At 41.0% G+C, this 560092-nt stretch overlaps 7 protein-coding genes, 1 long non-coding RNA gene and 1 other non-coding gene across 21 annotated transcripts; 4 read left to right on the top strand and 5 right to left on the bottom strand.

Moving 5' to 3' along the window:
• Positions 1-1781: 1781 nt before the first annotated feature.
• Positions 1782-14391, bottom strand: TDRD6 (tudor domain containing 6). Of its 2 annotated transcripts, XM_057555166.1 has the most exons (5): positions 8322-14391; positions 6753-6877; positions 5392-5481; positions 3181-3244; positions 1782-2266 (listed from the first exon to the last, which is right to left on the bottom strand). In XM_057555166.1, the coding sequence occupies exons 1-5, from the start codon at positions 14389-14391 to the stop codon at positions 2223-2225; spliced, it is 6393 nt and encodes a 2130-aa protein (XP_057411149.1). In that variant the 3' UTR covers positions 1782-2222. The 2 variants fall into 2 exon arrangements, with proteins under 2 accessions (XP_057411149.1, XP_057411150.1); XM_057555167.1 differs by lacking the exons at positions 3181-3244; positions 5392-5481.
• A 17048-nt stretch (positions 14392-31439) lies between these two features.
• On the bottom strand, positions 31440-59782 carry SLC25A27 (solute carrier family 25 member 27). Of its 4 annotated transcripts, none has more exons than XM_007193829.3 (10): positions 59483-59782; positions 56841-57032; positions 54962-55046; positions 51852-51974; positions 49487-49599; positions 45467-45551; positions 41003-41095; positions 40293-40395; positions 38323-38356; positions 31440-34893 (listed from the first exon to the last, which is right to left on the bottom strand). In XM_007193829.3, the coding sequence occupies exons 1-9, from the start codon at positions 59586-59588 to the stop codon at positions 38327-38329; spliced, it is 930 nt and encodes a 309-aa protein (XP_007193891.1). In that variant the 5' UTR covers positions 59589-59782; the 3' UTR covers positions 31440-34893; positions 38323-38326. The 4 variants fall into 4 exon arrangements, with proteins under 4 accessions (XP_007193891.1, XP_007193892.1, XP_007193890.1 ...); XM_007193830.2 differs by having other exon boundaries at positions 31440-34626; XM_007193828.3 differs by lacking the exon at positions 38323-38356.
• Positions 59783-59964: 182 nt separating this feature from the next.
• LOC103015178 (24-hydroxycholesterol 7-alpha-hydroxylase) lies at positions 59965-128642 on the top strand. 5 transcript variants are annotated; one of them, XM_007193826.2, is made up of 13 exons: positions 59965-60025; positions 60291-60401; positions 65490-65625; positions 68615-68789; positions 70303-70452; positions 71751-71844; positions 81141-81248; positions 87020-87110; positions 102093-102226; positions 110265-110360; positions 111213-111301; positions 125080-125167; positions 128198-128642. In XM_007193826.2, exons 3-13 carry the CDS (start codon positions 65517-65519, stop codon positions 128267-128269), a joined length of 1206 nt encoding a protein of 401 aa, XP_007193888.1. In that variant the 5' UTR covers positions 59965-60025; positions 60291-60401; positions 65490-65516; the 3' UTR covers positions 128270-128642. The 5 variants fall into 5 exon arrangements, with proteins under 5 accessions (XP_007193888.1, XP_057411574.1, XP_007193886.1 ...); XM_057555591.1 differs by having other exon boundaries at positions 59966-60019; XM_007193824.2 differs by lacking the exon at positions 59965-60025 and having other exon boundaries at positions 60036-60401.
• Positions 70446-140608, bottom strand: LOC130709109 (uncharacterized). The gene is made up of 3 exons (XR_009009604.1): positions 140296-140608; positions 139782-139853; positions 70446-71625 (listed from the first exon to the last, which is right to left on the bottom strand). It is a non-coding gene; the product is annotated as an uncharacterized LOC130709109 (long non-coding RNA).
• Positions 89871-89977, bottom strand: LOC114235509 (U6 spliceosomal RNA). Its single transcript, XR_003621667.1, has one exon. It is a non-coding gene; the product is annotated as a U6 spliceosomal RNA (small nuclear RNA).
• A 40123-nt stretch (positions 140609-180731) lies between the features above and the next one.
• On the top strand, positions 180732-448769 carry RCAN2 (regulator of calcineurin 2). 3 transcript variants are annotated; one of them, XM_057555061.1, is made up of 5 exons: positions 180732-181031; positions 220354-220580; positions 425777-425950; positions 428136-428307; positions 446235-448769. In XM_057555061.1, exons 2-5 carry the CDS (start codon positions 220356-220358, stop codon positions 446393-446395), a joined length of 732 nt encoding a protein of 243 aa, XP_057411044.1. In that variant the 5' UTR covers positions 180732-181031; positions 220354-220355; the 3' UTR covers positions 446396-448769. The 3 variants fall into 3 exon arrangements, with proteins under 3 accessions (XP_057411044.1, XP_028017603.1, XP_057411045.1); XM_028161802.2 differs by lacking the exons at positions 180732-181031; positions 220354-220580 and adding an exon at positions 347600-347849; XM_057555062.1 differs by lacking the exons at positions 180732-181031; positions 220354-220580 and adding an exon at positions 393833-393874.
• Positions 448770-492271: 43502 nt separating this feature from the next.
• On the top strand, positions 492272-505431 carry ENPP5 (ectonucleotide pyrophosphatase/phosphodiesterase family member 5). Its single transcript, XM_007193821.2, has 4 exons — positions 492272-492468; positions 494996-495859; positions 497347-497523; positions 501112-505431. Exons 2-4 carry the CDS (start codon positions 495031-495033, stop codon positions 501537-501539), a joined length of 1434 nt encoding a protein of 477 aa, XP_007193883.1. The 5' UTR covers positions 492272-492468; positions 494996-495030; the 3' UTR covers positions 501540-505431.
• A 90-nt stretch (positions 505432-505521) lies between these two features.
• Positions 505522-518852, bottom strand: ENPP4 (ectonucleotide pyrophosphatase/phosphodiesterase 4). Of its 3 annotated transcripts, none has more exons than XM_007193819.3 (4): positions 518647-518852; positions 512028-512886; positions 510633-510803; positions 505522-508577 (listed from the first exon to the last, which is right to left on the bottom strand). In XM_007193819.3, the coding sequence occupies exons 2-4, from the start codon at positions 512860-512862 to the stop codon at positions 508213-508215; spliced, it is 1371 nt and encodes a 456-aa protein (XP_007193881.2). In that variant the 5' UTR covers positions 512863-512886; positions 518647-518852; the 3' UTR covers positions 505522-508212. The 3 variants fall into 3 exon arrangements, with proteins under 3 accessions (XP_007193881.2, XP_057410613.1, XP_007193882.2); XM_057554630.1 differs by having other exon boundaries at positions 505522-508574; XM_007193820.3 differs by lacking the exon at positions 518647-518852 and adding an exon at positions 518420-518638.
• Positions 518853-544436: 25584 nt separating this feature from the next.
• LOC102998865 (chloride intracellular channel protein 5-like) lies at positions 544437-550753 on the top strand. The gene is made up of 3 exons (XM_007194036.2): positions 544437-544526; positions 547904-548419; positions 550619-550753. The coding sequence occupies exons 1-3, from the start codon at positions 544521-544523 to the stop codon at positions 550751-550753; spliced, it is 657 nt and encodes a 218-aa protein (XP_007194098.2). The 5' UTR covers positions 544437-544520.
• The last annotated feature ends 9339 nt before the right edge of the window (positions 550754-560092 follow it).

Raw genomic sequence — 560092 nt, 5'->3', positions numbered from 1 at the left:
TTAAAGCAAGTTGGTAATTTGTTTGCATTTACTTTAATGGTTTACCTCTGAGGCACTCTATTTACTAAAGAAAGGTACATAAGACAGGCCCACGATTCCAGCCATCACACATTAAATCACTGATTCACCTGAAGGCTGCAACAGATAAGAAAGGACATAATTTTAACTGTTTCATTTTCCACTAGTTTTATTGATATTTAATGAATGTTTTTAATTTTATATGTAGTAGTGGGAGGGGAAAAGCACAATAAATGGAGGTAAAAAGATAGCTGAAAGATTTGTGCACTTATGTTTCTGGGAGTCATGGAAAATGTATTTTGTTTCCCAAGGGGTATAAACATTTCTGCCACTCATCAGTTAAGTATATTTTGGTCTAAGAATGGTCTTATTCCTATGAATTCTCCATAATTAAGTTTAATTAAAGCCTGTGTGAACAAGGATAATCTACTTAGTAAAGCAAGCCTGGTTAACTATTCTATCCCTATTCCTTTTGCCCAGTTAATAAGTAACTGTGTTTTCTGATTTGGCACTCAGGCCTATCTTAATGTTTTAATGTGCAAAAACACTCATTTTGAGAAATATGATTTCTCCTCTAACTGTTCAGATTAAACATTTTTAAATAGAGAGTTAAACTGCTTAGCATGAAACTGATGGCTTTCCATAATCCGACCCTAATGCATCTTCTCTGACCTTTTCTCCCAGTAATTAATTCACAACTATATCTCCTACATGAATGAGCCGAATGTGTCTAATCATTATCCCAGGAAGAAGGAATATACTCATCTACCTCAATTACGTTTAATGCAGAACCCTCTCCTTTTTACTTATTGAAATTATACCCAACTTTTAAGGTTCTTAATTCTCACTATTCCCATCAGGCTTCAGGGTCTCATAATGTTTCGTATACATACATCTTTTCCCCCATTCACATGTGGCAAACCTCTTTACTCATTTTAGAAATGGATAACCTTTCCAATTGTACTGATGTCCCATTCAATAGCACCTCTTTAAAATCCTTTGTTGGTGGCACATGCTGATGCTGAAAGGAGAAAATAACTGCTGAAAGGACCCAGTGAGTTAAAGTTTAAAAAATACAACCTACCATAGTGCATACTGAGTATCTTTTGGGGGAAAGAAGGAAATATTTATCAAATGCCTACTCCTTTTCTGGCACTTTACATAAATTATTTCTAATCTTAAAACACTGCAAGAAAGGTTTTATTAACCCCATTTTACAGATGAGGAAGGTCAAGACTCAACAATGTTATAATAACCTACCCAGGTCACATATCTAGTAAGCAGCATATAGCTAAGATCTGTTTCCTAAAGCTAGGACCTATACTTTGCATACTACCACTTATGCAAAACCATGTTTTAAAAGCATGGGCTTTGAAGTTAGATGGGTCTAGGTTTGATCAAGCCTCCGAGATTTGCTAGCTCTTTGACATTAGGCAAATTATTTACCTTCTCTAAAAAGCTTCAATTGTCTCACCTATAAAATGTGGATAACATTAATATGCACCTCAGAATCAAGGATTAAATGAGAAAATGCATTTAAAGTACCAACTGAGTGATTAACACATAAAAGCTAATGTTTAATATTACTATGTTTCCCCCAATTGTAGAATGGTGGTTCGTTCCATGACTACAGATATTCCAGAACCACAGATATTTCCTTTTTAATGAAATGACACCACTACACTTTTAAGGACAAACTTTATTCAAATCTTGTGTCATATTAGTATACTTCTAAATTCAAACAGAATATTAGTCAAAACTAGACAGAAAGGCAAAGCTTCAGAAAGAAAACAAAAATTTTGAAGGAGTTACTGCTAACAAAGCCATCCTCCCAAGTAGCATCATATAATATGCTTGTCATAAACCTATAATTTTCTATTTTAAACACTATATTCAGAAGAAACCCAAATAGTTTTTTTTGCAGTGTGAGTAATGTGTTAGCAAACTGTTTAGCAAAATAAATCCAACTGATTAGAAAGACAACACGTTTAAAGGGAGAGGAAAGATCCCAGCTCCGTATATACAGAAATAGCACTATAAATACACTACACAGGCAGCCTGAGATCTGTTTTGTTTTTGACACATATCAAACTTTTCGAAATGACAACTTCTTATGATTACGTGCTCTCAATTTTCTGAAATATTCTGTTGGTCTGGGTGAGGTGGCACTTGTTTAAGAGCAGCTTCTGACTGATTGGCCACATTTATGGATGCACAGTTAAATCGCTATCGTCTCCAGACCTCTTTTCTGAAACAAGAAGAGAAAAACCTCAAGTTGAGAAAGAAACATAAAAATAAGAATTTTTTTAATTTTTTTTTTGTGTGTGTGGCGGGGGGCCATACTGCAGCATGCAGGACCTTAGTTCCCCAAGCAGGCTCGAACCTGTGCCCCCTGTAGTGGAAGCGCCGCGTCCTAACCCGTGGACCGCCGGGGAAGTCCCAAGAAAATTCTTTACATGGGTGCTACCATGACAAAATTTACGTCCTCTAAAAATGGGGAGAGGGAAGAGATGAGCATTCTAATTACTACAGGGAATTATTCCGACTGACGTGATTTTTAAAAATATTTTGGTCCTCACATTGTACCTATTATCATATAAAACTTCTCTAAAAAGGTTATGAAATTGGCATATTTTATATTTTTCTAGGATGATATTTGGCAAGGCTGATAACCAATTAGTTCTTTGTTCTCTTTCATTAGTGCGTATTTTTCACATAATACTAAAGTCACCAAAAGATGATTTCATTCTCTATGTGCCTCAATCTAAGAATCAGTGTGCTACTTACAAACAAGATCATGCAATAACCAGGAACATCCAAAAAACGGAATCATCATATACACTAAAAATCTCAAAAGAAATTCCAAGAGATTATTTAACAAAGATCATTTGAACATCTGAGCTAACACTGAAAAAATCCTTTAAAATATGAATTTATCATACACCTTCAAGATTAATTCAATCAACAAATTCCCTGTATTTCAAGAAATCCTCTTCTTGTTTACTTATCACCATTTTTAGCTGAAGTGGTTTTTATTTTCCTACTACTAACATCCAAGGAAATGGATGAACCATTTTTATTTGAGGGATTCAGGGTAATCGTACCTTAAAGACTTGGCAATTCTGGTTGGTAAAAGTATTTTGTTTTAAAAACACAAGTTACCTTTGACCACAGTATCATCCAATGACAGGCAGTAAAGATCTTTTCCCACTGTCCGGAATACAGCCTAATAAAAGAAACCTTTGGATTACTATCACTTCTTTATTATAAATACAAAATAATTAAAATCAGAAAGGGGACCATAGATACACCAGAAAAATGGTGAACAACAAAAAGTAATCCTATTAAGACCATGCCAATTTGATTTTATAATGAAGAATAACGTCAAGTATATTTTCTATTCTTCAAATACCCATTTATCTGGAATATCTCCACTGTAGCATTCCATGCAGGGACTAAAGTGTCCTTTTCCAATTTTCACCTTTCAAGAGGTGAAGAAGGTCAATGATTTTTTTTATAGTGAACAAATTCAATGACCTAAATGTCCAACAAGAGGAGAAATGGTTTAATGAATCATTGTCCAGCAATGTCATGTAATATTATGCAGCTATGGCCTTCTGGTGGCAGCCAAGACGGAGCAAGCTGACTTACACTGATTACAATGGAAAATTCTGGAGAGAATACAAAAAGCAACTACCTGAGGCTTCTGAAAAGTAAATGGGATCAGAAATATAGAAGGACTGTAGTAAAAACTTGAATAATGACCCAAAACAGGGGTGAGTTTCACAGGGTTGTTGGTTTTCTTGTTTTGTTTTGTTTTTTTCTCTTTTTTTCTGCCTTTTCTCCTGTTTTTTGACCAGATGTTGGGCCAAATCAGAGCTGCCAGGCTGGGGTGGGCAGCAAAACTGAGCGAAATCCCCTCTTTGTAGCCAGCGGAGTGGGGAAAGAGGCCCCGAACACTAAGGGGTGGGGCGTGGGGGGGGGGGAAATCCCTTAACTGTTTTTCTTTTTTTCTGCACAGCAGTCAAAGCGCAGGCACCTACAAATCGGAGAGAAGACGCTGGCCAGTGGATTGAGGAAAACAGCCCTTTGTTATCTGAAGAGTCCAGAGGCAGGGGGTGGGGTGTGGGGGTTTTCTCTCTCTTTTCTCTATCTGCTTCACGCCAGAGGCAGGCCTGTCAGACAGAGCAGCCTGGTCAGCCCCCAGGGAAACACTGGGAGAAGCATGCTTTCTGGCCAGAGGACCAGGAAACGGGGCCCCTGGGGGCTGAATAAGAGAGGACCCTTGGAGCCACAGAGTATGGAGGAAATCTCAGCGAGGAAAGGAATTGGAAAATGTGAACCCCTAATACTATATGTGAACCTAAGGTCATCCCGAACGATGCAAATGCAGAACAGAATCAAGAAAAGAAAAGCATAGCTAAGTCTTTAATCCCTGAGTGACTGTATAAACCTCTGCCCAAGTTCTAGACTAACCCCTCCATGGCTTATGCCCTGGGCAGACCCAAACATTATAGTAAAGACGTTGAAGACTAAACTGACACTGGAACCACCAAACACAGAGAGAGAGAGAGAGAACCTGTGGTATGAACCTAATCAGGTTGACCACCTGCTAAAACAAAAACTTTAACATTTTCCAGAAGATTTTAACAGCCTCCAAAGTCTTACAACATCATATTCAAAACATTCAGAATATAATCCAAAATTACTCAACATACAACGAATGAGGAAAGGCTAATCATTTCTTAAGACAATCAGTAGATGAAAACCCTGCCATGATGAGATACTGGAACTACCAGATACAGATTTTGTAGCAAGAAGTTCAACGAACTGCAAACAGGATAAACTCAAATGTCTAGACATATCATAACAGCATGGGAGATTGCCTACCGTATAATCTTAAATGAAGAACACAGAATATAAAACTGAATGTACAATGAAATCAACCATGTTCAAAATATGTAGATGATATATTTATATTCCATATAAACAGAAAGATTATTAAAGAAAACCAAACTGATCAGTCCGTTTGCCTTTGGAAGGATGTCTTACAGGTGATTGACACTTCCTCTTTTTAACTTTGCCATATTCCCAGATTTTCTGCATCAAACGTATTTCATAAAGGTCACAAATGCCAAACAATTTTCTTTTTTTTAAATCCGAAAATGAAAATCAATGAGTAAAACATTAATAAGAGATACTGGGCATAAAATCTAGAAACATTGAGTTATTGCTTTTTTCCACTGTTATTATTACAATAGTAGTATTTTTTCCTCTATTATTCCTAAACACAAGGGCTTTGGAAATAGTTCCAGTCACCTTTCAGAATGAAAGAGAACACTCTCATTAATTACTATTTACATAAACCCATACCTCACATGGACCCTTATCCAATTTGGGTATACCATTCCAGACATTCTCAAGGTTCACTACCTCTTCCATACCATTTGAAAGGTTCAAAACCTACAGGAGAAAAAAAATAGTAAAAACTGGTCATTCCAAAAGCTGTAACTGATTTATATACCACGCAACCATTTTTAAAATGAAATACTTTAAAAGGTAATTAAATGATTTTATTAAACATCAATATTACATTTCAACTCAATGGTACTTCAGTTCAAAAAACGTACATTGAGTATCTATGCCTAGAGATCAAAGGCATAAAATTTAGATCTCAAGAAGTTCAAAATTTGGTGGAGAAACAGACCACTAAGCAGACAATTACAATACAGTGTAGGAAGCACAGACTCCTGCAATAGGAGGTATAGGAATAAAATACAGGTATAAAGCTTTTGTTGGCGGGGGACAGAGAGGAGTGAAGAGATGGAGAGATTTAGAAAATAATGCTAGTGAATGCTTCCTGGAAGAGGCAATGGCTAATCTTTTAAAGATAAGTGGAAATTAACCAGTTTGGGAAGGGGACAGAATACAGGCAAATAGAACTGCATTATTAACTATATCAAAGAAGCCAAACACAAGAGTATATATAAGAGAAATCAAGCAGTATGGTGTTCATCTAATATAAGATACAAAACCCAAAGGAGTAAGACCTAAGGCTGGAGAGGTACATGCATGCTCAACCCCAGAGAACCTCCTGTGGCGTGTTAATGACTTTTCTAGACTTGAGGATCTCAAATTTTCATGGTGCAAGAGTATACGTTCCTGGTCCTTCCCCTGGAAATTCTCAATCAGCCAGCCAGGGCAAGGTCCAGGAATCTATCAATACATTTAAGAAATGTGCCAGGTGATTCTGATTAAGGTGGTTTTCAGACCACAGGAAAAACACAATCTACTGGAGGTTTCCAAGAGGTTTTCCACAAGCGAATGATGGAGTCAGATTTGCATTTGACAAACTCCACACTGGCAGTGTGGAGAATCAACTGAATAAAGACTAGAAGTAAACCAATAGAAGGTTATTAGAGGCATCTAGCCGTGAAACGAGAGACTTAATCAAGACAGTGGCATTAGGTATAAAAAGTTTTAACTAAGATAAGAAGTGGAAAGCGCAGAACTCACTGACTGATAGATAGGATTTCAGGAGTAAGGGAGATGAAAGAGCCTTGGATGCTTATATATGAACTTTTAAAATGATTTTTGCACTGCATCAAATTATCAGGGGGAATGAGCAGGTAAATAATCTATGCAATTGGATTTTCTACTCTGATAAAGTTTGGTAAAATTTCCTTAACAATCTGCAAGTACATTTTGAGACAAAGTACTTCAGTTTTACATACCCTTGTGCCTTCTTCAGCTATTTCCAAAATCTCACATTTAGACCACGTGTTTCTTAGACTTGACCACACAACACATTTGGATCCGACAGTAAATCCTTTCAGAGTGTAGGTGTTCTCTGGTTGAGCTGCCAAATTGAAGAGAGCAAGACTCAATGCATACCTCTTAATTCCTTAAAGATATGCAAGCAAAGCATTTCCCTAAGATGCATTTACTATTCTCGTATCATCAATATCACATATGGTACAACATGTTCTAAGTCTCCCTCCCTCGATTTTATTTTTAAATTCTTCCAGTGGCCCTTCCCCGTATAATTCCTTACCGCTCTCCTCAAAAAACACGACCATGATGTGCTGTTTTTTTAAGGATGTGAATCTGATTTCTAACATTGAGAGTTACTACTTAAAGCTGGCTATTATTGCCACATGTAATGTGGTCTGTGGTTACAACAGCCATTTCTACAGGAAAGCAGCATGGTACATACAAGTGAGCAGACATTTTTATCACAAAGCTGTTACTTATTATTAAAATGTGACAATGAGGACTAAAAATCCAGGGTGGTATTTAAATAAATTACCATACATCCACAGGATGGCATACTACAAAACGAAAATATTCTTGAAAGCGTATTTAAGGGATTAAAATGCAGGATTCAACACTGTATGACAGTACGATCTCTAGTTAGTTTTTTAAACTGTATGTAAGTAGACACACACAGAAAGGGTGAGAAACGTCAGGAAGGAAGTATATACACCATCATAGCATTCACAGTGGCCATTTCTTGGTGGTGGGATTATGATGATTTTCATTCTCCTTAATCTATTGTTTTCTCTATTTTGTACAATGGCTCAAATCTAATAATATAAAACTTGACACTTAAAAAGTCTAACATTGAGTATTTTAAAAAACCCTAAAAGATAGCTATTTTGTGTAACTTTCAAATCTCGTTAAGTAGCCAAGAAAATAGCAGCAAAAATAATTTATAAAAAAGTTAATGACAAAACATGTTCTCCAATATTTACTCATGGCTGTAAACTTTCTTGATTAATACAGGCTCCGTAACTCCATTTTTTTAAGGGCTTCTAAACGAATGGCAAGGTATATAATGAAGCAAAACAGTTAATTCTTAAAACTGTGCTGAAATGATCCCTACTGTAAATTCATGCCTACATTATGCTTGGCAAAGGAACACTATATTTTTCAAAACTTACCAAAAAACATAACCTCTTGATTTTAGAGATGATTTGTTTATATTTTAAATGTGATTACTTTTTGGAGACACAGACTTGAAGCATTCTATTTTTAAAAGCAAAATTAATAATTCAGCATTTCACCCAGCATATAATTATTTTACGTTGATTTTACTACTTGATTACCCACGTTTAAAATACCCTTCGTAAAATCCAAATCTGATTCTCTTCTCAGGTTTTAATCTTCCCTCCCCCAAATTAATATTTTAAAAATTCAAATAAGAATTATTCTCTTTTCTTTAAAACAAATAAGTACTTTTCACTAAGTTAAGTAAAAGCGAATGGGAAAAAACAACAACAACAACAAAAAAACGCACGTACCCGAGACATGATCTGGTAAAGCGTGATTGTGTTTCCTTCTGGGTTCTTCTTCAGAAAACAGAGAGTTCAACGATGACAAGGCATCTCTAAACAGAGATATATATTCTGTAAATTCTTCTTTATAGATACTCATTTCAATCTGCATCTTGGCATAGCAAGTCTTTCCGTGCTGGCCCAGCCTATGCTCCTCATCAAAGCATCGCACACAACTGGACCTTCTTGTGTCGTCAGCACACAGGGATTCTTGGGTTTTCTGACTAACTCTTAAAGACAAAGGGTTTATTTTGTCCTCTAGACACAGCTGGGCTGTAGGTAATTCTAGTTCAGGCTGTTTCTCGGCTTCACAGTTGAGGGGCAGTAGCCCTGGCAATGATGGCAGGGTGGCCGCTGGGTCACAGCCTTGGGGAAGAAGAGGCACAGACAGAGGCAGCAAGCCCAGCTCTTCTTTCTCCTCATCTGCAACTAAGGAATGCTGCAATTCAATGGATTCCAGCTCCAGGAATTCTTTGGACTCATCATCAGGAGAAAGCACCACCTCAAGGGAATTCAGTTCCAGTACCTCCTTTGTTTCGGTGGCATGTGGTGACAATGTGCTAAATCCTGTAATTAGGTATTTATCATCAAACTTTGCTTTGTCACCCAGATGGCACTCGACTTTACCTTCCAGCATCTCAGTGCCAATTTCCTCTTTGCCTGGGTTTTCAAAAGTTTCAAAAATGTTATCAGTTTCGGGGTCAAAGAATTTACCTGGTTTGGTTTCAATAATGTTTAAGTCTTTGCCAATTCTTTCCAAGAGCTTACCTGTCTGTGATTCGACATAGAGTGCTTTCTCTTGTCCAGCTTTGCTACTTGGTTTCTGAAGTCCAACATCGGGACTGGGGAACCCAAGAGCTCCCTTTATGTCTGGGCCATTTTTTTCATAGGGCAGGTCACTGTCACTCATACCAATCTTAGAATATTTCTTCATTTTCTCACTAATACTTTCGCCTTTGCTTTTCATGTCAACGATGGCTAAAAGGATATCACAAACATCCCTTTTGATTTCTAATATTGTTATCTCCAACATATCTTCTGTTACAATTTCATAAAAGTAGTCATTTCCCTCTTGAGGGCATGCACCTTCTGAAATATTAAATCCTGAGAGGCAACATGGAAAGGCTTGCATGGGAACTGCCAACAGTTCAGAAGGGATGTTCCAGAGGGCTTTGGGGTCCACACAGTCTTCAACGTTTCCAAAGTCCACAAGCCTGACGGACACAAGAGAATCTTCGCAAATATTGGTGACAAGCGCCCTGTAATAATGCCCGTCTTCTCTGTATCTCACTATGCAAGGATCTCCAATATGAGGGCAGGGGATGCAGCTTCTCCAAGCTGTCACCTGCTCTCCAGCAGTTTGTACTTCCACTTCTAAATACTGAAGTTTCTCTGTGTCCGCAAACTGACACCAAAAATATTCAGGTCCATCGATCACCGTGGCATAAGCTCGTATCATCTTCATCTTTGGATTATACCAGTTAAGAAATACAGAAGTGTCTACGTCTCTTTTGTTGACAGACTTTGGACAGGCACCTTTAATTATTTGGGTAGAAAGTCCTATTTGAGATTTTTCACTGAAAGCATATCTGCTCATCATATCTTCTGCTATGATCCCATGTTCATCAGCAAGAATAACTTCCCATTTTTCTTGAAATTGAACAAATTCGCATCTTACTTGAGCCTCCTCTGTCCTTCGGGAAAAGTAATGCATCATTTCCTTATGGTTTAAAATCTTAGGAGCCCTAAGTCCCCTTAAGGAACAGTGAATGCACAGTCCGGGTAATAGTGCATTAACAAGGTCAAGTTTGCCTGTTGTGTTGGTGTGAACCACAGAAACATTGCCATAATCTATAAACTGCACAGAGAGAAGGTCATTGGCTTGTTGTTCCTTTACCACAGCACGATACCATAAATTGTCTTCTGGGAAAACAGCACATATTATATCTCCTCTTTGCAAAGGTGGGCCTGCATAATATTCAGGCCTTGTTCTAACAGTGTTTAACCTCTCTGAAAGACGATTAATTTCAGCCTCATCTTCTGTTAGTTGAACATAAAAGTCTGAAAGGTCATTTATATGAGAAACATACACAGTTGTTTTAAAGCCAGGCATTATAGTCTTCTGAGGGAACTCAGAAAATTTTAGAGGCAAACCTTTGTTACATGAATCTCCTATTTTTCTCTCTGGAAGAGTGGCTTCTAGCTTTGTGGCTTTCAAAGGGGGCTCAGACGAACTTTCTAATTTCTTTTCTACTGGTAATGGAGACACTTGATTATTTTTATTTGCCACAGAGTGCTGATATTGAGTGACTAAGTTTGTCTTCATTGAACTGCATAAAAATTTGAGTTGCTTACATGCTGAGCTCATCTTAGGTTTGTATGATTCTCCTAAGATCGCCATACTGTCTGATTTGTTCTCTATTGATTTACTTAAATACTCTGTAGGTGACAACTTCACAGCTTCCTTTTTTGCTTCAAGAGTTTCAGTTGTAGAGAGGAGTGATTCACTTTCTTTTTTTCTTGTCCCACCTTTGGAACCCAGGAGTCCTAACTTCTCATTCATATTAGCATTAATTTGAATACTGTCATCGTATAGTTCTATAATCAGTCTTCCATCTGGATTCTTTGCTACAACCAAAGCCTTCAATGACTTATCTGAAATAGTCTCCTGAAACTGCATTGTAACTTCTTCTGGTATATGATCAGGAATATCAGATAATGAACATTTAATGGCTTGCATGGGCAAAAGTAAGACGTCATATGCATTGCTAGGTATTGGAAGCAGATCATGATTTGTTACCACATAAATATTCCCAAAATCAACAAAGAAGACTTTATTTGGTTCTTTTTCTATGATTATCCCCCTATACCAGTTTCCGTCAGTATACCTGGCAAGGCACAATGTGCCAGGGACCAAGGGAGATGTTTTTAAATTCAGCAAAACTTTACTTAATTGTGTAATATGATATGACAACTGTTCTAAAATATTTGCATTTCTTCCCAGCTGGCAATAAAATGTCCAAGGGTCATCGACATGTGTTATATACACTGATTCTTCACTTCCAATTTTCATACCATGTGTAGAATAGTAGTAAGAATGGAGCTGAACAGAGGGCTCCAGAGGCTTCTGAAGTTTTACTGGTCTTGCAAGTCTCTGTTCTACCAAAAAATGGCATGCGCTCTGGAAAGGTGTTAGCAAATCCACGACATTAAACAGTTCTTCAACGTGAACGGAAGCCAAAGCAAATATTGTGCACTTTAATTCTAGATTGTCTTCCCATGCCTCATGCACAAATTCACTAAAAGCTTGGATTGCCTTTTCATCCCAAACAAAAGGATTGTGGCCCATTGGTTGAATTAAATTATAAAGGCTGCACCTAAAAGCTTGAACCTTAACCTTGAGAAACTCTTCACTAATTGAATAAATATTCTTCACAGATACCGTTTCTTCATCTCCATAATCTACAAATATGACGTTGACATGCTCTGAAGATTGTGCCCCAGTAATCAGAGCTCTGGACCATTTTCCATTTGCTGTTCGTTTTGCCAAACAAGCAGGGGTAGTTCCCTGGTAGGGGGTAGCTGTATTCTTGCAATGGTCCTGAATACTACACATTAGCGCTTTAAATCCTTCTATGTTCCTGGTCAGCTGGCACCAGAAATAGCCAGGGTTTTCAATATGAGACACTTTGACTTCTACTGTACTTCCAACTTCTAACTCCTCTTTACAAGAAAAGCCTGGCTTAATGTCCAAGAAATTCTGTACAAGAGGAGAATAAACAGACACTCTTTTCTCTTTGCCCTGTACAACTAGTCCAGTTGAAACGTTCGTCACAACTGTTGTGTCATTCACAGTTTCTGGAACAGCTGTAGTTTCACCCTCTCTCTTGACTTTGTGTTCTACTTCCTTCTTGGCAGAAGATATTTTGTTATTGTCTGCAGTAAAATGGTTTGCAACATGCCCTGGAGAGTGTGCACTTACGCAAATATTTTCCTTTGTTTCAAATTCCTGATACTTGGCAAATCCAGCCTGAGCAATTACCTTACTAATGTTTTCTTCCCCTGTTCTTGATTCATCAAGAATCTCAATAACATACTGACTGTCCTGCTTATCAAGGACATGGATAACTAATTCTTTGTGGAGCACAGTCTTTTTAAAAAAGGAAATTGCCTCCTGGCTCCAATTTTTTCCCAAAGGCCAAATATCAGCCAGGGTGCACCTCAGGGCCAGTACTGGTAGCCGCCTAAACTGAGGGAGCAGCATTCTCACATCATACAGGTCCATATTTTCTGAATTGCCCCGGTCAACGAAGAATACATCCACACTCTTGTCATCTAATCGGGTGACCATAGCCCGATAATAGCCAGTTTCTTTCCATTTCACACAGCAAAGGTCATCAGCTTCAGGTTTCAAAACAACACCATCCAGCTTACTGGCAGAGGCATAGAAACTGCACATTCTCCTCATCAATTTGCTGAAGGTGCCGTTGTGTTTCCTCAACCTAATCCAAAACTCAGAAGGATTCTTCACAAACTCCACCTGGGCATCATAGAAGGCGTTCATCTTTAACCTGATAGATCTCAAGGCTGGGAGTGAAATCTCTTCATCCACTTCTTCAGCAGGAAATTGAGACTGAAAAGCTGTTTCCGGTTCCTCCTCGCCGCCCCCCTCCTCCTCCTCTATTCCCTGGCTCTGAAGGAATCGGTCAGCCAAGCAACAGGACTGTACTCCGAACACACAGTTAAGATTAATTCCATCTTCTCCATACAGGGTGACGTAATACACGTGCTCAAAGGAAGAGTAAAATTCAATCTTTGCGTTCACTGCCTGGCCCAGCAACAGTGCCTTCAGGTCACCGACCTGTGACCGAGACCAGCCTCTGCCACCGTCCCAGAGTCCGTACAAAGCGCAAGGGTATGTCACCACGGGCATTCGAAAGTATTCAGGCAGCAAGTAGCGAAGGCTACTACAACTCACTAACTCCTTCCTTCCATAGTCCACATGAAGTACCTGGGCACAGCGCTGGGGCCGGAAAGTCTCAAGCAGGAGCGCTCTGTACCAATGTCCATCCAACCCGCAGGCTGCGCACGGAGAGCCCGGCTTGTCTGGGCTCTCCTCCCTCTCCTCCCAGGTGGCACTGGTATAGTTCTCATCCCCTGTCCCGGGGGAACCCCTATATATCTGGGCCATGCTCTCAGAGAGGCGGTGGATCTCCTTCAAGAGGCTGCGGAGCTGGCAGTGAATGCGGTGGGGATGGCACACCTGGGTGACCACCACGGGCTCCGTCACGCCCAGCTGCAGCTGGGGGTAGAAGTAATCCAGGCCAGGCTGCTCCTGCTTGGGCGGGATTCGCGGGACGACCGGGGCCCCGGGGCCCAGGACAGCCGCGGTGGCCGAGAGGTAGCGCTTGAGCAGGGAGCGGAAAAGGCCGTCGGGCACCTGCCGGGCCAGGCCGAGCTCCTGCATCTGCTGGGACAGCTCGGGCACCTCCAGGAGGACCAGGCGGTGGGGCAGCAGCACGTCCAGGACCCGTCCGTGCATCTCCTTGCCCTGCAGGTTGCTGAGGAAGTCCACGGCGCTGGCAGCCCAGTGCTGGGGCTCGCCCCCGCCGTCGCCGCCGCCCGCAGGTACCAGGCCAGCCAGCACGCAGCCCAGCACCTCCGAAGGCAGGTGGAAGAACTCGCTGCGCCCAGGCGCCAGGGAGCCCGCGCCGGCCGTGATGGTGCGACCCTCGTCCAGCAGGAAGACGCGGCTCTCCTGCGCCTGCCGGCTGACCACGCGGCCGCGGTGCCACCGCAGACCCGCCTGCACCAGGCACAGCTCGCCCGGCGAGGCCGAGGTGCCTCCCAGCGCCCACGGGCCGCGCGCGGCCGCCGCCGCTTCCTGGGTCTCCCGGCTCAGCCTCACGTACTCGTCCCGCCGCTCGCCCACCAGCCCCCAGAGCTGCACGGGGATCACCTCGGGCTGCACGTCCACGAAGGACACCCGCAGCACCAGCGAGGCCCCCGGCGTCGGCAGCCCGGGCGTTGAGCACATCTCTGCCGCGCCGCCCGGCCCGCGAAGCCCCCGCGCCGCTGGAAGGAGAGCCCCGCAGACTCGGGCTCGCAGGACACACGGATTGGGAAGGACACCCAGCCGGGTGTCCCCGCCGCAACGCCGCCTCCGGGCCTCCCGGACTCGCACTGACTGGTAAGACCCAGCGGCCCGACCAACCGCCCACGGTTGCGCCGCAGCGCAGGCATTTGTAGCGCGAGGCGACCAGGCTTCCGGCCGCGGGCGATGGGCGGGCCTGCGTGGGCGGTGGGGCGGAGTCGGGCCCCGGGGCGGCGGCGGGGACCGGTGCTGGGGGGCGCAGGAGGGGCCTCGAGGGCCGAGACGTGGCGGGATCCGGACGCCACCTGCCTCTTCTCAGAGGGCCTTCGACTCTGGAGCACGCAGGGAGTCGGCCGGGCCTGGGGCGGCGGCGAGGCCCGGACCATGCAGGGACCTCCTTTTCGGCCGTCCGGCTGAGCCCGGCGAGCCCGGCGCGGTGCTAGCCATTGCAGAACCGGGGAGGAGAAAGGGAGACGCCCACCGCACGTTCTGGGCGTTGGGCCGGAATTTTCGGAGGCCCGGGGCGCTCCCGCTGCGGGCCGCGCGGTGGCGCTTGCGCCCCCGGGGCAGGGCGTTGGCTGTGTGCTCTCAGCGTTGTGGCCTCGAGCAGGTCGCTGACCGTCTCTTCTATGAACCTGTTTGATCGCCTGGATGGATACAGTTGTGATAAGGGTTAAATTAAATAAAGTATGAGAGTATATGAAGACTGTTAAATGTTTCTTTCCCCACGATTACCCTGTGTGAGTTTCTTTGCTGTTTCGTTTGCCCACTTTGCAGGCGTTTAGTCTTCATTTACGCACGGAGCTAGCACGGAACTGGGCTCAGAGAAGGAGGTCAAGAGTCATGGAAGAAACATGACTTCCAAAGCTTGCTGTATCTGCTATGGCGGAGGGCCTCTTGGCTGGACTGTCGTTCTTTTTCCCACCTAAATCTTACCAAGGTAACCCTTAGGAGACTCTGTTTGTCAACGGGAAGGGGAATGGAAAAGTGCAGGCAAACTAGGCGTAACTCCCAGAGTTACTACATTTGTGCTGAAATGTTTGTTTATTGGCAAAGTTAGGCACAGTCCTAGGGGTTTCTCATACTTTTCCACTTCACTTTTTCACATTTTGAAATGTCATCAAATTTAATAATAGATGAAATCAGGATAGTGCTTAATATAACCCTGGCCTGACAGTGTAAATCTCAGTGTCTTCAGTCTATCCAGATTAGAGGTTGCCAGGTGCTTCCAAAGCCTCCCATGCTTGCTATGCAGTTTCACATCGTGTGGCAGTTGTCTCTGATCACTGTCATCCCACCAGCTTGAAAGCGCCTTTTCGCAAGAACTGTTTGTTGCATTCCTGGAATCGAGCAGGGGGGCTGAGGCAATAAATACTCGCTGAATGAATATATGAAAGAATGATTTTGATTTCTCTAAAATGTTAGACTTTTACCTGATAAACTCATCCTAGAAAACTCAGTTCAATTTTCCAAATTTTCTCTAATGTTTTACATTAATAATGGAAGAAAAATAAACATTTGGTTTAAATGCATCTAGCAAGTTCTAGCTCAAATGTCTCTTCCTCATGACTTTACTATTCCCAGGCAGAATTGATTATTCCCCCCTTTTACATGCCTCTATTATATTATCTATCACATCTTGCAATTGTTTCCTTTTGTTCTGTTCTACCAGAGTGTGAACTTCTTGAAAGCAGGAACTCTTCTCATTTATTTTTGTATTCTCAATGCCCCGCGCAGCGCTGGGGTTTTGGTTAGCACACAATAAATGTTTAACAACAACAAAAAAGTAGATAATCTGGCACTATGTCCTTGATGATGGAAGGAAGGAGTTCATTATAAAATAGTCTACTCAGCTAGCATTTTGCTGGAAGGAGCCGCCCTTGTCAGCTGGGACTGCTATTTCAAACAAGGGGGCAAGTCAGGAGTGAAAAAAGGGTTTCACAGACACGTATCAGGATTAGGGGAAACTGGGTGTGGGCTGCGCAGGAACTCTCTGTATTATCTTTCCAACTTTTCTGTAAATCGAAAGCCAGCCTAAAATGTAAAGTCTCCTTTAAAATAATAAATAAATACACAAATGAAAAAAAAATAAAATAAAATAAAATAAAATAAAATAAAATAGTCTACTGTCATTTGGGATTGTTTGATCCAACATGGAATCATGATTTCAACTAATCTTCTATTTCAGTTCAAGCTGTATAACCCAGCTCTTACAGAGACCACGGCGTTGTAGACAACAATCTAAGCAAATGACTTCTGTTTCCTGTTTAACTTGCCCCCCACCCTTTTTCTGTAACTCAGAGGCTCTAATCCTCCATGTCAAGGTGTATCCTGTAGCTGATGGGCTGATCGGAGCCCATTCCTCACATCCTCCCGGATATTTCCAGTGTCCTGCCTCTGCTGCAGCTGGGATAGGTAGCTTTACTTTGCTCTGTCTTGCTCTGCTGCTGGACAGGAATCTTTAAAAAATCAGACCATGGCACTGTGAAGATTAAATTCCTGCTCTATATTTCCCATACTTTATTAAGCAAAATATCTTGAGTTCCATAAAAAATAAAAAAACTTCCCTCTTCTTTTTTTTTTAATTAGGGAATTCCCTGTCGGTCCAGTGGTTAGGACGCCGCATTTTCACTGCCGAGGGCCCAGGTTTGATCCCTGGCTGGGGAACTAACATCCCACAAGCCATGTGGTATAGCCAAAAAAAAATTTTTTAATTAAAAAAAATTCCTTAATAAGACACCAGTAGTCTGAAGAAGTGGTATCAACTGTTGTATATGACTTTTATTTACAACCTCAGTGAAGCTTAATAAAGTAATGATGATTTCCTAACATGAAAGCACAAAACTTCCCTCCTCTTAGGCTTAGAGGGACTTGGCCTCAGAAAAAGTGAGAGGGAGTAATCCGATCCTTTTACAAATATTTAAGAGTTAAAAGAGAAGAGGATAAGGTGAGGGATAGAATGTTTCTGAGAGATATTTGGACACTATATTGTGAGTTATTTCAGCATTTTTTTATGGAAAAAATGCAGAGAAATTGGGCAACACATATGAATCATTTATTCTGTGCCGTCATGTCTGTATATGGAGAGCTCTAAACAGAAACATGTACACTTTAGACTCTGTAGTTTCTAACCACTAATTAGCCCTGTTTAAAGATGCTTACTTAGAAAATTACTGTTTAATAAATATTTCTTAAAAATTATTCAAGTGAGAAATACCCTGTTAAGAGAATGAAAGGACAAGCTAAAAGGAAAGACAGGGAAAAAATATTTGCAAACCACGTTTGACAAAGGACTTGTATCTGCAGTATATAAAGTACTCTCAAAACTTAACAGTAAAAAAAAATTGAAAATGGGCAAAAGATATGAAGAGACATTTCACTGAAGAGGATATACAGATGGCAAGAGCAATATGAACAGATGTTCAACATCATTAGCCATTAGGGAAGAACATTCAAACCACAAGCATATATCATGACAACCTAGGATAATGACTAAACTAAAGCAACAGTGATAAATATCAACACTGACCAGAATGTGGAGAAACTGGATCATTCCGACTGCTGGTGGGAATGTAAAATGGTAGGCCACTTTTTAAAAACTAAATATGTACTTGCCATATGACCTAGCAATTGCACTCTTGGGCATTTATCCCAGAAAAATGAAAACTATGTCCATGCAAAAACCTCTACACAAATGTTTATAGCAGCTATATTCCTAATAGCACCAAACTGGAAACAACCCAGATGTTCACTGGATAAATGGTTAAACAAACTGTAGTACATCCATGCCATGAGATACGACTCAACAATAACAAGGAAGAGTAATGAAATCTTGACACATGGATCAACTTGGAAGGTTCTCATGGGAATTTTGATGCGTGAGAAAAAATAAATCCCCAAAGATCACATACTGTATGAATCAATTTATATACTATTCTTGAATTAACAAAAGTACAGAGATAGAGGACAAATTAGTGGTTGCCAGGAGTTAGGGATGAGGGGAGAGGGGATGAGTGGCTATAAAGGGGTAGCAAGAGGGCACTGTGCTGTGTCTTGAATATGGTGGTGGTTTATATGAATTTAAGAAGGTAATAAAATTGCATAGAACCAGACACACACACACACTTGTAAAACTGGTAAAATCTGAATCTGTGGGTTATACCAATGTCATTTTGGTGGTTTTGATTGTATACTACAGTTACTCAAGATTTGAAGATGTTATCATTGGGGAGGACTGGGTGAAAGGTGCATGGGACTTCCCTGGACATTTTTTGCAACTTTATGTGAATCTAAAATGATTTCAAAATGAAGTTTTTAAAAAATTCTATGAAATTCAGATTTCAGTGTCCATAGCTAAAGTTTTATTACAATATACACACACACACAAATAATTCAAGACTATGCCATTATACGGGGTCAGTTAGAGTAGAAGGAGCAAACCAAGGAAAGTTATTTATCTGTCCTCTTATTTCCACATCTGAAAATGGGTTTAAGACACAGACCTTATAGGAAAGTTCTGAAGCATGATTTAAGTACAGTTAACATGTGTGCATTGAATAAATACTTGAGATGCAAAAAAAAAAACATAGAAAGTCCCTGGTTCTCATTGCAGGATGACGTGGACAATGAACTTTTCTAAGTTAGTTTTCTCATCTATAAAAATGGAATTATACCTAACTTTATTTTGAAGATTAAATGACCCAATATAGATAAAGGTCCCACCACAGCAGGCATATAACAAACTAGAGTTATTAGTAATTAAATAAAATACAAATTTAAAATACTTTCTTAGTTCTACTAAGTTAAAGGTTAAAAAATCTTAAATTAGATTTTTTAAAAATTAGGTTTACTGAGGCATAATTTACATAGAGTAAAACTCAGTTTTTAAATTGTGTAGTCTGATGTTTTGCCAAATGTACACAATTACATATTTGTATACAGTATACAGTGTGCATTTGTATACAATATAAATGCACATCACCACAAATGTACAAATATATACAGTTGTAAAGGTATACCACCACAGATAAAATATAAAACATTTGTATTATCCAAATAGTTTCCTACTGCTTCTTTGCAGATTATCCCCTCCCTCCATCATGGGCTCAGTTCCTGGCAACCACAGTCCTTGGCAACCTCTGTCCCTGGTAACCACTGTCCCTATCATTTTGCCTTTTCCCAAATTCATATAAATGGAACCATACAGTTTGTAGCCTCTTGTGTCTACCTCCATCACTTAGCATAATATCTTCAAATTCATCCATGTTGTCTGTATCAATAGTTTATTTTTATGATTGAATAGTTTTTCACTGTATAGACATACATTTATTCGCTAGATAATGGACTTTCAGGTTATTTCCAATTTGGGGTGATTATCCATATAACTGTGTAAACATTCACGTACATGTTTTTGTGTTGATGTAAGTTTTCATTTCTCTTGGGTAAATACTAGGAGTAGGATTGCTGGGTCATATAGTAAATGTATGTTAACCTTATAAGAACCTGGCAAATTATTTTCCAAAATACCATCATTCTGCATTCCCACCAACAACATATAAACTGTTCTGCATCCTCATCAGCACTGGATATTGTCAGGCTTTTTCATTTTAGCCATTCTTGTTGTCTGTAGTGGTATCTTATTGTGGTTTTAATTTGTAATTTTTAATGATGTTGAATATTCTTCATGTGTGTCTCTGCCATCATCTGTCTTCCTTGGTAAAGTATCTGATCAACTCCTTTGCCCGTTTTTAAAGGTATTGTCACCTTATTTTTGAGTTGTAAGAGTTCTTATATATTCCGGATACACATTTTGTTATCAGATATGTGTTCTGTGTATATTTTCTCTCAGTGTATGGCTTGTGATTTTCTTTTTTTTTTTAATTAGTTATCCATCTTATACATATTAGTGTATACATGTCAATCCCAATCTCCCAATTCATCACACCACCACCCCCACCCACTGCATCTTTCCCCCCTTGGTGTCCATACGTTTGCTCTCTACATCTGTGTCTCAATTTCTGCCCTACAAACCGGTTCATCTGTACCATTTTTCTAGGTTCCACATATATGCGTTAATATACGATATTTGTTTTTCTCTTTCTAACATACTTCACTCTGTACGACAGTCTCTAGATTCATCCACGTCTCTACAAATGAGCCAATTTCGTTCCTTTTTATGGCTGAGTAATATTCCATTGTATATATGTACCACATCTTCTTTATCCATTCATCTGTCAATGGGCATTTAGGTTGCTTCCATGACCTGGCTATTGTAAATAGTGCTGCAATGAACATTGGGGTGCATGTGTCTTTGAATTATGGTTTTCTCTGGGTATATGCCCAGTAGTGGGATTGCTGGGTCATATGGTAATTCTATTTTTAGTCTTTTAAGGAACCTCCATACTGTTCTCCATAGTGGCCGTATCAGTTTACATTCCCACCAACAGTGCAAGAGGGTTCCCTTTTCTTCACACCCTTTCCAGCGTTTGTTTGTAGATTTTCTGATGCTGCCCATCCTAACTGCTGTGAGGTGATACCTCATTGTAGTTTTGATTTGCATTCTCTAATAGTTAGTGATGTTGAGCAGCTTTTCATATGCTTCTTGGCCATCTGTATGTCTTCTTTGGAGAAATGTCTATTAAGGTCTTCTGCCCATTTTTGGAATGGGTTGTTTGTTTTTTTAATATTGAGCTGCATGAGCTGTTTATATATTTTGGAGATTAATCCTTTGTCCGTTGATTCGTTTGCAAATATTTTCTCCCATTTTGAGGGTTGTCTTTTTGTCTTGTTTAGATTTTCCTTTGCTGTGCAAAAGCTTTTAAGTTTCATTAGGTCCCATTTGTCTATTTTTTTTTTATTTCCATTACTCTAGGAGGTGATCAAAAAAGATCTCACTGTGATTTATGTCAAAGAGTGTTCTTCCTATGTTTTCCTGTAAGAGTTTGATAGTGTCCAGTCTTACATTTAGGTCTCTAATCCATTTTGAGTGTATTTTTGTGTATGGTGTTATGGAGTATTCTAATTTCATTCTTTTACATGTAGCTGTCCAGTTTTCCCAGCACCACTTACTGAAGAGAGTGTCCTTTCTCCATTGTATATCCTTGCCTCCTTTGTCATAGATTAATTGACCATAGGTGTGTGGGTTTATCTCTGAGGTTTCTATCCTGCTCCATTGATCTCTATTTCTGTTTTTGTGCCAGTACCATATTGTCTTGATTACTGTAGCTTTGTAGTATCGTCTGAAGTCAGGGAGTCTGATTCCTCCAGCTCCATTTTTTTCCTTCAAGACTGGTTTGGCTATTCGAGGTCTTTTGTGTCCATACAAATTTTAAGATTTTTGTTCCAGTTCTGTTAAAAATGCCATTGGTAGTTTGATAGGGACTGCATTGAATCTGTAGATTGCTTTGGGTACTATAGTCATTTTCACAATGTCGATTCTTCCAATCCAAGAACATGGTATATCTCTCCATCTGTTTGTATCATCTTTAATTTCTTTCATCAGTGTCTTATAGTTTTCTGCATACAGGTCTTTTCTCTCCCGAGGTACGTTTATTCCTAGGTATTTTATTCTTTTTGTTGCAATGGTAAATGGGAGTGTTTCCTTAATTTCTCTTTCAGATTTTTCATCATTAGTGTATAGGAATGCAAGAGATTTCTGTGCATTAATTTTGTATCCTGCAACTTTACCAAATTCACTGATTAGCTCTAGTAGTTTTCTGGTGGCATCTTTAGGATTCTCTATGCATAGGATCATGTCATCTGCAAACAGTGACAGTTTTACTTGTTCTTTTCCAGTTTGTATTCCTTTTATTTCCTTTTCTTCTCTGATTGCCGTGGCTAGGACTTCCAGAACTATGTTGAATAATAGTGGTGAGAGTGGACATCCTTGTCTTGTTCCTGATCGAAGAGGAAATGCCTTCCGTTTTTCACCATTGAGAATGATGTTTGCTGTGGGTTTGTCCTATATGGCCTTTATTATGTTGAGGTAGGTTCCCTCTATGCCCAATTTCTGGAGAGTTTTTATCATAAATGGGTGTTGAATTTTGTCAAAAGCTTTTTCTGCATCTATTGAGATGATCATATGGTTTTTCTTCTTCAATTTGTTAATATGGTGTATCACATTGATTGTTTTGCACATACTGAAGAATCCTTGCATCCCTGGGATAAATCCCACTTGATCATGGTGTATGATCCTTTTAATGTGTTGTTGGATTCTGTTTGCTAGTATTTTGTTGAGGATTTTTACATCTATATTCATGACTGATACTGGTCTGTAATTTTCTTTTTTTGTAGTATCTTTGTCTGGTTTTGGTATCAGGGTGATGGTGGCCTCATAGAATGAGTTTGGGAGGGTTCCTTCCTCTGCAATTTTTTGGAAGAGTTTGAGAAGGATAGGTGTTAGCTCTTCTCTAAATGTTTGATAGAATTCACCTGTGAAGCCCTCTGGTCCTGGACTTTTGTTTCTTGGAAGATTTTTAACCACAGTTTCAATTTCATTACTTGTGATTTGTCTGTTCATATTTTCTATTTCTTCCTGGTTCAGTCTTGGAAGGGTATACCTTTCTAATAATTTGTCCGTTTCTTCCAGGTTGTCCATTTTATTGGCATAGAGTTACTTGTAGTAGTCTCTTAGGATGCTTTGTATTTCTGTGGTGTCTGTTGTAACTTCTCCTTTTTCATTTCTAATTTTATTGATTTGAATCCTCTCCCTCTTTTTCTTGATGAGTTTGGCTAGTGGTTTATAAATTTTGTTTATCTTCTCAAAGAACCAGCTTTTAGTTTTATTGATCTTTGCTATTGTTGTCTTTGTTTCTATTTCATTTATTTCTGCTCTGATCTTCATGATTTCTTTCCTTCCCTAACTTTTGGTTTTGTTTGTTCTTCTTTCTCTAATTCCTTTAGGTGTAACATCAGATTATTTGAGATTTTTCTTGTTTCTTGAGGTAGGCTTGTATTGCTATAAACTTCCCTCTTAGTACTGCTTTTGCTGCATCCCATAGGTTTTGGATTGTCGTGTTTTCATTGTCATTTGTCTCTACGTAGTTTTTGATTTTCTCTTTGATTTCTTCAGTGATCTCTTTGTTATTTAGTAATGTATTGTTGAGCCTCCATGTGATTGTGTTTTTTACGTTTTTTTTCCCTGTAATTGATTTCTAATCTCATAGCATTGTGGTCGGAAAAGATGCTTGATGATTTCAGTTTTCTTAAATTTACTGAGGCTTGATTTGTGACCCAAGATGTGATCTATCCTGGAGAATGTTCCATGCGCACTTGAGAAGAAAGTGTAATCTGCTGCTTTTCATGGAATGTATCAATAAATATCAATTAAATCTATCTGGTTTATTGTGTCATTTAAAGCTTGTGTTTCCTTATTAATTTTCTGTTTGTATGATCTGTCCATTGGTGTAAGTGAGGTGTTAAAGTCCCCCACTATTATTGTGTTACTGTCGATTTCCTCTTTTATAGCTGTTAGCAGTTGCCTTATGTATTGAGGTGCTCCTATGTTGGGTGCATATATATTTATAATTGTTACATCTTCTTCTTGGATTGATCCCCTGATCATCATGTAGTGTCCTTCCTTGTCTCTTGTAACATTCTTTATTTTAAAGTCTATTTTATCTGATAGGAGTATTGCTACTCCAGCTTTCTTTTGATTTCCATTTGCATGGAATATATTTTTCCATCCCCTCACTTTCTTTTTTTTTTTTTTTAAACCAACATTTTTTTTTTTTAATAGCTACTTTATTTATTTATTTATTTATTTTTGGCTGTGTTGGGTCTTCAGTTCGTGCGAGGGCTTTCTCTAGTTGCGGCAAGCGGGGGCCACTCTTCATCGTGGTGCGGGGACCGCTCTTCATCGCGGTGCGCGGGCCTTTCACTATCGCGGCCCCTCCCGTTGCGGGGCACAGGCTCCAGACGCGCAGGCTCAGTAGTTGTGGCTCACGGGCCCAGCTGCTCCGTGGCATGTGGGATCTTCCCAGACCAGGGCTCGAACCCGTGCCCCCTGCATTAGCAGGCAGATTCTCAACCACTGCGCCACCAGGGAAGCCCCATCCCCTCACTTTCAGTCTGCATGTGTCCCTAGGTCTGAAGTGGGTCTCTTGTAGACAGCATATACACGGGTCTTGTTTTTGTATCCATTCAGAGAGCCTGCATCTTTTGGTTGGAGCATTTAATCCATTCACGTTTAAGGTAATTATCAATATGTATGTTCCTATTACCATTTTCTTATTTGTTTTGGGTTTGTTTTTGTAGGTTCCTTTCTTCTCTTGTGTTTCCCACTTAGAGAAGTTCCTTTAGCATTTGTGGTAGAGCTGGTTTGGTGGGGCTGAATTCTCTTAGCATTCCCTTGTCGGTAAACCTTTTGATTTCTCCGTCGAATCTGAATGAGATCCTTGCTGGGTAGAGTAATCTTGGTTGTAGGTTCTTCCCTTTCATCACTTTAAATATGTCATGCCACTCCCTTCTGGCTTGTAGAGTTTCTGCTGAGAAAGCAGCTGTTAACCTATGGGAGTTCCCTTGTATGCTATTTGTCATTTTTCCCTTGCTGCTTTCAATAATTGTTCTTTGTCTTTAATTTTTGCTAATTTGATTGCTATGTGTCTTGCCGTGTTTCTCCTTGGGTTTATCCTGTATGGGACTCTCTGTGCTTCCTGGACTTGGGTGGCTATTTCCTTTCCCATGTTAGGAACATTTTCGACTGTAATCTCTTCAAATATTTTTTTGGGTCCTTTCTCTCTTGTCCTTCTGGGACCCCTATAATATGAATGTTGTTGTGTTTAATGTTGTCCCAGAGGTCTCTTAGGCTGTCTTCATTTCTTTTCATTCTTTTTTCTTTATTCTGTTCTGCAGCGGTGAATTCCACCATTCTGTCTTCCAGGTCACTTATCCGTTCTTCTGCCTCAGTTATTCTGCTATTGATTCCTTCTAGTGTAGTTTTCATTTCAGTTATTGTATTGTTTATCTCTGTTTGTTTGTTCTTTAGTTCTTCTAGGTCTCTGTTAAACATTTCTTGCATCTTCTCGATCTTTGCCTCCATTCTTTTTCCGCCGTCCTGGATCATCTTCACTATCATTATTCTGAATTCTTTTTCTGGACGGTTGCCTATCTCCACTTCATTTAGTTGTTTTTCTGGGGTTTTATCTTGTTCCTTCATCTGGTACATAGCCCTGTGCTTTTTCATCTTGTCTGTCTTTCTGTGAATATGTTTTTTGTTCCACAGGCTGCAGGATTGTAGTTCTTCTTGCTTCTGCTGTCTGCCCTCTGGTGGATTAGGCTATCTAATAGGCTTGTGCAAGTTTCCTGATGGGAGGGACTGGTGGTGGGTAGAGCTGGCTGTTGCTCTGGTGGGCAGAGCTCAGTAAAACTTTAATCTGCTTGTCTGCTGATGGGTGGGGCTGGGTTCCCTCCCTGTTGGTTGTTTGGCCTGAGGCCACCCAACACTGGAGACTACCCGGGCTCTTTGGTGGGGCTAATGTCGGACTCCGGGAGGGCTCACGCCAAGGAGCACGTCCCAGAACTTCTGCTGCCAGTGTCCTTGTCCTCACGGTGAGACACAGCCACCCCCTGCCTCTGCAGGAGACCCTCCAACACTAGCAGGTAGTTCTGGTTCAGTCTCCTATGGGGTCACTGCTCCATCCCCTGGGTCCCAATGCACACACTACTCCGTGTGTGCCCTCCAAGAGTGGAGTCTCTGCTTCCCCTAGTCCCATCAAAGTCCTGTAATCAAATCCCGCCAGCCCTCAAAGTCTGATTCTCTAGGAATTCCTCCTCCCATTGCTGGACCCCCAGGTTGGGAAGCCTGATGTGGGGCTCACAACCTTCACTCCAGTGGGTGGACTTCTGTGGTATAAGTGTTCTCCAGTCTGTGAGTCACCCACCCAGCAGTTATGGGATTTGATTTTATTGTGATTGTGCCCCTCCTGCCATCTTATTGTGGCTTCTCCTTTGTCTTTGGATGTGGGGTATCTTTTTTGGTGAGTTCTAGTGTCTTCCTGTCAATGATTGTTCAGCAGTTAGTTGTGATTGTGGTGCTCTCACCAGAGGGAGTGAGAGCACGTCCTTCTACTCCACCATCTTGAACCAATCCCCTCCAGCTTGTAATTTTCTTAATAGTGTCTTTTGAAGAAAAAATGTTTGTAATTTTGATGAAGTCAAGTTATTTACTTACTGTTTTCTAGGTGGCAGTTTTTGAGTCCCAAGAAATCTTTGCCCAAACCAAGGTTAAAAAATCAAAAACAAAAAAACACCTCCAAGCTTTCTTCTAGGAGTTTTAAAATTTTAGCTTTTGTTTTTAGGTCTATGATCCATGTTGATTTAATTTTGACTATGCTGTGAGAGAAGGATTAAGGGTTTTGTTTTATTTTTGCATATGGGTATCTAATTGTTCTAGTGCCATTTGTAGCAGAGTATACTTTCCTGATTAAATTACCTTGGCACTTTTGCCAAATATTAATTGACCATATGCGAGTGGGTCTATTCCTTGACTCTCTATTCTGTATCTGTCTTTTATGTCAGTATCACACTGTCTTGATTATTATCCAAACTGCTTAAAAGTCAAACTAGAAATTAGGTAGTGCTAATCCTTCAACTTTATTCTTTTTCCTCAAAATTGTTTTGGCTATTCAAGGTCTTTGCTTTTCCATACTTATTTTAGAATACACTTGTCAGGGGACTTCTCTGGTGGCACAGTGGTTAAGAATCCACCTGTCAGTGCAGGGGACATGGGTTTGATCCCTGGTCCGGGAAGGTTCCACATGCCATGGAGCAACTAAGCCTGTGCACCACAACTACTGAGCCTGTGCTCTAGAGCTCGCGAGCCACAATTACTGAGCCCACGTGCTGCAACTACTGAAGCCCGCGTGCTGTAGAGCCCACACACTGCAACTAGTGAGCCCACATGCTGCAACTCCTGAAGCCTGCACGCCTAGAGCCCGTGCTCCAAAACAAGAGAAGCCACTGCAATGAGAAGCCTGCACACCGCAACAAAGAGTAGCCCCCACTTGCCAGAACTAGAGAAAGCTCACGTGCAGCAACAAAGACCCATCACAGCCAAAAAAAAAAAAAAAAATACACTTGTCAGTTTCTGAAAAAAAATCCTGTTGGGATTTTTATTAGGATTGCATTGTAGATAGAGATCAATTTGAGAATTGACTGCTGAGCAATATTGACTTTTCCAATCCATTGACATGGTTTATCTCTCCGTTAATTGAAGTCTTCTTTAGTTTCTCTCAGCACTGTTTTATAGTTTTCAGTGAACAAGTCTTGCATATAGTTTGTTAGATTTATCCTTAAGTTTTGCATGTTTTTTTGATGTTATTGTAAATGATATTGATTTTTAACAATTTTAGTTTCCAATTTTCACTGCTAGTATATAGCAGTATATTTATATTTTTGTATATCAACCTTGTACCTTGTGATTTTCTAAGACTCACTTAATTATAGTACGTGTTTTTGTAGACTCCTTGGGAATCTGCAGAATTCTACACAGTTATATCATCTATGAATAAGGGCAGTTTTATGTCTTCCTTTCCAATATAAATACCTGTTATTTCTCTTTCTTGCCTCATTATATTATATTCTCCTTCTTGCCTCATTATAACTCCAGTACAGTTTTGACTAGATATGGTGAGAATTGATATTCTTGTTCCTGATTTAGGGAGAAAGCCTTCTGTTTTTCACTAGCGTTATGTTAGCTGTAGGTTTCACTTAGATCCCTTTCATCAGGTTGAGGAAGTTCCATTCTGCTCCTAGTTTGTTGAGAGCTCTTATCATGAAAGGATATTGAGTTTTATCATATACCATTTCCCATTCTATGAGATAAATTTTGCTTGTTAATAAGTTGAATTATATTGATTGATTTTTGAATGTTGAACCAACCTTGTATTCCTGGGATAATCCCCACTTAGGTATGATGTATTATCCTTTTTATAATGCTGAATTCAATTTGCTAATATTTTTTCACATCTATATTCATGGGTTTTTTACTTTTTTCAGATTTTTTTCTATCATATAAAATATACAAAAAACTTACCATTTTAACCACTTTTAAGTGTACAGTTCAGTGACATTAATTACATTCACATTGTTGTGCAATGGTCACCACTATCCATCTCCAGAGCTTTTTATCATCCCAGACTGAAACACTGTACCAATTAAATACTAACTTCTCATTCTCCCTTATTCCAGCCCTGGTAGCCACTATTCTGCTGTTTCTATGAATCTGATTATTCTAGGTATCTCATATAAGTAGAATCATATAATACATGCTAATTTGTGTCTGGCTTATTTCACTCAGCATAACGTTTTCAAGATTTATCCATGTCATCGCGTGTCTCAGAATTTCCTTCGTATTTTAAGGATGAATAATATCCCATTGTATGTATATACCACATTTTGTTTATCCATTCATCCATTCATCTGTCAGTGGACATTTAGATTGTTTCCACCTTTTGGTTATGTGAAAATGCTGCTATGAACACTGGTGTACAAATATCTGTTCAAGTCCCTGCTATCAATTTTTTGGGTTATATCTAGACATGGAACTGTTGGATCATATGATAATTCTATGTTTAATTTTTTGAGGAAACCACATACCGTCTTGTATAGCAGTTGTGTCATTTTATATTTTCACCAGCAATGCACAAGGGTTCCAATTTCCCCACATCTTCACCAACACTTGGTGTTTTTTGTTTTTAATAATAGCCATCCTAATGGGTGTAAAGTGGTGCTCGTTGATTTTTTTTGCATCTATATTCCTAAGAGATATTAGTCTGTAGTTTTCTTTTTTATAAATGGGTTTAAGTATTCTGGACTGTAAGTAAACAAATGAGAAGTCAAGGATGTCCTGAGGTTTCCTGGCTGCAGTACAAGGTGTGTAGCACTACAGAGACTCCTGGAAGAAGAGTACATTGTAAAGGGTGGTGAGAAAGGATTGGAACAGAAACTACTGATTTAATATTGTGAATTTTGAGCTCACAAGGACTGTGGGCCATCCTGGTGGAGAGATAAAGTTGGCAATTGAGAAAACATGAGTAAAGCTGGATAAGTGAGTAAGGACCAGAAACACAGATAATGGTAACATCTACCATCTACTGACTGCCTATTATGTGTTTGGGAATTACCAGCCCAAGTGTAGTAGCTAAAGTCACAGAAATGTGTGGCCCCTCCCAGAGAAAGAGTGAACTTTGAGAAGAGGGCCAAGAACAGAACCTTGAAGAACCAAAATTTAAGGACTTGGCAGCAAAGAAACAGCCAATAGAGACTGATAAGGAGAAACAAAAATATAAGTGACAGGAGGGAGTGGTATCACGGTAATCAAAGTAGAATATGATGTCAGAAAAGAAGGGACTAATTTTCCAACGTTTAACTAATTTCAATTTTATTTTCGTCTTTTACGTGTAGCCAGTGAGCATGTCCATCACTGTAACTATTAGTTACCCATCCCTTTTAGTCAGAGCAGAACTGGATTAATAAGGAGAACTGGATTAATAGGGAGTACCCATAAAATAAAATTTATAGTGACAAGGTATAGGTGTTCTTTTTGCTAATGTAAGTATTTCAAGTCTGACATTCTAAATTAAGGTACTTTCTATTTCAATTCTGAAAAGTAAAGATTAAGATTTAAAAATCATCTCTAAATCTGTTATTATCATTTTAACTCAAAAACACACCAGGACAAAACCACACTAGGACAAAACAAAACCCTTGACAACTCATTAGGCATTTTAAAACATTTATTTTAAAAATCAGAATGATGCACTATATTTACTCACATATATTCCTGTTTGTTACCAGTTATTTTCAGCAAACAGACATCTTTAAGCATCTTCATCTGCTTTTATCAAACCTTCAAAGTGGATCCTGCTGCTGTTGACAATCACAGCAGCCTGTTGGGGGTAAAGTATGGGGAGAGAAAAATAATCACGTATTCCTCAGGATTCATAAATAATAAAACACTCGAGTGGGTAAAATGTACATACAAATAGTGATATAATTTTCATACACACTCTAAAATGAATAATATAAACTCATCACATATTTATTAACTGTTAATTGACTAACCAAATATTTTGTATTATTTAAAACTATCAAATTCTAGATTTTTGTACAATAGCGATTAAACTGATGAATACTTCTTTAAAATTATAATAATTACATATGTTTAAAGACACAGGTCTTTTGAAAATGCAGTTAAGCACTGCACATGGTAAAGAATCTCTTGAAATTGAGTGTTACTGACCTGACATAATTATTCTGAAGGTAAGAGGGAAACAACATATGGCTTAATCACGGGTACATAAATGTTTCTTTTTCTTTCCACCCCTAAAAATCTCTGAATTCAACAAATACCTTCTAATTGACTTCTGTGTGAAGTTTCAAAGAGAAAGAGATGTATTGCATGACCCTTGCTTGCAAGAGTTTATTTGTGTAGGGAGGCAGACACACGTCCATGCAGACAGACAGACATCCACAGGAGAAGAAGCAATGGGAGCATGGAGGTGCTGGAGATGTTCAAGTCTTCAGAGATCATTCTAGATGTTAAAGTAGGACTTCCCCAGTGAGGGTGAAGATGAATGGGTGGTAGTGACGGGAGGAAAGCTCGGCGGAGAGCACAGAATGAACACTGCCTGGGAAGCATCCACGTAAAGAGCATCTCCAGAGAAATAAGTGGGGCGATGAATTTGCAAGGTGGTAGGGTGCGGGTACCCAGTAATATGCAAAGCTTAGAAAAATGGGTTGAAGCCAGGTTGAGAGGGTCTTGTATATAGTGTCAAAGATTTTAATTTTTCTTGTGTGTGTGAAGAAGTAATTGAAGGTGAAAGGCAGGGTGACATGTCCAGGGTTGCCTGAAGGAAGAGAACTCTGCTACTAGGTGAAGGAAGGATTTCCAGCCACATAAAAAGTTTGTATTCTACTGTAAGGCCTGAATAAAACTTTCCTCATCCTAAAACACGAGAAATTCATTAAATCCAGGAAAAAACAAATCCCAATAATTTTTTTCAATCCTATATATTTTTCACATGACATTCATATAATGGCTCTCTTCAAGTACATGCAAGTTACGATTCTAGAGTTCAGTCACTTCATCTTATAAAGAAATGGACATCAAGAGAAGAGAAGTGAAAGGACTTGATCATAGTTATACTACTTTGTCAGGAGGAGAACCCAAAATAGGATAAAGGTCTTGAGAATCCATGTTCAGCCTTTCCTCCACATTACCTGGCATTCAATAATAATATATATTTGTTTGGTAATCATTTTTAAAGAGTTCTGATTTAATTGGGGAGAAGAGAATCAAATATTTTCACCTTCAATGTTTTTAACCACCAAGTATTAAAATTAAACATTTTTTCAATGGAGGTCCTGAGAGAATCTGTTTTCATTAACAGAAAAGGACATGTATAACTATTTCAATTGTACATAAATGGTTATACTTAAAAATTTGAAGATGACAGAAAAGTAATTTTTTTTTACACTTAAAACCTCCCTGAATTTGTTTCCTTCCTTTTTTTCTTGGCAAAGTGAAAGAAATTTCAGACTAGTCTTATGATAGGTACAGATCTTAAAATAATGAAGCCAAAATTAATTGATTCACATCATATGTAACTTTTGTTAAGTACCTAATAGCAAAGAAATGCTACTAATGAGAGTAGAGATTTATATAAAAACAAGACATAGTCCTACCACTAGTGGCTTATAATCAAATAGGATTTGGAGCACTTGACAGACACATTATTCCTCACTAAAAGTGAATTTAAGAAATGTTATCTCTTTATTTAGATCGATATGCTAATTCACTTATACATATAAAAAACAAAGGACTGTATATAATTAAAAATAAGAACATGTGTATTTTTCAGTGAGAAAAAAAAATCATTTGTGAAGAGAAAAAATGGGGAAGCTAAGCAAAGGAAGCTCAGAGGTTAAGTATTATCAATACTGAGCTGAAGATAAATACCACCAACAGTTGTATTATAAGAAAGTGAGTCTGAAATGGCTGTCTTTCAGTATGGACACAAAATTACTGAAATTTTATTTCTTTTTATTTACTGTGGGTTATTTTGGAGAGGAACAAGATGATTTCAAGTGGTAAAATAAAGCAAAGTTCCAAGATACATTAATGAAAATGATTTCACTGGAAAAGTACAACTGTGATAGGATATATGTGTTGGATCTACAGGATTTGGTCAGATTCTGGAGGGTCTTTATGTTTTAGCTAAAGTATGGTGACTCCATTCTAAAATGTATGCTAAAGGCAATTCAAATTCATTTAAAATGTCTAAGACAAGAAATGCCATAAAGAAAAAATCTGTTTTTGGAAGATTCAATAGCACTGGACTGGGATGTTGTGAAGATAACATAAGGCATTTACTTGGTACCTAATCAGTGTACAATAACTGTCAGTTGTAATAATAATTAAGAGATCTGTATTTTTATCCTGGCTCTGCTACTAAGTTAGTTATGAGCATGAACAACTCTACTTCTCTAGGCCTCAGTTTCCTAACTTAGACAATGAAAGAATTAAACCAGACCATCCTAAGGAGTCATTTCCGGTTAAAAAAAAATCCAATTATTCGTGTTGAATCCAGACACCAAGGAATAGTCTCACTATGTAAGCAATGTTTTTACCTCAAGCCCCTCAAAGAATAAAGCTAAATAAATTTTTTCATGGTCCAGTTTGCATATAATTATTTTGATCCAATATTTACTTGATTTAAAAATGTATAAAATACACACAAAAAACAAAGTTTCCTAAAGTGGTTCTAATACAGAACACTTGAGAACCTAAGTACATAATATTATTTTAAATAAATTTAACAACTCAATTCATACAGATGGACGAATGCAATGGAAAAGTAGACCACTGAAAGATTTTAAGAGATTAAACTTCACATTCTGTAAATTCTACAAAAACAATAAACCACTGCATATTAGTACATCACATTAAAATATATTTTAAAGCATACTCCCCCTCTTAAATGGCAGTGATTATACATCAGTGCAACCGCAGGGTACTTGTAAACGTTTTTCTGTTCCACATCATTCATGCCCATGATAAATCCTGTTTGGTCAGCTCCACAGTCTTTCTTGGGTCTGAGCTTTTGGGGTTTTCCTATTTTGACAGTTACAGCCTCTACCCATAACTGTAGCCATCCATCCAGAAATGCCCAGTGTCTGAGGTTGGGGGGAACAGGTGGTATAGAGGTGAATCTGAAGAAATCTCTCCCCTTTCTAAGAAAAGGGATGTGATGTAGTGATTGGAGACATAACTGTATACCATAGGCAGTTTATACTTATCACTTTTTAGGCAGGAGGCTTTGTCAAATTGAATAAGATTCAGGCTAGAGACAGCTTTAGTGTGATTTCTGAGTTCTCTCTCTCTCTAGGACCCTAAGCGTTAGGGAAGGGGAGATTAAGAAAGGATTTATGTTGGCTGACTTCATCTTAGCTTTGCTTTTAACGTGCCACCGAGAGGCTGACGATAACAGATGTTTCTTTATTAAAAGGACCTATCCACCCGAGCTTTAATCAAATAAACTGCGTTTTTCATATATTGAGATTCTTGAGAGCTAGTGACAAATTCAAGCTGGAATGGGATATGTCACAAAGCAAACACTCTTTTCTGTTTTCATCAAGATGTGGTTGGTGGCTGTCAGGAAGTCCTTAGCCTGTGGGCTGGAGAGCTAACCAATGAACACAGATCAACTAACGACAGGGCACTGACGGAAAACGGCTTCTTCCCTTGAGATCCAAACATCATCTCAACTTGATTTGTTTTTCATCCTCCTGGCAAGAAAAGGTACATCAACTTCCTTCAACACTAGGGAAATCTCAAAATGTTTATTCTTTCACCTCCCTTTAATTTAAAGTATGCACACTTTAACGGCAACAGAAAAGCGAATTATCAAATTTCAGTCGTAAGTACTGACACGACAGGTTAAATATGTTCCGTGGTCACTATGTACGTATGTATTTTTCCACATTCCTATTGTCTGCTTCAGGTCTAAGATGCTGTCTCCCTTCTGGCATTTCCTCCTCTAAGCAAGCTCTTCAGCATAGAATAGCATCTCGAAGGTCGAATCTTCTTGCTCAAGGTAAGTGGTCAGGATTTGACTCTTCCTTAGAAAACGCTGTGCTGGGTCTCATTGGGTGGCCTTGTGTGATCCAATCAGATTGCTTTTGAACAAAAAGAGGAGTCAAAGAGAACTTGGGTTTCCAGATAAAAATAAAGTGCTGCCCCCTATAAATCACAGTCTCTGTGGAGTAAGGTGTCTTCCTAAAGAGGTAGAAATAATAGGGGGTGTATGTTGCAGATGCCCGCATTTCAATGATAATGAACACTGTATCTTTAAGGGCTGCATCTTTAAGGGCTTAAAATGGACTGACTCCACTCATCTCTCTGATTTTTTCATAAGTAAGCCAGAACACCAGTGACCAAGGGGTCTGAAAGATTAACCAAAGAAGTTAGTGCATATTTCAAAGCAATTATAAATCTTCTACACATATGCATACACATCTTTGAATGACGAACTCATTTTGAATCCACTTAGGCTGAAAAAAAGTATTTTTATTTACTGTGGGTTATTTTGGAGAGGAACAAGATGATTTCAAGTTGGTAAAACAAAGCAAAGTTCCAAGATACATTAATGAAAATGATTTCACTGGAAAAGTACAACTGTGATAGGATATATGTGTTGGATCTACAGGATTTGGTCAGATTCTGGAGGGTCTTAATGTTTCAGCTAAAGTATGGTGACTCCATTCTAAAATGTATGCTAAAGGCAATTCAAAGGTATTTCACCTTTGTAGAGCACCTTATAATTTACAAAGCATTTTCATGTCTTATTTCTCACAGATTTCTCTGAACAAGTTACAATGGAAAGGAAAGGTACTGATATCCCTGTTTTATAGATGAGGACACTAAGACTTAGCAATCAGATGCTTGTCAGCATGTTGTGGAGCTAGACCACGGCCTTCTGCCTTCCATTCCAGGGTTCCTCTTACTGACTGTTACTGGATAAAAGGCTCGGGCTCGGCATGCCTGAATTCTAGGCTGGGCTCCTTGCCTCTACATGTAGTTTACATATGAAGCGTGAGAAGGAGGCACTTAAGAACATGAAAGTGAAGATGAAAGATTAACCTTTGAGAGTTAGGTCATAAAACCAACACCTGGTGTATCACCTAATGAATATAAAAATTCACATTAAATGGAGAAAAGGGCTTTTAACTCAGAAAGAACTGACTATGAAGGTGTAACTGTGCCAAAAGGAATTATAAGGGAATGAGGATTATTCAATAACAGAAGATAAAAACGCTAAAGACACAGAGGAAAATCACAGAGGGAACACTGGAAGTAGCCATCAGAGAAAGGGTGTCTCGGATCCAGTTCTTATCTGGTTTGGTTGATAGGTTATGGGTAATATCGATCAGAGAGGAACTCTGATCACATTAGAGTGGAGAAATAAGCTTAAGCAATTAGAATGTAAAATGTATTTGGTTAGAAAGTTTGTAAAGCAATATTTATGTCATTCGTGTTTGGAAATATTGAGCAAGTTATACTGGTAGACAGAGAATATAATAGTGGAGTTAGGAGAAGACATCTTAGTCAGTGAAATGTACGAAGACATAGACAAAATAAAGAAGTTGTGACGAAACCACACTCTTGTGACAATAAAAATGAAGTGAGCCAAAGATATGACTGCAATTGGATCTAGAAGCGGAGGTCTTAGTTAAGAATGGACTATGCAATCATTCCTAATTGCGCTGGTAATCAGACTTCTTCCTCATAGCACCCAAACTATATGCAAATGAAATAAATATTAATCAGGGATTGAGCAAAGCGAGGTCATATTTTCTCTAACTAGTGGAAGGAACTGGGATTGGGTTTAGCTGGGTTTAGAAGAGGAGATAAAGAGGAAGATCATATAGCCAAATAGCATGCATAGTATATAAACGGGATATACTGAGACTCTTCATAGAGGCGCATGTGGCCAGTACATGCTTTTACTTGTTTTCTCCTCACTGGCATAGTTGTACCACTGAAAATAATCCAAGTGTATGTGAACCCATGTTGTCATAACTGCTGGAAAAAGAAGTTTTTCTCCATTCCTATTACTGTGGGGCTCAACACGTAAGTGCTCTTGGGTGTATCTTTTTCAATATTAAGTTCACAAATAAGCTCTTCCTGTTATTGTTCTGTGTTCAGCAAGCAACCTTCTGATTATAACTTGGCTCCCAAATAGCTTGAAGTTAGCTGTCCAGAGGACTTCAGCATCTGGATCACTGGCCAAGTGTATTTCTCAGAGTGGCTGAGCCAATGTTGTGGTCCAGTCATCGGTTTCAATGAGTTTGGCTGAAGGGCATCTGTACGTGCAAGGCCAGTTTACTCGGAAGTGCTCAGGAGTTAGGCTTCTAAGCTCAGGGTTCTGCACTGTGACAGACCAACAAGGCAATGCCACCCTGGTCATCTTTGGTGGTAATCCAGCCTGTCTCTGGTAACATTTCTCCATTACCACGACCTGTCTCTTTTCTTTTAAAACTTCTATAATGAGCTGCAGGATCTTGAGAAATTCAGTATACTGTCTTAGTTAGGAGCATGGGTTTAGTTAGAGTTGAACAGACTTGCAGTTAATTCCCAGCTCGGCCATATACTAGCTACATGAACTTGAGTGAGTTTCTTATATACTCTGAGCCATGTTTTTCTAATCTGAAAAAGGAGGATAACCCCACCTATTCTACTAGGTTCTTGTAAGACTTAGAAAAATAATTAATGTGGGTAAAGAGCTTTAGCACAGAGCTTGTCATATATTAAGCACTCATTTTTGGGGTCATTTATACTTCCTGAGTCTCATGTATAAAGATAATGGGTCAGATCAAGTGGTCTCAGTGCTCCTTTGTACGTGATGTTCTCCCTGCCCCTCACTTCTCCTGACCGATTTTGTTTTTCATCAGTGGTCTCACCCATCCTCATAGTCTCTCACACTAGAAACATCAAAGTCCAATTTCCTTCTCTCCCTCCCTCCCTTTCTCCATCTGATCGTTTACTAAGTCTTGTGGAGTCAAGCACAAATGTTCCTGGAATCCATCTTCTCTCCATTTCTACAATCATCTCCTGGCTAGACCACTGCCGAAACGCCCTTTCTTGCATTCTAGCTTTCAGTGTAGCTTTGACATTGCTGCCACAGGAGTCTTGTCCCCAGGCAAATCTTAGCACATGGCTTCCATGTTCAAACAGATGCTTGCTACCTGCAGACTTTCACCTAAACTATTGAACTTGCCCCCACAAGATCTTTCTCAGCCTCGTCCCTAAGTGCTCCTCTAGCGTCCTCTCCCACCACCTGCCCTCTGAGGACCTACTGTCCAGCCACACGGAATTTCCTGCAGTTCACCAGACATATCGGGGCCACACATGACTTGGTGCCCCTCCTCATGTTGCTCCCTCACGCTTTTCTTGACCTACTGATCAAGAAGACACCTCCTGATCCTTCAAAGCTCAGATCAAATATCACCTCCGGGAAGCCTTCTGGGACTTCCCAAAGAGTTCAAGCCATTTGACGCCACTATCTGTGTTCTCCTGTTTTGTTCACAGCACTGGCAGCCTCTTTAGTAAGACTGTGTCCTCTGGAGTCAGACTGCCTGGGTTTGAGTCCCTGGCTCCCACAGTTACGAACCACCCAGTCAGGTCAAGTTATTCAGACACTTTACGCTATTGTTTCCTCCTCTATAAAAGAGAGAGATGATAGTTAACTTACTAAAGAGATAGTTGGGAGAATTCAATGAGTTAGGCTGAGAGCATGATTAGCATAGCACTGGCCATATACCAAGTGATTTAGTAATATTAGCTTCATAATTTCTGTAATTTTAACTACTTACGTGTCTATCTTCTCCCATCACATTGTACGCTCCTCTAGCGCAAAAAAAAAAAAAAAATAAACATCTTATTCCTTGGTGTTACCAGCACTTATAATAGTGCCTGGTTCATGCAGGCCAAGTCAATATCTTCCTTTCCATTAAATATCCACAGATTTGAGATAACTTCAAAGTACAATCAAGACAATCAAAATTATATTTTACAACTTAGGTATGCTTTTGTATCAGATATTGCCAAGGGCTTTGTCTATTAATTTCATGTTAATAGATAGATACCTACTACCCTTGGTGATGTCATTTATCCCCAAAGCTTCAGTTATTATCTGTGTGTAGACAGTGTTCAAATCTCAATCTCCATCCTCATGATTCTAAGATCCAGGCCAATATATTAAGCTAGTCATCTAGATATCTCTTCTTAGATGACCTACAAGTATCCAAAACTTACCATATCCAAACTAAACTTGTTATTCTACCACAAAATCTTCTTCCCTGCAAATGGTCCCCATTTTAGGAAATTATATCATTGTTTGCTCAGGGCAGGAATCTGGGAATGAATCCTGACTTTTCCTTGCCTTCTCCAACCATTTCCCCATCCAGTCATGTTCTTTTTTATCTCCTTTCTATCTCCTAAATATTTTAAAATTCTATCTTCTTCTGTCCCCACTGCTATATTCCAGTCCAAGTTATCATTATCTGTCATCTATCACTACTCCTGGTCTTTCCTCAACCCCCATGGCAGCCAGAAAGGTCTTTCTAAAAGTGCACATGTCATCAAGCCAATGCCCCTCACTCTCATGGGTCCTGTGTCCCTTCCTGATCCAGTCCCTGCCTCTCTCTGGCCTCACCCTGTGCTGCTCTCCTCCACATCTCTGTGCCTTGGACAGCTGGGTTTTCTTCAGTTCTTTGAATTCGTCATATTCTTTGTCCACTCCATCTAGTTCCTCCACCTAGAATGTTCTTTTCTGCCCTTTTGACCTGGCCAAGTCCTACTCATTTTTCAAATCTCAATTCAGAAGTCCATTCTCAAAAAAAAAAAAAAAAAAAAAAAGAAGTCCGTTCTCCAAGGAGGTTTTCTTAATCTCCCAGGTTAGGCTGTCCTTACTTGCTATATATATTCTGATAGCACCAGGGATCCCCAACCCATGCCCCTGACTCTTCCACTCATTGCTTCTGGTTTCTTAGTGTTTGTCCTGACTTAGACTGGAAGCTCCTGACCTAGACTGGAAGCTCCAGCACTGGAGCAGGGGCTGAGACTCTTAGGTTCATCCCAAAGCCAGGCATCGAGTACAAGGCTTTGCATGGAGTAGGTGCTCAGTTAATATTATTATATCATATTGTGTAAAGTATTGATTGTTTGAATTTCTAAACCCATAACTCTTCCATTCTTTCAAATATGTTCTAACTTACCAAATGCTTGAGTACCTTGTTTTTATTATATTTGTTATGTTACTAACGTAAGTCTATCTAATTCTACATCTTAGTTCACTTCAGTAAAAAATAGCATCCAGACTAAATAAAAATTATATAATGTTTTCTTCCTAAGCAGAGCTTTGTGGTGATAAGTATTAATGGGTAATGCAACATTTATCATCAAAGTAACTAATTTTGTTTGAAACAGTAACATTTTGATAGGAATGGTCTCATATGAAATCTGTATACCTATCTCAAAGTATAATATTTTGGCTAAATAGCAAAACGCTTTACATTTCAGAACAATCTATCCACTGGCTTTCTAACAACATAATATCAACCTATTCATTTCTGATGTAACTGAATTATTTTACCTTAATCTACCAAGGGACTTGGAGGTAAAAGAAAATGAAAAGAGATGTAGAAAAGAAAGAAAGAACCATGGTTGGGGGCAGAACCATGCCAAAAGCCAGAAGAGAAAAGGAAAATATTTAGAGAGGAAAAGTGATTTAAGAATTAATATAAAGAAAACAAAAACAAAGGCAGGAAAAACCTAACTTTACCATTCGCAGCCAAGAGGGTAAAAAGCCTTTATAGAGACTCATGAATCCTTCTCCTTGAACAGCCTGAATCAAGCAGTCAGTTGATGATTTATACAGAAGGCCCCTAAAAAGGAAAGAAGACAATTTTGTTAAATTTCTTACGTGTAAATAGATGTATAAATAAAATTTTTAAATGGTCTAAGAAAACTTACTTAACTATTTTCTGCTAGCTTAGAAAAAATAATATTTGTGGTTCTGTATATAGAGAGCACCTCTTTTGAGTTTAAAGATATTTTCAAGGTTGAGTTTTCTGATTCACCCCATCCTTGGTCTGATAACTTAGAATTCACTCCACCTGATCTCTTCCAGAGAGAACATACTGTTTTATATCAGGTCAAATTACCCATGTTACCTCTAAGTCATAAGCTTCTGAAGGAAGTGCTCTGGAAATTCTCAACAGAGTATATTTTCAAAAACTGTTTGAAAACAACAAAGTCATAATAAACACCTTGTGTCTAAATAATACGATGGGTAAATTAGCTTATTTCCCCAAATGCACAGTACTTTTCCATCAGACACAAAGCAGGTAACTGCATAAAAACAATTTCCTGGTTGAACACATGTAAACACAAAAATACATTTCCATCAAGAATAAATACAGGGAAGGGTCTTTAAAGAACAATATTATTACAGACATTCAGATCCATGGATACTGAAGACTTTCTGTCTACCTTCCTTGTTTATCTCGCGGTTGATTCATTATTCGGCTTTTGATGACATCAGCGGGTGTTCCCAGAATAGAAGCTACCAGTCCAGAACAAAAACTATAGATACAAACAAATGAAATAGAAAGATAATATGTAGCAGTTTCTAACTTTTAAGGAAAGGGGATTTGATATTTAGAAATAATGGAATACTAAATCTAGTACTATAATATTCTTCATAATAATGCTGTTTTAGCTTAAAATCAATGATAACTTAATTCATTAAAGAGGTAGGAAAAAAAAAAGAATCTCCAGTCAACAAATATACATTGAACATCTGTTGTAGGCAGGCACTCTTGTAGGCAGTAAACAAGACAGATAAGATCCTGTCCTCAAGGCACTTACTTGGGAGAGGTAGAGGAGAAATGAATAATGTGGTTAGTGCTATGAAAAAAATAAAATGAGATCATGTGATAGGGAGTAACTGGGTGACAGGCAGTCATGGAAAGGCTCGTGGGTGGCAGCAGGTCTCAACATAGATGCTTCCTTCTCACCAGCTAGATGAGAGACTAAAGAAGCAGGCAGAGAAGGCTAATTTAAGGAGTTTGATTTATTCTCCATGCAAAGGGAAGTCATTGAAAGGATCGTAAGTGTGGGAATCACATAATTTGGTTCATAATTACCCCCTCTTGAGAAAGGCTTCTGGTCAGTTACTCAAGACAGACAAAATGGATGTGGCCAACCCACTACAGAGTAAATCAAGATTCTGTAAATGAGTGACTAAACAATTCAGAGACCACCATCAGTTCATTATGAATGTGGGCATGAGCGAGGCAATACAGGAACATTATCGACATTCCATAACCCGAGAACCCATTCACTGCTGTAAACTTCTCCAGGAGAAACACAGATGACGAGAAGAGGGGTGGCTATCCTGAATCACAGGAAATGGAAGGCCCAGGACCCAGGAGGTGGCAGCTAAGTCCACAGGCTGGAAGCAGGGGGGTCAGCCTGGGCTAATGGAAAGCTAGAGAGAAAAACTGTGGAAAACTTTTATGTCCTTCTGGAACATCAAGTACCTCCCAGAGATAAGGATCACTGAGTTCCATGCCAAGCAAGGCCTTTGAAGTTTCTGAAGGCTCTGTGGTAGGAAGGCTGAAGCTGCATTAGGAATCTTCACACTCTATTACTCTCAACTGCTGCAGCAGGAAGTCCCCAAGCTCTTTATGACTCTTTCAGGTCAGGAGTGATTGTTCAAAGGAGAAACTCACTTTAGGAATTCTTGAATTCAAGAGAAGGAGCCCATATCATCTATTTACATTTTCCAGCAAATGACCCAACTGTGCATGTAACTTTTCTTGGGTCTTTGTCCACATAACAGGCATTGCCTATGTGGAAAGAACTTACTGTTTCACCATATATATCCCAGGAGGTTTAGACTGCCCCACTTTTAACATTCTTTCCTATTTGTTCAGATATTTTGCAAGTCCAAGTTTAATATCATTTATTTTAATATACCTTCACGTTTTTACATAGAAATATCTCAACTAACACAAAATTCACCTAAGTTCTAAAACTTAGGTCTACTAGAAACAGCATACAAGACCAATCAAGAGGTAAGGAAGAACAAAGAAATAGGATAGAAAAAGGTACACAATTTCCCCCTCTTGGCTCAAAAGATTGGAGGGAAACACTACATTTTTACTTGTTCATTTGCTTCAGCGAGGCTGGGTGCCAGCTCTGCTTCACACATAAGCGCCAAGAGTGGAAACGACTTCTACCAGAGTGTTAATATTAATAAATTCTATTTTTAAAACGTAGGTAGCCCTCATTAATTAGTAGTCATTAACTAATTAATTTATTATTAAAGGATTTATTTTTACCTGTATAATAACCACATCAAGAACCCCCTTTGGCAACTGTCGCCCCATTTGGCACACAGAGACCTTAGGGGCAGCTGCCAGTGGCCTGCCTCATCCTCTTCTTATCAAATTGTTTTGAGGAGGTAGTGTGATCTGGCTAGGCTCCTTTAAAAAATAAATATTAAAAGAGAGCAAACAGTATATTAAGGAGGCCTCAGGTAAGATGGTCAAAGTGAGAAGAGAGAGGAGTAAAAGGAACGTCAGTTTCATCAAGCTACTTGGCATGAATGTTGCTGCTTTTTGCTATTGACCTTTATCACTCCCTGCTAGTTAACACCCCAAAGTGAGGCCCAGGACATGGCTAAAGTGATAATGGACCGAGAGTGATTGGGTAAGTCTTCTGTTCTCTCTAGGAGACCAGATGGCCATCTGCAAGGCTAGTTTGTAACAGCCCATCAGCACTGTGTCAGAATCAGCAATCCTCTTCAGGATCAACTAAATAATCATGCTCATCTGTGATCTTCACATGGTGTAAGCTAACCTTTTGCACAGTTTTACCTCTCAATAGCCTCGTGATTTAAAGAGGGAAGAGGGAATTTTTCTGGTTTTTCTGTTCTGTACGATTTCCTGAATTCATTCAACAGCCCACCTTTCTGCTGCATCCCGTAGTAACGTCCTTTGCCACCTGCCTCCCCACCTCCCGAAAATCCCAGCCGCAGTCTTCTGCTCCTCCCTTGCCCCAGAACTTCATTTCACTTACACTATTGTTTTTAATTGTGGTAAAATACACATAACATACAATTTACCATTTTAGCCATTTCTAAGCACATGGTTCAGTGCTTGCGCCATTTTTACTCTTCTTCTTCATACCAGATTCCTCTCCCTCAGATGCTGATGGCTCGTATAAATCTCTCGATTGCACGGCTGCAATCCCCTTCCAACCTCCATGATCGCTCATTTTACCCTGTGACACAGCCTGCAGAACTTCCAGATCGCACAGCACTGTTTACCTACTTAGCTGTGAGTTTGTGGTTAGTGACTTTCGAGCTGCCTCACGTACCACACAGACTCCTACCAACCCAGTTAAAAACCTGATCCAGTGCGTGGAGCTCAAGAATGAACCAAGTACCAGTCACCCCGTTTTCTTAAAACCTGACTTAGAGAACAGTAAGATGAAGTTATTTCAGATTAGGGCTGGAACATAGTGATGGGAAATCCTATGTCTTTCCAAAAAAGACAGATCCATTAGGTGGAGTCGGGTCCGTTAGGCAGATTTACACCTGCTGGGAAATTCTTGAATCTTAAGTTAGAAGTGTGGCATTTTGAAGCCCATTTGGGTGGAAAGACAATGAAAAAGAAACAGAGGTAACATCACTGTGGGACTATTAGAACTGAATATCCTGCTCCGAGAATAGATCATAACACTGAACAGACAAGCCCCTTGAAAGACAAGAATATCTCTCAAGATGACTTGACTGGGTAGAAACTGGGGAAGAGTCTCACAAGCAGAGCGAACAGCATGGACGAAGATAGTGAAGGGAAGAATGTAAGGGTGGGTACAGATATCATACAGATGTTTACAGGACAGAGGCCTAAAATCCTCAGTCTTCTCTATGAAAGAGGTGGCTGGGCTATTGGCTACAGAAAATATGGTGTTGCTTGTGAACACACCTGGATGAAAGTTCGGAACGTGAAAGAAAGCTGAGCGAAGACAGAAAGATTGCCCTGGCAGCACTAAAGATAACACTTATTTTAAAAGAGGAAGAATGAAGAAAAACTACTCTAGGAATATTAAGTTAAGGTGAACCTGAAATTTGGAATCGTTTATATCTATGTCTATTTGTATATCTCCAAATATCATTAATTTGGCACTACTCATATACTTTTGGGGTTGTCTAAACAGCACAAAGGGGTCTAGAATTTGGAAACAAGATCAGAAGCTAAATAGAATCATAAGGACACTCGACATCTATAAAGTAACTCACTCTAATGGACAATTTGAACCTGTGTTGCAAAGAATTTAAGCTGTTTCTCTTTCCTAGGATGCTCTTCTTTATCATGTCTCTGTCTGTCAGAAGCCACAGCCCTTCAAAACACTTATCTAATTCTGTCTCCTTTGTAGGCCCTTCTGAGCGGTTATTTTTTCTCTCTGCACCTCCCACCCCAACTCTACAGTAACTAGTCCCTTTCTTTTAGCACTTACTGTACAGTCTTTTTATACTAGTCTTGTTTTTCCCCTTGGTACACTCCCTGGGAAGGAGTGTGGTTTACCTTTTGTATCCACTGCAGGGCCTTGCACAGTGCCTTTAACCTAAAAGGTACTCAGACACACCCGTTGAATTGAGTTGGAGAATCAGTTATCAGAATCTGACCCTGGGATGGCCCCATCAGGGTGCAAATATTTGGGGAGGTTTAACCTGAAACATTCTGCAACTCTGCCCCTCCCTTCTCCATTTTAACTGCAACAAACTTTAAGAAAATTGCTCTTTATAAATGTACTACTGCCTTTCTTTAAGGGTGATATCAGTAGGTTCTCAATCGAAAGAGACAAAAGTTAGAATTTATGCCAAATATGGAAGAAAGGGTGAGATAGGAAAAAACAGAAAGAGACAAACTAAAACAGTCTTACCTTGATAAGCCATGAGTCACGATATTGTCCTCCAGTGGTGTATTCAAAACCAAGTAGTGTTTCACTGTATCGTAAGTGGTTAAATCTGGCAATACATAGAAAAAGAAAGCTTAAATATCATTCATTCAACAATGAATGTCTTTTGTGTCAAGAATGTGCTAAGGGGCTTCCCTGGTGGCGCAGTGGTTGAGAATCTGCCTGCCAATGCAGGGGACATAGGTTCGAGCCCTGGTCTGGGAAGATCCCACATGCCGCAGAGCAACTGGGCCCGTGAGCCACAACTACTGAGCGTGCGCGTCTGGAGCCTGTGCTCCGCAACAAGAGAGGCCGCGATAGTGAGAGGCCCGCGCACCGCGATGAAGAGTGGCCCCCGCTTGCCGCAACTGGAGAAAGCCCTCGCACAGAAACGAAGACCCAACACAGCCAAAAATAAATAAATAAATTAATTAATTAATTAAAAAAAAAAAAAAGAATGTGCTAAGAATGGGGCAAGAATGTGTAGAAGGATGAAAGATCCCATTCTTGCTCTCACGCAGAGGAAAGCAGATGGAGGGGGAGGAAAAGAGGAAGAGAGACAAGCACCCAATTACATCATTTGAACATCTGAATCCAGCTCTGCTTAAAGTCAGTTCAACCCCTGCACTTTTCAGTGTTGGAGCTGACGAATTCCTTTCTTTAGCCTAAGTTAGGTTGAGTTGAGATTCTGTCACTTTAAACAAAAGGTCCTGGTCATTATTCTACATTAAGTTTTTTATACTTTTTTCCTAATGACAAAGAAGAGCTGTTGAAGGGTTTTAAACAGGGGAGGGATAGGTCACAATACTGGAGTTTTGTAAAGATTACATACACCAAAGTACAGAGAAGGGAATTGGAAAGAGGTAAGAATGGGTAGATGCATTTGATCATTCACCAGATATCTGAGCGCCCGCTATGTGGTAGGCGTTATTCTAGGCTCTGGGGAAAGAGCCGTGGACAAAATGAACAAAATCCCCATTCTTTGTTGAAGGCTGAGACAATAAACAAGTAAGTAAACACATGGCATTTCGGATGGTAGTGACTGCTCTGAAGACAAGGCAAGGAAAGGGGACAGCGAGTGTGGGAGGGTGGGGAAGGTTGATGTATATGAATTTAAATAGGGTGATCAGGGAAGACCTCGTAATAATATTTGAGCAGATACCTTAAGGAAGCTTGAGAAAGTACACTTCGTAGATATCTATGACAAAGCGTCCCGGGCAGAGCCACAGTATGTGTTATAGCCCTGAGGCAAAGTCAGCTTTGTATGTTAGAAGAACAGCAAGAACACTAGTTTAACAGGAGCAGAGGCAGCAAGAGTTGGAGAAGGGGATGGTTCTGAGCAAAGGAGTGACCGACCTGGGCCACTATTTATAAGATCACTCTGGCTGTTCCGTTAAGAGTAGACTATCGGGAGACAAGGCAGATTAGATATGAGACTGCTGCGGTTCTTCTGATAAGAAATGATGGTGGCTTGGATAAGAAATGAGGGCGCCTTGGATAAAGGGGCTGTGGAGTGCTGGTCAGATTTCGGGTGTTTTGAAGACAGAATCAACAGGATCAACAGGGATCGGCCAGCAGATTGAATATGGAGGGAAGGAAAGGAAGCAAAAATGACGGCAAGGTTTTGAGCTTGAACAATTTGAAGGACACAGCTGCCATTTATGGAGATGCGAAAATGAGAATGGACTACTTTAAATGTTTTAAAGTAAGATGATAGGCACCAGTGATCCTGATTAGAAAAATTTCAGATGCATAGTGGGACAAAATGGCTGTGGGGTGTATGTGGGGAGACTAGTTAGGAGACATTTGTAGTGGTCCAGTAGGAGGAGATCAATAATACTTGGACAAAGGAGTGGCTCCGGGGATGAAGGGAAGTGGATGAACTTGAGATATATATGCAAGACAGAATTGGCTGGATTTGGTGACTGGTTGGCTGTAAGGAGCAAGTGAAAGCAAAGAGATCAAAATCATGCCCAGGTTTCTGGGTTGTTCAGCTAAAAAGATGATGATATCATATTTTGAGATTGGGAAGAACAGAGAAGGAAGTGATTTAGTAAATGAGCTTGGTTTGGACACATTCAAAGTGATATATTTAAGATAACCAAATGAAGATGCTGAGTAGATAGCTGGAACTTGGAAGAGAAATCTGGGCTGCAGTAGATTTTGAAGCAATGAATTGAGAACGACAATCTGAAAGGTTTTCTGAAAACCAAAATATCCACCAATATGATGCAGCAGACATCAATGGACTGAAACAGCAGTATATAAAATAGATTTACTCCCTTTGATGTTTGAGTGATATGTTACTATACCTCTCAAAAATGCTATTTATCAGTTTCTTAGAATCATATAATTTTGGTCTTAGGAGTCTTTCATCCATTGATTCATTCATTAAATGTTTGTTGATTATGTACGAGGGACTGGGGAAATAAAGAAAAATGAAACATAGTCCTTGCCTTCAGGGGGCTCAAAATCTAGAGGAGGAGATAGACACATAGTAGAAAGCAATGAAATGAGGTAAAACTAATAACAGAGATAAGCACGGGGAACTATGGAAACACATAAAGGGGCATCTAACACACCATGACCTGGGAGGGGTGGCTGCAGGAGGTCTGGGTAAAGTACATGGGTGGAGAAGACACCTCAGCTACGTATTAAAAGATCTGCAGAAGAAAACTAAATAGAAGAAGAGGGATGAGGACAGAGAGTGCAGAGGTGAGGAAGAGTTTGGTGTGTGCGGGCAGTGGGACATTTTAGCTCTTGACTCTGCTTCCCTCTCTGCTCCAGAGTCAATGAACTGCTCAACCCCAGAAGACACAAGTTGGATTATACAGGCCTTCTGTGTTATGTTATGAAATTTCCACTTTATTCTCTGAGTGATAAGAAGCCAGTGAAGGGTTTTAAGGATACCAATAACATGTTCAGATCTGTATTTTAGATAAAGTTCGATGGATACTGGGTACAAATTTGAGGGCAGAGGAAGAGACCAGTTAGCTGTGGCAGTGGTCTAGTTGTGTTTTGATGGTTACTATTGTAAAAACAGTCATTTTAAGGATACTAAGGTAGTAGACATTGAGGGGGGAGACTTTCTTTTAATTGAAATATAGTTAATGTGTAATATTATGGTTATTCCAGGTGTACTACATAGTGATCTGACATGTGCATACACTATAAAAAGGTCACCACAATAAGTCTAGTAACCATCGGTCCCCATACAAAATTATTACAATATTATTGTAATAGTTCCTTATACTGTATATTACATCCCTGTGGCGTATTTATTTTATAACTGGAGGTTTGTACCTCTTAATCCCCTTCACCTATTTTGGCCTCCTACCCTCCTCTCCTCTGGCAACCTCCTGTTCTCTGCATCTATGAGTCTGTTTTCATTTTGTTTTGTTTTGTTTTTTAGATTCCACATTGAGATCATATGGTATTTGTCTTTCTCTGTCTGACTTATTTCACTTAGCATAATACTGGGGGGGGCATTTAAGAAATATTTAGAAGATAGGAGAAATTAATGACTGAATATGGGAAGTGAGAGATGGGGATGAGTTAAGGAAACATTCGGATTTCCAGCCTGAGGTGCCCAGCTGTACAGAATGGATTATACAGCAAGAGGAGCAGGATTACTGGGGGGGGCGGGGGGGGGGGGAAGATTTGTAGTCTGCATATAATGACCATCACATATGGTACATATACCAGTTTGAATCTGAGAGGAAGGTATGGTGTGGAGAGTAGCCCTTAGAAATGGTTTGGTATTATCTCCTTATTGTCACAATTTGCTAGTTTTAGGAAATCCTTTTCATACATCGTCATAGAATAAAGTGAAAATGTTCTAGGGAAAATATTTAATTATGACATTATAACATAAGGGAAGACTGTTGCCAGTACATATTATTAAAAATAATAAAATAAATATTCTCATTTTCCCCGATGGAGTGCTTATAATTAAAATGATGAAGGCGATTAGGACTTCGCAGAATTCAACGAAGTTTCCATTACCTCCCATATTCACCAGCGCTGCTCTTTGTATATTGGGTACCCAGCCTGCCCAAAGCCCACGTATTCCTCCTTCAGCTAAGATTTTTGCAAATGCATGATGCACACCACGAAATCTAAAGGAAAATAATAATAAATGTGAAAACTCTATGCGTTCCTGTGTTTGGAATGCAATTGTATAAGCTTTGCCTATAGCTGTTATGATTTAGAGTAGAGTAACATCTTAACTATCTAGAATTGTTAGAAATTAAAGCAATCCACGTAAGTCTAATTTCCAGATAAACGTATTAGTTCTTTAGAAAAAAAGGCCAACTTTTGATGTAAACATTTTTTTATGGAGATCTTTATAAACTGTGACATCCTCTTCTCAGATTATTAAACAAATTAAAACTCCTTTCTTGATATTTTACATCATCTGTGCCCATATTAACTATAGGCAGGAATAGTGGTTATCAGACCTCTGAGTTCATTTTATTAGTATTGTGGGAGACCTTCAAATTTTGTAACTTTACCAAATAACATCAAAAAAATCAATTCTCATATCATCTCATAAAAGAAGTGGTATTTTTAGACCAAAAAGAAGGAAGGACAATTTCATAAGAGTTCTTAAAACTGAATACTTTGGGCTTTATGAAAATTTATTATCTTGCCTTTATGTTGCACATTTTTCTATACACAGATGAAAAATGGTGCTGAACCATGAACCGAATCTGGAAACCTATGATATAAAATAAAAGCCTGGGTTTTATATAGTCAGACATACCTGGTGTCAAATGCCATCTTATTGCTTACTAGCTGTGTGGCTTTTACTCAGGCATTAAACTCTCTGAGTCTTACCAAAAAGAAGGACATTCATAATTGCTATTATGCTATATAAGAAATATGCTCACGAATGAGGTCACATTAACAAGTGCACATTTATTGTGCACTTATTAAGCACCAGGCTTTTTATATACATAAGATACATTTTATTCCTGAAAACTCTATGAAGTATGTATTATTATTCAAATTTTCATCTGAAGAAACTGAGGCTTAGGGAGGTTAAGGAACCTGACAAGGGTAACAGAGCTAAAATGTGGCAAAGGCTGGATCTGAATCCCAGATTGTCTGATCCCAAGGTTCATGTTCTTTACAACATTAAATATTTTTTCCTACTATATCAAACCCAAAATGTCCAACATTAGAGACAGAGAAGGAAAAATATTGAGGTGATCAGTTAAAACTCAGACATTGCTGGACCCCAATGGTTCCTTCTCTCCATGTGTCAAACCAAGGCAACATCACTTCACCCTGCTACATAGTAATCAGAAGTTGTTACAGGATGACAAAATGGGTCCTGGGATTCTGTAAACTACTTGGTTAAGTCAGTGTGGTACCCTTTTCTCCTCTGCTGTACATGTTACTTATCTCCCTGTTGGGAAGGGGGCCTGGACTGCCACAGCCCAACCCCACTTTCCACTGAGTCAGCTAGACGAGCAGCAGAGCGGAGGGCAGTGATCGCGGTGAACCTCCAAAGGAGGCCCCCAAACCCCCCCTGACCTCTGGCTCAGCGGCACACCCGCCGTGTTCAGAGGATCAGACCCCTTTATACTCAGCTCAGGGCATCCTGCACTTTTCCTCTTTCCTGGGAGAGGTCTGTCTATCTATCTGCAAGATTTGCCCCTTTCCCAGGGGAAACTGCCTAAGTGGTATTTTAATAAATTGTTGAACAAGAGGCCCTTTGAAGAAAGGAGACTTCGAAAATATAGGGTAGTGCAATAGGAGGATTTTATATCACAACAGCATAATAATAATAATAATAATAATAATAATAATAATAATAAAAACTTCCTTAAACTTGGGAAAAGAGGAGCGAAATTAGGGAAGTAGGAACAATTTGCAAGCTTCACCTTGCTATTTCCCTTCCTTCAGAGAGAAAGGGAAAGAAAGCAAGCTTTCTGGCACCTGATGAGCCAGGCTCTCTGTCACGGAAACCATCTGAGACAGTCCCTTTTAAAGATGAAGAAACAGACTAGAAATGTTAAGTGACTTCCACAATGCCAAGCCACAGGGGCAGAATCAGAATTCACACCAGAGCAACTGTTAATGATCAGACTCTTTATAGCAAGCTGCAGTAGGGGACAAGTCTAGCTGCCTTGTCTCGGGGAGCAGCAAAGAGCGATGCGTATGTACAATTTGTCTGGTGGAGAACATGTACACCTTATAAGGCAAAGAAAACGTCCATCTCAGCTCTCCCCTTAGTGAATACCACTTCCAAATTAAGAGTCAGAATTAAGGTCTTAACTGAATGTTGGGTTACAAAAATGCATAAGTCATTAGGGAATGTTCAAAGGGGAAAGGAAAGTTCCTCATTGGTTGGAGAACTTACCGCAATGGTTTTCCTTCAAGTTTCCTTTTTCCTTCCATTTGCATCTGAACCTTCACTAGGTCAGTTGGGTTGGCTAAAAATTGGCCAACAACACCAGCCATCATCCCTCCAATCACTGATTTCCTAATTTTAAAAGGAGATACATTTTTTTTAAAGGTTGCTATCAATTTCACAGATTCTGTAGGGAACAATAACATGCTGGTACAGCCCCTGCATAAGAGATTTAAGACACAGTGAAGCAAAGAATAGACCCAGACAGATCACAGAGGTTTGTCTGTTTACTGATGGGAGGGTTCAAGGACCAGGAGGAGTCGGAATTCAAATCTGAAGTGCCAGGGGCCTTTCATGGCCTGAAATTCAAAGGAAGGGCAGTTGCTTCAAAGACATAATTTAACTACAGTTTAATTCTGACCGAAGGAGAATAAAAACAGCATTGATGTAATCAGTTTAACAGACAAAGGCCGGTAAGTCAAATTTTATGGATTACTATTTTAGTGGTTTTCCAAGGTGAAGGGGTTTTGACAGTGTTCCTCTCTTTGAAGAAACTCTTTCTGTCCCTGGACTCTTCCTCCTCCTCACCTCCTGGAGCCAACAGTGAACAAGTCTAGGCTATTGTACTTAAACATGCCCTGAATCCTTCGTCTTCTCCCCACTCCAGCTGCTCCTGTCTCAGGACACGCCCCAGTCATCTTCTACTGAGATGATGGCAGTGGCCTCTTGGGGGGAAAGGGGTAGTTTCTTTCTTTTTACTCTAAAACAATATTTGAAGAGGTACAAATGAGTACAGAGTAGAAGAGGGTACCTATCCCCAGTTCCCCTCTTCTGAAGTGATCGCAATGACTAGTTTCTCTTATACTTTTCTAGAGATAATAACAATGCGTTCACTGAATGCATGACAGCAGGCACTGTTTTAAGCACTTTTAAAAATATCATTTAATTCTCATATAGACTCTTATGACATTAGTACCACTGTTATTTCCTCCTTACGGATGAGGAGACTGAGGCACAACGCAGTTAAATGACAGCTCATACAGACAGTGAGTAGTACAGCCAAGATGTAACCCCAGGCAGTCTGAGTGCAGAGTCCACCATCTTAACCACTAAGTTACGACTGACGGTCTGTGCACACGTGTGCGTATGTATAAAGTATCTTTTTTAAAAGTACAAATGCAGAATGCCAGGTTGTACACTGTTCTGCTCTTAAAGGTTATCTCTGTCAATTCATACAGAGCTGCCTCATTTAAAAAACCGTTTCATAGCATTCCATTTTATGACTACTCCATAATTTATATAAGCAGCTAACTCTTCACTAAGAAATTTGAACATTTATATGACATTTGATAGATCCTGCCAAGTTCCTTTTCACAGTACCTGTATCAATTCACGCTCCCACCAATAACCTATGAGCGTGACTGTTTCTCCTCACAGTGATGGGTGCAGTATGTTACCACTGGCTCTTCTCTTTTTGAATCCCATAATCACACCTCCTGTGTGACTGTTACATGATTCTACTTGTTTAGGCATCTGTGTCTATTACTGTGAGTCTAGTCAGGGACTATGTCGGGGGACCATGCCTTTTTCATCACTATATCCTCAGTACTAAGTATAGGACTGACACAGCATAATCACTCAGTAAAGACCCAGTGAATTGTTCTGACTGGGTCAGAGGACACAGAGGCAATCCACCCTGAGATGTGGCTTCAGTAACACGTTTCCTTTGAACTTCTTACCTAACCCTTTCACATCTGGAAGAAATTACAGAATGCAAGAACTATTAATCTATTCCTTCTCCAACTCTGGGAAAGCAACTAGTATAGCTTAGAACATTACAATTTTTCAAAAACAGTACCAAGAGATTTTTGCCTGGAAGATGAAATTCTACTTATTGCCCTTTTCTTATAGTTGTGACTTGGATTTTTTTTTCAGCCCAAAAAAGATATTGTAGGCATCTTTATATGTTCTTCATATAAAACCCATTCTTCAAATAGCTGTGTTATGTCTCCCTGTATAAATGTCTCATAACTTATTTGACTACTTCCAAATTGCTAGTTATTTAAATTAAAAAATTTTGCTATTATCAACACTGCTACAGTCCATATCTTAGTGTGCATGTGTGTGTGAGAGACTCTATGCATAGGTACAAATATTTCTGAATGATTCTAATCATAAAGAAGGAGTTGCTAGGTCAAAGGATTACACATTTAAAAATTTTAACAGGTAAACTTTATGCTCCAAAAAGGTTATAGTAACCTACATTCCCATTAACAGTTTAATGCCTAAAAATACTTAAAATTAATTTCCCTGATTACTGGTGAGGTTGAACATTTTTACATTTTTAATGAACACTTACATTCCTTCTTTTGTGAGTTGCCTGTTGATATCCTTTCTTGATTTTTCCTTTTATGTTCTTTATGTATTTTTTATTGATCTACTGGAGTTATGTATTTTACTTGTATTAACCTATTTTTCTCTGTTTCTATTATAAATGTTATAAGTGATATGCACTTACATTCATCATCTCATCTAATCTTACAAAAACAAAATCCTGGTGGTAGGTATTAACTTCCACAGCAGAGAAAATTGAAGATAAAAAAGGTGAAGTAGTTTGCCCAGGCTACATGGAAACAGAGCAGGAATATGAGCCCATCTCTGTTTGACTCTAAAGCTTAGGGTTTCTCAGTAGAAAGAGGAATAAAGAAGGTGCTCCATAAGAATTCTTTTAATATTAAAATATTAAATAATATATACATAATTTTTATATAGGTATATACCTGTGTGTTTGTATACAATATGCAGTAAATGTTCAATTATTTGGATTTATATTGTAATTATTTATTATTTTAAGCCTATACCTTGAGGCAATTTTGGTACAAATGCACAATTTTATACAAATCTAATGGATAAACAGTAAAACCTTCCGGGCACTAGTATATTTTCTTTTTCTTTTTTAATTGAAGTATAGTTGATGTACAACATTAAATAATTTACAGGTGTACAATATAGTGATTCATAATTTTTAAAGGTTAGGCTCCATTTATAGTTATTATAAAATATTGGCTATATTCCCTCTATTGTACAATACAGTATATTATTTTCAAAACAAAACTTACCAAAGGGGATAATGCTTATCTTCACTTTTGCCAAACACAACTTCACGGAGATGTTCGTAAGTGACCATTCGACCTCCAGAGTACACTGTGCAAGACAGAGCATTGAAAGGGTGAATCTGGCCCTGTGTTTAATAAAGTAAGAGGATGCTTTGACATGGCCTAGTCAACCTCTCTAGCTGTGTCTTTCTCTCACACACCCTAGGCTTCGGACACCTGGTCTTGATGGTTCTGGTCCAACTGGGCATGCCTTTTAAAACCTCAGGCCTTCTCCTGTGTTATCTGATCTTTCTCGAATGGATTCTCCCTTTCCTGACTTGCTAACTCCTCCTACTCTTTCAATACTCAACTCAAAGAACATGTTTTCCAAAAAGTGCCCTCTGACCTGGCCTCCAGTGTTCTAGGCTGTCATCGCACCTGCCACACTTCTCTGATCCCCCAGAACTATCCAGGCATGTGTCTAATATGGCATTTATCATCTTGATTAGAAATTAACTTGATTTTCTTGTTCACCTTTCCATCAGACCATGAGCCTTTCAAGGCGGGTTTTGTGTGTTTTCATTACACTATATGCCCTAGTACAGAGCTTGGTACACAGCAGGCATTTTCATTCAATAAACATGCACAACTTCATTGGATAATTATGTTAAGGTAATTTTTCAGTCAAGTGTCAAACATATGAAATGAATCTTAACTGTAAAACCACATATGGTGGTCAACAAAATACAAATGAAAAGAAGTAAAACTAAAAACGATAATGGGAGGCAAGGAGAAACTATCAAAAAAAAAAGAATAAAAAATAAAAATTGTGAAATTCAGTACATGGTACTCATATAGAGAGCTTTTCTTGATATTTCAAGAAGTTTATGCAGTATTTTAAGATATTCAAAAACATACAAAGCACCAAAACAATAACAGTCTAATCACACTTCTGGACAGTTCTTGGTGAATACACTCTAACCTGCTCATCTGGAGAACTGAAGCTTTAAAAACACAAAGCTGGTAAACATTAGTACTGGGCACTTTTCTGATCAAGGGTCCCTACATATTTGAGGAATGATTATGACTAGAGAAGAAAAACGCCATACCCATCCTATCTCCTTTTGAAGGCAAGTTTATTCCCCTGTCCACAAGCTGCAAACTCAGCAACTCCTATCTATGTGAGTGCCCCTTCGGAAGCAGAGCAGAAAAGTGTTCTAACTGGCAGCAGTGTCATTTCAACTACTTTCCTTTTGGAGTGACTAAGGACCCATATAGGTAGCCTGGGAACTGAGGAAAAAATCACCTGTGTTGCATTTACTCTATTGCCAAGGTTGGATTAGACAGTCATCCCTGTTCTCTTTCAGATCAACCTGGCCTCTGACACATGGGACAGAGACTGGTGAGGCATTGCACTCAAATATATTTTAATTTTCAAAGAATGTAAAAAAAAATATTTTAAATTTTGTGTTTAAAGTTCCTCAAGTGGAAAAAAAAATCAACTATTCATCTTTTTCTTTCTTAAACTTAAATAAAAAACATTTTTATTAGGAAAATTTTCAAGCATACAGAAGAGTAGAGAAAAATAATACAATTCCCTATATATCTATCATGGAGATTTATCAATTGCTAACATTTTCACCATATTTGCTTCTTTTTCTTTTTTTTTTTTGCTTAATTATTTTAAATTACATTAGAGACATCATGACATCATGACAGTTCGTCCCTAAATACTTCTGTATGCATTTCTAAAACCCTAAGGCTATAATTCCTTAATAACCTTATATTCATTTATCATATTAGCAGAAGAAAACTAGCTGGCTTTTGAACACAGCTCAACAGGAAAGCAGAGGAGACAAACAGAACTCGTGACAAACTCACCAGCTAGAATCAAGATAAATACCTATGTGTCTGTAAATGGCAGGTGTCACTCCTTGCCAGAGCTTTAGAAAGCCTTCCTCTTGGACAATCCCCAGGGCCGTGCACACCATGCCCCTGTAGGGAGCAGACTCTCTTGCACCGTCTCCCAACCGAGCAAGGGCAGCTTCTCCTTGTATTTGGAGTCGAGTTTTTGTGAGATCGAGGGGAAAGGTTGCTAACAACGACAACAAAAACAAAACGAGGGGGAAACCCGTAACATTCAGAGAAACAAACGAAATTTTTAAAAAAATCACAGGACCCATATTTTAGTCAGCACAAGATGGGTGATTCTCAAATTTCAGAATACATCAGAATCAGCCAGGGAGATGGTTAAAAATTACACATTTCCTAGCCCCACGCCTATGGAGTCTCACAGTAGGTTGATGGGGTTTAGACATTGGTTGATTCTTATACACTCCCAAATTTGAGAATCACTGTCCCAGAGCAGCCCCAGAGCACCAGAAAGAAAACAAAAAGTGATAAGCCCTTGGGTTCTTTTTCGGTCAGAAATTTCAGTCCAAAACCTACGTTAGTCCTTAATGTTTGTCTTCCAATGTGAATAATTTCCAGTACTGTACTACTTATGACAGGTTCTTAACAAATGCCAGATGAAGCTGAATTCTATCATTTCGTGGGCGATGTTTGCACGTAGATGAATCACTAACCTGATGTCTGAGAAAGAGAAGATGCAACATAGGGTTTATCGTGTCTTTCATATCAAAGGGTGGCAGGCTCAATATTCTTTCAATTAAGGAATATGTTGAGTTGGTTTTCCAGCACTGATGAGTTTTATGTGTAGCTTCCTTACAAATACCACCTGTACTTGAAAATTTTTTTCCTAATGATTACATCTTGAATTAGAGCTAGACCTTTTACCGGGAAACAGAGTGAAGCTATCTGGCTCACATAAGGAAGATCAAGCTCATAACTTTATACACACAATGATTCAGATAAGTTCATTAACATTAGTGACATTACATAAGCCTTTTCAGTGACCACCACCTGATACAAAACCCCGTCTCTGTGTTCTCTTTTCCAAGAGAACACAGAGACGGGGGAAGAGAATATTCAGTCTTAACCACTGGTCTTTGGAAAAGTTAATTATCTTGCTGTTAGTTTTTCTAAAACACAAGTTGTGTGCATATAGAGAATTTAAGCATTCCTCTGTTGACATATGAAACCTGAAAAGTCTTAAGATATAGGCACCTCTATATTAGCATAGGTTATGCCTCTTAAAATAATTTTGGTTTTCTTGCTGGTTACTTAATGCTTCAGGTTCCGATCCTAAATCAGTTTGTACTCAAAGCCATCTCATATTTTGATTCCCCTTCCCCCATACAATTCTCCACGAAATTTTAACAGGAGGAATGTTCCTTTACAAAAGCCATTGGTCACAGGGGGAACATCAGGTTAAAAAAAAACAAAACAAAACAAAACCGGAAACATACCTAATCATTTAGCAATCTGCTTTTAAATTTTTTTTAAGTTAATGAATTGTATTTCAGTAAAAACAATGAATAATAAAAATTCGCCATCAGCTTTGGGAGAAGAGAAAGAAAAAAACAGAGGGTCCAAAGGGCAAGAGTGGAGGAGCACAAAGGGCAAACAACAGATCATGTTCTGGCTCTGCTGGAAATACAAAGTAAACTCATTTTAGAACAGGACAAACTAACATTTACACATCCAAGCTATTCCTTTTTTTTTTTTTTAATGGGCAAGAAGATGAAAGGGTAATCTTAAAATGCACAGTGAGGTCAGGGAAAACACAGGCACTCTAGTCACAAAATTCTTGGAAGAAACACCACCTGTTCTTACAAGGGCATCATAGTTCTACTCTAGGTAGCCCCTTAAGTCTTCTCTGACTTGCTTATGCAGATGTAACTGTTCATCTTCTCTGCTCTTATGATATTTAATAACATCTTCATTATACTAAGTAGCATAATGTAATTGTCTGTCTCTGCATGTCTCCCCACCAGCCTGTAAGAAGGTCAGGGCTGGGTCTTTCGAACTATATCCCTACAGTCTCCAGCACTGTCATAATAATGTTGCAATGAGCGGGTGCCTTGCCTTGGGTTTAACGTTTATATATTATTAACTTCTCAGAGTCCTGCAAGGTAAACACAGTATAGATGAATTCCGCTCAAAGAGGTCAACTGGCAAATGCCGAGTGGATGCTCAGTAAGTGATGGGTAACGAACTTAAGTCCCACAGGTTGGGTTCACAACTTGCACCCAAAACACAACGATATAGTGAGGCTGTGTAAGAACACAAATAACAGAGATGACCTCAGTAAAGATGAAAAGTGGACTGGGTTTTAAAAAGGGCATCCTCACGAAAGAGAAAATGATCCCTATATAGGAATGCCAGCTCAGGAAGCTTCTAAAAGGACACATTCAGGCGCAACAGCACACCCGAGGGAGATGAAATTGGAAGGGAGAGACCTTCGTGACCTCCAATCCCTCCTCCTTACAAGGTTGGCCTTGCCCCCACCCTGCCACACCTGCAGGAGAGGTGTGGACCAAGAGGGCTGCATCCACCCAGAAACGAAGCCACCCGCCCGGCCCCCCACCCCCGCGCGACCCCTCGACGACTCGCGGGGGAGGCCCAGGCTGGACGGCCGGGTACCTAGCTCGGCCACGGTGGCCGCGCAGCCCGACAGGAGGAACTTGCTCGCGCGGGGCCATCTCTGGGCGAGCGGCGAGAGCCTCTCCTCATCCTCCGGAGTCGACATTCAGCAGCAGCACGGGAGGACTATACGCCCCTTCTGGCCCGCGCCCCGCGCCGCGGCTGGACTGCCACCCGGCCAGGGCGGCTCCTCCTCAACTGGCGAGCGGCGGGGCGGGGACCATTTCCCTTGCTCGGCTCCGCCAGATGGGCCCAGCGAACCTGCACCCTCTCCCTAGCAGCCTCGGGCTTGAGCAGCCCAGTGGGGTGAGATCGGAAAACAACGCGAAGCCCGCGAGGCTTCTGGGAAATGTAGTCCGCGTGGCTCCGGCCCTCTCGGACCGAGTTCTCTGATTGGTCGCGAACGAGCCGCCCGCCGCGCCACCAGCCCCGGTCTCCATGGCAACAGCGCCACTTCTCCTCCTCCACCCCCTGCGCCCACACCAGCAGGATCCAGCCCCTTCCTTCCGTCCCGCGTGGCCAGAACTTGAAAGAAAAGTGGACGTAGGAGGGAGTGATGATGCAAAAGTTACCCAAAAATTGGGGCGGGGAAAGGAGGCTACAGTTAGGAAGGCGAACAAGCTGCAAAAGGAGCAGCGGAAAGTTGGGAGGTCGGGAGGGTGCCCTGTTCCGGGGGAAGGAGCAAGTACCACAGCAGCAAGACTTTTCCCTTCTCTGATTCAGGAAGGTGCTAGACAAAAACATGGAATTCATTTCCCCAACAGTGGTTATAATCTTAGGTTGTGTTGCTCTTTTATTATTTCTTCAGTGGAAGAACTTGCGTGGACCCCCGTGCATAGGGGGCTGGATTCCTTGGATTGGAGCTGGATTTGAGTTTGGAAAAACCCCTCTACAATTTATAGAGAAAGCAAGAATCAAGGTATGTGCCCTTAGCAGGTGGGGTTTCAGGAAGAGGTAATGTTTTCTTTTTTATTTTCTTTCATTGTATCTCAAGTGCAATGTTAGAACATGGGGAACCTACCTGCTGCCCACAATTAAACGATCTAGCCACTTATGAATTCCTCAGCTAACAATGAACAACTGTGTCTTATGCAAGGTTTTTCGAAAGAAATAGGTTTTCATCAGTTATGAAGTACAAGGCAGCTTGTAACTGCCTTTTTGGAAGTAGAGATTAATTTAAAAGTGCTAGTTACTTCATCGTAGCTAAAAAATCCTAAGTGTATACATATTAACTAAATGCTTGCAATAATTGGGAAGACAGAAGCGTAATACAAGTAATTTCAATTTGCTTAATAAATTCGTATCCAAATCAAGAGTTAACATCAGGCTATTGTAAAAACTGCTTGCAAATTCAGTCTTTACAAATATAGTGGGCACTATATTTTCAGCTGGTGTTGTTATTTGGTGATGATGAGATCCATTTTCACTGCCCACTAAGGATATTAGTAATTGTTGTTGCACTACATATTTTTGTCTTTAAAATAGCTTTTAAATATATCTTTCAAAAATAGTACATAGGTTACTGCTATTTTTTTTTTCTTTATTTCAATGGACATTCTTGTGTGTATGCTCCTGTGTGTGTTTGTACTTTTTGCACTTACCTGATTGTTTCATCACAATAACTTCCTAAAAGTGAAATTGCCCAAAGGACATTAAATTGTTTATATTATTGTGTTACTCTTGCAAAAGGATGTACGAATCCTTTTTCCTTTTCTTTTCCTTTTTCTTTTCCTTTGAGTGTAGGGGACTGCCTCACTCTTCATATCCTGGACCACACTAAGTACCATAATTCTTGCTAGTTTGATAGATGAAAAATATTATCTTTTTTTTTTAGAAGTCTCTAACCATTCTTTATTTTTCAATACTCACACAGTTTATACTCAAGATTGTATTTTTGAAGATCTTAGGGGAAAATATTATCTTTTAAAGAAATACTTCTTTGTCTCCCATAGCCTTCCTTAGGTATATGATTTTGATAAGTCTTAAGGAATGTTTCTAAAAGCTTGTCTCAGAAGGTCAAGCACGGTCACAAAGATTATTCTGTTTTCTTCTAAAAGGTTTATAGTTTTGCATTTTACATTTAGGTCTATGATCCACTTAGAGTTAGTTTTTTTGTAAGGTGTACATAAGGGCTGAGTTTCAACTGGACCTCTGGATGTCCAATTGTTCTAGTATAATTACTTGAAGGACTTTCCTTTCCTCATTGAGTTGCCTTTGCAGCTTTTCAAAGATTAACTGACCATATATGTGTAGATCTATGTCTAGCCTTTCTATCCTATTCCATTGATTTATATGTCCACTCCTTTGTTAATACTGCACTGTCTTAAATACTACAGCTTTATGGTAAATCTTTAAATCAGGTAGTGAAAGTTCATGTTTTTTTGTCATTGATGTGGCATTCAAGATTATATGCATTTTAATATAAATTTTAGAGTTGGCTTGCCAATATCTATAATAAAGACTGTTGGAAGAATGTTTGGAAGTTTGTTAAGTCTATGGAAAAATTGAGGGAGAATTGACTTTTTAATGATATAATGTCTTCTAATCTACGAATGCTGTATACCTCTCCTGTTTATTTAGCTATATAATTTCTTTTAGAAATATTCTGTAGTTTTCAGTGATGGGGTCTTGCCTGTGATTGTTAATTATTTTCTGAAGTATTTTATATTCTTTTTTTTTTTTTGCCAGGGAAGCCCTTAGGCCAATGTTTCTTTTATATTTTATATTCTTGAGGCTATTGTAGATACAATTGTTTTCATTTTTGTTTTCCAGTGGTATCCCTCTGGCACATAAAAGACACAACTGTTTTTATATATTAACTTTGTATCCTGTGATCTTGCCAAATTCACTTATTAGTTCCAGTAGTTACTTTGTAGATTTCTTAGGATTTTTATACGTACACAATATGTCCTACAAACAGATAAATTTATTTCCTGTTTTCTGATCTCTATGCCTTTTATTTCTTTTTTCTTGCATAAATAAAGAGGGACTTCTAATATATTGTTGAATAAAGTGGTGTGCATAGACAAGCTTGTCTTTTTTCCTAATATTAGGGGAAAAGTGTTCAATGTTTCACCATTAAATTTCTTATTATCTGTAGATTTTTTCACAGGTGCCTATTTCAGTCCTGACCTTGATCGATACTCAGAATTCACAGATGCCACCAGGGAAATAAATCATGACCTATTGTCTGTTCACTTCTACACACTTCTCTGTGGAGCTTTAATCCATTTAGTTCGTATTGTTTCCCCAACTCTCTGATGCCTTTAAAAATATGATCTTTTTAATCTATCCCTCTTTTCTCTCATCCTACACAGAAACAGAAGCATCTGCATGTTTTAAAAGCTGCAAAATATTCCCTGAATCATATTTCACTTATACAGTCACCTAATGATTGGCATGGTTTGTTTTCCATATTTTACTATTGTAAATAATGTAGCAACAAATGTCATTTCTATGTGGGCAAGTGTATCTATGGAGTAAATTATCAGATTCAAAGTGTAAATGTATTTTTTAATTTAATTTTTATTTTATATTAGAGTATAGTTGATTTACAATGTTGTGTTAGTTTCAGGTGTACAGCAAAGTGATTCAGTTATACATATGCATATATCCATTCTTTTTCAGATTCTTTTCCCATGTAGGTTATTACAGATTATTGAGAATACATTTGTAACTTAGAGGGAAATGGGAAACTTTGTGAGTGTTTTGAGCAGAGGAGTGATGTCATGTGATTTAAATTTTAAAGGGTCATTTTGGGCACTCTGTTAAAAACAGGAACATAAAACTAAAAGAAAAGATAATTCGAAGGTTTTGGCAAGAATTCAAGCTTGAGATCTTGGTGGCTTGTACCATGGTGATAGCAGTGGAAGTTTGAGAAGTGGCTGGATCTCTTTTGAAGGTGGAAGCAGCAGGATTTACTGGTGGATGGAATGTGGTGTGTGAAAGAATGAAAAGGGGCAAAGGTGGCTCCAAGCAGTTAGACTTGAGAAACTAGAACATGGACTCAGTATCGAGTGAGATGATCAAGATTGCCTACAATGTGGCCCGAGTGCCTATATGTATTACCAAAGGCCACTTTCCTAATGGAAAGTTAAGAATTCTCATTTGAACAAACCTTCAACGATGAAAACGACTCATCTTCTTCTAAGTACTGATTAATAAACAATACCAGGTAGGGAATATTGGGAAGCAATGTAGATGTCTGGATCACTAGTGGAAGAAAATGAGACTTCACTATTTGGGGTATCAATGATTATTGGGTCCACAGTTGCCTGATGGCATCCAATATTGTGTCACAGGAACTATCACGTGCCATTGCATGCAGATCTGGAAATGACTGTAATATTGAAGTACTGATGAACCTAAATGATATTTCAAGATATTTATCATAACTGTAATGGGATATAAAAGTATGGGTGGTTTTTCCAAAAATGTACATGTTGGATGTGGTCTGGGAAAGTCAGTACAGCCATAGGAGGAAATGAGAATGAGACTTGGAAGGAGGAAGGTTATTCTACTCACAGGTCCAAGGGGGTCACTGCACGCCATGCAGGGCCACAGGGGAAAGCACCCTGTCAGGAGGCAAAAGATGGGAGCAAGAGAAAGCGCTGCCCAGAGCCTTTATTGGGGTTTGCTCAGGAAAGGCAAGGCAAGGCAGGGTAAACAATTTAGGATTGACTAGTTTGAATAATTTCTGAGGGCTTTGGGCTATAAGGTTGGTCTCCAGGTGTCTAGTGCCTCGCCCTGGGATGATTTAGGGCAGGGATAATATTGGCTTGGCATGTGAGAGTTAGATAAGGAAGTGGTTGGGGACACAGACTCAAGATGGGTTGGTTTCCATATGGAAGGCATGCTCCTGGTTGGCTGAGAGTCCTTTGCTCTCTCTAAAAACTGACTAGCCCTGGGAGGGCTGTCTCTACCCAGTAGTGAGGACACCGAAGCTGAGCATCAAGAATAAGAAGATATAGCTAATATAATTGGCCCTATGATAGATGGATGCCAAATAGACACCAAATCTAAGAAAGTACAATTGGAACAGTATGTTCTTTTGAGGATAGAGTCGTGGGGAAGGTTGTGGTGTATTGCCTCCATTCATAATTGAAGAAAATGTTACATTATAATCAGAGGCCAGTGAAAATCATGATATATTTTTCTCCAAATAAAGTCATGGACTCCCTAAAACCAAACCAAACTCTGCACTGGAGGATGACTGTAGGTTCCTAGGAGTGATCTGATAGAAAAGGCAAAACTGATGGTGTAGGAGAGAGAAGGCGTACACATAGACCAAAGAGAGAGTGTGGAACCTGTAACACAAGTGAAGGAGGGTGGGCATTTCCCAGGGGCAAGACCCTCCGTCTGTGTTAACTCAAGGGGAGGCATGGAGAATGGGTACAAATGGGTACAGTTGTCTGCAAGCTCTGGCGGTGGGAAGCTGAGTGCTCATTTTCCCAGTGAGTTACAAAGCAGGAACACCTTCTCAGAGTGGAGAGGGTTGGGCTAGGTGAACAAGTGAGTCATTGTGGAAAGTGAGAAAGTGAACACATTACAGAAATTTCGGTATTGCAGGACATTGTTGAGTGACTACAGACTGAAGGTGAAATCAGTCAGCAGTTTATCCTTTTCTTGAACAAAGTTCAACCATAGGTTGTTTATAACCCTCCTGATATCTTGAAAACAGTGCTCAAATATCACAGTGTTTGATATAATTTCCAATCATTATTTCTAATTATTATTTCTACTACCAGAAAGGAAGGTACAAGCAAATAATAGCATTATCAAAAGGAAGGTTAAATATTACAACAGAGTAAATTAGGATTTTTATAATTGAGATTTTGCTCAGTCAAAATTTATAATTATTATATATAATCATAATAGTTTTTATCTTGACTGTGAATTCAGCATTGGGGTTCTTGAGGAACACTGTCTTAAGCATAACCCATGGTCCAGTAACTTATTTATTAGAAATGCTTACTAATATGATCTGTATTTATGTGTTTTCTTTCAGTATGGACCGATATTTACAATCGTTGCTATGGGCACCCGAATGACCTTTGTTACTGAAGAAGAGGGAATTAATGTGTTTCTAAAATCCAAAGAAGTAAATTTTGAACTAGCAGTGCAAACTCCCGTCTATCGTACAGGTAAACAGTATTTGCAGATAGTTCATTTGAAATACAACATGAAATCCAAGCGCAGTTTTCGGTAACAATCACATCTTCACTCCTCTATCAAGAATGAGGCAGGCCCATTATTTTGTTCTTTAGAGTAGGGATAGAAAAGAGTGTGTGATGAATTTGGCCCTTGTAAAACAAATTATTGGCAACCTCAAACACTTGGATCTCAATTAGACATGCGTAAGAGATGAGGTCACCTCACTGATGTTTACTTGGGAAAATACTGGCATCTGCAGCCTGTTGCAGCTCCCAAAATGTCACTAACTCCGCTCTGCCGCTGTGTATACAGTGTTCTACAGGCTATAGCTCTTGGCTTGATCTCATGTTGCTACTCTGCTCCTTGAAAGTAGAACTGCACTGCTTAGTAAGCGCTTTACTATGGCATTCCCTGACATAGTCCACAGGGTTAGTGGGGCTTAGCTTCATATAATTGGTGCCCTTTCTTTCTCCATCCTCAGAGACTGCTGGACTGAATTTGTCAGCATGCTTCCAGTGTGACTGTCTGCCTTTCTTTTCTTTTTTTTAAAATAAATTTATTTATTTTATTTGTTTTATTTTTGGCTGCGTTGGGTCTTCGTTGCTGTGCGTGGGCTTTTCTCTAGCTGCGGCGAGCAGGGGCCACTCTTCGTTGCGGTTCGCAGGCTTCTCATTGTGGTGGCTTCTCTTGTTGCAGAGCACGGTCTCTAGGCACGCGGGCTCAGTAGTTGTGGCTCGCGAGCTCTAGAGCGCAGGCCCAGTAGTTGTGGCGCATGGGCTTAGCTGCTCTGTGGCATGTGGGAACTTCCTGGACCAGGGCTCGAACCCGTGTCCCCTGCATTGGCAAGCAAACTCAACCACTGCACCACCAGGGAAGCCCATGTCTGCCTTTATTTCTTCCCAGGCTGCAGACATGCATGTTGAGGCCATTTGTCCTCCCAAGAATGCAGAGCTGGTTCATTTTGTGCCTGGTTCTTTTCTCTGCTTTCACAATGTCTGTGCTTGCTTCTACCATCTTTTTTCTTTTTGCTTCCCTTTTCCCTTAGGTTCATTTTCATATAGCTTCTTCTTAGGCATTTCTTGCCATTAAGACAAAAAGTTTGTTTTCAAGGCTGTCAGTTGATCAATAGCATGATTATTGTTTCTTGTTGCTTGCATGAAAAATCACAACATGTTGGTTAAATTTTTTTGACTCTTTAATGCTTCTTGATATTTAGACTATGGAATTCCAGATCAAAGAAATACAAATATTTTGAAGACTCTTGATCTGTAAATTCACATATTCCTTGAGAAAAATATACCAACTTACTCACCTATCATAGGTGTATTGCAGTGATCACATTTTTTCACCTCTGCCTCCCCTGGGGACTTGCATGCTTAAATATTTCTATTTAACAGATGAAATATCTTAATATTTACTCTTGAGCCAGCTTCCCATTCCTTTCAATTATTCCCCTACCACAGAGACAATGCATGCTCAGGAAATCCACAAATTATTTTTCATTAACTTATACAAAATGTATCCTACATGTAATAGGATGATGAAATATAAAATTAAAAATTATTTTTTGGAAAACTTACTTTGAAGACAATAAAAGAGGATTAAAGAAAAATATAAAGGATAGTGTAATGAGTTTAAAAATTCATACTCTTAGCACCCAACCAGACCAGGTGTGAGTATCATGAAAGGAGCATGAACACTAAGATAAAGGAAACGGTGGGGCTAAAGCTGTTCTTGGGGTTAGGAAAGCCCTGCTGGTGGAGGTGATATTCAAGAAGACACTTGAAGGAGAGAAGAAGTTAGCAGAAGAAATGTATGGCTTGTAGGTGGCAGGGGGATAGGGGTGGGGAGGGTGAGATCAGTCAAGTAGAGAACATTCTGAGCAGATAGAAGAGCTCATGAAAATGCTGAGATGTGTAAAAGAGTGTGTGTTTTCAGTATACCTGGGATATATGTTTGGAGGGAGAAAGGGCTAGCAATGTCACTGTAGAGCTGGAAAGAGGGTAGAACGCCTTGTAAACTTTGTTAAGGATAGGAAGCCAATGAAAAGTTTTAAACATGGAAATAAAATCACCAGATTTGTGTTTCCCAGAGGCTTCCTTAATCACCCCCATACAAATCATCCCTTAAAGTGCATTACCCTACGGACTTTCACTATCTCACAGTCTATGTTGGATCTTCACCTACTTTTATTTGCAGGAGGTGATTCTATGTACTAGGTGAACTTTGGCTCTAGTCTCTGCTGATCAAGGAATAGAGAGGGAGGTCTATTGACTGTTTGCTTCAAGAAGTGGTTGCATAATTCAAAGAGTCGTGTACCACAATGTTCATTGCAGCTCTGTTTACAATAGCCAGGACATGGAAGCAACCTAAGTGTCCATCGACAGATGAATGGATAAAGAAGATGTGGCACATATATACAATGGAATATTGCTCAGCCATAAAAAGAAACGAAATTGAGTTATTTGTAGTGAGGTGGATGGACCTAGAGTCTGTCATACAGAGTGAAGTAAGTCAGAAAGAGAAAAACAAATACCGTATGCTAACACATATATATGGAGTCTAAAAAAAAAAATGGTTATGAAGAACCTAGGGGCAGGATAGGAATAAAGACGCAGATGTAGAGAATGGACTTGAGGACGTGGGGCGGGGGAAGGGTAAGCTGGGATGAAGTGAGAGAGTGGCATGGACATATGTACACTACCAAATGTAAAATAGATAGCTAGTGGGAAGCAGCTGCATAACACAGGGAGATCAGCTCGGTGCTTTGTGACCACCTAGAGGGGTGAGATAGGGAGGGTGGGAGGGAGACGCAAGAGGGATGGGGTATGGAGATATATGTATATGTATAGCTGATTCACTTTGTTATACAGCAGAAACTAACACAACATTGTAAAGCAATTATACTCCAATAAAGATGTTAAAAAAAAAAAAAAAGAAGTGGTTGCTTCTTTTGAAAAGCGTTTTCTCTGTTTATAGCATCAATCCCAAAGAATATCTTTTTAAAACTGCATGAGAAACTTTATATCATGGTGAAAGGGAAAATGGGGACTTTCAACCTATATCGATTCACTGGACAGTTGACTGAAGAATTACACGAACAGCTGGAGAATTTAGGCCCTCATGGGACCATGGACCTGAACAACTTAGTGAGGTAAATAGATGCCTTATTATTTAATTTTGTTTTTTATTTTTTTGGAATAAAAAATATTTGAAGCCTATACATTGGACTTCACAAATTATCTGGTGGATTAATGAAGTCTATCTAGCTAGGCAATTAAAAGATGCTATTAGTCTTTTAAATTCTGATTAATGGGCAGTTTTCAGTTAGCACTTCAAGTTGAAGGTAGGCAAATAGGCCAATAGAATCATTTTAACACGTTTATAATAATTTCTCCCTAGTCATTCCTTACGATTTTGTATGCGCTACATGGATTTTCCTCCTATAATTGTCATGCATCCATCAGAATTTTGATAAAACATTCAGTGCAATTTGTGATCATTAGAAGAAGAGGACACTGAGAGGAGAGGGAAGAGGATAGAATCAGAAAGTAGATGACAAGGGTCCAGGAGATGTCTGTGAGACTTGACAAGGTGACTGAGGCAAATCCACCGTGAGCCTCAGGACTGAGCCCAGGTCCTCTGAGAGGGGAGGTACTGAGAGGCAAGCGAGACAGGAGAGGACAGGTGGGGGGAACCACATAGCACTCAGCCATGTTCTGGAGCTTTCTGGCAAACGTAAGGGCTTAGCAGGGAGCTGGGAGAAGAATTCCCCGCACACGCAGGGCGATTTGGTAAATCGAAGTTACCCAGGAGGCACTTTTCCATCTCAGTGGGATGCTGGAGGCATGACCAACCATCCAGACTCAAAAACACAGCAACATGGAATAGTTTGTTAGGGTTCCAGAGAGAGAGGAAAACTAAAAACAAAAACAAGCAAGCAACCAACCAAACTTTTAACATGCCCAATATCTACAACAAAACAAAGCAAATTCTTGAATGACTTTGAAACTTTGAGGGAAAGGAGATCCTGAGAAATTTTTGTGAGGAAATGATGGTGAATAAAAATGGAATAAACAGTACTTAGTGTTACTAACCTGGGGCATATTAACAATCTCTGATATTCCTTTATTTAAGGACCCCACAGAAATCATTTTATTCACCTGAGGGAAAACTTGCTGATTATACATACTATATTTCAGTCTTTTGGTATAGTTCAAAGTTATAGGATCCTGGGCGATACTAGGAATTTGGTGACTAATATTGCCCTTGATTCTTTGTTTGGTTATTTTTGGCTGCTGTCTAAAGGTACGGACTGTATCTCAGTTATTGTTATTATTTGCTAAATAAATGCTTATTGAAATCATATTGAATCAATCTCTTTCTGTGTGTCATCTCCCATTTGTCAGGATCTAACAATACTTGCTTAGAAAGCATTCGAAAATCTTCAGATCAATAAGACCACAATTTCAGTTACCCCTAAGTTATCTTGAGCACAGAAAGCAAATATTAAAACCTTTTAAGAACGACTTTCACCCCCCAAAAAATCTATCACATATGATTGTCTACCCCTAATATATAGCTATTCAATGATGCCTTCTTTTGTATCCTATGCCTTTATTCTGTGGTCATTGGCTCTGACGTTCTATGTGTTTCTATCTTTATAGGCATCTCCTTTACCCGGTCACAGTGAACGTGCTGTTTAAAAAAGGTCTGTTTCCCACAAATGAGAGGAAAATCAGGGAGTTCCATCAGCACTTTCAAGCTTATGATGAAGGTTTCGAATATGGGTCCCAGTTGCCAGAATGTCTCCTCAGGTAGAGCGTTGTTTCCTATGTTAATTCCCCGATCAAGCTCTTCTCAGCTACTCATACATTTCTCTCCTTTCTTTGTTCTAAGTAGCTGTAACAGCAGTTTAAGTGGAAGAGACAGAAGCTATTTCTTATGACCAGAGTTTAGGGGTGTGTGTGTGTGTGTGTGTGTGTGTGTGTGTGTGTGTGTGTGAATTGAGGGAGGAACTGAAGAAGAGAGATGGATTATTTCCTTTTATTCTTATTTTGAGGAACAAAAACAAGAAGGAGAGGGGAGACTATGAGAATGAAATGAAGAATCTATTTTGAGGCCTTTTATGCCATTTACAGCTTATTATTATCACAGTCATTGCTACATCATCAAGTGTGACCTGTGTCAGAATCAGACGTCCTTATTCTCCCTGAGGCAGAAGTAGGTGTGGTCAAATGTATTTCTCACAGTTGGCTCAGATAAAAGTTTATAAAACGGTTTGATTGCAAAGTAACACATGATTTTTTAGTTTCTTGGCAGTTGGTCTGAAATGATGACTGGTCAGAAAAGATTAAAAAGCTTTTAGTCAGTTTGCTTTACCTCACTTAACCCAGCAACGGGTCCCTGTGCTAGATTTTGATCCTGCAGTGACTGACAACAGCCAGAGCAAACTTAGACCAAGCAAATCACGAGCCCTGTTTTCTCTCTCTTTTTTTTAAAAATCAATTTATTTATTTATCTTTGGCTGTGTTGGGTCATCGTTGCTGTGCATGGGCTTTCTCTAGTTGCGGTGAGCAGGGACTACTCTTTGTTGGGGTGTGCGGGCTTCTCACTGCAGTGGATTCTCTTCTTGCGGAGCATGGGCTGTAGGCACGCGGGCTTCAGTAGTTGTGGCACGTGAGCTCAGTAGTTGTGGCTCGCAGGCTCTAGAACGCAGTCTCAGTAGTTGTGGCACATGGGCTTAGTTGCTCCGAGGCATGTGGGATCTTCCTGGACCAGGGATCAAACCCGTGTCCCCTGCATTGGCAGGCGGATCCTTAACCGCTGTGCCACCAGGGAAGTCCCCGAGCCGTGTTTTCTTATTCAATGCCAGCCCTTTAGGAATGCAAATGTTTATTTGCAAAAGATACTAAAATGTAGCTGCCTTGCCCCCTCAATTTTCCTTGTGGACTAATAAGTCTGAAGGTAGACTTCTCATGAAGTTCCAGCTGAAAATGAAGAAGACATTTGGAGAAATAATTAAAATTCCATAGACATAGTCCCTTTTCTGCTGTGACCTGTTACTCCTAGAGTGCTTTCAAATTAATGTATCCACATATTTTTTCTCACCTAGAAACTGGTCAAAATCCAAAAACTGGCTTCTAGCACTTTTTGAGAAAAACATTCCAGATATAAAAACATGCAAATCTGCAAAAGATAATTCCCCGGTAAGTATTCCTTAGCTTTTTTTGCTAAAATACCTGAGATGAAAACAGTCATAAACTACAATTGTTAAAAAAATATTTTTGCTAAAAATCATGAGATGTGTTAGATACCATTTTTGTGCCAACCACTGTGTTGGATGTTTACATACGTTATTTTATTATTGCATCCTCACAGCAGTGAGGGAGATATTAACCCTATTTTACGTAAGAAAAAACTGAGGCTACAGACAACAAAATAACACAACAGTCTGAGGGGTTTTTAAATGATTTATCGATTATACAGTTGGGTGTGTCAACAGTCACAGGTGAGAGTTATGGCAAATTAGGCAAAGATAAGAAAGCTCGACAAAGTTGACTTTTTTCTTGAGGCCACCATGGCTAATTGTTTCTTTCTTCAAATGCAACCAGGTAATGTGGTATAATTTAAAAAGCAACGCCCTGGGAGTCACTGTCCTAAGTGTCCTAGATCTGTGGTTCTCTACACGTGGTCCCTAGACCAATGGTACCAACGTCGCCTGGGAAACCACTGGGAGAAACGCTGGGAGCCCAGCCATCTGGGGTTTTATACACCTTCCAGATGGTTCTGATGCTTGCTAATGAATGGTTCTCAGCCGTGGCCGCTCATTAGAATCTCTGAAAGCTTTTGAAAACTACCTGATTCTCCAGACTCACCCTCTGGAGATTCCTTTTGGCCTGGACTGCCTGGGCTCAAATCCAGTCACCATTGTGTGACCTTGGGCGTGGTACCTAACCTCTTGGCCTCAGTTTTGTCATTCAGTGAGTTAATATTTGTAAAGCACTTGAAACATAGTAAAGACCATGTAAGAGTGTATCATTGTTATCATCATGGAAGAAATCATTTCATATCTTTTAGCATTGAAAGATGATATCAAACATTTTTGTTTGTTTGCATTTAGTTATGATAGCAAGTGTTATCACAAACAACTCTGCTTAACACTGGAGAGGAAGATCACCTTAGAAAAATAGGAATGTGTGAATTTTGGGAATCTCCCTCCGGAATAAAGGGAATAGAAAGCTAGACTGGAATGCCCTTCACTGACAAACGATGGTTCAGCTAAAGAATCTATTTTATAAATGGATCCAGACAAACACATTTTTGTTTGCATTATTTTCCAGGATTTAGAGGTAAAGCCATGTGTGTATAAAAGCTGTACCCAAATAGATCTGTAATCTATGAGCCTAGAAAACAGGGGTTTTAATGCCCCAGTTAAAACTCCCCGCTGACAGTACTTCTAGAATAGCATTTATTTTTCTTACTCTGAAGAAATGAGGCACTTTAATCATAGGTACTCGAACTCCCGCTTTGAATAAAGATAAATTCTGACCTTTGCTGACGCTAATTCAACGTTTATGACCAGGATAGAATTCAGTTTGAACACTCATGAGCTGCGTAACTTCATTTTTAAAAAAATGTTTTGTTTCTGTTTTCCTGCAGCAGTGTTCACACAGAGTTTAAGTTTTTATACCCACAATTTTTTAAAAATGCAAGCTAAGAAGAAAATAAAAGATTCTGTTGTATTTTACTGCATAAGTAGATTTCAACGGCCTAGTTAAGCAAAGGACTGAAGTTTTTTGTTTTTTAAATATTATACACACATTTTATCACATCATAACTTTATCACGTTTCAACATGAGTGATTTCTCCCATGTTATTCTAGATGTAAATTAAACTAGTATTTTCATTTACAATTAAGACTGCACCACAGAATAACATATCAAAAGAATGAAATACATCTATAGGATTTTTCATGAAATATAAACTTTGTACCATAACAACTTGCATTGTAAGTCTGATAGAAACCAGGAGTAAATGAAATTTATACTTATTTTCAAATCTGCTAATCCATTATTACAGAAACAGTAGCAATAAGACATCACTAACGCTTATGGGGTACTTACTCTGTGCCAGGCGTAGTGTTAACACATTTCACAAATTCACTACTCATTTCTTTTTTGCAACAACCTTAATACCTGGAAAACTGGGGATTATTAAAACCAGAAAGCCGGGGATCAGAGTGGTTAAACACTTTTGAAACACTATATGCCTCTGTAAGTAACAGCAACAGCCTCTGTCATGTATTTTCTTTGAGAGTGATGTAATAGGTATTTTCCGTGTTGTAGGATCTGAAGAAAAACCACTGCGTTCTGGTGCAGCGCAGTTCTCTGAGTCCCTAACCCATGAGAGTAAAAGACTGTGTCTCTAAGGGGCAGCATAACCTAGTAGCTAAGATTGTGGGCACTGGAGCCAGGGCCAGCCTTGCAGGCTTCGAATCCCAGCTCAACCATTGACAAGCTGTATGTCACTAGCAAAGTTGCCTAACTTAATCGTGCTTCCACTTCCTCAAATGTGAAATGGTGACAATAACAGATCCACTCCTTGGAGCTGGGGTGAGGAACGAATGCTTAAATACCTGTGAAGCCCTTAAACAGTACTTGCCTTCCAGAGCAGTGACTAGACTTTAGCTACCATTATTTCTGTTACCTAACTTGAATTATTTAAGATTCAAAGTGCACAAGTAACTTAAGGAAAATGTTATAATGTCTGAATTTGTTCCTCGTGATGGGGATGACCATTGGCAAAGGCAAATCTGGGAAGCCTTCCAATGAAGGAAATGCTTTCATGGGATTTGTGTGTTGACTTGAGAGCAGCCATACTAGGTGACCTTGGAGAGGCCCTGATCTGACCTGGCACCGTCCATGTCAAACGTCAGTTCTCTGCATGGTTTTAGAGTATTGCAATATTTATCATATACTGGTTTGGCAATTCCCTTACCTATGATATGTAGGCTGAGAATTTGCATGGCACATGGGGGTAGGGTTTTCTCCTGAATGCTCCAGAGATCTGTGTTTCTGTGTTGTTTGCATTTTCCTAAGAGCAGATGTTTATTAAAAAAAAAAAAAGATTTAAAGATAACATTCGTCAAAATGGTAATGTGTACTAAGTTTTGTTTTAAGTACTTTATAGGAAGTAACTCATTTAATTCTCACAACAGTCCTGTGAGGTAGGGTCCATATTATGACCATTTTACAGATGAGGAAATCGAGACACAGAGAGCTTAAAGTACTTGCCCAAGGTTACCCAGCTATTGAATAACTAAACCAGGTTCCCGTTCCACATGTAAGGATCTTGAAAGTTGCCACTTCATCCTCACACCAAGTAAAAAGCTTAACAGACTGAAAAATCAACAGTTCTTCTTGAAAGAGAGGACACAGGGCAACCTGCTGCCCCCAAGACTAGAGACCAACAGGCAAATACAGGGAGTTGACATTTCCCAGAGCACAGACCTGAGAGTGGAGACTGCCGTGGGAACCTGCGCCAAGGTAGGAAAACCCGAGCTGTAATTAATGAATTGCTAGAGGCTCAGTGCAGACAATTCTCAGAGTTCAAAACTCCACGGGACCCGGGACCTGGTCATAGAGGGGCCTCCACAATACTGTGAAACTTACCTCCAGGAGCTGGACCAGTGAAAAATCCCCTAGGGCTTCTGACAGGGGAAGGGGGAAAAGAACAAGTTTGAAATATGCCAGAGCACTCTGTTCTTAACCAGGCCTGCCCTCAGGGGAAACTAGTTAAACAGAACTTAACCTGCTGGAGGATTATCAGAGCCTAACTGACCTGGGGAAGAGGAGTGTCCAGTTGCAGCCACCTCTAGCCATCCTGTCCCACCTAAGGAGGGAGAATAAGACTGAGAAACCCTTGTGAAGTTCACAGTCCAGAGTCACAGGCTCATGAAAAGACAGAGATCTAATCATAAGACTTGAATGCTTCCCCTCCCCTCACACCTAACCACCACATTACTAAAGACCTATTTATAACCATTCCTTTTACCCAGCACAACATGTCTAGCCATCAAGAAAAAATTACAAGGCATACCGTAAGGCAAAAAGAAACCTCCACAGTTTGAAGAGACAAAGCAAGCATCAGAACCATTCATGGCCGGGATGTTAGAATTAACAGATTGGGACTTTAAAAAAATATATGATTAATATGCTAATGACTCTAAATGATAAAGTAGGCAGCATGCAAGAACAGATGGACAATGTAAGCAGAGAGATGGAAATCCTAGGAAAGAACCAAAATGAAATGCTAGATAGAGATTTAAAAAAAAACCAAGTGACAGAAATGAAGAATGCTTTTCATGGACTTATTAGTAGACTGGACACAGCTGAAGAAAGAATCTCTGAGCTAGAGGAGATTCAGTCCTTGAAAACCAAAAAGCAAAGAGAATGAAGGCATAAAAAACAAAAATAGAACAGAATATTCAAGGACTGCGGGAAAACTACCGAAGGTGTAACATTCGTGGAATGGGTATACCAGAAAAAGAAGAAAGAGAGATGGGAACAGGAGAAATACTTGACACAATAATGACTGAGAATTTCTCCCAAATTAATGTCAGACACCAAACCATAGATCTTGGAAGCTCAGAGAACACCAATCAAGTAAACACCAAAAAAACTACACCTCAGCATATCATTTTTAAATTACAGAAAATCAAAGATTTTAAAAATACTGAAAGAAGCCAGAGGGAGAAAAACAAACAGAAAAACAAAGCAAAAATCCCACTATACCTATAGAAGAACAAAGATATGAATTACATCTGACTTCTCCTCAGAAACCATGCAAGCAAGAAGAGAGTGGAGTGAAATATTTAGTGTTGAGAGAGGAATAAACATCAACCTAGGACACTGCACTCTGTGAAATTATCCTTCAGAAGTGAAGGAGAAATAGAGTCTTCTTCAGACAAACAAAAATTGAGGGAATTTTCTTGCCAGTAGACCTGCCTTATAAGAAATGCTGAAAGAAATTCTTCAGAGAGAAGGAAAATGATATAGGTCAGAAACCCAGATCTCTATAAAGAAAGAAAGAGCACCAAAGAAGGAATAAGTAGAGGTGAAAAAAGAAACTTATTTTTTTCTATTCTTAATTGATCTAACAGTTCAAATTGATATCAAATTGATAACAGTTTGTTCAGATAATAAAATAGCAACAATATATTCAATTATATATGCTTATGTGTATATTATATGTATATACATGTGTATATGTGTACTTATGTGTGCTTATGTGTAAGTGAAATGAATGATAGAAATGATACAGGGACAGGAGGGAGGAATTAGGATTATTTTGTTACTAGAAGGTACTTACACTACCTGTGAAGTGGTACAGTATTTTTAAATGGACTTGGATTAGTTGTAAATGTATATTACAGACTCTAGGGCAACCACTAATAAAAATAAAAATTGAAGTATAACTTGATATGCTAAGAAAGGAGAGAAAATGGAATCATATAAAATGCTCAATTAAAATCACAAAAGGCAGGAAAATGGTGGAATACGAAAATAAGAACAAAGAATAAGGGCAGCAAATAGAATACAGTAACAAATATGGTAGATAGTAATCCAACTATATCAGTAATCACTTTGAATGTCAGTGGCCTAAATGCACCAATTAAAAGACAGAGATTGTCACAGTGGATCTAAAAACATGACCCAACTATATGTTGTCTACAAGAAACCCACTTTAAATATAAGGACACTTTATATTTAATATAGATTAAAAGTAAACAGATGTAGAAAAACATAACGTGCTAACACCAATCAAAAGAAAGCAGGAGGAGCTATATTACTTTCAGACAGAGCAGACTTCAAAGGAAGGAAACTTATCAGGCATAACGAAGGACATTACATAATGACAATGAGTTCAGTCCTCCAAGAAGACATAACAGTTCTTAATGTGTATGTACCTAGCAACAGAGTGTCAAACTACATGAGACAAAAATTGATGGAACTTCAAACAGAAATAGATGAATCTACTGTCACAGTTGGAAACTTTAACACCCCTCTCTCAGAAATGGACACATCCAACAGACAGAAATCAATAAGGACATAATTGAACTCAGCAACACCATGAATCAACTGGATATAATTAATTAAGACTACTTAATCCAACAACAGCAGAATACACATTTTTTTCTCAAGCTTATATGGAATATTCACCAAAAAAACCACATTCTGGGTCATTAAACACACCTTAACAAATTTATAAGAATAGAAATCATATAATGTCTGTTCTCAGACCACAGTGGAATTAAACTAGAAATCAATAACAGAAAGATAACTGGAAAATCCCAAAAGATGTGGAGATTAAACAACACATTTCTAAATAACACATGGATTAAAGAAGAACTCTCATGAGAAATTAAAATATTTTGAAACAAACTAAAATGAAAAAACAACTTATCAAAATTGTGGGAAGTAGTGAAAGCAGTGCTTAGAAGGAAATTTATAGCTGGAGGTTGAAACAATCACCAGTGGCCAATGATTTAATCAATCATGCCCTATGTATGAAGCTTTCATAAAAACCCAAAAGGACGGGGTTCAGAGAGCTTCTATGTTGATGAACACTTGGAGATTTGGGGAGAGTGGCATGCTTCAAGCAAGCACAAAAGTTCCTTGGCCTTTACCCCTACCTTGCCCTACACATCTCTTCTAGCTGCATGTTCACCTGTAGGCTTTATCGCATCCTTTTATAATAAACCAGTAATCTAATAAGTAAAATGTTTCTCTCAGTTCTGTGAGCAGCTCTAGCAAATTAATCAAATCTGAGGAGGGGGTTCATGGGAACCTCTGATTTATATAGCCAGTCAGTTAGAAGTACAGGTAACAACTTGGACTTGCAACTGGCATCTGAAATCCAAGGAGGGGGTCTGTGTAACTTCCAATCCTTAGCCAGTTAGAAGCACAGGCAATAACCTGGGCTTGCAGCTGACATCTGAAGAGCAGGGCACAGTCTTGTGGGACTAAACCCTTAACCTGTGGAACATGATGCTATCTTTGGGTAAATAGTGTTATAATTGAGATGAATTATAAGACACCCAGATGATGAACCAATCATTGTTTGTGGTGTGTAGAACCCCCCCCCCTCACACACATTGGAAATTGGTACCAGAACCCCTTTAGCAAGGATGTCCCCTCTCACCACTCTTTTTCAACATAGTACTGGAAGTCCTTGCTAATGCAACAAGGCAAGAAAAGGAAATGAAAATTATACAGATTGAAAGGGAAGACATAAAACTGTCTTTGCTTGCAGATGATGTGAACATATGTAGAGAAAATCCAAAAGAATCAACCAAAAAACTACTGGAACTAATGAGTGATTTTAGCAAGGTTGCAGGATACCAAGTTAATACACAAAAGTTAATTGCTTTCCTACATGCCAACAATGAATAAGTGGAATGTGAAATTAAAAACACAATACCCTTTACATTAGCATTCCCCAAAATGAAATACTTACATATATATAAAACAAATCAAGATCTATATGAGGAAAACTGCACAACTACAAAACTCTGAGGAACAAAGTCAAAGAACTAAATAAATGGGGATATATTCCATGTTCATGGATAGGAAGACAATATTGTCAAGATGTCAGTTCTTCCCAACCTGATGTGTAGATTCAATGCAATCCCCAATAAAAAATCCCAGCAAGTTATAACATTTTATGGATTCTAAAATTTATATGGAGAGGCAGAAGACCCAGAATCACCAACACAATGTTGAAGGAAAAGAACAGAGTTCTTCAAAGAAGTGATGCTATCCAACTTCAAGATTTACTGTAAAGCTTCAGTAATCAAGATAATGTGGTGCTGGCAAAAGAATAGACAAATAAATTAATGGAACAGAATAGAGAGCCCAGAAATAGACCCCATTAAATATAGTGAACTGATCTTTGACAAAGGAACAAAGGCAATATAATGAAACAAAGATAGACTTTTCAACAAATAGTGCAGAAACAACTGGACATTCACATGCAAAAAACTTAGTTGATCTTGGGTGTGGCGATGCCTACTTAGATATAACACTAAAGACACAATTCATAAAAGAAACTGTTAAGCTGGATTTCATTAAAATTAAACTGCTCTGTGAAAAGACAATATCAGGAGAATTAGAAGACAAGTCACAAACTGAGAGAAAGTATTGGCAAAATAAAGGACTATTATCCAAAATATACAAAGAACACTTAAAACTCAACAATAGGAAAACAAACAACCCAATGGAAAAACAGACCAAAAATAGACCATAAGAGACACCTCACCCAAGAAGATATATAAATGGCAAATAAGCATATGAGAAGATGCTCCACATCACATGTCATCAGGGAAATGCAAATTAAAACAATGAGATACCACTACTCACCTATTAGAATGGCCAGAATCTGGAACACAGACACTACCAAATGCTGACAAGGATGTAGAACAACAGGAAATCTCGTTCATTGCTGGTGGGAATGCAAAATGGTATAGGCTTTTTGGAGGTTTCTTACAAAATGCAACACACTCTTACCATACAGTCCAGCAATTGTGCTCCTTGTATTTGCCCAAATGGTTTGAAAACTTACATCCACACAAAAACCTACATATGGATGTTTATAACAGCTTTATTCATAATTGCCAAAACTTGGATGCAACCAAGATGCCCTTCAGTAGGTAAATGGGTAAATAAACTATGGTACATCCAAAGAATAGAGTATTAGCGCTAAAAAGAAATGAGCTATCAAGCCATGAAAAGACATGGAGGAACCATAAATGCCTATTACTTAGTGAAAGAAGCCAATATGAGAAGGCTATGTACTGTATGATTCCAACTATGTGGAATTTTGGAAAAGGCAAAACTATGAAGAAAGTAAAAAGATCAGTGGTTGTTAGGGGGTGGGGAGAGATGAATAGGCAGAGCATAGAGGATTTTTTAGGGCTATGAAAGTACTCTGTATGATACTATAATAATAATAGATATCATTATGCATTTGTCCAAACCCATAGAGTTTATAACACCAAGAGTGAATCCTAAGGTAAACTGTGCACTTTAGATGACTATGATGTATCAAAGTCGTTTCTTCCTTGGTCAAAAATATCCCATTCTGGTGAGTGATGTTGGTAATGAGGAAGGCTATGCTTGGGTGGGGTAAGGGTTATATGGGAAATCTCTGTACTTTCCTCTCAATTTTCTTGTAAACCTAAAACCGCTCTAAAAAATAAAGTCTTAAAAAAATTAAGCCAGGATTTGAACCAATGCAGTAAGAGCGTTGAACCCCAGAGTCCCTACTCCCAATCACTATACTACCAGTAAGTATGTAAATCCCCTAGCATGGCTGAAATCACAAACCTAAGAATGGCAAAAATAGTATCTTTCAGATTAAAGAAAAATGCATGATCTTTGTTTATTAACATCAGTCTTTGTCACATAGGTCTGGTTTGACAATTTTTATTTCTTTTAAACAGACAGTAATGCAGGCTCTGCTGGATCTCCTAGAGATGGAAACAAATGAACAAAAGAGTCCCAATTATGGGCTCTTACTACTTTGGGCTTCTCTGTCCAATGCTGTCCCTGTAAGTATATTAGTAAAGGAAGGGTTGCATTTCTGTCTACTGTACTTTCAGTTTTTCCCTTTATTTTTCTTTCTTTTTTTTTTTTTTTTTAATTCTTTTCACTTCTTATCATGGTGAAGAAAAAGACTGTAATGGATTTGGTTGTGAGATAGAAAAACAAAACTGAATGCTGAAGGAAATCTGATAAGATCACAAAGGAGGCAAAGCAGAGATCTGAAGTGAATTCTGCCCTTTGAAAGGCAGCATGTAACAGGTGAAGGGAAACATTTGCACTTTGGGGTCAGTTGTGACAACACCTGTATATGCAGCACTTTCTGTACTTTCCATGTCAGGCAACATGCTTAGTATTGGTGCTGCAAAGATGAGTAAGTCTTGACCCCAGACATTTACTGGGGAGAGAGTAGGTAAACGGATAGTTCAGTTAGAATTGGACTTGAATCCAGATATTCCAGCCATAGCCATAGAATCTCATGGAGGTAACGAACACCTGAGCCTTCATTTCCTTATTGGTAAAAAAGGGATAATAGGGCTTCCCTGGTGGCGCAGTGGTTGAGAATTTGCCTGCCAATGCAGGGGACACGGGTTCGTGCCCCGGTCTGGGAAGATCCCACATGCCACGGAGCAACTGGGCCCGTGAGCCACAATTACTGAGCCTGCGCGTCTGGAGCCTGTGCTCCGCAACAAGAGAGGCCACGACGGTGAGAGGCCCGCGCACCGCGATGAAGAGTGGTCCCCACTCGCCGCAACTGGAGGAAGCCCTCGCACAGAAACGAAGACTCAACACAGTCATAAATAAATAAATAAAAGAACGTGAATTTAAAAAAAAAAAAAAAAGGGATAATAAAACTCCTAGTATGGTCCCAGACTTGGGTACTTAATAAACGGTAACGCTCATTTCTCTGCGAGATTGTTGTGAGGATTCAGCGAGATAAGCCCAGCTACCGCCACCCAGTGATCATGAGTTCTTTGTCGACCCCTGAACCCATTCTCCTTCTATGCACCATTCCTGTTTGCATTGCTTGGCATCGTGGTCCTGTAAGCTTCCCTATGAATGGAGCTGGTGACACTGGAATTCACGATACTTCTAAAGAGAGCAGAGATTTTTGAACTGTTTTTTTTTTTAAGCCTTTATGAACTAGAATACAGCCATGAGATTTGTCTGCACTTCATGTTCGATGCACAACAACAATTTCCTGCATCAGGAGGATTTCATATCAGCTTAAGCTGCACTTAAATTATTTGAGAGATTAAAGGGTAAACTTTTTATGTATTTGTTTTCTACTAAATAAGAACTTTCAACCTATCTATAATGATAAAGGTATTCATTTTTCCTTTTTTCTTCTAACAAATAGAAATAAGATGTGTTAAGTATTATTTGTTTCTCCTTCCTCTTATAAAGGTTGTGGAGGGCTTTCTAAGTACTGATATTCTAGTTGCCTTTAACCCATAATAAATTAACTGGGTACAGAGCAGAAATAGAAATTCTGGCTTCTCTGCTCAAATGTATGTCAGCCACTAAAATACGTATTTCATCTGGCATGGGCAAATAAAAGTAGTCTAACCCTTTCCTCTTCTTTAGGTATCTCTAATATTATTCTCTGATTTTTCCTTATACAATTTTCTTGGAAACTGATTAAGCTAGAGCAAAATTAAAAGGCAAATATCAAAACAACTCCCAAAGCAGCAACAAAACAGTCACTCCTGTCACAGGATTAATTTTCAAGGTCTCATTAGAAAGGCCCCCCCCAGAAGAAAGGGACACAAAGCCCCATTGATCTGACTCAGGGGGGAGTCCGTTTTTTGGAATTTGTTCCTGGCACTGGTGTGAAAGAATTTAAATCAATTGCAGAAAGCAAGTGTCTGATGATCAGCAGAAGTTCCATCTTGCTGGCTCTTGTTGGCACTTCTAAGAGGCAGCTGGTGTGCGGGCAGAGACCCTGGACTGGCTTTAGAGTCAGGTCCAAAGGCAGATCCCAGGGCTGGGTGACAATGGGCCAAGTGTTTAACTGTGAGCCTCAGTGTCCTTATCTATAAAATAGCATGAATGTTATCTACCTCATAGGGTACTGTGAGCCTTATATTTTTAAGAAGTGGAAAGTGGCAAACAGTCCCTGGCTCAATAAATGTTAGCTTTCTTTTCGTATAAAAAGTAACACCATGGTTTCAATCAGTCATTTCTTTCAATGGCCCACTAATAATGAACTGCCTTGGCTTCCAAAACTTGACCTCTCAAATGCCCGAGGGTGGGAGTGGCCACTGCTGTCCTGGCTTCTGTGATCCCCCAAGGCGGCCAGGAGAGCTGCCAGAAGCCCTGCCAGGGGCCTGTGCTTTCCTGGTGCCTAGATTGTTCTCTTCTCTTCTACTCTGTGCTCTGTCTCTAGGACCACGGAACTCAGAGCTCAGGCTTCAGACAGGCTTGGTACAGGGCACCAGGAGGCTCTGTTATGAGACCAAAGTCTTGGTGAACTTTGGTGGACTGGCCCAAGATATTAACCATGATTTATGAAATTATTTCTATGGGAAAACCATTTCCAAGTTCCAAGAAATTCCTGGCTGCCAAATGTACTTTTTAAGAACACTTTTCCAAACGAACCTCAGAGCTGACGTTTTACCTTTTTAATCTGCTTCTCTGAAGCTCTTTCTAAGTACTTTGAGTAGTGACTTCCCCACCTCACCCTCAATTCCCACAGCATTTATTGGTTACTCTTTTATGTGCCTTTCTTTTCTTTTTTTTTAAAATTTATTTTATTTATTTATTTTTGGCTGCATTGGGTCTTCGTTGCTATGAGCGGGCTTTCTCTAGTTGCTGGAGTGGGGGCTACTCTTCATTGCGGCGTGTGGGCTTCTCATTGCAGTAGCTTCTCTTGTTGCGTGTAGAGCACGGTCTCTAGGCACACAGGCTTCAGTAGTTGTGGCACACAGGCTCAGTAGTTGTGGCTCGCGGGCTCTAGAGTGCAGGCTCAGTAGTTGTGGCGCACGGGCTTAGTTGCTCCACGGCATGTGGGATCTTCCTGGACCAGGGCTCGAACCCGTGTCCCCCACATTGGCAGGCGGATTCTTAACCACTGCGCCACCAGGGAAGCCCCCTTTCTTTTCTTTTTAAAAGAGGAATTTTTTAATTAAAAAAATGTAAGTAGAATATAATATAGATTTTTAGACGAGAAATCTGTTAAGAGGCATCAAACATAGTAACTAACACCATTGCACAGCCATTTATAGTTTAACTGAATTCCTTGAGTTTGCTTTAAAAAAGGGTATTACCTAATTTTAGTGAATCTCTAAAACTCTAATAACCACATAAAACTCTAAACCCCTCTTTCGTGTAACTGAAAAATCTATGTACTATCACTAAGATACATTTTTCCCCAACATGAGCTCTTGAGTCTTTAAATAACGGGGTCCTACTGTATATCACAGGGAACTATATTCAATATCCTATAATAAACTATAATGGAAAAGAATATGATAAAGAATATATATATATATATATAAAACTAAATCACTTTGCTGTAAAGCAGAAATTAACACATTATAAATCAACTAAGCTTCAATAAAGTAAGTTAAAAAAAACGATAGATTGAGTATGGAGTGGTTATTAATTAAATCCAATAATTCAGCACTTCCATCTATAGAGAGTATAGAAGAGGCCCACATGGAGAGACATGTTGAAGAGAGATTTCTGAGCACGTTTCCTCTATAAAAAAGAACTAGTTGATCTCTAGGGTAAGCCTTTCCTAATCTGGAAAATGCCACAGAAAGCGGATCTTGGGATAGAGGCCTCGGTTCTTCCATTCACTTTGTTTATGTAAACAGCACCACGTTTATGCCCACAGTATCAGTTTACTGTCACGAAGGGGAAAACAATGAGTAGTATTGAATTTGGCTTTGTCCAAGCACTTCCTTTCAGACCGTTGCTCTTCCTCTTTTGACCACAGAGGGGAGTATTGGGATCATTTAAAGGTGTTTAACAGTCCCTCACAAGAGACAGAAAGACTTAAGTAACACAAAGTGTTGTCTGAGTCTTTTCAGGATTGGTTTTCCTAAGATGAAATTTCTTTCACAATATGTGTTTACAGAAAGCAGAAGAAAGGGAAACCCAAACTTCTTTTAATGATTTGATACAAGTTTCCTTTAATGTGTAACTGAAAAATAGAAGCAAAAATATCTACCTGAATTAATGGAAAGTTAATTTTTTTAAATTGAAGTATAGTTTACTTACTCTATTGTGTTAGTTTCAGGTGTACAGCATAGTGATTCAGTACTTTTTCAGCTTATACTTCATTATAGGTTATTACAAGATAATGAGTATAATTTCCTGTGCTGTACAGTACATCCTTGTTGCTTATCTATCTTATACATAGTAGTTTGTATCTGTTAATCCCATACCCCTAATTTGTCCTTCCCCCCTTCTCTCTCCCTTTGTTAACCACAATTTTGTTTTCTATATCTGTGAGTCTGTTTCTGTTTTGCATGTACATTCATTTGTATTATTTTTTAGATTCCACATGTAAGTGGTATACAGTATTTGCCTTTTTTCTGTCTGACTTATTTCACTAAGCACACTATTCTCTGGGTCCATCCACATTGCTGCAAATGGCAGTATTTCGTTCTTTTTTATGGCTGAGTAATATTCCATTGTATATATGTACCACATCTTCTTAATCCAATCATCTGTTGATGGGCACTTGGGTTGCTTCCATGTCTTGGCTACTGTAAATAGTGCTGCTGTGAACACTGGAGTACATGTATTTTTTTTTTGAATTAGTATTTTCATTTTTTCTGGATATATACCCAGGAATAAAGTTGCTGGATCATATGGTAGTTCTAGTTTTAGTTTTTTAAGGAACCTCCATAATGTTTTCCATAGTGGCTGCACCAATTTACATTCCCAGCAACAGTGTACAATAGTTCCGTTTTCTCCACATCCTCACCAGGAGATTGTAATCTGTAGACTTTTTGATGATAGCCATTCTGACAGGTGTGAGGTGATACTTTATTGTGGTTTTGATTTGAATTTCTCAAGTAATTAGAGATATTGAGCATCCCTTCATGTACCTGTTAGCCATCTGTATGTCTTTGATGTTTAGCAGTGTAATTTTATCTTGTAATACCACAGTGAGGAAAGATGTGAAATAATTTTGTTTGGTCTAGAGTGAGAACTTGCAAACATACTATATCCAGTAATACCCTATAAACTTGCAAGCACCCTTTTTCAATAGGGTATGAAAGGACCCTAGTTTTGATATAAGTACTCTCATAATTTAGTTGACAAGATTTTAGGTATAGTTTCTGGGGCTTATTTAAAATTACCATGTTTCATTTGCAGAGTATATGATTTGCTAATATATTTGTATTTCAAGGAAATTAAATCTTGAAAAATGCCTTTGTTTTAGACTAACATTCTTAAGTGTCATAATTTGTTGCTCCTAAATTTCTAATATGTGCCTATATAATATTTTATGTTGTATATTAGTACAATAAAACACCTTGCTTTTCCCATTTTTTTTTAGTGAAAGTAGTTTACTCTATATAAACAATATTGTGAAACTGTAGTGGCAGAATAAAATCATAAATTTGACCCCTTAGAGGTATCTAACATCTCTTTTGTTCATAAAATCTAGTTGTTTTCAAGGATACTCTTTACTAACATGCTTTTAAGTTTAGTTTAAATATCTCCTTGTTTCTTTTAAATGTTTGTGGCTAATACTATGTATGCTTTTGTTCACGTTCAAAGAAGGTTGTATGTTTTGACATATGTTTTTCTTTTTAAGGTTGCATTTTGGACATTTGCATTTGTCCTCTCTCATCCCAATGTCCACAGGACCATTATGGAAGGCATATCATCTGTGTTTGGCACAGCAGGTACTAAAACTGAATTAAATTGCATAATTGAAGAGATATCTAATAATGTGTACTTGTCACACATTATGGGCAAAGTTAAATGCCCATAATTTAATAGAATTTCAAAATAGTCCAAATTGAACATAATTTGTTATGTGCTTCAGGATATAAATTGATCAGGTAGAATCCTAGAATTTAATTACTGTCAAGGATTTTAGAAGTCACCTGGACCAACTCCCTTATTTTCCAAATGATGAAACAGAGATCGTGACTTGCCTAAATTCCCTATTTAAACATAAGTGTATAATGCACAGGGTTTTTCTTCTAATCTCTTAGCCCCCTGCCTCAATTGAACTACAAGTCCATAGTTTTGGAATTCAGGGTTTTCCAGATTTTATAAAAGTAATATGGTGCATATTCCATGTATTGCTTAACAGTATTAATGGGATATGGTTGTCAGGTAAGGTTACATCACCAAAGGAATTATTTTCAAAGTTACAGTTTTTAGAGGTTTAGTGGGTTAGAACTGCAGGTAGAGATTGCTACCTTGCCCTTTTTGGTTCAGATTTGGGCTCATCAATTATCGTCAGTTTTAAAAAGCAGAAATAAGCTTGAATGGAGAAGTTTCCACTAGTTTATTCAGCATAAATTGACCTGTTTGGGAGTAGATTTTTTTAAAAAAACCCTTTAATATGTCAAATTATGTATTCCGATGTAAAAAAATAATAAATGACTTGGTTTTCTTGGAAGAACACAATATAATAGTAAGACAAAAGACTGTGATGCCAATTAACAATTAGCCCCCCTTTCCGTTGTGATTGCTGAACGTATTTTATTGGATTTTTAAATTTAGTTTGACTGCTTCTTATTGAGTTAAACCAAAAATCAAATTGGCTTGGCCAACATGGATATTGAAGCCATACTGTCTCTGAGCATTGAGTGTGAATCACCAGATGCTAGGTCGTATTTCACAGAAATGGTGAATATTAGAATCATTGAGTACCAACAGTGCTAACAAGTTAGATTCTGGAGATACACTGGTGGATGTAAGAGCAGATAACTTGCCTTTATGGAGCTTACATCTACAAAGCTAATGGAAATGTGCCTGCCTGCGTGTCTACAAATGACAAAGGGAATGTGTTCTTGATCATCACATGCTCTATCTTACCAGAGTCTGCTCCTGACATAGGGTTCTCCAAATTCCTGGTCTTTAAGAAATAAAAAGGTAGTGATGGGGATGATTGGGATAATATGGGGAGCCTATCTGACCCAAAGGCCACAACAGAACCCTTACATTAATTGAAATTTCTAGTGTGCTTGAATGTTGAACTCTTGAACACAGTTCTAGTGGAGAAAGACAAAACCTTTCCCCTTTTTCTATATTCTTGTTTATTTTTAGAACCTATTGTTCTCCTCTGACAGAAATATTCTCCTTCAAGTGGTAGTACCAGTGTACTAGCTATACTATATCAGTGCTTTCAGTTTATAAAAGATCAAACGTTTTTGCCATGCTTATACAGAAGCAGTTCAGATCAATTCAAGCACAGGATGTAGCAGCTCAAGAATTTAGATATTGTGAGTGAATGCCACAGATCTTTGGAGGTTGATATCAAGGGAGTTATCTGTGTGCCCATACAAAGGATCCTGTCAAAGGAAGGACATCAAAGTGCATGAAATAAGAATCGGACTGAGTATGGCATTTCTCCCATTCTTTTGCTCTTTTCTTTTCTTTTTTTTTAAAAAGTTAATTTATTTGGCTGCACCAGGTCTTAGTTCCAGCACGCAGGATCTAGTTCCCTGACCGGGATTGAACCTGGGCCCTCTGCATTGGGACCACAGAGTCTTAACAACAGGACCACCAGGGAAGTCCCTCTTATGCTCTTTTCTATTACAAGATTACCTTTTCCTTCTTTGAAGATGTTTTTAGTGAATTTCTAACTCAGCATCTCTCTAGCCTCAATACTCACCACTAGAGCCCATCCCGGACACTTTGCCCAACTTCCTCTATAAAATAAGTCTGAGGGTAAAAGCTGCTGTTGAATACTTGGTCTTTTGTATCTGGCTTCTTTCACTTAGTATAATGTTATATTTTGTATGTTGATGTTTTAGGTTAGTTGATTTTCAGATGTTGAACCCCCTTGCATTCCTGAGATAAATTTTTAGTTATGGTGTATAATTCATATAAAACATGACTTTATATATGTTGCTAGATTCAGTTTGTTAGTACTTTGTTGAGGAATTTTGCATCTATATTAATAAGACATATTGATTTATAGTTTTCTTTCTTGTGATATCTTTCTCTGGTTTTGGTATCAGAATGATTTTGACTTTATAGAATGACTTCAGAAGTATTTCCCTCCTCTTTTATTTTTTGGAAGAGTTTGTGAAGGATTGATGTTAATTCTTCTGTAACCATGTGGTAGAATTCACCAGTGAAGTGATCTGGTCCTGAAATTTTCTTTTTTGAGAAGTTTTTGATTAATTCAATCTCTCCACTTGTTACAGGTCTGTCCAGATTATCTATTTCTTCTTTTTTAAAATTGAGATATAATTGATGTATAATATATCCTATCCTGTGTTGGATGTACAACATAATGATTTGATATGTGTATATATTTGTGAAATGGTTACCACAATAAATTTAGTTAACATCCATCACCACACATAGTTACAATTTTTTTCTTGTGATGAGAACTTTTAAGATCTACTATCTTACCAACTTTCAAATATATAATACCGTATTATTAACTATAGTCACAATGCTGTGCATTACATCACCAGAAAAATATGGAATGCTTCACAAATTTTAGTGCCATCCTTGCACAGGGGCCATGTTAATCTTCCCTGTATCTTTGCAATTTTAGTATGTGTGCTGCCAAAGTGAGAACTATATATTTCTTGAGTCAGTTTTGGAGTTTGTGTCTTTTTAGGAGTTTATCCATTTCATGTAGGTTATTTAACTTGTTGGCATACAACTGTTCATAGTTTTCCCCATAATCTTCTTTATTTCTGTAAGCTCACTAGGAAAACATCTCCCTCATTCTTAATTTTAGTAATTTATGTCCTCTTTCTTTTTCTCTTGGTCAGTGTAGCTAACGGGTTGTCAATTTTGTTTTCAAAGAACTAACTTGATTTTATTGATTTGTTTGATCTTATTTTTACTATTGATTTTCTATACTCTATTTCATTTATTTCTGTTCCAGTCTTTATTATTTATAATTTCTATCTCCTTATCGATATTCTCTATTTAGTTCTTTAGACATGATTAATTCTTTGAATATATTTAAAATATCTGATTTATAAGTGTTTCTTTAGTAAATCCAATATCTGAGTTTCTTCAGGGATAGTTTCTATTGAGGGCTTTTTCCCTGTGTGGTCTTTATGTTCTTGTTGCATGTCATATTTCATATTTTTTGTCATGTGTCTTACAATTTTTAAATTTTGTCCAATTTAAAACTGGACATTTAAAATAATATAATGTGGTAATTCTGGAAATCAGATTCTCCTCTCTGCTCAGGGTTTCTTATTATTGCTGCTTGTTGTTCTTGCTTGTTTGTTTGTTTACATAAGTAACCTCCAAAAATATTTAATGTTGATAAATGCTATGTGAAAAAGAAAACAGAACAGGTTAGGGAGGATCAAGGGTGCCAGAAATGGGGGGAAAGTGGTAGCTTTAAATCGTTGGATCAGAGTTGGCCTTCCTGGAAAGGTGATATTGAGCAAGGACTTGAAGATGGTTAGGCGTTAGAAAGCACATATCTAGAGGAGGAGCTGGTTTGAGTTAGAGACTGCAGGTGTGGCCTCACTGTGTTCTCACAGAATTCTCGCAGGCATTAACATTTGGGTCCTATTTAGACTGTGTTTTCAAGCAATTTTCTTTTCTAATTTAGGATTCCCACTGTGAGTATCTGCCCACCAGCAGAAGGTCATTCGAACTTAAAAACAAACAAAAACAAATAATAATGCATTTAAATTTTTTAACTGGTTGCATTTGGCCCTTTTCACCTTCTTGTGTTAATTTAGGGTAGCATATACAGCACACTTGTTTGTTTTTGTGTTGTTTTTTTTGCATGTGTGTATTGTTTTTGTTTTTTAGTGGCCATTCAGTTTTATTGCACATTTATTTAAGGGGAAAAATTAGTAAATTTTTTTCTGTTAATTTACAAGGAATCAGGTTAGTTAACAGAAATGCACCTGCATAGAAACAATTCCTGTCTTATATCAAATCATGATTTGTGGATCATAAAAGACACACTACAAAATTTTCATTGGATAAAAGTCAGAAATTTGATTCATGACTTTCAATCCTGTCACTCACTAATTATGTGATTTTGGATAAAACAGAAAATTTACTCAGAGCCAACCAATAACTTTTCTTGACACCACTGTGTTCTGATTTAGCAGCAATCCCGCCTGGGGACAGACCAACACTGTCAAGTGACCAGATGCTATTATACCTGATGACACTAACTTAATGGCTACACTCACCATGCACTGGTGAGAAAAGATTCTGTCTCTGCTCATAATTATAAACAAGCATAAAAACTAGCAGAGTGATAAATGAGGCTCAGATCCTATGATGATATTCTAGGCAAATTCCATGTTGTTTGCATTATTTAAATTAGTTCATCAGTTTTACTTCGTTGCATTTAAACATTCTCATTTATTCTTGAAATCTTCTCTGTAGTCACCTCTTACCCATGTTATAACGTATTCAACTTTTATCCACTTGGATGTGTCCCAATACCATCTAGATAACCCATAGCAACATCCTTGGAGGTTCCGTCATGGCATATTAAAGACCTGAGTCCCTCCAGCTAACTGAAGAAGCTCACTCTTGTTACCCCTCTGCAGCCTGCCAGGGCTCGATGGCTGATAGCCAAAGTTGTGTCTGTGATAGAGTCTTGGCCCTTATGCCACATATCGACCAAAATATTGAAGAAAGAGATCAGTAGCAGAGCCAAGGCCACTACAATGGAGTTATGAATGGAGAAAAGTTATTTTATTTAAAAAAATTCTCTCCATTCCCACTCCTAGCTGGACAATATGAACCTAATTTGGAGATTTTGGAGGCTCTGGCATATGATACAGGAAATTTCTTACATAGCCTCATTTGCCTCTGCTAGCCCAGCTTTTAAAAATCCTGGAATAAACTCAGAAAACATTAAATTATGCCAGAGCTTTTCTTCTCATCCATTGACCTTGGAGAATATATGTAGATTATCTAAGAAAGTGTTTATAAATGCAGGAGATTTCATCAGAAACCCACTCCAAATATATAACTTCCTTGTCTTCTTTTCCCCTTGGCCTTAATGACCAAAATGGTGTCATTTTGGAGCTCACAACTGGTTACTTTCCAATCCACTAATCCAAGCACAAAGACATGGGTGAAACTTGCGTGGTTGATATCTGGCCCATGAGAGGTTTCCCAGGAGGCTACATTCCTTCCATTATTTTCTGCCTATAATACTTGAAGTGTGTCTTGTGACACCGTAACCCAGGAGATTTTATGTGAAGTCATTCTGTCTTCATTTATTGCCTAGCTTCAGTAGGTGGAAAGAGATACCTCTGATAGCTATAGATTATTTACAAGCTTAGAGATCGGTCCTACTCTGGCAGTTCTCATTTTATTAAGTCTTTCACTATCTCACCCCAGTGTAGCACAGTTAATCTGCTTTGTTTATTCTCTACATTTTTCATTCACACAGTTCTTTTCTCTGAGTGTTCTGTTGGAGAATTATTCAGGCATTTGGATAATCTTTTTCCCTCTTTAGAAAATAATGAGATAAAAGTATTCAAACCAGGTCGACATCTCTCCAGAGAACACAATCCAAAAATTTAGAATTATTATGCAGAGTTTATAAAGAAAGGGTATTTCTAGATCAAAATTGATTTTACCTGTTATTGTTTACCCATTGTTGTCTTTTTTCATCAATATCTCTACCTTTTATTTATCATAAATTGGACTATGTCCTTTATTCCTTGAAAAAACCATCATAATTATGAAGCAGGCTTCATTTTATATTCTAGTAGTAGAGAAACTGATAATCTCTTTTTAATATATGAAAGAAATATTTTTGCAAATAACATAGGGTACTATTTTTTTAGGGGAGTATCTTATTTGATTGTGTTGGTATAGTGGCATTAATCTTTTCTCTAAATGGTTGAATGGGATTTGGTATATTTTTATATGTGTGTTGACAGATGGAAGAAAGGGTGGGGAGGGTCAGTCTTTTGATTCTTGACTCTGTCTTCCATCCATCTTAATAACCTGTTCTGAGCACTATTGTAGTCCTTGGTATCGTTCTCGATTCATTGTTATAGCCGCCTCTTTCATTCTTGGTCTGTAGTTATGAACATCAGACTGAAGCTGCTGATCAGAGTCTACCTCCGAAAGGTTATTGATTATAATTTTCAGTAGGTGTCAAGCAGAGTGTCGTGCACTGGTTATCGATCCCAGGAGAGGACTCTAAACACTTCTGCTCACTGCATCTTGGTATCAAAGTTGCAAGGAAAACACAATGCTGTCAGGCACTGGATGCAACAGTGCTAAACTCACATAGAGAAGAAAGAGAGCAAGATCAGCTTCAGGAGTGGGTGTCAGTCCCCCATCACCAGGATGTCTCTCTCCCTGTGGGCGACGCAGGGAAATTGGCCACCGCGCACCCCTCTCACACCGCAGTGGAAGGAACCCTGTCCCATTCCCTCGGAGGACAGCTGTAACAGTGGGGCTGGACAGGTGCCGTATTCTGCACATACTTTAAGCAGAGACAGAAGAGTACTCTCTGCCCCTGAAACAAGGAAAGATATTCCCACACAAGGTGATGCACCTGGCACAGGCTGTGTAGAGGCTGTGTGGGCCCTTTGTCTCTTGGTGAGGAAGTGTTCCAGGCCCAAGGCCCACCCTTCCGCAGCTGAGTTGGGGCTGAAAGACTGAGCATGAGACCTGCTTTTCCCAACAATAGGAATATATGTCTTTGATAATCAAAATCCACCCTAAATCCTTCAGATGCCAAAAAGTCATATCCACCCCTGGAGAAAAGTCCGAAGAACCAGAGCTGGAAGCTCAGAAATGACTGAGGTGTTTGGAAGAAGCTGGTGACTAGAGAGGGAGAATTGAAGGAGCTGCGACCTGCCAGGCTCCAGCTACAGCCCCTAAAGCCCTAATGCCCGTATTCACTGTCCGTGGACACTCTCTAGGCTTATTCTCTGCTTTTCCCAGTCTGTATCCCCCACAAATACCTTAAGCTGTTTTTAAGTCTTCCTTTCCACTTTCCATCTGTCCTTCCTGTTTATTTAACTGGTATTTCTCTTACATAAAGACATTGGTTGAGGACAGGACCTAGAGGGAGGAAACTATAGCATTTAAAAATATACATATTTTTAAAAAAAACAATCTAAATAAAGAAAAACGCATATCATGTTCCTATATGGGAAGGCTTAGTATCATGAAAATGGCAACCACTTTCAAATTAATATATATTTAATTAATTATAAGGAGAATTCCCATGGTTTTGGTGGGGAGGAAATTAACGAAATGACTTAAATATTTATTTGAAGAATAAGTGTGATTATAAATCAAGATTAATCGAAGTGTAAATTGGTAAGGCCATATTTGCCCTACCAGATATTAAAACTTATTATATAAGTTGCTATAACAAAAGAGTACACGACTGGCACAGGACAAATAATTGATCATCATGGCCCTTATTTGCTTACCTTTTGCCAAAAAAAGCAAATTCAGAATCTTTTCTTTCAAAGGTAAAAAAAAATGACAGGAAAAATGTCACTTTTCTATTTTGTTTCATATTCTTGAGGCAAAAGTTTCTAAACTGTCAACATTTGCAATGAGTTAATATTCTAGAAGCCTGCAGTCATTTGGGAGACTATATTTATAGTCAGTTTATAGGGAACAGCAGTGAACTAAAAAGCATGTAACTCCACAGCCTAGCATATACTTCATAATCTTTCATCTACCCTCATCTTTTTTCTCTTGATTTTTAAAAAAAATAAATTTAACTTAATATCTTTCTTACAGAATTTTGTCTCACAGAACATGTTCAGTAGTGGATGTGTACAGTAATGGACATGCATAGTAATAAAGGAAGTTAGTATTTTATAAGGAATAAAACCCAAAGAGTTTTATTTGAGTTTACCCAAAGAGTACACCTTTTTTCTCTATCAAAGAAATATTTAGGAGTTCCAGATTAATATGGCAGAGTAGGAAGATCCTGAGCTCACCTCCTCCCATGGACACACACCAAAACCACAACTACAAGTAGAATGATTACCTCTGAGAATGACCTGAAGACTAGCAGAACAGATTTTCTGCAACTAAGAACATAAACAGAATGCCATGTCAAGGTGGGTAGGAGGGTCAAAGATGCAGTCTAGACAGAACCCATACCCCCAGTGTGGTGACCCACATGTAGGAGGGATATCACAACTGTGGAGGTGCCCGCTACACAGTGAGGGGGTCCAAGCCCATGTGGGGATCCTCAGCTTGGGGACCTACACAGGGAAGATGAGCTCCCATAACATCTGGCTTTGAAGACCAGTGGGGTTTACATTTGGGAGAGCTGGAGGACTATGGGAAACCAAGACTCTGCTCTTAAAGGGTGCACACACAAACTCACTTACTCTGAGTACCAGCACAGAGACAGGAGAATGTGAGGGGTACCTGGGTCATATGCTGCAGGAGGTTCCCTGAACAACTTGGGGGTGAGTGCTGGGGGGGTAGGGATCTGGTGGAATTTTCTCCAGGGTTGAAGGCACTGGCCAATGCCATTTTTTTTTTTTTTTTTTTACCTCTCCTTCCACCATCTGGCTCAGTACTGGCAGGCAACATTTCTGTCACTCTCCATCAACTAGCTAACACCATGTGCCCCACACCAGCGTTCTCCTGAGGACCCACCCTGCCCATCCCACCCTCCCCAGTCAGCCCCTTCAAAGCGGCCCCCGCCCCACCTGGCAGGTGGCCTCAGCTGGCCTCGGCAACTGTACAAAGTGGCTCCACCTCTGGGGGGCGGGGGGCCACCCTGCATGCCATGAACCCACAGCAGTCACAGCAGAGCCACACAGCCAGCCAGGGCACAATTGCAATCCAACCACACAGGAGGATGCACACAGCATGCATGTGGGACATCCCAGGAGCACCTGGCTCTAGTGGCCAAGAGGGATTGCACCCCTGTGCCCCACAGGACACCTTATACATAAGCCTGCTGTTTCAAGAACAGAAGATATAGCTGATCTACTTAAGGCATAGAAACAGACACAGAGGGTTAGGCAAATGAAAAGATAAAGGAATATCTTCCAAACAAAAGAAAAAGATAAAAACCTCAGAAAAAGAACTAAATGAAACAAAGATAGCAATTTACCAGATAAAGAGTTCAAAATTATAGTCATAAAAATGTTCACCGAAGTTGGGAGAAGAATGGATGAACTCAGTGAAAACTTGAAAAGGCAAATAGAAGATATGAAAAAAGACCCAGTCAGAACTAAAGAATACAATAACTGAAATAGAACATACACTAGAGGGAATCAGCAGCAGATTAGAGGATGCAGAAGAACGGATCAGCAATCTGGAAGACAGGGTAGTGGAAATCACCCAATCAGAACAGCAAAAAGAAAAAAGGAATAAAAACCAATGAGGATAGTTTAAGAGATCTCTGGGACAACTACAAGCATACTAACGTTTACATTATAGGGGTCACAGAGGAGAAGAGAGAGAGAAAGGGACAGAAAACCTATTTGAAGAAATAATGGCTGAAAACTTCCCTAACCTGGTGAAGGGAACAGACAGAGAAGTCCAGGAAGCACAGAGAGTTCCAAACAAGATGAACCAAAGACACCCACACCAAGACACATTATAATTAAAATGTCAAAAGTTAAAGACAAAGAGAGAATCTTAAAAGTTTCACAATATTTCTTTTTCGCATTTAAAAGTTTCACAATATTTCTTTTCACATTTCGTTCACATTTAGAGAGAATCTTAAAAGTTTCACAATATTTCTTTTCACATTTAAGTTTCACAATATTTCTTTTCACATTTTCATATTTCACATTGCAGAAGGGGGTTTATTGCTGTCTCCTTTTGGGAGACAAGTCACCAAACTAATTTTCATCTCACTAAAAATTTCCAGAAATTTGTAACCAGTACATTCTCATTGCCTATAAATAACTGTTGTAGGATCATTGGACATATAAAATGTATTGTAAATGATATTATCTACTTCAGGACATTTTATCCTTTCTTACTCTTTCTGAGATGTGCTAACCTTTTCCAGTGAATGTAGGTTTCTTCTTAGAAGAAAACAGCAGTTTTGTAAATATATGAAAATATCCCTGGAATAGAGATATAATTTTTAATTGAATATTTAAACATTACTTATCATATTCAAAATTTTTTTAATTCCTGAAATGAAGGAAAGGATATAAGATACTTCTTTTATATTCCTCTGGAATACTGTAAATTCTTTATTTACTATTTCTCTTTAGCTTTGTCTCTGTTCTTTAAAAACTGACTTTTTTTTTTTCAGGAGCTTATCTTGAGGTCTCTGCTTGAGAAAATATGCCAGAAAACTAGTTTCCTACTGTTATTCTCTGTCAGCAATTGATGTCTCTGCTTCATTGCTTTTTAAGAGAAATCATAGAAATGCTGGATTTTTTCAAAGATGTTACATCATTTCCCCAAATAACAGTATAAACACCAACTTTTGTTATTTGATATTGCATTTTAGCAAAATTATTATAAAATTTGGGAAGCAAATTTCATGACCAAATTTTGGTAGGAATCATTGCTTAAGGTTATTACATCAGATTCTTTATTTTTCAACCTTTATCTCATGCATTTTTTAGCCCAGTTCACTGTCCTTCATGTGTACTGTGACCTTTTGCACACACCTTAATTGTAAACATTTTAAATAAGCTGTTCTGTGAATATGAAAGACAACGTCTGTGAAGGAAGACAACCTCACAGCATAGAACAGCAAACAGAACTGAGAATCCCTGCTTTCAAAAGTAAAGAAAGAGGTGGTAGAATGTGTAGGGATGCACTCTTTAAATTTCAGTGGAGTATATTCTTTGCTTCACCTCTCTGTGTGTCCCTTGGTAGATATACACCTGTCTTTCATTCGTGGGGAACCACAGGGCCTCCTCAGTATTCATCCCCACCTTCTGATTCAAGCTCCTCAGAATTATGTCTCAAAAGGTATGAATGACTCGGCAAATGCCTGTCATTCTCCTTTTTTTCGCAAAACATGGGTTATTTTCCCAAAATGATTAGTTAAATCTTGATATAATGTTACTTCAGGACTATAGGAACAGAATTTTTGTATTTTATGTATTTATTTATTGAATAAATGTGTGTGTGTGTGTGTGTGTGTGTGTGAAGGGGAGGGAGCTTGAAATATGATGGAGACAGAGGAGTCATCTCTCAACAAAGGACCTGCTTTAGTGATCCTGTTTGATTCATGTTCCTTTTTTTTAGGTCCAAGAAATCATATTTTTATAATTAATTTTGGAATTTAAGTTACTTTTCTTTCTGCCTGGGTGAGTGCTACTCATCCTTTCAGGCTTAGCTGAAACTCCAGCCCTAGGCAAGAGAGGATGAATGCCACTGAGACTCAAATCCTCTCTTATGAAACTTATATTATAGTTATTTGTATCCAGATATTATTTTGTGTCCTTATGTCCAAGCTTCTTTAAAACAGTGACTGTGTCTTTCTTATTCGTTTCTCCTCTCAGGGGAGGCACTGGGACCCAGGGAGCAAGGGTAAGGGCTTTTAGTGTAGACAGACATAGGTTTGAAGGCTGCTCTGACACTTTCAAGCTTCTCCTTGGACACATGATAACTTGATGGCTGGCAGATTGTGATGAGGAATAAATGAAGTGGTCCAACATATTGGTGACATTAGATGGTCAATAAATTAGTATTATTCTCTTCCTATCTCTTACAGCACCTATGCTTGGGCTAACATGTAACAGATATGAAGCAAATATATATTGAGTGAATAAATGGTTGAAGTAGTAGAATTTTAATCTATTATATATCCTTAACAAATATAAATTACAGTTACTGTGTTCTAACATGCTTGTCATCATGCCTGCAGAAACCCAAAACTATACAGAATATTTTAGAAACATTCTTTGCTATTTCTGAACTCAAGACTCATCCTTTTATTTGGTTTCAAATATCCTATGATTTGGTTTGACTTTTATTGCATTTGTGCCAAGAATTAAACAGATGGCTTCTGAATTTTTCCCCAAATCACCCATAGTTTCTTCCCTGGCTGCCTTTTGTACTGGTCCCCATCTCCATTAGGCCCTAGCCCTTTTGATGATTACCTTGGCATTCTTCCAAGTGGCGCCTTCTAATTTTAGAGTCAAAACACTGGAAGAACAAACCACAGATGTGCATTGAAATATGTACAGTATGGGTACAGAGCTATTTCTAAGAGTTATAATAAGAAAGATCTCTAAACTAAAGATGTTGTTTGAAAACAGCATCTTTTTCTTTTTCTTTGTCTAGTCTGAGAATACTACCTTATTTTTCCTACATCACACTGGGACTTGAGAAACTAAAAATATTTTTTCAAAACATTAATTTTCCAAGTGTAGTCTACATCTCTTCTACATTTGTAGGTCATAATAGATTTTGTTTTCAACTCAGAACAAGCTTTTGTTTCTTTATTGTATAATACAGAACATTTTTTTTTGCACTTTATAATTCAATTAGTCTCCTAAGAATAATTCATAAAAAACTTTTTCTCCAAAAGAAGGTCAGAAACTTCACTATTACCAGAGTCCAAACTTTTTCAAGGCCAGAATTATGCCTGTCTCATAATAGGTTGGTCACTTTGGAGTCACACAGATCTGATTTCAAACACAAAATCTGACCCGTGGTGGTCATTTATCCTTGATCGATTAGAGAAATATTTATTTTCTGTATCCTATAGCTTCAGTAAAGTAAAATACAAAAAATAAGTAGAGGGATTGTTTGGTGAATTTGTCTAATGTAGATGCTCTAAATAGATTTTTAAAGAGAAAAACCTTTTTTAAAGTAAGATTTAGAATCTGAATTGTAGGTTACTGCTAATTTATTTGTAATGTCCATTCGGCAAGGGCCCTCATTTGCTGGGGTCACCTTGGTTTCCAAGATAAAGGTGAAATTGGTCTGAACTCCCTCCCAGAGTTCTAGGGATCTTTGGAGGGAGAAGTGATGGAGGCGGCCAGAAGTGGAGGCCTGTGCCTCTCGGAGTTTCTCATGACTTCCAGTCTCGCATTTCCTGATTTCTCCACTTCCGCTCTTTTCCCTTCTGCAGTTCTGCCTCTTTTCCATATTGCATTGCTTCCTGGACATACCCAGATCTTTATTTCCCCAAGTGTTAACTTAAGGTATGTGTTAGCTGACTTTATTAAAATATTAAAAATATAGGACAAGGAAAGAGAAAATTACACAGTAGCCAGAAACAACTTAAAATTGAGTATATGACATAAAGTTGAATTTTCTGTTCTTAAAAGTCCCATCTGCCATTTCTCCCTTGGAGAGTTTTCCTTAGTTTTCTAATAGGTTGTCGGTCACCTGCCATGTAGACAATGGCCTTCTTTTTCTTTTTCTTTCTTTCACTCAAGTACACTCTAAAAGAAACTCAGATCCCCTCATACATTTTTAAGTTGATCTTCTAAAATTTGTTATCCTGCATTTCAATACCTTCCCTGCTTTTAACTATCTTCAAATATTTTATATCTCATAGAACGGTTTCCTTGCCTGCATGGTGTACCTGTTAACTGTGTGTTTGTTTCTTACCTCCTAGACTGAGTGTATTGCGAGAATGCCTTCATTGTTGTAACCCTGGTGGAGCCTGACTCAACTCCTGGCTCTTGCTCAGTGCTCAAAAATCTGTCAAGTTTAATGGAGTGTATAGATGCCCCTATGGGAATTAATAGAACCAGAGCTCAAAAACCCTAGTTCCCAGACTCCACTAACCAGAAACATTTGCTTCTGACTCCCCAGGAATTCCACCTGTACTGACAGAGAAGGTTTCCCAGGGAGCACCCACCCAGCCCTCTTCTGCATGATGGGCTGGCTTTAGGACAAGCCTCATCCAGAGTCAAAGAGAAATGTGGCTGGAGACCCACATTCCACTCTCATCCACTCATGCCCAGTACAGTTGGGAGGAAAATGTGAAAGTTGACTTAAACTGACCATGTTGTTGACTTTTATTAAGCAAATACTGTCAAAATTGAAAGCTGAGTTGTTTAAAGTAATTTTCAAAATGTAAACATTTTACTTGAAATATCATTAATTAAACTGTCTCATTTGACTGAAGGCCCTGACCATATGTTGTTCCATAGAAAGATCAACCACAATCCTTTTCCAGGTCACTTCAATCTAAATATTAGCTAAGGTATGCAACTTACAGTAGGAATGTTTGATGTACCTGTGTTTAGAGAGTTCATCATTCCAGATGAAATACATGTGTCCCATCACCCCTTTCCTAATATTCTTTTTGGGCTTTCTGAAATGTATGATTAAAAAACAAAAACAAAAACAAATCAGCAGGGAAGAGATAGAAGTAGTAAGTCAGGTGGCTTCTCAGATCTCTTACTTCGTACTTTTGATGCCGATATTTTATTGCTCTTTCCTTAAGTGGAATGAGAATTTGGACAAGAAACAATGAAATGAGTAAAAACTGAACAACTTTATGACAGGGACTGTCTTAGTCATCTGATAGCCATAGGACTGTGAGAAGGTTGGATACCAATCCATTACATTACAGTAATCAACATTGGTTTAGTTTTATATGCCATACATTTTATCTTGGTAAGAAGAAAATGATAAAAAGAGTCAATAACTTACTAAACTTGGTATGCAAAAGTAATAATAATATTAACACCTGATATCAAAGACAGTATTTAACTTATATAGCTTACATAAAATCATTTTCTGGCCTCTTTAAGTCCATCTTTTTCTTTTTTTTTTTTTTTAAATTCTCTTTCCAGGTAAAGATAAGATTAAAGTGTCTGAGGATGACTTGAAGAAACTCCCTCTAATTAAATGGTGTATTTTGGAAACCATTCGTTTAAGAGCCCCTGGTGTCATTACTAGAAAAGTGCTGAAGCCAGTTAAAATTTTGGTGAGCATTGGTTTTGTTTTAAAATAATGAACCTTCTGGGGGGAAAAAAGTAGATATTTTGCCCATTTATTATTAGATAATTTCTTAAGTTCCCTGAAGTACTATGTGACCCTAGAATAGGTTACTAATAAGAGTTGTGCAGCCCCAGTTTGTTAATATAGATATCTATCTATTGGCAACTATTTTAGCTAAAAGATAAGCCTTTCATAATCATTTTGGCTATGTGATTCTATATCAGAATTAGTATAATCCTATTTCAATCAGGAAGGAGGGTCGGATAGTGTTTCCTCTGCTGAACCAACCAATGAGTATTCCTGAGTTGGAATAGGTTGAGGAATTGAGTGTGTGAGGGAAGTCCTTTAGGATAACTGGAAGACAGTTCAGATCACAGATACAGGAACAGATAGCAGGAATGCCATGGGTAATAGAAACTGATATTAGGAATTAGTGAATGAGTGAGGTCCTCTCTATGGGCAAAGTAGGAGAATATTCTCAAGTGCACCATGAAAGGTATGTGCATGTGGCAAACGTTCAGTTCAATATTTGGTGAATCATTCAGGCAGAACAAAAAAAAATTTTTTTTAAAGGAATGATTTGGGACCTAAATTATCCAGATAGATTATAATTAGTCAGCCCTCCTCTCTTGTTAGCTTTTCTTCCCCATGGCTTAAGAGTGCTTGGATTAAAATCAAGAAAATTTTGTAGTAATAGAATTCAAAAGAGACAAGAAAATCCAAATTTGATACAAGTTGCAACTTGCTAAATCCAAAAAAAAAACATAGTTTATTTAACTGATCTTATGTAGATGGTAGCATTCAGTTTCAGCGGGATTTTAGCAGTTTTTGCTTTTAAATAATCAAATTATCAATTACTTTAAGCTATGACTATAAGAGAATATATATATTTAAATATTTATAAACTTAAATATATATAAATTTATATATGTAATAAAAGACTATATATATTCTGTATTGAGAGGAAATAGTCAAACAACTTGGTGCAATTAAGTAGAGCAATGTGTTTATTACCTTACTTTATTACTTTATTACTTTGAATATTACTATAATTGTTATTGAACTTTTAGTAAGCCTTATTTATATTCTGGGTAGTAGTAAATTAGCTGAAATGCAGAATAGTTATATGACAAATAAGTGGGTATTTTGATTGTTATTTTAAGCATATAGATCCTATACAAGTTTTGTTAGATTAATACCTAAGTATTTCCGTTATTTTGGAGCTTTTGGAAATGGTATTTTTAATTTTTATTCATTTATTTATTTATTTTAATAAAGTGGGGTTTTCTTTTCTTTTTATTTATTTATTTTCTATTTGGCTGCGTTTGGGTCTTTGTTGCTGTGCGTGGGCTTTCTTTAGCTGTGGCGAGCAGGGGCTACTCTCCGTTGCGGTGCGCGGGCTTCTCATTGCGGTGGCTTCTCTTGTTGCGGAGCACGGGCTCTAGGCGCACATGCTTCAGTAGTTGCGACACGCGGGCTCAGTAGTTGTGGCTCACGGGCTCTAGAGCACAGGCTTAGTAGTTGTGGCACACAGGCTTGGTTGCTCTGCGACATGTGGGATCCTTCCGGACCAGGGTTTGAACCCGTGTCCCCTGCATTGGCAGGCAGATTCCCAACCACTGCCCCACCAGGGAAGCCTTGTAAATGGTATTTTTTAAAACTTTGATTCTCCATTGTACATTACTTGTCTGTAGGAATATAGTTGATTTTTGTGTGTTGACCTTGTATCTGCAATGTTGTGACATCAATATAGAAACCTGTTTCATTACAGTGTAAATCTGTCATTAAAAAAAATTTTTATACATTATTCTTCACATTTCATGCATCTACGGAGTTTTCATATTTATTTCAAGGCCACATTAATAGTACATTGAGTTGATAGCTTAAATATTTAATTATTTCCTGACTCTTGAGAGTTTAGGTAGTTTTCTTTGTTTTTAATATGGTAATTATTTGTATCTTTGCGCCTAGTACATTTTCTTTTTTAAGGATTATCATTGAATTATGTTTTCATAGTGGATTACTGGTCCAAGGGTATGAACACATATATGATTCACTGCCTAAAATCCTTTTACAAAACTGGACTATTTTATAGGTCCAACACCTATGGATTCCCAATAAAATATTTTAATTAAAAATAATAGATATCCAAAACAATTTGATAAATTATTTTAAAAATTCATAGTCTCTTACTTCTCCTTCCTCACACCCACACATTCTTCCTAGAGGACATGAGGCTCAGAAGCAGCCAAGGTGCCTTCCAAGCCCTCGCAGCGGCAGTTATGCCTCTCTTAGTGGTAGAGCAACCCCACAAACACGTACTCCAGCTGCTATCATCCCAGAATGTTCCAGCATTTCCTTTCATTATTTTTCACATCTCTTTTTAATATTTGTAAAAGGTGCAGTGGTTCCTGTACCTGCTATTTCTTCTGTACACAAAATAAACACTGCCTTTCCTCTTAGGAGGCCCAAACTAATCACTGTGATGTTCACCCTACAGAGTTGAGACTTTAAAAATAATAAATGGAACAGTTTTTTTTCTTATTACACAAGCAAAGTATGGTAATTAGGGGGGAAAAAAGACCATAAAAAAAGCTAAAGGAAGAAATTAAAAATTGCTTAGAATCTTGCAAGTTAGAGAAAACCACTATGAACATTTGGTATTATTATAATTTCAGAAATTTTTCCTGTAGTATGTGCATTAAAAATATAAATTGGAGTCACACAAAGCTAATTTTCTCACAACCTGCTTTTATTTTATTTAATAATAGATCTCAAATAATTTTCTGTATCAATAAAAGACATCCACATCATTTTGAATTACAGCATAATCTAATATATGGACATCAAATAAAATTTAAAATCAGTTCAATGTTCTTGAATATGTATGTGGCTTCCATTCTTTCACTATTATAAACAGTGCAAAGATTAACATTCCTATAGCTAAATATTTGTGCACATTACTGATTATTTCCGTAGTATAAATTCATATGACTTGGTTCTTTTAAGCTTCAAATATTTTCTAAAACAGGTGGAATGTCTTTGCTGAATATATTAATATGTTCCCAGGAATTTGGATCATAAAAATCATTTCAGAAGGGATCATCTATGTTTTGACCAGTTGGACAACAGATCAAGGTTCCTTGCTATGAATGCTAGAAGTATTCTCCACTGCTCTTTCCTAATGGAATCTGAACAGGATATTTATTACAGTCTGAACAGAATATTTATTTTTGCTCCTGTAATCATTCCTTTCTATATTTTTTTGGAATAAGTGAGAATGGACAAACACTGGTTTCTTTGGTTTACTGTATTCCTTCCTTCTCTTTATTATGCCACCTTTCCAAAACTCTTAAACTTCTACTTGTGCTCTCTTTACAAGGTTTCATATTTAGTACCAAGTTAATCTGCAAGAATACCCAGGAAAGAATTAACCAAAAAGAGTGTTGGAAAATATGAATAATTAAGGAATGTTAATTATCGTCTTAAGATATTAAAACATGTAGCAAAACTACAATAATTAAAATGGCATGATACTGGTGTCAGACCAGATATTTGGATCAATGTAACTGACTAGATAGATAAGAAAGAAACAAACCCCCTTGTGCAGAAGAATTTAATATTGGGTAAATGAATCATTGTAAGTCCATGAAGAGCAATGAGATTAATATATGGTTTCAGATGACTGTCTAAAAGTGGGTATTTTTTTAACTTCTAGAGTAGTAGTTCTCAAACATTTTGGCTTCAGGGCCCCTTTATTCCCTACAGAATTATTAAGAGCCCCAAAGAACTTTTGTCTATGTAAGTTATATCTATCAATATTTACTGTATTAGAAACTAAAGCTGAGAAATTATTAAAATATTTATTTAATAATTCATTTTAAAAATAATAAGAAACCTAATACATATTAAAATAATTGTGTGGGGTTTTTTTTAAAGATTTTTTGTTGATGTGGACCATTTTTAAAGTCTTTATTGAATTTGTTACAATATTGCTTCTATTTTATGTTTTGGTTTTTTGGAGCGAGGCATGTGGGATCTTAGCTCCCTGACCAGGGATTGAACCCACACGCCCTGCATTGGAAGGCAAAGTCTTAACCACTGGACCGCCAGGGAAGTCCCCAGATAGTGTGGTTTTATGAAACATAACTATATTTTTCAAAACACAAAAAATATAGAAGAACAGCATCATTTTAAGTGTTTGCAAATCTCTCTGATGCCTTTTGCTAATAGAAGAAATCTGAATTCCCATATATGTGTCTGCGATCAGTTGTTGTGATATATTGTTTCCTATTGATGGAAATGAAGAAGATTCAGCCTCACACAGACATGTAACCAAAAAAGGAAGGAGTATTTTATTAGCCTTTTCAGATATTTCTGTGGCTATTCTTTGATACTACACTAAAACTCAACAGAGGTACTTTCTTAAAAGTTTGCTGCAATCTGAAAATATATTAATGAATTTTTTGTACTCAGTTACATTAAAATCCATTGGTCTATCCTATACTTTGAATGAGTCTTTTACCCAGGAATGGTTTTTTTTTTTTTTAAAGGGTTATCTATTTACTTTTTTTTTTTTTTTAAGATTACTTTTTATTTATTTATTTATTTATGGCTGTGTTGGGTCTTCGTTTCTGTGCGAGGGCTTTCTCTAGTTGTGGCAAGTGGGGGCCACTCTTCATCGCGGTGCGCAGGCCCCTCACCATCGCGGCCTCTCTTGTTGCGGAGCACAGGCTCCAGACGCGCAGGCTCAGCAATTGTGGCTCACGGGCCCAGCTGCTCTGCGGCACGTGGGATCTTCCCAGACCAGGGCTCGAACCCGTGTCTCCTGCATTGGCAGGCAGACTCTCAACCACTGCGCCACCAGGGAAGCCCCCAGGAATGGTTTTTGATCTGGCAGATTCTCTGAAAATGTCTTGGGACTCCCAGAAGACCCTAAGCCACCTTTGAAAGCCACTGTTGTGGAGAGAAGAGGGCTTCTTATGTTTAGGATTAATCAATGAAACCACAAAGCAGATGAACAGACTGTACCATATCAAAATTTAACATGTCCTATTTTTTAAAGTATAACCTAAATTAAATGTCAGCCAAAAATTAAGACTAAATGTCAGTATAAGTACAATTCAAGGGTTAATAATTTTAATATTTAATGAATTCACAGATCAATAAGTAAAGGACTAATATATATAGATAAATGAGGACAGGACATGAGCACAAAAGTTTTATAGAAGAAAATAACAACATGGAAAATACTCAGCAAAGACATAAACTTTTAAACAGCAATCAAAAAAAACCTATTTAAAATGTCAGATTAGCAGATGAGAGGGCAGTGAAATTGATACTCTCATATATTTAGTTAGAAACATATCTTGCTACAAAATTTGAGGAAACAGTTGAGCAACATGTATTAATAGCCTTAGATGTTCAGAAGACATAGGACGTGTATATTCTTATGTCTTCTGAATATATATGTTAAAAGATTTTGTATGAACAATGCTTTGTGGAAGAAGATGTTTGTGACGGCATTATTTATTAGAGCAAAAATGGTAGAGAATGATTGATTAAGAAGCCACTGGAGAGAAAATTATTTTAAATGAGTATACAATATAAAAATAATACTTATGCTATAATATCAAGTGAACAATGTAAGAGTCAAAAATTATTTATTCAGTAGGATAAAAACAATATGTATATACTAGGTATTTATATATGTAAACAATATTTATCAGTATATATAAACAACAAACTATATTTAAAAACAACAATAAAAAAACCCAAAAAGCTAAACTACTGTTATTAGGTAAAAGTACTGGAGGGAAGTCTAGCCAATTGATAACTGTCTTTTGTTGCCAGCACTCTTGTTGTTTTCTTTTCTAGTTTTTTCTATTTTTCTGAATTTTCCAAAATTTCTAGAAAGCAGTTTTTATTACACAAAAGAATGTACTTTTAATTTTTAAAGTACTTTTTTTTTTTTTTTTTTTAAACAACTAACACCAAACAAGCTCCTGGCCAAGAGCTGGAGAGAAAGAATGTGCTTTGGGGCTCCTCCAATGGATGCTTTGCCTTTACAGGACTCCTCTTTTCTTGAAGTAAGAGTCTGCATTCCTTGCATTCACTTTGGTCTTAGCATCCTTCTTGAGTTACAACAGAGAATCCTTCTTCTCTTCCCTCTTCAAGAAAAGCCAATCTCCGGACTAGCAGATGAAGTTCATCTGGCCTCACAGCATCCCTGTGGGGTGGGCTAGCCAAGTTCACTTCTGTCTACCTGACAGGTGTCGTTATTGCCAACACAGAGAAGCTGTGACTTCCACTTCCTAGTGATCTATGCCCTGGTCCTCTGACTGTTTTGTCTCCCTCTTGATCTTTCTCTTCATGTGCCATGTTAACAGTGACAGGACTGTTTGGCCCGGACATAACGATGTCCGTTTGCTCAGAGGATTCCTTTGATAGAACCAGCTCTCACACCCTTTTCTGCCACTCATCCGCCTGGCATTTGCTGCTGCACCAGGAACTTCTGTCTGGTCTCCTCCCTGTTGCTAGTGTGAATGCTGTTCCCGAGGCCGCCTTTGAAGTCTTCCTCTACTACCCTGCTTTGTAGGCTGCAGCAGTCAGCTTCTCCACATCACGATCCTAGGTCAGCAGCCACTGAAGAGGGCTGTGGGGAGGGTGGCGGGAGGGCTAGGGCAGCAGCTGCCCTGACTGGATGCCTGGCCCAGGGCTGCCCCCACACATATCAGGGCCCTCCCCAGCTGATTTCAGAGCCAATCATGACCCCTCTAGCCTCAGTTCTAGCAGAGGTAGAACAAACACACAGGACTGGGATCTCACAGGTCTTTCCCACTTTAAAAATGGTAAGAGGGCATGAGCAAAAGTCTCCATGTCTTCCTATCTTGACCTGACTCTCTCCAGCAATCCTGGCACTGAAATTACCAAACTCAAGTAATACTCAGCAACCATCGGAGTCAACAGGGGTTCTCTTGGGTTAAAAAACGACGGCCCCTCCCCATACTCCACTCCCTGCTCGCATAAAAAGACATGTTTTCAATTGTAACATGCTACTGTTCTAGATACATAAACTTAAAGTAAGTGTTTTGCAAATATCTTGAGGACACTGCAAAATTACACAGGATTAAACAGATGTGGATTCTGATGCTTGGCAAAGGGAGTTACTAATAAAACGTCTTCACCTCCGAAGACATGGTAGTAGCTCTCTAGCGATCTCACACTTTGGGGGTGCTCTTTGTCCTCTGGTCCCTGAACAAGGTGATGTAAAGATGATTTTGTGACATAGTTTTTAGTTCTTGGTATAGTTTATATATCATGAAAATCTATTCTAATGTGAATGGAGAAGGGTCATGCAGACTCTGCTGCTTGAGGAAACATACCGTTTATCATCAGTTTCACAACCACTGAGACCTCAAATGTGAAACCAACCCAATAAGCCCACAACACTTGCTTTGTCCCATGTCTTCCTAAGCAGTTGTCTTCAACTTCCTTCTGCCCTAACAGCTGCTGCTAGAGTGAAACAAACAAACAGAATCCACTGCCCCTGCCCTGACACTGTCATCAGCATCCCCAAGGACAGAACACCCACTGCCCCTGTTCTCAGTGCCAGTATGGCCAGTGTCCTGTCTCAGAGTTAGTTTTTTCTGTTCTAGAACCTGGGAATCCACTGTGGTTTCCATCATCAAGACCACTTGCTGCAAACTCCAATATCAAACATCAAAAGCTGCATTACAGTGGACTTAGACCAGTTTCTAAAATTTTCACGTGTATCTCTATCTTCCCCCATGTAACCAAAGATATATGTATGTATAACTGATCATCAGAATTAGACATCAGTAATTGCCTACATTGGAAAATAGAAATGAGCCATCTAGGAAAGAGATTTTCTCACCATTGATTATACGATGTATATGTCTTCTCTCTAATATGGTAATATGGTTGTAGGATTATTTTTAGTGACCCTAGCTCTCATTAAAGCAGATCTCAAAACATGACTTGGAACCATTTTTCTGTTATAGAATTATACCGTTCCTTCTGGTGACTTGTTGATGTTGTCTCCATTTTGGCTACATAGAAATCCAAAGTATTTTCCTGAACCTGACCTGTTCAAGCCTGTAAGTTGTCTCTTTCAGTATACATTGTCCTTGGATTTCCTCTTTATGCCAGGAGTATGAGTTCATAAATTAACTAGGGCTATATCATTAAGCAGCCATACTTCTCTGGTAACTAAGGCTACAAAGCACAGACTAGATTTGTAATATAGATGTCATAACATTTACAAATCAGATAGAAAAGTTTTTGGAATAAGCTTCACCAACTTTAAAATAAATTTTTGTCTGAAACCAGCAGGACATGTTAAAAGTAAATATGCTTGGTTCTGATAGAAGCCATATTTCATGTTCTTCAGGCAATTGCTTCTGTTATTGGTTTCCAAGGATTACAAAAATAAAAATGAAGCAAATTAAAACTGTGTTCTGCTATTTCTTAGAACTGGGGACTTACAGGGCTAAACAAAATCTTAAGAGGTCATTTAGTCCATTCTCTGCCTTTAGGTAAATCTGTCAAAAATGGCATCCAGATGTATTAATTCTGCAGACCAAGCTTTCTCCAACAGGGAGGGCTGTCAGTGTCTCATTACTAAATTTATTACCTAGGGCAATTTTATGATGGAGACTGAGGCCTTATTATAAATATTCTTCCTCTTCTGAGGTCAATTCTGTGGTTGATTTACATTATCATTTACATTTACCACTTAACAAAGTTCTTTTTAAACCTTTTTATTTATTAGTTCCCATTCCAAAAACATAATTGTGGCTGATATTAATAACAGGTTGGAAAAAATTACTAACAACCCTGCAACTTTATATGCAAGGATTAGCTGTACAAGATCATTTTTAGCCTAGAGAAATAAAGTTAAGCTTATTTATATAAGACTGATTTAGAAAAAAAATGTTTTCTTCCCACAGGAACGTTGGAAAAAGGCAAATTTAGAGAAGCATGCTTTCTTGGACTGCTTCATGGCATTTGGGAGTGGGAAGTACCAGTGTCCTGGAAGGTCAGTGCGACAGCTGGGGCACATTTATCCAGAAAGTCTGCAGAAAGACGAGGGCTTGGAGGGGGAAAGCTTTGGTTTAATCCCTCTTTTCTCTATTATCAAAAGTACAGGGAAATCTAGGAGACCACATTCTGTTTGATTGGCCCTCATATTGTGTGATGTCTTTGTGGGAATGTCTGCAGTGGCTTCTGATAGGAGACCTTGTGAGAATAAAATATTATAGTTGCAGCTGCCAGATGAAAGCTGGGTTTGTGTTTCAAATGCTCAGCTTTTCTATAAGGATAATTTGAAGTGGTTTGAGTTCTACTTTTTTTAAAGATATAGATAGAAGAATAATATTTCTTGAACAACAACATTAGCACGGACATTTGCTGGGATTACAGAACATCTTTAACTTTGAGCATGAAAGCAGCTTACTGGGTGGTTTTTCTTTATTGAATTAGTTTGGTTCTGTAAAAAGTTGCCTTTGATATCTTTTCGAGTTAAATTAATGTGGCACCCAGGCCTCCTCTTCAATGTGATGCCCTGTTCTAGTGCAAATTATCTACTGTTTATTTATTCAAGAAGAAACCTTTCTGAACATCTCACCTGTACCAGGCCCTCTGCTAGGCATTAGGGATAGAGCACTGAGGAAGATGGACATGGTCCCTGATCTCATAAAACTTACAGCCTACATTAAATAAATCCCATTTCCTTCTTGGTGTTGGTTCTGTTGGAGAAATGTTGGTACCTATTTGTAACAAAATCTCACTCAGTGAACATACAAATCCTTTAAAAATTCTATATTCGAAATATTGTAGTTTCTTAAGGCAATTGTCTTTGTTGTTTGAACATAATTACCAATCCATATTTGTAATTGTGACTTACTCAACAGCATCCGTTCAACTCCTCCTTTGTTTTATGTTTTATAATATCAACTTGCTTTTCATAATTGACACCTCCCCCAAAGTGGTTTTAATTAGCCTTAGCCAACCATGGAAATTCTATCTTCCTTCTTAGAAGTTATTCTAGAAGCTGAGGGGTAAGCAGATTTGTACCTGGTGTTTCCCTGGAGACAACTATTCATCCTGGGGTAGGTCCTTGACTTAAACTGGCCAATCAGACTGAAAGGAGAGACTTTTTTCTTTCACGGTTAGGAGAGAGGCCCCCTCTGTCCTCCCCCGTTGGAAGTGAACAAGCAAGCAGGTAGCTAGCTCCAGTTGTTGCTAAGAGCCAGTTCAAGAGGAATAAGCTTTAGGATGGTTTGGAGTCTGTGGACACAGAGTAGAGATATGGGAAGAGCCTGGTCCATGAGATGTCATGTGCCACTGAATCATCAGTTTTGAGGAGCTTCTCTACTTCCTGTTATGTTAGATAAAAAATGTTTTTTATTAATAATATATATTACATATATATGTAATAAATGTTCACTTATTTTTAAGGCAGTTTGAGTTGGAGGTTTCATTAGTTAGATCTGAAAGCATGCTGACATACCCACCAAAAAGCTCCAAAGTTAACATTATAATTGAGTGTCAGATACTTTAAGGGAATAGTATAACCAACAAAAACAAACAATAACTACAAAAACCCATCATGCTCACCCTTTCTCATATTATTTTTACTTTAGAAAAGCAGTTTTTTAAAAATATTTATTTATTTATTTGTTTTTGTTTTTGGCTGCATTGGGTCTTCGTTGCTGCGCGCGGGCTTTCTCTAGCTGCAGCGAGTGGAGGCCACTCCTCCTTGCGGTGCATGGGCCTCTCATTGCGGTGGCTTCTCTTGTTGCGGAGCACGGGCTCTAGGCGCACGGGCTTCAGTAGTTGTGGCTCCCGGGCTCCAGAGTGCAGGCTCAGTAGTTGTGGCACACGGGCTTAGTTGCTCCGCAGCATGTGGGATCTTCCCGGGCAGGGATCAAACACGTGTCCCTCATTGGCAGGCGGATTCCTAACCACTGCGCCACCCGGGAAGCCCAGAAAAGTAGTTCTTAAACCAATAGTACATTTATTATTTTTGTCACCAATATCAATGTTGTAAGAATAGGTCTTCTAAAAATGTTAGATATTACTTTTTTTCAGGTCCCTTTAAATATATTCCCAGTTGTAACTAAAGAGTTTACTATAAGCATCTTTGAAATTGAGCTAGAAGTATTTTAGACCAAGAACTGAAATGCTTTGCAATGAAGCATGTAGTATGGGCCAATGGTCAAGGATTAACTGATGACTACGGTTTCTAAGAGGGGCTGTTAGGACATTACTATGATATCTTTTGAGGCTGACAGAGATTTGCTTGAGTTTGACAGTAATGGGTACAAAAGAGGGGACCATGACATTTCACCTCAATCAATAGTATATTATTTATACAGAAACTATACATTTTTCAATGTACTGAGCTTGTACTATATGTAAGGCAGTGTCCTGGGTACTGCAGAAGCTTTGGGCAAGAGTAAGACATGTTCTCAGCCCTCAGGAGAGGATGTCTTAGAGAAGACGAGGAGGATACCATATCGAGTTCATAAATAACTGCAAGGAACGCAGGGTGAGAGATGGCCAAGCATCACACTGTGCGGATTCAAGAGAGAGGGTGTATCTGGTCAGGGTGATCTTAGATGATTTTCTTGGGAGAGTGGCCTTTGAAGGGTTGGATGAACTTCCAGACTGAGGGAATAGTGATCGAGGGGTCATTTAGTACAGGGGTATGTAGGTTAGGGGTTATGGTTTTACTGTTACTGAGACCAGATTACAAGTGGTGGCAAGAAGACAGACTGAAAATGTACCTTGGCCCAACCGGGAAGGCCCTTTAATACCTAGGTGCACAGCTCACAAGGCACTAATGAAGTATTAAAAATTTTTGGGTAGAGCAGACTAGAGTGGGGCATACTGACATTCCATGTGAGAGACATGGAGTGGTGCAATCTACCAGATTTGGAAGATGATTAGAAACAGTGACCAGACGAGAGGGAGGATTTGAGGAATGCTGTAGTTTTGAATCTAGGTGGCTGGAAGAGATGGTAGAAATAGAGAAATTAGGAACAGGAGCAATTTGGGGGACAAGATATAAAGTTTTCCTGTGAAAACTTTTGAGTGTGAAGTGCAGCAAAACATATATAACCAAAATCATATAACCAAAATCTACAGGTTAAATATGAATGTTGAATAAATATGACTTAATTTTTAAAAACCTACTTAATCTAGTTTTCTATTAAGCTTCTATTTTTCATAGTCCATAATTTTCCTGTTACTTATTTTAAACAGCCAACTCATGAAACATTTTTTAAAAAAAACAGACAAAACAGAAAATTGTTCAGGAAGGTGAATGACTTCATTTGGACAACATATGCCAAGATAGATCTTTACACTAGAAAGTTAATCCCACAAACCCTTAGTATAATCCCTAGAAAATTGCACCCATTCTTAGTTTGTGTACCTCAAGCCAATTTATTTTCTCATGTACCAAATACTCAGTGAGTCAGAGAAAGTTGCCTGGGAAGTAGATGACAATCAAAGTTCGTCAAGAAAACAGTCTTGTGGCCTTGCAGCTGTCGCCCCTTGGTGTTCAGGCCACTGAGGCAGTCTGAGAGCCCCTCTCCCAAGTGAACACTAAATAAGAACTCAGTGCTTCCATCATCTGCCAACCAAAAAGCAGAATGAAACAACTAGAGTTCCTCCTCTGAATGATGGGAGTTCAGAAAATATATGTGGAGGGTAAACCCCTTGCTAGCCACTTCCCTGTAGTGGAAGGGACCCCTTGCCAGTAAATCTACTGCTGGAGAAGTCTAGTGATTTTGCAGAAAAACAAACAGGAGAAAGCACACGAACTATTAGACTTTACCAGCCATGGGAGTATGTGAAATGAAGAGTGGACATTTTCCTCTTAACTGTGAATTTAGATGGAGGAATAGGACAGGGGATTTCCAGTGGGTGTCTCTGAGAGTTGATGATCTTAGCAGAAAGGGATGTGCTTGCCATTCCCACCCCCTGGAATGCACACCAAAGCCAACAGCCCTGATTTTCCTTGGTTCCCATCCCTGCAAGAGGATCCCAGTTGGCTGTATCATTGTGCTAACTGATATGGGTTAAATTCCAGTGTAAAACAATAGCCCTAATCTTTGGCAAGATAACCCCCTTACAAAGGCATGCTTGGATAAGAAAAGGGTGTAATAAGAGGAAGGCTGCAGTACTTGAGACATGGAAATGAAGCATGGATTCCTCAGGGATTAAAAACTGTGATTTCTACTTTTTTGTGTGTTTGGGTTCTTCATGTATCCTAGGGCAGTACTAGGTCATAAAGTCATGGACTTATCTTGAATTACTAATGAAAATCATATCGCTATTGGAAAATTAATTCAAACATAGGTCCAGCTGATAGTAGGTTAGTAGTACTATTATTCAACCCACGAATTATCTCTTGAGCACCTAGTATTAATATGATTTCCTTCGTTCAATAAATACTTATCAATTGTATGCTATATGTCAGGGTAGAGTTCTAGGAGTTACCTTGGAAAACAAAATAATGGATGAAGTCCCTTCCCTCAAGGAGCTTATAATCTAACTCAAGACACCTTATTAAACACTAGGGAGATTCAAAGACACATAACATTCCTGAATTGCTTATAATGCAGTTGGAGAGATGAGACATAGCAACATGAAAAACAAGCTCTACTTAATAGCATAAGATGGCACTTGAGAAATGCCAGAGGACTGATCTATATCATAATTGCCATAGGAACTCAGAGGAAAGGGCACTGGAAAAGGCTTTATGGACTAGATGAAAATAATTAGTAAACAGCACAAAAGAAAGCATACCTTCCTGAAAGGCAGTGGTATCAAACGTTGCGGGTAGAAAAAAAATTAAGTGCTCACAGTAATGTAATGTACCTATATGTTAGTGGTAGCAAGGCAACTCTATATTGGGGGTTTGTGAAGCTCTGAGTACAGTAGTTTCTATATGTTTATTATATTAATGATAATGTAATTTTAATAATTGTGCCTTATTCAGTAAAATATCTTTGCGCAATCTTGTATTTGAGAAGCGCTATATTTAGAGATAGCTGATTGCTCTTGAGGAGTGAGCACCAGTCCCTCTGGATTTCATGAGAAGTTGCGAATTCAATTCATTCTGAGGAATTTGTTACATAAACAAATGCATCCCCTCAACTCCAGTTGGTAAATGGAACGGAATGAACTGGATTTACTCATATAATATTGCCCTAACATTTTCACTATGGCCATGCACATGTCCTGGAGGGGATGTGAAAAGGGTCGAGAGTGGGAAGAGCGAATGTAGTTAACTCCAAGACTGAGCGAGGCTGCCGGATCCTTTATTAACTTCTAGCCATGCTTCTCTCTCCTTTCTGCTTTACTGAGGGGCAATGACTCACTCAAAGGAGCACAGAAACCATTGGTGAAATCGCAGTCATTACTTTCCCAGCCATTTCATTCTGACACTTCATTAGGAGGCTAAGATTTAAGTCTGTCAAGAACAGAAGCAGCAAATTCCAGAGTGATTTTTTTTAAATTTATTTTTTATACAGCAGGTTCTTATTAGTTATCTGTTTTATGCATATTAGTGTATATATGTCAATCCCAGTCTCCCAATTCATCCGACCACCATCACCCCCCCACCCCCGCTTTCCCCCTTTGGTGTCCATACGTTTGTTCTCTACATCTGCCTTGCAAACCAGAGTGATTTTTGGTACTTAGGCCAAAGTGCTTCTAAAATAAAACATGTTCATTTCTGCTCCAAAAATGCCAGAAAGGACCCTCTTTTCCTTTATTTACCAAATAGATCGCTAGCCTCTCAGTCGTGCACGGGATACCTGCACAGGATTTGTAGCTGTTGGAGAGAAAGAAAGGGCACTTTGGGCTGGGTATCTCCCCACCACTTTTTTTTTTTTTTTCATGGGCTTTCTCCCCTCATCAAACTGAGTTACTGCTCTTTGATAAGGTTGGTCTCTCTGTTTTTCAGAAAGAAGTTTCAGCTCCTAGGAAAAGAGGACTGGAATTAAAACTGTGCTATATCACAATTGCCCATGGGTTATTATCTCTCCATCATTAGTGTCTTCTTCTTCCTTGCTAATTGCCCTACTTTTCATTTGGAGATTCGTTGGATGCTGAGGTGCTGATTCCGCCCCCAGCTCTATAGGAGTGAAGAACTGTCCCCTAAGCCAATTCTCACATCCCATCCCTGTGCCCTCCCTCCCTTCCCATAGTGATTGATTTTAGTCTTGCCTTGTGTTTTAAGCAGTACAATTAACTACCAAGTGAAAGTTTCTGTTGAGACTTCTGGGTCAGAAATAATCATTCCCTGTAGGGTGTGAATAATGAAGCACTTGGCCCCAGAAACTGTCGGCAGCTATTTTGAGACTATAAAAGCAGGATGAAGTTGGTACCATAGAGCAGAGCAGCAGAGGCGAACTGGCTTCATGGTAACATCATTGAGCCGTTGGAGTGATCTCTGCCTGAGGCCAGCACCAGCTCTAGGTTTTTCAGGTACATAAATCAATACAGTGCCTTCAATACAGAAACCAGTCTAATGGGGTTTTCTGTCACTTGCAACCAAAAGCGTCCTAAGTAATATATAATTTCCTTAAAAGCAAAAGCTTTCTTTCAAGATCTGTTGAACTCCATGAAATATTGTATTAACATATACTAACCACATCAGTTAATAGCTTTCTAAATAGCTTGGGCTTTGTAAGGGGATGGAGTTTCATTTACTCTGGGTATATCACCAAAGTAAACAAAAACAAATGTCACTTCTTAAATTTTTCCTCCTGGAGGGTCTGGAATTTAAGATATAGCACAAGATCAATTCTATTTGGTGGGTAATTCATCTTAATGAAGGCAGTAATGTTCCTTTGCCCTTTTCTTGAATAAGAAGCTTTAGAAAGAGGTATCCAGTGTCTAGCTCATAGTTCATACATAGGGAAGTTTTTCTTCTAGGAGGATCACCGTTAAAATAATCCTGCCTGCCTCTCTGAAAAGCAGTGACCTCAGAGACAGTACTCCCACTAGGACGTGATTCTCATCTCCCCAGTGAAACAGAAAACGGTATCTCAAGTCAAGAAGCCCTGAGGTCCTCCAGACCTTTCCTCTTTGCTTCCTCAACTGCTTTCTCTCCAACTTTTCCCCCTTCTAAATATGTCCCATTCCCTTCTCTTCTCTTTCTCACATCTTTTCTTCTTTTCCTGCTCTTCCAGTTTACCCTAATCCTGTTCTTATTTTATTCTGGATTTGCTTCCCCGTATTTAGGACCATCATCTCTCTGCTCACTCTTCCAGATTTTGCCCACACCATCATTCCCAATCAAGCGTTTGGTGCCCCAGCCATAATGTTTCCTGTGTAGCTGAGGTATTCTTGGTAATTTTAATTTTGTGTGCTAAAACTAAAAGGTTTGATAAACTACATCTTTTAACATATTTTTTCCCTTTCTGCTTGTCAAGTGCCTCTAGATCAGTGATTCTAAAGTATGATCCCTAGACCACCAGTAATAACATTACATGGAAACTTGTAAAAAATGCAAATTGGGCTGCCCTTCCCCAGAACTACTAAGTCAGAAACTCTGGGGGTCGGCCAAGCAACTTGCGTTTGAACAAGATTTTCCATGTGATTCTGATGCATGCTAAAGTGTGAGAAACACTGGTCTAGATTATTTTGCCTCCTGTCTTATAGGTTTTTATTTTCCTATAAGATTTCTTAAAGGGGATGAGGTTGTGGGAAAAGTACTTCCCCTTTAACTTGAATAGCCATGCTTCAATGAAGGATGCCTGTGAAAGTATGTCTGTATGCTGCCTTCTCTGAATTCCAGGGCAAGATCATTCTATTTTCATAAGCTGCAGCTGGTAGCAACTAGGAATATACTTCAGAGCCCCTGCTCCTGGCAACAGTGGCAGTTTTCCAGCCCATGCTGGCACTGCCCGCAATGACGTCTAGTAGGAAAAAAAGAGAGAAGTTTTCTTTTAAAAAGGGAAAGAGGGATTCAGTCTCAAAATCAAGACATCTAAAACTAAAATCCTTACTTACCGCTAACCCTAGCATTCCTCCTGTACTCTCGGTTTCTCTTCCATGTCTCACTGATCTCCTAGGTCTGGGCTTCTGGAGCCCCCTTTGCTCCTCCCTCTTCTCGGCCCGCCGTGTCTACTCCCACCTCCTAAACCAGGTCGTCATGCCCCAGGTGATGTCATCATTTTCTTACCCTTCCCCCAGCTGTATTATCTCTTCTTTCAATTCATCTTACTCACTACATACAGATGAATTTTCCTTAAATAATTAGCTCTATTTGTCACTTTCTTGTTAAGACTCTGGCACCACTGCCTGCCAGCCAAACTCATCAGCCTAGAACTCCAGACTCTCCAAAAATCTGACACAAATACATCTTTCTGAACATGTGGGAATGCCCACCCCAGAGGGTCTACCAGTTGTCCCCTGACTACCGTGCCCATTCCTCCCCTCAGTCTCACTCTATACTGGGTCTGGAATGCCCCCACTCAACATGTCTACTTATTGAAGCCTCTCCTTCCATACAGGTCTAGCTCAGGTGTCACCTCCATATAGAGTTGGTCAACTCTGGGTTTACAGTGCTTGCTCCAGACCCCAAATCTCCGTAGCCCTTCTGTTTCCACATTTGTCTTACATTGTTACCTTTCCCATCTCTCCATGTGCATTACTAGCAATGTGAGGGTAGAGTCCAGGTTTTGTAGGCCTTTGTGTTCTGTGTAGCTTGAACATTTATTTACAAATGGGGAAAACACACAAGTACTCAGTATTTAAGGAATTTTCAACATGTTTATATTTTAATGAGCTTTACTTGTAGATGTGTAATGTTGTTCTTGTAAGTGTAAAAAATACATATTATAAATAATATGCCTCATTATTTTCACTGTTTTGACATTAGAAGTATTAAGAAAACATTCCTAGCATGAACATAGCTCAGCTTGCTTCTGAGGAGCTTTTGTAAAAATACGGATTTATGAGGCTCATTTTCTTTGGAGTAACGGAGCTTTTAATGTCACAGATATGTATGTGTTAGTCCCTGATGTTTTAGACATCGAACAAAATTCAGTAGCATGGTAAAGGCTTGAAAGCACAATTTATTTTTTGCCGTTGCAAAAAAATCAACTTTATTTAGTGGATAATTTAGGTAATTCTGCTAGAATATCCAAATATTTGGATTTGGAGAAAATAAGAGTTTTAGCACATATTACTTTATTATCTGTGTTATCAACTCATCTTACTTTTTTTTTTAACCAGAATATCAAAATGTTTAGAAATGATAGTAAATGTAAATGTAAATGTAATATTAATATTTATACTATTTCAATAACTAATACTAATTTAATAACTGAACTAACTTAACCCTCAAAAATAAAAGAAGAAAAATACTAAAGCCTTACCATGCACACAGAATTAGTTGGTCAAAAGCCTGAACTATAGTTTTACCTTAAAGGAAATTCAATTTTATGATTTTTAAGAACATCACAGGGACTAAAGTTAGTGAAGGAAATGCTTACAGGTTCTAGTGGAAAACTATTTTAATGAACTGATAAACATTAGCTCTATTTCTAATCAAAACATGCATTATGTTTCTAAAATAGTTCAATGTGTGCTCTTAAATAGCATAGGAACTATTTCTTGTTTACATGACTTATTTGCGTGATAGAGGAAATGTTCATTGAGGGCCTCTTATGTATAATAATGTTTAAAGAACCTTCATTTTCACATATAAGTATAATTTTTCAGTACAATTTATTCACAGGGTCTGTTGTATGTTCAGGGTCAAAGTCCCAACACTGTCACATGACACATTCAAGCCCCCTTCTACAGGGAGTAGACAACTTGCAGGCCCCTAGGTGTTCCAGGGCCCCTTCTAAGTCTGTGCCTTGGTTACCCTCTGACTGGAGGGACTTCTTCCCTGGAACGGCCCCACCTACCCCGCCACATGGTCCATTGTCCTTATTGCCGCGGTGCCTCTCCTCCAGGGACTGGAGAGGAAGGATGCCAGGCACATTTTCCCCAGGGGGCTGAGTTCAGAGAAGCCCTCCGGTCATGGCAAGCTAAAGTTAGAGAAGGGCTGAAAACAGAGTTCTAAGAAAATAGGATTTGTTTGGATAAAGGAGAACCTTTATCCAAAAACGGTTTTATAACTCACAAATGCAAAATTAGCAAGCATTTTTCTACTGCTGCCAGGTAACCACTGAATATCAGGAAGTCGCTGCTTATTCTACCAAACACAAAATGTCCGGTTAATGAGCTCATCTAATTTACTTCTAGGAAGGGTGCTAAGGACTGAGAAGAATTGGCTGTTTTATGTAAGCGGGAATGTTAATGTTTCATTTTACACGTGGGTGCTCGTTGCCACCTTTCCCATTAGATACGGAATTCGCAGCCTCCGTGAAACGCCTTCTTCACGGGGCTTTGGAGTTAATCACTCTCTTTCCATTTTCCTACCCCTTTGGCTACTTCTCAGGCTCCTTTGCTCATCTTCCTCACATTTCTAACCTCCAAATTTTGGACTGCCCCAGGGCTCTCTCCTCAGATTTCTTATTTTTTTCTATTTAAGTGACTTCATCCTGTCCCTTGGCTTTAAATAATTGTCTGAATAGCGATGACTCTGTATTTATATCTCTTGTACCTCCAGTCCTGATTGAATCCCCACCCAAACACCAGGCTCCTCCCCAACCTCCACTCAACATCTCCACTGGATGTCTCCGAGGCACTGGTCTATAGCAAGCTGCCCTGAACAGGTCCAGAAGTGAGCTCCTCAACGTGTTCCTCCTTCAGCCTTCCCCACTGCTATATCCTTGCATTTCCTCAGGCCAAAAACTTGGAGTCGTCCTTGACTCTTTATGTTTTCTACATCTGCCATGCAAACCATCAGCCTATCCTACAAAGTACATACAGATGCTAACCATGACTATTCCATCATCCTGGTCCAAGTCACCACTTTCCATCGCCTGGAAGATTATAATGGCTTCCTAATCAGTCTTCTAGCATCACATTATATTTTATTCTCAATGTAGCAGCCAAATGATCCTTTTAAAACTTAATTCAAATTTGTTTAAAACTGTCCAATGGCTTGTCTCACAGAACAAAATAAGTCTTTAATGTGCCCATAACGTTAAGGGGATAGTCAGTCATTCTGTAGAGAATCTGAAGAATAAACATTTGGATATATCTTAAGGAAATTGGACATGGTGTGCCCATCACGGGCTGCTTTGAAAAGCTCAAGTCCCGAGGACAACCATCATGGCCAGAAGTGGACATCCTAATTTGTTAGAAGTTTGACAGAAACTTAGTTGTGAGAGATTCTGAACCTGCAAATTAGCAAAATTGCTTTTTATTGGAATCGCTGCTAACTTTGATCTGAATCAATGAAGATTGGGACGTTCTATTTCATAGACATTGACACTCAGTTGGAATGAATTATCTTTAGCATTTCTAAGTAGGTAGGATTAAGTTTACATCACAAATATTCGTGAAGAATTGATCTGGTATCCAAGTAGGTCCTAACAACACCTGGAGTGGTCCAGATTTCATCTGAAGTAAAATATAGGCAAGATGTTTCAAGAATACCAGTGGGAAACAAATCTAATTATCTGATATGAATAGCAGATCATTCATGTTCATTCATTCACTCATGCAGTCAACAAACATTGAGGATTCAGTGATAAATAAGACATGGTTCCTGCTTTTGTGAAGACGATAGTCTATAAGGGGAGACAGACATGAAAACAATTAATGTAATAGAGTGGGATTGTAGGATAAGGGTGTTAGTTGAGGGATGTTAAAAGTGCCACAGAAACATAGAAAAGGATGGAAAGGTAAGGAAATTGAATCTGCTTTATGGAGGCATCACCTTCCATCATCTATTCATCTGTTCAGTCAGCATTATTAGGCACCAGCAGAGCCCTCTGCACTGTGTTAAGGCCCAACAATATAACCCCAGGAGAGGGATGGCCAATAAGCAATCACAGTTCAGTGCAATAGATACAAAGGCTGAAATGTGCCCTGGGAGCCATGGAATGGAGAGGAAGGACACCTCAGCCCAGAAGCAAGAGATCAGGGAATGCCTCCAGGGGAAACTGAGCCTCAGGCAGGGGAAGGGCTTGCAACAGGGAACATTGCCATTCAGGGAACTCAAGTATGCAGTGTGGCAAGAGCACAGGTTTCAAGGAGGAGCTATGGGGGAGAGAAGTCTGGAGAAATAGGGAGGGAGCAGATCTTCAAGGGCTGGCTGTGTTCCCTGTGGCATCTGGAAGGAAATGAGAAGCATTGACAGGTGGTATGTGTGTATGTATGCATGTGTGTAAAATGAGGAACCAGTGATAGGTTTCTGTTTTAGAGAGTTTACTCTAGTGGGAGAGTGAAGGGTAGAGTGGAGAGAAGTGACACTGGAAACAAAGCAACCCATCTGGAAACCCAGGTGATTCAGGAATCCAGGACATAAATAGATGATGAAGACCTACACTGGGGAGCAGTGGAGGGACTGGAGATAGGGGATAAGGAGAGGGACTGGGGAAACATTTGGAAGATAAAACACCTCGGTGCCTAACTGGACAGTAAGGGGAATGGAGACGATTGGGTCTGTGATGATGAACAGTTTTCTGATGTTGGACTAATCGTACTTATTAGGTGCCATTCCCCCTAAAATAGTTTGCCTTCCCTAAGGAGAGCTCAAAACAACCCACTTGGGATGCCAGGAGATGTAGCAGAATTCCATCTACACTTTTGTCGGTTTTTAAATTTCTATGTATATGTATCTACAAAGTCGACAATAAACTAATACGGTTGTATGCTATACAATCTATAAATAAATGATTATCAATATATTGTAGAGTATGCTCAAACATTTTATTATGAGAGGTGTATGATCAAAAAACTTGGAGACTGGGCTTCCCTGGTAGCGCAGTGGTTGAGAATCTGCCTGCCAATGCAGGGGACACGGGTTCGAGCCCTGGTCTGGGAAGATCCCACATGCCACGGAGCAACTGGGCCCGTGAGCCACAATTACTGAGCCTGCTCGTCTGGAGCCTGTGCTCCGCAACAAGAGAGGCCGCGATGGTGAGAGGCCCGCGCACCGCGATGAAGAGTGGTCCCCACTTGCCGCAACTAGAGAAAGCCCTCGCACAGAAACGAAGACTCAACACAGTCATAAATAAATAAATAAATAAATAAATAAATAAATAAAAGAACATGAATTTCTAAAAAAAAAAAAAAAAAAAAAAACTTGGAGACTGAGTGCAGGATTACAAAAGGAAAATATTTGGTAGTTATGGGGAGTTTTAGGTGCCTACAGAACATTTAGGCAGTAATTTCCAGTGGGCAATAAGGGTCTAAATCAGACAGGACTGTCCAATGGAGATTTCTGTGATCATAGAAAAGTTCTAAATATGTACTGCTCAATATGGTGGCCGGTAACCACTTATGGCCATTGAGCACTTAAAATGTGGTTAGTGCAACTGAGGAACTGAAATTTTTTATTTTGATAAATTTAAATTTATTTAAATAACAGCCACGTGTAGCTACCAGTTACCATATTAGAAAGGACAGATCTAAAACTTAGGAGAGAGACCTGGGATCTCATTCATTAAGTGCTTCCACTGGCTAAGCATTTTACATACATTTTAAAGCAATGTAATCATCCCAACTACCCTTCTTTACTCTATCCTTCTAATAGTAAAAGTTTATATTGCAAAGAAGAGCACATTTGCTCTGAAATATGTGTAATTTATAGATATTCTTTATTGGTAGATACTTATGCATCTTTCACAACCAAACACCAATTTTATTTTCTTTTTCTTTCAGGTGGCTGGCTCTGTTGGAGATTCAAATATTTATTATTTTAATATTGTATTATTATGACTGTAGTCTTCTAGACCCATTGCCAAGACAGGTAAGTGTTTTCAGAATTTTGAATAGCATGACTTTCAAATTTGATATAAACTCTAACTCTTTGGTTTTCATTACTGGGGATGAGCTGACTGATTTCCTCACTTAGACTCATCTTAACAGATGATCTCTGCAGACTGAGAAGATACTCCCTTAATTCCAGGTCAATTCTATGTGCCCCATTATCACAAGACCAGGACCTAAAAGTAGCATTTCCACCACTTAGTGTTAGGAGCTCCTCAATGAATTTACCAATTTTAACCCTTTTCCCAGGGTAAAATAGACATGGCCTTGATGTTGGGCTTGTTTCCCTAGAAAGGCATGTCTGTGGGTCCAAAAGTGAACCGTGAGTTTTGGAGGCAAGTCAGAGCCCTTGGTCCATTTGGAAAGCAATGGCACAAAGGAAATTAACCCACAGTAGAAACAGTGAACATAAATGAAAAGGCCATGACCTTTTCTGACCTCTGACCATTGGATATCTCAATCATTTCACTCCTCTGTGTTGCTATAGTTCTGTTCTCTTAGACCAGTGGCCCTCAAACTGGTGTGAGCATCAGAATTAGCTGGGATGGGGAGCTTGTTAGAACATGGAATCCTGGGCCCTAGCCCTAGAGTTCTTGATAAGTATATCTGGGAAGGGGCTTGAGAATTTCTATTTCTGACAAGTTCTGGGTGCTGCTGCTGCCTCACTTTGAGGACCACTGTCTTAGGAAACAAGGGAAAGTTCCATTTAATTCCAAATGTTTGGAAGTCCCTTTGAAAACTCTGGATAAAAAGGTGTTATTTAAACTGAGGGTGAAGCTGAGAAATTAAGCATTGCAATCTCAGGGCTATTCACATAGCATTTTGTGCTATGATTTACTCTTGATATAATAAGGGCTAATATACGGAGGGATAAATAAAACTCTTGGGTGACATTTCAGTAGAAATTCTGTAAGTGTATAAATGACACAGAAAATATTATATTACTCACAAATATGCACATTTCAGCACTTTGCCTTGATTTCTTTTGCACTTCTATTTTGAGTACAAGCAACAGTGATAAAGAGCTCTCAAAATCTGACGATGAAAGGGAAATCAAAACACCCTTCACAAAGGTTTTCCGCTGAGTACAGTTTTGTTGGCAAAATGAAGATTGGGGCCAGGATTTACAGGCACCAAATACTAGTTTCTGATCCTCCAAGTTAGATGTCACAATTTTGCCCACGACTGACTCAGCATCTAACTATTTTCCCACCAGCAAGAAGACACAGGAATGCCTTTTCACATTAGAAGGATGTCATTTGTCAAAACCATAGGACACCTAACTCTGGAGATGAGTCATTTTGACCAGATCCTTAGGCAAGGTTTTTCCCAGCACTTTCTTCCTAGCTAGGAATTCTATTAGTTGTATTTATTATACTATTTTTTTAAAAAAACATACATCCTATTTCTCTTTTGACCCTACTAAGAACATTTTTCAAAGAAATGTTACCCCAGTTTGTAAAAAATACAAGTCTGAGAGAATTCTCATCTCAAAGGGCATTTCATTTCACAGTTTCTATTTTAGAAAGATCAATTAAAATTATTTAATTATTGGACTTATGTTACCAAGTTGTGAAAGGAGGTGATCAAAAAATACAGGAAATGACCTTCCAATTACCAAGCTCTTGTAGGAGGGGGATGGGTTGCCAGGGCATGTTCCAGACACCCTGTTGTCAAGTCCAGGGAAATCACAGGACTTGGAAACCAGCTCCCCCAAAGGAATATACTTGCCACAAGAGCAAAAAGCAAAGGCTAGCATCCCCGTGATTTTACTTTTGTAACAGTGTTTCATTTTACCTCAAACGGTGTGAAGAAAGTAATTTAACCTTAGTTCTCTCCCAATAAGAACCAAACAATAAGGAAACATTACAAAACTTTCCGGGATCCGTGATTGGTCAGCCATGTGGCAATGGGGACTACTATTCCATTTTAAGCATTCATAAGAAGACCCACTTCAATTCTCTCCCCAAAACAAGCACATTTTTTGCCAGCACAGTGGGGTTTTATTTGGTTGATTACCAATCTTTGCTCTGCTTTACCTTTGGGGGTAGGGGCGTGGATTCTTAGAAAATCTCACAAAACCTATGGATCCCCTTTCTAGAAAAGTACACACCTGTTCATACACACAAAATTGTGACTGCAATTTCAGAGAGTCCGTGGAAGTTCTGCAACTCATTCTGTCAACTGCCCTAAGAATCCCCTTGGGGAGGAGCCCTTTCTTTCAAACTGATGACAAAAAAACGGATGATCTAAATTGGATCGCCCTCCTCCTTCCTCACTCCTTGTCTTCCCCCAACCCTCAGGGCTGACAGAACAGGTTCCTTTTCTTATTCAAGCTCCTAAGCGTCAACAACCTCTTTGTATTGGATTGGCCAAATAGATTGTTCGGGGTTTTCCATAACATCTTACCGAAAAACCCGAATAAACTGTTTGGTCAACCCTGTATTCTTTGCAATGAACCGACCGCCCCTCACCCCCCCCCCCCCACATTCACCCCTTGTTCATAACTAAGACGTAACATAACGTATCAGAACATCTGGAACCACAAAAGATCCTTACAGAAAATTGTGATCTTAGGTCCCCTGTAATAGTGGTTCGCACCAACACCATGTTGTCTTATGAACGTCTGTAACATGTGGCATAGAGGTCTCACCCAGCGATTATACATGAAGTGTCACAGATTGGGGTCCAGGAATGTAGAAAGAGCTTTTATTAAAGGGTATCCTCTTTATCCAGATAAAAAGTGAAAGGTGGGTGGCAGGCCCATAGCACTGGGGTATGTGAAACTGTGAAGAGGCTGCTAGTAGAATAAGGGAATTGCCTCCTTTGCTGTCCCTTGAATGGAAGGCTAAAATTGATGCTTGCCATGGAGAACTCATCAAGCAAAACCTTCCAGTCTTCCAAACCTAAACTCTGTACGTTTCAGGAACAATCACACTGAATAAACCTTAGGTCCAAACTGTTGGCTTATGTCCCTTAACTTCTATATTTTCTGCATTTCTGCCTTTAGAGTTCTCTCCATTTGGTGGGTGTCCAGCAGCCGGAAGGACAATGCCGAATTCAATTTAAACAAAGAAAATGACGTCTGCTGGGCCTAAGGAGGGCCAGGGCCTTCTGGAGGAGTGACTGCACCCCATCCTCTAGGCTGGCAGCACCTAGACCTGAGTTTGACTAAAATGTATCACTTAATTTTGTTTAAGGATTTAGTTCAAGACAATGTCCAGATGGGATGTGTGTTTTGTATCTCAAGAGTAGACCAAGAATCTGACATCACTCTATATCTATTGTTATAGAGACCCCAATACAGGGTTTATAGAAAATGTTTCCATGATCCAAAAAGAGGCATTTCTTAAGAAGTTGGAATTTGGTTTCATGAATTACTGTATCAAAACTTTAAATAGAAATAATGTCACTTGAATGAAAATTTTACTATATTAAATTTACTGTGAAGACAACATACTTAAACTTCTGTTTTGAAAAAGGCTAAAAGTCTTAGACTCTAAAAAGTATTAAATAATGATTTCTGGAAAATTGCTATTTTTCTTAATATGATTCTTAACTCTAGCAATTGAAATTCTTAAACCGCTATTAATATAATTCTTTATTAAACATGTCTAACACTAAAAGTATGAATAATATGATAGCTTTCTAACACCTGTGAAGTCAGGGATCATGTCTGACACTCATTTCTACACTCAACTATGCCTAGGACAGCACCTTCTCTATAGGACATATTCAATACATGTATGTTGATTGGTGTACTGATTTGTATTTTAGTTAAGACAAAAGCAGTCCTTTGACTCAAGGTGTTTGTAATTGTAGTCTGAGATAATATTTTTCCTAATTTATAGAAACTCAAATTAAATGATGTGTCAAGGCAAATAACAACATTTCAATCTATTACTTAAGACTTTTGCCTGAAATACTTACTATGAAATCCAGAAAAGAAATCCTATCATGTTCAGGGAAAATATATGATACTAATAACAGCATGAGCGGTGATGTCATGATTTGTCCTCCAACAGTCAATGAAATGCCGCCTGCCTCCTTGATTTCACAATAAGTAAGTTTTGGAGTGCATGTTGTCCTCTGGATTATTTGCTCCCCTGTGCGAGAATTATCTGGTGGGGTTGATAACGATTGCTTAGTCATCTATTTCCTACCAACGAGCAGATGACTCCCTAGGAGAAAATTAAGTACTTTGGAATGCATTAACTCTTCAGGACCGATACAGTGATTTTGAAGCTTAGCTAGCAGTTTACAGCGTAGCGTAGCAGGCTCGGAGGTCTGGAGACTGAAGGGGCTAAGGAAAGCAGTTTAGAATCCACAGGAGATCTGAGAACGGCAGACCACTACCTGGTGGGTTCTTCTAAATATGGCAGGTGTGTTCCCAGGGAAGGCTTGTCCTCCCCCAAGCAGCTGAGGCCAACAGCCATACACTGTATTTGCAAATAATAGACACTTGAGCTGAATTTGAAGACACTCAGGGCAGTGTTTATCTCCTTATTATTGCTTGGTAAGGATGAACCTTAGCTGACAAGTTCATGCACTTTAAAAAAACAGTGCGGATGCAGGAGGTCTACTGACCTTTGAAATGATACATGGTGAGAGGAATATACGTGGAGGTCCCTATTTCTTTTTATTTCCCTAGCCTGGGATTCTATATTATGTATATTAATATAATGTATATATATATATATATGTAAAAATACATACATTGGTATATATTTATATGTGTTAACTTGAGTTTTCCAGAAAGCAGAGTCTGAGACAGACTTGTGTGTAGTGCAGATAGTTTAGTTGAGACGTGCTCCCAGGCAGCAGAAATAAGGGATCGGAAAGAATACACCATAAATGAGTTATGTTATCAAGGTAGATGTCCTAGCCCCTATTTCAGAGGACAAGCAATGAGGGGTGGGGGGACCACATTCAAGTGTGGGCACATGAGAGGTGGCTGGAGTACTGGTTAGGTGACGAGCATGGAATTCTCAATGTAGTTTTGATCATGTTTTAATACAAATGTGAGATCACCTACATGCAGAACATCCTTGTACAGGTAGCCATCACGGCATGTGTAATAATTAATAGCAACCCTCTTTTTTTCTTGTCCCGCAACAGGCAGGGGCACAGATTATAACTTCATTTTTACTTGGCAGCCTGAAACAAGGAAGAGTTCACGTATTTACTGACAGAATTGCAGAACTAAATGGTGGTGCCTTTGGAAACTTGTAATTAAAGCAGGAAATGGGGAAGGAGGGGCCATTAAAACTTAAATTAGGAAGTCACCTGCTGAAACTTAAGTGTAAGCGTTTAGTTAGAGTTTCGTACTCATTAAAAGGCATGTCCTTTCAAGATTTTAATGTGGCAAAAAAAGGAAGTGTCTTAGTCTATTCAGGCTGCTGTAACAAAATACCATAGACTGGGTGGCTTATAAACCAGAGAAATTTATTTCTCACAGTTCTGAAGGTGAGGAAGATCAAGACCAAGGTGCCAGTATGGTTGAGTTCTACTAAGACCCTCTTCCTGGTATAGTCAGTAATTTCTCTTTGTCCTCACGTGGTGGAAGGGGTGAGGGGTCTCTTATAAGAATAACCATCCCATTCATGAGGGCTCCACCCTCATGACCTAATCAACTCCAAAAGGCCCCACATCCTAAACCATCAACTTTGGGAGGATTCAACATGTGAACTTGGGGAAGGCACAAACATTGAGACCATAGCAGGAAGTAATCCTCCACAGTTGCTTAACTTTCTAAGTAGGGTAGTAGAGGTCTAGCTATATATTTTGCTCTGAAGGAGGACCCTGGACAGCACTTGGAAATGCAGATGAATCCTGCTCTTGGGGGCCCCCCATCTCTTGATGAAGCAGCCAGGATCCTGGGATTGTCTCTGTGAGCATCTACACAGGAGTGGACCATGACACCTGGCTTTCATCACCATAGCATCTTCTGTTTTCAAAAAGTTTTTAGAATAAATGTCTCCATATTTCTCCATTAATGTTGGGTTTGGGTAATTAAAGTGAATTTATTAGAGTTTTGTTATTAGTTTTTAATCTTATTTTTTGGTATTTTAATTAATGGCTATGGGTGGTTACTGACAAGGGTACAACTTCTATAAACTATTTATTTTCCTGATAAGATGTCTATTACATTCTAGAAACCAATAATATGAGCTTTTATCACTTGAGCAATTACTGTGAGTCAGGCACTTTGCTAAGCCCATTTCACTCACCCACTTTTATTCTCACAATAATCCAGTGTGTCAGGATGGTTTCTATTATTATTATCCCTGTATTACAAATGACAGAAATCAAGCTTGGAGAGACTGGGTGACATACTTCAGGTCACCCAGCTAGGAAGTGGCAGAGGCAGGATTTGAACCCAGGGAGCCTGGCCCCAAAGCACGTCCTCATAACACTAAATAGCGCTACATCTTTCTTAAAGAGAAAATTGTTACCCACAAGAGACAGCACCATTGACTTTGTTGTCATCATAATCCACACTCTGGGTTCTCTCTTTAAGTCTTAGGGAAAAAGTGGCTAATTTGTTGTATAACCTACATTACAAATGGAAGAGGAAAAGGACTCCTGTTGTATGCCAGTTTCCTTCCTCCTCAGCTTCCTTCTCTGGAAGCCCCCAAATACCACCCCTCCTTGTGATAATTATGCAATAGACCAGCCTAGGATGAGACCTAGCAGATGTGAGAGGGGGCCATTCACTCTTTGAAGAAAAATATCTGATAAAAATGCATCTTTTTAGTGAGGGCATATAAATGTAAATGTTGAACAAATGTTATAAATTCTAACGCTATATTCTAGCATGCACTGTCTATTCACAGCAATTAGCTTCTTTTTTTTTTTTTGAGCAGTGTTTTACCTTGTTGCTTCACAAAAATAGCCCTGGTCATTAGAGACCCAGTAGGCCATAGAGTAAGGAATATATATGGATTTTTCTCTTCTGGCAGAGACAGGAACTAGATGAAATCTGAACAGTCTTAGTTCAAGCTTTGTCTTCAGGTGACTTGGAATTTGCAGAAGAAATAACCTTTGGGGAAGGTTATTAACTCATGTAAGAGACATTAAACAATTATTTTGAAAAGCACTTAAGGGAAGGGGAGTGATGTTTACTTCAGATGCCTGTATACTCTCCTTTGATTTTTATTGCTGTCGTTGCTGGAGGGGAACATGTTAGAATCATAATACAGAAGTAGAGAGATCAGCCTAACATCCTGGCTTTGCTGCTTAAGAAGCTGAAATCCAAGCGGGAGAAATGTCATGTTATGTGCACTTGTTCGATGTTCCATGACCAGTGAAGACAACCCTCTGGGTGAGATGGTTTAAATGAATGATTCTCTGAAGACAGAAAAAATGGAACAAATGTGTAAATTTCCAACTTCTTTTGGCAGCAAATCTTTTCTTCCTACAACACATTAGTTTATAGATCTCCAGGACAAAAGCAGATTAAAGCTGATAAATCCAACTCAGCATTTAGTTGAGTATACTTCATTGTTTGCAGAATGCATTACACACCTCCGCAGAGCCCTAGGGGTCAAAAAGCACATTTTGAAAAACACTGAACTAGATAAACCTTGAATGTTAGGTGCTTCCCCAAATTTCGCAGTGCCTTGACAGTTTCACAAGGTCATGTGACCAATTTGGGCCAATGGGATATAAGTAGAATGATGAGTGGCGATTCCAAGCTGAAGAAGGACATAAGGATGTATATTGTCTTTACTTCCCTCTTCCCCTGACGTTGTGATGGAGGAGACAGGCGGCAACAAGAAGGCAGAGCCTCCATCAGCCTAAGACCCTGAGTGTCAGTGAGGGGGAAAGAGCCCTTCCCATTGTCTGCACTGGCTGTACAACGTGAGCAAGAGACAATGATGTTTGCCACCACAGCATAAATTAGCCTATCCGAACAATCTCAGAAATGGAATTCTCTAGTTCCTGTTCTTTTTTTTTGCCTTTAGTCTTTTCTCTAATATCATATCTTTCAGAGGAATACACAGTTCCAGCGTGCTGCATTCCAGCTCAAGAGTGGCAGTGGATTATGCTAAACTGACTTCACGGATATGCTATGCAGTAACATTTTTTTATGGTTGTAACATTGCAGTCAAAATTATATTTTGGCTGCTGTCCTTTATTTTCTGAGCAATCAATTGGCTTATTAAATAGAAAAGGGTTCTCACGCAAAATAATTTCTAAGTGAGTCACATAGGTTATTAACTCATGTAAGAGACGTTAAACAATAACAACCAGTATATGTTGAGCACCTACTGTGTATGAGGTAATTATAGGGAATAGAGCGTAGAGGTTCAGTATAGAAAATTTGATATCCAATAACTTGCATTCAAAATCCAACTCCACTATTTTCTGATTGTGAGGCTTTTTGCAAATTACTCCTCTCCCTAAGCCTCGAGACTACAGTGAAGCAAATAAGGCCCACTCTTTAAAGTTGCTATGGCTTGAATTAGTACTCCAATACAAAGTCGAGCCATGGTAAGTACAAACCAAGTATCATAATATTATTGATTGGGTGACTTTAACCAACTCTATCATCAAGACTGAAATTTTCTTTCTGTTTTATAAAAAAATGTCGTATTAGATCACTAATAATTTCTTATGCAAAAGTATAAGAACAGGAAAAATATTTAGTTCTATTAGAATATGTTGCTCGATTGAATGGTAATCAGGAATATTATTTTAAATTGCTCTCTCCCTTCGTTTAATCACCTCAATATGAAATGCTTGTCTAAAAGCAACCAGGGATTTATTCTTTCCCCTTCAATCTGTTAACCAGCCCTTGTATATTTAATTAATTAGATTCATGGATTGCATTAAATATTTTCCATCACATCTAATGTAATATTCCTTATCTGTTCATTAACACATGAGTCTAACCGTAGCAGAACTAACTAGTTTAACAGAGATTATTTTCTTCCACTTTTAAAAGTAAAAAAAATAGCAATTCAAAACTGGAAAAAATCCAGTTGATGTCCAAAGCTCTCTGAAGTAGGAAATAGGTAGCAAACTATTGTATAAAAGAAAGAATAATGGTTGTACTGTGGGAAGATACAAGTTCAAATTCTAGCTTTGTCCTTCAGTTTCATATAATAATGAGCAAATCAGTTCAGATCTTTGAGCTTCAGTTTCTTCACAAGTTAAACATCATACTATACTCTTTTTTTTTTCCCCATCATACTATACTCTTAATTCAGAAGACTATGTGTGGGACAGCTGGATTTTCACATGCAAAAGAATAAAGGTGGACCCCTATCTCACACCATATACAAAAATAAGCTCAAAATGGAGCAAAGAACTAATTATAAGATCTATAAAATTCCTAGAAAACATAGGTATAAATCTTCATTACCTTGGAGTAGGCAACGTTTTCTTAGCTATGACACTAGAGGCACATACAAGATAAACTGGACATCATCAAAATTAAAAACATCTTTGCCTCAAAGGACACCATCAAGAAAGTGAAAAGTGTGCTATGTGTGCTGTGCTATGGTGTGAATATGTGTGTCCATCTCCCCCACCCAAATTCATACGTTAAAAACCTAATGCCCAAGGTGATGATATTAGGAGGTGGGGCTTTGGGGAGGTAATTAGCTTCACGAGGGCAGAGCCCCTGTGAATGAGATTAGTGCCCTTTATAAAGTGCCTCTTATAAAAGAGGCTCCAGAGAGCTCCCTCACCACCTTCCACCATGCGAGGACACAGAGAGAAGTCAGCCATCTGCCATCCAGAGGACAGCCATACTGGCACTCTGATCTCAGACTTCCAGCCTCCAGAACTGTGAGAAATAAATTTCTGTTGTTTATAAACCACTCAACTTACAGTATTTTGTTCTAGCAACCAAATGGACTAATACAAGATCAGAGAAAATTTTGCAAATCGTACACCTGAATGGGGACTTGTACCTAGAATACATAAGAACTATTCCAACTCAATAATAAAAAGATGACACATTTTAAAAATGAGCAAATTATCTGAATAGACAGTTCTCTGATGAAGACATAAAAATAGCCAATAATTACATAAAAAGATACTCAACATAACTATCTCTCAGAGGAATGTAAATCAAAATAAAAATGAGATACTACTTCACAGCCACCTGGATGGATATCATCAGAATGACAAGTGTTAGTGAGGATATGGAGAAATTAGAATCCTCATAATGCTGACAGGAACATAAAAGGTACAGTTGCTTTGGGAAACAGTCTGGCAGTTCCTCAAGTGGTTAAGCACAGAGTTACCATATGATCCAGAAAGTCCAGTCTTAGGTATATATCTAAGAGAATTGAAAACAGATGTTCAAACGAAAATTTTACACAAATGTTTACAGCAGCACTATTCATAACAGCCAAAAAGTAGAAACAACCCAGATGTCTATCAACAGACGAATGGATAGATAAAATGTAGTATTTCCATACAATGGAATATTATTTGGCAATAAAAAGAAATGAAGTACTGATAAATGCTACAACCTGGATGAATCTTGAAAACATTTACACTAAGTGAAAGATGCCAGACACAAAGGACTACATATTGTATGATTCCATTTATACGAAATTTCCAGAAAAGGCAAATCCACAAAGAAAGAGAGTAGAGTAGTGTTTGCCTAGGGCTCTGGGCTATGAGATGATTGAGCAAGTGATAGCTAACTTGCATAGGGCTTCTTTGGGGGAGTGATGAAAATGTTTTAAATGGACTGTGGGATAGTTGCACAACTCTGTGAATATACTAAAAGCCATTACACTTTACATGGGTGACTATGTGTTATGCCAATTATAGCTCAGTAAAGACTATTTTTAAAAGGCTATTACAGGGAATTCCTTGGTGGTCCAGTGGTTAGGATTCCACGCTGTCACTGCTGAGGGCCTGGGTTCAATCCCTGGTCAGGGAACTAAGATTCCGCAAGATGTGTGGTATGGCCAAAAAAAGGAAAAATGCTGTTGTGAAAAATAATCAGTAGGATAAGTTTAACTCTTAGAACTCAAGGCCAAACATGCAACTTTTTAAATACTCTATGAAGCATCACAATTCTTGATTCTGAGGGCCTGTTCTTTTGGGCCAGCTGTAAATTGTCTACGAATAATTAATTCTGAGGCCCTCTATCCTCCCAAGCTTCAGAGTAGAATTAGGGATGATGTCTGCTGCGTAGAAAAATGGGCAAGTGCCCCTCGTCAGCAATGTTGTTGTCCACTGAAATCCCATAACTTCCTGTGTTTTCTGTGCCTCGCTCAGCGTGGCTGGGACTTTGGAGCCTGTGTTTCCTTCTGCCTGGACTTCCTGGGTCTCAGATCTCCATCAGACTCCAGTCTCCAGGGCTCGGCCATCTCACCCCTCGCCAGCCTAGGGACCAAGCTTCATTGTGGTGTTCCCAAAACTCAATTCTACTTGTTCTTAAAGAGTTGGCCTTGATGGCTCATGAAACTCACAACCTAGCTACATTTTAAGGACAGAAATGGCTTAAACTTAAAAAATTTCCAGGAAGTGATGAGAAAGAGTTACATTCCATTTTTCGGTACAGCAAAGAAAAGAACAAACAGAATAGTTAAATTGCTACATTAGAGCATTCTGGAGGTTTATATATACCTTGATATAATGATACCATGAGTTACAGATATAATAAGTTAATGCTAATAATAATAAAAATAAACATACATTAATTGAGTCTTTGTGTTTGGCATGGTGTAAGCACTTCCCATGCTTTACCTTTCTTCTGTCAAGGAGAACAAATAAGAACAACACTCAGTGAGGAAATATTGATTTTCATCCTCAGTTCCAAGAAATGTGACAAACTAATTCATAAAATAAGCATCCTGAAATTGTTTACAATACTTTATTGAGGATGTTGGCTAAGACACCAGGGATGCTTGCTGTATAGTTGCTTACACTGGTGAAAATAGGCAAGAGCATTTTATTTTTCAATTCATTTATCCATCAAAAGAAATGGAAGCAGAGTTTTCACTTAAGAAAAAGAGCTTGCAAGGCAATGTTTTTCTTTGCAACACTCGACAGAGATCATCCACTGTCTCACAGAGAGAGCCCAGGATAAAGAAGGGAGGGCCTTCCTGGACTGGATAGTGGGGCTTAGAAGATAAAGCTCTAAACTGCGTCCAAGTTGCACAGCTGAGTCATACCTTCCGGGCCTTTTTTTCTCCTCTGCAGCATGAGAAGGCTGGCCTAGACTAGAGAAGCCACAAGACACTCCACATGCCTCACGTCCACTTTTTGCTCTGCACACATGGTTGTGCAATAAATATTGCATTAGTAGGTGCCTATTAAAGGCAAACTCTGTGGAGTAAATAAGCCCCAGCTATAGGCCTTTCTGAATCTTTTGTCATAAAGGGGATGAAGGGCAAAGTAGCTTGGAGCAGTGGGAAGAATCCTGACTCTAGGCTCAAACCTCTCCATCCCAGTTCTGGCTCATGCATTTATGAGCTCTCTTACTACTTGACCTCTCTTGGCCACAGTTTCCTAACCTATAAAACAGGGATAATGATAATAGCTGCCTTACCCTAGTGTTTAGGACGATTCACTTTGTGAACTCTGTTGCCTATCAAGTATCATACAGTTACGAGATACAACCATGATAAAGACATGTCTGGATCAACTTCCCCACCCCTACACTTCAATTTTCACTGTAGCTCTCAGCACTGTTAGACCTAGGAAATGTCTAGCTGTCATTCTGGGGAAACTCAATTGCGTTTTTCTCCAGTAGCTGTAAGCACCGCCCTCTGCTTGTCCTGTCACAGTTGTCCTGACCCTTCCTTGCAGTTTCAGGCAAACAAGACTCATATCTGAGCCCCACGTACTTCATATTCTCCTCGGCCAGCTTGCTGTGAACAACTTCAGTTCTTTTCTAACTTAAATTTTCAAGGTTTCAATCTATCTCCCCTTCTTTCTCTGTGGAAGAGGCCACAGCGAATCCTGGAACCTTCTTTTCCATGAAAATGCTCTTTGTGGGGACGTAAAGACCAAAACCCAACATACAAGACAAAAAAGCTTGTCTAGCCTCTGAGTTGCATTTCCAGCATTCTTTTCCCATGTAGTGTTAATTTGTCATCTGTCCAAAAGGAGAAACAAGTCCAAAATTAAAAAGTAAGGCATTATCCTCCATAGGTCAGGGTCTGAAACATAAATGGACTAAACCTCATAAAAATGTTTCTAGATGAGCCCCCAAACCACAATCCAATTTGAGAGACTCTACATGTTGAGAATTTGCTGAACTTTTTCTATATCATAATATGTCATTCAAGATGACTTCATGGGGGCTTCCCTGGTGGTGCAGTGGTTGAGAATCTGCCTGCCAATGCAGGGGACACGGGTTCGAGCCCTGGTCTGGGAAGATCCCACATTCCGCGGAGCAACTGGGCCCGTGAGCCACAATTACTGAGCCTGCGCGTCTGGAGCCTGTGCTCCGCAACAAGAAAGGCCGCGATAGTGAGAGGCCCGCGCACCGTGATGAAGAGTGGCCCCCGCTTGCCACAACTAGAGAAAGCCCTCGCACAGAAACGAAGACCCAACACAGCCATAAATAAAATAAATAAATAAAATTAAAAAAAAAAAAAAAAAAAAAAGATGACTTCATGGGAAGCCAGAAACTACATTTGAGGATATTCATCCATTCATTCATCTGTTCACTCATTTATTCATCGCCAAAAATGAACCAAGAGAGTGCCAGGCACTGGGCAAAAAAAAAGAGGGAGAGTCACACCCTGCCTTCAAGAGTGTCCTTATTAGGAGTTAGACTGTCTCCCTCCCAAGAGCCCTTCTAATATGATGTATCTATTACAGTCCTATGATGTAGATACTAACAGTATCTTCATTTTTCAAAAGAGGAAACGGAGGCACAGAAGGGTTGAGTAATTTCCTAAGTCACACAGGGAGGAGGTGGGGAGCCAGGATTCAGCCCAGGCATTTTGGCTCCAGGACCTGTGCTATTAACTGTCTTAGCTTCCTCTTCCATGGTCACTGTCAGTGCTTTCCCTCAAAGGAGTGAGTCACGCAGAGTTTTCAGATATTATGTTGAAGGCTTTCAAATCCCCCCACCTCTATCTAAACATCAAGTAGACAGTCATCTCTTCCAGTGCTTTATAAGCCCAAGCATATCTGAGACCTTTTAAATCTCATGAAGCAGTGTTTACTAGGAGGATGATTTCGTGCCTTTTTAGTTCTTACTTGAAAAATCTGTTTTCCCTAAATCTTTTCACACTTCCTATCACTGCCATCATTGGGAGGAATAACATAATCAGAGGAAGGAGAATTAAACAGTAATAAAAAGCATTCACATTGTCTAGCTTGTTAGCCCTGTTATCAAGATGCTTCTGTGATTTCACGCTGAAAATATCTACCGAACTTCATCAACATTCCGTGGACCCACAGGATCAATCTCCCGACTCAATGTGTGATAGATGGCAAGTGCCGTAAATGCTGCAAAATCTGGATACATTTCCAACAAAACAGCTACCGGTCGGCAATGACTAGCATTTATAAGGCTTGAGAGTGTAGCTGGGGGGTGGGGGGGGAAGTACATTCGACCTTATTCTCCCAGGCAACTAGTTTCTATTAGATATTTTTCCTACCAGTATATCTCAGCTCACTGTCTGCTTCCCTTTTCAACAGTCATCCATTGCCATAATTGAGAAGATTTTTATCTAGGAAGAAAAGAATGGATTAATATTAGGCAAGCTAATGAAATAAAACATCACTTTGATAGATCAAATATGAGGAAAAAATGAACCATCTCAATGGATATTGAAAAGGCATTCAATGCTATTGTTACCATTATTGATTTAAATAAATTATTTTAAATTAAGAAAAGAATGTAAAATATCTCATTGATAATTTTTATACTGATTACATGCTGAAATGATAATATTTTGGGTACCTTGGGTTAAATAAAATATATTTTTAAAATTAAAAAACAAACAGTCATCCATTACCCCCACCAACACACATACACACACACACAGAGAGAGAGATATACAACACATCTTACTGGGACTTTCTGAAATACAGGGCATGCATCCTTATTATGAGATTAAATGAATACATTTAAAAGTAGAAAATGATAGAAAATAATAGACCATCACTAACCTCAGTGGATGCTGAAATAACTGCTGCTATCAAAATCCAAGAGTGGCCGAAGAGTCTTGTCACCCCTCAGTGGTGGGCATCAAATCCACGTCTTCTAGAACACAAAGGAAGTTCTATCATCTGAAGCTGCCCTCAGCCTTTTTTAATGTTGTGATTCACATCTTCTTTCATGCTGGAAAGGCAAAAGTAGAAACTGCAGAGCCCTTGCTTTGTGTCTTTTCCCTTCATACAAGTGCCTCTTTCTGTTATCTCTGGTTTTCCTTTGCTGAGCCATTTCCAATCTCCACTGACACCTTCAGAAACTTTTCCCCAAACTGTGTTCCTTTCCTCTTGGGAACAGAGCAGCATTGCATTTCCCAGCCTTCCTTGCAGTTGGGTGTGGTCATGTGACTAAGTCCTGGCCAATGAAATGTGGACAAAATTGATACATCACTTTTAGGCCTATCAAAACCCATCTATGCACCACTTTGTTCTCTTCCTCCATCAGGGTGTCAGTGAATGGCTCTGAGTCCCTCAGGGATGGTGGAGCCATGGATGGAAGATGTCTGAGTCGCTGAATGACTGTGCGGAGAGGGGTGACCTCCTCCCAGCCCAATGAGCATTGAAATGTAAAGACAGTACATAATAAACTTTTACAGTGTTAAACCACTAAAATTTTGGGATTGTTAGTTCTGCCAGATAACCAACACTTTATGTTTACATAAGAATTGTGTAACATAATTTAAATGCTGTGCTGTCCTTTGAATCAGATTTAAATAAGCTTCAACATCACTTGAAAATTGTTTCTGTTACCATGCCATGAAGAAAACTAAACTGAGTTTTCTTAGTTTGGAGTGCAAATACCATAAAATGAAATGAAACAAAATTAATTTAAAGCAGATTAAAATTTAATTTGATTTGATTTTCTGTATTTCATCCATCAACAAATGGGATGGCAAGATATCTCTATATACTTTTCAAATGTTTATATTCTTTTTATATGGGTCTTCCAGAACTTGTTTATATGGGTCCCAATGAGCTTGTTTTTTTAATTCTGAGCTCCTACTTCAGAAAGTAGTTTTATATTTAATTCAGTATTTTTGATTGTTGCTAAGCATCCACTTAGTCCAAATTAATAATAACACAAGCACTAGCTTCAAAAGCTGAAAACAGGATGGATTGGAGTGGGGGCACTAGAATTATTTCCCTCTGATTTGGAAAAACCAGAGGCTTTGCCTGTGAACCCCCAGAACAATTTTTTTTCTTCTTTACTAAGAGATTCTGGTCTAGTAAAGAAGAGAGTACAAGTGCAAAGCTGTGATTTTTAAGTGTTCAGAGGTTCATTAACTCCTCTCCAATTCTTATTCTAGAAAAAAAAAAGCTCATTTGCAGAAGGGAAACACCTGGCAGGCGAAGAAGGCTGATAGAGTTGGGATTGGGCTGACCACGGGCATGGAAGGAAAAGAAATGACTCCGTGTGGTCATTCCGGTCAGCGGAACTTGCAGACAAAGCCAAGGATCAGTTACTGCAGGAGAGACACTTGTAGGCACACGAGCCCAAAGACAGCTGCCAAACCAAAAGCCTGAGCAATGAAGTAAGTTCAAGGTTAACAAAGGTATGTATGATCATGGCACCCGTTTAGGGAAAAATCTCAGGCTGGGTGTGTTGAGCCCACCCAAGTCCCAAGTCTGAAGCTTTCCCTTACCAGTTAGCTCCATCCTGCAAGCTTGATGGGCCCCCTGGGGCTCAAGAGTGCTCTGAGCATAGACATGCTGGTGGTAGAGAACAGGGCAGGGGATTCTCCACACAAGGCAAGTCAAACTTGGCTGAAAAAAAAGACACGGAGCTCAAATGAGATCTCACCTGCTAACTGATAAACAGTCATCGTGCTGACTGCTGCTAAGGAACGTCTTCATCCTATGCCAGCCGTAGGGACAGCTAGCGCGGCCCCTGAGTATAGGAGATGTACAGCCAGGGCACCAGGCTGGCTCCTCTTTGGTCCCTGGCTGAGGCTAATGCAAGGTGTTGATGGAGTAGAGGCTGGGCATCTTCAAATGCTGATCTCTCTCCTCTTTCAGCCCCCTTCAGGTCATGCTGCCACCATTTCCCCTTTCCCCTCTGACCTCTCTTTTATTTCCCCTTCCTCTTTTCTTCCCACTGCCAGAGAATCTTTTTCTAACTGGGGGTTGGGGTGAACAGAGCCTTTCTATTTCTCAAGTTTTATTTTTCTCCCATTTTATTGATCAGAGCAAATCACAGACCCCAGCTGAATATCAGTGTGGTGAGCACTGCAGTTCCCTCTTAGCGAATGGCCATCATCCTGCCAAGAGCTCCTTCTAACTAATCTGCTGTAGCCAGGATTGGACCTGTAGACTAGTGAGAGGACCAACTCCAGACTGGAGTGTCAAAGAGCCAGAGGGAGGGGATTTTAGTTTGAAGCTTGAGAGAAATATTGAAGCCAGACACAAATCTCAGGAAGATTTTGGCTTCAGTGAGGAAAGTATAAACCTTGGCAGAATACTAAGATTAGTAAGGCGTAATTGATAAAATGTAGTTAATGAATGAGTTTTGTGTTTGATCAAGTTAACTTAAAAGATAAAGCGTCACTGGTCTGTAATACACAATAGGAACTTTGAACCTTGGTTTTATGGGGTTTGGTGGGAATGACAGGAGAATCTAATAACAAAATTGTTGGGGAAAGTTGTATTTAGTGAATAAGGGGACCCCCGAAGTTACTCAGAGTTTGGCAAATATTATCTGAATGTCAGTGGAAGAGTTTCAGTCTGTATTTGAATCTTCTTCCTTTTGTTTTGTTGCTTGTGGTTTTGCTGTTGCTGTTCCTGTTGTTGTTGTTTCTTCCTTCCTTCCTTTCTCCTCCTCCTCCTCCTCCTCCTCCTCCCCCGTCCCCCTCCCCTCCTTCTAACCCCCTCCTCCCCCTTCTCTCCCCCTCCTCCCTCCTCCCCCTTCTCCCCCTCCCCCTTCCTCTCCCCTCCTCCTCCCCCTCCTCCTCCTCCTCCTTCTTCTTTTCGACTTCTCCTCCTTTTCTTTCCTCATCCTCTCTCTTCTCTTTGCCTCCTCTTCTTTCTTCCTCTTCCTCTTCCTTCTTCTTTCTTATTATTCTTTTCCTCATCATTATTTACATCACATCTTTTCCAATTCCTTGAGTGTTCAATCAAGTCTCAAGAGGTTCTTTCAAAATGTACTTTTTTAATACTAAAACTGTACACCAATTGTCTCAATTAGGCTTCTGTTTGGCTGCATATAATGGAAAAATTCCAGGACAACAGCAATGTAAACACACAAGGGCTCTTGATCTCACATTAAGGATGCCTGAGGTCAGCAGTCCAGGACTGGCTTGACACCCCATAGTGTCATCAACCTGACACGTAGAAGGGCAAAGAGACCCGATAAGGTCACACATCAAATTACTGGCAGAACTTGGACAGCTGGAAAACAAGACAAATTTTTAACTTGAACAGTGGAACTCTAAATCATTTCTAAATTTGGTTCACTGTGAACTTGCCTTTTTTTCCTCCTTATCTTCTTCTTTTCTCTGATTTACTTTAGCTGGTTTTATCTTCCTTTTGCCGTATCCATGTGATGAAATACATCACTTGGTCTTATTCATCAGGAAGACAGTAAGTGTCAGAAATACAGAAGGCACTGACTCTGAGGTGTTGAGGCACCTAATTATGGCCCGGACAGGGTCTTTGGGAGGAAAAAAGATGCAACACCCAGAGGTCAGAAAGGGAGCACAGGTACAAAGGAATCAGAGAGATTTATGTGATTATGAAATGGGACACAAGGGTCCCATTGACTTAGTCATTTTTGGTGCTTTTGGCTTTTTCCTCTATTAATAACAGATAGACTATACTGATATAACAAGAAGGCAGTGGGTGTGGTAGAAAAGGATGTGAGCTTTGATTTCAGATTTCTGAGCTTATATTCAGATACTACTTATTTATCAATTAAGTGTCTTGGGTAAACTACTTCTATAACCTCAGTTTCCTCATGTGTTAAATAGAGGTAATAGTCTCCATTCCAGAATGTGGTTGTCAGAATTAAATGAGGTAACATACATAAATGTTTTGGCCCTTCTACCTTAAACAAAGAACAACAAACTGGAACAAAAACAGTCATGGAAATTCATGTTTACCAAAGTAGGTAAGTTATTTACTGATAATTTGCATTTTTAATAATATTGAGGTGGCCATAAAGTTCGTTCGGGCTTCTGTAAGATGTTATGGAAAAAACCCAAAGGTTTTGGCCAACCCAATAATTACAATGGTTTAAAATATTCCATCCCCAAAGGAAACGCAATGTCTTATTCAATTTTCAGAAAAATTTAATGTCCAAACAATTCAAGGAGTGAACTGATGTCTGTTTTACATACTTTTACATCCAGAACCAGAATAGTTTGGGGCACGTGGTATGTATGCAGTAAATATTTGTTGAATGAATAAATACATGAAAGAATGAAACAACTTTCATTTATTCTATATATATTTGGCACTGAAGTGGTTGCTGGATGTATAAACAAGACCCAACTTTCACGAATCTCAGATTATAAGTTTGGACCAACCAACAAGATGATTTCAGATAATGATTAAGTACTATGAGAAAAATTAAACAGAATTATGTGATAGAAATTGACTCAGTAAATGTGAAGGAGGCAAAAAGAACTTTCAATCAGATAATCAGAAAAGTCCTGAGTGATAAGGAAGAACCAGAGATGGGACGATCTAGATTTGATGTTGAAGATTTCTTCAACAAGCACTGTTTTACATTTATTTGACTTAAATTCATAGAGCTCTATTTAATTCATTCTGGAAGCATTTTCTTCAGTTATTAGTCAACAAGGTTTATAGTCACAGATGCAGCTTTCTTCCTAGATCTTGCAAAACTTGGAAATCCTCAGGCTTTGGGCTCTCCAGGGAACTAACTTTGAAATTGTTGTATTGAGCAATGTTTTCTAAAGTAGGTCCTAGCAGACATAAGACAGTCATTGATGCACCTTCCAAGAAAGAGGTCCTGTGGTCAAATATGTTTGTGAACCAGCTCATGAACAGTGGTATATTAAAGTCTCAGAGACATCGGAAAGCAGAGTAACTAACATGTGTTAAATGTATCCTGATGGCTTTTTTTCTCAACTTATTTTTAAATTTTAGTTTAAATTTATTTTCCCCCTCTTTCTGTACACTTATTAACATTAAAATACAATTTGGGAAATATATAAATATATTTTGTAAAAAATTTTTTTATTTAAAAAAATAAAAAAATATAAAGATGAAGCTTTGGCACAAAGGGAAAAGGAGGAAGATAATCCTTTGCCCGTAAGTCTTGTAATTCTAAAATGAGATATTTACACAGACTTAACAGAAACTTAAAATAAACTCTAGGTATCATATTTACATACATTTCCCACTTTGACGAAACCTATTGAACTGATTAGAGAGTTACTTATATTTAGTTTTTTGGCTACTGGAGGTTTTTTTTTTTAAGTTCTGATGTGAAAGGGGGATCTGTTGGGGTTCCCTCTATTTTTGTTTCATGAGAGTTAACCACATTCCAGCAGATCTGCCTTTGGTTTGGTTTGGTTCAGTTATAAGGCAAGCAGTAGAATATGCCAGAAACTTCATGAAGTTTTACATGTGGACACCACGCCCATTTCCATCACTCCATCGCTTACTAGAGATGATTTTAGGCAACTTACTCAAACTCTCAAAGCTTCACTTTTCTCATCTGAAAATAGGGGTAGTAATCGCTATATCCCACTGTTTGGAGGAGGAGCCAAGCTGATGTAAAGGGCCTGGAGGACCGTGTCATGCTAGCTTCTTTCTGAAATATTTGCTTGAGAACGATGTATTCTCCCCCTAAAAGTCTTTTCAATTCCCCCTGGAGATTCAATAGGGGAAAACAGAATGTTTGTGTTTGTTTCCACAATGACGACTCCCAGAGTGCTGATTTATTGACTCAGTTAGTGAAGAAGTAAAATTAGTGTTCTCTTTCATGGGTGTGAAATGAACTATTCAGCAAGTATCGTGTATGACAGGCAACATTCTGAGACAGAGCTTACCTAGACACTTTCCATCGTATTTCACTAATCAATGAAAAAATGTTGCCTCCCGTATCAGTAAACAAACGATGTTGCAGCCATTGAGCCATCACATTACAGCCTCCGTGATGATGAGCCCTGAGGGAGCTCAGGATAGAAACAGGGTACCTGCCGTCAAGCAGTCAGCAGCTGCAGCCACCCCGATGGTGCATCCAGAGACTCAGGATGAGAAAACACAGGATACTGGTCCCAGATAGCTGAGGTGCATATCAAAGGAATGATTTCAGTGAGCCCAGACTCTTGCATCTTCCCATATATAGAAAAGTCAATTCCTTGACTTGAGATGTCTGGTTTTCTTTAATCAACAGAAATCTTTTGATGTTCTGACTACTTGCTCTTTGTTGCAAAAACTCCTATGCATCCTGGTTCCTCCCTCGCCTCTTCCGAGCAGTCCCCCAGAGCTCTCTGAGAGGCTGTATCCCAGGCTTAAGTCCTCAGTTTGTCCACTGAATAGAACATAATTCTCAACTTTTAGGTTGTGCATTTTTTTGGTCAACACACCCAAACCAAGCTAACAGGAGTCTCTGGCTAATGAAATACTCTCTCCTTAGCTCCCTAAAATGTTCTAAAGATGGAGAAAATCTCAACAAGCCATTGTTGAATTCATTATGTCAGCTGTATAATAATAACCATGGACTATAGTCTCCAACTGGTTTTCCCCCCACAGCATCCTGGAGAAGAGTCAGCTACCCTCAGTCTTACATGACTGCACTATTTCCAGTGGGCCACACACAACCAAATGCAACAACAATTTAACTTTGATAATAACTGATTACGAACACTATTTTAGAAGACGGCTTAACGAAACATATTTTTCGGGCTTAAGAAACATCCATGAAGGACTTTTTTAAAGCCCACTAATACAGAGCACTACCCTATATCAATGTTTTCAGTTCTCAGGAATTTCCTCTTGCGTCATACCTAATATTAACCCAAAGCTGAGCTAGTGGTATGCTCTTTTGGTTTGATTGTTTAGTTTTAATCTTAATGCTGATTTCAGAGCTGTGTAATATAAAAAGTGGAATCATACGACTGGCATGAAGAAAGGGAGCAGCGCATCATGGGAAGTAGGGGAGTAGAAACATTCCACTGCGTATCCTTCCTTCTTCTAGGATGCATTGCCTCCTGATAGAAAATGCGTACAATTATTGAGTGCGTCCTGTTGCATCAGAATACCATAGGAAAAATAAATCATGATCAGAGTAGAAAGAATCCTGAATGTAAGAGGCCAGAGACTTGGGGTCCAGTATTGATTCTACTACTTTACTACCTTAGGCAATTTACTCTCTGAGTTTTACTTTCCTCTTCTGTAAAATGATAACTTCATAGATTATTTCTAATATGTCTTCCAGTTTTCTGATTCCTTCATGGCCCCAAATTCATAACCTTTTCTCTCTTTCCTGATTTTTCAAGGCATTCAGGTATCTTACTGTTATGCTACTTCTTTACCAGTTTGCTTTCTGTTAAATCTTTACCTAGAAGCCCAAGTTGGCCCAGGCTCCACAGGGCTCCTACTGGATTTTCAGGAGATAGGTTAGGTACTGATTGTGATGGTGGAAAAGAACCCCCTTTCCTGAATCACAGGAAAGTTGAGGAGGAGGAGGAGGTTGAACCTGTAGTTCTAAGTGTTGGTCTTTTTCTATACCTGTTGCAGGTACCGTATTAGATTCCAAATAATATTCAAAAATAAATCGTTTATTGGTGACTTTTTCATCAATCAAAAAGTATGTCTTACCACCTTCTGTGACCTGAAGGATATGTCAGAAATTACTGGAACAGTAAGAACCCTTAAGGACATTGTCTCTATTACTGAGGTCTTTCTAATCAAGGTAGAGTGAAAAGGCTTGTGTAAAGAAGTGGATGAAAACTCAGACAAAAATATAGCATGTGTTACTTTGTGTGGTATTGGAAATAGGCACATAGAAACTCCTACATGGGAGTGGGTTTTGTGGGCAAAATAACTTGGTCAATGCTTCATGGGAAAAATGAACGCAGAACCTTGGGGAATAGGAAGAATTAGGATGGAAATGGCTGATACAACAACAATTGAGGAAAGTCATGAGGAAAAAATATATGGGAAGGTGATGGGTAGGGGCACTGTTTTCCCATTATCTTCTCATCTTATAAAGTAAACCTTGCCAAACTGTGGCTCCAAGGACAAAGCACAGCCCACTGGCAAACATCCAAGGATGAGGAACTTTCCTGAAACAAAAGGGAAAGGGAATTCACACAAGAATGTACAATGCTCTCTGAAATTAGAAAATCCAGTAATTAACTTGATCTTTCACTAGCAATTTCAATAGTAGAGTTTATCCTAGGGCCTAAGGAACATCCAGATTACAAGAGATTCTATTGGCTGCCCTTGATTCAGTAAGGTTAACTCTCTTAGATAATGTGGCTTTTTTCTGGGCATGTAGGTCAGGATCAGAACATTCTTTTGGCATTAGGATGGAAAGGTGGCAGGAGTGAGTTCATCATGTCCCAAGGTTGTTGAAGAAGGTGCCAGTCATGGTAATTTTTTTCAAGGACACTTAAGATGATCCAGCTCTTCATTTCACATACAGGAGAATAAGGCTCAGAAGTTTAGGTGACTTACCCAAGGTCATCACAACCATTTATATATAAGAGCAGTTAGGCTATAATTTTACTATAATGTTCTTTTTTAAATGAAAAATGTTGATATTAGTTTTCCCATCCCTCTCCCAAAACTATAAAGTCCCTTTATGATCCTGTCCCAGATATAACCATTTGTTAACATCTCATGTGTACCCAAAGTTTTATGTCCTTGGACACTAACTTGAAGAAAAATTTCACAAGGAATACTTATTGTGGAAAATGAAAAACTACAGATAATAAAAAGTAAAATTAAAACCATCTGCAATTCTGTCCCTAGACAAAACCATAGCTATATATTCTATATATACTTCCTATGCATTATGTACATAGTTTTAATCTAAAAGTGGGAATTTGCTCTTTTAATGGTATGCTATTTTTTCATTAATGTTTGTAAGCAAGTTTTCATGCAACTACATGTACTCCTAAGCCTCATTCTTGATGCTACACAAAAAGGAAATTGAAGCTATTCCTGGTGAATTGCTTAAACCCATTCCATAAAATGCAAAGTTTCTTCAAAACTACTGACCTTGCTTGCAAAAAATGTATTTGGCCGTAGATATGCAGAAATGTGAAGCTCTTCCCCTTTTAAAATCAGATGGTATTAGCAACTTCTATTTTAAGCTTGTTTATGGAACTAGAGTAATACTGAACATAGATATATAAAGGTGATTACAGCAGTGGAAGTCTGACCTTTGAAAAATCCTTCCCTGTATAAACAACTTCTGGAATGTTTTAAAACCTCTAAGCCAGTCAATTTCTTTTTTTATTTATCACCAACCTGAGTCAACATGGAATGTCCCTTTTATTTACAGTATGAAATGATAATGACTTGGTTGCCTGACCATACATGAAGGAGGCATCTTTGGATACCTTATGCTCTTTGCCTCAAACCCATGTGGCTCTGCTGGATTCTCAGAGCCCTGCAAACCTGACCTTACCCTGCAGCCCTACCTGACTTCCTTGTATTGGTGGACCTGCTCGTTTGATTCTGTCGTGTGTTTCTTCACTGTCCCACACCCATACTGATCTTGTTCCCACCTCCATATCTTTATATCAATAAGGCTTCCCCTGGAATATCCATCCCCTCTTATTCCAACCCTATTCTTCCTTACAGGACCAGCTTCCTCAGGGAAGCCCTCCTGGTGATTCACCCTGCACCTCTCGCCTCCACCGGGAACTCACTGGCTCTGAGAGTAAGACAGGTGGGTATAGCAAGGCCACCTTTTCTGTTCTTGACTTTGTATCTCCATTAAGCCTACTGCCTCCTTGTTGATAGAGGCTGTGTTTTAGCTTTCATTTGTATCGTTCACAACAACATGCACATATTACAGATTAAGTACAGACTGACTTACGATGGTTTGGCTTATGACTTTCCAAATTTACGATGGTGCCAACGCAATAACGCATTCAATAGAAATTGTACTTCGAATTCTGTTTTGTTTTTTTTTTAATTAATTTATTTTTGGCTGTGTTGGGTCTTCGTTGCTGCACGTGGGCTGTCTATACTTGCAGTGAGCAGGGGCTACTCTTCGTTGCGGTGCACAGGCTTCTCACTGTGGTGGCTTCTCTTGTTGCGGAGCACGGGCTCTAGGCCTGTGGGCTTCAGTAGTTGTAGCATGTGGGCTCAGTAGTTGTGGCTCGCGGGCTTTAGAGCACAGCCTCAGTAGTTGTGGTGCACGGGCCTAGTTGCTCTGCGGCATGTGGGATCCTCCCAGACCAGGGATTGAACCCGTGTCCCCTGCATTGGCAGGTGGACTCTCAACCACTGCGCCACCAGGGAAGCCGTGTACTCCAAATTTTGAATTGTAATCTTTCCCCAGGCTAGCGATATGTGGTACGATCCTCTCTTGCGATGCTGGGTAGTGGCAGCTGCCCGTCAGCCACGCGATAACGAGGGTAAACAACTGATACACTTACAACCATTCTGTGCCCAGACAACCATTCTGTTTTTCACTTTCAGTACAGTATTCCATAAATTACCTGAGATATTCAACTTTATTATAAAATACGTTTTGTGTTAGATGATTTTGCCCAACTGTAGTGTTCTGGGCATGTTTAAGGTGGTCTAGTCTAAGCTATGATGTTGTGTAGGTTAGGTGTATTAAATGCATTTTCTACTTATGATGTTTTCAACTAAAGATGGGTTTCTCAGGATGTAACCCCATCGTAAGTCAAAGAAGATGTGAACTCAGGAAATGTTTGTTGATTAATGAGTGCTTAGGGAAGAGAGTGGAATCCTATTCCTGTCTGTTCTTCTTAGTTGTTAGACCTTAGAAAAGTTCTTTAACCTCTCTGAGCTCCAGTTTCCACTCCTGAGAATGTAGTGAAAACACCAACCCTGTAAGGTTGTTATAAAGAGAAAGAGATTTAATGTGAAGAACATGGGTACAAATTGCCCTAACAAATGACAGCTACCATCAGAATGGACTAGTGGACCTGCTCCTTTGACCTTCATTAAAGGCCAAAACTAAAATGTGACCCAGATTCTAAAATGATTATAAATTCTAACCCTTACAAAAACTTTCCAGCATTCTCAAAACTATATACTTTGTTATACATATCTTTGGTTATAATACCCCAGAGCCTGCTCCTAAGACTGGAAATAAATATGTTCCTTTGAATATTCTTACTCCTTTCCCCAAGTCAAATTTACATGCACACACACACATATTTGCATATATGTGTAAATGCTCTTATATTCTGAACAGTGTGAATGAATGGATACATGTTACATGTGCACATACAGATAAGTGTGCATAATTATACACTACATTATACAGCATATATCTAACTCAGTGAGGACATTTTTGTTGCAAGTGACATTAACACACTCAGACTAATTTTAAGAGAGAAAGGAATTTGGTGGGGGTGGTCAGGTAGATGTCTATATTAGTTACAATGAGATTTGGCCACGCATCATTTTTAACTTTACAAAACAGTTTCTTAAGTAGGATACAAATACATTTGTCTCTCCCATAAGAGTAGTCCAGGAATATGCAGTCACGGTGACTCTGGGGTGCCAGGGCGAGGATCCCCCCACAGATGCTCCACCATTATCAGCACATGGCTTCTACTTCATGACACAAGATCCTAGAATTTCATTTCCAGGAATTATTTTAACAAAATCATGGACGTATAAAAAGAAATATCCTCAAAATAGTTCTTTATAATATTGTTTGTAATAGCAAAAAAAAAAAAAATCAGAAGCAACTCAATATCCAAGAGAAAGGGGTTGGAAAAATAAATTAGCTTAAGAGCCAAATAATAAAAAACCATTGTGCCATTAACATTCAGATTAAGTCGTAAAAAAAAGCAAGAATCATGAATATGAAAAAATGGCTGTAGATTATTAAATGAAATAAGTAGATTACAAAACCTAACATATAGGATCTCATTATGAGAGTGTCATGTTCTTATGACTTTTCTGTAAGTTTGAAATTATTTCCAAACAAAATTAAAAAGAAATGTGTTTGGTAGGTAGATAGATATGAAACAGATAATGGACAGATGGAAAGAAAGATAGATAGAAGAGAGAGAGTGTTAGAGATTAATGAATTCTGCCTTCTCAAGGAAATTGTAAGCTAAATATTTGAAATATATGAGTGGGCTGCCTGATCAACATTAAGTTAAGGCTGGTTAAGAGAGAGAGAATTGAAAATAAACATACTAAAACTATCGGCAGTGGATATCTTTGAATGGTAAGGTTGTGGTGATCTTTATTTTCTTTGCACTCTCTCCCCCTCCTCTGACCCCTGAAGCACTCACATTTGAAACTTGACATCTGCTGCTCTGTGATATTAGTTGACTTTTTGAATCTGAGTGTTCAGCTTCTCAGAGATATCGCAAGCTAAATATTCAAGAGATCGGAGTGGACTGCCTGACCAACATTGGGTCAAGGCTGGCTCCAGGTCAAAGGACTTGAAATGAAAAACTGAAACAGAGAGCACAGGGGTTGCCATATTCCTAAGGCAGGGCCAAGAAAGTAGTCCCTGTTCAGTAGAAGACTTAGTGCTTCAGTAAGTCCAGACACTGAAGTGGTTCAGAGCACAGGTCGGAAACCCAGCTGCTTGGCCCTGTGGAGCCACTCTCTGCCTCAGTTTCCTCACAAGTAATGTCCACTTCAAAAAGTTGATGTGAGACTTAAAACAAATTAATAGGACTTCCCTGGTGGTACAGTGGTTAAGAATCCGCCTGCCAGCGCAGGGGACATGGGTTCGAGCCCTGGTCCGGGAAGATCCCACATGCCGCAGAGCAAGTAAGCCCGTGTGCCACAACTACCGAGCCCGCATGCCACAACTACTGAAGCTGGGGCGTCTAGAGCCCGTGCTCCACAAGAAGAGAAGCCACTGCAATGAGAAGCCCGCGCACCGCATCGAAGAGTAGCCCCGGTTCACCGCAATTAGAGAAAGCCCGTGTGCAGCAACGAAGACCCAATGCAGCCAAAAATAAAAGAACAAAAAAACCAAAAAACCAAAAAAAAAAAACAAATTAATACATGTAAAGCACCTAGAATAGTGCCTGGCACTCAAATGTTATTTCTTATTAAAAGGAATAGTATGGGTATTTTTTCTCATTGTAAAAGTTAATACAGAAACTTTACAAAACAGCTATAAGGAAACATAAGGAATTAAAAACCTTCCACATTCTCAATGCTCAGATTTAAAGCTCTCAGATGTAATCACTGTTAATATTCTGAATACATTTAAAAAACATTTGCTTCTCTCTGTATCTTTGTATGTGCGTATTTATACATATTTTAACTCTTTTTACAAAAAAAGGGTATCATACTAAAGAGAACTTTATAAACTTGCTTTTTGTACTTACAGTATGGTGAACATTGTTTTATGCAATTAAATATGTAGATGAACATTTTAAGATGTTCTAGTCTTATTTGAAAAACAACTAAACCAATCAGGGCAGATTTGGCAGTTTCAAGTATCAAACGTCTTTCATATGAGTCAATAAGGAGAATGAAAACCAGAGAAAGATGTAATTTTCTACTGTAAATATTCAGACAGTAAAATTAGGAAATGACAAGAGATTGTGCACAGAGCTTTTAAAGTGCTAAAAATAGCATTGAGGACATTTAGCAATCTAGCCATGGTCTCCTCTTAGGAGGAATTTGATTACTTAACTTTATAAAATAAAGTATTAAATTATTTTCCTTCATTTTTTGTTTCATAGCTATTTATAGAAAAAGAAATAGACTTTATTCCAAGAACAAGGAGATTTTGAACTAGGGCTTCGAACACTTTTACAAATTTAGCCATGATCTGACAAAAACAAGTGCGTTCTTCCAGCCCTTTGGGAGTCTAACCCCAGCCCCAGTGTAAGCACGTCCTGTCTGGGTGGGAGAGAGGATGGCCCCCCACCCACGGAGGAAGTGCTCTGAAGTGGTGTTTGCTGGGGGAGGAGACCAAGGTGCAGATGATGTATGGCGGGTGGGGAGGAGGGGGTGGCAGCTGGGGCGCCAGCAGAGTGGATGGGGTCTGATCCTGCCACCTCACCAATTCTCCAGACAAGTCATGAACCTCTGGGTGCCTCAGTTTCCCCCTGATTGTACCCCCCCCCCCCATAGAGCTCTAGAGAAGACCACACGGAAAGTGCTCAGAACAGGGTCTGGCATAACACAGACTACATGCTCAATAAGGGTTAGCACCATGATCATCATTATCAATTATTATTACTGTTTTTATGATCTTCCAAGGCTCAGACCTCCATGCTTGCTGTGGACATCCCCGTATGGAAAGAGGAGTCAGCAGGTAGGGAGGTCCTGGACTATCTCTGCATGTCAGAGAGAGACGTGAGGAAAAGAGCTGGCACAGGCCCGTTCCATGCCTCCCCCCATGCCCTTTGCCCAATCACTTAGTGAAATCACATGGGAAATAAAATAAAGAACACTCTAAATGGCCAAAGAAGAGCACAGATGTCAGCAATTGTCAACGCATAAACTTACTGGGTCTGACACACTTTGTTGGAACACATGAAGGACTGTGGGTAGACTGCCCAGCTATGCAGGGGAAGCCCAGGTTAATATTCGTGCCAAATGCTTGAGACTTTTCTCACCAGTGTCCCCCCGAGCCACTGCCCAGCAGTCTGAAGCTGTGGAAATTTCCCCCATTTTCTGTACCCCGGGGTACAGAGGAAGGGGAATTTTCAGCTGAGGTGGGAGGCTGGGAGCAGGTAAAGGGCAAGAGATCCAACACTCTAATTTCCAACTGAAAAAAAAATCAAAAATATGATAGAAATGTCAGAAGTTGATGAAATCAGCTGCCTAAATTCTGATCTGTAAATTGAATGAATTTATATTTTGGCCATGTAAAAACTGCATATTTATTTATTTATTTTTGGTTGCGTTGGGTCTTCGTTGCTGCGCGCCGGCTTTCTCTAGTTGCCGCGAGCGGGGTCTACTTTTCGTTGCGGTGCACGTGCTTCTCGTTGCGGTGGCGTCTCTTGCGGAGCACAGGCTCTAGGCGCGCGGGCTTCAGTAGTTGTGGCACGTGGGCTCAGTAGTTGTGGCTTGCGGGCTCTAGAGCGCAGGCTCAGTAGTTGTGGCACATGGACTTAGTTGCTCTGCAGCATGTAGGATCTTCCCGGACCAGGGCTCGAACCCGTGCCCCCTGCATTGGCAGGTGGATTCTTAACCACTGCACCACCAGGGATGCCCCAAAAACTGCATATTTTGGGTGAAGACAATTTCCAAGACATAAGTCCCCCTCTCCCATACTTTAATGATGCCCTTGACCCTGTATGATTGTTTTCTTTCCCTTCTCTTCTGAACACTTGACCTCAGAGATGAATCCCCTTCTCACTCTCGGCTTCCAAATGTCCTGCTTCCACGTGTGGCTCCAGAATCCGCTTTGATAATGAGAGTCTCTCCTCTGGTCTCAAGTGTCTGGCTGCCTTGGGAACACCACCACAGGAGTATCTGGATAAAACCAGGAGTTTAGTCCTTTAGAAACAGAACCTGAGCTCCAATTCAAATCGATCCCATTCTCAAAATGGTTTCTGAAGGCAAAGCCCCAGTCATGCAACTGAAACTCTTAGTTCACTCCCTTACCTTGGCTGTCCCCACTAGGTAATGGACTCAGGACCTCTGATTCTTTTTCCCTTTGTAGCTCCATTGTCTATTGTAGTGCTTGGGAGGTGATGGGTTATAAATAAATGTGTTTTGAATGAATGGTTGAATGAATGAGTGAATGAACAAAGAAAATGATATGAAGAAGAACATCGCGCTAGCCTGCCCTCCTCAGGCTCCCATTCCTATTGGGAACATAAGACAGACCTACTAGAGAATGGACTTGAGGACACGGGGAGGGGGAAGGTTAAGCTGGGATGAAGTGAGAGAGTGGCATGGACATATATACACTACCAAATGTAAAATCGATAGCTAGTGGGAAGCAGCTGCATAGCACAGGGAGATCAGCTCAGTGCTTTGTGACCACCTAGAGGGGTCGGATAGGGAGGGTGGGAGGGAGACACAAGAGGGAAGAGATGTGGGGATATATGTATATGTATAGCTGATTCACTTTGTTATAAGGCAGAAAGTAACACACCACTGTAAAGCAATTATACTCCAATAAAGATGCAAAAAAAAAAACAACAAAAAAACAGGCTGCAACAATGCTGTAATCGAAGCTCCTCGGAAGTGAACTAGGAGAGCAGGAGAGAGAAGAAGTTGGATGGAATGATCTGGTGAATTGGAAAAGAGGAGAGATTTAAACAAGTTTTGAAGCACTGGCGGGACCTTTCTCAAATTGTCCACAACTGTCAATGACACCACTGAGGTGCTGCTGCAGATACTATGCTCTCCTCAGCACTCTTACCCAGACAGTTTAGAAACTGAAGATTCCTTGGGCCTATTCCTCTACTGAGCATATTAATCTTGGTCTGGTGACAGGTCACAATTTCAGATCTGAGCCTCCAAATCGAGCCCACCCAGGAGATAATGATTTTTCTTGCTATCTTAGGGAACACTATTCAACCCTTGCCCTACGAATCCAGATAATTTCTAAGATCTATTTTCTTTTTTTTTTTTTTTTAAATTTTTATTTATTTATTTATTTATTTATTTATTTATTTATTTATTTTTGGCTGTGCTGGGTCTTTGGTTCGTGCGAGGGCTTTCTCCAGTTGCGGCAAGCGGGGGCCACTCTTCATCGCGGTGCGGGGACCGCTCTTCATCGCGGTGCGCGGGCCTTTCACTATCGCGGCCCCTCCCGTCGCGGGGCACAGGCTCCAGAAGCGCAGGCTCAGCAGCCGTGGCTCACGGGCCCAGCCGCTCCGCGGCATGTGGGATCCTCCCAGACCAGGGCTCGAACCCGTGTCTCCTGCATTAGCAGGCAGATTCTCAACCACTGCGCCACCAGGGAAGCCCTAAGATCTATTTTCTTACTCAAAATGTCTAACATACAGTTGTTTCTTGTAGAAGATAAGGTCTCTGTGCATTCGAAAGAATGTTAATGAACTCTGTAAGTATTGAAGTGGATATTTTATATATCCTCTTTCTAATCCTCACTACAAATCTACGAAATATGTATGGTTATATCAGTTAGGACCCTTTGTGGCAATTGCCACAATATTCAATTCCAACTGCTTTAAGAATAAAGAGGTAATTCATTGGTTTAATCAGTGAAAAGCCCAGAGTTTGTGGAGTGCAGGCATGGCTGTATCCAGGGGTCCAAACAAGCTCTTTGGCATCCTGTATCTCTTAATTTTTTGGTCCTGCTTTCTTTCTTTGTTAGCTACTCTCAGGCAGGTTCTCTCTACATTGTGACCTACAGCAGCTCCATTCTTACAACTTTACAGCTCCCAGTCTAGTGGGGGAAAGAAACCCTCTGCCCAAATCTTAGACAGTATCTCATTGGCCCTGAATGGGTCATGTGGTCATCCCAGATCCAATCATTGCTGCCAGGGGGATTTGATGCTCTTGTTGGCCAGATCATGGATACATTCTCAGTTACATGCTCGAAGTTCATTCTGGAAAGAGCGATTCTCCCCCACAAATTTAGGGTGCTTTTACAATAAGAGACAGGACAGAGACTTAGGCATCAAACGATCCTAACAAGTTTGATCTCAGTTTCACTAATAAGATAGCTGATACTCAAAATAATTAAGGTCACACGGCCGGGAAGCAGTTGTACCAGCCAGAATGTGGCAGGAAACAGAATTCAGCTCAGGCAGTTAGAGACTAATGATGAGACTATTTGTAGACGTTCAGACAGTATTAAGGGAACTAGCAAAAGCTGTTGAGGTGCTGGGAACCCAGGCACAGCAGGACCACTTTGAGGTCTGAGGAGGAAGAGCTGGATCCCAAGCAGAGAGGCCAACTGACCATAGCAGTGGTGATGGAGGGACACCACCTCTGCCAAAAGTGCAGAGTGCAGAGGGAGCATGGAATGGAAATGAGATCCCTTGACTTATCTCTGCTCCACTCTGATCTTCTTCCAGTACCTCCCACTGGGAACCAGCCACCAGCCAGGACGGGATGCAGCCATGGCACAGAGCCAGAAAGAGAAGGGCAGGAATGGATGGAGAAGAAAAAAGGGAGAATGATTTAGCTCCACAGCTCTGTCAGGTTCTGAACCCAGCTCTACATGATCCGAAAGGTTATATCGACTCCTCTACCCACCTTTCATATTTACGAGGAGTCTGCGAGGTCAGAGATCTCCAGGTAAGAAACTCTAGATAAGACGCTGCTACCCTACAAACTTGACTGGCAACTCTCCCTTTGCAGCTGGCTCCCAGATACCTTGAATCTGTAGCTTCAGCTGTTTGTCCCTGTGGCAAAACCTCCCCACAGTACCCACTGGTCTCATCACTTAGCACTGATTTTATTCGTTCAGTGCTTCACCAAAAAAACTGCTTAGACTGGAAGGAGTGTTAGCAGGGACCTCTCAGGTATGGTCCACTTCCTTCCATCTGAAGGAGATGCATTGATTATCCTTTGGGGAACCTTTGAGATCTGTGCTCCAGCGAGGACAGACTACTTGGCTGTATCTTAAAAATACAAGGCTCTAGGGTTTAAGGAAATGAAATCAGAATTCTGACCATTGAAGCAAATGCCCAGTGCTGTCTAAACCTGGGGACCATTGTTTTCCTGGCAGTATGGACACTATAACCTCTAATTTAACAAAGTGTGAGCTCTCTGAGCTTTCCCCCCATAGATATATTGAGGGTATTTTCATGTTTTGACACAGATATGGTGGGTGAGCCTCGTGCTTATTTTGATGCCTAGAAAATGCTTTGTGTTCCGCTTCACAAAGGAAGATTGTTTTGGAGAAACTCAGGCAGATTAGCCATTAGCAGTCTTGCTTCATGTCTTCCTGAAGGTTGACTGATATCAGCTTTTCTTGTCATCATCCCAGTGGTCTGCACTTGGATGTTTGTAAACAGTCCTGAACCGAGAGGAAGCAAGGACCCCTGGATCTGGCGGGCACATTGAGGTCGCCTGGTCCAAACTTCGACCTAAAATCGGCTGCCATATGATCTCTGCCTGAAGATTTCTCATGAGGTAGAGATTTCCAATTCACAAGGCGGTGCACTGTTGCATAAATTCATATTTTAAAATCCCTCTTTTTTGGTCGAAGTGGAATCCCTTTTCCATCTCTCACTAGTGATTTCCCTGTCTATCGCATCAATGTTGGATAAATATAGGCACTGTCTTGACCACATGTCATTTTTCCAAATCCTGACCATAGCTATCATATATCTCTTTGGTTTTTCTAAAGAAGCCCAATCTAAGAATGTCCATTTTCTCGTAACTGTTTCTCACGTGACTTGACTTCTAGACTCCTTCTAACTTGATTTCCCAGCAGCAAACGCTCTCTGGTTTATTATTTTCTCCAACAAAATGTGGCTTATGCTCCATGAGGCCTGACCCATGCCAAGCACCATGAGGCCATGGTGTCCAATGATGGGTTAGGATTTTGTTTTGCTTTGTTTTCTAGCTGCTGTGTCATGATCTTGGCTCACATGGGGCCTGACTTCAATAAAACCCCTGGATCTTTTCACAGGGATGCCTGCCAAGCCACAGCTCCTCCCCCTCAATATTTGTGGAATTGATAGCTATAAAAATAACATTCACATTTTCTTTTATTATAAAAGCCATACACAATAATTGGGGAAAATTTTAAAGATGCAGTCAGGTAATTCGCTGATTAAAAAAAAAAATCCGCAGCAATCTTACTATCCAGAGATACCTGCAACTAATACTTTTATGATTATTAAGGGTGGCAAACTGCAATGCCAACAGGACCCATGCAGGGGTTGTAAATTTGCGAAGCAGCCTGAGAGTGAAACAGTAGGGCGTGGGTGGGCCTATTGCCATTGAAAGATGGCAGACATTACTCAGCTAGGGCGACCTATTTTTCTCTGAAAGTGAGAGCTCCAAAAAACCAGAACCAGATATTCTGATTTTTTTTTTCAAGAGATACTGTATATGCAGAACTTATGAGAAATCTTCTTATTGTGACTTCCCTGGTGGTCCAGTGGTAAAGAATCCAACTTCCAATGCAGGGGACGTGGGTTCGATCCCTGGTCAAGGAGCTAAGATCCCGCATGCCACGGGGCAACTAAGCCCGCGAGCCACAACTTTGAGCCCGCGTGCCTCAACTAGAGAGCCCGCATGCTGCAAACTACAGAGCCCACGTGCTCTGAAACCCACAGGCCACAACTACAGAGCCCATGTGCCCTGGAGCCCGTGCATCACAACTAGAGAGAAGCCCAAGCACCGCAACTAGAGAGAAACCCTAGAGCCACAACGAAGTGACCATGCACCATAACGAAAGATCCCGCGTGCCGCAACTAAAACCTGCCGCAGCCGGGGTAGGGGTGGGGGTGGGTAGGGAAAATAAATAAATAAATAAACATTTTTTTAAAAAACAAATCTTCTTATTAAGTACTGGCAATTAATTTATATTGGGCAGTTGGGAGATTGGGATTGACATATATACAGTAATATGTATAAAATGGATAACTAATAAGAACCTGCTGTATAAAAAAATAAATAAAATTAAATTAAAAAAAAATTTATATTGGGCAAAGACGTCACGTCTTTGGACCCTCTTGGGTCTTGGAGCTGCTAGTAGGTTGGCCCCTCTGGTGTATATCCTGCCACCCTGCCTTCTTTATTCTCTTGATGTCTCAGAAAAAGGAAAGGGGGGCTTATCCTCTCTATATAACAACCAGCTATGACAGGTGATGGCCTAAGTTAACTCTAGATATCTTTGCCTTAGCGAAGCTCTCCTGGTGAATTGTCCCGTCACACACCCTTTCTCCTCTCATACTCATTTCTCTCCTGTCCTCCACACATCTTTCCCATTGTATAGCTCTCACTCTGGTCCCAGCATTGCCAACAAGATTTGGTCCCCAAAACCCTTCTCTTTGCCGTATTCACGCTACTTTCATGCTGTGGACAAGTTCTGCCTTTGGAGTGTAAAAGTGACCCAGATTCAAACCCCAGTCCGCACTTGTCTAGCTGTATGACCCTGTGGAAAATGGCTTTGACCTCTCTAAAACTTGGTTTCCTCATAATTTGGGGAAAAATGATGTGTCCCCTGAAAAAATAGTTTAGAGGGTTAATCATACATCTGTAAAGCACCTGAGGAAAGCATAGCTGTTGTGATATTAATTTACTTGGTTTGCCTATATTAACTGTTTTCTCCAACTTGATGAGGAAGGAGTGGCTGCTTTAGAATATTCCTTGAATAAATGAATAAGTAAAGGAATGAGTAAATGAATAAGACGAAAAGCTATAAGCCTGTTGGTGGATCCAATTTATTTTTAAAGATAGAGATACCGAAAAGGGGAAGGAAGACAAGGGCTTACACTGGGTAACTCTGGTTCCTTTCTCTCTGATCCTGCCTTTTTATGTGCCAAAGAAATACGGGCGTCAAATCAAGTATCTTGTCAGACTAGTATTAGCTTTAATAATTAATTACTAAACAGCTTGTGGACTCTGATTTTTCAAATATGTGGGAAACAAAATTCTCAACTCAGACCTCTTGGAAATATTTTATCCTACTAGAGACTGTTCCCTCAGTTATGCAGTGGCACACTTTTCCCTGAACTAGAAATACACTAGGACTAGAAATACACACGTTACAGTTCGGGACTCGGGCTCACTCTTCTCTGTCCACTGGAAGCTCCGCCCAAGCCCTCAAGACAGAAAATTCCACAGGGTCTATAAAGGTGTCTTCTGGACTCCATGAATATTTTTGAAATAAATTAATAAACCAAGAACAAGTTCAATGGCAAAGATGAAAATGTATTTTATTTACTCCCTTCTCATTCTCTGCTCTTTACTAGCTGTATAACCCTGTGGAAAGTGATTTTAATCTCTCTGAAACTTAGTTCCTTATCCATAACACTGGGAATAATGATAACTGCTCCCACTCTGTGACCTCCAATATTTGCCAAGTTGCTTTTGGCTGCAGGTAAAAGAAACCCTGACTGAAAGTGACTTAAAGAGTCAGGACATGTATTATCTCACATAACAAGATGTCCAAAGGTAGATGGTTCAAAACTAGTGGTTGGGGCTTCCCTGGTGGCGCAGTGGTTGGGAATCTGCCTGCCAATGCAGGGGACACGGGTTCGAGCCCTGGTCTGGGAAGATCCCACGTGCCGCAGAGCAGCTGGGCCCATGAGCCACAATTACTGAGCCTGCGCGTCTGGAGCCTGTGCTCCGCAACAAGAGAGGCCGTGATAGTGAGAGGCCCGCGCACCGTGATGAAGAGTGGCCCCCGCTTGCCACAACTAGAGAAAGCCCTCGCACAGAAACGAAGACCCAACACAGCCATAAATAAATAAATAAATAAATAAATAAAAATTTAAAAAAACAATGTAAAAGATAGTCTTTATCCTTAAAAAAAAAAAAAAAAAAGCTAGTGGTTACCAGTGGGGAGAAGGAAGGGGGAGGGGCAATATGGGGGTAGGGGATTAACAGGTACAAATTATTAGGTATAAAATAAGCTACAAGGATATATTGTACAACACGGGGAATATAGCCAATATTTTATAATAACTATAAATGGAGTATAACCTTTACAAATTGTGAATCGCCTGTAATGTGTAATGTTATTGTACATCAACTATACTTCCATAAAAAAATTTTTAATGAAAAGAAAGAAATGCTAAAAAAACAACAACAAAGGTTGTTGTTGATGGCTCGGCAGCTCAGTGATGTCTGGGCTCTGAGGTAGCCTCTCTGTGGTTCTCCTGGCTCCTTTCACGGCCATACGATGGCTGCACATCCCCTCGTGCAGCATTCAATACAGGAGGCAAACAGAATTCCCTAGCTGCTACCAGCAGATTTCCCCTTAGGTGCCAATGGCCAAACTTCAGCGACTTACCCATACCTAAACTGGAATAAGAGAAGAGATCACTTGTACCAATCATAGTTCATCCCCTGGGGCTGGAGGAAAGAGCCCCCCCTTCCCTGAGCACCTTGCACCCCCATATCTGAACAAAATGGGGTGTTGGACATCTAGGGAACAGAGGAGCTGGTCATTGGAAAATAAGAGCTAACAGGTATAGCTATTATTTACTGAGGGCTAGCTGTGTGCCAAGCACTGTTCTGGAAACTTTACGTGCATGAATCTCTCATAACATACCTCTATGGGGTAGGTACTATTACCCACAGTTTACACATAGGGAAACAGAAGCCCTGAGAGGTTAAGTTGCTTTTCCAATGGCCCGCAGGTAGCAGGCTGGTAAGTAAACAAGCCAGGATTTAAATCCAGGCCGACTGGCTCTAAAGCCTACGCAATTAACCCTTCATCCATGCCGGCTTCCCCCACCGGGGTCTGCTACCCTCTCCATTTGGCAAAGAGTCCTGGACTCTCCAAAGTAAGGGCTTTGAGCAAGTGAACTGGGGACCTGACAAATGGATAAGTACTTGAGTGTGGTTGCCGGGGCACAACCCTAGAGCATAATTACTGATGGTAACCGTGATAATAAACCCAGCCTATTGTACACCAGAGATCCTTGTGATATCATCTCACTTGATCATCTGATTGAGATAACAGTCAGCAAGTTCAGCATTCTTTCCCCCAGTTTAGAGGAACATGAGGCTCAGTCAACTAGTTGGGGAGAAACTAGGTTTGATCTCAGTTTTGCTCGATTACATGATCCATGCTCTTTCTCCTGCATTCCACAGCCTACTTAAAAATTTAATAAATCAGAAGTTTACATTTGCATTAGTCAGGCAGCAGATAGCACCTCCAACGTGGAGGGAGTTCCCCCACTGAAATACCAGCCAGGCAGAGTACCCACTGGAGGGGCAGGAAGGACGGAGCTGTGTTAATTAATTAACCAGTGCATTGGACCACAGAGAACAAGGTCTTTGTGAGGCTGACCCTTCATATTAGGCTGATAGGAGTTTGTTTCCACTTCTTTTAAGACGTGTATTACCTTCTGGCCAGTTTATAGTAAGTTCATTGCTGTCCTGTTCTCAGAATGAAACTGTAAGCTCTTTGAAGCCAAAGTCCTCCTTTCCTGATTTCCCGATTTTCCGTGGTGCTTAACTCAACTTCGTAGTTACCGCATACTTGAGAACTATGAGTGGCCTTTTTTAAAAAAACCTTCTCATTTTGGAATAATTTTAGAGTTACTGAAAAGTTGCAAAGATGGTGCAGAGCGTTCTTCGTACTCTTCACTGAGTTTTCTTCGTGTTAACATTTTGCATAATCTTTGTACATTTGTCAAAAGTAAGACATTAACTTTAGTACTAAATTAACTAAACTTCAGACTTTATTCAGATGTCACTAGTTTTTCCAATAATGGCCCTTTCCGTTCCAGGATCCAATTCAGGATATCACATGGCACTTAGTACAGGTAGCATTTTATTTTGAAGAGCTTTCATTACTTTAAATGTCTAAATGTGGGAAAGGAATCATATATGTATATACAGTTTCTATGTGTGATAATAATCATAAAAATAGCTGGAATTTAAGTTCTTACTCTGTGACAGGCACAATTCTAAGCGGTTTATAGGGACTGTCATTTTTTTCCTCCCAAAGACTCTATGAGGTAGGTCTTTATCTCCATTTTACGGGTGGGAAACCAAGGCAGGGGTCATGCATGTCAGTTAGCTACTAAGAGCCATGATTACAACCCAGACAGTCAGACTCTCAAATGTCATACACAAATGTAATATTTGAGAATAAGCTGTAAAGAGGTGAAACGATTATTAGGTAGCTTGTTTTATTATTGTGTTGTAGTGAAAGGTAAGACTGAAAAAGTTGCTATTCCTTCCAGACTTAGTTTCTGGGTCTTCAATTTTTCCATCCTCTTCTTATGAATGAAAGAAGGGCATCCTGCCAGGCAGGGCCGTATGACTCAGGAAAACAGAACTGAAGGTTCTGACACCTAGCCTCAAATTCCCTTCCTGTCGAATGAACTAGAGTGTCAGGTCCAAGCCGGGGATACAAATGATAAATGAATGTGGTTCGTCATCAGCTTTTCCCATCATAAACCTCTGCCCAACGGCTCTCACCCTGGAAGAACTTAGGTGTTAAAAGAGAGAATGGAGGTGAGCTGGCAGGGTTCATGGAGAAGCTCGAATGGCAGGCTGGCACCTCCTGACACGGGATGTTCTAAGTATGTCTTAGCTACAGCAACACGAGCTCCATGTAATTTACAATAGGGAGACTAATAAAATATCAGCCATGAACAGCCCCCCAAATCCAAAAGTATGCAAAACAAAACTACTCTTCTTTAAACTCAAAATTGTTTTCTTCCCTCTTATTATTCAACACAATAATCTGGAGTACTGCTTTTCATTTGAGAATTCCTGTTGGGAGCATAGAGCAGAATTCCTTGCATAGAATTAACAGTGATGGTTAGTGGTTGATGAGTTATTGCATAAGTAGGTCCTCGTATTCTTTTCTTTTAATGACGGCAGTGGAACCAAGGAGGTAAGGGATGGAGTAGTGACAGGCTGTGAAAACAGATCATAACAAGATCCACCCACCCATTCATTATTCATTCAACAAACAATACTGAATCCTTATATATGTCAGATATGGGGCCATGTCCTCTCCGTCTAGAAGAGGTGATAGACATGAAACTAAGTCATCAATCTAGTGTTGTAGTTTCTCTGAAAGAAATAGTTATATACGGGGTTTTACAAATTGTCAGTTATGACCCATATAGCATGAAATGGAATAGAGTAATGTTGAAAATATCTGAGTCCACTGCACGGAGTAAGTAAAATATTCTTTCGTGAAACTTTCATTTCAGCAACATGCAGGTGTGTGTGTGTGTATGTTCCAGTGTGTCTATAAAATGTTTCTTACCATGGATTACAGTCAAAGAAGATGGAAGAGATGGAAGATGGTCTGGTTTTCAATGGGGAAACCAAGGTGGAAGTGACGAATTCCCTCTTGGAATAGGAGGAGGGCGGATAGGAAGAGTCTCCATGATGCCTCAGTTAAGTCTTAAATAATGGTTCACCAGGTGGATTGTAAGATGAAAGATAGTCTGAACTAACCAGAGCAGAATGGAAAAGGCAGAGAGAGGCCCAGCAGCCTGCCATATTGCATACACTACGAGGTTCTGCCTTTCTACTGAAATTTGAGGGCTAGGAACCTCCAGGCATGTACTGTCAGAGGACCAGTGAGAAGTGCTACTGCGTGTGGCTGAGAGCAGAGCTTCTCAAATTCAGTGTGCACACAAATCACCTGGGGATGGTGTTAAAATGCACAGTCTGACTCAGGAGGTCTGGGGTGGGTCTTGACACTCTGCATTTCTAGCCGGTTTCCAGGTGATGCTGATGCAGCTGTGCCAGGGACAGCGCTTGGAGAATCAAGATCTACTCTCAGAGAGTAAGAATGAGTTGTTGTCAGTGTTCTGCTTTTGTCCTTGGGCTGTATAGGAGCCTGCCCAGACATAGGCAGGCTTCCAGGGGGTAAGGACACAGGGAGTTCCTGGACCAGATAAAATTACTAAGGGGGCTTCCCTGGTGGCGCAGTGGTTGAGAATCTGCCTGCTAATGCAGGGGACACGGGTTCGAGCCCTGGTCTGGGAAGATCCCACATGCCACGGAGCAGCTGGGCCCGTGAGCCACAATTGCTGAGCCTGCGCGTCTGGAGCCTGTGCCCCGCGACGGGAGGGGCCGCGATAGAGAAAGCCCCGCGCACCGCGATGAAGAGCGGTCCCCGCACCGCGATGAAGAGTGGCCCCCGCTTGCCGCAACTGGAGAAAGCCCTCGCACGAACCGAAGACCCAACACAGCCAAAAATAAATAAATAAATAAATAAATAAATAAATAAATAAATAAAATCAAGTAAAACTTTAAAAAAAAAAATTACTAAGTCACTGAATATTACCTACCATCTGGCAGGAGCTGTTCTAAGTCTGTTATGTGTAGGCTCTAGTTGGAAACCTATAACAAGTCTGAAAGGTAAGCACTGTTATTAGTTCCGTGTTATATGTAAGAAAACTGAGTAACTTCTGTAAAGTCGCAGGATGTCGTAGAGCAAGGACTGAAATCTCAGGCTGTTACCTGTCCACTGTGCTGTCTGAACAACTGGGATGGAATATACATGCAGTCCTGTCTCTTTACTGAGTGATTTTCCCATCTTCTCTTGTTTTCTTCTATGAATGGGAATATAAGGGTTTACTAAACAAAGTGGAAATAACATATATACTTCACTATGTTTTTTTTTTTGAGGGTTGAATTAAATAATGCATATAAAACATTCAGCATACTGTCTGACACAGCAGGAGGTCTAGAAAACTATTATTTTTTAAATGGTGGTTTCTGAGACCCTAAAAACCAGAGGTTCTAGAACCAGGCTTCTTTTTTCTCCCTACCCCAAACAATTCCCCAGTATTCTTATACATCTGTCTAGGAAGATGCTGGGGCTTGGGGAATTTTTGTTGTGTATTATCTGGGATAATTTTTGCTTTTGTTTTCTTTTTTTCGGTTTGACTTTCTTTTTTCTGAGGCAGTGGAAGCAAAAGTTTCTATTCATATCCTGGTCAGAGAACTGAATCTCATTAAAGTTATATGGCAGTGGAAGCTAATTAGATCTTCTCGAGGTTCTTAAAGCCAAGTCCAGATGCACCCTCAGCACATCACAGGGACACACTATCCTAACAGATAGAAGGGAGGACCTGTATCAAATTCTATCAGGTATCACCAATCCCAAACCAAAACTAGCTGTTAGTAACCACATTTCCTTACTTCTTTTCTTCTACATAGTATTACCTTGGGGAGAAGGGGGTTCTATCAAAGAAACAATATATTTTGCTCTGAGTTAAATTCAAGCCTATGATTGTGCTTGTTAAGATTAAGTGTACTGACAAATGAACCTACATACAAAACCGAAACAGACACACAGACACAGAAAACAAACTTATGGTTACCAAAGTGAAGTGGCGGGGGGAGAGACAAATTAGGAGTATGGAATTAACGGATACACACTACTATACGTAATAGATAAGCAACAAGGATTTACTGTATAGCACAGGGAGTTATAGTCAATATCCTGTAATAACCTATAATGGAATATAATCTGAAAAAAATAACTGAATCACTATACTGTACACCTGAAACTAACACAATATTGTAAATCAACTATACTTCAGTTTAAAAAAAGATTGTGTATTGATTCCTTTTAAAGATGTTTTTCTTGAAATAACTTCAAATCCTATTAAATTATCTTATTCTTTTCCTCTTTTTGCTTTCCATGTCAAAATTCTGATTAATAATAATGTTATTAATAATGTTACTATTATTATTATTTTACCACTTTGATCCTTAATATGCTATGTGCTGATAAATATCTCATTGATATTTATCAACTTAACTCAATGAGCTATTTCCCAAATGAAGTTTGCTGGTGAGCAAGTAAAAATTAAATGAAATACATTTAATTTAATAAGAATGAAATGAAACTGTAATTTATCAGCCTTGGTTCTTCTTGGTGCATCTTTGGGCCAGGGATGAGATGAGTTTTCAGTATTTTACTACCAAGTATGGAAAAGGTAGAACAGTTGGCAACCTGGAAAATCTTTTCACAAGGAAGTAGAGGGAACTATTTTTATTGAAATGTAGAATATTAGATCTAGAAAAAAGTTAAAGATTTTATGAGCAACTCCCCTTCCCCAACGTTTTACACATGAGGAAACTGAGGCTCAGAGAACCTAGCCTTACGTCACATGGCTAATTAATTAATGGCCAAGGAGAAACAAAATAATTTCTCTTTTCTACCTTTTAGCAGCAATTTTTTTATGGCCCTCATTTCATATTCATCCTCCAGCTATTATTGTAGGTACAGTAGGGAAGGTAGTTGCAGTTGCCTTAAAGTTCAAAGGAGAGGTTGTGTAATAGTATTCCCAAAATCCAGGTAAAAGGATATCAGAGGGAAGGGTACAAGCACTGCTGATTGTCTATACCTGATCCGGGAAACTCTGAGCTAAGGTCTGGGGAAGCTCTTGACTGCACTGGTGAAGGGAGTAAAGATTTCATTGGATGGCGAGTAGTTTTCCTTCAGTGATAACTGTGTCTTTCTACCATGTGACCAGTAGCCACCAGATTGTATGTGCGTGTGTTTGTGTGTGTGTGTATTTATGTGTGTGTGTCCCATGTGTCTATGTGTGTGTATGAGTGTGTGTGTATGAGTGTGTGTGTGTGTGTGTTTGTGTAGGGATGGAGGAGAACCAAGGCTTGTCTCTGATGCTCCCCCAGCAGTCACTATGCTGCCATAGTCCCCAGTTCCAGGCTGGGTGGGTCCTAGTTCCATTTCCCACGGACGTCCGTGCAGAGCATCTGAACTGCTATTTCAAAGACAGAATGTTCCAAATCAGGTCTTGTGTTTTGGCAGAGGAATGGAACCCTCTTTTCTAATATTACTTCTGTGGGAAAGTGTTTTCTGAGTTCCAAACAACTCAACTTACAAATACATTTTTGGAAGATGACCCATATATATATATGTGTGTGTGTGTGTATATATACACACACACACACACACACACACACACATATATATATACGCTAAGGACTGCCTGTTCTGGGGTAAAAATACTTCCCATGTACAGCTCGGTGGTACCAAAGGCAGGTGTTTCTTATATCATTCTTATTCAAGGATTATCATATAATGTGCCTAAAATCTGAAGCATGTACCAAATTTCTTCCAGAAAGGGTTAGCAACTCCCCATGAGGTAGGATTTTAACCACCAAAGAGCCCCCCTCTTTCCCCATTCATGCCCTCCCCTTAGTCTTAGAAAACTATCCACAGTCATCAGTGCCAATTAAGGCAGGGGTTCAATGTGGGCAGAATCAATTTGTTGGCACAACTCTTTCTTAAATCAGGGTTCTTGTTTTTGGTTTTACTTTTTAAAATACAGATTCCCAAGCCCCATCCTGGAGACTCTGATTCAGTAGATGAGGGATAGGATTCTGGAAACTTTTTTTTAAACTGAAGTATAGTTGATTTACGAGGTTGCGTTAGTTTCTGGTGTACAGCAAATTGATTCAGTTATACATAGATATATTCTTTTTCATATTCTTTTCCATTACGTTTTATTATAGGATATTGAATATAGTTCCCTGTGCTATACAATAGGATCTTGTTGTTTATCCATCTGGAAATTTTTTTTAAAGTTCCCTGGAAAATTCTAATCAAGTTACTTTTGAGTCAAGACATTTATTGATTCACTGATCAGTCCCCTTAGTTATTCATTCTTTCATCATATAGCAAAGTTTGCTCATGCAATATAGGTATTGGGTACTGGGGACAGAAGGACAAGAAAAACACAAGCATTATAAAGGAAGAAGGTGATATAGGAGCTGCTGATATTGTCTGGTGGGATTTGGCAGATTGCAATTACAAAAGGTTTTGCAGAAGCAGTGATTGAAAAGGTAACAAAGCTGAGTGGTAGGTCATCCACATTCTAGAGCCAGACTGCCTGGACTCAAAGCCCAGCTCTACCATTCACCAACTTAGGATCTCTGTCAAGTTACTTAAACTTTCTGTGCCTCAATTTTCTCATCTGCCAAATGGAGAGAATCTTAGGACTTACCTCAGAGAGTTGTGAAAATTCAATGAGCTGATGTAGGTAAAGTGCTTAGCACAGTGGTCTCAAGCTTTAGCAAGCATCAGAACCCCCTGGAAGTTTTGCTAAAACACGAGTTTCTGGATCCCACTCCAAGTTTCCAAGTCGATAGATTGGAGGAGGGCCCAAGAATGTGCATTTCTAACAATTTCCCCGGGGAGGATGCCAATGTTGGTCCCAGGACAACTCTTTGAGAATACTTAGAATTATAGTAAGCAGCACTTGTTACTATTATTTTCAGTTGATCTTTGGTGGAAGAATTTGAGAGTGTCACGAAAAGGCACCCAGGCAGAGGGAACTGCCAGTGCATAGCCCGGAAGGTTAAAAGCAGAGGGCATGCGCCAGGAGCAGAGAGAAACAGGCTGGCGGACAGAGGAACCGCACTGTGGCCTCCAGACTCTGAAGAACCTGGCCCCATGTAAGTATAGATATTATCCGAGAGTAACCAGAGAGTCTATTATCAGCCATTAGCACCTTAGCACAAATTAATTTATCAGAGTAGTCTGTCACTTTGTCAAACCCTGGAGGAATCTGACTCATGCCTGGCAAATTAGGATGACCCTGATAGATTGGTCCTCCTTTGGAAAATCAACACACACCAGGCATCTTTGAGGGCGCTCACTTGTCCAGGTCCCTGTGGGGGAACCTGCCTCACCAGGGGACTTGTGGATCTGTGATCATACCTAGTATCAACCTATTGGCATCTGTACACTCATACTCCTGATATCCCAAACCATCTTGCTTTTACTTGCAGACTTAAAAAAAATACAATAAACTTGGAAGGCTTATAATATCATATTTATCTGTCTACATATCTGTGAATGTTTTCCACACAATGAACAACAAAAAACTCATTTATAGACACATTTTCCACTCCATGGACTATCAAAAGAGCTAAAAACAAAACACAACCCATCCATCTTTGTGTGTGTGGGATTTTTTTTTTCCCTCTTGGGCAAACCAAGTTCTTCATGAGTTTTAGTTTCACAGACCATTCCCATACTGCAGCCCCTTGCACATTCTTGTTTCTATGAAGGAAACACAGATCAGCTTAGCTGCCCTGTGGCTCTTCCCGTGCATGTCATTCTACCTAACACTTTTATCTGTACAACTTTACACACTCCAGACACTCCAAAGCCCAGTAAGAGCCAACACGGGCAACGGTGGCTTTCATCCTGGCGTGGTGAGCATGGGGCCACGGTGAAAGCAGACTCGACTATTTTGGGCATGGCATGCTGTAACGAATGGAAAAAGAGAAATCAGAGACCAGCAGTTTTCCTCTGCCATCTGAACAATAACACGGATGTGTCACGCTAAAACGAAGAGAGAGAGTTAGATAGAGCAAAACTGCTTTTACTGCTGCAAGAAAATGAAAAGAGGAGGAAGTTGTGAGTGTAGAAGAATCATTTATAGGAGAAAATGCTCTGGTAGGGAAAGAGACAGAAAACCCAAGCCTCAGTTTGCAACTGACGGCCTTTCGATTGCTCTTCAATTGTAGAATACTCTTGTAGGTGTAGAGTGTGTGTGTTTGTGTGTGTGTGTGTGTGTGTGTGTGTGTGTATGAGACAGAAAAAGAGACAGAGCCATACAACCTGTGCAGAAGGGCCCTGTACTTGATTTAATGCTCTGCTGTCATTTTCCTGAAATGCTTAATATTTTTTGATCCAGGGACCCTGGGTCCCCCAAATTATGTAGCGGGTTCCAGAGAGAAAGTTAGCTCTACTGAGTTAAGATGGTTGAAAAAGGGCATATTTTTTTTTTTCATATTCTTAATTGCAAAAGACTATTCTTCTGCAAAAGTGTGCCTCAACTTACCTGGTGAAACTTTTCTTCCTACTTCCTATGCTACCCCTGTGCTTTGTTCACATGAAGTCCTCATAGCTTCCAACATAGGCATGGTCATTGGACTTCTCTTGCCTTAGAGCAGAACTCAGCAAACTTTTTCTGGAAGGAGCCAGATAGCAAGTATTTTCAGCTTTATGAGGTCTCTATTGCAACTACAACTGCTAAAGCAGTCATAGAAAATACATAAATAAAGGAGTGTGAACGTGTTCCAGTAAAACTTGATTGGCAAAACCATGTGGGGGCTGCATTTGGCCTGGGGGCCATAATCTCATGACCTCTACCTTAGAGCATTCTTTTCTTTCGATGATGACGATGATGAAGCAGATGATGATGATGATAGAGATGATGACGGCTAAAATGGATTGAGGCCAGACACTGGGTCAAATGCTTTATAAGCCTTACGGTATTTAATTTTCACAACAATGTAGGGTACGATTACCATGATCTCGACTTGACAGATGAGAAAACTGGCATTGAGAGGAGTAAAGTGATTGATTTATTCAAGGATATCCAGCTAGTAAAAAGAGGTGGTGAGATTCAAACTTGAGACCTGTGCTAAGCCCCAGGGTTCCCAGCCCTTCACTTCTCATACCTGGGGCACTTGACTCTTGCCTGAAATTCAGCCCCATCCTGGTCTCTAGAACTGATCAACACTTTAAGTGAGAAGGATGTTGTAAGGAGCTTCAGCCTCGTTGATACAACCCACTGTCAAGCTGTCCTTACAGTCTCCCGAGCCTCTTGGTTTCCAAGGACCAGTCCCCACCTTAGGATCCTGATGATGGGGTCTCTGTCTTGTCCTGGATTCCATTTCTTCAAGCTTTTTTTGTTTAAGATAAGCCAGGTTCTCTATGTGAGATTTCTTGATGACAACAATGTGCTTGGACAGTTTTTTTTGGACTGGACTTGCCCAGTGCTAGTCCTTTTGGACAGGACTTGCCCAGTGCTAGAGCCAATCTCTTTCCTCCTCTGCCCTCATTTATTCTCCCATCTCCATGCTTGGTCAACCTTTGCCCCTCTGTCTGCCTTGTGTTAACAGGGCCAAAGCTGACCTCTCCAGAGGTAGTGTGGTTCTCCCCACTTAAAAGGTCCACCACCTTCTTATTTTCCTCTCCAAATTCAATTCATTTTTGAAGCCCAGCCCAAGTCTCCCCATCTCTATATCTTCCCACACCACAACAGTACTCATACAAAGTTCCTTTCTTTCAATGCCCATCATCTAGCCCCATCTTTTGTTTTTCTCTAGTTGTCTTGGGAGCTTAACACTTATTTCATTTTTCTTTCAAAAGCCCTTTGAGAGAACTCATATTACTTTTGCTTATTTTCCACTTGTGAAAAATGTGGTAGACATTCTTAGGTACTGGGTATTATTGATTATTATTGGGGATTGTTGATGGGCTGGTTATTGTGTGAGGTTGCCAAGATGAGGGAGGAATCATCTATCACAGGTACCTTATCTCACTAGGGAGAAAGGAAGAAGCAGCCCTGACAGCTATGATCTGCCAGGTGTAATCAGTTTGGCCTTGATGTTCTCCTGTTGAATATACACAGTTTCACAAAATACCCTAGGACCACGAGGGATCAAGATAAAGGCAAGATCTTCTGCACTCACAGCTAAACAGAGACAAAAATGTGAACATTGTCCAAACTCCAAAAATGATCACGTTCCCCTAATCTGACTAATATGAGTGATGGCTGCTTCTTGACCAATGATACCAGTGATAGCCTTACTTCATTCTTCCCACCTTATAGATAAGATTTATTAATATACCCAAGGAAAACAGTACCCCTGCTTTTTAATAGCATCCAATCTAGAGCAAAGTACGGCTTCCTTAAACCCTCCCCCAGATCACTTAAGACAAGTCCAAACCCTGTAAGTCCTTCCTAATGTCTTACTGCCATGCCCCACCATCTCCATGGTGTGTGTCCTCCCTCATTGCAAAGAGCAATAAACCCGACTTGTTTAATTACAGGTGTGTTCTTAATGGTCTTTGGCTGGAGGACGCTGACACCAGAGATTCCTTGAGCTATAAGAAACACACTCAGTCATCTTGACTTTATTTTTTCCAGGGAGTGTGTGTGTTCTCCCCCACCCAAGAATACCTCTCAAGTCATTGAGAGCAACCAAATACTTTGCTATAGGATCACTTTCTCTGTTCCCTGCTTTGATGAGCCCTTTCCACCTCTCCACCCTACTCTAAAGGCTGCCGAGAAAAGAATAAAACAGATTAACTTAGAATGCTTGGAAAAGTGTTTCTTCCCTTCTTTCCACTTCCATTTCCATGACATGAGAAACTGTAAACCCAGAATGATGTATATGGTAGCCTCCACTTTCAGACCAGATCTGTCCTGCTCCAGTTTAATTTAAAATCCAGCCCATTTTTATTTTTGCTACTGTAAAGCATGGACTACTATATAAAGGAACATGCATCTTGCTTACATGGCATTACAACTAATCTAAATCTATAAGGAATAGCCTGACACTGAGATGGGCTACAAAGTACTTTTCTAGTAATAAATGCGGCACCAGATGAGCGAGCTTGATGCAGGAGAAAGAACGGTTACTTGACTGAGACTGAGAAGATTGGAATTTTAGTTGGAGTGTTACACACACCATCACTTTGACCTCAGGAAAGCCATATTCTGTTGGCCTAAATTCCTTATCAACGGTTAAACATTTATTGAAAGCATACTCCATGCCAGGTAGTAGGATAAGTTGCTTGAGTTATCCATTAGGTCATTTGCAAACAATGTAATGTGACAGGCATAATAAAGGGACATGTGAAAAAGAACTCCAGAAGCCCTGAGGAGGAAGGCCTGACTCACCTTCCATGGTCACTGAAAGTGGCAGCATTTTCCTACACACAAAAGACCCCAAGGTCTTGAACCAGGCTACTTGGGTTTAACTCTAGCTCAACTTACCAGGGTTAGGCAATCTATCTGTGCTTTGGTTTCCTCACCTATAAAATGGAAATAATAGTTGTACTTATCTCATAGGGTATTATGAAGATTACATTAATGTATAAATATGAACTGCAGAGTGATTGGTACTCAGTAACCACTTAAAAACATTTAATGTTATTGTTTTTGTTATTAGTAGTGATATGTAATCTTCAAATTTCCTCATAAATCCAAACCCCTATAATCTCTCCTAGTGCAGAAGCAAAGAGTCTTAAGTCCTCTCTTTGAAAAAAATATAAGCATGTATCTTTGGAAAACATGAAATCCTTCCAGGGTCACAAGTGACAAAGAATAAGTTGAGTCTGGACTATCTTGTACCAGAGAGTAAGAAAACACTCAGTTATGGCAATGTGCCAATGGACACAGAAGTCAGCTTGAAGGGGCTCCCACTGGCCAAATCTGGGGGGATGGGCATCAAAATAAATAATGATAGTAACAGATTATGACCCATTAAATAAACTAGGAGTCTGCGAGTGCACATTTATATTACTAAATAGTTAAATGAGGAGAAGAAAAACTTTTCCTTGCAGTAGAATGCTAACTAACGCAGAAGAAATGATAGAAGTAGAAAAACATGAATGTGACAAGTCAATATCACGTGCAATACATAGGCTGCAATAAGAACACAGCACCACTCTGGTGATGTTCTGGAGTACATCTTATAACCTCAGTGTAAGGAAACATCAAACCCAAATAGAGGTACATTCTATACAATGACTAGCAAATAAACTCAAAGCTGTCCAGGTCATTGTTTCAGATTGAAGGAGATTAAAGAAACATGACAACTAGGTGAAAAGCAGTATCCTCTCCTGGATCCTTTTATAAAAGGGGTCTGACAAAGGGTGTATAAGAGTTCTTTGTATTATCCTTGCAAATTTTCTGTAAGTTTGAAACTGTTTCAAAAAAAAGAAAAAAAGTACAGCTATCAGGAATACTATGTAGCTATAAAAAATAATGTTGTTGACACTAAAAGCATAAGCAACAACCATAACAAAAATAGATAAATTGGACTTCGTCAAAATTCAAAACTTTTATACTTCATAGTGAGGACACTATCAAGAAAAAGACAACTCACAGAATGGGAGAAGATATTCGCAAATCATGTATCTGACAACGGATTCATATCCAGAATATATGAAGGACTCTTACACTCCACACACACAGACACATACACACACACACACACACACACACACACACACAGAAAAACAACCCAATTAAAACATGGGCAAAGGTCAAAAAAAAAGAGAAATTCTTTGACATAAATTTAATAAAATATGTACATAATCTATGTGAGGAAAACTATAAAGCTCTGGTGAAAGAAATCAGAAAAACTAGATAAATGGAGAGATATGCCATGTCTGTGGATAATAAGACTAAATATGGAAAGATGTCAGTTCTTCCCAACTTGATCTTTAGATTCAATGCAATCCCAATCAAAATCCCAGCAAGTTATTTTGTGTATATTGACAAACTGATTCTAAAGTTTATATGAAGCGGCAAAAAGACCAGAGTAGCCAACACAATTTTAAAGGAGAAGAACAAAATCAGAGGACTGACTCTACCTGATTTCAAGACTTACTGTAAAGCTACAGTAATCAAGGCAGTGTGATATTGGTGAACGAATAGATAAATAGATCAGTGGAATAGAATAGATAGTCCAGAAATAGACCCAGATAAATATGTATAGTCAACTGATCTTTGACAAAGGAGCAAAGGCAAAACAATGGAGAAAAGATTGTCTTTTCAACGAATGGTGCTGGAACAACTGGATATCCACATGCAAAAAATAAAAAATAAATAGAATAATCTAGATACTGAACTTATACACTTTACGAAAATTAACTCAAAATAGATCATAGACCTAAACATAAAACGCAAAACTATAAAATTCCTAGGGGATAATATAGAAGAAAACCTAGATGACTTTTGGTATGATGAAGGCTCTTTAGATAAAACACCAAAGGCATGATCCATGAAATAAATCCATAAGCTGGACTTCATTAAAATTAAAAACTTTTGCTGAGCAAAAGACACTGTCAAAGGGATGAGAAGGCAAGCCACAGAGTTGGAGAAATTATTTACAAAATACATATCTGATATAGGACTGTTGTTCAAAATATAAAAGAACTCTTAAAACAAAAAGGAACAATAAGAACAATAAGAAAACAAACAACCCAGTTAGGAAACGGGTGAAAAATCTGAACGGACACCTCACCAAAGAAGATCTATGGATGGCAAATAAGCATATGAAAAAATGTTCCACATCTTATGTCATTAGGAAACTGTAAATAAAAGCAATAATGAGATACCACCACATGCCTATTAGAATGGCAAAATTCCAAAATACTTACAATACCAAACGCTGGTGAGGATGCGGCACAACAGGAAATCTCATTCATTGCTGGCAGGGGTGCAAACTGGTATAGCCACTTTGGAAGACAGTATTTGGTGGTTTCTTACAAAACGTATTCTTATAACATGATCCAGCAATCACGCTCCTCAGTATTTACCCAAGTGAGTTGAAACTTATGTTCACGCAGAACACATGGAGGAAACTTAGTTGCATATTGCTAAAGGAAAGAAGCCAATCTGAAAATTCTATACAGTACGCTGTATGATTCCTACTATATGACATTCTGAAAAAGGCAAAACTATGGAGAGGGTTAAAAATGTCAGCGGTTGCCAAGGGTTAGTGGGGAGGTAAGGATGAATAGGAGGAGCAGGGAGGATATTTAAGGCAGTGAAACTGTCATGTAAGAGACTATAATGGTGTCTATGTCATTATATATTTGTCAAAACTCAAAGAATGTACAACACCTAAAAGTGACCCCTAGTGTAAACTCTGGACTTTGGTTGATAATTATGTGTCAATGTCAGTTCATCTTTTGTAACAAATGCACCACTCTGGTGGGGGATGTTGATGATGGGGGAGGCTGTGCATGTGTGGGGCAGGGGGTATATGAGAAATCTCTGTACCTTCCACTCAATGTTGCTGTGAACCTTAAACTTAAAAAAAAAAAAAAAAAAGGCTATTAAGAAAATAAGAACACCTGTATCTGAGTGGTAAGAAAATGACCATGTTCATTTTTGTGACAGCTAACATATATTGAGTGCTACTGTGTGCCAGGCATTGGGCTAAGTGCTTTACATGTATTACTTCATTGAATTCTCACGTTAAATCTTGCGTTTTTCCAACTTTGCAAAATTTCTACAACAAATATATTACTTCTCTACCCAGAAAATTTTATTTGTAAATATATATGTACATAATAGATCCTATTAAGGTGAAGGTCTTCAGGTTGGTGAAGATTCTAGGAACTACTTACTGTGAAATTTTGTTCAAAGGATTGAGGATATTTTACTTGGAAATGGGGGCTTAGAGTGAGTGATGATGGCTATCTTCACATATTTGAAAGACAGTCAGTTGGAAAAGGAATTGGACACTGTCTTCATCGCTTCAAAAAGTGAACTAGAGTGAAAATCCTAGGAAAGTAATTTTGGCCTTAACATACGGATGCTCTTCCAAACAATTCTATCCAAAAAAGTAATTCATCTAATCAGTGAATATATATGGATTTGTGCATCTAGAAGTTTGGAAGAGTAGGAGTCCGAGGTCATTTTCAACTCTGAAATTCTGTCTTTATTTATATTTAATGCAGATTAATCAGAGAGAAGAGCCAAGGTCTACCTTTTCTGTTTTGTTTTGTTTTTCAAAGAGGATGCAATTCTGTGTCAGCCTTGGAAAAAAAAATGTGGTATCTGGGTGAGCAAACAATAATTGTGAAACTTACAAGTTGCTTCGATGCAATTTTAACATTGTTATCAGGAAACAAAAGGGCACAAAAAGCACAAGGAAAAAGGCCTATTTATGTAGCATTTAGAAAGATGACAGAACGCAAAACTGATTTATATCTTATTCATTCCCTCCCTCAGGTTGGTGCACACACCCCAGCCCCTCCCCCACCCTCACCCCGCCGCCCTTCTTCCTTCAGTTTTTCCCACTTCCCTTATTATAATTGTTTTTACATTATTGGCATTCTCTTGCCATGAGACTCAACTCTATCCGTACGGGTGGCACCCATAAGCCACGGCTCTGAACCGCTTTATTTTGTAAAGCAGAGACCTCTACCGGGGTTAAGTTTGTTGAGCAACAGATCTACCCAAGATTCTGTTTCACATTCAACCTTTTACTGTACGATACTGTAGGATGCCACCCACTCCTGTGTCACAGGCTCTCACACAATAGGAGTCCTTGAAGCCCTCAGCCCCCAGGTCTGGTGGCTGGGAAACCTGGCAAAGCCACGGCCCGCTCAGGGCACTTTCCCCCGCGAGCGCGGGGCGGGGCCGGGGAGCCAGCCATCGGGTGCCTGCGCCCACCCAGCGCAACGCCCCAGGACCCTCCCTCGAGGGGCTTCTCGACCTTTCCTCAGCCGGAGTAGGGGGGCTCCATCAGCTCAGTATTCCCCACCCACAGTTTGCTTCTCTATCAGTTTCTTCCCGGCCGTCGCTGCCCTGCCACCCTTAGCTTCAGCATCAGCCCCCTGCCCACTCCGACCCCCAAGGAGGCCACCGCCCCGGCCGTGACCCCGAGGAGCCCCTCCCCCCGGGACTCCTACGGACCGTCTCCTGCGCTCGGTCCCCAGAGGGTCTTCACTCCCTCCGGGGCACCGGGGCGGAGGGCAGGGGGAGTGCCCGGGAAGGGGAGTGCGTGGGGGACGGGGAAGGGCGCGGGGTCAGGCGGGAGGGGAGGAGAGGAGGCCAGACACGGGCTCTCGGTTTCCCGGGGTCTGATTGGAGGTTGGCGCGATGAGTCGGAGCTGGGGGCGCGCCCATCTCCGCTGGCTCCTGCCAGAGCCGCCGGCTCGGCCCCTCCCCGGAGCCGCTTTGTCCCGGGTGACGGCCGCTGAGGTTGCGGCGAGGAGCGGGCGGGAGGCAGAGACCCGCGGACCCACGGAGCCGGAGCCGGAGCCCGGGAGACGGGGCGCGCCGCGCACGGCCCCACGCCCAGGCCCGCGGGCACCGCGCCCGTCCCCGCGCGCTCTCGGCCCGGCCGCCAGGTGAGCAGCCGCGCCACGCCAGCAGTGGCCGGCTCCGCCGACCGGCCGACCGCCCAGCCGTCGCCTCCGCCTCCACCGACGCATCGCGGACGACCAGCAGGTCGGTTATGTAACGGCGCCGGCCCGCTCGCCCCGGCACCCTGTCCTGTCCTGTCCTGTCCTGCCGGGGCTGCGCGCGGCCCCCGGGCCGGGTCGGGGACCGCGGCGGGGGGCGGCCGAGAGCGGGCGGGGTAAGGGGCTGGGCCGGGGGCGGTGGCCGTGGCGGCGGGTGGTCTCCAGATCCAGTTCTCAGCTCCCGCGGCGGCCGTGGGGACCGAGGTCCCTTGACCCCCTCTAGAGGGCGCGGGTCTCAAGGAGCCCCTTCCCCACTCCTAGTGGCCCACCGGTTCGTCTTTCTAGTAGTAGCAGCAGCAGCAGGTGCATAAGTGGAGGAGCGGGAATGACGCCTGTGGTCCCCGGGATTGAGATTTGGAGAGGGGATTAGGGGAGGTGGTCTGAACGCAGAGAGCGGACGGGAAATCGGAGCCTCTTTTCCCAGTGCTTTAAGGAAAGTGCTGGGGAGGGGAAGGTGCTTTGAGACGCAGCGGGCTGGGAATTGTCCTGCCTGGGATTAGCGGGCTTGGGTCATCTAAAAATAACTTCAAGTTTGAAAAGTGAAATAGAAGGAAGCGCAGTGTGCCGAGTTCCTCCTGCCTGTGGGATGCTTCTCTCTAGAAGTCACTAGAGGGAACAGGCAAATCCCAGCCACCTGATCCCTGGGCTGCCTCCTGGTTTCACTGGTTTCCAGGGTGTCTCCGTTTGACTTTCAGTTAATGATTTATTCTCCAAGGCACTGCTGTCTTTCTCTTATCCCAAAATGAATTATAGCAGAGTGCATGCTTTGAATCTTTCCTATTTAGTACATTAAGATAGAAGTGTTCAGTGGACATCTAATGAGTCTGCTGCCTACGCTTTTTTTTTTTTTTTTTGAAGTATCCTTTCAGTACAAACAAAAGTTTCTGAGCTCCCTTTAACCTGTGTCCCACAACTGGAGATGAAAGATGCTAGAGCATTCCAGTCCATCCTTCTCTCTTCCCTAAGCCAGAATCCCACTTGTCATACGGAGGGGAGGCTTTAGGAAAAGTAGGACATTTTAAATAACGCAGCTCAACTTTCACACATGTTACATCCACACAAAACACAGGGCAAGTGTATCACAGGCACAGGGCAACACTTGCTAACTGGCCCACTCCATTCCAGGAACACTATGAAGTAAGAAAAGCCTAGAAGCTAGAAAGGATCAAGAAGCAGATAAGCATCGACTGTGGAACAAGGCAGGGGCGTGAACATTTGGCTGCTTTTCAGTCTCCCATTGATTTTCTTTAGCCTTAGAGCTATTATCTTAAGTACAACCAGTCACTGCGTTGAGTTAGTCTAAAATGTGAGTCGCTCTTTGCTTTCAAATCCACTGCAAATCGAAGCAGCGTTTACTGAGCACCTACTACTTGAGTCCAGTTCGTAGAATTTTATGAGGGGATGTGTCCTCAACTAAAGCTGCAGGATTCCAAGAGCTTTCCAAATGCCTTGTTTGCAGCTCCTGCAGAACCCAACGAAATTAGGGAGGATGTGGCTCTCTCTCTCCAGTGATGAACAGTTAACAGGCATAAGTGGGAACTTGAGAGCTTTGTCATTTGCAAGTACGCATCACACTCTTTTAAAAACTACTTGCATAATCGTTTGCAGTTAGTCATGTATGTTATAGAAATTAGCTTTATTGAGATCAACTTTGCTAGTCGCTGTGGTCTCATTTTCCCATTCCTGTTATTTTCTGTACCATCCACTCAGTTTACTCAGCAGTTAATTTAAGTACCTACTGTGTGCTATGTAGTCCCTGTGCCAGAGGCTACAAGAATGAGGCCCATGTTGTTCAGAAATCAATCTAGCAGAAAAGGATAAGAAAATTAAGTGGTAATGCTCAGCATGATGCGTGTTTAGTGGTGATAGGAACAAGCTCAGTGGGAGCCCAGGGAAGGAAGGGTGCAGGGAACCTGGAAGAGCTTGCAGAGAAGTTCATGTTCAGACTGGATCTCTATAGAGAAGCAGCTAGGTGTTCCACGTTGAAGGAAAGGTCACATTCAAAGAACTTGTAGGTGTTCTGCAGTGAGGAGGTGGCAGGAGAGTTTGGGAGGGGGGTGTTTCAGTGAGCCTGGGCTATGAATATACCTTGCAGAGGAGGAGAAGCCGTGCAGCCTGTATGGGAGAAATGATCTGATCTAATTCATCCTGCAAAAGTGACTTTGGAGGCGGTGAGTAGGTGGGGTTGCAAAGAAGAATGAGCTCAGATTTTAGACCACTAAGGCGGTCCAGACCAAAAAAAAATAAGTACAATTAATTGTGCCTGAACCAGGTAGAATGGGGAAAGAGAAGAGAGATCTACAGAAAACCATTTCAGAGGGAGAATCAGTGGCTCTAGGTCACGAAGTGGTTGGTAGTGTGGAAGGAGAAGCTTAAGATGTTTAGACGGATGGTCAGGCTTTGTACTGAGATAGGAAGGCAAGGAGAATGATTAGGTTTAAGAAAGATGGGGACTTTTAACTGAAACTTTTCCTCTAAGATCAGGAACAAGACAAGGATGCCCACTCTTGCCACTTTTCCTTAGTATAGTACTGGGAAGTCCTAGCCAGAGCATTTAGGCAAGAAAAAAAAAGGCATTCAAATCAGAAAGGAAGAAGTAAAACTGTCTCTATTTGCTAATGGCATGGTATTATACATAGAAAATCCTAAAGACTCTACTAAATGACCATTAGGACCAATAAACAAATTCAGTAAAATTGCAGGATATAAAATCAATGCACAAACATCATTTACATTTCTATACACTAAAATAGCGAACTATCAGAAAGAGAAATTAAGAAAGCAATCCCATTTGTAACTGCATCCTAAAGAATAAAATACCTAAGAATAAATTTAATCAAGGGAGTGAAAGACTTGTTTCCTGAAAACTATGACAATAATGAAAGAAACTGAAGAAGACACAAATAAGTGTTGGTGAGGATGTGGAGAAAGGGATCCCTCCTACACTCTTGGTGGGAATGTAAACTGGTGCAGCCACTATGGAAAACGGTATGGAGGTTCCTCAAAAAATTAAAAATAGAACTACCACATGATCCAGCAATCCCACTTTTGGGTATTCATCCAAACAAAATGAAGATACTAACTTGAAAAGATATGTGCACCTCCATGTGCATCACAGCATTTTTTATACGAGCCACGTTATGGAAACAGCTTAAATGGCCATTGATGGATGAGTGGATAAGGAAAATCTGGTATATATGTATATACAATGGAATATTATTCAGCCATAAAAAGGAGACCCTGCCATTTGCAACAACATGGGTGGACCTTGATGGCATTGTGCTAAGTGAATAAGTCAGAGAAAGATAAGTATTGTGTGATCTCACTTATATGTAGAGTCTAAAAAAACCGAACTCATAAATACAGAGAATAGATTGTTGTTGCCAGAGGCGAGGGGCGGAGGATGGGCAAAATGGGTGAAGGTGGTCAAAAGGTACAAACTTCCAGTTATAAGATACATATGTTCTGGGGGTATAATGTACAGCATGGTGACTATAGTTAACAATACTGTATTGTATATTTGAAAGTTGCTAAGAGAGTAGATCTTAAAAGTTCTCATTATAAGGAAAAAAATTTGTAACTATGTAAGATGGTAGATGTCAACTAAACTTATTATGATGATCATTTCACAATATATACATATACCAAATTGTTATATACCTAAAACTAATACAGTGTTTTATGTTAATTATATCTCAGTAAAACTGGGCAGGGGGTGGGGAGTGGAGAAAGGAAGTACGGTTGATGCTTGAACAACAGGGTTTGAACTGTGATTAGAGATCACAATGTATGGAATCAAAAGACCTGGGGTTTGAGTCCTGATTCTCTCCAAACTGTTTCAGCTTCCTGCCCTTGGGCGAGTCATTTACCAATTCTTTTGTTTTCGAGGCAGAGATAGCAAGACTCAGATTTTCCTCTTGGAAGAGGGTATGTGTAGCGCCCTTAACCCCCGAATTGTACAAGGGTCAACTATAAAATGAGAAAGAGTTGTTTTGAGAAAGATGGGGAATTTTGACTTTGAACATCCAAATAAAAATACTTTGTAGGCACTTTTATTTTCAAAGGTAATTTCTTCATTCCTGGTGCTAACTTCCATTCATCTGACTCACCTTCATTCCTGAGACTGTCTAGTGCTGCCTTTGGAGAAGAAGGAGATGATTTGATAGCAGGAAGTTGTTGCTGCCTTCTTCCCCCAGAGTGAAAGTATTAACTGTCAATTATCTGAACTAGTAGTAGTAATAATGGTAATAATTCAAACGATAACAACAATATGTAACATTTATTCAGTGCTTACTTTATGCCAAGCATAAAGAAGGTGGAGCTCTACACAGATTATCATGTTTGATCCTCATGATAACCTTATGAGGCGGACACTATTGTTATTCTCATATGATGGATAAGGAACCCAAGGCAAAGAGAGGGTACCTTATCTAGGTCACACAGTAAGAAGGGCACCCAGGGTTCAAGCTCAGGCAGTCTGGCCAACACTCTGAATAGCCAGTGTGAATTAATAACCTTGAAATCATTCCTGTTTAGCCTAGAATGTGTATTTTTACCCTGTGTTTGAATGTTTGTAGCCGATGCCATAAAAGAGAATGGGAGTGAGTGAGAAGTTCTGGCTCTCATCCGGGCCCTGCACTTGATTTGTTGGGTGACCTCTGCAAAATCCCATCCCCTCTCAGGCTTTAGTTATTTTAAATCTGCATATTCATGGGGGAAGAGGTTGACTAGATGATCTCTAAAGAGTCTGGGCATTCTGAAGTCCTGCCATCCTGTCTCAAATTTTACTACTCGAGCCATAGATTTGGGTTAAAATCATGCCTGCCTGGTCCCTTTCAGAATAGGAATGGGACCTGTTCCTATTCTAAGAGGGTGAACTCAAGTGGTGGCCTGTCCTTAACAGCTTGATGGTAACTGGTCCATAGTGCCAGAGCTGATGGGGGTGCCTAAGGTTGGGGGAGCCCAGTTCAGGCAGGGGAAACCCAGACGGCACCGCAGTGGAGGAATCTCTGTAATCACTGTCTAGTATCTGTATTTTAGACACTTAAATTAAGTGTCACTTAAATTCTATGAGACTTAGTTTCCTTATCTCTGGATAATGGGGGTGATGAATACATGTGTTGTAAGGTTGTTTGTTGTAAGGATCAAAACAGATTACATAGAGCACGCACTGCACACGAGTCTGCCCCACTGAAGATGCTCAGTGAGTGTGTGGGGGTCCTCACCCCTCGCCACCCAGGATAACAGACATGCAGAAAAGGGAGGTAGAGTATTTCCAAAGATAAACCCCTCCTACTTCAGTTATGCTAAGGACCACCCTTTAGTGATCATCATTTCTCTCTCTCTCTCTTAGAAAGTAGTATATATTGGGAATATGAAAACACACAGCCCATTAAATACCTTTCAAAACACGCATCTCAAGTATTCATTGATAAAGTACCCTCTTAGATATGAAAAAGTGTCAACATTCCACAACACAAAGTTTTACACTCTTCTTTTGTCAGATAAATAGGCCAAGATTGCTGTAAAGAAATAGTATTGCTTAGGGTTGGCGGTCCTGGATTCCCCGATTATAGCACCAAATGTAAAGGAGACCGAGTGACTTCCTACTCTGCGTGTGCCTGCACATGCTGTGCTTCTAACTTGGAGAACTTTCTGCCTTTGCCTATAAAGTATTCACTGTCCTGTATCTTTTCTTCTGTATTACCAACTGCCAGGTGTCATGTTGTAGGTAAAATTAATTAATAGAGTTGAGGAGTTTTTCAAAAGGTGGAGCAGACTTAAACTCAGTTGAAGCTGTTTTGAAGTCCCTTAAAACATATGTGTGATTGTGAATGGTACTTTCTAGAAGTTAAAGAGAAATTTCCAAAAATAGCTCAGACTTCCTGCAGTTCAGAATGCCCACAGAAAATGTTTTCTATAGTCAGGATGGGAAGGGACTTATTTTCATATCTGTTTTCCCCATATCCACTCACTTTGAAACAGGGATGAAACATGGGGTTCCTGAGCTTTGGAATGTACGCATAAGAAGATGCTGGCATGGTAGCTGTTGGACAAAAGAATTGTGTAGTTTGAGAGCTATATCCTAGTCTTTATTACCGTTGCCTTAGTTCTTTGTGGGAATCACTGCTTTATTGTCTCATGCGGTTGAGATATGCCTGCTACAAAGTATTATAAGTTCTGTAAGGGCTTGAGCCATGCCTTAATACTCCTCTTACAGTGTTGGGAATAAAGTATAAAAAGTGTGGACTTGGTGTGAAACAGCCTGGCTTCACAGCCTGGCTTCACAGCCTGGCGCTGTCACTTCCCAGCTATGTAACCTTGAGCTTCCCATTGACCTAACAGTCATAGGAGCTGGCATTTGTTGAATGCTGCCCCTGTTCCAAACACGATGCTGAGCAGACTGCATACGATATCTCATTTAATCCTTACAACAACTCCCCCCACACGGGTATTATCACCACTATTTACAGAGGAGCACGCCTCGAGGATGGGGGGTCTGAGCCACTCAGAGCCCAGACTCTTGAGTTGCAGTTTTCCTATCGGTACAATTAGGAAAATAAACCTTGATCTCCCCGCCTTACAGAGTCGTGAGGGTGAAATGCTATGGGTCTTTGAAGATGCACTGAAACACGGAATGTGTTAAGGATGATTGTCATAGTAGGGAGCTCCCAAGAGATCAGATACAGTTGGGTCTGGTATAGCACCAGGTCTGTGAGGGGAAGGAAGTCCGCAATATATGAAATGCTTTTATAGAATGCATTTTTTTCTTAGTTTTTAATTATATTTATTTCTGAATTGAAGTATAGTTGATTTACAATGTGGTGTTAGTTTCAGGTATACTAAAGTGATTCAGTTATACATATATATGTGTCTATCCATATATATTCTTTATCAGATTATTTTCCCATATAGATTATTACAAAATATTGAGTATAGTTCCCTGTGCTATGCAGTAGGTCCTTCTTGTTTATCTATTTTATATATAGTAGTGTGTATATGTTACTCCCGAACTTCTTATTTATCCCTCACCCCTTTCCCCTTTGGAAACCGTAAGTTTGTTTTCTATGTCTGTAAGTCTGTTTCTGTTTTGTACATAAGTTCATTTGTATCTTTTTTTTAGATTCCACATATAAGTGATATCATATGATATTTGTCTTAGAATGCATTAAGAAAACTGTATTTCCTTGCCCTGTTCTTTCGTAGTTTGTGTTATGATGCCTGCTTCTTTCAAGGGTAACTTGCTTGTTCAGTGCCAAGACTCAACCACGCTGGGCCAGGAAGAAGCTGACCAGGCCGTGGAACTGGGTCCTGCTGATGAAGGGGTGTAGAGAGCATGGCTTACAGAGAAGAGATAGCTGCCAGAGGGGTATTTCAGTATAAACAAGGAAAGCAGAAACTCAAAGACAGGGTCAAGGGAGGCATAGGCATGATGTGGAGGGCAGGAAATCATCACCAGGTTTTACATAAAGTGTGAGTGACAGGTGGGAAATGGCATCTGCTCAAGAAGGCTAGAGGTATTTCCTAGTGTCCGCTGCGGTCTGTCCACTCAGCAGGAAAAACAGGGACCCTCTGCCCTGATCTTTAAAAATATTTTCTTTTTCTCAGACATATGTGCTTTCTGTAAAATTTTTGGAAGACATAGAATAGTATAACAAAAGAAAATTAAAAGCACGCATATTACCATGAGCAAATGATAATTACTACTCATATTTTGGTGTATTTCCTTTCAGTCTTTTTGATATGCATATTTTTGTGAAAGCAGGATCATACCGAGCATCCTGTGCATTTCATCAAACATTTTAAATAACTTTTCATGTCAACAGTCTTTATGAGCATCGTTTTCAGCAGCCACACAGAATTCCCATGGATGATATTGCCAAATTCATTTATCTTCTCCCCTGTAACACTTAGATGGTTACCAATTATCCAGAATATCAAAAATAATACTTTGATGAACATCTTTGATTGTCATTTTCTCTATATTTTGGATCGTTTGCTCAGGCTAGATGGTTAGAAGTGGAATTATTGGCTCAAATAGGTGGACCTTCTTAAGGCTTTCTCTGTATTTTTTTTTTTAATTTTTATTTTATGATTTATTTATTTATTTATGGCTGTGTTGGGTCTTCATTTCTGTGCGAGGGCTTTCTCTAGTTGCGGCAAGCGGGGGCCACTCCTCATCGCGGTGCGCGGGCCTCTCACTATCGCGGCCTCTCTTGTTGCGGAGCACAGGCTCCAGACGCGCAGGCTCAGTAGTTGTGGCTCACGGGCCCAGTTGCTCTGCGGCATGTGGGATCTTCCCAGACCAGGGCTCGAACCCGTGTCCCCTGCATTGGCAGACAGATTCTCAACCACTGCGCCACCAGGGAAGCCCAAGGCTTTCTCTGTATTTTGACATTGCTTTTAATTGTTTTTCCAGGAGGTTGTACTAATTAACGGTCCCACAGGCAATGCATGAGAATTTAGTTCTCACCTCTGCCCCGCTTGTAAGCACTCTTTATGTAAGGGGTGGCTGGTATTCACGCTTTTCAAAGATGACCCCGACTGCTTACCCAGCACTTCAAGGAAGCTGGGCTTTCTCTGTGGCAGTTGAGGATGGGTGGGTCAGCGTCTGGTAGATTTCACATGCTTGAGTGTTTGCAGGAGAGTTGACTTGGGTGGATTAGCTTCTTTCCTGGTGGTTCTGTTATCAGAGACCTGGCATATGGATGTGTGTAACCCGAGCTAGTAAAGCTGACTTAAACTAAATAGAATGAAACAACCTCTGCTTAAGTGAGAAATAGTGCCCCCTGCCTTTCAAATCCTGAAAGATTAACAGCAAATATGCATGCTTATTTGCATTAGTTCTATTGTTGCTTTCCTTGGTTTTGACTGGTTCCCCTTCCACTGACGGCAGAGCCTTTGGGGCAAGCTGCAGACAGGTATGTCTCTTTTTTCACCTTCCATGAAATGAGATATGACGCAGAGTAAATCATTTTGAAGAAATAACTAGAATAATCAATTGGAATCTTCTTAAAAGTCACTTAAATGGTCATTATTCTAGGATTTTAATTTAATGACTAATCAAATTCGTCTTTCCCCAGAAAGCCTCTGCATTCATTCTTAGGCTACCATCAACTATGTCGATTATATTGACCAATTTATTGAGGTAAACAGCCAATGTGAATTATTTTCCCCCATAAAATTATCTGAAATACAGGCTAAATTAATATAATTTATTTTTATTTTGACTTCTGTAGCTAATTAAAGATAAAAGCCAAGTGATGGGGTCTGGCCAAGTGTTTTGTATAAACAAAGTACAATTTATACTTCTCTTTTGAGGTTTAATCCTTTGTACAGAAATAAATTATTTATTTGGTTACAGGTATCATCATATGAATTTTGAAATGGAGGACGGTAAATACAGATAAATTAATGGTAGTTCAAACAAAATTTTATTTGTCTAAAAGCAAAGTCTCAGCCTTGACAAGGCAAGTGAAAGCAAAGTACTAATTCATGAATATGTTAATTTTTTCCTGCTGTGGGCATTAATGATATTCATTTGATCTTTTCTGATGTACAAACAACCATTTATAAAAAGGTTAAATTTTGGTCAGGGAGGATATTCAGCAACTGACATATCATAAATGTGTTTAGTCGGTATCCTTTATTTTCTTATTTTTCTGTCTCTTGGTGATTTCTGTTCCACACACAGCTGTTGTTTAGTATTAAACTTCAGAATTTGACAAGGTGACATTTAGGTGAAGCTCTGAATTGAAATATTTGCTTGGTCAGATTTTCAAGGCATACCTTCTGACCTTGTGTCCAAGTGCCACAGCTCACGTGGGGATTTTTTTTTTTAATTGAAGTATAGTTGATTTACAATGCTGTGTTAGTTTCAGGTGTACAGCAAAGTGATTCAGTTATACGTACACATATATATGTATATGTATTCTTTTTCAGATTCTTTTTCATTATAGGTTATTACAAGATATTGAATATAGTTCCCTGTGCTATGCAGTAGGTCCTTGTTGTTTATCTATTTTATCTATAATAGTGTGTATCCGTGGAGATTCTTGGCTTACAAGCTGGACCTTGGTTTGGTTCTGCCTCTTGAGATATCACGGATGGGGAGAGGGGATCTCCTTCTCGTTCTGGTTCACAATCACACTGAGAGGTCCGGTATCATTCTGCAAGGTCCAGAAGGTTTTTGCAACCCCCAAAGATGTGCAGACTGATTTGGAAAGGTTGTGCCGGGTGGAGGTGAGATAAATGTTAAACCCAAAAAGCCCCTAGATCCAAATTACTTTGACTCCAGCCCACAACCACTTTTTGAGGCTTGCTATGAAGCTGGAAACTTAGGACATTAAGACATTTAGGACGGCTCTAGGTGGGCTCAGTTACGTGCTAGCAAAGTCATTAACAGCTTACAAGGGGGACAGGCCACAGCGGCCCTGTGGGAGGACCCAGCTGCATGGTTTTTCCTGTGAGGCTCTGCTCCTTCAAGCTCATTTTTATTAACCTAAACAGTTCCCTGGAGGCCACAGGGACAAGCCCTGGAGGAAATGACCCTGTATTATTCATGACATGGCCTTCACGCTCTCCACCTGTGGGAATCTCCACGTGGAGTGGTTCCTCGTGAGTCTTCTAGTTTTATTCTTTAAAAATTGCTTTTAAAATCTCATATTTAACGATTCTTATCACAAGGACTTTGTCTGGAGTGAGAAGGACCAAACATATACCATGTTTTCAGTACTTCTTCTCACCTTTAATTTAACCTCTTCCTCCCAGATCAACCATGACGAGGTCCTCACGACCATACCTGGCTATTGTCTTACAATTCAAGCCAACGTGTGATACCCTGTGAAGGTTATTTTATCTGAACGAAATCAGAAGTACCTTAGTGGATATGCAGTCCTAGGGCTTTTTGTGGCGGTATAAATTTCGAGGACATATCTTTACAGGAAGGAAAATCCAAGAATGACAAAGGTTAGAGATGTTTACCTAACTGGTATTTGGGGCTGTTTTCAGTGTATCTGGAGGCCTGACGTGGTGGATTTCCCAAAAGATCATGACAGCAGCCTTCCTGCTTTGCCCCCCATCCACCAGGAGCTCTCTTTGAATTACTCCATTTCCAGAGGAGTGACTCCAGATCGTGGCGGAATCCTAGCTCTGACTCAGTTTGGGAACTTTCCCTTTAGAATCTGTCCCTAAATTCTTCTCAGACACCCTCATTTCATTGACCCGAAGGCTTTGAAAAACTAAAATAATACTTCTTCCTTCCAAAAGAATGGAAAAACAGACAAAGATAGAGATATTCTTCCTCCTGCAAAAAAAGAGGAGTGATGTTCAGACAGGAGAACATAAACACTTAGCTAAAGGATAATATTTTTAATATGAAAAAAAAAAAGAACCTAGTAGTTATTTGAGGTCATCCAGAGAGATGTAAGAACATCTAGTAGAAATGGTTCATTATCTGGTTTGGTGAGAGATCATCTCTGAGATAATGGTTTTCTTTGCCAGATGATTTTTATTCAGTTTTAATTATTCCTTTTTTGATCAGGCCAGCCCTTTTAGTGATTTTCCAAACTATCAGTGAAATGATGTCTCTTGTTGCTTTTGGGCTTCTACTCTTGAGATATTTGTACGCAGCCTTTATGGTATCCTAGTTATTGCTGCAATAAACCATTCTTATACTCTTTTCTCACCCTAGGATTGACGATGGTTTATTTTTAAGACAATATGCTAATAGCATGAAGAATTTATTCTTCTTAGATTGTAGAGTTTCTGTCAGTCCTGTTGTCAATCATGTCAATGTAAAGGCTGCCAAATATACACATTTCTTTTCCTAATTGCCAATTGACTTTTTTATGGCTACTTATTAGAGAACCCCAGGAGACCAATAGTAATCATTAAGCCATGACTGCTAGACCCCAGATATTATTTCTTCAGCTTCGTTTTCAAATAAATGATGAACCGTCAGGTTGTTTATAAATAAATCAAACGTCCCTGTAATAAATACCAAACTAAAAAGCAGTTGCATACAATTTACAGATATAGGATGCTGTAGAAATTCTAGACATAATAATCATCAGAATGAGGACATTTTTACTAATGAGAACTAATTTACAGCCCATGGCAACTGTATAAAATTATAATTGGGCCATCTCCTATCTCTGCTTCTTGAAGTTCTAGTCTTTTTTCTGCCAGGGAGGAAGACATTTTCCTCTACCTTTCTAGTTTCTTCTGGCAAGTCTAAGAATTAGATGGACATGAGACAGACTAACAGGAGAAAATGAAACAAAAGTTTAATAACATGTGCACCTGTGAGAGACCCAGGAAAACTGAATAACTTGCCAAAGTGGCCGAAACCCTCACCTTCAGCTAAAGACAAAAGAGGGTGTTGGGGGTGATGGTTTGGGACCTCAAAAGGGAGGATGGCAATTCACATGAAGATGGAAAAGCAAACGTTTGCTGGGTCAGGCGGACTCACTGGGACACAGAATGGACTCTGTTCTTTAAGAGTTTCCGCCCCTACACTTAGCCCGTATTCTTTGCAGATATTTCTGGTGACAGTCTATTCCTGTAAGAGGCCCTCTATCTAAATTCTTCAGGCAGTTAGGGAGAAGGTCAAAGTTTCTTCCTGAGTCTTTTGGGCCTTGATTGTTTCTAGCTGGAAATAATCTCCATGCCAAAGAGTCATGGAGTGGCAAGTTTTGTTGCCCTGCACTTCAGGTTCTATCTTTTCCAGGTTTCCTCAATCCCTGAACCCTCAGCAGAGCCATCAGTCTTTTTTTTTTTTTTTTGTATCTGTATTTACGGCACATACATAGTCTAAACTGTATAGCTCATTCACTCATGTATTCATTCATTCATTCGTTCATTTGTTCACCCCTACTATGTACCAGGTGTGGTGCTAGCCTCTGGGGTATAGAAACCAGTAGAACATAGTCCCTGTCTTTAGTGAAGCTTAGAGTCTAAGCTTTCAGCTTTCCTCTTGTTTACCTACCTCTCCTCTGGATGGTAAGTGCCCTGAGGGTGAAGACCATCTTGTGAGCCCCCTGTACTCATCACAAGGGCTTGCATATGGTGGGCACCCGGTCAGTGGTAAGATGAACTGATCACTGGATCCATTCTAAAGAATTCGGAAGGACAAGATTGACGGTTGAACACTTTCAAATGTTTTTAAAGCCTTTCTTCTCCTCCCCCAATTGTTTAACTTTAAAAATAAGTAATTCCACAAGAATCGGGGTTGGCCAAAAAGTTTGTTCGGGTTTTTTGTAAGATGTAAGAAACTCGAATGAAAGTTTGACGCCTTTCACTTTGTCCAAGGGCCCCTTGTTCTCAGAATCCGCTCTAGTGCCACATCCATATTACATATCAAAGCACAAGTGTGATTGGTAGCCTTGTCTGAACTGCCCCCCCGGGCAGTCATAGGAAAGGCTTCCACCTCCGACTCAAATTCTTTTGAAATGCTTCTGTTTTGGTATGCTAGTGCATCCTTCCCTCTTTTTGTGGAACTTGGATGTCAAGTAACTGAGCAGGAATGACTGTGGCTGTTGATTGAGCACCTATGAAGCACCAGCCATTGGGCCAAGCACCTTCCACATGTTATCACACAGTCTTCTCAACATCCCAGTGAGGTAGGTTCCATTTTTATCCCGGTTTATCTAGGCAAGGAGACTGAGGCTCAGGGAAGTTGAGTAACTTGTCTAAGGTGTTACAGGCAAGAAGTGACGGAGCCAGGACTCACCAATGGTCTCTATGCTTCTCTTGCCCACCACTGCTCGTCAGAGTGGGATTCGTAGGGGCATTCATGGGGGAGGGGCATACGACTTCTGAATGATAACATTTAAATTTTGTGGGATTTCTCCAGTGGTAATCTGAAATAATATTAGCACATTCTGGATCATCCAGATGACCAGCTTATAATGAATAATACTGCCACGTGATTTTGGTGCCTGAATTTGTGCTTTTTATTTACAATCCAGTTGGTGCCAATACTACTTCAGTTGCCGTGGGCTTATGGAAATGAACTGGTGGACTTACGATGTAACTTGCCTTCAGCGAAGGCCACGTGATGGTCCAGTAATACTTAATTTTGCTGTGAATGAAGAAATGGGGGAGCAGGGTCCTACTGCAAAGTGGGTGGTGGGAGCATTCTGAATTCTGAACACCTGCCTTACAGTTTTTGATACCAGAATCATAATGAGGATGGAGGATTACATTTAGCAAATCATCATCCTCTGAATAGTAAGTCAGTGTTGTTAGTTTGAATTGGATTGGTTTTAAAATTTCATTTGTATTTTGTTAGAGCATTTAGTTGCAGTTTGATGGTTTTAGGGGAGTTGAAACTGTAAGACTCAGCTTTATGTCTGTACATATTTAAGTATCATTATAGAGAAAACCATTTAAGTCAAAATTGGGAGGGAAGGCAGGGTGATTTTTTTTTCCCTAAAAAAAGTGGTCGTACATTTTTCAAATCTGAGCAAACTAAATGCCTCTGCACTGCATGATGAAAACTTTCCCCACAAAAATATGCTCCTCCACTCACTGGGGGTCTAGCCTGCCCGAGTCTTTCTTTTGGGATAAGGCATTGACATTTCCATTCAACCTGAAAATAGCGTCTGGGAAGATTAAGGTCTGACCTTGGGAGAAACTCTCCATTGCTGTGGTTCTCCTGGGACTGGCCCTGTCAATCAAGGTGCCTTTGGACTCTTTGTCATTCTTGGTCCTGACTCTGATGACTGACAGTTGTGTATGCACATCACCCATGGTTTGTAAGCATTTTCTCATCACCACCATAAAGATTTGTGAACCGGGCTAGGGAGTGGTACCAGCCCCACATAGGTAGAGAAGATAATGACAGTGTAATGGGATTTAAAAGGCTTCTGGTTTGAAAGATCTCTGAGTCTGTCCAAAATGACTACATCAGTTACTGTTTTGGGTGAAGAAAAGGAAAGCCCTGTTAAATGCAGACACTCAGAGAGAAGGTAATATATGACAGTATATTTATCCTTAGTGCTTTAGTATTGTTTCTGACGAATTCCTAGTAAGATTTTGGAGCACTGCAACAGAGGACAGTGAGTTTTGATGCAAAGAGAGGAGAGGATAATTTTATAGCATGTGGGCATGCAGTGCAGCTTGTGGACTAAGGTCTAGGAAGCCTGGAGATAAAGGCTGCATATGAGCAGTACCAGCTTTGAGTAGCCTTGTGTAGCCTTTAAAAGAGGGAGTGTTTTTTCTGTGTACAAGTCACCATCCTCCTCTTATTTAAAATTTTAATAAAGTTTCCCTATTTTAATAAAATGTGTAGAAAAGTGTGTAACACATCAAAGTGCCCAATTAGTGTTTGTTTTTTTTTTGAATTTTATTTTATTATTTTTTATACAGCAGGTTCTTATTAGTTATCTATTTTATACATATTAGTGTATATATGTCAATCCCAATCTAACACTATCATTATTGGCATTCTCTGACATCCCTAATGGTGCAGAGAGAACACTGCTGTGTGAAGATTGGAATCAGAGGAGCTGAGCTTGCGTTCTGGGTTGGCTGTCATTTCCCCATGAGAGACAAGACCTTCCCTGAGCCCCTTTGACCTCAGCTTCCTAGTTTAAATCATTAAGGGGTTGGACAGAATGGTCCCCAAGGTTCCTGCCAGCTCTTTCATCCTTTGTCTCTTCTAGTCTTTGCTACAGATCAGGATAGCATCCGTGATAGCATCCGTAGCATACTTAGAGCCTCATTAATGTGTTTCATTAAGGAGAATGACCACTGGTTACTATTATTATTATTATTTTTTTTTTTTTTTTTTTTTTTTAAATTTTTTTGATGTGGACCTTTTTTTTTTTTTTTTTTTTTTTTTTTTTTTTTTTTTTAATTGACGATCTTGAATCAGATGCGTATGTTTGATTGATTGATTGATTGATTGATTTTGGCTGTGTTGGGTCTTCGTTTCTGTGCGAGGGCCCTCTCCAGTTGTGGCAAGCGGGGGCCACCCCCCATCGCGATGCGCGGGCCTCTCACCGTCGCGGCCTCTCTCGTTGCGGAGCACAGGCTCCAGACGCGCAGGCTCAGCAGCTGTGGCTCACGGGCCCAGCCGCTCCGCGGCACGTGGGATCCTCCCAGGCCAGGGCTCGAACCCGCGCCCCCTGCATTAGCAGGCAGACTCCCAACCACTGCGCCACCTGGGAAGCCCACTATTATTATTTTTTAATGTTCATCTTTAAATGCAGGGCTATTCTTAGACAGGGTCTATGGAAATTCTTTCTTTTGCCATCTCTAATGATAGAGGTATTCAGTAACTTTGGGACATCATTAGGAAGAGGTTGAACCAAAAGTTCATCAAACATTTCCACATGTCTAGGGTTTTATTGTAGGAGCTGTGGCCATTCCTTTCTCCAAGGTTATTTTTTTTTATTTATTTTTTATTTTTTAAAAAAGATACTTGCTCCTGGACCTTGAGGAACTCACAGTCCAGAGTTTGCCTTTTATTTATTTATTTATTTATTTATTTATGGCGGTGTTGGGTCTTCGTTTCTGTGTGAGGGCTTTCTCTAGTTGCGGCGAGTGGGGGCCACTCTTCATCGCGGTGCGCGGGCCTCTCACTATCGTGGCCTCTCTTGTTGCGGAGCACAGGCTCCAGACGCGCAGGCTCAGTAATTGTGGCTCACGGGCCCAGCTGCTCCGCGGCATGTGGGATCTTCCCAGACCAGGGCTCGAACCCGTGTCCCCTGCATTGGCAGGCAGATTCTCAACCACTGCGCCACCAGGGAAGCCCCACCAAGGTTATTTTTAACTGTACTACTTTCTGCAAGGGTCCTTCCATCTTCAGGATGGCTAGACAGATGGATCCTGAATCCCAGCCAAGTCTTCAACTGACTGTGGGGAGAAAAGGAGAGCATTGGTTTTGTAGGAATCTTTAACTTTACCTTATTTTTATACTTTTTCATGGCTCTGGGAGTGTTATCTGGCAAATCTGTTTTCAATAGATAATATTGTATTCATAAGCTCTTACTATTTGCAAGGTGTCCTTTTAAGACTTTTACCCGTAGCATACCGTTTGATGGTCACAGTACCTTCATTCACAGTTGACAGATGGGAAAACTGAGGCACAAAGTGGTTAGATGACTTTGCCAAGGTCACACAGCTGATAAATGGCACGGCTGGGATTCGAAGTCAGGCAGTAATGCTCTAGTGGTTTGAACACTATTTGATACTAGCTTTTGTATGTATTACACACAAATGTTATGGAGTCAGTCGTATCATTTTTAGGAGTTGAGCCTTAAAGCGCTCACCAATAATTTTATCCTAAAGAGGATCAACTAATGCTCAGAGTTTTTGCCCCTGCTTTCCCATTTTTGACTTTTTATGTCTGGTAAATAGACTATTAAGAGCCCATAGAGGCCTCGTATCGTTAAGTTCCAGGGTTGGGGAGGGGAAGGGGAGGATTCTACGAGCGTGGGGATGCTTCTGAGCGCTTCCTGCAGCCACCGCCTTCTTTTGCCTTCTTGCTTTCTTGCCTTCGGTGGCACACAAAGGCCGGCAGTGACCACTTAATCAATAAATAATTACTGAGTGCGTAATTTGGGCCCGGCAAGGAGCATGAGCCAGAGAACCTTCTACCCTCAGGAGTCTTACAGTCTGTGGGGGCTGGCACCGTGCTTTGCGATCCACCGTTGTGTCCACCATGCCTGAGCACCTCGCATGTGACAAGCCCTCAAGAAGTATTATTAGAATTTGGGGCTTGATTAGGTGACTGTTGATAGCATTCTGATTACGTTATTACTCATATTCACTGGGTTGTTTTCTACTTATCAAAACAATGTGTCCTTAGCTTTATGGATCATTTGTTTTACTTTATGGATGCCAAGGTACAAAAATATATTGTTTGGTTGGTTTTCTTCTCATTATTTTGCCCTGGTGAGATGGAGGGAATAATAGATCAAGTTTCAGGAGATCTTCATTTTGGTCCTGATTATGCTATTCTAACTATGAGACCTTGGGCAAGTTATTGAACCTCTCTGAGCCTCAGTTTTCTACTCTGCAAAATGGGAATTAGAATAACTGCCCTGCGATCTCATAAGGTTGTGTGGAGGGTCAAACGGCATAATAGCTTTGGTGACAATAGATGAAAAGCATTATTCTTCTCAGCTTCACCCACCAGCGCTTTCCCATTATATACTCTCTGTTCACTTAGCCCATCTTCATGTTGCTTCTTTTTCAAACTTTGAAAAGGAGTTCATGAGAACATCTGTTAGACAAACACTGAAAAGAGAAAAGAGAAAGAAGACCCTTTTTGGTGACTCATGACATCCCCGTTTGACTCTGAAAGCCATGACAGCAGACACTGTGGTTGTTCATTTTGCTTTGTTTTGTTCAGCACATGGTAGACCCTCTATATTTCTTTGCTGAATGAATAAGCATAACTCCTGTTGTCCAGTATTAGCTCATGGAATCAAGTAGCTATTCTGCTGTGCACAGGAGCAGAGGCAACAGTCAGATGCCGGAGGGTCTAGCATTTCAACTACTCTCTTTTCATGTCATTACAGAAGCCAGAATGGAGGCAGGGAAGTGATTAAGGCAAAATAAATTTGAAGTTGCAATAACTAAAGCATGTCTGAATTACAGTTGTTCTGCCTGTTTGAAGAAATGTCATCTGGTGGATGACACCAGGGAAGTGAGGGGAGGACCAGCTAATCAGCGACCTGCTCTCATCTCCTTTCAAAAGAAAGCACTCACACCCCACCTGACCCCACCCCAGTGGACTCAACCATTCACTGCCTGCCTCAAGTTAAAAATAAGCCACTCATCTTTATTGTTAAGAAATTAATCAGCCTGGGCAGAACATGGCTTTTCAAGGACAGAAGCATGCTCAAATGAGTATTTTTGGAAACGGGCACAGAGACGCATCTATGGTGTTCTGTCCACGCTTACCCTTGACTTCTGCCATATAAGCTGTGGGAGGTAACACGCAGTGGTTACAGGGTTTCTCCCCTACTTAACGAATAGAGTCCTGAGAAAGCATCCTCGGTCATGTGCAGAATGCCCTCTCCTCTGGCCTGGTTTCCGGGTGACCAGGTATGAACAGGTGGTTCCTGAGTCCCCTGTAAGATGTGTGCCAGGTGCTAGGGATGAAATGTGGACCCGAACCGCGTTCCCTCCGTGGTCAGATGGGGCCGCTCACTGTTGGAAGATGGACTAAAGCAGAGGTAAAAGAAATATTTAGAATGAACCTGCTTGGAACCTGCTTGGAAGTTAATGATGCTCAGTGTGAGGGGCCAGGGGCTAAGGTCAAGAGCAGCACTGTGTCCCCAGGCAGCTTTTGAGGTTACTCATCTCCGAATGAGATGGATGCTTGGCAGGACTTTCTGAGGATTTTCTGAAAATTGCTGTAACATCAACCTCAATAAAGTAAAAGGTTTTCAGATATTTACCTGGACTAAGGGGAAACATTTTCAAAGCTTCTGGGAGATTCTTAGGTGGAAAAACCGTAATGTCATTTTAATCTAGTATTTGTCAGAAATGGAACGATGTCGCAAAACACCTCAACACAACCTTGGAAATCCCTAACAGTGCCTAAAAGGATTTCCTGATTTACAAAGAAATGTACTAAAACGATAAGACAGATATGGTCACCTAGAGAAATATAAGCCTTGCCTTTCTCCTAAGGATGAGGCTAGGCTTTGCATATCCCTTCTTAAAAGAAGATCTACATCTTCTGCTGTACGTGTTCTTTCCCAGCGACTCACTCCTTAATCCTGTTCAACTTCTCTTTGCTCCTCCTTTTTGTAACTGCTCTTTTGAAGGTCATGGAACCTGCAATCTGGAAACCAAAGTGATTGCTTCGTCTTCAGCTTCCCCAGACTTTTACATGGCATGGATGCCAGCGACCACTCTTCCTTGCCTGAAACCCCCTCCCCTTGCCTCTGTGAGGAGGTTTTTCTCCTGATTCTTCTCCTTATCTATCCCCACCCCTTTCTCACTTTTCAAGCTTGGCATCACTTACTGTATGAGTCAACTCAGTCAGCTCAGGTAACCAAGTACCAGAGCCAGTGGCTTAAACAACAAAAGTTTACTTCTCAAAGTGCTAGAGGCTGAGAAGTCCAAGGTCAAGGTGCCAGTTGATTCATTTCCTGGTGAGGACTCTCCTCCTGCCTGTAGACAACTGTCTTCTTGCTGTGTTGTTGCATGACCTCTTTGTACCTGTGTGGGGAGAGAGAGGGAGGGAGACAGACAGACAGAGATACTGAGATCTTTTCCTTTTCTCCTGAGACCAACAATCCTATAGGACTAGGGCCCACCCTTATAACCTCAGTTTCCCTTAATTACTCCCTAAAGCAGTGGTCCCCAACCTTTTTGGTACCAGGGACCGGTTTTGCGGAAGACAGATTTTCCACGGGTGGGGTTGGGGAGGATGGTTCAGGCGGTAATGGGAGCGATGGGGAGCGGCAGATGAATCTTCATTGCCTCGCCCGCCACTCACCTCCTGCTGTGAGGCCCGGTTCCTAACAGGCCACGGACCGGTACCGGTCTGCGGCCCAGAGGTTGGGGACCCGTGCCCTAAAGGCTCTATGTCCAAGTACAAAGTAGGGCTTGAGGCTTCAATATATGAATTGGTGGTGTGGGGGAGAGACACAGTTCAGTCCATAGCACTCACTTCTTGCAGAACCCTGTTGGTGGCTACTGAGGTGGTCTTCCAGCTGTATAACCCTCTCACTCTTAGCTGAGCTGCTTGGAAATTTTGTTAAAGTGCGTATCTGTTGATCACACTCTGCTGCTTCAACAGCATGCCTCACCCCTGGCTTTTCCTCCTCACTGGCAGCGGATTGACATCTTGGAAAGGTGCATGACAATATGGCCTCTCCCCCACCCCATGTGTCACTCTCGACTCCTGTAGTTTTCTAAACACTGTTCCCCGAGCTCTCGTTCCTCCATGCCTTTGCTCAAGATTTTCCCTCAGCCTGGAATGCACCCCCCCTGCCCGCCACTGCCCCTCCTCTAAACGCAGGCTACTTCCTCACCATCTATTCTCCAGTACTGCCTGCTCCGGAATCCCTGCCTGACTCCTCGCTCCAGCTGGAGCCCTGTCTCCTCTGAGTCCCCAGCACTGCCTGCTCACCTTTTCTGCCACCCACTTCCCTCTCCCTCCATCCGGGACCTGTGTGTCCCTGTGACATCATAATCCTGGTGCCCCTCCTCTGCCACCTGCTCAGAAGCGGGTCTTTCTGTCCAACTCAGAATCAGTCATCTAAGCGACATCACGGTAGTTTGCACAGAGCAGATTCTCAATACATAACTTTAAAGGAGAAATCTACAAACTTCTATGTAATACTCAAAAATTAAAATATTATCTCTGTCTTGTAAATTCATCCCCAATCTTTTCATGGTGAGTTAGGTCAAGAGTGCCCTTAAAGGATGAAATTACAGAAGAAAATGGTTTAATCCTCATAGAGCTTTTAAATAAATTATTCACACCTGAAATGGTAACCAGCAGTCTTTCATTTTCCACTATAAAAATATTTCAGTGATTGATCTGACAATGCTCAGGTTAAAAAAAATTTCCAAGTTAGTTTTGGATAACAGCATGTGGTTTCCTCTGTAAAGGTACTTCTGAGGCCGTAGATTGGCTGGGCTTCCACTGTGCCCCACTGCCATCGCCGGGCTTTATGTTCTGTTGTTATTAACGTTTGGCTCCTGGTGGTGATGTGGCAGAGTTCAGCCCATTAGAATCCTGAGGTTTGATTGATGATTTATAAATTACCATTTATTATTAAAAAGAATAAAGAAAAGGAAGAAAATAGCCCAGGCAGCCAAACAATTCAGTTCCCTAGACATTTATTGAGTGCCTGTTGTATGCTGGGTATTGAGATAGAGGTGTGTGTGTGTGTCGGGGGGGGGGGGGTATGCGTAATATAATCTTTGTTACTCTCACAGACATAAAAACCAAACTTATGGTTACCAAAGGGGAAAGGAGGGGAGATAAATTAGGAGTTTGGGATTAACAGATACACACTACTTTATATAAAATAGATAAACAACAAGGACCTACTGTATAACACAAGGAACTATATTCAATATCTTATAATAACCTATAATAGAAAAGGATCTGAAAAAGAATATGTATATATAACTGAATCATGTTGCTCTACACCTGAAACTAACACAATATTGTAAATCAACTATGCTTCAATTTAAAAAAATCTAAAAAATATCCTTGCTATTGAGAAGCTATAGAGGAGGGTCATAATCGATCATCATGGACAATCAAACAGTGTAACATAAGACATTGTATAGAGCAAAAGAAAAGAGAGGAATGCATGAGTATGCTTTAAGAGTTTGCAAATTAACAGAACACAAATATATATGTACATTCTAAAGATGATTTATAGAAACAGATCAGTGTTCATGCAAATAACTAATCCAACTGTCCTCAAACATGACTCCTAAGAATTCAGGGCTGTGGAGCCTGGGAAACTACATTATCATTTAAGCAAAAAAGCATGACCATTCAGAAAATGGGAGACTTGAAAGTTCAGCTTGGCTCTCTTAGGCAGCCCTAAGGCTAGTCCTATGGAGGCTTTCCCTCTCTATGGGTTTCCACAAGTCACGCTGAGTAGCTGTATTCTGGGGGGTAAATCCTCCTATCTTATTACTTCAGAAGAAGCCCAGCGCTCCTGAAATCTCTTCTCAGATTGATTGGTTTACCTCATTTGGAACAACACTCTGTATTCCTTCTTATTTCAAGGAGACTTATGTGTCATGGAGTAGGCTAGGACCAAGGCAGATTTTTTATTTATTTATTTATTTATTTATTTATTTATTTATTTATTTATGGCTGTGCTGGGTCTTCGTTTCTGTGCGAGGGCTTTCTCTAGTTGCGGCAAGTGGGGACCACTCTTCATCGCGGTGTGCGGGCCTCTCACTATCGTGGCCTCTCCCGTTGTGGGGCACAGGCTCCAGACGCGCAGGCTCAGCAATTGTGGCTCACGGGCTTAGTCGCTCCGCGGCATGTGGGATCTTCCCAGACCAGGGCTCGAACCCGTGTCCCCTGCATTGGCAGGCAGATTCTCAACCACTGCGCCACCAGGGAAGCCCCCAAGGCAGATTTTTGATTTCCTCTTTCCTTCAGGAAGTTCTAGTGAGTCTCCGCTAGGTATCAGGTACTATGCTGGGCTCTAGAGATACAGTGTGAACAAGATAGATTCCCCCCCAGCATTTACAGAGTTAATTGTGAAGAAGGCAATTAAACAACTACAGTATAGCAAGATAAGGACTATGATGGAGAAATACAGCTTGATGGGGAATTTATCTTAGAGTTAAAATTTTTTAATAACCTATTTGTTGCCTGGCTGAGCACTAGAAAGTGATGTGGGGAAGGGTCGCAGAGAGATATGACAAGGATTAAACTGACACAGGAGCTACAAAGGGACTATCGCTGGACTTGCTTGGTCTTGGTTAGGCACCTAAAATATAGCTAGCTATATGTTACAGAACCCTGCTTTTAAAGGAAGTCCTGATATATCCATCTTTAGCATTTATATGTGTGCTTTTATGTAAGGGGGCAATCTGCCACCTTTTAAATCTAGGTTTCTGTTGAGTCGTTTGGAATTTGGAAGGTATTTTCTCAGAGAAACCTCATAAATTATGACCAGGTCCCCAGGCTAACCGAAAAGGTTATTATATGCATGATGTACTTGAGATAAAGTACTGGGTTTCTGCTTTGAGAGATCTTAGAAACTGTTTATGTTACCGTGGGAAAATGTTCAGTATTCCAAGTTGGAAAATAAGCAAGGAAGCTTTCCCTCTGTAGCCTTGATGGGGAGAACAAGATTTTCTTTTCCCTATCTGCCTCTTTCCTGAACAATGAAGAATTCCCCCAGGTCCAGGTCCCTGGGATGTAAGATTGGGGCTCCAGTGGAGGTAGGGGCCAGCAGGGGGTCAGAGGGGTGTGTGCAAAGTTGTTGATGGTTGATGAAGATTCACAGTACATTTTAAGTGCTTTACATGTATCATTTCATTGAATCCTTACAACACACCCATGAGATGCTACCTTTGCTCTGAAATGCTGGTGTGGGCCAGGGCTCAGACCTTGGACCTCTTCTCTCACTAAACCCCCTCATCCAGTCCCATGATTTCAAGTATCACTTATGATATCGCCCTCCTCCCTGAACTGTGGACTCAGCACCAACTGTTCATCACTTAGACGAATAGTAGGAATCTTCAACTTAGCCTGTCCTAAGCTGCACTTTTGATTTTCTCTCTTCAAACCTGCCCTTCCCATAGCATTCTCCATCTTTGTCAATGGCAACTTCCCGCTTCTAGGTGCTCAGACCAAAACCTCAGCATTATCCTTGAATCCTACCCTACTCCATATCCAGTCCTTCAACAAGATGCTGCTAGTACATTAAAAATATCCAGAATCCTATTGCTTTTCACTATTCCACCTGCCACCTCTCTGGTCTCCATCACTATCACCTCCTGCCTGAATTTCTGACAGTAGTTTCCTAATTGGTCCCCTCCTTCTCTCCTTGCACTTTTGGTCTATTCCTCAAATAGCAGCCAGAGAAAAGTCAGTCTATGAAACTCCTCTATTCAAAATCCTCCAGCGGCTTACCATCTCAGAGTAAAAAGCGGCGTCTTCTCCGTAGCCTTTAAGGCGCTCTACGTCCTGGCCTCCTGCTTTCCCTTGGAGCTCATTTCTTCCCACCCTCCATTCCCATCATACTTCAGCCGCTGTTGGGCTTTTTTTCCTGCCAGTCTCTTTGCCTGGTAAGTCCTTCCCCCGATAGCTACATGACTAACCCCGTCCTTTTTTTTTTTTTTTTTTTTTATCACAGACGTATTTCTGACATTCCTACCTGAAATATACAGAATAACAAATGCCCTGTCCTGCAGTCCCACTACACAGATTTTTTTTTAAAATTATTATTTATTTATTTATTTTTGGCTGTGTTGGGTCTTCGTTTCTGTGCGAGAGCTTTCTCCATTTGCGGCAAGCGGGGGCCACTCTTCATCGCGGCGCGCGGGCCTCTCGCTGTCACGGCCTCTCTTGTTGCGGAGCACAAGCTCCAGACGCGCAGGCTCAGCAGTTGTGGCTCACGGGCCCAGCTGCTCCGCGGCATGTGGGATCCTCCCAGACCAGGGCTCGAACCCGTGTCCCCTGCATTGGCAGGCAGACTCTCAACCACTGCGCCACCAGGGAAGTCCCACAGATTTTAATAGACTGGCAGATACTCTGCAGGATGGCTGTGCCGGCTGGTGCACAGGGATGACAGCTCCATCAGGCGGGGCACAAAGACTGAACTGTGTGTGCTGCACCAGACCTCACCCTCCTCGCATCAAAGCCAAGGGCAGACCATGCTGATGTGGTCAATTACACCTGCTTTCCTTTCCCCTCCTGTTATGCACTTCCCAGGTCCTTTTTTCATATCCATACACCTATTACAGTTTTTAATGTTTCATATTTGGGATTTGAAGTAATTTTACATTCTAAGTGAAAAGGCCATTGAGATTCTGTTCGGAAGAAGGAAAAAAAAATTTTAAGAAATGTAGAAAATAGAGAAGATGAAAAAGGAAGTGAACTGGTGGAGAGAAGGAAAAAAGAGAATTGTCTAAGATTTATGTAACAAGTATTTTTGAGCATCTGCTATGTGACACACACTGTCATCTGAAAGGTAGAACGAGGTAGCTATATAAAGAGACAAATAGCAACAGTCTGTCAAAAAGACAAGCTAACCTAAAATACTGTTTTTCATCTTTCACACTGCCCCATTCCTGGTACTGAATCAAGCTTTAGGAATCCAGTCGTAAACACTGGTCTTTGACATCTTAATAAGAAGCTTCTATTCTGTTGGCTGTTTTTTCCAGTTAAACATATGGAGTGGTGCTGGGATTGGTTAGACAAACAGGAAGGGGAAGGGGCCCTAGTTTTCTCCTCTGACGTAAAGAGCTTCCAGTGTCATGTTGGATGGACATTGGGCAGGCCTCTCGCACTGTTCTGGCTGTGCTTGTCAGGAGCTTGCCGCCTGCAGTGGTGAAGCTGCCATCTTGATTATCATGGTGTCTGTCCGCCACGATGGTTCAGTTCATTGAAGTTACAAGCGTTTCCATCTGCTCTTTTGGTCAAGTAGAGGAATGATATACATACATCTTCCTCCCACTTCATTTCAAGCACGGTCTTTGGAGTAAGGCAGTATCGAGACCAGGAAAGGTTGTCACCAGTTCTTAAAAGGTCAGTTAGTGATTAAGCTCACTTGGCCGCTACTACTTGACTCCTCCACTGGCTCGGTTTCCCTCCCTCAGCCCTCTGGAGGTGTTCCCCAAGTCTCTCTCCCTCAGGCCTCTGGAGGCGTTGCCCAAGTCTCTCTCCCTCAGCCCCCTGGAGGTGTTCCCCAAGTCTCTCTCCCTCAGCCCCCTGGAGGTGTTCCCCAAGTCTCTCTCCCTCAGCCCCCTGGAGGTGTTCCCCAAGTCTCTCTCCCTCAGCCCCCTGGAGGTGTTCCCCAAGTCTCTCTCCCTCAGCCCTCTGGAGGTGTTCCCCAAGTCTCTCTCCCTCAGCCCCCTGGAGGTGTTCCCCAAGTCTCTCTCCCTCAGCCCTCTGGAGGTCTTCCCCAAAAACCTGCCTACCAACCAGGTTCTATCCTCGTGGGCCTGGCCCCTGATCAGTTGTTGGAAGACGGAGAGATGAGGTGAGTTGGCCCTTCCAAGCAACTGATCCCAATTGCAGCCAGCCAGGAAGGACTTTAATAAAGGTTTCAGCTTGTTTTTTTTGAAGCTAGAATCTGGGTCAGCTCTTTCTGGTAAACAACACATGGCACCAGAAGTGAGGAACTAATTATGGATCATCCGGAATTGTGACTTTCTGACAATGTGGAGCAAAACTGCTCAGCCTGGGTCAGCTCCTCAGGCGGGGGCCTTGGCTGAGCAGGCTGCGGGCAGGCAGCTCCGTCTAGAGAGGAGGAGGTGTGCTCTAGTTTCCAAGGCACACGTCCAATCCGCATTTGCTCCTCTAGGGACCTAACAGATACTGTGATTGTAAGCTTGAAGGAGGGAGAGACGGCGAGAGAGGGAGGAAGAGAGAGAGGGATGCAGGGAGAAAGGAAGGAAGGGAGGGAGAGAAAGAAAACATCTTCAACCAAAGCATATAAAAAGAAGGGAAGGATTTAAAAAGTGACTTGAAGCCATCAGGGCAGTGACTTACTTTCAGATCAAGAGTGAACTGGTGGGGATTCCCTGGTGGCGCAGTAGTTGAGAATCTGCCTGCTAATGCAGGGGACACGGGTTCGAGCCCTGGTCTGGGAAGATCCCACATGCTGCGGAGCGACTAGGCCCGTGAGCCACAACTACTGAGCCTGTGCGACTGGAGCCTGTGCTCCGCAACAAGAGAGGCCGAGATAGTGAAGAGGCCTGCGCACCGCGATGAAGAGTGGCCCCCACTCGCCGCAACTAGAGAAAGCCCTCGCACAGAAATGAAGACCCAACACAGCCAAAAATAAATATAAAAATAAATAAATAAATAGAATTTATAAAGCACAGAGACAGCAGACAAAAATAGAGAAAAGCTACTAAAAAATAAATGTAATAAATAAATAATAAAAAAAAAAGGAGGGTAGTTATGTATGTTCATATGTGATGACTGTTTAAAAAAAAAAAGAGTGAACTGGTGAATTGCACCAGCAATGAAAAGGGAGGGTGAGAACCCTCATCCTTCTGGATTTAACACAGCAGGAGACCAAGGAAAGTCTGAGACTCGGGAAGTTACTCAGTTGAGAAAGTGGTAATGAAGGATGAACAGGGCTCTGCAACATCTATTAGGAGAGAGAGAGAGAGGGACAGAGAGACAGAGAGAGAGAGAGAGAATGAGAATGAGAGAGAATAGCAGTGGCTCTGGGTAGAGGTAGTGATGTTACATTGCTTTCGTCTTGCCAGTGCCATGGGCCAGGAGCCGTGCTGGGTGCAGGCTACTACAGGCAGAAGCAAGGATGCTCACCATATGGGAGGAGATGTAAAAACATCAGTAAATGGGTTCGCTTTGCCAAATGTTGTCAGTAACAACACATGTGTAGACTGGAAGCAGAAAGGAGACGCTAGGTGGCCCTCCCTGGGTGGAGGGTGCTTTACCGGTGGTGGGGGGGTCAGTGGGGGGAGGGGCCTTCCTGGGAAGGACCCCAGAGCCTCTGGTTAAGCACTTGATGGCATTTTTATCCAAGTTGGAAAATGGCACTCAAAGGAAAGAGAATGGCAAGTAAAACTTAAGTCTCAAGCAGGGAACATGGGTTAGGAAGCCAAGTTCACGGGCTGAGAAACTGAAGGAAAGTTCTTAGTCTTGGTCCCGAAGTTATGTCAAACCCCGCGCCTACCCCAAAATATGCCTTTCTTGGAATGTAAACAGTTATCTGAGAACAGACGAAGAGATAAAGGTGGGATGACCATGAGATTAACAAGCGCCAGTCAGCGTCAGCGTCAGCAGATGCTAACATCTCCTGAGCTGCAGGACTCTGGACCAATCGGGGCCCATGATAATCTCATTTGAGCCTCTCCATCATCCTGATTTGTAGCTTTGGAAACTGAAGCTCTGTGAGTGAAACTAACTTGCCTAAAATCACCAAGGAAGATGGAAAATGATAGTGGAAGGAGGATTCAGACCTAGGCTCCAGGCCTCCGCTGCCAGCCCAGTCTTCTCCCCATGGTCACCCAGCACTGGGACTGGATTGCTGGCATTAGAATCTGGGTTTTGTCTGTCTTTAGAGTTCCTTCAATCCATATAACAACCCTATGAAGTCAGTACCAGGATGGCCCCCGTGTTGCATACACTGCCCAGAGATGTTCAGTAGCATGTCCAAGGTCACACAGCTAGGAATTGCTGGTGCCAGACCCAACGGACCAACTCCAAAGTCTACACTTTGCTCGCTGCCTCTCTAGTTGTGAAAAGACTGATGATTCCAGGAAAGAGGGGACGAGATCCTATGTCACGTGAAAGAACTAAGATGGCCTAATAGTAGTTACATTTACTGAGCACTGCCTGTGTGTCCCATTGTCCTAAATGCCCTATTGTGTTAGCTGTTAAATCCTCAAAACAGTACTCTAAGGTGTAAACACTCCTGTTATCCCTACTTCAGAGATGATGACCCTGAACACAGAGAGATTCAGTAACTTGCCCAAAGACAGCAAGTATACTGGGGAGCTGAGAGTCGAAGGCAGGACTCCTGAAATCCATTCAATTCCAGAAATGCCAGAGGTTACCTTCTAGGGGTAAGATCTTATTTAACAGCGACAGGGGTTATCCAGGTGGAAGACACAGGGCCCCTGCCCTCAACAGGAAGTGGAGGATAAAAATAAGAAAAGTACAAGGAGAGTCTTGATGAAAAATTAATCAGTTGCTCTAAGAAAGAAGTGGAAAATTTTATTTGAGCTGAATTTGAGAATTATAACCTGGGAAGAGCATCACAGAAAGCTCTGAGAACCGTTCCACCCATTCGAAGTCAAGGAACAGTTCTATAAGTTTTTGAGACAGAGGGCTGTACATCACATAATGTATTATTGACAGTTTACATCATCCAGGTCTAAGCGTCATGGTGGTGGGTCATGTGACCCCTTATAAGCTCAAGAAGGAATGTTGTCTTTTAAGGAGTTGTCTTGCTGATGCTAGGAGAATGTTGGTCTTTATGGTTGAGCAGGTATTCCTGCCAATGGGGAAGTTTGGGCGATGCCAAGTGCAGATGCACAATGCACAGTGCGGGGAGAGGGGAGACCAAAGGGCAGAGAAGAATTTTTTATGTTTCAGTGTTTCTTGTATTGCCATGAAATACGAATTCCATTTCACAAGAGGCACAGCAAAGTAAGTGTTGTGAGAGGTCAGACACAGGGTGATTGGGGTTAGTGAGGGGTGATCTCTTCTTGTGCAGGTGGGGCTCAGAGTGGGGCGTGAAGGTGGTGGTCCCAGGTGTGGCTTTCAGGATGAGCAAGATGTCGATAGGAGGGGCTGGGGACCAACACAAAGGCTTAGAAGCGAGGAAAGCTTGAGTCAGTGGGTCAGGACCACACAGCTGTCCATACGTTTGATATAGATAAAGCCCTCAGAACAAAGGAAGCCCTTCATAATTGCTGCTGCTGCTGTTGTTATTATTAGTGTCCTTATTGACAGTTATGGAGGCTGATCCTGAGACTTAGGACTCTTTTCTCACACTGACAAGAGAGTGAGATACTTCAGAGTGAGATACATCTGGACAGGAAGACTGTCATCTTCCTGTGGGTGTCCAGGTTTGCTGGGTGGAAGAACTCTTTTTATTGAACTTACTAGATCTTAGGGAGTTATGGAAGATTTTTAATGTGGAAGTAACCTGAACATTTAGCTGTATTTGAGAAAAAAGGTCGCATAGGCTATGCTGGGTACTGAGATAGGGATATTTATCTTTCTCTTCCTAGTTCCTTTATATATTTGCATTAAAAAGACCTTACAGTCGAGCTGATCGTTATCTGCGAATCTTATTAGAGAGTGTCACCAGCCTTCTTGGCCTCCAAATGAGTTCTGAGCAGCTCTCCGCAAACCACCTGTCCTCTGGCAGCTTTCCAGTCTGGCTTTCCTTTCTTAATAGAATATCTGAATAACCCAGACGCTTCTTGGCTGGATTTCCCTCAGAGGCGCAGCCTCTCTTACTCTCTGCCCCTTCGCCCCAGCCCCCTAAGTCCCCTCTGACAGCAGAAGGGGAAAGATGACATCTTAACTTTGGCTACCATAGCAACCCTCACCTGCCTTGCTGCTCCCTTTAGAAGTGTCATCCTCCGGTGAAGTTATTTTGCATATAATTTACTTGGCTCCTCTGGAGACTTGGGGCTTTCTTTTAAGCTTCTTCTTAACAGCCATGATGAGACGGTGGACTTGTGCCTACTTCCTGGGCTCAGAAATACCCCTTCCATGGTGGTGCAGGCATCGGTCCTGAAACAGAGCTGCTCATTCCCCTTTCCGTCTTTTTGTTCTTAAGAAAAAGAAAAAGGCAGTCAGAAATGGTGAATCTGTGACATTATACATTTTTAGATTGAGTTCCACTGAAATTAACCTATCACATTTCTAGACTACCACCCAGTTATGAAGACCGTGCTTGATTTCTTCACTTGGTCCCAGGGAACCTCTGTCCATCCCTCTCCATTCTGTGCCCCAGGGGCTGACTCATATATTCCGCATCCCAGCTCCCTTGCCCTCTGGTTCCCAGTTGGGTTTGGCCAATGCAAGGTGCCAGCAGATCAGAAAAAGAGAGCAAGGTGGGGATATTAACTCCCCTGGCACCCTCTCTGTGGTGGCACTGAGGATGGGCTGTATCCCTCAACCTGAGTGGGGGCCTTTTCCACTCAGCCCTCTGTGTTCCGGTTCTGGAAACCTCTCCCCTCTTCTCACCTCTTCTGGTCTAGGGATGGCGCTAGCCCAGGCTTTTGCATTCTCTTTTGTGGTTTCCCTAGAGCCTGCCCACACCTTTGTCAACAGTTCCATTATTAAACTCTTTTCAAATTCTCCAACTTGAGCATGCCATCTGTTTTCTGCTGGGACCTTGACTAATACAATGATGAAGCTCTTCTCTTTTGGGTGAGGGCTCCAATAGTTCTTGTTTGTTTTGTTGAATAAAGCTCTGGTTGATTGTAGGTTATTCTTTGTAGACACAGATTTTCCGATCTTTAAGAACAACCTTCTCACCATCATACCCTTCATAAAAGGTGATGTTTCCTCTCTCTGACTCTCTACCCTTGCAGGAAGCCTGTTTGGAACCCATTTTCTGGATGTTGTCAGTTAGGGCTGTGGAAGTGGACTACAAAGGCCCTACCTGTCCCATCTGACCCTGCATAGATGTGAGGGTCTTCCTTCCCTTTTTATTTTGTCAGGTGGAAGAATATACAGGATTTGCAAATCTTCCAGGGAGACCATGGGCATTAAAACCCTACAGGTGTAAAGATGTTGTGATGGGTGAGTTTATAGTCCTGGATTCTGCTGTAGAATCCAGTACAAAAGGAGATGGTGGCAACAGCGTCCTTTTTTTTTTTAAACTTCATTAAAATGTATAAGAAGCTGCTTCCTTGGGGAATTGAATTAATTGAATTATTGTTCTGTGGGAGCTTCCAGTGGAACAGTGGTCCCAGAAGATGTCCTGAAGGGAGCTATGAGCAAGGAATGTGGATAATTTCTTTTGAAAAACCACAAGTTGAACACTGCGTCGTCCTGGTTCTTTCAAGACTGATCCCAAATGGTATCAAGAATAGCAGGAGGTTCACACAGCTCGGCGGGTGTGAAAATTCTGTGGCCGAATTAAATAGGCTCCATTATATTTCAAAAACAGCTCTAATGGGTTTCTCTGGAGCACAGCCTAAGAATATCATGTCTCTCCTTTGTATCCCAGGATGGCTGGGATGGTTTGATGTTGCTAATATTATACTTCAATCTCCCTATAAGTTGGACAAAATGAGGAAAAGGCCTGGCTTATCCCGAAGAGGGTCTAGCTAGGCGACAAAAGGACCTCATCCATAAGGCCAGACCAAAACTGGAAGCTGATATGATTTAATTGTAAAATGATTATCATTATTCACATAAATTTTTTTCTAATCAGCTTATTTTGCCCCAGATATCGTTGAAGAATCATTTAATTTTAGAGCTAAAGGGGTTTTAAACACTGTAAAACTTATAAGTTGAGGTTTCTATTCTTTAAAAAAAATTGCATTGGATTTATTTACCCTTATATTCAATTTAAAAATAGCTATAGGCATTTCTTTCTACTACTTATTAATGCAACATTGCATTCTTACTTTTGATCATTAATATTCAAGCTGACATGGTCACCTTTAACTTCTTCCAAACTAACACATCTCCCCTAATCCATTTACTTGTTTTTCAATGAAAACTGAATTTAAAGTCAGAAGGAATTATTCCTTAATCACTTCCATTTATCCTATTTCCTTATTTATCCTCCTCAGCTGGCTATAACATGGAATCAAGGCACACTTTTTCCTATTTGTTGCCCTTGTTGCAAAAATTTTACATTCTTGTTCTTAATTTAAAAAGCAGATGAGTCGCATCTTAAATATTCTTTTGTCTAAGGAAAAATAAACTCAAACTTAAGTTGCTTTTGGAGTATGTCCTACTCAGTTTTCTTCCTTTGTAGATCATTATTTCCTGTGTTTAAAAATTCTTGCTTTCTAGTTTGAATAACCTGGAAGACAAAAAATATAGGCAGGTTTGTTAAGAGCATCAGATAAAAGTTTCAACCCTGGAGAAAGCTTTTGTTAAAGGTTATATATAAGTTCCCCTTTCTTGAGTACCTTTAAGCCCAGAGATAAACAGATGTCTCTTTTCTTGTGTATTTTCTTCCAGTCATGGAAAGATAAAAATATCAAGGTGAGAAGGGACCTTAAAAATAAATGTCAGCCAGTTCTTGGATTCCCTTGGTGACATCCCACAAGATCAATATCACCTGCTCTGTGGAGCTTATTCATTGGCTGTCACTGGGACAAGTTGCTCACTTAGACACGAGGCAAGACATTTCTGTTTTAACCCAAATTGTTAAAAGATCCATGGCTCCTTTTATTAACCTGAATTCTTTTTCCCTGGTTGACTTCTGCTTTCTTAGTGCCACACACGAAAAATATTTCCTCTTTCAGAGTTTGAAGGCAACTGTGATTTCACTCAAGAATTCTTGCCTATGCTTCCCTATGCTATGTCTACCCATGCCCCTGTTTCTTAGATGACATGACTTTTGACCCCTCAATAAGACGGGATAGTTTCCTTAGGAAAAAATGCCAGTTTTTCTGTCCTAGGTGGTACTCAGAATCAGCCGTGTTAGTTTCTGCACGTTCAGGGGACTCAAGATTATCATCACACCACCCCTTCCAAGGTGCCATTTGCCTTTTTCATAGATCACACATCACACTATTAATGGGGTGATTTTACTTGACAGTGAAACTAGTATGAACATCTCCATTGGATACTTACAATTTTATTTTTCCTGCCGTGGCTCTCTGCTGCTCTCATGGGCTTCTTTGTGATTTCCCTCTCCTTCTATATCTAGTTTAAGATTTTCTAGATCAGAACTCCCGTGGGCGAAATGCATGGCTCCCCATTCTCATGAGCGACACCCCATTCCTAGAAAGGTCGTATTTTTTAGGATTCTGCAATTCAGAAATCTAAATCTCATGCATATTGTTAACACTGTGACAATAATGGTATCCGACAGAATCAGATGTCTCTTTGAGTTCCCTTTCCCTGGATTTGTACCATATCAAAAAAAATGTTTGTTAGGAGTGAAAAGTGGGAGTTTTGGAAAGATTGATTCCTTGTGTAGAAACCCAGTAATGTCTAGATCATCTAATTTTATTGAGGGGGGAGAACATATTCACTTACGCCGCAAGTATTTATTCAGTTGCTGCTTCTTTGATGCTGGTCAGGCATCTTTAAGTGTCAAGTGGCTAGTCTTCGTGGTGGGAACCATACTGTGTTCATTTTAGGTCTTTTAATGTTTATTTAATAAGTTCTGTCGGGTTTTCTGAGGATCTTGGATGAAATCATTTTCACATTATAGCAAAGTAATGAAACAGTTGAAAAGCTTCCTCTCTCCAGGCTTCCTCTTCCATTAAAAGGAGTCCAATTCAATCATTTATATTCTCATTGCCACCTACTTTGTAATATTTAAATAAACAGTTATTTTTGCTCTTGGTGGTGTTGGGGGAGGGGCAGCGTTTTTTGTTTTTTTATTTGTAATGACTCGCTTTTGCCTTATAAATAACTTTCCTTTCTACTGGCTCTCCAACCAGACCCATACCAAATACTCAGGGGTATCCCCTCCTTGTGTCTCATTTTAGTGACATGGGCTTACATCATGGACATTCACTGAAGTCTGAAACTTGTTTACAGCCTTAGTAGTGGTAGATGGCAACCACCTCTGTAGTGCCAGGTTCCTCTGATCTTGACAAGCCTGTACATAGTAATAAGTGGATTTAATTCACGTATTATTTTGGAGCCTTCAAAAGACATTCACTTGCTTCCTCTTGCTTGATATTCGCAGTAGACAAGGCTGCAGTCTTTCTGCATTTTCCTAACATGGAAACCACAGCTCAGAAAACATGCAACTTACAGAAGGACCAGGACCCAAGTAGGCTCCGGGGGCTCTTTCCAATATTTCATATAGATGTCTCTTCTCTGCATCTCAAGAAATTTTGACGTCCTCCCAGGGGAGACTTTATATTTTAAAAGTGGATGGTGGTTTTTCTTTTCCAGATGAAGGTAACGATGGAAATATATACTTTCTAAATGTCAAACAACAGAAGAATAGTTAAATAAATTATGACAGATCTATACACTGGGATTCTATGTGGCTATTAAAATTAATGTTTCAAAGAATATGTAATGATACAGGGAACTGCTCTTGGCTGTATCAGTGTGGGATATTAAACAGCAAGCTCCCAATTTTGTTTCAGAATTATGCATGAAAAAATAGCGCTGGAACTAAATATACCAAAATATTAACGGAGTTTTCTGGATAGCAGGATTATGGTTTTCTTTTCTTTTTTTATACCTTTCTGATTTTTCCAGTTTTTTCTTCAGTGAACTCATATAATCAAAAAAACATACATGTTATCTTAGCTATACTCCACAAATTTTTAATTTTTGCTAAAGTAATCCTTTGAATGGTTCTTGTTATCTTTCATTTTTAAAATTACATCTGACATGAGTGGGTTAATTTTTATTATTAGTGTATACATTTGAAATAAATAACATGTTTTTAGTGTATATATTTTAAGTCGATTGTTGTAACTCATTTGCTGGTCTGTTTTTTCCTGACAGTGACCCCTTTTTATATAATTCATTAACTCAGTCAAACATTTTGAGGGCTTTCTAGATGTACCAGGCTGAAGATACCTTGGATAAAGGCAGCTCAGTCTCTGCTCTCAAGAAACACCATTCTGGTTGGAGATACAGTAGTTGCAGCGTAGAATGAACTGTGCGAGGGCTAGGCTGGTACTCAGGGACTGCAAAGAAAGGATGCTAAATTCATGGGTCCTGGGGGAGGTCAGGGAACCCTCCTGGAAGAGTTGCCTTTTGAGCTGAAAGCAGCTGTTCTTTTTTGGATGACCAACCTCAGATTTAGAAATAATGACAACATAAGTAAATCTTCTTAAGCTATGTAGGCAGTTGTTGCTGGAATTCTTTTAATCTTCAGCATTTCCCTTTCTGTCTGTTTATTTGGGTTTACTAAAAGTTAGTGGTTATACCAAAGCATAATAGTCTTGCTCTGAGATGATCCTAATGATGTACTTTTATAGTGTTTCCAAGTACATATCCTTTTACGAGTGATTAACACTGATTTTGATCACTTTTTTTCATCCCTATTTCATTCCTCTGCCTCTTCCTACTTAGCTGAGGGAGGCAGATAGGGTTTTTTGTTCCTGTTTTACAAACATAAACGGAGTCATAGAATGATCAATAGATTTCTCCAAATTATGAGGTGAGTCAGCAGTGGAACTGGGAAGAGAAACCAGGGTTTCTTTGTTCAACGCTCTGACTTCTAAAGTATTTCTCCATGTAAGTAGAATAAGTTGTTTGCCAAAAATGCATTCACCTTTTAAATCTTTACTGAAAGTAATGAGCTTAAAATAAAGTCTTACAAAGGTAATCGTATTGTTACAGCTTAGAACAGAAGTTAAGGCTATTTGGGTAGATTAAAATGAGTCCTGAGTGAGGCTTAATATTTGGTCTATTTAATTAATTTGTTCAGCAATGGATTTTAATTCTCATTGAAAAAAAGGATAATTGAAACAGTCTCAGACCCGTTTAAGAACATTATGGGATCCATTCTGATTAATTTTAAAAATATTAACTAAGAAGGACAGGATTAAAAATGAAATCAAAATTGACAATATCTGTATTTTATGATACTGGATGATTGTAACTTTATTATCAAAAGGTTTTCGTGTAATCCACTGATGAAAATACAGTGGACCCTTGAACAACATGGGTTTGAACTGTGCAGGTCCACTTATACACAGAATTTTTTCACTGAGTACGTTCTACAGGATCTGAGGTTGGTTGAATCCGCAGATGTGGAACTCTATATAAGGAGGGCTGACTCCAAAGTTAATACTTGAATTTTCAACTGTGTGGTCTCTTGGTGCCCCTGACCCCCACGTTGTTCAAGGGTCACCTATAAAAGTATCTTAATGTTCTTAGTAATTATTTTTACTACTAAAATAATTAGTACTCTAATAATAATGTGATAGTCATTATGCATATTATGCTAAAATATCTGAAGCAACAGTGTAAATGAATATGAACGGAAATAAATACTTTTAAGTATTTCATTGAAGTTTTTTCTTCTAATTAAAAATATTCATAGGGAATTCCTCCAGTGGTTAGGACTCTGCACTTTCACTGCCAAGGGCCTGGATTCAGTCCCTGGTCAGGAAATTAAGATCTCACAAGCTGTGCAGTGTGGCCAAAAAATAATAATAAAAAAATTTTTAAAGAATAAAAAATAAAAATGTTCATATATTTTGGATTCATTATGGAAAAAAAATAAAGCTTAAACCATGCACCATATTTTTATTTAAAATATGTATTTTTTTGATTTAAATACAGAAAATGTTGCATTAATTGGAGTTTTGAGAACTTTAGAATACAGGAATGGTTCTATTATATTTTATATAGAATGGCATTTTTATTTTCCACAATTGTAGTGATCTGATTTTTGAGTTATTATTTCAGATTCTTTAATTTTTGGCTCCTGTTCCCAACCAGGCCTAAGATTTTATGTGTAATGCATCATTTATATTGCCATCAAATACTGTTTATCAGGATGCCATTTAGGCTTTGTTTCTAGGAAAAATGAAAAAACAAACTCATCACAATACTACATTCAGAGTTCAAGAGAGATATAAGTAGAAACTCATACTTGTCTGGGGATCTAGAATTTATGTCTTACCTAAACTTGATGAGGGCAGAGTGACACTTTGTGGTACTGCCTTTCTGTCTTTTACCCTGAGGTTCTGCATTGCTGGGATTGGGGGAAACAGAGGATGATCCAGCAGCCACATGGTAATTGCCAGGCAGTCTTATCTGGGTACCCGTGGGCAAGTTATTTCACCTTCTGGGACTTTAATCACTGATCTTTGAACAGAATAGTATGATAGACATGAAAATAGATACAAAGGAAAAATATAGACATTGACTGTTGTTGAAGTATGCAGGAAGGCTGATGAAATCTACTGAATTATGTACCAGTATCAAAAATTGGAAAAAGTCTCCAACTGGCTGCAGTTGGGTAGAATTTTGAATGTAAGGGGTGATGAAATAATAGAATCATGGAACACAAGTAGATGAGATTAATACTGGAAAGCTTCACAATGGGGACTCTGATGGTGGGGCATCTGTATACCACGGATCAGCCAAGATAGTACTGATTTTTTAAGATCCAGAGTTCACAAATTAGAGTAATTACCCCAGGCAGAAGAGGGTGTGTGTGTGTGTGTCTGTGTGTCTGTGTGTGTCTGTGTGTCCTCATTTGGATAGATGACTAACTATTAGATTTACCCTAATCAGGATTCAGGTGGTGATGATGAAATAGGTTGTACTTCCTTAAATATAGACTTGCAGTAATTTTGATCTGCTTCATTTCTGTGGTATAGGAGAGCAGACTTTCGTGCCAAACTCCCTAAGTTTGAATCCTAGTCCTGCCATTCTGTCATGGACCCTGTCAAAGTTACTTAATTGCTTTGTTCCTTAGTTTTTCCCCTCTGTAAAATGGGGATAATATTGGTACCAACCACACAGATGGAGATTCGATAGGTCAGTTAAGGCACTCAAATCATTTAGAATCATTCCTGGAACTCAAGAAGTGATAAGCATTAGCAGTAATGGTCGTGGTATTATATAATTCATCATGTAACTTATCAAAGCACTTTCCTATCTGCATTTTTGTCTGAATCCATTTGATTCTCTTAAGGAAGCAAGGCTCAGAGAACTTAACGTAACTCTCCAAGGTTCCCAGTCTAGTAAACACTGAACAGCTAGGCTGGAGCCCCTGGCCTCCAACTCCAGTCCTGCTCAAGTGGGTTTTTTTTTTTTTTTGCCCATAGCTGGGACTGGATTCTTGCCCAGAAGCAGAGCTGTGTGGGAAGTTGTAACTCAGAGATCAAGGGGAAAATGTGAACTTGCTGGGTCTTCCCCCTTCTAATAGCCCCTGCTTCTCTTCCTAATCATCCTCCCCTCTCTGCCCCAGACATTCCAGAACTGCGACCTTCAAACCAAGCTTTAAGGAATCGAATCCTACTCTAACATGCATCCGTCTCTGTATCCTCAGGAATGAGGGGAGACTCTTATTTCATTGGGATGAGGAGCCCGGGGCAGCAGGGGCAAATCCCGGAAGATGGAGGACTCTTCCTGCTCTGCTGCATAGACAGAGACTGGGCTGTGACTCAGTGTTTCACGGAGGAGGCCTTTCAAGCAATCACAGACTTCACGGACCTCCCGAACTCACTGTTTGCATGCAACGTCCACCAGTCGGTGTTTGAAGGGGATGAGAGCAAGGTAAGAAGCCTTTCTGCTCCTGAAACAGGGGGAGGTGTGGCATTATCCCCCAAATATTTCCATTGCTTCTTTGTGGTTAATGTTTGGAAGTTTTTGAAAATGTTTACTTGGCACTCTTCTTGGCATGCATAGCAAGAGCAGAAAAGGCTGTTCTATTATCAGTTGACATTGGAGGTACACACAACAAGGCTGTATGGGAGACTGTGTTGAATCAGATCTCGATGTCTGCCACTCAGAGGACTGTCTAACAGTGGTGTTGGGAATAGTGATTGCAGGGGATACCCCTTGAGCTAGGAAGCAGATGTTGTTAAAAAAAAAAAAGTTTTATTTTCCCCTATTCTGCCCAAAACTTAATTTGCCTTTCCCTACGCAGTGCAAGCTCTCTTTCCCCCTTACTCTTCCTGCAGTTTGATGACTGTTCTAACAATAGTCTCTTAAATTGGGCCCCAAGTCCTGCAGCACTTATTAGAAAGGTAAATTGGTTGGCCATATGAGACTTGCTTTGCTCAAGTGGGTAGAACTGTTTTGGGTGTGTTGTAAGAATTTGCGTGAAAATGCTTAACTCCTTGATTTGAAATAATTAGGGAAAGAGGTTGTCTATGTACAAGCATTTTCCAGAATATGAAGCTTCCATTTTAAGAGTCAGCTTGATTTAGTGGAAGCATTCTTGGCCATCAGAGTAAATATTCCTTTTGGAGGTCTTTCGAAAGTTTACTTCGGATTTCTCTGACCTTTTAACAGCAGAGTCTAAATGGATCAAACCTTCCCTTGTGCATGTGGATTTCTAATTGTAAAATCCATTACTAGGCTATGTTGTAAAACATGGCCAACATTTTTTGGGGGAAAGAGCCTTTTTTTTTCTACATTAAAGTATGGCTTTGTGTGAGATTAAGAGTAGGATTTATGATCGCTGTTTCACAAACTTGGACTGTTTTTGCCAACTGCTGAAGTCCAAACTCTGTTGCCTGAACACAATTACTGGAAGTCTTTGTTCTGAATTTTATTGGTTTTGTAAGCAATCGTGATAGCCCAGAGGATTAGGAATTATTTCAAGCCATATAAAGATAGTTTTATAATAGTATAATTTTGGAGTTGAACAGTTGAAATGATGGGCTAAAAATAACTTGAAGTCCAAGGAATTATATGTGATTAGAACCTCCAGAGCTATCATCAGCAGACTATTTGAAGTGAAAAAATGACACAGAGCCTTTTTGAAAGAAACTGGGAATTTTGCTCTTGGATTATAACCATGTTATAACACAGATTATAATTTATTCAGAGCAAGTCATTTCCCCTGAAATCTACCTGATGTTAACTATGAAACAAAGTTCCATGTTTTCTTGTTCTCTCATCTGTTTAAATATCAACAATTAGAAGGATTTTCCTTAGAGTTTTTTTTTACTTTAACATCTTTATTGGAGTATAATTGTTTTACAATGGTGTGTTAGTTCTGCTGTATAACAAAGTGAATCAGCTATACATATCCATATATCCCCATATCTCCTCCTTCTTGCATCTCCCTCCTACCCTCCCTATCCCACCCCTCTAGGTGGTCACAAAGCACCGAGCTGATCTCCCTGTGCTATGTGGCTGCTTCCCACTAGCTATCTATTTTACATTTGGTAGTGTATATATGTCCATGCCACTCTCCTACTTCGTCCCAACTTACCCTTCCCCCCGCCATGTCCTCAAGTCTATTCTCTACGTCTGTGTCTTCATTCCTGTCCTGCCCCTAGGTTCTTCAGTACCATTTTATTTTTTTTAAGATTCCATATCTATGTGTTAGCATACAGTATTTGTTTTTCTCTTTCTGACTTACTTCACTCTGTATGGCAGACTCTAGGTCCATCTACCTCACTACAAATAACTCAATTTAGTTTCTTTTTATGGCTGAGTAATATTCCATTGTATATATGTGCTACATCTTCTTTGTCCATTCATCTGTTGATGGACACTTAGGTTGCTTCCATGTCCTGGCTATTGTAAATAGAGCTGCAGTTAACATTGTGGTACATGACTCTTTTTGAATTATGGTTTTCTCAGCGTATATGCTCAGTAGTGGGATTGTTGGGTCATATGGTAGTTCTATTTTTAGTTTTTTAAGGACCCTCCCTACTGTTCTCCAGAATGGCTGTATCAATTTACATTCCCACCAACAGTGCAAGAGGGTTCCCTTTTCTCCACACCCTCTCCAGCATTTATTGTTTGTAGATTTTTTGATGATGGCCATTGTGACTGGTGTGAGGTGATACCTCATTGTAGTTTTGATTTGCATTTCTCCAATGATTAGTGATGTTAAGCATCCTTTCATGTGTTTTTTAGCTATCTGTAGTCTTCTTTGGAGAAATGTCTATTTAGGTCTTCTGCCCATTTTTGGATTGGGTTGTTTGTTTTTTTTGATATTGAGCTACACGAGCTGCTTGTAAATTTTGGAGATTAATCCTTTGTCAGTTGCTTCATTTGCAAATATTTTCTCCCATTCTGAGGGTTGTCTTTTCGTCTGGTTTATGATTTCCTTTGAGGTGCAAAAGCTTTTAAGTTTCATTAGGTCTCATTTGTTTATTTGTGTTTTTATTTCCATTTCTCTAGGAGGTGGGTCAAAAAGGATCTTGCTGTGATTTATGTCATAGAGTGTTCTGCCTATGTTTTCCTCTAAGAGTTTTAGAGTGTCTGGCCTTACATTTAGATCTTTAACCCATTTTGAGTTTATTTTTGTGTATGGTGTTAGCGAGTGTTCTAATTTCATCCTTTTACATGCAGCTGTGCAGTTTTCCCAGCACCACTTATTGAAGAGGCTGTCTTTTCTCCATTGTATATCCTTGCCTCCTTTATCAAAAATAAGGTGACCATATGTGCGTGGGTTTAACTCTGGGCTTTCTATCCTGTTCCATTGATCTATATTTCTGTATTTGTGCCAGTACCATACTGTCTTGATTACTGTAGATTTATAGTATAGTCTGAAGTCTGGGAGCCTGATTTGTCCAACTCCATTTTTCTTTCTCAAGATTGCTTTGGCCATTCGGGGTCTTTTGTGTTTCCATACAAATTGTGAATTTTTTTGTTCTAGTTCTGTGAAAAATACCAGTGGTAGTTTGATAGGGATTGCATTGACTCTGTAGATTGCTTTGGGTAGTAGAGTCATTTTCACAATGTCGATTCTTCCAATCCAAGAACATGGTATATCTCTCCATCTGTTTGAATCATCTTTAATTTCTTTCATCAGTGTCTTATAGTTTTCTGCATACAGGTGTTTTGTCTCCTTAGGTAGGTTTATTCCTAGGTATTTCATTCTTTTTGTTGCAATGGTAAATGAGAGTGTTTCCTTAATTTCTCTTTCAGATTTTTCATCATTAGTGTATGGGAATGCAAGAGATTTCTGTGCATTAATTTTGTATCTGCTACTATACCAAATTCATTGATTAGCTCTAGTAGTTTTCTGGTAGCATCTTTATGATTCTCTATGTATAGTATCATGTCATCTGCAAACAGTGACAGCTTTACTTCTTCTTTTCCAATTTGGATTCCTTTTATTTCTTTTTCTTCTCTGATTGTTGTGGCTAAAACTTCCAAAACTATGTTGAATAATAGTGGTGAGAGTGGAGAACCTTGTCTTGTTCCTGATCTTAGAGGAAATGGTTTCAGTTTTTCACCATTGAGAACGATGTTGGCTGTGGGTTTGTCATATATGGCCTTTATTATGTTGAGGTAAGTTCCCTCTATGCCTACTTTTCTGGAGGGTTTTTTATCATAAATGGGTGTTGAATTTTGTCAAAAGCTTTTTCTGCATCTATTGAGATGATCATATGGTTTTTCTCCTTCAATTTGTTAATATGGTGTATCACATTGATTGACTTGCATATATTGAAAAATCCTTGCATTCCTGGGATAAACCCCACTTGATCATTGTGTATGATCCTTTTAATGTGCTGTTTGATTCTGTTTGCTAGTATTTTGTTGAGCATTTTTGTATCTATGTTCATCAGTGATATTGGCCTCTGGTTTTCTTTCTATGTGACATCTTTGTCTGGTTTTGGTACCTGGGTGATGGTGGCCTTGTAGAATGAGTTTGGGAGTGTTCCTCCCTCTGCTGTATTCTGCAAGAGTTTGAGAAGGATAGGTGTTAGCTCTTCTCTAAATGTTTGGTAGAATTCGCCTGTGAAGGCATCTGGTCCTGGGTTTTTATTTGTTGGAAGATTTTTAATAACAGTTTTAATTTCAGTGCTTGTGATTGGTCTGTTTATATTTTCTATTTCTTCCTGGTTCAGTCTTGGAAGGTTGTGCTTTTCTAAGAATTTGTTCATTTCTTCGAAGTTGTCCATTTTATTGGCATATAGTTGCTTGTAGTAATCTCTCATGATCCTTTGTATTTCTGCAGTGTCAGTTGTTACTTCTCCTTTTTCATTCCTAATTCTGTTGACTTGAGTCTCCCTTTTTTTCTTGATGAGTCTGGCTAATGGTTTATCAATTTTGTTTATCTTCTCAAAGAACCACGTTTTAGTTTTATTGATCTTTGCTATCGTTTCCTTTATTTCTTTTTCATTTATTTCTGATCTGATCTTTATGATTTCTTTCCTTCTGCTAACTTTGGGGTTTTTTTGTTCTTCTTTCTCTAATTGCTTTAGGTGTAAGGTTAGGTTGTTTATTTGAGATGTTTCTTGTTTCTTGAGGTAAGATTGTATTGCTATAAACTTCCCTCTTAGAACTGCTTTTGCTGCATCCCATAGGTGTAGGTTGTCGTGTTGTCGGGTTTTTAAAATAAATTTATTTATTTATTTATTTATTTTTGGCTGTGTTGGGGCTTCGTTTCTGTGTGAGGGCTTTCTCTAGTTGCGGCAAGTGGGGGCCACTCTTCATCACGGTGCGCGGGCCTCTCACTATCGCGGCCTCTCTTGTTGCGGAGCATGGGCTCCAGACGCACAGGCTCAGTAGTTGTGGCTCACGGGCCCAGTTGCTCTGCGGCATGTGGGATCTTCCCAGACCAGGGCTCGAACCCATGTCCCCTGCATTGGCAGGTGGATTCTCAACCACTGCACCACCAGGGAAGCCCGGTTGTCGTGTTTTCATTGTCATTTGTTTCTGGGTATTTTCTGATTTCCTCTTTGATTTCTTCAGTGATCTCTTGGTTATTAAGTAGTATATTGTTTAGTATCCATGTGTTTGTGTTTTTACTGATTTTTTTTCCTGTAATTGATATCTAGTCTCATAGCATTTTGGTTGGAAAAGATACTTGATACGATTTCAATTTTCTTAAATTTACCAAGGCTTGATTTGTGACCCAGGATATGACCTTTCCTGGAGAATGTTCCATGAGCACTTGAGAAGAAAGTGTATTCTGTTGTTTTTGCATGGAATGTCCTATAAATATCAATTGAGTCCATCTTGTTTAAAGTATCATTTAAAGCTTGTGTTTCCTTATTTATTTTCATTTTGGATGATCTGTCCATTGGTGGAAGTGGGATGTTAAAGTCCCCTACTATGATTGTGTTACTGTCAATTTCCCCTTTTTTGGCAGTTAGCATTTGCCTTATGTATTGAGGTGCTCCTATGTTGGGTGCATAAATATTTACCATTGTTATATCTTCTTCTTGGATTGATCCCTTGATCATTATGTAGTGTCCTTCTTTGTCTCTTGTAATATTCGTTATTTTAAAGTCTATTTTGTCTGATATGAGAATTGCTACTCCATGTTTCTTTTGATTTCCATTTGCATGGAATATATTTTTCCATCCCCTCACTTTCAGTCTGTATGTGTCCCTAGGTCTGAAGTGGGTCTCAGCATATATATGGATCTTGTTTTGTTTCCATTCAGCCAGTCTATGTCTTTTGGTTGGAGCATTTAATACATTTACATGTAAGGTAATTATTGAAATGTATGTTCTTTTTACCATTTTCTTAATTGTTTTGGGTTTGTTATTGTAGGTCTCTTCCTTCTCTTGTGTTTCCTGCCTAGAGTAGTTCCTTTAGCATTTGTTGTAAAGCTGGTTTGGTGGTGCTGAATTCTCTTAGCTTTTGCTTGTCTGTAAAGGTTTTAATTTCTCCATGAATCTGAATGAGATCCTTGCTGGGTAGAGTAATCTTGGTTGTAGGTTCTTCCCTTTCATCACTTTAAATATGTCCTGCCACTCTCTTCTGGCTTGCAGAGTTTCTGCTGAAAGATCAGCTGTTAACCATATGGGGATTCCCTTGTATGTTATTTGTTGTTTTTTTCCTTGCTGCTTTTAATATTTTTTCTTTGTAGTTAATATTTGATAGTTTGATTAATATGTGTCTTGGCTTGTTTCTCCTTGGATTTATCCTGTATGGGACTCCCTGTGCTTCCTGGACTTGATTGACTATTTCCTTTCCCATATTAGGGAATTTTTCAACTATAATCTCTTCAAGTATTTTCTCAGTCCCTTTCTTTTTCTCTTCTTCTTCTGGGACCCCTATAATGCAAATGTTGGTGCATTTAATGTTGTCCCAGAGGTCTCTGAGACTGTCCTCAATTCTTTTCATTCTTTTTTCTTTATTCTGCTCTGCAGTAGTTATTTCCACTGTTTTATCTTCCAGGTAATGTATCCATTCTTCTGCCTTAGTTATTCTGCTATTGATTCCTTCTAGAGAATTTTTAATTTCATTTATTGTGTTGTTCATCATTGTTTGTTTGCTCTTTAGTTCTTCTAGGTCCTTGTTAAACGTTTCTTTTATTTTCTCCATTCTATTTCCAAGATTTTTGATCATCTTTACTATTGTTACTCTGAATTCTTTTTCAGGTAGACTGCCTATTTCCTCTTCATTTTTGTGGTCTGGTGGGTTTTTACCTTGCTCCTTCATCTGCTGTGTGTTTCTCTGTCTTCTCATTTTGCTTAACTTACTGTGTTTAGGGTCTCCTTTTCACAGGCTGCAGGTTCATAGCTCCTGTTGTTTTTGGTGTCTTCCCCCAGTGGCTAAGGTTGGTTCAGTGGTTTGTGTAGGCTTCTTGGTGGAGGGGACTTGTGCCTGTGTTCTGGTGGATGAGGCTGGATCTTGTCTTTCTGGTTGGCAGAATCGTGTCCAGTGGTGTGTTTTGGGGTGTCTGTGACCTTATTATGATTTTAGGCAGCCTCTCTGCTAATGGGTGGGGTTGTGTTTCTGTCTTGCTAGTTGTTTGGCTTAGGATGTCCAGCACTGTAGCTTGCTGGTCGCTGAGTGGAGCTGGGTCTTAGCATTGAGATGGTGATCTCTGGGAGAGCTTTCTCCATTTGATATTATGTGGAGCCAGGAGGTCTCTGACGGACCAATGTCCTGAACTTGGCTCTCCCACCTCAGAGGCACAGGCCTGACACCCGCTCAGAGCACCAAGACCCTTTCAGCCATACGGCTCAGAAGAAAAGGGAGAAAAAAAGAAAGAAGAAAGAATAAAATAAAATAAAATAAAATAAAGTAAAATAAAATAAAATAAAATAAAATAAAAGTTATTAAAATAAAAAAATTATTAAAAATCAAAAAATTAAAAAGTAATAAAAGAAAGAAGAGAGCAACCAAACCAAAAAACAAATCCACCAATTTTAACAAGTCCTAAAAACTATACTAAAAAATAAAAAACAAAAACGGACGGACAGAACTCTAGGACAAATGGTAAAAGCAAAGCTATAGAGACAAAATCACACGAAGAAGCATACACATACACACTCAGAAAAAGAGAAAAAGGAAAAATATATATGTATCTATATATATGTATAAAAAAAGGAAGAGAGCAACCAAATCAATGAACAAATCTACCAATGATAATAAACTTTAAATACTAAACTAAGATAAACAGAAAACCAGAAAGAAATTAGATGCAGAAAGCAAACCCCAAGTCTACAGGTGCTCCAAAGTCCACCACCTCAATTTGGGATGATTCATTGTCTATTCAGGTATTCCACAGTTGCGGGGTACATCAAGTTGATTGTGGAGGTTTAATCCGCTGCTCCTGACGCTGCTGGGAGAGATTTCCCTTTCTCTTCTTTGTTCGCACAGCTCCTGGGGTTCAGCTTTGGATTTGGACCCGCCTCTGCGTGTAGGTCGCCCTCAGGCATCTGTTCCTGCCCAGACAGGAGGGGGTTAAAGGGGCAGCTGATTCGGGGGCTCTGGCTCACTTAGGCGGGGGGGAGGGAAGGGTACGGATGTGGGGCGAGCCTGCAGTGGCCGAGGCCGGTGTGATGTTGCACCAGCCCGAGGCGCGCCATGTGTTCTCCCCGGGAAGTTGTCCCTGGATCATGGGACCCTGGCAGTGGCGGGCTGCACAGGTTTCTGGGAGGGGAGGTGTGGATAGTGACCTGTGCTTGCACACAGGCTTCTTGGTGGCGGCAGCAGCAGCCTTAGCGTCTCATGCCCGTCCCTGCTGTCCGCGCTGATAGCCGCGGCTCGCACCCGTCTCTGGAGCTCGTTTAGGTGATGCTCTGAATCCCCTCTCCTCGTGCTCCCCGAAACAATGGTCTCTTGCCTCTTCAGCAGTTCCAGACTTTTTCCTGGAGTCCCTCCCGGCTAGCCGTGGCTCACTAGCCCCCTTCAGGCTGTGTTCACGCAGCCAACCCCAGTCCTCTCCCTGCGATCCGACCTCCGAAGCCCGAGCCTCAGCTCCCAGCCCCCGCCCGCCCTGGCGGGTGAGCAGACAAGCCTCTCCGGCTGGTGAGTGCTGGTCGGCACCGATCCTCTGTGTGGGAATCTCTCCACTTTGCCCTCCGCACCCCTGTGGCTGTGCTCTCCTCCGTGGCTCCAAGCCTCCCCCCTCCGCCACCCGCAGTCTCTGCCCGCGAAGGGGCTTCCTAGTGTGTGGAAACTTTTCCTCCTTCACAGCTCCCTCCCACTGGTGCAGGTCCTGTCCCTATTCTTTTGTCTCTGTTTTTTCTTTTTTCTTTTGCCCTACCCAGGTACGTGGGGAGTTTCTTGCCTTTTGGGAAGTCTGAGTTCTTCTGCCAGCATTCAGTGGGTGTTCTGTAGGAGTTGTTCCACATGTAGATGTATTTCTGATGTATTTGTGGGGAGGAAGGTGATCTCCACGTCTTACTCCTCCGCCATCTTGAAATTCTCCCCCTTAGAGGTTTAATGGGGGTTTTGATTCTTTCCTGATTAAATCATTCTCAGTAGGTTGAAACAAGGAGATTTAGGAAGGAGCTAATCTCAGTCAGGAAGGCTGCTCAAGAATGGTTTATCAGCTGAACCAGAATTGGTTACGTAGAAGGACAGGGGCCTGGGGGGAGTTCACGGGAATCTGCCCACATCTATTTTGATATTCTGATCTGTGACTGAATAATGGATTACCAAATATTCTCATTTAATTTGTATACGAAGTTGGTAAATCGCAGCTTAACAAATAGTATTGGGTTTTAAAGTGACCTTGATAAAATATTGAGATGAAATCAATAAGATGTAGCTCAGTGGAACCAGTTTCAAATGATTTAGATTACATCTTTATAACCAAGGATGTGAATTTTATAATTGGCCCATGCCTACCTAATCAAAGTTATTAAATGAGACACAAAGTCTTCCGGCTTGGTGTGATTTTATAGCCCCCATTCTGTGGAGGGTCTCTGGGATATCAAATAATCTGATCCAGATTCAGTTTTGATTTAATTATATATACAGGGTTTAGAGTGACAAAGCAAGATGATCAGATACCAAATGAATTGACAATAGAGGCACGATCACTGGGACTCTAGGAAAAAAAAGTGTTTGGGGAGGCTCATGCCTCCCATTTTTACTGCCACATGTTTCTCTTTATATTCCAGACCTTTCTATTCCTCCCTTTACCTCCATTCCCCGCCCCCCCACTATCTTAATAAAGCTCACTTGCCTTGTACGTCATTCTCTCAGGATATCCTTCCCTCAGTGTTCAAAGTTCATGAATCTGAGCCAGGAATTCTGATGATGTTTATCTTTCCCAAAGTGTGGACATTGGGGGCACTGTGCAAAGCTGGTGGCAGATATTTTTAGGTAGAGGGAAAAGAATCAAGAATGCTTTCCAGCACTTGTATTTGCCTGTGGGCAAGGCTGGCCATGGGGATTGTCTAAAGTATTTGGCTTTGGGAAGATGCCTTCAGCAGCCTGGAATTATCTAAGAGATAAGACATCAGAAATGATGCTTGGTTTTCATTTCAGAGGTCCAGGTGGTTAGGTGGTAACATACGTAACTTGCTTGGGTGAAGTTTTCTTTTCTGGCAAACAGACTTTTGATTCATTGTTTCTTGATATTGATGGACTAGAGTTTAGCTTGTTCAATTATTATAAAGCCTACATTTTAACTTCCTTAGCTGAGTGGGAATTTATAAAGCTCTTGTTTTCTGACTATCATGATTAAGTCTTGCAGTAATCTCTTCTCAATTTTCCCATCTGTTTGAGACACTTTTCCTAAGCCCTTTTCCTTTTTGAGGTAATTTGGAAAGTACTGACTTGGCCTGCTCTTAATATAGGTAACACCATAGGAGATGATCTTCTGGTTATGTTTGTTTCTGCTTATCAGTATGATAAATATTCTGAGATGCTCATTTCTGCTATCCTATTTAAATTCTAAGTTCTGACACCTACAGAACATTTTTTTCAAACAGCTTCATGAGACCGTGATGTTCACTCCAATTTTTCGTTAGGCAGAATTCTGTGAGATTGTATTTTGATTTGATGCTTTTGCAAGGAGTGAGCACATACTTCAGTGTGGCTTGTTGTGGTCCAGATGGTTGGGATCTGTTTATATAACACAAAGGAGAACCAGAGCTGGAGGAAATTGGCATCTGAAACCAATAATGCAGATTGCTGTTTGCATGCTACAGCTTGCAACATAAATATTTTTGTATGAAACACATTTAGAACCCGGAGCTTCACAGCAGGCAACACCTAAAAGTTATTAGGGGGTCAGTTAACCTTTGGCATTTTCCCCTGGATTGCCTTTCTAGATCCAGCTGGGCTGCAAAAGTCATCTTAAGACAGGTGAGGCTGGAGGGGCACCTTGTGGACTGTCCTGTGTCTGTGCTGAAGATAAGTAAGGCTCTGCTTGATGGGACACTGGCAGTCACTGGTAGCTAAAGGGGAACAGTGTATCAAACCACCATGAAACCTTTAGCCAAATTCAGTTCAATAAAGAGAAGCTTGAAGGGTGAGTTGTTATTGGCCTCCAAAAAATTTGTATTCATTTAGTTCAATGGTAATAATAATCACAGCAGTAGCAAACCTTACATAGCATGTAGCAAGTTGCCTCATACTCTTCCCAATGCTTTCTAGACATTAAGCCTTTTAATCACCATGACAACCCTATGAGGACGGTGTCTTTCTGCCTCTCTACCTCCTGGGCACGTGGCAGGGTTGTATTCCCTGGACCCTTCTGTCTAGTTCCGCCCAATGTATTGATATAAGCAGAAGTGACCTGTGTCACTTTCCAGGCCAAGCATTTAATTACCAGTATTTGACACTGAAGAATGTTCTTTTCACTCTGCTCGGGCAACTGGCAATGTGCCAGGTGTGCCGTTCAGACAGTTTGGCTCACGGACTGAGGACACGGATGACACAGAGCAGGGTCCCGGGTGACCTGTGATAAACATGCAGTGTGACTACAACAGCAAGAAAAGCCTTTGTTGCTTTAAGCCCCTGGAATTTGGGAGTTTGTTGTTAGAATATAACTTAGTCCACCTAGGTTGATACAGTAAGTGTGATTACACAGAGAGATTGCCCATGGTTTCACAGCTGCAGTGGCAGAGCAGGGATTCAAACCTACAGAGTCTGTGATCTTAAACATTATGCGATACTGCCTGTTGATATACAAATATTTATTGAAAACAGGTATGATGCCTGGCTCTGGGGATGCAGTGGTGAACAAGACAGCGTAAACTCATTGAATTTAAAGTCTACCAAAGAAAACAATTCAAATAAAACAAACATAATAAATCCAGTGATGCTAAAATCAAAAGGGCATTTAATATATATTTTCAACTATACTCGGTGCCTTATATACACACACGTACACATGCACAAAAGATTTTCTTGTTTTTCTTATGTTTTGTTTTGCTTTTTAAATAAGCGGGCATTTCTGCCAACCATTAATGGCTGTATTCTTCCAGAAAGGGCATAAGATCAGAGGCCTAGTGCTTTGGGTTTCTCAGGCTTTGTGCTTCTCATAAATAGATCATCTCAGTGCCTTGTGAGTGGCTGGAGTGATTGTAGGTTCAAAGATGTATACCTTTCATTCAACATCACCACTAATATAATAAACCAGCTCCTTCTAGAGCTCAGCTGAGGACACAGTGACCTAGTCTAACACTGGCAGCATTATGCAGTCATTCTCAAGGATTTTGGAAGGTTAATCTGGTTATTTGCAATTTTTACTTGATTCCCCACATAAGATTTGCCTTTACTCCAGTCTGTAGGGGGGATGTGAATGTTCCCTTTGTACTTTACAACTGCAGGTCCACAATCTCTTATCTGCAGTACCGAAATCTGAAAAGCTCTGGAAACTTTCTTTATAACCCATTTTAAGACAAAACCTCACTTGACCTAATTCATTCAGAATCGAACCAGGACTGGTGAGAAGCTTCTTCTTGTGTGAATATTCATCCTTCTCTTTGCAAAAATATTCCTGTCTTTAACCACCGGGGACTGCCCCAGACCTTGATGGAGCATTATACAACATGAGGTATGCATACCGTATTACATTCTAAATCCCCAAATTCTGAATCCCAAACATATCAGGCCCTAAGAACTTCAGACGGTGGGTTGTGGACCCACCATTGTATATATACAATATATATACAATTTTTTATATTGTAGGATATATAAAAATGCACTCACACCACATGTTCAAAAAGAAGGATGAATGCATCACTGAAATCTGGAATGCCATCAAGGAGAGTGATTAAATATATTTTTCCCATGAGATCTTGTGTTTATTAGAAATAAAGGACACATTGAACACAAGATGGGCCCATTCACTTAGTTTAATAATAATAATAACAATAATATTAATTATGGCAGCAGCAAACCTTACATAGCATGTAGCAAGGTGCCAGATACTCTTCAGAATGCTTTCTAGACATTAAGCCCTTTAATCGCCATGACAACCCTTTGGTGTGGATACTGCCTGAGTGACCTTCCCGAGTCAAACTCTGACAGTCTCTGAGTCTCCTTCTTCGAGTGGCTACAGTTGAAGGCCTCTGACCTTGACCTGCGGTCACTGCTCATCCTGCCCTCATCCCTTCACCCGGTTCCTGACGAATGGTCTGGTCTGGGTCCAGAGGAAAGACTCCTAGCCCATCAGGAAGAGAGTTACTGTTCCATGCAAGTGGTTTACTTAACTCAGAGGAGCTTCTGTTGTAAAACATTTATGCCACCCCCACGTGTTCTGCTTCTCTTCATTTGTATTTTTCCTCTCTATACCCTGCAATTCTGGAAGGCAGTCAAAATTTGTATTCTCCTTCGTTGTATTTCCAGCACCTTGCTGGATCTCACACATTGTAGGTAATCAATATTGAATCGGACCTCCACTTCAGTGGTGACTAAGTGAAGATACAGAGGGATGAATTTGCCAGGATCAGCTGATTAATTAGAGAAACAGTAAAGAGCCGAGTGAGGCTTCTGGACGTTTAAGTCTAGTTCATTACCCACCGTACATCTCCATCTCTAAATTCTACCATGGAAAACGGGTTCTAGAAATAAAGATGGCTGTCCATCAGCATAACATTCAAGTCAAAACATATTGAATATAAGACAGAGAGAACTCAGGTGATTCAATAGCAAGATTCAAATTAAATGTCAATGCACTGAGTCCGTATCACTCTTGCAGTTAAGATATGACACTCATACGAATAAACCTGTTTTACACGTCAATTTATATTTACATGGTATTTTAAGTTCTTAGAGGTGACTGACCTATTTACTAAGCCAAGAGAGTAAAAATTAAGTGTCTTAGACACATTTGTTTCCATAATCACTCCTAGAGAAGAAAAGGGAGAGATAAGAAAAGAAAAAAGAAAAGACAGCAAGGAAAGATAAAATCCAGTGCTTTAGAAGACCTTGGGAATCTTGTTATGGGGATAGTTTAAAGCTGGTTGAAAAATTCATGCTGAGGATACGTACCAAAGGACGAACAAGCAGATCCAATTGTTATCTGTAGTTTGTGTCACTGAATATAGGTTGCAAAAAATAAAAATGAAGTGAACTGTTGTGACCTAAGGGTGGGGAAAGGATAACCAAGCATTAATTTTATTTATTTACTTTTATTATTATTATTTCTTTAACATCTTTATTGGAATATAATTGCTTTACAATGGTGTGTTAGTTTCTGCTTTATAACAAAGTGAATCAGCTATACATATACATATGTGCCCATATCTCTTCCCTCTTGCGTCTCCCTCCCTCCCACCCTCCCTATCCCACCCCTCTAGGTGGTCACAAAGCACCGAGCTGATCTCCCTGTGCTATGCGGCTGCTTCCCACTAGCTATCTATTTTACGTTTGGTAGTGTATATATGTCCACAAGCATTAATTTTAAATATTAAAGCAGGAAATTGTTAAATTAGATACCAAATATTCAAGGAATATACTTAGGAGTGTCACCGTTTCTCTTGTGCCATCCTTTACAGGTGGAGGTGACATTTACAGCTTTCTTTGTTGTTTTCAAGAATGTTTAAACTGTAAAAAGACAGTGCCTATCATTGTACTCAGTAAGTTGGTCCTGTTTTCTCTTTTCTCTGGACGATGACTGGGAACCATAATTAGTCACCGCTAATCACTTGGGGACACCTGCCAGATGAGAGCCCAGCGTGGGGCAGATTTGAAAGCTGCTGTAGGACATTCCCTGGAACCTTAACCTTCCTTGATGTGACTAAAATATTCCAGAGGCAGATTTAGTGGCTTGCTTCTCCACAGCACTGAGTAACCCCCTGGGGCTCAGGCGCCTGACAAGCCACTCCAAATGCCCCACTTAACAACCTGGAAATAATTGAGGCAGTGGGAAGAATTAAGCCCGAAGCACAGCGAGCTGAGAGTATTTGGTTTCTGTGCCAAAAGAGTGGGTGAGTGTGTATTCCTGATGGAACCTGGGGAAAAACGGCTGCCATGTTCTGATGAGTCTGGGATGCTATTAAAGAGGGACTTGGATCTTTCTTCCCTTTTTGGAAAAATGAAGGTGCTTGGAACCCAGTTCATACGTTTTCCATCAGAGCTACTCGTAGCCCGTTCAGTGACTCTGTGACTTGTTAGAAGGGGCTCCCACGGGCAGAAGCTGTCTTCGGGCACACTGCCTGAGGCAAGGCAGGTGAATTTGTAAAAATGGCATCCTTTCCTCTCCGCTGATGGGGTAGATGAAGGCCTGAGCAGTTGTGGTTGGCTTGACAGGTGGAGGGCAGGCTGGATTTCATCCTCCACTCTCTTCCCGGACCAGGAGCTCTTGAGAAATGCACAAAAGGCACACCCATCACAGTGTTCCTGGTCTAATATGATCATTGTCAATTATTTCCAATTTAAAAGGATTTATAAATTCAGGGATAACTATTGCGTTCTCTTGCCTAAGAACATTACTTTTTTTAAGAGGTGGTTTTGGAGATGGAGCCCAGGGGAGGGGCGGGGGAAGAATAAATTTATTATTATTTTCCCTTGCGCTCACCAGCTAAAGTTGGCCTGGGCTTCACCTGGCCTTTTTCGGCTTTTTTGACTCTGGTCCCAGTTTCGTGGTCATGAAATTCTTTGCCAACTTAGAGATAACCAGAGAAAGTCAGAGAGTTTGGACATGGACTTTAAAACTCTGCCAAGGTATCTTTCACAGCAGGCCTGACATTTAGCTCAATGGATGAGATCAGTGTGATATAGATGAGCCAAGTGCCGATTCCATTAGTATCACGTGACATTTACTCTGTGAGAGTGGGGTTATTAGTGTGCTGCTTATACATGTATTTCATTATTGTCTACTCAACCATACTCCCCTATATAGAATATATAGAAACATAACATGTAGTTAGTCTTTTTAAGTTTGATCAGTTTCCGGGAATATTTTGGTAATGTTATATTTTACTGGGAATGTTATATTTTACAGCATAACCATCGTTTTAAACATAAAAGCCAGCATCTCTATCAATGTTTTGAGGGGGAGACCCATTGATCAGATGACATAGTTAAGATTTTTCATCAAACGTGTTGAAATATCGCTTCTTGTGCTTTGTTCAGAACCCACAGTTTCCCACCAGATTTGTAGCTATTATGAACTCCGTACTATGTAGTATATTGTTTATACATAGAGTACACCACCTTATGGATTGCCTAGTCCAACTGGATGATTGTAAGTATCTTGAGGGCAGCAGAGCAAGCTCCTTGTCCTTCTGCATCCTGCACTGTCCAGCTCTGGACCTAATAGGGGCACTGACAGGGAGGCAGGAGAGCAGAGAGAGGGTTTGGGTTCAGATGCACTTGGGTCCAATTCCTGCCTCACCTACATCCTAATTACGTGATCCTGACCAGCTTAACGCCTTTGAATCTCAGTTCCCTCTTTGATGAGATGAGTTCACCATACCTTCTTTATAGGTTTGTTGTGTGATTAAACGAGGTGACATGGATCAAGGAGGTGGCATAAGACTAGATCTTCTTGGTAAACATTGGTCTCTTCCTCCTTCGTTCTTCTCCCCACCAGATAAACCTGTGACTGTCTCTGGTTCCAGGAAGGAAGAGCTTTTCTAAAACCATGTAAAAGAAAGGCTGAAAGAAAGGCTTCATTTAGCCAACTCTTTGTAGAGTCCTAATGAAGTTGCCCTTTTGTACCATAGCCTTCAGTTTCAGGAAAGTTAATCTCAGTTTTTGCCACATGAAAGCTGTTTCTGCATTCGTTGTAGGACACATGTGGTTCACTGTTCCCCATATAAAGTTCAGGTGATACGTTTCTTTTAGAAGATAGTGCCAAGAAAATTCTGTTGACCCTGGGGAACTGGTATTTTTCTCATTAGGAGAATTATGTAACTTACATCTTCCCAGGGAGCTCAAAATAAAAATTAATACTCAGCCATAGCCATTCTTTTTATTCTTATTGGTCTTGATATTCTGTTTCTCTTGCATTAACCTAATTGTGTGTATGTGCAGTGCAAAATTTTTTTCTGAATTATCTGATCAGATGTTGTTTGTATTTTTATTTGTTCATGTTGTTTTATGAAACAGTCATCTTTCAACGTGTAAGGAGGCTGGCCAGGAGTTACTAAGGTGTATTTTGCAGATGTTTGAAATTCCACTGTGAATCGAAAAAAAACCACCTAAATGAGTAAATTATATATTTTTAGAATAACACACACACATACACAATTTTTTCGCTATAACTCATGTTATTTGGAAGAATAGTTTTCAAACATCTTCAAGGGAAAAATGAAGCTTGGCCATCACAATTAATAACAGCATCTTCCACAGCACGTGGGGTTTGCGTGTTTTTAGAAAAGCACCTGGTCACATAACTGTTTCTTAAGTTTGATTCTTAAAGCTCATCCTTACGCTACTATTAATTTGTGAGAAAATGAACATGTATAAGCCATTTGAGAATATGTGTATTTAAGTTTGTTCTTATACTAAATCACTGCTTTTGAACCCTAAAGGCCTAGAGCCAAATTATTTCATGGGAAGGTACTGCAGTTTCAAGGCCAGACACCTGAGATTTTTCTTCTTTCCTTCAAACAGACTGGTATTGGTATTGTGTTCTCTCCAGGGGAAAAACTTGGAACAGAAGTCCACTTGCAATGAATCACTGTGTCAGTGAAGTTCAAGGCTTTGCAAGGAGCATAGGAGAGGAAGGAGTTTAGCTCTTCTAATAGCCTCCCCTGAAAATTTCAGAGAAAGGAGAGTCTTCAGTGTCAGAAATTTGGCGCTGATAACGGGCTTTCATTACATCTGCTTCCTACAGATAGTCCTGCTCTACACGTGGGAGTCGGGAGGATGGGGACATGGTGATTTAGAAAGCGGAGGTGAAAGGGAGTCTACACTGGGTTTCCTCACCCTGCCTTTGCCCTGCTTCCTGTCGAAAGCTGGACTCCCGGCTCCAGCGGGGTTGTCTTTTCCCTAAACAAGCACCTCTGAGATCACATGTTTGAGCAAGTAGGGTCCCTTTCAAAGGGCTCCTTTTTTTCTCTCGAGCTTGGGACTCTTGGGAATTCCAGAAATGCACGATGAAGGCATGGTTGCAACAAGGTCACCTTTTTGAAAAAGAAACACTCACTGCACATGTAAGACCTAAGTGTATTAAATAAGATGCAGAGCTGTTTCATTATGCCTATTTATAATGCTCCCAGCCCTGACTCTCAAACCCCTGTCTCCGGCTTTGTTGAACAGAGGTTTGATGGTGTGAGGATCATCCTGTCCCCAAATATCTCCTACAGTGGCCTAGAGTCTTTTGGAACTTGAAGACTATTTTCTGATCGAGAATTCCCTTTTTAATGAATATACCCTCAGGAGATATGATATCCTTAAGATATATGCTAAGATATCTTAAGATACCCAATCTACATACCCAGGGCAGGGCAGTGACTCATGAATATGCTAGCTAGGGGAAAGAGTACCACCTTAAGCAATCCACTCAATCCATCCATTGGTTATTTAACAATTATTGAAAATCTGTTGTGTCCCAAGTATTGGTCTTGGCCTTGGGAGTACAAAGATAGAATGAGATGCAAGACCTCAGGAAGCTTAATGTTGACTGGGATCTGATAATTAAGAGTACAAGTTGGCTGAAGTAAGAGATTAAGGTGGATACAGCATATTATAGGAGCCAGAGAATGGGCCACCTCAGAGGGGAAGAGAAGGCTCTGGAATCTCAGGGATATATTTTCGTGTTTTGTTTTGAGCTCTACCTTGCACCTAGACAAGCGTCTCTAAATGGACCCATCCTTTGCCATGGAATGTGCTGGCTGTGGTGACTTGTGGACAGGATTCTTCAGGCCTGCCTGTTGTGTAATCAACATTGTTGTCCTGTCTCAGGGGGGCCTGTTTGGACAGGACCGCTGATGAGTGAGGGTAGCAGAGAGGAAGAACTGACTTTGACTTTGGCAGTAGCTTGCTCTTCGCCAAGTAAATCCAGCCATGGAGACAGGCATGGCTGGATGGCTGCATGGATGGAACATTCTGTGACCCACCTGTCCTCATTTTCTCCTTCAGAGTGTGAAATGTTTGCCTTCCTCCGAAGAGGAGCTGTGAGCTTGCTTATTTTAAAAACTGCAACCTGTGAGGAGAGAGGGTGTTCTTTGGCAACATTACATCATTGAAGCCTCCAGGTGTTGAGTCATCATTATTTTTAGGCAGCTCCATGCTTTTTTTGGTTGTTCTAAGAATAGCCCTGGTGTCTGGACGCTACAGAAAGTCACTTCAATAAAGATCCTGTCACTGCTCCACAGAGGGAATGGAATGCTTTCTTAATTTCCAGATCCAGGGCACACGTTTTAGAATTTTACCTCCCAAACATTCTGCCCTTTTAGGTTTTCCATAGTCAATGTGATAACTTTGTCAGGATCTATCGCTTGAATTTGTTCAAACCTGTGTCAAACATACTTATTGTTGTAAACAATAGCAGGAAGAACAACAGAGTAAAAAGCCTTCTTTCCTAAAGGCTCTTCCTCATCTTCACTCAGTGCCCCACTTGGTTTGTGAATACCTTCATCAGTGACTTCACCCAATTTCTCAACATTTGAAGACCTATTTCTATGCCTTGTGTTTTATGGATTAAGTGATTTGAGATCCCTCACATGAGGACCTGGGCTAGGGGTGCTACTGTTGGCATTTCTGTGGGATCAACTAAAAGAGGCCAAAATAAATGTTACTGTAGGTTGTTAAACTAAATAAGCATATAAATTGTAAACCATATTGGAACTTGATGACAGGGCAATAAAGCAGACTGAGCAAGCCCAGAAATGGAATTTTGTGGGTCAGTATAGAGACTGGTTTTCCCATTGCCTATTCAGAGCATATGCCCAGATATGATCAATTTATTTATTGTGGCACTTCGAAGCCCATAAGAGCACTAATGGCTTGTGAGCCAAGCCAAATGCTGTTCTAACTGTAACATCAAGGGAAGCAGCTGCTTGGAATAAAATGAGGCAGTCGTTTAGTATTATAGTGTACCTTTTGTGTCTGGAGGGGGCAGAAGGGCAGTCACATGACCTGGGTCTAAGTATGGCTGAAAGGACCAGTGCATGTGATGGGCTGGCTGCCGGGTGCAAGCTGGGAAGGCTGACCTGCGTTTGGAGCTATAGGTGGTCTGACAGGGTTGGGTATGCTTCTGTTGTCTCAGAGCTCAAACCTCCTCCCCACCTGGGTCATCCTGTCTCTAATCAGGGAAATGGTATATAGCATCATCGTGATTTCAGTCCAGATCCCCAAATCCGCTGCTTATTCCTGTGTGACCATGGGCAGTTTATTTCATCTTTCCAAACATCAGTGACTTCACCTACAAAATACCATCAAGTCATAGCATCTACCTCAAAGGTGGCTGTGAGGATATAAGTGGTGTAATCCAGGATGCCTTGATCACAGTAACTGTGCATGTTGGCTAGGAATAATAATTTCTGCTCATCAGTCTGATCTTCTGCATCTTGCATCATTAAAAACTCATAGGACTCTTTGGACTTCCTTGCCCGTGGTTGTTGCCTAACTCACCAAAGAGCAGTGTGCTGGTCAGCCCCATTGTCTATTCTTGACACCCTCAGAAGAACTTCTAAATCAAGATGGGAAGGGGGGGGACCAGCCTCTTGAAATCTGAACAAATAGTTTATTCACAAGAACCACTCCCATTTACCATTGCAACAAAAAGAATAAAATACCTAGGAATAAACCTACCTAAGGAGACAAAACACCTGTATGCAGAAAACTATAAGACACTGATGAAAGAAATTAAAGACGATACAAACAGATGGAGAGACATACCATGTTCTTGGATTGGAAGAATCAACATTGTGAAAATGACTATACTACCCAAAGCAATCTACAGATTCAATGCAATCCCTATCAAACTACCAATGGCATTTTTCACAGAACTAGAACAAAAAATTTCACAATTTGTATGGAAACACAAAAGACCCCAAATAGCCAAAGCAATCTTGAGAAAGAAAAATGGAGCTGGAGGAATCAGGCTCCCTGACTTCAGACTATACTACAAAGCTACAGTAATTAAGACAGTATGGTACTGGCACAAAAACAGAAATATAGATCAATGGAACAAGATAGAAAACCCAGAGATAAACCCATGCACATATGGTCACTTTATCTTTGATAAAGGAGGCAAGAATATACAATGGAGAAAAGTCAGTCTCTTCAATAAGTGGTGCTGGGAAAACTGGACAGCTACATGTAAAAGAGTGAAGTTAGAACACTCCCTAATACCATACACAAAAATAAACTCAAAATGGATTAAAGATCTAAATGTAAGTCCAGACACTATCAAACTCTTAGAGGAAAACAGGCAGAACACTCTATGACATAAATCACAGCAAGATCCTTTTTGACCCACCTCCTAGAGAAATGGAAATAAAAACAAAAATAAACAAATGGGACCTAGTGAAACTTAAAAGCTTTTGCACAGCAAAGGAAACCATAAACAAGACGAAAAGACAACCCTCAGAATGGGAGAAAATATTTGCAAACGAAGCAACTGACCAAAGATTAATCTCCAAAATATACAAGCAGCTCATGCAGCTCAATACCAAATAAACAAACAATCCAGTCCAAAAATGGGCAGAAGACCTAAATAGACATTTCTCCAAAGAAGACATACAGATGGCCAAGAAGCACATGAAAAGCTGCTCAACATTACTAATTATTAGAGAAATGCAAATCAAAACTACGATGAGGTATCACCTCACACCTGTTAGAATGGGCATCATCAGAAAATCTACAAACAAGAAATGCTGGAGAGGGTGTGGAGAAAAGGGAACCCTCTTGCACTGTTGGTGGGAATGTAAATTGATACAGCCACTATGGAGAACAGTATGGAGGTTCCTTAAAAAACTAAAAATAGAACTACCATATGACCCAGCAATCCCACTACTGGGCATATACCCTGAGAAAACCATAATTAAAAAAGAGTCATGTACCACAATGTTCATTGCAGCACTATTTATAATAGCCAGGACATGGAAGCAACCTAAGTGTCCATCAACAGATGAATGGATAAAGAAGATGTGGCACATGTATACAATGGAATATTACTCAGCCATAAAAAGAAATGAAATTGAGTTATTTGTAGTGAGGTGGATGGACCTAGAGTCTGTCATACAGAGTGAAGTAAGTCAGAAAGAGAAAATCAAATACCATATGCTAACACATATATTTGGAATCTTAAAAAAAAATGTTTATGAAGAACCTAGGGGCAGGACAGGAATAAAGATGCAGACATAGAGAATGGACTTGAGGATATGGGCGGGGGAAGGGTAAGCTGGGATGAAGTGAGAGAGTGGCATTGACATATATATACTACCAAATGTAAAATCGATAACTAGTGGGAAGCAGCTGTATAGCACAGGGAGATCAGCTTGTTGCTTTGTGACCACCTAGAGGGATGGGATAGGGAGGGTGGGAAGGAGACGCAAGAGGGAGGGGATATGGGGATATAGGTATACGTATAGCTGATTCACTTTGTTATACAGCAGAAACTAACACAACAATGTAAAGTAATTATGCTCCAATAAACATGTTAAAAAAAAAAAAAGAACCCACCTGGAGGAAAGCCCATGTGCTATCTCCCCTGCATACAGTTGCGACATGCATGTGGGATCTACTTGCCTGACCAGGGATCCAACCCAGCCCCTGTGCAATGGGAGCTCGGAGTCTCCACCAGGGAAGTCCCCAAGCATACATTTCTATCCTGCACCAATAAATTGCCAGTCCTATGTCCTCATTCCCCTAATACTCACTAGAAAGCTTCATTTTCTTTAATGTTGAATGTAAAGTTAAAAAGACTAGATATAGTCATTTGGAAATCCCATTTATACACGTCGATGAGAGGCCTGGTGTGTATTGGGCTTGAAGTTACACTTCAAACAATGTCCTTAGAAGTTTTCTGAAAAGATATGTCAGTTTTGCCTTCATGATTTTCTTTTTCATTTGATCTATCTTTTCATCAGCTTCCAGAGAAAACTGGATTGGTCAAGCAGCTTGTGAGCAATTAAAGTCATTTCAAATTTTAATTTCAGGAAACAAATGTCTACTGAATACAAGATATTTTTCTCTGCTGGTGTTACATCTTCGCTAGGTGCCAATTTTGAGTGTGTGTTCGTTGTGATTGGCAATTTAAGTGGGCCCAATTCCTTAAGAAGAGATTAACATTTACATTAGAAAGAGAAGGTAAATGAGAACAGCGCCTTTTAAAGTCTGAATATGATATTTTTTTCATAGTCATTAAGTATGTTAAGAGTTTTGCTTAGAAGATTCTTCACTTAGTCTAAGCATATTTTTCTGAAGAAAATAATACAGGAAACATCATAACAAAATAGGTGAATAAAAAGTGTCATTTCTTTGGAAGAAAAACATCATTATAAAGAGGATTTGAATTTGTATGAATGACTTTATTACACTTAAAGAAATGATTTGAAAAAATAATTCTTTGGAAAATCCTCTATAATTGTTGTAGACAGAATGATAGTTTTTTTTTAACATCTTTATTGGAGTATAATTGCTTTACAATGGTGTGTTAGTTTCTGCTTTATAACAAAGTGAATCAGGTATACATATAGATATATCCCCATATCTCCTCCCTCTTGCATCTCCCTCCCACCCTCCCTATCCCACCCCTCTAGGTGGTCACAAAGCACGAGCTGATCTCCCTGTGCTATGCGGCTGCTTCCCACTAGCTATCCATTTTACATTTGGTAGTGTATATGTGTCCATGCCACTCTCTCCTTCGTCCCAGCTTACCCTTCCCCCTCCCTGTGTCCTCAAGTCCATCAGAATAATAGTTAATGCCATTTATGGTAACCTTTTAAAATTTCCTTCAACACAAGTTATCATTCATGTAATACTGATTATTGCTTGGCACAGACAAAGTATGAGGATTTATATTCTGATCTATATAGAAATGTCATCATTAATAAATAATGCATTGCAACAACATACTTGATTGTCAGAGATTTTGTTGCCAGGAAGAGAAATAATATGGGAGGCGGAGAACCTCTCAAGGCCTGATGTAGTTCAAGGTTTCTCCACTTTGGCACTATTGATATTTTAGACTGATCATCCTTTGTTATGGGGGCTGCCCTGTACATTATAGGATGTTTAGTAGCGTCCTTGGACTCTACTCAGTAGATGCCAGTAGCACCCCCGCTAGTTGTGACAACCAAAAATGTCCCTAGACATTGCCAAATGTCCCCCAGAGGACACAGTCACCTTGGTTGGTTGTTCCTAACCACAGATTAGAGGAACTGCCTCGGCATTTCTTTTTAATTAATTAATTAATTAATTAATTTATTTATTTATTTATGGCTGTGTTGGGTCTTCGTTTCTGTGCGAGGGCTTTCTCTAGTTGTGGCAAGCGGGGGCCACTCTTCATCGCGGTGCGCAGGCGTCTCACTATCGTGGCCTCTCTTGTTGCGGAGCACAGGCTCCAGACGCGCAGGCTCAGTAGTTGTGGCTCACGGGCCCAGTTGCTCCGCGGCATATGGGATCCTCCCAGACCAGGGCGTGAACCCGCGTCCCCTGCATTGGCAGGCAGACTCTCAACCATTGCGCCACCAGGGAAGCCCCCCGACATTTCTTAATATCAGTTCTAGAACCTCATCTTACTGGATAAGAATCTCTTGTATGGGTCCCTGGGAGCAGCAGTTAAAACACAAGTCATGATCTACTTCCTTACATCTTATTCTGATTCATTTCTTTCCTTCATTTCAACGAGGAGGCTGAAATTCTTCAAGTCTTCTCCTTATAAACTTCCTTTGGACAATTTCTGGCTTGATGACATGGAGGCTCCCATAAGGCAGCCCTCTGACTAGTCCTTCCTCACTCCCCAAAAACTGTTTCGTAAGATTTGCCGAGAACGTTTTTCCCTGGACCACAGGAGGCCTGTTCTTGAGATGGCTTTATGGACCCACCCCCCATCCCAGCTGCCACTGTTACTGCCCCCACTCAGAATGCCAGACATCGTGGCGTTCAGGCCAGTGAAGACTTCTGTCTGAGAACATTTGTTCATTGAGTTATCATTGGACCAAGGATCCATGAGATTAGGCTCAACACTTTAATAATTTTAGTATATAGTTAGTATCCCAAGAAGAACAACTGTCTTTGTCAGGTGTGTAGTGTGAATGGGGCTTGGAGAAAGGTGACACTAGGATAGTGGCAGCAAATTGGTCAATTGGAGGAAATTTGAAAGTACTGAAGATAAATTAATGACCTTATGGGAATCACATGAAAGTCTTGGGTCTGGTGTTCACAGGTAGCCTATGTTATTAGTGCTGTTTTATAGTTATGCCCAGTGGTAGGTTGAAGTGGGCTCTTACTGGCTCAGCCGACTGTGAGCCCCATTTAATAATACGGCCTCAAATTGGCCATGGGAGTATTTGCATCACAGGCACAAGCAAGCTTTATAAATCAGGTTTGTTTGTTTTCCTACAGTATTAGTTTCCTATTGCTGCTGTAACAGATTACAACTAACTGACTCTCTCTCCCTCCCCCCTCCCTCTCTCCCTCATCCATCATCAAACCTCCTTCTCTGATTCTGACCCCCCTGCCTTCCTCTTATAAGTACTCTTGTGATTATACTGGACCCGCCTGGATAATCCAGGACACTCTTCTCATAGTTAGGCCCTTAACTTAATCACATCTGTAAAGTCCCTTTTGCCATGTAGGGTAACATATCCACAGGTTTCAGGAATGAGGACATGAACATCTCTGGTTGCTGAGGGGGGGTGGTGGTCGGTGGGGTGGGGGTGTGTGTGCATTATTCTGTCTACCACACCCTGAAAATCCCTTACCAACGACTATCAGAGTTTCTTCGGATTTGGGAGTTTTTCTATATTGTGTCCTGGAGTTTCTTAGGACTTGAGAGTAGAGACCAATCTGAGTATCCTACATAGACTAACATCCCTCTTCCACATTTTCCTCCCACCCCACAATTTCAGCACTGTAAAAAGGAACACTCAGATTTGATATTGTATTCCTGATTATTATATTATAATTGTTAACCTAATTTTTGAGACACATAGAGTTAAAGAAGTTAGTTATTTACTCCAGTCCATCCAGAGAATGCTTACAATTTAGGACTTTTGTAATTGGTGAGCCAAGATGGGTTTTCCCCCCAAAAGTAAAATACAAGTATACTTAAAGATTCAAGGATAATTTTGTCCAAAATGTCACACAAATCATTCCCGGGTTTTCACATTTATACTAAATGAACATTTTGACTAGTTGATAGAGCAGAATGACATATATATATATATATCCCACTTCCTCTTGATTAAGTGGTAAAATGACAAAATCAGATGAGCCCTCAACTAAGTTGTTCATTATTACAAATAAGGATTTTTGTATTGCTAATATCTCGTTATATATCAGTTGCCTAATTATGGTGCTAGTTGAATCAATGAACACATTGGCCAGGTTTGCCAGTAATTGGTCATTTTCATGTTTCATGTACAGATATTGTTTCTAAAGAAATTCATGGCTTTTGAGGAAGCACACAAAATAAATAGCATCAGGTGATACAATTAACACACAAATAGTTATTATGGTGAATTAGCTTCCATAGGCTGATACAAAGTCTAGTTGGAAAATGGGGTATCAGGGTAACTGAGAGCACTTACTGTAAACCTTCTGTCTCAGTCACGTCTTTGTCTCTGTGTTGTATCTTCTCTATATCTAATTTTGAATAAAATTGCCATAATTTTGATCTATAAATGTACAGGTGTATCTTAATATGTAGCCAATAAATATCAGGGGTTGTCTTTCCTATTTTAATTGGAAATGACAAAATTATTCTGATACCATAAAAGTAGAAATTCCTTCTAATACTAATCACGCTTTTCATTGTCAGATCGAACGCCGGGCTGGGGGAACCAATGGAAACTCTAGGGTGTGGGCTTTTTTTCCTTTCTAACACTAACTTTTGAAAATAGTGAAAATAAAAGGACCAGTTAATAAATAGTTTGTTGTTTTTACTTACATGAGGACTTCAGTATGTGTACTTCTTATGGATTTAGGGAACAGTTTTAATAATGTCACACGAGTAACTTTGATCATCCCTAGAAACCAATATTTCTGAGTTGTCCTAACACCTGAGAGCACCATGAAAGCATATGAATCACTGCTGGCATTCGTGGCTGAGTGCTAACCAGGAAGAGGAGTTCACTTTCTTAGACTGTTTTTCCCTGAGTGAATTTACTGAGGACAGATATGTACTAAATAATAATTTTGGCATAAAGCTATCATTTTTCTCTAGACATTTTCATTAGCATTAAAAGCAAACAGTTTTTTAAAAATAAGGATCTTCCGTGATATCTAAAATTCAACCAGGAAAATAAAAACATTATATATATATGTTTTATATATATATTTTATATACATAGATGCTTTAATTATATTTTATATATATTATATAAAATATATTTTAAGCACACATATATAAATAAATATATATATTTTATTTATATATGTGTGTGCATGTGTATGTATATATATATATATATATATATATATATATATATATATATATACACGCATACACATAAAAGCTGGGAAGACAATCAAAGAGAAGAAAATCGTTTAGCTGTTGCTTTGAACTTTCCAGCAGAAAATTCCTCCTGGAGTCCCTCCCACTTCCATATTCTGTTTCTGCCTTCATTCATTAATTATTTACACCAGCCATATTCTTCTGTGCCAGAGATATTTTCCTGATTGATGGCCTCTGGGGCCCTCCACACACACATGCACACACACACACACACACACACACACACACACACACACACGAAGAAAAAAAAAGGCTGTGTCAGGGAAGATGATTTTTTCTTTTTCCTCCTCCCTCAATTTTTAATAACCCTTAGACTCTGCAGCTAATAGCCTCCCTTAGTTCCCCTGTCTGTTGTTTCCTATTTCATATTCTTGATACAAATGTGCTGGGAACTTGCTATTGCCTATCTCTTTGAAGACAGCAACCTTTTATTTCTCAGTCAGAAATAAAATTGAAACCACCCCTAGTAGGTGATGGGGGTTGCAAATAAAAACTCCCCACGAGAAGGCAAATTTTAAACTAAATTAAGGGGACTGGGAAGATTGAATTAAACTAAAAATGTGAGTGCATTTTTCACTCTTACAGTCCTCTTATCTCCTTCTTTCTTCTCCCCCCAAGCAATTTTATCTAAGTCTTTAATTGCCATCGACACCCTAATTCATCACTGCCAAAATGGTATCCCTGATCTAAATCACCTCTCTGAGCTAGGGATCTGCCCTCTCCTCTTGATGACTCAGGATGTGAAAACTCAGCATGTTCAAAACTCAACTCTTCCTCCTTCCTGCTAACCAGGTTCCCTTCCACTGTTCCCTGTGTTCCTGAACCAAACCGTCCTGCACCCAGTTCTTCAAATCAGAAATTCTCCTCTCCTTCACCCTCACCATCATTAAGTAATCCTGATGCGCTTACCTCATAGGCTTCTCTCCTATTTGATTGTTTTCTTTTATCCCTGGTCCAGGCTTCAGCCACCTCTCATCTGGACTATTACAGGTGCTTCTGTCTCCCACTGGTTCCCTTTGGCTGCTCCTCAATCCATTTCACTTTATAGGCGGAATCCTTGTGCTTTTGGTTTCAAAGCTCAAATCTGGTATGTGTAAAGGCTCCCCATTCCTTTGAGGGTAAAGAGATTATCCTTTCATTCCTAGTCTTCTTAGCGGGGTCCTCAAGGCCCACCCATCTCAAAGCTTTTCCGTTACACTGTAGCCCCCTGGGCTCTTTGCTTCCAGGCGTATTAACCGGTCTCTTCTTTCAATCTGTGAATATTGTCAGGTCCCCAGGGCCTTTGCATGTGCTGTGGCCTCTGCTAGCATCTCTCATAGACACCCCCATCCTTACTCCCCATGAATTCCTCTGTTATATACCTTCTTAGTATGTTGTTTCTTTTTTTCAGAGTGCTTATCTCACCATAAATGATACATTATTTCCGTGATCGTTAACTAAAATCTAGGGTCCATGACAGCAGGGACCTGTCTGCCTTGCTTGCCATTCTCCAGCACTTACCAAAGTGCCTGGATCATACATCTGTTGAAGAAATGAATGTGTGATACCCTTTGTATAAAGTTTATATATATATATGGTTATAGTCGCTCTAGAGTCCCTCTAGATCCCGCTGTACTAATAGAGACGTTTCACGTGGAACAGATCTATTTCTTTCAGAAATGAAAACTTTGATTACTCTCAAGGTATTTTCCTTTTCCAGTGGAATAACTAAGGAAACTCTTGAAGAGTTTGTTGTCATCTACAAAGGACTTTCCCTGAGTTATTTCATTTGACCCCAACAGCAAAGGTGTGAGTTACACCATGTGGAGTGCTGCAGTGATTTGCCAATATGCACACAGATCTAGCATAATCAGAGCTTGAACCATGTCTTTTAGCTCCGAGTCCAAATGCCTCTGTGGTGCTAAGTTGCTTCTTAAGTGGCAAGTTCAAGATGTACCCCATAGAAGTGTTTTTGCAATTCTATTCATTTGTAGTTTGCATATCGTGTTTCCCTATATTGAATGGGATGCTTTAGGTACAGTCCCATAATGGACCCTGGTTTCCATAATCTTAGATCATCATATTTTTTCCCTACTACTCACACTGTGGTTTGCTTTTTAAAATAATTATAAATCTAATTTATCCTGTAGTATAAGATTTTCATTAATTGATTGCCTGATATCATCTCTGAGGCTGGGGTCATCTGCCTTTACCATCGAAATATTTATGTTCTTATTTCCATTTAAAGGTGACCCCTTGGCCACGTGGATTTATCTCCTCTTACTCTTGATAGTAAAGATATAATAGGGTAGGCTTTACATGATGGAAAGGAATGGAAAGAAAATATCACCTGTCAAGAGAGTTCAACACATTTTGAGAAGAAAGCAGATGGAAGAGTTGTACCTGATTTAGTAGAATGGAGAAAGCTGTCAGCTAAGGTGCCGGCAGCGGCAGCGGGGAGAAGCTATTAAGAAAACAAGCCCACAGAACTTCTGAGTGTTCTGGGCTCTGGAACACCAGACACAGGAAAGGGAATGTGTGGGCTGCACGGCTGGAAAGGGAAGCAGAGTGAAGGTTTAACCATTCTCCCCTGTCCTGGGTCCTGAACATCCACAGCTTGGTGATTACTTTCTAGACCAGAGATTGAAAATTCTCTAGAAATTCTAAGCCGTTGCCCCAGAGAAAATTGCAGGCAGATCATTTATTTAATTATTCAATCAAGAAATAATTACTGGGGCTTCCCTGGTGGCGCAGTGGTTGAGAATCTGCCTGCCAATGCAGGGGACACGGGTTCGAGCCCTGGTCTGGGAAGATCCCACATGCCGCGGAGCAACTGGGCCCGTGAGCCACAACTACTGAGCCTGCACGTCTGGAGCCTGTGCTCCGCAACAAGAGAGGCCGCGATAGTGAGAGGCCCGCGCACCGCGATGAAGAGTGGCCCCCACTTGCCGCAACTGGAGAAAGCCCTCACACAGAAACGAAGACCCAACACAGCCAAAAATAAAAATAATAAATAAATAATAAATTTAAAAAAAAAAAAAAAAAAAAGAAATAATTACTGAGCTCCAACTATGCTCTAGTCATTGTTCAAGACACGGTGAACAAGACTGTTAAACTATACCATCACTCATGAAGCTTATCTCCTAGTGGAGAGAGAGAGAGAAGTAACACATCAAGAAATAAATAACAACCAAGACAGCAAAATCAAACAGTAATAAAATCAATAAAAGGTAAAAAAAAAAAAAAAAAGAAAGAATCTGATTTTCAAGCGGGAATAAATGCCACGAGGTGACATGGATCACCTTGCACCATTTTCATTTTGATGAAGGAGTAAAATCTTTCCCAGAACCATTTCCCCTTCCCTCCAGTGGACTTTGACTTTTGTTTCATTGGCCGGCACTCTTAGATTCAAAGGAGGCTGGGAAAGCATCTATCAAATGGGATGACTGAGCCTGGCTTAGCCCTAGCAGAATTCATCTGCAGCTGAATTGGGACCTGAGTAAATTGGGGTTCTTTTGTCAAGGGAGAAGAAAGGAATGTCTTCTGTGGAATCAACTGATAATGTCTGCCACAAACTTGTGTCTGGATTGCCTGCAATTTTCAATTGTCCTTTTGTTGGTTTCTCCTATTTCCCTTGAAAATCCAGAGCCTACTGTTGATCATATTATCAGTACAGATATATTGCTTTCAAGACCATGTGACTCTGGAAGCTGTGTTAAGAAAGTAGGATGTTAGTAAGCATTCAGAATGCTCTTTGTTATATTCATCTGATGGGTATGTCATCATTTATTTATTCATTACACATATTTATCTAGTCCTCATATGCGCCAAGCCCTTGAGAAACAACTTAATGAAAAATAATTGTTAATATTTATTGAGCTCTTATTATGTGCCTGGCACTACTTTAATTATTTTACATACGTGAACTCACAACTTTAATAACAATGCAATGCAGAAGGTACTTCTATCAATGCTCACTTACCAATAAGAAATTGAGGCATAGGTTCAGTAACTAGTCCAAGGTCAAGTATGGATGTGGACCTAGAGAATCTGGCTCTAATGCCCATTAATGCACACAACCATTAAGCTGGCCTACTGAGAGGATAAGTAGCGATTCTATGGAATGCCAAATGGACATAGCAATAGATGATAATGTGATTTTTAAAAAGGAATTAACTGTATAATTTTCTGTGGTTATCCATTTAATTTCCCTGAGATTTTCGTTTACATGGTTCATTTAGTCAGTCTTTAAATAACGTTTAAACGTTAAGCAAGGCTTCTTATTTTTGGATTTCTAAATTCAAGTTATTCAGAACAGTTCTAATTATTTCAAGGGCTCGGGAAACCATCCTGGTGATAGAGTCTCCCTTTGTCCCTCTTCATCCCCCTCAGTAGGGTGATTTTTTTCTTCTATAATACTCCCTGTGATCCTACATGGAAGGGGCATTGTTATCTCCATTCTATTTAGAGCAGCGAAGTAACTTTTGCAAGGTCACATAGCTGATAAATGGTATCAAAAAGTTTGCTGACTCAGACCCTATGCTGTGCTTGTCACAAGTCTGCTGTAGTTCAAACCCCATCTCTATCACCAATTAACTGAGTGACCTTGAGCAAGTTATCTAATATGTCTGCGCCTCAGGTTTGTCATTTGTAAAATGAGAATAAGATGAACTAAGGATGAGGATTAAATGAGATAATTTGCATAAAGTACAGAGAACACGACATGTTACAAAGTAGGTGCTCAATAAAAAATACCCACTGGTATATCTGTTTTTCTTTTCCCTCCCCATATGCTAATTGGGAGGATTTGTTTTGAGAAGGGATTTTAGTTTTTCATTCTAGAGTCCTGAAGCTCTAGAGCCCCAAATACCTTTACATATTTGCATAGCCGGCTGCTCTTTTGATTCAAGACTGTCTATGAGCCACAGAGCGTCAGCTGACTGTTTTCCCACACAGATTGATTAAAGTGGTTAGTACTAAAAATAGTGAAATAGGATGGCTTTTTAAAAACTGCTTGATGATGAAAAGATTACAGTTGCCAAAAAACCCTGTTGTCTTTAGAAACCATTATTTTATAGGAGTATTGCAGATGAAACTTAGAGAAGATCCTTTAAGAATAGTGAAATGCAATTATGAAATCATTTTAACTATGTTTAGAAACACTTTGAAGAATCTTATTCATTTAAAAATAACAGCAGAAACTAATAAAACATTTTAAGCAACTCTACCCCAATTAAAAAAAATAACTATAAAATAACAATAAAATTTCCTTGGGAAGGAATATGACACACCTTTATTCTCTCTGAACCAACTTGGAGAGTTAACGGTACTGCTAGGTGAACTGCTGAGAAATGTTTAATATATAATCCTTATTAAAGAAGTAAATTTTATGTCATAAGGATGGCTGTGCTTCTGAAGATCAAGAATTAAGGTTTTGAAAGTTGCTTTTTTTTTTTTTTTAAGGTAAGTAGGCCCTTAAAAATACAACTCAAGAAACTAATCACAGGTATTCATACTTGATGTTATTCAAATTGTAATCTAGTCTTCTTCAGCTTCTGATTGGAGAAGAATAAGCAAGAAGACATCAGCAGAGAGGGAAAAGTAAATATATATATAATTTTTTAAGCTGGTACCAGTCTAGATGTATTTTCGTTAGAACAGCAGCTCTCAAAGTATAGTCTGAAAACCCTGGGTGGTTGTCAAGATTCTTTCATGGTTATATATATATATATCTGAAACACTTTGCTGTACACCCAAATCACTGTAAATCAACTATATTTCAATAAAAAAGAAAAAAGTCTGATAAGCAGAAAAAATAAAACCAAGACATTGAAATATTTATAAACTGTTTACTATGTGCTACTTCTATTATTATTCAGATATAATATCTTTTTGTTCTGTTTTGTTTTAATTTAATTTTATTATTATTATTATTTTTATACAGCAGGTTCTTATTAGTTATCTATTTTATACATATTAGTGTATATATGTCAATCCCAATCTCCCAATTTATCCCCGCCCTGCAATTTCCCACCTTGGTGTCCATGTGTTTGCTCTCTACATCTGTGTCTCTATTTCTGCCTTGCAAACCAGTTCATCTGTACCATTTTTCTAGAATCCACATGTATGCGTTAATATGCGATATTTGTTTTTCTCTTTTTTAAAAATTTTTAATTTAATTTGATTTATTTTTCTATACAGCAGGTTCTTATTAGTTATCTATTTTATACATATCAATCCCCATCTCCAAATTCATCACACCACCAGTCCCCCCACCACCACTTTCCGCCCTTGGTGTCCATACATTTGTTAGAGAACAGTTTGCCTTGCAAACTGGTTCATCTGTACCATTTTTCTAGATTCCACATGTATGCGTTAATATACGATTTTGTTTTTCTCTTTCTGACTTACTTCACTCTGTATGACAATCTCTAGGTCCATCCATGTCTCTACAAATAACCCAATTTCATTCCTTTTTATGGCTGAGTAATATTCCATTGTATGTATGTACCACATCTTCTTTAACCATTTGTCTGTCGATGAGCATTTAGATTGCTTCCATGACCTGGCTATTGTAAATAGTGCTGCAGTGAACACTGGGGTGCATGTGTCTTCTTGAATTATGGTTTTCTCTGGGCATATGCTCAGTAGTGGGATTGCTGGGTCATATGGTAATTCTATTTTTAGTCTTTTAAGGAACCTTCTTACTGTTCTCCATAGTGGCTGTATCAATTTACATTCCCACCAACAGTGCAAGAGGGTTCCCTTTTCTCCATGCCCTCTCCAGCATTTGTTGTTTGTATATTTTCTGATGATGCCCATTCTAACTGGTGTGAGGTGATACCTCATTGTAGTTTTGATTTGCATTTCTCTAATAATTAGCGATGTTGAGCAGCTTTTCATGTGCCTCTTGGCTATCTGTATGTCTTCTTTGGAGAAATGTCTATTTAGGTCTTCTGCCCATTTTTCGATTGGGTTGTTTGTTTTTTTAATATTGAGCTGCATGAGCTGTTTATATATTTTGGAGATTAATCCTTTGTCCGTTGATTCATTTGCAAATATTTTCTCCCATTCTGAGGGTTGTCTTTTCGTCTTGTTTATGGTTTCCTTTGCTGTGCAAAAGCTTTTAAGTTTCATTAGGTCCCATTTGTTTATTTTTGTCTTTATTTCCATTACTGTAGGAGGTGGGTCAAAAAAGATCTTGCTGTGATTTATGTCATAGAGTGTTCTGCCTATGTTTTCGTCTAAGATTTTTATAGTGTCTGGCCTTACATTTAGGTCTTTAATCCATTTTGAGTGTATTTTTGTGTATGGTGTTAGGGAGTGTTCTAATTTCATTCTTTTGCATGTAGCTGTCCAGTTTTCCCAGCACCACTTATTGAGGAGACTGTCTTTTCTCCATTGTATATCCTTGCTTCCTTTGTCATAGATTAGTTAACCATAGGTGTGTGAGTTTATCTCTGGGCTCTCTATCCTGTTCCATTGATCTATATCTCTGTTTTTGTGCCAGTATCATATTGTCTTGATTATTGTAGCTTTGTACTATAGTGTGAAGTCAGGGAGCCTGATTCCTCCAGCTCTGTTCTTTTCCCTCAAGATTGCTTTGGCTATTTGGGGTCTTTTGTGTCTCCATACAAATTTTAAGATTTTTTGTTCTAGTTCTGCAAAAATTGCCATTGGTAATTTGGTAGGGATTGCATTGAATGTGTAGACTGCTTTGGGTAGTCATTTTCACAATATTGATTCTTCCAATCCAAGAACATGGTATATCTCTCCATCTGTCTGTGTCATCTTTGATTTCTTTCCTCAGTGTCTTATAGTTTTCTTAGTACAGGTCTTTTACCTCATTAGGTAGGCTTATTCCTAGGTATTTTAATCTTTTTGTTGCAGTGGTGAATGGGATTGTTTCCTTAATTTCTCTTTCTGATCTTTCGTTGTTAGTGTATAGGAATGCAAGAGATTTCTGTTCATTAATTTTGTATCCTGCAACTTTACCAAACTCATTGATTAGCTCTAGTAGTTTTCTGGTGTCATCTTTAGGATTCTGTATGTATAGTATCATGTCATCTGCAAACAGTGACAGTTTTACTTCTTTTCCAATTTGTGTTCCTTTTATTTCTTTTTCTTCTTTGATTGCCGTGGCTAGGACTTCCAAAACTATGTTGAATAATAGTGGCGAGAGTGGACATCCTTGTCTTGTTCCTGATCTTAGAGGAAATGCTTTCAGTATTTCACCATTGAGAATGATGTTTGCTGTGGGTTTGTCGTTTATGACCTTTATTATGTTGAGGTAGGTTCCCTCTGTGCCCACTTTCTGGAGAGTTTTTATCATAAATGGGTGCTGAATTTTGTCAAAAGCTTTTTCTGCATCTATTGAGATGATTATGTGTTTTTTATTTTTCAGTTTGTTAATATGGTGTATCACATTGATTGATGTGCGTATACTGAGGAATCCTAGCATCCCTGGGATAAATCCCATTTTATCATGGTGTATGATCCTTTTAATGTGTTGTTGGATTCTCTTTGCTAGTATTTTATTGAGGATTTTTGCATCTATGTTCATCAGTGATATTGGTGTGTAATTTTCTTTTTTTGTAGTATCTTTGTCTGGTTTTGGTATCAGGGTGATGGTGGCTTTGTAGAATGAGTTTGGGAGTGTTCCTTCCTCTGCAATTTTTTGGAAGAGTTTGAGAAGCTCTTCTATAAATGTTTGTTAGAATTTACCTGGGAAACCCTCTGGTCCTTGACTTTTGTTTGTTGGAAGATTTTTAATCACAGTTTCAATTTCATTACTTGTGATTTGTCTGTTCATATTTTCTATTTCTTCCTGGTTCAGTCTTGGAAGTTCATACGTTTCTAAGAATTTGTCCATTTCTTCCAGGTTGTCCATTTTATTGGCATAGAGTTCCTTGTAGTAGTCTCTTAGGATGCTTTGTATTTCTGCAGTGTCCGTTGTCACTTCTCCTTTTTCATTTCTAATTTTATTGATTTGAGTCCTCTCCCTCTCTTTCTTGATGAGTCTGGCTAAAGTTTTATCAATTTTGTTTATCTTCGCAAAGAACCAGCTTTTAGTTTCATTGATCTTTGCTCTTGTTTTCTTTGTTTCTCTTTCATTTATTTCTGCTCTTATCGTCATGATTTCTTTCCTTCTCCTAACTTTGGGTTTTGTTTGCTCTTCTTTCTCTAGTTCCTTTAGGTGTAAGGTTAGATTGTTTATTTGAGACATTTCTTGTTTCTTGAGGTAGGATTGTATTGTTATAAACTTCCCTATTAGAACTGCTTTTGCTGTACCCCATAGGTTTGGATCATCATGTTTTCGTTGTCATTTGTCTCTAGGTAATTTTTGATTTCCTCTTTGATTTCTTCAGTGATCTCTTGCTTATTTAGAAACATATTGTTTAGCCTCCACGTGTTTGTGTTTTTTATGTTTTTTTCCCTGTAATTTATTTCTAATCTCATAGTGTTGTGGTGGGAAAAGATGCTTGATATGATTTCAATTTTCTTAAATTTAATTAATTAATTAATTAATTTATTTTTGGCTGTGTTGGGTCTTCGTTTCTATGTGAGGGCTTTCTCTAGTTGCGGCAAGCGGGGACCACTCTTCATCGCGACGTGCGGGCCTCTCACTATCGCGGCCTCTCTTGTTGCGGAGCACAGGCTCCAGACGCACAGGCTCAGTAGTTGTGGCTCACGGGCCGAGTTGCTCCGCGGCATGTGGCATCTTCCCAGACCAGGGCTCGAACCCGTGTTCCCTTTATTGGCAGGCAGATTCTCAACCACTGCGCCACCAGGGAAGCCCCCAAATTAAATTATTTTAAAAGACCTTTCCTAGGCTGATCCTTGGAATTCATTTAAGCTACCCAGAAATCTAGGGACTTTCTGGAATGAAATTACGAATCCAGATGGTCTAGCACAAATGTTAAGGCCGACCCCTTCAACCAGGCACTAGATATCCCAAATGAAACATCTGGAGAGCCCCAGGAGCAAAGGTCCCCCTGACCCTCTGTCTTGGCAGCCGTGGGAGGACAGCCTGAGGTGAGTCTGCGTAAGCAACACATGCTTAACCAGAAGTTGTTTATCTGGACACCACCATCATTCCCTGTGAAAAATGCCCTGGAGAGCTTCGTGCATCCTCTTCACCTCCTCGTCAGGACCTCTGCAGTCATACTGTGCTAGTGTTCCTTTGTTTGTCATGTTTTAAAATTAGCTTCTTAATCCCTTTAATATTTTCAATGTCTCTGTCTTGAAGTATGCACCCAGCTGGCACTTAGTGTCAAGCAACCTTTTTACAGCATATAAATAACAAAAATAGATTACTCCCATATCCCTGGCTTCCTCACTAAATTAAGTGCATTTACTTATTGCCCTTATTTTTGTTCTTGGGGAAATAAACCTGAAGTTTTGGCAATAAGTTTGGCTTTGAAATTCCGTGGTTCATTCTTTAGCTTCATTCACTGAGAAGGCAATAGCAATTTGTGCCTTTGCCTGGAATATGTCCTCTTTTGCTAGTGACATCATCCTTTTACCAGGAGGCTTTGACTCATTTTCTTTTCCTTTCATTCACTTTTCTTTCTTCTTGACTCCCTATACATGTCCTATCCTGAGTGCTCACCTCTTCTTTCTAAATAGTATTCCTTGGAAATTGTATCCACTAACAACTTCATATCCCCTTTACGCAGATGACTTCCAAATCTTATGTTTTGATATTTAGATAGCTTTTTCATCAGATACTTACTTCTATCATTCACTAGACATTTACTGAGCACCTTGAATGGTATCCTGTGCTGGTGCAATGGATGTAAAGATAGGTGACTTTCTCTACTTCCAGCATTCGCATGGAGTCTACCTGAAGTGACAGACACACAGTCTGATAAAACCAACCCAATATGACAAGTGCTAAGGTAGAATATTTTTAAAAAAATGCTTTTAGAACATGGAGAAGTGAGTTAACTAAATCTCTGAGGGCTATCAAAGAAAGGCTTCACAGACAAGAGGACATGGGAGGTGGGTCTTGAAGTTTGAGTAGGAGTTTGTGGGCGGTGACCTCTCTAAACTTCCCTCTGTTGGTTTGCTCTGATGTTCTGCTGTCACCTCAAACTCCACATGTCAAAAGTCAAATTCTCTGCCTTACTTCCTAAATTATGTCACCCACTTGACTCTCCTATTTCATTATTCCCACAATCATCCAGGGAATATATTCTAGGGATTTTTGTCTCTTTTCTCTCTATTGCCCTACTGTCAGGTCAATCTGCCTGAGGTTATTTTCCCCATTTCATCTGTCTTTTAAATCATTGCCATATCAATTTTTTACGACCATCATTTTGATTTTGTCACTCACCTATTCAAAAATAATGGCAAACTGACATTTGTTCAGTGTTTACTTTGTGAAGTGTTTTCTTTAAGTTATCTTATTCTCAAAACAATCTGGTGAAATAAATGCTATACTTTTCTGAATCTCTCTGAAATGTATAATCCAGTACTCAGTGAGCTCCTGGAAAGCAGAGATGACATTCTGTTCATCTCAGCATCCTCAGTACCTCTCACACTGCTGGTTCATAGATGAGGTCCAATAAATATTGTGTTATGTATCTGTTCCTCCCTTGTGTCTGCACATCTTTATGTGACCAGTAAAAATGATTCGATCAAAAAAAAATATTCGATCAGAAGACATTGAAATTGGGTCATAAAAAAGACAGTTTCCCCCTTACTGCAGGGCTGGTGCTGTATCTCCATACACTGCTCAGCGATCAGAGAACCACCACCTGATGCCATGATGGCCACTGTTGCAGAATTCTTGAACTTCAAGCTCCCTAATGGATTTTTAGCATTCAGTGCTATGTAGATGCAGAACCACTCCATGTAAACCGCTTTCCTTAATTATGCCGCCAAAGACACCATGTACACAATAGTTTGTTTAAATCATTGTTAATACCAGGCTCAATTTAATTGCCTTGCATGGCTTTCAGTGATGCTCTATGATATTACAGACCTAGAGAGTCTGTTTAAACACTCTGGTCTTTCATGTTTATTTAAAATTGGGGGGTAGGTGTCTGTGGCTTATAATCTGTACTCTTTATTTGCATATCTTGCCTCCTGAATTTACAAGAAAACTGGTTGTAGAAGCCAAAATGTAAAAACATTTTAAAATATTAATGAAATAAAATAATTTAAATCTGAATCTGTAAGAATTTGAAATGCTTCAACCTGGCAACAAACAGTAGCCAAATACTCTCCCTCTGGTCTGGCATGGACTAATTTGCATAAGAAGAGTCAATGACTTTTTTGGAGTTGTTAATGTTCTCATGAAAGCATAGCACATAATCGATCTTGCCTTTTAAAAGGCAGTTTGCTGACATGAAGAATATGATGAATCAAAAAACTGTTTAGAAATGTGCTTGACTTTGCAATAACAGTTTATGTTCTTTCTCAGCCAAAATGCTTTGAACACATTAGGCGCTCTTTCCAAGAGCCCCTGCTGCCATCTGCTGGTTTTTATGATTCAGCAGCAAACTGCTAAATGCAGAATGGATGACGGGGTTCAGTTATAACCTATAAGGGAAGAGAATCTGAAGAATATATATATTTTTATTCAATATATATGTATATTCATGTATATAGGTATATTCATATTCAATATATACGTATAGGTATAACTGAATCGCTATGCTGTACACCTGAAACTAACATGATACTGTAAATCAACTATACTTCAATAAAAAAGAAGCTATGTACAAAAAAAAAAAGAAAGAAAAAAAAAGAAACAGCAAAAAAAAGATGTTATTTTCAGGAAAAAAAAATCATTTTGTAATTTCATCATGTTTTAAAGAATAGAAGTGAATACTAAAATGAGATTAGGTTACAACTACTTAGAAAAAAATGCCTTTTTATAGAATCTTGGACATAAATATAAAACAAAATGGGGATTTACTCTGGGTCCCAGGAAAAGCCCTTATCTTCCCTGTAAAAAACAGACTTCCGTCAGTGAAATCAGGTTGTGTGAAGCTGGGATAGATGTGAAGTGAAGCAGACTCCAGAATCAGGCACTCTGTGTGTGGGTGAGGGGGACGTTAGACTGGTTACTGGTGGGGGAGGGAAGTAGGTGTTGGGAGATGGGCTGGAAAGGCCTTCTAACAGTGGTTCTCAAACTCCAGGGGATCAGAATCCCCTGGAAGGCTTGTTCAAATGAAGATTACTGGGACCTCATCCAGAGATGTACTGGGAAATGCTTAAGAACTGGTTCGTGAGAAAAAAGACCCTGCTTTGTAGCAGTTGCTGATTTCCATGGTGAATGCTCCCACCATGGCTGATTTCAAGCCACCAATATGGTAGCACTAAATGCGGGGTCAGGAAGGATGCCCTGTAGCATCTCTTCTGTAGCATTTCCACCGCCCACCTACACTCGTTCACCTGCACCTACAAATAACCTCAAGAGCATAGATGACAGTAAAATGTAGTTATCTTATTAAGAAGCATTGAATTTCAAACATGTATTATTTCCATTTTAAATATAATTTGTTTACTTGAAAGTTTATGTAATTTAAGGTTTAGTCATGGTTGTGTTTAACAATCAGCTTACGAAATTCTTGGAAATTTAACAATCTGTTCTCCAGTGTGGGTAGGAACTGGCTCCAGCACACAGCTGACCCCACCCCCAGAGTGGCTGCGAGGATTTCATTAGTATGGAGTGGGGTCCGAGAATTTGCATCTCTGACATCCCCAGGTGATGCTGATACAGCTATTCTATGGCCCACACTGAGAACCGCTGGGTTAGAATACAGCACTGGAAAGTGACCCGGTGCTTCGGTTAGTCTAGGTAAGTGAGGGAGGTTCTGTGAAAGGCTAAAACTGGAGCTGAGCCCTGAGTTGTTAGAAAACACCAGACTTGGAAAAACTGGGATCAAGAGCACCAGGTAGGACTTGCCTTGGTAGGAGCAGGGTTACCTCCTCCAGTGTGGCAGCTGGAAAGGTCACGGTGGGCTCCAGATGCAGGCAGTTATTACGGGAGTGTGAAGGTGAGGCGGTCCCCGCATGACTGAAGCTAGGTTCTCCATGTGGAATGAGGCAGGTTCATCAGCCTATGAGATGGGGAAGGGCATTGTATATTTGAGACACCTATTTGTGAAATAGTCATTTTGCAGTGGGAGAAAAATAAATATTCTAAGGAAACATATTTCGAATTGCTGGCAATGTTAGCTGGCCGTTTGAGATTCTTTTGGTTATGAATGCAAAGTGAGAGCAGTTGGCATGGTTATGTCATTTTCTCTAGTAACACTGAGTTGCCAGGGTGCTGGTGCAGAGGAGTGGGTGATTGGGGAGCCTAAGGCTGGTCAGATTAAAATGATGGAGGTAGATCTCTGCAGTTATTGTGGCTATTGGCAAGGCACTGATGACAGGCGTGGGATATAGAATCCAAGGTTTGCAAGGAATTGAGGACGTGGGGTTGCTTTTATTCTGGATAGTGGAAAAGTCAGAGCCTTAATAACTGGAGGGTTGAATGAAATGGAAGAATTGTTGGAAAGGCCAGAGAGAGGGATGCTTGAAGTGTTTCTTTTAAAAACTCAGGCTATTTTTTTTTTGATCTAGCCATAATAATAGACTTTTGTCAGCTACAGTATTTAAGATATTTTGTTGAGATACTGTTAAATTGCATATTATCATAACTTTCTTGAAGTTGAAAAAAATAAAGATAATGATAATAAATTGTCTCACAGATGATTTTTTTTCAGTTTTATTTTATTATTATTTTTTCTATAAATTTATTTATTTATTCATTTATTTAATTTTTGGCTGCACTGGGTCTTCGCTGCTGCACGCAGGCTTTCTCTAGTTGCAGTGAGTGGGGACTACTCTTTGTAGTGGGGCGCAGGCTTCTCATTGTGGTGGCTTCTCTTGTTGCAGAGCACAGGCTCTAGGCGCGCGGGCTTCAGTAGTTGTGGCACACGGGCTTCAGTAGTTGTGGCTCGCGGGCTCTAGAGCGCAGGCTCAGTAGTTGTGGCGCATGGGCCTAGTTGCTCCGCAGCATGTGGGATCTTCCCGGACCAGGGCTCGAACCCGTGTCCCCTGCATTGGCAGGCGGATTCTTAACCACTGCGCCACCAGGGAAGCCCTCTCACAGATTATTAATGTCAAATGACATCCAAAAGAGTGGGGTTTGGGGAGAGAGCGCTGGCCTTAGCCTCAGACTAAGCTTAGCATCCAGACAGCGGGATGTGAGTTTCAGATCGTTCACTTAACAGCTGCATGACTTGGGGTTTAGCAAAACCTCTCTGGACCTCAGTTTTCTTATCAGTGAAAAGGGCCTGATAGTTTCCTCCAAGTAGTGTTGTAAGGGTTAATCAGGTATATAGATCACCTGGCCTGGTGCCTGGTTCTTAGGACATGGCAGCTTTATTTTTATTCCTTCAATACAAATACTTAGGAAAGTGTTATAGCTTGTTTCTCTGAAATACACCACCCCAAGTAAAATAGAATATGTTGGATTATGACAATGAGATATATATAAGGAATCAGAGAAAATGGATGCACCTGTATTTTACATCAGCTCCCATGATTGTCTGGGGAACAAATGAGACTCCAGAAAAATGGCCAGAAGGATTAATGGCCACTGGATGGGAGTACTTCCCTGCAGTACTTATAAATGAACAGCTTCTTTCTCTCTGTCCAAATTGATATGTCCCTTCGATGGTTGTATAGAACTAAATTGTAATCTGAGTTCATTTTCATAATCTTTCTTCATCAATTTGTTTCCCTCTATTGCCTTTTGAATCAGGAGGCTTCGAAACAAATCACAGATCTTAAAGGAGAAATCTCGTTTGAGGGCTCCTTGAGCGAAGATATGCAAATTAAACCAACAGTGAGATATGGCTTTTATCTCTCAAATGGGCCAAGTGAGTGAAAAGAAAATGATGATACTCAATAGGGGGGAATGTACAGTGAATCCTTGCTTGAAGACTGTAAATTGGTACAATCTTTCTGAAAAGCCATTTGACAATACATCAGGAGTCATAAAAAAGCCCATGTTTTTTGACACAGCCGTTCCCCCCAGGCATGTATTCTAAAGGAATAGTAAAACAGTGTTGCTCAAAGATTTAGGAGTAAATATATTCATTATGGTGAAAATAAAAATAAATAAGGGTGAGATAAACTAAAGTTCATCAGTAGGAGAATGGTTTTAAAATGATGGCATGCCCATACAGTGGTAAATGCTATAAGATTGAATTTTTAAAAATACAAGATATAAAACTGAAGGTTTTGCCTGATGCCAGTTCTATAAATAATAAGCACAGAAAATTTTATGGAAATACATCTATCACAGCATTAACCATTGTTATTTCAGTACAGTAGAAAGTCAGTTGATTTTCATTTTGTCCTTTTTTTTTAAAGCCTCTCTACATTTTCCAGATACTTTACAATAACAATATATTATTTTATATGAAAAACAAAACATTAAAAGGTGTTGAACTTATTGAGAAAAGGGTACAATGCTAGATCCTTCCACTTTTCCACACTTTCTGTGCTTTCAACAGTCAGATTTCTGCCATCCCTTCTCTACTGGAATTGTTCATTTAGAGGTTTTGGTGCCTGAAATGGTCAACTCCACAGGCATCTTCTCAGCCCTGAGTTTACTTAATTTCTCAGCATAGCTTACACAACTGATTTATCCTTTATTCATTTTTTAATACTAGCTTTATTTAGATGTAATCTACACAGAGTAAAATTCACCATTTTAAAATGCACAATCACTTCTTTGTTCTTGAAACACCCTTCTTAAATTGCTGTGTCTGGACACTACCCTGATTTATTCCTTCATATTGGGGGTCATTGGACCCCATCTATGTGCCAGGCGCTAGTTCCCCTAACTTTACTCCGCCATTCCTTTTTAGTCCCCTTTGCTAGGTCCTCTTCCTCTGCCCAGCTCTCAAAAATCAACATCCGTAAAGCTCTGTTCTCTCTCTCAACCTTGTCCCCACTAGCTGGTCAGTTCACCTCAGCCCAGTGTATCTCCTGAATCTCTTCACCCACGTGTACCATTAATGCCCGAAAGCTCACGGGTCCGCAGCTGAACTCATCTCTCCGTGTCCCTTGCCACACAGCTCCATTCCTGCACCTGCTTCTGTTTTTCTATCCTGATTAATGGTCCTGCAAGTCAATCGCGATAGAAGACCTAGAGACACATTTGATTCCGACTATTTTCTTTTATGACCACCTTGTCTATTTTAAGGATCTTGATTCTGTACCATTCAAGCCATTCCCGTAACCAATGCCCTGGTTTCACCCTCATTGGCTCGGCACCTCTCAAGTGGACAGTGCCGTCGCCTCTGGGGATCCCGTCTCTGTCTTCCATGCTGTCGCCAGGGTCATCTTCCTCATGATAGTCCTGGTTAAGTCCCTCTTCTGTTCCAAGACCTTTCTACAGTATAAAGCTCAAGCTGCTTGGCTCAGTAATCAAAGACATACATGACCTGGCCCTGAACTACTCTTCCAGGCCTACATACCACTGTTGAGCCCTGTGACTCTCCTACAGTCCAACCAGATTTGAGAATTCATGATGGGTTAAGTGAAGGGACACACCCCTTCACTTAACCCATCATGATGCACTTACTTTCATCATTCCCTTTTTCCTCCATTTCTGCTAATTAATCCATGGGCCACTTCCCAAGAACAGTTCAAATGATCCAGCTTCTAGGAAGTCCTCTGTCATTTCTTTAACCTTTCCCACCTTTCCACTCCCATCGCCATTTGTCTGGAAACTTCAAGCACTTACCACGCTCTACAAGGCCGTTGCAATTTGCCCACTTGTATTTATCTCGCACTTACACTAATAGCAGCCACTGGGCCTCCTTTATCTTTGTGTAATTCATGACTCTAGCATAGGACGCTATGCAAAATGGGCACTTAATAAATATATTTAGATTGAAAAGGAATTCAACATCCTGGTATTTTAATCTCTAATTTGGTTTCTAATACACAATGTTCAAGGCCTCCACCAATAGGCAGATTACCCCCACCTCCCTGCCAGCCTTTAATATCTCTGAATGTTTTTAAATCTAAGCAAGCACATAATTACTTAATTACTGAGGGCTGAGTGGCCGGCCTCATGGTCTTATGATCAGAATCAAACTGATGGAGAAAAAAAACTCTAGGACTTGTCACCATGCTTTGCCTCAGTCCATTCCTGATTCCAATCTACCAGTGAATCTGGTAGCACTTCTGTCATTAAACAAAGCATCACTTTCACTCTGCCAGGGGTTGATCTGCCCAGTTTGGTGAGCAGACGTAGTTCAGAGCTGTGGGCTTTGCTCTGTAACCATAAAGAGACTTCATCTCCCAGGATCTTCGTGTGGTAGCATCCTCAGCAGGTGGCAAAGAAAAAGAGAGGGGGCATTTGGTGCTCACCACTGGAGTCAACTCTGACCCAAAAGATCCATCAACCCATAGTAAATCTTATATTTTTAAGATCATATGCTTTAAAAATTTTTTTATAACCCCAAAGTTAAAAAAAAAAAACTCATATATTTGAAATTACACTCATACTGTTGATGCATTCCAACAATTTCCTTCAATGATATCTTCCAATTTAGCTAATCCACAAGTCACAAGAGGACTTTTAACTGCCCTACAAAACTGGAGGGAATTTCCCATCTAAAAATCTTAGCAGGAAATCTATCTTTCAAGAGAACTGCTCACATTTCCTAGTTTAATTAGCCTAATTAATATATTTAAGTACTGACTAATTATTATCATGTTTTCAGGATGTAATCTATTCTTAAAAAGACACACACACTTCTGCTCTTCTTTTCATTCAGTTTGTCTCTGAGAATCTTTGATTCAATGCTGCCTCCCTCCTCTTGGGTAGAATATTTTTTTAATATAATAAAGTTTTTGTTTCTCTTTTTTCTACTTCTCTATTCTGCCAGTATCAGTGAAAGTGCTTTTCTTTAGTAGAAGTTAAATCTTTCATGCCACTCAATTTATTCATTGTATCTCAGTAGAGCCACCATTTTGGTTAAAGAGAAAGAATCATTTCTCATATGAAAAAAAAGGATTAAGAGTAAGCATAAGAACATAAAATTAAGAGATAGCTTAATAACTTATTCTTGGCTTAGTTGGCTAAGTTAATTCTAAATTTGAAAAGAAATGTACAGAATTGGGTAGATTGTATAACTTTATCAATCCTTTTGATAACTGTGTAGGCTAAATTTAAATCAAGGGGATGAATTATATTATCAGCTAGGAGTGGAGAAGGGTTGATAGTGGAGTGGAAGAAGCCTAGTTTCTTTCCCATTCTATGAGCTCTTAAAATGTCATTGATAATACAAGAATGGCCATGGGGACACTCAACAGAGAGCCTAAATGAGAGGCTTTCTTGGCCAGCATGGAATACCTCCGTTTCATTCACCCTTGCATTACAGTGTTCCTTTTTCTTTGTTTTAATATACATGAAATCAAATATACTCAACAAGGTATAGGCACTTCCTACTTTTTTTTTGCCACGAAGCTGTATAAGATCCTGCTTCAGGTGGCAGGATAGTGAGAAACAACAAAAGTAACTCTTCCCAAGTCCAAAACTCAAGTATCTGGCACAACACAGGAGGACCAGGAAGTCATTAAAATAGACTTCTGAAGAGGGGAAGAAGCATCCCAAAGTCAGTGTGAAAACGCATGGCTCCCCTAAAAGGGTCCCATCTCCTACTGCTTGCACTTGTGGGTGCTGAAGGTCTGGTTTCCAGGTCCTTGGTGTTATTCTCTATGCAGTAACCATAGAAGCGGCAGCTACGAGTCTGACAAGAAAAGATGAAAAGGCTGAAAATCATCAGGAACAAGAATTACAGGAGAATAGTAATCTGTGGTCCCATAATGTACGGACAGCCACCAGTCTGTGTATTACGGTGGACGTGATTATAAGTAGCAACCACGAATGAGCACCTGCCATGCATGAAAGTGATTTCCGTATGTTATCCCTGACCTTAAAAAGAATGGGGAGTGATGACTGTTTTATAGATAAGAACTCAGAGATGTCATATGACCTGCCCAAAGGCACATAGAAAATAAGCAGAGAAGCCAAGTTCAATCTCATAGGGTTTAGAACTGGGGCTACACTAGGAAGTGGTGATAAACAAGTCATTCCTTGTTGAGAGCATGTCCTGAGTTTAAAAGTTTGACTCCAAGCATCCTGCTTTTTATGATCCTTTATCTACTCCCATAGTTCCCCACTCTAGCAACTTTTGAGTGACTCCATTAAACTCTTCAGGGTAGACCTCCAATCCATCCCTTTCACGACCTTACTACCCTCCTTACCAGCTTAAGTGTTATGGCCCACCATTATAACAGCCTCCTTCAGAATGCCTTTAGTAGTCTTGCTGTCTTTATTATATTCCCTTGCAAGAGGCTTCATCCTAGCTTAACTCAATTCATGAGTCCGCCCCTGAGCAGTTGCTGGAGAAGAGTACACAACTGGCTGACTGTTCTCACTTTATACACAATACAGCAGACTACCACTGGACATTCCGTATGACTGGCATTTCCCCTGTAGGTGTTCCCTTTTCCACTCTCTGAAAGGGTTGTTTCACACTTTTTCATCTTTTTTCCAATCCCCATCTCAAATGATAATATTGCCTCATATGTCATTGAGATTCCAGAAACAAGCAGTGACTCCCCACCTCATCTTTCCACGGCCAAGTCTACCCACCTGATTTCATGTTAGCCCGTGCTCTCTGCCTTCCCTCCTGTTGCAAAGGCTGAAGCATCTCTGATCCTAGCAAAGACCCAACCCTCCACTGTGCCCAGGGTCCCAACCCTTCTTGCCTCCAAAACTTTTGGTACCTACAATGAGCCTTCTTTCCTAAATGATGAATTTCTTTCTCTCTACTAGGTTATCCTTATCAGCATGTGAAGATATCTCCTGTCCTTAAAACAGAAAAGTCCCGTCTCTGCCCTACATCTTCTTCCAACTATTTCTCTTACCCACGTCACAGAAAAACTTTTTGGAATAGTTTTCTATAATCATTGTCTCCCCACCTCAGATTGATTCCTGCTCCCGGTCAGGCTTCTCTCCCTGTCACTCCACTAAGACACCTCTCATTAAAGTGACAGTGACCTTCATGTTGCCAAACCCAATAGTCATCTTTTTCCATAGTGTTCTTGACCTCTCAAGAGCATATGTCAAAGTTGACCATTGCTTCCTTCTTGAAACTCTTTTGACACTCATGACACGGTAATCTCTATTTCTCTTTCCTCGTTGCCTACTTCTTTTCCAAGTCCTATTCTCCTCTTTTTCCTCTGCTGAACTTGATGAACCCCATAGGTACGTTATTGGCCACTTTCTATTTATACATTCTCCATAGGTGATCTCATCCAGCCCCATAGCTTTTAATGCCATCTCAATGCCAACAACCCCTTCAAACTCTACTTCTAGCCTTGACCATAGCCCAGAACTCCAGACTCAGAGATTTAATTGTCTACTGGAAATTCCCATGGAAGTTGGAACTTCTCCTTTTCAGACTTAACATTGGCAAAGCAGAGCTTTTGGTCACCCCACCAGAAAGCTTCGGGCTACCCCACCACATCTCCGTAAACACCATCACCACCCACTCAGTTACTCAAGTCAAACATCTAGGAGGCATCCTTCTTCCTAGCACTCTCCTTAACATATAATCCATATCAAGTCCTATAAGATCTATATCTGAAAAATGCTAGATCAGACTTCTTCACTCTGTCTCTGCAACTATCATTTTAGATCAAGCCGCCATTTTCTTTTGCCTATGGTGATCTCCTAGTGGGTATTCCTGCTTCTACTATCGGGCTGTCTACAACCCACGCTCCTCACAGCAGCCAGAGAGATCGTTACAAAGCACAAATATGATGATCATGTCAATTCTTTATTTAAAGCCCTCCAATCACTTCCCACCATACTTAGAATACAATTCAAACTCCTGACTCTGATTATGCCCTGCCAACATTTCAAATCTTACCTTATAACCATTCACCTTTTCACCCATCCTGTTTCTGCCAAACTGTCTCTCTCTTTCTTTGTTTTGATCCTGAACCAGCTGTTCTTTCTTCCTGGGATGCTCTTCTTTTAAATCATTATAGGATTGGGTACCACTTTTCATTCAGATCTCAACTTCAATGTTTTATCCTTAGAGGTAGGACTTACTCTCAACATCCCTCTTTTTTTCATTCTCTACTTGAAAATAATCTGACTTTAAAAATGGCTTATTTTGTTGATTTCCTGGTTGATTGGTTAGTTCATTTCTATCTCTCCCAACAAGCTCCATGAGAGAAGAGCCTTGTCTGAGCTGTTTTCTGGCTCTATTCCCGATCCCTGTATCCCTTTTGTGGATGAATGAATGAATAGGCTAGTGAACCAGATGAGATTGTACTCACAAGTCTTGTTTCAGGGATAGCAAAGCACAGCAAAAAGAATGGTTTGGTACCAGAAACAACGCAACTAAGCCAGTGCCTTACATGTTAGTTTGAAGAGCTTGAAATGCATAAAATAACAAAAACAATCAGCCATTCTGAATTACTGAGTAAGGTTGGGGAGGGGCTTGATATAATGAGAACCACCTTGAAATAGCTGCTGTGTTCTGGCAATTTAGATGTAATTTAAGTTGGTTTCCCTATCGTGGTGGGAGGGCGAAAGAGAAAAAGGAAATGGCCCAAGCAGAAAAAAGCAACACTGACTCAAGTAGACCACAAATGAAATGATCAGCCCTTACGTAATTGAGGATTTATGATAATTTCTAAAAACTTCGCCTCTAAATTTGCTGTCTGTTGCACCTGGAGCATCAGCTGAGTGGATTGGGCAGATGCAGGTACCTGAGCTGGGCTTCTTACCTCAACTGTGCCATTTCCCAGTATGTCAAGGAGGATGCTTCCATCCTGTAGGAGGAATGGGGGCCCTTATGATGCTCTTCTGCCTCCTGTGCCCTTATTATCTCTCTAAGGGCAGACCTGCCATCGTTCCCAGGTTGATCGACTCATTGACATGTTCGTTGAACACTCAGCATGTGCCAGGCACTGTACCAGGCCTGGGGCTACTGCGCTGCCTCCCTTCCTACCCGGTTGTTTCATCTCCTTCGGGTCCCCCAACCAGTGCCACTTTTCAGACCACTTTGTCCCTGAGCAAGGGCTTCAGTGCATAACGTCTTTCCAACATAACAATATGTCCCAGCGGAGACCGTAACTCTAGCCATTGATTGATTTATGGAGGTGGCTGTTCATGGCCCATATTGATCAATATTTTCTTGCAGCAACCTTTTCATTTAGTTGCGTGGAGCCCATTGACAGATCGATTGATGCCAACCTTCCCTTCGCGGCAGGCACTGAGCTGGATGCACACATGCAGAGGGAAGAGGACTCTGCCTTTGCTTTCTGAAATTAACTCCAGTGAGGACCGCCATGATTCCTCGTGGCTCCTAACTGCAGATCTTTTGAACACCTAAGGATGCTTTGACTCTTACACTAAAAAACAAGGGCAGACCCAGTAGATAATTGCACAGGCTTTGGGGGCAGACTTGGCTTGAAAACCCAGCTCTGCCACTTCGTAACTGTCTAGCCTTACAAAATTCCTTAATATCTCTGACCCTGGGTCCTTTGCGTGTCAAATGTCAAGAGCGTTAGAATGTAGGAAGAATACACAGGATAAGTGTTCAGTAAATAGTAACTAAAATTAAAAGAAGAAATACCTGTTCTTTGATACTCTTATTTGAATATTGAAAGGTCACTAAGAATTCTTTAAACAGACCATATAATACATGGATGAACAGAATTATAGCAAACTCTACTCTGTGTTTCTTGTTGTTCGTTGGGTTGGTTTGGGGGAGGGGGGCAGCAATGACGCCTCTAGTTTAGGCCTTCGGAGGTTTTCACTTATTCTGTATAGAATCTTAGAATCCTACGGTGACATTTTTGGGCATCTTCATGTGAGTGAGGACTTTACTGAATATCCTGTTCAACCCCTGTTGATGCTTTACTGAAAGGATATTTTGGCCACCTGGAGTAAATGCTGCAGGTACACTCCACTCCGTTTTCTACCACCTGCCAGCCCCTCCATCCCCAGCCTTTGCAGAGAGCAACGCAGATCTGTGGCTTTCCTGACAACCCACCAGGCTACTCAAGATTTACTCAGGGACTTGGGCTCTTCATAAAACCTAGTCCAGTTTATTACTATTTTGAAATCTTTTAATCCTAATTCTATGATTAAGTGAAACTTGTAGGACTCTAGTATAATACGGGGTGAGCCACATCTTACACTCAGCCGATGACTTTGCCGGAAAACTTGAGTTTACATATGGCGGAGAGAGATGTCGGCCAGTAGATAATAGAACTATATCGTGTTTCGTTATATGGGTCAGGGCCTTGGTCCTGGAGATGGTCTATTACATTAAAGTCTATCTTACCTAAAGCAAAGCTATAACAAGCAGTGGAAGCCATATTCTTTTCAAATTGACTGGAAAGTTTAAGACTTGCCTTTAGTTGGCATGACCTGTGTTTCCTTGGACATCACATCTGATATCAGGGTGCAAGCTGTTAGATTGTTCCTAAGTGTTAAAATCTCTCGTAGAAATACACACCTCAGTCAGCCCAGTGGAAAGGTCCTGGAGGCAGCTTTGCCATAGGGGGTAGCCTTAAGCTCATCATTTGAAATCCCACCCTTAGTCTCATCATTTGTTGAATGATCAATGGCGGGGACATAGCAGAGAATGAGAGCTGTGACACCTTCTAGGAGCTCCCGATCACCTGACACTTACCATGGATGAGGTGTCTATGAACTTTTTGTTATTGTGGTAAAATATGCATAACATGAAATTTACCATTTCAACCATTTTAAAATGTATTAAGTACATTCATATTGTTCAACCATCACCACTCTCTATCTCCAGAAATTTTTCATCTTCCAAACTGAAACTTCATATACCCAATGAAAGTAACTCCCCATTCCCCCCTTCCCTGCACCCCCCAGCCTCTAGCAATCTCTATTGTACTTTCGGTCTCTATGAATTTGACTCCTCTAGGTACCTCATATATATATGGACTCCTACAGTATTTGTCCTTTTCTGTCTGGCTTATTTCACTTTGCATAACGTTCTCAAGGTCCATCCATGTTGTAGTGTATGTCAGAATTTCCTTCTTTTTAAGGCTGAATAACATTCCACTGTATGTATGGACCACATTTTGTTTATCCCTTCATCCATCCTTGGTGGAAAATATTCTGTGTGTTTTTCCAAAGAACCATAGACTGTTCTCACTGCTTGATACTTGAAGTATGTGTCTTCAGAAGGTTGAGGTATTTTTTTCAAGGTTACACGCTAAGAAATGGAGTTGCTGATGAGCAAACTTAGCCCTGTGAGTTCCCTCCTGCTGTCGGCTTCCTGCATGCACCAGCCACCTTTCAATTATTGTAAGGATGCCCAACATCTTGGTTATAAGAGAACTTTGAAACCCATAATTGACAAATATCTTAAGATCATATCACCCTTGTTAACATTTCGTATTTTCCAAATATTAATTACTGTGCTTTTGAATTGTTCAAAGATTTGCTCTATAAGTAGGATTTTTCACAAAACAAGAAAATCATAATTTTACAGGCTGCTCTTATGAATCTGCTTCTTATCTGGAACCTCACCTCTGCTGGGCATTCAGGAAATATTTGGATACTGTAGTGACAGGCAAGAGATGCCCATTGTAAGAGCTGGTCTGTTCTGTTGATATTTCTTGGGCATGCCTTTTTGCCTGGTGGCCAGCAGATGGCGACATACCATGTGCTGTTTCCTACTCTGGAAAAAACTCACCAAATCCTCTTCAGCTTTTTCAGCGTGTCCTCATCCACTTCAAATATGCCATTGAGAATGGGGTCTAGTATTAATATATTTCACATCAACTGGTAGCTCTAAACGTTGGTCAAAAAATATGAACTTGTACATGGAGAAAAAAATTTTAAACAATGTACGAGAGTAAAATGTTGGCATGATTAATTAATAAACCTTTAAAAGGTGTAAGAACAAACTCAGTTTAAATTCCTTATTTCCGCCTATAACCCTTCTGTACCTACAAAATGTGATTTTTTTAAGTTATTGCATTCATATTTGCTTGTAGAATTGTATACAAAAGAGAGTTAATCTGTAGGACTCTGGGGTTGATGAGAACCTTGAGAAATCATTTTAGACTATTCCTTTTTTTTTTTTAATTTTATTTATTTATTTATTTATTTTTGGCTGTGTTGGGTCTTCGTTTCTGTGCAAGGGCTTTCTCTAGCTGCAGCAAGCGGGGGCCACTCTTCATCGCGGTGCGCGGGCCTCTCACTATCGCGGCCTCTCTTGTTGCGGAGCACAGGCTCCAGACGCGCAGGCTCAGTAGCTGTGGCTCACGGGCCCAGTCACTCCGCGGCATATGGGATCTTCCCAGACCAGGGCTCGAACCCGTGTCCCCTGCATTGGCAGGCAGATTCTCAACCCCTGCGCCACCAGGGAAGCCCTAGACTATTCCTTTTCTTTACACAGAATTCCTAATATTTATGCCCAATGCTCCTAAAAACTCCAAGACAACTTTTTCATTCAGATACATTGGCATATAAGGAATCTATTTGATAGCATAATTAAAAAGACATCTGAGTGGCAAATGATCTTCGTTTGGATTTCACGGTTTGGTATATCCCAATGCAATTCATGGAACCTGGAATGTCTCCCAGAACCCAGGATTTTATGCGATGGTTGGCCCTTTCTTGTCCTCTTGACTTCCTGCATATAAGTAGGAGCAAACATGATACAGGCATTCTTAAGAGGATGGCATTTCTCTTGGTCACACTATCTCCAGTTGGAAAAAAAAAAACAATAAGAAGGCAAGTTAGAAATGTCATTTCCTTGCCAAGCCCCTAACCAGTCTTCTTCATATTCCTTATTATCTGGTTATTCAAAGTGGCTGAATCACTCAGTCGGGTAGAGCACCGAGATAGAGGAGCCACGGAGCTGAGTTCCTTCTCTGCATGGGCTGGCAGCTCTGCTCTGTTTGGCTGGCAGGACCATGTATCCTAATCTTGGTCGCTGCCCTAGGAGACCTAGTAGTAGCATTCAGCATCAATCTGTCACCATTACTGGAAATAGGAAATCTTCAAATTATACCCGCTTCCCTCCCAGCGGAATCTTCTATACATGAAGGGCAGCACATCCAGCTCCTTTTCTTTTTTTTTTTAACAGCAGAGGGAGGCCGGCTAAACTGTTTAGCTAATTAGTCACCATCTTCCGGGCAGGACAAAGAGAACCCTGGTTGCAGGCTGACCCAGCTGGTCCCATCTGCAGCAGGTTGCCAGAAGAGCCTGCAGGCATCACAGCTGTTTAGCCCCATATCCGATGGCTCTAAATGTGGGAACAGGTACCTGGGCAAAATAATGTAGAGCAGAGAGGTGAGAGCTACCCTCAGGGAAGTAATAGGAACATTATCAAACAACTTTGGAAAGCTACCTCTTCGAGGGAGCTGACAGAGGCCACGGAGGAAACAGAAAATATTCGTGGTTCCAGGACTCTGACCAGAAAATCCTCAGAAGTTGCTCCCCTCCTGAGAGAATAATCACGGGTTTTTGAAAATATCAATCTCAACATACTGATGACTTTCAAAAATCAGAGCTGCTCCTTTCCAGATGGGCAATTTCTGGGTTGGCTTGTATGAGTCCATTTTAACCTCCTATTTCTTATTCTGTTTCTACTCCTTTGGGCAAGGTTTCAGTTTTTATGTAGTCCTCCATCAATCTTTTTCTCTTTTTTTCCTCTCTCTTAGGAGGCATGCTTCTAAAGGTCTGCCCCTCTGTAAAATTTGGTAATCTCACCTTTATTTTTTTTTTTTATTTTTTTAATTTTTTTTAAATTTATTTATTTATTTTTGGCTGTGTTGGGTCTTTGTTTCTGTGTGAGGGCTTTCTCTAGTTGCGGCAAGTGGGGGCCACTCTTCATCGCGGTGCGCGGGCCTCTCACTATCGCAGCCTCTCTTATTGCGGAGCACAGGCTCCAGACGTGCAGGCTCAGTAGTTGTGGCTCACGGGCCTAGTTGCTCCGTGGCATGTGGGATCTTCCCGGACCAGGGCTCGAACCCGTGTCCCCTGCATTGGCAGGCAGATTCTCAACCACTGCGCCACCAGGGAAGCCCCCTCACCTTTATTTTTATCTAGTACTGGTAAGTTACCCATTCATCCAAAATTCTCAGGAATCAGCTAAAGAATAGTCTGGGGAACCTTGGTATCTCTACCAGTGGCCAGTGGCTTTAAGCCTCGGCTGCATCCCACTCACCTGGCAGCTTATTAAAACACAGATTGCTGGGCCCCTCCCCCAGGGATTCTGCTTTAATAGGTTTGCCGAGGGGCCCGATCATTTGCCTAACAGGTTCCCAAGCGATGCTGATTCTGATGCGGCTGACCCGTGGACCACACTTTGGGAACCAGAGCTGTAGGTCAAGGTACGGGCTTCCAAACTTCGTTGAACATTAAATCACCTAAATAACTCGCAACAAATACAAGTTTCTTGATATTGTCACGAAATAGGATATTGACATATACAAAATAAAAACGACCAGAAATTATCAGTCTTGAAATGGATTCCCTTCCCCTAACCCCACCTATATTTTTTAAAATCCTCATCTTTCTAGCCCTCCCTCCATGAAGCAGTTGCCCACAGCCAAAGGAGCTCTTTCATGTTTCTGAACATTCAGAGTATTGTATTTTCCCTGTCTTACTATTATTTGAATGTGGACTTTTTCAAGATGGGGGCTTTGCCTGAGTCTTCTTCAAATTCTTTTTGGGGACTTAGAGAAAACATTTAAAAATGTTTAAATCTTTACTTTCTTGCTTTCTCATAAGAAATTAAGATTTTATTTCCACTAAGATCTTTATATTTGGGTGGTTGCTGCCTGTATGGGAAAGAGGTAGTTTTTATTTTTTAATTTAAAAAAAATTTTTATCTTTTTATTTCTTGGCCACGCCATGCGGGATCTTAATTCCCCTAACAGGGATAGAACCTGCGCCCCCTGCAGTGGAGGTTCGGTGGTGTCTTAACCACTGGACCACCGGAGAAGTCCCACAGATGCGGTTTTTTTTTTTAATTGGAATATAGTTGCTTTCCAACGTTGTGTTAGTTTCTATTGTACAATGAAGTGAAACAGCCAAATGTATACATATATCCCCTCCCTCTTGGACCTCCCTCCCCCCTCCCCCCCATCTAGGTCATCACACAGCACAGAGCTGAGCTCCCTGTGCTATACAGCAGGTCCCCACTAGCTATCTGTTTTACACATGGTAGTGTATATATGTCATTCCTAAACTCCCAATTCGTCCCACCCTCCCCTTCCCCCCCGCCCCTGCCGTGTCCACATGTCCATTCTCTATGTAGTTTTTAAAAATAGCAGTGTACACTGCTATTGACTCTTGACGGCATTAGCCTTGGACCTAGTTTTGTGTCAATTTCGTTATCCTGAGGGTGCTGAAAGGGAGCTCTGGCTGTGTTGCATTTCTGGGTGTGTCTATATCTCCTTCGGTGCCTCCCCCGCACCGACCCCCAGGCCCATCTATGGCTACCTTACCAGACAGCATCAGCTGTCGAGGTAAAGAGCTGTTGAGTGCCTTGTGGCACTGGGATAAAATTGAGTTCTAGTTCCAGGCTCTAGGAGCTCAGACTTTGGGGTTTTAGAGTCACTTTTGGAGGACTCTCTCACCTTTAGTAGGCAGTGAAGGTCTGGGGACACAGTTTAGGGTTATTTGTTGCTGAATCCCCCGGGGCACCTAATTGTATACCTAGTTTTCAACCGCAATACCGTAATTGTTATTTTAGAGAAACCTTCAGCTAATTGTGTAGTTTTTTGAAATACAAAGTTATGGGAATGAAGTCTAAAGCATCAGGGATTAAAGTGCTGTTATTGACACTGAAAGTTCCCCAATCATTTGTAGCCAAACCATTCAGGGCAGTAGCCTTTAGAAGTAGAAAATGTGACTTTCAAAGTGCTCGCGGTCGACGTTATGTTAAAGCAAACGGTTTACTAAAAGCTGGGCGCTGAAACCTGTTTCTCTCTGCGAATCGTTCATTTGTAAGAGTTAAAAGAAAGAGCTGACAGAAACATTTGCTTTAAATTGCCCTAAAACTCAAACGGCTGTCCTTGGTCTCCCGTCAAAATCATGAATGCGGAGAAGGCTGAGTGATAAGTCAGGACTGAACGAAAGGTTTATTGCTTTGATAAATACATCTGAAGCCTAAAAAAGAAATGAAAACAGACCAAGAAATATCTGCCAGAATATAATGAGATTTGGAGGAATGGCTTTATTTGAGAAAATTAGATAATATATCTGTTTTTCACACTGAGTCTGCATGGAGACCCTTTCATCCAAATTCCCCAAGCCAGTTAGAAGATGGTAGCATGAATCTTTGCAGATGATGATTTATCGATATGCCATCTTTTATTGCAAAAAGGTGTGCATTCAGCTATTGTTTAATCTTTGCAATATACTCGTAAGAACATAATTCTTCAGAAGAAAGAATTGCTCAAAATTTGGGGAAGTGCTTTAATCTTGGTATGGAGAAAAGGAAGTAAGAACTGTGGTACAGTATTATATGGGTTATTAGCTTTTTTCGACAGATTTCCATGCGGAAGCTGATACAGCAGTGTGGTGAGCAATCTGCTTAGTGTCATATAATTCAGATTCCTTGGACCCCGCCCTCCATTTATCTACCAGGTTAGGCTTTGTCTACTTTAGCAACATTTAGCATCCAACACTGTGTGTGTGTGACATTTAGAAAGGAATTGGCAGGTACAAAATCAGTATATCTGCTCATACCAAAGAACTACATGTCTAAAGTGTATTGAAGCTTCACTTATTTTGTGGGTTCTATTATATTTCTAGAATAATTTTTGGTTTAACCCATATTTAAGAATTGTGTATAAAGCTAGTAAGATACTCTTGACCTGGCTAGAGGGTAAATGACTAAACTTTAGCAAAGAGTATCAACACTCACACTAAATTAATCAGTGTTTTTTTTTAAAGTGCGTGTTTTCATTTTATGGTATTTAATTTGTAGCTCTGTTTTGGTCTTAGATGAAAGCAGTAAGTGTAGGGAGTTTGTGCCTATTTCATTTTTGTGTTGTACTCATTTAAGTAGCTTATTGTTGAAAATACTAAGTCTTTGCTAGAGTTTAGTCACTGGTCACAGGGTAGATGGGGTGCTGACTGCTGAGGGCAAGTTCTTCTGAGTTTGACATGCCTGGTGTTCTCCAGAACTTTCTCTATTAGAAATGCTGCAAACTGCAATTTGTGCAGTGGGCTGTGGTTTTTACTAGCTACAGATATATCATCTGTTACATTGGACTCTGTTTCTTTTCTCATTAGTCTGGAAGATTTAGAGTAGTAGTGCTTGTCAACCTTGAAGACATAAAAAGAAACGCAGGTATGGGCATTGCCATCTCTGATACACCGTGATCATCCAGTTAACCCAGGATACATCCATAGTATTATGTTAAGGTTCTCATCTTGATGAAAATACCACATTAAACATTCTCATAGCAGTAGTCGTGGACCACTATGAGTAAGTCTTTGAAACTTCATTCATTCACCACAGTTTGGAAACACTGGTCTCTAAAGAACTGGGTTTAATATATGCATTGTTTTTTCATTTTACATTTATTGCAAATGTAATAAGTATTTCCTGTAGATATTTTAGAAAATTGAGACAATTTAAAAGAAGAATATAAACATTATTTGTAATGTCATCATACGGAGAAAACCACATTTAATTATCTGTTCTTTCCCTATGCAAATACATACATACATATATTGTTGTATGCCCCATTAAAATTTTTTTTCCACTTAGCAAAACATTGAGGGCAGCTTTCCAAATTACTAAGAACTCTTCAACAATAACATTTTGATTGTCTTCAATTTGTCACTTCTGGGTGTCTGCCGAAATGTACTTAAAAAGTTACCTGTTCTTAATATTTAGATTCTTCCCAGTTTTCTGCCATCATAAACTATGCTGTGATAAACGTACTTATTCCCGAATTTTGGTGCACATAAATGAACCTATATACTCATAGGATTTTTTTCCTAGTATTAGAACTTCTGTCTCAAAGAGGATGCAAAATTTAAAAGATTTTTGCATATGCTAATTTTCTGAATCAAACATGTTAAAATAAATAAAGAGAACTCATAGCTGGATGAGGACGCACAGCTTAAGTAATCATCAAACCTACTTGTTCCTTACTGGCTACTTTGGGATAGGGAGAGTCATTTATTTTGACTTAAAATGAAAAGTTTTTAACATTATTGGACATTAGTTTATTTACATGTAAAGGGCCTATTATTATGTTAAATGAATTAATACACAATTTTTTCTTTAAAAATTTTTTGAAGTAATTACAGACTTATAAGAAGTTGTAAAAATAGTACAGAGAGGTCCTGTGTACCCTTCCACCAGCTTTCCCCAAAGGTAACATCTTATTCAACCATAGCACATTATCGAAACCAGGAAATTGGCATTGGGATTATATACTATTAACTAGATTACAGAGTTTACTCAGATTTTACCAATTTTTACATACACTTACTCTGTGTGTATGTGTGCATGTGTGTGTGTGTGTGTGTGTGTGTGTGTGTGTGTGTGTAGGTCTGTGAAATCCTATCACATGTGGAGATTTGTGTATCCGCATGAGATACACAAATCACCACAGCCACCCTGGAGAACTGTTGCATCACTGCAAGGAAACTCCCTGGGAGGAGCCATTATAGTCTCTCCTTCCCATCCCCCAATGCCTGACAACCACCGATCTATTTCCCATCTCTAAAATTTTGTCAGTTTTAGAACGTTACATAAATGGAGTCATTCTAGGGTATTTGTTGTTAAGCCTAGAAACTATATCCTAGGTTACTGTTTACAATTTGGCTATCAAGGTTGTTGTAATGGGTATCGGAAGGGAGAGATAGCTCCTTGAAATCATTAAAACAAACAAAAATCCCTGAAAGATGGAAGTGTATTCTATTCACTTTAGTATCTCTAGTATCGTGGATGATATTCATTATATGTAACAGCCTACATGGAACAATGACTGACCAATCAGAATAGACACCAGCTGTAAATTATCAGCACCTGCCAAGTGGACGCAGCTGTGTCTCAACCCTGCCTAGTATGTGGGACAGTGCCAGGCACATGGTAAGTGTGTCTTAGCTCAGGATGCTATAACAAAAATACCATGTGCTGGGTGGCTTAAGCAACAAACATTTATTTCTCAGTTATGGAGGCTGGGAAGTCCAAGATCAAGGTGCTGGCAGACCCAGTGTCTGGTGAGGCCCCACTTCCCGGTTTGCAGACAGCTGTGTTCTTGCTGTGTCCTCACATGGTGGAGATCAGAGAGCGAAAGCAAGCTCTTGTGTCTCTCCTTATAAGGATACTAATCCCATTCGTGAGGGCTCCACCTTCATGACTTATTAACCTCACAAAGAGCCTGCCTCCTAATACCATCCCGTTGGGGGCTAGGGTTTCAAACTATGAATTTGGGGGAGACACAAACATTGAGTTCATTTCAAGGTGCCAAATCAATGTCTTTTGAATGAATGAGGCGTATGCACCCTCCTTTATGGGTCCTCTAGCCCTCATTCCTGAGACTGCAGTTCTTCTGGGTGGTATTCTCACAGCTAAGCAAGAGTAGGCTGTAGATCTTTCACAGTCTGAACATCATTCTAACAAACCCTGGGGCAGTAACCCTCAGTGTTATGCACCGGAATAAAGAAATCCAATCTGTGCTGGATCCTTCTGCTTCCATGGACCTTAAATTCAATTTTCTGTTGTCAGTAAAAATGATTCTAGAATTATGGCCAAGATCAAGACAAGAAAAAGAGGAGAAGAATGTGGAATTCAATCAGGGAACAGAGACCTTTGTTGAATCCAATTGAGGGATAAAAGAAGTTTGTTGCAACTTGGCTAAAGGTGCAGAATTTCCTCTACCTAAATTAGATGAAACATTGACATGAGCTTATGATAAAAATTGGGTGAAGGTGTAACTTGAAATACATTCTAGAAAATGTGTGGTATGCAGAGCTGTGAAACTAAACTACAGCTGGAAGGATTGGGTCATAGGGTCCCTGCTGACATAGCACACAGATCTCAAAGGAATTATAAAGGAATCAGCTTGTTCACCTGGAATTTGGGGAGATTCAGCTTTGAATGACACTGTGCCTAGATCCTGTGTCTTGGTACTGAATTTGACAGATAAATAAGTGTGTCCTGAATCTTTGGCCTGAGGAACATGTCACCCCTGATAGAGTAAATGTTTCCTCCTGAATTGGAAAAATGACTTTACAACCCATGGAAGATGTTAAAGGAAGCAGCGGGATGATGAAATCAGCCAACCTTCATAGCCTGAATGCGTTTGTGTAAGTTTAGGAATACATCTTGTCACCGTTAATTTTATTTGTGGTTATTTGTTATTAAAGGTGTTTGAAACAGTCTGACATATTAGAGTATCTGACAAATTCGCCTTGAGAGTTTTTATCTGGCATGTGTGATGAATATTAGATGTGTTATTTTTATTTTGAGAGGAGTAAAATAATTTGGTTATATTTGTGAATTGTTTTGGAATATTTAAGAGATCAGTGTTTGACAAAGCTGATCATTCCTACTTTGTCAAAACATTTTCTTCACCTAATTCTTGGGATTCTACCTCACTTATGGCCTCTTCTTGCTCCTTTGCTGATTCCTCTTTCTTTCCCCAACCTCAAGTTGAAGTGCCCAGGACTCAGCCTTGGACCTATCTTGCCTCCCTCCCTGACCCCATGGTTTTAAACACCATCAATGCACTGATGGCTCCAGAATGCACGTATCTGGCCTGGATCTCTGCCCTGAACTCCCAACTCGAATCTTCATTCTCTCCTGGACATCCCTACGTGACAAGAAAACCTCTCAAACTTTAGCTATCTAAAGCCAAACTCATGATTTATCACCACCACCACCCCATCACCACCCCGGCGACTTATTTCTCTCAAGGCTTCCCCATCTCAGGAACTAGCAACTCTTCCTTCTAGTGGCTCAGGCCAGAAGTCTTGTATTTATCCAGGATTCTTCCCTTTTTCTTGCACGGGACATCCAGTCTATCAATAAATTCATTTAGTGCTGCTTCCAAATAAATAATTCCTACCACTCTCACCATCTCCACTGTCTTCCACCCTGGTCAGACCAAGCCACCATCACCTCTCACCTGGATCACTGCAACTGCCCAGTAACTGGTCTTCCTTCTTTGTCCCGATCCCCACACGGCCATGAGAACTCTCCAATGGCTCCCAACTCACTAAGGATAAAAGCAAAAGCCTTACAGTAGCCTGCAAGGCCTCAGGTGATCTTTTGACAGAGAAAATTTAAAAGAAAAAGAAAAATGGAGGTCATGAATAAAAGTATAACAATATCTCAATCAAGAAAGAACTTCCATTTATCTATTCAGACCCTGAAGAATCGCTTAGACGGAACCCATGTCTATAATTAGAAATCTCCAACGTGAGTCCGAATGTCCTGACTTCTGGACCAGATTTTTATCCTCTGGATTCTGTTCCATAATTATACCACGCTGTGCTTTTATTCCTCTAGCGTGCCTGGCCACATTTTAAATAAATAAGTCACAGACACGGGACTGGCATAGGCAGTAATGAAAAGTAACTCAGGACTTACTCAGCACATTTGAGTTTATGCAAATGCCAAATCATAGGAGCTCCACTGACATCCCTCTGTTAAGACCTGTTTATAAAGACCTTATTTCAGCATCTTTTTGTCTAGATTTTACTGCTGCTGAAGAACAGAGTTCTTGAATTCTAGGGTGCTCAGAATCTGCCAAGGACTTAAATCTGATCGCTGTTCATGACATCCCAATATCGCTTCCTTACCAAGCAAGAGAAGCATTAGCTATTGTTAGAACAACGCATTCTTTTGAACAGACACTGCTGGGCATTGTCACAAAGCATGAGCCCTGGAAGGTTGACGGGTAGCTCAGCTTTCAAACATCAGTCATCTTTCATGTCACTTGAGCCTTCAGACTTGAAGTCACAGGCCTAAGGACATACGTTTCCATAGCATCTGGACACGTCCTATTGCCTGCTAAAGAAACGGAACAAGATTTCTTGGTATTGATGTCAAAGGTTCTCATTTACTCTAAAAGTTTGCTGGGAGTGTCGGCCCCACTGGAGGTGACAGGCAGGGTCGGGAGGAGGTACCATCGGTAGACACAGAAAGCAAGCAGATGGGAGAGAAAATGGAAGAGGCTCCAAGAGGCAGGAGAAGAAGTAGTAAGTGGTCTGGCATCCCGTGGAGAAGCCCGTAAGTGCCAGAGAAGGTGGGCAGTGGAAGTCAGAAGTCGGAGCTTAGGAAAATGAAAACTACAGGAGGGGAAGAGAAAAACCATCCTTTGAGTAACAAGCTGTGACACTTGTTTATTCCCCTGGTAGTAGGGGCCAGGGTTCAAGGATTTTATGCTAAATAAGGAAATTGATTCCTTTGTGGGAAATTAGAGTGTTTAGAAAATAGTGTGTGCTGACACCATCATCCTTAAGAAAGGCCCCTCACCTCACCATCTCTTTGGGGGCAGGAGAGCTGTCAAAAAGTGGGACCAAGCTATCATTTTTATTGAACACATACTACATGCCACTGTCTGCACTGAGCACTTCATTTGCATTATCTCAGTGAATTCTTTCAGCGCCAGGAGTGGGGAATATTATCCCCAAATCACAGGAGTGAAAACTGAGGTTCAGGGAAGTTAACTTTCCTGTTGCTAGTTTGAGTCTTGACTTTATATTCATAAACGTCAACCCCAAAACCCCACACTTAAACAATATACTAAATTTTGACAATATGTGAACAGATTGGGAAGAACGTAAAGGTCATCTAGTTCTGTTTTCAGATTCCAGTCTCTGGATTATTTCAGGCTGACAAGGAAATTTTTGATGGTCTGTTGCAAAATTGGAAAAGTAAGGCCAATGTTATGAAATTTTAATATAACCAAATTTGCTTAACTTAGAGAACCTTTTTATTCTGATGTTCTGTCATTCTTTCCCTGTAGGTCCCTAAATATTGACCTGTCTCTAATGAAAAAATTTTAATAATAGTAGGGTTTTTGTTAATGTACTTAGAAACATAAAAACTTGGCAACCCTATGTTGCCACCTACCATGTTTTTTCAAATGTGTTGGTCTGAGAAATCCAAAGTTCATGAGACCGGTCATCCAGCTTTATCCCCTACTCAGCAATTCTCCACAACAGCCCTAAAAGATAGCCAAATAGGTTTTGTTTTCAAGATTTCCAATGATGGACTCCTTGGTGGCGCAGTGGTTAGGAATCTGCCTGCCAATGTAGGGGACACGGGTTAGATCCCTGGTCCGGGAAGATCCCGCATGCCACGGAGCAACTAAGCCCGTGCGCCACAACTACTGAGCCTGTGCTCTAGAGCCCGCGAGCCACAGCTACTGAGTCCGTGTGCCACAACTACTGAAGCCCGTGCACCTAGAGCCCGTGCTCTGCAACAAGACGAGCCACCACAATGAGAAGCCCGCGCACCGCCACGAAGAGTAGTCCCTGCTCACCGCAACTAGAGAAAGCCCGCACACAGCAACGAAGACCCAACACGGCCAAAAATAAGTAAATAAAAATAAATAAATTTATTTTTAAAAAATGGTTGCTTTAAAAAAAAAAAAAAGTTTTCCAGTGATGGTTCACTACTTTTTTACGGAGTCCTTGCTCTGTTGGGAGAAAGTTCTTCCTTTTATTGAATTACAATCTATCTTTATCTAATTAATGCAACAATAAAGAATAAGAATATCCCACTAGATCTGAAGGCCATGTGTGAGGGCAGACACCAAATACAGTTCCGTCCTTCCTCTATCAGAAAATTATTCTGGGACTTCCCTGGGGGTCCAGTGGTTAGGACACTGTGCTTCCTCTGCAGGGGGCGAGTATTCCATCCCTGCTCAAGGAACTAAGACGCACACAGGGCTGCCAAAAAAAAAAATTATTCTGTTTGCTTGTCTTCCTCACCCTTTATTAAGTGTCAGCTTCGTGAGGGCTGAGACCTTTCCCCAGCATCTAGGACAGTGCCTGGCACAGAATAAGTGGCCAATCAATATTTGTAAAGTGAGTACTTTGTCAATACAGACATTCAATAAATATATGCTCAGTTTAGAAAGGCTAATTCATCTTCTACTTGATATTACTTCAAATATTTGAATGTTTGAAGTCAGCTCTCATGTTCCCAATAAATCTTCCTTTTCCCACATTAAGAATTATCAGTCCCTTGAGTTGCTTTCCCTGTGATAGGGTTTTCAGACTCTTGCTGGTGATCTGTCTGTGCACCCACTCCAGAGCATAAATGAAGTTCCTAAAGCATTGCCCTAAAACTGAAGACAAGACACCATGGGACTTGTCTGAGTCTGGCTCCAGGGGGTCTGTTTCCTCTCTGAATCTCATAATGTGGCTTAAGTCTACATTTTTTTTTTTAATTTTATTTTTTTATTTATGGCTGTGTTGGGTCTTCGTTTCTGTGCGAGGGTTTTCTCCAGTTGTGGCAAGTGGGGGCCACTCTTCATCGCGGTGCGCGGGCCTCTCACTATCGCGGCCTCTCTTGTTGCGGAGCACAGGCTCCAGACGCGCAGGCTCAGTAATTGTGGCTCACGGGCCTAGTTGCTCCGCGGCATGTGGGATCTTCCCAGACCAGGGCTCAAACCCGTGTGCCCTACATTGGCAGGCAGATTCTCAACCACTGCGCCACCAGGGAAGCCCCTAAGTCTACATTTTTAAAGTCACATCGTATGGTTACCTATTAAGCTTGTAATTGATGACACCCGCTACGTCTTGGGAAAGTGACTCTCTCTCTCCGTTTCCCGAAGTCTTTGTCACATCTATTCTTGCTAGGCAAAATCTTCACCATTTGGCAAAACGTAACATTTATGCCCTATACAATTCATCTTGAGTTTTGACCTACCATTTAGCCTATTGAGAGCTTTACATCTTGATTTTTCTTTCATTCATTCATTCAACCAATAATTACTAAGAATCTATTACATTTCAGACCCCATCTTCAAAGCCTGACTCCCCTCTGCCTTTGTGTTGCCAATGATCACAATAAACACACTTTCTGATTTGTCATCACCCTGACCTGCCACAATCCTCTGAGCTGACGTCTTCTAATAATCCATACTCTTGTGATTGGTAGTTCAATCAGCTATAAATCCCCCAGCTTCCACTGTCATATGGCCCTCCCTAGACCTTAGGATAGATTAAGAGATGGTTTTGTTAGCTCTTGCTCTGAGGATTTGAACTGTGGCCTTGGGAACAGAGCAAATTGTCCACAAAAAGAGGAGGCAGATGACAACATACTCTACTGCCCATGTCAGCCTCCTAAGCAAAGAAGCTCGCCTTATACATACATGCTTAAAGCAGAGTCAGGGACAGAAAACAAACTTATGCTTCCCAAAGGGGAAGGGGGGAGGGATAAATTAGGAGGTTGGGATTGACATATACACATTACTATATATAAAATAGGTAGACAACAAGGACCTACTGTATAGCACAGGGAACTCTGCTCAATATTTGTATTAACCTATATGGGAAAAGAATCTGAAAAAGAATATATCTATATCTATATCTATATCTATATCTATCTATCTATATATAAATATAATGGAATGTTAGCCATAAAAAAAGAATGAAATAATGCCATTTGCAGCAACATGGATGGACCTAGAGATTATCATACTAAGTGAAGTAAGTCAGACAGAGAAAGACAAATATCATGATAATCACTTTTATGTGGAATCTAAAAAATGATACAAATGAACTTATTTACAAAACAGAAACAGACTCACAGACTTAGAAAACAAACTAATGGTTACCAAAGGGGAAAGGTGGGGGGGGAGGGAGGGATAAATTAGCAGGCTGGGATTCACATATACATGTTACCATATAAATAATAGATAATCAAGAAGGACCTACTGTATAGCACAGGGAACTCTACTAGATACTCTGTAATAAGCTATATGGGAAAAGAATCTGAAAAAGAATGTATACATGTACATGTATAACTGAATCACTTTGCTGTACACCTGAAACTAACACAACATTGTAAATCAACTAGACTTCAATTTAAAAAATTGAAAAAAAAAAAAAAGCAGAGTCAGGCACCGTCACCCTTCCCAGACACTCTGTGCTGAGGTCTTCACTCGTCTTGCCTTAGCCCTAGCCCTGCCTTTCCTGCCTCTCAGCTGCAGTGAAGCTGCCGTACTTTTTTGAGAACTTGTTCTGTGCCAGACACGTTCAGGACCTCAATCCATCCTCACAACAGCTCTATGAAGTGTAGGTGCTGTTATCATCACCATTTCACAAATGAAGAAGCAGAGGCTCGGAGCAGCTGTGTCACTCGCCCAAAGACGATCGTGGGAGAGATGGTGCTGGATATACACCAGGCTGCCCAACTCCACAGAACATACCTTCCCCTCCGACACAGGAGCTGCGGGGTCAAGTCCTGGCTGGCCTTTGCCTCAACTTCCTTCACCCAGGGCTGCCCTGAAACGCTCTTATCCCTCCCGCCACGCTTTTGGCTGTCAGGACAGCCAAATGCTCTACTGGCTACTTTACATACATTTCCCCACTCAACCTCCTACAAGGGAGATCTTGTTATCACTGTTTTACATATCAGGAAACGGAGAGGTTAAGTCATTTTCCCAAGATCAATATGCCTTCACTCTCATTGCTCCAGGAACCAATTTTACTCTTTTCATCTTTCTATGTCTTAGTTCTCTGTTCCAAATAATTCCCAACACTCTGTTTATGGCATTCCCTGTTCTAGTAATCCTAACAGAAATGGAGTGAACCTGACTCAACTGGACTTTTGTAAAGCAGTGGAAGTTTGTGGTATCATACTGGTTGATTGGTTTGACTTTTTTTTTTATGATATTTTATTTATTTTTGGCTGCGTTGGGTTGCTGTGTGCGTGGGCTTTCTCTAGTTGTGGCGAGCAGGGGCTACTCTTCGTTGCGGTGCGTGGGCTTCTCATTGCGGTGGCTTCTCTTGTTGTGGAGCACGGGCTCTAGGCGCACGGGCTTCAGTAGTTGTGGCACGCGGGCTCAGTAGTTGTGGCTCGCGAGCTCTAGAGCGCAGGCTCAGTAGGTGTGGCGCACGGGCTTAGTTGCTCCGCGGCATGTGGGATCTTCCTGGACCAGGGCTCAAACCGGTGTCCCCTGCATTGGCAGGCGGATTCTTAACCACTGTGCCACCAGGGAAGCCGTGTTTGACTTTTAATTATAGCAGGTCAGTAACTGACGGAAGTGGATTATGAAAAAAAATTACAAAGAAGATAGGAAAGTTCCAAATGTCACATCCCACAGAGAGCCGACCTATAGTTGTGTTTTAGACAAAGCAAAGTAAAAAAAAGACTTGGTTTTCTACTTGGGGAGGCTCAGCCCTTTGTTTTTACTTTATTTTATTTTATTGAAGTATAGTTGATTTACAGTGTTGTGTTAACTTCTGCTGTACAGCAAAGTCATTCAGTTATACATATATTCTTTTTCATATTCTTTTCCATTATGGCTTATCACAGTATATTGACTATAGTTCCCTGTGCTGTACAGTAGGACCTTGTTATCCATCCTGTATATAATAGTTTGCATCTGCTAATCCCAAACTCCCAATCCATCCCTCCCCCACACCCACCCCCCTTGGCAACCACAGGTGTGTTCCCTATGTCTGTGAGTCTGTTTCTGTTTTGTAGGTATGTTCATTTTCATCCTATTTTGGATTCCACATATGAGTGATATCACATGGTATTTGTCTTTCTCTTTCTGACTTACTTCACTTAGTATGATAATCTCTAGATCCATCCATGTTGCCACAAATGGCATTATTTCATTCTTTTTATGGCTGAGTAATATTCTATTGTGTATCTATACCACATCTTCTTTACCCATTCATCTGTCAATGGACATTTAGGTTGTTTCCATGTCTTGGCTACTGTAAATAGTTCAGCCCTGGGTTTTGAATCTGTACCCTGAAAGGACCACGAGTGCAGTGGGAACATTATCCTTATTCACTGTGTCTCATGCTGCATTTGTCAGTGATTTACTGACTGTTGACAATTTTGAATAAAGTTGTCAAGTGGGACTTAGCACAATTTCACAACATTACAGAATCTGTGGCACAGAGTTTACCTTTACTCTCCACCCTGGGTTTGCGTCTAGATTTTTCCACTTCGAGAAGATCATTCTCTCAAAGGCATGAGAAGGCGTGAGCCTTGGTCTCAGTGGAGACACTAGGTGGGGGACAGGGATGAGTCCTGAGCAGGCTCAGGGAGACTGTAAAACCACCACCACTTTATTTTCCTTGTATTCACAAGCCACATAGAATCCCTAGCTCCGGAACAGCTTTAGAGCAGGGCAACCAGCACTGACTGTGCACCTGCAGAGTCCTGGGCTAGGTACTGAAATACAGAGATGAAGAGCATGTGATCCAGCCCTGGAAGAGCTGATGGCAGACCAGCAGGGAGGCTGGTATCTAAGCAGGTAATTTCAGCATCATCAGTGTACCATGGGAGGCAAATGGGCCAAGTGCTGTGGGAGTGTCACGGAGGGGCCCGAGGTTCTGGGGTTACTTCCTGAAGGAGGTAGTTCGTGAGTTGAGTCTGAAAGAATAAGTAGGAGGAGAAGGACATTCTAGTGCAAGGGAACAGCATGAAGAAAACTGTAGAGGCCTGAAACATCCTACTGAGCTCGGGTAGCTACAAAACTTCCCTATCATCTGAGTGCAGAGGAGGAACCAGGCGAGAGGGAGGTGAAGCTGGAGCAGTTCAGAGAGAACATTGCTTGCCTTCCTCCCGTGGAATCCAGACTCTACCTTTTAGTCACAGGGAGCTTTTCAGACTGTTTTTTCTTTTAAATCATTAGGAAAATGTTTGCCTGACCGTCTTCTGGCTCTTCTTTTCCCCCCACTTCCTCCAAAGTTGATCAAAGAATTTCCTGCCTCTAGAATTTTGATTCATTTGCATGTCTTCATAGGTTTTGCAGTTCTACTTCCCTGTCCCAATGGAGCTCTGCTCTTTCCTGCCTGGATATTTTTTATAGTGACAGAAAAGATGCAAATCAGGAGGAGAGTGACGGTGCCTCTTTTATCAGATGCAGTTCCTTGGCATCTTGTAGGATGCTGCTTTTTCTCAGATTGACTGCCCAGTTCTCCTTTGGGGGATTTGGGCCTCTCTTTTGTATTTTCCTTGGGTTGGAATTGTCCTCCTGTGTTTGAATATACATTAAAAAATTTCGAAGCCAAGTGGTAGAAAACACTAGAGGGATTTTGTTTATGAATTTTTTAAATGTTTTACCATGGAAAATTTCATACATGTACAAAGTAAACAGAATAGGTGTGATGAACCTCTTGTAGCCTTCGCCCAGCTTCAACAGTCATCAGAATCCTGCCATCCTTAGTCCATCCATAGCCCCACCCCCTCCTCGTGCTCCACTAGACGATTTTTTCAGTGCTCTACTTGCAAAGTAAAATTACATACATTGTAGTGTGTATTTATTGAAAAAAAATCCACGTGTAAATGGATCCTCACAGTTCAAACCCATGTTGTTCAAGGGTCAACTGTAATAGATTCTTTGTACTGTTTGAACACTGTGCTGGTCAGGGACTGGTCAGTTTCTGCCCCTGTAGTGATGGATGGGTGAGCAAATTACCCTATAAACCCAAGTCCGCCATCTAGTGGCCATAGTAAGTAACTTCATGCTGGGCCTCAAGGAGAAAGGGTTTTTTTTTTTCCTCAGGCTGTTTTTTGTGACATTTTTCCAGGAGGCAATTGTAATGAAATATCTGCTTTCCATTTCCATTTCCATTTCCACATACAGAGTATTTTGTTCATGTACAACTACAATTTATTTCGGTATAATATTCTAGACTACTTTCTATGTGGTCTCACTTTACTTAAAAAACCCAGGAATCTTATAAAAACACAGGGTGACTATAGCAGTATTTTAAATTAAATCATGCCCTAAAGCACTTTTATTAATAGAACCACTGTAGATAGGCAATGCGATTTTTCTAAACTCACCTAGGGTTTGTTTTGCTGGGTTGGCCCTGTTTGCACACGTGCTGTTGCATTTGCTTGAGTTCAGTGGAGCACAAATTGAAATGTTTTGGTTCTTCTGGGAATTGTGTTCTTCTGCTGAAGGGAGAATATTTCAGTCCCACCATGGCTTCCTGAGGGTTCCAGGGCTTAGGAGACTGTGGTTTCCATTACTTACACTAGAGCGGACCTGGAGAATGGGGATCCTATTTTGATTGGGATCTCTTGCTACTTGGGAGGTACTATTCTAGGTAGTGGTCTAGGTGTTTAACAAAGAATATCATTTGGGGATTAACAGATACACACTACTAAATATAAAACAAATAAGCAACAAGGGCCTACTGTATAGCACAGGAAACTATACTCAATAGTTTATAATAACCTATAATGGAAAAGAATCTGAAAAAGAATATATATATATATATATATAGGAATATATATATTCTTATAAACAAAGAATATATATAAGAATCTCTCTATATATATCTATAAGAATCTATGTATATTCTATATATATGTTCCATATACATATATGGGTATGTATATAACTGAATCACTTTGCTGTACACCTGAAACTAACACAACATTGTAAATCAACTCTACTTCTATTAAAAGAAGAATATCGTTGAATACACCCAGTCACCTTTTGAGAAAGGAATGATTAGTATTCCCAGTTTACAGGTGTGACAGTCAGAGCATGGAGAAGTTAAATGAATTATCCAAGATGTGAGTAGCTATTGGAAGGTGATCTGATGCCCAGCAGTCCCTGTCCTTAATCACCTCACTCCACTGCCTCTTACACGAGTGCATGCAAACTGGAAACCATGTGTTGGAAAATATAAGCCGATGCCTCTGGAGGACTGTTTACCTCGCTGGGTAGCTGCTCCAGCCAAGTAGCCCTCGAAGAATGGCCTTGACAGCTAAGATAAAAGGCGCCAAAAAGAGCTTGGCTAGGACAGCAGTATGCTGTCACCTCTGATCCAAGGTGAGCAGGTAGGAACAGGGTGCCGTGACCCTGGTTGAGTTTAATCACTGGAATGTGGCCACGGCAAAGAAGGGAATTTCTGTATGGACTTTAGTGAGACTTTTTGTTTAATGGTCATAATAGCCATTATAGGAAACCCACTGCAAATAAAACTCTTTGCCTGTAAGGCAGAACTGGAATATCCCATAGGGTTACTATATAAAGGCTTGATATGCCGAAACCCAGTTCGGCTTGTATTTCTATTCCGCACCTGTGTTCGTAGACTGGGAGACAAGTTCATTTCATGTTCATTCTCACTGGATTCATGTGTAATAAGCCTTACCCTCAGTTTATAGAATCTAATTCCAGGGACTGGGAAAAAACAAAAAACCAGCAGATAAGAGAAGTGAACTAAAAGAGCAATCCTAAGAGCTGGAAATGGATGCCCAGAGAGGTTAAGGGACTTGCTCAAGGTCATGCAGTCCATTAATGGCAGAGCTGGGGTGAGAATTCAGGTTTCCTGATTCTCTATTCAAGAGAACTGTATTATCTCGTATTATTTGCCTTTCTGGATTGTTCTCTTTGCTGTTCATAGCACAGAAATCTCAACGGCAGAACATATCATCTGTCTTTCAACATTATCTGAAATCCATTCTGGAATGGGATGGAGCAGGACATAAGAAAATGCATTCATTCATTCATATATATATATATATATATATATATATATATATACACACACTTCATTGAATATTTCAATCTTTTCAATATTGCCAGGTTTTAATGTGAACTAATTGAGATCATGACTCCAGGTATCCCAGAGACAGGAAACCTGAGGGTAGATAACATTGTGAGTATATTTTTCTTATGTCGCTTTTCCAGGCATGGAAGTACCTTTTACATGTTTAATTTATTCACTTTCTCTTATTATATATCATTGATCTGCTAATTAAGTTCTGTTCCACTTAATAATGATGTTATTTTATTCTTATTTGAAGCAACTGATATTTTAGTACCTGACAGTTTACAAAGCCTTTCTGCATGCATTATCTCTTTACATCTTCATAACAATCCTACTAAACAGAAAGGACAGGAAGACTCAATCTCCATTTTGCAAATCGAAAATCAAATTACAAAAGGATTATGTGTCACAGCTGATTAACAAGACTCAGTTCACTTTACTCCTAGACCACTGTTTAGGCTCAGCCTCTCCAGCTCTGGTTCTCTCCTGCAGTGAGTTTCAGAATCCTCTGGAAGGCTTGTTAAGCACCAATGGCTGGGTTCCACCTTCAGAGATGGCGATTCAGTAAGTCTGGGGTGGGGTCCGAGAATCCGCATTTCTGGCAGGTCCCCAGGGCATGCTGACGCTGCTGGTCTCGGGACCACACGTTGAGAACCGCAGCTCCAGAGCTTTGTCATAACGTCTTTGAGCATTTGGCAGATAATCAGTCCCTCCTCTGCAATACCGAAAGCCAAAAGGCTCCAAACGCTAAACGTTTTTCCCTGAAGGTTGGCGCAATCTCATTGGGCAGCAAAGCCCTACCTGAACTGAGGTGAGGCTATTTATAGTCTCTCTTTATCCCCTGGTGTGACAGTTCATACAGTTTGCAGCAGAAACATTAATACGTTGGATTACAGGGGGTGCCCCAGACCTTTCTGGGGGGTGTTCCATGGCAGACACACGGTAATTCCTTTTAGAATCTGAAAAACCCTGAAATCCAAAACACATCTAGTGCCTAAGACTTCAGATAAGGGACTGTTCATTTGTACTCACCTGACAAAACGGATTGTACTCTTTGCTTTTGATGTTGCAAAAATGCCATTTTTAGATAGCCACAAAAGTCCTCACACTTGAACTCAATACATACCCTTTGAGACATCTTTTTGGAAAGATTTTTCAAAAGCTTCTGTCCTTTAGCTGCAGAAAACTGCAGCCTGCTGATCTGTAAGATAAAGGGTTGGGTAGTCCTTCCCCCCGTTACCTGGGCAAATCCCAAGGTCACGGTGATCCGAAATGGATATTTCCTGAAGCTTAATTACATTTAAATACGCCATCAATAAGAACATTCAAGCTTTGGATCAGACTCCCTCTGGAGCTTTTATTTCCTACCTGGGAATGAGATTCCGTTAAGTCTGCAGATTTGGGTGAGGAGGAAGGAGAGGAGAGCTCAGTCATTTTATTTAATAATGAGTCAGGCTGAGGTCATGAGACAATTATTCAAATCCCCCAAACCTCATTTCAGTTAAATGAGAATGCTTCTTAGAGCTATTATAAAATCATAAAAAGCATATTCATCAGGAAACGCTAACACAGATTGTAACTGGATTACATGAAATTGCCCGAGCTAAAATGAGTTACAGAGCAAAAAATATTTTAAACCCTCACAATTCGTTTACCTGGAGCTTGGAATTTTGTGTTCTGTTCCCAGAATCGTTGAGGTTTGCTGCCACTGAACTGAGGTAGGTGTGGTCCCTTAGCCGTGCTTTCCAGAAGTCCCTCTCTCCTGGACGGGGCTCGACAGACTCAGAAGAGTTCATCGTTTTCAGCGATTGATGTTGTCAATCAGAAATCTTCCAGAGAACACTGTGCTTGGAAGCAGTCAGCCTCTCCCTCCCAGGGGCAAAGAGGCTCTTTGCTGCCTATGTTTCTGGCCCGGCAGGGTCCATGTCCCCACATGATCAGCAAACTTCCTCTGCCCTCTTGGACACTTATTTCTCCCAGGGTTATAATTCTCATTCACCTGCCTTCTATCTTCTAGATCCATGTACACTCCTCTACTAGGGCCAGAACTAATTTGATTGATTAAACCTAGCAAACTTATAAAGCTTATTTTGTCCCCATTTGGCCGCTGTACTCTGGGAGGTCTATTTTGTACGTTAGGCCACCTATTCAAACGATTTGATTCTATGAGCACTTTAGTTGCAGAACCTTCTAGATAGACCCAAAGTGTAATCTCTCCAATTTTCTAAAAAGAATAACTCTCCACTCTATCAACACTACATAGCAATTAGTTGGCTGAATTTCTCCCAAAATATATATACCAGTTTTGTTCTTAAGAAACTTCTATTCTGGGTTCAGTGTCTTCAGTAAGGAATAAGGTTTCAGATACCTGAGTTGAGCACTGTTTAGCAGGGCTGCTGCAGCCTTGATTTGTACACTCCAGAACCCCAGGGCATCCTGGACCATGTGAGTGACTGGTACCCTGAGGCTTGTGCAGTGTACAACCTGCACAACCAAATGTGGCTGCTCTTTTTAGTGTTTCACACTTTACGAATAAAGATTCCAAGGAGACAGGACTCACTGGAGCATCATCGGGCCCATACGTCCCAAGATGTACGGGATTCACCTAAATCCCAGGTTATGAACACTCCTGTAAAGCCTGCATTTCTGTCTGGACAGGATCACTACCAGAAGACCAGATTTCAGGCTCCGGCGGTAGACGATGATAATAATAACACCTGCCCTTGTTGTTTTGAACGGCTTAGGCCCTGGGCCAGGTATTCATCAGCTTTGCTGCAGCTGTCAAAGCTGAGTGATGCTTGTTAAGTTGTCTTTCATCCCATCCCATTCCCTCTCTGTGTTTACTCACTCCAAAGAAGCCATTTATAAATGACCAGTCTTGACTGCTTATAAACAAGTCAGGAAACCCAGGGCATCTGGGGGGCACACCTCAGCCTCTCTGAACTGGCACCGTGGATATTAACAAATGAATGGCGGTCAGCTTAATTGCAAGAAATCAGTCAGCATGTGTTTAGTTAGTGCCTACTGTGCGCGGGATGCTGTGGGGATGCAGATAATCAGAGGGGCAGCTGACGTTTTCCGAGTTCTCATGCATTACCCGTGCGGGGGTTCTTTTAATCTTATAAGTTTATGAGGTCACTCTTTTTTTTTTTTTTTTAATTTATTTATTTATTTATTTATGGCTGTGTTGGGTCTTTGTTTCTGTGCGAGGGCTTTCTCTAGTTGCTGCGAGCGGGGGCCACTCTTCATCGCGGTGCGCGGGCCTCTCACTGTCGCGACCTCTCTTGTTGTGGAGCACAGGCTCCAGACGCGCAGGCTCAGTAGTTGTGGCTCACGGGCTTAGTTGCTCCGCGGCATGTGGGATCCTCCCAGACCAGGGCTCGAACCCGTGTCCCCTGCATTGGCAGGCAGATTCTCAACCACTGCGCCACCAGGGAAGCCCTATGAGGTCACTCTTAATATCTCTATTTTGTAGACGAGGAAAGTGAGGCATAGAGCAGATAGCGTAACCCAAGGTCATATAATTAATAAGTGACCCCGTGGGGGTTTGAACCCAAGGCTTTCTGACTCCAAATTTTGTGGTCTGAACCAGTATCCTCTACTGTTTTTCCCTCCCTGACCTCCCAGGCTGGTCAGGATATAGCCCCATCTTTATAACTCATAACATAACAGACTAATATGATTTTAGATAAAGTGACTGCAAATGCTTTATAACAAGCAGGAAGTAAGATCCTTATTTAGGCCAGCTACATAGTATTGATGGCGCAAATTGGGGATGACCTCAAGAGGCACTCTGCCCCATTAGCTAACTTCTGCCAGAAAAAGACAGCTGGGCCCTGGGCTTTAATGGTCTTCTTCAGTTAGTAAATAATAAATAACTCTGTACACTAAGTCCCTCGTTCTTTGACTTGGGGCTACACTTCACAGCTGACTCACCCTGCTGGCTCCACTGGGAATTATGCTTCTCTGTTTAGTCATGTAAGAAAGCATTATGAGAGTTTTCCTACTGCCAGGATAGGGCACCGCTCACATCTGAATGTTTTCCAAGCTAAAGTCATTTCCACTAGGTTCTTTGGAAGAGATCTCCAGGGTCTTAATTAAGCCCTTGAACCAGTGCTTGGGGAGTAGCCAGTCTTGCATTGGAGCAGGCTGGTGACTTCGTGGGCACATTCCCCTGAGCATCCAACGTGGAGAGAGTGTGTTTCAGCCCCTCCATTCTTCAGGAGAGAATGTGGTTCTACCTTCTTCTCATTTAGATGCCAGCCCTTGCCCGACACTTAGTCTGGGGCCTCCAGCCTATGAAACATGGAGCTATGACCTTGAAGAAAAAGCATTAGGGAAGATAGGCTGGAGGGCGTGGGCCCCCCCTCTGCCTCGGTTATATTCTAAGTTCGGTCTTTGTTTCAAGTTAGAGCTCCAGAAGGCAGTATCCTGGGACCATTTCTCCTCGTGGAATTGCCTTTGCATTTCCCAAGTTGTTCTGAGATGCAGCCATATGAAAATCACGTCTTTGTTTTGCAGTCTTAATTGCCGTGGAGGACAGTATCTAGCCTGCCACCAAATGCCCTACACAAATTTCCACACAAGCAGCTACTTTCATAACTTAATGCCAAGGAGAAGAAACAAAGAAACAAAACTTTGCTTTTGTTGAAGATGTGGTCTGCTTCCTCCTTTCTGATAGGACCTTGTAACTATCATCTTTGCCTTTTAGCACAGAGGCTCAGAGCCCATTCTTAGGGATGGCATCGATCCTTATGATCTACTCCCTTCAACTTTTATGGTCTCAGTGCTCTAGTTTGATTTCATTATTAATACTCTACGTAGGTTTTGGAAAGAGGCGAGGAATAGTTTTTGTTTTTTTTTTTTAGGAATAGATTTTTATAATTAAATATTTGCTGAGTGTCAGCTCTGCACGGAACATTCTGTAGTAGGGGGATGAGGGTGTGATCTTCAAGGGGGGTTGAATTCGACAAAGGATCACAGAGAATCATTATCTCATGAGCTCAAAAATAATGGCAGCCAACGCCGACTGCATCAGGTTCTTCTTTGGGGATGTAACCAGAAGGGTCCGGGGAGCAGGAAGGAAGAAGCATGAAATCACCTCTAAGTGGAATTGACACATATTCCGGGGAGCATGGTATTTGAGCTGGACACTGAGAATGAAAAGGAATTTATAGATGAGAAGAAAGAAAGACATGGCAGATGGAACACGTAGGAGGTCCTAGAACAGAGGTTGGCAAACTGCAGCCCGTCAGCCAAATCTGCCCTACGACCTGTTTATGTAGGGTCCCGGTGCTAATTTACGTTTTTAAGCGATTGAAAAAATAAAAAGAAGAAGTGTATTTCCATAACGTGAAAATTATATGAAACTTAAATTTCCATTTCCATCAATGAAGTTTTAGCAGCACAGACATACCCATTCTTTTACATATTGTCTGCTGACTTTTGTACTAGTACAGCCGCAGGGGTGAGTGGTTTTGACAGTGACTGAATGGCCTGCAAAGCCTGAAATATTTACTCTAGAAAAAGTTTGTGATCCCTGATGAAGGAGCGTAAATATGGGGTGTTGTTTTCTTAGAATGGCAAATTGGCTGATGAAGTTGGTGCCTGGGGCAGAGACTATGCCAGAAAGGTAAACAGAGGCCAAGGTGAAGGTTTTGAAAGGCGTGTCTTCAGAACTTTAGTTCATAAGTCATGGGTCTCTATTGAAGGATTCCGAATTGGGGAAAGATACGAACCTGGGGAACGATATAATATCTGAGTTTGGGAAGAAAACCCTACAGGCCGAGAGCGGACAGGATTGAAGGAAGTGGTCAAGTTTAAGTGATACGTGTGGGAAGAGTATTAGGGCCATTTGTGTTTTCCAAATAACCATGTGGTGATTTTCATGGAATCTCACGAGTTGAACTTTAAGCTGTGTGTAACAGAAGTAGAATTATTTTTTCCTTGCTAGCAAAGGGGTTTTCTTTCATCTTTCTGTGACTGAGCCATTTGAAAAATATGCATTGCGTTTCTATGGCTTCCAAATTGCACTCTTACAAATATGGTTTGGTAAGGAAAAGTGCTGGGCTGTGTCAGACAAACGGAGGCATGATGAATTGATGCATTTAGGTTTAAAATAGGAAGAGTGAAATTTTCTCACTGTTTTATTTAGTTTCATTGTCAAAATGTAGGCTTTCTTAAAAGCGTTAAACCTGTGGGATCTAGAAATCACTTAAAAATATTTAATTCTAGATTCATAGGACTGAAAATGGTGGTGTTACAGTCTATCAGCCTCGTATTTTATCCATTCATTTGTACAAGTATCAAGCATCACTATATATATTTGTTTGTTTATTTATAGTAGGCTCTTTGGAATACTAAAAAATATTTTTAAAAAAATTCTATTTGAGTTGAGTGTTACCTACAAAATGTTAAAATAATTGTATAAGATAAAATATGATCAGGCACCATAGGAATTAAGAGGAGGGGGCAACTGGGGAGGGCTGAGATAGCTTCCAGGACGATGTTTAGCATGAAAAGCCAGGGGAAGATGCTGTGGTAGAGGGCAGAGCAGATGAAAAATAAAAGGGGTTTTGATGTAACAGGCACTGGAGAAGCTGTGGCAGGTTTTAGGGTGGTCACATAGCCAGTAATTTAGTAAGTGTGTTCTATGTGCTAAGCACTTCGTTACACCATGGAGAAATCAGGATGAATAAGACATCATCCCTGCCTTCAAGGAGCTTACAGTCTCCTGGGGGAACAAACAATGAAATGACTACAACATATCTTGAGTTCTGTGATGCAGGCAGTGTCAATGGGCTGGGTTGGCGTGGTGGAAATAGAGTTTTAAGGATGTTGCTGTGACAGCATCTGTTGGCTGGAACATCAGGGGACAGACTTCACCTGAAGTATCCAAGACAGGTGTGGGGTTGGTTCTAACGGGAGGAGAGAGAGGAGATAGGGGAAGAGGAGGGGGTGGGGTGGGGTTGGGGAGGGAGGGAAACAGACAGAGACTGACTCATCCTCTATCTTCTCATACATGGAGTCTAGGTCAACAACTTCTACCTTGAGACTCTGTTATGTTTGCTGCTGTTTTTAGGTACCCCTGTCTCCATTGTTTGTGTTTTACTAGAAATGTAAAGTATGGTATTACCGTCTTTGATTAGTCATTAAGATAAGGAAAAATATGGGGCGAAATGCAGTGATGCATTTTCCCTTGCTTAAGGACTAGATCTCACTGTATGAAAAACAAAATACCAACCGAATAAAATAAGGAGATTTTCAGGTGTTATGTTCCTTGACCCTATAGCTTCAGTTTAGTTACCTGCCAACAACCCAACTGCCTGTCAAACAACAGAACTAAATTCGCAGTGATTACTTAGGAACTCAGAGAAAGCAGTCTTCATGAAATAACACTGAATTGTCTGCTGACCTCCCTGTAGCTCACCGCTAGGGTGTGTGCGTGACTGATGATGTCCAGAGTGAACAACGGCCCAACAGTGGGAGACCTGGATGCTGACCCCAGCTCCTCGATTCTCCAGGAACGTGATGGGAGACAAGGAGAGCCCTCTCTCTGGGACTCATTTTTTTAATGACCTCAGTAACTCTAATGTGTCTTCCAGATCTGAAATACCCCCTTGTTTTTATTTTTCTTGTAAGCTCAGGACACTTATCTTGCAGTATCCTTGGGGCAAATGTTATTTTCCTTATTTTACAAATGGAACACCTAGACTTCCGATAGTTACAGGACCCAGTAGGACATTAAAGCTACAAGTAGCTCTTCTTCTGACAGCTGGTGGTTGGCCTGGCTTTTGAGGAGTTGTTTTCATGGCTGGCCAACGACCAAGGAGAGTCTTGGGTAGGCTTTGCTCCCAAACTGGAAGGGCTCCACCTGTAAGTGTGACCAGACCAAATCCTTTTCCTCATTTTCCAAATGCCGATATCCAAGAACAATTGACAAGGGCGCTTCCTGAATTGATCGGATCTCAAATGATTCCGAGTACTTTGCAATTTATAGAATGATGACGCCTAGAAAGCTTGCCTAGGAAAAGGAATCCTTTAGGATTTCTGACTTCACAGGACAATTGGCAGGAAAATAAGAAGAGTCTGATGTGGTCTTGGTTTATATCCACTTTAGTGTAAGGGCTGCAGAGTGACATTCTTGTTTAACATTGGGCAATGTGCTTCATCTCCAGGCTTCAATGTCCTAGTCTGCAAACTGGTGAAATACTACCTCGCTCAGAATTGTTGCAATGTTGAAATTATATAATGAAATGTATTTGAATGTACAGCACAGAGCCTGGTACAAATGATATGCTCAATAAATGCTAGTTGCTGCTGTTGTGGTGATGACCCCTTGGTTCCATCCCATCTGTTTTGCATCTTCAGTCCCAGTTGACTGCTAAGAAATATGATTATTGTAATCATGCACTACTCTTCAGCACTATCTTTTGCATGAATAATAAGAAACACCCTTGGGCATGCTGCCTGGGAGAGAATTCTGCCTTTGGTTATATTCTATATAGTTCCCGTAAGTTAATTTTCAACTAGAGTTGGAAGAGGTCTCTGTGGTTACCTAGCCTACCTGGTTCCGGGCCACGCATATGATGGTTCAGTACATTTGGTTTCTATTCAACACATGTTCATTGAACCTCTATGCTCTGTTCCCTATTTATGAAACTCAACCGATCAAAACTAGATCTCAATGATAGACGAAAATGTTACTTACACCGGGACATGCAGTCCTAAAAGGTGGAGCTTTGCACGTGACAACTCTGTTGGGTGTTAGTTATCCACCATCCACTCTCCTTTTCCTCCTAAGAGAACCCCATTTTCTCACGCATAGCCACTGTTCCCACAGTCAGCCTAGGTGGCTAAGGAGAAGCTGACCCCATCTTGATCTCCATCCAAAGTCTGATGAGTTTAAGAGCAAGCCTATCCCGATTGGCAGTGATTGGCTCACTAACAGACATCCAAGGCTCAAGATATGTCGACAAAACAATCTACATGTTGTTTAAACCAATTTGAGTTGGGTTTTCTGTGGTTTGGAGTCAAAAGTATTCTGACCCATCCACTCAGTATGAATCAATTCTATTTGGAGATATTAGAGTTAGCTTTTTTATTGTTATTTTTATTTTATTTATTTTTTTGGCTGTGCTGCATGGCATGCGGGATCTTAGTTCCCCGACCAAGGATCGAACCCGTGCCCCCTGCAGTGGAAGCATGGAGTCCTAACCACTGGACCGCCAGGAAATTCCCTGACTTAGCTTTTTTATTCCTTTCGCAAGTTGCCCTCAATACTGAGTGGTGATTCGCTGACCCGTAGAACTGGCCTAGAGATGGCATGGGATAGACTGACTAAAGCCCGTTACAAAGTCACAGGCAAGGCCCAGAGACTGGTGCTTATATTTCAGAAGTGTCACATGATAGTTATTAAGTGATATAACATAAAATCTTATGTAATTTAAGATAAGGAGTAGAAAAAAATAGTATAATTTGTTGATTGGGAATTCTTCTGCTCCTCCATACCTTTCTCCTTAATTACCCCTGAGGAGGTAGAATGACATATCTGATTGGTAGATCTGGGGCGGGGGGGAAATGGGAAATGCTTAGCTTAGCTCGTCTTTTCTTCTCCCTCTTAGGATTGGGCGTGCCCAAAGGAAGCAGGAATTCTCTTCTACCTTCCGTGTTGTGAGCCTTACCTGGACACACACACTCATTGTGGAAAAGTCTGCCCTGGCACAGCTTTGCTTGTGATTGATGAGGAAGTCTGGCCAGCCCCATGTTACTCTTACTAAGTTACTTAGCTTACACTCAGCCAGCCTCAGTGATTAATAAGAGTGGTATTTTGGCCACCATCTTTACTTGCTTATTTTGTTCCCCAAATTGTTTAGAACCAAGGTTATTTTTTTTGGACACACAACAGAGTTGATTCTCATGATGAATAGGGACTGGTCAGAAATCACTGCCTAGGGTAAAAACACTGGCGGAATCATGCCTCATTAATTAAAATGGTAGAGCTGGACCCAGCTTGCTTATTTTCTTTTTCACCTTTAGTTAAAATGAGTTCTTAGCCATTTGAGAAGCTGATGCTTAAAGTTACAGACCCTCTCCCCAGAAAAAGGCACAAATACAATTTTTATACAATGTCAGGGTATGCATGTATCCCCCCCAAATCTACCCTGAGACCCTTGTGTGTCCATGCATCTCAGGTTAAGACTCCTGAGTTAAGTCCTCAGAAGATAGCTCACTGAGCAGTGGGTTTAAATTGAAAAAGAAAGAAGCCTGGGGAAAAAAAAAAGAGTGTGACACTGCAGGTGACTTGTAGTGGTACCTGGGAAAGCACATCCAATGTGGAGAGTGAACTATGTGTTGGAGCTGGATACTGACTGAGTGACAGAATCACCTAGAAGGTTTAAACAAAGAGACTTTAATGAAGAGACTCCCCATTGAAGAGTATTAGGATAACTGACCGGGGGGTTGAGGTACTCAGAGGCTGGCAATGGTGGGGAGGTGTTGCCACCTTCAGGGTCATAGGAACAAGGAGAAGAAATATTATTACTAGGCCTAGCAAGAGCTCAAATAGTTTGCCAGGAGGAAGTGGTGTCACACAAGAATGCAAACATGGCCCCCAACTCTTTCTCTCGCTGACCCCTGATCTCCTGCTGGGGCCTCTCCCATTGGCCAACCTCAACTGGAAGCCAGGAGATAAGGGAGCAGAGGGGATGCATTCCATGGGGGCAGCTTCCTGGGCACAAAGCAAGGCCAAGAAGAGTAGAGAAGGAATACAGGAGGCAAAGAGAGAATAACCAGGATAGAGCATCAGCCAAAACTAAAGAGACCGGCAAGGTTAGGAGTCTGAGTAATGCACATGGGTGCTGGGGAGGCACTGACCGGGCCTTGGTCACTGTATGTAGGATTGTGCTGAGGACCACGTCCAGGAGGAAGGTCATCTGAGTGTAGAAGAAGAAACCCCCAAGAGGCCCTTTATAGAAAAAAATTTACCCAGCTCTGCTCTAGACCGAAGATAAACAACTCAAATTATCAATCTGGATACTATATGCAGTTCAGAGCAGAGAATAGAGAAAAGTTTCCTGGAGCTAGTTGAGTCTGAAGAGAAATTGAGGAGAATACAAAAGCCAAGATACATTTATTTTTAATTATCATTTGCCTCATACGTTCATTTCATAATGCTAGGATTAATTGCCAGCTACGTAAGCAAACATTAGAAATTAGAACATACACAGAAAAAAGTAGAAGAAAAACGTTATCAGCCTACATGTAGTTTATTTTTATCATCTTATAATCTGAGATTATATGTATTTCAAGAGTAAGAAAAATTAAATCAGCAAGAGAAATCCCCATACTTAGTTTAAAAGATATGTCGACTAGATCATCTGTTACTGTTGATAAGAGATTCATCAGTATGAAAAAAAAAAATGAAAGAATGACTCTCCATGTTGACTGAAAATAATGGGTCAGAATAATGAAATGATTTAACCTGATCTTGAACTGACATTTCAAATTCATCATAACCCGCCAAGCCTTTGAAGTTCCACAGTGACATCATTTTAATACTGGGGCTTTCAAGAGCTTTCTAAATAGGTCAGCATCTCATGTAATCTTCAGGCTGTCACTAGATATTTAGGATATTTGTTGGGAAGAGCAGGTGTTCTTTTGAACTTTCTCCTTTAAAAAAATAACCACAATAATTCCATCCGATGGTGTGCTTTGACAAGTCTAGAGTTATCAATGCCTTGTGAAGAAAAATAACCAAATAAAATGCACACATGGTAGTACATCAATAAGACTTTTACATTCTTAAGCCACTCCTTAAACTGTATCAGTAATAATTTACATGTTGAGATGGTGACTTCTTTCCAGCTGAGCCTCCCTTGTGTTATAAACAGAAGTCCCCTTGCATGTTGCATTTAAATTTGCATGTAATTCTATAAAGCTTGGACAATCAGCCAGGATAGATATATCCAAGATAATTAAAAATAAAAGAAAAAAGAGAAACTCTTGTAGGAGGTGGGGAGGTGGGCTACAAAGAAGGAATTGAATAGAAAAGGGGGAGGTAGAGGATGGCCAATGGTCTTTGGGATTTTTGCCTGGAGGGACCTAAAAGAAATGACCTCTTCCCAGCCTGTCAGGAAGAGATCTGGATACTTTAGGATCCTGGGTTTTAGGATTTTTGCCTGGGCAACCATTTGGAAAGGTTTTGACCTTCTCAGAGTTCAGAAGATATGAAAGTGAGATTTATTTCAAGCAGAATGAAAGTCAAGGTAGCAGGAAAGGAAACCAGGCTTCTTGAGGCAGTAGCTAAAGCAGCTGACCAGGAACCACACTGTTGATTCTGTGGCCCTGGGAAATAGTCATTACAGTCATAGGCTCTAGAGTCTAAGAACCCATGTCCAAATCCTAGCCTGATCATTCCAGCTGTATAATCTTGAGTAAATTCCCTAAGCTTTTCTGTACCTCATTTCCTCATCCTTAAACTGGGGACAGTAAAGTACCCACCTAAGAGGGTTGTTCTGAAAGTTAAGTAAGAATGCAAGAAGAACACCTAACATAATGCCTGACTCCGAGAAAGTCACCAATGGTGGGAGCTGGTATTATTTAAAACATACCTATAATAACCTACACTCTTGAATTCCTTTAACTGTTGTCAACTGGTTATTTTCTCATCCAGCAACTGGCTAAGTGAGCTTTATCTGATGATTCATGATTACGGAAGGGAAAGGAAGAACAAAGAACTATGTGGAGCTGAAAGTAAAGAATTTAAACCTGTAAAATATCTTAAATTCTTAGAGAAGGAAGTAGAAGGGAGACCATTAGATGAAACTGACAGTTTCCTATTGAGAGTCCCAGTATTTTTTCATATGCCTTATAGTAAAAATGAAAGAAATGCCCAAGATTCTTATTCATATTGAGATAAACCATTAAGACTGGTCTGTTGGATTGGCTGGTAGGGCAGGCAACCTTAGACAAACATTTGCATGAGTCCATCTGGATGGGAGGAAGGTGCCTTCTGGGAAAAGATAGGAAGGGCGGCCTCCCTGCTATGGTGACTGTCGCCAGCTCAGCACTGGCCACTCAGCTACAGACACTGAAGAAGCTGTTTTTATGAAGAGTGTTCCATTAAACACACACACACACACACAGACACACACACACATACACACAGAGGCAGTGATTAGGGAGAGAGATCTTTTCATTGTATTCAACATTCAGCCAGTACTAACTGGGCATCTATTATGTGCTTAGCTGGGCATGTAGTAGCCCTGAACAAAACAAAAACTCCTGCCTTCATGTAGATTATATGCTAATGGAGGAAGTCAGTGTAGGGGAGGAAAAAAAATATTCCTCTACTTTTCTGAGTTCTTGGCTGAGACCCCTGTAATAAAAGATAGATTAACAAGAGAAAATCACTTTTAAATTGAGAAAGACAAACAGAAGTTCGTTAACATGTATACCTCATGTATACAGGAAAAATGATAAACTCCCTGAGACGGCCCAAGCCACCACCTTAAACAGCATCTTAGGCTAAAGACAAAGGTAGGACGTTGGGCTGGGCTGACTGATTATGGGAGGTTACCAGGAAAAGCACAGTAAACGAGGCTGAGGTTGTGATGCAGATTTAAGTCAGTGCCTTCTCCATTGATTAGATTTTCTTGTCATTTAGAGTCATCCAGGTCCAGAGAGGGAGACACTTATAAACGGAGATTTCCTTTATTAATGTAAATTTCCCTTACAAAAGGATAACCTCTACTCTGTTTGCAGAGATTCTCCCATGTCTGCTATTTCTCAAAACACAGTCAGCTCAAAAGTAATCCTTATGCCAGAGAGGCATATTTTGGGGTGGTATATTCTGCTCCCCTTCATCAGACAAGAAATAAGATAATTAAAATATGTACTGTGTTAGGCTGATAAATGGGAAAAAAAAAAAAAGCAGGACGGAGTGATAGGAAGTGACAATTTGGGATAAGGATTGCAATTTTAGGAAGGATGGCCAGGGAAAGCTTCACTGAGAAGGTGACACTTGAGTAAAACCTGAAGGAGATGGGGGAACAGTGCATGTCAGTACCTGGAGAAAGAGTGGTCCATGCAGAGGGAACAGGCTGGCATGTGCCTGCCATGTTCAAAGAACAGAAGGAGGCTGGTGTGGCTGTAGCAGAGTAAGCAAGAGGAAGAATGATATGAGATGAGGCCATTTCTTCCTAGAACCTAGGACCACCAAGGACTCCAGAGGACATCGGGCCTCCCTGGCCCCTGAAGATTAGTCGTTTGGGGGGCTGTTGGTGATAGCACCCCTGGCAGGAGCATCAGAACCCCAAGCTGTGTATCAGCAACAGGAGCTGCAGTGAGAAGGTCTCAAAGCACATATCAGACAGCAGGTGCCCTCCAGCTGAGCCAGAGGAAAAGAGAAAGCATGCAGCATGGTGCAGAGCCAAAGGGGCAGTTTGGGGAGACAACCCTTAAGGTCTCAAGCCAAATTGAGTGTGTTATGGAACAAAACTTGGGGTCTGCTTGCCTGCCCCCTGTGCAGCAAAGCCAATCTACTGACGTCGGGTTGTGGTGAAGGAAAGTACAGCGTTTATTTGCAGGGCCCCAAGCAAGGAGAATGGGTAGCTTGTGCTCAAAAGACCTGAATTCTCTTCTCCGATGGCTTTCAGGGAAGAGTTTTTAAAGGCAACATTTGGGGTGAGGGCTGCAGAGTATATGACTTTCTTCTGATTGGTTGGTGGTGAGCTAACAGGGTGATATTTTAGAAATCTTAATCATCAACCTTCTGGTTCCAACCAGTTTGGGGTCTATGCGCTTGTGCTAATCATGTAGTAGTCATTATCCACCTGGCTGGGTGGGGGGTGGTGGGGGCTTAGTTTCTGCAGAACAACTCAAAGATATGTGTCAGATTGTTATGTGTATCCCTTGAGGAGGAAGTAGGGCTCTGTTTTATCTCTGAACTATTGTCATTACTCTACTTTTCTTGCTTAACTGCTTTTCCTTTGTTTCTGCGTTCTGTCACTTCCCTAATTAGCAACTACTTGTATCTGCTCTCTGGAACTCGGGGAAGGCCTAGGAGACTAAAGCCTTTTTCCTGCAAACAAGGAAAAGGGGAAATGCAGGGGCATTGGTACTCGGGAGGGCCCCATGGGGTCCTGCTCAGTTTCAGGTGAGGCCAAGCAGGCAGCTCAAGTCCCACGTAAGCCATGGAAACAAGAGTTGGTGGCATTTCTGTTACTCGGTTACCTGGTTACTTACCAGTTACCAAAAGGCTAGTGAGTGTTGGAGAACCTGGAGTTATATCGGATTCTGCAATTTACTGCTAACCCTCCATATTCACTTAAAGATCAGTTCACATTTCCAGGCTTTTCCTCTTTCTTTATCTGTGCACTCTTGGAAGTGATGTTGAAGGGCCAGGCCAGTTGTGGGTTTGTATCTAACTGCACAATAAAATCCAGGAGGAAATTTACATTGTGGAAATGTGATCTGCTTTTTCATGTCACACCCTTGTTCTCCCCTCCCCCTTTCTTTTTTTTTTTTTTTTTTGTCTATGAATTTCAGCTTAGTTTCTTCTTTCCTGTTTATGTCTTTAGAATTTTCTTTTTACTTCTCACTGTTTTTTACTTACTATCCTAGTTTCTTATTGAGTATAATTTAGCTTTTTTTGGTTTTAAAGAAAAATGTGTTTCTAAACTGAAATTCATTTAATTGGAAAATTGTAAGGTTAGAAACGATGTGTTTCTCTTCAAAGTCCTAAAGTACCATACATGATACTGCAGCCTGTGCTCAGCTAAGTTATATGATGCACACGTGGCAGAACCTTGAAGTATACTTATGATACATACAGGAAAAGAAAACCAAATGAAACAGTACATTCAGACACTGGTAGTATTCTTCATCATAAAAGTAAATGATGAATTCTCCACTTCTGCTTAAGAAGAGGTGATGGTTTTCATAGTAATTTGAGTTTCCTACTAATTCCCACTTTATGCTACTGGATTTCTTTTTCTTAGAGAATTAATTATTATGTTCTTTCAAAAAGCATAATTATCATCGCATCCCATTGAATAGGAGGCCAACTCCTTAAAGAGTGTCTATTTTTAAAATTAGCTTAATAATTTCTGCATCACACAATACAAGAACCAGATATAATAAATGATAGTTCAAAATTTGCATCTCATCAGGGCCTCCTACCCTGATGGAGGAAGAATGGGCTAAAGCAGGCTCCACTGGTTTATCCATGGGTCTGCATGAGAGCAGGATGCTGTGGGTGCATTTTGGCATAAAGAACTGTATTTCTTTCATTAACAATGCAAATGCATACAAAGGAAAGAATTCCTGCAAAGTAACTCGTCTTCTCTCTGTGATCATTAAGAAAATATCAACTGGGTCTATGTGTCTCATCATCATGCCTTTCCTTAGGTTATTTGGACTTTCCCTCAGGAATCCAAGTTACAGTTAGAGAGGGAACAAATACAAAATGAAAATACAGAATTGTGACATAATCAAATTGTTAGTGTAATGCAGGCTCTAATAAAGGAAACAGCCTCCAGCAGGATGAGTTTGTGGTGATGTAAGTTTACCACCTCTTTAAGGATTTATGTGGTTCATCATCCCATTGATTAACATTTCTTTATGGTGAATGTACAATTTACCTTATAAGGAAGGGGAGCTCCTACAGCATTTATGATCTGCAGAAAATTCTGGAGCTCCTACAGCATTTACGATCTGCAGAAAATGTTAGTCGATACATTTTCTCTAAAATAAATCTGTGTTGCTGGGAGTCACTCCTTTTGAGCAGGAAAAAAAATTGTTAATAACTTTTTGCCATTTAAGTATAAAACCTTTTATCACTTAGGTTTCTAAAATGGGGTGATGCATTCATGGCCGCTGTATTGTCATTACCCTAAGTTGGATTTATGGCAAACATCACTTCTCAATCATGGTGCTGTTTGATATCGGACCTCAGAATCTTTCTCAACACACCAGTCCATATGAATTCATCAGAGTCGGTTTGTGAGATCAAGCATTTTTCAAATTCTAAGACTTGAATAAATATGTAAATTTCACATCCCTTTTTTAATTGGTATTTTTCTCTGTCTCTTAAAACTTTTATCTCTGCTGAAATCCCCAAACCATAATGATAGGTGTTGGAAAAGTTCAGATAAAAATATGTAAGTTCTCACTATCTAATCCAGCTGAAGAAAAATGACCATGGGATTACCATAAACCCCTCTTTGGGCACCAACAATATCACCAGTCTTTCTAATCTCTGAAATAAAACCTTTAGCAGCAGGGAGTGCATAATGACAAACAATCTCCTGACATCATGTCTGCCAAGAAAATTCAAACTAATCCAAATGTCAACAAATCTAGGTGTCAGTTCACCCCAGGGAAAATCAGCACCTTGTTCTTGAAGAAAGCGTGCTATAAAAAGTCTTAATTTACCAAACTTAAAAAAAGATCCTCCTCTTTCTTTAGGCAGACATGTCATTTTGTTTAACTATAATCTAGACTTATGTTCAGGCTCCTTGGTAAATTCAAAAGCCCAAGGCAACATCAATGTAACTTCTAAATGGCTTGTCCGATCGTTATTTCAGATCATAACAATACTCAAACTCAAACAGTACTCAAACTAGTTTTTCCTTAAAAAAAAGATGGATTCGATTTTTTTTACCTTTCATCTGGACTTGTGACATAATAGAAACTCAAGTGTGAATTTCAAGTCAGGGTAGCCCAGATGAAAGCTGGGTAGCTCTCTATTTCTTAATTAAAAACCCAGCTTGTCAAATAGCTCCCTATTCCTTTATATTCCTACAGACTCTGCCCATGTCTGGCTACTCCCTTGGCTTCTTGCCCGCAGAGATTTCAGCTTATTTCACTTTGATTTCCAGTCTCATTACAGGCAGCTCTATTTTCTCTTGCCCTTCCCCCAGGATAGCTCTGTGTCACTTCTTATATGCTGGACCTGCTGTGCACCAAATTGATTTCCACTTTACCATGTCAGGGCTGCAGTCCATATGGAAATTCTGGAAAATACAGGCATTGGTTTGGAGCAAGATCGAGCCTAAAACCACTTTGTGATTTAAGGAACATCCAGAGGCTTTGACATCAAACCCTGCTGCTGTATATAGATCAATCACTTTTCTGAAAATCCAAGTCAAGTTTTACACATACATGGGGGCAGGGGCAAGGCCTGTTATTCTGTCTTCACTCTGCAAACACCATTGTACAAAATTAATGACAAATTTAAAACATACATTAGAACCATATATAAGAATGTGCTTCTCCCTCTATTATCAATGGGTAAGCCACTTTTCTGGATCCTTCTCCAGTGTAGCAAAGTGAGAGTTCTTTAGATTGAACCAATACAGATTTTCATGCATCTGCCTATTTGGTACCAAACAGATGGTTGATGGATGGCTTAAAAGCGAAATATTAACCAATCGTTTTTGTACCTTGTTAAGCCCAGCCTCTGCTTTTGTTTATCCTTCATTTCTTAAACCAATGATGTCTTCCTCAAAGTAGTTCTTTGGGAAGATTTTTGTCCCCCTCTTTTGTTTACGTAAAGCTCTCTTTAAACCCACGTCTCCTAAGACCTTGATATGAAAAGCGTGGTTCATAGACCAGCAGCACTGCATCACCCGGAGGCTGGTTTGAAAATGCAGAATCATAGACCCCACCCTAGAATCTGCATTTTTACCAAGATTCCACACCCCACCCCTGGGATTCTTATCACATTGAGGTTTGAGAAGCACTAGATGAGGACTGGCCAGCAATCTTCCAGAGCCTCTGGTGGGTGAAACAAAGAGATAGGATATACGTGGAGTGAAGGCCAAGAGATACAGCAGAAAGTGCTTGGGCTTTTGAGTCAGACATGCCCAGATTCAGATCTTGGCTCTTGTTCATTTGTACCCTCTTTTTTTAGATTCTGCATATAAGTGATATCATATGATATTTGTCTTTTTGTGTCTGGCTTAGTTCACTCAGTATGACAACCTCTAGGTCCATCCATGTTGGACCATCCCTGTTCCAAGTGGCACAGGGAACTCCGCTCAACACTCTGTAATGGCCTATATGGGAAAAGAATCTTAAAAAAAAAAAAAGAGTGGATATAGGTATACATATAACTGATTCACTTTGCTGTACATCTGAATCTAACACAACACTGTAAATCAACTAGACTCCAATAAAAATTAAAAAAAAAATCTTGGCTCTTGTTCCTGGGAGATCTGGGAACTCAGACAAATGATTTGTGATCTCTGAGCCTTGGCTCTAGCATCTGTATTTTTGTAACTTCTATTATCAAACTGTTTTTTGATGAGAATGAAATAAGATGCATTCACGCAAACAGGATACACTCACCCTCAGCTGATGCTGAATATATGTTGGTCTCATCCTCCATCCCCTGTCATGTGCCTTTTCCCCATGCTTGATAGTTTTGTCTTTTGAGCATCTCCAATTATTCAGAGCAGTGATTATGCACTTTTTATGTGTTGGGCCCAGCTTGAATATATCTCAATATATGTATCCAGAAAAATAAGATCATAAATAACCCAATTCATCAAATATGAATAGTTGGAAGATTGTAAGCAAATACACTGGAGAGTTCTGACAGAATGAAATTATTGATGAAATCAGCACATGCTCCTACATTCTACCTTCCTGTGATTAGACTGACAAATATCTCTAGGCTCTGGACCAAATGTTGGTGAAGATGAAGTATGTCTTTGCTATCTTCTCACTTCTCAGCCCATCATCTTCTTTGCATTTTAGTGCCCAATCAGTGTCTCTGTTTCACATCAACCTTAACTGTCCAGAAGCAGCCTGTACGGCTGATCCTCGCAGCCCTGTGCAATTTTTTCTCTGACAGAAGTTACTTGCCCCGGGTTCTGTTCTCTGTGCTGTTGAAGCTGGGTGTCCATTCTGTTTTAGAGGAGTGGTTTCCAAAATGTGATCCCTGGACCAGCAGTAGCGTCACTTGAGAACTTGTTAGAAATGCAAATTCTTGCGTCCTATCCTAGAACTGATGAATCAGAACCTCTGGGGGTGGAACCCAGAAGTCTGTGTTTTTCCAGGTTCTCCATGTGATTCTAACGTGCTCAGTTCGGGGAACCAACTGCATTAGAAAGAGCTATAGAATTCTAGAAGGGGAAGGAACTGTAGAACTGTAAACAGAGCAGGATTTCCCCACTATAATGGTCCCCTAGTCAGCACCTAGCTGAGTGATTCTCCACTCTGGCTGCACGTTGGAATCACCTAGCAGCTTTAAACAGTACTAATTGCTTGGATTCGCCCTGATCATTCTGATTTAATTGGCCTGGAGTGTAGCCGGGACACTGGGATTCTGTTTAATCTCCTAGGTGGTTCTCCTGTACAGCCTGGGCTGGGAACCATTGGTGGAGAACGCTGCTGACAGTAGGTTCAAATCACCTCGGTGGGGGGGGGGGAGAGGTGTCTAACACAACCAATTATACCTGGGCCCTACCCTAGAGCAATTGAAACCAAATCTCGTGGGGCCTGGACATTTGCTGGTTATAAAAGAGCCTCTTCCCTGATACACAGAGGAGGTTGAGAATCACTCATCAAGTTTAATGCATTGATTTATAAATGAGGAAATGTGAAAAACTCCTCCCCCAAATTCCATGCTCAGGGGTCAGTGTCTTCTAATGTGCCGCTGCTCTGGGCACTCCCATTCTAGCCGGGGGGCTCTCGGTTGAGGCTAGAGAGGAAGGCCAGTGATGGGACAATCCCAGGTCTTTTGATCTGCCCTTGGAGATCCCAGGGGGCCTGGGGCTTCCCCCTATCTAGTGGGGGGTGTCTTCCTTTCTTCCCTCATCATCCTTGCTTCAAACAAGCTGCCACAGAGAGCCCTTCTGAAGTGCGCTCATGGCAGTGAGTAAGCTGCAGCCCAAAACACACAGTATGATCATTATGGAAGACTGTTTTTCTTTGACTTGATAAATTCTGTTTTACCCCATAAGATTTACAAAAGTAGGGGAAGGGATTTCTGCAGCAGGGTCTAATATGGCTTTCAAATGCCACAACCATCATTCCTAGGACCACAAGAGTGCTTTTGCCTAGATAAATGTCATCCTAGACCTAGGGCATCACCCGGATTACAACGTTATTGAATTTTCCGTCTGTACCTCTGATTTGCATGTTGTAAAAATAAACTAAAGATTTTATCCAAAAATTAGTTCTGCGGTGACAGGATAGATTTTTCCAGTTCATATTAAGCTGATGCCTTCTCTGGTGAGGGAAAGGAAAGATAATATCTTGGCCGGGAGTCGGAAGTGACTCCAAGACCTCCCCTGAGTCTCTTCCTGCCCTCGACAAGGTGAAAACTAAACTATTTGAAACACTTGTCCTGTCCTAGCCTCTTCTTTAGGTTGCCTGTGTTTCCCGAGTGATTTGCAATTCCTGTTGCTATCACCTGCCTGAAGTTTGGTACCCTAGTTAAGAAGTCCTTGTGAACAATTAAAAGCATCTTAGCCTCAACGCGTACTTAGCTGTGTGACCTTGAACGTCTCAACCTCTCTGGGCTTCTGCAACCATATCTCTACACCAGGGAGAACATGAGCGCCGCCATCATAGGGTTCCCGAGAGGATTAAATAGTTAATATGGGTTTTAAAGCATTCAGTGCCTGGCATGCAATAAGCAATATTCATGAATGTTTTATGTTTTAGTCCCATTATATATTTACAGTCACTAACAGAACTATCACTCACCAGTAAGTAACTCCTTAACTAAGGCCTAGTTTCCATTCTGTAAATTTTATCTTGGTGACTCTTTTATGAACCATCTCCAAATTTCCACATGAATTTTAAAGGCATAACCAGAGAGAGTCTGATTAATGTGTCTTCTGGTGGGAAGCCTCAGACCTAGCCTTCTGAACTCTGTTTCGTTGCCAGCAGGTTTGTCTTTAGCTAGGATGACCAATCATCTTGGTTTTCCCCAAGACGGAGGGGGTTCCAGAATGAGGGGCTTTCGGTGTTAATACTGGGACAGACCCAAGTGCACCAGGATGAGTTTTCACTCTCTTCAGCCTGTGGCCACCTGGGCATGCATGGCCTGGCAGTGTCGGCTGGGTGGGATGGCCCCCTCTGCTCATTCCTTACTGTGAGGTACCCAAATCTCTGGCAAAACCAGCCTGTGTACTGAGAGAAGATCGAGTTCATCACAGCAGAATTACAAGGAGAACTGAATGGGTAAAGACTGGCCTCGGAAAGTAGATCCTGGGGAGACTAGAATGTTCTATTTATCTAGCTGTTGAGCTTGGAGAGGTCCCTTAACCCCTCTGAGTTTCAGTTTTCTTATTTGGTAAAATGGCTGTAATATAATGTGTGTCTTGCAGGGCGGTTGAAAAGACTGGTCTGCACAGTGTGTGGGGAAGTGGGGGATCTATTCCTGGGTGAATGTTCACTGCAGGGAGGCAGGTGGTGCGTGTTAAAGCCAAGCCCTGGGTTAGAATCCCATTTCTCCCATTTGCTCTTTCGTTGACCCTTGGCGAGGTCCCTTCCCTCTCGGAGCCTCGCTTTTCCATCAATGACGTTGGGAATCCCAGCATCTCCCCTGCAAAGCCTTGCCAGCCAGTGGAGGCCCAGACCTGCACAGGGGCTCACATCCTCTGTGCGTCTTCCCTGACCATGTGGAGGGCGTCTGCATCCGAGAGGAGATTTCTGGGGGGCTGGAAGAGAGGGTCCTAACATGGACTCACATCAGCATCATTTGAGGAAACAAACAAACAAAAACACCACCATCCAGGCTCTGTACTCCAGCCTAGTGAAATCAAAATCTCGGGGGATGGGGGGTGCGTAGCCCTGGGATCACTTTAAGTTTCTACTGGGCTAGAGGGAGGACCCAAAGAGCAGGAACAAGAGAGGACAGCCATTTCATGGGTCCCACAAGGAGATCAGAGAAGAAATATGAACCAAACCTGGCCTTTTCTATTTGTCAATTCAGTTTACTGAGCTGGGCAGGTATGTGAATAGGAGGATAATTCTGATCCTTCTTGCCATGCATCCCGCTTCTTCACTTAGTCTCTGACTCGCTGCATCAGCTTCCAAGGATGCGTCGTGAAGTTAGGGTCACCACATGAGCCTTTCCTGGCCCTCAGGATGGCTCATTTCTGTGTCATTATGACAGATGTTCTAAAACGGCTCTGCACCCTCGCCTTTCGAAGGAAGCTCTTTGGAGGTGGCAGGATGGGGTGATTGGACCAGCTGAGTCAGTAAGGAAGGGCTCTACCAGCCCACGTGGAGCAGCACCTTGGCCTCTTGGCCACTCAGGCCAAGCCTGGAAATATGAGTGTTACTTCCTCACTTTGATTTTGGAGCAATTTAACAGAGGGCTTTCTTAGATTCCTTGGATCTGCCTCTGGAGATCACGCCAAGCTTTACGGAGCTGTGAGTCGCTGCTCAACATCTTTTTATTTCTCTGCCTCCTTGGCCCTCTTGAAAGTACCTGATTACTCGCTCAGGTTACCCAGTGAACAATGGAAATGGTAACATCAAGGGTTTCCCAAAGCTGAGTTAATGCCTGGCCGCTCTGTGGCACTGAGCTTTGCATGATGTATTAACTAGTTGGGGAGAATCGTTGGTTTTTTAAAGCATTTTAAGCTGAAGCATCTGAACTGAATGAGCTTGGATTTAGTCGTGACTTCCTAGAGGGAAAAGGGCCATGGGCATTTTACATCTTAACTTATAGAAGAGGATGTCAGGGGCTGGCGTAGGGAAGCCATCAGCTTGGGTGTCAGGCTTGGTTGACTCGGGAGCCAGAGCCTCATTCCCAGAGTCCAGAATCCTGCAGCCTCTACTCCAAGGCTTCTGGAACTTACTGAGGATCAGTGAACCACTTGTTTCTGCATCTTCCTATGGGAGGAGAGACTCTCTAGCTTTCGTCATATTCTCAAAGCGGTCTTTGGTCCAAAACATAAATAACCAGTGGTCTAGCCCTTTGCAATATAAGAAGTTTAAAATTTCATTCAGAGCAGTTAGTAGACATATTTGTGGCATATTAAAGAGATAAGAATTACATTATAGGCCAATTCTACAAGTCATAAAACATTCCTTATTTTTGTTTGGGGGCCAGGAGTGGGCTATCTCATCCCAAAGTACTGGAACACCTAAGAAATCAAAGCACAGAATTCAATGAAAATGTCAAGAAGATTTTTAAAACCCATCATTTCAGATTTTTTACTTTTTAAAAGGAGACCATTCTTCATTTGTTCCTAAGAGGAAACAAAACATATTTAAAGTTATTTAAAGACAGAAAGACACCGGGGTATAGCTTTATCGTTTTCCCTTCCGCCATGCTGCCTGTTTCTGGTGATAGAACTCTACTGATGCCACTGTTACAAGACACGCTCCCTGTGGGGGTGCTTGTGATGAGGTCTTTAGGGCAGCTGCAGCCTTCGCCTGGTCACTCTACTAGCGTAGTGGCACCACTCAGCCAGGTGGTTGGCCAGATTTGTGGGGCGGGGGGGGCGCCACAGTGTGTGGTCCTGGAGCAGCAGTAGTGGCGTCTCCTGGGAGTTTATTAGAAATGTGCAATTTCAGGTCTACTCCAGAGCTCCTGAATCAGAATCTCAGGTGCATCTTGGCACACTGAAACCTGAGAAGCACATCTGTATACATGGTGGAGGACCCGAGTTAAAAATAGTGGACCGATCATTAAGAAGTCTACAAATAACGACTGCCGGAAAGAGTGTGGAGAAGAGGGAACCCTCCTACACTGTTGGTGGGAATGGAAATTGGTGCAGCCACTATGGAGAACAGTATGGAGGTTCCTCAAAAAAATGAAAACTAGAGTTTCCATGGGATTCAGCAATCCCACTCCTGGGCATATATCTGGACGGAACTATAATTTGAAAAGATACATGTTACCCCTATGTTCATAGCAGCACTATTCACAATAGCCAAGACATGGAAGCAACCTAAATGTCCATCGACAGATGAATGGATAAAGAAGATGTGGTACACATATACAATGGAATACTACTCGGCCAAAAAAAAAAAAACAAAAACGAAATAATGCCGTTTGCAGCAACATGATGGACCTAGCAATAATCATACTAACTGATGTAAGTGAGACAGAGAAGACAAATACCATATGATATCACTTATATGTGGAATCTAAAATAGGCCATAAGTGAACTTATCCGCAAAACAGAAATAGATTCACAAACATAGAGAATAGACTTGTGGTTGCCAAGGGGGAGGGCATGGGGGAGGGATGGATTGTGAGTTGGGGATTAGAGATGCAAACTATTATATACAGGATGGATAAACAACAAGGTCCTACTGTATAGCACAGGGAACTATATTCAATGTCCTGTGATAAACCATAATGGAAAAGAATACAAAAAAGAACATATATATATATATATCTATATATCTATATATATATCTGAATCACTTTGCTGTACAGCAGAAACTAACATAACATTGTAAATCAACTATACTTCAATAAAATAAATTAGAAAAAAATAGCGGGCCTGCTCCCATGGTGGTCTAATGGCCATTCACTGTCCTCAGGCTTGTTTGATGACCAATGTCAATGTACGCTGTAGGTTATGATAAAGTATAAATTAGTAGGTACCACGTTTTCTTTCTTTTACATTGTGTACCTATCAAATCATATATGTGGACACACAGGTGGCAGTTATTATTGTGGAAAAAGAATTTCTGTTTCTTTTTCCTTTTTCCATTTTCACTTTATTCCTCTGGAGCAGTCTTACTTCCTATAAAGTTGTACATTCTCATGTGTACATTTTAAGATTTTTCTCTTTCTGTCAATATTTCTTCTCAGTCTGCACGCATATGGATGTATGGAGGGGATTTTCTATTTTTAATATTTTAATAACTAACATCACATAGGGCTGATACACAACATTCAAGACCAGAGCCATTGAATTTTAGATTAAGAAGTAAATTTGGGCTTCCCTGGTGGCACAGTGGTTGAGAATCTGCCTGCTAATGCAGGGGACGCAGGTTCGGGCCCTGGTCTGGGAAGATCCCACATGCCGCAGAGCAACTGGGCCCGTGAGCCACAACTACTGAGCCTGCGCGTCTGGAGCCTGTGCTCCGCAACAAGAGAAGCCACGATAGTGAGAGGCCCGCGCACCGCGATGAAGAGTGGCCCCCGCTTGCCGCAACTAGAGAAAGCCCTCGCACAGAAATGAAGACCCAACACAGCCAAAAATAAATAAATAAATAAAATTAAAAAAAAAAAAAAAAAAAAAAGAAGTAAATTTATTACAATTCATCTTCATTTCAGACTGACATCTAAGTAAGGTCTTTTGCCTTTATTATGAGGGTGTCTGGGGAGACAACTCTGGTTATGCATTGCAAAAGTTTTGAAGTTCAAGCATACCCGTTAAACAACAAAAGGACACTCTTTTATTTATTTAATTGGGGAAGAAGTATTTGTATTTTTATTTATAAAGGTAATTAAGTCTTTATGCCATAGTAACATGTTGTATTCCTGCCACTACGAACAATTGCTAGGAAATTCATAGGGTTAGCCAATGTTCATTCAAAACACTTCAGGAATTATTTACAAAGTCAACATTCTACCTGCAACATATATTTAATCTTTCCCCTGAGAAATCTCTGTGGGTTTCCTAGAATATTAGAAAGCTCATAATAAATATTTTGTTCAGTAATTGAAATGTGCTTTATTACTGTTAAAATAATAAGCAATGTGTTAGGAGAGTCTAAAACATTTAAACATCGAGTAAACAGTTGGAAAAGATCAGTGACTCTCTACATGGACCTTACTTTGCCATCACCTGGGGAGCTTTAAAAAAGACTGATTCCAGGATCCCACCCCCAGAGCTTCTGGTTTAATTGTGCTAGTGTATGGCCTGTGCATCAGCATTTTTTAACTTATTTTGAAATAATTATAGGCTCACAGGAAGTTGCAAAGATAATGTAGAGAGGTCCCTTGCGCCCTTCACCCAGATTTCCCCAGTGGTAACATCTCACATAACAGTGGTCCAACATCAATGCCGAGAAATTGACATTGGAATCGTAATGTTAATAGAAGACCAGGAGCCTTATTTAGATTTCACCAGTTTGAAGATCAGGACTTTGAAAAGCTTCCCAGGTGATTCTCCTAAATAGCTAGCACTGCACACCTCTGCCCTGAGTGCCATTTAAGATCAATTCCAACCATAAGTCTGTGATTCACACACACACACACACACACACACACAATATACGTATTTGCATGTGTGTAAATGTAGACCACACTCACCATACATATTCTAAACATTTTAAACTTTTAATAACAAATTGCAGGGTAAGAGGGACTGACATTTAGAAGCAAACTTAACTGCCAGAAAACTGCACTTCACAATCGTACCAAATACATCCTGGTTTAAATCCTGTTTCAAACAGAAGATGTCTACCGTACCTGAGAAAGTAAACTAGGGTTTATGACGCTCAGAATTAAAGTCCACGTGAGGAATGAGAAGAAAATCCCATGGGTTTGGAAAATGTTATTTATAGACACAATTTAAGTTTTAAAGTCTGGTTACATGGTAAGAGACTTCTGATGTACATAATTATGTATAAAAATTCCCATTTATCATGTTGTCAATGCATGGAAAAAACTATCGTTCTCTGTAAATAAATGAGTGTTTCTTCCTCTGCCGCCTGGGAACTTAAATACTGTCCTGGGCAAGTTTCCATCCTTTTTGTCTTTAACAAGAGTTGAAATAGGTCTTAATCAGTTAAGCAGTGGGAGGAATGAAGAAACCTCACATCTCATCCTACTGTCTACTCTCAGGTTAAATGCAGTGTCTACTGTGAGGTTAAATAGGGACATTTATAACCATAACAAGCTCTAAGCCAAACCTGGGTCAGAGGGTAAAACTCACGCTCACCTTATACAAAAAGGAGGTTTCCCTTTATTTGGGATGAAACTTCATCAGGGTAATGAAGAACCTTGCCGTGGGGTCTGGGATGTATTTGCTGAGGCTTGTCTGTGCATGACCAGTCAGATTCCTCCTGCTTCCACCTCCAGCTGCACTGTCTGTATTTTCTGGTGTCTTGGGGTCTTTCAGAATGTCCCCTTCCGAGAAGCAGAATATGGCCAAATGTTCCAGATGTGGAATGGCTGACTCTTGTCTTCAGAAGCCTCCCTAGACGAACTTTCTGCATGTCTTCCTCTTTTTCAGGGCCCCTCTCTCCCCCTGATCCCTCTGTGTCCCCAGGTTACCCTGACGACTTCCTGTTCCTGGCACTGAGCCTGGCTCTCCCAGAGGAATTTTACTTGGATGAGTTCCATGAAGTTACAGAGCACCACGAATATTTGAGTCAGAGTTCTGAGAATATTCTCTCTACGTCATATTTCGGGAGAGGTTTAGTTTGGAGTGGCATTTACAGGAGCTTGGGGAAGCCTGCAGAAGACCTTGGAAAAACCGTGATGAAGCCTTGTATGCTTCAGCCAAGGGGAGAGCCTGATGGGGGCTTTAGGTCTGGATTCTGTAACTCTCCTGCCCTGGGCCCAGGTCCCCGAGGTCAGTCCTGGGAGGAGAAGCAAGATGGGACGGATGGAGGGAAAGGGGCCACTATCAAAGATTTTGATACACGTAATCCTTCCCTCCTCTTTATTCTATCTCTTGATCCATCAGTTTTTACTTAAAGCTGTGAACTTGTAACATCCGGGTAAAGTGTTTGGAACATACTGATTATCGTAGGTCAGCTGAATCAAGACATCAGGATTTTAGATGTGCACCACTTCAAGCCCTTCCTATGAACAGAGAGAGTGATTGGCCAGTTACTGTGGTTTCAGAGATCCCGGTAGGGGCATACTCTAGAATTCCCTTCCCCCACTGGGGAATGCCTTAATGGTACACCCTAATGTTCACCTTGACATCCATGGCTTATGCTTGGAGGGACCCTGTCATCTGAGATGGGTTGCACTATTTTAAAGCTAAGAACCATGAATTCACAGTGTAACAGGAAGCATCTGACCCTTTCTAGAAGGCAGCATTAGACGGGGGGGGGGGGGGGGGGGGGCGGGGAGGGGGGCGTGGGGGGAGGAGTACACTCCAAGTACACTGAGTTCCTGAGGACACAGGAAGGGGAGTCTGGAGGGCTGGTTGCCACAGAAACATGTCACCTGTCTCAACTTCCTGGCTTCCCACCTGCCCCGCCCTAATTATGAAAATAAACAAAACCAATCTGCACCATCAGTTCCCCCAGACCATCTAGGACTGCATGCAGATGCATTTTGTGTTGTTCATCCATCATTGCCAAGGTATTTATTACCTGGGTCCCGCTGAATCACTGATTTTCCTGTCCCTGAGCTGGCCTATTTCACCAGCTTGGCAGTGTGTGCTGTTTACTTAGAGGAGCTATTAAATTTCTCACCTGTGTGTCTTGTGAGAGCTGCAGCTAGGAGATAAAGCCTCTTGGCGTGTGGAGCATTGGTACACGAGAGATTTTCAGGAGCATGGCTTCCTTCAAATCCCTGCTCAGGAATCTCAGATTAGAATCAAAATCAAAGGCCACCCTAGCCTCCCTGATGGGTTTCAGCACTCCGCCATTAACAAGACATGCTCCAGGCTTGAGGCGTTTTGACTAGAAAGCTAGATCATTAGCAGATTCTACACGCAGAATTAAAACTCAGATATCATCAAGAGAATGCCTGAAAGGGAAAGCTTTGACTGAGAATTGTCACGTTCCAGAAGGATTCTAGCACTGGAAACAGCTGATGATAGCTAGCAAGGGTGCGCCGACAAGAACTTTGGGGCCAAACACAGCTGGGTTAAAATCCTGACCCCACTGACCAGCTAGGTGACTTTGGGAAAGTTCTTGAACATCTGTATCTGATCCAGTAATTTCACCGCTAAGAACCGATGGTGCAGATACAATGATACTAGGTAGGCTGTTTGTATGTTAACTCATTGGAGCCCCATGGCAACTCTTAAGAGACAATACTGTTGCTGTCCACAGGGCACCGAGGCACAGAGAGGGTGACCTGCCCCAGGGTGAGTTAGCACTCTCATGAGAGGCAGCCTGGCCCCTGGTTACGTGGATGGACTCCAGGGCCAAACTTCTTAGGTCTGACTCCCAGCTCTGCTGTTAACCAGCTACGCAAAGGGCCAGAATATTGCCTGCTACGTGAAAACTCCCATGTAGTATTTTACCCCGAGGGAAGCGAAATCTTCCCTGTTGTCATTGACACCTGCGGTGTCTGCTGATTTCAGTAATTTCTAATACCAGAAACGAGAGCTGTTCAACTCAATTCCTAAAGCAGTAGTGACTCCTGTATATCCTTTTCGGTGGTTTTGTTCAGCCTTTAGCTAGCCTCAGCAAGCGAAGAATTAGATGAGTTTTACCATTCCTATTCTTGGGAGATAGACCCAAATGCCCAGAAATAATGTTATTTATACCAAATGACTCTCCTCAAACGCTGTTATCTCTGGGATCACTTATTCTCCTCCTACTCTGGAGCTGACGGGTTTGTGTGCCTCAGACCCAGGAGGACCTGCCCTCATCATGAAACAACCTCCTGCATCTCAACTACTCTCCAGACACCTCTGTCCAGCCTGCTTACTTGCTCACAAACCAAGAAAAATCTTTTAACATCAATCATTGCTCTGAAACAGAATCTAGAAGTGGGGACACACATTATAATCAGTATTCCTTGATGCTGTTCAATATCAGGTTTTTCTCCAATTGCTAACTTTATCCTGCTTTCATCATTCATTCAACAAATATTTATTGAGGAGCTACTATGTGCCTGCCACACACTGTTGTGATGCTGGGGATACAGCAGTGAATGTGACCATTGGTGTTCCTGCCCTCACAGATCTTGCATTCTAATGGAGAAACCAATAAAAAAGTAAAAAAATAAATATATGATGTGGTTGGTGGTAATAAAGGCTATTGAGAAAAATAAAGCAGGGGAATGTATTAGGGAATGGGAGGTGCTATTTTAGATAGGATGGTAGGGAAAGGCCACCCTGACATTTGAAGAGAGGCCTGAGTAAAGTGAGGGAGGGAGTTGTGTGAGGTTCTAGGGGAAGAGCATCCCAAGCAAAGGAAACAAAGGCCCTGGGGCAGTATTGTGTTTGGTGGGTTAAAGTGACAACAAGAACAGCTTAAGGGCTCAAACGCAATAAAGATGGAGGAGAGCAAAAAAAAAAAAGATGGAGGAGAGCAATGGAAAACCAGGTCACGTGGAGCCAGGACCAGATGCGATAGGTTCTTATAACCTGTGATGAAGATTTTGGATCTCATTCTCAGTGTGATAGAGTGTCATTGGGAGTTGAGAGCAGGGTATGGCCTGAACTAATTGGCTTTTCAAAAGGTGGATCATTCTGGCTTCTGGGTGGGAATAGATCGTCTCAGGACCAGAGGGGAAGCCAGGAGATGAGCCATGAGGCTCTGGCCTTCGTCCAGATGAGAGAAGATAGTGGTTAGAATCAGGGTGATACAAGCGGAAGAGGCAAGAAGGGACAGACTTGAGAGAGACTCCAAAGGCTCAGTTAGCAGGATCTGCAAGTGGGTTGGATGTGGATGAGAGACAAGGAGGGGGGTCGAGGAGGACTCACTCCGGAGTGAACAGTGCTGTCCTCTGAGATGGACATTTGTTTATATACTTGTGTTATCTGTGAATATCATTCTTGCCTACTAGATTTAAAATTCCTTGGGACCAGGAATCCTTATTCTGTCTTTCTCTCCTCTTGGGAGTGACTCTCCTAGTACTTTGCACATAGTACATGCACAATAAAAGCTACGAAATGGGTAACTATAATGCCTAAGTTGTTTACTATTGAGTCCATGGCCCTCATTTTCACTGTTTGTTCTGGATTTGCTGTATTGTTTGAGGGAAAGGGCTCACTTTCTGACTGAATTTTCCTATTGTGAAATAGGATTCATTATATTTGCCTTTGTCATGTAAATGCAGTGTCAATATACCTAATAGTGGGTAAACAGTATGGAATAGAGAGTCCTCAGTTCTCTGTAGTAAGGGAGGAAGAACAGTGAAAATAATTTGGGGAGAATGTCTTACTGAGGTATCATTTCAAATTTGCATTTCAGACTTGGAGAGTTGATTGTCACCACACCCCACTATGTTACTGGCAAACAGTGTTAATTAATTAAGTGTTCTTTCCTGGAATATCTGGAAAAAGTCTCAGAATGTTTCTTAATGTAGCCCTTCAAGTTGCCGTTTCTGCCTGATCTAATCCAATCTGCTCATCTAAAAGTTGAGGAAATTAAAGCCCAGAAATAGTAAATGACTTGCCCGAGTCCACCCTCGCAGGTGGGGACAAAACCAGAGCCTGAACCTGAACTCTGATTCCCAGTCCAATGTGCTTTCCAGCAGATAGTGGCAGAATGATAGGAGGGTTTATGTGGGGAAGGTCAGGTAGGATAGGAGGAAGCTTATGGGCGTGTGAAGGGCAGGGTGTGGGCTGGGAGGCAGGGAAGCCCCTCAAAACAGGCTTGGAGTAGAAGGGGGTCCCAGAGCCCAGAGCCCATTGCCCCGACAGAGGAAAAGCTTGCTGTCATCTAGGGTTCTCGTTTCAACATCTGTCTACTTAAAGACAAAGGACGGATCCATTAGCCTCTTTTACCCAATCAAATCATGGAGGACGTGATCTGGCCTACTAATCCTGGCATCGAACGTGGATTTTCTCTTGCTCCTTTTATTAAATATTTGCAGAATTAAAAAGCACTCTCTCATTGCCTGCTGAATCTGGGTTCAGTCACCTTAGATCGACCACAAAATGGCTGTTTAATTTCCTCAACACATAAAGTGACACAAACACTATTTCAGTTGTTTTTCTACATGTGCTGTCACTGGAAATCTAGCCTTTATGATTGAAAGTGATGGATGCTTTGATTTAAATTACAGTATAGTATTCTGCTCAGGTCTTCCTTGTAGTCAAGCTGTCTTCTCCAGATTTGGAACAATAAAACGTCTTGCTTATTTATTCTCACACAGGCTTATTAACATGCCAAGAAAGAAATAGGCCTGTTGTTCTTTGGAAACGTTTCTATTAAACAGATATTTCTAAATGAGACAACCCAAAATTTGGACGTGAGAATGATCTTTAAGCTGAACCTTCCACTGAGTGAAACCTGACTGGTTTTCATTTTGGGGGGCCAGAATTCTTTAATAGACTATTAAGCCTTTTTATGCAGTTGATAATTCTAATTTTAATGATTGTCTTAATTTGAGATTTTAGTGAATTCGTATATTTTTGACAATACGGAAAATATTATTAAAATTTAGATAGCCAAAAAAACCCATCTCCTTATAAAATATGCAGAAGTTACTTAGCCCTTACATTTTTGTTGAGATTGTTAATAGTGTGCTTTTAAGCATAAGTTTAGATACTTTACATTTGAACTTAAGGTGTAAATCAGATTCATTTCTTGGGGTCACGGTCTGGAGAACAGTGATTAAATCTGAAGAATTTTCGTACAGCTAATAACAATGTCATTTTGCTCACATTGTGGCCCAAAGTGAAAGGTGTGGTATTGGGAGGAGGGAGATGAAGGTTCTAGATTTGATTCTATCACTAACTTGATGCGTGACCTGATGTACAGTATATGTATCCACCCAGGAAGGGAACTCAATTTCCCCATCTGTAAAATGTAGGCATAGGATTGATTCATTTCAAAGATTCTTCAGAGAATTATCATTCTGTGAATTATAGTGTTGTGTTATTCAAATTTTTCTTTGTACAACAGATTAGACTTGTTCTATTATTAAATTATTATTCTATTAAGTATTATTTTATCATATTATCATTTTATTCTATTATTAAAGTGACACGTTTACATTGCAGATGATTTGGAAAATACAGCAAACGAAAAAAAGAAAACAAAAATTATTGGCAGTCCCTCCAATCCAGAGTTAGGCACTGCTAATATTTTGGTGCATTTCTTTTCAGGCTTTTTACATGCATGCATGTTACATGTAATAATGGGATAAGACTACATTTGTTTTACTAATGTCTTTCCCATGGCATTAATTCCTTTGAGAACATATTTTTAGTAGATACATAATATCTCATCCTATAGATTTATCATAATTCATTTAACTAGTCCCTAATGGTTGGACATATGTTTTTCACTGTTATAACTCTTGCACAGAAATATTTATCCATACCTCTGATGATTTCTTTGAAGAGATTTCTAAACATATTACCAGTAAAAATTATGCATATTTATTAATATCTTTAACAAATTTTGGCATTAGGACCACGTTGCCCTTATAAAGCGACTTGGCAATTGTTTCTTCCTTCTCTATTTTCTGAAAGATTTTGTTTAAAATTGGTGCTTATTTTATTAATCTTACTCATCTTTTTGACATTGGCATTTAACCCTTTATATTTCCCTCTCTTCACTGCTTTATCTATATCCCACAAATGTTGATATATTGTTTCATTATCATTTGGCTTGAATATTTTTAAAATTTTTCACTGTTTGACTGAAGGATTATTCGAATTATTCGGAAGAGTGTTGTTTTATTTCTAAATACTTGGGAGTTTCTAGGTGTCTTATTTTTATTGATCTCTAATTTAATTTCATTGCAGTCAAAGAACATTCTTTATCAGTGGTTATCAAAACTTTTGATCTCACCACCTTTACACTGTTAGTTTATTGAAGACCCAAAGAGCTTTTGTTTATGTGGGTTACATCCACTTATATTTACCATATTAGAAATTAAAACTGAGAAGTTTCTTTTAATTTCTTAAATCATTTAAAAATAATATTTTTAAAAATTTATTTTATTGAAGTATAGTTGATTTACAATGTTGTATTAATTTCTGCTGTACGGCAAGGTGATTCAGTTATAAATATATATACATTCTTAAAAATAGTATTTTAATGTAAATAACATTTTTTAATGGAAAACAACTGTATTTTCCAAAGCAAACAAAAGTAGGGAACATACTGAGATTGGTTTATACTTTTGCAAACCTATTTAATGTCTGAAAACAACTGGATTTTCACATTTGCTTCCTCATTCAATCTGTTGTGATATCAGAAATCATTCAGCCTATGGAAAATTCCACTGTACACTCATGAGAGAATGAGAATGAAAAAGGCAAATAATGTCCCAATATTTTGAAAATAGCTTTGACTTTATGGACCTCCTAAAAGGGTCTCAGGGACCCCATGCACCTGGAGGTTTTGAGAACCTCTGATCTACATGAATTTGATCCTTTTGAATTTACTGAGATTTGTTTTACAGTCTAGTACATGGTCTTGTCATGGCGAATGTTCTATGTTCATCTGAAAAGAAGGTATCCTGCAGCTGCTGGGTACAGTGGTCTGTAAATGTCAGTTAGGTCAAACTGGTTTGTAGAGTTGTTCCAATGTTCTTTATTGTTACTGATTTTTTAATTTTCCCTATCAGTTTCTGAGAGGGAGATGTTAAAAATATCCAGCTGTGATTGTAGATCTGTATTTTTCCCTTTAGTTCTGTCAAATTCTGCTTCATGTATTTTGAATTTTTGATATAAAATGCATTCACATCTAAGATTGTTGTGTTGATTTTAAAATTATATATGTATAATCTTATCTCTGGTAATTCGCTGTGTCTTAAAGTCTACTCTGTGTGATATTAATATAGATGCACCAAGTTTCTTATGCTTACTCTTTGCATGGTTTATATTTTTCTAATCTTTTACTTTTGAGAAGTCTGCCTCTTTGGATTTAAAATGTGATGTATAAGAAAGAGAAAGAGTATTGCTTTCTTGCTTTATATCTAGTCTGATAATTTCTGTCTTTTAATTAAAGTGTTTACAATCCATTTACATTTGAAGTAATTATCAATATGGTTGGGTTTAAGGCTACCATCTTGGCATTTGTTTTCTATTTGTTCCATCTGGATTATGTTCCTCAGTTACTCTTTTTCTGCTTTCTCTTGGGTAAATCCATTATTTTCTTAGTTTTCCATTTGATTCCTTTCTGTGGACTTTTTAGCTAGTCCTCTTTGTGTTATTTTTAATGGTTGCTTTAGCCTAGAGACTACAATATGCATCTTTAACATATGACAGTCTACCTTCAACCAATACTCTATTACTTTGCAAAGTAAGAACATCACGACAATCTGATTCCCTTCTCACCTACCCTATCTTTGTGCTCTTATTGTCACCTACTTAACTTCTACCTATGCTGTAAACCCTACAATCTGTTGTTATTTTACTTTAAATAATTAATACTCTTTCAAAGAATTTTTAAATTTTTAAATTTTATTTAAATTTTTAAATAAATATAATAAGAATAATTTATAATATAAATTACCTATGAATTTATCCTTTCTGGTGTTCTTGGTTCATTTCTGCCATTCTGAGTTTCCACTGGGGGTTATTTCCCTTCAGTAGAGAGAATATTTTTTAGCATTTCTAGTAGTTCAGATATGCAGTAAATGGATTCTCATGTACTTTTTCTGTTGAATATGGTTTTTATTTTGTCTTCACGTTGTTTAACAACCTTACTGAGGCATAAATTACATACCATAAAGTTCATCCATTTTCAGCGTACAATTCAATGATTATTAGTAAACTTACAGAGTTGTACAACTATCCCCACAATCCAGTTTAACATATTTCCATCCCCCAGAAAAGTCCTTTGTGTCCATTTGCAGGCAATCCTCTTTTTCACCCACACCTGCAGACAAATGTCAATCTACTTTTTCGGATGTTTCATATAAATGGAATCATACATTATATGATCTTTTGCTTCTTTTCATTTAGTGTAATGCTCATGAGGTTTATCCATGTTACAATATGTCAGTAGTTCATTCCTTTTTATTGATGAATAGTAAGTGTTTTAATGTATGAATATACATTTCAATTATCCACTCACCAGTTAATGGACATTTGTATTGTTTTCAATTGGGGGCTATTATAATAAAGCTACTATGAACATTTTTATACAAGTCTTTGTGTCAACATAGGTCTTCATTTTTCCTGAGTAGATACCAAGTAGTGGAATTTCTGGGTCATATTTTAATTCTATGTTTAACTTCTTAAGAAACTATCAAATTGTTTTCCAAAGTGCCTGCACTATTTTACTTTCTCACGAGCAACAGATAAGGATTTGCCTTCATATTTGAAAGCCATTTTTGCTGGATATAGAAATCTAGGTTGACAGTTTATTGGTTTTTTTCCTTCACTTTAAATATGTTGTTCCATTGTATTATGGCCACTATTGTTTCACAAAAGTCTTAATTCCTATTGTTGTGTTATGTCTTTTTCCTCTTCCTGCTTTTAATACCCTCTCTTTAATTTTGAATTTTAGGAGTTTACCTGTGATATGTCTAGCTCTGGTCATCTTGGGGTTTAATGAACTTATGTATTGATATTTTAATCAATTTGGAGAAAATCTTGGCCATTATCTATTTACATGTTTATTCTGCATCATCCTCTCTTCTACTTTTGGGACTCCAATTATGCATCTGTTAAAATATATTATCCCACAGATCTCTTTTTCTTTATTTTAGTTTTGGTCTGGATAAAGCAGTGCCTTTACAGACTGGCTCTTTGTCTGGGGCTCTTCGGGATTCTAATCCATTATTCCAGCCCACATAAAACTATAAAAGTTTGTTAGGAATTCATCTGGTTCCTCCTTACACCTGTCCCTAGTGAATTCTTCTTTCTCTCACTATTACACAAAAGAGGAAAGCGGACATGTATCTCTTCTCTCATGAGAAGGGCTTATCGCTATATGGAATTTTGTTCCCTTAGGATTCTTTTTCATCAGCTGTCTTAGGGGGTTTTAAAAATCTGTGATTGTGTAGTTCATGTGGCTTATCCTTTTTGAGAGAGTAGCACGATGGTTTCCTGCAACTTTTACATTTAACTGGAAGTGGAAATTTCTGTGTGCTCCATTTATTTTTTTAAAGCCACCTTCATTCCAGAAAGATTGTTTCAAGTTATGCTTTCACCAACAGAGTATTGAAAACTCCATTTATACCAAAAATAGCAACACCAAAATTTCAAATGCCTATCCCAGAGCCATGCTTAATGAAAACTTCCTCTTTGATAAGTTTATTTATGATTCCACTATTGGAAGTCTACATTTTTCTCCACCATGCCTTCCATACCAGGTGTCCCAGAGGCACAGTGCAAAGAAAACTCCACCCCAAAGCAGCTTTTATTCTTTTCTAGAGCATTTGTCCTGAAACTCTTCCTCCTTACCTATTTTGATGAAGTAGTCTGACTTGCCTGAGAAGTGACCTGAAAATCTCTTCCCCCTTCTTGCCTTGAGCCTAGAGACAGTCCTCCATAGCCAGCTTCTTATTTTCTCTACTCCTGACTCTCCAGCTCCATGAAAACACTCAAATGAACATATCTCCATCAAAGAAAGAGTTTGATTTCTCAACGCTTTGGAAATTTCCAAAGGTATGGCCTTGCCCAACAGACATACACAACCCAAACCCCAATCTAGGTGGTATGAATGCGTATAATCAGCCTGCCATGTTATACCAGAAACTGCCATTTTGTGCATTTCCACCTGGCTTCTTACCTCTCTCTCTTTACCTTGCTCCATCCTAGCTTTTTGATTTACCAAAACCCCTCCTTGAAAAGGGAGAGGAAATAAAAGAAGATAGGGGTTATGAAGGAAGATTTACTTTTTTAGATGCCTTCCTTCTCAGGCTGGCCCTAGAATTGTTAGAAATACAGAGCAAGTCATTTGGTGTCCTTACCTGCCGTTTTTAGGCAGATGGAATCTTCTTCAAGTACAGCGCATTAGTAGTCTGCAGCTTGACAAGATCCATTGACGTAATCATAATGTACTTCTAATTATTTCTAATTTATGTTTCTCTTTTTATTTAAACATCTGCTTCTTTTTTTAAAAATTTATTTATTTATTCATTTTAGTTTTGGCTGCGTTGGGTCTTCGTTGCTGTTCACGGGCTTCTCATTGCGGCGAGCGGGGGCTACTCTTTGTTGCAGTGCGTGGGCTGCTCATTGCGGTGGCTCCTCTTGTTCCGGAGCACGGGCTCTAGGGCACGCGGGCTTCAGTAGTTGTGGCACGTAGGCTCAGTAGTTGTGGCTCGGGGGCTCTAGAGCGCAGGCTCAGTAGTTGTGGCGCACGGGCTTAGTTGCTCTGTGGCATGTGGGATCTTCCTGCACCAGGGCTCGAACCCGTGTCCCCTGCATTGGCAGGCGGATTCTTAACTACTGCACCACCATGGAAGCCCTCTAATTTATATTTCTTACATATAATCCTGATGATTTATTTATTTATTTGAAATCTCACCAATCATAATCAGCATGTATTACTAATTCAGCTATTTTTAAAAATTATGAATTTTACCAGAAAATCTTTTCTGATCTTATTCATTTGATCTTTTTTGCTTTTCAGCTCTTTTCTCAAGCTCCATTTACTCCCTGGTCTCTGTCTTGACACAGACTAACCATGATATGTCAAATAACAATATGATTACCTGCTCATTTGCTAATTTAAGACATTCAAATTCAATTTAAAATGATTTTCCACATTTAAGGATTAAATCCTCTTACTTCTGGTCCTGTCCCCATTTGGTTTTTGATTCTGTATAAAATTGGATTTTGCATTCACAGCATACGTACTTCAGCACAGACATGTACACGCATGCTGTATTAGTTAAGGTAATGCTGTCTTCTGTACCCGATATGCCCTAAAATCTCAGGGGCTTACCGGAAGAGAGGTTTGTTTCCCACTCATGTAAAACCCCGTTGGCAGTGTGATGGGGAAGAGGAGGAAGGAAATAAGAGTGTGGTTCATGCAGTCATTCAGAGACCTAGGCTGATAAAGGCTCTGTCATCTTCAATACTTAGCTCCAAAGATCAGGTTGAAGAAAAGAAATGAGGTCTGCTGGAGGTTCTTATGGGCCAGGCCTGAACGTGGCATTCATTTTGTCCCCACTCCAATGGACAGAACTCAGACTGGGTACTGTAGCCCTGATTGGGGAACCACTTTCCAGAAAAAGCTCTGCACCATGGAAGGAGCACAAGCTTCAGTAGACTTTCAGCCATCTCTCCTTATACACATTAGTATATCTGAGGCTTCATGGCTACGCTTCTTATTAGTTCTTCAGTATACATCTCTAGGACTCTCAAAGCTTGAGGAATAGGGCAGTGGGGTAGGAGAATTCATGCTAAGCACCAAAGACTAAAGCAGATGGAACTGCTACTGGGATAGATGGCTCAGAAATAGCCCATTCATGAAAAGAAACGAGGATGACCTCAGCTTGTCTTGTCTTTTACTCATGCATTCTTTCAGTTGCTGATCAGACATTATCTTGATTGCTTGATTTATGTCTGGCAACATGCTAAGTGCTGAGGACACAATAAAACATTTATCCCTACAGTGGGATAAGAGCTATAAAGGATTCATGTGCATTATGTATGTGGAAGTAATATGCATTCTTTTAGTGGAGGAGACTTGCCTTCCACTAAGATAGCACGAGAAGTTCCCAGCACAAGGTCTCAGAGGTCTATTTGTGCATTAGATTTCTAATGTTTCCTTACTATAATCTCTTGCACATTTGCAGCCCCTGGTTCCAACTTTGCACTCCACTCTCATGTGTAGTAATATGATTTATTTTTCTTAGTAGAAAGATCTCTCTGGCCACAGATCGTCTGCAGGATGGATTCAGTAGCAGTGAAATTAGAGGCAAGAAGAGCCAAGAAGCTACTGTTAGAGCCTTCACTGGGTCATTCTTCCCATGGAATAAAATTTAAATTTCTACCCATAACTCACAAAGCTCTTCATGGTCAGGCCCCTGCCTAACAGTCTAGCTGCATTTTCCACGCCTCCCAATCTATCATCCCTAACTCCATCTGGGAATTTCTGCAATATTGGGCCACTCATAGTTTCTCTTGCCTTACCACATCATCCCATGTTCCCGCCTATACTTAAAATGTCATCTTACTACTTGTCTGCCCATCTAGATAACTGGAAAACTACTTATTTTTCAATGTTTACCAAAATGTTCCTTGCTTAGGGAAAGCTTCTCTAACACCTATTCTATATGGCAAACTTGGATACTCATTCTCCTGTGCTCATACCACACTTTATATCAACATCATTTATAGCAAATATAATTTATATTATGTCACATCCTCATATCATATATCATATCATATCTATCATATTGTGATTCTTTACTCCCTTTCACAATGACCTCCTTGAGGAACAGGATAGTGACTTGCCATCTTTCTATGGCCAGTGCCTTGCGAGTACTGGGCACATAGTATATGCACTAAATAGACATTGAATGGATGAATGGATGGATGAATTCTAATTGTAGGAAACCACCCATACGAAGCAGAGTGTTTTTAATAATATGGCATGTATCGAGCAGTTCAGTTTGTTTCGACAGTAGGATGTGTGCAGAGGAGTAGTTAGAAAAGAAATGGCTGGAGAAGTAGGTTGATGTCACCATATTAAAAAACAACAACAACAAAAAACATTTGATTCTACCATCAATGGGAAGACAATGAAGGTAGCTGAGCCAGGGGAGTGATGTGGTCAGAACCAGTTCTCACAAGTATGAATCTGGTGGTACCAAATAAGAAGATGGGACAGGCAGGGAGGCAGAGTGTGTAGGAGGCTGATAGTGGACCTTTGTTATTTTTGAGCTTCCAGCATCCTCACACCCATCCGTGTTGGGGAAGTCTCCCCTCCATCACCCATGGTGAGGATATCACCTGCCACTAAGAGGCCATGGGGACCAAAATTTTCCTACCCAGATCTCCTAGCTGTTGGGGTTAGGGTGATTCAGGACGTGACCAGTTGGACACCACACTCAAAACTTTGACTCCAGAGAATACTGCACAAAGTCACAGGGACAGTTAGGTATCACTCATGGCAGTAGAGGAGGAGGGACATGTCCAGGAGTTGTAGGTTCCGGTGGTAGTGTCCTATCCACATTTGTTCCTGTAGCATCACCTTGGAGGTTGTCTTCTGCAGTTTAGACCCTCTTGGTTCCTACCTCATTTCTGAAGCTCTTTCTCAAAATTCTTGTTAATTCTGTGATACCTGATAACTTCCTTGTATGTTCCTTTTCTGGTAGTTAGCCAAGAGCAGTTTCTATCATTTGCAGCCAAGTGCCCTGACAGGTACAGAGTTGAAAGAGTGGTGGACATTGATGGATGCCCACCCAACATCCATTCCCTTCCTAACCCAGATCTTTGCTTGCATATCCGTCCGTTCTCATGCAAGCCACATACTTTAGCTTTTTAACACCATTCTTTGCTGGAGGAGTGGGTTCAAGTTGATCTAAGCCAATCAGCACATTCCTTACCCCAACCGCAGCATGTTCAGAAGTGAACAGGTGACCTAAATGGTCGAGTTGTAGAATGAAATACAGGCTGTGATTGCTACTGGCAGCCAATTTGGAAATCAGCTTTAGAATGACACTGAGCTTCAGAAGACAGAGTCAGAGAAACAAGGCCCTTTGACAACCTCATTGAGCCTCGGGATCAACCAGCCCTGAACCCTAGTCAAGCTGTGCACTAGTCAAGCCAATGGAAGGGATCAAAGATGACTGAGCTTATGATGTAAGTTATTGGGTGGAGGGTGGTGTCACAGTTGAAACGGGGAGCACAGGAAGAGTAGCAGGCTTAGTGGGAAGATGAGAAGAAGTTCAGGTCCAAAAATGCTACATTTGCTTTTTTAGACGGTTTTGCTTTTTTTTTTTTTTTTTGCTTCATAATTCTTTAATTTCAAATAAAGAGTAAGGTTCATCAAATACTTTCATGTATTTACACCTCAACTAAAGTCTAGGCCTTTTTAAAAGAGAGTAGACATAGTTGCATGGAAAGACCACTGCTCATAGATTTGGTTCCATGCTATGGTCTTAGCATGAGAGGGAGAGTGGGGCTAGGCTAAAAGGGAATCTGTTTCTAGAGTTTTGATTAGTCAGAACCATAACAGTTTTGCAATAATATCCATTCTTAATCAATACCAATAAAGGCTAGTATCTACTACTGTAAGTTGTAATCTCAGTTTTTACCGTTACCCTTTTCTGCTAATGTAAAGATTAATATTACTAGCTAACTATTGAAATGAACAAATACGGACGTGTATCTTACTGTCGTGGGTGTATAAATCTGATCACAATTTACTCTTGTCACCTGCATCATGAAGTTATTTCAGCTAAAGTTACCACTGTCTACACAGGCTTGGAATTTTAGACTCTCCTTCCCTCCCTGCCTCCCCTTCTCCTTTTTCTGGTACCTCCAACCTCGATGCCTCCTCACTTCACTCTCCATCCCCAGACCATTACCTTGACAGCCAATTAGTTGTTAAATCTTGAACATTCTATCTCCATGGTGTTTCTCATATCCATTTCTTTCCTTATATTACTATTACATCTCCAAGATCCAGCCACTCATCACCTTCTGGCTAAAGTTTGGAAACAAAAATTTCCAATCCCTCTTCACTCCGATTCAACCTAGATCTTTTCATAAACTTTTGATAGATCCCATATCTTTCTGAATGCAATATACTCACTCTTCGCCCTGACACTCAAATTCCTCACCTTTGTGGCTACAAACCTCTCTTCCCATCTTACAACTCACCACAGCCCTGCTCGGACTTGCCATTCAAACTAAATGAGCCATTTGCTGGTCTTTAAACAAACCCCAACCTTGCTCACAAGACCTTGATCTATATTAGTTCTACTCAGTGTCCACATCATATGCCCTCTTCTTTCATTGAAGGCTTTCTTGATTTTGCTGGTAGATGGGATCTTTCATCTTTTTAAGAGACCCACCCTTGTCACTGGCGCCATCTTCTCCTTAGAGATAAGACTTTGAAACCTTAACTGTGCAACACCTCCATTGCTTTTCCTGACCACACCCCCCCCAACTAACTCCCCCACCGCCTACCCCCCTTCTAGTCACCGAGTTCTTTCTTATATTTCTACAGTGTCTCATTGATGAATTTGGTCCCTCATTGCCACTGGCTTAGATAATCCAGTCAAATACAGCCAAGTATCTGCTCTCTCAAGTTTCCTTTGAGATGTCAATTTTCTCCCCTTCTGCCTTTGTTACTTTCCAATCCAGTCTTCAAATCAGCACTAGACTCCTTTCAAAAGTGAGGATGTGTTCGTGTTCTCACTTCTAGAACGTTGAAGTGAAGCGTTCGCACTTTGGAGATAAGCCCTTCAAGATTCAACCTGGCTCTACCACTTTCTAGCTATTTGACCTTGGGCAAATGACTTCCCCATTTCGAAATGGGGCCTATTGTGAAATTTAAATAACACAATGCTTGTGAATTTTTGCAGAGTGACTTCTCAAGTTTTGTCCTAAGTCAATGATAGTGTGATGGGATGATAAATTCCAAGTTTCAACTGATACGTGATAACATAGTAAATACGACATTTCGAACAGACCAGTAGGTCTGTTCTGCATGTAGGTATCAGACCAATATGCAGATTTTCAAAGCAGGTGGCCCAAAACTAGTTAGATTGCTCTGAAACCTGAAGGAAGGAGAAGCAAGTGGAAATGGAAAGATGATCCTGTGAGCAGGTTTTCTTTGCAGAAATCCATCCTGGGACTCCTGCTGTTACCTCAGGCGGGAGGGTTAGACGGTGGCAACTCCCTCACCTCAAGTCTAACTGGGGGCAGGAGGCATTTCCATGGGATAGTTTGGAGACCTGAATCTGTGGTCCCTGATGAATGACTCCCACTTTAGTGTCCCCTGTTACTCTAGGGCTGTGTGTGTGGACTTTTTTGGTTGTTAGTGACAGAAACAATATCTGAATTAGCTTGGGGGAAAAAAGGGAGGCCTTGGTTGGGATAATACTAGACTAGGTAACATCACCAAGGGAAGAGTTGACTGAGGAGACCCATGGAAGGACAAGGTGCCCCCAGGCCTCAGGAGCAACCGGAAACGAGGACTCCCATGCTTCCAGGACTTCCTTCCTCCACTTTTTCTTTCAGTTTCAGTCTGAAGGTGGCTTTATGGTGAAAAAAACATGGCCAGCCGCAGTCCCAAGCTTCTGGCACCACAGGGGACGGGCACCCCTGACCCACTTTGGGTCTGGGAAATCGTCGCGGGAGCTCTGACTGGCTTGGACTGGTCAGGGCCTCCCTCAGATGAACCCAGGGTGGGGAGGAAGAACAGTTCCCAGAGAGACAGGGGTGCTAAGCAAACACCCTATTAATTTTCATCCCTGTAACTTTTCAAGTGTGTCGGCTTCTTAGACATAGCACGGCCCGGTGTAATCCCCCCAACAAGCCGATTCAGATGGGGAGGATGGGAAGGGGGATAGGTCTTCCTAAAGGTGGATCGAGGCAGGGATGAAACCCTGAGAACTGGGGAGGAGAGTGAGGCAGAAAAGAAGTGAGACGGCTTCTTCAGAGCGCTACTCGGGGATGAGCTGTAGGATATTCGTGGGGCCTCTGGAGGTGCTCACTGGGCAGTGGAGGAACGAAGACGGTCCCTGAGTCTGACCGAGGGCGTTGCAGTTGCCACTTAGCCGGGACTTGTGCAGGATGGGGAGCTGGCCTTTTGTGTCCCTCTTCCCCCCTGTCAGTGTCCCTCTCACTTCCTATGGACCCCCCGGCTCCCACTGCACCATTCCCATCGCCCTGTGACCCGAGGCCCCTTCATTTGCCTCACTCTCCCTTGCCAGGTTCACGTTCCTTTAGAGGGACCCCTGGCAGCCCCTCTTTTCAGCTGGCTCCCACAGCTAAAGGATGCCACTCATTCCATTATCCAGTCACCCACACATTTCCCTGAGCTGTCACTGTGTGGCAGCCCCCATTGTAGGCCCTGGGGGAAAACACAGTGAGCAAGGTAGAGGGCCCCTGCCCTCATGGAGCTTGCATTCCAATGGAGAGATCAACAGAAACTACACTAATAAATATGTGATATCAGTTAGTGGTAAGTGCTTTGAAGAAAAATAAAACAAGGCAGGGAGATAGTGAGAAGGGTCCTACTTAGATAGGCTAATCAGGGTGGGCTTCTCTGAGGCGGGGGCATTTGAGCTGAGGCCTGAATGCTGTGGAGGAGTGAGCCCCGCTGAGATGGGGGAAATGGACTTCCAGGCGAGGGAAGCCAAGGGTCTGGAGGTGAGAATGTGTTTGGCTTGTGATGACCAGACCTAAGTGAGGTGTCAGAGAAGAAGAAATGCCAATAGCTCTTGACCAGATGAACAAATGCCCCACCAGGCTCATAATAAGAAGAATGCAAACCAAAACCCGTTGAGAACTGTGGTTATTTAGACTTTTTGCTTGCTCAGGTCGGAAACAGAATCTGAATTAGTTGGAGGAAAGCCAGGGAGGTATTGACTGGGACAATGCTATACTAGTTCACATATAGAAAGATCCTTAGATGTCCCCATAGTAGGAGAAATGCACCGAGATAACCACATCTCACTCACCAGATAGGCAAACGTCCAAGGCATTTCTACAACACATGCTGTGGGGAAACCCCCTTTCTCATAAATTGCTGGTGGGGAAGCAAAATGGTACAACCCCAATGGAGGAGAATTTGTCTAAATTTAGCAAAATTATCCATACATTTGCCTTTTAACCCAGCAATTTCACTTCTAGAATCTGTCCCAAAGTTACAGTAGAAAAATGTGAGTAGATATAAGCCAAGCCTATCCATTGCTGCACTATTTAATAGCAAAAGACTGGAAACAACCCAGATACTCATCAGTAGGGGCTTAGTTGCACCAACGTGGTAAATTCACATAGTGCACATGTGGAATACTATACAGCTGTAAAAAGGAATGGGAATACTTTTACATATGACTATGTAATGATCTCTAGGATCATGTTTTCTAGTGATAAAAGCAAGACGAGAAAAATGTGCAAAGTATGCTATCATTTGTCAAAGAAAAGGAGGGAAAATAATACACATATATATTTATATTTTTTTAAATGAGAGAACAGATAAACAATAAAGATGAAATAACAGTAACCTGTATGGGAGGGAGGGAGGGAATTTGCTGGAGGAGACAGGGAGAGAAGCTAGATTTCTTTGTAGATTTGTAGTTTGAGTTTTGAACCATGTAATATGCTTTATATTTATAAAACTAAATTTACAGAGAAAGGCTATCCTTAGGAATCAAATTTGAAGGAAACAAATGAACCTAACTTGGTTTCCAGTTGGTGGAGGAGAGGAACTATTCCAAATGACTAAAGCACAGGAATCTCTACCATCCTTATGGGATATACCCTTAGGACAAAAAGAACTGGGGGATAAAATCTTAAATTGTTCCTACTGAATATTGTGATTCTGAAGCTGCTGTGTATTGTAGTATTGGATAAGGCAAATGAGTAATTATGTTACTGGTAAGAACCAAGATATTTGGTGTGGAAGAAGGAGGATACAGATGTATGACTGAAAAATTCTGGATTTGATTTGGAATTGTCAGTCTGAACTCACGATGCATGTTATCTTTAAAACACACTTATTCAACTCTACTTCAATTACAAAATAAATTTAAAAAATAAAAATATAAAAGTAAGGCCTTATTATTTTAAAAAAGTTTAAAAAACACATTTATAGGGCTTCCCTGGTGGCGCAGTGGTTGAGAGTCTGCCTGCTAATGCAGGGGACACGGGTTCGAGCCCTGGTCTGGGAGGATCCCACGTGCCAGCGGAGCGGCTGGGCCCGTGAGCCACAACTACTGAGCCTGCGCGTCTGGAGCCTGTGCCCCGCAACGGGAGGGGCCGCGATAGTGAGAGGCCCGCGCACCGCGATGAAGAGCGGTCCCTGCACCGCGATGAAGAGTGGCCCCCGCTTGCCGTAACTGGAGAAAGCCCTCGCACGAACCGAAGACCCAACACAGCCAAAAATAAAGAAATAAATAAATAAAGTAGCTATAAAATTAAAAAAAAAAAAAAAAAAAAAAACACATTTATATATTTTCTAGTTCAGTCCGCTAAAGAGTCTTGTAAACAATAGCTGACTCTGCAAAGAACACCTCTAAGTCTATAGATTATGATCTTGAAATATGTTGAAATACTAAATGAAACTGAGAAAGAAATGACTGATTCCTTATCTGGGGCAGGAAATGGGCAGGATGAGCCTGGAACATCTTGTCCTGCCAGAAGGTGAAGTAGCCCTCAAAGACGACTGAGACTGTGTCAAAAGGACGCAGGAGCCAACCTGATGAGATTCTCACCAGCAATTTAAGCATCAGTAAGATAAAACGACAGTGATGAATTGGGAGATTGGGATCGACATATATACACTAATATGTATAAAATGGATAACTAATAAGAACCTGCTGTATAAAAAAATAAATAAAATTCAAAAATTCAAAAAAAAAAAAGATAAAACAACAGTGGATTTAAACCCATCAAATATGTTTAGTCCACGAGTTCATAAAGATGCTTAATAAAGTAAAAAGCCTCAGTGATCTTCTTTGAAGGATAATGTGAAGCAAGTCATTAAAAAAAAAAATAAAGCTAGTTAATAAAGGAAAAGAATCAAGTGTATATTTTGCCTGTCTTACAAAAATGTAGCTCAGGGTAACTCCATAGTAGATGAGAAGTAGTTCCTTGTAATGGAAGTACTCAGTGAATAAATAAAGAGGGAATACCATCATTTTGCAACTTATAAAGAAAGAGTAGATCTACGCATCGAGCATGAAGGGCTGCTAATACCACAAAAAGAGATGGCCAGGCATTACGTACCCCCGATGGAGGTATACAACACCATTCATGAAGGAGTCTTGCCAAACCCAAATCTATCAAGCCTCTGGATCTAATGAACAGGACCTACAGGTAAGAGAGAACCCAATTAAATGACACTATGTGGAATTCATCAAGAAAATCCAGACTGGGGAGAATTCTGAAGGACAAATAACATGGTTTTATCATCACCAGCAACAAACTGCAAGGAAGAAAAAAGAAGACATGGAGGAGGACTCTATAGACTAAAAGAGACATAGTAGTTTAGATCCCAGCGTAAGTAAACAAAATGTTAAATAAAGGATGGATGGAAGGATGGGACCAGGGAGGGGATGGAGAGGGAAGAGAACATTGGTAGCGCAGCTGGAAGAATATGAACGCTGGCAGGACATTTGATGATACTGAGGAACTATTCTTGCTTTTGAGTGTGTGTGATGATAGGTATTATGATTTCAAAAGACAAGCCCTTGTCTTTTCAAGATAGACACTGAAATATTTACGGATGAAATGATATGATGTCAGACATCGGCTTCAAAATAACCGGGAGTGAGTGTGAGCGGTTGGGGACATGGAACGCTGGTGCTCAGACTTGAGCTTGCATCAGAATCACTGGCGGGGCTTGTTAAAATACAAATACTGGTCCTACCTACCCAGTCCTGGGTGTGGCCCAAGAATTTGCCTTTCTAACAAATTCCGGTGGTGTTGATACTGTTGGTCTGGGGACCGCACTCTGAGACCCACTGGCAGAGAGGAAGGAAGGTTGATCCCAAGCTATTGTTGTACTTGGGTGGTGGGTACATGAAAGCTCATTACAGTATTCTTTGAACTTCTGAATACGTCTGAGATTTTCAACAGTAAACATAAAAAAAAAAAAAAAGTGATCCAGAAGGACACATAAAGGGAGCAAAGCCTTTGATGACCCATAGTTGTAATGGGAACATCTATACTCATTAGCAAACCGGACTTGGCTGCTGCCTCTGGGATTGGAAGGTCCCCATCTCCTCCTGCCCACTTGGGGGTTAGTGCCTCAGCTCAGCTGTCAATCCTCTTGGAAAACTACCTGGCCTGAGGGGTAGGGAAGTGGTCTTTGTCTCAGGGTCTGCATCGTGCTGCATCCATTTCCTTAATGTGGTCAGTCATTGGAAGGACCATGGTTTGAATGAATCCTAAGATTTTTCTGTCCACTTTACCTGGAAAGGGTGCTTCTGAGCAGAGCTGTGTCGGTGGTGGGGGTGATTACTGAGCTCAGATGCCCATGTATCCTGCAAGGACCTTTCTCAAACTCCAGATCAGGAGGCACCTCTATGGGTTTGAGTCCTTCTACTTGCCTTTTTAGGTTCATTTATTTATTTATCCATTCACACTTCAGATATTCCTTAGAGTACCTCCTAAGTGACAGGTACTTTTCTAGCCCCTGAGAATACAGCAGGGAACAGAATAGGCAAAAACCTCTGTCTTGTGGAGATGACATTCTAGTTGGGGATACAACAAAGAACAAGTCAAGAAATAAGTGAACAGTTTCAGATAGTGAAAAGTGCTATGAATAAAATTAGAGAGAAGATGCCGGATAGTGATTGAGTCCATGTGTGTGTGCATGTGCACACATGGGTCCACGTATTTTATTTAGGTGATCAGGGAAGACTTCTCCAAGGAGATGACATGTGAGCTGAGAGCTGGATGGTAAAAAGGAGCCGGCCATGCGGAAATCTGGATATTTTTTGACAAAGGAAGTAGCAAGTGGGAAGGCCCTGAGATGAGAAAGAGCTTGGCATTTTTGGGGGGGGGGGGGGCGGGAATCCCAAGAAGACCAGTGAATCTGGGATGTGGAGAGGAAAGGGAGAAATGGTGAACTCAGGTGGGAGGGAGAACAGACAAGAGCTAGGGTTCATAGGACCTTGTAGGCATAGCCTGGGTGCTTATATACAGACCCCAAGTACCTCCCAGGCTGCCAGCCATCCCCCAGCTATCGAAAGTACATTCTGTCTAGAGAAATAGGGCACAATTTTAACAGGGAAGGCCCCTAGGGACTCTAATCTATAGGAAAGTGTTTTGTATAAGCAACTGAATAGTATAATATAGCCAATTTGTTGAACCAACCTATTAAAAATCCTATAATTTTATTTCAAAATCACTACATGCTCTCGATGCCTATGATTTTACCCTAAATACACTATTTGCTCAATTTAAGATTTGATCCCCTATAGTATTACCCATCATACAGATTCCTCTATGCCAGGTAGTACTATTAAGTTATCAGTCATTTCATGCTAATAGAAATGAATTGAGAGCTGTGTCCTGGAAAAGATATTTTAAAAAAGGAAAGCATAAAGTTAGTGGACTCAAGAGTACGAGAAGGGATCTCCAGGGAAGAAACAAATCAACAAGGAGAAACTGAAGATGCATCAGGAAAAAACTACCTATTTTACAGTTTGGAGTGAGGCTCTACTTCCTGGATAGACTAATATCCTCCTGCCAAGATGTGTCAGAGCAAAGCTCTTTCTCTTGAAATAATGCACGTATACCCTCTATAGCTCTTTCCTAAACAGAAAGTGTGCAGTAATTCACAGAGCGCTTTAAGTGAACAGAGAAATGGTTAACCTTAAACTCTTTGAACCGTAGGAACTGTCATTAATACAGTGTAGCCCTTTCACGACGATGAGACCATTCTATCCCCGAGGCAGTTCACATGGCTGGGGTGAGCAGGTCAGTCGCTCCCAACTTTGCATTCGGGGACTTTATATTGGTTGCTTAAAGTCAGCCGTGATGAGGATATTTCCACCAAAGGAATCAGCAAATGCTACACATCAGGCTTTTCTTTTCAGAGCTGATTGTTAAATATTTACCAGCACATTGATGCTGTGACCCTTAAAAAAATAAATTTGGGGATATACCACGGCATATGAAAAAATAGCCTTGTTTTTGTTTTGCCTCTTGAACCGATGTTAGTGATATTTAAATCTGTATTCATCTTCTTGTATACTTTACATTTCAGCTATATTTATGTATAGATAGACCCGTTCACTTTCTCAAAAACCTTTACCAAGCATTCCATGGTTGACCAGATAGACGCAAAGGGCCCCTCGAGGCTTTGTGTCACCTGCCTCTTTCTGCCTTGTTTATCCCTGGTTCTGGACAAATTTAACCTTAAATGTGCCTCACCCCCCCCCAAAAAACCCTATTCTTTCTTTGCTCTGGATGTTTCTAGTCTGTGGCCCCTGCCTTGGGGGCTCTCTTCACCCCTTCTCCGTCTGACAAAGTCTTACCCATGTTTCAAGGTCAGAGCAGAAGTCATGTCCTGGCTCCTTGAGGCTCATCTGCCCCAGCTCCCTTCAGCATCCATGCTCTTTCAACAGTGCTCCCACCAAGTGCCATCTGTCCCTCCTTTGCCACCATCACCATTGCCTTGTTTTATAGGTGTTTGTCTCCATGTCTTATCTCCTCCCCTGGATTTTAAGCTCCTTGAGGATAGTGAATTTTACTTATTCATCATTTTATCCTTTAGAGCAGCTGGTATAGAGCTTTGTACATAGTCATCACGCAGTTAGTGTTAGTTGAATTATCTGCAGACATGATTTCATATTCCCCACAGTGCCCTGGACAACACAGTAAGTGCTGTACACACACACACACACACACACACACACACACACACACACACACAGAGTTTCATCAGTCTAAATATTTCTATTTGTGGACTGATTTCATTTAACCTGGAAATGCCTTGTTGAAGGGGAACATTAGACTCACATGTAGCCCCAAATGAGGATCAACCACAAAACTTCTACCTTCAGTCTAAAATGTCACCTTTCTCATCTGCACGCAAAATTGGACCACCGTGTCCAGTCATGGGTTAGAAAGGTGCCAATCTGTTACAAATCATGACCTCTGATAGCCACTGAAGATGCACCTGCATTCCTACTGGGCATAGATCCTGCCAGAATGTAAGTTCTACTGGTATTTTTATAACCAATGATAAAATGAAAACGATTTGGATTTTTTTCCTTTGCTCACTTCTACTGTAAAAGAAGGCTGCCCCTGTTTGGTTTGTTCATTCATTAAACAATTATTGCCTTCTCATGCCAGACACTCGGCTAAAGTCTCAAGATATAAAGATGAATTATCCACGGCCCTGCCCTTCCTGGGGTTCACATTTAGGAAAAGAGACTGAAAAAGCCATCAGACATGTTCAAAGTCTCAGGCGAAATCAAGCCCCGAGGCTCTGATAATGACCCACATCAGTGCGTTTGCCCGCTAGATTCTGCCATCTGTCCCCGCATGAGATGTTTGCTGTAACTCCTTTCCACTGCCCGCTTTTGGTTTGAATGACCTTGGAGACAGCCTGAAATCCCGAGCTTTTAGAGTTTCTAGTCTGCACATATGTGCTTCAAATAGAAATTCACAAACCTCTAATTATCTCCTCTTAGCAGGCTGCCTACATGAGTGACGACCAGCTCTTTAGTCACTGCAAGAATGGATTTCTATGTAGCCTGTGCCCGCCCGGGATGCATTAGGATGCCCAGAACATGTGTGGCCGCTCTGAGCGGGCACAGGGCAATTAACAGAAGCCACGCAATTTGCAAAATGCCTCAACTTCCTGCTCATTTCTGAGGCAGAAAATTGTCACACCTTAACCTCAGGAGGCTCATCAGCAGAATAATTCCCACCCCCACCCCAAAGAGAGCCTCTGGTGTCGGATTCTCCCCCCTCCCCACCCTTGCTTTTTGCAAACATAAGCACTCGGCTGGAACAACAGCTATGACTCAGTTCCTAGCGAACGCTGCCTGAATTGATTTAGTCTGAGTTCAGATTTAGCACATAATCATGTTCAATTTGCTCCACTGCACTGCCTAGAGATAAAAGGCTGGGGGAAAAAAAAATAGCTCCAGCTTGTGTCAGTCTTTGCGGTGATGTCATTGCCATCAGACAGCCAGCCGCTCTTACTCTGCCCTGCTGCCTGAGCCGCGGCGGGCTGTGTGCGTGCAGCGGAGTGGGCTCAGGTGCCCAGCTCGGCCATCCCCAGGGCAGGGCAGCGCCCGGCCGGCCCGGAAACATCCACCTGGAAGGCTCTTCCCAGCCCACACGACTCGGAGGCTGCCTAGCTCTTTATTGTCAATTCCGGAGGGGGAATGCCAGCCCCTAGAATGGACTGTGATATTTCCACTCTGGTTGCCTGCATGGTGGACGTGGAGGTCTTTACCAATCAGGAGGTTAAGGTACGCACCTGCCATCTTCTGTTTCATTGTTGCTGTTGCTGAAGCTGCTTGGAGCCTTGTTAGCTTAAGGGAACAAGACTTTGGTTCATAGTTTTCAGCTCACGATCTGCGCTAGAAATGCATGTGGTGAGTGCCCGACTCTATTAATTAGAATAAGTTAGACGAGGGACTGGCGCACATTCATTTTAAACGTGATAAGCTTTGAAAAACCACTGTCTGTTTGTTCTTGCCTTTTCTATTAGGTGATCCCCAGTCATCCTTTGCACAGTAGACATGTTTTCATAGTCTCTGTGTCAATAAGAATTTGCCGGTCCTTAATGCTGAGAGGGGTTTTAAATCAATGATTCAATGAAGAAAGCACATATAATACACATCGTACCCAGGACACCCTGATCGTGGGACGTTAACCCCTTGATGGGACGTCACTTACATAGGCCGTGATGTGGTCTGCACATTGAACAAAAGCTATTCTACAGATGGCAGTTTCAATCCCTAGCTCTCTGGAAGTCAGAGTTGGAGAGCAGCTGTCTAAATTTCCTTTGTCAGGCAAAAGAAGCAAGTCATTTTCCCTGAACAGTTGTCCATAAAGAAAGTTCAGGCATAAATAAATTTTGCGTAGTATTCTAGGGCGCTGGTCCTGGCTGACTGTCTGCAGCAATTGTTTGATTGTCATGGGTAATTGTCTCCTGATGACATACATTCTCTTTGCTTTTCCCCTTTGGTCTTATGTTCTGAAAAAGATGCCATGCTTGTGAAATGGGCATTTTGATTTCTTCTCTCATATTGAACATAAGAACTAGCAGAAGCTTCTTATTTAAACAGTTCACACACACGACAAAAAGGATAGTTGCTCATTGTGTGATGGGAGGAAGGAAAGGGGAATTGCACTGCATAATCATTTGTCACCTTCCCCTTAGTCTTTACTTAAAGGAAGACCCAGAGTTCTTTATTTTGGGGTGTGCAGATGACACCCTGGTGCTTCCCAGGTGGGAATTTATGTGTCCACTAGCATAACACATGGCTCTGTCATTCAAGATTACAGTTTTGAACACCCTTTTGAAAGCAATTCAAGAATCTGTTTTGTTGTTTCTGCATATTTTAAATGTGTGGCCTGCGTTTACCAATTCTTAGGCCAGTGCTGTGAAGTGCCGACCACCTGTCATACTGAGGTTCCGAAAATTAGAAGGTAATGGTTTGGTGCTGCTTGCGGTGGTGTCCACGAATGGAAACATGCGTGTAGCGACTCACAGCCCCGCTGGCCGTACACGCTGTGTACACTCCAGAAGGGAGCAGCCCTCAAAGCCCCTCCAGTTCAAAACCAATTTAAATTCCGATGTGGGTAACTGAGTAGAGAGCCATCTCCCAGCACCTGCTGGAACAGAATTATGCGTACATAAAGTAACACTTTACGATTCCCTTCTCTTCTGAACCGTTCCCTTTTAATTATGTGCTGGACCTGTGAACATCATAAAATAAATAATCTAGAGTTTTTTGGTCCAAGAAATGATGGTGAGAAAATATTGATTAGGGATCTGCAGTCTGCCAGGCATTTTGCTCTTACAGGAAGGAGTTTAAAATATGCTTAGATGACGTAGGTATTTGTCATATAGACATACAAAGAACCACTTACCCAATATTTCTCTTTTTTTAATCATTGCTCTTTTTTTACTTATTTTTTATTGAAGTATAGTTGATTTACAATGTTTCAGGTGCATGGCAAAGTGATTCAGTTATATGTGTGTGTGTGTGTATATATATATATATATATATATATATATTCATTTTTTCATTATAGTTTATTACAAGATACTGTATATAATACCCTGTGCTATACAATAGTTCCTTGCTATTTATATTTTATATATAGGAGTGCATATCTGTTCATCCCAAATCCCTACTTTATCCCTCCCTACCCCTTTCCCCTTTGGTAACCATTAGTTTGTTTTCCATGTCTGTGAGTCTATTTCTACTTTGTAAATAAGTTCATTTGTATCATTTTTTAAGATTCTACATATATGTGATATCATATGATATTTGTCTTTCTCTCTCTGACTTACTTCACTTAGTATGGTAATCTTTAGGCCCATCCATGTTGTTGCAAACATGCCCAATATTTCTTAAAGACAGACTATTTTGTGGAATTCAGAGGACACAAAATTCTTAGAGCTGGTTGTACTTGAGTGGTTGGGATGGTGTCATGGAGCAGGTGGTACTTGAACTTGAAGATGGGTAGATTTTGATACAGGAAGAGGGAGGGCACGGGGACAGGCAGGCATTCCATTTTGCAGTCAGGTGAGTCAGTGCATTTGACTGCAGTAGGATCTCTGTGAGAGACTGGAGCGGGGCGCAGAGGGGAGTCAGGGCCAGATTATAAAGCCTCTCACCCTGTTCATCAGAAATGTATGGGGTTTTCTGGGAAGACTCCCACCAGAAAGATGCATTACATGTCCTTCCTGCTAAATAGCTTCGAATCACAGTTGATTTGTTTCTTTGAAACAAGTTACTTAATCATTCTGTGCCTTAGTTTTCTCATCTGTAACATGGGGATAATAGTAGTTCCTACCTTGTTGGCTTGGTAGGAGGATTAAAGAAAATTATACATATAAAGCAATTAATGCAGTGCCTGACATATTTCGTGTTCAATAAATGTTAGCTGTCACCATTATCGTCATGGTCATCTTTTTAGACGTTCTCTAAAGGTGATAGGTTACTTTCCCCAGTTTACTGGAATGTCCTATCTCCAGCTGACTTTACAATGGCAGTCCAGGACATAGAAAGTGTTTCCACTCCCATCCCCCCCGCCCCCCCCCAACACAGCCCAGCAACTTAGAAAACACGGCCCTTCGTTTCAGATATTTAATCATTTAATGTAAATCAGTGACGTTATTATCAAGCAAAATTAAGGCAGACCAAAGAGGTCTGTTGAGAAAACCTATATGTTCCTTGTTCAAAAGTGAGCATGGCTTAGTGTCATGAAGAGACGTTCAGATGTCAAATTCTGGCACCAAAGTTTCTCCAAAGGTAAACGTCATTAATCACCTATTTCAGATCCATAGTGGAGCCAGGAGTTCCTTTCTTCCAAGTCCAATATTTCCTGTCAGAGAAAAGGAAGGCACCGGTTGGGGGTCTGTTTCACCTGCCTGCATCCAGCTTGCTTGATCTCAGGCTCTTTTTTGCTTTTTACAGACTCTCCCTTTCTACCTGGAGCCCCATTGGGAAGCAACCACACCAGGGTTATGCAACCAGGAGACTTTCTTAGCAAAACAGTGGTTAATTTGAAGCGGGTGGAGAAAATGCAAATCTAGTGACTTATAGCAATTTAGAAAACCTTATCCTCCATGGGGGATCTCAGCTGGTTGCTTTGGGAGCCCTTCAGGCTCCAAGTTCCTAAATTTTGCCAAAGCTGCTAGAGCAGTAATACCAAATAGAAGAGGAAATCAGCCAAATGCATCCCCATATTTGTCTTTCTCCGGAAACTCCATTGGTGGTGTTGTGAACTTAGCTGTCCGTTTGATGGCAAAGGATGCTTAGAAAGATAAAGAAATTTGAAGCCCTTAATAGAAGGAAAATGACATGGTGAACTGTAGAGTTTGTGCGTGCGCGCGCACGTGCGTGTGTGTATGTGAACACGGGCAGAGTTGATCTTCTCCAGTGTTCTTCTCATATTCTGAAAATAGTCTCCCCCGCCCCTCAACAAGAGCCAGACGCTTGAGGAAATGAGAGGGATCCAAAGATGGGTAATAAAATTTGTATTTTACTTTAGTCCAATTGTTCTTAAACCTGATGACACATTGTTATCCCCTGGAGAGCTTTTAAAATATTGACGATGCTCAGGCCCCACGCCCAGAACTTCAAACTTGGCTGGTCTGAGTGGAGCTGGGCATAGACGATTATATAAAGTCAGCGTCTTGTCTCTTCTAGACACAGGTAGGTACGGGTGAAGTCAGTCCAGAATTATCTAGAATAACCTCTTTTTAAACACTTTGATCCATTCCCCCGAATGAAGCCTTGATGGATGCAGTTTCAGAAGCAATGTCTCTAAGCTATCAGAAATGTTGAGGCTCACCCAACACTCTTGGCCCAGTTCACCACCCCTGCCATCCCTCTACCCGGTTCCGAGCTGGTGGTAAACACCCTCGTCCACCGCTGGCTGCAGCCTGTAGCAGAATGTCCCCCCTTCTCCCGGGCACATCCGAGCCTGGGGCTGCGCCTTCTCTGCAGTGGGAGCTCCCCACACAGAAGAGGGGTGGATGCCTCCTCTCTGGGCTGGAGAGCTCCTGATTCACATCCCAGGGATCCAGTCCTGTCTCCATGGTCATCCGCACAGGAGACAGGAAGCTCATAAAGCTTCTTTCTACTCCTCAGGACAGGCAGGAAACATGGCAAGTCTTATAAGAAGATGAGAAATGTCAAAGACCCTGGGAGCTGGAGATTTAGATGCAAACTATTATATTTAGCGTGCATAAACAACAAGGTCCTACTGTGTAGCACAGGGAACTGTATCCAATCTCCTGAGATAAACCATAATGGAAAAGAATACAAAAAAAGAATGTATATATATATATGTATGTATAACTGAGTCACTTTGCTGTACAGCAGAGATTGACACAACACTGTAAATCAGCTATACTTCAATAAAAAAAAACAAAAACAAGAACATTTGTGCGGTGCTCTTAACTCCTAACCAGATGATGCTCTAAGCACCGGGAGATAGACCAGACAGACATCCCTGCCCTCACGGAGTGCATGTTTTAACACAGGAGGCGGACAATGAACTAGTAAACAAATAAACGTATACTGTAATTTCAGGCCGTGATAAGGGTTTTGAATGAAAGATGAAGCAGAGTGAGGGGGTGAATTGCTGGAGGAGAGGTTGCATTGGGGGCCCTTTGGGCTCCTCTTTCCTAAATGTTGCCAAGACTGCCAGCTCAATAGTCCCCAAAAGAGGAGGAAATCAGGCAGATGGCGTTCCTCTGTATTTGTCTCTCTCCAGAAATTCCGTTGGCCACTTTTGAATGGATGGCCAGTGGAAGCATTTCTGGCGAGGCGACAGTTTTTGAAACGTCACTGTTCCAGTGTCATTCAGGGATCTGAAGCGAGTGAAAGGACCATGTATGGATCTGAGGGAAAAGCATTCCGGTAGAGGGAACAGTAGAGGCAAAGAGAGGCCATCTTATCTGATGTGTTCTTTCTCAGCCCCGCCATTTAACCCAGTGGTCCCCAACCTTTTTGGCACCAGGGGCGGGTTTCGTGGATGACAATTTTTCCACGGACAGGGGTGAGGGGATGGTTTCGGATGATTCAAGTGCATTACATTTATTGTGCACTTTATTTCTATTATTATTACATTGTCATATATAATGAAATAATTATACAGCTCACCATAATGCAGAGTCAGTGAGAGCCCTGAGCTTGTTTTCACTTGGCATTCACTGATAGGGTTCTGATGAGTCTTCAAGCAATTGATTTATTGTGGTCTCTCTGCAGTCAGACCTCTCTGCTAATGATAATCTGTATTAGCAGCCGCTCCCCAGCACTAGCATCATGGCCTCAGCTCCACCTCAGATCATCAGGCATTAGATTCTCATAAGGAGCGCGCAACCTAGATCCCTCACATGCGCATTTCACAGTAGGGTTTGCGCCCCTATGAGAATCTAATGCCACTGCTGATCTGAGAGGAGGTGGAGCTCAGGCGGTAACACAAGTGATGGGGAGCGGCTGTAAATACAGATGAAACTTCACTCGCTCTCCCGCCGCTCACCTCCTGCTGTACAGCCTGGTTCCTAACAAGTCACGGACCGGTACTGGTCCATGGCCCGGGGGTTGGGGACCCCTGATTTAATCTATTTCCATCATTCATTCATTCAGGGACCTACTGAGGCTGTCAAGATCTTATGCCATAATTTTTATTTTTTTAATGCTGCTCCTTTTTAGAAATTGTGCTTAAGCTAATTCCCTCATGTTATGTTTTAAGCCTGGTGGTTCTCTTGGAGGAAAGGGAAATATAAGCAGAAATTTGTTCTCAGCATGATAATTTTTCATACGCTTGAAATCTTAGGATCGCTGTAGGGCTCTTCTTTCCCTTCTAAAAGTCTAGGGCCTTTGCAAGGTGACTCATAAGTCCTACTTTCTCTCCTCTGCTTTTGAGAATTTCCCAATATCCTCCCAATCCATGAAATCTTGGGCAAATCTCTTAACCTTTCTGGACGCGTGGTGATTATCCTGAGAAAAATGCCAATGCTTTGTGTATTTTGTTTTCCTTTTTCACACAAAAGTGTGATGTGACTGACTCATAGTCTGTGTCATGCTGTTGCGTGAGTTCTGAAAAAAAAAACAAACCCAGCACATCTTGGCCATTTAGTACAAAGAAATCTCTTTGGCATTTGAACCACTGGAAATTTCACGATTTGTTTTGTTTGGCGGGATTCGTAGGAGGAGAAGGATGGAGCAGAGTTGGTGTGATACGCTTTGCCCTTTGCTTTGGGGAGAGACAGATGACACAAATGAAGATGTGGGTATTGGGTATCGGGATTGATCTGGAAGAGAAACTTGTGGGTATTTGTTAGGAGAGCTTGTCAAGCTTCATGCCTATTTCTTATGCTTTTTGAAAATGCAGTGCTGGGCAGAGGATCTGGCTGCAATCATGACTTTTTGGTTCTGTAGAACTCTAAAGGTCTTTCAGAATCTTCAGAAACCATTGTGTTCACTCAGTAACTTATAAGAATTTGAGTTGTATATGATTTCATTCTCAAACACTGAAACCCTCTGGAGATATTCATGGCAACTTTTAGGAACCAAAATGTTAAGTTAACAGAAACTCTTATTCTCTGTTCAATGACTGGAATTTTAAATAATATTTGTTACATGTCTCCAGACCACTTTTAGTTTCTGAAAACCAAAAGGGACTGTGTGGGGAGGATGGGGGAGGGGGATGGGGTGGCCTGCCCATAACAGATTCTAATCCTCCAGCACAACAAAAACGTGTTCTTCCTCTGCTAATGAAATGGACTAGAATTGAAGCCATTTTGGAAACAAATGAATTAATACAAAACTGAATGTTAGACATTAACCCTAAAAAATACTTTAAGAAACTTAACATTCTTAAAAGTGCCCTGTTGAATATTATCTTGCCTCTGAAGAAAGTAGCAAACACCTTTCACAGACTGGGAAGAAGGGATTTTCTGCAAGTGACAGATGCTCCCTGAGAAGGTTAACAGGCAGATTTCTCAGCCACCTGTCACATTAGGGAAAGACAAGATACAGTATTCAACTAATGACATTGTAAAGCAGGAAAGCCAACTGAAAAGTTGCTTCTCTGTTTAGAGTCTTTTAACTGTTGGAAAGTAATTCAAACATTGACAGTTGCTACCTCTAACCTGAATGTCAGATTTATGCAAAACAGTAACAACAAAACAGTATCTTCATTAACATCATTCTCCTAAAGAAACCGATTTTAATGTAAAACTCAGAGAGTACCATTTGCATCCTTAGTGATTCTGAGTACAACTATCAATAATTTATAATAGCCTGTTTTAGTACTTTCTGATGAAGCTTAAAATTGACAAATAGAAAGGAAAATGATACCTGAAACATTTATTATCACTGGGTATATTTAGGTTGTAAGCTTAAATGGCATTACAGCTTTGTGGTGAAGAACCCAGCTTTCCAGGGAGGTCATCAACCCTCCAGCCCATTCCTGGCCTAGAATTTCTTAAAGTAAGGGGACAGTATCTTTACGTAAAGGGAATGTATCTCTTCCAAGCTCTGAATCTAAGCTGATTCCAAAAGATTAGTCAAAAGAACGTTGAGAGATTATTTAATGAGGTCTTCAAGCAGGTAAAAAGAAGTTGTGAACTCTTCACTCTATCTAGAATGGATCATTTATCTTAAAACTGTTTGAGAATAAAATATCCACCAACTTAGACCTTCCCTAGAAAATACTCACTCGATGTGCCTTTGTATTCCTCTTTGGGGTAAATGTATCTGGGGGAAAAATAAACACAGGCACACACACACGCATGAAAATGTATGTATATACTATATATAAATATATTTTTTCTTCCGTAACCCTGGAAGGTTTCTTTCTGTTCTGCTCCGGCCCTATCTAACCAGCTATTGGAAACTGTGGGCTCTTAACCATGTCAAGAGATGAAGAGCCCAGAGAAGGCTCCTGGCAAAAAGTTGAACAGAAGTCTAAACAATTGCTAAACAGTTTCTCCAGGGTGGGGTGGAGGTGGCAGGGGGACACGAAGAAATTCATGGCCTTGTCTTTTTATTGTTATATGCCAAGGAAATGTTTACATCTTTACAGTCCAGTAGCACAATTACTCTCCAGAATCTAATATACCAGCTCTGAACTATGAATTTTTTTTAAAAGGTTTTCAAAACCATCTTGACCCTTCAGCTTCCAGAAAGATAACTTTAACAAATTTATCCTTCTTTGTTATATTGGACTTCAGACCAGCTTTCGTTCCCCGCCCCACCTTCACCCAAATAACACCTTCACTAATATTCTACTTGTCCCAACAATCAGATTGTTTGCTACTTAGTTGTGAGATTTATTTCCTGCATCTCTGATGGGTCTAAAGGAATATGCAAGCAGTGTTTATGCTGTGCCCCAAAGATTTGATTGGGGGGAGGGGGATTTACTAAGTTGAGCATTAAACCATCTCACGTGATGGCAAATGTAACCCCCCAGAGATAGTCATTTTCATGGATCGATATTTTATGTTATCAAGATGGACAATTTAAAAAATTCTAACAACTCTTCTTCTTCACTAAATACTTCTGAGTACATAGCACACACCAGGGTACTCCTTGTCTTCCCCATAATAGCCCGGGGCATCTATTTTTCTACCCTGTTTTTTTTTTTTTTTTAATAAATTTATTTATTTATTTTTGGCTGTGTTGGGTCTTCGTCTCTGTGCGAGGGCTTTCTCCAGTTGCGGCAAGCGGGGACCACTCTTCATCGCGGTGCGCGGGCCTCTCACTGTCGTGGCCTCTCGTTGCGGAGCACGGCTCCAGACACGCAGGCTCAGTAGTTGTGGCTCACGGGCTTAGTTGCTCCGCGGCATGTGGGATCTTCCCAGACCAGGGCTCGAACCTGTGTCCCCTGCATCGGCAGGCAGACTCTCAACCACTGTGCCACCAGGGAAGCCCTCTACCCTGTTTTAAACAGGTTCCTGATCAGAGAAGTTAAATTTTTGCACAAGATCACACAGCTATTAATTGGCAGCACTGGGACTTGAACTGTGGTTTGCTTCACTCTTTCCCCTACTGAAATATCCCTAAGGATTACCAAGCCATTAATCGATTATTGGGGGGAAAGAAAAGATATATAGTCCAGAGGATAAGACATTGAACTCATATGTAGTATTTCCTCTAGTGTTCAAAACACTGTTTTTGTCTTCTATTACTTATCAGGTTAGGGAGTACTACTTTTACATAAATCAGTAGTGGAGATCATTTTACTTTTCTCAATAAATCTAACATGATGACAGCTCTAGGCATAACATCTGTTTTGGATTTCATCTGAAAATTTGTTTCAAAATCTAATAATGCCATCTCGTTGGGGAGAAAGAAAAGTGCTGGAAAACCCAGGAACTCACCAATAGACGGAAAATAACTGGTACGGCAGCTCCGCCACCTCTTTCTGCATGTCAGAGAACATTTTCCAGGACGGGGTGAAGGGTGATCTCTGAAGAATTGTAGAACAGCAGTGTTGAAAGTTTTAATTGCAATAATAATATTTTACTTTCGGACAGGGCTTTCCAAATTATACAAAACTCAGCTTTCTCGCTGGAGATCTCCAAGGTTAAACAAGACCGCACAGTTCCTCAGGGGAAGCTTGCACTGAGATTTGTTCACAACACTGCGCAAGATCTCTTGGTGTATTATTATAGCCTGCGTCAATAGTACATCTAAGAGAATTGATTTCATCTTCTGTGACTTCACTGTGCCTCTAGGTATTGACTAAGAAAACCTCTCAGGCCACCTTTCCTGGAACAGGATACGTAAGCAATGAGCAAACTTAATAATAGCAACAGTGTATTGAGCACTTACTATTTGTCAGGCACTGGGCAAAGTGCTTTTATTCATTCGTTCATTCATTCATTCATCAAATATATATTGAGTGCCTTCCGTACTCAAGGCCTCACACTAGGTTCCAGAGATACAGCGGGTAACAGTCCTGTTGGACGCAAAAGTCTGTGCTCTGTCATTATGCAGTGTTGGCCTTTATTCCACGCAGTTCCATTTTTCCCAAAAAAGACAATGCCGTTTCAACCTCCAAAGAGGCCTCCTTTGCTGACTTAGGGCATGTGAGAAGGAAGCAAGTCCAGCCTCCAAGTCAGACATCCTGGTTAGAATTCTCTATTTGGCCACTTGGCCACTTACTGTGTGACCTTGAGCAAGGAGCCTTACCTCTCTGTGCCTCAGTTTCCTCAATTACAAAAGGAAGAAAATAATAGTGCTTACCTGATCACTTGGCAGACAGAACACACACCGGTAATGTTAGCCTTTATCGTCATCCATCATCATCATCATTATCATCAGTATTAGTAAACTTCTCATATAGAGTTTTGAGTTTTCTTCTCAAGGCACTTCACCTATAATAGGAGCACTGCCCCTATTATATCAAACACTTGCCTGTGGTTTTCAACTCATCTTTGCACAGAGGAAGCAGTGCCCTACCTCAGCGACACTCTGAGGTCACAGAACCAGAGAGGGAAGCAACTGGTTCAGCAGGGGAGTGAGGAACCACAGACCCAGACAGTTGGTCTTGACTTCCAGACCCAAGGCCAGTTTTAATAAGCATTCAGAGAACAGGGTATATGGCAGAATACAGAGGCTTTAAGGCAGGATGCCCATTAAGGAAAAGAGAGGTTGAACTCAGAACCCATTTCTTCAAAACATATTTAAACACCTCTCTCTGAGCAGGAATTTTAAATGGAGTTGTTGACCAGTTTCACCACAGTTATGCTAAACCATAATTGCAATACTTTCAATATTGACCTTCACTTCCCATATCTACTTTAAAACTGTGGTGATAGGTGGAAATTAGATTAATTACCCAGGCTAAGCTCAATTTCTCTTTTGCTTAATAGGCCTTTTGCCCTAGAAACTCTGTATTCTGCCATGCCACCTACCTATGACTGCTTATTAACTTGTATCATAACTAGCAAATCATTCTGTGATACTTCAAACAAAACAAAATAAAAACAAAGCTAAAGCCCTACTATTCATTGCCTGGATGAATAAGCAGTAGACCTGAATTATTAATGAGAGGGATAGTAGATGATCTATTTTATATTCTTTCTCTGTAGGGAATTGTTCCATACATCGTAGTGCTCAGCAAAATAATATTCTATATTTAAATAACACTTAACATGTGATTAACCACAATTGATGTTTATGTAGGCCTCAGAAGACTTGAACCCTCTTTCAATGAGTGCGTCCTCATGCCACCCCTCTGTTACAGGTGGGAAGTATCATTCTCTCAATGAGAAATTCAGGTTGGAAGTGTTCTCCAAACCCAATCAATAGAGAGATTCAAGTTTGCTCCTTGTTACTTCACATTCTTTTTTTTTTTTTTTTTTAATTTATTTATTTATTTTGGCTGTGTTGGGTCTTCGTTTCTGTGCGAAGGCTTTCTCTAGTTGTGGCAAGTGGGGGCCACTCTTCATCGCGGTGCGCGGGCCTCTCACTGTCGCGGCCTCTCTTGTTGCGGAGCACAGGCTCCAGACGCGCAGGCTCAGTAGTTGTGGCTCACGGGCCCAGCTGCTCCGCGGCACGTGGGATCTTCCCAGACCAGGGCTCGAACCCGTGTCTCCTGCATTGGCAGGCAGATTCTCAACCACTGCACCACCAGGGAAGCCCTCACATTCTTTTTTTAAAAATTTATTTTATTGCAGTGTAGTTGATTTATAATGTGTTAATTTCTGCTGTACAGCAAAGTGATTCAGTTATACATATATATACATTCTTTTTCATGTTCTTTTCCATTATGGCTTATCACAGGACATTGAATATAGTTGCTATACAGTAGGACCTTGTTATCCATTCTATATATAATATATATAATAGTTTGCGTCTACTAATCCCAAACTCCCAATCGTAACCCCCCCCAAACCCCCTCCTCCTTGGCAAACAAAGGTCTACTCTGTATGTCTGTGAGTCTGTTTCTGTTTCATAGATATGTTCATTTGTGTCCTATTTTAGATTCCACATATAGTTACTTCACATTCTTATTCCATAATTCTTGGAGGCGAAACCAAGAAACAACTTGGTACAACTTGGGACAATGGTATAGTGGCTTGTTCTTTGGAGGCAGAAAGACCTGAATTCATGCTATGTCTTATTTATGACTCTCCTCTTATGTTAAAAAAATATACAGATTTAGGTTAAGGGCTGTTGAGATGTAAATGATCAATAAAGTATTGCTGATGCCTGCATTTAGCATGAGTGGGGCATCTCATCCATTCATTCTACATTTAACAAACATGGCAGAGCACTTGGTAGGTAGTAGGTGCTGCTTCAGTTGGGATGGAAGCATGCCTCCTGCCCTCAAGGAGTTCATAGCTGATGGAGGAGTGAAGGTAATAAATAGATACATAGAGTTTAGAAAAGGCCATGGTCATGGACATATATACACTACCAAACGTAAAATAGATGGCTAGTGGGAAGCAGCCGCATAGCACGGGGAGATCAGCTCGGTGCTTTGTGACCACCTACAGGGGTGGGATAGGGAGGGTGGGAGGGAGGGAGACGCAAGAGGGAAGAGATATGGGAACATATGTATATGTATAACTGATTCACTTTGTTATAAAGCAGAAACTAACACACCATTGTAAAGCAATTATACTCCAATAAAGATGTTAAAAAAATAAATAAAAAAGAGAAGGCCATGGTTTGAATAAGCCCAGTACACTGTGGAAACCTCTGGGCGGGAAGTCTGGAATGAAGAAGAAAGGTTTCCCCAAGGAAGTAACTCTTGAGTTACTGCTTTAAAGGTTAAGTAGGTGTTCGACAGGTGAATGAAAGATGGAAATCAGAGAGGGGCTCCCTGGGAGAGAGAGAGGAACCTGCACCACAGCAGAAATGCCAGGAGAGTGGTGACTCCTAGGAAGTAGAGCCCTGGGTGGGTGCTGGATTGTACAGAGGCTGGGCCCACTTTGTGAAGGAATTTGGATGTTACGCTCAAGTCCAATCAGATGGGCCATGGGAAGCATCTTAAACAGGGGAGCGACTGTCCACCTGGTGTGACACAGGGTCCTCCCTGGTGGTAGTGTGACTGTGCCTGCACCAAGGCTGACGCTGCAAAGAGGCTAGCGTGGAGGAGGAGCTGCCGCCAGCCAGCCAGGCAGAATGGGAATCTGCAGAGTCTGAGCATCCGTGAATTACGCACATAATCTTTTGTTATTCCCTGTCTTGTGTTTTTAAAGAGGAAAGAGGTCAGAACAGGAAAGCAACTGCTTGCGGAAGTCATCAGGTTGCCATTCGACGAGTTTGAAGGGGAAGGGCATATATGTTAGTGCTACACCCAGGATATTCAGGGACGCATTTGATTCAGCAGGCGTATACTGATTGTTTTCTAGGGCCAGGAGTCGAAAGTCCAGGAATCCAAACCCTGGTCCCTGCCCTGGGGAATCACTTGGTCCGTGGGCAAGGGAGGCTGACTTAGAATAACAGGCAAATGTCTTTTATCCAATAAGTCTGCCCTATTGCTTCTTCAAATTTCTAATAACTGGGAAGTAGAAATTCAGTGATGTTGAATGCTGGACCTAGAATATTCTGGGTTCCTCCTGAGAGCAAATACACATACAGGGGAAAAAAAAAAAAACCTGCAATATTTTGCTAAAATATGTTCCTAGGGGCTAAGATTCCCCCAGTGTAGCATACATAAATCAAACAACAAGAGAAGTTTAGGAATTCCCTGGTGGTCCAGTGGTTAGGACTCGACGCTTTCACTGCTGAGGGCCCGGGTTCCATCCCTCGTTGGGGAACTAAGATCTCACAAGCCTCGTGGCCCAGCCAAAAAAAAAAAAAAGAGAGAGAGAGAGGGAAAGAAAAGTTTGATGCCATCTCTTGTTAGTTAACTGTTGCCATCATGCCAGTGGTCTTGTCCCAGTACAGTAGTCTGTATATAATAGATGCTGAATAAAAGTTAGATGAGGGGATGCATTACTGGGGCCTGCGTTTGTCGCTGGCCTTGTTTTAGGCGACAGGATGGAGGAAGGAGGAGGAACGGGGAGCCTTCTCTGCCTGTCAGGACAGACTCCAAAAGCTGCACCTATCACTTCCTCTCAGATTCAGCCGGACCACACCTGGGTGCACGGGCACATCTGGATACAAGAGAGGCTGAGGATAGCACCTTGTTCCTGGTGGCCCCGTGCCCAGGTAAAGTCAGGATTCTATTATAAAAAGAAGGGGGGGCTTCCCTCGTGGTGCAGTGGTTGAGAATCTGCCTGCCAATGCAGGGGACACGGGTTCGAGCTCTGGTCTGGGAAGATCCCACGTGCCGCAGAGCAACTGGGCCCGTGAGCCACAATTACTGAGCCTGCGCGTCTGGAGCCTGTGCTCCGCAACAAGAGAGGCCGCGACAGTGAGAGGCCCACGCACCGTGATGAAGAGTGGCCCCCACTTGCCGCAACTGGAGAAAACCCTCGCACAGAAACGAAGACCCAACACCGCCATAAATAAATAAATTAATAAAAGTAGCCCTCCACCCCCTTTAAAAAAAAAAAAAAGGGGAGAAAGGTGGCTATGGAGGGACCCACAATTTCTAGTGCTAGTGACAAATGGACCCTTTAAAGAAATGACTTGAGAACTCAAGTTGCAGAATTCACCTATGTTGAATGACAGCCCAGAAGGAGTTCATGAATCCTCAAAACACACAGTCTAGAAGAAGTTTGTCGCATTTCATGAGACAGGTAATCTTTGGTCTGGGGTTTGAAAGGCGTGGCAGGTACTAGTAGGCGCTCTCTCTCCAGCCTGGCTGCTCCCTTCCAGGTCAGCTGGTGAGATTAGAGCCCCAGTGGGCTGCCTCTCCCATCCCGCCTCCGTGACTTGGCACTTGCCGTTCCTCCACACTGACTGCGCATCCCACACACTTCCCTGCTTTATGTACGGCTGCTGTCCTCTTGAGTACTTCTGTCTGTTTGCAGATAGGTCTATACTGACAGATGGCAAGGCCATCGCTAATCAAATCCAGAGTATCATTCAGATCCTTTGCAGTCAGTGGCTAGGGCTGGTATTATGCTGAATAAACTAGCAAGTTTCCACCCCGGTGGGTACTAAGACGTCTTCAGCCTTCCTCTGCCCTTCATAGATGCAACAGAGCCCATGATGCAGCCATGGCTTCGGGGAGACTGAGGGAGGGCTGAACCAAGAGTCAGAAGCCCAGGGTGCAGGTCTTCAGGCCACTCAAGAAATTTAACTTCTCTCATAGACCATTGGAATGAAAAATGCCTAGATGAGCAGTGGGCGCCGTGCAGAGGGAATGGGTTTTGGATTCAAACCAGTCTGAGCTGGAGCCCTAACACTAACGGTTACTGGTTTTGCAGCTGTGGGAAGTTTTCTTTATCTCCGAGTCATGGTTTTCTGATCTGTAAAGTGGGTATAAAAATGCTGCTCTACAGAGTAGAGTAAGAATGTAAAGAATGAAGGCACTCAATAAGTGGCTATTATTTTTCTTGTCTCTTTCATCTCTAAACATTGATGATGAAAATACCTTAAATTCAACCGAGTCCAATAGTGAGATTTAGCTCTGTTAAAAACACAGTGGTTCTGCGATACTGAAGATAACGTTATTAGCTCCATCCACAGAATTATATGTCATTTTTCTGAAATCCACACAATTTTCTGAGTAACATTCCTGCATAGGGCATCATCCATTGTAGTGAAAAAAATAATATAAAAATCCATCAAGTCTTTCAAGGCTGCAAAAAATATATAGGGCTTCCCTGGTGGCGCAGTGGTTGAGAATCTGCCTGCCGGTGCAGGGGACACGGGTTCGAGCCCTGGTCTGGGAGGATCCCACATGCCGCGGAGCAACTGGGCCCGTGAGCCACAACTACTGAGCCTGCGCATCTGGAGCCTGTGCTCCGCAACAAGAGAGGCCGCAATAGTGAGAGGCCCGCGCACCGCGATGAAGAGTGGCCCCCACTCGCCACAACTAGAGAAAGCCCTCGCACAGAAACGAAGACCCAACACAGCCAAAATGATGATAATAATAATAATAATAATAATAATAATTAATAAATAAATAAATAAATAAAATTAAAAAAAATATATATATAATAACTCGGGTCAAATTCTCCCATGTCACTAATATTAATGATATCAATTGCTTCCTTTGGTTCAACACTGTGGCAAAAATCAAAAAAATGTTCAGAGCAGCTATTTATTTGCCAGTACTGAGGAGAGAGAAACAGGCAGAGATCATGTGTTAGGTCAACTAAAAGATTTCTTTGGAGGAACCATGAATCAGTCTTTATTCTTTTTTACAAATATTGGAAAACAAAGTGTGTTGGACCAGTACAGTATGTGCCCCCATTCAATCCTCCTTCTCATTTGTGTTATAGAATAGAAGCTCCAAGCACAAAAATTTTATAATGACTTCCTGATGACGTTCCGGCTCCAGATTCTTTCTTGTGCATGAATGAGAAATAAACTCAAAAAGTACTTTAAGCTCTTGAATTCTGAATGAGCACAATATAATCAACCCTGAATGCCTCAACTTTCCCTTGAACCTTCTGCTTGATCCACCTACACAGTTATTCCAGGCAATTATCATCATTACCGGGGCTTGGAATCTGGAACAATCTTTACTCATCAGCCCCTTTTATTGACTTTCCACATAAGCAGAAGCAAATCTTTTCAAGTCTTTCTATTCAATCCAAGTTCAAGGCTATTTCAAGTACCTAATCTGAATGGAGCACCGTGTAATCTCCAAAGAGTAGAAAACTCAAAGTCCTACAGTCTAGCAGGACTGACTAGTATAAGTGCCAGGAGAAAGGTGCAAACTTAGTAACATGGGGCTTCCAGGAAGAATGATTCCCTTCACACTGGGCACCTCAGGACTAGCTTCATCTAAAAGTAACTTTTTTAGATCAGAAGTTGCAAAATGACCACCTGTGAGCCAGATCCACAGATGGATTTTATTTGGCCTTGTACAGCATTGTTTTGTTCAATTGAATTCTTTGCTAGCCTTTAAAATTTGGGGAGGTTTTATATTTAAAATCTATATCCCTGCTTCTCTTAAAAGATTGGCAGAGCTGGCATCACTGAGTCACCCTTCCCACCAGCTACAACTAGCTCAAGAGGTTGCCCTTTTCAACAGAACAAGCATTCTCCAATCCCCACCACTCTCTATTGCCCTACACTTGCCTACTCCAAGTCTAGGCAGGGAGTAGTGGAGGACAATGCTGTAAAGTGAGGAGTGAGAATAGTCCTGCTGTGGATGCCCTTGAGCACCAGCCAAAGCATTGCAATTAATTCCATAAACCACAGAGATCATCAGGGTGTTAAGAGCCATCATTTAGGAAGATCACAGTGCCTCAGGCATCCAGCCTAGAGAGGAGAAAGGAGAAAACAAGGGAAGGGAGAGGACAGGGAAATCAGTAAGGAGGTTGTTATCATTCTTTAAAACCCACGTCTCCATTTTTTATCCCTCTTTCTTAATCCTACATGGAAATTCTGTAGACTGAACTAGAAAGAATGCTGGACAGTAAGTCGGAAAACTGGTCTCCAGTTATAGGTCTGCCCTTGCTAGCTAGCACAGTGTGTGGGCAAGATTTGGGCTTTCGAGTCCTCCCTTTGCTCGTGATGAAGGGAGCCATGAGGGTAACGTTGACCTCCCAGGATTATGGTGGGGATTAAGCAACACAGCATTTTGGACGGTCTTCATGGACTATATTACCACCCTCTCCTGACTTCATTCATCTGCAAACTTCTCCATATCAGCAGGCTTACCCCCATCTCTTTCCTATTGATCAGCTTTGACTTTATTCAAATTATTTCCCAGCTTGGATTCCTCCTGAGCTGCTTCTTATTTTTGCCTTCTTAGTTGAGGCTTAAAGTCAGGGTTTCAGGGTGGAAAGGACTCGAGGGACAACTAAGGGCCCCCTACTTGCTGTAGCCATCTCCCCTCCAGTATCCCAGCCTCTCCTTGAACCCCTCCAGGAACGGAGCCCTTACTCCTTACTGTGACTGTTTACATGATTATTCTTTTTTTTTTTTTTACTGAAACCCTGTAATTTCAACCCATTTGTCCTAGTAGTCGTGTGCTCTGTGAGCAAACAGAGCAAGTCTACTGTTTCTTTGCCAGAAAAATGCTCTTGTTCTTTGAAGACAGTTATCAGCTCCCGCTCCCCAATGCCGGGTATTCCTCTTCAGATTAAATTTGCAGTTTCTCTGGCTTATCCTTTATATGACATGGTCACAAGCCCCCCCTCCCATCCTGAAGTTCTGCCCAACTTACACCGTCTTTCCATCACCAGCTGCTCTTCCCTTCCCTCCGCTCCTTATCCAGCCATTCTGCACTTAGACCCTTGGTCTCATTCCACCCTGGACTATGCCAAAAAAGCACCCTTAGCCCACCCCAGCCCCCCACATTTGCCTGACCCCTCCCTTCATTCAAACTTCTCACATTCCGCGCTTTAAATTGGGCCATTTGTCTAAGATAAGAGCTTATGATCTCCAGAGTCATTAATGGAGCCGTATTTGGCATACTCATAATGTTGAACATTATTGAGTGTTTACCCCTGGACTTAAGCGTATGTCTCATATCATCTCATTGAATCTTCACACTCCCATGTAAGTCAGTACTGTTTTCACCATCCCTCTTTCACAGCTGGGGAGAGGAAGCCTTTGCAGGTGAAGGAACCACTCCAGTGGCAGCGCTGGGATCAAACCCGGGCTGCCTGGCTCGGAGCCTGTGCTTCTCATCACTGCCCTGGGCCTCCTCTCAGCATCTTTGTCTGAGGGCTGTTTCTGAGTATCCTTTCATTTGTTTATTTGTTGAATAATTACTTTAGGGCTTTCACAAGATTTAATAGAAAGTGTAATTACTGTAATCATTACTGTCATGCATGAAGGCTTCTTTCCTTCCTCCTGCTTGTTTTGATAAAAGCCTCTAAAGCCATAGCCTGGCCACCACCATCTTCAGGAAGATTTCTAAGAGGATGTTACAGGATGGTCCAAAGGCAGGTGGATATATTCAAACCCTAAGCGTTGCAATGCATTTCCCCGCCTCTCCTCATTCCCCTTTTTTGCTCTGTTTTTGTCCATAGCACTTGTTTTATAATGTATGATATAATTCACTTATTTATTTTTGGTTAGTATCTGTCTCCTCTCACTAGAATGTAAGCTCCATGAGGGCAAAAATATTGTATTTTGCTTATTGCTGCATCCTCAGCTTGGCACAGAATAAGAGCACCGTAAATATATGCTGAATGAACGATACAGCAAGAAAGCATTCCACCTCCTTTTGAACATGGACCTTTGACCTTCGAGGTTTGTTGTTCTCAACAATCACCTTGACCCCCTTGCCTCCATCACCCTTATCCTCACACACACTCTCCAGCTAATGTCCACTCAGCCTTGAAGCCTCAGCTCACCTGGGCTTGGATTTCCAGCAGAGCCTTAGCTGTTCCCTGAGGCCCACACGCCCCTCCTCTGTGCTTCCTTGTCACCCTGTGTTTGTCTCTGTCACTGTCCTTACTGCTTTGTATCCCTGTAGCCTGCACTTGCAGACAGACGTCTCCTCACTAACCCTAAGCTCTTTGAAGGCAGGGATCTTCTTATTCATGTTTGTCTCCCTGCACCCAGCCCAGTGCCTGGCATACAGTTGGTGCTCAATAAATAGCTAATTCGTGAATTAAAAATACTATTTTTCATAATGGAGCTTTGGAACCACAAGGAGAGGCACAAACTAGCTTTGAGTGTGGTTAAGAACCAGAACTTGCCATTGGGGGGGGGTGGAAGTTCTTTATTCAATTCGTATTTACTGAGTGTCCGTTATATACCAGGTCCTGGTCTAGACAGAAGGAGACGTCAGCGAACAAAACAGTCAGAAATGCCCACCATGGAACATTCTAGTGGGAGGCGAGAGAAGATAAGGAATATGATAAATAAATGAGTTGCAGAGTATGTTAGGAGTGATATGTGCTGGAGAGGAAAAGAAACAGCGGGCCAGGACAAGGGGGGATTATGTGTGGGGGAAGGAGGTGGAATCTTCAATGGGGTGGCCAGGAAAATGTCAATTTTCAGTAGTCTTCTTACCGAAAAGAAGACCACAGAAGCCTTCCAGAAATGCTTACTGCATTCCTACAACGAGCAAGGCGCTCTGTGGAAGCCTGAGAATTCCAAAATGGAGCTCAGACTCTGGTGAGAAGATTGTCATATCAATCCGAGTATGATAAACGTGAGCATCCAGAAATAAAATGGGATGCCAGCAGGCTCTGTGAATAGACCAAACTGGCTTTCAAAATGCTGTGTAAATATCACCCTGGCCATCATCATCCTCATCTCTCCTTATCTCTCCCCTGCCCTTTTCTACACTGCTTCACAGCCTTTAAAATTGCTTACGGTGCTAGGACGGTAACTCTGGAACATGTCCATTCATTCGGAAGAGTGATAAAGTGTAGTTCTCTGGGGTGGTAGGATCCTTGAGGGTGTCGGGGATAACCGTTGATCTAGAAGCATCGGTGTGACGCTCCACTAACAGTAACACACACTGCCGCTGTTGAGCTGGCATTCCTGCAGGAGAGAGTCCCCGAGCGGGCCAGGGGGAAGGTGATTTCAGTTGAACCGTCTGTTGACACGTCTCATCGTTTGGCTCTTTGCACACAGACACAAGCCAATCTTGGAGCTACACAGCCGCCCTCAGACGTCACGCTGCTATTGACATGCTTCCCACCACATTCCCTTCCATCGGGTGGCCTTTTGCACGCAAGAGCCCCACTCTGGAGCGTGCTGGCTTGGTCCACAGCACTTCATTACTGCCTCTGGCGGTGCCTGTAAAGGCTGCCTCTTGACCACCTTAGCAGCAAGTCCTGAGCACCTCGGCCACCAGGAGTGGTGCCAGGCGTTCCTGACCGAAAAGGCGTCCAGTTGAGAACAGGATTACGTCCTTGGTGTGGGAGCCGAGGTCCAGTTCACGTTTGCAGAGCAGTCAGCTTTTTCCTACGCTTCTCATCTATTGAATTGTTTCCGCGGAGTTCGATGCCTTGATTAGCTCATGAACCAGCATAAATTTGGATCCTGGTCTTGGCCCCTGTCCAACAGAGGTCTATGGAGAAGTATTTTCAGCTCTGCGGCTAACAGAGAATCCTGTTGATTCTTGAATAAATTACCCATGGAGCTGACGTGTGCTGCTGATTGGAGGAATTTAATTCATAATAGCGGTTTCCCTATGAAAGGTCTGAGTCTTCCTTGGGACTTATAGAAGTGTAAAATCGATCCACGTTTGAAATCTAATGCACTATCAATCAAGTAGAAGTCTTATTCGGTGCCCTCTTAGCCTGGGTTCCCCAGAAAGCAGGGACTGAGATGAAGTTTAAGTGCAGATGCTTCACTGGTGAATGGGAGCCAAGCAGCAGGGGTGGGGGCCAGGTGGAGAGAAGCAGGAAAGGAGGCGGAGCCAGTGCAAAGATGGGTAATGGGAACCCGGCCCCTGCGATGGTGACTGGTTGCTGGATTCCATGGAAAGCCCGAGCAGCTGTATAAATATGGTACAGAACTTTCTGTCCAGGCAAAGAAAAGGGGAAGCCTTTATCCATTCGCTTCCAGCCACCACCGGCCAAAATTTCTCCCCATAGACTGTTAACCCTCTGACCTTCAGGGCTATGTATGCATGAGTACCAAGCAGGCTCTTGGGTTGCCTGCTGCCTCTGTGTCAGCAGAGAAGCTTGGGATGGAAAGAGACAGGTACTGAGGTGAAGCAAGGCCCTCGGGTTGCAAACTGCATGAAGCTGATTAGAACCCACACAAAACTGGTCACTGCTGCAGGAGCGGGAGTATGAGACAGGTGTCTTATTAAAGACACCAGCAAACAACAGATCTTTATCATAATTGACAACTGAGTCATCCTTTATACAAAAACTCCTTTCTTAGAGACAAAAACATCCAGATTTACCTGTGCTATTGAAACCCAGCAGGACCCTGTGGGACCCTCCTGGGTACAAATCCTTTCTGTGTCCATCACCAGCCCCCCCTTTCTTGTTTATAGGAAATAGGCTTCATTCAGCCTCCTTGACCTTCCCTGAATTCCAAAGGGCAGATTCAAACAGTTGCTAATCTGTGAAGGGAGGGAATGCAGAAATGTAGGAGTAGTCAAGAAACAATAGTGTAGCAACGTTAGAGAGTGGCATGGACATATATACACTACCAAACTTAAAATAGATAGCTAGTGGGAAGCAACTGCATAGCACAGGGAGATCAGCTCGGTGCTTTGTGACCACCTAGAGGGGTGGGATAGGGAGGGTAGGAGGGAGGGAGATGCAAGAGGGAAGAGATATGGGAACATATGTATATGTATAACTGATTCACCTTGTTATAAAGCAGAAACTAACACACCATTGTAAAGCAATTATACTCCAATAAAGATGTTAAAAAAAAAAAGAATCTGTGCAATTAGAAAATAAATAATGATAAATAGAGACTTTCAATGCAGTGACAGTTGAAAATAAAATTCCAAGTTATTAATCAAAAAAAAAAAAAGAAAGAAAGAAACAATAGTGTAGTGATGGGGCAGGTTCCTGGTTCCTCCTTAAGGAATAGACATAACAATACCTTTGAGTTCTTCTGCAGGAACTAAGGCCCCCTCCCAGGTGGAGGGTGGTACCTTCAGGCTGAGCACAAGATTCCTGGAGCACCGCCCTGTTACCTTACCACCAACCAATCAGAAGTGAGGCGCTAGAAGTATCCAATAATAGCACTGGATGCTTTGGACTATTTAACTCTTGATTTACAGTCCACCTTGTCCCAGGAAAGGCACAAGGTTGTTTGCATACCTTCCATTTGTGCAACGCTCTGTGGGACCCCTATTCTAAACCTGGTCAGGTGACTAGTGCTCTTAGCAAAAGCATGGGGATGGTATCAATATGAGGCTTGATTTAGATCAGATTTGTCTGATGGTTGCTACTGTCATTTTCTCACAAGAAAAATTCTCCTCACTCCTCAACTCCAATTATAAGTCCTTGATTACTGCCTTCCCCCCATGCACTGCCAAGGGAATCCCATAAGTTTCTACCCACTTCGGCACCACAGTGCCTCTTCCCTTTTGACCTCTTAAAACCTTTCCTTCCCTGTGCCTGAAAAAAAGCTTAATTGTTCCCATTTTCCCAAACCTATCAAATACACAACTTTTAATGGCTTCTGAGCTTCCTGAGTTTAAAGAGGCAAGATTTGAAGTAGGAAAAGATTGCTTAAACAAGGCACAAAAAGCACTAACGGTAATAAAAAGATGGATACATTGAACTTTACTAAAAATTAAGAACCTGTATTCATCAAAAGACACCACTCAGAGAATAAAAAGGCAAGCCACAGATTGGGAGAAGATATTCGCCATACATACGTCTGACAAAGGGCCCAATTCCAACATATATCAAGAAATCCTAAACACCGGTAAGAGAAAGGCAAACAAACCCAATTAAAAATATGCAAAATAGGGCTTCCCTGGTGGCGCAGTGGTTAAGAATCTGCCTGCCAATGCAGGAGACATGGGTTTGAGCCCTGGTCCGGGAAGATCCCACATGCCGCGGAGCAACTAAGCCCGTGCACCACAACTACTGAGCCTGCTCTCTAGAGCCCACGAGCCACAACTACTGAGCCCGCGTGCCACAACTACTGAAGTCCATGCACCTAGAGCCTGTGCTCCACAACAAGAGAAGCCACCGCAATGAGAAGCCCATGCACTGCAATGAAGAGTAGCCCCCACTTGCCACAACTAGAGAAAGCCCACATGCAGCAGTGAAGACCCAACACAGCCGAAAATTAAATAAATAAATAAATAAATAAATAAAAGTAAAAATCTGCAAAATATTTGAATAAGACATTTCAAAAAAGAAGATATCCAAAACCATGATTCATCAGGGAAGTGCAAATTAAAACCACAAGATACCATTAAACAGCCAACAGGGTGGCTAAAAGCAAAATCACAGTCAATGCCAAGGGTTGGCAAGAATGTGGATCAGCTGGAACTCTCATACATTGCTGGTGGGAGGACAGATTATTACAGTGCTCTGGGAAACTGCAGTGTCTTCTAGAACTAAATATAAGTCTGCCTGATGATCTAGTAATTCTAAAGAGAAATGAGTGCCTATGTTCACCAGGAAACACACACAAGAATGTTTCTATCAGCCTTATTCATAAAGGTCCCAAAGGGGAAAATACCCAAATGTCCATCCAGGAGAATGGCTGAGTAAGTTTAGATATAGTCACACAATGGAATGCTACAAAACAACATAACAAAGTAAGTCACTATATGCAACATGGATGATTCTCACAATTATAATACGGAGTAAAAAGACAGATTTTAAAGCACATTTTTATAATTGTGAGATTCATCCATGTTGCGTATAGTAACTTACTTTTTTATATTGCTGTGTAGCAATGGAACGCTATACAGCATATTATTACGTACGGATGAATTTCACAATTGTAAAGTAAAAGAAGGCAGATCTTTAAAGTACATATTTATTATGACATTTGCATAAACTTTAGGAAGAGGCAAAACTAATCTATAGTGATAGATGTTAGAGTAGTGGTTATCCCCAGGGAGTGGGGAAGGTGGTGATTGTCCGGAAAGATGCAGAATGGAGCCTTCTAAGGTGTTGGAAACGTTTTATGTCTGGAGCTGGATGGTAGTTATATTGATGGTGATTAAGTTGTAAAAATTCACTGAACTGGACACTTTTTATTTTTATTTATTTATTTATTTATTTATGGCTGTGTTGGATCTTCGTTTCTGTGCGAGGGCTTTCTCTAGTTGTGGCAAGTGGGGGCCACTCTTCATCGCGGTGCGCGGGCCTCTCATTATCACGGCCTCTCCTGTTGCGGAGCACAGGCTCCAGACGCGCAGGCTCAGTAATTGTGGCTCACGGGCCTAGTTGCTCCGCGGCATGGGGGATCTTCCCAGACCAGGGCTCGAACCCGTGTCCCCTGCATTGGCAGGCAGATTCTCAACCACTGTGCCACCAGGGAAGCCCTGAACTGGACACTTAAGGTTGTGCATTTTATATATGTATATTACACCTCAATAAAATAAATTAAGAAGGGGCAAGGTTGAGAACAGAAAGTTGATGATGCAACCCACCAGGAAGGGCTCCAAGATCTCACTGTCCAGTGGAAGAGGAGATAGCACCATAATGAATTAGAAATTATTCTATCAGGTATAGACTCAAGAAACCTGATCTTCAAATTTTAACTCTTTTCTAATTAGCCATGTAATCCTCAAAAGTAACCTCTTTAGGCCTCAATTTCCCAATCTGTAAAATGGCTGACTTACGAGGGTATCTTGTGCCCTCCCAAGTTACAAGAGCCCAGTGACTGCCTTCTCACCCAAGGCCAGTATGAAGATATATGTCTTGTGTTGGTTCTGCTCTGCTGAATGACACTGAGGACCACAGGTCCCCCAGCTGAAGAGGCGGACAGATTGTGTAGTGACCAGCCCTGCAGGGAACCCAGCAAGTAGATTGCTACAGTTCCTGTACCGCTATCATAAGATCGTGAATTTTCTCTTCGGCCCTCACTGAATCATCTCCAGTCATGGCAGTAAAAATCTCCTTCCAACAGTGCAGAGCAGTGGTCACTGAGACACTTTGGCGGTCAACCTCACCTGGGTTTGAACCCAGCTCTAACACTTACTGTCTCTGTGACCTTAGACAGGTCACATAAGCCCCCAAGCCTCAATTTTCTCACCTGTAAAACAGGGTAGTCACTACCAGTTCAGAGTTGTCATTATAATGATTCAATGAGATAAAGTATGTCAAAACTCCTAGTACAATGCCTCTCTCATAGCCAGCGTTCAGTAAAGTGCAGCCACTGTTCTCAGTGTAACCAGTGCCTGCTGGGCCGGCAATCAATGCCTGAGTTTCAGTTGACACCACGTTTCACTATAAAATAGCTTCTTAATTTCATAAAGTAGTGAAACATAAAAGAACCTTAGAAATGATCTTGTACACCAAGGATTGGCTAAGGTCCTTTTGGGTCGCAAACAATAGATGCTGAAAAGATAGCTTAAGCAAAAGGGCAACTGATTGAAAGGATGCAGGAGCATCTTATGCAATCACAGGAAAAGCTGAACAACAAGACTGCAGGATGGCTGGGATTGGGACCACCCTGTGGACAGCAGGGTCTGCAGAGCCTCTCCTGGACGCCATCCACCGTTAGTGTCCCTCAGCTCTGATGTCGCCCAACACCAGGACCCAACACATCATTCACTATCTAATATAGCATTCACACTTCACTGGGCCAGAACAGGACTCTAGGCTTTTGCCCACACGCCCCCCCCCCCACCACTACAAACCTGCCCCTCTCACAATCTTCCCATTTCAGGAAATTGTACTAGCAGCCATCCAGTCACTTTGACCACAAGCATAGCAGTCTTCCTTGACTCTTTTCTTTCCCATACTCTCCATCTCAGCAAATCCTAGTGGTTGTACCTCCAACTCCACTTCCTACCCCCACTGCTATAACCTTAGTCCCATCACCTTCCTCTGGACAATGGAGTCATTTCCTAACAGGTCTCTTGCTTCCACCCTTGCTCTCCTGTAATCCAGTCTCTACGCCCATCTCTAGATCCCTCAGCCTGAGTGATCTTTCCAAATCACAAACTGGGTCATGTGACTCTATGCACAGTCCCTTCCAGTGGCTCCCTGTTGCACTTGGAATAAAATCTAAATGCATTACCAGCGGCTGCAAGGCCCTGCATGATTTGATCTGTTTGCTACACTTATCTCTACTTGCTCACCCCCTTACTCATTATGCTTCAGGTCACACTGGCCTCCTTTCTGTTTCTGCCAAGAATGATCTTCCCTAGATTTTCTATGTACTTGACTCCTTTTTATCACCTCCCCAGAGAGGCTTTTCTCACCACCCAACGTGCAGTAGCTGCTTCTTTACTCAGTCACTCCTTGTCACTGCACCATTGTTTTATTTTTGCCATTGCATAGGATCTGATATTTCCTTATTTGTGTGTTTGTTGTCTGTGCTTCCCAATAGAATGTAAGCTCTAAGACAATAATATCTTTGTAAGTCTTGTTCAACAGAGACTAAAACAGTGCCCTTAGTAGGCACTCAGTAGATACTTGTTGAATGAATGAATGAGTGAATGAATGAATGAATGCATTAAATGGGTTGTGAAGTGTCAAATGCTAGAGAGAAGCTAATCGTCCCAGCTTGGGGGAATACAGTGTTTATCACTGGACCACTCATGTCTGGCCAAGGTCCCTGATCACAGGTATGGCCACCTGGAAGCCCATCCCTGTGTATCCTACAGCCATTCTAACAGGGCTTAATCCTCATTTTACAGATGCAGACAGTGAGGCCCAGAGGGAATAAGAGACTTTCTCAGTTATCAAATCCTGTCATTTTCTATGTTAGCAGAATGTGCTTAATCTGTTCTAGTTGAGACATCTCTGTATCTCTGTCTTTTAAAACCAATGGTGTTAACTACATGTTGATAAATATTTTCCTTCATCTACACCTACTCTATTTTAACACCAGTGTTGGAATTCTCATTTCCTCCTACAAGAAAGAAACATGGCCCAGATTTTCATTGTGGGACTAGATGTTTCAGCTTTCCCATGCCAGGTTTTTTGTTTTGTTTTTTCTTTATTTGGCACTTCTAATTTATTTTTAATGACGATAGAGTCTTGCTGTCCCTTTAGTTGCTAAAATCTTAGTTTACATAGCTATCTATTTTGTCTTGTTTTGTTTTAATTAAGGCCTAGCACTAGCTGGTAGATTCTGAAAATAGGATCCCATTTTAGTTTCTTCTTCTAGCTAAATGAAATCTTTAGAATGTGGTCATTTAATAGTGAAATATGTGCCTAATCAGTGACAAGAATCCAAATTTTTTCCAGCTAGTTAGGATTCATCTACAGCTTTCAGTCTAACATTCTTATTCACTAATTATTCTATTTGAGCTCCATCCAAAGAAATAAGTGCCATAACATATGCTTTCAAAGAGCGAAATAAAAAGGCATTAATAAATTTGATATAGTATCTATAGAGCATATCAAGCGAAGTATTAAGTAAGATTAATTCTGTTTTATTTCTTAGTCTTTTTTTCACAGAACTTATCTGTGAGTTGTTTAATAGGGTGATAAAGAATTAGAGACAGAGATAGGAAATCTAGATATGATTACAGTTATTATATATTTAAAATTTTTATGTATTCATTTCTATGATAATAAAACTTTAATATAGCCACTCCAGTTTTTTTTTTTTTTTGTCTTTTGGATTAGTGTTTATATGTTATATCTTTTTCAGTTCTTTGACTTTAAGCCTATATATGACTTTGTGTGTAAAGTGGACTTCTTGTCAATGGCGTATACTTGGGTGTTGCTTTTTTAATCAATCTAATAATCTTTGTCTTTCAATTTATTTGTTTAGATCATTTACATTTAATGCAATTATAGGTATGGTTGGATTAAAGTCTACTACATTTCTAATTGTTTTCTGTTTGTTCCCTCTCTTTTTATTCCCATTTTCCTCTTTTCCTGCCTTCTTTTGAATTAGTTTAGCATTTTTAATTATTTCACTTTATCTCAACTATTGGCTGCTTTTAATACCTCTTTTTAAAATTTATACTGGTTGCCCTAGAGCTTATACTATACATACAATATAAATTTTTAATTAGTTTATCTTCCCGTATATGATAAAAATTTCATTAGATTCTTGATCATTAGTATGATCACTTTATACCCAATTGGATATCGAAGCTGTCAGTTCCCATGTTTACATTTTTCTTAATTATATTTGTAATAATAATACTAAATAACAATTATTGAGCATTTGCTGGGTACCAGATACTACTGTGAGCACTTTTGTATTTATGACTTATTTGATCCTCATAATTACCCAATGTGGATAGGTCCTCTTTAGCACCATTTTACAGATGTGAAAAATGAGGCAGAGAGAAGGCAAATAACTCACCCCAGGTTACAAGGCAGTAAGTGGCAATACTACTTTTATTTTAGGAGAAAAGAGTAGCATAGGATTTAATCCATAAAAAGGGGGGAGGGGAATGAAGGCTTCTTAGTTGCTCAAGTTTTCGTGCAAGAAAGGAGAAAAAGCTGTATTCTCAGGACAGAATGGCAGTGATATGCCACACTGGCACAGTCCTGTAGAGAGGCCAGCCCCCCATTAGGGCTGTGAGCCGCTGCTAATTTGAACTATACTGCTTTTGTAATTTGTGTAATTTGTGTCCAATTTGAACATTTGTGGGTTTTTTAAAATAGTTTTAGAAGAGCTTCAAGAATAAGGTGTTTATACCCCATTCTACATTCATGAATATTTAAATAACATTAAAATAAAAATGATTGAAGTCAACATCAGAGAGCCTTGAGAATTCTTCCTTGCATACACGTCTCTGGACCCTTTGGTTCAAAGATGCTCTGGCCTCATGAATGTGAGAGCATTGTATGTGCTCTGTGCCTCTGTCAGCAGGAAATCCTAGCACTTCTTAGCATTTGTCCTCTACATGATTTTGGTTTTGGTTGATTCTTCCTGTCTGGACTGTTCAGTAAGAATTCAGACTTTGAGTTGGTTAGTGCGCCTAGGTTCTCTGGGAGGTAAAGGAGAGGAGCTGGTTCTCTACCCCCCTTTCACCATTCCAAGGCGAGGGCGGTGTACTCTGATTATTCCCTTTCTGAGAGTAGCCTCCTCATTCTTCTTCATTCTCTCTCAAGTGACAGGAGGCTGCATCTTCTCATGTCCAAGGCCTGGCAGAGCCTGTGCTGAGCCAATCAGTGTCTGCAGAAACTTTACACTGAAATCCTTTTTTGCCAAATTAGATGCCCCACTGGGGTGCCTGCTGCAGGAAGAGGGTGCCAGCTCTGCAGGGTCATGCAAGTTCATGATCAGGCCCTTAACACCTAATAAAGGGACAGTACAAGTAGTATCGAGGCTTTATCACAAAGTTCTCTTGAAGAGTCAAAAATGAGAAGAAAAAAACAACTTAGGAGAGTTTTCACTGTAGGGAAAGAAAATGAAGAAGAAATTTAGAGTATTTTTTGGTGAATACATCAGAGTATAAAGGAAATAGACAGGATTTGACCTCTTCAGGTTCTGGCTTTGCATCTTCTCTCTGTGACTGGTTACCTATGTGGCCACTCCATTAAAAGCCGAAACTGGGAGTGGGGAAGATTTACAGGAGATGCATTTTTTTAACTTATTGCATAAGAAGATGGTTCAGTGTTGGAATGAATCTTGTCATAGGTAGTTGGTAATTTTTCTTATGCCATAATATTATAATTTATATAATTAGATATATAATAATTATATACTATTATATATAAATTATATATTATTTGTATACTACAATGTGTATTATATAATTTATATAACATTATAATTTATATAATTACAATTATAATAAAATATGAACTTCAATTAGATGCAAAGAGTTATATATTGAGTAAACGCAATCTTAAGGAAGGAAAAAGAAACATAAGCATCTATTTGTTTATTAGGTATCTCCAAAGTCAGATGGGATCCACTAAGGATTAATCAAATCCTCTACCTAGTGTAATTATTTTTCGGTGAAAAGGGAATGTGTGATCCCAAAATATGCTATCAGAGAAAGCAACAAGAGGTGTCCCCAGGTTACATTTTGTTGGTGAAGGCTTTGTTACATTCCAACAAATGGCCCTCCAATTTTTTTGACTCAGAAAGTTGGTATTGTCAATATACCAAGAGTGGCTCAATCTCTTTGGACCACATACATATTAGGCAAACTCATAGGAGATGGATGTGTAAATCAGAAGGCTATTTCACTAACATGCAGTAAAAAATAGAACCACCAAAGCAACTGGTATCCAGATACTCTGACAGCCCTCCTTGCTGGGAGGTCAATATGGCAGGCTAAAGATAATCCCAAGATTCCCTGGTGATCAAAAACCACAGCAATGGCTCTGTGTTTAATGGCTTAGCATAATACCTACTGTATCAGTTTGCTAGGGCTGCCATAACAAGGTACCATAAACTGGGTGGCTTATAAAACAGAAATGTATTGGCTCACAGTTCTAGAGGCTAGAAGTCTGAGATCAAGGTGTTGGCAGGGTTGCTTTCTTTCAAGGCCTCCGAGAATCTGTCCCATACCTCTCACCTAGCATCTGGTGGTTTGCTGGCAATCTCTGGCATTCCTGTGCTTGAAGAAATAACATCTGAATCTCTGCCCTCATCTTCAAATGGTGTGAAGTGTGTCTGTGTGTGTCTGTCTTCGAATTTCCCCTTTTTTATAAGGACACCAGTCATATTGAATTAGGGTCTACCCTAAGGACCTCATTTTGACTTGATTACCTCTTTAAAAATCCTATCTTCCAAATAAGGTCACACCCTGAGGTACTGGGGAGTAGGACTCCAACATATATTTTGGGAGGAGACACAATTCAACCCATAACTGCTGTGTATCCACTTCCATATTTGAGATGAACCTGCAGGAGACCCAGCTCTAACCAGTGCTGAGAGGGCTAGCAAACCCTTGCCTCTGACTAACATACAGTTTCTGTAGCATATGGTGTCCAAACTCATTTTGAAAGCAGCAGCTTCAGATATGTTCAAGGTTATGCTTAGGGCTCCAGCTTGGGGGCAGTTTTCAGTTACCTGCTTAATTGCTTGGCTAATAGTGACTTTCCACAATTTCATCCTCGAAAGCTCTCCTCATTTTTAACTTTTGAGCAGGTTTTTGCTGTTATCCTTGCATAATTTATTTAAACAGTCCTATTCTAGTAAATGTCTATTTATGATTCTATTCAATGTCTCACTATTATAAGCCATATTTCAATAATAATGGCCAACATTTATGGAGTATTTACTCTGTTCCAGGTACTGTTCTTAAGTATTCTACATGTATTAACTCATTTGTAGTCCTCATGGCAAGATAAGACGCCAGTTCAATATCATACTCATTTTTGACAGAGGAGGAAACAGATCCAGAGAGGCTCAGTGAGATAGAATCATGATTTGCACCCAAGTTGTTTAGCTTGAGCACTTAGTAATATCTCCCTGCTTCTTAGCTGTGCCATCTTGGCAAGTCCTTCACTTATGCCAGTATGTAAAAGTGGAGATAAATAACAGGACCTACCTCGTGAGATTGTTCTCATCTTAGAACGCTACCATATAGTAAGTGCTCAATAAATGTCAGCAAACAGTTTTTAAAAACTGACAATACCAAGTGTTGACAAGGATGTGGAGGAAGCAGAACTCTCATATAGTGCTGGTGGGAATGTAAAATGGTACAACCACTGTGCAAAATGACTTGGGATTTCTTACAAAATCAAATATACATGTACCATGTGACCCAGCAATTCCACTCCTAGGTATTTACTCAAGAGAAATAAAAACATATATCCGAAAAAGAAAAAGAAAGTGTTAGCAAAAACAGGCCCCTCCTCCTCTGATACCTCACCCCACCCCAAATGGAGAAACTGGAATACAACCCAGGCAGATCTTTCTTAACCCTTGTGCAAGAGGTTGCCTTATCGTCAATGACTATTGCTGTTGATAAAAGTTTGCCCCATTTCTTTTCCTTATCCTACTTCCTTCCTTCCCTCCCTCCTGTTCCATTGGAAGAAGTATTTCTTCTTTGGCCTAAGCTAACACTTAAGACGGGATCCTCTCCCCTGCTGCCTTCCTGGATCCATCACCATCCTCTTACCTCTGAATCTTCAAACCCTCCCTCTCTCCTGGCTTCTTCCTCTCAACCTGCAAACAGGTTTTTCCTGTCCTGACAATGGATGCAGTCTTGATGCCAGGCTCACCGCAGCAGCTTCCCATTCTTTTTTTTTCTCTGCATTATTAAGGGTCTTTACAAAGTCGATTGTTTTCCTCTGCTATCTCTTCTATCTTCAATTCACTGCAGTCCCTCCTTTATCCTCTCACTATGGAAACTGCCTTTTCTTCCTGATAACTCCAATGGACACTTCTCAGCCTTGACCTTGACCCCTTCCTCAGCCTTTCACACAGGCAGCCCCTCTCCACTGCTTGAAATGCATTTCTTCATGGACTCCTGTCGGGCTCTTGTTTTCTGGTTTTCTTCTTTCCTCCAGCTCCTCTTCATCTTCATTCTAATCTTCCCTCCTTTCCTTCTTCCCTTCAATGTCCATCTTCCCAGGTTCTGCCTTGAGCCAGCAGCTCATCTCTGTCTTCCTCATCCCAATTCTGACTCCAGGTGTTACATAGATCCTGATAACTTCTGTATCTGTTTCTCAGGCCCAGCTATCCAAGAGGAACTGTCTATTGCACATCTCCACGAGGCTATTCCAAAGGCACCAAAGACAAAACACGTCCCAAGTGGAGGGCTTCATATCATTATTCCTGCAAATCAGCTGCTCCCCCTGATTTACTGAGGACCTGGGAGCCTCCCAACTCCTCTGTCCTCCTGTGCCTCTATTCCAAGCAACATGGGTTTGGCTGAGACTCTCTCCTCCTTAACATCCTTTGAAGCCTTCTTTTCTTCCCTATGCTCTGCCTGCCGCTAACTTGGCCCAGGTCCACACCTTTTTCTCTGAATCACTACAGCCACCCCTGAATGTGCTCTTCCTCTTATCTTTTCCCCTCACCTTCCAGTTCAGCCTCCATGTTGCAGATACATTAATATTTCCCTTTAAAAAATAACTTTAGAACCTAAAAGTGATACATGCTCATACCATTTTTTGTTAAATCTTGGAAATTGCCTTGGAGACACAGTGAAGAAAGTAAAAGTTGTTCATTATCTTAAAACTCAGATATAACCATTTTAAACATATGGATGCATTTCCTTGCAGTTTAAAAAAAAACGCACGTACAGTTTTTTTTTTTTTCTAATCATCATTGGGATCGTGCTCCCTGTATCACTTTATTGCTTGATTTCTTCACACAATGCACAATATGTTACCCCATATCATTAAAAATTATTTTAAAATATTATTTTGATGACCACCTTGTAGACTAGAAAATAAAACAAATGAACCATAATTTAACTATTCCTCTATGGTGGAGCATTTGGATTGTGTCCTTTTTTTTGCAAAAAGCTTTTTAATTAAGACTGAGTAAACAGCTTTGGGTTTTAATCTGTAACTCTTACTTCTCATTATTTCCTTTGGATCAGTTGCTAGAAGGGCAATTATTGGGTTAAAGAATATGAATATTCTTGAAGTTTTTGATGTGCTTTACCCAATTGCTTCCCAGAAAAGAGGTAACAAATGATTCCTTCTGTAATGCTGGAGACTGCACGCCTCACTCCCACTTGCCAGAATTGAACGTTCTCATTTAAGTAGTATATTTTCTGATTCAGTAATTGAAAAATGAAAACGTGGTATTTTCCAGATGACGTTGAACATGTTTCCATATGTTTATTAGCTATAGCTAGTTGTTATTCTGTGAAGTGCCTCTTCCTGTTTTCAGTTTTTATATTAAGGTTTTAGTTATTCAATTATTATCATTAATATCATTCTTTGTATGAGTGAGCAGTCATTCTGAAATTCAAGCCCTGTGTAAAAATCCTTTATTGTTCCCTTGAACTCTCAGGGTGAAGTTGAAATTCCCGAGCTTGGCACACAATGCCCCTATTATCCTGACTTGACTGTCTGCCCTTCTGCACCAAGATGTGCACAGATACACCATAGGCTCTTCTGAACTATTTCCAGTTCTCAAAATAATGTGTTTGTTCTTTATGCCTCATGTCTGTGCAACATACTCTTTTTTCTGTCCCAATCGCTAGTCTCTATCTGCCCCCTGTTTTGCCGAGTGAACTGCCACTCATCCTCAAACTCACTCAGGAGTTCTTTCTCTTGGGTGGGAACTGCTCTTGACCACTTGGTCTGAATTATGTGTCTCTCTTCTGTGCTCTTATAGCATCTGGGAAGGCCTTTTTCTTAGCCCTCCCCACACTATATTACCTTTCCTATTCTCAAAGAGGGCAAGTCTTTTGTTTCTTCTTCTCTAGGGCCTAACAATACCTAGAAGATTGTAGATACACAAGAAAGATGGAAGAAACAGAGGAGAGAATGAATGAAGCTATTATTCTCCATCTTAAAAAGGGCTGTATTTGCCATGGGAAGTTTATCTCATTTTAAATTTCTTTTTTTTTTAATTTTTATTTTATATTGGAGTATAGTTGATTAACAATGTGTGTTAGTTTCAGGTGTACAGCAAAGTGATTCCGTTACATATATACGTGTATCTGTTCTTTTTCAAATTCTTTTCCCATTTAGGTTATTACAGAGTATTGAGCAGAGTTCCTTGTGCTGTACAGTAGGTCCTTGTTGTTTATCTATTTTAAATATAGCAGTAGGTGCATGTCAATCCCAAACTCAACTTGAATTTCTTATTTGAATAATATAATAATATATTCTGGCCCTTCATTTGTTCAAGCAGATAGAGTTCTAGTATTTTGCTAATTTATTAAAGCTCCTGTATATAGTATGTATGGTTACCACACATCTAGTGTCTATACTTTCTCATGAAGTTGTATGAAAGGAATTCTTCGGCACAGATTTGATTATCTCCAAAATTCATTTACTATTAAACACGAAGAATTAGAAATTATAACTTCATGAGGTCAGTTATCATAGTATTTGATGTCACAGCTCAGTTCTAAGGAGAACATAGTGAGATGCTAAAAACATAGAGAATGGCAGGAGGATGGATGGATGGATGGATGGATGGATGGATGGATGGATGGAAAATAGATCTAATATTTTACGTGTTGAGTAGAAAACATGTTCATTTATAAAGATACAGTATCTATTTCCTTAGTCCATTCAGGCTGATATAACAAAATAACATAAAATGCGTGGCTTATAAATGACAAATATTTATTTCTCACAGTTTTAGAAGCTGGAAAGTCCAAGATGGTGGTGTTGGCAGATTGGGTATCTGGAGAGAGCCTCCTTCTTCATAGACTAGAGAGCTCCTTGGGCGTCTCCTTTATGAGGACACTAATCTCATTCACAAGGGCTCCACCCTCATGACCTAATCACCTCCCAAAGGCTCCACCTCCTAATACCATCACATTGGGCATTAGGTTTAAACATATGAATTTGGGAGTTGCCGGGGCAGGGGTGGGTGGGGGAGGCACAAATATTCAGACCACAGCTTTCTGTTATCTACGAATCCTTTTGTATCATTTCAGACTATTTGAGGTTCAATTAATTTACATGCTAAAATAAAAAATAATAACTAAAGGTCTAAAAGGGAAACTGACAACATTTTGCTGTGCAATTAGGACAAAACCAAAAAAAAAAAACAGTCTTTCCCAAGAAACTGTCAAAAAGATAGCATAATGAGAACATCCCTAAATCAATTAATTATATTGGGAAGCCAAGATTCACTTTTCAAATGCATTTGTCTTGGAGAAAATTGAAATAGTAATTGCATGCCTATAATTTACTTGATCAGTTTGCTTAATGATTTGGAGACCAACCAATCTTTCAAGTATAGAGTCAGCCAAGTTTGCCAATGTCTATAGCCTCACTTCTTCATAGCTTTCGAGAACTACCCTTTTATCTTCTTCCCCCAACAGAACAGGAAAGAACTGAGGTCGGCATTATACCAGTTACCTGACAGACTAATCACAATTTAGTGTAATAAGGTTGCTGACGGGGGCAGTTCCAGGAGGTATTTCCATTTTAAGCCTTTTAATTCCAATTTTGGAGTGTAAGAAATTTTAGGCATCAGTAAGCATCGGAAAGATCTGAGCTATTTGTGTTGAATACTTTTCTGCTCACTCATGCCTCTGAGCTTTTGGAAGTACTGGCCTGTCTGCCTAAAACAACCCTTCACCACTTTAAATTCCCTCCCTATTCACTAGTGATTCCTAGTGGGTAAAGCAAGTGTATATGCCACCCTATAAGACGGCTTCCTTCTTAGGCATGCATAGAGCACAGCAAAGTCCAGGGACAGGAGTGTCCTTGGAAGACACTGGTGACAGGAGTTCTAGCAAAGTAAGGCTGCAGAATCACAGAACATTTGTGGTTGTGGAATGGAATGTTTCATTCTAAGTAGAGGTGGCCTTGCCTATGGGGGAAACAGAATTTAAGGTGCATATTTGTGTGAATTTTTTCTAGTGATCAAGAAAAAGACACAAGCTATTATTTAGTTTCCCTCCTGAAGCACCCACAACTCTGAGCTTCTAAATCAAAGCTCTGTGGTACCTGGAGGGGAAGGTCCCTGAAGCTAGTGGCACCAGGTTCCACTGGCTCTGTCCTTCCATCCTTGGCCCCGTGTCACTCCATACCTCACATCAGTTTGTAACTCAGCATAATAAAGACACACTCATTTCTTCTCATTTTCTCTCACCCCCTTCCCTTCCTCCCACCCTTCTTGCTTTCCTTTAAAAAGCAAAAATTACACCAGTGAAAACCTGGTTAATTATATTCAGTGTCTTTGAGTTCAGCTGGATTCAGCACTCTTCATTCTATTGTTGAGTTTTTAAGATACAAATAAAAGCCTTCTTAGAAACACACTGATTAAACTCTTCTCCTTATTACATCATCATCAAAGCCCCATTTTGTTCTCTTCTCCCCTTTTCTGGACCCTAGCAAGCTGCCTTTCATACCCCTGAATCTTTGACTCCTCCAACTCATGAAATTTCATCTTGTCCATTGAGTACAGTGTGTCACTGGACCACAGTTACTGGACATTGCTTTGTGGGCCAGTCCTGGTCATGCTGAAACTTTTGTTTTTGGGGCAGAGATTACGAGGAAGTAGTAGAATACGCTTTTACTATCCCCTGTGAGTTTTAATCAGCATTCTAAATTCCACCCAGAAATTTCATCATTCCCTCAAAGTAATTTTACTTAAATCCTATTGTCATGATCTTGCTACCATACTTCCTCATACTTATGTGGACTATATGAGATATCATTCTTTCTTTCAGGTTTCCATCTTCATGTTTTTTAAGTCCTATATCTTTGACTAGTGCCTATTAACTTAACAGCACCATATTAATACTGCTCTAATGATTTATTTCCTTCTATGCTTTTCCTGGATTTGCAAGGTAGACATTTTTTTCCTTAAAAAAAAATTATTTTAGGCACAACGATTCACTGATATTTAAAATTGTTCTGGAACCATCGGCCATAGAAAATGTAAGGGTGACATGACTATTATGAGATGGGGAGAAAGAGTTCAAATATAGTTCAAATGCTGCAGAGTTGCATTTGTCACTGAACGGAACAATCAACCAAGAATAGACAAAGTGGCCTTCTGGAAGCTTCATCCAAATTAGGCTTTCAGTATTTTTCTCTTTCTCATCATTTACCATCTCAGCACTGACTTATCATGTTTCCTGCACAAGATGTCATGATGGTTAATTCTGTTTACAATGTTGGAATTTCTTTCCTAATTTGCATTACTTCCCAATTTGTTATGTTGTTCCTGCATATCCCAAGCATACTGAATGAATAAAATCTTGTATTAGGGTACAGGCTAAGGCACTGTAGAAAGAGAACTAAAGATGTATGCCTTACATAAGATGGAAGGGTATTTTTTTGCATAACAGCTTGGAGGTAGCTGATAGTCCATGGTGGGTCGGTAGCTTTGCTCCACAGTGTCATGCAGGGATCCTGGCAGCAAGCCCTGCTATATCCCATACTTGGCTCCACCTCTAAGTCCAAGGTGGCTGGTAGCTCCAGTTTTCTCCATTTTCCAGGCTAGGGGAGGGGAAAATGTTAAGCAGAGGACAAGCAGGTTTCTTTCTTTCTCCTTCTAAAAATGAGACTGAGACCTTGTATGCATCACTTCCTCTTGCATTCTGTTGGCCTAAACGTAGTCTCATGACCATATTTAGCTGCAAAGGAGGCTGGGATATGTAGTCTTTAGATGAGTAACCACATTCCCAGATCCTCAGCATTAGACTGCAGATCATCCAGTGCTAGAATCCTCCAATCAACCTCTAATTATCCAAGGTTACAGAGGTATAGAAGGTGGGTGAACACAATTACACACACATGGAACAAGGGGTTCAGTAGGGTCTAGGTTGTGTGTGTGTGTATGTATGTATGTGCAGGTGAAGGTAAAGAAATTAAGACCTGGTCTCCATTAGAGAACAGATAAATATTTGAGAAAGGAAGGCAAATGCATACTGATCAACAAATACACACTATAAGACAGTGTATACCAAATACTGTGTGGTATAGAATCTGAGTCTAATAGAAGCTGAAAAACTGAAAAATTAATGAGGATTGGAAGAATATATGTTGTTTTTATGGAGGCTGGGTGTCTCAAGATGCATCTTAAAGGGTGGGTATTTAATACTTTCTCAGATCCCCTAATTCATGAAGATTGCAACAGCATACTGTTTTTCCCAAATAAACTGCAGTAAAGAATCTTTCTGTCAGCTCTTCCAAGTCAGAGTTCCAAGAATACAGTAAACCGGGAGTGGCCAATCCTGACATGATGTGGGTTGTGGATGCCACGTGGCCACCAGCTCCCTACCTGAATGACTCATTCAGCCTCATCCGTGCACCAGCCTTGCGTCACTCATGACTCAGGCTCCTCCCTCAGCAAAATTTCAGTTGCTCCATGTCCTAGAGCCTCAGGTCATTCAGCAATAGTCAGAACTCAAATGTCAGCTTCTCCTTTACCAAGTGTCTGATGCAGCCATACCTATGGACGCTGGTCTATTGAATATTATTAAAATTAGTTCTTTTCCTTCCCTTTACCAATTTTGAAGTCCCTGTTTGCAGATTACTCCCTTCTAGACATTCTTTCTCCCTTCTGGGCTGGGAGGAACAATTGGAGTGTCCTCACTGGGCTGGATTGTTCACCACTATGGCCCTTGTTCTCCTCTCCCCCAAGTCCTTGGCATCTTGGTAGTGAGGCCCACACTGCCAGGACTCAATAGCCTTACCCTGGCCTAATGCCCACTTTTGGGTTCTTAAGCCTTTCAACTAAATATTCTGACATTTGTTATAAATAAATAGCACACATTTCTTTCACACTTGACAGTTTATAAAGTGGCAACTCTGGTTAATCCAACCCTCCTTCCTACCCCCAAGCTTTGATCAAGCACCTGTTTTAACTCTCACTAGAGAATTCCAGCTTGGAGTCAAAAATCCCCTGGGGTATGGGGGTAACTTTTGCCTGAGGCTACTTATGATCAAAAGGCTTATAATCAGCCCCTTCCAAATGCAGCTGTGGTTACTTCAGATTCCAGATCTTTCCTGCATAGACCTCAGCTAAACTCTCCTCACTCCCACCCCCATCCCCTCCCCCATCCCCACACTAATATCTTAATGGTAGTCTCCTGGATTCTCCTTTTTGTTTCCAATTATTTGGCAGGAACTCAGGAGGAGATTAAGAGGTGCTCCCTTCTTTTTGGTATTTAGAGTTCTTAACCCTTCACCACCATGTTTGCAGTGAGAAGGGACAAATTCACAGCTCCTGTTCATATTAATTCTATCCCTTTATCCTTTAGAGTTACATATAGTTCAAGCTACTCCTCAATTGTTTAAAAAAAAAATAAAGTATACTCTGAAGGAGCTTGATATTATAACTAAGTTAACCAGAACTTTAAAGTTAATTATTAAATTTAAAGGTTATTGTTTAATTATTAAATAATTAATAATTAAATATTGTTATTATTTAATTAAATAATTTAAAAAATACATACAAGTCTCATTTCCCCTTTTTTCTAAATCACCTGGCACCTGCAATGTGACCAGCCATCCCCTGGATTCAGTGTCTAGGTCTCTAGAAAGGTTTGTAGAGAGTGAAAGAAACCAGGCACACAGTAGGTTTGGGGTCCGTACTTATCATTATGTTACTTATGCAGTTAGGAAGGTCCACTTTTTTCCTATTCACTAGAAATTCCATGATGATTTTGTAATAGTCATAATTATATTGAATTACAATAGTAAAGAATTCTTGTAAAACATCATAATCAACTGGAAAAAGGATTAAAATCTCTCAGGAACCAAAGTGTTCAGACTATAGCCCAAGTGTCATGTTGATGGCAAGCCACCATCGAGGTAGGCAAATATTGAGGACAAAGAGACAAAGTGGTCTTAATTAAGACCACACATGCATCTCCCCCTATGGGAGTCAGAAAACCAGAGTTCTTGACCCTGCCTCTGACTTCCTGTGGTTAAGTCACACTTCCTGTGAGCTGCAGCTGGTATTAGTCAGTACACACTGATATATCTGTACCTCTTTTTTTTTTAAACTGAAGTATAGTTGAGTTACAATGTTGTGTTAGTTTCAGGTGTACAGCAAAGTGGTTCAGTTATACATGTACATATATCCATTCTTTTTCAGATTCTTTTCCCATATAGGTTATTGTTTTTTTCCCATATTGAGTAGAGTTCCCTGTGCTATACAGTAGGTCCTTGTTGTTTACCTGTTTTATATATAGTGGTGTGTATCTGTTAAGCCCAAATTCCTAATTCATCCCTCCCCTGCTTTCCCCTTTGGTAACCATAACTTTGTTTTCTATGTCTGTGAGCCTGTTTCTGTTTTATAAATAAGTTCATTTGTATCACTTTTTTAGATTCCACATGTAAGTGGTATCATATGCTATTTGTCTTTCTCTGTCTGACTTAGCTCACTTGGTATGATAACCTCTAGGTCCAGCCATGTTGCTGCAAATGGCATTATTTCATTCTTTTGTATGGCTGGGTAAAATTCCACTCTTTATCCATTCATCTCTCGATGGACATTTAGGTTACTTCCATGTCTCGGCTATTATAAAGAGTGCTGCTATGAACATGGGGGTGCAGATATCCTTTCAAATTAGAGTTTTTGTCTTTTCTGGGTGTATGCCCAGGAGTGGAATTGCAGGATCATATGGTAACTCTATTTTTAGTTTTTAAAGAAACCTCCATACTGTTCTCCTTAGTGGCTGCACCAATTTACATTCCCACCAACAGTGTAAGAGAGTTCCCTTTTCTCCACACCCTCTCCCTGTATCTCTTGTTTAAATTATTTAAATACTTTTATATCAGTTGGTGGGCAGCCTTTGCCCAAGCCCACTGCAAGGCCTCCTTGACTACTTTCCTGGAACTCCCTGGATTTCCCTGTGAGCCAGTCACTAAAGGCTTATTTCCGGCCCTCCTGTGTGAGCAGTGCCTGCACAGAAAACTTTCTGAGTATTTTGAGCATCACTCCTGATCCAGGCTTAATATTTCTTATCTTTGATATGAAGATTTAGAGTAAACAACCCGTAAGTTTCCTTCTAAAATCCTGATGTTTTATTTTACATGATTAATATTGAGAGGAAAAGATAGGCTTCACTTGGAGCCAGAACTCTGCCTTTGCCTCTGGAATTGGCTTTTGGGAAAGGGTGTGATACTCCGTTTGCATTGAAGGCTATGAAGAACCTCAAAGCAGCTTGCAGCCAATTGGAGCCAAATGGAGCTGTAGGCTTTGACCCATCAATAACTCCCGGTGTAAGATCACTTACGGCGCCATCAATGCGTCTGAATATAGATGGCTCCTCCTGGGCTCTAGCTCAGTGGCCCACAAAGCAGACTTTGGTTTCGTGGTGTAATTTAGAAAGTGAACACAAACATTTTCGATAGATGAAGACAGAGAACTTCTCTGCAGAGGAACCTAAGGGTTAAGACTGCGTCATTTTCTCTTAATATATCATGTGATCTGAGTTATCAGTAACCACAAGAATAGAGCAGTAACCTAAGTTGCATGTTGGCTGTTTGAGTGGTTTCTTTTTGATAAGCATTTTCAGATCATTAGGGAAATGTGATTATTTGTTCCAAAATACATGCATCTTGAAATTTTCTCCTTTATTCAATTAAAATTTTTTGATTGGGCAGCTCAGGATTCTACCGGACCCTGGAAAAATAGAAGTAAACAAGACTGAAATGGCCCCTGGACTCAGGGTGCTTCCAGTATATTTGTAACTCAGTGAAAGGAAGATGTTACTAAAGATGATAATGAGAGGCAGATTAGTATAGTGGTTAATATTGCAGGCTCAGGGGAAAGACTGCTGCTTATTAACTCTGTGACCTTGATCAGATTAGTTACTTAACCTCTCTAAGCCTTAGTCTCCTCATCTGTAAAGTGGGGGCAAGAATATTTACCTTGCAAGTCTGTTAATCAAATAAAAAAATACAATGCCTTATAATGTCTTTGGAATAATGCCTGACATAGAGTAAGTGCTAATACATGCTATCTCTGTTGGTTTTTATTGAAGTATAGTTGATTTACAATGATTCAGGTGTACAGCAAAGTGATTCTGTTATACATATATACCTATTCTTTTTCAGATTCTTTTCCATTATAGGTTATTACAAGATATTGAATGTGGTTCCCTGTGCTATACAGTAGGTCCTAGTTGTTTATCTATTTTATACATAGTAGTAGTGCATATCTATTAATTCCAAATTCCTAATTTATCCCTCCTCCCCTTTCCCCTTCGGTAACCATAAGTTTGTTCTCTATCTCGTGAGTCTATTTCTGTTTTGTAAATAAGTTCATTTGTATCATTTTTTAGATTCCACATATAAGTGATATATGATATTTATCTTTCTCTGCCTGACTTAACTTCACTTAGTATGATAATCTCTAGGTCCATCCACGTTGCTGCAAATGGTATTATTTCATTCTTTTTTTCTGGTTGTTAATAAAGTAGAAGCACTGATAAGAATAAACAGGAAAATAATAAACCAAGAGCAAAAAAAAAAAAGTTTACCTTAGTTCTCTCCCTCAAGCTCCTTTTTGAGCACATGCCAGTTGAAACTGAAAGTGTTATATCACACCTGGGCCTTCCCTCTGTCTGATTAAATAACTGAGATCTCCCTTTTCACTTGTTTTAGGGTCATGACATTTTTCTGAACCACCAGCATCTTCTTATCCTTTGAATACATTTTCTGAGGAATAGATCAAAGCCGATAGCTGCTCAAGCATCACTTGGGAAGCTTGTTTATGAAAACACACACTCCCGGACAGCAATTCCAGGAATCTTTGTTTGTGGCAAACAAACCAAGGGATTCTTATGCATAAACCAACTATGGACACACGCCTTGCAAACCTTTGCCTATAAAGTAATGGCAGATGCTGTAAGCTGGATGTGCATCCAGGGCTGGTATTAGCCAGCACACACCCGTTAAAATATCAAGCTAATTCCCTACTGCCATTCCTAACTAGCTTCTGCCCGGAGTCCTTGAGTGCCCTTCAGCTCCCCCTCACCCTCTCCCAGCCCGAGCCCCAGCTGCCTGACCTTCCCCCAGGAACCTTCCAACCCACCAGCAACTCAAGAGCCTAGCACAGCATGGGCCTCTGCTCTAGGGAGCTAGCTGATGTCTGCTCTAGAACGGGACTGATTAATGAATGGTTTGAACATTGCCCTTGAAAATGACCGGTTGTAGGGAAAAGATGGCAGCTCTATTTCTAGATGAAACACACACATACACGCATACACACATATACCCACCACACATATGTACACTCATGTGCCCACACACCTCCCAGAGGCATTTATCACTTGCTCACCACTTTACTAAGAGTCTTTCCGTGTAATAAATACCCAGCTTCTTTACTGAAGGGGTGAAAGAACAGGGTGACAAAGGCTGCCAAGCCACTGGTTATGATGAATGAACTTTTCTAGCTATTATTTCATAAGGAGCTACAGCCTCTTGGCAGTAGAAGTAATTCTCCAAGGCTCCATTGGAACCAACAGAATTAGAATCCCTGTTAAAATACAGCTTTGGAGGGAGAGGAAGCCCCTTCATTCTTTACTTTATAACATGTTTAGTAGGTGCCTGGGGATGCCTGCATTTTTTTGTAGTCTTCTACCCTGGAGTAATCATCTTCACTATGTTCATCTGTCTCTGTCCTCATAGACAAGGGTCCTTTTAATAATTAAGGGTTGCAAACCAGTGAATATAACGAAAAGGAAGCAGACTCACAGATATAGAGAACAAATTAGTAGTTACCAGTGGGGAGAGGGAGGGGGGAAAGAGCAATGTAGGGGTAGGGGATTAGGAGGTACAAACTACTATGTATAAAGTAAGCTACAAGGCTATATCATAACAGCACAGGGAATATAGCCAATATTTTATAATAACTATAAATGGAGTATAACCTTTAAAAATTGTGAATCACTATATTGTACACATGTAACTTATATTGCACATCAACTATGCTTCAATTAAAATTTTTTAAAAAAACAATTGAGGGTTGATATCTTATACAGGTTCCATGTTCTGGTATGGCAGTTCTTTGCTTGAAGAGATTAAAAGTATTTCTAATATTTTCTGTTCCCTTTTAAAAAAAAATTATTTTCAGGAGATGGTACTTAAGAGACTATATGCCTTTAAATGCTCCATTGAACAGCCTTAGTTCTGACTTACCCAATTTAGAATGATTAATCACCTCACCTATACTGCCAAGTCCTGCTTATCACAGCACTGCCCAGAGCTGTCCAGCCAAGAGTTTCATCTTCCCTGGAATTGTCCTTGATCTTTCAAAGCTCTGTGTTGGGTAAAGAGCATTTCATTGGGAAACCTAAAGCATGGGCTCTGCTTCTAGTTCTACCACTGACCAGCTTTGTGACCTTGACCAAGACTCAATCACTCTGTGCCGGAATTTCTTCATCAGCGAGGATGACGAAAGCAACCATGAGTATCTACTGAGTTCTTATCATGTGCCAGGCGCTATGCTCACCACTTTACAGGAACTATTTCACTCAACAGTCTTTTTTTTTAGCAGTTACTATTCATCAGATGCATTTTATACACTATCTCATTGAATTCTCACAACAGCTCTGTGAAGAAGCTATTCTTATGATTCCCATTTTGCAGATGAGAAGACTGAGAGTTACAAAGGCCATGTTCCTTGAGCAAGGCTCTTCTACAGTAAGTGGCAGAGCAAAAATTTGAACCCAGTCCCGTCTGATGAGCAAGCCAATGTTTATAACCACATATATACCATACTGCCCCTGATCTGGCTGGTCTTAGAGGACACGTAGGGTTTAGCGAAGAGGAGATGGGTGTGAATATTAGTTTGACCAAAGATCTGGGGGCAGGAAGATCTAGAGCAGTGGTTCTCTACCAGGGGCAATTCCCCCCTCCCCAGGGGACATTCAGCAATGTCTGGAGACATGTTTTATTGTCATGATCAGGGAAGGCTACTTGCATTTAGTAGAAGAGGCCAGGGGTGGCACTGAATATCCTACAATGCACAGGACAGCCCGACACAGCAAAGAATTATCTGGATTCAAATGTCCATAGGTTGAGAAACTGCTAGCTCTAAAGCAGGACTGTTCTGCTTTGGCATCTCCAAAGAAGACAACTGGGCACTCTTTGGGTGTTGCCTGCTTGCTAAAGTACCCACATTTTTCCATTAGGTCATGTAGAATTCAAACTACCAGGACGTGGGATACAGTGAGAATCAATAGATCTTGCCAGCAAGCAAGACTCTGGCTTTTATTAATCAAGGGTAATGCAAGATGGGTTGAATGGAAAGGTCTTCCAACCATGTGAGTTCTAAGGTGCTAAGAAAATTTTGCACCTATGCAAAGGGAAAACAAACAAAAAATCCCTGGCTGTATGTTAGAATAATCTAGGAAGCTTTTTAAAATACCAGTACTCAGGTCTCAACCCAAGAAATTCTGATTAATATGGTCTGGCATGGCCTAGATGGTCCCATGCACAGCCTGGGTTTGAGTCATTGGCTATATTGTTATCAAGGTGGGCGGTTGATGAGTAGAACTTGGATAAAGCAGCAACTCTAGAGATGAACTGACCATTAAAAAATAAGCATCCAGTACAAGGGAACTTTAAAATACTCAGCATTCCAGAAATGTATAACCTGAATCAAATCAGGAGGACACAACGGACAAACCCAAATAGACTGACATGCTATAAAACATCTGACGTGTACACTTCAAAAATGTCAATGTCAAAAACTGAGGCTTGTTCTAGACTAAAGGAGACTAAAGAGAAATGATAACTGAATCCAAAACATGATGTGGGATTTTCTTTTGCTATGGAGGACACTAATAGAACAATGGGTGAAAACTGAAAATGGTTTGTAGACCAGAGTATTGTATCAATGTTAATTTCCTGAGTTTGATAACCATACGGTGGTTATGTAAAAGAATGACCTTGTTTTCAGTAATATACCTAAAACTTTTAACAGTAAATGAAATGATTCAGAAAAGAAGTGTGTGTGTGTGCGTTTGCATGTGTGTGTGCGTGTGTGTGTGTGTGTGTGTGTGTAGGATGGGAGGGATAAGAATAAAGCAAATGTGAAAAAATGTTAACATCTGGGGAATCTGGATGAAGGCTTTATGGGTATTCTTTGCACTATTCTATTCTTGCAGCTGTTCTGTAAATCTAGAAATTATGCCAAAATACAAAGTTAAAATACTCCAAAAGGTGTTAGAAGGATTCCTGTCTCTGGAATCCTTTGCGATTATGATACATGCCTGTATTTCATGATGTCTTAGGTGACATCTTTTGTGCAAAGAAGAGGGAATAAGTGGAAATGGACATGAGGTGGTCTGAAAGTTTTGAGGTGATTTTTTTACAACCAGGGAAATTCCCTTGTGACTTCTAGGCTAGGAAATCCCCCTAAGCAGGTCTCCTGGTAACGCCAAGTCATCTCCTCAGAGAGCCTCTTTCTTTGAACATCTAATGTTGAGTCAACTTCATCTAAGTCAATGCTGTGGTGACCTAGCCACCCAAGTGCTGCACTGCTTTTAGCACTTTGTCTTAGAGAATGCAGTCCTCCTCTTTTTAAACCCCTTATTCATGAGGTGGGGTGGGGGGATGGAGGAGGGGCTGCTCAGGAAGAAAGAAATAGATTAAATAGTCAATTAAATATAATCCTCCACAACACTTCCCTCCCTCACACCCATCACACCCCGCCCGTCTTAGTTCCTTTGGGCTGCTGAAACAAAAATATCACAGACTGAGTGACTTAAAAAACATTTATTTCTCACAGTTTGGAGGCTGGGAAGACCAAGGTCAAGGCACAAACAGATTTGGTGTCTGGTGAGAGCTTCCAGGTTCATAGATAGCCATCTTTTTGCTGTGTCCTCACATGATAGAAGGGGTGAGAGAGCTTGCTGGGGTCTGCTTTATAAGGGCAGTAATCTCATTCAAGAGCCTTCTACTCTCATGACCTAAGCACCTTCTAAAGGCCCCACCTCCTAACACCATCACACTGGCGATTAGGATTTCAACCTGTGAATTTTGGAGGGACACATCCAGTCCATCGCACTGCCCTGCCTATGCCTCCCTCTGGCATAAATTAAAAGTTAAGTGGAGAAAAAGGGGGGGGGGCTGTTCTTTCTTTATAGACAGTAAAATATGAAATACAATTAAAAGCTGCTTTCTAGAAAGAAAGTGAAAAAAGTGAAGTAGGTGAGCATTTCCGGGCACAAGGTCATTGTCTATTTCGGAGAAAGTGATTTTTTTAAACTGTTCTTTGTGATCCCTAGGTAGGTGACCACACATCTCAATTTTCCCAGTCCTTTTAACATAATTATCAGCACTTCCTATCATACTGGACAATGTCCCAGTTTAGATATTAAATTCTGTAGTCACCTACTTGTAGAAAAAACCATTTCCCCTCCTATGGAAGAATAATTTACACCGAGCTTGGTATTTGACTCACATCACTGGACTTCATCATAGAAAATTTCACCAGATCTGGGTGAATTACCATGTGGAAATCTGAGCCCATATGAGACAGAACCGAGATGGACATACAAATAGAAAATACATTCTACAAAGGAAACAGTAAAAGACCTGAGAACAGGAAGTCAGCGGAACCAGAGAGTTTTGCTGACCTTTCTTTTTTCTTCAACCACCATTCTAAATTTCTTTTTTTATTTTTTGATAGAACAAAGCTGTGTTACCTCCTTGCCCCTCCCCCAGGCAGAGCCTTTCAATCTTAGCACATTTCACCTATGTTCCATTTTCACAAAAGGGCCTGATAGTACTGATGGTATCAGCTGAAGAACTTCATGAAACTCACATCTGGTTTCAGGGGAAGTCAGCCCAGGTACCTGTGGGAGGCTGCCATTCGCCACGTCTTTAGCTTTCGACCCACTTCTGTCCCCGTCCAGCTCACAAAATGACGTTCCCACTGGCTGCTCTAGTCAATTCGTCCGGGAAGCAAAGGGTCCATCAAGATGAAATAAATTGTAGCTGATGCACACGCAAAGGGATGATTTAATGCAGTCCGGAGAGTCTTCAGTGCAATTTCAGCTCCCTTGCTTGAGCTTTGAAAAAGCGTGACTGCCGTTTTAATTATTTATGAGTGTGTTGGATGGCTTCTTTCAAACACAAACGGGCTTTCATGTTTCAAGTGTTCCCCAAAGCAGCGTTTTGTAGAAAGACTGTGTATAGCTCATGAGATCCAAGAGAGGAACCGTTTGATTGTGACTTGAGTTTAACTACGTTCTACTTTTGGCTGAGGTCGAAGGACAGGTCTCATGGATGCCTCTTTTGATGGAGGAACATTTAAATTCTGGGTCCACAGAGCCCATAGCTGTGGCCACACCTCATAGGCTCGTGGGCACAGTGGCCACTCCAGGTGGCTTGTCTCTCCTCAAAGATTGTATTGTGGCAAAATATGTCCTACGATGGACACTGCTGGACATCCGTAACTGAGGGCAGATGTCACCAGCTCTAGTCTGAGCTTTTAGGGAATTTTTAAGACAATTTTTTTTAAAGCAGATATTCATTTTTAATTATTTATTTATTTATTTATTTATTTATTTTTTGGCTGTGTTGGGTCTTCGTTTCTGTGCGAGGGCTTTCTCCAGTTGCGGCGAGCGGGGGCCACTCTTCATCGTGGTGCGCGGGCCTCTCACCATCGCGGCCTCTCTTGCTGCGGAGCACAGGCTCCAGACGCGCAGGCTCAGCAGTTGTGGCTCACGGGCCCAGTTGCTCCGCGGCATGTGGGATCCTCCCAGACCAGGGCCGGAACCCGTGTCCCCTGCATCAGCAGGCAGACTCTCAACCACTGCGCCACCAGGGAAGCCCTTTAGGGAATTTTTGATGGTATATTAAGATATCCAGTAGAATTCTACACATCAAACCTTGACCCCATATTTTTTTCACTTGAAAACTTTTTATCTGGGAAGAGAAACCAGCTCACAGAAATGGTGATGAACCCATAGTGAATGTTCCTCCACTGTTGTTACATTTGTGGAACATCTTTTATATTTTAGGAAACTCTAATCTGATTTTACCATTTGATATGTGTCACTTGCGTGGATAGAGCATGAGGAAGGAACCAGGCTATCAGAGCAAATGGGGGGAACAGCCTGTGTCTTCACAGCTGTGTAGCAAAGTGAAGGTCTTCGCTCTGTGGTCACTCCATAAGCCTGTGTCACCCCTGGTCTCTGACAACCAGATAGCTTTTCTTAAGAATTACGAAGTAGGTGATGCTTACACTAAGCTAACAAAAAAGCACTCATGGCTTTTAGTGACCAGCTGTTAAAAGAACAACAGCGACTCTGTGTGCCATCTGATGGCTTATAGGAGGTCTGTGTTTGGGAGAAGATGGTGGAACCAAGTCCAGTTTTGGCAAACTCACCAACTGTTTGGCATTGTGATTACATTCTCATCATGAGCTCCAGAGGGGCAGAGAAGGTCTAGACTTCATGGACCATAGACTCAAAGATACAAGCAACAATGCCCCTTCTTTTTGGTAGCCAAAATGATGTCTACTGTAAAACCTTAGTGTGCCGATGGTCAAAACATAATCTGGGAATTCCCGGCAGTCGAGTCATTAAGACTCTGTGCTTTCACTGCTGAGGGTCCGGGTTCGATCCCTGGTCGGGGAACCAAGATCCCACAAGCCGTGCCTTGCGGCCTTTAACAAAAAAGTGATCTGAGGAAGGTAGAGATTAAAATAATAATAATAATAATAATCAGCCATTTCTGGCTTTTCTTGTAGTCAACTGCAAGGTTTTCTCAGTCAGTTTGGATCACCTGTAAACTGGTGTTGAATTAAAAAGCCTACACCTTGTCAGAGTGTTGAAACATGGCTGTTGGGAGTGAGGGTGGCCTCGTTTAAATTTAGCCAAGCGACTGCTGTACCCTCAGGCTGCTGATCTCCAGTCATCTGCATCCATCTGTGCTGGAATGAAGTACCCAGATTTCCATCTGCTGCCCTGGTAAAGTCTATGAGGTTACCCTCTATTCTTCTTGTCCCAGCCACAGAGTGGGTCCTTGGGTCTCCTGCCCTCCCTGCCTACATCTGCACTCTTCTTGGAGAAACCCAGAAAGTGTTGGAAGCTCTTCCATGACTCTAGAGCAATGGGAAATCCACTGGGGCTGTCTTGGGCCCTCTCTGCCTGGACAGCCACTCTTGCTTCTGTATAAAATAGGGTGTGTGGGGGGATTCTAGGGCCTTGCTGCTTTCCTAGACACCCCTCCCCCCGGGAAATGAGGGCCAGATGCTGTCTATTCCAGATCTCTAAACACACTTGGGGATCCCAGAATTCTACCCACCTGTTGGAGCTTTTGACCCAGATTAGAGTAGGATATCGGTCCCCTACTCGGAGACCCACACCAGCCTGTAGCTCATTGTTCTCCTCTCCAAAGGACAGGAGAATTTTTATCTCCTTTGACAGAAACAACTGACTCTGCAAATATTCTTCTAAATATTTCACATTAGCATCTGGATCTTAGCTTTTGAACTCAAAAGCTGAGAACCTCACCTCTTTGTTCTCTGCTTCCACAGTTGAGGGAGTAGACGACCCACATTTGGCTACCTGAGTAGAGTAATGAGATTCAGAGAAAGAAGCCATCAGTTAATCCATCCCTCAGTAAATATAACTAACATTCCAAACGCTTTGTTTGTGTAATCAAAGGTCTGCAGGTCGAACAGCTTCTTGTCTGAACTAAACTCTGTGTTAATCTCGGAATCACAAATAGGAAGGCAGCTAAAACGCTGCTGGGAAGTAAGTGATAAAATAATCACGGCCCACATTCTGCTTGCTGCAGGATCCACAGGAAGCCTACATGCTGTGTCCCATTCAGCCAAAACTCTCGTCATCATCTTTATCATCATTTTATGCATCCAGCCTTTCACAGAGCTGACGACAGGCCAACTTTGCCCAAAGAACCAAATGCAGTGGTTAGGCTTGGTCACAAAAGAAACACACAACTCATGATTTTTTTCTTTTGCCACTTTCTTTCTGCTCTCTAAAGAGGAGATGATCATGATTAGCACAACAGCCACAGTACCATTTAGAGCTAATGCTCATGTCCTTGATGGACCCAGCCATTCAACTGTCTGTGTTGATTAATGTCACCTCTGCACTGTATAAGGAGAAAACACCTTAATTTTACGAGACATTTATGATCCCATTTACATCTGTTGATATATATAATCTGTGCATACATACATATACACACGCACACATACACACACATCCAGTTGGTTCTGTTTCTCTGAAGAATCCTGACAAATATAGTAACAAATTACCCCAAAACTTATCTCATCATGTGTCAGAGTCCAGAGTCCAGGCAAGGCTTAGCTGAGTCCTCCACTTCAGGGACTCTCTCGGGGCTGCAGTCACAGTGTTGGCTGGGGCTACAGTCTCCTCTGAAGGTTTGACCGGGGAAGGAAGCTCTTCTGAGCCCACTTAGTAGTTGTTGCCAGGACCCAGTTCTTCACAGGCTATTGGACTGAGAGCCTCAGTCCTCTCTGGAGGCTGGAGGGCACCCTCAGCTCCTTGCTATGTGTGGCTCTCCAGAGAGCAGCTCCTAACATGGCAGCTTGCTTCATCAGAGCAAGCCAGTGAAGAGAGCCAGAGAGAGAGAGAGAGAGAGAATATGACGGAAAGCACAGCTTTTTGTAAAGTAATCTCAGAAGTGATGTCCCGTCACTTTTCCCATTTCTATTCCTAAAGCAAATGCCTGCATCCAGCCTGGACTCAGGGGAGGGGATCACACAGGGCATGAACACCAGGATGTGAGGATCACGGGAGCCACCAGAGAAGGGAGCCCGCCAGACATAGCTGGTCAGTACACATCACAGGTGAGACAAAGCTCAGTCTGAGTCCAGAGCCCACACTCGGAGAGCCTGGGGGAATTCCTCAGCAGGAATGGGCAACCCGAGGATCGCTGGGTGACCAGAGCAAAGGGAATCCTCCAGATCACGGTGAGGCCCATTGCCCCTCGCAAAGTCCCGGCCAGCATCCTCACAGCTCTGAGTCAGTTTCCCCCTCCTCCGAAACACCCTAGTAAACACGGCGGAAACCTGCCCTGTCAACCTTAACTCCATCTTGTGTTTTCTGGAAACACGTTCCTTCTTGATATAGAGGGATGTAATCAATGTATTTGCATTCATCCTCTTGGCACAAAATGTGACCACATTCCTTCAAATTCAAGACTCTGGACCTTTGTGCTTCCTACCGTGAGAATAGCTTACTTTCTTCTCGGAGTCCTCCTCCTCCTCCAGTGCATCCAAGACTCAATTGTCCATGGGATCCATTCTAGTGAGTCTCACCTCAAGGGAAGGGAAGGGTGGAAAAGGCGGCTGGCGCTGGACTTCTATTCCTGGCAGCACCGTTGTTGAAAGTAAGAGGGCATTGTTTTGCATGGACAGAACACACGCTACACTCACTGGTGGGCAGTGGCTCTTCAGGAGGCAGGAGGGAATGAGGCTGGTGTTTGCTCACTGTAATCAGATGCCACCACACACCTGGGAGCACAGCGAGACAGCTTTCCCAACTTTCTGTATCTCTCTCTTGGACCCCACGCTCACACACAGCCATTTCCCCCGGGGTGTGCCCGGAGCCCCTGTGAGCCTGAGCCATTCCCAGTGCTGAGATACCCTCCACGGACACCAGCATTGCCCCCGTTAACCAGTCAGAATGCCTTCATTCCAGCAGTGTTGTAGAATGAAATGACCAAGGAGAAAATGTCTAGCACAGCATCTGACATTGCATTGGAACTACATTATAAATTCCTTGGCATTGAAGAAGGAATGAATAAAACAAAAAAAGATACCTTTTTAAAGAGTTGATGATTCATGTTATTTCGTTTAAGGGAGTGATGGAGATATTCCTTGGTTTATCTGGTTTAGTCAATGCCTCGTGGACTATTGGATTGAACCACAAGAAAGTACCAATATTTGATGGTCTTTAACCTCCATAAAACACAATTCCATGTGCTTCAACCTAATATAATCTCAACAAGAAGTCCCTGGTGCATTTTTGGCTCAAAATAGCAGGCTGAGAAAACGTTTAACTCCTCTGTCTGCCAAAATGTCTCTGAAATGGCAGGAGAAAAATATAATGAGAAGCAGCGGTCCGTGGCACTGGAAATAGTGGCAAGTGTCAGGAGCAGATCAGAAACCCTTCTGGGAGACAGCAGGCAGATGGGATCCTAGGGGCAGGAGAGGTGGATGCAGGGTTGGCTGTGGTGGTCTTGGACCCCCAGGTAGCACCCAGCTCTCTGAGCATCTTACTAGCTGACCAGGTGAAGCAGTGCAGGCTCCACAGGGCAGCGACCTGGGTTGGGATGGGGCCCCTCCTTACACACTCAGCCTCAGCATTTGGTCCCGGGCAAAACCTGTGAGAAAATGATCATTCAGTAAAGTGTAGAATCAGCCGTATGTGGCTTCTTGAGGGTCATTGGGACTGCAGGGAAAAGCAGAGCTGAGCCTGAGGGAACTTGAGTGAGGTCACCCCAGTGACTCATCCCAGGATCCTGCACTCACTTGACTCCTCCCAGCTTCTGTGTCCTGAAGCTGGTTAAGACATCCCACCCAGGAGCCCTCAGAGTCCTCTGGGTCCTCCCAGCATGCCTGAGACATGCTTTCCCAGTCTCTGGGATCATGGCAGCTGAAGGAGCTCAGCTGAGTCCCCTTGTGAGAATAGCCTTCAGCCAAGGAGAATGGGGGTCACCTCGCCAGGGCCATGCCCCTTCACTAGGGATGGCTCTCATCCAATGACTGCTCCAGAAGACGCAAGGTCCTGAACTGGGGACACCTCTGAAGGGCCACCTCTCCCCCATTGCTGCTATGGGATCTGCTGAAGCCTTTTTTGGGACTATCAGCCTAGTATGATGGCAAAATATACACGTATTTGACAATGCAATGGCTCAGAATGTTTACCACCTGCCATCTTTGTGGAGGAAGGGGGTCTACTCAAAGATGTTTTCCCATATAACAGAAAATAGTACTCCAAGAAAGAGGGAGATCCATAAACAGCAGAAATAGCCCAAGATTGAAATGAGAAGAAATTCTGTTATGACCATTGTACAACCGGCCTAAAACTTAATCGATTGAAAGTGGGCCAGCAATTCAGAGGGTTCTATGATGAATGACTTAAGGAAGACATTTTATATGATAACACAAATTATATAATTAGGAACCTGGAAGTACAATTTTGTGGTGTTGCTAATGAAATAAAGGCTTCTGTCTCTTCAATAAAAATAGAAAGGCATTTATAAATTCTAGGAAGGAAAAAACTGAGACAGACATGATTCTATAATGAAACAAGCAAAAAATCTGTGCCATTGATGAAGTGAAAGAAATACTGCTTTCTAAAACAGCAAATCCAAACCCCCATCGGTCAAGAACTTGAACAGTAAGGAGAATTAAGAGTGTCATGAATAGTTCTAGTCAATTTATTTTATGCCTATTGTACATATTGCAGTTACTTCCCTATGCTGCTATATTTTTCCCCACCCAGGCTTGCTTTTGTTACTTTTACATGATATTTGACAAATTTGCCGTTTTCTTTATTTTTTCCCTTAAGTAGGCTTGGGTTCTTTTTTAAATTAAACACTAGAGGCTTAAAATTTTTGTTTAGATATCAACATTATCTTCTGATTTTCATAAGACAGATCACTTAGATTTTATACATGGAAACATAAACTTACTTTTCTTAAGACTTTTTGTTTAAAACTTTAGAAGACTCCTTTAGGAGATTAATAGTTTTTGTTTTGGAGAAAACCTTTTTCTGAAAGTCAACCATTTTTAAGTTTTCCTTAAATGTTTTATTCTGATAAATTTAAGTAAAATTGATAAATGTAATGCTTTTATTTAATTAAAAAGTTAACAGTGACTGTCTTTGATGCATGGGGTCGTTTTGTCCCGTAAATTTGTGTATCTTTTTCCAACTGGTCTACCATGACTGTGGTATTTTCTAAAGAGAGTAACAGTAATCCTTTCCAGTTACAACACGGATCAGAGATAGAACTTGGCAAACAGTTGTGAATTAGAGGCCTCTTATCACAATCACTTGCTCATAACCTTTAACAAATCACTTAATTTCTTTTGGCCTTGGTTTTCTGAAATGGAGAATTGAGATGAAATTTATATTTGAGGCTTTCTAAAAAATAATTATCATTGCAGACCTGTTTTTCCTAGGGAATATCTCATTTCCAGCACTACACCTCTGAATATCTTTGGGTTATTCAAAGCTGGCATCATTCACAAGGTCAAAATATATCAGAGGAGATTCTTGATTCTAAATGTTGCTGTAATTCCCTTGTTCATGGGACCCTTCAACACAGAGCCCCATCTACCCGATGGGTGTCCTCTTTGTAGTGAGAAAAGAACCCGGTGAAAACAAAGAACAAGATAATAACCAGAGCAAACACAATGCGGTGATTATAAGAACAAAGCCGTCAATAGGAGTAATTGCTAAGTATAATTCTATAAATGTATTAATTAATGCAAAGGATCAAAAACCGCTAATACCCAAGGGCAGCGCTGGTAATTCCCAGTAGTGCAATTACATATGTCAGTTTAAGCACTAAAAGTCAGGAAGCTCTTAAATCTCAAATGGTCCAACCCATGTCTTCTAATCTGGTACTTATCAAACTTAAAAGGGATACTGATCACTGGGGATCTGGTTGAAATGCAGATTATGAATCAGTAGGTCACTTGACAATCAGCCCCCAAGGCTGCTGCTGCTGGCCTGTGGTCCACGGGTTAGACTATCAGAATGACATACAGCCCTTAGAATAGTGTCTGCACTTAGGGAGTCCTGCTAAGTGATACTGATTATTAATACTGCTGGGAGGTTTGAGAATTCCAACTCTTCCCGTGTTCAAGGGCAGTAGTATTAAGAGTTGTGCGGCAACCAGGGTTTTTGCTGAATACAGTCATCCCTCGGCATCCGTTGGGGATTCGGTTCCATGACCCTCATGGATATCAAAGTCCATGGATGCTCAAGTCCCTTGTGTAAAATGGCATAGTGTTTGCACATAACCTGCACACATCTCCCTGCATACTTTAAATCATCTCTACATTACTTATAATACCTAATGCAATGTAAATGCTATGTAACTAGTTGTAAATATGATGTAAATGCTATATAAATAGTTGCCAGAGCACAGCAAATTCAAGTTTTGCTTTTGGGAACTTTCTGGAATTTGGTTTTTTTTTTACGATTATTTCTGATCTGTAGTTGGTTGAATCTGTACATGCAGAACCATGGATACTGAGGGCCAACTGTACTAACCAGAATCCTTTTATAAACTCATGTATGGATTTTAGTAACCCTTAAAAATTTATTCTGGAACTCTCTTCGAGATTACAAATAAGTAGCCCGTAGTGAAAAGAAAGCATATGGAATATGCATGAGTTATTGCTAAAAACTGCAGAGGAGGCTTACATATTTGGACAGGATCCATCCATCAGAAGGACTGTCATTTCCTTCTAGTGAGCTGAGGACCACAGTTTTGGAATCAGTGATTCGGGGGACCATTCAGTTGGTGACCAAAAATCCAGGGTGCCCAGGACAGTCCTCAGGTCACAGCATAACCTGTAACACTGCCCCCTTCAAATTGTACCGGCTTCAAAAACACATTGTATAGTGATCCTAATTATAAAGGACAATGATGACATGTTACTGGCTTCATCCAGCTTGCCTATTTCTCCCCAAACTTTCTACCACATGGAGAGAAGGGAATTCTCAGTCGAATCATCCTTCTTGGCTAGCAACAGCTTTGGCCCTAAATCAGGCTTATGTTCAACAATCCTGAACTTCTGTATGTAGCACATATACACAAATGTGTCTGTTGTGGAAGAGACATGGTAGTTACATCATTCATCGCTATGATACAATTTACAGATGCTTCTAGTCTGAACTGCCCATGTGAAGCTCTCATCTTTTTGACGGGAGGAACTTCTTCTCAGGTTCCAACCATCTTACCTAGGATTACACAGGAATTCTTCACACTGCTGCTGGCCTGTGAGATACACAGGAGCAAAACTGACTGAAGACAAAAGATGGGTCCATCTCCTTGGGTGAAATGCAAGGAAGGGATGAAGCCATGTCAACCCAGCTTCTCTCTGCCATAGGTGGGGCAGTCTGGAGGTTAAGCCTGTGGCTACAGGTACCAGGATGAAATCTGCATTCTGTCACTGACCGACCAGCTGGCCACATTAGGCAAATGGTTGCATCTCTTTCAGCCCATTTCTTCATCTGTCTCCTAAGTTTATCGTGAGATTGAAATGTGTTATCATACGGAAGGGGCTTAGGGAGGGCTTGGCCCACCAAAAGAATTCAGACTTTACCCATCCTTAGCCATACCTGCGGTACTTATCTGCTGTCTCCTAAATGTCCAAGGGAAGATTTAGCCACTGTGCAAAACCGCCATTCAAAACTAAGCTCAGTGTTAGCTGCCGTGTTGACTGCCATGTTTTAGTCCCAAAAGGCTTTCTTTTAGGTGTCTTGTGTCCCAAATTTGTGACAGGTTGAAACAATCATTTTAGTTTGAAATCTCAAGGAATCTGAACATGAGAGATTTCATTTTATATAAGGTTTTTATTATAACATGTATCCTTCTTACGTCTTTATCTAAAGCGCAGAGAGGATAGAACCCAAATAAGATAGAAAAGGTGTAACTGAGAGGAGGAAAAGGAAGAGAGAGGAAGACGATTGGGAACATAACAAACTGTGTGTTTTCTTTCTAGATTTAAAGATTGAGTCATAAAAATTTGCTCATATCTGCATCTCAAAAGAATGCAAATGCCATCTCAATTTTAGGGAAAAAATTAGTTAAGGATACCACGCTGGCTTTGAAAAGTTTGCTTTGATCGTATGCCAAATGGCAAAATGAATGGATTTAATTTGAAATTGCCTATCTTCAGAAGGATGTGATACGGAACATATTTAGGATTTAGCCCTTTCATTTAAGATTAAACATACTAAAAATGTCCTCATCAATTATTGACAGCCGAATATTAAAACAGAGGCTTCATTTCAATCTCGAGAGGAGAGAACACTGCTTGTTTCTAGAAACACATTTCCTCCCTCTTTCAACTACAACACTCCATGATGTTCTCAAGAGGGATCATTTCCTAAATTGGTGTGGGAGCTGGTGAGCAGTTTGTCCTGTCTGGCTCAGTAGGCCCACGACCTGTAGTTTAGGGTTCAAATGAAATGTATTCAGTGGAGCAGACTGCTAGGAAAATAAATGTCATAAGAAACATGTAAGAGCTGACCCTTAAAATAATGAAATCTCAAAGCTTATTTGTTTTACGTTTTCTATGAGTAATTAATAACAGTTGTGAATGGGCAGCAAGGCCACGCCCATGGAAATGTGGCTTAGGACTATTACATTTGTCCTCAGTCCCCCGAAGTCCCTTTTCTTAGAGGTGGCCTCAGATTAATAGGAATATATAAATCCTTTGATAATGTTGTCCTTGTCTGGAACAAAAAGCTTCGTCTAAAGTCTCCTGCCACCTCATTTCCACACATCAAAGTTCTATCCATCTTTCATTTACCATTTTTTACCTGAAGTCTTACTTGACCTCTTCCCCTTCTCCATGCACACACGCACTCTTTGATGATCCATTATTCTGAAAAGAGATTCAGAGTGTCTTAAATAACCAAAGGAAGTGGAGATTAAACCTAGATGGAGGAAAGGTATATGAGGGGAAGGGGTCAAGAAAGGTTTCAGGAAAGAAATGTGTAGAATTTGATTTAGGCTTCCCTGTTACATTATAACGTGGAGGATCTTGATCCATGTGTTTGGTACGTATTGGCTGATTTTATTGAATGTAGCTTTGAAGAGAAGAAAAAATTCACCAAAAGGTAGCAGGGGGAGGTGAGGACGACAGTTCTATCCACGTTGTTTTATTTATTTCATGACCAAGTGAGCCCATTCCATAGAGCAGCCATCATGCACGGTACACAGTTGGCACTCAATAATGAATCCATGAGCAAAGGACACAGGACAAAAACGTGAGCCATTCCTACCCTTGAGGTTCTTACAGTCTAGTTAATAAGGGAGCAGTTACCCTCACTAACTAGATAACTCTGTTACGGGAGCACCGTGGGAGGCTGTGTAAACCTCAGTAGGATTCAGGAAGGATTTCTCAGATGAGACCCAAGCTGGGACTTGAGAGACAATTAGAAGTTATCTGATGGGGATGGAATATACAATATGATAACTGTAGTCATCAACACTGTATTGTGTATTTGAAAGTTGCTAAGAGAATAGATTTTAAAAGTTCTCTTCGCAAGAAAAAAAATGTGTAACTATGTGAGGTAATGGGTGATAACTAAACATATTGTGGCAATCGTTTCCAATATATATGTTTATCAAATCATTATGTTGTATACCTTAAATGTATGCAATATGTCAATTAGATCTCAATAAAACTGGAAAAAAATAAAGGGAAAGAAAAGAAGTTATCTGAAGGAAAAGGGTGTCACAGGCAGAAGAGAGAGCAAGTGAGAGACGGCTTGGAGATACAGAATAGGCTGCCTTTCGGAACCTATAAGTGGAAATTTGCTGGAGTACAGATTAGGCAAAGGGTAGAATGTGAGATCTGTGGGTGGTGAGTGATGGCCATTTTATAAAGAGCCTTTCATGCTAAGCCACGCCATATTCTTAGAAGCTATGTGAAGCCACCGAAGGATTTTATGGAAGAGCTATATCATCAGAATTTTCTTTTTTAGAAAGACCTATCTTGCAGTAGACTTTCAAGGTTGATTCGAGGGTGGCCAGACTGAAGCTAGGGGGACCTAGTGCGGCCATCGGAAGAGCTGTGGCGAGCCAGGGAGTTGGTGAGGATGAAGCGTAGATGCTGGAAGATTGAGAGAACACAGGCTGACTGCTGGGATGTGGGGTGAGGGAGAGGGAGAAGACCAGGATGACGTTATATGATTCAGCTTCCTGGCTTGAGCAACGGAGTAGATGGGGTCCATTTGTTGAGAAAGAGGAGAAGCAGATTTAGAGGTTTCCCCCCACAAATACTGTGGCTTTAGAGGCATGTAATTTAAGGTGCCTATTGAATATCCCAAAGGAAATGTCCAGGCAACAGTGGAATATGGGGTGTGTCTAAAAGATAGTTGAGGTGCATTTGGACAGGTGAAAGGAGACGGGTGGGAAGGGCTTAACAAATCTCCTATTCGTCTGAGCTTCAGATATTGCCAGTAGTGGCTGTTGTCTTTGCGATTTGCTCACTGTCTCTCTGAGCCTCAGCCCCTGCTGATGGTCCAGGATTTCCAAAGGCAAAGATTAAAGGCAATTACCCAGTTGATTTCCTCCTTAGAATTATTTAATTAACCACATTGTTTTTTTTAAAGGAAACTTTTAAAGCTTAGCAGCCAAGAAAGAAATCTTGATGGTTAATTGGGGCTTTACATTTTAAGTAGATAATAACATCGATAAAATCACCTTAGTATAATTAGACTTAATTTTATATGAGATAGCACTCTGAGCATTCCTATAATTGCTCTTAATATTTTAAGGATTAGATACAGGTACAAGTATAGATATAAATATAGATAGATGTAGGCATAGATATAGTTATATACTTGGATTTAGATATAGGGAGATTTGTACAGCTAGAGCCAGCGGGCCAAATACAGACATGTAAACAAAACATTGTTTATCTTCAAATGTGGGAATCATAATAATAACAGCTCGAATAAACTTATTGTGCTCGGTGATTTAAATATATTAACTTACTTAATGCTCAGAACAGCCCTGTGAGGTAGATTCTGTTATTATCCCATTCTGCAGATAAGAAAACTGAGGTGTTGGGTAAGTAAATTGCTTAAGGTTGCACAAATCCTGGGTTTGGGATTTGAACTAGGCAGTGTGGGTCTAGAGTCTGTGCTAGTAACATGGCTTTATATTGCCTCTCTTTATCAATCTCTAATGGGTAAATCAATATTTAAATAAATTTAGAGTGCAATCCCTGTCCTCTTACATGATTGAGTAAGCTGTAAAGGGGGCCGTGCATCAATGACGCATGCGCAATTAGAGCCTGTGTCTAATCAGGGCTGATGATAGCCACAGGCATTCTTGCAGATTAACCATCAGAGACGAGGAGTTGCTGGCCCAGAGAAGGATGTAGCAGTCATTAGCTCTCAGCAAATGCCTTGAACCCAGGCAGCCATTGATACTGTAAACTGAAATGTAGCAGCTATAAAAGGACTGTCGGATGCTTCCTTTATATTTATAACCATGCAGAGACGTCCAACTTTATGGCATGTAACAGACGACTGTGCTCATAACCACTTTCTCAGAGGTCTAGTTTTCCTGGCCCATCCCCCTTACAGGTAGGGGTGCTCCTCCCCGCTACTCCCTAGGTGTTCAGAGACCCCTTGGGAGGCTTACAAGTGTCCTGGGGCAGGAAGGAAGCATGCAGGCATCCACAGATGGTATCTTGCTTGGCATAGCCAGGCTCCACAGCCCCCTGGTCTCACTGGTGGGGGCAGTGAGACCCACCAGAACCAATCCTGCATTCAGGTGCTGGGAGGGTCTTCCTCACCCAAAGCGTGGGCAGTTGCTGTACAAGGGTCCTAGGCACGCAGACAGTGCCACCTGTAAGCTCCTCTCTTGGTCCCCCCATCTGGCACTTACCACCCCTTACTGAGCAGCTGCAGGACAGGGTCCAAGCAACCCCCTTACTTGTTCCTCCTCCTCAGGCCTCCATCTTGGGTATTTACAAAATGGGTTCAAGTGTGGCAGGGACTCAGTCATCTATAATATGAGACCTGGGCTGAAACTTTGCAGATTTTAGTTTCTTGGTTCTCATCCTGGTGATTCAAACACTTAGGGAAATGAACGTCATCAGCTGAGAGTTATATAAGCATTGTACTTGTTTTAGCTGTTCTGAAAGCCTAGACTCCTGACTACTTGGTGATGGCCCAGGTGACTCATGATTCTCTTGGTCATACTTCCTGGGAAGTGAATGAAGTTGCAGCTTAAGGGCCCCTCACTTGCATGGGTCTCTACCAAGGCCCTGGTAAGGGCCCTGCGACCTGTTCCCATGGTCACATATAGTCTGTAAATTTTGCAGAAGTTATTCCTTATGAATTTTTTGGTTCTCATTCAAAAATAAAATTCCAACTTCGTGCCTAATTTTGTATTATTTTGCTTCAGGAGGGCTTCCCAAGTTGTAAAACCTTCAGGCTCCACAGTGCTTAGATTCACCCCTATTCCAAGGTCATTCCAGTTTCTAGCCCTTGTACAGTTTCTTAGTTTTGGAGGAGTTTGGGGAGTTTTGTTTTTCCAGTTCTAAATGCATAGATGGCGGCTTGGTGGAAGTAGAGAACCAGAGATTTCCTTAACTAAAGAGAAGTAAAAATGGATGCTCGCATGGCAATGTTATCCAGCCTCTGTGAACTTTAGGGTCACTGCTGGGAATGAAAGAACAGAACCAAACACAGACCAAGGAAAGCATTCTGCCGAGAAAGGCGTGGGATGAATTCATGAGGTTTTAGGACAAAGCAGCTCCTTTTGGAGTTTGGGTCTGAGTTTTAGATCTTTGTCTCTCACAAGGACTCCACTGAGAAGGGATAAAGTCTTTTGTGCCTTTACCAGTGAATTATCTTTTTTTTTGAGCCATTATGTGACATGAGGTCTGTCCTCTTCTTTTATCAGCAAGGAAGAGTTGAGAGCCTCCTTTCACAATGATTTTTTTTATTTAAGTAATATCAGGACCACAAAGGGAACAAAGCATGATTTAACACAAGTCTGCCTGGCCTAAGAAGTCCTGACACGTTAAAATCCAGATGAAAAAAAAATCCCTACATGCAGGCCTGGTTATGCTTGTCACGTAAGGAGCCTGCATTATGGAAGATTTACAATAACAGTCCTTTTGACAGGAGGCCCTCCTGAGCAGCCTATAAAATCCAGCATGATCCTTAAACATGGAATTTGCACAGGGCTCACCCGGAGCGTCCACTGAGAAGTGATAAACCTAAATGAATTGTTTCATTCTTTGGCAGTTTCTGGGAGGTGTTATCTGACAAATGAGAGCCTTGTGATTTTGAGGGAAGCTGAATTTCTTATTAAGATAGTTTATACCCAAAGGGATCATAAGTGAGAAAATTGAAAAACATATGAAGGCGTAAAGCATTGTTTGGAACGCAGTAAAGGCACCATTGGATTTCTCTGGCAGCCACGTTTTCCAGGACAGGACTCTTCTTCTGGATGGCCAAGGAAAGCTGGTTTTTCTCATTTTGGTTTTTCAGACTTCTCACTTGTTTGCATGTCATCCATGGTATATCGGTAGTATAAACATCTTGACCTTACTAGTTCTGGTTTTGCTAACTAGTTAGTTGGGTGACTTTGCAGAGGTCATTCACTTCTTTGGCTTTCATGTGTTACTCAAGGATAATAGTAATTCCAACTCTCCCTCAAAGGGCTTTAGTGAAGATTTAGTGAGATAATATATTAGACAATATTGTTTATCTGCAACCTGTCTGGTTTAGAATTAAACTGAAGGTAATATTTCAACGTTCTAATTGTCTATAATATACCTTGGGGTTTTTGTATCAACCAATCAAGTAGAATCCATTGAGTACTTCCTAAGTCCTGAGGATGCTGTTAAAGGCTATTGACTTAAAAAATAATTGTTGCTTCCATTTTGATTGGAAACTATAATGAATCACCTGCTACTTGGTCTGTGTGCTGTAGCCGCTGCGGCCAGCATTCTCCACATCACCGGAGCTTCTTCATGAGGACCCTGGACAGATCCTTCTGCCTGGTTTTAAGACTGGGCTCATCTTTACCCTGTTGGCCCTGAGAATTGGCTCATCCAGCCCCACTCTTCACCCCTGGTCCTTCTTCTCCTACCAACATCCTCTCCTAGCCTCTCTCACTTTCTTCTCTAGAGCCCCTTGTTAATTTTTCTAAGAGTACAATTTGTGTTCTAAAATAATTCCTCCACATCCTCCCCATACCAATCCTAGATTACTCTTGACGACATTTATCCCCTGGGCATCACTCAAGTGGAGGCAGACCATTCCTTGACCTCCATCATGCTGTACCCTTAAGATTCTCACTAGACCCCTTGTCTTCACCCCATGCCAACTAAATCCTTACTTTTCCTGAAGTCCTATCATGCAGCAGTTCTCAAAGAGTGGTCTACAGACTCCTGGAAGTTCCCATGAGGTCAAAACTATTTCCATAATAATACTAAGACATTATTTGCTTTTTCAACCATGTTGACATTTACACCCATGGTGCAAAAGCAATAGTGTTGAAAACTCCTGGTACTTTGGTATTAATCAGTGCAGTGGCACCTAACTGTACTTACTAGTATTTGTATTCTTGACAGCCACACACTCACAGTTAAAAAAAAAAAAAAAGTGCAATAAAGAAAAATACCTATTTAACTTCAGAATGTCCTTGATGAAGCAGTTATAAAGCTATTAGTTTTATTAACTCTTTATTCTTGAGCACAAGCCTTTTTAATAATCTGAATAACGAAATGAGAAGTACACATAAAGCAATTCTGTGGCATACCAAAATACAATGTGTGACTTGAGAAAATGTTCTAAGATGTTCTAAGCTGCACTAGATACTTATTTTTCTCCTGGAACACAGAAAGAACAACTAACAGACAAACCATAGTTATGCAGACATAGATATTTGGCAGACATTTTATCAAAAACGAATGAATGAGTGTGTCACTTGAAGGAAAATAACTGACAGTGTCTGTTGCCAATAATAAAGAACATACTTTCAAGAAAAAATTAGAATTTTGGAAAACTTGTATCCACCAACAGGGATATGACAGCTTTCCAATATGGAAAGACTTTTTTTTTTTTTTTTTTTTTTTTTTTTTTTTTCCACACACACACACTGTATTTTATTTTTACAAGAGATAGATAGACTGACACCAAGCATTGTACATGGATGACCACAACAAAAGCAACAATGATTGCAATTACCAAACATGAAACACACTTATACTATGTCATAACATTGACATTCAGTCCAGTAATCCTCCACTGTAACAGCTCCTTTACTTTGCAGTGAAAATTGATTTGTATATTCTTTTCCTCTAAGTCCTTGTGGGATTTTTTTTTTTTTTTTAATTCAGACAGAAAGTCACAAAAATTATACTCATCCTCATCAGTTCACTCAGTCCCATGTAATTAATTTCTTTTTTTTCATCTTGATCTTTTGTTAGCACTTTTGTGAGTTCATCAGTTTTTCATTAGAGTTCTGAAAATGCTTATTCATTCAGTTCAGCAGTACAGTCAGTTACCAGAAACCTGTACTTGTCAGAGTCTTTTCCATGAATTTCTTGAAGATGAAACTCTTTTATAGGAACATATTTGCAAAATCATCAGAGTACACCCAGAACTGTCTGTAAATGACAAAAGACTTAAAAATGACCATGGTTAAAGATTTGATGAAAGTTCATAATAATGCAGTTGACAAGAAAATTAGTTATTTCTGAGATATACATTTTAAAGTAATAACTAGGATTATTACTTATACCATTATACCAGAACATATAAGATTTTTAGACGTTTCCTGTAATGTCTGAAACATTTATATTAACATATTTCCATACATATTTCCATACAAATACAAATATAAGATTTTTAGAAATTTCATGTAATGTCTGAAACATTTATATTAACATATTTCCATACATATTTCCATACAAATACAAATATAAGATTTTTAGAAATTTCATGTAATGTCTGAAACATTTATATTAACATATTTCCATACATATTTCCATACAAATACAAATATAAGATTTTTAGAAATTTCATGTAATGTCTGAAACATTTATATTAACATATTTCCGTACATATTTCCATACAAATACAAATATAAGATTTTTAGAAATTTCATGTACTGTCTGAAACATTTATATTAACATATTTCCATACATATTTCCATACAAATACAAATATAAGATTTTTAGAAATTTCATGTAATGTCTGAAACATTTATATTAACATATTTCCATACAAATAACCCAATGAAAGTTTAGTATTAGTTGTTTTGTTTGTTTTTTTTATACTGCAGGTTCTTATTAGGCATCAGTTTTATACACATCAGTGTATACATGTCAATCCCAATCGCCCAATTCAGCATATCACCATCCCCACCTCATCGCAGTTTTCCCCCCTTGGTGTCCATATGTCCATTCTCTACATCTGTGTCTCAACTTCTGCCCTGCAAACTGGCTCATCTGTACCATTTTTCTACGTTCCACATACATGCATTAACATACGATATTTGTTTTTCTCTTTCTGACTTACTTCACTCTGTATGACAGTCTCTAGATCCATCCACTTCTCAACAAATGACTCAATTTCGTTCCTTTTTATGGCTGAATAATATTCCATCGTATATATGTACCACAACTTCTTTATCAATTCGTCTGTTGATGGGCATTTAGGTTGCTTCCATGACCTGGCTATTGTAAATAGTGCTGCAATGAACATTCGGGTGCACGTGTCTTTTTGAATTACGGTTTTCTCTGGGTATATGCCCAGTAGTGGGATTGCTGGGTCATATGGTAATTCTATTTTTAGTTTTTTAAGGAACCTCCATATTGTTCTCCATAGTGGCTGTATCAATTTACATTCCCACCAACAGTGCAAGAGGGTTCCCTTTTCTCCACACCCTCTCCAGCATTTGTTGTTTGTAGATTTTCTGATGATGCCCATTCTAACAGGAGTGAGGTGATACCTCATTGTAGTTTTGATTTGCATTTCTCTAATAATTAGTGATGTTGAGCATCTTTTCATGTGCTTCGTGGCCGTCTGTATGTCTTCTTTGGAGAAATGTCTATTTAGGTCTTCTGCCCATTTTTGGATTGGGGTGTTTGTTTCTTTGATATTGAGCTGAATGAGCTGTTTATATATTTTGGAGATTAATCCTTTGTCCGTTGATTCATTTGCAAATATTTTCTCCCATTCTGAGGGTTGTCTTTTCGTCTTGTTTATGGTTTCCTTTGCTGTGCAAAAGCTTTGAAGTTTCATTAGGTCCCACTTGTTTATTTTTGTTTTTATTTCCATTACTCTAGGAGGTGGATCGAAAAAGATCTTGCTGTGATTTATGTCAAAGAGTGTTCTTCCTATGTTTTCCTCTAAGAGTTTTATAGTGTCCAGTCTTATATTTAGGTCTCTAATCCATTTTGAGTTTATTTTTGTGTATGGTGTTAGGGAGTATTCTAATTTCATTCTTTTACATGTGGCTGTCCAGTTTTCCCAGCACCACTTATTGAAGAGACTGTCTTTTCTCCATTGTATATCTTTGCCTCCTTTGTCATAGATTAGTTGACCATAGGTGCGTGGGTTAATCTCTGGGCTTTCTATCTTGTTCCATTGATCTATGTTTCTGTTTTTGTGCCAGTACCATATTGTCTTGATTACTGTAGCTTTGTAGTATAGTCTGAAGTCAGGGAGTCTGATTCCTCCAGCTCCATTTTTTTGCCTCAAGACTGCTTTGGCTATTCGGGGTCTTTTGTGTCTCCATACAAATTTTAAGATGATTTGTTCTAGCTCCGTAAAAAATGCCATTGGTAATTTGATAGGGATTGCATTGAATCTGTAGATTGCTTTGGGTAGTATACTCATTTTCACAATGTTGATTCTTCCAATCCAAGAACATGGTATATCTCTCCATCTGTTGGTATCATCTTTAATTTCTTTCATCAGTGTCTTATAGTTTTCTGCATACAGGTCTTTTGTCTCCCTAGGTAGGTTTATTCCTAGGTATTTTATTCTTTTTGTTGCAATGGTAAATGGGAGTGTTTCCATAATTTCTCTTTCAGATTTTTCATCATTAGTGTATAGGAATGCAAGAGATTTCTGTGCATTAATTTTGTAACCTGCAACTTTACCATATTCATTAATTAGCTCTAGCAGTTTTCTGGTGGCAGTTTTAGGATTCTCTATGTATAGTATCATGTCATCCGCAAACAGTGACAGTTTTACTTCTTCTTTTCCAATTTGTATTCCTTTTATTTCTTTTTCTTCTCTGATTGCCGTGGCTAGGACTTCCAGAACTATGTTGAATAATAGTGGTGAGAGTGGACATCCTTGTCTCGTTCCTGATCTTAGAGGAAATGCTTTCAGTTTTTCACCATTGAGAATGATGTTTGCTGTGGGTTTGTCATATATGGCCTTTATTATGTTGAGGTAGGTTCCCTCTATGCCCACTTTCTGGAGAGTTTTTATCATAAATGGGTGTTGAATTTTGTCAAAAGCTTTTTCTGCATCTATTGAGATGATCATATGGTTTTTATTCTTCAATTTGTTAATATGGTGTATCACATTGATTGATTTGCGTATATTGAAGAATCCTTGCATCCCTGGGATAAATCCCACTTGATCGTGGTGTATGATCCTTTTAATGTGTTGTTGGATTCTGTTTGCTAGTATTTTGTTGAGGATTTTTGCATCTATATTCATCAGTGATATTGGTCTGTAATTTTCTTTTTTTGTAGTGTCTTTGTCTGGTTTTGGTATCAGGGTGATGGTGGCCTCATAGAATGAGTTTGGGAGAGTTCCTTCCTCTGCAATTTTTTGGAAGAGTTTGAGAAGGATGGGTGTTAGCTCTTCTCTAAATGTTTGATAGAATTCACCTGTGAAGCCATCTGGTCCTGGACTTTTGTTTGTTGGAAGATTTTTAATCACAGTTTCAATTTCATTACTTGTGATTGGTCTGTTGATATTTTCTGTTTCTTCCTGGTTCAGTCTTGGAAGGTTATACCTTTCTAAGAATTTGTCCATTTCTTCCAGGTTGTCCATTTTATTGGCATAGAGTTGCTTGTAGTAGTCTCTTAGGATGTTTTGTATTTCTGCGGTGTCTGTTGTAACTTCTCCTTTTTCATTTCTGATTTTATTGATTTGAGTCCTCTCCCTCTTTTTCTTGATGAGTCTGGCTAATGGCTTATCAATTTTGTTTATCTTCTCAAAGAACCAACTTTTAGTTTTATTGATCTTTGCTATTGTTTTCTTTGTTTCTATTTCATTTATTTCTGCTCTGATCTTTATGATTTCTTTCCTTCTGCTAACTTTGGGTTTTGTTTGTTCTTCTTTCTCTAGTTTCTTTAGGTGTAAAGTTAGATTGTTTACTTGAGATTTTTCTTGTTTCTTTAGGTAGGCTTGTATAGCTATAAACTTCCCTCTTAGAACCGCTTTTGCTGCATCCCATAGGTTTTGGGTCGTCGTGTTTTCATTGTCATTTGTCTCTAGGTATTTTTTTATTTCCTGTTTGATTTCTTCAGTGATCTCTTGGTTATTTAGTAACGTATTGTTTAGCCTCCATGTGTTTGTCTTTTTTACGTTTTTTTCCCTGTAATTCATTTCTAATCTCATAGCGTTGTGGTCAGAAAAGATGCTTGATATGATTTCAATTTTCTTAAATTTACTGAGGCTTGATTTGTGACCCAAGATGTGATCTATCCTGGAGAATGTTCCGTGTGCACTTGAGAAGAACGTGTAATCTGCCGTTTTTGGATGGAATGTCCTATATATATCAATTAAATCTATCTGGTCTATTGTGTCATTTAAAGCTTCTGTTTCCTTATTTATTTTCATTTTGGATGATCTGTCCATTGGTGTAAGTGAGGTGTTAAAGTCCCCCACTATTATTGTGTTACTGTCGATTTCCTCTTTTATAGCTGTTAGCAGTTGCCTTATGTATTGAGGTGCTCCTATGTTGGGTGCATATATATTTATAATTGTTATATCTTCTTCTTGGATTGATCCCTGGATCATTATGTAGTGTCCTTCCTTGTCTCTTGTAACATTCTTTATTTTAAAGTCTATTTTATCTGATATGAGTATAGCTACTCCAGCTTTCTTTTGATTTCCATTTGCATGGAATATCTTTTTCCATCCCCTCACTTTCAGTCTGTATGTGTCCCTAGGTCTGAAGTGGGTCTCTTGTAGACAGCATATATATGGGTCTTGTTTTTGTATCCATTCAGCCAGTCTATGTCTTTTGGTTGGGGCATTTAATCCATTCACGTTTAAGGTAATTATCGATATGTATGTTCCTATGACCATTTTCTTAATTGTTTTGGGTTTGTTTTTGTAGGTCCTTTTCTTCTCTTGTGTTTCCCACTTAGAGAAGTTCCTTTAGCATTTGTTGTAGAGCTGGTTTGGTGGTGCTGAATTCTCTTAGCTTTTGCTTGTCTGTAAAGCTTTTGATTTCTCCATCAAATCTAAATGAGATCCTTGCTGGGTAGAGTAATCTTGGTTGTAGGTTCTTCCCTTTCATCACTTTAAGTATTTCATGCCACTCCCTTCTGGCTTGCAGCGTTTCTGCTGAGAAATCAGCTGTTAACCTTATGGGGGTTCCCTTGTATGTTATTTGTCGTTTTTCCCTTGCTGCTTTCAATAATTTTTCTTTGTCTTTAATTTTTGCCACTTTGATTACTATGTGTCTCGGCGTGTTTCTCCTTGGGTTTATTCTGTATGGGACTCTCTGCGCTTCCTGGACTTGGGTGGCTATTTCCTTTCCCATGTTAGGGAAGTTTTCGATTATAATCTCTTCAAATATTTTCTCTGGTCCTTTCTCTCTCTCTTCTCCTTCTGGGACCCCTATAATGCGAATGTTGTTGCGTTTAATGTTGTCCCAGAGGTCTCTTAGGCTGTCTTCATTTCTTTTTATTCTTTTTTCTTTAGTCTGTTCCGCAGCAGTGAATTCCACCATTCTGTCTTCCAGGTCACTTATCCGTTCTTCTGCCTCAGTTATTCTGCTATTGATTCCTTCTAGTGTAGTTTTCATTTCAGTTATTGTATTGGTCATCTCTGTTTGTTTGTTCTTTAATTCTTCTAGGTCTTTGTTAATCATTTCTTGCATCTTCTCAATCTTTGCCTCCATTCTTATTCCGAGGTCCTGGATCATCTTCACTATCATTATTCTGAATTCTTTTTCTGGAAGGTTGCCTATCTCCACTTCATTTAGTTGTTTTTCTGGGGTTTTTTCTTGTTCCTTCATCTGGTACATAGCCCTCTGCCTTTTCATCTTCTCTGTCTTTCTGTAACTGTGGTTTTTGGTCCACAGGCTGCAGGATTGTAGTTTTTCTTGCTTCTGTTGTCTGCCCTCTGGTGGTTGAGGCTATCTAAGAGGCTTGATGGGAGGCTCTGGTGGTGGGTAGAGCTGACTGTTGCTGTGGCGGTCAGAGCTCAGTAAAACCTTAATCCACTTGACTGTTGATGGGTGGGGCTGGGTTCCCTCCCTGTTGCTGTGGCGATCAGAGCCCAGTAAAACCTTAATCCACTTGACTGTTGATGGGTGGGGCTGGGTTCCCTCCCTGTTGGTTGTTTTGCCTGAGGCAACCCAACACTGGAGCCTACCCGTGCTCTTTGGTGGGGTTAATGGCAGACTCTGGGAGGGCTCACGCCAAGGAGAACTTCCCAGGACCTCTGCTGCCAGTGTCCTTATCCCCACGGTGAAACAGAGCCACCACTCGCCTCTGCAGGAGACCCCCCAACACCAGCAGGTACGTCTGGTTCAGTCTCCCCCAGGGTCACTGCTCCTTCCCCTGGGTCCCGATGCACACATTACTTTGTGTGTGCCCTCCAAGAGTGGGGTCTCTGTTTCCCCCAGTCCTGTCACAGTCCTGCAATCAATTCCCACTAGACTTCAAAGTCTGATTCTCTAGGAATTCCTCCTCCCTTTGCCGGACCCCCAGGTTGGGAAGCCTGACGTGGGGCTCAGAACCTTCACTCCAGTGGGTGGACTTCTGTGGTATAAGTGTTCGCCAGTCTGTGAGTCACCCACCCAGCAGTTATGGGATTTGATTTTACTCTGATTGCGCCCCTCCTACCGTCTCACTGTGGCTTCTCCTCTGTCCTTGGACGTGGGGTGTCCTCCTTGGTGAAGTCCAGGGTCTTCCTGTCAATGATTGTCCAGCAGCCAGTTGTGATTCTGGTGCTCTCGCAAGAGGGAGTGAGAACACGTCCTTCTACTCCGCCATCTTGGTTAATCCTCTGGAAAGACTTTTTGATAAGATAGGTGGTAATATTAATGAATGTGATTTTTGATATTGTGTAATGAAATGTGTCAACATTTGGAAAAGCTGTATAACTCAAGGAACCAATATTTTCCAAATGACCGATGTACACTATGACAGAATCCTGCATGAGTAAAAAATCCACTAAAGGTGCAAAGTAGATAAACGGATTTTAATATAATCAAATAAAAATGTTATTTGATTATGGCTTCAGATTCAACATTGCAATAGACTTTTAGAAACTGCCACTAGTTGAGTTTTGATGAAGTGTCAAGGAAGAATATTCACAATTATTTGAAAGGCTATTGCAATACTCTTCCCTTTTCCAACCACATATTTGGGTGAGGCCAGCTTTTCTTCAAACCCTTCAGACAAAACAGCATAATGTAAGAGAAGCAGATATGAGATTCCAGGTCTCTTCTATTAAGTTAGAAATGAAAGAGATTTGCAAAAATCTAAAACCAGGCCAGTCTTCTCATTAAATGTTTTCTTGTTGGGGAAAACAATTATTTTTCATAAAAAGATTATTTTGTCATATGATGGATTTATGATTGTTACTAGGAGATGAATTTATAAATAAATATTTTTCAATTTCTCAGTTTTAATTTCTAGTACAATAAACATAAATAGATAAAACTCACATTAACAAAGTTCTTTAGGATGGACTTAGAGATTCTCACACTAAGCGAAGTAAGTCAGGCCGAGAAAGACAAATATATGATATCACTTATATGTGGAATCTAAAATATGACACAAATGAACTTATCTCCAAAACAGAAACAGACTCACAGACATAGAGAACAGACTTGTAGTTGCCAAGGGGGAGGGTGGGGGGAGGGGAGGGAAGGATTGGGAGTTTGGGGTTAGCAGATGCAAACTCTTATATCTAGAATGGATAAACAACAAGGTCCTACTGTATAGCACAAGGAGCTATATTCGATATCCTGTGATAAACCATAACAGAAAAGAATATGAAAAAGAATGTATATATATTTGTAACTGAATCATTTTTCTACACAGCAGAAATTAACACAACATTGTAAATCAAGTATATTTCAATAAAATAAATTAAATAAAAAAAGTTCTTTAGGATTTTCCATCGTTTTTGTGTGTAGCAAGGTCCAGTGACCAGTGGCTAAAAAGAGATTAACTACAGAGGAAATTAACTTATTGGGTTTGTGGGGTACCAGACTGGAGGAAACTGGCAGCCAAAGGTCAGGAGAATATTACTGTGTGCCTGGTGGGAGCCTGGGCATCAAAACCATAGAAAATTTGCTGTAAAGGCAGGTGGAAGACCCCTGGGGCTGGCTCTGATCAAGTCACTGCTTTGCCTAAGGGTACACCTGGCACGTTCACTGTGCTGGATCTGCCTCTCACCAGTTTGCTCTGGTATCCCGCTGCCTCAGCAAATGAAATGTTTGTCATGTCACGTCACTAGTGGAAAAAAAATCAGAGATAGCCAGCAAATTCCCAGTGCTTGGCCAGCTGTCACCCCCGCCACTACAAGTTCTCAAAAGACCTGTGCAGAGAGGACAAGCCAAGTAAAAATTAGTTGTTTATTATTATTATCATTATAGAGATGGGTCCCAGATGGGCCAGTGAAAACCCTGGTCTCTGAGCCCTGGGCTGCACCCCAGGTCTGGTGGAAGACCTCTTTTTGCTTTTGGTCTAAGCCCAAAACAAGTGATATCAAAGAGGCTTCTGTCACCAGCCATGGCCAGCTTGCTGCTTGTATTAGCTGCCTGGGGCCCTCTTTTGAAGAGTACAGTAGTGGAGAAAACAATTGCAGTCATCACTGACATCTGACATTCATATAACCCCTGCCCTAAACCTAAAGCCTGGCCTCCTTGATTCCTTTCTCCTAATCCAGGCTCTTGAGGCCAAACAGCTGAGATGGGAAGCATAAAGAAGACATAAAACAAAAAGCAAGGAATTAGACTCCAAGGAAAAGAACACCAACTCCCCCGAGGCTATGCTGAGGTCGTGGGGAGGGGACAGGAAGGAAACTCCCACACTAGTAATGGAAAAACATAGAGCCACAAAGAAACCCACGGATTTTGTCCTAAAAGATATGATATTCCACATAGAAATAAGATCTTTTAATTTCTTAATTCCTCCCATTCCTGAAAATTCTCAGATTAATCAAACCACCAGCTTTGATTTTACCAGCCGAGACTATTCCCATTGTGAGGAACCAGAAAGCATTTTATTCACCAGGATTCTTGTTCAGGAAAACACAGAAGTGTTGGGAAAGAATTCCTAAGAAATTCTTAGGAAGCCCCAGGCTGAAGCCCCAGGCCTGGGAGTTGGCTAATCCCAAGGTTTGAGAGTTGAGAAGAAAAACTATCCAAGGAACAGACAAGGAAAGATTCCTGTTTTGTTCTTGCTAGGGAAAGAGGAATAAGAACAGAGCCTGAAAAGGAGAGAAAGAACCCCTCAAATCTCTCCATAAATGTCATGAAACTGAAACAAAAAGCTGTTTTGAAAAGGGTTATTATGGGATTATTATGAAATCGTGTGTGTGAAACTTTTGAAAATTATAAAAGTTCTATAGAATGTAAAGAATCTTTCACTCAATTAAAAAAATGCGGAAAAAAATACATAAAGAAAAAAAAAGAGGTTCCCTATTAATGACATTCAAATTCTTTAAAAAAAATTGCCATGGCCACCAAGGTTTCAATAAACATCCTTATATGTAAACAAAAATAAAAACAGAAAACAAACAAAAAACATACATACAGAAAAAAAAAAAGAGACAGCAAGTGTGTGTAGACATGAGTCAAAAATGGGAGAAGCTATGGTGGGCCACACACTGGGGAATCTCAGAAATGGGCAGCAGCCTTTGGAAGAATCACAAACCTTGGACTTGAGGGTCTGAGACAAGTTCACTTGGATGTCCAAGAGGCAGGAAGACCTTCCTGGACATCTGAGTTCCTCTTCCCATGCAACCTCGGAGGGCAGTGATTCTCTAACCTGACATCACCTTGTTGATTCTCTTAGATGTGGTCACACAGGAGCCTTGGGGCAGCTTATTGCTCTCCATCTCTTGCTCTTATTAATGCAACGATCTCTCCCTCTCAGTCTAGCAGGGTAATTATTGATGTAATCGAAAACATCTCTGTATTCTGGTCCTGGCTCTGCCAATAACTGCCCATGTGACCGTGGGGAGGTCCTCATCTCTTCAGACCTCAGAGCCCTGATTTGTAAAATGATGGAGGTGAGGAGGGAAAGGCTGAGTTAATTATCCCTTATGTCCCTTACAAATCCAAATGCAATGAATCTTGCAGTATTAATCTTTCATGCATCTTCATTCCCACTTGAACTCACTCTTACGACAAAATACCTTTTATTGTAGAAATAAAAGAATCAGCGTTTTTTTTGTTTTATTTTTTTAATAGATGTTATTTCCTTAGTGGCAATTTCTCCTTTAAGAACACAGAGTAACTTAACAGGCACTGGTTTTGTTACTCATAATAGGATCTTTTTTTTTTTTTAAGCTAAGAGGAACTAGATAGGTGGTGTTAATATATATATGTATTTTTTTTAATTCTCTAGTTTTCCTTTATGTCTTTCCCCATTCTTGCAGGTGTTCTTTTATTTGTGTCTGTGTCTGCCTCTCACCTTAGATTCTTAGATCATTGAGATTCAGAACAAAACGATCCTCATCTCTGTAGCCTTCTAAAACCTAAAGACCATCCTTTGTACAAAGTGAGCATTGAATAGATATGTGTTCAGTTGAATTGAAATTTGTATCAGATCAACATTTTTAAATTATTGCTTTGTATTGTGATAGGCTTGGTTGTGCTGCAGAAATAAAATAATCCACAAATCTCAGTGGTTTAATGCAATAGAGAGTTCTTTTCCTTTGCCAAGGTGAAGTCAGCTATAGGATGGGGTGGGAGTTGGGAAAAAGATATTTCTGCTCCACAAGGTCACTCAGAGACCCAGGCTGAGGAGAATCCTACTTCTGACTACGCTACCATCTGGAGCACATGGCATCTTCAGGGAAAGAGACTGAAAATTTTCTCGAGGGCTTTTTTCCTGCTTTCTGTACCCATTTCATTGACCAGAACTAATCACATGGCACTGCCTGACTAGAAGGATTTTGGGTCGTGTGGGCTCCCATATATGTAGGCAAGAACAGTGCCCCCAAGCTTGATAATCACTAGCAATGTCCACCACATGCTTTACTCAATAGCTGTAATATTTTGGAGATAATGGACTCCTTTGAGAATCTTATGACTATTACGATCCCTCTCCCAGAAACAAACACATATATGTTGAAACACTCAACACTTTGCATAATTGTCAGGTTTTTCATGCATTTCAAACCCCATCCACTGGTCCCCCTACAGATCCCTGGACACAGGTTATGAGTCCTTTGACAGAATCCACAGGCATGTTTAGTACCTGGTAACAGACCAACAGGTGGAAAAACTACATTACAGTGTTCTGTTTTAATTTTATGTTAGGAAGAGCCTATTTATTTACCTAGTTATTTGTTTTTGTCAGATCTGGCATTGTACAAGATATATGGCCAATGGAATTTCCTCTGTGTTTGTTTTTAACAGGAAAAATTTGAGGGTCTGTTCCGGACTTATGATGACTGTGTGACGTTCCAGCTATTTAAGAGTTTCAGACGTGTCCGAATAAACTTCAGCAATCCCAAATCTGCAGCCCGAGCCAGGATAGAGCTTCATGAAACCCAGTTCAGAGGGAAAAAATTAAAACTCTACTTTGCACAGGTAAGATCATTCTTTACCAAAGTTAATCCTTTTGCCCTGCATTATTTTTTTTTTACCTTTTCAAAATGTAAATGGAGCCCTTTCTGCTTTCAGATTGGCTTGTAGTCTATAATTCGTTCACTGAGAAACAAACTTATATCATGATCCCCAGGCAGGGACAGCATAGTGGTTTAGAAAGCAGGTTCTGAGGGCCAACAGTCTTGGTTCTAATCTAGGCAGGTTACATAACCTCACTAGGCCTCAGTTTCCCCATCTGTAAAATGGGGATGATAACATACTCCATACACTGTCATTATGAGGATTAAATGAATTACTGTGTGCTAAAGTGCTTAGTATTCGGTAAATGCACAGTGAATGCCAGCTAGTACTTGTAATAAGAATGCTCTGATCACACCTTAGCTAGCAGGGTTATAATTAAATTATATGACAGTTTTAATGGACTGTATACCTTTTCAGTGATTCATATCCATGAGAAAAAGTTACAAACATATGGAAATCAATTTTGTATTTTATTTTATCCAAAAATAAATTCTGGCTGTTATAAAAAGTCATGGGTAATTCTTGGCAATATTTATGAAGTCCACAGCAGTAGAAAATCAATGTCCATAATGTTTCATCAGTGTCTTCATTTCATTATTAGTTACCTCAATCCATCTGTTATTGGTCTGTAAGGATCATTTCCACCTTTGGACTCTGCAGAGATTACACAATGAAATGAACATAGACTTTACTTCTTTTTAAAGCTGAATAGTATTCCATTGTATGTATATAACATCTTTTCTTTATCCATTCATCTGTCCATGAACATTTAGGTTGTTTCCACGTCTTGACGATTTCAAATAGTGCTACAATGAGTATAGGAGTGCTAATATTTGTTCAATGTCCTGATTTCAATTCTTTTGGATAAATACCCAAGAGTAGAATTGCTAGATCATATGGTAGTTCTATTTTAATTTTTTTTGAGGAATCCCTCTATATTGTTTTCCAAGGCAGCTGCTCGATTTGCATTCCCACTAACAGTGTGCAAGGGTTCCAATTTCTCCACATTCACACCAACACTTGTTGTCTTTTGTTCTTTTGATCATAGCCATTCTGACAGGTGTGAGGTGATATCTCATTATGGTTTTGATTTGCAGTTCCCTGATGATTAGTGATGTTGATCCTTTTTTCTTTTACCTATTGGCCATTTGTATGTTTTCTTTATAGACATGTCTATTCAAGTCCTTAGCCCACTTTTTAATCAGGTTATTAGGGTTGGGTGAGCCAAAAGGTAGAAACAATCCAAATGTTCAAAAATGGGTGAACAGATATACAAATTGTAGTCTATCCATTCAGTAGAATATTATCCAACCATAAAAAGGAATGAAGTACTAATAACATGCTACATCATGGATGAATCTTGAAAACATTATGCTAAGTGAAAGAAGCTAGATGCAAAATATCACGTGTTCTATGAATTGATTATAAGAAATGTCCAGGATAGGCAAATCCATAGAAACAGAAAGCAAATGGGTGGTTGCCACGGTCTGACCAGAGGCAGAAATGGTAGTAACTGTTTAATGGGTACAGGGTTTCCTCTGGGGTCATAAAAATACTTTGAATCTCGATAGTATTGGTGATTGCACAATATTGGGCATATACTAAATGCCACTGAAAGTGTTCAGTTTAAAAGGGTTTAATTTCAAATTATGTGACTATCACCTCAATGAAAAGAGAGAGAGAGAGAGGAAGGGAGAAAGATAGGAAGGCAGGAAGGAGGGAAGGAAGGAAGGAAGAAAGGATGGGGAGGGGAGGGGGAGGAGAGGGACAAGGAGGGGAGAGAAAGAAAGGAAGGAAAGGAGGGGTCTTAGGACCAGCACCACCAGCATCACCTGGGAACTTGTTAGCAATGCAGATTCTCAGGCCCTGCTCCCGATCTCAGAAACTCCAGGAGCAGGGCTCAGCAATCTGACTCAGTAAGCTTCCCGGGTCATCCTTATGCAGCAAAATGTTGAGATCCACTTATCTGAGGATCAGATAAGATAACTGAGCACATGGTGTGTGGTCAGTAGTCACTGTTATTATAGCCTGGCTCGTTGGTTCACTTGTCACAGGCTGAAAGCCAGTCTCTGCATCTTAGTGGAACAACGTGGTACATCCGAGTCCACAATGAATCACGTGTCTTCATTTCTACTGTGTTTGAAAGGTTCAGACTCCAGAGACAGACGGAGACAAACTGCATTTGGCTCCACCACAGCCCGCCAAACAGTTTCTCATCTCACCCCCTGCCTCTCCTCCTGTCGGCTGGCAGCCCATCAGCGATGCCACACCAGTCCTTAACTATGACCTCCTCTATGCCGTGGCCAAACTAGGACCAGGTAAGCTCTGTGGGCCTTCCTGAAAATAAATATTTGTCAGCAACTTAGAAAAACCAAACAAGATAACAATCCTGAAATCCTGGGTTCCCGGTAACATCTGCATTTCTAATGGATTTATCGCTGTATGTGGCCAGCGAGAGGAATGATGAATGAAAATGCGGCATCAGACTTTGCACCTGTTCAAAAACAATTCAGAAACTGGCACGAAAATGTCAGTCCGTGCAACTTCTGGATTGCAATGAAGATATTTTAAGTTTGCAAAACGGGCAAAATGAGCTCTACCAGCTAGCACGACGAGGCTTCTACGCTGTGCAGCCTTGTTTTACTGCTGCCACGGGTGTGCCCAGGAATCTGCTGCTACAAGACAAGCCACCTGCCAAAGTAAAGCCTCTAAGTCCCCAAGAAGCCAGTCACAATGGCCTCTAACTTTAGAAAAATCTATGGTCATTTTGTTCCAATGTTGGTACCTGTAGCTTGGATGCTCTCATTTTCACTGCAGTGTAGTATTCCACTGGGCAATTCCACCACCATTCTTTATTCATCCACTCTCCTGTTGACGGACATTTAGATGGTTTCCAGTTTCTTGCCATTAAGATCAAAGCTACAGTTAACATTCTTGTACATATCTCCTACGCATTTATCCAAAAGCTTATGTTTTATACCTAGAAGTGATACTGTCCTCAATTTCAACAGATAGTGCCACCTTGTACTCCAAAGTAGTTTTCCTATATTATAGCAGGAGGGGAAGTGGTGGAGAGTGGGTAGTCTGAAACCGGGTGGCAGCTGAGGTTTTAGGCACCAAAGATCCAAAGGTAAATAATGGCCACTGTGTCTTCTCTCTCTTCTAGTGGTTCTCCCGCTGTGAGAGGGGGCTGACCACACCCCGAGAGATTCTAATTTAATTGACTCGGGTCAACTCAGGCGCTGGTATTTTTAAAAATCTCCCCAGGTGATTCTGATGTGCAGATGAGTTCAAGAACCACTGGTAGCCAAATGCCGGGGCTGTTAAATTTATAATAAGTTCATATCAGTATTTCTTAGTGTGGTCAGGAAAACATTTGGCATCAGCATCTCCCACCCCAGAAATCTGCAGTTTTAATGAGCACACGTGTTGATTCTTGCATACACTGAAATTTAAGAATCCTGGGTATGAGGGTGACCCGCTATCCTTGTTCACATAGACTCAGGGGTCCTGGGAACCTGGGATGCTAAAACCGAGAAATTCCCAGGCAATTCAGGGAAAGCTGACCATCCTACTGGGTCTTCAGATGGGGATGAGGCTGATTTGATTAATAATTACTCCCTGCAAGAGAATTACTGGCTGTCCCATGTGTAGCATTAAAGTCAGATTACAGCACTTTCAAGGGCAGGGTCTTTGGCGGTTTCTTTGTAATCACGGACCAGTCACTCAGCTTCCCGTAGCCTTTAAAATAGCCATTGTTTTCAACTACTGAGAAGCAGTAGATGTCTAACTACTAAGATGGGCTGAGGAAAAAAACAATATAATAATAAGGGAGATGTTTATGGAATGTGATTTCCTTGAAAGTCTAGTCCCCATACAGGAATCCTGGACATATGCACTCCCATGTGCATGGTATGTGCAAATGTTGTAGCGTGTATAAGATAAATCAAGTGTGCTCAAGTCAAGGCTATGACCCGTTTCTCCCAGTAATTCAGGACACTTCAGAAGCAGGACCAATGAAAGCTGCCATCCTTGGAGCTGCTCGTTTGACTCCCAAGCAGATATTAACAAGATATTAACAAGAACACAGTTGAACATCTGGTACAGCTGTTTTGAATGTCATCAAACAGAGCTCTACATAGAATCACTAAGGTCTTGGCTAGAGGGCCTGGGAGGCACTGGCCAACTTGCATTCTACAGGAGGGGAAACCGAGGCCTAGAGAGGGGGCCAGAATGACTTGCCAGTGACAGGGCCAGGGCCCTGAGGCAGTACTCTTACTGCTTCACTCTTTATATAAAGGAAGTCCAGGCTAAATCAGACTTGCGGATCCCAGCTGGCCTCTGGTCTCCTCACTGTAATCCAGTAAATTCAAATCATTTTTTATCCAGAGCCTAAAAGAAAATTCATTTATAGTCAATGTTCTCAAAGCTTGATGCAAAGGCAAGATAAGGACAAGTCTTAGACACCTGCACTGGCTCACTGAGCTGAGTCCCAGGTCTGGAGGGCACTGCCAGGCACCAGTGTGGCCTGGGACTGACAGAGGCAGAAGGGGTAGAGGCAATGGGAACCAGGTCTCAGAGGGAAGCTCACAGAACCTGGTTCGGAGGAGTGAGAAAGTAGAAAGGAAACGGTCTTAAGGAGGCAGAAAAAAGGGGGTTCTTTCTAGAGTTGTGAATAATTTATCGACAGTGTTAAAAATTCATACCTTCTGCCTTAATTGTGCTGCTAACCTATGAGCCTCACCTTCCCTTACCAGGTAAATCTACCAGTTTTGAAGTGCCCTGCGGTGCAGTCAACACAGAAGTAGGCACTATTAATATTCCCATTTTCCAGATCTGACCACCGAGCTGTAGAGAGGTGAACACACTTGCTTGGGGTGACACAGCTAGTTGGGGGCAGAGACAAATGTCAACCCTGGCTCTTCTGACCATCACTGGGCCAGATCCAATGGTCTCTGTTAAGGATCCTAGCTGCCTGGGTGGACTTCTGACATGGGCAGAACATTTATCTCAACCCTCCCTTGACAATCACCTCTAACACCATCATAACTTCCAGAAAGTCTAATCCAGGGTCTCATAAGTGTGCAAATGAAGATCTGTGCGCTATGTGGGCAAGAGCGAATGTGGAGACTCTGCTGGCTCTTTATAGATGACTGATATCAGTGTCCCATAGAACGGCTGCAGTTTGGGTGTCTTCTCTTTATTTATCTTTATCTTTCTCTCTATTCTTTGCCAGCAGTTTTTTTTTTTTTTTTTTTTTTTTTTTTTTTAATAGTGGATAACTTTTTTTTTTTTTTTTTTTTAATTTTATTTATTTATTTATTTATTTATTTATTTATGGCTGTGCTGGGTCTTCGGTTCGTGCGAGGGCTTTCTCTAGTTGCGGCAAGTGGGGGCCACTCTTCATCGCGGTGCGGGGACCGCTCTTCATCGCGGTGCGCGGGCCTTTCACTATCGCGGCCCCTCCCGTTGCGGGGCACAGGCTCCAGACGCGCAGGCTCAGCAGCTGTGGCTCACGGGCCCAGCTGCTCCGTGGCATGTGGGATCTTCCCAGACCAGGGCTCGAACCCGTGTCTCCTGCATTAGCAGGCAGATTCTCAACCACTGCGCCACCAGGGAAGCCCTTTGCCAGCAGTTTGAGGCTGTTTCTTTTTATTTAGTTATCCACGTGTCCTGTTCCAGTGTCCTTGAAGCTTCTACACCCCACACAGATGAATGACTTATACCCAACAATTGAGTCGAAAATATCACAGAGGTTCTAGTAGAGGCCTGGGCCTCTGGCAGCTGTTTCAGCTGCACTGATGAGAGGGCAGGGCCACAGCCTGCATCCCCCCACCCACACCTCTGCCCCCTCCCTAACCAGGTGCCAAGGCAAGGAATAATTACTCATTCAGTCTCCTCCTGGAACTTTCCACCAATGCTCACTTCCCCTTGTGGTAATTTTCTATTGTTCATCTTTCTGTCTCCTCTGCTTTTTGAGGGGAGAATGCAGGTTTCATTCATTTTGGTATTCCCAGGGCCTGATAGCAGTTTGCACATAGTAGATGCTCAATAAATATCGAATGAATGAATGAATGAATGAGCCCCCCTAGAGATAATTCTTCATTGGCAAATTGCTGCTGTTTTATGGCTTTAGCCAGACTGAGTCAGGCAGCACTGAATTAATGTTTTCTCCACCAAGAGGACTTCTAGCATTTCCATTTGAAAAAATAATAATAATTTAGTAAAATTCATTTTTTATTCCCTAGGCAGAATCATTTCAGTAACAAATTATAAGTCATTCCATGTTAAGGAGGACTACCTCAATTCCAGGAGTAGAGAAATAAATTAGAATGAGAGCAGAGAAAAGCAACTCAAACGATCAAAGGAATGGTGTTCTTCTTCCTTAGGAGGAGTGACTAATAGTGCTCAGCTGGTTGAGCTGAGTGACTGAGGAGGGATGCAGAAATCTAAGGATGCTGAAGAAAAGTAACTCTAACGAAAGAGCATCTCGGAGCAGGGATCCGGGGTGAAATGGTCCTCGGGCCCGGGATCACGTCGGCAAACCAGCTGACTTGTGGGAGCTTTGGCACGTCTAGCTGCCCATGGAAGGCAATCATGTGCTCTGTTTAGACCCTTTCATGGAGGATAAATGGGAGAGTGAGGACACAGGCCTTAGCTCAGACAGGAAGGGGCAAAACAGCACCTCGTTCCTTAAGCAAGGAACACTGGTGACCCTCTTCCAGAGAGGGGCAACTTGTGCTCCCCGGAATTTCTAAAGAAGCTCTTGAAACGAGCATGGAGGGAACAGTGCAGTTACAAAGGAACCATGATCAAACCCAAGCTTGTGGGTTTCCTTTGAGATCCTTTGAAATCCTTAATGGGATGTTACAACATGAGACCAGGGCCACCTAACACTGGAGAAGCATCTCTCTGTACTATTTATTACAGTGAGAACAAATTCATAGTCTGGAAAATATATGAGAGGCACAAGTTCAAACATTTTTAACCACTGTCTCCATGACTGTATGTTCTGTTTTTCATCCAGAAAGTAAGTAAAATAGATAAATAAGGGGAAAGCTGTAAATAGAAACAGTGGTTAAAACTTATATATGGGGCTTACTGTGTGTCAGGCATTGTTCTAAACACCTTACTATATAGATTATCTCATTTAATGTTCACAGTGACTCTACGAGAAGGTGGTGTTATTCTCCTCATTTATACAGCTGGGGAATGTGAGGCACAGAGTAGTTAAGTAATTTGCCCAAGGCTACACAGCTGGTAAGTTAAAATACGTCCCTCTGCCCCTGGTGAGAAACAGAAAGGATTAATGAAGCCAGCACCCTTACCTTGAAGAGTGCAAAGTTTGCGAAACCAGGGAGATCTCTTGAAGAGTAAAATTAATTTCTCCAAAAGAAATTCCAGACTGTTGCAAAAGGACATTTTAAAAATACAAAAGAACTTAGACATTTGTTCCTCCAAATTTCATTTCTCTGTTTATTGGCACCTCCTAAGGCAAGTTTGATGCTTTCCTCTAATGTCAAGCAGGACATGTGGATCAGAATTCACCATCCTCTGCTCTTTTTAAAGGACAGGTCTATATAAAACAGAAGCTTTCTATGCAAATCAAAACTACAATGAGGTATCACCTCACACCGGTCAGAATGGCCATCATCAAAAAGTCTACAAATAATAAATGCTGAAGAGGGTGTGGAGAAAAAGGAACCCTCCTACACTGTTGGTAGGAATGTAAATTGGTGCAGCCACTATGGAAAACAGTATGGAGGTTCCTTCAAAAACTAAAAATAGAGTTACCATGTGATCCAGCAATCCCACTCCTGGGCATATATCTGGAAAAGACGAAAACTAATTCAAAACGATAAATGCACCCCAATGTTCACAGCAGCACTATTTACAATAGCCAAGACATGGACGCAACCTAAGTGTCCATCGACAGATGAATGGATAAAGAAGATGAGGTATAGATATGCAATGGAATATTACTCAGCCATAAAAAAGAATGAGATAATGCCATTTGCAGCAGCATGGATGGACCTGGAGATTATCATGCTAAGTATAGTAAGTCAGGCAGAGAAAGACAAATACCATATGATGTCACTTATATGTGGGATCTAAAAAAAATGATACAAATGAACTTATTTATAAGAGAGAAACAGACTCACAGACACAGAAAACAAACTTATGGTTAGCAAAAGGGAAAGGTGGGGGGAGGGATAAATTAGGAGTTTGGGATTAACAGGTACATACTACTATATATAAAATAAACAACAAGGACCTACTTATACACAGGGAACTATATTCAATATCTTGTAATAAACTATAATGGGAAAGAACCTGAAAAACATTATATATATATATATATATATATATATATATATATATATATATATATATATGCATGCTAGAAACTAACACAACATTGTAAATCAACTATACTTCAATTAAAAAAAAAAAACAACAACAAAACAGAAGCTTTCTACATTTATATTAATTCCCCTAGTGAATTTACAGACACCCATCATTTAACAATGACCTGGACAAAATAAGATGAGCTTTGTCCTGGTGGAGAATGAATCGGATATTTTCTTTTGTTTATTTTATAATGCCTATTATTCCTGACTCCAGAAAGGGTATAATCCTATGTTCTTTTTGGATGTAAAACAAAATAGGAAACACAAAACCCAGCCCAGCAAAACAGCTTATCTGTACTCATTAGCAAAATGGCAAGATAGAGATGTCCGTGGCACTAGATGGGTGGTCAATCAGAGGTGGGATGTGAAATGTCAGCTTATTCTGCTCTCTAGGATGGCTCTGGAAGGTTAAGTTCATTGTCACTGGAAATGCCTGCAAGGAGAAATATGGAAAGTCATTGTCTGGTTCTTTTTTTCCTCCTGCTATTTTTAGCTCTTGTTAGAGAGATCAATTTTAGGTAACTGCAGAGGAGGGCTTAAAATGGTGCTCGAGTTTCAAGTTGCGTACATCGGCTATATTTAGATTTTTTTCCGAATTCTTCTCCATCAAAACATGTCATAGTAAAGGAATTTTGCTGGTTTGTTTCTCAGTATACATTGTTTCTCCCCAAATGGAAAATAGATTTCATTAATACGTGTCACTTATAAGGAAGAAACATTTTCTATTCCAGGCTCATTGATTCCAAGGTAGGGAAAATTCCATTTTTAAAATATAGATGAACACCTATATTTGGGGTACTTGTAGCATGACCGCTAAGCCCCAGTTCTTGTTCGACAACTGCTATACTCTGATCACAGACACGAAAAGCAAATAAAACAGCCAGTCCCAGGGTTCCATGTAGCGCAGTCTCTGCACGTCACCCCCGACCCGAGGGACGCAGATTTGTGAGCCCAGGACACGCGCTCCTTATTTTACACCTACTTTCGAAGAATTTTCCCGGGGGGGTGTGATGTTAAAGGGGCTTTTCTTCTTAGCATATATTCTACAATTATCCTCAATCACTATTGAGTGGCAAGATGAAATATTTCCTCTTCTTATTTCACAGGTAGAATATGCACGTTGTAGGAAAATGGAAAAGACACAGGACCAAAACGTGGGCATGTGCGTGCATGCGCGATGCGCATACCCATAGTCCCATAGCCAGGTCGCTAATCTTGGGAAAGGAGGAACAGGTTGATCATTCCCAGATTGGAGAACCTCCTGATACTATGGCCAAAGACAAAGAGAGAGTGCGTCCACACGCTCTTCCCTTCCTCACGTCTGCATTTTCCTCTCATCCCGGGAACACAAGCCCCACCTCACAGGCTCTGGGGACCCTGTCTCCCTGGTTTCTCTTTATCTATCCACCTTCTCCCTCTATGGTTCCCTTAGTCCTTTACCTCCACCTAGGGTTCCACTCCTTTGTCTCAACCACTGATGCAGGGGCCTCAATCCGTTGTCCCCATGAAGTCCCTTCAGGTCCTAAATGACTCAGGAGGGAATGAAGATAAATGGCCACCTAATCCAGTCTTAGAGGAAAAGCCACAGAAGATAAGCAAACTTTTTTTTTTTTTTTTTTTTACTGAAGGATAGTTGATTTACAATATTATATTAGTTTCAGGAGTACAGCATAATGATTCAATGTTTTTATAGATTATGCGCCATTAAAAGTTATTACAAAATAATGGCTATAACTCCCTGTGCTCTTCAACATATCCTTGTTACTTATCTATTTTATACATGGTAGTTTGTATCTCTTAATCCTCTACCCCCTCTTGCCCCTTTGCCTTCCCTCTCCTCACTGAAAACCACTAGTTTGTTCTCTGTATCTGAGTTGGTTTCTGTTTTGCTGTATGTATTTATTTTATCTTTTAGATTCCACATATAAGTGATATCAAATAGTATTTGTCTTTCTCTGCCTGACTTATTTCACTAAGCATAATATTCCCTAGGTCCATCCACATTGCTGCAAATGGCAGAATCATTCTTTTTATGGCAGAGTAATATTCCATTGTGTGCATGTGCGTGTGTGTGTGTGTGTGTGTGTGTGTGTGTGTGTGTGTATCACATCTTCTTTATCCATTCATCTGTTGATGGGCACGTGGGTTGCTTCCATATCTTGGCTACTGTAAATAACACTGCTGTGAACATTGGGGTGCATGTATCTTTTCAAATTAGTGTTTTTATTTTTTCCGGATAAATACCCAAGAGTGGAATTGCTGGAACATATGGTAGTCCTATTTTTAGTTTTTTGAGGAACCGCTCACTATACTGTTTTCCATATTGGCTGCACCAATTTACATTCCCACCAATAGTGTCCAAAGTTCCCTTTTCTCCACATCCTCACCAATATTTGTTATTTGTAAGACTTTTTGATGATTGCCATTCTGACCAGTGTGAGGCAAACTTTCTTTTATTGAAATAGAGCACCTCTTAAAACAAAACTATGGAAGTATTCTGCCTCTCCCCACCTCCCTCTTCTTCTCCCTCCCCTTATCCCTCCTCCATCTTACCAAAGACCACTTCTGTTTTCCTACTTTGATGAGGATCAGGACTGAGGATAGGGGTGGGTGAGGAAGAAGACCCCCGATCACTCACATGGATAATCTTTTCTTAACATGCACATATTCCAGACCTACTGAGGCAGGGAGGTCCATGTGTAGCCCTGATGTCTTTTCTGTGCCCTCCCAACCTCATTCCTGAACATCATTCCTCATTCCTGAACATCACAGGCAATATGGCAGTCATGCTTTCACACTCGGTGGACCTCCATTGGAGGTCTTGTCACCAAGGTCCATTGGAGGTCTTGTCACAAACACTTGTTTGTGGTGACCTGGAGCAATTTACTTCCCCCTCTGCACCTCTTTTTATTTAATGGTCATTATTTGACAACTTGCAAGCTCATTATGAAGATACAATAAGTAATATACATAAAGCACTTAGCCCAGTGCCTGGCACATAAGAACTATCAAATCTGTAGTGGGTTCTATGATCATTCTGCTCTGAGCAGTATTGTTTAGCAAGACATCCTCAGAGGGATTTCTTGTTTCCTCTGCCAGTACATGAATTACAGAGTCTACCAGGCAGTAAGAACAAGGTGCGTGTCCTTTGAGGTGTTGGTTGTTATTTACATGGACTTGTTCTCGGAACTGCCAGTGAAATATTTGGGTTGGTCTAGGCTTTGCTTTATACCTTCTGCCACCCAAGCTTAGAGGGCGTTTTTTGACAGAAACAGCTGCTGAACAAAGGAAAGGGACAGAGTTGCTCTTCAGTGATTCATCCTGCCCTCAAGTCTACCTACTGCATTTTTCTCTGAGGTTTCCCAAAATTAAATATGAGCTCGTGGAATCACTACGGAATCAGAGAGAAAAAATTTGCAGAAGACTTCCCTCTGTGCAAATACTTTTTCCTCCCTGGATTTTTTAAAAAAATCCTAAATCCCTCTTTCTCCTTCTGCTTAGAAAATCAGTTCTTTCTCCACTCTCAGACTGATCTGATGAATAGTGCCTAACAAATAGCTGTGATTTTATTTATTTATTTATTTATTTATTTATTTATTTATTTAAATTTTTGGCCACACTGCATGGCTGCGGGATCTCAGGTCCCCGATCTGGGATTGAACCCAGACCACGGCAGTGAAAGCGCCAAATCCTCACCACTAGACCACCAGGAAACTCCCAGCTGTGATTTTTAAAGTTTCAGTAAGTCCCTCTGCCCTGGGTCATCTCCTCTTTTATTTTGTAGCTGTCAATCAAGCTCCAACTTGAAGAGAGGTATTTCTCTTGCTTTAGGGTGATGATTAAAACTCAGGATGTGAGTTTGAATCCAGCCTCCACCTTTTATTAGCTGTGTGACTTTGAGCAGCTTTCTTAACCTCTCTGTGTCCCAGCATCCTCAACGGTAAAATCGGATTGTTGCAAACATCAAATGAGATAATAGTAAATGCTTAGTGTGTGTTACCTACTTATTGTCACCTGATTTTCAAACCATATCTTAGTCTCCTGCTGAAATGTAAGTGTCCATGGTAAGCTCTTAGATCAGTATTTCTCAATGTGACATTTTGGAACTGACAATGCAGTACATTTAGCATCTTTGGGCCTCACCTACTAAATGCCAGTATCCACACCCTACCCAGTCGCTATGACAACCAAAAAAAAAAAAAAATCCACATCACATTTCCAGACACCATTGGGAATGTAGCACCTTTGATTGAGAAGCACACTAATTACGCTATGGTGGTATTTATCAGGTGGTTCTCAAATATGGCAAAGAGTCATCAGAGACACAGAGGCCAGGAGTGCCTAGTAAGGTGTCAGGTACCAGTGTGGGAGCAGAAACAAGAGGGGCAAGAGGGGGAACAGTACAGAGACGTGTTCCCTGCCCCCTTCCCAGACACAGACACACATTTTCTTTCCTTCCCTTTGGAAAAATAGGGGAAGACAAGATTGCCAGTAAATAACTTAAAAATATCGTTAAATAACATATCTGTGGGAGGGAGGGGTGCAGCTTTGGGAAACTTTATGATGTTTTTCACTATAACTCAGTTCCTTCTACGGAGGAACCCATTGGGCCCCAAACCAAACCAGCATCTGCCCTGCCAGGATTGAGAGAGGGTTAAAAGACAGTAAGCTCAAATACTGGCCGGTGCCTCGGGTGGAGGAAAGGAGGTACAAGTCACCCCTCACCCCTTCCCGGCTCCCCACCTCTCCCCTGTCTGAGAGCTGGACCAGGGCCAGGTGCCTCCGTCTCCACAGTTGACCAGAGAATGGTAATCCAGGGCTTGTGGGCCCTCCCCTCCCTGCCAAATGCTATCAAGTCCTAACCCTAACACTTGAAAAACAAGGCAATCCAAATGTGAACCCTTTCAAACACACTTCAAATCATTCCGAGCCCTTCCCTCAGTCTCTGTGTTCAATCTCCCAACAGGCAGCATGTTCAGTAAAAATAACCCACGTGGAAATTCCATTTTACTTATTCCATAAATCAGGACTGATGCCCGCTACTTCCTCTTGAAAAAAAAAAATCACATTTACAGTTTAAAAAATTGGGGGTAGGGGTTTGCAGTGTCAACTCAACATGACCAAGCTTGAAATGATTTTACTACTGGCATTTTCAGTTTTCTTCTTAATCAAATGTAAAGGGCTGTTAATCCAAGCTGAAGTGTAGCACTCAACACACAGCACAGCATGGTCCTGCGTTCAAGGGTCGAGTTAGAGATGCTCTTGGCACTTGCCTTGATAAGCCATCATCCATTCTTAAAATTCAGGATAGATTAATAACTGACACCTGCTTTTTTCCTGTTTGGTTCAGAACTTGCTGAGGGTTAGATAAGAAATAAGGTAGATGAGATTAATAATGCCAGCTTTGTTTCTGATGAAAGGCTAACGCTGAGAAGGTGGCCAAGATGAGTGACAGCCAGGGCTCCCTAATAGTCAAATCCAGGGAATTCCCTGGCGGTCCAGTGGTTAGGGCTCTGCGCTTTCATTGCTGTGGGCCCGGGTTCAATCCCTGGTCAGAGAACTAAGATCCCACAAGCCTCGCGGTGCAGACAAAAAAACAAAAAAAAAAAACTAGCCAAAGGAATCCTACTAAAAAAAAAAAAAAAATAGTGAAACCCAGAGCCATGCAGTTTTACCCAGCCCGTCCCAGAGATGGAAACAGTCAGACTGCCCCACAGTGCAGGGTTTTTTTCTGCTGGGCTTAGCACGTGGCCGAGAGCACGGCAGAGCACAAGTCCTTTGCAGGCAGGGCTGGATCAAGAGAGAGGTGGCAAAAGGGTGAGCTGGCATTGCCAGTTCCTTTCCCCAAAGGTACCCGTTAGATGTCACTCCTCTTCCACTGGGGAGGAGTAAAAGAGGGGCCAGAGAGAGGGGTCACAGTGATGGGCTAATGGAACTCCCTCCCCTTGGAAGGAATCACTGGAACTGGTGAAGTATCCATTCTAACATAGCAGGTGAGCAGGGAAGAAAAGAGGAAAAAACACCAAAGGCAATGAATTTCAACTCAATTGTAGGGGGTTAGCTTGCTTTTGAACAAAGAACTTACATGACCTGTGCCCCACTTATCAATTGCTACATAACAAACTACGCCAAAATGTAGGACTTGAGCAACAACAATCATTTATTTTGCTCATGAATTTGCTATTGGATCAGGGCCCAGGGGGCCGCTCATCTCTGCTTCGTGCAGCGTTGCTGGGACCACTCACCTGGGGACGGGCGAATCAGCTTTCAAGATGGTTCACTCACTTGGCTGGCGAGTTGGCATGGCTGTTGGCTGGCGGCCCAGATAGGCTGTGGTTTCTCTCCGTGGGAGCCACTTCGTGCGCTGCTTGGGCTTCCTTATAATATGGAGGCGGGGTTCCAAGCATGAGCACCCTGGCAGAGCCAGGTGGTAGTGCCTGGCATTTTTGTGACCTAACTCAGAAGTCACCCTGGTTGCTTCTGCCATACTGTGTTAGTCAAGACATCCTAGAGGCCTGCCCAGATTTTAGGGGAAGGAGCAAAGAGGGAGCAGTCCTCAGTGCAGGAGTGGCAAGGTTCTAGAAGAGTAATGTTGGGCAGGAAATATTATGACCATCTTTGCAAAACACAGTCGATCTACTACAACACGTAACTTTCCTGTTGAGAAGTCACCTTGAATATGAGAGGTAGTAAAGATAAAGCAACAAGAAGTCACGGAGGATCTATTTCCAGAGAGTCCAAAGTTACCATAAGAGATGCAAATTATCTCAGTCTATAATATTTTTTTTTTCCACACACACACACTGTATTTTATTTTTACAAGAGATAAATAGACTGACACCAAGCATTGTACATGGATGACCACAACAAAAGCAACAATGATTGCAATTACCAAACATGAAACAGTCTATAATTTATAGTCCTTTTATTTTTTATAATTTACTAAGTGTTGTCTTCTAAAAAGGTTCATTGTCAAAGAGATCTTACCTAGAATAACTAGCAATGGGCCAAAACAAAAAGGGGCAAGATGCAGAAGGAATAAATGCCCAACTTTAGCTACAGACTGTTCACAAAAACATGAGTTGCCGTGAAAGAATATTAAAAGTTAAAACCAGGACTTTCAGCAGACTTTCAGCAGACTCTCTTGTAGAATCTGAAAGCAGTAGAATCGTGAGAGGCAGGGCTGGAGAGGGATTATGAGCGCATCCTTTGAGGTCAGGTGGACCTGACTTTGAATCGTGGCTCTGCCATTCCCTACCTGTGTGATCTCAGTGTCCTCCTGTATCATCGAGACATTATGAAACCCACATTACAGAGCTGTTGCCGTAATTAAATATCCAATTTATGTGAAGTACTTAGAGCTGTGTCTGGCATTTACTAAGGGCTCAGTAAATAGCTGCTGTTGTGTTTCAGATAGATGACAAGTGTCTGTGACACCTCCTATGTCCTGGCACTGAGAGCTCACAGAAAATAGGACAAATACCTGCCCTTCAATGGTTTTTAGCTTAGTGGAAAAGCTAAAACTTACACACATCTTTTGAACTGTGCCCAAGCCCATGACAGTTCCAAAGGCCTGGATGAGAATTTAACTTGTGACCACGTGCCAGAGGAGTTTACACTTGCTTGGCTGGGAATTTGTTTCATGGAAGGAGGTAGAAACCCTAACCAATGCCTTTTCTGAGGGCTTCTGGTCCTAGCCTCTTTTCTGAGGCCCGGGGAGAGGACCGTTTGAATACGGACTCGAGGAGTTGCGAGTGTGAAGGGTGAGCCTTGGCTTGTCCTTGAAAAGACACACTGGTCTGCTTGGCCATCCCATGGGCTCCTCGTCGCCTCCTGAGCCCACTGGGTCCCCAGGGGGTGATGGCACTGACGTCAGCCTTCATGGTAGAGGAATTAGCTGAAGCCCAAAGGGAAAGTGAGGCCAAAAACAGAAACGTTCAATCCAGCAAGACCAAAGCTATGTCTTTTGATTCTGTGGGCTCTCAGCAGCTGTTGGGCTTTGCCGGATTTTGATAGTAAGAAAGTTTCCAAAAATAGAACAGTGAAATGTCAACATTAATGGGGTCACAGCAGTAAAACAGCTCTACTACCAAGTAGTCTGACTTTGTTAACTCAATGTGAAAGTTGCCCTGCAGAGGGTGGCCCGCATCCCAAGCGTGCCCCCAGCACACCTAGTCCAAGAGGAAAGCATCTCCTTTCGAATCGATAAACACACTGCAACTAGAGGTGTCTTTAAGAGAATGTTCTTTATCCAAGCCAGGGCAGAGAAAGGGTTTCATCAAACAGCTAGCTTCATTATGCATATTTCACTACTATTTTTTTTTAAAAGCTAGCTTCTTTCCAACAGATGAAGAAAGGGCAACATCTGGTCAGTCCCCTGGCTGGGGGACTGGGGTCCCTGCTGTCACCACCTCACCCCCAGGTCCCTTGGTCTCCATCTGCCATGGCAGATTCTTTTCTGTCATCCCCCCATCAGAAGATGAGAGACTGCTACTCGCCTCATCCCTGCATCACACCCAACAGGGCAACGGAAGGGACCATGGCGGCCACTAGTGTCTCTGCCAAAGGCACTGCTTCTCCAAACAGGAGGCCGTCGAAGAAATCCTGTGCAGAAAAAGAAGAACCACCTCATCTGATTGCTCAGAAATTATTTCTTTCTCTATTTCTTGTCTGAAGGTGTCTCTCATTCAGACTTGCAAAGCGTTCCGGGAGGAAAGAGAAAATTCTAGAAACCCTGGGTACGATGAACTCCATCACTGTCCACAGGATTTGCTGTTCTCCCAGAAACGAAGATGAGAAGGCCAAAGACGAAGAGTGCTGGCGGCTGGGAGGGGCTGCAGAGCTGATCTGGGATGCCTTGCTTCTTCTCCCTTAGGCATCTTCAGCATCCCTCCCTCTGCTACCCTCTCCCCGCACTATTATCATTTTCCAACGAAAAATTATGATGCGGACTGGAGGAAGGGAGGGGGCAAGTTATTTGCACACCAGCATCCTCACAGGACCACTGCCCCCGGCCTGTCACACCAAACCATGTAACAGTGCCCGCCCAGACACTGAAACACGGAGAAGCACCTAGGGGTGCTGGGTACCAAAGGAGATGCCACTACATCTGAAGTTGCAGAGTTGCATCCTCATGCTGGTAAACTCTCTTTGCAACAAGCACCCCCAGTAAGCTGTCAGGTGTTTGAAAACCGCTGCTCAAAGAAGCCACCACCCAAGGTCTGCCCACCTGTTGCCCAGAGCCTCTCATGGAACTCTCAGGTGAAGCCGGCTGCACACAGCTTCTTCTCCTTAGCAACGTCTGCAGTGGTTCTTCTCCCTTGGGCTTTTGATAAAAATGACAAATTGCTCTAAGGAGAACGGAACAAACACAATTAAATGAGCTGTGAGTAGCGTCAATGTGTACATCCCAACTACAAGGGCATGTAGGATAATAAGTTCAGTGTTGATTACAGGGAAGTTAGGTTCGGGCAGACTATCCATCCCTGCTAGCCGGCAGGGAAGCAAAGCCTGGCATGAGTTCTGCTCCGTGTCCCCTGTTTTTGTCACTCTCCTCTCCTGAATCCACACCAGCCCCGTCAGCTCTCTGTATCAAAAAAGTCAACCTTATTCTCATAACTCTCTCTACCTACAATTTCACCCAATCTCGACTTTAAGTTACAGAGTCTTTATGGCCCTATTTCTGTGGCACTAGCTAGTTCTCGCCCTCTTTGTTGCTGCCAAGATCCAGGGAAGTGCTGGAGGTGTAATGCTCCATTTTTGTGAAATATCCGGTGCCCTCATCCAGGATGTTGGTTCGGGGCGGGGTGGAGGTCCAATAAAGACTTCTCTGACTCTTAACAGAGAGAGAACTCTCTTAGCAAGATATGGCTGTATCCGTTTGCTGGGGCTGCCGTAACAGAGGACCATAAACTGAGTGGCTTACACAACAGCAGTGTATTGCTTCACGTTCTGGAGGTTCGAAGTCCAAGATCAAGGTGTTGGATCAACACAGGGCCACGCTCCTTCTGAAGGTGCTGGGGGAGGATCTGGTCCAGGCTTCTCTTGTAGCTTCTGGTCGTTCCTTGGATTGTGGCAACATAAGTTCAGTCTCTTCACATGGAGTTCTCCCTGGATGAGGGCCCATGTCCCAATTTCCCCTTTTTATAAGGAAACCAGTCATTTTGAAATAGGGCCCACCCTAATGGCCTCATTTTAACTTAGTCATCTGTGAAGAGCCTATTTCCAAGTAAGATCATGGTCATAGGTACCGGGGGTTAGGACTTCACCATCGTTGGTGGGGACAGGGGCGGGGGTGGGGAACACGATTCAACCCATAGCAACAGATAACTCTGAATATTTACATCCTCCTCAGCATAACTTAGAAGAGATTCGATGCTTATTGCATTGTCAGTGCTTCTCAGTCCCTAATGTCAGCACAAAATTTAAAACTGTGCCTTGCAAGCATTTGCTGTTTTCACCATGAACACTTACCAAGGTGCACACAGGAGCACATAAATGCTACCCCAGGTCCTGGCCCCGGCCCTCCGGAAGGGGCACTGTCCACTGCAGACTGAGGATACAGGCAAGATGCCTGGACTGAGTGGTGTCTGGCTTTGATCCTGGAGGGAGGGCAGGACTTCGGGAACTAGGTGAGACTGTAGCAAATAAAAGTAGCTGGTTTGGTGAGTATACAAATGTGGCTGTCAGGATTGGTGAGAGATTGTGCAGAGTCTTTTGTCCTAGTCTAAGACATGAGGACCTGATCTAGTGAGACCTGGAGAGCCACTGACCAGGAGGGTGTCTGGGAGACATTGCTTTTAGGTGTTTCCCATTCCTGAAGGATGGGAAAGGAAAGATAGGATGTCGGAAGAAGATTCAGTGTGTCAGCAGTTAACCTGAGAAGTTACAAGCATGCAGATTGAGAATGCCCCTTGCACCCTCCCACCTCCTGGACGCCTTCTACTTGTCTTTTAGACCCAGGTCAGCTGTCACCTCCACTGGGAAGCCTTTCAGAGTTACTTGCTCCTTGCAATTTGGTACCACTGTCCTTGACATATATTGCCACCCCAGCACTTACCATAGTATTTTGTGGTACCTTCTGTTTCCATGTGCCCACTGTGCTGTGCTCTTGTGGAAGACACAAAGATTTTTGAATGTGCTTTGTATCCTTTATGATTAGCAATGGGCCAGCGCATGGGAGATGCTCAGTAGATACACCCTGAAGTGAAACAGAGACAGACGGGAAGCCTGCTGGCTAATAGTGAATTGACTACAAGAAGAGACAGTCAAGAATAGACTACTAGACTCTTGGAACTGGAGGGAACTTGACCGCCATCAAATCCTGTTACCATGTAACCGCTACAAATCCCAGACGAGCGGCGATTCCACCTTATTCCATCCTGGGGCATCTCTTGCCATAAGAAATGTACAGCAGGAGGAGAACTTGGAGAACTTCTCCAAAAGATGAAGGAGTGAGGTGATGGGTTCAAGATTACTCAGCCGTTAATAGCAATGCTGGGAAAGAGAAGAGAAATTGGTAACTTACTGCCAGGCCCACTGAGTCATCACCCCAATCCTTTGGACTGTAGTTATTACCATTTTGAAGTTTACAGCTGTGGATGCTGAGGCTAAGAGAGGTGAAGGGGCCTGTTCAGGGCTGTACAGGTGACAGGCGGTAGAGCTGAGACATAAAGACGGATCAATCTCATTTCACTTTCCAACACCACCCCTGGAGAAGACTCAGCATCTCCTGAGACACGTAAAATGCGCCCTCACTTCCTAAACAAACTTCACCAAATCATTTGTGTAGAAATCCCTCCCGCTTTCTTACCCCCATTTCTCTTGCTTTTCAGGAGAGAAGTATGAGCTCCACGCAGGGACTGAGTCCACCCCAAGTGTCGTCGTGCACGTGTGTGACAGTGACATCGAGGAAGAAGAGGATCCAAAGACGTCCCCAAAGCCAAAAATCATCCAGACCCGGCGTCCCGGCCCGCCGCCCTCCGTGTCCAACTAAGCTCACTGCTCCACCTCGAAGAGAATACCTGTCTCCTCTTTATCATGCTTTTTCCCCCCTTGTTGTTTGTTTGTCAAAAAAAAAAAATAATTGCCTTTAAATCCCTGGGTGTTTGGTTGTTTGAGATTCCTTCCTTGTAATCAAGCCTCTCGGACAAAAGGGCTAGGAAAAGGTGATATGTTTCCTGATCATATCATACCCATCAAGTATAATATATTATTTAGAAGATTCTAGAAAAAAAAAGTAGTATTTTCTTATTAAACAAGCAGCACAGCCTAACCTTCATGCTCTCACGTTGATCCAAGCCGGAGACATCAGTGACAAATAGCACCTGTGTTGTTTGTGAGCCGTTTCAGTCCCAGTCCTGACGTGTGTGCGTTGTTCTTTCCTGGCCACTTAAGTAGGACCATAAGTAAACTTGACTTTGACTGCATGAGATATCCCTATCTGGTCTCCTCAGTCCTCTGCATCCCGACATTCCCAGGACATGCATGATCACCAGCATTTATTTTCATGATTTGACGATATACTATAAGTCACAGATTGTCAGCATCCAGTCATGTCCTATCTAGATTAGCAAAATTATCAGCATCCTCCAGCTTAACAAGTCTGGGTGTAGTCACTCTTTTGAGTCAAAGACTTCATAGCTCTGTTAAAATTCCTGAAGGAAAAACTGAGCTTGGCCCCAAAGACATCCCTCAGTAGATTTTGAACACGATTTCATTGTAGAAGTTTCCCAGCCTCATTGGGGAGGCTTGTCCAGGATGATAGAGACCGATTTCAGACAAATCTATTTATCACAAAAGTTTCATGGTGTCTGAATGATTGTTTTTTTCTCTTTGTATATTTGTACAAATGTTTCAGCTGTGCTTTTAAAAATCTGGATGTTTTTTATTTAGGGATTGTTCAGCCATTAGCTGCTTTAAAACATATGTGCATTGCTTATGAATGCATTCATATACTAATACAGGTAATCTGATAATATTACACTCTATTATGGATAATGCTGAATTTTGAAAGGGCACAAAACTTCTCATGCCAATATATAAATGATTAGCCAGCATCTTTGCTATGAAGACCAGTTGTTTTTAAATAAAGCGAAGAAGCAAATGTCGGTTGCAGACAATTGGAATGCAGCTAAATCAACGTAGCAGCCATTGTAGCCAATGTAGAGCATATTCAAAGGGAAAGACTGATAGATAAATGTATGCAAGTCCTACTCGTGCAATGCCATATTGCTCAAAAACGTATTTGTTTTTGTTACATGTGATTTTTCTATTTCTCTAGCCCAAAGTGCATTATAGAAGATACACCTATAGAACCATTACCTTCTGCTGTATGTGCCAGGCCTCATCTACTCCTGTACATTCATGAATTACTTTAGATGCAAATGCCAATTACGATGGAGTGGGGAAATTCTTTCATTACCCAAGCCTCAGAAAAACACACAAGAACAATAACACAGCCACCTGATGGAAGGATTGTTGTGGTTTTTGATTAAGGTGTAAGTTTCATCAGAAACTTAAAACATTAGACTGATTACTCAGAAACAAAAGTCCGTTCTACTGTGAATATAGCAATATAGTACTGGCTACAGTACAGGTGAAACTGAGGACAGACAGCATTGCTTGTAAAATCCTGAGTTTCCATGAGAAAAATGAAGGCTCCTTTGAAAAATAAAATCTGAGGAGTATATAACAAGCAAATGCTTTGACTTTCCTTTGCTGTGAAGGTTTTTGGTTTTTCATGGACAAATGAAAAGGTTAGATTTAATAATGGAGAATTCTGCCCTCTAGTGGAAGAAGGTGAGAACTACAGTCCATTTTGTGCTGAGTCTCTTCTCAAGCGTCAGAATTTTCAGAAGGCGGGCTCTAGAGAAATCCGGGTGAGAGAAACTATTTGGAAATGACTTTGCAATGTTTTAAAACAGATCCATCAGACATTTCCAACAAAATTTAGTAAAAGTTGAAATGACCATTGTGTGTCATCAAAAAAAACCTCAGTGGTGTGTATGACCCAAGTGGTTAGTCTTGGTGACATTTATTGCAAAGTGTCAATGTTAATCTGTCTCAGATCAAGTAGTTCTCTCATGAGGTTGGGTTTGGGGAGGTGGGGAGAAGCACGTGTCCCAGGAGAGGGAGAAGAAATGGGGGACTCCTTGAAGGGTTTCGGTGGCCCCCTCCGAGCACCATGAAAGTCACAGTTGCCTCAGCATCTCCGTGAGCCACAGGATGCAAACCTCTTCAGCACTATTTTAAGTTTGAAAAGTTTAAATATGGAGGAGGAGGGGGAGGTTGCCACCAACTGAATCATTTGTGCACGTGTATAGCTCAAAGAGCTTAGATTTCAAATATACCTGGTGAATGACTCTGTCCATGTAGTGTAATTTCTGTGTTTTCCGCCTGAGTTGGATATTTCTGAGTGGTGATTGTGGAGGAGGGCGATTCGACCTATAGTCTTTCCAGATGTTACCAAGAGATGAAATTAACTCATCTGAGCTCTTCCTGAAATGGGGTTGGGGGGAGCTGGTTGGCAACATCTCATGAAGGAAGAGGAATTCAAGGCTTGGGGGGGTGGGATGGGCTCTGATAAGGGGTCTGGGAGAGCCCCCTGTTTATTGTCACACTTCAGCCAGCTTGGTCCTAAAAGCCATTCCAAGTGTACACGGACACTTTTAATATAACCCCCACTCTATTCTTTAGTTTAAAACACTGTAATAGACCTGAAGCAGGCAAAATTTTACTACATGGAACACAGAAAGCACTATCGTAAAATAAAAGATGGGTACATTGTCCTTCATTAAAATTAAGAGTATCTGTTCATCAAATTACACTATTAGGAGAGTGAAAAGGAAAGCCTCAGAGTGGGAGAAGATAAATATCTTAATTACATAGAGTTGTTAAATAACTCACATCCAAAATGTAAAAAGAACTTCTGCAAATTGATACGAAAAAGACAGACAATTCGTTTTGTAAGAACGGTCAAAATACTTAAGCAGGTACTTCAAATATACAGGCAATTCACACTTACACATGCACCCTTGAAATACCCCTATGGCCCATACATGTTAAAATGTGTTCAACATCAATTCTCATCAGAGAAAGGCAAATCAAAACCTCAAATAGGTACACTATACACAATTCAAAATGGCCAAAATTAAGTATGGAGAAATAAAAGGTGTTAATGGTATCGGTCATGGCAGAGTATAAACTGGTACTACCATGTTGGAATACTGTTTGGTAATATCTACCAAGGCTAAACATAGACGGATCTGGGAGGGATTCCACTCCAGGACAGACACCCAGCAGATCTGAGTTCTCACATCCACTAAAGTACTTGTACAATAGTGTTCCCAGTAGCAGGGCTTATAATAGCCATTAACTGGATACAACCCAAATGCCCTTCAATTGTTGAGTGGATAAATAAACTGTGGTATATTATAAAGTGATTAAAAAACACAAATTACAGAGATATACCACAACATGGTTGGGTCTCAAAATCTTACTTTCGAGCAAAAAAAGACGTGACTGTGTCCATGATGTAAGACTCCATTTATGATGTTAAGAAACAGTCAGAACTGACCTATATGGATAGAAATTATAATAGTGTCTACCTCTTGGAGGATATTGACTGAGAAGGGGCACACAGGAGCCTTCTGGGGGCTATAAACATTCTACATCTCTCTACATCTCCATCTAGACCTCTGCACACGTGTGCATATGCAAAATTCACTCAAAATGCATGCAATATATATGTAAGTTACACCTCAGCTGAAACAAAACCACCGTGAAAACGGGAAGGAACCATTAGTTGTAAAAAAGGTTTGGAATGTTCTCACCCTAACAGCACACCTCATGGATCTTAGGTTGGTGAGATATTTCCATATGCACAAAGCCTTCTTTTACAATCTGTAAATAAGTATTTTATAAACTAGAAAGCATAGGACTTAAGCCCTGGGTGAGGCACTGTTCATTCAGGTGGCAAATATGTACCAAGGACCTACTATGTGCCTGACCCTGGGTTCCAGTGGTGGAAAGGGTGGATATTGTCCCTGCCGGTTCAGGGAGTAGAGTCTAGTGTGGAAAAGAGACAATAAACAAAGAAGTAAGCAAACCAATAATTAGAAATTCCGGTAGGTGGGCACAGTGAGGAAAAGCCAGAACACAGTAGGAGTGTTAGCGGAAGTCCGTGTGCCCGACGCACGGTGAGTCCAAACAAACTGAACGTTGGAGTTAGGCGCGAGGAAAGGTTTCTTGCGGGGCCCTGCAAGGAGACGGGTGGCTCGTGCCCTAAAAAGCCCCGAGCTCCCCAAAGGGTTTCGGCAAAGCAGTTTTAAAAGCCAGGTGAGGGAGGCGGAGTCCCAGGGTATGTGATCAGCTGGTGCACAATTCTCTGATTGGCTGATGGTGAGGTAACAGGGCGGGGTGACAGGGGCCAACATTATCAGTCCTTAGGCTCCAGGAGGCCTCGGGGCTGTGTGCTCGGGGTCATCAAGTAATTAACATCTTCCACGTGGTGGGGCTTTTCACATCTGTAAAACAACTCAGGAAATGTGCACCAATACTGTTATCTAGGTACTTCAGAGGGGAGCTAAAGCAGAGGATACGTGGGGAAGGCCTGTCCCGGGAAGGCCCCATAGGGTCCTGCTCGGTTACATGAGGACAGAGAATAAAAGTAGAGGATCAGGGTCAGGGAAGGCCTCTCTGAAAAGGAAACATTGACCCTGAACAGAGAAGAAACTAGCCATCGATCGAGGTGCTGGAAGAGAGTTCCAGGCAGCAGGGGGAAGGCGGGGGACGTGGAGATGCCTTTTCATTTTGGAGGGAACTTGAGAGTGTCATCAGTATGGCAGAGGTACAGAGGATGAGGGCAAGTGTGGTCCCAGATGAGTTGGGGAAAGGGAGCAGGGTTTAGGCTCCATAGAGCTTGGGAGACCAACCTAGGGGGCTTGGAATCCATTTTAAGCACAATGAGAAGGGTTTTCAGCAGAGGAAATGTATGACCCACTTCATCTTGTGACAGATCCTGCTTTAATAGACACTTCCTAGCACAAAGCCACAGCCCTAAGTGTCCAGATACTCCAGTGTGAGGGACCTGACCCTCTACTGCCCACTTTATCCTTGAAAAAGATAGCTTTGAATAGCTGTATTCATCACTGTAGTCTTATCTACTGAACTCAGCACCAACATCAGTACGCAGTGTCTTTTCATGATTCTAGAAAAGTTTGTTTTTGTTCTTATCCCCTCTCAAGTCGTTGACAAGGCCCTGGTGCAGGAAAGGGGAGACAGAGCAGGTGATGAAGAATAAGTCAGTGATGCAGGGAAGCCTTTATTTATCAGCTGGTACAGAGCGTCCCTTCCAGAAGCCACCATGCAGAGCGTCATGGAACACTTGGCAGGCTCTCCCCTTAAATCTGCAATCTGAGAAACCGAAAATCTCAAGCAAGAAGTTTTCCGTCAAACTCATTCATCTGCTCCTTTCCAAGAGAGTCTGGGGAAGTGTTATTGGAGTTGATTCAGGAGCTTTTTATGTCTCTAAAAGGAAACTGTATCCAAGGTTAATTGTGTGTGTGTGTGAGTGAACCCAAGTGCGTTTGGTAGAAGTTGGAAATAGGAAGCCCAGAATAAGCTGAAATGATTGAAATATTTTTCACAAAAAAGTATCCCTCCTTGACTCTCTTGCCTTATTTTCCATTCTCACCCAATAATTGGGTTTGAAAACTTTAGGGCTGGGCAGAATTGTGGGGCATCTTTGACTAGTTGTAATCATTAGTGAAATTATTGTTCCCCAAACGGACTTTGGATTTGCCTATGGGGTCATTTTATTCTTAAAGCAAGACTTACAGCTGTTTCTCTAATGTGGCCAACCTCAGCCCCTGATAGCCTGTTTCCCAAGCCCCAACCCCCTTTTGGGTGGAGACACTCCCCGTCCCCAGATGCCATGGTGTTGGTGGCCCTCCACTGAGTGGCCAGGCACTGCACTCAGCTGGAAAGATACCCCCACCCAAGGTCACACCCGCACCCCAGGGACAGCCTGCATGCAGTGACTAGCTATGTGGCGGAGGGAAAACCCCATCCTGCAGCTCTGAAAGGCCACCGCAGTTCCAGAGCTCCCTGCGGGGTCGGCTAAGGTCTCTGCATCTCAGTTCAACTCTTTTTCTCTGCCTAATTGTATTGCCTTCGCTCCCCCATACGTGTGGACCTTAAAGGTTCCCTGGTAAACTTTCTATATGCACATCTCCCTCTGAGTCTGTGTCCCAGAGAAACTAACCTCACACATCCTGGACCGCCTGTTCTCCATCCTTGGAGTTCTGGGAACTGTACAAGTCTTCTCCATGTGTCCCGCTGCCTTTGCATTCCTGTTTGGATCAGTTATATACCAGGGGTTAGTAGCTTCTCTAAAAGCAGCCCAGCGAAGCTCCATTCTGTGCTTCCTTTGTGCCGTCTGTCCGGCTGAGTTCAGGGTTGGGGGAGTAGATGTGCTGGAAACCCAGCCCAACCTCCCATGGTGGAGAAAGGAGAGCTTCTCCCAATCACCCCTGCGGGGGCAGAAGGACAATAAACATCTGTTTTTGTCTGTTGTGTCGACTTAAAAAAAATGCACAACATGAGAGTTGCGAGTTAAGTTTTATTTGGGGCAAAATGAGGAGTGCATCTCAGGAGATAGCATTTCAGATAACTCTGAGAAACTGCTCCAAAGATGTAGTGGGGGGAAGGTCAATATATATGTGATCTTGGTGAAGGGGGAGTACATACAATCAAGCACATATTTTTGCAGAGGTTCTCACGAGGGTTACTGCTAGTCACGAGGAGCAGACATCACCATGAAGGAACTTAGTGCTTTTCTAGATATGAGGAGATGCAAGAAGTGGGCTCATAAAGTCAGCTCCTGAAAGCATCTAACTAGCTGAAGACCTGTTCTGCCAGTTTTTCTGAGAGCACCGAGTGCCTCATTCCTGATCTCCACATTCCTGATCTCCACCCTGAATTCCTTTCAGGGGGTGTTGAAGGTCAGCAGCTGCAGCGGCACCTGATTTAATCCTTGTAGAGTAGATGGCAAGTGCCAATTTGTAGTTGACAGTTGTCAGGGGTCCTTATGAAAAACACAGAGGGGCCTGTGGTAAAGAGGGCAGGACCCACCCTAATTCTGGGCTGTGTGCCACCCTTGTATTTGAGAAAGGGATAGAGATTGTGTCTATGACTTTAGACAAGTTACTTGAGTCGTTGAAACTCAGTTTTCTCTCCTGTAAAATGGGTATAAAAACCCACTCTGTCATGAGGACTTAATAAGATAATACTAATAACAGTAGCAATTATTACTGGTGACTGAATTCACAGATTTTGGTGCCAAGTGACCCGGGTTTAAACAACCCTTACCCCCTGCTCTGCTGCTTAGCACACTTGTGCTCTTTGCACAGTTTCTTAACCTAAGTCCTGGCTTGCACATCTGCCAAGAGGACAGGACGTTAGCACCCATCTCCTGGAGTTAGGAGGGACTCAAGGAGAAAGTAACTCAAGAGCTGGGCACATAGGACGTCCACGGCCAGTGCTTTCTATGCATCGGGCCCCACGGGGAGCACTTGATTGACATTTATACTCTCATTTCATCTTCATGGTGGAGCTTTCATTTCTCTCGTTTCTCATAAATAATAGGCGTCTTGTGTTGAGTGCTCACTGTATGGCAGCTGGTCTCCTAAGTTCTTTACATTTTTATTGAATTCTCTCAGTGATCCTATGAGGAAGGTACTGATGTCCCCGTTTTACACGTGAGGCAACCAAAGCCCGGAAGAGTTACACCCATGATACGCGAAGGGTGTTCCGCAGGCTGCCCACGTCAGCATCAGCACCCTTCCAGGAGCTGGGCAGAGATGCAGAGTCTCAGTCCCTCCCCTGAACGGCTGAGTCAGATCTGCCTTTCAGCAAGATCCTCGTGCCCAGGATTCCTACGCCGTTTACAGTGTAAAAAACACTCAAGGTCAAGGGCCAAATCGTAGCCCTAGCAGAGCTGTAACTGCAGAGCAGATACTTTCAACTGCCTCTAGGGATATAGTGCCCACCAAAGAATGTGTTCACAGGACATAATTTCCCTTCCCCCAGTAACGATCAGTTAGACCAAGAGCCTTCTCTGTTCCCACCCACAGTTCATCCTTTCCGTTCTGTTGCCCTTGCTGTTCTGATTGAAATCCCAGCTCTGGCTGCCATGCTCCCCTCAAATCAAGCTCTGCCAGTGGCCATTCCAATGATCTCCAGTAAAAGTGCTCCTGCATAAGCTACAGTGTGATTTCCAGAAAGGCACTCGCCCCAGGAGCACAGCAGAGTTCTGAGAACCAGCCAAGCCCGGAACTCCTGGGAATAAGGTCTCAGGCAGGCCTGCTGGAGTACACTGGGCTAAGCACACAAATAAGGTCATCTCCACTTGGGGTAGAAGCAAACCACCAGGAAAACCGCTGCCTTCATTCTTTTTTTTTTTTTTTTTTAATATTTATTTATTTATTTGGTTGTGCTGGGTCTTAGTTGCGGCAGGCAGGCTCATTAGTTGCAGCATGTGGGCTCCTTAGTTGCGGCATGCAAACTCTTAGTTGCGGCATGCATGTGGGATCTAGTTTCCTGACCGGGGGTGGAACCCGGGCCCCCTGCACTGGGAGTGCAGAGTCTTATCCACTGCGCCACCAGGGAAGTCCCCCACTGCCTTCATTCTTATTCTCAGACATCATGCTAGAAATGTGGGAAGCCATGTTAGGATACTGTTCCTATGCCGATGAGCCTGGCTGTAGGATGTTGGTTTGCAACCTTCAAGTTCCTGGGACGAAATCTGAAATTGGTCCCTGTACACAGAGGACAAGAAGAGACAGAGGAAAGAAGCAGAGCATCCAGAGTGGCAGGTGGCAGGTTTAATAAGCCAGAGAGCTCATGTAGGAGGCTAGTTCCTGGGCAGCTGCGAGATGATTTGATCTCCACATCCACCTGCCAGAATCATAAAAGTCTATGTAGAGGTCTTACCTGGGTTCAGTCGTGTTTCAGTCCAGATGGTCTCAACACTTTGCTCTCTCAAGCCTGCCTCCTTGAAAATGGCTCCCACTGTGGGAAAGGTGGGCAGAACGTACATTCCATCCAAGGACGGGGAGAGGGTGAGGAACCTCAGATTGCCTGGGTCCCGGTCCCGCCCTCTCCATGACCTTTTCCAACACAGACTGAACCCATGATGACTGTCCTTTGGGCGGTGGCAGCAGAAGCCCACTTCCAGAAGGTTCAGAAGGCTTAAAACAAAGGGCAGATGAGGCACTACAAATAATAACCAATTCTTCCCTTTACCTTCAATAAATGGATCTTATTTAAATACGCTTCACCCCATTTCAATGACTTGTTGCCATAACTCAGCAGAGGGGTGGTCCCTATTATTAGGATTAACTAAATCTTGCATTCGCTTTACAAAATTGAAGAGGAGAACCTTCAAATGAGGATAACACACAAATAAATGTTAATCTTACCACTGTTTATAAATTAGAAGAATGTCTTGGCTTCAACATACAACTGTGCTGGTTTAAGCACAGGACCTGGCCGCCCCCAGCTCACCCCACCTGGAGGACACTGCACCTCTCAGAGCCAACAAACACATCACCTACACTGCCAGCATATGAGAGAGCATAGATGCTGGACATTTTCTGAAATTAGAACTTGATGCTGAACTTTCTCGACAATGAATAATCTCCTTTGCTTCTGGATAAAGCATTTCTACTTCTGGGCAAACCAAACCCTCTCCCATCTTGGTTTCTCCCATGTTAGGAAGGCCGAGCTTTCTTTGCAAGATCATCCTGAACCCCTACGCTCTTTTGGGCAAGTCTCCTGTGTCTATATTTTATATAGGCCTTAAATCTGGCTTTGTCAAACTATGATACAAGAGCCTGGCAAGTTATTAGAACTTTCTGAACTTCAGCTTCCTTATCTGTAAGTTGGGAGTAAGGTTGTGTTTATGTAAAGTGTTAACACGCATCATGCCTGGTATACAATTTGCACCCACTTTGTGTCTTCCCTACTTAGGGTGTTATTGAACCCATTTCCTCCTCTGATTAGTGGCATCTGGACTTCCTATGGGGAGCCATACCCCCTCCTACTCTAAGTCCTGGCAGTTCCGTTGACATCATATAGCACCAGGTTTCAGTACATTCCCAGGTCTGGCCAGTACTCCAGCCATAATGAATGGTTCTGGAATGGTCATTTGATCCAAGCTAGGTAAATCAGAACCAATACCAGGATTTTTGCTGGCACTGATGGAAAGGTGAATATTTTCTACTTAGATTACTAAACTGGACAATGTAAACTTGAAGGGCCAAAAGCTACCACGTGGATAGTTCTTCCCTGAGAATGAAGATAATCCAAAGTAAAGGAGAGCCGAAAGACTGCAAGAAAAGTGTGGGGGGGATTGGGAAGAGATTTTAATGTCATTATTGGAGCAGCTGGATCGAACTATACCTGACACTAAAATCCTCCACACTTTTCAGATACAAACAACTTCCCTTTTATTTAATCCAGTATAAGCGAGATTTCTTCACTTTCAGCTGACCAGCTAAATACCAAAGAAAATGTAATAGGTATAAATGTAAAGTCCTATACTTAATTGTGTAAAAGAATACACAAGTATAGGGAGAAAAAGATCAACATTAAGAAGGAAAATACAATAAACATTGGAGGGCCTTAGTTGAGCAGAGGCTCAATATGTGTCAATGTGGGAGGAGGGGCAAAATCTCCTATTTATGAGTCTTTTTGTTTAAAATGGTAGATGGAACACGTATGTTTACTGCCTAACTGATCCTCTGAAATTGCTTGGAAATTACAGCAAAAAGTTAGCAGAAGAAAATATACATAATAGCTCTGAAACCCAATAAAGTGTATCATCAGTTGTCCAGAAAATGAGTCACTTGTGGAATGCAGAAAGCGGATCCACAGAGAAACCAGGCCTGATGAAGCCACAATAGAAAACCTACAGGTGAAGGCAACCGTGGAGGTGGGAGCCATTCTTTCCAGTTGAGCCTAAGAGAAATCCGGAGTTCAGAGCCAGCAAATAGAGAGGAGTGGGCGGGGAGAGGAAGGAGGGCATTGGGAACAGCTGAGGCCAGTGGAGCCCCTCCGCACCATCGGCACTGGCCACAGCTGCAGAATGGCCTCACAGCCAAGTCCCCAAGACTTGTTTCCTGACCAAGTGAAAGAGATTCCTGGTGGGTCCATCAGAGCCTCAAAACCACGTTTGACCTCCAGTGAACTCATGGATGAGAAGAAAGGTGTATAGTTTTGACACAGGATATTTTTCTGTAGCTTCCCTAACAAAGGAAGCATGAAAAGTACATTGTACAAGACCTCACAGCTCTGAAAATGGCGTTATTATACCTTCCTTCACACTTGATGATAGTTTCGTTTGTTGGAATTTCTTCTGAATGGTGAAGACATCACTGCATTGCTTTTCTAGCTTCTAGAAGCCCCATGTCATTCTAATTTCTGAATCTTTTATGTAACCTGTATTTCCTCCCTGTATGCTTTTAGGACTGCTTTGTCCCAACTGTTCAGAAAATTCAGGTACTGGATTCCTCATGGGTCCTTTCAATATAGAAACTCATATTCTTCAATTATGGACATTTTTCTTGAACTAATTATTTGAAACTTCCCTCCTCTGTATCTTTTATGCACTCTCTTTTGGAAGAGCCATTACTTGGATCTTATATCATCTGAAATTATCCTCTAATTTTTTTCTTTTCTCTCTACAATTTTCTGTCTCTTTGCCTTTTTTATTCTATTTTCTAGGGAATTTCTTCAACTTTCTCTTTAACCTTCTATTTAATTTTTTCTTTCTGTTAACATGTATTCTATTTATTTTTCATTCTCAGAATTTTTCTTTCTTATTGCCTCCTGTTCTTGTTTTATGAATACATTATCTTCTCACTCTGGAGATATTATTTTTTTGCTTATTTTTACTATTTCCTGCACCACATTCTCTTTTCTTCCTATTTCCTTTTTTCCTGTTTATTTATTTATTTATTTGGATAATTCTCTCTCCCTCTCTCTTTCTCTCTCTCTCTCTCTCTCTCTCTCTCTCTCTCTATCTATCTATCTTATACTTGAGCTGAAGTTCTCTACAGAGAAACATTTTGCTCCCAGGGGACACTTTTGTTGTCACAGCTGGGGACTTGTGCTATAAGAGCTGATAGGTAGAGACCAGGAATGCCGCCGCGGATTTTACAATGCACAGTAAGCCCCCACGAGAAAAAATTATCTGGCCCCGAATATCAAGAGTGCTGGGGTTGAGAAACTCTGTGTTAGAAGTTCTCTCCAAGGTCTTGTGATCCTTGGTGCTTTGCTCATATTTTGGGTGAAACAATGAATATGTGATTGGATTCCTTGTGTGGTTATAAGTGGATCTCATTAACTATGAACTTCACTGCAGGTTAATCTGGATGTCAGTTTCACTGTAGGGCTTCGAACTCTCTGTATCCCTCCCTTCTTTTTATAGACAATATAACTTTATTTTTTTTAATTTTTATTTTACATGGGACTATAGTTGGTTTACGATGTTGTGTTAGTTTCAGGTGTACAGCAAAGTGATTCAGTTATACATATACATGTATCTATTCTTTTTCAAATTCTTTTCCCATTTAGGTTATTACAGAATATTGAGCAGAATTCCCTGTGCTATACAGTAGGTCCTTGTCGGTTACCTATTTTAAATACAGTAGTGTGCATATGTGTTTCGCCCTTTTTTTGGAGTTTAGGAACAATTTAATTACACAATTATGGAGTTCGATACAACACTTAATAGCCATTTTTCCTATTAGACTTTATTTTATTTTATTTTTAATTTTAAATGAATGGGAACTTTGCCGAGTTTTGAATTAACATTGCATGTTGAAATGTAGCTGTCTTTGTTTTTCTTGATTTTAATTTTATTTATTTATTTATTTATGGCTGTGTTGGGTCTTCGTTTCTGTGCGAGGGCTTTCTCTAGTTGCGGCAAGCGGGGGCCACTCTTCATCGCGGTGCGCGGGCCTCTCACTATCGCGGCCTCTCTTGTTGCGGAGCACAGGCTCCAGACGCGCAGGCTCAGTAATTGTGGCTCACGGGCCCAGCTGCTCCGCGGCATGTGGGATCCTCCCAGACCAGGGCTCGAACCTGTGTCCCCTGCATTGGCAGGCAGATTCTCCACCACTGCGCCACCAGGGAAGCCCCTAGACTTTATTTTTAAGAACAGTTTAGATGTACAGAAAAGTTGTGAAATGAATACAGATGGTTTCCAGAAACGCTGTTCCCAGCTTCCCCTACCACGAATCATTTACATTAGTTAAGGTGCATTTGTTACAATTAATGAACCAATACTAATGCATTATCATTAACTAAAATTCACAACGAGGAGCCGATCTCCTGCCTAGAGGGTTGAAGTCTGGCGGCCTGCATTCTAGGAGCCCACAGAAAAGGCAGCCATTCAGTCTGCAAGCTGCCTTCGTGCAGAGGTTCACTCCCACCGCCACGTGCCCCAGTGGTACCCGGTACCCCTGATGCCCGAGGCTTTCTAGTTCCGACTCTCCAGGGAGGAGGCCTAGATGAACAAAAGTTAAATGAATAGCGCGAAGTGCCGAGCTTCGAGCTCGGGCAGTCCACGTCTAGAGCCCACAGGACACTGCACCCCACCCCTGCTGGGGTAGTAGTAGTCATGATGGTACAGTGGCAGCAGCTAGAGCCAACCCATACCTCACCGCTGGACCTGAGGGTTGATAAAGTGCTGGCACACATGCTATACTATTTGACCTCGTTTAACGCCCACGGGACACTAGCTGATGCCACAGGTGAAATACCCAACACCGAATAGACGGCAGGGACAATAACACAAAGCGTGAAACTCTCCGGGGAGGCAGGAATGCTTCTGCATTACTATTCATTCCTGTCCTAGGACTTTCTCAGCCCCACTCTGGGTCTGTCACCAGCTCAGTGATCTCCTGCAAAGGGCACAGTCTTGGTTTGTGTCTAACGTTGTTTCTGGTCCCAGAAGGGTAGGCAGACCTTTCCAGGAGTGATGGGCTCAGGTAGTGACAGTTCCGATCTTTGGTCTCTTGTCGTTCTTTCTTTCTGGAATTGGGCAGCGGAAGTTGGCCCTGAGTCCCTGGATTCATAGATCCCTGAGCAGAGAGAAGCGTGAGCAAGACAGGTTCAGTCTCCTACACTCAGACGGGTCCGTAGCTGATCCATGCAAGGCCTCACAGGGAGCTAACCAATTCGTAAATACTGGAAAATACTGGGGAAAATCATAACAAAATAAGTGGGATCCAAACATGCAAATGTGTAAAACATGGGTGGAGTTACTTGGGGATTAAGGAGTGACTGGGCAAGCCCAAGCTGCTGGCCAGCTTCAGATTCAGCAGGTCTGGCTGTAATCTGATGCCACCTCATGGTGGTTATCCTTTTCAGCTTAAATACCGCTGGGGACAGCTCTGGGTCCTGTGGCTGCCTGGGATTCCCAGGAAAGGCAGCAAAGATTTGAAGAATTTCCTTATAGATGTTGGCACAGTCTGGGAAGACCAGTCAGGAGGGTCCTAAAAACATAGGGACCCGCCCGCCCCTTGCCTGCTTCCAGAGCCGGGTTGCCTGCCATGCACCTGCAGTCCTTCCCTCCCTTCCTCAGCCTCCTTTCTCCCCTCCCTGCACCTTTGAAGAGAAATACTGCAGCCTGCTCCTATTTGTGTATGGGAGCGTGGCAGAAGGTGAGAGGCAATCACAAAACACTCATTTCTTATTCTCTCAGGTGCCTTGTAATGGAGTTTTATGCGAATAAGTTTTAAAGTGCTTCCAAAGCTTACCTGAACTACTTCTACCAGTTCTTACGCAGTCCTGCCATCAAGAAAGCTCCACCTTCTAGCAGATATCCTTTCTGCTTTACTTAGGACTAGATTCTCTTACTAATCTTCAGGGAAGCAAAGTGGGCTCTTTCAATGGTTCTTTTGTATATATTATAGTTCTGTGGTTACGTAACTGCTCCCCCGAGCTCTCCACATCCCTCAGTAAGCACGTGGCAAATGTTTTAAGAGTAAGGAAGGTGTCTTACCCTCCTTAGCTTGACCCACAGCACTCTGATCCCGTGCTGAGCATCTATTAGGTGCTCAGTAAATCTTAGATGAATGAAATGGGTGAATAAATCTGATTCGATATCCTAATGATATACACAAATCATATAATAAAACTGAAAAGGACTTTATACAAGACAATGTGAAAACTGTCCACCTTTAATGAAAAAATAAATACCTGGCTACTTGGTTTATTCTCACAGACTCCTCGATTGCGATCCTAATCAGATGGGAAAAAAAGACGCCATCATTCATTCACTCAACAAACATTTTTTGAGGACCTACTATGCTCCAGGCTCTGTAATAGGCCTTGGAAAAATGAGACATCTTGGTGAAAAAGACAATCCAAGTTCCTTCCCTAACTGAGCTTACTTTTTATAGGTATTTAGGGGTTGGAAAGTGTTACAGATTGAGTTGTGTCCCCCCACTCAAAATCCATATGTTGAAGCCCTAACACCCAATGTGGTTGTATTTAGCAGCAGGGGCTTTACAGAGATGATCAGTATTCAATAAGGTCAAGAGAATGGGGCCCTAATCTGATAGGACTAGTGTCCTTATAAGAAGAGGAAGAGGGACTTCCCTGGTGGCTCAGTGGATAAGACTCAGCGCTCCTAATGCAGGGGGCCTGGGGTTCAATCCCTGGTCAGGGAACTAGATCCCACATGCATGCCGCAACTAAGGAGCCTGCAAGCCGCAACTAGGGAGCCCACCTGCCACAACTAAGACCTGGCACAACCAAATAAATAAATAAATATTAAAAAAAAAAAAGAAGAGGAAGACACACCAGAGATCTCTGTCTTTCCCCACACACAGGGGAAAGGCCATGTGAGGACACGGCAAGAAGTTGGCCATTTATAAGGCAGAAGGAGAACCCCCACCAGAATTGAACCCCGCTGGTACCTTGACCTTGGACTTCCAGCCTCCATAACTATGACAAAATAAATTTCTGTTGTTTAAGCCACCCAGCTTATGGAGTTTCATTATGGCAGCCCAGGCTGACTAATACACAAAGCATCAGTGGTTACTGTGAAAGATAGGAGAGGAGAAAGGAAAGAAAGAAAATTGCTCACAGGACAGGAATACTGAGTGATTTTGATCATCAGTTCGAATTCTTGGTATTTATCTAACAAGTTAAGACCACTCCTATTCTTTTAGGGATTCCAGTAAAGGAATATCTGCTTCTCTTGAGACTCCTCTTGATAATTACCTGGCTTTCTCAGCCCTGTCTAAAGCCTTTCGCTGCAAGGTTATGTTCATTGTTTATCTACCTCCTGAGACTCAGCCTCCTCCCATATGGCAAGTCTCAGCCTAGTCCCTATGCCAGCTGCTGTTGTTCAGAGTCTGGCCTAAATATAGCTGCGTCCCTCTCAGGGTTTTCTCATTTCTCCTGTGAACCAAATGCTTTGATTCCCAGTTCTGGTTTTAATTGGACACCTGGGTAATTTATTTCCATAGATGAGCAATCTCTCTGCAGTCTTTTTGAATCACCAAGACAGTCTGCCCTCCCTTGCGTCTTGGAATTAGGTAAGCATATACCCCAGTCAACTGCTACATGGGCCTGGTCCCTGTTCACATGGCTAAACTTGGGGTGTTTGCATTTGTTATCTATTGCCATTTAATAAATTAACACAGAGTTAGTTGTTTAAGCAACACAGATATATTATCTTCATTTCTGTGGACCAGGAATCCAAGCTTAGCTGGCTCTTCTACTTCAGGGCCTCTCACATGGTTGCATCAGTTTGTCTCATCTGAAAGCTTGACTGGGGAAGGATAAACGTTCAAGCTCACTCGGGTTATTGTCAGAATGCTGTTCCTTAAGGGCTGCTGGACTGAGGGCCTCTGTGCCCTGCTGGTTGTTGACCAGAGGTCACCCTTGGTTCCTTGCCACATGGGCCTCTCCAACATGTGCATTTACTTCAGCCAACCATGAAAGCCAAGTGGGCAAATAGAGAGAGTCTGCTCACAAGACAGAGGTGACAATCTCTTGTAACCTAATCATTGGAATGACATCCCATCGTCTTTGCCGTTGTTCTATTGATCAGGAACAAGTCACCAGGTCCAGACTACTCACGGGTGGTGTGAGCTGATTACAAGAGGATGTGGCTATGTGGAGGTGGCCATCTTAAAAGCTACCTACCGCAGTGCTGGTGAGCAGAAAAGGAGCCACTCTGAGCCAACGGTCATCTCCATGTTTCTTCCACACCCCTGGAAGAACTACTTACTTTCTTATTTCTTAAGGAAAGGATATCTAGGAAGGTGATACTGATTTGATTGTGATCGACTTTATAGAAGCCATGTCAATTCTGTCTATGAAATATCTCCATATTCCTTATACCTATTACCCTCAGCCACTTGAACAACTGACAGTTACCACCTGTTAAATGCATCCAAGATGGAACTTACATTATGTCTGCCAAACACCACTCTTCCTGTCTCGGGAAATGGACCATCCCATCCCAAGTTCTCAAGCCAGAAACTAAGTGACCCCTGACTCCTTCCCCTCTTTACTCTGCCTTCATTGAATAAAATATTAATAAGTAGTTCAATAAGTTATGGTAAGTTATGTAGAAGGGGACCTACATGTCTATAGGGGTAGTTATTTGGAGATGATGAAGGTAGGGCAACAAAAAAGTTCCCATGTGATTTGGGTAAATTAATTTACCTCCCTAAGATCTAGTTTCTTTACTAAAAAAAGATGGGATAATACTGGGAGACATATGTCAAAGAGTTGCTATGAGGATCAAATTAAATGATATCTGTAAAATGCTTAGATTATTATTTTACGTCTTGGGAGCCCTCCATATGTTAGCTGCCATACCAGCTATGAGAGAACCACATGGTGGGTGCCGTTGTTTGTTCACTAAATCAGCAGTCTCCTCTCTCTTCCACTCTAGAGGCTAAAAAGCTAAACACACATTTTCCTAACCTCTCTTGTAGCTGGGGATGCCCAGGGGACATAGTTCTCGGAAAGAAAAAGTCTTCTGATAAGAACCTCTTCCTTCCTTGAATAAGGATTCAGTGTCTGCCATTTGCACCCATCAGGTAGCAACATGTGGTTGAATTCCAACACACTAATGATGGTGGAAAAAGTGTGCTCCTAGCGATATTATCAAGCAGCAGAACCAATGCCAGCACCCAGCTACCTTCAGGCTTCTTGTCATCTAAAAGAAAGAAACCTCTACGTGTATTCTGTTATTTGCAGTTGAAAGCACGCCTAACAGATGCCTGTTTCAATAGCCTAGAACTCAAATACCAGAAAATTTAGGACAGAAATATTTTCGCCAAGGTCACAAATTTTATATCAATCCAAGATTTGAAATTCTGTCTTTCTCCACATTGAATAACATCTTACAGATCGTATAAATGCAGCAACATTGTGTGGACTTTACAATATGTTCCATTTGTTCTTCTTCTTATTAATTTAGTATATTTACTTTAAAATTATATTCCTGACAATGAAAAGAGCTCCACACATTCAAGGCCTTAATATAATGTCAAAGAAGCAGTAAAGGAAAAAAGGGAAGGTGGGAGCAGAAAAAAGGCAGAGCCTCTGAAAAAGACAACAAACAGAAAAGGAGATAAGTATATTGATACAACTGTATGTAATCTCAGCCTTGAATTGCTGAAGTTTTTACAGTATTGACCTTAGACTTTGCCTACAGGAGTAAATTTATTATGAGACTTTTTTTTTCCCTCATTCTGTCTCTTCCTAAGAATTCTCAAGAGTGGTATTTTAGGATCATAAGAGACATATATGTAGACATCAGATGCGCAACATGCAAAGTAAGTTAAGGGCCCAGGAAGAACTTATTGATACAAAATATTTGGTCTACACTCCTGCCTAGAAATGCCAAGACCTGGCTGAATGTACTATCATGAGATTTACTAAAGTACAGATAATACAGCCACGAGACTGACTGTAGAAGCGCAATGGCCACTCACCACCCATGACTATAGAGCACTTGACATGTGGCCAGTGCCATATGTTGACATGGAAATATTTTGTATATATTGGGATAAAAGAAAATATATCCTAAAAGTAATTTCACTTTTTCTTTTCATTTATAACATGGTCACTAGAATTTTTAAAATTATACACGTGGGGCTTCCCTGGTGGCACAGTGGTTGAGAATCCGCCTGCCAGTGCAGGGGACACAGGTTTGAGCCCTGGTCAGGGAAGATCCCACATGCCGCGGAGCAACTAAGCCCGTGCACCACAACTACCGAGTCTGAGCTCTAGAGCCCGCGAGCCACAGCTACTGAGCCCGTGTGCCACAACGACTGAAGCCTGCACGCCTAGAGCCCGTGCTCCGCAACAAGAGAAGCCACCGCAATGAGAAGCCCACGCACCACAACGAAGAGTAGCCCCTGCTCACCGTAACTAGAGAGAGCCCGCGCGCAGCAACAGAGACCCAACACAGCCAAAAATAAATAAATTAAATTAAAAAAATATATATATATATACACGTGGTTCTCACCATATTTTTTTTTTCTCTTTTTATTTTTTATTTTTTATTTTTATTTTTTTTTCAAACATCTTTATTGAAGTATAATTGCCTTACAATAGTGTGTTAGCATCTGCTTTATAACAAAGTGAATCTGTTATACATATACAATATGTTCCCATTTCTCTTCCCTCTTGCATCTCCCTCCCTCCCACCCTCCCCATCCCACCCCTCTAGGTGGTCACAAAGCACCGAGCTGATCTCCCTGTGCTATGCGGCTGCTTCCCACTAGCTATCTATTTTACATTTGGTAGTGTATATATGCCCATGACACTCTCTTACCCTGTCACATCTCACCCCACCCCCTCCCCATATCCTCAAGTCCATTCTCTAGTAGGTCTGTGTCTTTATTCCCGTCTTGCCACTAGGTTCTTCATGGCCTTTTTTTTTTTTTTTTCCCTTAGATTCCATATATATGTGTTAGCATACTGTATTTGTTTTTCTCTTTCTGACTTACTTCACTCTGTATGACAGACTCTAACTCCATCCACCTCATTACAAATACCTCCATTTCATTTCTTTTTATGGCTGAGTAATATTCCATTGTATACATGTGCCACATCTTCTTTATCCATTCATCTGTCGATGGACATTTAGGTTGCTTCCATGTCCTGGCTATTGTAAATAGAGCTGCAATGAACATTTTGGTACATGACTCTTTTTGACCTATGGTTTTCTCAGGGTATATGCCCAGTAGTGGGATTGCTGGGTCGTATGGTAGTTCTATTTGTAGTTTTTTAAGGAACCTCCATACTGTTCTCCATAGTGGCTGTATCAATTTACATTCCCACCAACAGTGCAAGAGTGTTCCCTTTCCTCCACACCCTCTCCAGCATTTATTGTTTCTAGATTTTTTGATGATGGCCATTCTGACCGGTGTGAGATGATATCTCATTGTAGTTTTGATTTGCATTTCTCTAATGATTAATGATGTTGAGCATTCTTTCATGTGTCTGTAGGCCATTTGTATATCTTCTTTGGAGAAATGTCTATTTAGATCTTCTGCTCATTTTTGGATTGGGTTGTTCGTTTTTTTGTTATTGAGCTGCATGAGCTGCTTGTAAATCTTGGAGATTAATCCTTTGTCAGTTGCTTCATTTGCAAATATTTTCTCCCATTCTGAGGGTTGTCTTTTGGTCTTGTTTATGGTTTCCTTTGCTGTGCAAAAGCTTTTCAGTTTCATTAGGTCCCATTTGTTTATTTGTGTACTTATTTCCATTTCTCTGGGAGCTGGGTCAAAAAGAATCTTGCTGTGATGTATGTCATAGAGTGTTCTGCCTATGTTTTCCTCTAAGAGTTTGATAGTGTCTGCCCTTACACTTAGGTCTTTAATCCATTTTGAGTTTATTTTTGTGCATGGTGTCAGGGAGTGTTCTAATTTCATACTTTTACATGTTCCTGTCCAATTTTCCCAGCACCACTTATTGAAGAGGCTGTCTTTTCTCCACTGTATATGCTTGCCTCCTTTATCAAAGATAAGTTGACCATATGTGTGTGGGTTTATCTCTGGGCTTTCTATCCTGTTCCATTGATCTATATTTCTGTTTTTGTGCCAATACCAAACTGTCTTGATTACTGAAGCTTTGTAATACAGTCTGAAGTCAGGGAGCCTGATTCCCCCAGCTCCATTTTTCGTTCTCAAGATTGCTTTGGCTATTCGGGGTCTTTTGTGTTTCCATACAAATTGTGAAATTTTTTGTTCTAGTTCTGTGAAAAATGCCAGTGGTAGTTTGATAGGGATTGCATTGAATCTGTAGATTGCTTTGGGTAGTAGAGACATTTTCACAATGTTGATTCTTCCAATCCAGGAACATGGTATATCTCTCCATCTATTTGTATCATCTTTAATTTCTTTCATCAGTGTCTTATAATTTTCTGCATACAGGTCTTTTGTCTCCTTAGGTAGGTTTATTCCTAGATATTTTATTCTTTTTGTTGCAATGGTAAATGGGAGTGTTTTCTTAATTTCACTTTCAGATTTTTCGTCATTAGTGTATAGAAATGCAAGAGATTTCTGTGCATTAATTTTGTATCCTGCTACTTTACCAAATTCATTGATTAGCTCTAGGAGTTTTCTGGTAGCATCTTTAGGATTCTCTATGTATAGTATCATGTCATCTGCAAATAGTGACAGCTTTACTTCTTCTTTTCCGATTTGGATTCCTTTTATTTCTTTGTCTTCTCTGATTGCTGTGGCTAGGACTTCCAGAACTATGTTGAATAATAGTGGTGAGAGTGGGCAACCTTGTCTTGTTCCTGATCTTAGTGGAAATGGTTTCAGCTTTTCACCATTGAGGACAATGTTGGCTGTGGGTTTGTCATATATGGCCTTTATTATGTTGAGGAAAGTTCCCTCTATGCCTACTTTCTGCAGGGCTTTTATCATAAATGGGTGTTGAATTTTGTCAAAAGCTTTCTCTGCATCTATTGAGATGATCATGTGGTTTTTCTCCTTCAATTTGTTAATATGGTGTATCACATTGATTGATTTGCGTATATTGAAGAATCCTTGCATTCCTGGGATAAACCCCACTTGATCATGGTGTATGATCCTTTTAATGTGCTGTTGGATTCTGTTTGCTAGTATTTTGTTGAGGATTTTTGCATCTATGTTCATCAGTGATATTGGCCTGTAGTTTTCTTTCTTTGTGACATCTTTGTCTGGTTTTGGTATCAGGGTGATGTTGGCCTCGTAGAATGAGTTTGGGAGTGTTCCTCCCTCTGCAATATTTTGGAAGAGTTTGAGAAGGATAGGTGTTAGCTCTTCTCTAAATGTTTGATAGAATTCGCCTGTGAAGCCATCTGGTCCTGGGCTTTTGTTTGTTGGAAGGTTTTTAATCACAGTTTCAATTTCAGTGCTTGTGATTGGTCTGTTCATATTTTCTATTTCTTTCTGGTTCAGTCTCGGCAGTTTGTGCATTTCTAAGAATCTGTCCATTTCTTCCAGGTTGTCCATTTTATTGGCATATAGTTGCTTGTAGTAATCTCTCATGATCTTTTGTATTTCTGCAGTGTCAGTGGTTACTTCTCCTTTTTCATTTCTAATTCTATTGATCTGAGTCTTCTCCCTTTTTCTCTTGATGAGTCTGGCTAATGGTTTATCAATTTTGTTTATCTTCTCAAAGAACCAGCTTTTAGTTTCATTGATTTTTGCTATTGTTTCCTTCATTTCTTTTTCATTTATTTCTGACCTGATCTTTATAATTTCTTTCCTTCTGCTGGCTTTGGGGTTTTTTTGTTCTTCTTTCTCTAATTGCTTTAGGTGCAAGGTTAGGTTGTTTATTCGAGATGTTTCCTGTTTCTTGAGGTAGGCTTGTATTGCTATAAACTTCCCTCTTAGCACTGCTTTTGCTGTGTCCCATAGGTTTTGGGTCGTCGTGTCTCCATTGTCATTTGTTTCTAGGTATTTTTTGATTTCCCCTTTGATTTCTTCAGTAATCACTTCGTTATTAAGTAATGTATTGTGTAGCCTCCATGTGTTTGTATTTTTTACAGATCTTTTCCTGTAATTGATATCTAGTCTCATAGCATTGTGGTCGGAAAAGATACTTGATACGATTTCAATTTTCTTAAATTTACCAAGGCTTGATTTGTGACCCAAGATATGATCTATCCTGGAGAATGTTCCATGAGCACTTGAGAAAAATGTGTATTCTGTTGTTTTTGGGTGGAATGTCCTATAAATATCAATTAAGTCCATCTTGTTTAATGTATCATTTAAAGCTTGTGTTTCCTTATTTATTTTCATTTTGGATGATCTGTCCATTGGTGAAAGTGGGGTGTTAAAGTCCCCTACTATGATTGTGTTGCTGTCAATTTCCCCTTTCATGGCTGTTAGTATTTGCCTTATGTATTGAGGTGCTCCTATGTTGGGTGCATAAATATTTACAATTGTTATACCTTCCTCTTGGATCGATCCCTTGATCATTATATAGTGTCCTTCTTTGTCTCTTGTAATAGTCTTTATTTTAAAGTCTATTTTGTCTGATATGAGAATTGCTACTCCAGCTTTCTTTTGATTTCCATTTGCATGGAATATCTTTTTCCATCCCCTCACTTTCAGTCTGTATGTGTCCCTAGGTCTGAAGTGGGTCTCTTGTAGACAGCATATGTATGGGTCTTGTTTTTGTATCCATTCAGCCAGCCTGTGTCTTTTGGTGGGAGCATTTAATCCATTTACATTCAAGGTAATTATCGATATGTATGCTCCTATTCCCATTTTCTTAAATGTATTGGGTTTGTTATTGTAGGTGTTTTCCTTCTCTTGTGTTTCTTGCCTAGAGAATTTCCTTTAGCATTTGTTGTAAAGCTGGTTTGGTGGTGCTGAACTCTCTCAGCTTTTGCTTGTCTGTAAAGGTTTTAATTTCTCCATCGAATCTGAATGAGATCCTTGCTGGGTAGAGTAATCTTGGTTGTAGGTTTTTCTCCTTCATGACTTTAAGTATATCCTGCCACTCCCTTCTGGCTTGCAGAGTTTCTGCTGAGAGATCAGATGTTAACCTTATGGGGATTCCCTTGTGTGTTATTTGTTTTTTTTCCCTTGCTGCCTTTAATATGCTTTCCTTATATTTAATTTTTGACAGTTTGATTAATATGTGTCTTGGCGTGTTCCTCCTTGGGTTTATCCTGTATGGGACTCTCTGTGCTTCCAGGACTTGATTAACTATTTCCTTTCCCATATTAGGGAAGTTTTCAACTATAATCTCTTCAAAAATTTTCTCAGTCCCTTTCTTTTTCTCTTCTTCTTCTGGTACCCCTATAATTCGAATGTTGGCACGTTTAATGTTGTCCCAGAGGTCCCTGAGACTGTCCTCAGTTCTTTTCATTCTTTTTTCTTTATCCTGCTCTGTAGTAGTTATTTCCACCATTTTATCTTCCAGGTCACTTATCCTTTCTTCTGCCTCAGTTATTCTACTATTGATCCCATCTAGAGTATTTTTAATTTCATTTATTGTGTTTTTCATCATTGCTTGGTTCCTCTTTAGTTCTTCTACATCCTTGTTAAATGTTTCTTGCATTTTGTCTATTCTATTTCCAAGATTTTGGATCATCCTTACTATCATTATTCTGAATTCTTTTTCAGGTAGACTACCTATTTCCTCTTCATTTGTTAAGTCCAGTGTGTTTTGAGCCTGCTCCTTCATCTGCTGTGTGTTTTTCTGTCGTCTCATTTTGCCTATCTTACTGTGTTTGGGGTCTCCTTTTCACAGGCTGCAGGTTCGTAGTTCCCGTTGTTTTGGGTATCTGTCCCCAGCGGCTAAGGTTGGTTCAGTGGGTTGTGTAGGCTTCCTGGTGGAGGGAACTAGTGCCTGAGTTCTGGTGGATGAGGCTAGATCTTGTCTTTCTGGTGGGCACGTCCACGTCTGGTGGTGTATTTTGTGGTGTCTGTGGCCTTATTATGATTTTAGGCAGCCTCTCTGCCAATGGATGGGGTTGTGTTCCTGTCTAGCTAGTTGTTTGGCATAGGATGTCCAGCACTGTAGCTTGCTGGTCGTTGAGTGAAGCTGGGTCTTGATGTTGAGATGGAGATCTCTGGGAGATTTTTGCCGTTTGGTATGACGTGGAGCTGGGAGGTCTCTTGTGGACCAGTGTTCTGAAGTTGGCTCTCCCACCTCAGAGGCACGGCCCTGATGCCTGGCTGGAGCACCAAGAGCCTTTCGTCCACACGGCTCAGAGTAAAAGGGAGAAAAAATAGAAAGAAAGAAAGAAAGAGGCTATAATATAGTGAAGTAAAATAAAGCTATTGTAAAGCAAAGCTATACAGGCAAAATCTCACCCAGAAGCATATACATATACACTCACAAAAAAAAGGAAAATGGGAAAAATTAATATCTCCTGCTCCCGAAGTCCCCCTCCTGAATTTGGGATGATTCGTTGTCTATTCAGGTATTCCGCAGATGCAGGCACATCAAGTTGTTTGTGGAGCTTTAATCCGCTGCTTCGGAGGCTGCTGGGAGAGATTTCCCCTTCTCTTCCCTGTTCGCACAGCTCCTGGGGTTCAGCTTTGGATTTGGACCCGCCTCTGCGTGTAGGTCGCCTGAGGGCGTCTGTTCCCCGCCCAGACAGGACGGGGTTAAAGGAGCAGCTGCTTCGGGGGCTCTGGCTCACCCAGGCCGCGGGGAGGGAGCGGTACGGAGGAGGCGGGGCGAGCCTGCGGCGTCAGAGGCCGGCGTGACGTTGCACCAGCTCGAGGCGCGCAGTGCGTTCTCCCGGGGATGTTGTCCCCGGATCCCGGGACCCTGGCAGTGGCGGGCTGCACAGGCTCCCGGGAGGGTTGGTGTGGAGAGTGACCTGTGCTCACACACAGGCTTTTTGGAGGCGGCAGCAGCAGCCCCAGCGTCTCACGCCCGTCTCTGGGGTCCGCGCTGATCGCCGTGGCTTGCGCCCTTCTCTGGAGTTCGTTTAGGCGGCGCTCTGAATCCCCTCTCCTTGCGCGCAGCGAAACAAAGAGGCAAGAAAAAGTCTCTTGCCTCTTCGGCAGCTGCAGACCTTTTCCCGGTCTCCCTCCCGGCTAGCTGTGGTGCGCCAACCCCTTCAGGCTGTGTTCACGCCGCCAGCCCCAGTCCTCTCCCTGCGATCCGACCGCAGCCCGAGCCTCAGCTCCCAGCCCCGCCCGCCCCGGCGGGGGAGCAGACAAGCCTCTCGGGCTGGTGAGCGCCGCTCGGCGCCGAGCCTCTGTGCGGGAGTCTCTCCGATTTTCCCTCTGCGCCCCTGTTGCTGTGGGATCCGCGCTGATAGCCGCGGTTCGCGCCCTTCTCTGGAGTTCGTTTAGGCGGCGCTCTGAATCCCCTCTCCTTGCCCGCCGCGAAACAAAGAGGCAAGAAAAAGTCTCTTGCCTCTTTGGCAGCTGCAGACTTTTTCCCCGGACTCCCTCCCGGCTAGCTGTGGTGCGCTAACCCCTTCAGGCTGTGTTCACGCTGCCAGCCCCAGTCCTCTCCCTGCGATCCGACCGAAGCCCGAGCCTCAGCTCCCAGCCCCGCCCGCCCCGGCGGCTAAGCAGACAAGCCTCTCGGGCTGGTGAGTGCTGCTCGGCGCCGAGCCTCTGTGCGGGAACCTCTCCGCTTTGCCCTCCGCACCCCTGTGGCTGCGCTCTCCTCCGTGGCTCTGAAGCTTCCCCCCTCCGCCCCCCGCAGTCTCCGCCCGCGAAGGGGCTCCTAGTGCGTGGAAACCTTTCCTCCTTCACGGCTCCCTCCCACTGGTGCAGGTGCCGTCCCTATTCTTTTGTCTCTGTTATTTCTTTTTTCTTTTGCCCTACCCAAGTACGGGGGGAGTTTCTTGCCTTTTTGGAGGTCGGACGTTTTCTGCCAGCGTTCAGTGGGTGTTCTGTAGGAGCAGTTCCACGTGTAGGTGTATTTCTACTGTATCTGTGGGAAGGAATGTGATCTCTGCGTCTTACTCTTCCGCCATCTTCTCTCCTCCTCTCCCTCACCATATTTTTATCAGAGAGTATCCCTCTGGAACATGATGGCTCTCGTTAGCCATGAGTGTGACCCAACTTCACTTACCGGATTGAAAGAAATGAGTCTAAACAGACTAATGACAGGATGTGGACATTCCCACGTGGAGGACAGAAAGTTTGAAAAGGATGGGTCTAAGCAGAAAGTGGGCGTGATTCTGACAAATGAAGCATGCTTATGGAGGTTCATGAGGGGCTGGGGGGATAGAAGAAAAGGGAAAATCCTTAAGGAAGACAGTGGCTCCAAAATCGTGTTTAGGCCACGGTGCAGTCCCACCTGGGGCCCATTCCATCTGTCTCCGCTTCTTGTAATGTTTGTCCACCGCAGTCACCTTCTCAGGGACACTTGGTCTCCACGAGCTATTTTTCTTGGAGTCCCTTCCGGGTCTCCCAGTGTGATGAAGGATTTTAATGCCCTGGGGCCGCTACTATAGAATTCTAGTTGCAAGGTGGGTTAATGGAACCAAAATGACAAATGTTTTTCTGCACCACAGAGACCTAATCAGTTAGCTCAAACATGGAACTCCTGAGCTAGCCTTGAAATGAGCTGCTAAGAGACTCTCATCCATCTTCTGTTTGAAGCCTTCCAAGTCTCCATCCCCTGTGATATATTGTCAGTTTCCACTAAAAGCCTGGAGTCCCATAGCACTTACTCTCTGAAGGACGTTGGCTGTTCTGGAGAAACCTATTAAATGAACAAGTCAGCAGAGCTTCAATAAACAATCAGACTAACAGCCCAGTGGGAGAGTGAAAAATCCCACAAGTAATAGATTTAAAACCCCACTAAGTCCCAAGTTGTGGGTCAGTGGAAGAATTTGCCTCCAAATGTTTTTTGGGCAAAGAGCCATTACATTACCTGGTGGTCTCTGTGTGGGTTCCTTTTACATTTAGTCCTATTTGAGAGTATCAAAAGAGGCATTTTCCAGATGACAGGACTTTGTGTTTTATAATGCCCTGTGAGCCAAACCCAAAACCTTCCACATTTTTAAAATTAATGTAGCAAAAAGAAAAATATATGTACTTGGGGTTGGAGCTACTAGTCAGATTTGAAGGATGTTTAACTCCAGTGGATGCCTTAAGTATAGAGGTCTCCTGGCAAGGGCTTCTCCCTTTCTTCGGAGGAGAAGCCAAGCTATTCCAAGGCCTTCAAGTCTTCAGCCAGCTCAGCTAGCATGAAGGGGAGGCAAATAGTCACACAAACACTAAACCCTGACTGCAAGAAGAAAGATTCCTTCCACCTCAATGAAAAGTCAGTTGGTGACCAGCCATCAGGGAGGTCACATAGATGACTACTATATATGAATTAGAAATCTGGAATTGCAGGGAAGCCATCCATAGAGGTGCAGAAAGCTAAGAGCACACGTCCTCTGCCTGTGGACAGCCTCCAGGAAGATAGAACCAAGAGTCAGAACACGGAATGCTGTAGCTGAGTGTTGCTAGGGAAACTCACCTACCTCAAGAAGGATTTCCCTGGCTGGGAGCTACTTGGGAAGGTCGGCCAAGCCACGGCGGGGTAAGAACTCACCCTGGGAAAAGTGGCCAGACACTGCCAAGGAAGAACGTGGGGATCCATTGACTCCCTTGGTAAGAAAGACAGTCATACCCGATGCTGGTGAAACCACTCATTTGAAGAGTGCAGTCAACTCTTGAATTCAGATACCAGTGCTGGACTCTGGGATTTGGCCAGTACAGTTGCATTCCTGTCCTGCTGTCTATGACGTGGTCACTGCATAATGTGGCAGGTGCTATTGCTTGCTCTTCCCCAAACTGTTACACAGTAGCTTTTCCTCGCTGGCAGAGGTTTATAAAGGCTAACAATGCCAGATGCTTCTTCTCCAGCATCCTTGAAGCCAGCATTTATTTCACAGGACTTAGGGGGAGTGTACAGTGGGTTTTCAGAGGAAGGTTTCTTCTCTCTGTGAAAGAAGAAATGCCCCTTTCATTCCCTGTATTAGTTTCCAATGGCTGCAATAACAAATGACCACAAACTTGGGGGCTTAAAACAAGAGAAATTTATTCTCTCATAGCTTTGGGGATAGGAGTTCAAAATCACATCACTGGGTCAAAAGCAAGGTGTTGACATAGCCACCTCCCTCCAGAGTTGCTAGGGGACCATCTGTTTCTTGCCTCTTTCAGCTTTGGAGGCTGTTGCATTCCTTGGTTTGTGGCCACATTACTCCAATTTCTGCCTCTGTGTTCATTTTCCTTATTCTCCCTTGGAAATTTTTAAAACTTACAAATTCCAAGAAAATTCAACAACCTAATCCCAGTTCCAAACATTTTTTTTCCTTTCACATGTTCCCCCACCCGGTTTTTAAACACAATAGTGGTACCTGGTAGTATATCATTGGCTCTAATTCCTTCCCAAAACACTAGACAGGATGGAAATTAACTGTTAAAAATTCATAAATTATTTATGTCTAGAAATCCTGTTTCAGCAGCTTCTCAATAACCAAGATAAGTAAACCCTTTCATTCATGAGTCAGTGTGACTTAACTATTTATTCCAGAAAATTATTTCCCAGGAAAATGAGACTCTTTAATAATAATTTGACTGTGTAAGGAAATTCCTGCAAATACATCTGTTCAGTTTGCTGAAATGGAGAAGCAGTTCCCCTATCGAGACCATAGAGGGCGCACTTGGGCAACCCCTTCACTGATCACACAGCAGTTCACTTTCTAGATTCACTTCAAGACGCATGCTTGTTGCACCTACCAACCCAAAATATAGGATGTCATAAACTTTGTCCAGTTCACAATCAGTCTTCTGCCTTGAAAGACCTGCCTTAAACCCCTTGATACCTGCCCCCCAAGCAACAAAATCCTGCAAATGACCTCTGGGGGCCTCCCCTCTGGGACATAAGACTCTGCCAAAGTGGAGTTCCCCTTCGCTGCAGTGGGTCCAATAAACTTGGCTTTGCTTGATCAGTAGATTTTTCCAGTGGTCGTTTGGGGAGTTGATGGCAAACCTCTACCAGTTTGCAAGTTAAATTTGTTTCCTTAAATAGGATTAAGTTGCAAATTCTGGTCTGGACCACGAGGAGGACAACTGTAGGTGAGGGTTTGTGAACGGCTGCTCTTACATGACATTTTCCCTTTCAGTTTCCCGGAAGCCACTCCGGCGGTTCCCGCTCCCACTATGCAGAAAGCAGTTATTGGGAAGGTAGAGAATTGGGAGCCTTGTTTATTTTGTACTCCCGGTGCCTGGCATAGTGTTTATTTTCCATTTGTCTCCCCAAATTCATCTAAAGCCCCAATTCTGAGAATAACTCTTGAGAATGTAGCAGCCCTACATTCTAAAGCAAGGTACTAGGCACATTATTTACGTAGTTACAAAATAGCAAAACTAGGCTTGTAGCCTCTACCCCGGCACCCACCCCCAGCCTGTAAAAGAGAAGACTGCATGTTTGAGAGTGGGCTTGGGGAGTCCCGCTGGGTAGAGGGTTGCTGACCTTGTAATGACAGCTATTACATTTTCTGCCCTGTTCCACCTGATTTTTAAAATCTGTTTATATTGGGAACCACAATTGAAAATACTTTTTACATTGAGTCTCAGGACATGAATACGTGTGTGTGTGTGTATAAACTGAAAGTTTTCATAAAATAATGACTACCCTTGTTACATGTAGTGTACTCTGATATTTCTATTCCAATTCATTTTATTCTTTTTTTTTTTTTTTTTTTGGCTGCCTGGCATGCGGGATTTTAGTTCCCTGACCAGGGATCTAACCCATGCCCCCTGCAGTGGAAGTGCAGAGTCTTAACCACTGGACCACCAGGGAAGTCCCCTTCATTATTTTTAAAATGTAGTTACCAACCCCTAAATGAATTTGACAACCAATGGACCACAAACCCCAGGTTAGGAAACTCTCTCAGAGATGTACCTACAGAAATCGGAGAATCTAATGAAACAGCGGCCAGCTTCTTAGTCCAGGCTAGGTGATGGGGATCTCAGCTTTAACTCCACAATTTCAGTCCAGAGGAGTCATGGGGCCAAAGTGAGTCAGGCTGAATTGATTTCAGGGCTCGCTAATGAGTCACAATCCACAGAATGAAAAGCAGTAACAAACCCAGCTTCATTCCTAGACTTCATTGGGGTTGCCGATTGCCAGATAGGGTTGGGAGAAATAAGAGCCAGTAAAGCTCTCCCTGACGTGGCCACTCAATCCTTATGACACAGTTTTTCACAATGTTCCCCTCTTTCCTTTCTCCCGTAGATGGTGATTCTAAAATCCAGGGCGTACAAATAAAAAGAAAATGTGTTCCAATGCTCCTGGTAACTGGAGGAGAAACGGTTCTCTGGATTCCCAGTTGAGGACAGCAACAGTGAATGTTCTACTGGGAAGAAAGAGTCTTTTTTTTTTTTTTTTTAACTGAAGTATAGTTGATTTACAACGTTGTGTTCGTTTCTGGTGTACAGCAAAGTGATTCAGTTATATAACTAAAATATATATATATATATATATATATATATATATAACACATATACACACATATATGTATATATTTTTTCAGATTCTTTTCCCTTATAGATTATTACAAGATATTGAATATAGTTCCCTGTGCTAAATAGTAGGCCCTTGTTGTTTATTATATATATAGTAGTGTGTATCTGTTAATCCCAGACTCCTAATTTATCCCTCCCCCCTTATCCTTTGGTAACCATAAATTTGCTTTCTGTGTCTGTGGGTCTATTTCTGTTTTGTAAATAAATTATTTGTAGCATTTTTTTTTTTATTCCCCATATAAGTGATATCATATTTGTCTTTGTCTGACTTACTTCATTTAGTATGATAATCTCTAGGTTCATCCATGTTGCTGCAAAGGGCAGTATTTCATTCTTTTTTATGACTGAGTAATATTCCATTATATCTATGTACCACAACTTCTTTATCCATTCAAAGGGTCTCTGTTTGGGGAGAAGTGTCTCTATCCCAACGCATGGCTAGATACTGTGTGACAGGCTTTGCCTGGGATATGCCTGTGTGTCGATGCAAACACCTTTTACCATTGTCTTCCAGAGAAGAAAGACCTTTCTCCTTAGTTCCCATATTTCCTGAGAAACCACAACGTAGAAAGTTTTTTCACAATTCTAAAAGTCCTAACCATGAGAGAGGAGCAATATTGTAAATATGTCCTTCACCTTCCATTGAGAAAAACAGCAACATATGTAAAATCAGGAAAAATAATTTTCATAATTCCAGCTGTATACAAAGCTCTTTTCCTATCTCTTCAGAAACAAAAACCCCACTGGCCCATTTCCTAACCTGCTCTAACTTCTCCCATTGAAATAGAATGTCACATTTAGAGTCAGACATTCACAGGGGTTGTTGTATCTCATTTTTAAAAAATCAAATAGATTCTGAGTCCATGATGAATGACGTAAGCCAGAAAGTAGGGACAGGATAAGAGAAATGTTCCTACGTATAGCAAAAATGACTTTGCCCAAGCAAGAACATTTAGTTCTAGAATCAAGTTAATGATGAAGTTACCCAGACATCATGAGCTGAAAAGAAAAAAAAAAAACCAAACCCTGAAGTCACATGTGTACACCGTTGGTTCAGAAACCACCTTGTGGTCCAAACCTTCCAGGCAAGGCCACTGGACCACCCCTCCCTGCTTCCCCACTGACCCTTTGTCACACACTTCAGGGTTGTTTCCTTTATTTCCTCAAGGCCACCAACCACATTTCCCTTAGCTTGGGGACTGCTGAGTGCTGGGGACAGGAGAGAACCCAGTGTGACTTTCCCTGGATTAACACCCCCAAGAGTGGTTCTGTGCCTTCCCCAGCAGTGCTGATAGCGTCTGGGAGGGGGAGTGACGAATGCAAAGATAGAACGGCCCAAAAAAGGGACATAGAGCCTCACAGAGGCCCTCAGACAGCTGCCTGTAAAACACTACTCAGTAGCCGCTTCAAGAACCCCAACAGAGTGAAACTCTCCTGAGGCAGGGAAATCACTTTTGAAAACATAACTAATAGGTTCCTTTATTACTTAATCTTACGACAGCACTAGGAGAAAAAGATCGTGGAACATTTCTCATCATACAGATAAAGAAACTAATCAGAGAAGTGGAGATTTACTTAATGTTCCTCATCTAGTAAGTGGCAGAACCAAGACTCAAGCCAGTTATAACGCCAAGGTTAATGTTCTTTCCTTGGGCTTGTCAGGGACAGAAGAGGCACGTAGAGCCTTGGAGAAGAGCAATGACATAAAGTGTGTAACAAAGCACTGGGTGATAGGTCTGCCTTCAAGTCCTAGTTACCATCTCAGCATCCCATCCAGGGCTGAGATGCTGATATGAGAGAAAATTATTTCACTTCTGGGAGAGGGGAAATTATATTAACCCTCTGTTGCATTTTATTAAACAACATTTACCTATAAAACTTCATTTGGAATGAAGTCATGTATTCAACAATTTGGGGATGAAGTGATTTAATCCTAAAGGCCTGTCATGTTTATTTTGAGAAAGAATGTGCCGTCTATTTGGGTCCTCTCTCTCAGGTCACTTGACTTAATTTTAAAGAGATGCCTGAAAACAGAGAAACATTCAGACGTACAACCTGTATCATTTCTGAAGTTTTTCTAATGAAGGATGTTCTGAGTTCTGAGTCCATTGAGGTCCTGGATACTCTGTTTTGTGCAGTTGGCCTGGCAGCCTCTCTTGGGTTGGGAACTTGTGTGTGGTTTACACAATGTCCCCCTCTGGAGCTGGGAAGATTCTAGTCTACTGTTTCTTCTTTACTCACTTTAGAAACATTGAGCTGAGCTCTGTGCGGTGACTGAGTGTCGGGGACACACTGGTCTCTGCTCTCAAACAACCAGGCAAGTGAAGGAGGACCAAGCCCTAAACAGGGCCTGGCGATGTAAGGCAGTGGGTGGTTCAGAGCACATGTGCTGGAAAGCAACAGACCCTGGGTGGATCCCAGCTTCAGGGCCCCCGTGACTTTGGGCAGGGTCTTAACTGGGCTGAGTTCATTTTCTCGTTTATAGGAGCAAGTAATAATAAGACCTACCACACAGCTTCCTTGTGAGGAGGAAACAAGCAAGTACATGTGAAAAGCTAGGCATCCCCTAGCACATAGTAATAGCTCAATAAATATCAGCCTTGACAGAGGAGAATCAGGAAAGGCTTCCCAGTTCCCTGAGGGTCTAATGTTAGGATTCCGGGCTTTCACTGTCATGGCCCGGGTTCAATCTGTGGTCCGGTTATTGGGGAATTGAGATCCTGCAAGCCATGCAGCGCAGCAAAAAAAAAGGAAAGGCTTCCCAGAAAATGGGACACCAGAGCAAGGAGAGGCAGCATAATGAGCAGAGCTTCTCAACCGCGGGGACATTTAGCAACGTCTGGAGACATCTTTGGTTGTCACAACTGGGGCAGCAGGGGGGTGGGGGGAGCAGTGAATGCTACTGGCCTCTAGTGGGTAGAGGCCAGGGTTGCTGCTAACCTCCTACAATGCACAGCATGGCCCCCAGCAAAGAACTGTCCAGTCCAAATGTCAATTGTGCTGGGGTTGAGAAACCCTGATTTAGAGCGTGGATTCTGTAGCCAAAATGCCTGGGGTTTGTAGGGGAGGGAAGTCTTGTTTCTCTTCTCTCTTAGTTTTAATAACAGGAGGCTGCCAATTAAGCTGACAAAAGATCAACAGGAGGAAAAGGGGGATTCATATTACACACAGGGGTCTAGAAAAGAAGTAGCTGCTGCGTTAAATGGTTACAGTTAAAGGCTTATATGTACACCTAACTTAGCAGAGGAAAGGGAGGGGGAGAAAGGCTTCTAGGGAAAGAACAAATAGGCATCTTTAGGAAGACAAATGAGTTTTCAGGACCACAGAGCTACCCCAAAGAGGGATCTATGGTAGGTTTACTTTTGGGAGTAGAAGTTACCCCTTAGAGGGAATTTATGGCAGCCCTAATTTCTCAGAAGTCTCTGCTTTTGTTCAGATAAGGGAAGCTCTGAGAAGACTTGTTTCTGCATCTATTGAATTTCAAATATCTTCAGCTTAAAATAATCTTTATCCCAACTCTGAGGTTCCAGGTGGGACATGACAGTTTAAATTCTGGCTCTGTCACTTACTAGCTGTGTGACTTAGGGCAAGTTACTGAACCTTTCTGTGCTTTACTTAACTCATTTGTAAATGGAGAAATTGAGAAAACTTATTGGTTTTTTTTTTTTTTATTTTTGGCTGCGTTGGGTCCTCGTTGCTGTGCGCAGGCTTTCTCTAGTTGTGGCGAGCGGGGGCTACTCTTCGTTGTGGTGCGCGGGCTTCTCATTGCGGTGGCTTCTCTTGTTACGGAGCACCGGCTCTAGGTGCGCAGGCTTCAGTAGTTGCGGCACGCGGGCTCAGTAGTTGTGGCACACGGGCTTAGTTGCTCCACAGCATGTGGGATCTTCCCGGACCAGGGCTCGAACCTGTGTCCCCTGCATTGGCAGGCAGATTCTTAACCACTGAGCCACCAGGGAAGTCCACTTACTGAGTTATGGGTAAATATCTGGAACATACTAAGCACGACATTTTTACTTACATAAATTCCAATGTCCAAATCCTAACAGATATTTTCCCCAAAATCAGGAGTAACGACCTCTTTCTGTGCCTTGTATAGCTTCCAGACAGATCACCCTCAGTACCGTGGAGTTCTAGTGAGTCTTTCCTTTGGCCTCTATATCTTTAGCCAAGTCTCAGCCTGGTTTACTTGGCTCTGTTAGTCCAGCATGATTTAAAACTCACATATAAGTGGTGCAATGTACAAACGTGGAGCAACCTGGGATGCCGCTGGAGAAAGGGCAAATGGGGCCGGGAGGATGCAGAGCTGGGGGACCATTCCTAGCATCTCTTTCGCAGCTTCTGCTTTTATTATTTTATGTTTACTCTCCATTTTTCCTTTCTGTTCAGGACTCATATCCCCAACACCTCTAAAACATTCCTCTGCGATTTTTCTTAAGAACTATCATGATAAGGCTTTATAGCTTCTTACTGTTCAAGGGCATTTTAGAATAATAGTCTGTGCTTGGATAATTGAAGGATAGATGAACAGTCAGATTCTTGGATTTCTTTATGATTTCTCTCTTAGCAGAGCAAAAGGCCAGCTGGACCAATGGTGTATTTATACAAGCACCTGCACGTGAGCCATTCATAAAAGAAAAGGGTTAGAATCACCAGCATCTATGGCAAGCGAGTTCAGAACAGAGCCTATTTGAAACAGGATGATTCTTTTTTTCCTCTGAATATTTCTCCTCCACTTTTTTCTTCCATATTCCTTGTGACTACCAAAGTCTGTCCTTCAGGCTGTATGCTTTCAGAGACTTCATCTGAGTCTTCTAAAAACTTTCTGAACCTAGGTAAGAATCCAGTGGTGGCCGTGAAATTTGAATTCACTCAGGGGCACTGTCACCCCTCTTCCTCAAAGACGGTTTTCAGAGTCCTTCCGGATCACTTCACTGTATCATTTCTTGTTTGTTTCAGTCCTTAGACCAGGGAAACATTTTTCAAAGCATCAACACCACCTGAAAGGTCAACCAAATCCAGAAATTGTATTTAGGGTACACAAGATAGGATGAGGAGAAGAGACCAGCTCCACGATACATTTGAAATGCAGCACATCAGGTTGCTTGTTTACTTTCCTTAGACAGTCAATCCAAGACGGGCCATCAAGGTCATTAGCAAAAATACTTGCTCTCTCACCTATAGCATCTTCCAAAAATTTGACATCGATGAATCCAGTTCCTTATAGAAAAGGCTCTGCCAGGGACTAGGTTGCTTTTTCTATCTACTATTCTTATGAAATAAGTTGCGGAATTGGAATTGGTTATTGGGGCAGGTTTATAGACTTTCGTGATTCACCTTCAATCAGAGCTGATTTTACAAAATAGAGTTTAAAATGTCTCATCATAAAACAGCTTCCTGTGCAAATATGTTCCATGATTCTAAAAATGGGACTGCTCTGGCAGGGTCAGAAGAACAAGGATATATGTTTCCAGGGCAAAATTCAACCTGAGAGAATAATTCCTTGTTTTCTTTTATAAATAAACACTCAGGGGCTCTTAGTAAGTAGTCCTGGGCTCATTTGCTTTTTGTTTCTGCTGCTGCTTTTTCTTTTTCCTGCCTTCTCTGTCTCCTTCTCCCCCTTCTTTACAAAGACCTTAAAAAGACAGATACTTCTCTTGCTTCCTTGTTTCCTATTTGAGATTCTGTCCCCGAGGTTATTGGGTTTTCATAAGGTCACTAGTGTTGGGTTTCAGTAAGACTACATGGTTGATATCAAAATTTGAATTTTCTGTGACCCGTTAAAATAAAAGAACATGGATAATTATGTTTAAAAAAAGGGAGGTCAGGAATAATTTTACTAGTGGCCCAAATCCCTAGAACAGAGGGACTTGGGCCACTAATAAAACAAATCCAGCACGCAGCCTGTTTTTCTACAGTCTTAGAATATTTTTACATTTTGAAAAAATTGCAAAAAAACTAAACAAAAAACCCCCGAAAAACCCAAACAGAGAAAAAATGCAGCAGGCATCTTACATGGCTTGCAAAGCTTTACTATTTGCTGTTTGGCTTTTTACAGAAAATGCTTGCTGACCCCTGCTCCCATGTGTCCTTTCTCCTGGCCTGATAGATCACTAATCTAGTCATCTTCAGATTGTTCAGCTGAGGTTACATTTTCTACTTGGTCTATCTTTTTGATCTAAAAACACTTGTAACATTATTCCTTGGATTTATTTTTTGTGGTGACTAATTTTCTGATGTCAGTCATGCATTCATACTTACTGAGTTACTACAACATTCCAGGCACTGAGATATTACTTGGGGTAAACAAATCTGTGATTACCAATAAAGCCCCAAGTCCAGTGGCTTAAAGATATATTTCAAACAAATATGAGACTCATTTAAGCTTCCTTTTAAAAATCGCTCTGATAGTAAATATGCATCTTTGTTATTTCATAACTTAAAAGTCTTCTATGGTTTCCCTTTGTCTACAGGACAGAGTGCAAACTACTTAGCCTGGCTGGCTTTAGGGCTTTCCACAACTGTCTTTCTAATCTCCCCTCCCACTAGTTCCCCACAGGGATCAGATGGGCTATTCATTATCATCCAAACATAAGTTGTTCTTTGCTCTATTCATTCTGTTGAACACACTAATCTCGTTATCTTAGAAAAACACTCCAGATATTTCCACTAAAAATAAAATGAGTTGATAGAAAAGCTGTTATGAATACATGGTGGCTGAAAGTGACAAACCATTCTTATACAGGTCTTGTTTAACATGGTGAACAGTTTCATCCTCAAATATTAAAGGACAGTGAATTCAGAGCATTGAACAAGACTAACGTGTCCGGTCTGGTGCTGTCACTGAGGCACAGTCCTTGTTCTCAGAAGACATCAAAGTTTAGAACCCAAACTTACCTCTGGATCTCTCAACACTCCTTTCCTCCACATTCACTCATCCATTCATTCAGTAAACTTTTATTGCAGTCATCAGGCACACACAAGTCATCAGGCCCCGTCTCAGCCACCTGGAACATTAACCAACAATTACAAGTGCAATGGCTGAGGAACGCAGGGCCCTCTAGGGTACCCGGGGGCACATAACCAGGCAGGGCTGCAAAAGGGTGGGTGTCTTGGAGGAAGGTACTTATGACCTTGGTCTTTAAAAATTGAGGGGAGGTAGCCAGGCAAAGAGTAGACAGAGAAGTGTCCAGACTAGATTTCTCACCTCAGCTGTTTCATCTATAGCTGTGAATATTATTGCTTTTTGGAAGTACCATGCTTGTCCAAGAATGGGGGGAAATGTTGTAGAAGGGGTTGGGGTTCTTTTTTCTAGATTTTCCTTTCACTAGATTGCATGGCTTGACCACAGAAAATGTATCTTGCTCTTTGGTATATTTAATCTTTTGCCATAAGTGATAAATCCAGGTTAAGTATGTACCAGTGGGACTATGAGATTCCTACATTCATCCCTGTGGTATTGCTAAGTTGAGAACTGATCATTTCAAGAAAGAAAGAAAAAAATTAACTGTAAATAGACTTAAAGGAAATGCCAAAAGTAGTGACTTAAAAAGGCAAGCCAGTGAACTACTTTGCAAATTATCTTTGTGCAAAAAATTAATTATCATTGTGCTACTAGGATCTTAGGATATATTGGAGACAGTATAGAATTAAGAGTGTATACTTTAGAGCCAAACTTCTTAGGGTCAAATCTCAGCTCTGACAACACCTAGCTGTGTGAACTAGGTAAATTGTTTAATCTCTCTGGGCCAGGGTCCTCATACATAAAATGAGGAATAATAATAGTACCCACCTCACTGGGTCATTGTGAGAACTAAAGAAATTAATAGAGGGAAACGGCTTAAGTAAGTGTTTGATACCGACTTTCTATCATGACTAAATCAATGAACAGGTTTCTCCAGCAGGATTTTATCAAATTCCACGGCAAATTACGTTTCCAGGTCCTAAAATACTATCCGTGTGGAGGAATGGGGATGGAATGCAGTGATTGGAGCACAGTCAGGTCACTCTGGGGGATTATCCAGGGCCCCTTGGTGAGTTTATGCTGCGGTTGTACTTTTTTTTAGACCATGCATGCTCACAAGCTGTCCAAGATATAGTAGGGGAGATATAGTAGCAGTCTACTTTCCCCACGTCATGTTCAATTCAAATACCCACAGTCATCGTTGCCAGTCTCTTTATTCACTCCTGCCAGATGATACCCATGGGGTTTCCTATATACTTTTTTGAGCCAGTGACTGCACTGGCTAACTCAGCCCTTTTTATGTGTGAGCATTACTTACCTCCTGACTTCATCCCTATCTTTCTCCAGGGACAGATCCCTTCCCTTTCTAACGCTGATGCAATGAACATCAGATAATGAGTCTAACGTATGGCCCCACGAATTCCTCAGTTAAATTACAAACAGATGGCTAGAAGATGTGAGACTCCTGACATAAAGTTGGTCCTGCTTAGTTTTTCTGCCCATTCTTATATCGAGGAAGATAATTCATGATCTGAGTATAAACAGTGCTCCCAATAGAGTCACGTAGCCATGATCTAGAAGGCCAGAGGGCTCATCTAACATCATTTATGAAAAAAATAGGAATTTCTCTGGCCATCTGTGGGATGCAGAACACATCACTGGCTATTCTACCCGATAATGCTAAGATCCCATAGAGGAAATTAAACGTCATGAGATGCCCTTAATCATGAGAGTTGGCAAAATTGTTCTTCAAAGCGTACAGGGCAACATAAAGAGCTCCACAGGAGAGTCACGTGACAGAGAGAGAAGGGCACACAAAAGGCATGGTGCTGTGTGGAGGGGAGATTATCCCCTCTACACTTCGCGAGTTGTGCGGCCAGACTAATGATAAAATTGACATAAGACAAATTAACAGGAGAAAAAGATACTAATTTTAATTCATGCACACAAGGGTGACCAGTCTACTTACTTGCCTTTCAAAAGAAAATGCCCATCCTACTGACCCATTCCTCTAAGGGCCTTTCCCTCCTACAAACTATGCTCCTCTGTGTGAATCAGACTTAGTCACACACGTGTGTAAGCCAATGGCTAACAGAGGTGGATCGGCATCACGCCTGCAAGAAAAGCCTTAACACAAAGAGATGACTTTCCTATTATAAAATTGTAGCCATTGGGGAATGGGGCAGGGAGAACTCTCCCATGGTTTTCCCTACTCTTCCACGCCAAGAAAGCATGAAGCCGTAAAAACAATTTCTACCTGCTTTGTCCATTCATAAACTGTAATACTGACAAAAGAACCCAGGGCATACTCAAACTACATAATAGTTGCAAAGGATGTTTATATGTACATTTTAAATATAAATACCTAGAGTGTCTTTTTGGTCTGGAAGGAGGACAATATGTTTAGGTCCTCCCACACTGAGTAAATCTGCAGAATTGCAATTCCCATGATAAGCCAATGCTTTTCAAAATAAATGGTGAGGTTAAACCAAGTACTACTTCGAGGCTTCTGAGGGTTGTTTTCTCCACGAAGAGCTGAGAATGTGGTTTTGACTAAATGTTTTCACCCCGTACACCAGAAACACGCGTGCAGTTTTGTATTTGGCTTCTTCTGAGAACTTCTTGTTTCAAGACAGACCTCAAACCAGATACCAGAAGACAACTGTTCCTCCTGCCTGCATTAGCACATCCTAAACTGATTTGGTTATTCAACAAATGACATTCAGTTCTAGCCTAGAAAATAACCCTTTCTTTGCTATATGGTTTCCAGACTTCGCTTCACAAAGTGAAAGAACATGAAAAGCAGCAGAGCAGGGGCCCCAAGGAGTCCCTAGACTTGCAAGTTCAAGTTCTTATATGCTGCAGACTGAGCTGATCGGCTCACTGCTACACACAGAAACGTGACCACTAAAAGTCAATCTCCACTAGGCCTAATTCATGAACTTCGTGGGGGAAGATCACAAAGCAGGGCTTATTTTTTGTTGCTGTTGTTTATTGAGGTATAATTTACATATAGTAAAATTCAGTATTTTCAGGTATATAGTGCTCTGGATTTTGGCAAACTTAGACAGTCATGTAACCACCATCACAATCAAAAGTCCCTCACGTCAGAAAGTCCCCTTGTGGCCCTTTGTAGCCAATCCCCTCCCTTCACGACCGGCCCTTGGAAAACGCCAATCTAATTTCTGTCCCTATTGTTTTGCCTTCTCTAGAAGGTCATATAAATGGAATCATACAGTACACAGCCATTTGTATCTGGATTCTTTCATTTAGCAAAATGCTTTGGACACTCATCCAGATTGTTGCATGTATCAGTACTTCATTCCTTCTTATTGATGAATAGTCTTCCATTTATGGATATACCATAATTTTGTGTATCTATGCACTGTTGAGGACCTTTGGGTTGTTTCTAGCTTTTAATAATGAATAAAGCTATTAAACTTTGCTTATAACTTTCTGAGTGGATATCTTCATTTCCCTTGGAGTGGGATTCCTCGGTTATATAAGTGCACATTTAACTTTCTATGAAACTTTTCCAGAATGGCTGTACCCTTCCCACCAGCAATGTACCATAGTTGCAGTTGCTCTGCATCCTCATCAGCAATAGATGTTGTCAGTTTCCTTGATTTGAGCCATTTTAATCATAATTCATGGACTTTGGATCTAGGATGAGCCGTAAAATTAAACATTCTGCTAGCTACATATACTGGGTTGAATAGCGTTCAACCCTCCAAATTCACATTCTCCTGGAACCTCAGAATGTGACCTTATTTGCAAATAGGATCTTTGCAGCTGTAACTAGCTAAATTTAGATGAAGTCTTACTAGATTAAAGAGGGCCTTATTCCAATGGCTGGTGTCCTCATACAAGGCCATGTGGAGACACAGAGACATACAGAGGAGAACACCATGTGACAATGGGGGCAGTGATTGGAGGTGCAACAGGCCCAGGAATGCCAGAACCACCGGAAGCTGGAAGAGACAAGGCAGGATTCTTCCTTAGAGCCTCTGGAGGGAGGGTGGCCCTGCTGACATCTTGATTTCAGACTTCAAGCCCCCAAAACTGTAAGAGAATAAATTTCTGTTGACCTAAGCCACCCAGTTTGTGGTGCTTTGTTCCAGTAGCCCTAGGAAAATAATACACTATGAATACAATTTGCAAAATCCAGTAGTGCAAAGAAGTTTACACAGTTATATTTGACTGACATAAAGCTTTCTGAGAATAAAACATACTAATTGTCTGTGTGAAAATATAGTTCTAATTAGTACAAATATATCATTAGCAGCCTAAATTACTAATAGGCATAAAAATACTTGGACTAAATCTTTGAATAATCTGTAATTTAACTTTTCACTCATTAGGTTGAACTTCTGCTAATGAGTCCAAATTAGTGGATACCTACTATTTATCAAGAATTAAGGTCAGTCCTGGGGGGGAGGGGAAGGGATAAATTAGGAATTTGGGATTAACAGATACACATTATTATATATAAAATAGATAAACAACAAGGACCTACTGTATAGCACAAGGAACTACATTCAATATCTTGTAATAACCTATAATGGACAAGAATCTGAAAAGGTGTATTTATATATACATATATATATATGACTGAATCACTTTGCTGTACACCTGAAACATTGTCAATCAACTATACGTCAATCAAAAAAAAAAAAAAAAAAATTAAGGTCTGTCCAGAACGAGAATCCTGATGGTTCCTAATCTATGGATGTTCAATATGTGAGACCCATATTTTTCAGAATGTTCTATAAAGGATTAAGAGATAGACTTTGTTTATTTTAGTTGTTGTGGTGGAATATATTACAACCTTAAAGATTTTTAAAACTGTGAAACTACCAAACGTAAAATAGATAGCTAGTGGGAAGCAGCCGCATAGCACAGGGAGATCAGCTCGGTGCTTTGTGACCACCTAGAGGGGTGGGAGAGGGAGGGTGGGAGAGGGAGGGTGGGAGGGAGGGAGATGCAAGAGGGAAGAGATATGGGAACATATGTATAACTGATTCACTTTGTTATAAAGCAGAAACTAACACACCATTGTAAAGCAATTATACTCCAATAAAGATGTTAAAAAAAAACAAAACAAAACTGTGAAATAATTTGTTCATTTTCCCTACCACATGGTATAGACTAGTTTTGAAAACAAAACATCTGTGGCAGAGCCAGTCTTGGCTATTTCATTAAAAAAAAAAGATCTTATTCCAGTTTTACCACAAACCTCTTCCAGCTCCTGAGGAAGAAAATAATTCAGCTCTCCAACCCCTATTAGACAGGCAGAGGGACCCCCATCTCCAGCCCAAAATCCATGAAAGAAGTTGATTCTTCTGTTACACCATTATTCAGAAAAATATTACTAGCTCAGTGATTACATATATTAATTCAATAATATAAAACAAAGGAATAGCTACAGTCAACAGGTTGTGGCTTAGGTGACCATAACTGGCTGAGTAGTGATTGCATTTGGACAGAAATCAAGGTAACAGGGAGGACAGAAGGGCTGGTACAGATGTGGAAGCAGGGATTCCATGTTTTTACAATCATTCCTGTAGCTGTACCATGTAAGCCAGATTATTTTTACCATTAGAGACATAAGTTATATAACAAGCCTGCCAGCTGACACTAGATGTCATTATACGGGGATCTGGGCAGTGTCTCTGGCACTCGCTGGCCCCCTCATGCATCGTTTTCCGTGCTGTGCACTGTGGTTAACAGCTGCCCCATGCCTGTTTCACAGGGGTGGGTCGTGAATACAATCGTGTCTTCCATAAAAAGTTTGCAGAGCCAGGCAGTGTCATCTGAACAGAGTCCAGCAATGCTCAGTGATCCATGTAAGAGACAGGCCTGTTTTCACTACTCTGCTCTCTAATCAGCATATGCTGTTCTCTGACTGTTTTGGGAGAACATAGGGGGGCCTATTCTAGGGGGACAAAGACATAATCCCGGGCCACCCCATTCCAAGTTGGGGCAATTTCAATGGACAGGGCTCTGGAGACTTGGAACAACCTGTACAACGTCATTGTCACTGGGTCTGTGTAAACAGAGACACCAGCTTCCCTCTTAATCCCCATCCCACACGTGGAAAACCATAAACTCAAGTCACTACAAATAAAAGGCCATGGAAGAGTGCCCAGACACCCCTGGGGATGGTATGATGCATTTGGAAGGAAGCCATTGGGATAGGGACTGTCCCTCTATAAGAAGCTGAGAGAAAGAGAAAAAACAAGGACCAAAATGTTTGCCTCATTTAATTAAATATCAGCAGGACTGTCTATTCATTTTACAGTCACAGTATACCAGACAGGGAATGTGAGCCCTGGAGGGCACCCAGAGCTACTGGCTTTGCTCTCCATTTTAACGGCTTAAGTTGTTGAAGCTTAAGTTGTGACAACCAAGCAGATATTATTGCCCATTGCATGGTGGTCAGACTTAGGCCTGGGAATTCTGTAGATGGACAAATTCAGAGGAGCTCAGAGTCACTGCTACAATTTATGATAAATATAGTTGGGATCAAACTGGCAAACTGTGCACATGCCTGCACTCCCTCCGACCTAAAAATACCACTGATTACCAAAAAACCTGAAAAATTAATCCACTATGATAAGGGAGCAGAAGAAACAAGGCCAAAGAAGACTTCCTGAAAGAGGCATCAGACCCGAAGTTCATAGCTTTATTGCATATTTGGAAACAAAGCTAGGAGCAGAGTCTGGCGCCTGGATGCACCCATGCTGTTCAGTCTCTCACCCTGTGTAAATTAACCCGATTCGGAACCCGGCTTGGTGTAATATGTGCATTCTTAGGTGCCACACTATTGCAGATCCCTCAGAGACCTGACATTGCCAAAACCTGGACAATAAACATTGAGGCTGCAGAGCTCACCAAATTAAAGCCTTTTAAATTAGATTTTGCATCGTCCTATCGACATCCTGGGGTGCTCAGGTGTTCCTCGGAGTAAAGCCCAGGGTAGGGTACCACCCATTTGCGGTAAGAAAACAACAACAAAAAAATGGGCTAGCGCACTATGATCTCTCTGCATCACTGACTACAGGCACAACTGCCCGTCTAGAAAAAGCACAGCGCATAAAGGTTTCGTGACCCGGCAGAGAAGACCTTAGCAAGCGCCCGGCGCCTTCGCCTCCCCGCCCTCGGGCCTCCCGGCCGGGTCCACGCCTCCCCTTGCTCCCGCCCCATCCATCTTCCGAACCCCCCAGAGCCCGCCCCGCTCCCGCTGATTGACAGGCGGGACAGCGATCCCAGGAGCCCGGCTTTTGCTCCGCAACCCCAGCAGGAACCATAGCCAATGGGAGCTGTAGCCAATGGGAGCCAAGAGGCGGGGCCTGAGGGGGGCCTGCGGTGCTGGTCAGGTGCTCTGCGCTGAGGTGGCTTAAAGGTCAGGGACTGCTGGTTCGTTGGGGGGCGCCCCTTGCTGCCGCCGCCTCCCCGCTATTGCCCCCGGTCTGCGGGAGGGAGCCCCCTCCAGGCCCTCCCTCCCATTGCCCCAAGCAGATGCGGACTGAGCGGATCGCCGCGAGGGTAAGAGTCCGGGAGTGTGGGAGGCTGGCCTGCCGGGGACCCACCCGCCTCCTGCGGGCCCCCCAAACTACCCTCCCACCCGTTTCCACTGCACACATACACAGAGCCCACGTTAGGGCATCTGCCAGCCTCGGTGGGCGGGAGGTTTGCGAATTGGGAACGTAACCCTACCCCGAGATCCTTCCAGGAGCTAGGATGGAATCCCAGTGAAGAAGATGGGGCGATGTATCACCCTCCTCTTGATGTATATTCGCTCTACACACACCTACTCCTCCTTCAGTTTCCTCCCTCTCGTTTCTTGGCGCCCCGTCCCTCCAGATTTCCAAGGCTGTCTGTGGGGGAAGGGTTGGAGGGGAGGAGGAATTGGAAAGCAGCTCAGTGAAATCTGGACCCAGAACTAGGGATTCCACGGCGCAGTGCAGCATTTTGTGCGTGGAGAAGAAAGAAATCAGATCTTCTTCCATCCCTACCCCCACTTCCCAGTTTGTTGCTTTATGTCATCGATGTGATGATGTTGGTGCCTCTTACCAAGCATTCCTAAGCTTGAGGCAACACTTAGCCTTTGTTTATTTTCGTTTGTCCCAGGAAAGCAGTTCTTTCCTGCTTACCACAGTTACTGAATTAATTTATTAAAATAGAGGAAAATCAGATGTTTCATGTAGTTGATTCTTTTTTAGCCTTAAATTGTATTTGGTTCATAGTATCCTTCCTTGTGTTAGGAAGGTGAAGGAGGGAAAGAGGAAAGGATCACCATTCTTAGCCAGAAACGTTAATAAGTATATTTGCAGTTCCTTATGGGAACTGATTATTCACGTTCCTTCCAGGTTTGGAAAGTTTATTGCTGTTTGAGAAATAGTTTTTAAATTTAATTTTTGAACCATTGTCTGGAGACCAATACCTAAAACAATTTCAGTTTAAGCAACAATTTCAGTTCTAGGTATGCTGAAATCAATTAAAAAACAAAACAGAATTCTTGCCCCTGATAGCAAAGCAAGCATGCCAAGCAGTTTTTATTTACCTGCACTTACAGCAAGGCAAGACAGGGTCTAATTTTGAGGTTTAAATATGTCTTCAGCATATTCAAATTAGGAAGATGTCAAAAGCTGAATTCGATTGCTTTTTTTAATATCAATTTCTTTATTTATCTATCTATTTATTTAATTTGGGGCCGCATTGAGTCTTTGTTGCTGTGCGTGGGCTTTCTGTAGTTGCGGCGAGCGGGGGCTACTCTTTGTTGCTGTGCGCGGGCTTCTCATTGCAGTGGCTTCTCTTGTTGCGGAGCACGGGCTGTAGGCGTGCGGGCTTCAGTAGTTGTGGCTCACGGGCTCTAGAGGCTCAGTAGTTGTGGTGCACGGGCTTAGCTGCTCTGCGGCATGTGGGATCTTCCTGGACCAGGGATCGAACCCGTGTTCCCTGCATTGGCAGGCGGATTCTTAACCACTGCACCACCAGGGAAGTCCCTCAAGAGATTTCTTGGCACAAAATACGGTTAGATCCAGGTTTCGGTGGGCTTATAAATACCTTCATGCAAGAATGGATAGCAGAGGGAGAGAACAAAAGATCCTTACTGGATTTGCAAACCCAATGGGAACTGACCAAATTTACATATGTATTGTTTTTTCATATTATCTCTTATTAGCTTTTTTGAATAGAATAAAAGCTTTTTAGAAATGTAGGCAGATTACCAAAGACAATAACAACAACGTTGATCCCAAGAGATTATTTAATCCTGGGAAGTGCCTTTTCTACACACATCACTGATAAGATTAAATGTTGATGAATTTTAAGATTAGGAAGGTCAACATCAAATTTTAGAATTATGTTTCAGTTTATACTTAGTTCAGAATCTAAATGTTTTGTTTAAAGAAGGCTATGCTTTGATTATTAATACATGAATGCAAATTACATTTCACAAATATTTGAATGTCACAAATTTTGTCACTTCAGGATACCAAGTTAATCTATTTTCTCCTCTCTCTCATGACATCTCTCACATCTCTTACCATGATGGACCAGACATAAGGCCTTGCCTTTGAAAAACAGAGGTGTACACATGTACTTTTAAAAAGTATTATTTTTGAATTTGCTAGTGCAAATTTGCTTGTTGCTATGTTCCTATAGCCCATCTAACCATAATGATAAATATGCCCACAGGTATTTGATTGTATAAATGTTTCTGACCAGGAGTCAGAAGTCTGAGTCAACCTGAAAATGTTTCTGAAAAGTTGTATGTAAATTATATAATCTTTTAAAATGATATTTGAGGAGCTTATCTAAATAATTTCTTTGAGGAATGTTTCAATAAGTTCTTGGAAACTAAAACAGTTTCTAAAATGCAAATGTAATTTTTAGCTTTATTTATACAGGGAGCCCCAGGTCTCTTGTTTAAGACGAAGTTCTGCAGCATAATCCTTCCAGGCTGTGATTTATGATATAACTGGGATTACTAAGCACCATCCCTCTCCATTTTGGGTAAAGTATACAAAACAAAATTATTGCCATTAACTTCTATGTGTTTCTTAAACAGATTATCTTACACTGAACTGATCAAGTACTTTGAAAATGACTTCAAAACTTCTCTGGGTGTCCTTCATACTTGCTGCATTGACACTTTCAATTACATTTTCTCTCCAACCAGACCAGCCAAAGGTTCTACTAGTTTCATTTGATGGATTACGTTGGGATTACTTATACAGAGTTCCAACACCCCATTTTCATCATGTTATAAAATATGGTGTCCACGTGAAGCAAGTTACTAATATTTTCATTACAAAGACCTACCCTAACCATTATACTTTGGTAACTGGCCTCTTTGCCGAGAATCATGGCATTGTGGCAAATGACATGTTTGATCCTGTTCTGAACAAATCTTTCTCCTTGGATAATATGAACATTTATGATTCTGAGTTTTGGGAAGAAGCGACGCCAATATGGATCACAAATCAGAGGGCAGGACATACGAGTGGTGCAGCCATGTGGCCCGGAACAGATGTCAAAATACATAAAAGCTTTCCTACTTACTATATGCCTTACAATGAGTCCGTTTCATTTGAAGAGAGAGTTGCCAAAATTATTGATTGGTTTACATCGAAAGAGCCCATCAATCTTGGTCTTCTCTATTGGGAAGAACCTGATGACATGGGCCACCATTTGGGACCAGACAGCCCACTCATGGGGCCTGTCATTTCAGATATTGACCAGAAGTTAGGGTATCTCATACGAATGCTGAAAAAGGCAAAGTTGTGGAACATTCTGAACCTAATCATCACAAGTGATCACGGAATGACGCAGTGTTCTGAGGAAAGGATCATAGAGCTTGACCAGTATCTGGATAAAGACCACTATACCCTGATTGACCAATCGCCGGTGGCAGCCGTCTTGCCCAAAGAAGGTAAGTCTGAACAGACTGGTGGTCTGGGGCTGGGTCTGCCTGTGCCCATTGCGATTGAGTGGGGGATTTTTGTTTCTGTGTCTTTCAAGTGTGCTTGCCTTTGTCATGGTAATATTCTGGGATTGAATCCTTAGTCTCTGAAAAGACAAACTCTCTCTTTTCTCAGAGTCTGATTTTTCACTTTTTGCTAGAATATTAAAACTGATGCTCTCTCTATGTATTTATGGTAGTCGCATATAACCATTTTGGAGTCATTGGATATGGTGAAAGCTACAACCTCCATTCTCAGAGAAATTGAGATGGGAAGATATATACAAAATGTGCCTGCAGTTACAGTGATTTTATGGAAGCCCTAAAGCCTTCAATGGATCCTTAGTTAGGACCTGCTTAATAGGAAAGCAGTGGGGTACAGGAAGGAGAGAGTTTTGGTCATCCTGAGATTTAGTTTTCTTATCTGTAAACAGGGGAAGAAGTAACAGTACCTCAAACTTTTTTACAAACCTCTCCCTGAAGCCTCATACCAACTCTGTCTCTCATTATTTCTGTTTTAAAGATAGGTGAACAAGCTCAAAAGGTTTAACATCCCCAGGTCAAAAAGTAAGTGCAGAGCAAGACGCAGACTTGCACTCCTGACTTTTGTTTTATCACCTCCTGGGGTTAGTCTAGGTATGAAATGAGAAAACAGATCTTGAAAAGCTGAAGAGCTCACAAATGAGAGTTAGATCCCTCGCAGGGGAATTAAGAGGATCATAAGAAACAGTGAATGTTAAAATAGGCACGTGCAGCTGCACACAAACATTTCTATCAATTCAATACAAAATAGCAATCTTTTGTGGTTAAGAAAATTGCATTAACCCTTCGGTTCCCCTGATCAAGTTGGTATGGTGTTCCCTTGTTGGCAGGGAGGAAGCCCCAACAAATGGATTTGAAAAACAAGAAAAGGATTAAAGATATTGCCCAGGTTTACTGCGTTTGAAGTTACAGGGAGTACTTCTGCAACGCCTCCAGGGTTTCAAAGAACGTTTGACCAACCCTCACCCTCCACTTACTGAATTTTCTTGTCTTGAGATTCTCTATCTCTGTACTCAGAACTACCAGAACTTAGCTCTTTGTTTCTGTTTGGATGTTGCAGTGCCCTTGACATTTTACTTTGTGCCACCAATTAGTACCTGTGTGTGTGTGTGTGTGTGTGTGTGTGTGTGTGTATTTAATCTTTAGGGATTAGAGATTTCTGGTTCTATAAAATGTCTTCTCTTAAGGTGAATTTACTTTAAGAGAAGATGATTTCTCAGTTTCCCCCACAAGATTATTTCCTCAAAGGGGGTGGGAGTTCTAAAGTGTCTGGCGAGGCTTCATTCCCTTGAACTTGCTGGCTGTCTACGTCAGTAGGATGTCTGCGTTGATTGACCTCTGTTGCCATGGTTGCTTCTTTGGCTGTAGCAGTGAGTGTCTTGTTCTGACTGCCTCGCCTCATCCTTCTCTTTTAGGCAAATTTGATGAGGTCTATGAAGCACTAGCTCATGCTCATCCTAATCTGACTGTTTACAAAAAAGAAGAGATTCCAGAAAGATGGCATTACAAATACAACAGTCGAATTCAGCCAGTTCTCGCAGTGGCTGACGAAGGGTGGTATATTTTACGGAATAAGTCAGATGACTTTCTGTGTGAGTATGGTATAGTATTTCTCCCCATTCTGCATCGTTGTCTGCTAAAGTGGAGGCTAAGTGGGAGTTGTTTCTGCCGTATTCAACGGTCTGTTTATCGATCGAATAACTAGCTAGTGTCACACATTAATAGCTAAATAAAGATCCAATAAAGATCCCAATAAAGATTTATTGGGGCTTTAAAATGAGGTAACCTCCTAAAAGTGGAACATTTACTTCTCTTGAAGCCTTCAGACCAAAGATAAGCCTAGTGCCCTGTACTGCTTATTATAACCATTATGTTCTGGAGGAAAACCTAACTGAATTTTATAAATTGAATCATTTTCTGCATCTGTTTTATACTCTGATTTCAAAAGAGTTTAATCTCTATTTTTCTTTTCAGTTGTTAGCTTTCTAGTTTCTTTTGCGCTTTTGGCTCTACCAAATATAGGCCAGCTTTGCTTTACACCTTGGAAACATTTCTAAAAAGAAGTGCATATTGGCATGGATAAAAATATATCAAGATATATTTTCCTAATGAATACCTAGTGGTATAATTTTGGAGATATTTCTATTGAATAAATTTAGAATATAATGTAAATCCTATTTAAAATTAAAGCATGCAAAATAAAGAGCTTCCTGCTACCCTTTTTTTTTAAATTTATTTTTGGCCACACCACGCAGCTTGTGGGATCTTAGCTCCCTGTCCAGGGATCGAACCCGCACCCTCTGCACTGGAAGCACAGAGTCTTAACCACTGGACCACCAGGGAGGTCCCCCTGCTATCCTTAAGTGTAGTTTTCCCTTCTCATATAGCTTTTAACAAGTTAGTCAAATGGAAAAGTCATCCACAGGATTTCACTCATTTTTATTTTGTCTGTTATTTGCATATTTGCTCTCAAACTCCCCGTCCTTATCCTGCTCTGCTTTGTATCAGCAGTGACAGATCCCTACAGACTAAAGCTCCTTTGCGAACTGGTTTCTGGTTCAGTTTGGTCAATAGAGGACCTTTGCAGGAGTGTGGAAGGCTGGAGTTTGGGAGAAAGCCAGGGTATTTTTCCCCCACTCTCTCTGCCCCAGGCTGTGTCTCTAACAGTGACTTCATGTCCTCTGTGATCCCAGCTCTGGATGACTTCCTGCTCTATGGCCTCAGTGCCTACTGGGTAGTCCTGCCTTTGGGGTTCTGGGGACACTACCTCTTCCTTCTGTCCCTCCAGCCCTGGGGGCCATGGGAGGTTCCCACTGTTCTACTCGCTGGGTAACCTTGCCATCCCATGTTTGCTTCTGAGCTTCAGCACTTTTGTAACTAGCCCCCATCTGAAATTCTCTCTCTTGGATGGGTTCCACTTTCCCAGCTGATAGAGCTATTAACATGCACTACCGATCAATTCACTGGGAGTTGTTTCCATTGTTACTTGAATGTTGAAGCAAGCACATGGTGTCAACACTATCTAGAAATGTTCTTTTAGGCACTGGTCCTTGATACATATAAGATATGAACAAAATGTCCCTTTAGCTAGAATTGGGTTCCCATCATGTTTATTGATAAAGAGAAAAGCAGTTGCCTGGCCATGGCATTTGTAGAGCATATGTAAGTCATATTGGCAGATGCATACAGGTACATGGCTTCTGGTCCTGAAAACAGGTTTTACATATAGATAATAATCTGTAAACCAATATTTAATCAGGCCAGGAGAGCTGTTTTAAGAAGGCCTTTAAAAGTAATTTCCTTGGCCAGGAGAATAGTTGCCACCTTTATATGTTCAGGTTTTCATGTATTGTGCAGGTAGCTCTTATGTTAGAGGGGTTGCTCAAAAAAGAACTGCTATCTCTGAGGAGACTGAATTACAATTTACAATGAACATAAATGTAAGTGGCTCTCTTGAAATTTTGGTTTGGTAAACTACACATACTAGATGAGTCACACCTATTTTGAGCAGAAAACCTTAATAGTGCTCCTATTTCTGTTACATGATGTTCAACATAATTATTTATTCAACAAATAATTAAGTACTGGCTACTACAGTCCTTCTCAGCCTGAGTTCTATAAGAGAATTCAGCCCTAATGTCCAAAAGCAGTGGTTCTCAAAGTGTGTTCCCTGGACCAGCAGCATCCAAATCACCTGGGAACTTGTTAGAAATGCAGATTCTTGGGCCCAACCCAGATCTACTGAACTAGAAACTGTGAGGGTAGAGGCCAGCGATCTGTGTTTTTACCTGCACCCATCCCCCTACCCCGAGGTCTCAAGTTTGAGATTCAAGTTTGAGAACCTCTGCCCTTAGGCATCCATTACTAAATACTGTCTACTGGATCCAGCATTTATTGTAGGGGCTACCACTATGCAACAAAGTCCCTCTTCATGGGAAAAGTTTTCTAAGTCATAATGAGTTCACTTCAAATCTGATTTTCTAGTAAGAAGTGTGATATGATTGATCTTTGCCTTCATGATTAGAGTCTAGATCCAACTTTTCATAGACATGAACACAGCAGTCATCCAGTCAATTACAAATTATATAATGGCACATTTCCCAAGGTTACTATCGATTAATTAACTAGAATAGCACAGTCCCGTTAGATGATTCCTAGTGATTCATAAATCCAGCGTTATTTTCACTTGAATAATAAACTCAAAAGAATCATGGCACTAAGAATGACTTCTTTAGGTGGATTTTGCCAGGCAGATTTGGAATTACTTTGAGGAGATGACTCTCAGGGGCATTAATTTAGGATTTTCTTTTTTGCAATGCTGTGTTCTCATTGCATATTTCCCGATAGCAAACACAAGCAGTAGAGGCTAATTTGCTAGTCCTTCTCACCACCTTTAAAAATAAAGCCTTTCAGTTTTCTTTGGTTGCCGTCTCATCAGCAGTAGCACCCTGATATTATGCTAGACGCACATGCCTTTAAAAGGCAGCTTTTGGCAGAAATAGAGACACAGATGTAGAGAACAAACGTATGGACACCAAGGGGGGAAAGTGGCAGGGGAGGTGGTGGTGGGGGGGTGGTAGGATGAATTGGGAGATTGGGATTGACATATATACACTAATATGTATAAAATGGATGGCTAATAAGAACCTGCTGTATAAAAAAATAAATAAAATAAAATTCAAAAATTCAAAAACATAATAAAAATAAAAGGCAGCTTTTATTATGCAGGAGTTTTCATCCTTCAATTTTGTATCATCGTCTGACTTGATAAGTCAGGAGACTCCTAAAGTTTTTACTTCTTTGTAACCACACGAAAGCACACAATGCTAAGTTGGATCCTGATCTGAACCACCAAAGTCAAGATTTTACCCACAAGTCCTGACTTTAAAAAAAATGTCACTTTCACGTTCCCCTGACTTGCCTCAGCTTTGCTCTTTCCCCTTCTTCCTGTGCTGCTGAAGGTAGTGTTGCCTGGAGAGAAAGATTTGTGATCATTTGACTTTTCGTTTCCTGAAGTGACTGGTGGTGTTGACAACAGCAGAGATTATTTGTAAAAGATCCTTTTATTTAAAAGTCAAATTAGATAACATTTGCATTTAAGTTCACAATTTGATGATACAATTATTTCCATTTTAATACCATCTGGTTGGCTAACTTGTTCATGCATTTTATCTTCACAGTAGGCAACCACGGTTATGATAATGCATTAGCAGAAATGCATCCCATATTTTTAGCCCACGGTCCTGCCTTCCGAAAGAATTTCACAAAAGAAGCCATGAACTCAACAGATCTGTACCCCCTGCTCTGCCACCTCCTCAATATCACTGCAGTGCCGCACAACGGATCACTCAGGAACGTCCAGGATCTGCTGAGTTCACCAACTCCAAGAGCGAGTCCTTATACACAGAGCCCTCCTCTCCTCCATGGTAGTGTCAAACCAAGAGAAAATGAACAAGAGGAGCCATACGCTTCTTTCATAGGGGTCTCTCTCGGTAGCATTATAGTTATTGTGTTTTTAATCATTTTCATTAAACATTTAACTCGCAGTCAAATACCTGCCTTACCAGATTTTCAGGCTGAAATATCTCAACCATTATTACAAGCCTAATGCTCCTTTGATGTGGAGATTGCATAGTTATGTCAGTGTTTAAAGGTTTCAAATTCTAGGAAACCAGCTTCAAACATTTGCACAGACCATTAAGCAGTTACGTACATGTGCAGAGGCAGTCTCACACACACACACACACACACTCATGCACACCATGCACGTGGACCAAAATACACATACCTGCAAAGGATGAAAGATGGGGAAGTATGTTTCCATTGTCCTCTCTGGCTTCTGGTAGGTAAGATCCTGCTTTATTTGGACTTGGCACATACAATGTATATATTTAACAACTTTGCACTATTTGAAGTACTTTACATATTGCACTTTAAATTACTCTCCTAATGGGTACGTTTATGTGAAATGCACTTTATTGACAATTACGTCTGAGAACTCGGTTGAAAAAGCCAACTTTTGCACCCATGTCCCAGAATACCTGTTATTCCTTCTTCAAACGGAATGAAATTTCTAATAATTCCTGAATACTGTAGAAATCTATCTATTTTCTTAAATTGGGAGAACATGAAGAAAGTGAAAACTGTTGAAAAATGAAATGTGATGACCTTGGAACATTGAATTTTGGAGAGATGCATTCCCAACAGCAGGGTGCACCTGTGGGCACTCCTTGTCATATTTCTTTCCAATGGACATGGGTTTTCATTTTATTTTTCCCCCCAAAAAAGAGATCCAAATACTGACGGATTCATTCCAGGTATGTTGTTTCCATCGTGAAATTCATTATTGCTGTTTCCTGATTAGTCATTTTACTCTGATTTTAATAGTAAGACACCGTGAGACCTCTACTCTGTAGGCTTGAAAAAAAAAAAAAGACACCATGAATATACGTTTCTTTCCTCTCGAGTCTAGCACTGGTCTGAGTAGCACCATCTCAGCAATATTTTCTCTTGCTCTGTAATTATTTGCTTCCTTGAAAACTAAATCACTATTAATCGCATTAAAAAATCAGATTAGATAAAACAATGTTTTCTTTCTGGTAATCTGTAGTGACAGAGCACAAGCATCTTTTCTATTTCAGCATTTGAAGGTCCAGAATTGCAAGAGAGCACAAACTACATTAGGGAAAATGTAGGCCACGCAATCCTTGAAAAGAACCGTGTGGAGCTTGGGGGGAAAAAAATTAGAAAGAAACTTGGGGAAAAAAATTAGGCAGGACCATTGTTGTTTGCAATGTACCCAGGACAATGCGAAAGGGTGCCTGGTGGCAAAAAATAGTGAAACTCCTAGAGGTAACAGGTAATTGAAACAAGAGGAGCTGAGATTATAGCCTTGTTTCCTGAAATATCTGAATATCCACTCACCAAATGCTCAGTGGAATCAAAGATGAATCCAGGTTCACAAATAGACTTTACCTCCTGGGTAGGTTTTTTCACCTGCCTGGTCATCTCAGCTCCCCAATCCCACCATGGAAAGCTGTGCCTTAGATCTCTTAAGTAGGCTGGTTAGGGAGAGGGTAGCGTTACCTATGGTTTCTTAGAGGAAAGAGGAAGCCCTGGAAAGAATAGCTTTCCTTGAAGAAAATAGAAACCAGTTTATAGACACGTGGCGCATAGAAAATACTGTGATTTTGTGTATATTTATGCACCAACTCGCTAAAAGTAGGTAAAGTGGTAAATGTATTCCAGAAAGGATAAACTAGATGTAAAGAACAAAAGTGGCATAGTGAAAAATAAAATTGAAGTGCTTCCTAAAATCAGGTGAATGAATTATTTTTAAATGATGATACCAGTAAACAATGTTAGCACTTAATTCTCATGTCATTAATACAACCTCTAAATGGGATAGAATGGAATCGCTGGAAATGTACTATAGATTAAAAAGCTGAGAAGTGAGATGGTAGATACCAAACTCCTCAAGAGGTCTGAACTCTGGATTAGACATTTTACGTGTGACCACTCGTGTTGGCTTGCTTTGTAGTGATGAACTTATCTGCGTTATTGAGATGCCAATCTAATGACTGAAAGATGAAATTGGTCTATTTAAAAGCATTATTATTCAAGTGTTATCTGTATATTTAAACTAATTGTTGCATTAAATTCATTTTAGAGGGTGCTATTACCTTAGTAGTAAGAAGAGAGTAGATTCTGTAACACTGATGAAATCATTAAAATTCTGATATGAAGATTTGATTATTGAATGGTTTCCTTTATCTACAGATACTTATTTTCCTGTAAAGTATCAGCAGGAGAGTTTACCTGAAGGAAAATAAAATTTTAAACTTTGCTGGGGAAATATCTAGTCACTCATCATTTTTCGATAGTTTCATTGTTGTTTTGGTTTTATCTGCATGTCTGTGGTCAAACTTTGTATGCAGTCAACACAAATTAGCACATAGAAATAACATGTAGACCAGCTAATCTTCCTAACTGTAAGTAAGAACTTTTAAAAGTTCCGAGCATGGAATCCCCCCGTCACAACACTGACATGTTTGCTTTACATCCTCTGTCGGCTATTTTGAAGTTGATTAGTTGATACGATTTTTCTTGTTCAGCATGTATTTTGCAATTTCTTCTCCCTTTGCCACCTGCTATTTAAGTTGAAAATTGCTTTTCAAAATGCTTTCTGTCCTCTTAAGTAAAATTAGGATCGATTCTATTATTAGTTTCAGTTTCTTACAAGAACCTATTTCTAGAAAATCTATAGTTTTCTTTTTTTGATGCTGTTTTTATCAGGTTTGATATCAATGTTATATTCACCTCAAAAACTCATGCATTTTTTTCTACAACACTAGTTTAATGAAGCAAATATAACAGGGATAATCAAACCCAACCAAGGGGCACTAAAAAAGATCATTGCTTTGGGGGCCTGAAACTTTTTTGTAGAATAGTTTATAACTTTCTCAATCTTTAATTAAGAAATTGGTTTTAATTTTCTTTCTCTATTGGAATCAATTTTATTCAGCAAATCTGGCATCCAAACTTCAGGAAGCACAGGGCCTAGGAAATGGTTCTGGATCCAAGGATCTTAGCCCAGGAGTTAAACCATGAGTAGACAAAAGTAATTTGTTAGTATAAAGTTTTACCACTTTTGAAATGCTACAGAACTCTCTTCCAAAGTAAAGTGCCTTTTTTTTTGTTTTCCCACAGTTCCTAGAAGTATTCAATGAATGTCAAAATAGGAAATTAATCACTGCTCTATTAGAGGAAACTTTGTTGAATCTATATTAGAAACGACATTAAATACTCTGGCTATGTACAAAACAAAGTTTAAATACTGTAATCCCGCCCTCACCCCAAGTGTTTTGTAATCACCTTTTTTCAAACTTCTTCCTGTCTACTGTAAGTCAATAAATTATAGTTCTAGAAACTCTGCAAAATTTATCTTGGCTTTCCTTCCAGTGATGTCCTTATGTTGGATTGCATTATTTATACACTGCTTTAAAAATTTGGTTAAATGTTACAAACTTAATCCTGGTTTTAAAAAAATTGTAATGAATGCCTAGGTGGACTTTGCAGTATTACTAAGTCATGTCAACATCTATCACAGGATGTATATTTTGCGAGAAGGTGACAAATTAAAAAATCATCAATGACATCACATTGTATATTGGATAATTATGGTTAAAATGTTTTGGTAGATTTTATTCACATAAAATTTTAAAAATCATAACAAAGTCATAACTATGAATTCAAGCAATATGGTCAAAATATATTTAACTTAAGGCACTACACACAAATTTCTTTAAAGCACACTCATGTCATTTATTTACATAGTATTTTAGGAATTTACAATAAATACGCATTTCCCATCTCATCTTTGTCCTTCATTTGTAGCTTTATATACTCACAATGAAGTAAAAACCTCCAAGTAAAAGGTATTAAATGCAATTATCCTTAAAGCTTACCAGATATGGGCAAGAGAACGAAATACCCAAGAACAAGGCAAAGGTTTTTTTAATCCTTTAATGTTCCAAGTATCTTTCAATTCTTATACCAAGCTTAATGGAACAATAACACAAAACCAGTGGTACAGAGCATTGAAATAATTTTTATTCTATTGCTGTTTACCAGAAAAACTTGCACATTAATAATAGCAGCAGAACTGTCCCTACATTTACATAAGTAAATGTACTTATTCTGAATTCACTCACTGAATTAACAAACTTACTAAAAAGTTTTCCTATTACCTTTGAGTATTGTTGTCATAAACAGTTAAATCTTTCCTGGAGCCAAATACTTTCTACCACCCAGAAAACACAGAAGCATATTAGTCAATTATTTAACAAAATACACACCAAGTGAAAAAGGCTGGCTTTACTGAAATATTTTCTCAGTGTACTAGAGGGGTCATTGGCTTTAAGTGATCATTTTTAAAGATACAACTGAATTAACATAAAGTTCAATATAATAATATATAAACATCTCTTTGATTAAATAAATACTCTTCTTGTCCCATCAACATATACATAAAACATTTACAATTTTAATCCAAGTTAGTATTTTGAGAATGGAATAAAGAACAAGACAAATAGGTCTTCTGTTCAAAGGGCTGAGACACTGATGGGGCATCCCTTCCTATTCCATCCTCCATAAAATCCACTCACAGGTTGGATGCTATGGGCCGATTTCTGAAACTCGTAACTGCCAATCAAGCCAGTACAACCACTAAAGCTCTCACCACTGCAAAGACCAAGCTCTCCTCAATTAGTATTTTAGACATTTCAAAAAAATGCTCACTGCTTTAACTGTGACTGTTCTCCTGTCCTTTTTTTTTTTTTAATGGAAATGGAAGTAGAAAGAAATTTTTCTATTATTTTGTTCAGATCAACTATTAACCTTTAGGATAACTTTTATGTGAGGCAAAAACATCAGAAATAAAATCTGTCAAAAAAGCAAAATGAGTCCTGGTGGTTTTATTTATTTATTATGCTGTTCTTAATACAGTCACCTACAACTGCATGCATGGACTATTCACGCAGGGTGTGGAAATGCTTCTCAAGAACCCCAGGTACAACAGGCACCAAATACCAGGATCAGGAGATCAGCAGTGACCACAGGATGAATTATATGTTTGATGACTGGCACCACTGTTCTTGACCACCACAGATAATCAGCATTTAAGTGGGCTGCATATTTACTGTAGATTATCCTTGTATCTGTAAAACAGTTCCCTAGTTTATTTTATATTGTCAAAACTTTAAAGATCGCACTAGTAATATTAATTGCTTGCCTCAGCTGCTGATGAATGGTTCTTGAACCCAATTTTTCCTCTAATAGATGGAATCTCGTCTGCCATAATTCAGTTTCTTCCTACTAATTCTGATTGTTAGAAGGTACCACTTAGCAAAGCTAGGATAACAGTTATTCACAACAAATCCTTCGCTCTGAACAAGCATGTTTTAAAAAATATGAGCAGAGTGGTTATTTCTGTGAACCAAATATGGGAGAAAAAAGCAGAGGAAGCATTCAGGGTACTGAAGGTTAACAAGAGTCTTGAGAGTTTATTCAGCCACTTAACATATGATTCATGTAAAAGATCAAAAGATACTAAATTCCATTTTAAATTTAGCTACCCTATAGCCTAAAAAATAAGGCATAAAATTCCCAAAGGTAAATAGAAAAATCTCTTTTCCTCATTCTGACCCAATCAAAACCAGATTTGTAGTCAGGTCATACATTTCTCGGCAGCATCTGGAGACCTCTGGTTACAAAAAACAACATGAGAAAGTAAAAAATGGTAACAAAAATTAATGAATTTTTAAAAATTATGATTTTACCTTGTGAGTTGGAAGAAAGTACACAAAAATGAAGTGCAATTATAACCTTTCCTGAGAGCTGGGTTCTGTGGGGATGTGGGAGCCTGTCCCCAGGCCACTCACCTCCCACCACCTGCTGTTAAGTCACACAAAGTCTGTACACCCATACATGCAACACACTGGCACGTACATACACACAACTAAATAACTTACACAAAGGCATTGAGTACAAAGTGAGAAAACCACTTTTCCCTATTTTCTTAATTTCTTCTTAGCAATACTCTTCAAAAGGTTTAACTTTTGAGGCTTCAATAGCTTAAGGGTCTTAACAAAGACACGCTGGTGGAGAAGACTTAGGCTTTGTATCATGGGGTCTTTGCTTGTTTTTTATAATAGTTTTTCTTAAAATAGTTTCTTCATATGCTAGATCTTTGCTGCCTGCTTGATCCATTTTAATTAACCATCACAGAGAATTTCCTACCTCAAGGGTTTACTTGGGATACAAACTCTATTAAAGGTACATATAAAAATATAGGAAACTTTTCCTTCCTGATACACAACATCCACACATTTTATAAAGATTTCTGTTGTATAATTTACAAATGTAGAAATGTATTCAAAAAGCATACCCACTAAATTTTTGCATATTTTCATCTAAAGATGTGTCTAATCTTCATTACAAAAAAAAAAAAAAAAAAAGGCAAAGGCAGTATTTTTCTTCAAAAAAACCTTTCTAGTTAGGGAACCAGTTGGTGTTAACTAATGATTTACTAGCAATTTTTTCTATGGTCAGAGTTTTTTTGTATTAGCTAATGCGGCAAAACAAAACACAAGGAAACACAGAATAATTGTAGCATGCTTGGTCTAAGATCTTTGTCTTTCAAAGCATGCTTTTTCATAGCTGCGACACCATTCCCTGGGTGTGTCCTAATCGCAGCCACTTTGTATAAACCCCAGCACGTGTCACCCAATTAAAGGATCATCATCATCATCTTGTAGCTGAAGTCGGGAAAATGGCCGGGGTCCAGAGAGTCTGTTCTGCATGATGATGATGAGGCAGGTCAGAGCGGTTAAGACCAAGAGCGCACCGATAACAATTCCCACGGCTTCCGGGAGATTGATGCACCACTGGTCCACTAGCAAGCACTTCGCGTGGCCGAAGGTTCCATTGTTGGGCTGTGGCTTTAATCCCAGGATGTGGCACATCATTGGATAAATATCCACAATGTTAATGGTGCTGTGTCGGTAGCCTTTGTGAAATGCAGGCCCGTGGGCAGCTAGAAATGGATTCATACTAGGCAAAGAATTATCATAACCATGGTCACCTGCTGGAGAAGAACAAGATGATGTTAGTAAATAAGAGCAGCTTTTCTACCACAAAATAACTTGCTTCTAGTGTAAATACACTGGATTCTTGCCAGTGTAATTCCCATTAAACTTCTGATTAGTTGGGCCAAACAGGTGCCAGAGGTAAAATTTTCTGTTTTCTTCAAGTCGGCCATGTCCCCTATTTGACACACACACTCCCCCCACCTTTTCCCGATCGGTCATGACCTCAGGCTTTCAAACTCTCTCTCAGCCTGATGTGCTTCTCTCTCAGTCCCAGCCCCCACGTATTTCACCTGCCAGTGTCCAGCACTGCTTGCACAAGCCCACTGCAAACAGCACCGGTGATAAAAAGACGGGTCGGCCTGAGGGTCCTGAGTAACTGGGGAGAGCAGAAGTGAGTAAAGCCAGTGAGTGGCAAGGAAGTGAGCCTGCAGCCGGACCTATGTCAGCTGCTCCCGGACAAGACATAGGATGTGGAATACACCACTGGTCTGCTGACAGCTAATGGACGCCTCAACATCTGGAGGGCCAGGGGACTGAGCACGTAACAGAAGGGATTCTTGCCTTGAATGGGAAGTCTAACCTGGTGACTCCAACTTGTAACTCCAGTAAAAGTCTGACTCAAAGAGAAACCTGATGGTCCCTGATATCACTCCAATACCAGATTCTCAAGTTTTCGCTTTATTTTTAAAAATATTGCCTTTTAATGCAGACCAGTTACATTTAATAAGCTCTTACTTCCATATGAAGTGCAGGGGACTAAGTAATGAGTGTATCAGTGTTACATATTCTTTAATCGTATGTTTGAAATATTTCATAATAAAAACAATTCACGTGACCAATACAATAAAAAGCACAATATAACATTATATATAGGTATTATGATTTCAGTAATATAAATGAATATGATTATAATGTGAATAATATAAACTATACGATTTAATAATAAAAATATGCATTTGTATGTAACAGAGAAAAAGCTTAGAAGGAGGAAACGCCCACAATTAACATCTGTCTGTACTTCTGTATTGAAGGATTATGGATAGCTTTTGTTCTCTTTTCTGAACTTTTCTGTATTTTCCAAGTTTTCAATCATTAGTATACGACATAAATATCAATAATATATAAACTCTAATGGCCCTCAGTCTTATCCTTGCCTGATGCGTCTGAACTGCTATAGATCAGGGATCTGCAGACTACAGCACCTGGCCAAATTTAGCCCTTCGCCTGTTTCTGTAAAGGAAGCTTCATTGGAACACCGCGTGTCAGTTTGTTTACGTGTTGCCTGTGGCTGCTCTCCCACTGTAAAGGTAGGATTGAATAGTTGAGACAGAGACCAGCTGGCCCACAAAGCCTAAAATATTTACTATTTGGCTTTTTACAGAAAAATTTTCTGACCCCTGCTATGGTTTACAAAATCAGATTTTTGAAAAATGTACTTGAATTGAATTTACCGTATGGGTAAAAACCTGTAATTCTCCCCTATACATTTCTTCAGTTTGAGGAGAGATTTTGATCCATCTGTTTTGTTTACTTGGTCGATTTTTGTTTGCATACTTTCTGGTTCTTGCCCGGTGTTCTAACTAGCTGTAGCACTCAGGTAAACAATTTCATCACTGGGGAAAGACTTAAGGTTACTTGGACAAATTTTTTTTTTTTTAACACAAAAAAAGAAAAAAGAATTTGAACTAGCTAATCTCTCCCCCTTTACTTTGTTTCTTGACTTCTCTCTCTTTTATTTTGTTTCTTTACTACTCTCTTATTTTTACAAATCAAGAGAACCAGCCTTGAAAGTTACTGACAGTAACTGCAGTGTTTGTAGAAAAGTAAAACTACTCCTTCACCCTTAAGATGACCCAACCTTCTATTCTAAGGATGAAACTGTGGTTTCTAAAAATTGCTCTCAGATGAAAACCTGAGAATCACCTAGTTGAAAATCAAACTAATTATACTGTGTGAACATCTCTAAATCAAAGTATCCTGTTAATGGAACAATGTCACAACGTGTGATTTATCCCTAGGATACAAAAGAAAAATTCTAAATAAATACTTACATTTTGGTGATGATTTATTTAGCACAATTGTCCAGCCTTCATCAGCAACCAAAATAATAGGTTGAATTCGATCATTATGTTGGTAATGAAACCTGGCAGGAATGTCTTCTTTGAGATAAACATTCATGTGAGGGTCACAGATTTTCAGTTTGTTATAAACCTTTGTTCTGTCTGGAAGAAAAGGAAACAGCAAAGGAAAAAGGTCATGTTGACTGATAAGGAAAAAATATTTCTAACTAGAATAACTGGAAATAAGTCCTGAACAATGTTATCTATTAAAGCCCTTTAATCATTAAAAAAACAGAGCAATAATAATGATGTAACAGTGCTGGGGACACACACACACACACACACACACACACACACACACACACACACCCCTTTCCAAGCATTCACATATCTCTCTTTTCATTTTGTGATTATCCCTTGTGGACTTTTATACAAAGAGGACAAATTTCACATCTAGCTTCCTAAGTAAATATAAACTAATTACATATTACTGCTAATTACTAAGTCTAAGATCAGTAGACGAAAGGTATATCTCACACAAAAGTCCAAGATGTTTTTTAAGGATAAAAATTTCCTTTTTCCATTAGTGTGAATAAGTAAGAAATACATCAACAAGGACCTACTGTATAGCACAGGGAACTATATTCAATATCTTGTAATAACGTATAATGGAAAAGAATCTGAAAAAGAATATATATATATATATATATATATATATATATATATATATATATATATACATGTAAAACTGCATTTCCTTGCTGTACACCAGAAACCTTATAAATCAACTATACTTCAATAAAAAAATAAAAATTAAAAAAAAGAAATACATCAAAAAGCAAGGAGGGACTTCCCTGGTGGCGCAGTGGTTGGGAATCCGCCTGCCAATGCAGGGGACACGGGTTCGGAGCCCTGGTCTGGGAAGATCTCACATGCCGTGGAGCAACTAAGCCTGTGCGCCACAACTACTGAGCCTGCGCTCTAGAGCCCGCGAGCCACAACTACTGAGCCCACGTGCCTAGAGCCCGTGCTCCGCAACAAGAGAAGACACCGCAATGAGAAGCCCGCGCACCGCAACGAAGAGTAGCCCCCACTCACCGCAACTAGAGAAAGCCTGCGCGCAGCAACGAAGACCCAACGCAGCCAAAAATAAATTAATTAATTAACTTAAAAAAAAAAAAGCAAAGAAATAATCCCTTTGAACCTGAACCTTAAGCTAATCGCCTAAAAACTTATACATCAGGGGAAGAACATAATCCCACTCTGAGTGAGTATAGGAGTGTACGGCTGTGAACTATAAAAAGTCTGAGCTTCATTCTTTTACAAAACCCTTCCTCCTCAATCAACTGCCCCATTCAAATATTCCTTGGCTAAAAGTTTACTTACTTATTTTGGGAAGTATTGCAGCAACTGGGGTCAAGTCTATAAGAGTGTAGTCTGAGGGGTCGATGCAGTGATCCAAGTTTATCAGCCTGTCCTTAGAACACTGGGTCATCCCATGATCACTTGTAATGATCACATTAAGATCTTCCCACAGTCCTAACACCTTGAGTTTGTGAACTAGCGCACCGATATGGTCATCTATTTCTTTCAACACTCGGCGCATGTTTTCTTTATCTTCAGGGCCATATTTGTGGCCACTTGCGTCTGGTTCTTCCCAATAGAGTGTTGCAAAGGTGACGGGTGGGTTCGAATTGCTCAGCCACGTGGAGACATTACTGAGTCTCTCCTCAAATGACACTGAGGGGTTGTAATTCATGAAATAGGAAGGTGTGGTATTGTGAATGGGCACGTCAGTACCAGGCCACATAGCAGCAGCACTTGATCTGTTTTCCTGAAGCTGATTGGTCACCCAAATAGGGACTGCCTCATTCCACCAAAAAGGATCCTTGTCATTAATGTCAGAAAAATGTTTCTTTGTGATGACATCATACATGGAATTAGCCACAATGCCATGGCTTTCTTCATACAGGCCTGTCACGATGCTGTAGTGGTTTGGAAATGTTTTTGTGATAAAGACATTTTTAACCTGCCCTACCAAGACACCTTCTTTGATAAAATTCTGGAGATGAGGAAATTCATAGTTGTGTAGATAGTCAGCTCTGAAGCCATCAAAGGATACCAGTAGTAACTTGGGTGGCAAAGTACAGGAAGAGTTCCCTCTACAACCAGTTATAAGTCCAGAAAACAAAAATATCAGCAATAACTTCATAGTGAACATGCTGAAGGAGGGCAGTCAGGGTTCCTAAAATATAAAAACACAATACATAAGTAGTAATGCTATTTGAGTTGGATTAGGTTTCAAAAGTTTAGTCATCAGGAGAAGAAAACCAACATTTATAAACTTTTTATACACCAGCTTTACCTACATCAACTTGAAAATTAAATAATGTCACTTACTGAAAGATAACTGAATAAAGTGGGAAAAAATAAAAATTGCCTTTACTTGTCCAATTATATGTCCTGCCCCATTTTTCATGCTCCGAAGGGGATATGGGCCATTCTTATGCTCCATACAAATTGGCTGCGTTGTTTGTTTGCAGCAGCAAAAGTTATTCTAAAGGTTTAATAAGAACAAATGAAGAAACAAAAACAATCCTTTTGCACAAAATAGAAATAACGTCAAGCTTTCAGAGGCTCCAGAGAGGGCAATTATTTTCCTAATTTAATGACTGGTACCCTATAGTTCCTTTTAATCCACAGAAATAGGGGGTGGAACCTCTACCATACTGGCTCATCATCAGTTCCTGCTGAAAAATACTGGCATGAAAAAGGGGAGTAAGTAATAAATATTACTTGAGAAAAAGGTCCCACCTCAATCTGAACCTGCCCAATATTCACAGGAGGCTGACAAACAGACAAAGCCTACAGGAACTTGGATGCCACAGTAATTTCTGAAGAAATGCAACAGCTGTTGAAATGCATTTCATCACCACATCCCTTTTAAACTTCCTTTTTACTGTCAAAGACATACAGTTGGCCCTCCATATCCACGGGTTTTACATCCATGGATTCAACCAACCGTGGACGGAAAATCCAGAGGGCTGACTGTATTCATGTACTATGCCATTTTATATAAGAGTCTTGAGCATCTTGAGCGGATTTTGGTATCTGCTGGGGCTCCTGGAACCAATCTCCCTGCGGATAATGAGGGACCACTGTAACTATCCTGCCTAACACTCTAGGCTCAGAGCGCTCCCTGATTTTTTTGGTTCTTTTCTAACAATCTACTGATTACAAAAAAACAGATTTCCCCAAACAAATCTCCCTGCCTTCAGACTCTATCTTCTTTGGTTCCTAAGAAAATAGGATATGCAATTTAGGTAGAGTGAGTCTCCACTGTTGCCATACTTCTTTTTTTATTATTTTTAAATTTTTTTGCCACGCCAAGAAGCCTGTGGGATCTTAGTTCCCTGACCAGGGATTGAACCTGTGCCCTCTGCACTGGAAGTGCAGAGTCTTAACCACTGGACTGCCAGGTAAGTCCCCTGCCACACTTCTTCAAGTCCCCAGTGCCTCCTGTCCGGAGCCCTTCCATCTCTTAACTGACCTTCCTACCTCGATCACCTTCCCCTTACTCACCCAACATCCGCTCCCAACTTAACCTTCCCAGGAATAGCCCTGTCCATGACACTTCCTTAATAAAATCAGTATTCAAAGTCCCCCTGCCTATACAGAAACACCTCTGCCTGGCATTCAAGTCCCTCCATTACCCAGGCACAACCCACGTGCAAATTACTATGAAACAGTTACAGAAATCATGGCCAACCTTAATTCCCTTTTACCACACATTGCTGTCACAGTCTGTCTGAGATGCATTACAGAGACAATAATCGTTTATCTAGGTGACCTATAGGTGACCTATAGCAGCTCTTCAGTAATAATTTGTGCTTCCAAACCTCTTAAAGTTACTTTCTACACATGAATTCTTTGCCAAAATACTCTCTTAGGTCAATAAAAAAAAAATCATTCAATAAATAATATAGCTAAAGTCTATAACACCAAAATTTATATATGTGCCATTTTTCAGAGGACAAGGGCTTTATACTTTTCAAACATAAAATACTCAAAATAGGGGCATAAATAATCAAAACAACGAATCTGGCTGTCATCTTGGAAGAACAAAGACGAGCTTGAATGAACTCTGTTCTACAACACCACAATTTCTTGTAATGCTGCGCTTGAGACCCATACATCATAAAGTATTGTTTTTAAAACTAAGCCCTTTGAGGAATCATGTCACAGTATGTCTAAAACTTTTCCAGCGGAGTTCCTCTAAGAGCAGAGGGGTACCGAGACAACTGTGTATCCACATGCAAAAGAATGAATTTGGACCCCTCAGCTCATACTATGTACAAAAATAAACTCAAAATGACCAAGATTAAGAGCTAAAACTATAAAACTCTTAGCAGAAAATATAGGAATAAGTCTTCATGACCTTGAGTTAGGCAAAGCCTTCTAAGATACAGCACCAAAAGCACAAGTGACGAAAGTCCTAAATAAATAAACTGGACTTCACCAAAATTGAAAGCTTTTACGTTTCAAAGGATATCATGGAGAGAAAAGAAAACCCACAGAACGGGAGACAATATTTGCAAATCATATATCTGATAAAGGATTTATATCTAGAATATATAAAGAACTGTAACAACTCAATAATAAAAGTTAAATAATCCAATTAAAAAATGAGCAAAGGATCTGAAAAGATATTTCTCCAGATATAGAGATGGCAAATAAGCACATGAAAATATGTTCAACATCATTAGTCATCAGGGAAATGCAAATCAAAACCACAGTGAGATACCCCTTCACACCCACTAGGACAGATATAATAAAAAAGATAATAACAAGTGTTGGCAAGGATGTAGAGAAACTAGAACTTTTATACACTGCTGGTGAGAATGAAAATGGTACAGGCACTTGGAAAACATTCTGGTAGTTCTTCAAAAGTTTAAACAGAGTTACCGTACGACCCAGAAAATCTACTAGTAGGCATGTGCCTCAGAGAAATTAAAACACATGTCAACGATAAACCTTGTACACAAATGGTCACAGCAGCATTATCTGTAAGAGCCATGAAGTGGAAACATCTCAAATGTCCTTAAGTGATAAATGGATAAGATGTGGTATATCCACACAATGGAATATTATTTGGCAATAAAAAGGAATGAAGTGCAAATATATGTTATAACTTGGATAAACCTTTGAAACATTGTGCTAAGTAAAAAAAGGCAGTCACAAAAGATCACTTATTGTATGATTCTATTTAGATGAAATGCCTAGATAGGCAAATCTATAGAGATGGAAAGTATATTAGATTTGTCTGGAGCAAGGGGTTGAAGAGAAATGAGGAGTAAATGCTAATGGGTATGCGGTTTCTTTTTGGGGTGATGAAAATGTTCTCAAATTGACTGTGGTGATGGTTGCACAATTCGTAAAACTGTACACTTTAAATGAGTAAACTAGACAGTATGTGAATTTTACCTCAATAAAACCATTATATTAAAAAAAAAGAGTAGAGAGAAATGAAATTGTAATCTTAAAAGCATCTGGATTGTCCTGCCACAAAACAGGAAACATCTCTGATGTTTCATCTTACCTCAAAAATTATGTGAAATGTGTACTCTATACCACAGACCTGAGTTTTTTAACGTGAATGTGTTTTACCCTATTTCCCACGTGCAAAACAATAAAACAAAAACCTGTCTCTGCCCCTCTCTCACACAAAATACATACAAATCAAAATCTTTCTTCCCCAAATCTTGAGTGAATAGGAGGGTCAAGGCACATGTGCTGTTTACCCTGAGGTTCACTAACCCCTTAGCACACTGCTGGATTCTTGTCCCCAGACTTAGAAGCACAGACAAAGTGGAAAGATTAGAGGCTCTGAAATCAGAAGGATCCCAGAACTTGAGCTCACATTTAGTAGACGAGCGACTGTGGGCAGATCTACCAGCTTCAGTTTCTGTGTTTGTAAAATGTGGATACATAAAGTGTTAAACAGTAGGCCCTCAAATTTAGTTTCTTTTTTATCCACAGTTACAAAGCCATTACATCAGGAAAAAAGTCTGTACTGTTACAGGCGGAATGATACTATTGTGAAACTATAAAGTAGTTAGAAATAATTTAGTCTAACCTCTTCTTTGTACACAGGATGAAGATGAAGTCCCTGGATTGGCCAAACTCAGGAAGCAATTCGTAGCCTTACTGTCTGTACTCTTACTAATTTCAGGTCCTTAACAAGTTTATAAGTCTAGTAACAGCGAGTTTACAAGTCTAGTTTTAATCTCCAAACTATGAACGGAACTTTTCCTGCTTTCATTAGTGGTGCCTGTATCTATGTCTACTGCATTCTGTTTCATTCCAACAGGAGTTGTTAAGCTATAAACAAAACACCAGTGAGAAGTTCTCAAGTATTTCCAAGGAATACAAAAAATCACTAATTGCTATATTACAAAGCACTGGGAGAAATTCTGTAATTTTTCAAACCAAAAAGATATCAAAGGGAAGGAAAAAAAGCAGAGTCACCGGAACTACACTCAGATAATCCCAACAGAAGTTGTGTGTAGTTTTCTTCAATTCAGGGGCCAAAACACACTCTGCCTCATCTGGGATGACTTTCTTACTTGGATGAAATGTATCTCGGGCAATTCTCACTGGCATTCTTAGCTGAAGTTGGGTGAGTGTGACAGTTAAAGGATATGGTGAAAGCTATTTGCCACCATTAGCATGCCAGCTGCTCTGTAATACAAAAGTCTTATTCTAAACACTTCACAAATACTATTTATAATGAAACTCTTATACAGCTTCAAAATAAAAGAAAAATAAAATAGCATTGTCTATGCACATAGATAACATTGGTGATTTTCCCTAGATTATTAATATTAATTTTCTTGATATTCTAAAGAAAAACTAAAACTACTCTCTGAAAGACTCTATTTCTTAACAACTCTAGGATTCTAAAGTATTCTTCAATTTTCCAGCACATACAAACTTTTCCGGCATCTTCAAAACAGCTACACTTAATCTTACTTTCTACATATATTATTTCTTTCTACAAAATAACTCCTTGTGTACTTCTTCTGTGTTCATCAAATTTCTCCCAAATTATATTTTGTAGCTAATTTAAAAGCAAGGAGGAGATATTTATATTTTATATATTTTAGTTATAAAATATCTCCTCCCTGCTTTTAAATTCGTTTAATTTCCTTAAAATAGCTTGGAACAACCTCTGGAAAAAAGGAAGAAAGAAAAGAAAACCGGAATATTAAAAGGAGCAGATGACTTCCTATAGTACTGGCAAGGTTTCCGGCTTGGGTCCACCAGATGGCCTGGTGGTTAAAGAAAAAACCCTAGTGGAGTCAAGGCTGGTATAAACCTGAATCTGCTCGTGGTCACTAGCTGTGCTTCACGTCTCTGAGCAGGACTTTCCCCATCTGTATAATGGGACGCTGTGATCTCACAGGGTTGCAGTGCCCAGAAAAGGAAGCGTTGTTTGTAAAATGCTTAACACAGTGTCCGGCCGATAAAAAGCACTTCAGTGTTACCTTTCTTGTTAGGTTTTCTAGGAAATTCGTTTTAAAATTTGGCTGTGTCACTCCCATCAACTCTAATCGAATACTCAGGCGGAGGCAGGTCGATCGATACTTTGGACCGCGTTCCTGTAAAATCAAACGCCCGCCCCGCCGGCCCCGCCCGCCCCCTCGGCCTCCACCTCTGTCCCGCCACCGCCCCCCGCCTCCACCCCATACCCCACCGCCCGCCCAGGCCGCGCCTACCTGCTCAGTTTCCTTTCCTCTTCCCACCCCGTCCTCCGCCGCCCCCAGCCAGGTACCTCCCGGCCGCTCCGGGGTCCCTCGCGGCTGTCCGCTAGGGGGATGTGTGTGTGTGTGTGTCTGTATCAAGGGTAGGGGATCTCACCACCTCTATTTTCAAAGCCCCTAGTGGACGGGGGAGGGGGTGGCATTTCCCTCCGGAACGCCGGGCACGCTAGGGTCACACTCACCCGCTGCCGCTGCTTCTCTGCAGCACGCGGAACCCGGCGCGCGCGGAACCCGGCGCTCTGGGGTCTTGGGAGCGACGGAGACCTGAAGGCGCAGGAGCCAGACCGAGCTCTTCCTGAGGCGCCTGCGCACTACTGGGCGCCCCCCGCTGTTAACAGCCCCTTTCTCCCTGAGCTCCGCGTTACCCGAGGTGCTCCGAGGGTGCTCCGCTGCCCAGCGCGCGACTGCGGAACAGTTTTACAGCTCGCGGGGACTCAGCGGGCGACGGAGTGTGAGACATGTCCTCGGATTGGACACCTCAGCCGCGGTCGATGTAACTCCCTTTCCGATTGGTTGGATTCAGGTACAACCTGGAGACAGAGGCCTTGGGGGGGTCGAATTGGATCTAGTAGGAGAGGTTCGTTCCACTCTCCTGCCACGCCCCATTTTCTAGCGTCCCAGGGCTGGGTGCCCTTCAGGGGACCTGAAACACAGCGAGGCCCTGAAAGGGCACCTGGCTATTGCCAGCCTCAGGCTTACTGCCATTCTCAGTTCGCCCCTAGTTAACATGCATCTTGCGGTAAGGTGTCTGCAGGAAAAGCAACTTTGGCAGCCCCAGGGCCCAGCACGAGTCTAGAGCAGCTTTAGCCAGTTCCAGTTAGTTGGGATAAATACAGTGTGGCTCTACCAAAGCAGTATGTGTCCGTGTTGCTGGAGAAGTGATCACCGTATTACACGCGAATTGAGTACTAGGCAGTTTATGAGTAAAGTTGCAAGAAATACAGAAACACGGTCCTTGCAGTAGGGAACTAGGAATGGCTACCAGCGGAGAAATGGGCGTTTCTTTTTAACACATGCGTGTGGGTCTGGAGCTTTAGTGTATAGCCATTACCAAGACCCCAGAGTCTGGAAGCAGCTGCAGAGACAATTTGGGGCTGGATATTTTCTGTTGATTATTAGTTTGTACCTTCAGAAGTTAATTCCAGTCTCAAAGCTCAAGGCTGGCCTGTGCACCGGTGAACTGGGGCATCTTAGATCCGTGGGCTGCCAGCGCTGGAAGGAGTGGCAGAGGCCACGTTGTCCAGTCCCTACGATCTGCCAGACCTGAGTTTGAATCCCCACTCAGCAGCTGAGCAATCTTGGGCCAGTCTCTCCACCTGTTTGAGCCTCCATGTCCTCATCTGCAACACAGGCCCTCTTACAGTACTAGCCTCTTCGGGTTATTATCAAAAAATGAGATAAAACAAGTAAAGTACTCAGCACACGTGCTGTCAGTGATTGTTATTGCTATGGCCGGAAAAATGTTCCTCAACGTGAACAATGGTCAGGGGAAAGCTGAGCTCTGGGGGAAATTACATGACATACAACTGAGTTAAGTTTAAACGTCCTGGCATTTGGGGCATAAGATTATGCATGTCCTGTTTGTTCATTCACTGGGTGCATGACTGCATAAAGAGTAGACAGAAACTGGCTGCCGTATAGGTCAGGTGGTGATGGAGACAGCAGCTGGATGTGCATCAGGAGAGAAGGGCTCCCTTCATTCACTGTCCCTGCCCCTGCCCATGTGACTGGGTCAGATCAGGGAGTCCTATGCAGCCTGGTCTCCTCTGTAAGATAACGTGGTCAAGAACAGAGGGACGGAATGATTCATAAGGATCTTTTTGTCCCAAGCATCTGTTATCCTACAAATATTTACTATGTCAACCACAAATGAAAACCTATTTCAGATGCTTAAATAATAAGGATATTTCTCATCTCACAAAACAGGAAGTCCAGAGGTAGGGCAGGCTTCAGAACTGGTTGAATTAGCAGCTCAACAATGTCACCATGTCCTGAGTTCTTTCTTTTTTTTTTTTTTAACATCTTTATTGGAGTATAATTGCTTTACAATGGTGTGTTAGTTTCTGCTTTATAACAAAGTGAATCAGTTATACATATACAGTCCTGAGTTCTTTCTAACTCCTCACGGAGCTATTAACAGAATTGGCTTCTGGTTCCTCTAGTGGTAAAGGTAACAGTAGCAGCAGGGATCATATGATTCATTTTTCACTTCCTCTGGGCGATGGACGTGACTTCTAGGTTTTTTTGTTTTTTGTGTTTGGCTCCAGCAACTATCTCCTTCAATCACTCTAGAATTGTGTCATATGCCCAAACCTAAGCCAGCATATGAAATTCAGCAGACCAATTCAGTCTGCACTTCGAGCTGAGTTCTCTTTCCCAAACTGCACTTCTTCTGTCAATGGAAGTGAGGTGTAGTGGGTGCTGGGAAGGCCACCAGAGAGTCCACTATAGGGTCACTGGAGGCATTTAATGATAATAAAAGAAAACATAACAGTAACAAATTCTCCATTTCCAATGTGATTTTTTTGATATATTGCTTTATATAGATAGACAAAATCATAACATTCATTTATAATTTTCTTTCAGCTCAGCTTTTGAAAAAGGAATTTCATATAAATCTTAGAAATAGGGATGAAATTTAAACCCATTTTTGTGTTGGAGATTGAAATGAACTAGGAGCTATAGTCTAAATCCATCATGTACAAATGAATGTGGTGCCCCCTAGAGAACCGACCTGGCTAAATTCACACAAACTAATTACAACTAGAGTCTTTGCCTCCATGGCCAATGTCAAGTTTGGAAGCAGCATGTTAGAGGGAGTATCTTTTTCCCCCCATTACGTAGGCTCAAGACTTAGCATTTATTCAGTAGTGTAAGATATTTTAAATGTTTTATCCTGTTTTCAAAATCAACAACATAGCTCTTCATGCAGTTATTTTTCTTTCAAACTCCTAATTGTGATGCATCACTCATTGCTGGCAGGAATGGGTCAGAAGCTAGAAATTACAGGAAAAAAGTTTCACGAGAAAAGTCACACCCTGCCCCAAGAAAAACAATTCCTGTCCACTGCTCGGTCTGTTTTAACGACAAAACTGAAACTAGTGAATCAAATTTCAAGTCGCAAGGAATATATTTTAAGTTTCACTTTTTAATGTATATTAGATGTTAATGTAAAGAAAACATAGTAGAGGTTTTCTCTTAAATATGATGGGGAAAGGACCTTAGGAATCATAGTACTTTAATAATTTTGAAAGTTTAACACAAACTCCGCACCCACCCCATTTTCAGCAAGATTGCATTTGAATAATCTCAATCAAATAAGACTGTAAACTATTTTAAATGCTCCTGTTAAAAGTGATCCTGTATTATCCATCATGAACTATTTAGTGTTAGACATTCTTCCCTCTACAGGAATTTTTCTTTTTTTTTTTAATTTATTTTTGGCTGTGTTGGGTCGTTTCTGTGCGAGGGCTTTCTCTAGTTGCGGCGAGCGGGGGCCACTCTTCATCGCGGTGCGCGGGCCTCTCACTATCGCAGCCTCTCTTGTTGCGGAGCATGGGCTCCAGATGCACAGGCTCAGTAGTTGTGGCTCAAGGGCCTAGTTGCTCCGCAGCATGTGGGATCTTCCCAGACCAGGGCTCGAACCCATGTTCCCTGCATTGGCAGGCAGATTCTCAACCACTGTGCCACCGTGGAAGCCCAGGAATTTTTTAAAGTATTTAATAAAGTTGTGCCAGAAATAGTAGAAATTCTTTTGAGGCCTTCCTATGTGGAAGGCAGTGTGCTAAATTTTAGGAAAGATGCAAAAATAAGTAAGATTCAATCCCTGTCCTCAAGGTACCTCTAATCCAGAAAGGCACATGGAGAAGATATTACTTTGTTACTTGGCCTTCCCAGAATCCATTTCCCCTTCTGGGGGTTCCTCCAGAAAACCATCCCGCCTGCACTCCTAGTCGCGAGAGTCTTATGGGGCTGACAACACTCCCCGCTTCTCCAACATGGACTTCTTTAGGGCAAATTTTGACCTAAATTGAGGGGTTTCCTGGGGCATGGGACTTATAGTGCCGAAACCAGGAAAGTACCAGGCAAATTGCGATGAGCTGGTCACACTTACTCAGACCCAAGCCTGGCCTGTTAGAGCGAATTCTGCTTCCTTGACCACAGGAATTAGTTCTGTGATGGGTGGTGGGACATGCCCCAGGCCAGACTAAAAAGATTCAATCCTGAAACGTTTGTTGAAACAATTGAGAGTCAGTCTTTCAGCAGGAGCAGCTAAATAAGTAGAATACAGGCATCCCTCGTTTTACTGCCCTTCACAGATATTGCGTTTTTTAACACATTGAAGGTTTGTGGCAACCCTGCGTTGAGCAACTCTATCAGCACCATTTTCCCAACAGCATTTGCTCACTTCATATCTCTGTGTCACATTTCAGTAATTCTTACAGTATTTCAAACTTTTAAATCATGATTATACTTGTTCTGGTGATCTGTGATCAGTGACCTTTGATGTTACTCTTGTAATTTTTGGGGAGCACCACAGACTGCTCCCATGTATGACAGCACATTCAATCAACAAAAGTTGTGTGTGTTCTGACTGCTCTACCGACCAGCTGTTCCCCCATCTCTCTTCCTCTCCTCACGCCTCCATATTCCCTGAGACACAACAATATTGAAATTAGGCTAATTAATAACCCTACAGTGGCCTCTGAGTGTTCAAATGAAAGGATTCCCACGTCCTTCACTTTAAATCAGAAGCTAGAAATGATTAAGCTCAGTGAGGAAGGCACGCTGAAAACCAAGGTAGGCTGAAAGGTAGGCCTCTTGTGCCAAACAGCCAAGGTGTGAAAGCAAAGGAAAAGTTCTTAAAGGAAATTAAAAGTGCTGCTCCAGTGAACACATGAATGATAAGAAAGTGAAATAACCTTAACGCTGATACGGAAAAAGTGTTAGTGGTCTGGATAGAAGATTAAACCAGCCACAGCATTCCCTTAAACCAAAGCCTGATCCGGAGCAAGGCCCTAACTCTGTTCAATTCTGTGAAAGCTAAGAGAGATAAGGAAGCTGCAGAAGAAATGTTTGAAGTTAGCAGGCCTGGTTCATGAGGTTTAAGGAAAGAATCTTTTTCCATAACATAAAAGTGCAAGGTGAAGCAGCAAGTAGTGATGTAGAAGCTGCAGCAAGTTACCCAGAAGATCTAGCTGAGATAATTAACGAAGGTGGTTACACTAAACAGATGTTCAATATAAATGCAACAGCCTTCTATTTTTTTTTTTTTTTTAATTTTTTTTTTTTAATTTTTTTTTTTTTTAATTTTTTTTTTTATTGATTAATTGATTGATTGATTGCTATGTTGGGTCTTCGTTTCTGTGCTAGGGCTTTCTCTAGTTGTGGCAAGTGGGGGCCACTCTTCATCACGGTGCGCGGGCCTCTCACCATCGCGGCCCCTCTTGTTGCGGAGCACAGGCTCCAGACGCGCAGGCTCAGTAATTGTGGCTCACGGGCCCAGTTGCTCCGCGGCATGTGGGATCTTCCCAGACCAGGGCTCGAACCCGTGTCCCCTGCATCGGCAGGCAGACTCTCAACCACTGCGCCACCAGGGAAGCCCCACAGCCTTCTATTGAAAGAAGATGCCATCTAGGACTTTCATAGCTAGAAAGGAGAAGGCAATGCCTGACTTCAAAACTTCAAAGGACAGGCTGACTTTCTTGCCAGGGGCTAATGCTGCTGGTGACTTTAAGTTGAAGCCAGAGCTCATTTACCATTCCAAAGATCCTAGGGCCCTTCAGAATTATGCAAAATCTACTCTGCCTGTGCTCTATAAATTGAACAGCAAAACCTGGATGATAGCACATCTGTTAAAAATATGGTTTACTGTATATCTTAAGCCTACTGTTGAGAGCAACTGCTCAGGAAAAAATATTTCTTTCAAAATATTCCTACTTATTGATAATGAAGTGAATGAAGGGAACCCTTCTCTCCTGATGCACATCCAGCTGCTGTCTCCATCACCACCTGACCTATACGGCAGCCAGTTCTGTCTCCTCTTTAAGCAGTCTTGCACCCAGTGAATGAACAAACAGGACATGCATAATCTTATGCCCCAAATGCCAGGACGTTTACATTTAACTCAGTTGTATGTCATGTAATTTCCCCCAGAGCTCAGCTTTCCCCTGACCATTGTTCACGTTGAGGAACATTTTTCTGGTCATAGCAGTAACAACCACTGACACTCAGCACGTGTGCTGAGTACTTTTCTCGTTTTATCTCATTTTTTGATAATAACCCGAAGAGGCTAGTACTGTAAGAGGGCCTGTGTTGCAGATGAGGACATGGAGGCTCAAACAGGTGGAGAGACTGGCCCAAGATTGCTCAGCTGCTGAGTGGGGGTTCAAACTCAGGCCTGGCAGATCGTAGGGACTGGACAGCGTGGCCTCTGCCACTCCTTCCAGCGCTGGCAGCCCACGGATCTAAGATGCCCCAATTCACCGGTGCACAGGCCAGCCTTGAGCTTTGAGACTGGAATTAACTTCTGAAGGTACAAACTAATAATCAACAGAAAATATCCAGCCCCAAATTGTCTCTGCAGCTGCTCTAGACTCTAGGGTTTTGGTAATGGCTCTACACTAAAGCTCAGACTACTGGGGTCAGGGCCCAGCTCTCTTAAATGCTGAGGCACACACTCTAGCAAAAATAATTCAGGTATATTACAGAGGAGGATGGAAAAAATAGCAAGACTCTTTATAATTATATCCAAGATTTCCAGATAATTTCATATTTGCTTTGAACTGCTTTGGATTGTTTCAGGCTAATTTTCATTCCTGAAGATACCTATCCTTTCTTCTTTGCCATGAGCAAAACTGGCTGTGCCCTTTCCTATTTCTGACCGGTCATGAATGTAATCTGCCTTACTTAACCTAAGGCATCTAGATCTGTTATGTAATTGGTTCCGTTAGGTGAATTATCTTTGTTCCAGGTACAGGAGCCCTGGATATTCTGATGCTTTCTGACACCCCTTAAAATAAAAGATGTACTTGTTCCGTTGGCACAGTTTGTCGGAAATAAACAGAAGGCTGCTTCTGTTTCCTAGAAGTCACTTTTCTAGAAGGAGTACAAAATTGGTTAGCAAAACTTAATTGGGTTATTGCTTCCTGAAAGTCAAATCATACCAACGAACAAAATGGAATCTTTTAAGAAATGTCACTCTTCATACTAAAACTCGAAATTAAAGAAAAAAAAAAAGACCTTTATAAAATCATCGGGCTGGATGAGCGCACAGGGCAGCCCATCTGTGCTTCCCTCCCAGGCCCAGTCTGGGTCCGAACAGATTCTGCAGACACAGAAACAGGTGAGGGAGCAAGAAATGTGGTAAAGCTAAAGAGCTGGGAAGAAGAGAAAGTCAGATCACGCACTCAGCTCCAACATACCGCCTCAGAGAAGAAGTAGGTGGATTTCTGGCCCCTTTTCCAGAAGCCAGTGGAGTCCTGACTCCTCACCGCTGCTGCTTTAGGTCCTAGTGGTACCGTTACTGACTCCCCGCAGGGCATCCAGGCCCAGCTCCCCCCAGGACACCCAGCATCATGGTTTTCAGCTGCCCACACAAGTTTCTCAACCACAGGCCCCGATGTCCTCAAGGATCGCCTGCTATGGTCCAGCCTCTAGGGATTCAGTGGCGTCACCGTGCTGCTCACCGAAATCCCGTATCTTCTCATTTTCCTCTTCATGTAACGTACCTGCAACACTCAGATACTGTTGGTGCCAGTGAGCTGGTTTGCTCTCATCTTGGACGTTTGCCAGGCCACCCACTGATTGGCCGAATCCCCCCTGTAGCGCATGCACTTCAGATGACCCCTCCACGTCTTCCATGTGTTCAGCAACCTCTCTCAGCTACCTGGATGTGGGACTCAGACCATGCAGGACCTCCCAGGGATTCAGGGAAGTTATCCGCCTGTATTAGTTTTCTGGGGCTGCCATTACAAAGTACCACAGACTGGGTGGCTTAAACAACAGAAATTAATTTTCTCGTGATTCTAAGTTCCGTGAGAAACTGCGAGTTAAGTCAAAGTTTCTTGGACTTCTAGCCGCCAGAAGGTGTCAGCAGGGTCGGTTTCTTCTGAGGGCCTCTCTCTTTGACTCGTAGATGACCATCTTCTCTCTCTTTGTCTTCCCATGGTCTTCCCCTGTGCGTGTCTGCGTCCTCATCTCCTCTTCTTGTAAGGACACCAGTCATATTTGGATTTGGCTCACGCTGAGGACCTCATTTGACCTTAATCACCTCTTTAAAGGCCCTGTCTGAAGTGCTGGGGGTCAGGACTTCAACCTCTGAGTTTGCAAGGGACACAATTCATAACCTACTCAAAGAGGTGGCTGGTCCACCTGCCAGAGTAACTTACCTGATTGCAGGTGTGCCCCACCTGCTGGTCAGTGTCCCATACTTGCTGGCCAGGGTCATGTGGCTGCTTGCTAACTTCACCCACCTGCCTGTGACAGAACCCGCCCCCGTGCCGGGGTGACCAACCTTTGCCCTAAAGAAACCCCCGGCTTCCTGACACCACAGCCTGACCCCTGACCTCACCTACTTGCAAGGATCCCCCCAGTTTGCTTCTTACCTCCTCCTGCAGTACCTCAGCCGCCTTCTCTCCTTCCCTGGACTCTGCTACGCCCCCTCCTGGGCAGCTTGCTTCCCTTCCTGCCCCTTGCTGTCTAGTCCTCACTCAGCAGCCAGCTGGAGCTTTGGTTAGAAAATCACTTCCTATGGCTCAGACCCCACCAGTGGGCTCTCATCACATCCGGAACCCATCCAGGCTCCTAGGGCTGCTGCTGCTGCTCTGTACCACCCGAGTATTTCTTGGACCTCGGTTCCCTCCGACTCACTGCCTCACGCACATCATTCCTGACACACGGGCCTCTCTTCTTCCCAAAGACACAAATCTCATTCCCACCCTGAAACTTTTGCCCCATTCCCACTGCCCGTATCACCCTCCACATGAGCTTTACACGCCTCCCTCCCCATACTCATGAAATCTCTGCTTATATAGAAATTCACTTCGTTAATAGAGCTTATACAGTTGTTCATAATTTCAGATGTTTTGAAGACTGCAGTGTTGTAAAAACTTAAAATTACAGGGATAAAATTTATACTAATTAGTGGTCTTTTCAAGAAGAATGACATTTAAGCCGCCCTAGGTAGATGGTTATTTATCTCCTTTCTCAAAGTCCTACACAAAGGGAGATTGTATACAATTTTTCAGGAGCCCATTCTTTTCTTTAATGACCCTAATTATGTGTTCCACCAAAACTAGTTATGTGACTACAGGCAAATTAGTTAATCTCTCCAAGTCCTTTGTAAATGGAAGCATTTCTGTTTGCCATCCTTAAGAAGCTGTGTGATACACACATAGGGCAAGCTCAAATGAGAGAATACTTTGAGTGGGTATTGAGCAAGTTAAAGAAGAGATAAAAATTTTAACTCATCTGGATATTTCATGCTATATTTGAATGTGTGCCCGTCCATAAGGGAGAGATGGAGACTATTATCACTGGCCCTTCGTATGGCATTCTCTGTTGGAGTTTGTCCCAACCTTGTTTTTCTTTTCTCTGATTGTTACTTTTAGTTTATATTATGCCACCTTAAGTCCTTTCTGGAATAAGTTGAAGTTACATATAAATACATTGTTAAAACAGCACTCATCCTTTGTATACTGGAATCATGCTTTTAAAAAATTAATTTAAAAATTCAACTATACTTTGACCTTTGTGACATATTAGCCCTTTCTTTTCAACCTATAATTTGAAGATGGCTGGAGTCATTTTGCAAATAAGGAAGCAGAAAACATTAAAATAACCTAGGATATGAGTTTATCCTTCTGTTATCTCATTCTTCACCCCCACTCACACACATTTTGTTTTTCTTTTTGATTTCTCAATGTATCTAGAATGCACATGGAATAAACCTAAAAATATTTCTTACCTGAGCATGGTATGTAATGTATGAAATGATTATTTCCAAGGTATTTAAGTTTATGAATGACTACAGAAAGTTAAAGCCAAAAAGGACTTCAGAGATTATTGAATTCAAGCCTGCGTTTTACATGTAAGAAGCTTTAATTACCTACTTAGTTCTGAATAGCAAATTTGAAACACTCAAGTCTTCCCTTTGGGCATTATAAAGCTGTCAGATGATATTGTACTCCTTTGAACAGCCTTCTGAGGCATGTTTGTACCTGCTTCTTGGGTGCTTTAGGAACTTCCTAAGCACTGAAGCAGTCTTGTAACCCGAATGTCTTCCATCTGGGCAGATTCGTGTGTCTGGATCTGTTCACTGAACAGATTGGCATGGGGTGCACATCGACCCTGGGTCAGCTTTTTGAGCACAGAGAATTTTCTCCTCTACAAGATGCATTTCAAGCCCCCAAAGCCTCCACGGGACATTCTTTGTTTTACGGTGGATTAGGTGAGAAGGGTAGGATGTCTCAATCCAACTCTTTTCATTCAATGCATTATTGAGGGCCTACTGTGTGCATAATTCTGTGTTAACCCAGGTAAGAATAGTCAAGAGTTTGCTTCTTCCAGGACCTTGTAGTCTAGTTACCCATCAATCCAGCTAGGAGACTGTCACCAAGCAAATGCCTGGGTGGTGGTCAGGTGCACCATCTTGATTAAACATGGCAATAAGCCATTTCCTGGTCTTAATAATGTGGCGCAGTGGCTTGGGTGAGAAAGAAACTTAAGTGGCTTCTCCTGTTTCAGTAATGGAGGCAAACATAGACTCATCAAATGTGAAAGTTGGAAAGGACCTTAGAAGGTATGTGAGCCCATCCTATTTGCTGTCCAGGTAGGGAGGCTGAGGCCCGGGGGGGCAGGTTCGAGATCACAGCCCATTACTGTCAGACCCGGAACCTCCAGCTGGGTTCCCACTGCAAGTCCTGAGCCCTCTCCCCTTCTCTCCATGTCCTCAGGACTAACTGTGCCTTTAAGCAATAGCTCAGTGCCCTGGGGCAATTGTATTGACGCAGCTAATGTTGAGGTCCAGAGGGCAGAGATGTAGGGGATTCTCACCAACATTCAGGCATCCTGAGAAAGCATATGGCAGATCTCCTTGTTTGATTCACGATCTGGGTTGTATTCTTCATCTTAAAAGGTAGAGTTTAGGATGGAAGCACTCTGAAGTTGCTCCCGAGCTGATAGCTCACACCGGTCTTAGCACACCACGCCCCGCTTGTCCCACAGTACTGTGCGTGGACCACAGGATTCAGGTGGACAGAGAAGAAAAATACCACCAGCGACATCAGTGGTCAACTGGCCGCACCTCTGTGCTGGTGTCAACAGCTGCAGGGTGTGTGCACAGAAATAGCTGAGAGTGGCCAGTGACCTAAGCTCCATCCCCAGCTTTAGAACAAGTGTTCTGGACAGGTCTTCCCTGCCACCCCTGCCTGTGATGTCAGTTGATGTAGCCAAGGTACCTGGAAGCATGTATCTTTGCTACCCGTCATTTTCCTGCTTTTGTGACTTGCCATATCTTAGGATCTACCTCATTAACTGGACCCATTCACGATGGGAGTGGGGGGTTGCTAAAGAGATGAGCCAGGTTGTGGATGCCAGGAGGAAGTTCACTCTGGCACACAGAGCCCTGTGTTGGGGCCACCGCAGGCTCTCAGGCTCTGCTCTTGGGCTGGGATTCAAGGGCGGGGGACATTTGAGGGCAAGGACAGCCCACCAAATTAAGAGGATCTGGCTTGCTGAGCAAGTTACCAATACAGCGATGTATCATGGACCCACCAATCAGGTCTAGGGTACACCATCAGGGCTGGGCCCTGGTTAGACCCAGACCAAAAGCAGAGTTGATGCTGAGGTTTAGAGGGCTGGGAGAGAGCTCATTAAAAACCTCCTTCTTAAGCCAGCTTTGGTTCTAGAGAATGAGAAAGGAGGTGTTCCAGGGCTGGTCTGTGGTAAAAGAAGAGACGAGAGGAAGGAGATGAGGCAGGCCACGAGGTGATCCCAGACATACGGCGCCAGAATAAACTCTGTTCACACCTGTGCCCTCTGCGCTGTTTCCACGGCCACCGCTCTTGCTCAGACCTGCATTGCTACTCCCCTACCTTGACTTGTCCTCCTTACGAGCTATCCCAGCCCAGGCCTCATGCTTCGGGAACATGAAACTGGAAAGAACTAGAACAGGAGGCATATAGCGATCACCATAGCAAGCGTTTTGACAGTTGTTTTGCTGGACAGTGTGCACCAATGACCTTGTGGTCGCCTCCGGAGACAGACTGAGTCTTCGAGTATGTCTCTTAAGGCAGGAGGTAGATGAACACAGGGAGATGATTAAGAAGGCTTTTCACTTTTTATTTTATATTCTTTGATAGCCTTTGAATTTCTTACATTGTGCCTGCTTTCATGTATTTCTTATATAATTTAAAATTAAAAATTTGTAAAATGACTTGTAAAAATTAGAATAAGATGGAGTTCATGAACAGCACCAGTCTGCTTGGGCCCCGATAAATCACTGCCACTGTGGTCTTAACGGCGTGGAACTGGCACACGAGGAGGGGCAGGGCAGGGCAGAGGGTGGGTATAAATTTGCAGCCAGTGCCAAGGCAGGTGGCATCACGGGCCAGCCTCTGACACCACCATGGGGCAGGCAGCACAAGAGCAGAGTTGGGGAGCTCTTAACTCAGGGCAACCCCCAGAACCTTTCCATGCCTCAGTTTCCTCATCTTTAAAATGGGAGTAGGGGCGATGACATTAGTCCCAGCCAACTCACAGGATTTGGGCTTTGTTTTTTTCTTTGGTTTTGTTCTTTCCTGGTGACTTGATATTCCCATGCATTGTGGGTGTGACATAGTGATTGGATATTGAAACAAGGTGAAGGGTCAAAGGCAGACAAAATGACTGGAGCCAAGGTGGGATGAGTTAACGACCTGATACATGTTGTAATGACCTACTTCTGCCTGGCATCTGCGGAGAGCTAAAAACAGGACCTAAACACCATCGTTTCCAAGAAAAGAAAGCTAGTGGCATTTTGTCAGAGTGGCAGAAGAAAGGGCTCAGCCCTGTTTTTGATGGTCTTATGAATTTTAAATGACCACAGGAAAGCAGTGGAGACTTTTCTTGAGATATAAATCTCTCTATCCGAAAGCTCCATAAACAAAATACTATCAAAATGATCACTATTCTGCCAGTCATGCTAATGAGAAAATGTACACTTAAAATTTTTTCCCTTCCCTCTCCTCATGAGGGAAGCCCAGAGAATGCCAGCTCAAAGACCAAATTATCCATACATGCATCCATAATTAAATGCATGGGCAAGAGCATACATCTGCAATTTTTTAATTGAAATATATAGTTGATTTACAGGGTTGTGTTAGTTCCAGGTGTACAGCATGTGATTTATATATATATATTTTCTCAGATTCTTTTCCCTTATAGGTTATTACAAGATATTGAATATAGTTCCCTGTGCTATACAGTAGGTCCTTGTTGTTTATCTATTTTATATATAGGAGTGTGTATCTGTTAATCCCCAGCTCCTAATTTGTCCCTCCCCTCCCCTCCCCTTTCCCCTTTGGTAACCTTAAGTTAGTTTTCTACATCTGTGAATCTGTTTCTGTTTTGTAAATAAGTTCATGTGTATCAATTTTTTAGATTGCACATATAAGTGATATCGTATAATTGTCTTTGTCTGACTTACTTCACTTAGTATGATAATCTCTAGGTCCATCCATGTTGCTGCAGATGACATTATTTCATTCTTTTTATGGCTGAGTAATATTCCATTGTGTATATATTCCACATCTTTTTTATCCATTCACCTGTTGACAGACACTTAAGTTGCTTCCGGGTCTTGGCTGCTGTAAATATATCTACAATTTTTAAACTGATTTTACTATAGAACTAACTTCATGGTTTTCCTGAGTTTTAGATGTTCACGGTCTTTGTATAAATAAATAAATACACACACATATATGTACACACATAAAGTAAGGTGTTCTAGAAATGTAGAAAAAAAGAGTACAATTCTTCCACAGTCCCACTGCCCAAAGATAACTGCTCGTGACAGTTTTGTGTGTGTGTGTGTTTTTGAAAAGTATGTTTTCTTTTGCATACATTTCAATTTTTTTCCTGCATCGATACATCAGAAAGACCAATAGCAAGATGATAGCTGTACAGTTTTTACCCTTTCAATGCATAGTGATAATGGAGCAAAGCCTCTGTTCTGCTTTCCAGAAAGTCCTGCTTCTGAGGGAGGTTGCCTCATTTACTCTCTCTCTTTTTTTTTTTTTTTTTTTTGGCCACGCGGCATGTGGCATCTTAGTTCCCTGACCAGGGATCGAACCCGTATCCCCTGCTTTGGAAGCACGGAGTCTTAACCACTGGACCACCAGGGAAGTCCTATTCACTCTCTCTTATTCACAATGGGGGGCTGCCCTGCAGTTGAAGGGATTATTCCACGTTGTCTGGGAGGGAGAACTTGGAGAACTAGGTCTGGTCGTTTTTCTGGCCCTCCTACTTGCTACAGGTCAGACATCCTGAAGGCCAAGAAGAGTTTTGACATTTGGACAAAGCCCTAACTCTGGAGGAGTGTCTGCACATTTAGTCCAGTGGAGTTTAGTGCGTTCTTCCTGGAGTTTAGTGTTCCGATTTGATTGTTACTGGCCTGACTTTTTAGCCATTTTCTGTCCCTTTCTGTAATAAGAGAAACTCTGAAAGCTGTAAATTCCGTGAAGTTTCTAACCGTCTGTGGAACACCTGCTGTGTGCCCTCCCCACCCCTACCCCCAGGCAGCCAGCGCTAGTTCCCCACACCTGATCCCCAGGCTCTGGAAGCTTCTCAGGGCCAGCTCTGCACTGGCTCCAGGCCCTGCTCAGCAAACAAAGGACAATTAGCACATTGTTCTCAATCGAGTTCACAGTGTAAAACCTGCTGGGCCAGGCGCAAGCTCCCTCCGCCCTCCTCCTCGGGTACTTGGACTTTCTAATTGACTGGTGCTGACTCCTGTCTGGGGACCAAAGGAGGACAGAGGGCGGGAAGCAAGGTGATCCCTCGGTGCAGGGATCACCTTCCCTCCCTCAGCCAGGCTGGGAGCAGCTTTCATGTCCACAATCCTGGCAACGGCCATGGTTCCTCCCAGCCTCCCATAGATAGAATAACTGTAATCAATGCTAATATAATTATATTCTTTTCTTTTTTACCATAATGACTCCTCCCACACAACTTTTGAAATAGCAAATATAAATTTTTTTCCAAGTATGTATTTTGGCATCTGCCCTAAACACGTGCTGAGCCCACCTTTAAGGTATTCCAGCTATGCTGATCAGATATACACACATCAGAATTTGGGACACTGGTAGCGTTCTCCTAGATGTCAGTTTCCATAGGATTAAACTAATTTCTGCCAATGAGATCTTATTAATTCTGGGAATCTAAAGCTGAAGTTTGTTCGGTTTTAATGGGAACTCATCAACCTATATCGCACTTTGATATGTATCTCTAAGAGTTGGAAGAAAAAGATGCCCACAAAACTTAAAAACCTTTACCCAAAACAGCATTTTTTAAGTAAAATTTTATCTTCTTTGCAGTCCCTTTGAAAACTTTTTAACTTTGAAAATTTAAGGTCTAGTTATGTGACGCATATTAAACTCACCAGAAGAGCATTAAAAAAGTACAGGGGAGGGAACTCCCTGGCGGTCCAGTGGTTAAGACTCCAAGCTTCCACTGCAGGGGGCGCAGATTTGATCCCTGTTCAGGGAACTAAGATCCTGCAAGCTGCATGGCATGGCCAAAAAATAAATAAACAAATAAAAATTAAAAGTACAGATGCCCAGGCCTCTCTCCTACCCGCCCTTCCATGTGGATTCAACTGTCCTAGGGGGGGCCAGCATCACCCTGGCTTTAAAAGCTCCCCAGGTGATTCTAGTAGTAAGCCAGCTTTGGGGATCAGTGTTCCACTCAGTAAGAAGAGGCGCCTACACCCCATTGGATGATCCAGCAATGAATGACATCGCTGATATCTACCTGAAATCAATTAACAAAGAAGGTTGCCATTTCAAATTAACCCAGGAGAAAGACTATGGATTAAATGAACAAAAAGTACTAAAGAGTTAGATTTATACATAGAATTGCAGACATTTCTAAGTTAACTATGTCAACGTATGTTAAATTTTAACCACCAAGACATTTCATTAGGGTATTTGTGAATCATGTATGGCCTGGAATGATGAACAGGTCTCAGATTTTCTCTCTCCTGTTCTCCCAGCCACTCTGGTTGCCACTGGCAGCTTCAGTCCATGTTGGTCTGTGTTCTTCAGGAGGCTTAGATCCTCTGTAAGTAACTGAGGGTCCCACGTCGACCAGTATTTCTAGACCTTTGCCATGTTGCTCTCCATCTGTCCGAGTGCACACCTGATTTTTTTCTCTCTGCACAGGTGGTGAGCTGCACAGTGCTGTCAGGGCCTCTTCAAATGGATGTTAGAGGTATCAGCCCTGAGCTGGAATCAGGGGTACAGATATAAGCAGAAGTGTCTCCTCACTGTTGTAGGTTGTTTTCTTTTAAACATTTTATTAGGATTTTCAAGCATTCAGAAAACTTAAAAAACACCCATATGCCCATCATCTAGATTCTGCAGTATAGTTGTACCTTCAACAATGTGGCTTTGAACTACGTGGGTCCACTTATATACAGGCTTTTTTCAAGAAATAGTACTACAGTACTACACAATCTGCAGTTGATGGAACCCATGAATGTGGAACCATGGATACAGTTATAAAGGAAGTTATAATCGGATTTTTGACTGCACGGAAGGTTGGCACCCCTAACCCTGACATTGTTCAAGAATCAGCTGTAAACACATTCTGTACTTGCTTTACGCATGTATCTAGCCACCTGTTCATCCATCAATTCATCTTATTGTTTGATGCATTTCAATGTCCGTTGTTATTGTACTTCACTTAGAAACATTTCAACAGCAGCATATTAATAATGGTAGTACAGAATTTGTTTAGAGTTATTCTTCTTTTTAAATAAAATGTACAAAGACTAAAATGTACAAATCTAAAGCATACTGTTCTGAGTTTTGACAAATACACACACCTGTGTAATTCAAAGTCCTGTCAAAACACATGACGTTTCATTCCCCTGGGCAAGTTCCTTTATAACCCTTCCTGTCTACCCCTGTCCCCAGGCAACCACTGTTTGACTTTTTAAAAAGTTATAGATTTGTTTTACCCTCTGTAACATCATATAAAAGGAATAAAATCATATAAGAAGTACTCTTATGTGTCTGGTTGTTTCCCTAACATGATGCATTTGAAATTTACCCATGTTGTTGTGTGTATCAGTACTTCATACCTTTTTATTAGGAGTCTTTGGCCCAACATTGACCAAGAAAGCCTCAAGACAGGCCTGGCAGCAGGTTGGAGCCAGGCAAGGCCACAGCAATCCTCTCTCATGGGTCACTCAGTGACAGAAGTCAGTGGCCATGTCATTAGGACACTCATGCAGCTCCATGGAGAGCACCATGTGGGAAGGAACTGAGGCCTCCTGCCAACAGCCAGATGAGTGAGCCATCTTGGAAGCAAGTTCTGCAGCCCCAGGCAAGCCTTCCGATAATTGCAGCTCTACCTTACATAATTGCAACCTCATGGGAGAACCCAAGCCAGTATTCCATGGTGTTGAAATAGTAGCCAGCATTGCACAGTACAGATACACCACAATTTATTTATCCACTTACCAGTTAATGGACACCGGGAGTATTTTCAGTTTTTGGCTGTTGTGAATAAAGCTGTTTTGAACATTCTTGTACAGGTCTTTTTGTGGACGTGTGTTTTCATTTCTCTTTGGTAAATATCTAAGAGAGGAACTACTAGATATAGGGTGAGTATATGATAATTTTGTAAAAAAAAAAAGGACAGCCAGATCTTTACTTAAAGTAGGTATGCTATTTTAAATCCCCATTTTATGAGAATCCAGGCACTCAGACATCTGTACCAACAATTGATGTTGCCATAGTGGTGGTTGTGTAGTGCTATCTCATTGTCTTTGCATTTTCTTTCTAACATTTAATTTTCTAGTACATGTGAGTTAACGCCTGCCATGTGCAAAACATTATGCAAGTGCCTTGCTGCTCAAAGCGTGGCCCATGAACCTGTAGTATTAATATTCTCTGGGAAATGCAGAGTCTCAGGCCCCACCCCAGGCCTACTGAATCAGAATCAGTATTTCAACAAGATCCCCATAGAGTTCTTATGCACATTCAAGCTTAAGAAGCATGGCATTAGGGGATGTAAAGATAGATAAGGTATGGCTATTGTCCTCAAGAAGTGGTGCAGGATAAAAAAGGTGTTGGGGAGGGAAATAAGGCGAGGCTATTTTAGTAGGTAGAATATGATGCTTGTGCCATCAGACATGAAAACAAAGTCTGGAGAGATGGGAGAGGGCTTCATGGGAAGGCATCACCTATCTGGATCATGAGCAATAGATAGGAAAGAGGGAGGAAGACACGGAAGCTTAGCTGCATTGTAGGTTACTTACCCTGCTAAAAAGCAGGAGTTAGATTGAGAGGTGGTGGTAGGAGAGAGAGAAAGCAACCTTTGGACTAGAGTGACAGTCCAAATAAGAGAGAAAGATGGAAAATGCAGTGACCTCATGTTCCCCAATCCTGTGCGCTGTACACATAGAAGATTGTGTAGATAGATAGATAGATAATGTTCATTCATTCAAGGAGACTCCTTAGCTTTTAGTTTGAGACCTCAGGATGTAGAACTAATAAGACAGACACTATTTGCCATAATTATTAGTACTGAAAAAATCATGCAGATTCTCTTCAGTGACAGTAAAGAAACTGCAAACATCAAGACCCAGGACACCAAAAGTGCCACAAAATATTGGTATGGAAATTGGGTACAAATGTAATTTTATGTGTATATAGACAAATGTGTATACACATACACAAAATGAAACCATTCGAATTTTGGTGTGGACAATCCAGAATTGAGACAGTTATCGCTACTTTTTTTTCTATTCGATTTGAACATTATCAGTGTTAGGAGCTAAGACTTGGGGTAAAATGTTATGAATGCGTAGTTACTTAGATAATCAAATGAACCAGAGCAGGAGTAAAACACATTCAAAGGGAGTTTGTAGATTGACTCTAGGAAAATTTCTCTGAAATTGTTTCCTCGGGTGTAAAACAGAAAAATGAATTGCCCTATAGGGTTGTTGTGAAGATCAGATGGTCCTCATGAGCTCCTTTCTTCTTTTTTATAAAATTTAATACATGTTAAATGAACTGTAAGGAATTTTTTAAAGGGAGGGAATTGAGCTCTAATAGGACATACATAGATAAAATATTTTAAACATATGTTTTGAATTTGAGGCACCTTATCCTCAAAGCAAAATAATAGGGAAATGGGAAAAAAGCCCTTAGACCAGGGAATCTGTAAACTTGCAATAGTTACGTAGCTTTTTAGACTGAAAGAAGGAAACAGCTCATGAGGTGGTGCTAGGTCTGCACTGAGAGCAGGTAACAGTGCCCCCTGGTGGACTGTGCATGAAAGAAAACACTCAGTTTTCCAAATCCTGAGGGTTTCTCAACTTGATCCTTCTTGCATATTGTGTTTGCCTTTGGTAAAAACATGTTCATTTTTATTGCATAATCTATCATTCTGGTTCAGTTATAGACATATGATATTCTCCCTTACTCTACAGAGATACTTTGCAGAGCATACATTTTAAACTTTTAATGATCACAGCAATCTTGAGCTATGGACGAAGTTCAGTGGCAGCTGTTAGGGGACCTGGGCCCTAATCTTAGTGTTATAAACATGCACCAGAAAAGCAGCCTGAGCCATGGCTTTCATATCTATAAAACGGATTTGGTAATACTTGCCTTACTGCGTTCTTGACCAAATCATGCAAAATACTGTCTGTAAATGTCTTTTAAGTTTGCAGTTACTACAAAATGCAAAATATAATTATGATTTAGAGGAGGTATCAGGGTTATGGAAAGAAAATAACTCCAAGAATACATAATAATAAATACAATTCAGAGTAGAACTAAGTTCCATTAACACACTAACATGTCATGTTGTTACTTATACATATTTTTTTCCCCTCCAGAATCTCTTCATTCTGAGCTCTCAAACCAATGCAGCTTAGCTGTGGGAGAAGGATTGGAAACTAACACTGAACACGCCTGTCTAATCTATCAGGCTCTGAGGCTTCACACGTATCTTTTTCATTTAAACTTTCCACCAACACTTTGAGGAAGGAGTTATTTACATTTTTACAAATAAGGAAACCAAGCCTCAGAAAAGGTAAGTGGCAGAGTCCACATTTGCACCCAGGTCTGTTTGGCACCAAAGTTTCCCTTACCCCATGTTGCATGTTGCTAAAACATTCCCCCTTCATCTTCATAATTTTTATAAACAAGAAACACTTCAATTAACCTCAAGTTGGTTTTTTTCACCCCACAATGCCATAATTTCCCATCTCTGCTCCCCAGGTCTGCCCACTCTGCACCCAAATGTAAACTAAAACCAAAAGAGAATTTAAAACGTGTGTAGCTAAATTGAGTATGTTATCTGCAGAGAGGGATATTTAAAGGAAAATCATAGGCAGTCTTGAAATCCCTTGCAAAGCATTCAGTGAGGCCTGCCCTGCTGTGAGTATCACCCAGTGTTACTGTAGAGTCACCATGTCACAGCCTGGGAAGTGCACGGAGGCAAGAAGAATGAAAGAGTTTCCCATGTTATTGTCCCGTTAGTTGGGCCAACCCCTTACTTAAACAAAATCCCTTGCCTTTTAAAAAGTCTTTTGGCTAGACAGTAAAGAAAAATATCTTTGAATCGTCTACACTGACAAATTACATCAGCTAATATTTGAGTTGACTGTCTGAAAAATACTGGTCTTATATAAATATGCTTAAATTCCATGTATATACACTGTATAATGTCAATTCTTTTTAAAGCAGAATACAAAGACAACTATGATGCCAATTGAAAATATAAACATACAGGTAGAAAAGGAGTAAGAGAAAATTAACATAAGTACCTTCAGGTAGTGGAATTACAGATGATTCTTATCATCTTTTTTTTTATAATAAGCATGAATGACATAATGGAAAGAAGTCTCCTTAATATAAAGAACACAGACATCTTTGATGCCGCAGCAAGAACCTAAGAAGCTGAAAATGACCGCTGTGTACTTATTTCTCAGTAAGTGTGTTTCTTGTGGAGTAACTTAAGGGCAGTGTCCTTGGGCAATACTGTTTAGAAAATGTAAAACCAAAGTATGAAAGGACAGCTTACTCGGGCATTTGTACCCAAGCCAGTGGAATTATTCCTCAAGTTTCATTTTCAAAGCCCACAGCTCTTTCTCCATCTTTTCTGGATGGCTCAGAGTAACAATTTACATTATATTTGTTATACAGTCTGCTCTGTATCTGTTATACAGATACAGAATCCAAGGATGCAGAGGGCGACTATACTCCATTTTACATAAGGGACTTGAGCATCTGTGGATTTTGGTAACCCCAGGGGGTCCTGGAACCAATACCCTCAGATACCGAGGGATGACTATCTAGAGAAGTACACAATGTACAGAGTGATGACTCAGAACATTACTGAGATAGATTGCCTTTGGTTTTATAATACAGAATCAAACTTCCCGGATGTCTTTGGAGAAAAAAAAAAAATCCCCAAACGGTAAAACCTTAAAACCCCTCAAACCACAAAGTAAAATCTCCAAAGATGGGGAAATGTACTGGAAGAAAGTGGAGTGAGAGAGCTCAGTGGAGTCAAGTTGTCTATGGCGGAAAGAAGGCACATTCCCTTTAGGCAGAATGATGGAGATAAAAAAAAAAAAAATAGTCCAGTAATACTCCATTAAGTTACTAAGTAAACTTGATATTTCCTCAAGTTCCTTCAACACTGATGCAGCACGCCTTTATCCTTGTCTGCAAAAGCCCAGCTAAAGGGATGCCCATCTCTCCTTTCCTCTCTTCTCAACGGACTATCTGGGCATCTCGGTCTTTGGACATCTGCAAATTCATCTGCTTCAAGTTGCTTTTTTTCCTGTACTAAAGGTTCTAGAGAAGTGATAGAAGGTTCTAGAGAAGTGATAGACAGCTACTAAGGGGTCAGACTTTGGTCATGTTGGAGACAGCAGAGGGAGGAAGTGGAGTGAGAAAACTAGACCCAGTCTGAATAAAGAGGAAGGGCAAGGGGACAGCTGGGAGATATTCCTGAGGGTGGGGCCCTGTGGTTGAGTGTGTAGTCCCAGCCTGGGTAAGTCGACAGTGCCAGGGGCAGGGAGAGGATGAAGCAAGGGTTTCCCTGCCTGAGGTCTTAAGGGTATATAGTTCATCCAATTTTAAAAATGATGTCATTTTTCCATGTTCAATTTTTTAAATCAAATTAAGTTAAATAACCTTGTCCCTTTCATTTATGTTAAATTGTTTGAGTGAAGAGCATCCCATCTGTCTCATCCTCCCAATGTTTAATATTACCCTTTTCCTATTTTCTGTATTCATTTCCTCTAAGTAATAAAACATCATAAATGACTTCTACTCAGGCTTCTAGGACCTTTAGGACTTTTCCCAGATTGTATAAAGTAGACAGCACCGGGGTGAACCAACTAATGTAATGACGAGTCAAGATATGGATGACTGTTCACAATTTGAAAAGTAAGAAAGTGCAGTAAAATTTTAAGAGATACCTATGGTGGGTATAATGGCAGAGTCAGAATTGTGAGGAATGAAATTCAAAATGTTGGAACAACTAGATGAAGGTTACGAAAATAAAGCTATGCAGTGACCAGCTGGGAATGGTGTTTGAGGGAGCTCCAAGGGGGAGAGAGTGCCAGGAGAGGTAAATGGGAGCGGGGTACATTCACAGTGACTGAAATAAATCAGCAGAACCATCTGAAGTTCTCAGGTGCCTTCCACACAGTCCCCTCCCTGTGCCCATATTGAAATGTGGTTGCCACGTTGTGATGTGACAGTAGACCAAGTTGCTCCAGTAAGCAACACCAGCTACTGGAAATGGTTTTCTCTGAGCACCTGTCTCTGTCTTGAAGCCAGCTGGAGTGTAAATGATTGTGAAATTGAATGACTTTCTGTGTTATGTGTCTGCCCATCCTTGATATCATCCTATGAACATAAAACTCAGATTTCTGATCTTGGCATTCAAGGCTATCCACAGTCTAGCCCAGTACTGCCATCTTCTCTATTTTTTCTGGAATCCACATACTCCATCCAGTCTGGTTTATCTCCATCATTGTGAATTCTCGATTCTGCATCATATTTCATACCTTAATCCCCCTTCTCCACTTCATTGTCCCTGGGTCTCTTCTACCACCTAAGGTACTCACTTTCCCTGTTCCTCACCCCCAGCCGAGATGACCTCACCCTCTTCTGAAATCCTACAGCTCCTAAAATCAATCCCACTTATTTGTCACTGAACATAGTACTTCATGTTGTTAATTAACTTTTCTTGCTGGAATATTATATCTTACATTCAGTCAGATTTTAAACCCTTAAATTCATGGGCCATATCTTAACAGCCCTTTCATAACCTCAGATTAGGTATAGACCCTTAGGTATAAGGCCCTTTTATAATCTCAGATTTTATATCTTTAGATGAATCCAGAATGTTTGCTTATTCCTCAAAAAAGATAACAGAAGAATTTATATTGTTATCTAAGGAATAAAGCCTAGAGTAGTACCAATAATAATGCCAATTAAGAGCCAGCCAGGCACTGCAATAAGCTTCTAACCTACATCATTTAAGTAAATCCTTCAATAACACATACTATTATTCTCACTTTACATATGAGACAACTGTGAATAAGTAGAGAAGACAGGAAGTGAGAAATAGATCTTCTCTGAAGAGTGGAGAACGAGTTTTCACCACTAGCCACCCATTCCTTTGGGTTAGACTTTGCATTGAAATTATTACTGAGAGAGTAAGTAATTAGCTTATTGACAGTATGTGGCTCCTGAGAGAGGAAAAGTGGAGATGAGGGGAGGGGTGAGGTGGAGAGAAGAGGGCAGAAGAGCAAACTGAGTTCCTGGCATTGGAGATAAACCTGCCTTTCTTAAAATAACTCACCAGTCTTTCCCCCCCTGTAACTGTTTTCTTGCTCTTCTGAGGCCAGCCGTTTCATTTGCTGATTTTCCTGAAGGTCGTTTGGCTAATTTCTGTATCTCAGGCTAGAGGGTCATTTTTCTTTTTTGTTTTTGGGCTGTGCACATGCGTGGCTTGTAGAATCTTAGTCCCCCAGCCAGGGGTCAAACCCATGCCCCCTGCAGTTGAAGCGTGGAGTCTTAACCACTGGACCTCCAGGGAAGTCCCTAGAGGGTCATGTTTTAAGTCACTGGTTTACTAGGTATATCAGGGCCCAGTCACTCATTCCAGGACCTGTTATAAGCTCTGGCCTCACTATCTCTTCCTGTCCTAGAAGTCTATGGTTTGATGAATTTCAAATTGGCTGGAATGAACTGATATTAAACTCAAGTGAGTATGAACTGATATTAAACTCAAGTGAGTACTCCTAGTGAAAGTCAAAGGCAAAGATTGTTAGACTAGATAAAAATATAACTATCTAATGCTTATATATGAGGACACACAAAAATTGAAAGTAAAAACTTGGGAAAATATATACATAAACACTAACCAAAAGAAAGTTGATATCAGAAGAAGGCAAAAAATAATGCTAGAGATAAAGAGTGACATTTTCTACTGAAAAAACAGTCCATCTACCAAGATTATATAACAGTTCTGAATCTGTGTGCATCCAATAATATAGCCTCAAAAATATATAAAGCAAAAAATGAGATAACTGAAGTAAGAATTAGACAAATCCATGATCATAAGGAAGATTTTAACTTTCCTTTTTCAATACCTAATAGAAGAAGCAGATGAAAGTCAATAGGAATATGAAATAATTGAGTAACAAAAATAAACAAACACTAATTGATTATCACCTACAGAATACTATACCTGACAATGGAGGAACACATGTTATTTTCAAATGCACATGGAATATTTCCAAAGTTGGCCATATGCTGGGCCATAAAGCAAATCTCAAAACAAATTTCAGTAGATTAAAATCATAACAACTGTATTGTCTGACCACAGTGAAATTAAGCTAAAAATCAACAAAAAATATAACTAGAAAATCTTCAACTGTTCTAAAACTGATCAATACATTTATAAATAACTCATGGATAAAGGGAAAAAAATCTAAACAGAAATGGGAAGTATTTTCAACTGGATGATAAGGAAAATAAATCATATCAAAACTTGTGAGATGCAGATAAAGCTGTACTTAGAGGAAAATTAATAGTCTTAAATGCATATATTAGAAAAGAAGAAAAGTTGAACACCAGTGATTTAAGTGTCCATCACAATTATCTTGGGATAAAAAGCAAACAGCAGCAAACAAGTGAAACCAAAAAGAGAAGAAAGGAAATAATAAAGATAAGAGCAGAAATTAATGAAATTGCAAAGAAATGCACACTAGAGACTATTAATAAAGTCAAATATTCTCAAAAGAAAGAGGAAGAAAATTTTAAAATCCCTAATAAGACTGATCAAGATAAGAAGAAAAGGCACAAATCACTTTGGGTTTTAAAAATACCCCTACTTTTAATAGGGGTATTGCCTCAGATCCTACAAACATCACATAAAAGTAATATGAGGATATTACCTTAACTGATTCCCTATGTAGACTTTGCTACCGTGAAGAGATCATGCTTATTATCTCAAGCAAATATTCAAGTCAATGTGGCAGTTATGTTTTGGGGGGTAAATTTAAAAATTGGCCTTTATGTTGCTAAACTGAATTTTTTTTTTTTTTTTTTTTTAGTTTAGTTAGAGTGACTCAGTTCTACAATGTTTGAAAAACCCTGTGTAAACTGGCCAAATTGAGTCTTTGTACATACAAAACAGAAGACTAGACATTGGCCCCACAGTTATCCAAGACAATGGGCAGGGCTGCTGTAGTCCCAGTTGGATCCTTTCTGTGGAATAGCTAATTTGTAAATTTCCTCAGTTGTACATGCAGGTAAGATCACGTTTTATGTATATTTATAGCCTGTATCTAGTAGAATGAGTAGATTTTGCCCAGTGGAGGCAACATATGTGCAAAAGCATAGGGGCAGGAAATGGCATAGTATATTCAGGGAAGAGCAATGTTTCTGCTGCAGAGTAGGATATTTGAAGGAGTGCTGAAGGAGAAGCTGGCTGGACAGATAGGCTTGGTTTCATTTGTGAAAGGTCTTGGAACACACATCTTCCTGTACCTGCTTTCATCAAAAATTTCCAAACATGGGTGTGATATAGGCAAACTTGTATTTCAGAAAGCACACAAGTTCATTCTTAGAACTTCTCAATCAAGTGAATATATGTCTTGTTTCCTTTCTTAGGTTATATGTAACAGCCATATGGAGCCCTCAAAATACTTTCAGTTGATTAACTGGTTGATAGACTCTTTCTTTTATCAGTAAACAAGCCAACTTGTTTTATACAAAGTGCTGTGGAAGACCCAGGTATTAGTTTTCTTCCTGCAGGAGTTTACAATATAGTAATGAAATAACACTTATGCACATAACACAGGAAGAAAATGGACCAGGAGTAAAAGGACTTGAATTCTAGATACATCTCCTCCATTTTAGTTGTTTATAAAAACAAATATTTAATAAGCACCTATTATGTGTCAGATATCTGTTAGACTTTAGGTATGCACTGATGAGCAAAACAGTCATGGGGTTTGTGTGTCCAATGGAGGATAAATGGACATCAAACAATCACAAAAATTTATTCAACAAATAATGTATTGAGAATCTAATATGTGCCAGGCACTGTTCTAGGTGCTTGAAACAATAATGAAAAAGCAGACATATCTGTGCCCATACAGGATTTACATTCTAGCGGGAGAAGACAGAACACAAACTCTAGATGTACAATAAATAAGTAATGTATATATCTTATTAGAAGGTGATATGTATTATGGAAAAAGAAATAGAAAGTCAGGTAAGGGTTTTTAGTAATGAGGAGGGGGTACAGATAGGAGTTGGGATGGGTTGTCATTTTACACAAGACAGTTAGAGTGGTCTCATTGAGAAGGGATGCATAAGCAAAAACTTAGAATTTTGGAGAGTTGACTATGCAGATATCCAAGGGAAGTGTATTCCCGGCAGAGGGAACAGCCAATGTAAAGATCCTAATATGGGAGCATTTTGGAGGGTTCCAGGCACAGCAACGAGGCCATATCCTCTGAAGCAGGGTAAGCAAGGGGGAGAAAAGCAGATGTAGGAGAGTTTGTGTAGATTTTATAGGGCCTTGAGGGTCACTGTAAGGACTTTGGCTTTTCCTGAAAGAAATGGAGAGCCATTATAGGAGTCTGAGTAGGGAGAGAGATGATCTGATTTATGCTTTAATGGGATGACCGGTTCCATATTACAACCTGTAACTAAATCATGATAGGTGTGTCCTGAAATGGGATAACAGGGGGACCAAATTTATAAAATACCTGTGTATTGGGCCCTAAGCTTAGCTAGCCTCCTCAGACTCACTGGGTCATCTTGGTGCGGACCTGGTAGCATGCGGTATATATAAGCTCATGTTGTAGAATACTGTTCCTTGGAAGTGTGGCAGAATGACACATAATCTTGTTGCAGAATGGCACATAATCTAGAAGTGTTCTAGCAGTGGAAGCACATATTCTCAAAAGGAGCAGTATCACCCCCAAAGGGGACAAAAACTTACTCTTTTTTGATGTATAAAGCACAGATGTTCATACAGTATGTAACAGATATGTAATATATTGGCAGTATTTTAATGTCATGGGAAAGATACCTAAAAAGGATCCTTTAGGGATGGGGTGGGAGTGGAAGGTTGTATGATCATAAAAAAGGTTGGAAAACACCGACTTAAGAAGGGAGTGAGTGGCAGGAAGATCACTGAGCTGGAGGTTAGGAAATCACAGCCAAAAGCAGCTCCATCATTAACTCTCTTTGTGAACTTGGACCACTTGCTTCCCCTTTCTAGGTTTCAGCCTGCCTTCAAATGTAAAATCAGTTAGACTGTATAACCTTTTGGGTTTTCTGCAGTGCTAAAATTATGAGAAGGATTTGAGCTGGCTCTCCATTGAGTTCTAAACACCTGATTATGGGAACTATGGTAATCTATCAGGTATTTGGACCCATCAAACCTCACCTTTCAATAAAAGAAAGGGATAGCATCAATAGACTTTAAAGTCTCTCTCTGGTCTCTTTCCCTTTATCTATTCTTTAATCTATCCCAAAAGCTTGAATTCTAGAAATACTGCTTTAGTTCGCTCCAGAAGATTCCTGGATGCAACATTGGAGGCAAGGGTACAATGAAGTTTTGTCAATAAGATGCTCATCAGATGCTTTGGAACCTGTCAACCAGAGTTGCATTGCTTCTCAATTTTCACATGATTTCTAGACACTAAAGTCCCTTTACAATCCATCTGGGTTGTCACTTCAAAGAGAACGATGTACATGGTGGGTGAAGGGATGCAGGAATTAGCAGGATAGAGTACCAGCTTAAAAAACAAAGAGCCCGTGTATTCGTGGCATCTGTAGATGACATCAACTAGACAACTCTGTGCATACAGTTCTTTGCTTTAGAAGTCCTTTGAGGACAGAGAATATATCTGCTAACTCAAATGTTTAGTGCTCAACTCAGTATCCTGTACATAAGAGGATCTTTGTGAAGGTGTCTTGACTGTGATGATCACACAGGTCAAAGAGAAAATAATAAAACTCAAAGCCATAAATCTTTGAGTCCCTTAGTTTGGGTGATCTGTACTGATATGACCATAAACAAGAGCATTCATCTTCTTTTCCTTCTGTTATTTAATCACCTAGTGGTGTTTCCAGATAAGAAACGTAAATGGCATTCATTACCTAACTGGAGCATGTGTAGCACATTTATCATAGGGCATCAATACTCAAACAACTGTTTTGTGTAATGAATCCAGCTATTCATAGATGAGTTACTATTGTGAAGAATTGTGCTCCACCGAATTACAGGGACTTCTTGAATGTTGTCAACATTTGGAGACAGTTGGAAGAGGGAACCCTGTTTAGTGACAAATGGCTAAATATTCAGAATTTCAATGTATACTGGGAAGATAATTCAAGTCAACCTCTAGTTGATCCGAAGAATTTTGGAGTTACTGGCAATGAGGAAAACTATAGAGTCTGCTTGAAAATATCCTTAGGAGTGAAGGAGTTAACTGAGTGTGTAAGCTTTATCTCATGTCCAATGGACTTGTGGTTTGCCGATTAAAGTCTCCGGTAAATGATTGTTAGAGACCTGTCATTGATAGCTGTTGCTAGTTGCTGTGTTTCAAAAGCCCGTTGATTCCTCTGCAAGGTGATACGGCATCCTCTATCCCTTTCCTCATTTCAGACCTACTCAGGTCTGCCTGCAAAAGGATCCACCAAATCAATAAACATGAATGATGAAGACTACAGCACCATCTATGACAGAATCCAAAACGAGAGGGCATATGAGAATTCAGACCAGCCAGCAGAAGACGGAGGTCCCCTTTACAATGATGTCCATGACGACTTGAAGGCAGAAGACAATTTATATGCCACTGAGTTGGAAACCCATGGGTATGACTCTGTGGCCATTTATGCTGTTGTTGGTCAGGAGAGCACCTCAGCCTCTTTTCAACAAGAAATAGGAGAATACCTCCTGCCTGAAAATGTCTATCCTGAGGCTCAGCATCCTCAACCTGGGGAGTCCCAGGAGAACGGAAGTGAGATGGAAGCAGATCTGCCTTCTCCTTCCAGCTTCACCATCCAGCACAGCAGAGCCTTCTCCACCAGCGAGGACTTCCCTACCAGCTATTCTGCTGATGACGTTTCAGAAGAAAACGAATCAGCTTCCACTAACCCTGAGATTAAACTCTTTGTGAAGGTAAGGGCTGCCTCTGACAGACACACCTGCACACGCAGATGATGTTTTATTTTGCTCTGAGTGACCAGGGAAAGATGCATGGTGTCATGGTCCTTGGGGGTCAATACATATTAAAGAGTAGGGCTGATGGAATGAGTCATTCCATAGTTCACCCAGGACTGCTCAAAATAACAAGAACTGGTAAGTGCATTGAAAGTGTGTGTCTAATCATTGACTTCTCTATACCACAGGCAAAGCATTTTTTAAGAGTTCACTTATGAGGGAGCAGAAATTGTTGCTCAAATCCTTTGTGACAGACGTTAAGTGCATTTTCCTGTCTGGTTAAATTTCCTTCATCATCATGATTTTGAAAAACGAAACTAATGCTTATTGAAGTCAAATTGATGGTCCTTCTTAATGTTTCTAAGGTCACAGATATTACTTTGTATATATGGTCAATAAATGTTACCTCTGTCACCAAGCTTGCCCTTTGGGCACTAATGTAACTAAAATATCTGATGAGATAAAATTATTTCTCTAGTAGTAAGACACTTAGTGTCAGTGTTAATGTTTAACCCTTAGGATATTTAAACACAGAACTTTGGTGATCTTTGTATTAGACTGATATTCTAATAAAGATTATGGTTATGAATATTATCAAAACATAAAAATCATTTCAGGGCTAAACAAATCATCTTTATAGATCAAGATGATGTTTTCCCTAACATTCCCCACCCAAATATATATTTACACAAATTTTTATGTGAAGACAACAAAAATGATTACTCTATGAACCTATAAAAACCCCAGTCCACACTCACTTCTCCCCTTTCTGGTTTCCAATTAACTCTTTTAATGCAATGCACTTTATTTTCTAATTTGATACATAATTATTTTCTATTTTTCCCTAGCTGTTTGGTGTATAAATCGTGTCTCCTTTATTCTAACACAAGGTCCTTTTCAAAAGCACCAAGAGCATTTGGTTCATATTTAGGTACCTGGCAAACCTTGCCTGGGATTTTGTTGAGCATTTGGGAGAAAGAAGGGTGTGTAGACAGAGCCCTTGCTCTCAAGAAATAACAATGTGGTACAGGAGACAGACTTGCAAGTTGTGAATTTTGGTGAAATGGAGGAGTGAGAGAGCGTTGTGCTGTGGGTATTCTGGGAATGCCCAAGGGTGGACGAAGGAGTAAGGAAAGACTCCACAGAGGAGGTGACATTCAAACAGGTGCATTCAAGCAGCATTCCAGCCATTATAGTCACATGACCGTTGTGTTAGTTTCAAAAAAAAAAACCCCACCTTTTTAAAAGGGAGGACTAGGTGTATTTTCCTCAAGACAGAGGCATCCCTGCAACTTCCTGCAACAGACAAGATGAATCAATCATCATCGTCATGATCTTCATCATCATTACGGGCGCATCAAACCATTATTTGCATGTTTGGCAAAGTGTTGATTTCATCAGAAATTAGGCTGCCACTGCCGTTGAACCAAACAGAAGTAGGAGGAAATAGAAGTGTTGGCATCTCCAGCTGGTACCAGCAACAGGAAAAACTACTTGATAGTACCATGTGGTTCCTAAGTTATTTAAGATCCGTAGTTCCCTAAAGTAAATATTGGATCTAATTAACTCTTTACATTTACATTCTTTTTAGTATAGTTATGTTAACTAAGTGGTCGTAGAATGTACCATCAACCTCAGCTCCTATGTGTGAACTCCTTTTTAGAGATTCTCAGCATCACTCAGTGAGAAGAAGGGCAGTCATAATCCTGGCTTCTCCACCCCCAGCCCACCTCCACTGCGGTCCTTTATTCAATGGGGAGGGAAATGCGTAATATGAAAACAGGTGATACAGGGCTGCAGGGCTTGCGTGGGAGTGGAGGGTGTGCGTGTGACCAGCCCAGGCTCCTCCCTCCTCCCAGCTCTGCAGAGGGGGTACTGGAACCCTCGCATTGGATGGGGATCACCATCTTCCTAGCAGGCTTGTTGCTGGTGTTCTGGGGTTGTTCTCCTCCTGGGCTGTTTTGGTGTAGACCACTTGGGCTGCAGCTACACCTGTACTCATTTGTGTATGTTTCCACCTGTCTGGACAAGTCAGAGAAAATGTCATGCAGGTTAATAACTGCATTCAACCAACTTTTTATTGAGGCTCGGCCATTTCAGGGTGTTGACCTGTTACTTACTTAGTCAAAATATGTCATTTATTTATTCATTCAACAGAGAGTTATTGCGCCAGGTTCTCGGTGTACGACGATGAAGAAAACAAAGGCCTGGCTCCCCAGCACTTTGCATCGTAGTGGGAGAGACAACAGATGGACAAATAGAGAAGTAAATATAAAATATGCCGAGTGGTGATAGTGCCATAAAGAAACATAAAACAGAACAACGGGTGTGTTAATTTCCTACTGCTGCCCTAACAAATTACTACAAACACAGTGGCTCCAAGCCACACAAATTTATTCTCCTACCTTCTGGGGATCAATCGGAAATGAGTCTTAAGGGGCTAAAACAAGGAGTCAGCAGAGCTGCGCTCCTTCTGGAGGCTCCAGGGGAGAATTTGTTTCCTCCCGTCTTCTAGAGGTGGTCCTCATTGTTGGCTCATGGCCCATGTCACATCTCCCTCTCTCCCTGGCTTCCAGCTTCACCTTTTTTTTTCGCCACACCGTGCAGCATGCAGACTCTTAGTTCCCCGACCAGAGATCGAACTCGTGCCCCCTGCAGTGGAAGCGCAGAGTCTTAACCACTGGGCCTCCAGGGAAGCCCCAAGCTTCGCCTCGCCTTCCAATCTGACTCCTTCTGCATCCCTCTTATAAGGAAATTTGTGATTAGCTTGGGCCCGCAAGATAATCCAGGTTAATCTCCTCATTTCAAGATCCTTAATTTAATCACTTCTGCCAAGTCCCTTTTGCTTCAAAAGTTTCTGGGAACTAGAGCATGGGCCTATTTGGGAGCCATTGTTCAGCTTCCCACAGTGGGATGAGAATGATGCTGAGCAGGGATGGGAGGAGTAGGGGTAGGCGGGGCGTGGGGGGGGTGGATGGTGGTGAGGGAGATCGGAGAGGTGGAGGTGGGCACAGGTCACGCCTAGGCCTGATGAGTCATTGACAGAGCTTTCACTTTTACTCTGAGTGATAAGGGGAGTCATCAGAGGGTTTTGGGAGGAAAATTCTGGCTGCCTTATTGATGATAGACTACAGCAGAGAAATGGTAGAGGCAGGGAGGACAAGTTGGAGGCCCTTGAAAAACTAGGCAGGGGAGGACGGTGGATTGGACTATGGTGACAACAGTGGAGCTGGTGCCAAGTAGATTGGGATTGTTGGGAAGAGAGAGCCCAGAGGTTTTGCTGGTGGGTCTGATGTGTAGTATAAGGAAGGGAAGGAGCCAAGTTTGACTCTAGGGGTTTAGACAAGAGCTACTGAGTGAATGGAGATGTTATTCTCACTTCACCTGTGGATCTCTTCTCCAGGAACATATGATCCAGAAAATGTGTTCACACAGTCATTCATATATCCATCCCTCCCTTCCTTCCTTCCTTCCTTCTTTCCAACATTTACAAGATATTTACTACGTGCCAGGTACTGGATGTAAGAGATGAATGCAGCACAACCCAAGTGCAACTGTCCTGTGGGCAAAGACAGAGAAACACAATTCTTGAAAATAATAAGAGGAAAGAAATAACTGCTTCTTGGTCATTGGCTGAGATCCAGTGAAGGAAAAGTCTCTAGTGAGAGCTGCAATTCATGTCGTAAGGCAACCAAGAGGAGTTGTCAGTTCAGAATTTGCTGATAGGATTATAAGAATTTCTTGCTGCTTTCTGCTAAAATTGAAGGACCTGTAGACGTTTTCCTAATTGTGTGTGTGTGTGTATGGAAGAGAAAGAAAGAGAGGGACGAGAGGGACAGAGACTGAGGGAGGAAAGGAGATAGAGATATAGATGGAGATGAGAGATAAGAGATAGAGAGGGAGATGGAGATGGAGAGGGAGAGAGAGAGAGAAAAAATATTCTGGTATTTAACACAAAGGAAAAAAGTATTCTGACGATGACAGTTGCAAAGAAAAATGGTACAAATGAACACCATTTGTCCTGCACATAATTGATGTCATTGATTATGGAAGGCAGTATATATATGTATGTTGTAGAGCACGTTTTCAAGTCAGGTTGCATGGTTTGAATCCTGGCTTAGCAAATTAATTTCTATTCAATTGTTTACCACTTTTCTCATTGGTAAAATGGATGTCATAACGATATGTTCCTCATAAGGTGGTTATGGAGATTGAATAAGAGAATCCATGTAAATTGCTTAGTATAGTATCTGACGTATAGTAAATGCTCAATATTTAGGAGCCTAAATTATTGTTGTTTATTGTGATGAATTTGAACCATCCATAAAATAATAATTTTTATTTTAGGCACCATGCCTTATAGTTAGTAGACATTATAAGTGTTCTGTTAGCTGATATTAACGTGACGGTGTAATATTGTGGAAGGAGCACTGGTCAGGAAATTCTAACACGACTTTGTCAATGATTCACTATGAAACATTCTTGGACCCAAGTTTCCTCATCTTGGAAATGCAGTCCATTCCAGCTCTTACAGTCTTTGACCAGGTTACGTGGCTGCAGCTCTGTATCAGTGTCACGTGTCTGACACCATCTATTATCCACTCGAGCAGACCGCTTGATAGTGACTAGGGTCTCTAGATTTGGGTGTGGTAGGGAGAGCTAGCAGGTAATCAACACGCCTTTCCACCCTCAGCTCACGTGAAGCCTGTCCCTTGGAAAGCATCCTCAGGGTCTGTCTCTGATTAGGCACTCACAGAGTCCCCATGTAGAGCTGCACAGGTTGTGCCCTGAGCAAAGTTAGGGGGCCCCATTCACAGAAAATATAAATGGTGTCCTTCTAGAGTCAGACAACATATGAGCCCTGATAAATGTTTCTTAGACTCATAGCCTGGAGTATTTTTGTCTAAAAGAGTGACTCCCTATAATTGGGTTCAGCATAATGGAAAGAGTCACAGAATTGTTAGTAGAAATTGTTATTATTGCTGTAGCACAGGAGCCTGATGCTGTTCCAGGGGTCATGGTATCCAAATAGAGTATTCAACCTAATCCATGGGCTGTTAGAATACTGTAATTAGGATAAAAAAATATTAAGCAATATTTCTATTTAACCTAGTCCTCTTAAATGTTATTTTATATATTTCATCACATGTACAGTGTATTCTTGCAGTAGTACATTAATATAATTTGTAAATGAATAAATATACATATATTGTGGGTAAATGTTTAGGTTCTGTACTGAGAGGGATGCTCAGTTTTTACACTCTTATTGACTCATAGGCTTTCCTTCCTTTTCTGCCACCATCTGGGGTCTGAGACTCTTTCCTCAGCCAAGAACAAGGGAGAATAGGTCCCCTCACCTCCCGGGTCCTTCCCGGGAGTTTTCATAAGCAACACACTGAGTCCATTTGTTTTGGAGGCAAACAAAAATTCACCATTGCAGTCGAGAAACTAGGAAATCGCATTGAGGAAATGCGGGACATGCAGCTAGATTTGCATGTTGAGATCTGACTCAGGTGAGGAGCAGTGGGGATGTGTCAGGCGGTGGTCTGAGCAGAGGCAAAGGCACAGCAAATATGCATGTATATGTGAGGAGATATATTTGGCTGGAATGGAGGGAAGGTCCACATTGGTACAGAGCAGAGGCTGAGGTTGAAGAACCAGGAGTACAGTCTTTATTTTTTTTTAAGCATATCTTTTATTCTCCTATTATCTTTGGTTTTTTGTTGTTGGTTTGTTTATTGAAGTAGGGTTGATTTACAGTGTTGTGTTAGTTTCAGGTATACAGCAAAGTGATTCAGTTATACATACATACATAATTTTTTTCAGATTCTTTTCCCTTATGGGTTATTGCAAAATATTGGGTATAGTCTTTCATGGCAAACTGAGCAGCTTGGATTTTATCCTGAAGGCAACCGAGCATAACAGAATGTTTTGGAAGAGAATATCATTAGTGAAGCAATGTTTAGGGTGATGGATAAGCAAATTAAAAAGCATTTCCACCTGTTGGTGTAGAACAGGACAAAACAGACATCTACCATCTTTCATTTATAAGATTAGTTCAAGCATTTGAATGTAAATACATTGTGTATAATGACTATCTTCTTTTTTACTCATTTATTCATTCAGCTATCTGTCTGAATATGTCCAAGTATTTAGATCCTTGATTTCATACAGACAAATTTCTGGAAAAAGTTACCAAATGTGATGCTGATTTATATACTATCTATATGGGTATCTAGGTACTTTATATTTGGTTGGGGGAGAGGGATAATGTGGATTTGGCACAAAGTTTTGATTGATGTTGTTTTAGTACAGTTCCCAATAAAAAAACGTGTTTGTGAGGTCTGTCTTAGCCTGGCTGGACGACTCAAAATTTTACGTTTAGAGGCCTGGAAATAGCTGGAGCCCTCAAGGGGCTTCCTGTTCACAACCCCCTAGGAACAGCCTGCTCTAATGTCAGTAATAAGCACACATCAAATATGTCCTTGGAAACATTTGTGAGAAAGTGGAAGTCTGAGCCTGTTGCATGCGCCCAACTATGCTTTCGTGGAACCCTTGAAACATATGAATATGGAACAAGGGGCAGGTTTGAACAAAGATTTCTACTTCTTGTCATAATGTCCTCTTAATTAGGGTACTGGGAACAATCAAGTCCAAATTTTATTCAAAATCACTTTCTAGGTGCCCGTATGAACTACTCTGCTCTGTGAATCAATGCCATCAGTCAAAGAGAGAACAGAATCCTAGTGCTATAACAAGAATATTGAAAACCAGATGAGTCAAGTAACTTGCCCAAGGCTGATGGCAAATTAGTAGCAAAGCCAGGGCTTTGACCAGCCCGCCGCTTCCAGGGCACTTTCCTTCCTATTGGCATTCCTAGCCTGGGGTGCTGAATGCTCATGAATGTGCTACAGGAGGTTCAGGAACATTCTAAAACTCCATGCAAATTTTTTGTGGGAGACGCTTCCAGGAGGGTCCATGAACCCTTGCTGTTGTCTATCTCTGTGATGCATTCCGCTTCCCTACCTGGGTCCTCATGCCTTGTGTCTCCATGTGGGAGGGGGAGAATGACTCCGAGCAGCCCAACTAACTCCTGTCCTTTCTGTGGGGTCAGCTGCTTGCTCTAAGCCTTTTAGCAACTTGAGAAACCATGGGGAGGAACACTGACAAAAGAGTAATAAAAATGCATTACCCGAATCATCATGGGGGGATTATGTCCACTCTGAAAAGGAAGGTGATGTGATACTCTGAAATAAGTACCACCAAATTAGAATCCACCTATTTTCCAAGGGAAATTTTGGACATTTTTTCCCCAAAGGGACTGCAAACTTAATGTCAACTCAAGCACACCTCATCCCACCACCTTGGTGGGCAGTGTCACCAATTGTACAAGCTAAAACTTTTTAGTAACTTAGATTTCTGCTTCTTTACTGCCCAATGGTCCAGTCAATTTCACCTCCTAAAGTGTTCTCATCTCTCCATCTTGGCCACCATTGGCCACGGTCATCTTGACCACAGTTATTCAACTTGTCACTCTGCCTCTAGACTTATCTTCCTCCTAAGAAGCCCCACATAGTCAACAGAATGGCATCTGAACACACCATTCCTGTTTCAAGCTATACAGTGGCTCCCCACTGCCCCCAGGAAAAAGGCTGGCATGAGAGAATGTACAGAAAGGTCTTCATGCCTCATCAGGCTTTTAGCCAAGACCTCATCACCTGCTATTCTTCACTCACCCTTTGCCTTGAAAAATGTTGACTTGTATTTCCCTGCATACTTCATGCCATTTCATGACACTGGGTCTTTGCTCAAGCTGTTCTCTTTCAGTGCTCTCCCTTCCTGGGATAGCCTACCATCCTTTCAGACCCAGCCGAGAAGTCACCTCTTCCAGAAGCTTTTCTTGGCCCCTCCAGGAAGTGCTGGGTTGGGTCTTACCTCAATGTACTAGTCTGCTAGGGCTGCCATAACAAAGTACCACAGACTGGGTGGTACAAAGTACACAGAAATTTATTTTCTCTCAATTTGGAGGTTAGAAGTCTCCAGAATTCTCCAGGAGGCTAGAAGGCTAGAATCAAGGTGTGGCACGGTTGGTTTCTTCAGAGGCCTCTCTCCTTGGCTTGTAGATGCTGTCTTCCTCCCGTGTCTGCATGTGGTTCTTCCTCTGTGTGTGTCTGTGTCCTAATTTCCTCTTCTTATAAGGACACAAGTCATATTGGATTAGGGGGTCCACTCTAATGATACCATTAGGATCACCCTAATGATCTCATTTTACCTTAATTACCTCATTAAAGACCCTATCTCCAAATACAGTCACATTCTGAGGCACTAGGGATTAGGATTCAACATATGAATTTTGGGGAGACATAACTCAGCCCATAACACTTAATGTTATAATTCTCTGTCTCACTGAAGGAGCATCTGTCTTTTATCCATTTTCATATACACAGTCCGTGGCTACTTAAATGATGATTGAATTAGGAAGGAAGGAGGGAATAAGTTACTCCTAGGGAGCCTCAGGGCAATGGGGGGAGGAGGAAGTCTTGTCCCAGTGGCCTGCAGCTGTAATGAGAACGGTGCTCCAAGCCCCCGTGTTAGTCTCATAGAGCTGCTGTAACAAATTACCATAAACTTGGTGGCTTAAAACAAAAGGAACTTATCCTCTCATAGTTCTAGAGGTCAGAACTCTGAAGTCACAGTATAGGCAGAGTCACACTCCCTCTGACAGCTTTAAGGGAGAATCCTTCCTGCCTTTTCCAGTTGCTGGTGGCTCCTGGCATTCCTTGGCTTATGGCTGCATCACTCCCATCTCTGCTTCCATCATCACACGGCCTTCTCTCCTGCGTCTCTGTATCTGTTTTCTCTTCTCTTCTCTTATAAAGACTTGTCAATGGATTTAGGGCCCATCCTAATCCAGCATGATCTTATCTCAAGATTCTTCATTTAATTACTCTACAAAGACACTTTTTCCAAATAAGGTCACATTTACAAGTCTGTTTGGACATAGCTTCGGGGAGGGAGGAACACTTCAACCCACTACATACAGCCCCTGAAGGTAGGACTGAGTTGAGTTGAAGCATGGGAACTCTGGACATGGACAGCCACTCCTGGAATCCACATATCCCACCCAATGCAAGGGGTTCTATGAGAATTCAGTGGACTGTTTGCACCTTCATCTCATTAGTTCTGCGGCATTCATGAGACTGCCTGGCATGTGCCTAGCGTCACCCTGAAGTTGGGCAGGAAGCCAACCACTGAGTGCTTAATGTCATTTGCTGGGCTTAGAAGGGATGTTTGAGTCCAAGGACTGGAGGATTCCCACAGCGGTTGGTGTGAAACAGTGTAAGGAATGGCCTGCAGAAACAGTGTTACCATAGCTCATTCAACATGTCCTGGTTCCTGGGTCTAGCTTTGTGTTTCTGCATCTATATAATTGACCAAACACTGTTCTGACAATAGACATGAAAGCCAGATCAAACACAGTGACCAAGAGAAGGTGAGTAGTGTCAACACTGGGAGAAAGAATGTCAACTGACCAGGATGGGGCTGCCAATCAGAATATTTGGGGAGAGGGACAGTGACATGGGTGATGGATCCTTTTCTGGACTCCCATTTTTTAGAGGGTAACTCACCAGACTGTCAGCTCCTTGACGGAATGGATGACATCTTTCTTATTTCCACAACACATTGTCCTGTGGGGTGCTGGGCTTGTCGTAGGGGGCTCCATAAATGTTGGACAAACTGAACTGACCCTTCAGGTAGCCTTCACCCACCTGATGGAGTGAAGACCGACCTTTGGAACAAAATTGCAAATCAGATACTTAACTCCTCTCCTTTAAGCCTTGACCATTGGCAACACGATCAAGTCCACCCTTGCACATCATGTGCAAGGCCATATGTCCCACCCCCAACAGCCTAACAGCCTCTGTGGTCCCTCCTCTCCCACCACATCCTGCTCACTCATTATGCCCCAGGAATGCTGAGCTCCCCACAAATCGGCTGCTGTTCTGTCTCACCCGATTTTGCCTATGCAGATTCTCTGCCTGTAACACCTTCTCCCCTCTGTCGTCTGACCAAATCCTCATCTTTCTGGACTCATATTTCCTGGGAAGCCATCTCTGAACCTTCAGGTTGTTCTGAGTGATACTCCCTCAGTGCTTACCTCCATCTTAGTATTTGTCACTAATATTGCAATTATCTGGGTCAGGGTGTGTCTCTCCCCCTGCCCCCATTCCTCTAGACTGAAAGCCCCACAGGGAAGGTGTTCTCTAGCCACATCTTACTCACCTGTGTTTGTATTCCCACCATTAGTGTGGAAGCTGGCCCATAGTCATAAATATTTTTCAAATTGAATTAAACTGAACTTGTTATGGGAAAAGTAGTTAAGTTCTTTTTTGAAGGGAAAGCTTATTAGTGTATTCTGGGAAATGCAATCAGCATTTTCAAGCAAAGGACCTATGTCCCTCCATCCACTGATGGGGGATGGTGGATAGGTGAATGGTGAGTCATGGTAAGAAGCCAGCTGATATGGGGGGGAAAAGAGAAGGAGAAATTCATATTAACTGAATGTTTTCTTTGAACTATGTGCTGTAAGTCACCTGCTTTATTGAAATTATCTCTGTAATAGGACTTAGGAGCAAGGTCTGCATCTGGATTCTGACACTGGGTAACCATGCAATGTTGGGGAAGTCGTTTGCACTCTCTGGGCCTTAGACTTCTCAACTGTAAAATAAACAGTTGGAATAAGTTGAGCCCAAGAGCCCCCACTGGTTCTAACCTGCGGAGCGTGGAAGCTTCATTCTCCGCTACAGTAAAATAGTCTCCCTCCCATGCACCCCACCCCACAGCTTAAATTTATATTATCATCAGGATCTCTGAACTATATACTGAACATACTCTTAGACAGCCCCGTGACTTGTTAAATGGGGGAAAAGGGAGATAGTGAGTAACAAAGAAAAAGATGTTCTCACACAGAAACAGGATTTTGACTCAACTCATATTGAGTAGTAACAGGTTTTGGAGCCCAATTGACTCTTCTCCCCTTTTGAATAGGTTTACCATTTGCATGGTTCAAAATTTGAAAGGTACAAAAGATAGTCTCTCCCCCACCAAACTCCTTCAGACATCCCATTTCCATTTTCTGAGGTGATTTATTCTAAACTTTCATGTATGTACTTCCTGAGACATTTTACACACATCCTGGCAAATATATGTATGTTTGTATATTCAAAATTATCTTTTTTCCCTTTTATTTAATACAGATGGTATTATACTATATATCCTATTATGTACCTTCCTTTTTTGAGAGTCAGTTTTGTTGGGACATAATTTACATACACTAAATTCAGCAATTTTAAGTGTACTCTTCAATGAATTTTGAACAAATATATACAGTTGTGTAACAATCATCACAATCATGATATGGAACATTTCCATAATCTCAAAAAGTTCTCTCTTGACCCTTTGCCATGGGTCCCCTCCCAGCCACACCCTGAATCCTGGAAACCACACATCTTTCTATCATTGTAGTTTTGCCTTTTCAAAAGTATCATATAAATAGAATTAAACTCTGTAATCGTTTGTATGTGGTTTCTTTCTCTTAGCATAATGCTTTTGAATTCATCCATGTCAGTA

This window comes from Balaenoptera acutorostrata, chromosome 10 (genome assembly GCF_949987535.1).
Source record: "Balaenoptera acutorostrata chromosome 10, mBalAcu1.1, whole genome shotgun sequence".
NCBI classification, from domain to species: Eukaryota; Metazoa; Chordata; class Mammalia; order Artiodactyla; family Balaenopteridae; genus Balaenoptera; species Balaenoptera acutorostrata.
This window is presented reverse-complemented; position numbering and strand designations above follow the sequence as displayed.

Excerpts from the sequence above, each read along its gene's own strand:
- TDRD6 (XM_057555166.1), bottom strand. The coding sequence starts at position 14,391 with ATGTGCTCAACGCCCGGGCTGCCGACGCCGGGGGCCTCGCTGGTGCTG. Across the intron at positions 3,245-5,391 it reads TGGATAAGGGTCCATGTGAG|GCTGTATTCCGGACAGTGGG; the intron begins GTATGGGTTTAT and ends TTCTTTTATTAG. Across the intron at positions 2,267-3,180 it reads GGATGATACTGTGGTCAAAG|AAAAGAGGTCTGGAGACGAT; the intron begins GTAACTTGTGTT and ends TTCTTGTTTCAG.
- SLC25A27 (XM_007193827.2), bottom strand. The coding sequence starts at position 59,588 with ATGTCGACTCCGGAGGATGAGGAGAGGCTCTCGCCGCTCGCCCAGAGA. Across the intron at positions 41,096-45,466 it reads GTGACTCATGGCTTATCAAG|TTTTTGTTCTGGACTGGTAG; the intron begins GTAAGACTGTTT and ends TTGTATCTATAG. Across the intron at positions 40,396-41,002 it reads CCGCGAGATAAACAAGGAAG|GGGCCTTCTGTATAAATCAT; the intron begins GTAGACAGAAAG and ends TTTCCTTTTTAG.
- LOC103015178 (XM_007193824.2), top strand. The coding sequence starts at position 60,225 with ATGGAATTCATTTCCCCAACAGTGGTTATAATCTTAGGTTGTGTTGCT. Across the intron at positions 110,361-111,212 it reads AACCTGACCTGTTCAAGCCT|GAACGTTGGAAAAAGGCAAA; the intron begins GTAAGTTGTCTC and ends TTCTTCCCACAG. Across the intron at positions 111,302-125,079 it reads AAGTACCAGTGTCCTGGAAG|GTGGCTGGCTCTGTTGGAGA; the intron begins GTCAGTGCGACA and ends TTTTTCTTTCAG.
- RCAN2 (XM_057555061.1), top strand. The coding sequence starts at position 220,356 with ATGAGGGGAGACTCTTATTTCATTGGGATGAGGAGCCCGGGGCAGCAG. Across the intron at positions 425,951-428,135 it reads TAAAACTCTACTTTGCACAG|GTTCAGACTCCAGAGACAGA; the intron begins GTAAGATCATTC and ends TGTGTTTGAAAG. Across the intron at positions 428,308-446,234 it reads CGTGGCCAAACTAGGACCAG|GAGAGAAGTATGAGCTCCAC; the intron begins GTAAGCTCTGTG and ends CTTGCTTTTCAG.
- ENPP5 (XM_007193821.2), top strand. The coding sequence starts at position 495,031 with ATGACTTCAAAACTTCTCTGGGTGTCCTTCATACTTGCTGCATTGACA. Across the intron at positions 495,860-497,346 it reads AGCCGTCTTGCCCAAAGAAG|GCAAATTTGATGAGGTCTAT; the intron begins GTAAGTCTGAAC and ends CTTCTCTTTTAG. Across the intron at positions 497,524-501,111 it reads TAAGTCAGATGACTTTCTGT|TAGGCAACCACGGTTATGAT; the intron begins GTGAGTATGGTA and ends TTATCTTCACAG.
- ENPP4 (XM_007193819.3), bottom strand. The coding sequence starts at position 512,862 with ATGTTCACTATGAAGTTATTGCTGATATTTTTGTTTTCTGGACTTATA. Across the intron at positions 510,804-512,027 it reads TGCAATACTTCCCAAAATAA|ACAGAACAAAGGTTTATAAC; the intron begins GTAAGTAAACTT and ends CTTTTCTTCCAG. Across the intron at positions 508,578-510,632 it reads AAATAAATCATCACCAAAAT|CAGGTGACCATGGTTATGAT; the intron begins GTAAGTATTTAT and ends GTTCTTCTCCAG.
- LOC102998865 (XM_007194036.2), top strand. Across the intron at positions 548,420-550,618 it reads AGATTAAACTCTTTGTGAAG|AGAGTTATTGCGCCAGGTTC; the intron begins GTAAGGGCTGCC and ends TTCATTCAACAG.